A 576,716-nucleotide genomic window follows, 5' to 3' on the forward strand; every position below is an offset into this window, starting at 1 on the left:
CCACTTCTTCTTGTTCCCTCCACCTCTGACACATATATCCATGTTACCAAACCATGTCAAAACACCCACTTCTGCTCTCTCAACCACACTTTTTATTACCACACATCTCTCTTACCCTATTATTACTTACTCGATCAAACCACCTCACACCACATATTGTCCTCAAACATCTCATTTCCAGCACATCCACCCTCCTCCACACAACTCTATCTATAGCCCATGTCTCGCAACCATATAACATTGTTGGAACCACTATTCCTTCAAACATGCCCATTTTTGCTTTCCGAGATAATGTTCTCGACCGACTTCCACACATTCTTCAATGCTCCCAGAACTTTTGCTCCCCTCCCTTCATTTTTACTTTGTATTGGGATTGTAAATCATAAATTAAGAAAATGTTTTGTAAAAAGTGTCAACCAAAAATACAAGTTTTAAAATTCAACTTAGGAAGATGCTATATGAAAGACCAAAAAACTGATAACAAAACTAAATTTACACAACTACATTTCAAGGGTTAACAAACCCAATCAATGATATAAGCAAAAATTCCAATACCCTGCCACTGCAATTACATCAACAACTTCCATATAAAGGGATATCATGGTTACTATCTTGCTTGTGTGCCATAAAATTTTAGGATATTTGAAGGTATCTCTGATGTTCTAAATACATTTTTCCATATACTTCTGGTGAACACACTACCATGAACAGAGATCACAACTAGTGATAAACTGCCAACTCACCACTGAAAACTAAAGATGCTGAATAAAACAAAATATCTCCATTCACATCAATTTGCACTAGTGGGACCTTGTTACTTTGATTTTCTTTTTGTTAAACTGCTCACTAAAGATTCTCAATGCACTTCTAAGTCCATTTGCTGATGAACTAGATTCTTAACACTTTTGGTGCTATGAAGGTCAATCTACCATACTGTTACATAGTAGGATGTTTTTGTCAATTTACAAAATTAATTTCCTACCACAAATTGAATTTTATGCACACTGAAGCAAATGGCAATCCAAAAGATACATCATTGGAACTGCTTGAAAGCCTTGGTAACCTGCTTAAGACTATGACGGGTGGTTACATGCTTCTTCTAAGAATTTGCCACATCTGTGGTACCCACTGCTACCAACAGCATCCATGCCATTCAAACTTAGGATTAGCACCTTTTTATATATTTATAAAAGAATGGTTTTGCTGTTTATTGAGCATTAAGGCTGAGATTTGAAAAATATCAATTGTGCACCAAAATGGTTAAGGTGTCTAAGCGGCAACTCCATTATTTATTTCCTCTTCATAATGTTCAGCAATTATATAGATCTGCAAAACCTTAAGATCTCTGAATGTCTTTCAGTGAGACTGCTGTATACTGCTCACACAATGAGGGCTTTGTACATGCTTGAGCCAAAATGTTGTCATCTAATATGGTAGAAACAACACAAACATTGCTATCAAAACCTACATAAAGTCACTAAATATCTTCCTTTTTGAAAAGCCAGAACAAAAACCTTCAATTTCAGATTTTGTGGCTTGAGAGCAGCAGTTCCTAATTTAAGTGTGAACAACTATATTCTTATATGAGCAGGTCAATTTGAGGCAGTAGCCTTCCTGATGTAGTAGGGTGCATTTAACCACTAAATTACCAACTACCTGACTGTTTTCTTAGTTTATTAATATGACTAGGTAATACTGCTTTAACTGGCTCTGAACTACATGAATTCAGCAGCTTATCAATGAGAGAGGCAGGCACCTTGTTTTGGTAGTCTGACCTGCTTGAATGATGAAGAACTGTAATTTGAACAAGTCTGCAGATCAACCAGAATGGAAAGAAAAAAGTATTGACAAATATTTTACCTTCATTTGTTAGGACCCAGTTGTATGGTTTTCATACACAGATTTCATATCTAGCATACCAATGACAAACCTGAATGCATCTTCTTTAGACAAGGGATATAGATCCTATACAAAATTATCAAGCATATATACACCAAATTGACCTCATGTCTCTCTCTCCTATTTCACTAATAATCTTACTTCTTCATCCCACCACTCGCTACCCTTTCTAATCTGCCCAACTCCCACGCTTCTCATGCGACAAACATCTTTTGCGCAAGCCATTGCTGCTTCCCTAAATACATCCCATTCCAACCCCACTACCCTTATGTCCTTTGTTCTCACCTTTTTCCATTCTGTACTCAGTCTCTCCTGGTACTTCCTCACAGAAGTCTCCTTCCTAAGCTCACTTACTCTCACCACTCTCTTTACCCCAACATTCTCTATTCTTTTCTGAAAACCTCTAGAAATCTTCACCTTTGCTTCCACAAGATAATGATCAGACATCCCTCCAGGTGCACCTCTCAGCTCATTAACATTCAAAAGTCTCTCGTGCGTGCCTATCAATTAACACGTAATCCAATAATGCTCTCTGGCCATCTCTCCTACTTACATACGAGTACTATTGTATATCTCCTTTTAAACCAGATTTTCCCAATCACCAGTCCTTTTCTAGCACATAAATCTACAAGCTCTTCACCATTTCCATTTACAACACTGAACACCCCATGTACACCAATTATTCCCTCAACTGCCACATTACTCACCTTTGCATTCAAATCACCCATCACTATAACCCAGTCTCGTGCATCAAAACTAATAACACACTCACTCAGCTGCACCCAAAACACTTGCCTCTCATGATCTTTCTTTTCATGCCCAGGTGCATATGCACCAATAAAAACCCATCTCTCTCCATCCACTTTCAGTTTTACCCATATCAATCTAGAATTTACTTTCTTACACTCTATCACGTACTCCCACCGCTCCTGTTTCAGCAGTAATGCTACTCCTTCCCTTGCTCCTGTCCTCTCACTAACCCCTGACTTTCCTCTCAAGACATTCCCAAACCACTCTTCCCCTTTACCCTTCAGCTTTGTTTCACTCAGAACCAAAACATGCAGGTTCCTTTCCTCAAACATACTACCTATCTCTCCTTTTTTCTCTCCTGCCCTTGTTCTTGTCCTCTCACTAACCCCTGACTTTCCTATCAAGACATTCCCAAACCACTCTTCCCCTTTACCCTTGAGCTTTGTTTCACTCAGAACCAAAACATGCAAGTACCTTTCCTCAAACATACTACCTATCTCTCGTTTTTTCTCATCTTGGTTACATCCACACACATTTAGACACCCCAATCTGAGCCTTCGAGGAGGATGAGCACTCCCCGCGTGACTCCTTCTTGTATCCCCTTTTAGAAAGTTGAAATACAGGGAGGGGAGTGTTTCCAGCGCCCCGCTCCCGTCCCCTTTAGTCACCTTCTACAACACGTGAGGAATGCGTGGGAAGTATTCTTTCTCCCCTATCCCCAGGGAAATAATGCAAATGACTGGGAGATGTATAAAAGAAAGAAGCAGGAGGTCAAGAGAAAGGTAAAAGAAGTGAAAAAGAGGGCAAAAGAGAGTTGGGGTGAGAGAGTATCATTAAATTTTAGGGAGAATAAAAAGATGTCTTGGAAGGAGGTAAATAGAGTGTGTAAGACAAGGGAACAAATGGGAACATCAGTGAAGGCTAATGGGGAGATGATAACAAGTGGTGGTGACGTGAGCAGATGGAGTGAGTATTTTGAAGGTTTGTTGAATATGGCAGATATAGGGTGTTTTGGTCGAGGCGGTGTGCAAAGTGAGGGGGTTAGGGAGAATGATTTGGTAAACTAGAGATGAGGTAGTAAAAGCTTTGCAGAAGATAAAAGCTGACAAGGCAGCAGGTTTGGATGGTATTGCAGTGGAATTTATCAAAAAAGGGGGTGACTATTGTTGACTGGTTGGTAAGGTTATATAATGTATGTATGACTCATGGTGAGGTGCCTGAGGATTGGCGGAATGCTTGCATAGTGCCATTGTACAAAGGCAAAGGGGATAAAAGTGAGTGCTCAAATTACAGAGATATAAATTTGTTGAGTATTCCTGGGAAATTATGAGAGGGTATTGACTGAGAAGGGTGAAGGGATGTACAAAGCATCAGATTGGGGAAGAGCAGTGTGGTTTCAGAAGTGGTTGAGGATGTGTGGATCAGGTGTTTGCTTTGAAGAATGTATGTGAGAAATAAATAGAAAAGCAAATGGATTTGTATGTAGCACTTATGGATCTGGAGAAGGCATATGATAGAACTGATAGAGATGCTCTGTGGAAGGTATTAAGAATATATAGTGTGGGAGGCAAGTTGTTAGAAGCAGTGAAAAGTTTTTATCGAGGATGTAAGGCATGTGTGCGAGTAGGAAGAGAGGAAAGTGATTGGTTCTCAGTGAATGTTGGTTTGCGGCAGGGGTGCGTTATGTCTCCATGGTTGTTTAATTTGTTTATGGAGGGGGTTGTTAGGGAGATGAGTGCAAGAGTTTTGGAAAGAGGGGCAAGTATGCAGTCTGTTGTGGATGAGAGAGCTTGGGAAGTGAGTCAGTTGTTGTTCACTGATGATACAGCACAAGTGGCTGATTGGGGTGAGAAACTGCAGAAGCTGGTGACTGAGTTTGGTGTGTGAAAGAAGAAAGCTGAGAGTAAATGTGAATAAGAGCAAGGTTATTAAGTACAGTAGGGTTGAGGGTCAAGTCAATTGGGAGGTAAGTTTAAATGGAGAAAAACTGGAAAAAGCGAGGTGTTTTAGATATCTGGGAGTGGATTTGGCATCGGATGGAGCCATGGAAGCGGAAGTGAATCATAGGGTGGGGAGGGGGCGAAAGTTCTGGGAGTGTTGAAAAATGTGTGGGTCGAGAACGTTATCTTGGATAGCAAAAATGGGCATGTTTGAAGGAATAGTGGTTTCAACAATGTTATATGGTTGCGAGGTGTGGGCTATAGATATAGTTGTGCGGAGGAGGAGGCTGGATGTGCTGGAAATGCAATGTCTGAGGACAATATGTGGTGTGAGGTGGTTTGATCGCGTAAGTAATGAAAGGGTAAGAGAGATGTGTGGTAATACAAAGAGTGTGGTTGAGAGAGTAGAAGAGGGTGTTTTGAAATGGTTTGGTCACATGGAGAGAATGAGTGAGGAAAGATTGAATGAGAGGATATATGTGTCAGAGGTGGAGGGAACGAGGAGAAGTGGGAGACCAAATTGGGGGTGGAAAGATAGAGTGAAAAAGATTTTGAATGATCGGGGTCTGAACATGCAGGAGGGTGAAAGGCATGCAAGGAATAGAGTGAATTGGAACGATGTGGTATACCAGGGTCAACGTGCTGTCAATGGATTGAACCAGGGCATGTGAAGCATCTGGGGTAAACCATGGATAGTTTTGTGGGGCCTGGATGTGAAAAGGGAGCTGCGGTTTTGGTGCATTATACATGACAGCTAGAGACTGAGTGAGTGAATGTGGCCTTTGTTGTCTTCTCCTAGCGCTACCTCATGCACATGTGGGGGTAGGAGGTTATCATGTCATGTGTGGCGGGGTGGCGACAGGAATGAACACGGGCTGACAGCATGAATTATGTACATGTGTATATATGTATATGTCTGTGTGTATATATATGTATATGTTGAGATGTATAGGTATGTATATGTGTGTGTGTGTGTGGACATGTATGTATATATATGCGGATGTGGTTGGGTTGGGCCATTCTTTCGTCTGTTTCCTTGCACTACCTCACTAACGCGGGAGAGAGCGACAAAGTATAAATGAATATACACCAAAATATATATTATGATGTAAAAATGAGCATTCTCATTTTAACTATTGATTTGCTTTACACACAAAATGAATTGGATCAGTAGTTCTGAAATACTGCTATGACATATTGATAAACCTGAATGCATCTTCTTTAGACAAGGGATATAGATCTTATACAAAATTATCAAGCACATATACAGCAAAATATATATTACGATGTAAAAATAAGCATTCTCAATCATTTAACCACTGATTTGCTTTACACACAAAATGAATTGGACCACTAGTTCTGAAATACTGCTATGACATCTTTTACTGTAAAACAAACCATGGAAAGTTCTGGGGGGCCTGGATGTGGAAAGGGAGCTGTGGTTTCATTACATTATTACATGACAGCTAGAGACTGAGTGTGAACAAATGTGGCCTTTGTTGTCTTTTCCTAGCGCTACCTCGCACACATGAGGGGGGAGGGAGTTTATATTTCATGTGTGGCGGGGTGGCGATGGGAATGAATAAAGGCAGCCAGTATGAATTATGTACATGTGAATAAGTCTGTGTGTATATATATGTATACATTGAAATGTATAGGTATGTTTATTTGCGTGTGTGGACGTGTATGTATATACATGTATATGTGGGTTGGTTGGGCCATTCTTTTGTCTGTTTCCTTGAGCTCCCTCGCCAACGTGGGAGACAGCGACGAAACAAACATAAATGCGTGTGGATGTAACCAAGATGAGAAAAAAGGAGAGATAGTTAGTATGTTTGAGGAAAGGAACCTGGATGTTTTGGCTCTGAGTGAAATGAAGCTCAAGGGTAAAGGGGAAGAGTGGTTTGGGAATGTCTTGGGAGTAAAGTCAGGGGTTAGTGAGAGGACAAGAGCAAGGGAAGGAGTAGCACTACTCCTGAAACAGGAGTGGTGGGAGTATGTGGTAGAGTGTAAGAAAGTAAACTCTAGATTGATATGGGTAAAACTGAAAGTGGATGGAGAGAGATGGGTGATTATTGGTGCATATGCACCTGGGCATGAAAAGAAATATCATGAGAGGCAAGTGTTTTGGGAGCAGCTGAGTGAGTGTGTTAGTAGTTTTGATGCACGAGACTGGGTTATAGTGATGGGTGATTTGAATGCAAAGGTGAGTAATGTGGCAGTTGAGGGAATAATTGGTGTACATAGGGTGTTCAGTGTTGTAAATGGAAATGGTGAAGAGCTTGTAGATTTATGTGCTGAAAAAGGACTGGAGATTGGGAATACCTGGTTTAAAAAGAGAGATATACATAAGTATACGTATGTAAGTAGGAGAGATGGCTAGAGAGCATTATTGGGGTATGTGTTAATTGATAGGCGCCCAAAAGAGAGACTTTTCAATGTTAATGTGCTGAGAGGTGCAACTGGAGGGATGTCTGATCATTATCTTGTGGAGGAGAAGGTGAAGATTTGTAGAGGTTTTCAGAAAAGAAGAGAGAATGTTGGGGTGAAAAAAGTGGTGAGAGTAAGTGAGCTTGGGAAGGAGACTTGTGTGAGGAAGTACCAGGAGAGATGGAGTACAGAACGGAAAAAGGTGAGAACAAAGGACGTACGGGGAGAAGGATGGAATGGGATGTATTTAGGGAAGCAGTGATGGCTTGCACAAAAGATGCTTGTAGCATGAGAAGCGTGAGAGGTGGGCAGATTAGAAAGGGTAGTGAGTGGTGGGATGAAGAAGTAAGATTATTAGTGAAAGAGAAGAGAGAGGCATTTGGATGATTTTTGCAGGGAAATAATGCAAATGAGTGGGAGATGTATAAAAGAAAGAGCAGGAGGTCAAGAGAAAGGTGCAAGAGGTGAAAAAGAGGGAAAATGAGAGTTGGGGTAAGAGACTATCATTAAATTTTAGGGAGAATAAAAAGATGTTTTGGAAGGAGGTAAATAAAGTGCGTAAGACAAGGGAACAAATGGGAACTTCAGTGAAGGGGGCTAATGGGGAGGTGATAACAAGTAGTGGTGATGTGAGAAGGAGATGGAATGAGTATTTTGAAGGTTTGTTGAATGTTTGACGACAGAGTGGCAGATATAGGGTGTTTTGGTTGAGATGGTGTGTAAAAGCTTTGCGGAAGATGAAAGCCAGCAAGGCAGCAGGTATGGATGGTATTGCAGTGGAATTTATTAAAAAAGGGGGTGACTGTATTGTTGACTGGTTGGTAAGGTTATTTAATGTATGTATGATTCATGGTGAGGTGCCTGAGGATTGGCAGAATGCTTGCATAGTGCCATTGTACAAAGGCAATGGGGATAAAAGTGAGTGCCCAAATTACAGAGGTATAAGTTTGTTGAGTATTCCTGGTAAATTATATGGGAGGGTATTGATTGAGAGGGTGAAGGCATGTACAGAACATCAGGTTGGGGAAGAGCAGTTTGGTTTCACAAGTGGTAGAGGATGTGTGGATCAGGTGTTTGCTTTGAAGAATGTATGTGAGAAATACTTAGAAAAACAAGTGGATTTATATGTAGAATTTATGGATCTGGAGAAGGCATATGATAGAGTTGATAGAGATGCTCTGTTGAAGGTATTAAGAATATATGGTGTGGGAGGCAAGTTGTTAGAAGCAGTGAAAAGTTTTTATCGAGGATGTAAAGCATGTGTACGTGAGGAAGAGAGGAAAGTATTGGTTCTCAGTGAATGTAGGTTTGCAGCAGGGGTGTGTGATGTCTCTATGGTTGTTGAATTTGTTTAAGGATGGGGTTGTTAGGGAGGTGAATGCAAGAGTTTTGGAAAGAGGGGCAAGTATGCAGTCTGTTGTGGATGAGAGAGCTTGGGAAGTGAGTCAGTTGTTGTTCAGTGATGATACAGAGCTGGTGGCTGATTCACGTGAGAAACTGCAGAAGCTGGTGACTGAGTTTGGTAAAGTGTGTGAAAGAAGACAGTTGAGTAAATGTGAATAAGAGTAAGGTTATTAGGTACAGTAGGGTTGAGGGTCAAGTCAATTGAGAGGTAAGTTTGAATGGAGAAAAACTGGAGGAAGTGGAGTGTTTTAGATATCTGGGAGTGGATTTGGCAGCGGATGGAACCATGGAAGCAGAAGTGAATCACAGGGTGGGGGAGGGTGCGAAAATTCTGGAAGCATTGAAGAATGTGTGGAAGTCGAGAACAATATCTCAGAGAGCAAAAATGGGTATGTTTGAAGGAATAGTGGTTCCAACAATGTTGTATGGTTGCAAAGCATGGGCTATGGATAGAGTTGTGCGGAAGAGGGTGAATGTGTTGGAAATGAGATGTTTGAGGACAATATGTAGTGTGACGTGATTTGATCAAGTAAATAATAATAGGGTAAGAGAGATGTGTGGTAATAAAAAGAGCGTGGTTGAGAGAGCAGAAGAGGGTGTTTTGAAATGGTTTGGTCAAATGGAGAGAATGAGTGAGGAAAGATTGACCAAGATATATGTGTCAGAGGTGGAGGGAACGAGGAGAAGTGGGAGACCAAATTGGAGGTGGAAAGATGGAGTGAAAAAGATTTTGAGTGATCGGGGCCTGAACATGCAGGAGGGTGAAAGGCGTGCAAGGAATAGAGTGAATTGGAACGATGTGGTATACCGGGGCCGACGTGCTGTCAATGGATTGAACCAGAGCATGTGAAGCATCTGGGGGAAACCATGGAAAGTTCTGTGGGGCCTGGATGTGGAAAGGGAGCTGTGGTTTTGGTGCATTATTACATGACAGCTAGAGACTGAGTGTGAATGAATGGGGCCTTACGTTGTCTTTTCCTAGTGCTACCTCGCATACATGAGGGGGGAGGGGGTTGTTATTACATGTGTGGTGAGGTGGCGATGGGAATGAATAAAGGCAGAGAGTATAAATTATGTACATGTGTATATATGTATATGTCTGTGTGTGTATATACATGTATACGTTGAGATGTATAGGTGTGTATATTTGTGTGTGTGGAAATGTATGCATATACATGTGTATGTGGGTGGGTTAGGCCATTCTTTCATCTTGTTTCTTTGCGGTACCTCGCTAACGCGGGAGACAGCGAGAAAGCAAAATAAAACAAATATATAAAATATATATATATATATATATATATATATATATATATATATATATATATATATATATACATATGTGTGTGTGTATATATGTATATGTCTGTGTGTGTATATATATATATATATATATATACGTTGTGTATCCCTGGGGATAGGGGAGAAAGAATACTTCCCACGTATTCCCTGCGTGTCGTAGAAGGCGACTAAAAGGGAAGGGAGCGGGAGGCTGGAAATCCTCCTATTTTTTTTTTTTTTTCCAAAAGAAGAAACAGAGAAAGAGGCCAGGTGAGGATATTCCCTCAAAGGCCCAGTCCTCATCCTCTGTTCTTTACGCTACCTCGCTAATGCGGGAAATGGCAATTAGTATTAAAAAAAAAAAAAATATATATATATATATATATATATGTACATATATAAGCAAGTGTTCAAAAGAAATTTTGACATCTAAACAGGACACCCAGTTCCTTACATACAGAATTATGTTTTTCCATAATGCGAGGTTTCCAAGATATGGTGGATGTTATAGTATCAAGAATGTTATTGATTCAAGAGACTGAATTAGAGATCTGTCAGAGAAAAGAAGAAAGTTTTGACGAATTTCCAACAGAGAAATGGGCAGACACTAAATCTTGTAGGCATTAAAACAGATTTCCTCTACTCCACTGAAGTATTCTGTCCAAGTATGAGTTTATTCAGGAAGTTGTAGAGAAGAGATGCAGATCAAGTAGAAGAAGGAGCAGATTTTAAAGGTGTGGAAGAATGCAGTGTTGAATTGTCAATATATGAGGACATTTGGTTATTTGAAGAAGAAAGGAAATTGTTGATAAAACAGAGAAAAAGTGTAGGAGAGGCTGATCCATCAACAACCACAGAGACAGAGAGGTAGCTAGAGGTGAGGAAGCAAGGAGAGGGAGGGAAGTTTAGAGAAGAGACTCCTGCTCCACACCTTGTCAAAAGCTTTGGATATATGAAAGTCAGCTCGTCAGGAATCTTCAAAATCTTTCACAGTTGATAATGAGACATTAGTATGAAAGGAAGGGATATCGCCTTAGGGCAGCCATACTCAAGATCAAGATTCAAGATGTCTGAAGATATGTGAGCTGAGAAGGGATTCAAAGACTTTGGAAATAGAAGTCAAAACAACAGGACAATAGTAGATGAGTTAGAATGGTCACCCTTCTTTGGGATAGAATGTGTCAGTGTATGCTTCTAATAAGAAGGAAAAGTTCTAGTTCTTATTTCTATACATAAATGGAACATAAGCAAGCACTATTAGGTGTAAGTTTGGAGGCACATTCTTTCAGTACACAGGGAAAGATTCCTTTAGGTCCATAAACCTTGCTTATATGTGCAGACAGAGAAGCACTTTCTGGACAGTTTGAAAGGAGATTAAAGGGAAGTGCATAGGATTAGTTAGAGGAGCATTAGGTGGGTGAAGGAATGTTGAGTCATCCAAGGTAGGGTTAGATGAGAAACGAGAACCAAAGAGAGTTGCTTTGTCAATGGGAGAAACAGCTGTAGTACCATCAGAAAGGAAAAGTAAAGGAACACTTTGTTTCATGGATAACATACTTTCATTGATTATGGGCAGTGATAATTGCTGAATAGGAGTTGGAGGAGGGAGAGTTTTTCTAAGCCTGATCCACTGCCTGAATGGTTTGAGAAAGGAATAGTTGAACCATGGATTTGAAAAAGCAGTAGTCCCGGAAGAGAGGGTATATGCTTCCACTCCCACAACAATAACTTCTGCTATGCATCTGGCAGAGACAGAAGCAACTCCAGATGAGATACAGTAATCTATCCGAGGCAAGTCGGAAAAAAATTTTCCTAAGTTTTTCCAGTCAGCTTTATTGAGGTGTCAATATTCAATATTTACATTTGGAAGGGGCAGCAGGAGGAGGACGTTCTATTAAAACAGATGCATTTACAAGTGGTTAGATGAACCAACTGGAGGCAAGATTGTGTAGCTACGGTGCAAAGAATGAGATGAGAAACAGTTCCAGAATAATAGGGAAGTGGTCACAGTAGTCAGGAATATGGGTTGGGTGGGTGATAATATGCTCTAGATAATCAAAATTGGAAAATGTCAGGGCCCCCCATCATATGTATGGGAGGAGTTCAGCCATTACTTATGGTGAATGTTGATATCTCCATGGTGGAGAATCTCAGCTTGCAGTGAAAGGATGTGTCATGGGCTCTTAGCAGAAGTTTATTTAATCTAAGATAATTATAAAATCTATAGGATCAGGAGAGCAGAAGGTGAAACAAAAGAGAACAGTGGTAGTTGAGAGACAGACCTTGGGCCAGATAACACCACCTTTGAACAGGAATCATGAGTGGAGATTATGGTTGAATATGAGAAAAGGGCTAGTGAAAACATGATTAGGTAACCAGGTCTCAGAGAGAAGTAAGATTGATATTAGGAGACGTATTTGGACGATTTTTGCAGGGAAAAAATGAAATTGAGAGGGAGATGTGTAAAAGAAAGAGACAGGAGGTCAAGAGAAAGGTGCAAGAGGTGAAAAAGAGGGCAAATGAGAGTTGGGGTGAGAGAGTATCATTAAATTTTAGGGAGAATAAAAAGATGTTCTGGAAGGAGGTAAATAAAGTGCGTAAGACAAGGGAGCAAATGGGAACTTCAGTGAAGGGCGCTAATGGGGAGGTGATAACAAGTAGTGGTGATGTGAGAAGGAGATGGAGTGAGTATTTTGAAGGTTTGTTGAATGTGTTTGATGATAGAGTGGCAGATATAGGGTGTCTTGGTCGAGGTGGTGTGCAAAGTGAGAGGGTTAGGGAAAATGATTTGGTAAACAGAGAAGAGGTAGTAAAAGCTTTGCGGAAGATGAAAGCCGGCAAGGCAGCAGGTTTGGATGGTATTGCAGTGGAAGCTATTAAAGAAGGGGGTGAATGTATTGTTGACTGGTTGGTGAGGTTATTTAATGTATGTATGACTCATGGTGAGGTGCCTGAGGATTGGCGGAATGTGTGCATAACGCCATTGTACAAAGGCAAAGGGGATGAGAGTGAGTGCTCAAATTACAGAGGTATAAGTTTGTTGAGTATTCCTGGGAAATTATATGGGAGGGTATTGATTGAGAGGGTGAAGGCATGTACAGAGCATCAGATTGGGGAAGAGCAGTGTGGTTTCAGAAGTGGTAGAGGATGTGTGGATCAGGTGTTTGCTTTGAAGAATGTATGTGAGAAATACTTAGAAAAGCAAATGGATTTGTATGTAGCATTTATGGATCTGGAGAAGGCATATGATAGAGTTGATAGAGATGCTCTGTGGAAGGTATTAAGAATATATGGTGTGGGAGGCAAGTTGTTAGAAGTAGTGAAAAGTTTTTATCGAGGATGTAAGGCATATGTACGTGTAGGAAGAGAGGAAAGTGATTGGTTCTCAGTGAATGTAGGTTTGCGGCAGGGGTGTGTGATGTCTCCATGGTTGTTTAATTTGTTTATGGATGGGGTTGTTAGGGAGGTGAATGCAAGAGTTTTGGAAAGAGGGGCAAGTATGAAGTCTGTTGGGGATGAGAGAGCTTGGGAAGCGAGTCAGTTGTTGTTCGCTGATGATTCAGCGCTGGTGGCTGATTCATGTGAGAAACTGCAGAAGCTGGTGACTAAGTTTGGTAAAGTGTGTGAAAGAAGAAAGTTAAGAGTAAATGTGAATAAGAGCAAGGTTATTAGGTACAGTAGGGTTGAGGGTCAAGTCAATTGGGAGGTAAGTTTGAATGGAGAAAAACTGGAGGAAGTAAAGTATTTTAGATATCTGGGAGTGGATCTGGCAGCGGATGGAACCATGGAAGCGAAAGTGAATCATAGGGTGGGGGAGGGGTCGAAAATCCTGGGAGCCTTGAAGAATGTGTGGAAGTCGAGAACATTATCTCGAAAAGCAAAAATGGGTATGTTTGAAGGAATAGTGGTTCCAACAATGTTGTATGGTTGCGAGGTGTGGGCTATGGATAGAATTGTGCGCAAGAGGGTGGATGTGCTGGAAATGAGATGTTTGAGGACAATGTGTGGTGTGAGGTGGTTTGATCGAGTAAGTAATGTAAGGGTAAGAGAGATGTGTGGAAATAAAAAGAACGTGGTTGAGAGAGCAGAAGAGGGTGTTTTGAAATGGTTTGGGCACATGGAGAGAATGAGTGAGGAAAGATTAACCAAGAGGATATATGTGTTGGAGGTGGAGGGAACGAGGAGAAGTGGGAGACCAAATTGGAGGTGGAAAGATGGAGTGAAAAAGATTTTGAGTGATCGGGGCCTGAACATGCAGGAGGGTGAAAGACGGGCAAGGAATAAGAGTGAATTGGATCGATGTGGTATACCGGGGTTGACGTGCTGTCAGTGGATTGAATCAGGGCATGTGAAGCGTCTGAGGTAAACCATGGAAAGTTGTGTGGGGCCTGGATGTGGAAAGGGAGCTGTGGTTTCGGGCATTGTTGCATGACAGCTAGAGACTGAGTGTGAACGAATGGGGCCTTTGTTGTCTTTTCCTAGCGCTACCTCGCACACAAGAGGGGGGAGGGGGATGGTATTCCATGTGTGGTGAGGTGGCGATGGGAATGAATAAAGGCAGACAGTGTGAATTGTGTGCATGGGTATATATGTATGTGTCTGTGTGTGTATATATATATGTGTACATTGAGATGTATAGGTATGTATATTTGCGTGTGTGGACGTGTATGTATATACATGTGTATGGGGGTGGGTTGGGCCATTTCTTTCGTCTGTTTCCTTGCGCTACCTCGCAAATGCGGGAGACAGCGACAAAGCAAAATAAAATATAAAAAAAATACTAAACAGATTGGGTTCAACTTATGGGATATTACTAGAAAGACCATGAATATTTGTAAGTGAAGAGAAAAAGAGGAAGGTCTCTCAGAGAGGGAAAGGTCTGAAACCTCCCTCTCATTAGCAGTAAAGTTGAGTGGGAATTCGGAGATTCTTAGCACCCCATGATGCCAGGTACTCTGCTATAATTACTTTTAAAAAAAACTGTGCAGACAAGAGATGGAAAGAGAACTTAGGAGAAAAAAAATAAGGGAGAGTTTAGTTGAATGATGCTTTGTAAGGGTGATTCAGTTTTGATGAAAATAGAAAGCAAGACCAACAATCCTAACAAGGAGGGCGTAAGATGGTTTTGGGCACCATTTTAACATTCCTGAGTTTCGATGGTAGTACCACCCAGATTCAACTCAAATACTCAGGAGTGTTGCCCACCTCAGTGAACTTATTTTGTTTATTATATTTTCATAAGGAGATCCACTGGCTAACACTGGTGATGTGAACAGTAACTAAATTTTACTTTAAAAAAGTGCTGCTTTGACTTAACAAAAGGGAGTAAAGTTTTAGTGTAACCAAAGGCAACACTGCCAGTCAGCTTCAAATTCTCCTCATAATTGAGGCTATTTTATGCTAGTAAGCATCATTACTTTGAGGGGTCAATTTGAGACCATTAGCATTGCCTGAACCATGGGAATATTAAAGATAGAGGTCTTTAAGATGGCAGAGAAACTAGATAGCAAAGCTACGACAAAATTGTCAACACTAGAAATGCCAAGTACTTTTCTTAACTTTTTGTTACAAATTGGACTACAATTTCGTATAGACACCAATAAAGGAATATATCAAGAGCAGTCAGTTATAGCAAGAGCAGCATGGAAAAGATCAAAGAGGAACCACAAAGGAATAAAAGCTTGGAAATGTTATGGGAAACTGTAAAAGAAGCAAGACCAAAAGTTACCATAACTAGAGGAGTAGTTAAAGAATTGAAAGTATTGAAAGAACTTAGGGATCTGAGGAAATACAACATTGGTTATGAAAAAAATTCAGGTCAGAGTGAGGAATTCAGGAGGTATATAATCAAAGAAGATAAACTTATTATGTAGCAACTAAGGTTTGAAATTTTTTGTGAGATGTCCAAAAGGCTGTCCAGGTAGTGGAAATTACTAATACAAATGCAGAATCTATAGTCAGTTGTGGGCACAGACATGCACAAGAAATAATCTTACAACCTCTTCAATCAGAGGAAAGGACTAAAACACATACATACAATCTTGACAATAATGGACAGGGCAATGCAGGAGGAGGGATTCTGGCAGCTGATCAACAGACACAGCATGAAGATTGATGTACAAAAACAGCCCCCAGGATTAGACACACATAAAAATAAAAATTTAAGCTCTAGAAAGAATAACAATGCAATTCTAGATATAGAACAATCAAGAAAGTCTATATCCTAGTTGATAAGAGGTTTTGAAGAGTACACAGCATACAGGAGCAGTGCTTGTTAACTAAAAAAGAGAGACTGTAGAGAAAGTCAGAGACATAAAGAGTTTGACAAAGCAACACAGGGTTCTAACTGAAATTTGTATGGCACCAAAAGCTGAAAGATTAGTAAAGCTGCTGAAGGTTGACTGATGTAAATCACTGATTATCTTTGGCTTGAAAGATCATTCATCAGATAAGAAAGAAAGAAGAAATGCTTACTTCAGAAAGAAGAATTGCTAATCACAATCAAGAAATTAAGGGGTGATCAGTTATGGTTACATTAGCCTCCTACTCACCTTGCCAGGAAGTACTTAAAAAAGCTACAAAACTTAAAAACAAGTTGGAATTCAGCGGCAATACTCATCAAATGTGAATAAAAGCTGAATGAGACAAGAGGATGAAGCAGCCCTGCCAGCTATGCAGAAAGGGCAGGAGTGTTAGACAGTAATGTCAGACTGAAAGTAATGTATAAGTGTTGGGAAAGACTGATGCACCATCATTGCTAGAACATATCTTCATGTATACCAGCATGGATATTGATAATATTACATGATATACCAAATAGAGAAAGTCATCATGTAATACTCAAGTTTGACGAAGTGGTAAATGAAGACATTCAAACAGATGAGGGACAAGACATGAAGATATAATTAACCTTAATTTCTACACTAACACAAATTGGGAAATGGAGTTCAGTAGCCACGTACCAGGCATCTTTGAGGTGTTTCTGTGAATTTTACAAAGGAGTACTAATATGGGTTCCTCTTACCTTAAATATAGAGGGATGATAAGAAAGAGGAAAGAATGTTTAACATATCAAAAAACAAAGTATAAGACAGCAAGGAACAGTAATACCATATTGCAAAAGAAGCAATAAAGAAATTATGAAAAGAACATTGTGGACAAGTCACTTAAAAATCTGAAACTTTTTGCAAATTCATCAGGAGCGAGTTACAGAGTGTCCAATGAAGCTAGGGGATTCAGATAAGACCATTGTTGAAGATGATTTAAGGATATTTAAGTTGCTGAATGCCAAGTTCAAAGGTTTTCACAGTGTTAAACACTGTAGCCCCAACATCAGAGATGCAATGGGGAGGTAGTTTTTGAGAATACTGAGATATCTAGAAAAAATATAAAGATAATAAAAAAGTCTTTATCCAACTAGACTCAAGGATCTAATGAAATTTCACCATTTGTACATATGTGTGTAGGTATGCTATATAAACCTCTTGAAACACTGTTGAAGATATGATTGATGAAAGGCAGAATGCCAAGGGAATGGAAAAAGGCAATCATCATACTCCCTGGGATCTGGGGATACCTACTCACTGGGATCTAGGGCTATCTACTCCCTGAAATCTGGAGATACCTAAAAGAAGGGAGACTGGGAACAAACACTAACTACAAACTTATATGATTGAGGAGTGTGGTCTATAAAGTTCTGGAAAAGATAATTCGAAAGCACATGAATGACTGAGAAATTACCTATGTGAAAGATCGCATGGTTGTAGGGAAACTTTTCCGCTAGGGAATGTGCTCTGTCTTGAACAAAATGGGAGGCTAGGAGAATTGTTGGTATTTGGCCTGCCAGAAAGTATTTGACACTGTACTTCGTGGAAGGATGATTAAGAAGCTGAATCACTTGGCAGGAATAAGGGGAGAAACTCCTTCCATAGAGAGATTATCTTTGTGGAGAACAAAGGATGCATGTCAAAGGAGCCTTCTCGAAATGGCTTGGGGTTACTTGTGGTGTCACATGGTTCTCTTCTAGGACCAATTACTCATGATCTATGTAAATTATTTGCCTGATGGTATGGATTCCTGCCTGAATATCTCTGCAGATGATGCAAAGGTTATGGGGGAAATGAAAAGAGAGGGGAAGTAGCATCAACCTGCATGGGAAATAGAAAGTTAGTCTGGTCCATGGTTGATGAATTTCAGCTCAAACAAATATAAATTAATAAAGAATTGGATCGAATGAAAGAGTCTTCATATCAATATTATCTAACACAAAATAAGCTTTAGGATTCTGGTGTGAAGACTTGGGAGTTCACATCGTCCTTAACCAACAACAGAGTCCTAAATTAGAATGGTCAAAGAGACCATCTGCGGGCAAATATTAGAATAGCATTCGATATTTCAATAATCAGCAAGCTGTTCATATCCTACATAAGGCCAAAACTAGAATGTGCTTGTCAAGTTTGGTCACTTCACATAGATAAGGACAGAGAGCTAGTCTGAAGGTCCAAAGCTTAGTTACAAGAAAAGGTTAGAGATTTAAATGACCAAGGACTTGGTTAATATAAACAGCACACATGTTAGCAGAGAAGGTTCAAGAAATGGGGTTCCAGTATGTCAAGTTTCCTCCCCATACAGTATAGATAGGTAATTACACAAGCATGATCATTAAAATAATAAATCAAATAATTGTTTTTGCTCCACTTCATACTTTCTATGACTATCAAGGCAACTTAGTGTATAATGGAAAGGGTTTAAAGATAGATATAGGCAAATACTGTATTTCTTGTTCTAATAATATCCTGATTTTGTGCAACAAAGTGCAATTTACTAATTATTTTTTTTATAAAATACTCAACCATTTAATGAAGTCACTGAAAGTCAGTTAAGGGCAACAGTCTAGAGATGCAATCTCACACATCTAGGTTGCTTTGGGGCCAAAGGATTGCCAAATTTTAGGATTTTCCTTTTTCTAATCTGGTTCTTTCAAGAAATTTCTGGAATTCTAAATAATGGGACACTTTCAAATGCTTATGAACGGAATTTGCAAGAGAAAGGGCCCAATTAATGTACAACTTTATCTTGATTTTCAAAAACTTCATTCTCAAACATAAGGGACCCAATCTATAATGCAGTACACTGGCTGCATTATAACATTACCATTTTAAACAGACTCTACACATGTAGGTATCGTGTAAAAATGTTCATATTTCCAAATTTAACATCCTCACAATTCCATACAATTATCTACTAGCATTACCACATTTCTTAATGTAAACCTAAATGGTTTTATCAATGTCCTCACAACTTATTACATTTTCCCACCTTTTGTATCAATGTCTTAATCTTGCTAAATGCTGTAACTGGACTCTTGTCTGCTCATGGTTCCATTTCGAGTGAAAAGTCACCTTTAGGAAGGATATATCATTGTGAATACAGTTTTGTCAAAGAACTTTTTACTACAAGGGAGTTTACATTTCCCTTTTTCTAGAAGCAGCATATCCTTGATCCCGAGGATCCTTTAGAAAGGTCCTGGATAACAGGAGTCTTTTGTAGAAATTGTTCCTGGGATTATCATACGCAAGATCCAGCCTAAACATTTCCACATGTGATATCCTTCATAACTGTACATTTCATCAAATCACATTTATACTCTTAGTTTTCTTAAATGTCATTTGATTTGCTTCTAATTTCCTTTCAATTGCCTACTCTAACATCTTTTCAGTATCTCCTTTCTAAATTTCCTTTCAACAAAGGTCTTTAATTATCCTATACATTTAAGTAAATCAAGATCTATCTCATTCATCCTACATTCAGTTTTTGCCACAGTATTAGCCGATTTGTTTCCAAACAATCTAACATATGTTGGAGGTTCGTCACAGACAACACATTACGGACAGGCCTTAATTGAAATATAGAAGTTAAGGAAAGAAAATAAAAGACAAGGGAAAGTATTTATGAATTTTGGAAGATGTGAAAACCAGTTTTCAAATGTGCCTGGTCATAGCGATAAGGAAAGACATGAGAGAATGGAGGGTTCCAAAGCTTCAAGGTGTAAGAAAAAAAGTTATCTAAACAGCCCACTCCTGAGATGCAAAAGGGCATAGTCATCATGTGTATAACCACTTGCTGAGTATTTTGTGGTTTAGCTAGTGGTGGTGGCATATAAGCAGCCCCTTATCAGGAGCCAAAACCAAAGTAATACCTATAGAGGGAAAGTGACCAAATTTTTAAGGTAGCCTGAGAGAGTTAATAGGTCAGACTGTGTTCAATTTAACTCTGTTTTGTATGTTGCAGAGCTAGAACCTCCTTAGATGTGATATCAGTACTCCATACAAGGATGGATCAATATTTTGTATAAACAGAGCAACTGTTTGGAAGAAAAGGGATTTTGAGACTGAAACAAGACTGTCCATTTCTTAGAGGCGCACTCCAGAATTAAACAATTTCCTTAATGTGGGGTTCCCACAATAGTGTGGATGTTACAGCAATACCAATTATGTTCATTGAGTTAAGGAGTGAAATTACAGAACCAAGAAGGATGGAGAGAAAGGTTTTGAGGAATTTTTGGGAAAGATGGGCAGAAACTGGGTTTTGGAGATATTGCACTTGACTAGATTTAGTTTACCTCACAAATTCAAAAAATTGTGTCAAGATGGGATACAGATCAAGTGAGAGAAAAAGCAAAATTGAAGAATGTGGAGGAATGCAGTATCAAGTCAGTGTATGAGTCAATTTGGTTATCTAGAGAAGGAAATTGTTGATAAAAAGAAAGAGAACGTGTAGGAGACAAGAGAGAACCTTAAGAGACACTGCTGTTGATGGAGGGCAGAAGCTGATCCCTATACAAACAAAGACATAGGTTGGCCAGAGAGGAAGCTTAGATATGAGGGAGGGAAGCCAAAAGAGGGTAGCGCAGAGATGAGATGCTGATGCCACAGCATGTTAAACAACCAGATTTCATCTATCCCATTGAGATATCCTGTCCGAGTTCACTGAAGAAGTTGAGTTGATACAAGATGCAGATCAAGTGAAAGAAAAAAAAGCAGAATTGAAAGATGTGGAAAATTGCAATGATGAATCATCAACATAAAAGTGCATTTGGTTACTAGCAGAAGAGAGGAAATCATTGATAAAAAGAAGAAAAAGTGTAGGATACAGTACAGAACCTTGAGGGACAACCGCAGATGGAAAAAGAGGGAGAGGTTGATCCATTTACAACCACAGAGATAGACTAGCCACTGAGGAAACTAGATATGAGGGAGCAAATTGAAAGGGTGAAGCCAAAAGAGGGGAGCTTAGAGATGAGACCCCTATGCCATACAGTCAAAAGCTCTGGATATATCAACAGCAACTGTATGGGATTCCCCAAAATCTTTCAAGGGAAGACGTCCAAACATCAATAAGATAGGAAAGAATATCACCAGGGATCTCATCTTATGGAAGCCATACTGGTGATCGCAGAGAAGACCGAGATTTAAAACGTCTGAGGATGAGTTGTCAAGAGATTCAAGGACTTTGGAAATGGTTGATGTCAAAGCAGCAGGACAACAGTAAGAGGGGTTAGAATGGTTACCCTTCTTTGGAATGAGATGTATCAATGAATGCTTCCAAGAATGAAAAGTCTTGGATTTTAAACAGAAACAGAACAAATGAGCATGCACAGGTGCAAATTCAGAGACTATTTCAGTACATGGGGATAGATGTCACCAGGACCATATGCCCCATGTGCGTGCGTGCGTGCATGCGTGTGAGAGAGAGAGATAGAGAGAATTTTCTGAAGTTCAAAAGATTATAAACAGGAATATAGGAATTAGTAAAAGAAGCATCAGATGGTGAAGGAATGTTAAAATCATCGAAGATAGAAGAAAAATGAATAACAAAGAATTGCCTTGTCTATGGGGGACAGATATAGTACCATCAGAATGGAGAAGTGAGGGTAAGGTAGCACAACTGAAGTTGTTAGTGATGCCCTTAGCTAAAGACCAGAAAGAACTATTTGTGGATGAAAAGGAGAAGTGATTGCATTTCCTTTAAATAAAGGAATACTTTACCTTGGATAATGTGCTTGCAATGATTGCAGGAAGTGATAAATGCTGAAGAGAAATCTGAGGAAGGAGAGTTTTTCCAAGCCCAACATGACTAATCCCATGCCCGAATGGCATCAGAACCAAGAATTGTTAGAGGAGTTAGTCTTGTAGGAAGAGGGGGTAAATCCTTCCATTCCTGCAACAAGCCCAACATGCCTGAATGGCATCAGAACCAAAGGCTGGAAGAAAAGGTAGTCTTGGAGGAAAAGGGGATACATCCTTCCATTCCTGCAACAATAATTCTGTGTTTGGCAAGAGTAGAAGCCTCACACCATACGAGACTAATTTACTCAATGAAAGCTAGAAAAGAATTTTCTTAAGTTATTCTCCTCAGATTTGTTGATGTGCCAATATCTATGTCTAGAGGGGGCTGCTGTAGAGGCTGTGCCATTAAAATAGATACATTTATGAGAAAGTAGTCTGATGATCCAACTGAGGATATGATTGTGCAGCTATAGTGCGAAGGATTAGAAATGAAAAACACATCCAGAAATATGGGTGGGGTGGGTGATAATTTGCTCTACAATGCAAAGTGAGGGCTTCAATTTCTCTACCATCCATCAGGGGGAATTCAACCATTCCCTATGGATTGGACTACAGAATTTAGGCTTATAAGCCAAGCACTGGAGCTTGCTATGGCTGTTCAGCACTCTAATCATTCCCTGTGGTGAATGGGTGGGGTGGGTGATAATTTGCTCTACAATGCAGTGTGAGGGCTTCAATTTCTCTACCATCCATCAGGAGGAATTCAACCATTCCCTATGGATTGGACTACAGAATTTAGGCTTATAAGCCAAGCACTGGAGCTTGCTATGGCTGTTCAGCACTCTAATTATTCCCTGTGGTGAATGGGTGGGGTGGGTGATAATTTGCTCTACAATGCAGTGTGAGGGCTTCAATTTCTCTACCATCCATCAGGAGGAATTCAACTATTCCCTATGAATTGGACTACAGAATTTAGGCTTATAAGCCAAGCACTGGAGCTTGCTACGGCTGTTCAGCACTCTAATTATTCCCTGTGGTGAATAGGTGGGGTGGGTGATAATTTGCTCTACAATGCAGTGTGAGGGCTTCAATTTCTCTACCATCCATCAGGAGGAATTCAGCCATTCCCTATGGATTGGACTACAGAATTTAGGCTGATAAGCCAAGCACTGGAGCTTGCTACAGCTGTTCAGAGCTCTAATTATTCCCTGTGGTGAATGTTGAAGTCCCTTAAGTACAGGATCTCAGCTTGCAGTTGAGAGACTGTCATGGCCTTATAACAGTACCAATATACTTTCAGAATCTTTTAACTTAATTAAGCATGATTTCTCAAGAGTACATCTAATATTATCAACATATTTTCACAGTTCACATATTTTGAAATTTTTAGGACCTCAGTAATAGCAACTAGTTCCATTTTCTTATCCCTAGACCCAGTTCTTGATATCAGAAAGTCCATTCCACTCCTCTTATTTTCATAGACATCATCATCATAATACACATCATCTCCACCCTTTTGAACTGCAAGGATCTTTTCAAGTGCAAGAGTTAGCCCTTGAACACAGTTGAAAATCATTTCACATTCAAACATGCCCATTTTTGCCCTCCCAGATAATGAACTCTCTTTTCATCCATTCTTCACTGCTACCAGAACCTTCAGTTTCCTCATCCACCCTATGACTCACTTCTGCACCCATGGTGTCATTTGCTGCCATGTCTAATACCAGGTACATACCTGAACATTTCCCTTGCTCCAATCAAACTTACACCCAAACAAACCTGTCTTTCTACACTACTCAGTCTAATAGCCTTGCTTTACTTCTCATTTAATTCTCATCTCTTTTGAATCTGTCACCAGTGCTTTGTAATCAGCAAACAACAGCTGACTCACTTTTCAGGTCCCCTGATCCCCTACAAATTGCATACTCACCCCTCTCTCTAAGGCTCTTGGGTTTACCTCCCTAACCTTCCCATCCAAAAACAAGCTAAACTTTCATGGTGACAACACAAACTTCTGCTGCAAACCAACCTTCACATGTAATCACTCACTCTCTCTCTTCTTACTCATACACACTCAATACACCCTTGATAAAAATTTCTCAACTGCTAGCAGCTTACCTTTCACACCATATATTCTTAAGACCTTACACAAGGAATCTCTAACAACCCTATCATGTTTCTTCATATTCATGAATACCACACAGGAATCCTTCTGTTTCTGAAACTATTTCTCATATTCTTTAAAATACTGTCAATTGCAAAAGAAGTAATAGAGGTGTTGTATTTACTAAAGAACAATGAAATCCCTTATTACCTGACATGAAAATGTATACGAGCCCCTCATCACCCCTCTAAGCGATTCCAAATGAAGCCACCTTGACAATAGAAAATGTTACATGTATGTTTTTTAAAGACACTGCAGATTATCATGAAGAATATACAAGTCCCTTCACATTTATTGATAAGACTTTATCTATCACATTAACATATCCAGTTTCAACTCTCAAAAAAAGGAGGAGAGTGCAGGAGGGCTCCCACATCACTGTTACTTACATCAAACCTTGATAAATGGACACATGAATGCTATGCGAACACCATAATGTTTGCATTCGTAGGTTATTCAAAAAGTTGAGCACTGTAATGTATGTTTAATACATGAAGTACCTGTTTATCAATCTCAATTCTATGACAATAATGCGGTGTCCATTGATACTAACTGAAATTCACGTTATGAAAATCTTGTGAAATAGTTGTTTCAGTATGATAACAAATGAGAAACTTCGGGAAAAACGTGTATATGGCATTTTAGGTACTACCAAAACAAACTATGCAATCACCTATTTGTACTGTACTTGGAAGGAGTTTTTAAGCAAATCATATATGAATATCACATTTGTAAAGCATCTAAATTTGTATCGAGAGAAGTTGATAGATATTAATATTCACATTGTGTTAAAACAGGTTTGGAGGGAAAGGTAAGAAATATACTACTGCTACACTTATTGGATTTTTCATTATTTGAATATCATTTTCCACATTAGTGAAGTAGTGACAGGAACGGATGAAAGGCTGCATTAGCTCGCATTCAACTCCTTATCCACAACCCGGGTCCACAGACTTTTCCATGGTTTACAGCATGACCTTGATCAGTCCACTCCTCACAGCAGGTTGACCCCAGTATACCACATCATTCTAATTCACTCTATCCAGTGCACAAGTTTCCCCTCCTGCATGTTCAGGTCCTAATCACTCAATATCTTTTTCACTTCATTCCTCCACCTCCAATCTGGTCTCCCCATTCTCCTTATTCCCTCCACTTCTGACATGTATCCTTTGTCAACATTTCCTCACTCATTCTCTCAAAATGTCGAAACCATTTCAACACACCCTCTTAACTACTCTTTTTTTATTACCACACCTCTCCTTTGCTTTTTCATTACCTACTTGATCAAAGCACCTTACAACACATATTGTCTTCACATTTCATTTTCAACACATCCACCCTCATCAGCACAGCCTTATCTATACTCTATGCCTAGCATCCAAATAATATTGTTGAGACTACTATATCTTCAAACATACCCATTTTTGCTCTCCCAATTAACATTCTTTCTTTCTGCACTTTCTCCAGTGCTCCCAGAACCTTTGCACTGTCACCCACCCTTTGACTCACTCACACCTACATTCAGTGCCATGTCCACTCCAAGGTACTAAAAGTTTTCTCCATTCAAACTCACTCCTTAAGTAAGTACTAAGTAAGTAAGGAAGAAGTATTAATCCACTATTCATCGACTAATTTCATGAGTTCAGTAAAATTAAACATCCTTGAAACAGATATCTTCTCAAAGCATTTCATGGGAAAAGTAAATGGCAACAATGGTTGGGGTTTTCATCTGTACAGGGTCTGGTCATTTGGGGCTTTTATCCACACAGGGAAAAATTGAATGATGCTGCTGTTTTAGGTTTTCCAGTTAAACGAGTCATGGATAAACATGAGTTCACTGTATACATTATTTTAAATGTCTACACACAAAACTGTGGTAGGTGAGGAGGGTAAGGGACCTCTATAAATCATCTTAATTTTTTTTTCTGCTTATATCATCTAAGGCTAGAAATATTGAAATCCTCTGATTGTACCACTCTGGTAGTTTTATTCCATGGTTTTGGTCACTCAGTATCATTCCATTTGCAAGAGGTTTTTACTTTCACTGGCCATGTCAATCATAAGTATCTAACAGAAATTGCATATAAATGCCCAGTATAAATAAAAAAGAAAATGCATGTATAACAGAAACTGCATATGTATGTTTATATCAATAACTTTATAAATGTCCAGTATAAATCAATATGAATTGTATATACATGTTATACTAATGAAGGGAGAAAATTGAGAGTAAATGTGAATAAGAGCAAGGTTATTAGATATGAGTTTGATTTGAGAAAATTGGAGAAGGTGAAGTGTTTCAGATATCTGAGAGTGGGCTTAGCAGCAAATGAAACCATGGTAATGGAAGTTTGTCATAGGGTGGGGAGGGGGCAAAGGTTCTAGGAGCAATGAAGAATGTGTGGAAAGAACGTTATCTCATAAAGCAAAAAATGGATATGTTTGAAGGTTTCAGGAAAGAAACATGGATGTTCTGGCTCTGAGTGAAACAAAGCTCAAGGGTGAGAGTGGTTTGGAAAAGTATTGGGAGTAGTCAGGGGTTGGTGACAGGACAAGAGCTAGGGAAGGAGCAGCAGTACTCCTGAAGCAAGAGTTGTGAAAGTGTGTTACAAAGTGTAAGAAAGTAAATTCTAAATTAGGTAAAACTAAAAGTGGATGGAGAGAGATGGGTGATTATTGGTGCTCATGCACCTGGTCATGAGAAGAAAGATCATGAGAGGAGAGAGTTTTGGAAGCTGCTAAGCGAGTGCGTCAGTAGCTTTGGCGCAAGGGACTGGGTATTAAAGAAGGGAGATTTAAATGTTAAGGTGAGTAATGGGGCAGTTGAGGGTATAATTGCTATATATGGATTATTCAGTGTTGTGAATGGGAATGGTGAAGAGCTTGTGGATTTGTATGCTGAAAAAAGACTTGATTGGGAATACCTGGTTTAAAAAAGATATACATAAGTATATGAAAGTGAGTGGGAGATATGTTCAAAGGGCACTGTAATCTATTAGATTATGTATTAAATGATAGTCATGTAAAAGCGAGACTTTTGGATGTAATGTACTGAGAGGGGTAGTACCAGGAGAGATTGAGTGTAAAATGGCAAAAGCTGAGAGCAAATGATGTGAGGGGAGTGAGTGAGGAATGGAATGTATTTTGGGAAGCAGTGATGGCATGTGCAAAAGATGCATGTGGCATGAGAAATATGGGAGGTGGATATATTAGAAAGGGTAGTGAGTGGTGGGATGAAGCAGTAAAGTTTTTCGCAAAAAAGAAAAGAGGTGTTTGGATGATACTTACAAGGAAGGAGTGCAGGTGACTGGGAGATGTATAAAGGAAAGTGGCAGGAGGTCAAGAGAAAGGTGCAAGGGTTGAAAAAGAGGGCAAATGAGAGTTGGGGTGAGAGTATCATTAAACTTTATGAGAATAAAATGATGTTCTGGAAAGAGGTACATAATGTGTGTAATACAAGAGAGCAAATGGGAACATTGGTGAAGGGGCAAGGAGGATGTGATAATAATGAGTATCTTGAAGGTTTGCTGAATGTGATTGATGATAGAGTGGAGATTTAGGGTGTTTTGGTCGGGACGATCAGAGAGAAGATCTGATAGAATGGTTTGGTTAAGAAAGAGGTGGTGGTCAAAGCTTAGTGGAAGATGAAATCCAGCAAGGCAGTGGGTCTGGATGGTGTTGCAGTTGAATTTATTAAGAAAGGGGGTGACTGTGTCGATTGGCTGTTAAGTATATTTAATGTATGTATGGATCATGGTGAGGTGCCTGAGGATTGGTAAAATGCATGTGTAGTGCCATTGTACAAAGGCAAAGGAGATAAAGGTGAGTGTTCAAACTAAAGAGGCATAAGTTTGTTGAGTATTCCTAGGAAATTGAATGGGAAGGTATTGATTAAGAGGGTGAAGGCATGGGGAAGAGTAGTGTGGTTTCAGAAGTGGTAGAGGATGAGTGGATTAGGTGTTTGTTTTGAAAAATGTGTGTGAGAAATACTTAGCAAAACAGATGGATTTGTCTGTAGCATTTATGGATCTGAAGAAGGCATATGAGAGGGTTGCTAGGGATGCTTTGAGAAAGGTCTTAAGAGCATACAGTGTGGAGGGTAAACTGCAAGTAGCAGTGAAAATTTTTTACCGAGGATAAAAGGCATGTGCACAAGTAGGAGGAGAGGAGAGATATTGGTTACCAGTGAAGGTCAGTGTGCAGCAGGGGTGTGCGATGTCCCCATGACTGTTAAATCTGTTAATGGATGGGATGACTAGGGAGGTAAATGCAAGAGTCTTGGAGTGAGGGGTGAGTATGCAGTCTTTTGGGGATGAAAGGGACTGGGAAGTGAGTCAGTTGTTGTTCGCTGATGATACAGCACTTGTGGCTGATTCGAGTGAGAAACTGCAGAAGTTGCTGACTGAGTTTGAAAAAGTGTGTGAAAGGAGAAAGTTGAGAGTAAATGCAAATATGAGCAAGGTTATTAGGTTCAGTAGGTTTGGAGGACAAGTTAACTGAGATGTAAATTTGAATGGAGAAAAATTGGAGGAACTGGAGTGTTTTATATATCTGGGAGTGGACTTAGCAGAGGATGGAACCATGGAAGCGGAATTGAGTCACAGGGTAGGGGAGGGGAAAAAAGGTTCTGGGAGCAATGAAGAATGTGTGGAAGGAGACACCATTATTGTGAAGAGCAAAAATGGGCATGTTTGAAGGCATAGTAGCTACAACATTGTTATATGGTTGCATGGGTTATAGATAGGATGGAACTGAGGAGGGTGGATGTGTTGGAAATGAAGTGTTCGAGAACAATATGTGGTGTAAGGTGGTTTGATTGAGTAAGTAATGAAAGGGTTAGGGATGTGTGGAAATAAAAAAGTGTGGCTGAGACAGCAGAAGAGGGCATATTGAAATTGTTTGGACATATGGAAAGAATGAGTGAGGAAAGATTGACAAAGAGGGTATATGTGTCAGAGGTGGAGGGAAGAAGGAGAAGCAGGAAACCAAATTGGAGATGGAAGCATGGAGTGAAAAAGATTTTGAGTGAGTCATACAGGAGGGTGACAAGCATGCAAAGAACAGAGTGAATTGGAATGATGTGGTATATCAGGGTTGACGTGCTGTCAATGGATTGAACCAGGGCATGTGAAGCGTCTGGAGTAAACCATGGAAAGGTCTGTGGGGCTTGGATCTGGGTAGGGAGCTGTGGTTTTGGTGCATTACACATGACAGCTAAAGACTGATTGTGAATGAATGTTGCCTTTTTTAGTTCAGTTTTCCTGGCGCTACCTTGGTGAAGTGGGGGGTAGCACCAGGAATAGATGAAAGCAAGGAAGTATGAACATGTATGTGCATATATATGTCTGTGTGCGTGTATGTATATGTTATGTGTATGGATGTATATGGGCGTAATGGGTGTTTATGTATACATATGTGTATATGAGTGGATGGGTCCATCTCTGTTTCCTGGTGTTACTTCACTGACGCAGGAAACAGTGATTATGTATAATCAATATACATATATATTTATCATCTATTCATTATACTTTGTCGCTGTCTCCCACGTCAGCAAGTTAGCGTAAGGAAACAGACGAAAGAATGACCTAACCCACCCACATACACATGCATATACATACACATCCACACATGCACTTATACATACCTATACATTTCAATGTATAAATATATATACATACACAGACTATACATATATACACATGTACATACTTCATAACTGCTGCCTCTATTCATCTTTCCTCACTCATTCTCTCCATGTGACCAAACCATTTCAAAACACCCTCTTCTGCTCTCTCAACCACGCTCCTTTAATCACCACACCTCTCTCTTACCCTTTCATTGCTTACTCGATCAAACCACCTCACATCACATATTGTCATCAAATATCTCATTTCCAACACATCCACCCTCCTCCGCACAACTCTATCTATAGCCCACGCCTCGCAACCATATAACATTGTTGGAACCACTATTCCTCAAACATACCCATTTTTGCTTTCCGAGATAATGTTTTTGCCTTCCACACATTTTTTAACGCTCATAGAACTTTCGCCCCCTCCCCCATCCCGTGACTCACCCCCACTTCCATGGTTCCATCCACTGCCAAATCCACTCCCAGATATCTAACACACTTCACCTCCTCCAGTTTTTCTCCATTCAAACTTACCTCCCAATTGACATGTCCCTCAGCCCTACTGTACCTAATATTCAACCTTGCTCTTATTCACATATACTCTCAGCTTTCTTCTTTCACACACTTTACCAGACTCACTCACCAGTTTCTGCAGTTTACCACCCGAATCAGCCACCAGCGCTGTATCATCAGCAAACAACTGACTCACTTCCCCAGCCCTCTCATCCACAACAGACTGCATACTTGCCCCTCTTTCCAAAGCTCTTGCATTCACCTCCCTAACAACCCCATCCATAAACAAATTAAACAACCATCGAGACATCGCACACCCCTGCCGCAAACCAACGTTCGCTAAGAACCAATCACTTTCCTCTCTTCCTCGATGAAATATTTTCACTGCTTCTAGCAACTTGCCTCCCACACCATATATTCTTAATACCTTCCACAGAGCATCTCTATCAACTCTAATCATATAACCTCTCCAGATCCATAAATGCTACATACAAATCCATTTGTTTTTTCTAAATATTTCTCACAAACATTCTTCAAAGCAAACACCTGATCCACACATCCTCTACCACTTCTGAAACCACACTGCTCTTCCCCAATCTGATGCTCTGTATATGCCTTCACCCTCTCAATCAATAACCTCCCATGTAATTTCCCAGGAATACCTCTATAATTTGAATACTCACCTTTATCTCCTTTGCCTTTGTGCAATGGTACTATGCATGCATTCCGCCACTCCACAGGCACCTCACCATGAGCCATTTTTTTTTTATTATACTTTGTCGCTGTCTCCCGCGTTTGCGAGGTAGCGCAAGGAAACAGACGAAAGAAATGGCCCAACCCACCCCCATACACATGTATATACATACGTCCACACACGCAAATATACACACCTACACAGCTTTCCATGGTTTACCCCAAACGCTTCACATGCCTTGATTCAATCCATTGACAGCACGTCAACCCCGGTATACCACATCGCTCCAATTCACTCTATTCCTTGCCCTCCTTTCACCCTCCTGCATGTTCAGGCCCCGATCACACAAAATGTTTTTCACTCCATCTTTCCACCTCCAATTTGGTCTCCCTCTTCTCCTCGTTCCCTCCACCTCCGACACATATATCCTCTTGGTCAATCTTTCCTCACTCATTCTCTCCATGTGCCCAAACCACTTCAAAACACCCTCTTCTGCTCTCTCAACCACGCTCTTTTTATTTCCACACATCTCTCTTACCCTTACGTTACTCACTCGATCAAACCACCTCACACCACACATTGTCCTCAAACATCTCATTTCCAGCACATCCATCCTCCTGCGCACTACTCTATCCATAGCCCACGCCTCGCAACCATACAACATTGTTGGAACCACTATTCCTTCAAACATACCCATTTTTGCTTTCCGAGATAATGTTCTCGACTTCCACACATTCTTCAAGGCCCCCAGAATTTTCGCCCCCTCCCCCACCCTATGATCCACTTCCGCTTCCATGGTTCCATCCGCTGCCAGATCCACTCCCAGATATCTAAAACACTTCACTTCCTCCAGTTTTTCTCAATTCAAACTCACCTCCCAATTGACTTGACCCTCAACCCTACTGTACCTAATAACCTTGCTCTTATTCACATTTACTCTTCACTTTCTTCTTCCACACACTTTACCAAACTCAGTCACCAGCTTCTGCAGTTTCCCACATGAATCAGCCACCAGCGCTGTATCATCAGCGAACAACAACTGACTCACTTCCCAAACTCTCTCATCCCCAACAGACTTCATACTTGCCCCTCTTTCCAAAACTCTTGCATTTACCTCCCTAACAACCCCATCCATAAACAAATTAAACAACCATGGAGACATCACACACCCCTGCCGCAAACCTACATTCACTGAGAACCAATCACTTTCCTCTCTTCCTACACGTACACATGCCTTACATCCTCGATAAAAACTTTTCACTGCTTCTAACAACTTTCCTCCCACACCATATATTCTTAATACCTTCCACAGAGCATCTCTATCAACTCTATCATATGCCTTCTCCAGATCCATAAATGCTACATACAAATCCATTTGCTTTTCTAAGTATTTCTCACATACATTCTTCAAAGCAAACACCTGATCCACACATCCTCTACCACTTCTGAAACCACACTGCTCTTCCCCAATCTGATGCTCTGTACATGCCTTCACCCTCTCAATCAATACCCTCCCATATACTTTACCAGGAATACTCAACGAACTTATACCTCTGTAATTTGAGCACTCACTCTTATCCCCTTTGCCTCTGTACAATGGCACTATGCACGCACTCCGCCAATCCTCAGGCACCTCACCATGAGTCATACATACATTAAATAACCTTACCAACCAGTCAACAATACAGTCACCCCCTTTTTTAATAAATTCCACTGCAATACCATCCAAACCTGCTGCCTTGCCGGCTTTCATCTTCCGCAAAGCTTTCACTACCTCTTCTCTGTTTACCAAATCATTTTCCCTAACCCTCTCACTTTGCACACCACCTCGACCAAAACATCCTATATCTGCCACTCTATCATCAAACACATTCAACAAACCTTCGAAATACTCACTCCATCTCCTTCTCACATCACCACTACTTGTTATCACCTCCCCATTAGCGCCCTTCACTGAAGTTCCCATTTGCTCCCTTGTCTTACGCACTTTATTTACCTCCTTCCAGAACATCTTTTTATCTCCCTAAAATTTAATGATACTCTCTCACCCCAACTCTCATTTGCCCTTTTTTTCACCTCTTGCACCTTTCTCTTGACCTCCTGTCTCTTTCTTTTATACATCTCCCACTCAATTGCATTTTTTCCCTGCAAAAATCGTCCAAATGCCTCTCTCTTCTCTTTCACTAATACTCTTACTTCTTCATCCCACCACTCAACTACCCTTTCTAATCAACCCACCTCCCACTCTTCTCATGCCACAAGCATCTTTTGCGCAATCCATCACTGATTCCCTAAATACATCCCATTCCTCCCCCACTCCCCTTACTTCCATTGTTCTCACCTTTTTCCATTCTGTACCATGAGCCATACATACATTAAACATCCTTACTAACCAGTCAACAACACAGTCACCCCCTTTTTAAATAAATTCCACTAAAACATCATCGAAACCTGCTGCCTTGCTGGCTTACATCTTCCACAAAGCTTTCACTACCTCTATTCTGTTTACCAAATCATTCTCCCTAACCCTCTCACTTCGCACACCACCTTGACCAAAAACATCATATATCTGCCACTCTATCATCTAACACATTCAACAAACCTTCAAAATACTCACTCCATCCCCTTCTCACATCACCGCTACTTGTTATTACTTTCCCATTAGCCCCCTTCACTGATGTTCCCATTTGTTCTCTTGTCTTATGCACTTTATCTACCTCCTTCCAAAATATCTTTTTATTCTCTCTAAAATTTAATGATAATCTCTCACCCAACTCTCATGTGCCCTCTTTTTCACCTCTTTCACCTTTCTCTTGACCTCCTGCCTCTTTCTTATATACATCTCCCACTCATTTGCACTATTTCCCTGCAAATTTCGTCTAAATGCCTCTCTCTTCTCTTTCACTAATAATCTTACTTCTTCATCACACCACTCACTACCCTTTCTAATCTGCCCACCTCCCAAGCTTCTCATGCCACAAGCATCTTTTGCACAAGCCATCACTGCTTCCCTAAATACATCCCATTCCTTCCCTACTCCCCTTACGTCCTTTGCTCTCAACTTTTTCCTTTCTACACTCAGTCTCTCCTGATACATCCTCACACAAGTCTCCTTCCCAAGCTCACTTACTCTCGCCACTCTCTTCACCCCAACATTCTCTCTTCTTTTCTGAAAACCTCTACAAATCTTCACCTTTGCCTCCACAAGATAATGATCAGACATCCCTCCAGTTGCACCTCTCAACACATTAACATCCAAAAGTCTCTCTTTCACGCGCCTATCAATTAAAATGTAATCCAACAACGCTCTCTTGGCCATCTCTCCTACTTACATACGAAAACTTATGTATATCTCTCTTTTTAAACCAGGTATTCCCATAAATCTACAAGCTCTTCACCATTTCCATTTATAACACTGAACATCCTATGTACACCAATTATTCCCTCAACTGCCACATTACCCACCTTTGCATTCAAACCACCCATCACTATAACCCTGTCTCGTGCATCAAAACTACTAACACACTCACTCAGCTGCTTTCAAAACACTTGCCTCTAATGATCTTTCTTCTCATGCCCAGGTGCATAGGCACCAATAATCACCCATCTCTCTCCATCCAATTTCAGTTTTTTCCATATCAACCTAGAGTTTACTTTCTTACACTCTGTCACATACTCCCACCATTCCTGTTTCAGGAGTAGTGCTACTCCTTCCCTTGCTCTTGTCCTCTCACTAACCCCTGACTTTACTCCCAAAACATTCCTAAACCACTCTTCCCCTTTACCCTTGAGCTTTGTTTCACTCAGAGCCAAAACATCCAGGTTCCTTTCCTCAAACATACTACCTATCTCTCCTTTTTCTCATCTTGGTTACATCCACACACATTTAGACACCCCAGTCTGAGCCTTCGAGGAGGATGAGCACTCCCCGCGTGACTTCTTCTATTTCCCCTTTTAGAAAGTTAAAAAACAAGGGGAGGGTTTCTAGCCTCCCACTCCTGTCCCCTTTAGTCGCCTTCTACGACACTTAGGGAATGCGTGGGAAGTATTCTTTCTCCGCTATCCCCAGAAATATACATATATACATGTGTATATATGTACATGTCTGTGTATGTATGTATATGTATGTATATGTTGAAATATATGGGTATGTATATGTGTGTGTGTGGATGTGTATGTACATACATGTGTATGTGGGTGGGTTGGGCCATTCTTTCATCTGTTTCCATGGGCAGGAGACAGCGACAAAATATAATAAATAAACATATACATATATATCTATATATATATATTATTCATTTATTTATTCTTTATTTATTTTGCTTTGTCGGTCTCCTGTGTTTGCAAGGTAGCGCAAGGAAACAGACGAAAGAAATGGCCCAACCCACCCCCATACACATGTATATACATACACGTCCACACACGCAAATATACATACCTATACATCTCAATGTACACATATATATATACACACACAGACATATACATATATACACATGTACATAATTCATACTGTCTGCCTTTATTTTTCCCATCGCCACCTCGCCACACATGGAATAACATCCCTCTCCCCCCTCATATGTGTGAGGTAGCACTAGGAAAAGACAACAAAGGCCCCATTCGTTCACACTCAGTCTCTAGCTGTCATGTAATAATGCCCGAAACCACAGCTCCCTTTCCACATCCAGGCTCCACAGAACTTTCCATGGTTTACCCCAGACGCTTCACATGCCCTGGTTCAATCCATTGACAGCACATCGACCCCGGTATACCATATCGATCCAATTCACTCTATTTCTTGCCCGCCTTTCACCCTCCTGCATGTTCAGGCCTCGATCACTCAAAATCTTTTTCACTCCATCTTTCCACCTCCAATTTGGTCTCCCACTTCTCCTGTTCCCTCCACCCCGAAACATAATCCTCTTGGTAAATTTTCCTCATCATTTCTCCATGTGCCCAAACCACTTCAAAACCCCTCTTCTGCTCTCTCAACCACGCTCTTTTTTTTTCCCACATCTCTCTTCCCTTACGTTACTCACTCGATAAAACCCACCTCAACCAAAACATTGCCCCCAAAAACATCTTTTTTCCAGCAATCCTCCCCCCTGCCATACCATCCATACCCACCCTCGAAAACCATAAACATTTTTGGAACCACTTTTTCCTTCAAACATACCTTTTTTGCTTTCCGAGATAATGTTCTCGACTTCCCCATTTCTTCAAGCCCCCAAATTTTCCCCCCCTCCCCCACCCTATACCCACTCCGCTTCAGGGTTCCATCCCTGCCAACCACCCCAATATCAAAACACTTCCTTCCCCCAGTTTTTTTCTCAATTCAAACCCCCTCCCAATTGACTTCCCCCTAACCCTATGTAAAAAACCCTTTGCCTTACACATTTACTCTCACTTTCTTCTTCCACACACTTTCCAAACCAGTCACCATTTCTGCATTTTCCCACTGAACAGCCACCCCGCTGTATCTCAGCGACAACAATACTCACTTCCAAACTCTCTCATCCCCAACAGACTTCAACTGCCCCCTTTCCAAAAACTTTTGCTTTTTACCTCCCTAACAACCCCCCCCATAACAAATTAAAAAACCATGGAGACACAAACACCCTGCCGAAAACCTACTTCACTAACCAACACTTTCCTCTCTTCCTCACACCATCCCTTTAATCCCGAAAAAAAATTTTTATGCTTCAACAACTTTCCTCCCAACCAATATTCTTAATACTTCCCAAGATCTCTATCAACTCTATCATATGCCTTCCCAGATCCATAAATGTAATACAAATCCATTTGCTTTTCTAAGTATTTCAAAACATCATTCTTCAAAAAAAACACCTGATCCCCCCTCCCTCCCACTTCTGAAACAACCCTGCTCTTCCCCCAAATTGATCTCTTACAGCCTTCACCCCCAATAAATACCCTCCCTATACTTTCCAAAAATACCAACAAAATTATACCTCGTATTTGAACTCCCCTTATCCCCTTTGCCCTGTCCCCAATGGCCTATCACGACCCCCAACTCGGGCACCTCACCATGAGCTACATACTTAAATCCCTTACCACCGTCAACAAACAGTACCCCCTTTTTTAATAAATTCCACTAAATACCACCCCAAACCTGCCCCTTGCCGCTTTCATCTTCCGCAAAGTTTTTCATACCTCTTCTCTGTTTACCAAATCATTTTCCCTAACCCTCTCACTTTGCACACCACCTCGACCAAAACATCCTATATCTGCCACTCTATCATCAAACACATTCAACAAACCTTCGAAATACTCACTCCATCTCCTTCTCACATCACCACTACTTGTTATCACCTCCCCATTAGCGCCCTTCACTGAAGTTCCCATTTGCTCCCTTGTCTTACGCACTTTATTTACCTCCTTCCAGAACATCTTTTTATCTCCCTAAAATTTAATGATACTCTCTCACCCCAACTCTCATTTGCCCTTTTTTTCACCTCTTGCACCTTTCTCTTGACCTCCTGTCTCTTTCTTTTATACATCTCCCACTCAATTGCATTTTTTCCCTGCAAAAATCGTCCAAATGCCTCTCTCTTCTCTTTCACTAATACTCTTACTTCTTCATCCCACCACTCAACTACCCTTTCTAATCAACCCACCTCCCACTCTTCTCATGCCACAAGCATCTTTTGCGCAATCCATCACTGATTCCCTAAATACATCCCATTCCTCCCCCACTCCCCTTACTTCCATTGTTCTCACCTTTTTCCATTCTGTACCATGAGCCATACATACATTAAACATCCTTACTAACCAGTCAACAACACAGTCACCCCCTTTTTAAATAAATTCCACTAAAACATCATCGAAACCTGCTGCCTTGCTGGCTTACATCTTCCACAAAGCTTTCACTACCTCTATTCTGTTTACCAAATCATTCTCCCTAACCCTCTCACTTCGCACACCACCTTGACCAAAACATCATATATCTGCCACTCTATCATCTAACACATTCAACAAACCTTCAAAATACTCACTCCATCCCCTTCTCACATCACCGCTACTTGTTATTACTTTCCCATTAGCCCCCTTCACTGATGTTCCCATTTGTTCTCTTGTCTTATGCACTTTATCTACCTCCTTCCAAAATATCTTTTTATTCTCTCTAAAATTTAATGATAATCTCTCACCCAACTCTCATGTGCCCTCTTTTTCACCTCTTTCACCTTTCTCTTGACCTCCTGCCTCTTTCTTATATACATCTCCCACTCATTTGCACTATTTCCCTGCAAATTTCGTCTAAATGCCTCTCTCTTCTCTTTCACTAATAATCTTACTTCTTCATCACACCACTCACTACCCTTTCTAATCTGCCCACCTCCCAAGCTTCTCATGCCACAAGCATCCAAAATTTTGCACAAGCCATCACTGCTTCCCTAAATACATCCCATTCCTTCCCTACTCCCCTTACGTCCTTTGCTCTCAACTTTTTCCTTTCTACACTCAGTCTCTCCTGATACATCCTCACACAAGTCTCCTTCCCAAGCTCACTTACTCTCGCCACTCTCTTCACCCCAACATTCTCTCTTCTTTTCTGAAAACCTCTACAAATCTTCACCTTTGCCTCCACAAGATAATGATCAGACATCCCTCCAGTTGCACCTCTCAACACATTAACATCCAAAAGTCTCTCTTTCACGCGCCTATCAATTAAAATGTAATCCAACAACGCTCTCTTGGCCATCTCTCCTACTTACATACGAAAACTTATGTATATCTCTCTTTTTAAACCAGGTATTCCCATAAATCTACAAGCTCTTCACCATTTCCATTTATAACACTGAACATCCTATGTACACCAATTATTCCCTCAACTGCCACATTACCCACCTTTGCATTCAAACCACCCATCACTATAACCCTGTCTCGTGCATCAAAACTACTAACACACTCACTCAGCTGCTTTCAAAACACTTGCCTCTAATGATCTTTCTTCTCATGCCCAGGTGCATAGGCACCAATAATCACCCATCTCTCTCCATCCAATTTCAGTTTTTTCCATATCAACCTAGAGTTTACTTTCTTACACTCTGTCACATACTCCCACCATTCCTGTTTCAGGAGTAGTGCTACTCCTTCCCTTGCTCTTGTCCTCTCACTAACCCCTGACTTTACTCCCAAAACATTCCTAAACCACTCTTCCCCTTTACCCTTGAGCTTTGTTTCACTCAGAGCCAAAACATCCAGGTTCCTTTCCTCAAACATACTACCTATCTCTCCTTTTTCTCATCTTGGTTACATCCACACACATTTAGACACCCCAGTCTGAGCCTTCGAGGAGGATGAGCACTCCCCGCGTGACTTCTTCTATTTCCCCTTTTAGAAAGTTAAAAAACAAGGGGAGGGTTTCTAGCCTCCCACTCCTGTCCCCTTTAGTCGCCTTCTACGACACTTAGGGAATGCGTGGGAAGTATTCTTTCTCCGCTATCCCCAGAAATATACATATATACATGTGTATATATGTACATGTCTGTGTATGTATGTATATGTATGTATATGTTGAAATATATGGGTATGTATATGTGTGTGTGTGGATGTGTATGTACATACATGTGTATGTGGGTGGGTTGGGCCATTCTTTCATCTGTTTCCATGGGCAGGAGACAGCGACAAAATATAATAAATAAACATATACATATATATCTATATATATATATTATTCATTTATTTATTCTTTATTTATTTTGCTTTGTCGGTCTCCTGTGTTTGCAAGGTAGCGCAAGGAAACAGACGAAAGAAATGGCCCAACCCACCCCCATACACATGTATATACATACACGTCCACACACGCAAATATACATACCTATACATCTTAATGTACACATATATATATACACACACAGACATATACATATATACACATGTACATAATTCATACTGTCTGCCTTTATTTTTCCCATCGCCACCTCGCCACACATGGAATAACATCCCTCTCCCCCCTCATATGTGTGAGGTAGCACTAGGAAAAGACAACAAAGGCCCCATTCGTTCACACTCAGTCTCTAGCTGTCATGTAATAATGCCCGAAACCACAGCTCCCTTTCCACATCCAGGCTCCACAGAACTTTCCATGGTTTACCCCAGACGCTTCACATGCCCTGGTTCAATCCATTGACAGCACATCGACCCCGGTATACCATATCGATCCAATTCACTCTATTTCTTGCCCGCCTTTCACCCTCCTGCATGTTCAGGCCTCGATCACTCAAAATCTTTTTCACTCCATCTTTCCACCTCCAATTTGGTCTCCCACTTCTCCTCGTTCCCTCCAGCTCCGACACATATATCCTCTTGGTCAATCTTTCCTCACTCATTCTCTCCATGTGCCCAAACCATTTCAAAACACCCTCTTCTGCTCTCTCAACCACGCTCTTTTTATTTCCACACATCTCTCTTACCCTTACTCAATCAAACCACCTCACACCACACATTGTCCTCAAACATCTCATTTCCAGCACATCCACCCTCCTGCGCACAACTCTATCCATAGCCCATGCCTCGCAACCATACAACATTGTTGGAACCACTATTCCTTCAAAAATACCCATTTTTTGCTTTTGGAGGTAATGTTCTCAACTTCCAAACATTCTTCAATGCTCCCAGGATTTTTGCCCCCTCCCCCACCCTATGATTCACTTACACTTCCATGGTTTCATCCGCTACCAGATCCACTCCCAGTTATCTAAAACACTTTACTTCCTCCAGTTTTTCTCCATTCAAACCTACCTCCCAATTGACTTGACCCTCAACCCTACTGTACCTAATAACCTTGCTCTTATTCACATTTACTCTTAACTTTCTATATATCATACTTACTATATCATACTTCCCCTTCCATTTTGAACTTCCAAGAGAAAGAACAGAGAAGGGGCCAAGTGAGGATATTTTCTCTATGGCTCAGTCCTTTGATCTTAACGCTATATCGCTAAAGCGGGAAATAGCGAATATGTATGAAAAATGGTTGTTTAATTTGTTTATGGATGGGTTTGTTAGGGAGGTGAATGCAAGAGTTTTGGGGAGAGGTGCAAGTATGTAGTCTGTTGTGGATGAGAGTGCTTAGGAAGAGATGAGTTGTTGTTCACTGATGGCTGATTCGGGTGAGAAACTGCAGAAGCTGGTGACTGAGTTTGGTAAAGTGTGTGAAAGAAGAAAGCTGAGAGTAAATAAGAATATGTGAATAAGAACAAGGTTATTAGGTTCAGTACTGTTGATGGACAAGTCAACTGGGAGGTAAGTTTGAATGTAGAAAAACTGGAGGAAGTGAAGTGCTTTATATATTTGGGAGTAGATGGAATCATGGAAGTGGAAGCAAGTCACAGGGTGGGGGAGGGGGCAAAGGTTCTGGGAGCGTTGAAGAATGTATGGAAGGTGAGAACATTATCTTGGAAAGCAAAAATGGGTATGTTTGAAGGAATATTGATTCCAAAAATGTTATATGGTTGTGAGGTGTGGGTTATAGATAGGGTTGTGTGGAGGAGGGTGGATGTGTTGGAAATGAGATGTTTGAGGACAATATGTGGTGTGCGGTGGTTTGATGGAGTAAGTAATGAAAGGGTAAGAGAGATGTGTGGTAATAAAGAGAGTGTGGTTGAGAGAGCATAAGAAGGTGTATTGAAATGGTTTGGTCACATGGAGAGAATGAGTGAGGAAAGAGGAAAGAGTGTCTCAGAGGTGAAGGGAACAAGAAGTGGGAGAAGTGGGAGACCAAACTGGAGTTGGAAGGATGGAGTGAAAAAGATTTTGAGCGATTGGGGCCTGTCCATGCAGGAGGGTGAAAGGCGTGCAAGGAATAAAGTGAATTGGGACAATGTGGTATGCTGGGGTTGATGGGCTGTCAATGGATTGAACCAGGGCATGTGAAGTGTCTGGGGTAAACCATGGAAAGTTTTGTGGAGCGTAGATATGGAAAGGGAGCTGTGGTTTTGGTGCATTACCCATGATAGTTAGAAACAGTGTGTGAACGAATGTGACCTTTGCTGTTTTTTCCTAGCGCTACCTCACGCATGTGCGGGGAGGGGGGGGGGCATTATCATGTAGGGTGGTGACGGGAATTGCTGAGTGCAGCAAGTATGAATATGTAAATGTGGATATATGTATTTGTTTCTGTATGCATACATTGAAATGTATAGGTATGTATATGTGCGTGTGTGGGCATGTATGTATATGCATGTGTATGTAGGTGGGTTGGGCCATTCTTTCATTTGTTTCCTTGTGCTACCTCTCTAATGTGAGAGACAGCGAGAAAGTAAAATAAAAAAATACAAAACATATTTATCATACTTTGTTGTGTCTCCCGCATTAGCAAAGTAGCACAAGGAAACAGATGAAAGAATGGCCCAACCCAACCACATACACATGTATGTACATAATGCCCACACTAGCAGATATACATACCTATACATTTTAACGTATATATGCATATACATACACAGACATATACATTTATACACGTGCATTTTCATACTTCCTGCCTTCATCCATTCCTGTCACCATCCCACCACACATGAAATGGCATCCCCACCCCTGCGCACGTGTGGGGCAGCACTGCGAAAAGACAACAAAGGCCACATTTGTTCATACTCTAGATGTCATGTGTAATGCACCGAAACCACAGCACCCTTTCCATATCTAGGCCCCACAAAACTTTTCAATGGTTTACCCCAGATGCTTCACATGCCCTATTTCAATCCACTGACAGCACATCAACCCTGGTATACCACATCATTGCAATTCACTCTATTCCTTGCACACCTTTCACTCTCCTGTATGTTTAGGTCCTGATTGCTCAAAATCTTTTCCACTCCATTCTTCCATCTCCAATTTGGTCTCCCAATTCTCCTCGTTCCCTCCACCTCTGACACAAATATCCTCTGTCAATATTTCCTCACTCATTCTCTCCATGTGACCAAATCATTCTAAACCCCTTTTGATCTCTCAACCACACTCTTCCTATTACCACACATCTCTCTTACCCTTTCATTACTTACTCAATCAAACCACCTCACATCACATATTGTCCTCAAACATCTCATTTCCAACACATCCACCCTCCTCCGCACAACTCTATCTATAGCCCATGCCTCGCAACCATATAACATTGTTGGAACCACTATTTCTTCAAATATACCTATTTTTGCTCTCCGAGATAATGTTCTGGCCTTCCACACATTCTTCAATGCTCTCAGAACCTTTGCACCCTCCCCCACCCTGTGACTAACTTCCACTTCAATGGTTCCATCCACTGCTAAATCCACTCCTTGATATCCAAAACACTTCACTTCCTCCAGTTTTTCTCAACTCAAACACACCTTCTAAATGATTTGTCCCACAACCCTACTGTACCTAATAACCTTGCTCTTATTCACATTTACTATGAGCTTTCTTCTTTCACACACTTTACCAAACTCAGTCACCAGCTTCTGCAGTTTCTCACCTGAATCAGGCATCAGTGCTGTATCATCAATGAACAACTGACTCACTTCCCAAGCCCTCTCATCAACAGTAGACTGCATACTTGCCCCTCACTCCAAAACTCTTGCATTCATCTCCCTAACAACTCCATCAATAAACAAATTAAACAACAATGGAGGCATCACGGATCCCTGCTGCAAACGAACATTCACTAGGAACCAATCACTTTCCTCTCTTTCTTGTTGCATGAGAAGTGTGGGAGGTGGGCAGAATAGAAAGGCTAGTGAGTGGTGGGATGAAGTAAGATTGTTAGTGGAAGAGAAGTGAGAGCCATTTGGACAATTTTTGTAGGGAAATAGTGCAAATGACTGGGAGATGTATAAAAGAAAGAGGCAGAAGGTCAAGAGAAAGGTGCAAGAGGTGAAAAAGAGGGGAAATGAGAGTTGGGGTGAGAGAGTATCATTAAAAATAGGGAGAATAAAAAGATGTTTTGGAAGGAGGTGAATAGGGTGCATAAGACTAGAGAACAAATGGGAACATTAGTAAAGGGGAGGTAATAACAAGTAGTGGTAATGTGAGAAGGAGGTGGAGTGAGTATTTTGAAGGTTTGTTGAGTGTGTTAGATGATAGAGTGGCAGATATAGGGTGTTTGGGTCGAGGTGGTGTGCGAAGTGAGAGGGTTAGGGAGAATGATTTGGTTAACAGAGAAGAGATAGTGAAAGCTTTGCGGAAGATGAAAGCCGACAAGGCGGCGGGTTTGGATGGTATTACAGTAGAATTCATCAAAAAAGGGGGTGACTGTGTTGTTGACTGGTTGGTACGGGTATCTATTGTATGTCTGGTTCATGGTGAAGTGCATGAGGATTGGCGGAATGCATGCATAGTGCCACTGTACAAAGGCAAAGGGGATAAAGGTGAGTGTTCAAATTACAGAGGTATAAGTTTGTTGAGTATTTCTGGGAAATTATATGGGAGGGTATTGATTGAGTGGGTGAAGGCATGTACACAGCATCAGATTGGGGAAGAGCAGTGTGGTTTCAGAAGTGGTAGAGGATGTGTGGATCAGGTGCTTGCTTTGAAGAATATATGCGAGAAATACTTAGAAAAACAAATGGATTTGTATGTAGCATCTATGGATCTGGGGAAGACAAATGAGAGAGATGATAGAGATGCTCTGTGGAAGGTATTAAGAATATATGGTGTGGGAGGTAAGTTGCTAGAAGCAGTGAAAAGATTTTATCGAGAAGGTAAGGCATGTGTACGAATAGGAAGAGAGGAAAATGACTGGTTCTCGGTGAATGTTGGTCTGTGGTAGGTGTGCGTGATGTCTCCATGGTTGTTTAATTTGTTTATGGATGGGGTTGTTAGGGAGGTGAATGCAAGATTTTTGGAGAGAGGGGCAAATATGCAGTTTGTTATGAATGAGAGAGCTTGGGAAGTGAGTCAGTTGTTGTTCACTGATGATACAGTGCTGGTGGATGATTCGTGTGAGAAACTGTCGAAGCTGGTGGCTGAGTTTGGTCAAGTGTGTGAAAGACGAAAGCTGAGAGTAAATGTGAATAAGAGCAAGGTTATTAGGTACAGTAGGGTTGAGGGACAAGTTAATTGGGAGGTAAGTTTGAATGGAGAAAAACTGGAGGAAGTGAGGCATTTTAGATATCTGGGAGTGGATTTGGCAGCAGATGGAACCATGGAAGCAGAAGTGAGTCACAGGGTGGGGGAGGGGGAGAAAGCTCTGGGAGTGTTGAAAAATGTATGAAAGGCGAGAGCATTATCTTAGAAAGTAAAAATGAGTATGTTTGAAGGAATAGTGATTCCAACAATGTTATATGGTTGCGAGGCGTGGGCTATAGCTAGGATTGCGCGGAGGATACATACACAGACATATACATATATACACATGTGCATTTTCATACTTCCTGCCTTCATCCATTCCCGTCGCTGTCCCACCACACATGAAATGGCACCCCCCTCCCCCTGCGCATGTGCAGGGCAGTGCTGCAAAAAGACAACAAAGGCCACATTTCTTCATACTCTAGCTGTCATGTGTAATGCACCGAAACCACAGCACCCTTTCCATATCTAGGCCCCACAAAACTTTTCCATGGTTACCCCAGATGCTTCACATGCCCTGTTTCAGTCCACTGACAGCACGTCAATCCTGGTATACATCATTTTAATTCACTCTATCCCTTGCACGCATTTCACCCTCCTGTATATTTAGGTCCTGATCGCACAAAATCTTTTTCACTCCATCCTTCTACCTCCAATTTGGTCTCCCATTTCTCCTCGTTCCCTCCACCTCTGAAAAATATATCCTCTTTGTCAATCATTCCTCACTCATTCTCTCCATGTGACCAAATCATTCTAATACCCCTTCTGATCTCTCAACCACATTCTTCTTATTACCACACATCTCTCTTACCCTTTCATTACTTACTCGATCAAACCACCTCACATCACATATTGTCCTCAAACACCTCATTTCCAACACATCCACCCTCCTCCCCTCAACTCCATCTATAGCCCATGCCTCGCAACCATATAACATTGTTGGAACCACTATTTCTTCAAATATACCTATTTTTGCTCTCCGAAATAATGTTCTTGCCTTCCAAACATTCTTCAATGCTCTCAGAACCTTCGCCCCTCCCCCACCCTGTGACTTACTTCCACTTCAATGGTTCCATCCACTGCTAAATCCACTCCTTGATATCCAAAACACTTCACTGCCTCCAGTTTTTCTCCACACAAACTCACCTAATTGATTTGTCCCACAACCCTACTGTACCTAATAACCTTGCTCTTATTCACATTTACTCTGAGCTTTCTTCTTTCACACACTTTACCAAACTCAGTCACCAGCTTCTGCAGTTTCTCACCCAAATCAGGCATCAGTGCTGTATCATCAATGAACAACAACTGACTCTTTTTCTAAGCCCTCTCATCAATAGCAGACTGCATACCTGCCCCTCACTCCAAAACTCTTGCATTCATCTCCCTAACAACTCCATCAATAAACAAATTAAACAACAATGGAGACATCACAGATCCCTGCCGCAAACGAACATTCACTAGGAACCAATCACTTTCCTCTCTTCCTTGTTGCATGAGAAGTGTGGGAGGTGGGCAGAATAGAAAGGCTAGTGAGTGGTGAGATGAAGTAAGATTGTTAGTGGAAGAGAAGAGAGAGGCATTTGGATGATTTTGTAGGGAAATAGTGCAAATGACTGGGAGATGTATAAAAGAAAGAGGCAGAAGGTCAAGAGAAAGGTGCAAGAGGTGAAAAAGAGGGTATATGAGAATTGGGGTGAGAGAGTATCATTAAAAATAGGGAGAATAAAAATATGTTTTGGAAGGAGGTGATTAGGGTACGTAAGACAAGAGAGCAAATGGGAACATCGGTAAAGGGGAGGTAATGACAAGTAGTGGTAATGTGAGAAGGAGGTGGAGTGAGTATTTAGAAGGTTTGTTGAATGTGTTAGATGATAGGGTGGCAGATATAGGGTTTCTGGGTCGAGGTGGTGTGCGAAGTGAGAGGGTTAGGGAGAATGATTTGGTAAACAGAGAAGAGGTAGTGAAAGCTTTGTGGAAGATGAAAGCCGGCAAGGCGGTGGGTTTGGATGGTATTGCAGTGGAATTTATTAAAAAAAAGGGGGTGACTGTATTATTGACTGGTTGGTAAGGTTATTTAATGTATGTATGGCTCATGGTGAAGTGCCTGAGGATTGGCGGAATGCATGCATAGTGCCACTGTACAAAGGCAAAGGGGATAAAGGCAAGTGTTCAAATTACAGAGGTATAAATTTGTTGAGTATTCCTGGGAAATTACATGGGAGGGTATTGATTGAGTGGGTGAAGGCATGTATAGAGCATCAGATTAAGGAAGAGCAGTGTGGTTTCAGAAGTGGAGGAGGATGTGTGGATCAGGTGTTTGCTTTGAAGAATGTATGAGAAATACTTAGAAAAACAAATGGATTTGTATGTAGCATCTATGGATCTGGAGAAGGCAAATGAGAGAGATTATAGAGATGCTCTGTGGAAGGTATTAAGAATATGTGGTGTGGGAGGTAAGTTGCTAGAAGCAGTGAAAAGATTTTATCGAAGATGTAAGGCATGTGTACGAGTAGGAAGAGAGGAAAGTGATTGGTTCTCAGTGAATGTCGGTCTGTGGTAGGGGTGCGTGATGTCTCCTTGGTGGTTTAATTTGTTTATGGATGGGGTTGTTAGGGAGGTGAATGCAAGAGTTTTGGAGAGAAGGGCAAATATGCAGTTTGTTATGGATGAGAGGACTTGGGAAGTGAGTCAGTTGTTGTTCGCTGATGATACAGCGCTGGTGGATGATTCGGGTGAGAAACTATAGAAGCTGGTGACTGAGTTTGGTAAAATGTGTGAAAAAAGAGAGCTGAGAGTAAATGTGAATAAGAGCAAGGTTATTAGGTACAGTAGGGTTGAGGGTCAAGTCAATTGGGAGGTAAGTTTGAATGGAGAAAAACTGGAGGAAGTGAAGCATTTTAGATATCTGGGAGTGGATTTGGCAGCGGATAGAACCACAGAAGTGGAAGTGAGTCACAGGGTGGGGGAGGGGAGGAAAGCTCTGGGAGTGTTGAAAAATGTATGGATGGCGAGAACATTATCTCAGAAAGTAAAAATGAGTATGTTTGAAGGAACAGTGATTCCAACAATGTTATATGGTTGCAAGGCGTGGGGTTGTGCGGAGGACGGTGGATGAGTTGGAAATGAGATGTTTAAGGATAATATGTGGTGCGAGGTGGTTTGATCGAGTAAGTAATGAAAGGATAAGAGAGATGTGTGGTAATAAAAAGTGTGGTTGAGATAGCAGAAGAGAGTGTTTTGAAATGGTTGGCCACATGGAGAGAATGAGAGGAAAGATTGATAAAGAGGATATATGTGTCAGAGGTGGAGGAAACAAGAAGTGGGAGCCCAAACTGGAGGTGGAAGGATTGAGTGAAAAAGATTTTGAGCGATCGGTGGCTGAACATGCAGAAGGGTGAAAGGCATGCAAGGAATAGAGTGAATTGGAATGATGTGGTATACTGGGGTCGACGTGCTGTCAATGGATTGAACCCGGGCATGTGAAGCATCTAGTGTAAACCATGGAAAGTTTTGTGGGGGCCTGGATGTGGAAAGGGGGCTGTGGTTTCGGTGCATTATACATGACATGTAGAGACTGAGTGTGAACGAATGCGGCCTTTATTGTCTTTTCCTAGTGCTACCTCACGCACGTGTGGGGGAAGGAGGTTGTCATTTCATGTGTGGCGGGATGGTGACGGGAATGAATTATGGCAGTAAGTATGAATTATTTACGTGTATATATGTATATGTCTGTGTATGTGTATAAATGTATACATTGAAATGTATTGGTAAGTGCATGTGTGGACGTGTATACTTATACATGTGTGTGGGTTGGGCCACCTTTCATCTGTTTCCTTGCGTTATCTCGCTATCGCGGGAGACAGCAACAAAGTACAATAAATATATAAATATATAAATTTATTGCAGAAAATATATGTGTAAAATGCTAATGTCTACCAAAATAATTATCTTCTTTGTAAGCTGAGCACGTTTTGTATACATATGATTTGAGGCGGGGCTGTGTGATTTCTCCAAGGCTTTTTAACATATATACTGAGTGATAAACACGAAAGCAAAACTAAGGAAAAGGAGTGCAGAGATGGAGTGTGGTTGTGATGCACAGAGGCTTGTAACAAGCCTGTTTGTGGATGATACTGTGTTGTTTGCCGAGAGTACAGAGTAATTGCAAATCGACATAAAAGCCTTTTACGATGTGTGTAAGTGTGGGCAACTGAATGTAAATGCAAGTGAAAACAAAATAATTGAATTTGAAAGGAAACAGTGAAAATACAGAATTTGCAAAGCCCTATAGATTGATAGATGAAAGTGTATCAAACTGTATTATGGATATGGGTAGCGTAAGATTCGAAGAGGTGACTGAATTTAAGCACTTGGGGCTATCTTGAGGGAGTTTGTTTATACAGGAGACATTTGGGAGAGAGCTGTAATAGGTAAAAGAGATTCTGGGTTCATCAATTGAATAATCTAAATGAAGAAAGGATTAAGAAAAAGCATAGCCCTCCAGACCCAGACCTATACAGCAAAAACATGGATATAGAATGTAACAAAGATTAAGAATCCAAGCTGTGGTAACAAGCCATTTGTGGGAAGCATGTGGTATGACTAGATAGGGTGAAGAAAGAAATGGGGGTATGGCAGGGAATGCATACAGAATAAACTGTGAGAAATGTGAAACTCTTGAGGTAGTTTAGGCATGTGGAAAGAATGCAAGACGGGGAGTTTTACAAGGAAAGTGTATGATATTACGATGTGAGAGGAAGATCACCTCTTTACATATGAAAAAAAAAGGTTGGAAGAGTACTGGAAGGAGAGAAGAGGTGCAAGAATGCCTGGAATGGTGTATGCAAGGGATGTATGTTGGGACAGTGGTAAGTGGAGACTCTTTTGCCATGGTCACCTCTTGACAGGAGTTCCTGGAAGGAAAGGGCATCAGCGATATTGATAGAACAGATGGACATACACAGTCCCTGTTCATCAATACAATATAAACATGTATTTACTTTTTTATCATACTTAATCGCCGTTTCCTGCATTAACAAGGAAACAGAGGAATGGCCCAATCCACCCACATACACATGTATATACATAAATGCCCAAACATGTACATATACATACATATACATTTCAACGTATATATACATATACATACACAGACATATATAAACATGTACATATCCATACTTGCAGCTCTCATCTATTCCCGTCGCCAACCCGCCACACACAAAATAGCATCCCCCTCCAGTGAGGCAGCGCCAGGAACAGACATAAAAAGGCCACATTCATTCACACTCAGAATCCAAGCTGTGGTAACAAGCTATTTGTGGGGAGCATGTGGTAGCACTAGATTGGGTGAAGAAACAAATGGGGTTATGGCAGGGAATGCATAGGAAATAAACTGTGAGTGGTACATCAGGTGAAATGTGAAACTCTGAGGTGGTTTAGGCTTGTGAAAAGAATGCAAGATGGGGAGTTTTACAAGGAAAGTGCACGATATTACAATGTGAGAGGAAGACCACCTCTTAACACTGGAAAAAAAGGTTGGAAGAGTGCTGGAGGTAGAGAAGAGGTGCAATATTTCCTGGAATGGTGTATATGAGGGATGTATGTAAGCACAGGGATAAGTGGAGACTCTTTTGCCATGGTCACCTCTTGACGGGAGTTCCTGGAAGGAAAAGGCATCAGCGATATTGATAGATAGAACAGATGGACATACACAGTCCCTGTTCATCAAGACAATATAAACATGTATTTACTTTTTTATCATACTTACCTGCCGTTTCCTGCATCAACAAGGAAACAGAGGAATGGCCCAATCAAACGACATACAGATGTATATACAAAAATGCCAAAACATGGACATATATATACATATACAATTCAATTTATACATATTTATTTATTCATTTTGCTTTGTCGCTGTCTCCCGCATTTGTGAGGTAGCGCAAGGAAACAGACGAAAGAAATGGCCCAACCCACCCCCATACACATGTATATACACACACGTCCACACACGCAAATATACATACCTATACATCTCAATGTACACATATATATACACACACAGACACATACATATATACCCATGCACACAGTTCACACTGTCTGCCTTTATTCATTCCCATCGCCACCTCGCCACACATGGAATACCACCCCCCTCCCCCCTCATGTACATATTCATACTTGCAGCTTTCATATATTCCCGTCGCCAACCCGCCACACACGAAATAACATCCCCCCTCCAGTGAGGCAGCGCCAGGAACAGACAAAAAAAAAGGCCACATTCATATACACTCAGTCTCTAGCTGTCATGTGTACAGGACCAAAATCACAGCTCCCTTTCCACATCCGGGTCCCACAGACCTTTCCATGGTTTATCCCAGATGCTTCACATGCCCTGGTTCAATCCACTGACAGCATGTCAACCCTGGTATACCATATCATTCCAATTCACTTTATTCCTTGCATGCCTCTCACCCTACTGTATGTTCAAACATACACTGTACAAAACATCTTAAAAACTTGATTAATATACAATATATTGATTTAGTTCATTATACTTTGTCACTGTCTCCCGTGTTAGTGAGGTAGAGCAAGGAAACAGATGAAAGAATGGCTTAACCCACCCACATACACATGTATATACATACACGTCCACACACAGCACATATACATACTTATACATCTCAATGTATACATATATATACACAAAGACATATACATATATACACATGTACATAATTCATACTTTCTGCCCTTATTCATTCCCGTCGCCACCCCGCCACACATGATATGACAACACCCCTCCCCCTGCATGTGCGCGGGGTAACGCAAGGAAAAGACAACAAAGTCCACATTCGTTCACACTCAGTCTCTAGCTGTCATGTAATAATGCACCAAAACCACAGCTCCCTTTCCATATCCAGGCCCCACAGAACTTTCCATGGTTTACCCCAGACGCTTTATATGCCCTGGTTCAATTCGTTGACAGCACGTCGACCCTGGTATACCACATCGTTCCAATTCACTCTATTCCTTGCACGCCTTTCACCCTCCTGCATGTTCAGGCCCCGATCACTCAAAATCTTTTTCACTCCATCTTTCCACCTTCAATTTGGTCTCCTGCTTCTCCTTGTTCCCTCCACCTCTGACACATATATCCTCTTGATCAATCTTTCCTCACTCATTCTCTCCATGTGACCAAACCATTTCAAAACACCCTCTTCTGCTCTCTCAACCACACTTTTTATTACCACACATCTCTCTTATCCTTTCATTACTTAATCAAACCACCTCATACCACATATTGTCCTCAAACATCTCATTTCCAACACATCCACCCTCCTCCGCACAACTCTATCTATAGCCCGAACCTCGCAACCATGTGACATTGTTGGAACTACTATTCCTTCAAACATACCCATTTTTGCTTTCCAAGATAGCGTTCTCAACTTCCACACATTTTTAACGCTCCAAGAACTTTCGCCCCCTCTCCCACCCTATGATTCACTTCTGCTTCCATGGTTCCATCCGCCGCCAAATCCACTCCCAGATATCTAAAACACTTCAATTCCTCCAGTTTTTCTCCATTCAAACTTACCTCCCAATCGACATGTCCCTCAACCCTACTGTACCTAATAACCTTGCTCTTATTCACATTTACTCTCAGCTTTGTTCTTTCACATTCTTTACCAAACTCAGTCACCAGCTTCTACAGTTTCTCACCTGAATCAGCAACCAGTGCTGTATCACCAGCGAGCAACAACTGACTCATTTCCCAAACTCTCTCATCCACAACAGACTGCATACTTGCCCCTCTTTCCAAATCTCTTGCATTCACCTCCCTAGCAACCCCATCCATAAACAAATTAAACAACCATGGAGACATCACGCACCCCTCCCGCAAACCAACATTCACTGAGAACCAATACTTTCCTCTCTTCCTACACGTACACATGCCTTACATCTTCGATAAAATCTTTTCACTGCTTCTAACAACTTACCTCCCACACCATATATTCTTAATAACTTCCACAAAGCATCTCTATCAACTCTGTCATATGACTTCTCCAGATCCATAAAAGCTACATACAAATCCATTTGCTTTTCTAAGTATTTCTCACATGCATTTTTCAAAGCAAACACCTGATCCTCTACCACTTCTGAAATCACACTGCTCTTCCCCAATCTGATGCTCTGTACATGCCTTCACCCTCTCAATCAATACCCTCCCATATAATTTCCCAGGAATACTCAACAAACTTATACCTCTGTAATATGAGCACTCACTCTTATCCCCTTTGCCTTTGTACAATGGCACTATGCAAGCATTCCGACAGTCCTCAGGCACCTCACCATGAGTCATACATACATTAAAAACCTTACCAACCAATCAACAATACACGCTATAATATGCAATGACTATTATATATCGAGTTTTATGCATTTCATGAGCTCTCATCACCAGCTAGAGATCGAAAAGAAATGTCTTTTCAAATGTTCTCTCCCAACACATACTAGATTCTTTCATGAAACTTTAAAATTTGTGTATGTGTACATCGCATTTATGTTATCTAGGCTTTACTTTTTTATTACTGACAGAACTAGTCAATGTAGCAGGAAATAGCTGAAGTAACATCAAGCTAAATAAATATTGCATTAATACAAGAAGGGATGACCTGGCATAGACAGTGTATAAGAGGTACTCAATTGTATGTTTAAATATGTTTTGCAGGAATTGCAATTCATGCCCTTATCTTTGAACTGGCCATGCTAATAAATTTGTGATTAACCACTTTCTTGAATAACTCTTTAATGAAGTAATGACAAACATCTCGGCTTCCAAAAATATTGCTAAATGAAAAGAAAATGGATAGTTATTGCCTTAAAAAATCCCCCCCAATTTCCGTTCATGAGTTTTTTGTATGATGGTTTAAATGGTGTGTGTGTGTGTGTGTGTGTGTGTGTGTGTGTGTGTGTGTGTGTGTGTGTGTGTCTGTGTGTGTGTTTTGGCTGGGAGGCTGGCCAAGACTCAATGTGCAGTATCCACTTTCCTCCAGCAAGGTAAATATACGCTGCTGACATTAAGAGAAGTGACTTTACAGTGCTTCAATGGTATTTTTCATATCTTTATTCACTCCTAAACTGAATTTATAATTCTCAATACTCTTAAAGTGGAAAAGAGTAAGGCAAAGACAAGTACATGAAAAAAATAGTGAAGCAAACATAAATAGTAATACTGGTACTCTCCCTCTCCCTGAAATCCAGTGTTTATTGTATATATTACATATCAATCATTTACAAAGAAATACAAAGTTAAAAACATAATTGAGGACTGAATATAATATCACAATTTACAACAGTCAGTAATCATTTATGTGTGGCTAAGTGATAGCAGTGCCTGCCGGGTTCACCTAAGGTGTGGTGGCCAGTGGGGTATCCCCCAATTCGTTAGTGTAAATATCCTAACTCAGGCAAGCAATTAAAGTATCTATTTTATCCTAGGAAAAAAATAAAGTTGAACATAATTTGTTAAATATAGTATTTTCACACGCTCATCATGGTTTTAACAATGAAAATTACTTGCCTAAAATGCCAGTTGTGAAGTCTTTCAACTGCCAAGTGATTCTTCACATCTTCCTTTATTCTGATACTTATTCATCCTAAAAGACACCTTCCTGAATCCAGCAACTCTAAATTTTACATAAAGATTCAGCTAGTCCATTACAGAAAGTTACATTCTTATAAAAATAGGTGGTGCTTACAATGAATCATAGCTACAAGGTGGTTGGTTTTCTTACAGTTCATGCTTATCAAAGTAAGGGTCATGTTTTCCACCTTACACAATTATTTGAAAACATTACTTCAAGTCTGTCTTCTATCACATATGTTGCTGTTTGTCAATGAAGACTCTTCCCTATCAGTCAATGAATGATTTTTCTCCTGCCATTAATTAATTATGAATAAAATTCTCGTCCTGGCAGTTACATTTTATTTCTATTCAGTTGCCTTTCTTACCTTAGTGAGGTAGCATGAGGAACAAATGAGCAGTAACCTCATTTGCATTTATTCATTCTTTAACTATTATGCATAATGTCCTGAAACCAAAGCCTATCATACACAACACAGCCCCTCAAACTACTCCATGGTTTACCTTGATGTAAATTCAATATTACTATTATTTCCCTTTTTAAAAAAATCTTCCACTGAAACAGTCTGCAATAATTTAAGTTTTACCAACAGAGTAATAATTCAAACCGAAAAGTATTTATTCTACTTGTGGAATTTGCAAAGGAGATGAAAATTATACCCTACAACTTACCTCCCAATTTCTGGATATATTCAAGTTAACAAGCACCAGGCACTTTGAATAAACAATTTTGCTTTAGCATGTCACAAGTTCCCTTAACTACAATGATGTTAAGTAATGATTTACCAGAATTCTTGAACTAGTATGCTTTGGGTTTCACTCTAATGCACATCCACATGGGGAGAGGGTACTAATCATGTACGAGTAATATGTACAATTTTCATTATGCTAGACTTTTCTGATTAGCATCATGTCCATCCAATAATCCCAAAGGAGTATTAAACAAAAATTTCTAATATAATGCAGTTGCTGGTATTCATTAAAAAAATCAACCTTGGTTTGCAGTTATTATCCTTTGGCAGTTGTTTACTATGTAAAAGTGTGAACATTAAGCACCAAAAATCTGAGCTACTTCAGGAAAAACTTCTCTACATCTAATTACATAATTACAAGGGTTGTATTAATTTTTTTTATAAAAGAATATCATACCCATATAAACTCTTACTATGTTACTTATCAAATTTTATTAAAAAACTTCAGGCTCCATGATAAAACAATACATCATATATTCAAATTTTACTTTTAGGATAGGGACTATAAACTTAAAACCTATTTCTGTAAATCAACTCTGAAATTAGCTTTACACATATATAAACAGTACCGATTGGGTTTGTAAGTAATGCTTCTTGTAAACTTTGTTACTATGTGTTTCGGTAAGACATAGGTTTGATCCCAACCTTTTGAGCAAAGTTAGAGACTAGGGTACCTAAGCCAGATTCATTGCGTCCATTGGAGACATTGAATCCTATTGTAGTGACGTAGATATTGTAGAAGAGAGACCGCACCTGAAAGAGGTAAAAAAAAAAAAAAAAAAATGTTATTAGTTTCCTTCTTTGTCACAGCAAGATCTCTGTTTGAATAGGTATATCTCAAGCTTGAAAATACATTTATGAAATACAAACTATTATTTAACAAGTCAGTGTAATACATGATGCTTAAAAAAAAAGGTTTCACTCATTGGTCAGAAAAAATACTACATAATTCAACAGATGTACTGAGAAGGATAATTCATGATTTATTTCTAGGACTGTCTATAAACATCAACCAGAATTGAAAATAGAGACTTTTGAAGAATGAAAAAATGTTTCTCTTCATGGCTGCATTCTCCAAGCTAATGAGGCACCTCCATGAGATATCTGCCTCTCACCTTATGCAAACCACCTAAACACAGGCTGCCACCATGTCTTATGTCTGACCTTCCCTCCAATCAGCAGCTACCATTTGGCAATGGCATCATCATCCTACTAGCTGCAAAGCACCACAGACCAACATCTTATTCAAAGGACAAAGACATCTCCCCTAAAGGTAACTACATCCAGTCAAGAGAAAAGATTTTCTTCAGAAAGGGGAAGGTTAGGCATAATGCAATAACAAAATATTGCATGTGGGACATTGGTCTGCAGAGAAACAAGCTTTTCATTCTTCAAAACACACCTTACTCTTTAGGGTCAGCTGTTTCCTAAACTAATGCAAGCAAAACATTGCCGAAGTTGAGGATAATCTCCACTCACTATTCTGGTTCAAAGGTGGTGCTTGTGCTTATTCCAATATTGACACACCTGTACCTGCCTCAATGACTGCAAGTCCCCACACTCTGATGCTATGTGGCTCAAGATCTGTCTCTCTACTACCACACTTTTCCTCTGTTTCACCTATTGCTCTCAAAAGTCTACAAATTTTATATCCTTCTTCAACTATCTAAACTACTGCCATGAGACTGGGACATCCTCTCAACCACGTGATGAGATCCTTTACCTCGAGGATTTCAACATTCACCATAGGGAATGGCTGAATTCCTCCCACATGGATGGTGGGGGGATTGAAGCTCTCATGTTCTCCATTCTCAGTGATTTAGAGCAAATCTTCCACCCTACCCATATTCCTGACTGCTGTGATCACTCTCCCAATATTCTGGATTTGTTTTTCACCTCTAGTCCATCCCACAGTAAATACACAAATCTCCCCTCCAATTGGTTCATCTGATCACACTCTCATAAATGTATCTATTCTAATGGCACTTCCTTCAAAGTGTAAAATACTAGCAACTCAACAAAGCTGACTGGAATAACAACTTATGTAACCCCTTTCCTGACTTTCCTAGGGTAAATTACTGTCCCTTATGTGGTGATGCTACCCTCTCCACCAAACACAGAAGAGGTTATTTTTGAGGGAATGGAAGCATTTATCCCCTCTTCCTCCAAGACAATCTCTTCATCTAATCCATGGTTCAACCATTCCTCTTCTGAGGCCACTTAGGTAAGGGATTGGGCATATTGGGTTTGGAAAACTCTCCTATTAAGCACTCATCACAGCCTGTAATCACTGCATGAACATTATCAGTGAGGCAGAGCATTCCATTGTTCAAAGGAAGTGTGATAATCTCTCCTTCTCATCCAGTGACATGTCTTTTTGGTCTTTACCAAGGGCATCTGTAACCACTTCTGTCACTCCACCTTTCCTTCACATTTCTGTTCCAACAAAGCAACTCTGGTTCCCATTTCCCCTCTATCTCCACCTCAGACGGTTCTAACATTCCTTCATTTCCTGATGCTCCTCTTACTAATCCTATGCCTCTTCCCATAACCTCTTTTTGGACTATCCATAAAGCACTTCTTTCTCCAGACACAAGCAAGGCTTACGGTCCTGGTGGTATCCCACCGCCATGTCCTGAGAGAGTGTGCCTCTGAACTTATACCTGTGCTTGCTCATCTATTCCATTTCTAATTAAAAACCAACTTTTCCTTCTCCTAGGAAGCATGCATTGATACATCCCATCCCTAAGAAGGGAGCCTGTTCTGACTCCTCTAACTATTGTCCTATTGCTTTGACATCTACCATTTCCAAAGTCTTTAAATCCCTCCTCAACTCGCATATCCTCAGACACCTCGAAATTCACAGTCTTAGCTCTGATCACTAGTATGGCTTCCATAAGGAGAGATCCACTAGTGATATTCTATCCTATCTTACTAAAGTTTGATCATCATCCCTGAAAGATTATGGGGAGTCATGTGCAGTTGCTCTTGACATATCTAAAGCTTCTGACAGGGTGTAGCACTGGGGTCTCATCTCTAAGCTCCCCCTTTTGGATCCTCCCCCTCACTTTGTTCTTTGATATTTAGATTCCTCTCCAGCCGATCTATTTCTGTGGTGGTTGATGGATCAGCCTCCCCCTTTTTCCCCATCAACATTGGTGTCCCTCAAGGTTCTGTCCAGTCCCCTACACTTTTCTCCTTTTTTTTCAATGATTTCCTCTCTTCCACAAATAATCCAATGCACTTACACACTGATGACTCAACACTGCATTCATCAACACCCTTCAATTCTGCTCCCTCTTCTTTCACTCAATCTGCATCTCATCTTGACACAGCTTCCTCAATAAACTCAGACTTGGACAGGATATCACAGTGGGGTAGACAAAATCTTGTAAAGTTTAATGTCTCTGAGACCCAATCTTTACCCATCTCTGTCGAAAACTCCTCATGAACTCTTGTCTCTCCTTTGACGGTTCTCTAATTCCATCTCTTGACTCTATGAACATACTTCGTATTTCTGTAATGTCCACTCTTTCTTGGAAATCCCTCATTATGGGAATAGCTAAGTCTGCCCCTAAGAAACTGGGTGTTTATATGTGGAGACTACTTATCTTCTGAACAGTAGCTCCATTTATTTTGAGGATTGATTCGTCCTTGTATGGAGTACTGCTCTTACATTTGTAGTGGTTCTAGCTCTGCATCCTCACTTGACAGAGTTTAGTCAAAAGCAGGCCAACTTATAAACTGTCCCAGGCTAACTTCCAAACATGACCCCCCCTTGCTCTTCGCCACAATGTTGTTCACTTTCCCTCCTCTATAGGTATTACTTTGGTTTTGCTCCTAAAAGCTGGCTGCTTGTGTGCCCACATCACAAGCTAGATCACCCAATACCTGGCAAATTGCCGTCACATGATTATTGTGTTGCCATCGGCAACTCAAGGGTGGGCCGTTTTGATACCTGCTTCTATCCTTAAATGTCAAAGTTTTGGAACTCTCTATCTTTTCATGTCTTTCCCAATAACTATAACCTGGCACATTTCAAAAGACAGGTTTTTCACTTCTTCCAAAATTTGCAAGTATTCTCCCTTGTCTTCTTTTTCTGTTTCATAATTCTCTATATTTCAATTAAGGCTGAGAGAGAGAGAGAGAGAGAGAGAGAGAGAGAGAGAGAGAGAGAGAGAGAGAGAGAGAGAGAGAGAGAGAGAGAGAGAGAGAGAGAGAGAGAGAGAGAGAGAGAGAGAGAGAGAGAGAGAGAGAGAGAGAGAGAGAGAGAGAGAGAGAGAGAGAGAGAGAGAGAGAGAGAGAGAGAGAGAGAGAGAGGAGAGAGAGAGAGAGAGAGAGAGAGAGAGAGAGAGAGAGAGAGAGAGAGAGAGAGAGAGAGAGAGAGAGAGAGAGAGAGAGAGAGAGAGAGAGAGAGAGAGAGAGAGAGAGAGAGAGAGAGAGAGAGAGAGAGAGAGAGAGAGAGAGAGAGAGAGAGAGAGAGAGAGAGAGAGAGAGAGAGAGAGAGAGAGAGAGAGAGAGAGAGAGAGAGAGAGAGAGAGAGAGAGAGAGAGAGAGAGAGAGAGAGAGAGAGAGAGAGAGAGAGAGAGAGAGAGAGAGAGAGAGAGAGAGAGAGAGAGAGAGAGAGAGAGAGAGAGAGAGAGAGAGAGAGAGAGAGAGAGAGAGAGAGAGAGAGAGAGAGAGAGAGAGAGAGAGAGAGAGAGAGAGAGAGAGAGAGAGAGAGAGAGAGAGAGAGAGAGAGAGAGAGAGAGAATTTTTTTTATTCTCTTCATGGTACCTATCTGTCATCTTGAAAGATGTACTCTCGGAACAGCTTCCTCATGAAAGGATGGCAAGAGAGAACCATACTGACATGACTAACAAAGAGGCTTGAGCCATCAAAACCAGTCATACAAAAAAGGTACTGTAGTCCCAGTATGGATGCAAGGCATGGGCAGTGAGTCTGTGCAGAGGAGTGCAGAAGTATTAAAACTGAAGTGTCTGAGGACAATATGCAGTATTAGGAGGTTTGAGTAAGTAATATAAGGGTAAAAGAGATTTGGTAATGAAAGGTGTGTGGTTGAGAGAGCTGAAGAGAGTATGTTGAAATGGTTTGGATAAATAGAGAGACCGAGTAAGAAAAGTTTGATAAAGTAGATATATAAATCAGAAGCAGTGGAAACAAGAAGGGCAAAACCAAATTAAAGATGGAGGGATGAGGTTAAAAAGATTTTGAGTGATTGGGACCTGAACATACAAGAAGGTGAAAGGCATTTATGGGATAAAGTGAAATGGAATTGTATGTTATAAAGGACTGACATGCTGCCAATGGTCAGCACCAAGGAATGTCCCCAAAGCACTGAAGCGGTCAGGGGAAACCACGGAAAAGTCTTAAGGTCATTGTTTTGGATAAGGGACTGTGGTTTTGGAGCACTGCATATGACAGCTAGAAAATGGATGTGCGTGAATGTGGCCTTTCCTTATCTGTTCCTGGCACCACCTCATTAATGCAGGAAACAGTGAACAAGTATGAAATAAATAAAACTATACATATTTTTCATACTTGATCACAGTTTCCTGCATGAGTGAGGTAACACCAAGAACAGACAAAGGCTAAATCTGCTCACATCCATTCTCTAGTTATCATGTGTAATGCACCAGGTCCCACAGACACTTCTGTGGTTTACCCCGGATGCTTCACATGCCTTGGTTCAGTCCCCAGTATATAATATCATTCCGATTCACCATCAAGTGCATGCCTTTCACCCTCCTCCATGTTCAGGCCATGATCACTTAAAAGCTTTTCCACTCCATCCTTCCATATCTAATTTGGTTCCTCCAATTCTGACACATATACTCTTTGTCAACCTTTCCTCACTCATTTTCTACATATGTCCAAACCATTTCAGCTCACCCTCTTATGCTCTCTCTCAACCAGACTTTTCATTGACACACATTTCTCTTACCCTTTTGTTACTTGCCTAATCAAACCACCTCACACCACATATTATCCTCAAATATCTAATTTACACCACATCCATCCTCTTTTAAACTGTGTTGTCTATAGCCCATGCATCATATTCATATAATACTGTTGAGACTACTATTTGTTCAAACAAACCCATTTTTGCCCACCCAGATAAAGTTTTCTCTTTCCACAAAGTCTTTAATGCTCCCAGAACCTTTGCCCCTCCCCGACTCTATGACTTGCATCCACTCCCATGGTTGCATTCGCTGCCATGTCCACTCCCAGATATCTAAAACACTTTACTTCTGCCCAATTTTTCTCCCTTCAGATTCACAACCCAATTAACCTGTACCTTAACCCTGCTGAGCCTAATAACATTGCTTTTATTCACAATTGCTTTCAACTTTCTCCTTTCCCACACTCTTCCAAACTCAGTTACCAACTTCTGCAGTTTCTCACTTGAATCTACCACCAGTGCTGTATAATCCTAATATAACAACTGACTTGCTTCCCAACAGACTGCATACTCACCCCTCTCTCGAAGGGAAAGACAAAGGAAGACGAACAAAGACCACATCTGCTCCCATTCTCTAGCTGTCATGTGTACATGTGTAATGCACAGAAGCCATAACCAAGCCCCACAGAAACTTTACGTATGCCCTGGTTCAGTCCACTGACAGCACATTGACCCCTGTTTACCTCATAGTTCCAATTTATTCTGTTCCATGCACATCTTTCACCCTACAGCATATTTAGGTTTCGATCACTCAAAATAATTTTTTACTCCATACTTCCATCTCACATGTATATATATGTATATGTGTGTGTGTGTGTATATGTGCATATGTATGTGTATGTATATATATATGTATATATATAAATTATCCCTGGGATAATATATGTATATATATGTATATGTGTGTGTGTGTGTGTATATGTGCGTATGTATGTGTATGTATATATATATGTATATATATATATATATTATCCCTGGGGATAGGGGTGAAAGAATACTTCCCACGCATTCCTCGTGTGTCGTAGAAGGCGACTAGAGGGGACGGGAGCGGGGGGCCAGAAATCCTCCCCTCCTTGTATTTTCTTAACTTTCTAAAATGGGAAACAGAAGACAGAGTCATGCTGGGAGTGCTCATCCTCCTCAAAGGCTCAGACTGGGGTGTCTAAATGTGTGTGGATGTAACCAAGATGTGAAAAAAGGAGAGATAGGTAGTATGTTTGAGGAAAGGATCCTGGATGTTTTGGCTCTGAGTGAAACGAAGCTCAAGGGTAAAGGGGAAGAGTGGTTTGGGAATGTCTTGGGAGTAAAGTCAGGGGTTAGTGAGAGGACAAGAGCAAGGGAAGGAGTAACACTACTCCTGAAACAGGAGTTGTGGGAGTATGTGATAGAATGTAAGAAAGTAAATTCTCGATTAATATGGGTAAAACTGAAAGTTGATGGAGAGAGATGGGTGATTATTGATGCATATGCACCTGGGCATGAGAAGAAAGATCATGAGAGGCAAGTGTTTTGGGAGCAGCTGAATGAGTGTGTTAGTGGTTTTGATGCACGACCGGGTTATAGTGATGGGTGATTTGAATGCAAAGGTGAGAAATGTGGCAGTTGAGGGAATAATTGGTATACATGGGGTGTTTAGTGTTGTAAATGGAAATGGTGAAGACCTTGTAGATTTATGTGCTGAAAAAGGACTGGTGATTGGGAATACCTGGTTTAAAAAGCGAGATATACATAAGTATACGTATGTAAGTAGGAGAGATGGCCAGAGAGCGTTATTGGATTACGTGTTAACTGACAGCCGCGCGAAAGAGAGACTTTTGGATGTTAATGTGCTGAGAGGTGCAACTGGAGGGATGTCTGATCATTATCTTGTGGAGGCTAAAGTGAAGAATTGTATGGGTTTTCAGAAAAGAAGAGTGAATGTTGGGGTGAAGAGGGTGGTGAGAGTAAGTGAGCTTGGGAAGGAGACTTGTGTGAGGAAGTACCAGGAGAGACTGAGTACAGAATGGAAAAAGGTGAGAACAATGGAAGTAAGGGGAGTGGGGGAGGAATGGGATGTATTTAGGGAATCAGTGATGGATTGTGCAAAAGATGCTTGTGGCATGAGAAGAGTGGGAGGTGGGTAGTGAGTGGTGGGATGAAGAAGTAAGATTATTAGTGAAAGAGAAGAGAGAGGCATCTGTACGATTTTTGCAGGGAAAAAATGCAATTGAGTGGGAGATGTATAAAAGAAAGAGACAGGAGGTCAAGAGAAAGGTGCAAGAGGTGAAAAAGAGGGCAAATGAGAGTTGGGGTGAGAGAGTATCATTAAATTTTAGGGAGGATAAAAAGATGTTCTGGAAGGAGGTAAATAAAGTGCATAAGACAAGGGAGCAAATGGGAACTTCAGTGAAGGGCGCAAATGGGGAGGTGATAACAAGTAGTGGTGATGTGAGAAGGAGATGGAGTGAGTGTCTTGAAGGTTTGTTGAATGTGTTTGATGATAGAGTGGCAGATATAGGGTGTTTTGGTCGAGGTGGTGTGCAAACTGAGAGGGTTAGGGAAAATTATTTGGTAAACAGAGAAGAGGTAGTAAAAGCTTTGCGGAAGATGAAAGCCGGCAAGGCAGCAGGTTTGGATGGTATTGCAGTGGAATTTATTAAAAAAGGGGTGACTGTATTATTGACTGGTTGGTAAGGTTATTTAATGTATGTATGACTCATGGTGAGGTGCCTGAGGATTGGCGGAATGCGTGCATAGTGCCATTGTACAAAGGCAAAGGGGATAAGAGTGAGTGCTCAAATTACAGAGGTATAAGTTTGTTGAGTATTCCTGGTAAATTATATGGGAGGGTATTGATTGAGAGGGTGAAGGCATGTACAGAGTATCAGATTGGGGAAGAGCAGTGTGGTTTCAGAAGTGGTAGAGGATGTGTGGATCAGGTGTTTGCTTTGAAGAATGTATTTGAGAAATACTTAGAAAAGCAAATGGATTTGTATGTAGCATTTATGGATCTGGAGAAGGCATATGATAGAGTTGATAGAGATGCTCTATGGAAGGTTTTAAGAATATATGGTGTGGGAGGTAAGTTGTTAGAAGCAGTGAAAAGTTTTTATCGAGGATGTAAGGCATGTGTACGTGTAGGAAGAGAGGAAAGTGATTGGTTCTCAGTGAATGTAGGTTTGCGGCAGGGGTGTGTGATGTCTCCATGGTTGTTTAATTTGTTTATGGATGGGGTTGTTAGGGAGGTGAATGCAAGAGTTTGGAAAGAGGGGCAAGTATGAAGTCTGTTGGGGATGAGAGAGCTTGGGAAGTGAGTCAGTTGTTGTTTGCTGATGATACAGCGCTGGTGGCTGATTCATGTGAGAAACTGCAGAAGCTGGTGACTGAGTTTGGTAAAGTGTGTGAAAGAAGAAAGTTAAGAGTAAATGTGAATAAGAGCAAGGTTATTAGGTACAGTAGGGTTGAGGGTCAAGTCAATTGGGAGGTAAGTTTGAATGGAGAAAAACTGGAGGAAGTAAAGTGTTTTAGACATCTGGGAGTGGATCTGGCAGCGGATGGAACCATGGAAGCGGAAATGGATCATAGGGTGGGGGAGGGGGCGAAAATTCTGGGAGCCTTGAAGAATGTGTGGAAATCGAGAACATTATCTCGGAAAGCAAAAATGGGTATGTTTGAAGGAATAGTGGTTCCAACAATGTTGTATGGTTGCAAGGCGTGGGCTATGGATAGAGTTGTGCGCAGGAGGATGGATGTGCTGGAAATGAGATGTTTGAGGACAATGTGCGGTGTGAGGTGGTTTGATCAAGTAAGTAACGTAAGGGTGAGAGAGATGTGTGGAAATAAAAAGAGCGTGGTTGAGAGAGCAGAAGAGGGTGTTTTGAAATGGTTTGGGCACATGGAGAGAATGAGTGAGGAAAGATTGACCAAGAGGTGGAGGGAACGAGGAGAAGTGGGAGACCAAATTGGAGGTGGAAAGATGGAGTGAAAAAGATTTTGTGTGATCGGGGCCTGAACATGCAGGAGGGTGAAAGGAAGGCAAGGAATAGAGTGAATTGGATCGATGTGGTATACCGGCGTTGACGTGCTGTCAGTGGATTGAATCAGGGCATGTGAAGAGTCTGGGGTAAACCATGGAAAGCTGTGTAGGTATGTATATTTGCGTGTGTGGACGTATGTATATACATGTGTATGGGGGTGGGTTGGGCCATTTCTTTCGTCTGTTTCCTTGCGCTACCTCGCAAACGCGGGAAAAAAAAAAAAAGAAAAAAAAAAATCCATCTCCAGTTTGGTCTTCCTGTTCTCCTTATTCCTTTACATCTGACACATACAGCCTCTATGTCAACCTTTCCTCACTCATTCTTTACATTTGTCCGAACTATTTCAGCACACCCTCTTCAACTCTCAATCACACTTTTTTTTTTATTAACAAACCTTTCTCTTACCTTTCCAATACGTAATCAATTGATTAACCTCACACGACACACTTTTCTCAAACATTTCATTTCCAGCAAATCCACCTTCTTCCACAAAGCTTTAACTATAGCCCATAACTCACGTCCACATAATGTTGTTGGGACTACTATATACCTTCATATATACCCATTTTTGCCCTACCAGATAATGATTTCTTTTTTAACAAATTCTTCAGTACTCTTATAATCTTTGTCCCCTCACCTAACCTCCAGATCACTTTTGCTTCCAAGGTTCCAACTGCTGCCATGTCCATTCTCAAGTACCTAAAACACTATTTCCTTCAAATTTTCTCCATTCAAACTCACACCCCAATTAACCTGTCCTTTAACACTGCTAAACCTAATAACTTTGCTTTTATCTAAATCTACTCTAAAGAACAACTTTCACACACTCTTCAAACTCAGTCACCAACTTCTGAAGCTTTACACTACAATCTGCCAACAGAGCTATATCATAACCAATCACCAAATGACTCTTCCCAGGCACTCTCATCCCTTACAGACAACATATATTCCCCCCCCTCCAGGACTCTCGCATTAACCTCCTTCATCATCCCATCCATAAACAAATCAAATAACAATGGTGACATCACAAAGATCTGTGTTGCAGGCCAACCTTCACTTGAACCATTCACTCTCTTCCCTTCCTACTCGTGTGCATGCCTTACTCTCTCAATAAAAATTCCTCACTCCTTCTACCAGCTTTCCCCCTAGACTACAAATTCTTAAGACTTTCCACAAGGTAGCTCCATCAACCCTATCATAAACTTTCTCCAGATCTGTAAATGCCACATACAAGGCCATCTGCTTCTTCTTTCACATATTCTTTAAAGCAAACACCTGATCCACATATTCTGTACCACTTCCAAAACCACACTGCTCCTTCCCAGTATGATGCCTTCACCCTCTCAATTACTACCATCTCATACAATGTATCAGGTACAATGAACAAACTTGTACATCTGTAGTAGAACACACACCTTTATCCCCTTTGTCATTATACAATGGCACTATAAATGCAATCCACCAATCCTAAGGCAATTCACCATGATTTATATGTACACTGAAAATCCTAACGAATCAATCAACAACAAAATCATTCACTTTCCTAATAAATTCAACAGCAATACCATCCAACCAGCTGCCTTGCCACATTTCATCTCAAGAAGCTTTCACCACTTCATTTCTCTTTACCAAACCAATTTCCATGACTCTCACTTCACATACCACCCTAACGCAAACACTCTACATCTACTATCACCAAACATATTCAACAGTCCTTAAAATACTCACTCCATCTCCTCACTTCATCATTACTTCTTACCACTTCTCCATTTGCCAAACCAGTGTTTGTATCTGTTCTCTTGTTTTTCCCACATTATTAACTTCCTTCCGAATGATCTTACTCTTTCAAAAATTTACCAATACTTGCTCACCCCAACTCTAATTTCCTCTCTTTTTCCACCATTTACCTTCCTCTTGACCTTCTCCTGCTTTCCCTTGTGCATCTCCAAGTCATTTGCACTCCTTCCCTTTTAGCATAACCCAAATGCCTCTCTTTTCTGTTTCACTAGAAACTCTACTTTTTCATCCTACCACTCACTACTCTTTCTAATCTGCCCACTTCCCACTTTTCACAAGCCATGTGGATCTTCTGCACATGCCAGCACTACTTCCCTCAAAACCTCCCATTCTTCATCCACTCCTCTTGTTTCATTTACTGTTACCTTTTTGTCATTCTACAATTGATCTCTCCTGGTATTTCTTCACACATATCTCTTTATCAAGCCCACTTACTCTCACGATTCTCTTCTCACCAATATTGTATCCTCTTTTCCAAAAACCCCTACAGATCTTCAATCTCACCTCCACAAGATGGTGATCATACATCCCACCAGCTGCCTCCCTTAGCACATTTACATCCAAAAGTCTTTCTTTTACACACCCATCAATTAACATATATTCCGATAATGCTTGCTGACCATATTTCCAAATCACATATGCATACTTGTGCAAGTCTCTCTTTTTCAACCAAGTATTCACAATCACCAGTCCTTTTTCTGCACACAACTCAACAAGCTTCTCACCAATTCTATTCATAATACTGTATACCCCATGCCCCCCAATTATACCCCTCAGCTGCCATATTACTCACGTTTGAATTCAATCACCCATCACTTATACCCAGTTTCTTGCATCAAAACTGCTGACACATGCACACAGCTGCTCCTAAAACATTTACTCATGATCTTTTCTCTTATGTCCAGGTGCATAAGCACTAATAACCCATCATCATCCATCTTGTACCACCCACTTTGATTTTTACCCACATAAGTCTAGAATTCACTTCCTTACACTGTTTCACACACGCCCACAACTCCTACTTTAGTAGCAGTACTATTCCATCCTTAGCTACTGGTCTCTCACCAAACCCTGACTATACCCCTATAATATTCCCAAATCTTTCTTCCCCTTTATCTTTGAGCTTTGCTTACTCAGAGCTAGAATATCCAGGTTTCTAAAATGCACAACCCATCTTTCCTCTCTTTTCATCTTGGTCCACACATTTAAACATCCCAGTCACAGCCTTCAAGAAGAATGAGCATTCACTGCTTTGCCTCATCTTCTGTTGTCTTGAACAAACTGAATACAAGTAAGAAAGGGTTTCCAGGTCCCTGGATGTGTCTTGTATACTCACCTTTTATGACATGCATGCCTTTCACCCTCCTGTATCTTCAGGCCCTGATCGCTCAAAATCTTTTTCACTCCATCCTTCCACCTCCAATTTGGTCTCCCACTTCTCCTTGTTCCCTCCACCTCTGACACATATATCCTCTTCGTCAATCTTTTCTCACTCATTCTCTCCATGTGACCAAACCATTTCAATACATCCTCTTCTGCTCTCTCAATCACACTCTTTTTATTACCACACCTCTTTCTTACCCTTTCATTACTTACTCGATCAAACCACCTCACACCACATATTGTCCTCAAACATTTCATTTCCAACACATTCACCCTCCTCCGCACAACCCTATCTATAGCCCATGCCTCACAACCATATAACATTGCTGGAGCCACTATTCCTTCAAACATACCTATTTTTGCTCTCCGAGACAATGTTCTCACCTTCCATACATTTTTCAACCTTTGCCTCTTCCCCACCCTGTGACTCACTTCTGCTTTCGTGGTTCCATCCACTGGCAAATCCACTCCCAGATATCTAAAACACTTCACTTCCTCCAGTTTTTCTCCAGTCAAAGTTACATCCCAATTAACTTGTCCCTTAACCCTACTGAACCTAATAACCTTGCTCTTATTCACATTTACTCTCAACTTTCTTCTTTCACACACTTTACCAAACCCAGTCACCAACTTTTACAGTTTCTCATTGAAATCAGCTACCAGCATTATATCATCAGCAAACAAGAAGTGACTCACTTCCTCTCATCCACAACAGACTGCATACCTGCATATTTTTTTCAGGAAAATGTTTGAGAACAGACAATACGTGGGGTGAGTTTTCTTGATTGAATGAGTAAAGAGAGAGATGTGAGGTCATTAAAAAGAATTGTTGATAAAGCAGAAGAGGGTGTGCTGAAATGGTTTGGACATATAAAGTGAATGAGTGAGGAGAGGTTGGCAAATAGGATATCTGTGTCAGAAGTCAGGGAACAAGAAGAATGAGGAGACTAAACTGGTGATGGATGGATGGAGGGAATAAAAGAGATTTTGAACGATTACACTTCTTTCATGTTTTGTGACTGTTATATTTGTTGGGGATAGGGTGATCTGTAAACAAATGTTACTTCAGAGTGAGGCAGGGGTAAGTTTTTCATTTTTATTTGGGGCTTTGGTTAGTTACAGAATGGAATGGGTAGGTGGAAGGAATCATGGGCTGTTGCCACGTTGCCATTCAGTGCCATGCATTTTAAAGTGGGTCTGTAATGGCAGGATATTTGTTTCATTGTGAAGGCACTGAGTGTTTGTGGTTGCTAAGCAGCCAGTGATTGTTCTTAGTGCACTATTTTGTGTGCTTTGCAGCTCCGTTAAATGTGCTTCTGAGGGAGTGGAAGACCATGAAGGTGAGCCTATGCTTAATGTGATACAGGTGAATTATTTGGATACAATGTTGATTAATTCTTTTTCTTGTTCAAGTCCGGTGCCACTTAGTGTTCTGATGGCATTTAGTTTGTTGCTTTTGTGATTATCATATTGATAAGGAGAGAGAACATCATGTGTCATGCCTAGAATCGTAGGTGTTTTGTTCAGTGGAAGAGACTGTCAATTCAAGGAGACTGGAGGGTGTCTGCTGAATTTGTTTCTGTATGGGGTTAAAACAGAAACTGAAGACTTCTGTGGAAGGGCACAAGTCACTATTCTAACTGTGTAATGTAGTGCTGCATGTGTGATGTTGCTACTGTGGTGGTAAAGTGCTGTGGTGTGAGTGTAAGGTCATCTACTTGAGAAGGGTATTAATAGTCTATGAGTGAAAAGTCATCTTTAAGAATTACCATTGTCACTTGAAAATATGGTACAACCTTAAAGAACCTCTCTCTTCAAAGGAGACCATCCTGGCACCTGCTACTGAATATAAACAAACTGCATGCCATGTTCTCACACATTTAGCATTTTTTATGGTATATAGGCCTGTCATTCTGCAACAAATTATGGGAGATAGGGGAGAAAGAATACTTCCCACATATTCCTCACGTGTCGTAGAAGGTGACTAAAGGGGATAGGAGCGGGGGCTGGAAACCCTCCCCTCCTTGTATTCTATCTTTCTAAAAGGGGAAACAGAAGAAGGAGTCACGCGGGGAGTGCTCATCCTCCTCGAAGGCTCAGACTTGGGTGTCTAAATGTGTGTGGATGTAACCAAGATGAGAAAAAAGGCGAGACAGACAGTATGTTTGAGGAAAGGAACCTGGATGTTTTGGCTCTGAGTGAAACAAAGCTCAAGGGTAAAGGGGATGAGTGGTTTGAGAATGTCTTGAGATGAAAGTCAGGGGTTAGTGAGAGGACAAGAGCAAGGGAAGGAGTAGCACTACTCCTGAAACAGGAGTGGTGGGAGTATGTGATAGAGTGTACGAAAGTAAACTCTACATTGATATGGGAAAAACTGAAAGTGGATAGAGAGAGATGGGCAATTATTGGTGCATATGCACCTGAGCCTGAGAAGAAAGATCATGAGAGGCAAGTGTTTTGGGAGCAGCTGAGTGTGTGTGTTAGTAGTTTTGATGCAAGAGATCGGGTTATAGTGATGGGTGATTTGAATGCAAAGGTGAGTAATGTGGCAGTTGAGGGAATAATTGGTGTACATGGGGTGTTCAGTGTTGTAAATGGAAATGGTGAAGAGCTTGTAGATTTATGTACTGAAAAAGGACTGGTGATTGAGAATACCTGGTTTAAAAAGAGAGATATACATAAGTATATGTGTGTAAGTAGGAGAGATGGCCAGAGAGCGTTACTGGATTACGTGTTTATTGATAGGCACGCGAAAGAGAGAATTTTGGATGTTAATGTGCTGAGAGGTGCAACTGGAGGGATGTCTGATCATTATCTTGTGGAGGCAAAGGTGAAGATTTGTAGAGGTTTTCAGAAAAGAAGAGGAAATGTTGGGGTGAAGAGAGTGGTGAGAGTGAGCAAGCTTGGGAAGGAGACTTGTGTGAGGAAATACCAGGAGAGACTGAGTACAGAATGAAAAAGGTGAGAATAAAGGACGTAAGGGGAGTGGGGGGAAAAATGGGATGTATTTAGGGAAGCAGTGATGGCTTGAGCAAAAGGTGATTGTGGCATGAGAAGCGTGATAGGTGGGCAGATTAGAAAGGGTAGTGAGTGGTGGGATGAAGAAGTAAGGTTATTAGTGAAGGAGAAGAGAGAGGCATTTGGAGGATTTTTGCAGGAAAATAATGCAAATGACTGGGAGATGTATAAAAGAAAGAGGCAAGAGGTCAAGTGAGAGGTGCAAGAGGTGAAAAAGAGGGCAAATGAGAGTTGGGGTGAGAGAGTATCATTACGTTTTAGGGAGAATAAAAAGATGTTTTGGAAGGAGGTAAATAAAGTGCGCAAGACAAGGGAACAAATGGGAACTTCAGTGAAGGGGGTTAATGGGGAGGTGATAACAAGTAGTGGTGATGTGAGGAGATGGAGTGAGTATTTTGAAGGCTTGTTGAATGTGTTTGATGAGAGAGTGGCAGATATAGGGTGTTTTGGTCGAGGTGGTGTGCAAAGTGAGAGGGTTAGGGAAAATGATTTGGTAAACAGAGAAGAGGTAGTAAAAGCTTTGCAGAAGATGAAAGCTGGCAAGGCAGCAGGTTTGGATGGTATTGCAGTGGAATTTATTAAAAAAGGGGGTGACTGTATTGTTGACTGGTTGGTAAGGTTATTTAATGCATGTATGACTCATGGCGAGGTGCCTGAGGATTGGCGGAATGCGTGCATAGTGCCATTGTACAAAGGCAAAGGGGATAAAAGCGAGTGCTCAAATTACAGAGGTATAAGTTTGTTGAGTATTCCTGGGAAATTATAAGGGAGGGTATTGATTGAGAGGGTGAAGGCATGTACAGAACATCAGATTGGGGAGGAGCAGTGTGGTTTCAGTAGTGGTAGAGGATGTGTGGATCAGGTGTTTGCTTTGAAGAATGTATGTGAGAAATACTTAGAAAAGCAAATGGATTTGTATGTAGCATTTATGGATCTGGAGAAGGCATATGATAGAGTTGATACAGATGCTCTGTGGAAAGTATTAAGAATACATGGTGTGGGAGGCAAGTTGTTAGAAGCAGTGAAAAGTTCTTATCGAGGATATAAGGCATGTGTACGTGTAGGAAGAGAGGATAGTGACTGGTTCTCAGTGAATGTAGGTTTGCGGTAGGGGTGTGTGATGTCTCCATAGTTGTTTAATTTGTTTATGGATGGGGCTGTTAGGGAGGTGAATGCAAGAGTTTTGGAAAGAGGGGCAAGTATGCTATCTGTTGTGGATGAGAGAGTTTGGGAAGTGAGTCAGTTGTTGTTCACTGATGATGCAGCGCTGGTGGCTGATTCATGTGAGAAACTGCAGAAGCTGGTGACTGAGTTTGCTAAAGTGTGTGATAGAAGAAAGCTGAGAGTAAATGTGAATAAGAGCAAGATCATTAGGAAGAGCAGGGTTCAGGGAAAAGTCAATTGGGAGGTAAGTTTGAATGGAGAAAAAGTGGAGGAAGTGAAGTGTTTTAGATATCTGGGAGTGGATTTGGCAGCAGATGGATCCATGGAAGCGGAAGTGAATCATAGGGTAGGGGAGGGAGCGAAAGTCCTGGGAGCATTGAAAAATGTGTGGAAGTCAAGAACATTATCTCGGAAAGCAAAAATGGGTATGTTTGAAGGAATAGTGGTTCCAACAATGTTATATGGTTGTGAGGCGTGGGCTATAGATAGAGTTGTGCGCAGGAGGGTGGATGTGCTGGAAATGAGATGTTTGAGGACAATATGTGGTGCGAGGTGGTTTGATAGAGTAAGTAATAATAGGGTAAGAGCGATGTGTGGTAATAAAAAGAGTGTGGTTGAGGGAGCAGAAGAGGGTGTTTTGAAATGGTCTGGTCACATGGAGAGAATGAGTGAGGAAAGATTGACCAAGAGGATATATGTGTCAGAGGTGGAGGGAATGAGGAGAAGTGGGAGACCAAATTGGAGGTGGAAAGATGGAGTGAAAAAGGTTTTGAGTGATTAGGGCCTGAATATGCAGGAGGGTGAAAGGCGTTCAAGGAATAAAGTGAACTGGAACAATGTGGTACACTGGGGTCGACGTGCTGTCAATGGATTGAACCAGGGCATGTGAAGTGTCTGGGGTAAAACATGGAAAGTTCTGTGGGGCCTGGATGTGGAAAGGGAGCTATGGTTTCAGTGCATTACACATGACAGCTAGAGACTGAGTGTGAACGAATGTGGCCTTTGTTGTCTTTTCCTTGCGCTACCTCGCGCAATGCGCGGGGAGGGGGTTGTTATTTCATATGTTGTGGGGTGGCGATGGGAATGAATAAAGGCAGACAGCATGAATTATGTACATGTGCATATATGTATATGTCTGTTTGTGTATATATATGTTTATGTTGAGACGTATAGGTATGTATATTTTCGTGTATGGACGTGTATGTATATACATGTGTATGTTGGTGGGTTGGGCCATTCTTCTCTCTGTTTCCTTGCGTCACCTCGCTAACATGAGAGACAGTGACAGTAAAAAAAAAAAAAAAAAAAAAAAAAAAAAAAAAAAAAAAAAAAAATATGAAAGCTATCAGTGTAGCTAGTGTTAAAAGGTCGAGACACCTCTACATTGTTGAAAATGACAGAATCATAAGTGTGGGGAGAACTGCCTGTACCTCATTCATACCTAATTCTGACCAGGAGGTGACTTAAGTAAAATGAGGTGAAACTGGAACCATTTCCTTCTGATTCAGAGTAGTCTTTGCTAGTTTCTGAACTCCTCTATCCATAAAGCAATATGGTAAGGTTTCCTCACACTTTTTAATATTTCATTTATCAATATTCCCTTGAAAAATTTGTTACGTACATGAATTAAGCTTCCTCCAGTCCACACTTCCCCAAATAAATTAGTCTCTTAGAATGGGGAGGTTCACTGTACTGTGCTACAAAGTGTTCACTGCATATACATGCATACCATTGTATTACAATGCAAGAAAAAGTTTTTAGAAATACCATTCACAGAAACAAACCACAATATGTCTGGTTAATCAATCAGCACAATTCACAAAAGTATAAGCAGAGGCAACGAGATAATACCTTGGCAAGTCTTTCGGCTCTGTTAAAGACTATAATGCTCTGCTCAGACTCCAAGCTCCCCTCTTCCTTTATGGTTGTAGCAGAATCCGCCAAGTCTGATGGTCTGTAACAGTGATAATCCACAAACTAGTTATAAAGACCAGAAAAGAATTAATACAAACAAAATGGTTTACCTGCAAAAGAAGAGTAATCATTGGGGCTTTATTACCAAAAACACCTCAAACCAAAAGATTACACACAAAATCTCATGCGTAAAAGCAATACACAAATCCATGTTCAGTGAACTGGTCTTTTGTGCTATTCTCATAAAAACTTAAAAAATATCCAATCTGCAGTTTTTAAGGCTCCAATTATGGACATAAGTCCACATCAGGGTCAGGCCTTAATTGAAATATAGAGAAAACTATGAAAGGAAAAAGAAAAGACAAGGGAAAGTATTTATGAATTTTTGAGAAAGCAAAAAACCTGTCTTTTGAAATGTGCCAGGTCATAACTGGGAAAGACATGAGAGGATAAGAGAGTTCCAGAGCTTCGACGAGTAAGAAAAGAAGCAGGTATCAAAATGGACCACCCTTGAGTTGCTGATGGCCACAAAATAATCATGTGATGCAGCAGCGTGCTGAGTACTGCATGGTCTAGCTAGTGATGTGGGCACACAAACAGCCAACTCTCAGCAGCAGAAACCAAAGTAATACTTATAGAAAAGGAAAAGTGAACTAACATTGCAGCATAAGGCAAAGGGGTCAACTTTGGAAATTAGCCTCGGACAGTTTATGAGGAAGATTGCTTTTGACTCAACCCTGTCAAGTAAGGATGTAGAGCTAGAACCACCCCTAATGTGAGAGCACTACTCCATGCAAGAATGAATCAATCCCTTGTATAAAGGGAGCAACTGTTCAAAAGAAAAGTAGAACATCTAAACAGGACACCCAGATTCTTATGAGGCAGACTTAGCTGTTCCTGTAATGTGGGGTTTTCAAGAAAGGGTGGGTGTTACAGTAATGCCAAGTATGTTCATCGAGTCAAGAGAAAGGAATTACAGAAATGTCAAAGGAGAGACGAGCTGTGAGCAGTTTTCGATAGAGTGATGGGTAGAGACTGAGTCTAAAAAGGCATTAATTATAAGATTTTGTATACCCCACCGAGATATCCTGTTCAAGTCTGAGCTTAATGAGAAGGCTGTGTCAAGATGAGATGCAGATTAAGTGAAAAAAGTGGGAGCAGATTTGAAGGATGTGGATGAATGCAGTGTTGCGTTGTCAGCGTATGAGTGCACTGAATTATTTACCAATAGTTAGAAGGGTCGGAACAGTCACCCTTCTTAAGGATGGAATGCATCAAAGCAAGCTTCCAAGGAGAAGGAAAAGTTTTGGTTCTTAAACAGAAATGGAAGAGACGAGCAAGCTCACGTGCAAGTTCAGAGGCACAGTCTTTCAGTACACAGGGATGGATGCCATCAGGACCATAAACCATGCCTGTGTCCAAAAAAAGAAGTGCTTTTTAGACAGTCCAAAAAGAGATTACAGGAAGGGGCACAGAATTAGCAAGAGGAGCATCAGAAGGTGAAGTCAGTCATCCAACGTAGAGTTTGAGGAGTAACAGGAACCAAAGAGAGATGCTTTGTCTATGGGAGAGAGAGGTATAGTACCATCAGAATGGAAAAGTGAAGGGAAGGTAGGGCAACAAAAGTTGTTAGAGATGCCCTTACCTAATGACCAGAAGGACCTATCACTGGATGACAAATAAACACTGCTTTACAATGATCCTCCCTGTCCTTATCACGGGCAAAAGGAAAAATGCCTGCAGTAACTTCGAGACAATAATTTTACTCGCAAGAATATATTTTGGATAAACTAACAACAACTAGGTGGGTAATTCTGTACCTACAGTTCATTAGTGCAGATCTACATCTTAACCCTTCAACAGTGGGTAAATGCCTAAGATCACCAGTGGAAAAAATAAAATATATAAAAATGCAGGATATGTGCAAAAATGTGAGCTAACATACCTTACTTAGTTGTGGTGTGGTGCTGAATTATACACATAACTCCCTTGGAGGGGTGCTTATTTAAATCTTTGTCTTCCATTATAAAATGAAAGAAATATATGTAAAAGTAAAAAATATGCACATTCAAGTGAGTTACCATAAATGGTGATAGTACATGCTCCAGTCCATGTGTAGGTCCCCTGAAAGGTCTGCATCTTTCAAATTTTGTTTCATAAAAAGAAAGCAATACATGTAAAAGTAAAGAATAGTATAAAAAAGTGAGCTAACAAAAATTATACTGTCATGGTGTGGTACTGATGTAAACATGTAGACCAACACAGAAAAGTGGAAGAGAATGTCAATGAAATTTTGTTTCTCATTGTAAAATGAAAATATGGAAAACTAAGGTCATGCTACAATCAGCTGCAAGGAAATGATGGACTCCTTTCAAGTGAAAATTTTACAAGGAGATTGAGCTCCTTTTCATCCAGTGATAATGAGATAACCTTGGCAAATGTGACTTTTCAGTGTCATGTACAACCACATGCTGAATAAGTCTGGCAATGCTTAGGGTGCATTACATATGGCAGCTACAGAATGGATGTGAGATGATGTTACCTTTATTCATATGTTCCAGGCACTATCTTGTTATCAGAGAGAGAGAGAGAGAGAGAGAGAGAGAGAGAGAGAGAGAGAGAGAGAGAGAGAGAGAGAGATACTTGTCAGAGATGGAAGGCACAAGATGAACCAGGGAATCAAACAGGAGATGGAAGGATGGAGTGATATTTTTTGAGTGATCAGGGCCTAAACATGCAGAAAGGTGAAGGGTGAGCAACGAACTGAGTAAACTGGAACGACGTGGTATTCTGGGGTCTACGTGAAATGCCTGGAGCAAACCATGGAAAGGTCTGTGGGGCCTGGATAAAAAGCTGTGGTTTTGGTGCATTACACATGACACTTCATGTATGGATGTGAACGGATGTGGCCTTTCTTCATCTGTTTCCTGGTGCTACCTTGCTGATGCAGGGGGTGGCAATCCTCTTTCCTGTGGGGCAGAGTGGTGCCAGGAATGGATAAAGGGGAGCAAATATCTAGAGCCTAGGTAATAGATACTGTTGCTAAGATATGTAGATGCTAGAGATTCTAAAGAACTCAGTGAGCTAGAAAAAGATGAGAGACAAAAAGTAATGACACCTTTGAAACTGATACTCCAGATGCCACACAATAGATGAAAACAGATTTAGGAGATCACTTGGCAGCAGTAGTCCACAAAATATTTCTAGATGACAACAGTGGAGAGGATTTGCAAAATATTTCTAGCCTTTTCCTTCCTTTTTTCTGGCAAATATAATTTCTTCTATGTGGAATCACTCATTCTACAAAATAAAAAAATACTCAACAGACAACATGGGCTTACATCAGTAAACAAAAGAGCATGGGACTGAGATAATTTCCAGGAAAGCTCCTTCAAATATGTATCACTGGTTGTATATCCTCTTGAAAAAAAGATTTCAAGACAAAATAATCTGTGCTAGTGCAAGCACTTAAGAACCCAAATATGTAAGTGGGAAAAGAAATCAAAATCATTATGCACTTGGCAGTGCTGACGGGAATCTTTCCTCATATACAGGCAAACTTTGGCCCTTCTACATGAAGGTCAAGAAAGATCATGGAATGTTACATATTCTTTATATTTTTACTCTGGGACAAGTGCTCTTCCAACTTTCAGTCAAAATATGTAATACTAAGCCCTCTGACTTCCTGTAATCCCCCACACAGGGGTATCTTTATAGCTACAGCAGGTCACACTGACTGGCTTAATGAACAAGGTATATTACTGATTAGAGACTTCAAATACTGGTTGGTAGTAGTACTTAGGCAGCCAACAACCAGGAGAGGTGTATTACCAGTACTACCATCCTAGGTATCAGGAGGGTTAGTGTTGGCTGCAGAGTGAGCCAGCACTTCAGTGGTTGTCAAGATGCACACCTATAACCTACATAGCTGTCTTTTCTTTCTGCCTCATTCACATGTGGACTACTGGCATTCTGTCCACAAACGCAATCTATCCTTGTCACACATAAATTTGACAACACTTAAGTCACAGCACTCATTCTTTGTAACTCTATATTTTCATGCGGTTAGCATTATGTACCAGCCTTGTCTTTGCAAAATGGTAGGAGCAATAGACGGAAATGGTAGGTAGGAACACTTAGGTTGGAGCAATAGGTAGAAACATTTGGTAAAAGTACCAGGTAAGAAAATTTGGTAGTAACAGTAGTGGGTAGGATATTAGGCAAGAGCATCAGGTAGAAGTACTCAGTAGAACCATCAGGTAAAAGCCTCTGCACACACTGTGCTGGACTTGCCCTTTGCCATTGGTCTACAAGGGCATGGAACTAAAGGCTAAGAGGTGACACTAAAGTTCAGAAGTAATGGAGACTCTACTGCCATGGCCACTCCATTGAGGGTGTTCTAGAAGGGAAAAGGCATCAGAGACATAGGTAGATAGTCAATTACTTGGAAATAGAATGAGAGACCTTAAACACTCATACAGCCAGGGAGATATGAAGATAAAAATTTCCTGAATGCAAGGAGAACATCCTGTATCAACACATCATCATCACTTCTTGACCTTATCTTTACACAACACATCATGGAAACACAACTCACCAAATATGAAGCACCTATACTGTAGTACGAAGAACTAGAATTAGAGGAAGCACAGGACCCCTAAGAGGAAACAGATTTGAGACAAGTAGGTGGAGGTGGTCAAGTTCTTTTATTGTGTAGAATGGGAGAGGGAATTGTACAACAAAAGTGCATACCAGAGATACTATGAGGCTCTGTAAAATCTAAAACTAACTCAGGACAAGAGTGCCGTGGGACACTAGCAAAGTAACACTAGAAGCAGGTGAAGTAATTACCTCATTTGCTCACATTCATTCTCTAGCTGTTGTGTGTAAAGCACATGTAGCACTAATTTTGCAAACATCTGATTTATGCACTGGAAGAAGACAGCTAATTTGTTCCTTCAATGATACTGAAGATTTCCTTCCTATCTATGTTATACATGAGAGTATTTGATTAGTTCCAATTTCTTTACTAAGTAAAATAAGAGAAAATGTTTGTAATACTTGTCTTTCTTTACTTCATCCTGACAGTCTTTGTTTCTACTTTATAGTTAGTGTGTACTTCTAAAGTTTTATGCTTAGATATACCAGAAAAGAAGAGTGAATGTTGGGGTGAAGAGGGTGGTGAGAGTAAGTGAGCTTGAGAAGGAGACCTGTGTGAGGAAGTACCAGGAGAGACTGAGTACAGAATGGAAAAAGGTGAGAACAATGGAAGTAAGGGGAGTGGGGGAGGAATGGGATGTATTTAGGGAATCAGTGATGGATTGCGCAAAAGATGCTTGTGGCATGAGAAGAGTGGGAGGTGGGTTGATTAGAAAGGGTAGTGAGTGGTGGGATGAAGAAGTAAGAGTATTTGTGAAAGAGAAGAGAGAGGCATTTGGACGATTTTTGCAGGGAAAAAATGCAATTGAGTGGGAGATGTATAAAAGAAAGAGACAGGAGGTCAAGAGAAAGGTGCAAGAGGTGAAAAAAAGGGCAAATGAGAGTTGGGGTGAGAGAGTATCATTAAATTTTAGGGAGAATAAAAAGATGTTCTGGAAGGAGGTAAATAAAGTGCGTAAGACAAGGGAGCAAATGGGAACTTCAGTGAAGGGCGCAAATGGGGAGGTGATAACAAGTAGTGGTGATGTGAGAAGGAGATGGAGTGAGTATTTTGAAGGTTTGTTGAATGTGTTTGATGATAGAGTGGCAGATATAGGGTGTTTTGGTCGAGGTGGTGTGCAAAGTGAGAGGGTTAGGGAAAATGATTTGGTAAACAGAGAAGAGGTAGTGAAAGCTTTGCGGAAGATGAAAGCCGGCAAGGCAGCAGGTTTGGATGGTATTGCAGTGGAATTTATTAAAAAAGGGGGTGACTGTATTGTTGACTGGTTGGTAAGGTTATTTAATGTATGTATGACTCATGGTGAGGTGCCTGAGGATTGGCGGAATGCGTGCATAGTGCCATTGTACAAAGGCAAAGGGGATAAGAGTGAGTGCTCAAATTACAGAGGTATAAGTTTGTTGAGTATTCCTGGTAAATTATATGGGAGGGTATTGATTGAGAGGGTGAAGGCATGTACAGAGCATCAGATTGGGGAAGAGCAGTGTGGTTTCAGAAGTGGTAGAGGATGTGTGGATCAGGTGTTTGCTTTGAAGAATGTATGTGAGAAATACTTAGAAAAGCAAATGGATTTGTATGTAGCATTTATGGATCTGGAGAAGGCATATGATAGAGTTGATAAGAGATGCTCTGTGGAAGGTATTAAGAATATATGGTGTGGGAGGAAAGTTGTTAGAAGCAGTGAAAAGTTTTTATCGAGGATGTAAGGCATGTGTGCGTGTAGGAAGAGAGGAAAGTGATTGGTTCTCAGTGAATGTAGGTTTGCGGCAGGGGTGTGTGATGTCTCCATGGTTGTTTAATTTGTTTATGGATGGGGTTGTTAGGGAGGTAAATGCAAGAGTTTTGGAAAGAGGGGCAAGTATGAAGGCTGTTGGGGATGAGAGAGCTTGGGAAGTGAGTCAGTTGTTGTTCGCTGATGATACAGCGCTGGTGGCTGATTCATGTGAGAAACTGCAGAAGCTGGTGACTGAGTTTGGAAAAGTGTGTGGAAGAAGAAAGTTAAGAGTAAATGTGAATAAGAGCAAGGTTATTAGGTACAGTAGGGTTGAGGGTCAAGTCAATTGGGAGGTGAGTTTGAATGGAGAAAAACTGGAGGAAGTGAAGTGTTTTAGATATCTGGGAGTGGATCTGGCAGCGGATGGAACCATGGAAGCGGAAGTGGATCATAGGGTGGGGGAGGGGGCGAAAATCCTGGGGGCCTTGAAGAATGTGTGGAAGTCGAGAACATTATCTCGGAAAGCAAAAATAGGTATGTTTGAAGGAATAGTGGTTCCAACAATGTTGTATGGTTGCGAGGCGTGGGCTATGGATAGAGTTGTGCGCAGGAGGATGGATGTGCTGGAAATGAGATGTCTGAGGACAATGTGTGGTGTGAGGTGGTTTGATCGAGTGAGTAACGTAAGGGTAAGAGAGATGTGTGGAAATAAAAAGAGCGTGGTTGAGAGAGCAGAAGAGGGTGTTTTGAAGTGGTTTGGGCACATGGAGAGGATGAGTGAGGAAAGATTGACCAAGAGGATATATGTGTCGGAGGTGGAGGGAACAAGGAGAAGAGGGAGACCAAATTGGAGGTGGAAAGATGGAGTGAAAAAGATTTTGTGTGATCGGGGCCTGAACATGCAGGAGGGTGAAAGGAGGGCAAGGAATAGAGTGAATTGGAGCGATGTGGTATACCGGGGTTGACGTGCTGTCAGTGGATTGAAGCAGGGCATGTGAAGCGTCTGGGGTAAACCATGGAAAGCTGTGTAGGTATGTATATTTGCGTGTGTGGACGTATGTATATACATGTGTATGGGGGGGGTTGGGCCATTTCTTTCGTCTGTTTCCTTGCGCTACCTCGCAAACGCGGGAGACAGCGACAAAGTATAAAAAAAAAAAAAAAAAAAAAAAAAAAAAAAAAAAAGTTTTAGTGACCTCAATGTCCATGATTACTTCTATTATATAATTCATAAAAATCAAATCAACTGTATTATTTTGTTGTTTTCTTCATAAGCTGTGTTTTACTGAATGTCCGAAGTAAGTTCATTAATTTATTTAGCTGCTCTCATCTGAATTCATATTCATATCCATAATATGATCCATCCTTTTCCCATTCAGTAAAATAAAATGTCACATGACCAACAGAGAGAGAGATAGATAGATAGATAGATAGATAGAGAGATAGATAGATAGATAGATAGATAGATAGATAGATAGAGAGAGAGAGAGAGAGAGAGAGAGAGAGAGAGAGGGGGGGGGGGGGCAGCATATGAATGAACAGTCTGAACAAAGCTGTACCACATGTAAGGAATGCTTTCAAAACTATTTTTCTCTGGTAAAAGCTTTCTAGATGAAATTCATTTACAGGAATGTTTATATTAGCTACGAACAGATAACAAAAAAAATCATTACAAATAATAAATACTTCTTGAACACTAGAAAGTATTATTGTTCCATTCATAAAAACATAAAATAATAGCTTTAGTTCATATCTTTAAGGATTTTAGCCAAGGTCACAGTGAACATATTAAAAATTCAAGACAAAAATGCATACTTACACTGAAGCACGGGAACTGCGAGAATTTGCAGATCCTGGGTTACCTCCCGATCCTGTTGATCCACGAAGGCTTCCTGTTCCTGAGATAATTTGCCAGCTGCCTACAGAACTGACAGACTCTTGTCTTGTTCGTGGTACTGGCCGCCCACGAGGAACAGGGACAGCCATGGGGCTGGTAGAAGCATGGGGAGGATCCTGACTACCATTGCTCCATGATCCATGTTCTGATCCTGGAACACTTTCGCCACTAGAATCACTATGACCATTCCTTGATCTACGAGAACAGACATGTGTTTTGCTTGCATCCTGAAGGGAACCATTTGAATTACCATTTTTAAGAGATCCACTGGATGTTCGTGAAATATTTCCCACTACAGGACCTTGTCGCACTGATAATTTTCCTTCACTTGTAGCCCCTGTTGTATCAGAGTCCCTAAAAGAAGATCTGCCAAAAGATCCCCTATTTGTAGCTGACGAAGCAGACGATGCTCTACTAAGATTTGGAGACATGTCATCGAAGTCGAGTTCCCCAGTAAAACTACCATAGGGCCACGTCAAATGTGCACTATAACTTTCTGAATTTTCTCCCGTCTTTCCAGCTTTAAAGTACACAGGAGGAGCATGATGAGATGACCGATTTGAAGAACATGAGGAGTTGAGGGAATTGGATGATCCTGCCGAACTCAAACCATCAGCATCAAGCAAAACACAACATTCCAATTTCTCTGAACTTGTGCTGTCGTTTGACATGTGCCGTCTGAAAGGATAAAAGGCTTGATGAATCATCTGTGTAAAAAAAGTTCTTCTTGAATATGAAAGATTCAATATGCAAATTTATAAAAGAAAATTAGATACAAAACTGGAGGCATGACATTTGATCTAACTTTGACCCAAGAAAATTTGTATTGTACAAATCATTCACCTAATACCCTTTCATTAAACAGTTTAACAAATGCAAATACCCTTTCATTAAACAGTTTAACAAATGCAAAGTGTATGCCTTTATACACTTGATCCATCCCTTGTAAGAAGGGAAAGATTCAACGATAATGGTGGGAATTCTCCCTTCAAGGTCCTGGTACTGCAAAACCTTCACACAATCTATTTTTGGATACTGGTTTTTCTGGAGATAAATGTTATATAGCTTATTATTAAGTGTAAAAATAAGTATAAGTAAAAGGTAACAAGGAAAACTTAAAAAGCAAGATTTATGAATTCATTCTTCTCAAACAGTTTCAACAAAATCTTCTTCAGCAGAATAATGATACATCCTGACAAATACAAAAGCTTGTAAACAAAACTGGTATATCAAGGAATTGAACACTGGGAAGAGTCACTACCTAACTGGCGCTCCCCTGCTATACACTGGACAGTTACACAGCACCATTTCTGCTGCTGCTTTAGCCCAGGTGAAGTTACCTGTTTTGGTGTTAATATTACTTTTGATGGAAATACGGGCTGCTTTCTATGCTTTCCTTGTCTTGTGTACTCCCTAGTGTATACCCTTTGTGTTCCTCTTTGTCCACATGTACTACTAAAACACTTGTGTTACAGTGGTGAGTGACACTGGCTCTGCATTCCTGAAGCTTCACCTGTAAGCCTCATCCAGCCTTGCCATAATAATTCCTCTTGCACCCACTATATGGAATCTCTAATTGCTGTTTTCATTGCTTTGTCTTTCTTTGTCCCCATGATGTTTCCTATCTCAATGAGTGTCACATCCACAGGATTTTACAAATGACATCCATGAACATAACGGTCACATCAGAAACAAAGATAGGAGACATCATGAGGACTAAAAACAAAGTAGAGTGTACAGGATTTTCTGCAGTGGGTGCAAGAGGAACTAATATAGGTAAACACAGAATGAGCCTGCACATAAAGGCTGCAGGGACAAGGAGCTGATGCATAACACCACCTGATCTCCAATGCTTTAGTGGTACATGTGAATGAGGAGAGATACTTGCCAAGATGGTGTACCATGGAGTACACAAGAAGACAAGGAAAGCATTAGTAACAACCCTTATTGACATCAAAAGGAACAATAACACCGAAGAGGGTAGCTTCACCTGGTTTAATGCAGCAGCAGCAATGGAAGTGGAGTTGTGATAATTTGAAAAATTCAAACATGCATTTGCAGGTACCTCTATCATATCTTTTTTTCTTAAAAGTTTGACATCACTTTCAAAACTCGCAGTTGTGTAGTGGCTCCACAACATATGAGTCTCTAGTTCTGTGCACTCAGTGAGTGTAAATGGCCTTGAACAATCTAAGTTATAAAACAGATATCACTGGATGCTTGAGTGAACACAGACCATGCAATGCTCTAGAGGATGATCTAATAGACTTCCTCCCCACCAATACCTGAGGAACAAGGCTCTTTTCTTCTCCCACCAGTACCTGGGGAACAAGGCTCCTCTCCACCCCTACCAGTATCAAAGGACCAGTACTCCTTCCTTCTCTTGGCAGTATCTAAGGAAAAAGGTTCCTTGCCTCCCCCATCAGTCTCTGAGGAACGGGGCTCTTCACCTCCCTCAACATTAATTGAGGAACAAGGCTCCTTGCTTTCCCCCACCAGCGCCTGAAGAAAAATCTCCTCACTTCCTCTGCCCGTACCAGCAAAACAAGGCTCCTCACCTTCAAGTAACTGAGGAATACAGCTTCTTGTCTCTCCCACCAGTATCTAAAGAGCAGTTATCCTGGCTTTCCCTGTCTGTATCTGAGGAACCAGGCCCCTTGCCTCCCCATCCAGTCTCTGAGGAAGAGTGTCTTTCATCTCTTCCACCAGGGATCCTTGCCTTCCCACCAGTACCAGAAGAACAAGGCTTCTTGCTTCCCCCCACCATTAGCTGAGGAACAAGGCTCTTTGCATTCCTCACCAGTACCTAAAGAAAAGGCTCCCCTTCTCCTCAACCAGAACCTGAGGAATGTGGCTCCTTGTCTCCCCCTTTGTGGCTTGGATATGACAATGAGTGATAAGAACCTGGATATCACTCAAAAAATATGTTCAATTCTCTGCTGAAACACATGATCATACACCATAGGAGTAGGTGGAGGACTAAACTACCTGTGATTCTGTATCAAAAGATTCATGCACACCAGTCATGTTAGGCAAGTTGACCTATCAATCATGTTTTCCTTTACTGTGTTCATCAAATGTATGCCAATACGTTATGTATGATGTTTAGCATTTATTAAAGCAGTTTTGGAACAGATTATGTATTCTGTGGCCTCCAGAACCCAACGTAATACTTCAATTTAAATGATGTTAAAATTCATGACTATTTAATTCACAAAGGCTTCAGGTACCTACTCCTTGAATCATGTTGACTCCTCTGGGTGCAAAGATAGTCTAGTTTATGGCAGGTGAGTAACAGTAATGGACCAAACAGAAAGCAACCCTTCTTTTAAGTCTAGTTCCTTGATCCACGTGTTGTGTAAATAAGCTTTTGTATCCAGTAGGATGCATTATTATTCTCCTAAGGGAGACTATGTCAAAACTAGTTGAGAATATATTCCTGACTTGTTTTCAGTTTTCCATGCTACCTTTTACCCATTCACCATGACAGATAACACATATAATGGGTATCATTTTGTAACCTTAATCAAACAATTTCATATTTCATACTCCAAGCTAAAGATTACCACAATGTTTTCAGTTAAGTAATCACATATATCTAACTTATCACAAGAGTCTGTAATTACACCATTGTATTGATACCACATGTGTAGATTTTCATTAACTTAAATACAACAAGCATTTTTTGAGTACCCATAAAACAGGCTGAAAAGCATGATGCCCTCAATACATCATTTTGTGAAAACCCACCTTATACCTTTTTCTTTTTTCAAGAATTCTTAACAAAGCCTTTCATGTTCCTCTTTTTTTCAATGAAAGTGTTTCATCTTTTTCAAATTTTCTTCTCACTTCTAATCAATGCAGTTTTCAGTGCGTTATCTCCTTTACATGAAAAATTTGTTCAGGTAAATTCTTTGGCCAACATCGTACATCACACATTTCCAAATATCCAACACAATTCACGAGCATAATGCATAGATTTTTCATCTTCAATCATTCTTATCCTACTCTAAACCCAAGTGCAATGATCCATATAAAATTTCCTTCACATCATTCTTACTGTATCTCGATATCAATTCCAAATTTTCTTTCTCACCAATGGACAAAGCCCTATTAGCTTCAGGGAGAGAACATGTCTGGTAAGGGGTTAAAGCATCATCTTACCCTGAAAAGGGGTGTATTCATGTGACGATTCACCTTCTCTATCTCAAAACATACAAGGTTAGCAGATGTTTGTTCAAAGGGACTGAAAGACCATGATTAACCTGCTCAAACATAAAAAGTCATGGTTCAAAGGTAAGCTGGCACCAAATCACCAGCTCTCACTCAGTAAGTTCCCAAGTGCACTTTTGTGTAATGATCACATCATCAGGGGAGATACAAGAATGAGACAGAAGAAGAGGAATCAGTTGCAAGCAAGAGACGTAGCTAAGACACAATTGATAAACAAATGTTATTGGATGGTGGTATTTGGGTTGGTGGTGTTCAGGTCTGGCATCATGCCTGCCATAAAATTTTATTATGTGGACAGGAAAGAGAACTGTTTACAAATTCTATCTAGAACAAAGCTATCCAGTTTGTATAATCCTTCACTAGTATCAAAGTTACAATTACTTTTGTATTCAAAACAGGAGATTCAATGATATTTCTCATGGTAAATGAGTTGCAATCAATAACTGAATTAGCATTACTCCGGTTAATACAATGAACATAATTTTTAACATGATTAAACAAAGCATTTGATTCTTGTCTCATTTTCATAATACATTTAATGTTGCTTAAGTCTAAACATAAAGATCATTACCTGTCTGCCCAACATAATACATATTACAGCTTTTATAAGGGATTCTGTAAACATAGCCCGCAAAATTTTCTGACAAGTTTTTCACTGATATTCCTTATAGTATTGTTATTATTGCTCTACATCATCTTCAGTGGCTTATTCCTTGTATGGAAATTTTTTTTTTTTTTGCAACTTAGGACATGGTGGACTATGCTGATACTTGCAGGCAGTTTTCCAGACATGATATGTCTATAATGTTTTCTAAATACACACAGGAGCTAGCTAAATAGAGAGCAACTGAGATGGTGGGCTGTACACAACTGTCTTAGAGAATGTAAGAAAAAAATAGTGGCAGATATATATTATTTGGTTCATTTTCCTCTATGTTTGATGGATTTTTCTGTTTTTACTTTAATAACATGCATAGTGTATGAAAAAATTTCAAGTTCATTAAACAAAATTCTTTTATACAAGGCTCCATTAAGGGAGGTATATCTGTTTCTTAATTTCTAAAAGATGGAACAGAAGGAAGAGCCAAGCAGGGAGTGCTTATCCTCCTTGAAGGTTCAGGCTGGGGTGTCAATGTGCATGGTCATAACTAAAATGAGAAGAGAGGAAAGATAGGTAGTATGTTTGAGAAGAGGAACTTGAATGTTCTGGCTCTGAGTGAAACACAGCCCAAAAAGGGGAAGAATAGTCTGAGAATCTTAGGGGTTCAGTTAGGGATTCATGTGAGAACAAAAGCTAAGGAAGGGGTAGAACTACTGCTGAAGCTGCAGTTATGGGAATGTATGAAAAGGCTTAAGGAGGTGAGCCCCAGACTGATGTAGGTAAAAATGAAAGTGGATTGTGGGAAATGGGCAATTATTAGTGCTCATGAACCTGGCCATGAGAAAAAAGATGATGAGGCAAGTGTTCTGGGGGTAGCTGCATGAGTATGCCAGAAGTTTTTATGCAAGAGACTGAGTTTTAGTGACAGGTGATTTTAATGCAATGGGAATACTGTGGCAGTTGAGGGTATAACGTATGACATGGGGCATTCAGTAACGTAAACTGAAATTGTGAACAGCTTGTGAGTTATGTGCCACAAAAGGACTGGTGACTAAGAAAACCTAGTTTAAAAAGGGGGCCATACATAAACATAAGTGTGCGAATAGGAAAAGAGATGGTAAGACGTCATTACTGAACTACATACTAAATAACAGGCATGCATAGTGACCCTTGGATGTGAATGTATTGAAAAGGGCAGCATGTAGGATGTCTGATTGTCACCCAATGGAAGCAAGGTAGAAGATGTGCATATATTTTTGGAAAAGATGAAATGATACATGTGAGAAGAGAAGAGGTTGGTCAAGGAGAGCAAGCTCAGGGAAGACGTGTGAAAAAATACCAGAAAAGACTGGATGCAAAATTCTAAAAAGCAAGAATAAACAAAGCAAAAGGAGTGGGTTAGGAATGGTGCACATTTAGGGAAGCAATGCTGGGATATGCAAGGGAAGTGCATGGCATGTGGAAGGTGGGAGATGGGAAAGTGAGAATGGGTAGTGAGCGATAGGATTACAAAGTAAAGTTGCTAGTGAAAGGAGAAGAGAGAGCTGCATGAGCAGTACTTATAGGAATGGAGTGTAAATGATTGGGAGATGTACAAGAGAACATGGCAAGAGGGCATATGAGAAGTGAGGAAATATCACTAAACTACAAGATGTTGTTTTGGAAAGAGGTTAATTGTGAGAAAAACTATCCATCTACATCTCTGATGCCCATTACCTTTAGGAACTCTCTCAATGGGGTACCCATGGAAAAAGTTACCATAACTAGTGAACTCCAGTGCTATTTCTTAGCCTTTTAGTGCCTCACCCTTACCAGGTCACTGGCAGGGAGCAACTGTAGTGCAGTGTTTCCTGAGGCTCCTAGCTACAATGAGAAAAACAGAGACCACATGGGAACCTCGATGAAAGGTGTTAAATGGGGAAGCAACAGGCAGTGACAAGGTGAGAAGATGAAGAAAGTATTTTGAAGGATTGCTGCATGCAATAACATGGGGGCAGATGTATAAGGGTGTTTAGGTAAGAGAGGTGTGATAAGTGTACATAATTCATGGAAAGAGGCTTGGTGATAGCATTGCAAAAGATAAAATTAGCAGGGTAATGGTAAGCAATGCTTACTGTGATGCATTCATAGGTCACACATTCAAATAAAGGTCATGGCAGTCGCTCCAATGTCAATCCAGCTGCTCATACTCCCTTATGGGGTTGGTTGATAAAATGGATATCTGCTCAGGCTACGGTATATATATATATATTTTATTTATTCATTATTTTGCTTTGTCACTGTCTCCCGCGTTAGCGAGGTAGCACAAACAAACAGACGAAAGAATGGCCTAACCCACCCACATACACATGTACAGACATACACGTCCACACACGGAAATATACATACCTATACATCTCAATGTATACATATATATACACAGACATATACATATATACCCATGTACATAATTCATACTGTCTGCCTTTATTCATTCCCATCACCACCCCACCACACACAGAATAACAACACCCTTCCCCTCATGTGTGCGAGGCAGCGCTAGGAAAAGACAACAAAGGCCACTTTCGTTCACACTCAGTCTCTAGCTGTCATGTAATAATGCACCGAAACCACAGCTCCCTTTCCACATCCAGGCCCCACAGAACTTTCCATGGTTTGCCCCAGATGCATCACATGCCCTGGTTCAATCCATTGACAACAAGTCGACCCCGGTATACCACATCGCTCCAATTCACTCTATTCCTTGCACCCCTTTCACCCTCCTGCAGGTTCAGGCCACGATCACTCAAAATCTTTTTCACTCCATCTTTCCACCTCCAATTTGGTCTCCCACTTCTCCTCATTCGCTCCACCTCTGACACATATATCCTCTTGGTCAACCTTTCCTCACTCATTCTATCCATGTGATCAAACCATTTCAAAACACCCTCTTCTGCTCTCTAAACCACACTCTTTTTATCATCACACATCTCTCTTACCCTATTATCACTTACTCAATCAAACCACCTCACACCACATATTGTCCTCAAACATCTCATTTCCAGCACATCCACCCTACTGCGCACAACTCTATCCATAGCCCACGCCTCAAAACCATAAAACATTGTTGGAACCACTATTCCTTCAAACATACCCATTTTTGCTTTCCGAGATAATGTTCTCGACTTCCAACCATTCTTCAGCGCTCCCAGAATTTTCGCCCCCTCCCCCACCCTATGATTCACTTCCGCTTCCATGGTTCCATCCGCTGCCAAATCCACTCCCAGACATCTAAAACACTTCACTTCCTCCACTTTTTCTCCATTCAAACTTACCTCCCAATTGACTTGACCCTTAACCCTACTGTACCTAATAATCTTACTCTTATTCACATTTACCCTCAACTTTCTTCTTTCACACACTTTACCAAACTCAGTCACAAGCTTCTGCAGTTTCTCACATGAATCAGCCACCAGCGCTGTATCATCAGCGAACAACAACTCACTCACTTCCCAAGCTCTATCATCCACAACAAACTGCATACTTGCCCCTCTTTCCAAAACTCTTGCATTCACCTCCCTAACAACCCCATCCATAAACAAATTAAAAAACCATGTTGACATCACACACCCCTGTCGCAAACCTACATTCACTGAGAACCAATCACTTTTCTCTCTTCCTACACGTACACATGCCTTACATCCTCGATGAAACTTTTCACTGCTTCTAACAACTTGCCTCCCACACCAAATACTATTAATACCTTCCACAGAGCATATCTATCAACTCTATCATATGCCTTCTCCAGATCCATAAATGCTAGATACAAATCCATTTGCTTTTCTAAGTATTTCTCACATACATTCTTCAAAGCAAACACCTGATCCACACATCCTCTACCACTTCTGAAACCACACTGCTCTTCCCCAATCTGATGCTCTGTACATGCCTTCACCCACTCAATCAATACCCTCCCATATAATTTCCCAGGAATACTCAACATACTTATACCTCTGTAATTTGAGCACTCACTCTTATCCCCTTTGCCTTTGTACAACGGCACTATGCAAAAATTCCGCCAATCCTCAGGCACCTCACCATGAATCATACATACATTAAATAACCTTACCAACCAGTCAACAATATAGTCACTCCCCTTTTTAATAAATTCCACTGCAATACCATCCAAACCCGCTGCCTTGCCGGCTTTCATCTTCTGCAATGCTTTTACTACCTCTTCTCTGTTTACCAAATCATTTTTCCTAACCCTCTCACTTTGCACACCCCAACCAAAACACGCTGTCTGCCACTCTATCATCAAAGACATTCAACAAACCTTTAAAATACTCACACCATCTCCTTCTCACATCACCACTACTTGTTATCACCTCCCCAATAGCCCCTTTCACTGAAGTTCCTATTTGTTCCCTTGTCTTACGCACTTCATTTACCTCCTTCCAAACCACCTTTTTATTCTCCCTAAAACTTAATGATACTCTCTCACCCCATCTCTCATTTGGCCTCTTTTTCACCTTTCTCTTGACCTCCTGCCTCTTTCATTTAAACATCTCCCACTCATTTGCATTATTCCCCTGCAAAAATCGTCCAAATGCCTCTCTCTTCTCTTTCACTAATAATCTTACTTCTTCATCCCACCACTCACTACCCTTTCTAATCTATCCACCTCCCACACTTCTCATGCCACAAGCATCTTTTGCGCAAGCCATCACTGCTTCCCTAAATACATCCCATTCCTTCCCCACTCCCCTTACCTCCTTTGTTCTCACCTTTTTCCATTCTGTGCTCAGTCTCTCCCGGTACTTCCTCACACAAGTCTCTTTCCCTAGCTCACTTACTCTCACCATTTTCTTCAGCCCAACATTCTCTCTTCTTTTCAGAAAACCTCTACAAATCTTCACCTTCGCCTTCACTTGATAATGATCAGACATCACTCCAGTTGCACCTCTCAGCACATTAACATTCAAAAGTCTCCCTTTCGCACGCCTATCAATTAACACATACGCCAATAACCCTCTCTGGTCATCTCTCCTACTTACATATGTATATCTCTCTTTTTAAACCAGGTATTCCCAATCACCAGTCCTTTTTCAGCACATAAATCTACAAGCTCTTCACCATTCCCATTTACAACACTGAACACCCCATGTATAACAATTATTCCCTCAACTGCCACATTACTCACCATTGCATTCAAATCACCCATCACTATAACCCGGTCTCGTGCATCAAAACCACTAACACACTCATTCAGTTGCTCCCAAAACACTTCCCTCTCATGATCTTTCTTCTCATGCCCAGGTGCACATGCACCAATAATCACCCATCTCTCTCCATCCACTTTCAGTTTTACCCATATCAATCTAGAGTTTACTTTCTTACACTCTATCACATACTCTCACCACTCCTGTTTCAGGAGTGGTGCTACTCCTTCCCTTGCTCTTGTCCTCTCACTAACCCCTGACTTTAATCCCAAGACATTCCCAAACCACTCTTCCCCTTTACCCTTGAGCTTCATTTCACTCAAGAGCCAAAACATCCAGGTTCCTTTCCTCAAACATACTACCTATCTCTCCTTTTTTCTCATCTTGGTTACATCCACACACATTTAGACACCTCAATCTGAGCCTTTGAGCAGGATGAACACTCCCCGCGTGACTCCTTCTTCTGTTTCCCCTTTTAGAAAGTTAAAATACGAGGCGGAAGGGTTTCTAGCCCCCCCGCTCCCGTCCCCTTTAGTCGCCTTCTACGACACGTGAGGAATGCGTGGGAAGTATTCTTTCTCCCCTATCCCCATGTATATATATTTTATTTTTTTTTTATTATACTTTGTCGCTGTCTCCTGCATTTGAGAGGTAGCGCAAGGAAACAGACGAAAGAAATGGCCCAACCCCCCCCCATACACATGTATATACATACGTCCACACACGCAAATATACATACCTACACAGCTTTCCATGGTTTACCCCAGACGCTTCACATGCCTTGATTCAATCCATTGACAGCACGTCAACCCCGGTATACCACATCGCTCCAATTCACTCTATTCCTTGCCCTCCTTTCACCCTCCTGCATGTTCAGGCCCCGATCACACAAAATCTTTTTCACTCCATCTTTCCACCTCCAATTTGGTCTCCCTCTTCTCCTCGTTCCCTCCAACTCCGACACATATATCCTCTTGGTCAATATTTCCTCACTCATTCTCTCCATGTGCCCAAACCACTTCAAAACACCCTCTTCTGCTCTCTCAACCACGCTCTTTTTATTTCCACACATCTCTCTTACCCTTACGTTACTCACTCGATCAAACCACCTCACACCACACATTGTCCTCAAACATCTCATTTCCAGCACATCCATCCTCCTGCGCACAACTCTATCCATAGCCCACGCCTCGCAACCATACAACATTGTTGGAACCACTATTCCTTCAAACATACCCATTTTTGCTTTCCGAGATAATGTTCTCGACTTCCACACATTCTTCAAGGCCCCCAGAATTTTCGCCCCCTCCCCCACCCTATGATCCACTTCCGCTTCCATGGTTCCATCCGCTGCCAGATCCACTCCCAGATATCTAAAACACTTCACTTCCTCCAGTTTTTCTCCATTCAAACTCACCTCCCAATTGACTTGACCCTCAACCCTACTGTACCTAATAACCTTGCTCTTATTCACATTTACTCTTAACTTTCTTCTTCCACACACTTTACCAAACTCAGTCACCAGCTTCTGCAGTCTCTCACATGAATCAGCCACCAGCGCTGTATCATCAGCGAACAACAACTGACTCACTTCCCAAGCTCTCTCATCCCCAATAGACTTCATACTTGCCCCTCTTTCCAAAACTCTTGCATTTACCTCCCTAACAACCCCATCTATAAACAAATTAAACAACCATGGAGACATCACACACCCCTGCCGCAAACCTACATTCACTGAGAACCAATCACTTTCCTCTCTTCCTACACGTACACATGCCTTACATCCTCGATAAAAACTTTTCACTGCTTCTAACAACTTTCCTCCCACACCATATACTCTTAATACCTTCCACAGAGCATCTCTATCAACTCTATCATATGCCTTCTCCAGATCCATAAATGCTACATACAAATCCATTTGCTTTTCTAAGTATTTCTCACATACATTCTTCAAAGCAAACACTTGATCCACACATCCTCTACCACTTCTGAAACCACACTGCTCTTCCCCAATCTGATGCTCTGTACATGACTTCACCCTCTCAATCAATACCCTCCCATATAATTTACCAGGAATACTCAACAAACTTATACCTCTGTAATTTGAGCACTCACTCTTATCCCCTTTGCCTTTGTACCATGGCACTATGCACGCATTCCGCCAATCCTCAGGCACCTCACCATGAGTCATACATACATTAAATAACCTTACCAACCAGTCAACAATACAGTCACCCCCTTTTTTAATAAATTCCACTGCAATACCATCCAAACCTGCTGCCTTGCCGGCTTTCATCTTCCGCAAAGCTTTCACTACCTCTTCTCTGTTTACCAAATCATTTTCCCTAACCCTCTCACTTTGCACACCACCTCGACCAAAACACCCTATATCTGCCACTCTATCATCAAACACATTCAACAAACCTTCAAAATACTCACTCCATCTCCTTCTCACATCACCACTACTTGTTTTCACCTCCCCATTTGCGCCCTTCACTGAAGTTCCCATTTGCTCCCTTGTCTTACGCACTTTATTTACCTCCTTCCAGAACATCTTTTTATTCTCCCTAAAATTTAATGATACTCTCTCACCCCAACTCTCATTTGCCCTTTTCTTCACCTCTTGCACCTTTCTCTTGACCTCCTGTCTCTTTCTTTTATACATCTCCCACTCAATTGCATTTTTTCCCTGCAAAAATCGTCCAAATGCCTCTCTCTTCTCTTTCACTAATACTCTTACTTCTTCATCCCACCACTCACTACCCTTTCTAATCAACCCTTTCTATATATATATATATATATATATATATATATATATATATATATATATATATATATATATGTATTTATCTATTTATTTATTTTGCTTTGTCGTTGTCTCCCGCATTTGCAAGGTAGCACAAGGAAACAGAAGAAAAGGCCCAACCCACCCCCATACACATGTATATACACACACGTCCACACACGCAAATATACATACCTATACATCTCAATGTACACATATATATATATACACACACAGACACATACATATATACCCATGCACACAATTCACACTGTCTGCCTTTATTCATTCCCATCGCCACCTTCGCCACACATGGAATACCATCCCCCTCCCCCCTCATGTGTGCGAGGTAGCGCTAGGAAAAGATAACAAAGGCCACATTCGTTCAAACTCAGTCTCCAGCTGTCATGGAATAATACCCGAAACCACAGCTCCCTTTCCACATCCAGGCCCCACAGAACTTTCCATGGTTTACCCCAGACGCTTCACATGCCCTGATTCAATCTACTGACAGCACATCAACCCCGGTATACCACATCGATCCAATTCACTCAATTCCTTGCCCGCCTTTCACCCTCCTGCATGTTCAGGCCCCGATCACTCAAAATCTTTTTCACTCCATCTTTCCACCTCCAATTTGGTCTCCCACTTCTCCTCGTTCCCTCCACCTCCGACACATATATCCTCTTGGTCAATCTTTCCTCACTCATTCTCTCCATGTGCCCAAACCATTTCAAAACACCCTCTTCTGCTCTCTCAACCATGCTCTTTTTATTTCCACACATCTCTCTTACCCTTACATTACTTACTCGATCAAACCACCTCACACCACACATTGTCCTCAAACATCTCATTTCCAGCACATCCACCCTCCTGTGCACAACTCTATCCATAGCCCACGCCTCGCAACCATACAACATTGTTGGAACCACTATTCCTACAAACATACCCATTTTTGCTTTCCGAGATAATGTTCTCGACTTTCAAACATTCTTCAAGGCTCCCAGGATTTTCGCCCCCTCCCCCACCCTATGATTCATTTCCACTTCCATGGTTCCATCCACTGCCAAATCCACTCCCAGATATCTAAAACACTTTACTTCCTCCAGTTTTTCTCCATTCAAACTTACCTCCCAATTGACTTCACCCTCAACCCTACTGTACCTAATAACCTTGCTCTTATTCACATTTACTCTTAACTTTCTTCTTTCACACACTTTACCAAACTCAGTCACCAGCTTCTGCAGTTTCTTACATGAATCAGACACCAGCGCTGTATCATCAGCGAACAACAACTGACTCACTTCCCAAGCTCTCTCATCCACAACAGACTTCATACTTGCCCCTCTTTACAAAACTTTTGCATTCACCTCCCTAACAACCCCATCCATAAACAAATTAAACAACCATGGAGACATCACACACCCCTGCCGCAAACCTACATTCACTGAGAACCAATCACTTTCCTCTCTTCCTACACGTACACATGCCTTACATCCTCGATAAAAACTTTTCACTGCTTCTAACAACTTGCCTCCCACACCATATATTCTTAAAACCTTCCACAGAGCATCTCTATCAACTCTATCATATGCCTTCTCCAGATCCATAAATGCTACATACAAATCCATTTGTTTTTCTAAGTATTTCTCACATACATTCTTCAAAGCAAACACCTGATCCACACATCCTCTACCACTTCTGAAACCACACTGCTCTTCCCCAATCTGATGCTCTGTACACGCCTTCACCCTCTCAATCAATACCCTCCAATATAATTTACCAGGAATACTCAACAAACTTATACATCTTTAATTTGAGCACTCACTCTTATCCTCTTTGCCTTTGTACAATGGCACTATGCAAGAATTCCGCCAATCCTAAGGCACCTCACCATGAGTCATACATACATTAAATAACCTTACCAACCAGTCAACAATACAGTCACCCCATTTTTTAATAAATTCCACTGCAATACCATCCAAACCTGCTGCTTTGCCGGCTTTCATCTTCCGTAAAGCTTTTACTACCTCTTCTCTATCTACCAAATCATTTTCCCTAACCCTCTCGCTTTGCACACCACCTCGACCAAAACACCCTATATCTGCAACTCTATCATCAAACACATTCAACAAACCTTCAAAATACTCACTCCATCTCCTTCTCACATCACCACTACTTGTTATCACCTCCCAATTAGCCCCCTTCACTGAAGTTCCAATTTGCTCCCTTGTCTTATGCACTTTATTTACCTCCTTCCAAAACATATTTTTATTCTCCCTGAAATTTATTGATACTCTCTCACCCCAACTCTCATTTGTCCTCTTTTTCACCTCTTGCACCTTTCTCTTGACCTCCTGCCTCTTTCTTTTATACCTCTCCCACTCATTTGCATTTTTTCCCTGCAAAAATCGTTCAAATGCCTCTCTCTTCTCTTTCACTAATAATCTTACTTCTTCATTCCACAACTCACTACCTTTTCTAATCAATCCTAAATACATCCCATTCCTCCCCCACTCCCCTTACCTCCTTTGTTCTCACCTTTTTGCATTCTGTACTCAGTCTCTCCTGGTATTTCCTCACACAAGTCTCCTTCCCAAGCTCACTTACTCTCACCACTCTCTTCACCCCAACATTCTCTCTTCTTTTCTGAAAACCCCCACAAATCTTCACCTTCGCCTCCACAAGACAATGATCAGAAATCCCTCCAGTTGCACTTCTCAGCACATTAACATCCAAAAGTCTCTCTTTCGTGCGTCTATCATTTAACACGCAATCCAATAACGCTCTCTGGCCATCTCTCCTACTTACATACATATACTTATGTATATCTCGCTTTTTAAACCAGGTATTCCCAATTACCAGTCCTTTTTCAGCACATAAATCTACAAGCTCTTCACCATTTCCACTTACAACACTGAACACTCCATGTATACCAATTATTCCCTCAACTGCCACATTAGTCACCTTTGCATTCAAATCACCCATCATTATAACTCGGTCTTGTGCATGAAAACCACTAACACACTAATTCATATATATATATATAAATATATATATATATATATATATATATATATATATATATATATATATATATATATATATATATATCTCCCTGGGGATAGGGGAGAAAGAATACTTCCCACGTATTCCCTGCGTGTCGTAGAAGGCGACTAAAAGGGAAGGGAGCGGGGGGCTGGAAATCCTCCCCTCTCGTTTTTCTTTTTTTTTTTTTTCCAAAAGAAGGAAGAGAGAAGGGGGTCACGTGAGGATATTCCCTCAAAGGCCCAGTCCTCTGTTCTTAACGCTACCTCGCTATCGCGGGAAATGGCGAATAGTATGAAAAAAAAAAAAATATATATATATATATATATATATATATATATATATATATATATATATATATATATACACGGGGTGTTCAGTGTTGTGAATGGAAATGGTGAAGAGCTTGTAGATTTATGTGCTGAAAAAGGACTGGTGATTGGGAATACCTGGTTTAAAAAGAGAGATATACATAAGTATACGTATGTAAGTAGGAACGATGGTCAGAGAGCGTTATTGGATTACGTGTTAATTGATAGGCGCACGAAAGAGAGACTTTTGGATGTTAATGTGCTGAGAGGTGCAACTGGAGGGATGTCTGATCATTATCTTGTGGAGGCGAAGGTGAAGATTTGTAGAGGTTTTCAGAAAAGAAGAGAGAATGTTGGGGTGAAGAGAGTGGCGAGAGTAAGTGAGCTTGGGAAGGAGACTTGTATGAGGATGTACCAGGAGAGACTGAGTACAGATTGGAAAAAAGTGAGAACAAAGGAGGTAAGGGGAGTGGGGAGGAATGGGATGCATTTAGGGAAGCAGTGATGGCTTGCGCAAAAGATGCTTGTGGCATGAGAAGCGTGGGAGGAAGGCAGATTAGAAAGGGTAGTGAGCGGTGGGATGAATAAGTAAGATTGTTAGTGAAAGAGAAGAGAGAGGCATTTGGACGATTTTTGCAGGGAAATAATGCAAACGAGTGGGAGATGTATAAAAGAAAGAGGCAGGAGGTCAAGAGAAAGGTGCAAGAGGTGAAAAAGAGAGCAAATGAGAGTTGGGGTGAGAGAGTATCATTAAGTTTTAGGGAGAATAAAAAGATGTTCTGGAAGGAGGTAAATAAAGTGCGTAAGACAAGGGAACAAATGGGAACTTCAGTGAAAGGGGCTAATGGGGAGGTGATAAAAAGTAGTGGTGATGTGATAAGGAGATGGAGTGAGTATTTTGAAGGTTTGTTGAATGTGTTTGATGATAGAGTGGCAGATATAGCGTGTTTTGGTTGAGGTGGTGTGCAAAGTGAGAGGGTTAGGGAAGATGATTTGGTAAACAGAGAAGAGGTAGTAAAAGCTTTGCGGAAGATGAAAGCCGGCAAGGCAGCGGGTTTGGATGGTATTGCAGTGGAATTTATAGAAAGAGGGGGTGACTGTGTTGTTGACTGGTTGGTAAGGTTATTTAATGTATGTATGATTCATGGTGAGGTGCCTGAGGATTGGCAGAATGCTTGCATAGTGCCATTGTACAAAGGCAAAGGGGATGAGAGTGAGTGCTCAAATTACAGAGGTATAAGTATGTTGAGTATTCCTGGGAAATTATATGGGAGGGTATTGATTGAGAGGGTGAAGGCATGTACAGAGCATCAGATTGGGGAAGAGCAGTGTGGTTTCAGAAGTGGTAGAGGATGTGTGGATCAGGTGTTCGCTTTGAGGAATGTATGCGAGAAATACTTAGAAAAGCAAATGGATTTGTATGTAGCATTTATGGATCTGGAGAAGGCATATGATAGAGTTGATAGAGATGCTCTGTGGAAGGTTTTAAATATATATGGTGTGGGAGGCAAGTTGTTAGAAGCAGTGAAAAGTTTCTATCAAGGATGTAAGGCATGTGTATGTGTGGGAAGAGAGGAAAGTGATTGGTTCTCAGTGAATGTAGGTTTGTGGCAGGGGTGTGCGATGTCTCCATGGTTGTTTAATTTGTTTATGGATGGGGTTGTTAGGGAGGTGAATGCAAGAGTTTTGGAAAGAGGGGCAAGTATGCAGTCTGTTGTGGATGAGAGAGCTTGGGAAGTGAGTCAGTTGTTGTTCGCTGATGATACAGCGCTGGTGGCTGATTCATGAGAAACTGCAGAAGCTGGTGACTGAGTTTGGCAAAGTGTGTGAAAGAAGAAAGTTGAGAGTAAATGTGAATAAGAGCAAAGTTATTAGGTACAGTAGGGTTGAGGGTGAAGTCAATTGGGAGGTAAGTTTGAATGGAGAAAAAGTGGAGGAAGTGAAGTGTTTTAGATATCTGGGAGTGGATTTGGCAGCAGATGGAACCTGGAAGCGGAAGTCAATCATAGGGTGGGGGAGGGGGCGAAAATTCTGGGAGCGCTGAAGAATGGTTGGAAGTCGAGAACATTATCTTGGTAAGCAAAAATGGGTATGTTTGAAGGAATAGTGGTTCCAACAATGTTGTATGGTTGCGAGGCGTGGGCTATGGATAGAATTGTGCACGGGAGGGTGGATGTGCTGGAAATGAGATGTTTGAGGACAATATGTGGTGTGAGGTGGTTTGATTGAGTAAGTAATAATAGGGTAAGAGAGATGTGTGGTAATAAAAAGAGTGTGGTTGAGAGAGAAGAGGGTGTTTTGAAATGGTTTGGTCACATGGAGAGAATGAGAGAGGAAAGATTGACCAAGAGGATATATGTGTCAGAGGTGGCGGGAACGAGGAGAAGTGGGAGACCAAATTGGAGGTGGAAAGGTGGAGTGAAAAAGATTTTCAGTGATCAGAATCATTTTCACTATCTTTCCACCTCCAATTTGGTCTCCCACTTCTCGTTCTCTCCACCTCTGAAACACATATCCACTTTGTCAATCTTTCCTGACTCATTCTCTCCATGAGACCAAACCATTTCAAAACATCCTCTTTTGCTCTCTAAACCACACTCTTTTTATTACCACACATCTTTCTTACCCTTTCATTACTTACTCGATCAAACCACCTCACACCACATACTGTCCACAAACATATCATTTCCAGGACATCCACCCTCCTCCGCACAACTCTATCTATAGCCTACCCCTCGCAACCATATAACAATGCTGGAACCAATATTCCTTCAAACATATCCATTTTTGCTTTCCAAGATAACGCTCTTGACTTCCACACATTTTTCAATGCTCCCACAACTTTCCCCCCCTCCCCCACCCTATGATTTACTTCCACTTTCATGGTTCCATCCACTGCCAAATCCACTCCCAGATATCTAAAACACTCCACTTCCTCCAGTTTTTCTCCATTCAAACTTACCTCCCAGTTGACTTGCCCCTTAACCCTACTGAACCCAATAACTTACTCTTATTCACATTTACTCTCAGCTTTCTTTCACACACTTTACCAGAGTCAGTCACCAGCTTCTGCAGTTTCTCACATGAATCAGCCACCAGCGATGTATCATCAGCGAACAACAACTGACTCACTTCCCAAGCTCTCTCATCCACAACAGACTGCATACTTGCCCCTCTTTCCAAAACTCTTGCATTCACCTCCCTAACATATCCCATCCATAAACAAATTAAACAACCATGGAGACCTCACGCACCCCTGCCGCAAACCAACATTCACTGAGAACCAATCACTTTCCTCTCTTCTTACTTGTACACATGCCTTACATCCTCGATAAAAACTTTTCACTGCTTCTAACAACTTGCCTCCCACACCATATATTCTTAATACCTTCCACAGAGCATCTCTATCAACTCTATCATATGCCTTCTCCAGATCTATAAATGCTACATACAAATCCATTTGCTTTTCTAAGTATTTCTCACATACATTTTTCAAAGCAAACACCTGGTCGACATATCTTCTACCACTTCTGAAACCACACTGCTCTTCTCCAATCTGATGTTCTGTACATGCCTTCACCCTCTCAATCAATACCCTCCCATATAATTTACCAGGAATACTCAACAAACTTGTACCTCTATAATTTGAGCACTCACTTTTATCCCCTTTGCCTTGTACTATGGCACTATGCAAGCATTCTGCCAATCCTCAGGCACCTCATCATGAGTCATACATACATTAAATAACCTTACCAAACAGTCAACAATACAGTCACCCCCTTTTTTAATAAATTCCACTGCAATACCATCCAAACCTGCTGCTTTGCCGGCTTTCATCTTCCACAGAGCTTTTACTTCCTCTTCTCTGTTTACCAAATCATTCTCCCTACCCCTCTCACTTTGCACACCATCTCGACCAAAACATCCTATATCTGCCACTCTATCATCAAACATACTCAACAAACCTTCAAAATACTCACTCCATCTCCTCACATCACCACTACTTGTTATCACCTCCTCATTAGCCCCTTCACTGATGTTCCCATTTGCTCCCTTGTCTTACCCACTTTATTTACCTCCTTCCAAAACATCTTTTTATTCTCCCTAAAATTTAATGATATTCTCTCACCCCAACTCTCATTTGTCCTCTTTTTCACCTCTTGCACCCTTCTCTTGACCTCCTGCCTCTCTTTTATACATCTGCCAGTCATTTGCATTATTTCCCTGCAAAAATCGTCCAAATGCTTCTCTCTTCTCTTTCACTAATAACCTCACTTCTTCATCCCACCACTCACTACCCTTTCTAATCTGCCCACCTCCTACGCTTCTTATGCCACAAGGGTCTTTTGCGCAAGCCATCAATGCCTCCCTAAACACATCCTATTCCTCCCCCACTCCCCTTACCTCCTCTTTTCTCACGTTTTTCCATTTTGTATTCAGTCTCTCCTGGTATTCCCTTACACAAGTCTCCTTCCCAAGCTCACTTACTCTCACCACTCTTTTCACCCCAACATTCTCTCTTGTTTTTTGATAACCTCTACAAATCTTCACCTTCGCCTCCACAAGATAATGATCAGACATCCCTCCAGTTGCACCTCTCAGCACATTAATATCCAAAAGTCTCACTTTCGCATACCTATCAATTAACACGTAATCCAATAATGCTCTTTGGCTATCTCGCTTACTTACATACGTATACTTATGTATATCTCTCTTTTTAAACTTGGTATTCCCAATCATCAGTCCTTTTTCAGCACATAAATCTACAAGCTCTTCACCATTTCCATTTACGACACTGAACATCCCATGTTCCCATGTACACCAATTATTACCTCAACTGCCACATTACTCACCTCTAAATTCAAATCACCCATCACTATAACCTGGTCTCATGCCTCAAAGCTACTAACACACTCAATCAGCTCCTCCCAAAACACTTGCCTCTCATGATCTTTCTTCTCATGCCCAGGTGCATATGCACCAATAATCACCCATCTCTCTCCATCCACTTTCAGTTTTACCCATATCAATCTAGAGTTTACTTTCTTACACTCTATCACATACTTCCACCACTCCTGTTTCAGGAGTAGTGCTACTCCTTCCCTTGCTCTTGTCCTCTCACTAACCCCTGACTTTACTCCCAAGACATTCCCAAACCACTCTTCCCCTTTACCCTTGAGCTTCGTTTCACTCAGAGCCCGCTCCCATCCCCTTTTGTCACCTTCTATGACACGTTAGGAATGTGTGGGAAGTATTCTCTCCCCTATTTGCCTTATCCCGCATTAGCGAGGTAGTGCTAAGAACAGAGGAGTGAGCCTTAGAGGGTATATACTCACTTGGCCCACCTCTCTGTTCCTTCTTTTGTAAAATCATAAACGGGAGGGGAGGATTTCCAGACCCCTGCTTCCTCCCCTTTTAGTTGCCTTCTATGACACGCAGGGAATATGTGGCAAGTATTCTTTCTCCCCTATATATTTGCATGGGCAAATACATGTTCTGATCAAACTCTACATATACAAACTCAATCTCTTTCTCTCTCTCAATATATCCTTAGTTATCATATTCTCGTTATTCCCAGGGGATAAGGGAGAAAGAATATTTCCCACATATTCCCTGCGTGTTGTAGAGGGCAACTAAAAGGGGAGGCAGCAGGGGGTTGAAAATCCTCCCCTCCCGTTTCAATTTTTCAAAAGAAGGAACAGAGAAGGGGGCCAAATGAGGATATTCCTTCTAAGGTTCAGTCCTCTGTTCTTAGTGTTACCGTGCTAGTGTTGGAAATGGTGAATAGGTATGAAAAAAAAATATTCTCATATACTTGATCACTGTTTCCCACATTTAGCAAGTAGCAAGGTAGCACCAGGAAGGAGACAAAGCCATCCACTCATATATGCACATTCAAAGATACAGGCACATACTGTTGAAACAGAGAAAGATTGTTGTTTGTCTTTTCTAGATTGTAAGATCCACAGGGTTGGCAGAAACTTTATTTATATTATTTTTTTTATTATACTTTGTCGCTGTCTCCCGTGTTTGCGAGGTAGCGCAAGGAAACAGACGAAAGAAATGGCCCAACCCCCCCCCATACACATGTATATACATACGTCCACACACGCAAATATACAATACCTACACAGCTTTCCATGGTTTACCCCAGACGCTTCACATGCCCTGCTTCAATCCACTGACAGCACGTCAACCCCGGTATACCACATCGCTCCAATTCACTCTATTCCTTGCCCTCCTTTCACCCTCCTGCATGTTCAGGCCCCGATCACACAAAATCTTTTTCACTCCATCTTTCCACCTCCAATTTGGTCTCCCTCTTCTCCTTGTTCCCTCCACCTCCGACACATATATCCTCTTGGTCAATCTTTCCTCACTCATCCTCTCCATGTGCCCAAACCACTTCAAAACACCCTCTTCTGCTCTCTCAACCACGCTCTTTTTATTTCCACACATCTCTCTTACCCTTACGTTACTCACTCGATCAAACCACCTCACACCACACATTGTCCTCAAACATCTCATTTCCAGCACATCTATCCTCCTGCGCACAACTCTATCCATAGCCCACGCCTCGCAACCATACAACATTGTTGGAACCACTATTCCTTCAAACATACCCATTTTTGCTTTCGAGATAATGTTCTCGACTTCCACACATTCTTCAAGGCCCCCAGGATTTTCGCCCCCTCCCCCACCCTATGATCCACTTCCGCTTCCATGGTTCCATCCGCTGCCAGATCCACTCCCAGATATCTAAAACACTTCACTTCCTCCAGTTTTTCTCCATTCAAACTCACCTCCCAATTGACTTGACCCTCAACCCTACTGTACCTAATAACCTTGCTCTTATTCACATTTACTCTTAACTTTCTTCTTCCACACACTTTTCCAAACTCAGTCACCAGCTTCTGCAGTTTCTCACATGAATCAGCCACCAGCGCTGTATCATCAGCGAACAACAACTGACTCACTTCCCAAGCTCTCTCATCCCCAACAGACTTCATACTTGCCCCTCTTTCCAAAACCCTTGCATTTACCTCCCTAACAACCCCATCTATAAACAAATTAAACAACCATGGAGACATCACACACCCCTGCCGCAAACCTACATTCACTGAGAACCAATCACTTTCCTCTCTTCCTACACGTACACATGCCTTACATCCTCGATAAAAACTTTTCACTGCTTCTAACAACTTTATATACAGTGTTTTTAGGAAATCTACAAATAACTTTTCCTATGTTCATTAATTATCATTCTGCTCACCATATCAGGACTAAGCAGTCAGTTTTTCATCAATGTTCCTAAGAGCCTTATGCTTATGCGACCCCGAATTTCTGGATGAAGAGTTTGACACTATTTATAGTATTGGCCATAACTTATAGCATCCAAGGTGGTTTATTGATAAATCACTTGGGGTGCTACTAAGACATTCTAAAGGAATGAATCTACAACACACAGATCTACAAAAACCTACTGGTGTTGCCTTATGGTGACCAACTTTCAAACATCAGCTCATTACTCCAAAAAATTTCATATACATGTAGTTTTTAAAAACAATTGTACTATAAAAGGTATCTTGATCAAGAATTCTCCTAATGAGGGGGTCAGCTGTATTTACCAAATTCCTTGTAAAAATTGTAACAAGATTTATATAGGTGAGGCAGAGAAGGGTTTGGATGTTAGAATAAGACAAAATCAATATAGGATATGTATTGGTGAGCAATCTAATGCCCTAGTTGTACATCTTGGTGAAAGTAATCACCCAGTTGACTGGGAGAATACCATAGTAATTGTTATATGTAAAGAGAGAGATGAATGAAATATGACAGAATCTAGTATCATTAAGCCAAGGCATGAATAAATTAAATCCATCTATTGTAGAAAATGTTGTTAAAAACTTTCTCAACTTAATTTAAGCAGTATGTCAATCGTGTGTCCCCCTCACATTTTTATGTGAAGTCAGGTCAAGATGCAAGAAAAGAGAGTATCACGGTGACACCTGAAACAACCTTGTTTCTCGCTAATCACTAGGGACTTCTTCCTTCTTCTGTGTATTTGTCTAGCTTGATTTGTCATTGGTCCTCTCATTCCGTAACTGTCCTCTGATGATGTGTTAATACACAAAGTGCTCAGGATATTCTGTCTCCTTTTCCATCCCACAGGAGACAGCATTGCCACCCCCAGCATCAGCGAGGTAGTGCCAGGAAACAAACAAAGAAAGGCCACAATCGCTCAAACTCATTCTCTAGCTGTCATGTGTAATGCACCGAATCCACATCAAGGCACAACAGACCTTTCCATGGTTCACCCCAAATGTTTCAGATGCCCCAGTTCAGTCCATTGACAGCACATCAACTCCAGTATACCATGTTGTTCCAATTCACTTTATTCCATGCACAACTTTCACTGTCCTACATGTTCAGGCCCCGATCACTCAAAACCTTTTTCACTCATCCTTCCACCTCCAATATGGTCTCCCACCTCTTGCTTCCTCCACCTCTGACACATATATCCTTTTTGTCAACCTTTCTGCTCCCTCAACCACACTCATTTTATTACCACACAGTACCTTCACTACTTAATCAAACCACCTCACACCACATGTTGTCTTCAAACATTTCTCTTCATACACATCCACCCTCCTCCGCACAACCCTATCTATAGACCATGTCTCGCATACATGTAATATTCTTGGACCTACTATTCCTTCAAACATAATCATTCTTGCTTTCCAAGACAAAGTTCTCTCTTTCCACAAATTCTCCATATTTTTCTTTCATACTTGATTACTATTTCCTGCATTACAAAGGAAACACCAGGAACAAACATAGAAAGGCCACATCTTATCTGATCCAATCACTAGTTGTCATGTGTAATGTACTGAAACCACAGCTCCCTATCCAAAAACAAACACAGACCTTTCACTGGTTTACTCTGGATACTTCACAAGCCTTGGTCCAGTCCATTGACAGAAAACTGACCCCTGTATGCCACAATGTTCCAATTCTCTCTATCCCATGCACATGTTTCACCATCCTGCATGTTCAGGCTCCACTCACTAAGTCTTTTTTTCACTCTACCCTTCCCATCTCCAATTTGATCACCCCATTCTCCTTGTTCCTTCTACTGACACATGTTTTCTCTCAGTCAACCTTTCTACACTCATTCTCTCTGCAGAGAAAACCCTTGATTAAACAGACCCAGATATAAAGGATTTTGGATTTAACTGACAAATAATGATACAGCATATTAAGTGATAATAAAAAAATAAAAAATCTCAAATGCTGCGACATGCACATTTCATATCGCACTTGTTTTTGGTAGTGTGGGGTAGAATCCCTTTGTTTTGGTCCGAGTCTGTCTAAAGCTATTGCACAGTCAGGCTGTATACAGCATTATTGTATTTCAGAATTGAGATTTGCAATCCTTACAATTCAAAATGGCATTAAGTGATTGTAAGAGGTGCAATGAAAGCAGGTAGTCCATCCTCACTATTTCTTAAATAAGTATCCTTTCACAGGAGAGAGGTGGCATCACCTCTATTTCAATCTGACTCCTCCCTCCAACTGCCCTGGCGAGCGTTCCCATGTTGCTGGGTGCCCACCACCCAGCTATCACACCACACACTAAACACTACAGTAATAGAAGAGTTAAAAGAATGCATGTACACTTAAATGTGGCACAGAAATAGGTTACATTCAATTTAACAGACTCGACATTAATGGACACCCCTTAACCCTATTAGTCCATTAATTCAAGGGTTTACTGCATGTTCAAACCACTTCAGAACACCTTCAGCTCTCAACCACACTTTATCACCACACCTTTCTCTTACCCTTTCATTACTTACTTGATCAAACCACCTCATAGCACATACTGTCCACAAAGATTTCATTTCCAACAGTCCCATCATTCCTTTGCATAATCTTATCTATAGCCCATGCCTTGCATCCATATAACAATTCAGGGCTACTAAACCATCATATATACCCATTTTTGACTCCCAGATAATGAAAACTCTTTACTTAAATTCTTCAGTACTCCCAAAACCTTTGCCCCCTCACCCCACCCTAAGGCTCACTTCTGCTTCCACAATTCTTCTTGCTGCCATGTACACCCCCAGGTACCTAAAACACTTCACTTCCTCCATTTTCTCCATTCAACCTTACACCCCAACTAACCTGCCCCTCAACTGTGCAACCTAATAATCTTACTTTTATTTAAAATAACTCTCAAATTCATCCTTTCACACATCCTTCCAAACTCAAACCCTATCTTTTGCAGTTTCACACTCGAATTTGCCACCAGTGCTATATCAACTGCAAATACAAACCGACTCACTTCCCAAGCCCTTTCATCCCATACAGTCAGCATATGCGCCCTCTCTCCAAGACTCCTGCATTTACCACCCTCATGACCCAATTCATACAAATTAAACAACCATAGACATCACACATCCCTGCCGCAGACCGGACCATTTATTAGTACACCTCTTATCCTACTAATATGCATACCGTACATTCAGTGAAAATCCTTACCAACCAATCAACAACACCACCCCCTTTCTTGAAGAAAAATTCAACTGCAATACCATCTACTCCAGTAATTTTGCCACATTTCATCTACATAAGGCCTTCACCACCTCTTCTCTCCTCTTCTCTTTTATCTATCCCCTCTCCATGACTGTCACTTCGCATAACACCCCAACCAAAACACCCTAAGTCATTCAAAATACTCACTACATCTCACTTCATCACTACCTGCTACCACTTCCTCTTTTGCCCCATTCATTGATGTTCCTACTTGTTCTCTTGTTTTTTTGCACCTTACTTACCTCTTTCCAAATCATCTTATTATCCCTAAAACTGACTCACTCACTCACCCCAACTCTCAATGCCCTACTTTTCAACCCCTGCATCTTTTTCTTATCATTCTGCTGCTTTCTCTTATACTTCCCCCAATTATTTAAATTCCTTCTCTGTACATACCACCTAAATTCTTCTCTTTTCTCTTTCACTGGCACTATTACTTTTTCATCCTAACCACTCACTATCTTTGTTAATTTGGCCACCTCCCACCTTTTGCATGTCACATGCATCTCTCGCACATGCCAGCACACTTACCTAACTACCTTCCATTCCTCAAACACTTCCCTTGTTTCATTTAATCCCATCTTCTGACATTCTACACTCAATCTCTCCTAGTATTTCTTCAAGCAAATCTCTTTTCCAAGCTCACTTACTCTCACCAGTGCCTTCTCACTGACACTTTATTCCTCTTTTCAGAAAACATCTTCAAATTTTCACCCTTGCCTCCAAAGATACAGTGATCAGACATTCCACCAGCTGCCCCTTTCAGCACATTAACATCCAAATATCTTTCTTTTATGTGCCTATCAATTAATATGTACTCTAATAATGCCTACTTACCATCTTTCCTATGCACCTACATATACTAGTGTATGTCCCGCTTTTTAAACTAGGTATTCCCAATTGTCAGTCCATTTTCAGCAGACAACCACACAAGCTGTTTGCCATTTCCATCCACAACAATGAATACTCCATACCAACCAATCATACCATTAACTACCACATTACTCACCTTTGCATTCAAATTGGCCATCAGAAGGAACCAGTCTTTTTCACCAAAACTGCTAAAACTCTCACTCAGGTGCTCCCAAAACACATGAAACTCTTAAATCTTTCTTCTCATTGCTAGGAGCATAAGCATTAATAATCACATATCTTTTGCAATCCACTCTCATTTATACCCAAATCAGTTGAGAATTTACTTCTTTACATTTTCACAAAATCCCAAAAATCCTGCTTCAGGAGGAGTACTACTCCTCCCTTAGCCTTTGTCCTCTCACCAACCCCTGGCTTTACTCCAAAGACATTTCTAGACCATTATTTCCCTTTACCCTTCAGCTTTGTTTCACTAAGAAACTAAACATCCAGGATTCTTTCTTCAAACATACTACCTATCTCTCCTTTCTTCTCATCTTGGTAACAGTTACACATGCATACACACACACATAAGTAAAGAAAGGGTAAGAGAGATGTGTGGTAATAAAAAGAGTGTGGCTGAGAGAGCAGATGAGGGTGCGTTGAAATGGTTTCAACTTATGTAACGAATGAGTGAGGAAAGTAGACAAAGACAACATATGTGTCAGACATGGAGGGAACAAGGAGAATCAGGAAAGTAAAGGGGAGAGGAAGGAGTGAAAAAGATACTGAGTGATCAGAGACTGAACAAGTAGGAGGGTGAGAGGTATGAATGGAATAAATTGGAACAATGTGGTATTCTGAGGTCAACTTGCTGTCAGTGGATGGAACCAGGGCATGTGAAATGTCTGTGGGGCCTGAATGTGGATAGGAGGCTGTGGTTTCAGTGCATTATGCATGACAGCTAGAGACTGACCATGAACGAAAGTGGCCTTTTTACGTCTGTTCTCCTGGTCCTACCTCACTGATATGGGGTGGTGATGCTGTTTCCTGTTGGGCAGGGTGGCGCTAAGAATGGATGAAGGCACACAACGAGTATGAGTAACGTGTATATATATTATTATTATATTGTTATACTTAGTCGCTGTCTCCTGCGTTGGCGAGGTAGTGCAAGGAAACAGACGAAAGAATGGCCTTACCCACCCACATACAAATGTATATACATACACGCCCACATACACATATATACATACCTATACATTTCAATGTACACATACACATACATATATACATATGTACATATTCATACTTGCTGCTCTCATCCATTCCCGTCGCCACCCATGAAATGGCACGCCTCCTCCCCCCACGCACACGCAAGGAGCGCTAGGAAAAGACAACAAAGGCCACATTTGTTCAACACTCAGTCTCTAGCACCCAAAGCACAGCTCCCTTTCCACATCTAGGCCCCACAAAACTTTCCATGGTTTACCCCAGATGCTTCACATGCCCTGGTTCAATCCATTGACAGCACGTCAACCCCGGTATACCACATTGTTCCAATTCATTCTATTCCTTGCACGCCTTTCACCCTCCTGCATGTTCAGACCCCGATTGCTTAAAATCTTTTTCACTCCATCCTTCCACCTCCAATTTGATCTCCCACTTTTCCTCTTGCCCTTCACCTCAGACACATATATCCTCTTCATCAATCTTTCCTCATTCATTCTCTCCAGGTAACCAAACCATTTCAAAACTTCCTCACTCATTCTCTCCATGTGACCAAACCATGTCAAAACACCCTCTTCTGATCTCTCAACCACACTCTTTTTATTACCACACATCTCTCTCACCCTTTCATTACTTACTTGATCAAACCATCTCCCACCACACATTTTCCTCAAACTTCTCATTTCCAACACATCCACCCTCCTCCTCACAACCCTATCTATAGCCTATGCCTCACATCCATATAACATTATTGGAACCACTATTCCTTCAAATATACCCATTTTTGCTCTCCAAGATAACGTTCTCGCCTTCCATACATTCTTCAACGCTCCTAGAACCTTCATCCCCTCCCCCACCCTCTTACTCACTTCCGCTTCCATCTGTTGCTAAATACACTCCCAGATCTCTAAAACACTTCACTTCCTCCAGTTTTTCTCCTTTCAAACTTACCTCCCAGTTGACTTGTCCCTCAACCCTACTGAATCTAATATCCTTGCTCTTATTCACATTTACTCTCCGCCTTCTTCTTTCACACACTTTACCAAAGTCAGTCACCAGGTTCTGCAGTTTCTCACCTGAATCAGCCACCAGCACTGTATCATTAGAGACCAACAACTGACTCACTTCCCAAGCTCTCTCATCCACAACGAACTGCATACTTGCCCCTCTCTCCAAAACTCTTGCATTCACCTCCCTAACAACCCCATCCATAAACAAATTATACAACCATGGAGATATCATGCACCCCTGCCACAAACCGACATTCACTAGGAAATCACTTTCCTCTCTTCCTACTCATACACATGCCTTACATGTTTTTTTTTTATTATCATTTTGCTTTGTCGCTGTCTCCCGCGCCTGCGAGGTAGCGCAAGGAAACAGACGAAAGAAATGGCCCAACTCAACCCCACACACATGCACACACACACACGTCCACACACGCAAACATACACACCCACACATCCCAACGTACACACATATATACACACATGCACACAATTCACACTGTCTGCCCCTACTCACCCCCATCACCACCCTGCCACACACGGAATAACATCCCCCTCCCCCCTCACGTGCGTGAGGCAGCGCCAGGAAAAGACAACAAAGCCCCTACTCGCTCACACCCAGTCTCCAGCTGTCATGCAATAATGCCCGAAACCACAGCTCCCCTTCCACATCCAGGCCCCTTACATGTTTACATATATATATATATATATATATATATATATATATATATATATATATATATATATATATATATATATATCCCTGGAGATATGGGAGAAAGAATACTTCCCACATATTCCCCGCGTTTCATAAAAGGTGACTAAAGGGGACGGGAGCAGGGGGCTAAAAGCCCTCCCATACTTATATTTCAACTTTCAAAAAGGGGAAACAGGAGGAGGAGTCATGCAGGGAGTGCTCATCCTCCTCGAAGGCTCAGATTGGGGTGTCTACATGTGTGTGGATGTAACCAAGATGAGAAAAAGGAGAGATAGGTAGCATGTTTGAGGAAAGGAACCTGGATGTTTTGGCTCTGAGTGAAATGAAGCTCAAGGGTAAAGGGGAAGATTGGTTTGGAAGTATCTTGGGAGTAAAGTCAAGGGTTGGTGAGAAGACAAGATCGAAGGAGTAGCAATACTCCTGAAGCAGGAGTTGTGGGAGTATGTGATAGAGTGTAAGAAAGTAAACTCCAGGTTGATATGGGTAAAACTGAAAGTGGATGGAGAGAGATGGGTGATTATTGGTGCCTATGCACCTGGTCATGAGAAGAAAGATCATGAGAGGCAAGAGTTTTGGGAGCAGCTGAGTGAGTGTGTTAGTAGTTTTGATGCACGAGACCGAGTTATAGTGATGGGTGGTTTGAATGCATGAGTATACTCATGTAAGTAGGAGATATGGCCAGAGAGTGTTATGCGATTAAGTATTAATTGAAAGGCATGTGAAAGAGAGACTTTAGGATGTTAATGTGCTGAGATGGGCAGCTAGAGGGATGTATGATCATTATGTTGTGGAGGCAATGGTGAAGATTTGTAAAGGTTTTCAGAAAAGAAGAAAGTTGGGGTGAAGAGAGTGGTGAGAGTAAGTGAGCTTGGAAAGGAGACTTGTGTGAGGAAGTATCGCAAGAGATTGAATGAAGAATGGCAAAAGGTGAGAGCAAATGATGTAAGGGGAGTGGGGAGGAATGGGCTGTATAGAGGGAAGCAGTGATGGCTTCTGCAAAAAATGCATATGGCATGAGAAAGGTAGGAGGTGGGCAGATTAGAAAGATAGTGAGTGGTGGGATGAAGAAGTAAGATTGTTAGTGAAAGAGAAGAGAGAGACGATTTTTGCAGGGAATTAGTACAAATGACCTGGAAATGTATAAGAGAAAGTGGCAGGAGGTCAAGAGAAAGATGCAAGAGTTGAAAAAGAGGATAAATGATAGTTGGGGTGAGAGAGTATCATCAAATTTTAGGGAGAATAAAAAGATGTTCTGGAAGGAGGTAAATAAAGTGATAAAGACAACAGAAGAAATGGGTACATCGGTGAAGGGGGCTAATGGGGAGGTAATAACAAGTAGTGGTGAAGTGAGATGGAGATGGAGTATTTTGAAGGCTTGTTAAATGTGTTTAATGATAAGAGTGGCAGATATAGGGCATTTTGGAAGAGGTGGTGTGCGAGGTGAGAGGGTCAGGGAAAATAGTTTGGTGAACAGAGAAGAGGTAGTGAAAGCTCTGCTGAAGTTGAAAGCCGGGAAGGCGGCAGGTTTGGATGGTATTGCAGTGTAATTTATAGAAAAAGGGGGTGACTGTGTTGTTGATTGGTTGGTAAAGATATTCAATGTATGTATGGCTCATGGTGAGGTGCCTGAGGATTGGCGGAAAGTATGCATAGTGCCACTGCACAAACGCAAGGGAGATAAAGGGGAACGTTCAAATTACAGAGGTATAAGTTTGTCGAGTATTCTTGGGAAATTATATGGGAGGTTATTGAATGACAGGGTAAAGGCATGTACAGAGCATCAGAATGTGTAAGAGCAGTGTGGTTTTAGAAGTGGTAGAGGATGTGTGGATCAGGTGTTTGCTTTGAAGAATGTATATGAGAAATACTGAGAAAAACAAATGGATTTATATGCAGCATTTATGGATCTGGAGAAGGCATATGATAGGGTTGATAGAGATGCTTTGTGGAAGGTATCAAAATTATATGGTGTGGGAGGCAAGCTGCTAGAAGCAGTGAAAAGTTTTTATCAAGGATGTAAGGCATGTGTACGGGTAGGAAGAGAGGAAAGTCATTGGTTCCCAATGAATGTCCGTTTGCGGCAGGGGTGCGTGATGTCTCCATGGTTGTTTAATTTGTTTATGGATGTGGTGGTTAGGGAGGTGAATGCAAGAGTTTTGGAGAGAGGGGCACATATGCAGTCTGTTGTGGATGAGAGGGCTTACAAAGTGAGTCAGTTGTTATTTGCTGACGATACAGCATTGGTGGCTGATTCAGGAGAGAAACCGCAGAAGTTGGTGACTGAGTTTGGTAAAGTGTGTGAAAGAAGAAAGCTGAGAGTAAATGTGAATAAGAGCAAGGTTATCAGGTTCAGTAGGGTTGAGGGACAAGTTAACTGGGAGGTAAGTTTGAATGGAGAAAAACTGGAACTGAAGTGTTTCAGATACATGCGAGTGAATTTAACAGCAGATGGAACCATGGAAGCGGAAGTGAGTCACAGGGTGGGAGAGGGGGCGAAGGTTCTGGGAGTGTTGAAAAATGTGTGGAAGGTGAGAATGTTATTCTAGAGAGCAAAAATGGGTATGTTTGAAGGAATAGTGGTTCTAACAATGTTAAATGGTGGCAAGGCATAGGCTATAGATAGGGTTGTGCGGAAGAGGGTGGATGTGTTGAAAATGAGATGTTTGAGGACAATATGTGGTGTGAGAGGGTTTGATCGAGTAAGTAATGAAAGGGTAAGAGAGATGTGTGGTAATAAAATTGTGTGGTTGAGAGAGCAGAAGAGGGTGTATTGAAATGATTTGGTCACATGGAGAGAATGGGTGAGGAAAGATTGAGAAAGAGGATATAGGTGTCAGAGGTAGAGGGAAGGAGGAGAAGCAGGAGACCAAATTGGAGGTGGGTCTGAACATACAGGAGGGTGAAAGGCGGGCAAGAAATAGAGTGAATTGCAACGATGTGGTACACCGGGGTCGATGTGCTGTTAATGGATTGAACCAGGGCATGTGAAGTGCCTGCGGGGCCTGGATGTGGAAAAGGAGGTGTGGTTTCGGTACATTACAGATGACGGCTAGGAACTGAGTGTGAAAGAATGTGGCCTAAAATTTATGTCTTTTCCTAGCACTACCTGCACACGTGCATGTGGGGGTGGGGGGATGCTATTTCTTGTGTGGCAGGGTGGAGACAGGAATGAATGAAGGCAGCACGTATCAATATGGACTTGTGCATATATGTATCTGTGTATCATATGTATGTATGCATTGAAATGATATTTATTTATCTATTCTGCTTTGTCGCTGTCTCCTGCTTTAGTGAGGGAGCGCAAGAAAACAGACGAAAGAAAGGCCCAACCCACCCACATACACAAGTATATACATTCATGTCCGTACATGCAAATATACACACCTATACATCTCAACGTATACATATATATACACATACAGACATATACATATATAAACATGTACATAATTCATAGTCTGCCTTTATTTATTCCCATCGCCACCCCACCAAACATGAAATAACAACCCCCTTCCCCCTCATGTGCGCGAGGTAGCGCTAGGAAAAGACAACAAAGGCCACATTCATTCACACTCAGTCTCTAGCTGTCATGTAATAACGCTCCGAAACCACAGCTCCCTTTCCACATCCAAGCCCCACAGAACTTTCCATGGTTTACCCCAGACGCTTCACATGCCTGGTTCAATCCACTGACATCACGTTGACCCCGGTATACCACATCGTTCATATTCACTCTATTCCTTGCATGCCTTTCACCCTCCTGCATGTTCAGGCCCCGATCACTCAAAATCTTTTTCACTCCATCTTTCCACCTCAAATTTGGTCTCCCTCTTCTCCTCGTTCCCTCCACCTCTGACACATATATCCTCTTGGTCAATCTTTCCTCACTCATTCTCTCCATGTGACCAAACCCTTTCAAAAAACCCTCTTCTGCTCTCTCAACCACTCTTTTTTTATTACCACACATCTCTCTTACCCTATTATTACTTACTTGATCAAACCACCTCACACCACATATTGTCCTTAAACATCTCATTTCCAGCACATCCATCCTCCTCTACATAACTCTAGCTATAGCCCACGCCTCGCAACCATATAACATTGTTGGAACCACTATTCCTTCAAACATAGCCATTTTTGCTTTCCGAGGTAATGTTCTCGACTTCCATTGGCGGAATGCGTGCATAGTGCCATTGTACAAAGGCAAAGGGGATAAGAGTGAGTGCTCAAATTACAGAGGTATAAGTTTGTTGAGTATTCCTGGTAAATTATATGGGAGGGTATTGATTGAAAGGGTGAAGGCATGTACAGAGCATCAGATTGGGGAAGAGCAGTGTGGTTTCAGAAGTGGTAGAGGATGTGTGGATCAGGTGTTTGCTTTGAAGAATGTATGTGAGAAATACTTAGAAAAGCAAATGGATTTGTATGTAGCATTTATGGATCTGGAGAAGGCATATGATAGAGTTGATAGAGATGCTCTGTGGAAGGTATTAAGAATATATGGTGTGGGAGGCAAGTTGTTAGAAGCAGTGAAAAGTTTTTATCGAGGATGTAAGGCATGTGTACGTGTAGGAAGAGAGGAAAGTGATTGGTTCTCAGTGAATGTAGGTTTGCAGCAGGGGTGTGTGATGTCTCCATGGTTGTTTAATTTGTTTATGGATGGGGTAGTTAGGGAGGTGAATGCATGAGTTTTGGAAAGAGGGGCAAAAATGAAGTCTGTTGTGGATGAGAGAGCTTGGGAAGCGAGTCAGTTGTTGTTCGCTGATGATACAGCGCTGGTGGCTGATTCATGTGAGAAACTGCAGAAGCTGGTGACTGAGTTTGGTAAAGTGTGTGAAAGAAGAAAGTTAAGAGTAAATGTGAATAAGAGCAAGGTTATTAGGTACAGTAGGGTTGAGGGTCAAGTCAATTGGGAGGTAAGTTTGAATGGAGAAAAACTGGAGGAAGTAAAGTGTTTTAGATATCTGGGAGTGGATCTGGCAGCGGATGGAACCATGGAAGCGGAAGTGAATCATAGGGTGGGGGAGGGGGCGAAAATCCTGGGAGCCTTGAAGAATGTGTGGAAGTCGAGAACATTATCTCGGAAAGCAAAAATGGGTATGTTTGAAGGAATAGTGGTTCCAACAATGTTGTATGGTTGCGAGGCGTGGGCTATGGATAGAGTTGTGCGCAGGAGGGTGGATGTGCTGGAAATGAGATGTTTGAGGACAATGTGTGGTGTGAGGTGGTTTGATCGAGAAAGTAACGTAAGGGTAAGAGAGATGTGTGGAAATGAGAAGAGCGTGGTTGAGAGAGCAGAAGAGGGTGTTTTGAAATGGTTTGGGCACATGGAGAGAATGAGTGAGGAAAGATTGACCAAGAGGATACATGTGTCGGAGGTGGAGGGAACGAGGAGAAGAGGGAGACCAAATTGGAGGTGGAAAGATGGAGTGAAAAAGATTTTGAGTGATCGGGGCCTGAACATGCAGGAGGGTGAAAGGAGGGCAAGGAATAGAGTGAATTGGATCGATGTGGTATACCGGGGTTGACGTGCTGTCAGTGGATTGAAGCAAGGCATGTGAAGCGTCTGGGGTAAACCATGGAAAGCTGTGTAGGTATGTATATTTGCGTGTGTGGACGTATGTATATACATGTGTATGGGGGGGGGTTGGGCCATTTCTTTCGTCTGTTTCCTTGCGCTACCTCGCAAACGCGGGAGACAGCGACAAAGTATAATAAAATATAAAAAATATATATATATATATATATATATATATATATATATATATATATATATATATATATATATATATATTTATATATATATATACACATATGTCTATATCCCTGGGGATAGAGGAGAAAGAATACTTGCCACAAATTCCCTGCATGTCGTAGAAGGTGGCTAAAAGGGGAGGGAGCAGAGTGCTGGAAATTGTCCCCTCTCGTTTTTAATTTCTCATAAGAAGAAACAGAAAATTGGGCTAACTGAGGATATTTCCTCTAAAGGCCTGTCTACACGAGCAGGCCTGATCGGCAGGCTTGCCCGCTAACGGGCATATTTGACGGGCAAACGGTCAAATTGCCTGAAAGCCTGCCGAGCGAAATCACTGAGCTGGTGCCCGACAGCTGGAGTTTCTACCCTGCCAGACGCAAGATAATGTCGTGAACCCACAGCGGGCCTTCATGCCACATCCCACGGCATGGTAGCACAGTGAACATTTAACGATGGCAGCCCAGGATAACTCTAGGGAGCCACCAACAATTTTTTGGTCTAAAGCACTTACTAGTATTTTGACTGACCTTTATCGTAAGAATTCATGTTTATGGAATGTGAAGCTGAAATGCTATAAGAACAGAGACAAACGCATAACAGCAGTGAAGGCTATTGCTGCGGTGATGAGAGAGCATGGTACTTACGTTACGACGGATGACATAAAAAAGAAAATAGACACGCTGCGTAACCAATTTCGGCGTGAATGCAAGAAAGTAAAGCATTCACAGAAGTCAGGAGCTGGGAGTGAGGATATCTATGTACCTAAATTGTGGTGCTTCTACGACCTGATTTTCCTCCATGACAGTGATAATCCAAGACCTTCATTGTCAAACTTGGACACAAGCTGTAATGCTGTTTCTCATAACTGTGTCTTTCTTCACTATGTATGGCTCCACCTTTGATAAGATGTAAAAAGTGCTTACACTCATCCTCAGGTAATCTCTGAAGTTGTGTTCCTCACTACTTTGTAGTTCATGAAGTATTGTTGCAGTGCTTCCAAACATACTTCTTTTCTTTAACCAATCTTTACACCAAATCCTTTTCTTCTTTTTCTTCTAGAGACACAAAGCTATTATCATAGAGCACAAAATCTTTTTCTTGACAATGCTAGGCACCATGGTTCTCGTACCGCACTCCACCCGCTACTGGCAACATCGTCGGGCAGGCCCGGCTGTTCATCACTTCGGTCGTGTGGACAACATTCACGGGCAGGTCTGCCAGAATTTGCCCGTTAACGGGCAAACCCGCCGATCAGGCCCGCTCGTGTAGACAGGCCTTAAGGCTCAGTCCTCTGTTCTTAACGCTACCTTGTTAATGCAGGAAATGGAGAATATGTATGAAAAAAAATTACATCATCTGTGTTCATGTAACTGGCCATGAGAAGAAAGATCATGAGGCAAGTGTTTTGGGAGCAGAGAAATGAAAGTGTCAGTAGTTTTAATGAAGGGTGATTTGTATGCAAAGGTGACTAATATGGTAGTTGTGGGTATAATTGGCAGGCATGGTGTCTTCAGTATCATAAGTGGAAATAGTGAACAGCTTGTGAAGTTGTCTGTTGATAAAGGACTGGTGACTGGGAATACCTGGCTGAAAGAAGGGCATACACAAGCATATATACATGAGTGAGGAGAGTGATAAGAGTAAGAGAATGTGTAATGAAATACCACAAAATATTGAGTGTACAATAGCAAGAGGTGAAAGTAAATGAAGCAAGCAAATTGGGAGAGTAATGGAAGGTATTTCAGGAAGCAGTGCTGGCATGTGCAAGAGATACATGTGACATGTGCAATGTGAGAGATGGGCAAATTAGAAAGGGTAGTGAATAGCAGGATGAGGAAATAAAATTGTCAGTGAAAAAAAAAGAGAGGCATTTGGGCAGTACTTGCTGGGAAGGAGTGCAAATGATTGGGGGATGTATAAAAGAAAGCAGCAGGTCAAGAGGAAGGTTCAGGCATTGAAAAAAGAATATGAGAGTTGGGGTGAGTGACTGTCAGTAAACTTTAGGGAGAATAAGATGTTTTGGGAGATTAATAAGAGGAAGTGATTAAACATTGTGATACAGTGTTAATATCTTTAAGACTACTGAATGTGTTTGATGTAGACGTAAGGTGTTTGGGTTGGAGTGATATGCAGACTGAGAGAGTTATGGAGATTGTTTTGGTGAAGAAAGAAAAGTTGGTGAAAGTTTGATGCAAGATAAAAAGTACACAGGCAGCTGGAGTGGATGGCATTGCAGTTGAATATTATAAGAAAGGTGGTGAAAGTGTTGATGACTGTTTGGTAAGGATTTTCAATGTATGGATAGTGGTAAGGTGGCTGAGGATTGGTGGAAAGCATGTATTTTGCCACTGTATACTGGCATGGGGATTAAGGTGAGTATTCAAACAAAGGTACAAGTTTGTTGAGTGCATCTGATGAGATGTATGGAAGAGTATTGATTGGAAGGGTAAAGGCATGAACAAAGAATCAGATTCAGGAGGAGCACAGTGGTTTCAAAAGTGGTTGAGGATGTGTGGATCAGGCATTTACTTTGAAGAATGTGTATGAGAAATACTTTGAGAAACAGACAGCCTTGTAAGAGGCATTTCTGGTTCTGGAGAAACCATATGTTAGGGTGGATAGAGATGTCTTGTGGATGATCTTAAAAATATACTGTATGGGAGGAAAGGTGGCATCACACAATCTTGGTACAGACCCGTATTCATTTCAAACTAGTCATTCATACCACCACACATGCATTATTTCCATTACAGATGTTCTTAAGAGCATAAAAAAAATATTCATGAAAAGCATATACAGTGTGAGACAACACGCCAAGAGTCAAATATAAGAGAAAAACTGATGTTTGTCAACTTTTGAAAAGCCATACCTTTTGAAACTAGTCTTATCTTTCGTGCAAAATCTATCTGTAAATCAGTTCAGCACACATGAGAAATAAATAATATTCTTTATTTATTATACTTTGTCGCTGTCTCCTGCTTTAGCAAGGTAGCACAAGGAAACAGACAAAAGAATGGTCCAACCCACCCACATACCCGTGTATATACTTACACGTCCAAACACGCACATATATATATACCTATACATTTCAACGTATACATATATATACATACACAGACATATACATATATACACATGTACATAATTCATATTTGCTTCCTTTACTCATTCCCATCGCCATCCTGCCACACATGAAATGACACCCCCCCCTCACGTGCACAAGGCAGCACTAGGAAAAGACAAAGGCCACATTCGTTCACACTCAGTCTCCAGCTGTCATGTACAGTGCACAAAAGCCATGGCTCCCTTTCCACATCCAGGCTCCACAAAACTTTCCATAGTTTACTGCAGACGCTTCACATGCCCTGGTTCAATCCATTGACAGCACTTCGACCCTATTATACCACATTGTTCCAATTCACTCTATTCCTTGCTCACCTTTCACCCTCCTCCGTGTTCAGCCCTGATCGCTTAAAATCTTTTTCAATCCATCCTTCCACCTCCAATGTGGTCTCCCAATTCTCGTTCCCTCCCCATCTGACACATATATCCTCTGACACATATATCCTCTTTGTCAATCTTTCCTCACTCATTCTCTCCATGTGAACAAACCATTTCAATACACTCTCTTCTGCTCTCTGAACCACACTCTTTTTATTACCACACATCTCTCTTACCCTTTCATTACGTACTCAATCAAACCACCTCACACCACATATTGTTCTCAAACATCTCATTTCCAACACATCCACCCTTCGCACAACCTTATCTATAGGCCACGCCTCACAACCATATAACATTGCTGGACCCACTTTTCCTTCAAACATACCCATTTTTGCTTTCCAAGATAATGTTCTCGACTTCCATACACTCTTCAACCTTCGCCCCCTTCCCCAACCTGTGACTCACTTTCACTTCCATGGTTCCATCCACTGCCAAATCCACTCCCAGATACCTAAACCACTTCACTTCCTCCAGTTTTTCTCCATTCGAACTTACCTCCCACTTGACTTGTTCCTCAACCCTACTGAACCTAATAACCTTCCTCTTATTCACATTTACTCTCAGCTTTCTTCTTTCACACACTTTACCAAACTCAGTCACCAGCTTCTGCAGTTTCACACCTGAATCAGCCACCAGTGCTGTATCATCAGCGAACCACAACTGACTCACTTCCCAAGCTCTTTCATCCACAACAGACTGCATACTTGCCCCTCTTTCCAAAACTCTTGCATTCATCTCCCTAACAACACCATCCATAAACAACTTAAACAACCATATAGACATCACACACCCCTCCCGCAAACTGACATTCACTGGGAATCAATCACTTTCCTCTCCTTCTACCCGTACACATGCCTTACATCTTCGATGAAAACTTTTCACTGCTTCTAGCAACATGCCTCCCACACCATATACTCTTAATACCTTCCACAGAGCATCTCTATCAACTCTATCAAAGGCCTTCTCTAGATCCATATACAGATCCATCTGTTCTAAGTATTTCTCACATACATTCTTCAAAGCAAACACCTGATCCACACATCCTCCACCACTTCTGATACCACACTGCTCTTCCCCAATCTGAAGCTCTGTACATGTCTTCACCCTCTCAATCAATACCCTCCCATACAATTTTCCAGGAATACTCAACAAACTCATACCTCTGTAAATTGAGCACTCATCTTTATCCTCTTTCCCTTTGTACAATGGCAATATGCATGCATTCCGCCAATCCCCAGGCACTTCACCATGAACCATACATACATTGAATATCCTCACCAACCAGTCAACAACACAGTCACCCCCTTTTTTAGTAAATTCCACTGTAATACCACCCAAACCCGCTACCTTGCCGGCTTTTATCTTCTGCAAAGCTTTCACTACCTCTTCTCTGTTTACCAACCCATTCTCCCAAACCCTCTCACTTCACACACCACCTTGACCAAAACACCCTTATGACTACCACTCTATCATCAAACACATTCAACAAACCTTCAAAATACTTACTCCATCTTCTTCTCACTTCACCACTACTTGTTATTACCTTCCAATTAGGCTCCCTTCACCGATGTTTCCGTTTGTTCTCTTGTCTTACGCACTTTATTTACCTCCTAAAACATCTTTTTCTTCTCCCTAAAATTTAACGATACTCTCACCCCAACTCTCATTTGCCTTCTTTTTCACCTCTTGCACCTTTCCCTTGACCTCCAGCCCCTTTCTTTTATACATCTTGCAGTCATTTGCACTATTTCCTTGCAAAAATAGAGAGAGTGTGTTAGCAGCTCTGATGCATGAGACCAGGTTATAGTGATGGGTGATTTGAATGTAAAGGTGAATAATGTGGCAGTTGAGGGTATAACTGGTGTACATGGGGTATTCAGTGTTGTAAATGGAAATGGTGAAGAGCTTGTAGATTTGTGTGCTGAAAAAGGACTGGTGATTGGGAATACCTGGTTTCAAAAAAGAGATATACATAAGTATATGTATGTAAGTAGGAGAGATGGCCAGAGAGCATTATTGGATTACATGTTGATTGATAGGCGCATGAAAGAGAAGCTTTTGGATGTTAATGTGCTGAGAGGGGCAACTGGAAGGATGTCTGATCATTATCTTGTGGAGGCGAAGGTAAAGAATTGTAGAGGTTTTCAGAAAAGAAGAGAGAATGTTGGGGTGAAGAGAGAGGTGAGAGTCAGTGAGCTTGGGAAGGAGACTTGTGTGAGGAAGTACCAGGAGAGATTGTGTGCAGAAGGGAAAAAGTGAGAGCAAATGACGTAAGGGGAGTGGGGGTGGAATGGGATGTATTTAGGGAAGCAGTGATGGTTTGCACAAAAGATGCCTGTGGCATGAGCAAGGTGGTAGGTGGAAAAATTAGAAAGGTTAGCAAGTGGTGGGATGAAGAAGTAAGATTGTTAGTGAAAGAGAAGAGAGAGGCATTTGGATGATTTTTGCAGGGTAACAGCGCAAATGAATGGTAGATGTATAAAAGAAAGAGGCAGGAGGGCAAGAGGAAGGTGGAAGAAGTGAAAAAGAGAGTAAATGAGAGTTGGGGTGAGAGAGTATCATTAAATTTTAGAAGGAATAAAAAGATGTTTTAGAAGGAGGTAAATAAAGTGCGTAAGACAAGAGAACAAATGGTAACACCGGTGAAGGGGGCTAATGGGGAGGTAATAACAAATAGTGGTGAAGTGAGAAGGAGATGGATGAGTATTCTGAAGGTTTGTTGAATGTGTTTGATGATAGAGTGGTAGTTATAGGGTGTTTTGGTCAAGGTGGTGTGTGAAGTGAGAGGGTCAAGGAGAATGGGTTGGTAAACAGAGAAGAGGTAGTGAAAGCTTTGTGGAAGATGAAAGCTGGCAAGGCAGTGGGTGGAATTTACTGAAAAAAAAGGGGGGGTGACTGTGTTGTTGATACATTGGTGAGGATATTATTCAATGTATGTATGGTTCATGTTGAAGTGCCTGAGGATTGGTGGAATGCATGCATAGTGCCACTATGTAAAGGCAGAGGAGATAAAGGTGAGTGTTCAAACTGCAGAGGTATAAGTTTGTTGAGTATTCCTGGGAAATCATATGGGGGGGTATTGATTGAGAGGGTGAAGGCTTGTACAGAGCATCAGATTGGGGAAGAGCAGTGTGGTTTCAGAAGTGGTAGAGGATGTGTGGATCAGGTGTTTGCTTTGATGAATGTAAGAAATACTTAGAAAAGCAAATGGATTTGTATGTAGCATTTACGGATCTGGAGAAGGCATATGATAAGAGTTGATAGAGATGTTCTGTGGAAGGTATTAAGAATATATGGTGTGGGAGGCAAGTTGTTAGAGGCAATAAAAAGTTTTTATAGAGGATGTAAGGCATGTGTACGAGTAGGAAGAGAGGAAAATGATTGGTTCCCAGTGAATGTCGACTTGCAGCAGGGGTGCGTGATGTCTCTAAGGTTCTTTAATTTGTTTATGGATAGAGTTGTTAAGGAGATGAATGCAAAAGTTTTGGAAAGAGGGGCAAGTATGCAGTCTGTTGTCGATGAGAGGGCAGGGGATACGAGTAAGTTGTTGTTTGCTGATGATACAGTGATGGTGGCTGTTTCAGGTGAGAAACTGCAGAAGCTGGTGACTGAGTTTGGCAAAGTATGTGAAAGAAGAAAGCTAAGAGTAAATGTGAATAAGAGGAAGGTGATTAGGTTCAGTAGGGTTGAGGGACAAGTTAATTAGGAGGTAAGTTTGAATGGAGGATAACTGAGGAAGTGAAGTGTTTTACATATCTGGGAGTGGACTTAGCAGCGGATGGAGCCATGGAAGTAGGTAACAGTGTGGGGGAGGGGGTGAAGGCTCTGGGAACATTGAAGAATGTGTGGAAGGCGAGAACATTATCTCGGAGCAAAATTAAGTGTTTGAGGGAATTGTGGTTCCAACAAGGAATGGGCTATAGATAGGGTTGTGCGGAGGAGGGTGGATGTGTTGGAAATGAGATGTTTGAGGACAATATGTGGTGTGAGGTGGTTTGATCAAGTAAGTAATGAAAGGGTAAGAGAAATGTGTGGCAATAAAAAGAGTATGGTTGAGAGAGCAGATGAGGGTGTACTGAAATGGTTTAGTCAAATGGAGAGAATGAGTGAGGAAAGATTGACAAAGAGGATATATGTGTCAGAAGTGGAGGGGACAGGAAGAAGTGGGAGACCAAATTGGAGATGAAAGGATGGAGTGAAAAAGATTTTGAGTGATCGGGGCCTGAATGTACAGGAGGTTGAAAGGCAACCAAGGAACAGAGTGAATTGCAACAATGTGGTATATCGGGGCTGACATGCTGTCAATGGATTGAACCAGGGCATGTGAAGTGTCTGCGGTAAACCAGGGAAAGTTTTGTGGGGCCTGGATGTGGAAAGGGGGCTAGAGACTGAGTGTGAACGAATGTGGCCTTTGTTGTCTTTTCCTAGTGCTACCTCGTGCATGCATTGGGGGAGAAAGGTGCCATTTCATGTGTAGCAGGGTGGCAATGGGAATGGATGAAGTAAGCAAGTATGAATATGTACAAGTGTATATCTGTATATGTGTGTATGTATAACTATGTATACACTGAAATGTATAGGTATGTATGTGTGTGTGTGTGTGTGTGGGCATGTATGTATACACATGTGTATGTGGGTGGGTTGGGCCATTCTTTCATCTATTTCCTTGTGCTACCTCGCTAACGCGGGACACAGCGACAAAGTATAAATAAAACAATAAAAAATAACTCTTAATACTAAGTTCAAAAGTCATGGTATTTTTACAAGAAAACATGCAATAAGCATTTTCCTGTCTTTCATTGGTAGCAGCAATAGTTCCACTTGGCAATCGATAATAATATCATACAGTAATACATTGAATACTTTATTATGTTACAGTATTCAATAAACTTAAAATGTCACGTTAACCAATTCCTTTTCAATGGTTCCAAAGACTTGGTCACAAGCCATGTATGAATGGCTTACCATAAAACAGATGTGTTCTGTGTCTTGCAATCACTTGTTTCAAAGCTTATGAGGGAAACTAAGATCTAAGTTTATGTCTTCCATTTGCCTACTATAGTCATCACAAAACACTTAGCTTTCCACAATCACCTTTTCCATATTCATTTGTTATCCATATCCATACACCATTCCAATTAAGTGACCCAGGGATGATATTTTCCAGCAGTGATGAAATTCCACATTTGTTTAAACCACTCAATCATACCACCAATTACTCATAAATATGCACTACTGTGCTTCCAATGCAAAAGCTTAATAGTGGCATTTAAAAAAATTCCCAAGCAAACCACATTCGAAACTAATTAATGCACTTTCCTATTCACTTTGATGCAGGTCTTTTATCAATACATAAATGCTGCATATAGCTTTTCCTCTAGAACTTTCCTACTCCATGTCTTAGCGTAAGAATCTGATTTACACACCCTTATCCCTTTCTAAACCCACCTCTTCTAACCAAGAAATTCAAAAATATCATGACTCAATAACTACCTTGATATACACTTTTACAACTATGCTAAACAGACCTACACCTCTAAATATAATTCATACAATCATAATTACTTCCCATTCTTTTATAAGGTAAAATAATCACTGCCTTCATCCATTCATCGGACATATGACCACTTTTCCACACACACTTTCACAATTCCCCAATAAAATTTTGTTTTACTTCCACTTCATCTCACTCTCATCTCCATCTATCCTTAGGTTTTTATTTATCTATTGCTGTTCTTTGTAATGGTTTACCTATCCCATAAGTCTTCTCAAGTATCCCTCCATCCTCCTGATCCTACTATACCAAAAGACACCTCTCTCATCATCATTTCCAGTTCTTTCTTTAGCACTCTATCTCTTTTACAGAATTCATTCTTCTTTACCAATCCTTCTTCCACACTTACCTCCTTACACACACAAGCACCTCTCCTACCTTTATTACATCCAGGCACAGTTTGTTATTCTCTTAAATTCTCAATTCATTTTTCTCCTGATATCATTGACTTTCTTTTTATTCATATATGCCATCCTTTTAACTTTTCCAAACATGTCTTTATGTTAAAAAATTGGCAACTTACCCTCGTTCACATTCACTTTCAGCATTCTGTCTAACTACTGCAGAAATGGCTAACTGTGTATTCAACTCTAACTATGCAAACAAGTGTGTATGCTACATACTATCATCCAAAGCACAATAACTTTGGCATTTGTTTCTAATTTCCACCACATTTAACTTTGTATAAACTATCATTTTCTCCTCACAACTCAGTTTCATTCCACCAGTCTCTTTCCACACCCTATACATACAGGGCTTCAAACTTCCATGGCAGCCTTCAGTAATGCATCGTTAAACTACCTCTACATCACCGTAACCTCATCCTGTATGACATATGATCTCACCTTTTCCTTAAACTTTCCTTGGGAGTTATTTACCACTTTCATTCCTCAGCTTTTCTCCACATCTATTCATTTACATTCCTAGTTCTATAACATCTAGAACAAAAGGCTTACCTTGAAATGACTACAATGTGACCTGGTAAACCCTCTCCTACACTGCACATAATGATGACTGTTTTATAAGACTGCTTTGCACCAGGTATTCTGTACTTTTTAATTTCTTCAGTTTTCCCATAATGTAGTATAATCTTAATGCTCTGTTTTTTCAGAGTCAAACTTGGTTCAGGATCTCTTACACCTGAGGTTTTTAACAATTCTGGCATCCACTGCAAATAATATACAGCTGTGGTTTCTTTTTGCATCTCTCATACAAGAATAAGAAACAGTTGAGTGAGTGGTTTCCAAATGAACAGTTTTTCATTGTAAAGGTGCCAAAAACAATAAAGCTTACAATCACAGGATGTTCGTCAGAAAGCTGCAGATCCATCTAATCTATCCTCTTTTCCTATGACACCAAGATATCATTTGTCAAAGGCTTTTACAAAGTGTTACCTTTATCATACCAGAACTCAGTATGTTCTAGAGAACCTCTACATTTCTATTGTAGTGATGAAACAGCCATGACCTTTTCAAACTAATCAGTTGCTCTGAGTTGTATAAACTAATCCATTCTATATGATCTGTCAATCTCCCTTTTAGGAGTCTAAAGACCTTCCATAAGTGACATCAGAGATATTGTTCGGCATATTTACATCCTCCTACCGCAGGTAATTTCAGACTAGAAGACAGGATCATAGCATATTCCAATATCTCTCACCTGAGCTTATCTAATACCCATTGCAATAAAGCAGAACAGATAGACATCCTGTTAACAGCAATTAGAGTCCCAAAAAATGGCAATAAACTCTGCTGAATGCACCACAAAAAGCTACACTTTAGGCTGAACTGAAGTATTCTTCATCCTTAGTGATCTTCCTTTCACTTAACTCTGGCCTATGCAGAATTTTTAGAATATCACTCATCTCCTTACTATCACTTGTCTGTGTACCCCTTGCTGTCAGGGGGCCAGCTGCATATGCAAGTTCTAAAAAACTTTGAGTTTACAGTAAAATCTCTACTTTAACAGGTTTGCTTTCCTGCGCTATGTAACTGTGGTTTCTCAAGAAGGCTACACTCTCATTCCAGTCAAAACATTTCATTTTCTCACTCATGTATATCAGGTGCATTTCAGCAATGCAGTGGTCAATCTTTGCAAACCTTCTTGTGTTCTACTACATGGCAGCGATTCAACTGTGACAGAGTTCATTATCTATTTCTTACTGCTTAATACACCTATTTCTAAATCAAATTACTAAATTCACTCAGTGACATGTGATATGGCAGTAAAGTATTCATATTTGTCTTTACTTCATTTATATTTTGATACAAGCAGAGTGTCTGTGAGAGTGATGCTAATTATGAAGGCTGAATCATGACAAAAGACCTAATTCTTATTCCTTTTTAGTGGGTTCTGTTATCTGCAAAATGAAGCATAATTTCTATGCATAATTTTTTGCAATCTAAATAGTTAATTTTTCTCCACCAGTTCATTTATCATAATTTCACGGATGCTCTCAACTATAACATTCCTCTTAGATCTTAGGCATGACACATCAAAATTTCGAAGAATGATTACATCTGGGATGGTTTCCAAGATCATCAAGGTAACATTCTACATTACTTAACTACTCTGTAAATTCCTATGATTTCGCATCAGGCAACTTACCAAGTTACTGCAATAATTACGGTCTTCATTCTTGATGACTAAAGATGCCACAAGATTATTAAAAGATATTAATATTCTGATTGTTAAAAGAAAGTAATTAGTAATCTTTAAACAAGGTCTGTAAGGTGTGTACACTCACTAAAAGATCCGAATTCTGACCATTTAGGCTTTTTCGGGCCAATGAAACAATTCCTCAAACCCGTTTTTGCAAAAAAGTACTGGAATCTTATCTAACGAGCTAAGGGATCATCACTTCTATTTCATGATTATCCCTGGGGATAAGGGAGAAACAATTCTACCCATGTATTCCCTTGGTGTCATAATAGGAGACTAAGAAAAGTGGGGAGATGGAAACCCTCCCATTCTTGTGTGTGATAGTAAGACTCCTGAAAACAGTTGCAAAAATAAACAAGCATACATCAAACAATATCATCAGTCATGATTAGGTGATTTTGTTATTAGCGAGACAGTAATAAATATCAGACGGGTGAAGAACCACAAAATACACGTGCCAGGAAACATGAAATATTGTAACATACATACTGTACAGTGAATTCTATCAATAAGAACAAAATAACAAACTTTGATTCCTGGTGCAGTCTTCTCTTCATGGAAATGTATGTTCTTGAAGGCATTCTCTTCCAGGATAATCTGGTCTCTTCCACATTAAAAATCTGATAGGGAGAATAACCACCTCTCTTTAATGGTCTGAAGGGTTCTTGGGATTTTTTTTTTTTCTTTTAGCAGGAACAACATCAGCAGAAGTAACCACACCAATCACATTGATTGACTGTAATTGATGCATTTCACAAAATTTGTAAACCAACCAGGACCTGTCTGAAATGTCTTCAATGCTCCTTGTGCTGCCATGTCATCATATATACACTTGGCCTTTGCTTGTATCACAAGCATGCTAGCAGCAGCTTTTTCACTGAGTTTAATGTTCAATCCAAGTGCTCAACATTAGTTCCATTTTTGTCATAATCACATTTCAGGAGTACAAGGTCCTAGATGCACTGATTAATAGGGTGGATCGTATTCACACTTTTTTTTATATTCATGTAGAGGTAATATGGAAAATTAGTGGATCCATGAGAAAAAATCTGCAAAAAAAAATGGGTTCTTTGCACAAACATCTTTAGCCCCCTGAGTGGCTCAACAATTGAACAATAAGGTATTAAAAATGTGCATCTATAGAAAAAACTAAAGCTGAAAAATATGTTTATTTCTACGTGGGGAAGAGTCAATTTTATAGAAATACACTTAAAGTACTTCTGAAATCTGGAAGCAACTGGACAACTCTTTCAGCAACCAGCAAAGGGATAGCTCATCTCTTAGTCACATTTGAGTGCTCTTAGAGGAATGGTGTCATATGTTTATTTTCATCTGTAAAATGGCAAGCCACAGTACTAGGCAAGCAACTAAGTGCCGTGTATTTGGTGAGCCAGAACAACTGAAACAAACTACCTTACCAACATATGAAGATTTGATGAAAGCATGCCAGTTGGAGCAAAATAAAACATTACTCTCTAAAGAAACCAGCATTTTCTGGTATCTGTGATATATTCACTATCTTTGTTATGGAAATCTAGCAGTCAGCATCAATTCCCATTGTATTAAAAAATATATCAATGATAAGATCAATAATTATTACACAAAATATATTTGACTTTTATATCACTATAAAGATAGAAAAAATACTGCCTCCTATCAAGTGGAGCTCAATGAATTTCAGAACCATGCAAAAGTGCTCTTTGATATCACTGCTTGTAAATACCCAGATTTGAATTCTTGTAACTGTCCAACTACAAAGAAAGTTCCTAGCAATGAACATGAATTCTTGATTGACCAAAGGTCAGACGGAAAGATGATAACTGGAGATGCATACAGTCAAGAAAGCTTGAGGATTAGGAAAAGGTCTCAAAGCAAAAATAAGGATAAACATAAACAAGATACTGAATTTGGCCATTAATCTTCATCTCCAGTAGTTCTTCCTAAAGCTTTAGGATCAGAGACAAACTCATATGAACCATCAGACTATGAAACAGTTACCTTCTAGTGCCAAAAGAGAATTCAATAAAAAGAAATTGACTTTTAATCTCTCAGCTGTAGCACATATTTGTGACAGAACAGGTGCATTAAACAGGGCAACTGCAATTATTTCCAATTCACTACTGCAGGATGTAGGGATGAAAGCAATACCAATTTAGTTATTGACAGAAATGAAATTCGGTGAAAGGCAAAAAAGATAAAAGCATGCAATGTAAAAAGCGCAGTGAGATGGACACAACTAATCTTTTTGCCATTTACTCTGGTGGCAACAAGAATAAAATTATTGTCAGAGAACAAAAAGGCAGGAAATTTTCAAAAACCACTGCAAATGAAGGGCATATTTGTTATCTACAAGAGCCAGGATCAAAACCTATTACCCTCTTTACCCCAAATTCCTGTAATGGCTGTGATATGCAAAAGAAATGCATGGTTTTCTCATTTCATCAGATGTTAAACTAACATATTTGAAAGCAATGGGTGCAATGGCACTTCTGTAAATACAGACCCTAAAAATGGAGTAATAACACTTCTAGAACAAAATATTGGCAAGCCATTGCAATGGTTTATTTGCCAGCTTCATATCAACAAATTGCCTCTAAGGCAACTGATCACAACCATGGATAGTAAAGCAAGTGGATCAATTGGATTTACAGAAGCTGGCAAACAGTTACCAGACTGTGAGAAAATTCCAGTTATTTGGTTCAGTAGGGTTGAGGGACAAGTTAATTGGGATGTAAGTTTGAATGGAGAAAAATTGGAGGAAGTGAAGTGTTTTAGATATCTAGGAGTGGACTTAGCAATAAATGGAACAATGAAAGTGGAAATGAGTCACAGGGTGGGGGAGGGGGTGAAGAATGTGTGGAAGGAAAGCACGTTATCTTGGAGAGCGAAAATGGTTATGTTTGAAGGAATAGTAACTCCAACACTATTGTATGGTTGTGAGAAATGGGGAATACATATCATTGTACAAAGGCTGGGGGATGTGTTGGAAATGAAATGTTTGAGGACAATATGTGGTGTGAGGTGGTTTGACCAAGTAAGTAATGAAAAGGTAAGAGATGTGTAGAAATAAAAAGTGTGATTGAGAGAGCAGAAGAGGCTGTGTTGAAATGGTTTGGATATATGGAGAGAATGAGTGAGGAAAGATTGACAGAGGATATACGTGTCTGAGGTGGAGGGAACAAGGAGAAGCGGAAGACCAAACTGGAGGTGGAAGAATGGAGTGAAAAATTTTTTTTGACTGATTGGGGCCTGAACATGAAGGAGTGATAGGTGTGCAAGTTATATAGAGTGAATTGGAATGATGTATACTGGGGTCAATATGCTGTCAATGGACTGAACCAGGGCATGTGAAACATCTGGAGTAAACCATGGAAAGGTATGTGGGGCCTAGATGTGGACAGGGAGCCTTGGTTTCAGTGCATTACATATAACAGCTAGAGACTGAGTGAGAATGGATGTGGCCTTCTTTGTCCATTTTCCTAGTGCTACCTCGCTGAAGCAGGGGATAGTGATGCTGTTTCCTGTGGGAATGGATGAAGGAAAGCAAGTATGAATATGTACATGTGTATGTATGTAAATGTCTGTGCATGTATATGTATGTATATATGTATATGTTGATATTTATATGTATGTATATGTGCATGTATGGGTGCGAGTATTTTGACGGTTTGTTGAATGTGTTAGATGACAGAGTGGCAGATATAGGGTGTTTCAGACGAGGTGGTGTGCAAAGTGAGAGAATTAGGGAGAATGATTTGGTAAACAGAGAAGAGGTAGTAAAAGCTTTGCGGAAGATGAAAGCCGGCAAGGCAGCAGGTTTGGATGGTATTGCAGTGGAATTTGTTAAAAAAAGGGGGTGACTGTGTTGTAGACTGGTTGGTAAGGATATTCAATGTATGTACGACTCATGGTGAGGTGCCTGAGGATTGGCGGAATGCTTGCATAGTGCCACTGTACAAAGGCAAAGGGGATAAAGGTGAGTGCTCAAATTACAGAGGTATAAGTTTGTTGAGTATTCCTGGTAAATTATATGGGAGGGTAATGAATGAGAGGGTAAAGGCATGTACAGAGCATAAGATTGGAGAAAAGCAGTGTGGTTTCAGAGGTGGTAGAGGATGTGTGGATCAGGTGTTTGCTCTGAAGAATGTATGTGAGAAATACTTAGAAAAGCATATGGATTTGTATGTAGCATTTATGGATCTGGAGAAGGCATATGATAGAGTTGATAGAGATGCTCTGTGGAAGGTATTAAGAATATATGGTGTGGGAGGCAAATTGTTAGAAGCAGTGAAAAGTTTTTATCGAGGATGTAAGGCAAGTGTGCGAGTGGGAAGAGAGGAAAGTGATTAGTTCTCAGTGAATGTCAGTTTGCGGCAGGGGTGCATGATGTCTCCATGGTCGTTTAATTCTTTTATGTATGGGGTTGTTAGGGAGGTGAATGAAAGAGTTTTGGAGAGAAGGGCAAGTATGCAGTCTGTTGTGGATGAGAGAGCTTGGGAAGTGAGTCACTTGTTGTTCGCTGATGATACAGCGCTGGTGGCTGATTTGGGTGAGAACTGCAGAAGTTGGTCACTGAGTTTGGTACAGTGTGTGAAAGAAGAAAGCTGAGAGTAAATGTGAATAAGAGCAAGGATAGAAATGTATAGGTATGTATGTGTGCATGTGTGGACCTGTATGTATGTACATGTGTATGTGGGTGGGTTGGGCCATTCTTTTGTGTTTCCTTGCACTACCTTGCTGACGCAGGAGACAGCAACAAAGTATATTTTGTATTATTTTTATTTTGCTTTGTCGCTGTCTCCCACATTTGCGAGGTAGCGCAAGGAAACAGACAAAAGAAATGGCCCAACCCACCCCCATACACATGTATATACATACATGTCCACACACGCAAATATACATACCCATACATCTCAATGTACACATATATATACACACACAGATATATACATATATACACATGCACACAATTCACACTGTCTGCCTTTATTCATTCCCATCGCCACCTCGCCACACATGGAATAACATCCCCCTCCCCCCTCATGTGTGCGAGGTAGCGCTAGGAAAAGACAACAAAGGCCCCATTCGTTCACACTCAGTCTCTAGCTGTAATGCAATAATGTCCTAAACCACAGCTCCCTTTCCACATCCAGGCCCTACAGACCTTTCCATGGTTTACCCCAGACACTTCACATGCCCAGATTCAATCCATTGACAGCACGTCGACCCCGGTATGCCACATCGATCCAATTCTCTCTATTCCTTGCCCGCCTTTCACCCTCCCGCATGTTCAGGCCCCAATCACTCAAAATCTTTTTCACTCCATCTTTCCACCTCCAATTTGGTCTCCCACTTCTCCTCGTTCCCTCCACCTCCGACACATATATCCTCTTGGTCAATCTTTCCTCACTCATTCTCTCCATGTGCCCAAACCATTTCAAAACACCCTCTTCTGCTCTCTCAACCACGCTCTTTTTATTTCCACACATCTCTCTTACCCTTACATTACTTACTCGATCAAACCACCTCACACCACACATTGTCCTCAAACATCTCATTTCCAGCACATCCATCCTCCTGCGCACAACTCTATCCATAGCCCATGCCTCGCAACCATACAACATTGTTGGAACCACTATTCCTTCAAACATACCCATTTTTGCTTTCCGAGATAATGTTCTTTGACTTCCACACATTCTTCAAGGCTCCCAGGATTTTCGCCCCCTCCCCCACCCTATGATCTACTTCCGCTTCCATGGTTCCATCCGCTGCCAGATCCACTCCCAGATATCTGAAACACTTTACTTCCTCCAGTTTTTCTCCATTCAAACTTACCTCCCAATTGACTTGACCCTCAACCCTACTGTACCTAATAACCTTGTTCTTATTCACATTTACTCTTAACTTTCTTCTTTCACACACTTTACCAAACTCAGTCACCATAATAAATAAATATATTAATGAAATGTAATGAATTTCTCAGCTATCGAATCGCCGGATACTGAAGTAGACTCTGATGAAACGAGAACCAATCAAAAATACTTATTTGATATCTATGGAGCTATCTCAAAAGGTACAGTGGATGATAACAGCGAATCAAGTTCTATGTCTCTATGTTACAACATCTGAGCCTTCAAATACTTTGCAAATACAAGCTGAATTTATGATGAAAGTTTATGCATCTACGTGGTTCAAGATAAGGTGCACACCCTCCATCAAATATGGTGCTCAACATTTGCATGAAACCATTCCCTGTACTTGTCCCTTTGCTAGCAGTATCAAGCAAACTGTGAACCCTTTTATTCAAAGAAATGCATTCTTTGGGCACCCTGAGAACATCCTCAATAGCATAATTCATGATGAGAGAAACTTTGTTCTGAGATGGGATGGAGAAGAGTACTGTGGGCAAGAAAAGAGAAGCAGTGTTAGACTTTTTTAAAGTTCCTGATACTGATTTCAATGCAAAGGAATATTTTGAGATGACTGACTGGCACAATATTGATGTCACAGAGATCCTTTTGACAATGGACATCAAATATGAACCAATCTCGATCATCAAGAGTAGCAATCATACTGGAAATGAATATCTCAATATGCCATGCTATACACTAGCAATAGAATGCCATAAAAAATCAATTAGGTAAGCATCAACTAAAGTGTGTGGCCAATACACTAAATGGGTACATACAAACAAACCTTCAAAATAGAAAAGCTCTGCCAAAATCTGACTCAAAAAAAAGAACTCATGACTTAAAAAAAGCAAAGCTCCTTATACGTGTAGGAGGTTGGGAAGGACTTAGGATGGAACTCGGAATGCAGCTACATCCATGCTGTAAGTTCTGGGTTATTTCTGAAATACTGTACTTCTTTTTTCTGAAGTACAATACTTCAAAATTTGTGAAAAGCTGCATACAACAGACTATTTGTTAAATCTTAAAGGAAGACCACACAGTAAACTTTAAATTTCATTTTATATTAACAGTGAAATGACATATACAATAAAATGGTATTCATTTACAAATCTGATATTTCTGTAATGAAGGATGAGATGTCATTTTCACCTAATGCTATTCATATACTTCAATTAAATTCAAGACATCATTATCATAGCACCTATGGCTAAAGATACTGGTGCACATTTTTGCAATATTTTTTCTCATGGATCTACAACTTTTCCACACTCCTCCCATGTGAATATAAAAAATGTGTAATAATGATCCATCCCACACAAGTGATTACTGTTCCACTCTTAGATCTTCTCTGGACTACCATATATCATCTGTAAAATAAATTCACTACAGCCAAAAGCAAACTTACTATCAGCTTTTCATTCACCCAACTTTGAACACATCTTAACCTCAGTGGTGATGGCCTTATACTTATTAGCATTAAGAGAACTTAAAAGAGGCTTTTGTGGCATGATGCAAGAGGCAAAATATGTGCAATATACAGTATACTACAGCACAAAATACTGTAGCAATAGACTGTATCCATGCTAAGTGTATGTACACTTCTTGCACAGTGGTGGCAGAGCCACACTATCGTGCTGCCAGTCCAACGATAATCGAATTATTCCAAATTAAAGCTCATAAAAATCAAAAATGGACCATGCACATAGTTCTAAATATGGTGGAAACCAAATATGTGTAGATCTGAGGTAGTTCTATTTCAGTTTCTAAAAGATGGAACAGAAGGCTCCAACTGAGGAGTGCTTATTCTTTTAAAAAGCTCAGACTTATGTCTGAATGCAAACGAGAAGATACAAAAGGAGAGATAGGTAGTACGCTGGAGGCAAGGTACCTGGATGTTCTGGTTCTGACTGAAACAAAGCTCAAGGATATAGAGGTAAAGGCTGGGAGTGGTGGGAGGGCAAGTGCTAAGGAAGCAAACTTCAGATCGATGTGGGTAAAACTGAAAGTGGATTACGAAAGCTGGGTAATTATCATGGGGAAAGAAATACTGGAAGAGGAGAGAGAAATTTAGTATTGAGGAGCCATTTTGGGAAAGTTTGGTCATACAGTAGGAGAGGTAAGAGAGAAAGCAGCACAGGGTAGAAGAGTCAGTGGGTCCCTCAACAGAAAAATGATGGGTGGAGGTGAAGAATGGAAGAGAAGAAAGGATTAACAGACAACATAGTCCTCCCGAGCCTGACCTATGCAGCCAAAATGTAACCATGAAACAGGTCACAGAGATCTAGAAATCTATGTTATGGAAATGAGCTGTTAAAGAAAATTATGTGGTATGACTAGATGGAATGAATAAAGTAATGAGGAAGTGTATGAGTCCTTTGGTATGGCAGGAAATGCAAAGAGAATGAATTGTAAAGCAATAGAATGGGCAAAACATTGTACTTTGAGGTGGTTTGCAAATAAAGAAAGAATATAAAACAGGAAGTTTACAAGGAGAGTGCATGATAGTATGACTAAAGGGATACAGAAAAAAGTATGTAGGCATTACTGGATTACATACTACATGAACAGCTGCTGATAGGGGCAGCTTGTGGGATGTCTGATCATTACTTGGTTGAGGAAAGGTTGAAGATTTATACAAGTTTTTAAAAAAGAGGAAAGATACAAGTAAGAAGATGGTGGTGAAGTTAAGTGAGCTTAAAGAGAAGACGAGTAAAGATATATCTGGGTAGATGCATTGCAGAATGGTAAAAGGTGAGAGTAAATGAAGCTAAGGGAGTGGGTGAAGAATGGGAGGTATTTAGGGAAGTAGTGCTGACAAGGGTATGAGAAATTAATGCATAAAGCTGGTGGGTACGTGCAAAAGGGTAGTGAATCGTGGAATGGTGAAGTAATGTTACAAGTGAAAAAGAAGAGAGAGATATATGGGTAAGGAGCATGAATAACTGAGAGATCTACAATACCAAGTTGCAGGTCAAGAGGAGGGTACAGGGTTTGAAAAAAACATATGAGAGTTGGAGTGAGCCAGTATAAGCAAACGTCAGATACAATAAGTTGTTTTGGAAGGAGTTTAATATAAGTAAAAACAAAAAGGAACCAAAAGGAACACAAGTGAAGCAGGCAAATAGGTAAGTGTTAACTGGTAATGATGAAGCGTAGAGGAGACTCATTGAGTATTCTGCTGGATTTCCAAATGTGTTTGACAACAGGGTGGTTGAGCTAGAGAGGTATGCCAAGTGAGAGTCAAAGAAAGTGATTTGGTGAGGGAGGAAAAGGTGGTAAGAGTTGTATGTAACATGAGATGTGGCAAGGCAACTGGAATGGAGGTTACAAGGAAAAGGTGGAGACTAAATTAAGAGATAGAAGTATGTATTACAAATAATATTATACTTGACTGCCATTTCCCACATTACCAAGGTAGCACTAGGAAACACACACAGAAAGACCCATCCATTCATTTACACTTACACATTTCCTTTTTCTATGTTGAAGGCTCTAGTCATGGGCAAAAGTCCATATCAAGTGGTTTGGGAATGTCTAGGGAGTAAAGGCAGGGGTTAGTGAGAGGACAAGAGCAAGGGAAAGAGTAGCACTACTCCTGAAACAGGAGTGGTGGGAGTATGTCATAGAGTGGAAGAAAGTAAAATCTAGATTGGTATGGGTAAAACTGAAAGTGGATGGAGAGAGATGGGTGATTATTGGTGCATATGCACCTGGGCATGAGAAAAAGGATCATGAGAGGCAAGTGTTTTGGGAGCAGCTGAGTGAGTGTGTTAGTAGTTTTGATGCATGAGACCGGGTTATAGTGATGGGTGATTTGAATGCAAAGGTGAGTAGTGTGGCAGTCGAGGGAATAATTGGTGTACATGGGGTGTTCAGTGTTGTAAATGGAAATGGTGAAGAGCTTGTAGATTTATGTGCTGAAAAAGGACTGGTGATTGGGAATACCTGGTTTAAAAAGAGAGATATACATAAGTATATGTATATTAATGTGCTGAGAGGTGCAACTGGAGAGATGTCTGATCATTATCTTGTGGAGGCGAAGGTGAAGATTTGTAGAGGTTTTCAGAAAAGAAGAGAGAATGTTGGGGTGAAGAGAGTGGTGAGAGTAAGTGTGCTTGGGAAGGAGACTTGTAAGAGGAAGTACCAAGAGGGACTGAGTACAGAATGGAAATAGTTGAGAACAAAGGACGTAAGGGGAGTGGGGGAGGAATGGGATGTATTTAGGGAAGCAACGATGGCTTGTGCAAAAGATGCTTGTGGCATGAGAAGCATGGGAGGTGGGCAGATTAGAAAGGGTAGTGAGTGGTAGGATGAAGAAGCAAGATTATTAGTGAAAGAGGAGAGGCATTTGAATGATTTTGCAGGGAAATAATGCAAATGACTGGGAAATGTATAAAAGAAAGAGGCAGGTCAACAGAAAGGTGCAAGAGGCAAAAAAGAGGGCAAATGAGAGTTGGGGTGAGAGAGTATCATTAAATTTTAGGGAGAATAAAAAGATGTTCTGGAAGGAGGTAAATTAAGTGCGTAAGACAAGGGAACAAATGGGAACATCAGTGAAGGGGGATAATGGGGAGGTAGTAGTGGCGATGTGAGAAAGAGATGGAGTGAGTACTTTGAAGGTTTGTTGAATGTGTTTGATAAGAGTGGCAGATATAGGGTGTTTTGGTCGAGGTGATGTGCAAAGTGAGAGGGTTAGGGAGAAAGATTTGGTAAACAGAGAAGAGGTAGTAAAAGCTTAGCAGAAGATGAAAGCCGGCAAGGCAGCGGGTTTGGATGGTATTGCAGTGGAATTTATCAAAAAGGGGGTGACTGTATTGTTGACTGGTTGGCGAGGTTATTTAATGTATGTATGACTCATGGTGAGGTGCCTGAGGATTGGTGGAATGCTTGCATAGTGCCATTGTACAAAGGCAAAGGGGATAAAGGTGAATGCTCAAATTACAGAGGTAAAAGTTTGTTGAGTATTCCTGGGAAAATATATGGGAGGGTATTGATTGAGAGAGTGAAGGCATGTACAGAGCATCAGATTGGGGAAGATCAGTGTGGTTTCATAAGTGGTATAGGATGTGTGGATCAGGTGTTTGCTATGAAAAATGTATGCGAGAAATACTTAGAAAAGCAAACGGAGTTGTATGTAGCATTTATGGATCTGGAGAAGACATATGATAGAGATGCCCTGTGGAAGGTATTAAGAATATATGGTGTGGAAGTCAAGTTGTTAGAAGCAGTGAAAAGTTTTTATTGAGGATGTAAGGCATGTGTACGTGTAGGAAGAGAGGAAAGTGACTGGTTCTCAGTAAAAGTTGGTTTGTGGCACGGGTGTGTGATGTCTCCATGGTTGTTTAATTTGTTTATGGATGGGGTTGTTAGGGAGGTGAATGCAAGAGTTTTGGAAGGAGGGGCAAGTACGCAGTCTGTTGTGGATGAGAGAGCTTGGGAAGTGAGTCAGTTGTTCGCTGATGATACAGTGCTGGTGGCTGATTCGGGTGAGAAACTGCAGAAGCTGGTGACTGACTTTGGTAAACTGTGTGAAAGAAGAAAGCTGAGAGTAAATGTGAATAAGAGCAAGGTTATTAGGTACAGTAGGGTTGAGGGACAAGTCAACTGGGAGGTAAGTTTGAATGGAGAAAAAGTGGAGGAAGTGAAGTGTTTTAGATATCTGGGAGTGGATTTGGCAGCGGATGGAACCATGGAAGCGGAAGTGAATCATAGGGTGGGGGAGGGGGCGAAAGTTCTGGGAGCTTTGAAGAATGTGTGGAAGTCAAGAACGTTATCTTGGAAAGCAAAAATGGGTATGTAGGAATAGTGGTTCCAAAAATGTTATATGGTTACGAGGCGTGGGCTATAGATAGATTTGTGTGGAAAGGGGTGGATGTGCTGGAAATGAGATGGTTGAGGATAATATGTAGTGTGAGGTGGTTTGATCGAGTAAGTAATGAAAGGGTAAGAGAGATGTGTGGTAATAAAAAGAGTGTTGTTGAGAGAGCAGAAGAGGGTGAATTGAAATGGTTTGGTCACATGGAGAGAATGAGTAAGGAAAGATTGACAAAGAGGATATATGTGTCAGAGGTGGAGGGAATGAGGAGAAGTGGGAGACCAAACTGGAGGTGGAAGGATGGAGTGAAAAAGATTTTGACTGATTGGGGCCTGAACATGCAGGAGGGTGAAAGGTGTGCAAGGAATAGAGTGAATTGGAACGATGTGGTACACCAGGGTCGACGGATTGAACCAGGGTATGTGAAGTGTCTAAGGTAAACCATGGAAAGTTTTGTGGGGCCTGGATGTGGAAAGGGAACTGTGGTTTGGGTGCATTGTTACATGACAGCTAGAAACTGAGTGTGAACGAATGTGGCCTTTGTTGTCTTTTCCAAGCGCTACCTCGTGCACATGCGTTGGGAGGGGGTTGTCATTTCATGTGTGGCTGGGTGGTGACGGGAATGAAGAAGGGCAGACAGTATGAATTATGTACATGTGTATATAAGTATATGTTTGTGTGTGTATATATATGTATACGTTGAGATACATATGTGTGTGGGTGGGTTGGGCCATTCTTTCATCTGTTTCCTTGTGCTACCTTGCTAATGCGGGAGACAGCGACAAAGTATAATAAATAAAATAAAATAAGTAAAATAACATATTCAAACTTGCTTGCCTTCATCCATCCATTCTCAAAGGCACTCAGCCCCACAGGAAACAGCATATCCACCCCCTGATTCAGTTAGGTACTGCCAGGGAACATACGATAAAAAGCCACATCTGCCCACATCCACACATGAGATGTCATGTGTAATGCACCGAAATCACACCTTCTTATCCTCATCCAGGCCCCACAGACCTTTCAAGGTTTACCCTGGACATTTCATGTGCCCTGGTTCAATCCACTGATAGCAAGCTGACCCTAGTATATGACACCGATGGGTATATTAGTATGGAGTTTAAAAGATTTTGGGTTCTAAAGGGCCTGAACATGCAGATGAGTGATAAGTGTGCACAGGACAGAGTGAACTGGAGCAACATGCTATCAGAGGACTGAAGCAAGGCATATGAAGCAGCCAGGGGACACCACAAAAAGGTCTGTGGGGCCTGATTGAGGATAGGGGGCTGTGGTTTCGGTGCATTACATAACAGCTAGAAAATCATTTGAGTATATAAGGATTTTTTTTCATCTGTTTCTGACACTACCTTGCTACATGGGAAATGGTGGACAAGTATGAAATAAGAAAAAGAAAGTACAAATATAGAATCATAACATTAGAAACAAAGGCAGCTGGTGATGATGACTGCATATATGTCATTCAAGTTTAACCAAAGTATTTCTTCATTTCCTGCCCCAGGATCCCATTTCTGGAATTCCTGCAGAACACAGGAAGCTGGACATATCCAGTGGGTGAGACAACAGGTCAAAATGTGTGGTGATGTGAGTTTTAGTATGAGGTGAGTAGACTGTTAGGAAGCACATGTTCTATGTCTTTAGAGTGGAAGTTACATGTTGATTATTTGTTTGTAGAGTTGTAAATTGAGAAGTGGTATTACCAAACTCTGCATGTTTGCAGTTGGAGCTCAAGTGAAAAGCCCCCTTGGTAAGGCTGTTGATGATGACAAAAAGGAAAATCCCGTAAGCTGCTGGAATCCCTTAAGTGAAAGGGGTTTGGGAGTAAATTAACAACAATGATGATAATAAAGGCGAGTGGTGTCCAAAATGCATATGAGAGTAACTCGTATATGTCAGGGAAGGGCATATGTCCAATAGGGTTACCCATTTTTTTCCAGGCTTGTCTAGTCTTTAAAGTGTATGTGTTTCGGCAATATCACGCTTGTTAGGGTAGGAAAAAATCTGTGTGAACAAAATGCTTATGTGTGAAACTGGAGTAGGGATGATCTGTGAGTAAAGACTTCTCCAATGTTAAACAATATTTTTATTGTATCTAAAGGTTGGTAGTTGGATGTGTATGGTTGGGAAGATAAGGGAACAAGGCTGTTGCAAAGATGTGAATGCCAAGCTTTTTTTTAATAGGGTTTGAAGTGAAAGTATCTTTGTCTTACTGCATGGGTTCCAAAAGTTTGTGGTTACTAAGCAGCAAGTGATTTTTCAAAAGGCTTTGCTTTACATGATTTGCTGTTGTTGTGCTTGCTTTTGACAGGGTGGATGACCACAAAGGTGAGGCATAGTTTATGGTTGATCAGATGAAGCTTGCACAGGAAAAAAGTTTTTCCTTGTTCAAAACTAGTGCCAGTATTCTGAGATCATTCAGTTTAAGGCCACTGTGAATGTTTCTGGTGTATAAATCAAATGTCCTGAGTGTTGTATGTGACAACTAGTATGGTCACACTTCTGTTAAATGGGAATTGTGAACCACTCAGGGTTGTAAGAGGGGTGCACTGGATTCATGTTAGTCCAGATTTTTGCGGGGCTGCAGATATTCTGTTTTGATGAGCAAATGTTCTTGTGTGATGTAATGATGCATGTTTGTGCGTGAGTAGTGCCAGGGTGTGATGTGACCGTGAGTTCATCTGCATATGAAAGGACTTTCAAGGAGTGACCTACAGAAGGAGATGGGAGGTCACATAAGAAGAAACTGAAGAAGGTGGGAGAAAGAAATATTTGAAAAAATTCATTGTAGAGTTAGTATGCTTTGGAGATGAAAGCTTTGTTTGTAACTGACTTCCCAGTCAACTATAAAACTGGTTAATCACTTTGTATCATTTTTGGGGAGGGAAGCATTAAGCATCTTTTGTGAAAAGATGTATCAGAGAACACTGTCAAATGGTTTGTTATGCTACTAATATTTCATGAGGATAATTTTCTATTTGTTAAAATTCATATTTAATTCTGTAAAAGTCAGCTTTGTTCAGACTTTTGCAAAACAAAGCCCTATAAAAAAAATTAGCTTTTAAATGCAGAAAAAAGAAATTTACAACTAGGCATCAAGCTAACACCTACCTTTCACGTAAGTTGTTATGTTCAGAGACTTACTTTCTTCCCACACTGAAGTCATCCGAGGTGATAAACTTGAGAAAGTAGAAGCAAAAGAAGAAGATTTCTTCACCTTTACTTAAACGGTCTTGAAGATCATGGCCAAATGCCATCCAGTCGTAGGCAATAGTGAGATAGAGAATCTGGTATGGATCAAAGATGAAAATTACAGCCCTGAAATTCTGGTTATGATTTTAAATGCATAAAGAATAAATCAAGAGATACCATAAATTATGGACTATAAGATGACCTGATGTACTGGACAACCTTGCCCTTTTCAGCTTAAAATTCTGATTTAGACATTTAACTGCTTTATAAATCAATCCCCTAATACAGAGGTGCTGTTACAAAAGCTATATCAAGAATTAAGTAAACATTTGGTGTTTAATATTGCTTTCAAAGAAACTTACAGCATTTATTCATTATTTCAGCTACAATACGTCATCTATAATCATACTTGATCACCGCTTCCCATGTCAGCAAGGTAGCAATAGGAAACAGACGAAGAAAGAATGGCCCACACACTCATGAAGACATATATATATATATAAGCACCAATACATGCACACATACATACATATACATATCAACATAAACACATATACATATGCATACAAAGAAATACACATGTATACACATAAACATACTCATTCTTGCTTCCCTTAATCCATTTCCAGCACTACCCTGCCCCACAGGAAACAGCATCGCTACCCCCTGCTTCAGCGTAGCAGCACCAGGAAAATAGACAAAAAAGGCCACATTCCCTCTCACTTAATCTCTAGCTGTCATGTGTAATGCACCCAAACCACAGCTCCATTTCCACGTCCAGGACCCACAAAACTTTCCATGGTTTACCCCAGACGTTTCACATGCCCTGGTTCAATCCTTTGACAGCACGTCGGCCCTGGTATACGACATCGTTCCAATTCACTCTATTCTTTGCACGGCTTTCTCCCTCCTGTAAGTTCAGTCCCCGATCACTCAATATCTTTTTCACTCCATCATTCCACCTCTAATTTAGTCTCCCACATCTCATTCCCTCCACCTCTGACACATATATCCTCTTCGTCAATCTTTCCTCACTCATTCTCTCCAAGTAAGGAAACCAATTCGATACACCCTCTTCTGCTCTCTCAGCGACAAAAGTATAAAAAAAAAAAAAAAAAAAAAAAAAAAATATATATATATATATATATATATATATATATATATATATATATATATATACATATATTTTATATATTTTTTTTTTTTGCTTTGTCGCTGTCTCCCGCGTTTGCGAGGTAGCGCAAGGAAACAGATGAAAGAAATGGCCCAACCCACCCCCATACACATGTATATACATACGTCCACACATGCAAATATACATACCTACACAGCTTTCCATGGTTTACCCCAGACGCTTCACATGCCTTGATTCAATCCACTGACACCACGTCAACCCTGGTATACCACATCGCTCCAATTCACTCTATTCCTTGCCCTCCTTTCACCCTCCTGCATGTTCAGGCCCCGATCACACAAAATCTTTTTCACTCCATCTTTCCACCTCCAATTTGGTCTCCCTCTTCTCCTCGTTCCCTCCACCTCCGACACATATATCCTCCTGGTCAATCTTTCCTCACTCATTCTCTCCATGTGCCCAAACCATTTCAAAACCCCCTCTTCTGCTCTGTCAACCACGCTCTTTTTATATCCACACATCTCTCTTACCCTTACGTTATTTACTCGATCAAACCTCCTCACACCACACATTGTCCTCAAACATCTCATTTCCAGCACATCCTTCCTCCTGCGCACAACTCTATCCATAGCCCACGCCTCGCAACCATACAACATTGTTGGAACCACTATTCCTTCAAACATACCCATTTTTGCTTTCCGAGATAATGTTCTCAACTTCCATACATTCTTCAAGGCTCCCAGGATTTTCGCCCACTCCCCCACCCTATGATCCACTTCCGCTTCCATGGTTCCATCTGCTGCCAGATCCACTCCCAAATATCTAAAACACTTTACTTCCTCCAGTTTTTCTCCATTCAAACTTACCTCCCAATTGACTTGACCCTCAACCCTATATATATATATATATATATATATATATCTTTTTTATTATACTTTGTCGCTGTCTCCCGCGTTTGCGAGGTAGCGCAAGGAAACAGACGAAAGAAATGGCCCAACCCCCCCATACACATGTATATACATACGTCCACACGCGCAAATATACATACCTACACAGCTTTCCATGGTTTACCCCAGACGCTTCACATGCCTTGATTCACTCCACTGACAGCACGTCAACCCCGGTATACCACATCGCTCCAATTCACTCTATTCCTTGCCTTCCTTTCACCCTCCTGCATGTTCAGGCCCCGATCACACAAAATCTTTTTCACTCCATCTTTCCACCTCCAATTTGGTCTCCCTCTTCTCCTCGTTTCCTCCACCTCCGACACATATATCCTCTTGGTCAATCTTTCCTCACTCATTCTCTCCATGTGCCCAAACCACTTCAAAACACCCTCTTCTGCTCTCTCAACCACGCTCTTTTTATTTCCACACATCTCTCTTACCCTTACGTTACTCACTCGATCAAACCACCTCACACCACACATTGTCCTCAAACATCTCATTTCCAGCACATCCATCCTCTTGCGCACAACTCTATCCATAGCCCACGCCTCGCAACCATACAACATTGTTGGAACCACTATTCCTTCAAACATACCCATTTTTGCTTTCCGAGATAATGTTCTCGACTTCCACACATTCTTCAAGGCCCCCAGAATTTTCGCCCCCTCCCCCACCCTATGATCCACTTCCACTTCCATGGTTCCATCCGCTGCCAGATCCACTCCCAGATATCTAAAACACTTCACTTCCTCCAGTTTTTCTCCATTCAAACTCACCTCCCAATTGACTTGACCCTCAACCCTACATATATATATATATATATATATATATATATGTATTTTTTTTTCTATTTTGCTTTGTCGCTGTCTTGTGCGTTGGCGAAGTAGCGCAAGGAAACATGAAAGAAATGGCCCAACACACCCACATACACATGTATATAGATACACGTCCACACACGCAAATATACATACCTACACATCTCAACATATACATACATATACACAGACACACATTCATACTGTCTGCCTTTATTCATTCCCATCGCCACCCCGCCACACATGGAATAACATCCCTCCCGCTCATGTGCGCAAGGTAGCGCTAGGAAAAGACAACAAAGGCCACATTCATTCACATTCATTCTCTAGCTGTCATGTAATAATGCACCGAAACCACAGCTCCCTTTCCACATCCAGGGCCCACACATCTTTCCATGGTTTACCCCAGACGCTTCACATGCCCTGGTTCAATCCACTGACAGCATGTCGACCCCAGTATACCACATGGTTCCAATTCACTCTATTCCTTGCACGCCTTTCACCCTCCTGCATGTTCAGGCCACAATCAATCAAAATCTTTTTCACTCCATCTTTCCACCTCCAATTTGGTCTCCCACTTCTCGTCATTCCCTCCACCTTTGACACATAATCCTCTTGGTCAATCTTTCCTCACTCATTCTCTCCATGTGACCAAACCATTTCAAAACACTCTCTTCTGCTCTCTCAACCACACTCTTTTTATTACCACACATCTCTCTTACCCTATTATTATTTACTCGATCAAACCACCTCACACCACATATTGTCCTCAAACATCTCATTTCCAGCACATCCACCCTCCTGCGCACAACTATATCCATAGCCCAGGTCTTGCAACCATATAACATTGTTGGAACCACTATTCCTTCAAACATACCCATTTTTGCTTTCCGAGATAATGTTCTCGACTTACATTCATTCTTCAACGCTCCCAGAACTTTTACCCCCTCCCCCACCCTATGATTCACTTCCATTTCCATGGTTCCATCTGCTGCCAAACCCACACCCAGATATCTAAAACACTTTACTTCCTCCAGTTTTTCTCCATTCAAACTTACCTCCCAATTGACTTGTCTCTCAAACCTACTGTACCTAAAAATTTGCTCTACTTCACATTTACTCTCAGCTTTCTTCTTTCACACACTTTACCAAACTAAGTCACCAGCTTCTGCAGTTTCTCACACGAATCAGCCAACAGAGCTGTATCATCAGAGAACAACAACTGACACTTCCCAAGCTCTCTCATCCACAACAAACTCCATACTTGCCCCTCTTTCCAAAACTCTTGCATTCACCTCCCTAACATAACCCCATCCATAAACAAATTAAACAACCATGGAGACATCACACACCTCTGACGTAAACCAACATTCACTCAGAACCAATCACTTTCCTCTCTTCCTTCATGTACACATGCCTTACATCCTTGATAAAAACTTTTCAATGCTTCTAACAACTTGCCTCCCACACCATATATTCTTAATACCTTTCACAGAGCATCTCTATCAACTCTATCATATGCCTTCTCCAGATCCATAAATGCTACATATAAATCCATTTGCTTTTCAAAGTATTTCTTACATACATTCTTCAAAGCAAACACCACTTCCACACTTCTGAAACCACACTGCTCTTCCCCAATCTGATGCTCTATACATGCATTCACCCTCTCAATCAGTATCCTACCATATAATTTCCTAGGAATACTCAACAAACTTATACCTCTGTAATTTGAGCACTCACTCTTATCCCCTTTGCCTTTGTACAATGGCACTATGCAAGCATTCCGCCAATCCTCAGGCACCTCACCATGAGTCATACATACATTAAATAACCTTACCAACCAGTCAATGATACAGTCACCCCCTTTTTCAAATAAATTCCACTGCAATACCATCAATCCTGCTGCCTTTGCTGGTTTTCATCTTCCGCAAAGCTTTTACTATCTCTTCTCTGTTTACCAAATCATTCTCCCTAACCCTCTCACTTTGCATACCACCTTGACCAAAACATCCTATTTCTGCCACTCTTTGCATACCACCTTGACCAAAACACCCTATTTCTGCCACTCTATCATCAGACACATTCAACAAACCTTCAAAATACTCACTCCATCTCCTTCTCACATCAACACTACTTGTTATCACCTCCCCATTAGCCCCCTTCACTGATGTTCCCATTTGTTCCCTTGCCTTACACACTTTCTTTACCTCCTTCCAAAACATCTTTCCATTCTCCCTAAAATCTAATGATACTCTCTCACCCCAACTCTCATTTGTCCTCTTTTTCACGTCTTGCACCTTTCTCTTGACCTCCTGCCTCTTTCTTTTATACATCTCCCACTCATTTGCATTATTTCCCTGCAAAAATCGTCCAAATGCCTCTCTCTTCTCTTTCACTAATAATCTTACTTCTTCATCCCACCACTCACTACTCTTTCTAATCTGCCCACCTCCCACGTTTCTCATGCCACAAGCATCTTTTGTGCAAGCCATCACTGCTTCCCTAAATACATCCCATTCCTCCCCCAACTCCCCTTACCTCCTTTGTTCTCACCTTTTTTCATTCTGTACTCAGTCTCTTCTGGTACTTACTCACACAAGTCTCCTTCCCAAGCTCAATTACTCTCACCACTCTTCACCCTAACATTCTCTCTTCTTTTCTGAAAACCTCTACAAATCTTCACCTTAGCCTCCACAAGATAATGATCAGACATCCCTCCAGTTGCAACTCTCAGCACATTAACATCCAAAAGTCTCTCTTTCTCGCGCCTATCAATTAACACGTAATCTAATAACGCTCTCTGGACATCTCTCCTACTTACATACGTATACTTATGTATATCTCTCTTTTTAAACCAGGTATTCCCAATCACCAGTCCTTTTTTTAGCACATAAATCTACAAGCTCTTCACCATTTCCATTTACAACACTGAACACCCCATGTACACCAATTATTCCCTCAACTGCCACATTACTCACCTTTGCATTCAAATCACCCATCACTATAACCTGGTCTCGTGCATCAAAACTACTAACACACTCACTCAACTGCTCCCAAAACTCTTACCTCTCATGATCTTTCTTCTCATGCCCAGGCGCATATGCACCAATAATCACCCATCTCTCTACATCCACTTTCAGTTTTACCCATATCAATCTAGAGTTTACTTTCTTACACTCTATGACATACTCCCACCACTCCTGTTTCGGGGGTAGTGCTACTCCTTCCCTTGCTCTTTTCCTCTCACTAACCCTTAACTTTACTCCCAAAACATTCCCAAACCACTCTTCCCTTTATCCATTTTTTTATACTTATTATACTTGGTCACTGTCTCCCACATTAATGAGGTAAGGCAAGGAAGCAGACAAAAGAATGGCCAAACCCACCTACATACACATATATATACATAAACGGCCACACACGCACATATATACACCCATACATTTCAACGTATACATACATATACATTCACAGACATATACATATATACACATGTAGATATCCATACATGCTGCCTTCATCCATTCCTGTCGCCACCCTGCCACACATGAAATGTCACCCTCCTCAAACATTTCATTTCCAACACATCCACCCTTCTCCACACAATCTTATCTATAGCCCATGCTTCGCACCCTTATAAATTGTTGGAACCACTATTCCTTCAAACATACCCATTTTTGGTCTTCAACATAATGTTCTCGCTTTCCACACATTCTTGAACGCTCCCAGAACCTTCACCCCCTTCCCCACCCTGTGACTGTCTTCCACTTCCAGAGTTCCATCCGCTGCTAAGTCCATCCCAAATATCTAAAACATTTCACTTCCTCCAGTTTTTTCCATTCAAACTTACCTCCCAATTAACTTGTCCCTCAACCCTACTGAACCTAATAACCTTGCACTTTTTCACATTTACTCTGAACTTCCTTCTTTCACATACTTTACCAAACTCAGTCACCAGCTTCTGTAGTTTTTCACCCGAATCAGCCACTAGTGCTGTATCATCAGCAAACAACAACCGACTCACTTCCCCACCCTCTCATCCACAATATATATAAATTAATTTTTCTTATTATACATAATCACTGTTTCCCGTATCAGCGAGATAGTGCCAGGAAACATACGAAGAATAGCCCATCCACTCATATACTAATATATGTACATAAATGCCCATATACATACATATACATTTCAACATATGCATACATATACACAGACACATACATTTATACACAAGTGCATATTCATACCTGCTTGCCTTCATCCATTTCTGTTGCTACCCCTACCAACAGGAAATAGCATCGCTACCCCCCACTTTAGCGAGGTACCGCCAGAAAAACAGACAAAAAAAACCACATTCTTTCACACTCAATCTCCAGCTGTCATGTGTAATGCACCAAAATCACAGCTCCCTATAAACATCCAGGCTCCACAAAACTTTCCATGGTTTACCCCGATGCTTCAAATGCCCTGGTTCAGTCCAATGACAGCACGTCATCCCCAGCATACCATATCTTTCCAATTCACTCGATTCCTTGCATGCCTCTCACCCTCCTGTATGTTCAGGCCCTGATTGCTCAAAATCTTTTTCACTCCATCCTTCCACCTCCAATTTGGTATCCTGCTTCTCCTTGTTCCCTCCACCTCTGACACATATATCCTCTTTGTCAAGCTTTCTTCACTCATTCTCTCCATGTGTCCAAACCATTTCAACACACCCTCTTTTGCTCTCTCAACCATGCTCTTTTTATTTCCACAAACTCTTCAGCTCTCTCAAACATGCTCTTTTTATTTCCACAAGTCCAAACCATTTCAACACACCCTCTTCTGCTCTCTCAACCATGCTCTCTTTATTTCCACACAGCTCTCTTACCCTTTAATTGCTTACTCAATCAAACCACCTCACACCATATAGTATCCTCACACATTTCACTTCCAATACATCCATCCTCCTCCATACAACGCTATCTATAGCCCACGCCTTTCCACCACATAACATGTTGGAACTACTATTCCTTCAAACATTCCAATTTCTGTCTGAGATAATGTTTTCTCCTTCCACACATTCTTCTTTGCTCCCAAAACCTTAGTCCCCTCCCCCACCCTATGACTCACTTCCACTTCCATGGTTCCATCCGCTGCTAAGTCCACTACCAGATATCTAAAACATTTTACTTCCTCCAATTTTTCTCCATTCAAACTTACATCTCAATCAACTTATCCCTCAACCCTACTGAGCCTAATAACCTTGCTCTTATTCACATTTACTCTCAACTTTTGCCTTTCACACTTTTCCAAACTCAGTCACCAACCTCTGCAGTTTCTCTCTCTCGAAGCAACCATTAAAGCTGTATCATCGGGGAAACAAAAAAGACTCACTTCCCAAGCCCTCTCATCCACAACAGACTTCATACTCACACTTCTCTCAAAGACTCTTGCATTTACCTCCCTAACCACCTCACCCATAAACAAATTAAACAATCATGGGGACATCATGCACCCCTACCGCAGACCGACATTCATTGGAAACCAATCACTCTCCTCTCTTAATACTCATATGCATGACTTACATCCTTGGTAAAAACTTTTCACTGCTTCTAGAAACTTACCTCCTACACCATATAATCTTAAGACCTTCCAAAAAGCATCTCTATCAACCCTATCAAATGCCTTTTTCAGATCCATAAATGCTACAAACAAATCCATCTGTTTTTCTAAGTATTTCCCACATACATTCTTCAAAGCAAACACCTGATCCACACATCCTCTACCACTTCTGAAACCACAATGCTCTTCCTCAATCTGATGCTCTGTACATGTCTTTACCCTCTCAATCAATAACCTCCCATATAATTTCAATAACCTCCCATATAATTTCAATAACCTCCCATATAATTTCCCAGGAATCCTTAACAGACTTATGCCTCTGTTATTTGAACACTCACCTTTATCCCCTTTGCCTTTGTACAACGGCACTATGCATGCATTCCGCCAATCTTCAGGCACTTCACCATGGTCCATACATACAATGAATATCCTTACCAACCAATCTACAATGCAGTCACCCCCTTTTTATAAATTCCACTGCAATACCATTGAAACCTGCAGCCTTGCCAGATTTCATCTGCAAAGCTTTCACTACCTCTTCTTTGTTAACCAAACCATTATCCTTTAGGATGGTAAATAATACTTACATATCTCCTGCCTCTCATACAAAGCATCTAAGAGGAGTGTGGGTGGGGGAAGAAAATACCCCTTACCTGCATTATTCACTTCTAAAAGAAGGAACAAGAAAAACCATGCAAAGTTTTTTCTTGAAATCAAAGTTGTCTGTTCCTGATACTCATCACTATGGTGGGAAAGATGAAAAGCTATAAAAAGGTGTTTGCACACAGTTTTTCTATCATAATGGGTGCAAGGCGAAATGGGTCAATCTATCTCTGCTGCTACCAAGAGAAAGACCTCAGACAACAGACGCACTGCACCCTCCTATTTCTGTTAAATCAGAGTTTCTAATTATTTCACTAACATTTGGAGTCCTACTTATGTTTGTGTTGAACACCATCCACCGAGTACTTCACCAAATATTTTACTTCTTTCAGCCACCCTATTGTCGAGTAAAGTTTTCATGAATTTCTTTTACATCTCTTAACAATCTACATCCAAAATTCCACTCTAAATGAAAAGTTTGTGCTGAATCCAACACCAAAATATCTACTGCATGCCTCATGATCCTTGAATCTCCAAAATTCTGATGTCAAATGGCTTAAGATTTATCTGTCAATCAACATGATTTTTTTCCCTTCAACTATTACTTTCCTAACTCTACCTAACTATTTGACACCTGTTCCAGTTGGAACTCCCTCAAAGGGGTGGCCACAGAAACAGTCACCATGACTAAAGAACTCCAGTCCTGCTTCTTAGCCCTTAGTGCCTCACCCTTAACAGGCCACTGACAAAGGGCAAGTCCAGCACAGTGTTTGCAGAGGCTCCTACCCAATGTTCCTATTGACTGCTTCTAATGCTTCTACCTATCACTTTTACCTAATGTTTCTACCTAATAATCCTGCTTAAATGTTCCTACCTACTACTTCAATCTACTGCTCCTACCATTTTGCTGAAAGACAGGGCTAGCTCAAAGTGCCCACCACAGGAAAATCTAAGCCAAGGTACTTCACCCATGATGCTTAACATACACAATAATTTGAAATCCTCCCACTGGGAGGAATCTTTAATGACATGAGGCAAGTAATCAAGCACCCTACCTATATTCCAATAATGTGTTGAGGGAAGGGAAGAAAAAGAAAGCAAGAGGGGAAGATGTGGAATACAAGTGTGGTGGAAAAGGAAAATAGTGAGGTAAGAGTGAAGAAGGAAAGAAATTATATGAAAAGAGGGATACAGCTAAGGGGGTGGAAGATGAATAAAGTGTGAAGGTAAAGTTGGATGGAGGAGGATAAGGGGTGTGGGAAGTGTGGTGGGAAGGGGAGAAAAGTGTCAAGAGTGAAGAAAGTGGAAATGAAAGATATGTGGAGAGAGAGAGAGAGAGAGAGAGAGAGAGAGAGAGAGAGAGAGAGAGAGAGAGAGAGAGACAGAGAGAGAGAGAGAGAGAGAGACACAGAGAGAGAGAGAGAGAGAGAGAGAGAGAGAGAGAGAGAGAGAGAGAGAGAGAGAGAGAGAGAGAGAGAGAGAGAGAGAGAGAGACAGAGAGAGAGAGAGAGAGAGAGAGAGAGAGAGAGAGAGACAGAGAGAGAGAGAGAGAGACACAGAGAGAGAGAGAGAGAGACACAGAGAGAGAGAGAGAGAGAGAGAGAGAGAGAGAGAGAGAGAGAGAGAGAGAGAGAGAGAGAGAGAGAGAGAGAGAGAGAAATGTAGGAAAAATGTCTTTAATACATCCCAAAAAATATGATCAACCAAAACTCTGATTCCTTACACATCAACTTGTGAACTGCTGTGCCATATATTTGAATATCTTGACACTCATACTTTGAATTCTAAGGATTTTGCAATACTAACTGTTGTGATTAAGTCAATACTAACTGTTGTGATTAAGTGGTTTACGAATTCATCATGGCAGGGGTCAGGCAATGGCTGTTACACAGCATATGATAAGCCTTATGTAATGGCATCTGAGAGGAATTACTTGTACCCAATAGCAGCATTCCCACTGTTACTCCTAGAAGTTAGAGTGAGTGTAGCAGTCTTCTTCTACAACTGCACAGTCAACAGTAAAATAGACCAACTTGTATCATTTCTTAAGCCTTCTCTCACTGAAAGTTTCAGCAACTCCAAAGTATGAAAGCTGCTACATAAGCTATGCACAAGGGAAAAATCTGCCAATTAACCATTGGAATAAAAGGAGAAAACAAAAAATAATTATCGTATGAGTATGTGCAGTATCTATCACAGGTAAATAGGAACAAAACTAATGATAATGGAGTTGAATCTGAAAAAACTGCTAACAGTAAACCATTCAATATTTTCTTAATGTTTGAGATATCTAATTCTGCAATCAACTGCTTAAGCTAATCCTACATTTATGCTCATCACTCATAAAAAACTAAGGGAAGATATTTCAAACTGTGACAAAAACGAAAGATATGCAATGCAAGAAACTCATAATTCAAACAGAACAATTTGAACTCACCTGAGTATGGTCAAGGGATGAGTGAATTAGCCCATCCGCCCAAAGTGAGAGTCTGAGAAGGGAGACGAACAGTGGAGTACGGTCCCAACCAGATATACAATGAACGAGTATACCATGGGACCCTTCATGTGCATATGTTATCAAGAGTTTCAGGTAATTCTGGCTCAGCCTCAGCAGATCCCATTTCTGTTGCATGAAATATGCTAATAAATATTACAACGTTTCAATTAGCTAGTCAAAATACAACACACTTCTCTTTAATAAACAAAAGTTTGACTCAAGCAGAGCCTTCACTTAAATTCTAGTACTTTTAAAGCCATCTACATTTCCCGTTATATCTGGTCTCCATGTAATATATGACACGTGTCTCAATAAAATACTTCTATCTACACACTGTACCCAAATCTGAATACGCAAGAAGTGTACATCTTCACTTCTTCCACCGTCATTGCCATTCCACAATCAGCATTCAATGGTGCTGTTCATACCACCTTTATCATACCACCTTTTTTTTTTTTTTTTTTTTTTTTTTTTTTTTAATACTTTGTCGCTGTCTCCCGCGTTTGCGAGGTAGCGCAAGGAAACAGACGAAAGAAATGGCCCAACCCCCCCCATACACATGTACATACACACGTCCACACACGCAAATATACATACCTACACAGCTTTCCATGGTTTACCCCGGACGCTTCACATGCCTTGATTCAATCCACTGACAGCACGTCAACCCCTGTATACCACATCGCTCCAATTCACTCTATTCCTTGCCCTCCTTTCACCCTCCTGCATGTTCAGGCCCCGATCACACAAAATCCTTTTCACTCCATCTTTCCACCTCCAATTTGGTCTCCCTCTTCTCCTCGTTCCCTCCACCTCCGACACATATATCCTCTTGGTCAATCTTTCCTCACTCATTCTCTCCATGTGCCCAAACCATTTCAAAACACCCTCTTCTGCTCTCTCAACCACGCTCTTTTTATTTCCACACATCTCTCTTACCCTTACGTTACTTACTCGATCAAACCACCTCACACCACACATTGTCCTCAAACATCTCATTTCCAGCACATCCATCCTCCTGCGCACAACTCTATCCATAGCCCACCTTTTATTGCAGTAATACTATTACAACAATTCACCCTTGCTTTATATACTGTTTCTCTAACCACCATTTCTGACGCTCCTCATCACAAAGGAAGACCTGTTTTCTGTTCTGCACCACTCCATGTCCCTGACAATCTGACTGCCTTTAAAAACTCCAAAACTAATACTACCGTTCAAACAAACATGTTAAATCCTTCAACTGATCCCATCAACTGACTGATGACCCTTAATGTGCTGCTCCCACTGTCACGTGATTCAACTTTTCCCATGTCTGCTTACGTATCCAGGAGACTTATCATAATATTAGTAGCCTATGAAGATCTCTCTCTGCCAGGATGGCAAGAGATTTTCCTCAATACCCCCAACAAACACCTTTATAGGTGCATACCCACAATAGTGATTACATGTTGATCCTGCAGAAAATAAAAGATTGTTGGATGACCTAAATGATGAGGAGGAATGCTTGAATTTTGTAACACTTGGTGAGGAGAGTGCAAAAGAATATCATGAAAAAATGTAAAAGAATAAAGAACAAAATAATTTTAGTGGGATTATTTAAGGAAAAAATTAGGCTGGAACATTAAACACTAAAGGGTAAGAAGCAACACTGGAGTTCACCAGTTATGGAGACTTGTTGTGGCCACCCCTTTGACACAGTTTACGGATGGAATGGGCATCAGAGTTATAGAAAGATGCTTATGGAGGAGTTAGACTAATATGGAAAGCCATCCCTACCACACCTCAACCACCAGGTAAAAGCAGCCATGCCCCAGACAGAGTGGCAGCCAAGGGAAGTGCATAAGGACACTTTCTGAAACCAGTGCCTTGTATGCATGTGCTGCCAGTATTAAACTGTATTCTTACCCTTAGGTTCCATGGAATAAGAAATAAGCAATGTTAGTCTAGATGATTTAGTATGGTTGGTACTTCTGATAATTTTTTGTATTTGACAAGTTTCTGAAATATAAAGAAATAATTCTTTAATGAAATAGGGCAAATAAGTGTAATACACTACTTTGGTGATACCTGTACATTACACATCTTAAGAAGCATTTTAGCCAGTCAAAGGGATGAGTTACTCTTAACCATATATCACATGGTTATGAAGGAAAATAGAAAAAAAATGACTAAAGTCTTTGGAAGATCTAATAGTTCTGAACAGGCAGACAAGAATGTACTTATAATGAGAACACTGTTTGCCTTGTGTGGCAATTTATTGTTTTTGATAGAATGGCCAATGTGAGGGGGTTTTGAAGAGAAAGCAGGTCAGCAATCTCTAGCGTGGGGTGAGGTGAGGTGGGGAGTGGCAGAGGGCTGGGGAACTGGAAGGTTAGTTGTTGTTTGCAGATGGCAGAGTGCTGGTGGCATATTTAAGTGCGCAACTGCACTAGATGGTGTCCAAGTTTGAGAAAGTTAAGACTGAATAATGGTAAAAGCAAAGTTCTTAGGTTTAGTTGCAGAAAATGACAGGCAAGCAAGAGTGTGAGTGTGAATGGAGAGAACCTGGAGGAAGTGGAATGTTTTAGATACCTTGGAATGGATATGGCTGCAAATGGAACTATCAAAGCTGATGCAAGTCACAGGGTGGGTGAAAGAGTTAAGGTTCTGGATGCATTGAGTAAAGTGTGGAGGGAGAAGTCACTATCTGTGATGGCAAAAATGGGCAAGTTTGATGCCTGTCTCATTCCATAACAAAACCTAGGACTTTGCTTTTATCATTATTTACTCTTAATTTTCTTTGACATACATTTTCAAACTCAGACACCATCTAGTGAAGATGTGCACTTGAATCTGCCACCAGCACCCTGTCAACTGCAAACAACAACTGACTCGCATACCAGTCCCCTAACCCTCACCCACTCCCCACCTCACCTCATCCCACCCTAAAGATCGCTGACCTGCTCTCCTTTCAAAACCCTCACATTCGCCATCCTATCCAAAACAGAATAAACAGCCACACAAAGAAAACAATGTCCTCATTATAAGTACATCCTTGTCTACCTATTCCGAACTATCAGATTTTCTAGATTGTCATATATAGTATCCCTTGGGATAGGGGATTAAGAATACTTCCCACGTATTCCCTGCGTGTCGTAGAAAGCGACTAAAAGGGGAGGGAGCGGGGGGCTGGAAATCCTCCCCTCTCATTTTTTTTTTTTTTTTTTTTTTTAATTTTCCAAAAGAAGGAACAGAGGGGGCCAGGTGAGGATATTCCAAAAAAGGCGCCAGTCCTATGTTCTTAACACGGGAAATGGTGAATAGTTTAAAAGAAAAGAAAAAGATTCATATTTTCCTTCAAAACCACATGATATTTGGTTAAGAGTAACTCATTCCTTTGTCTAAAATACTTCTTAAAATGAGTAATGTACAGGTATCACCAAAGTAGTGAATTACACTTATTTGCCCTATTTCATTAAAAAAACATTTCTTGATATTTCAAAAACTTGTCAAAAACAAAAATGGCCCTAAACAAGAGACTATAGAGGAGTGTGGATGTGTTGGAAATGTAATGTTTGAGGACAATGTGAGGCATGAGGAGGATTGATGAGTACAAAATAAGAGAGTATGAATGAGGTATGGTCATAAGAATTTGGCTGAGAAAGATGAAAGGGTGTGCTACATTAGTTTGGACATATGGATGGGATGAGTGAAGGGAGGTTGAAAAAGAAGGTATATGTATCAGAAATGAAGGGGTCACAGAGAAGGAGACCAAATTGGGAATGGAAGGATAGGGCAAAAATGGATTTGAACCCTTGGGGCCTGAACATGCAGGAGGATATAACACATGCACGAGAAAAACAAAACTTAAGAAAAAACTGAAGTGATGTAGTAAACATATGGCAATGTTCTCTCAATGGACTGAGCAGGGCATATGAAGCAGTCTGGAATTACCACAAACATCTGTAGTTCCTCATTGTCAGTAGGTGACAGTAGTATTGGTCATTATACATGGCAGTTAGAGTAAATATGAATGAATGAGACCATTTCTTTGTATGTTCCATATATCACCTTTTTAATGTGGGAAACAGCGAACACACTTTACCAAACTCAGTCACCAACTTCTGCAGTTTCTCATCTGAATCAGCTATCAGCACTATATCATAAGTGAACAACAACTGACTCGCTTCCCAAGCCCTCTCTTCCACAACAGACTGCATACTTGCACCTCTCTCCAAAACTCTTGCATTCACCTCCCTAACAACCCCATCCATAAACAAATCAAACAACCATGGAGACATCACACACCCCTGCCGCAAACCAACATTCACTGGGAACCAATCACTTTCCTCTCTCCCTACTTGAACACATGCCTTACATCCTTGGTAAAAACTTTTCACTGCTTCTAGCAACTTACCTCCTACGCCATATACTCTTAAAACATTCCACAAAGCATCTCTGTCAACCCTATCATACGCCTTCTCCTGATCCATAAATGCCACATACAAAGCCATCTGTTTTTCTAAGTATTTCTCACATATATTCTTCAAAGCAAACACCTATCCACACATCCTCTACCACTTCTGAAACCACACTGCTCTTCCCCAATCTGATGCTCTGTACATGCCTTGACCCTCTCAATCAATACTCTACCATATAATTTCCCAGGAATACTCAACAAACTTATGCCTCTTTAATTTGAACACACACCTTTATCCCCTTTTGCCTTTGCACAATGGCACTATGCATGCATTCTGCCAATTCTCAGGCACTTCACCATGATCCATACATACAATGAATATCTTTACCAACCAATCGACAACACAGTCACCCCCTTTTCAGTAAATTCCACTGCAATACCATCCAAACCCGCCACCTTGCCGGCATTCATCTTCCGAATAGCTTCCACTACCTCTTCCCTGTTTTACCAAATCATTCTCCCTGACCCTCTCACTTGGCATACCACCCCGACCAAAATGCCCTATATTTGCCACTCTATCATCAAACACATTCAACAAACCTTCAAAATACTCACTCCACCTCCTTCTCACTTCATCACTACTTTTTATTCTCTCCCCATTTGCCCCCTTCACCGATGTTCCCATTTGTTCTCAAGTCTTACACACTTAATTTACCTCCTTCCAAAACATCATAATATTCTCCCTAAAATTTACTGATACTCTCACACCCCAACCCTCACTTGCCCTCTTTTCCACCTCTTGCAACTTTCTTTTGAACTCCCACCACTTTCTTTCATACATTTCTAAGTTATTTGCACTACTTCCTTGCAAAAATCATCAAAACAACTCTCTCTCTTCTCTTTCACTAACAACTTTACTTCATCATCCCACCACTCACTACCCTTTCTAATCTGCCCACCTCCCACCATTATCATGCCACATGGATCTTTTGTGCAAGCTATCACTGCTTCCCTAAATACATCCCATTCCTCCCCCACTCCCCTCATGTCATTTGCTCTCGCCTTTTGCCATACGTATATTCCATATACTTATTTTATCATATTTAATTGCCGTCTTCCACGTTAGCGAGGTAGTGCAAGGAAACAGACCCACATACATATGTATATACATAAATGCTCACACAGGCACATATACATTTCAACGTATACATACATATACATACAGTGACATACATATATACACATGTACATATACTTACTGCCTTCAACCATTCCCGTCGTCACCCCACCACATATGAGGTAGTGCAAGGAAACAGACCCACATACATATATATATATACATAAATGCCCACACACGCACATATACACTTCAACGTATACATACATATACATATATACACATGTACATATTCATACTTACTGCCTTCATCCATTCCCGTCGTCACCCCACCACATCGTTCCAATTCACTCTACTCCTTGCACTCCTTTCACCATCCTGTATGTTCAGGCCCTGATCCCTCAAAATTTTTTTCCCTCCATCCTTCTACCTTCAATCTGGTCTCCCACTTCTCCTTCCCTCCACCTCTGACACATATATCCTCTTTATCAATCTTTCCTTACTCATTCTCTCCATGTGTCCAAACCATTTCAACACACCCTCTCCTGCTCTCTCAACCACACTCTTTTTATTACCACATATCTCTCTTACCCTTTCATTGTTTACTTGATCAAACCACCTCACACCACATATTGTCCTAAACATCTCATTTCCAACGCTTCCACCCTCCTCCGCACAACCTTATCTATAGTCCATACCTCACAACCATATTACATTGTTGGAACCAGTATTCCTTCAAACATATTTCAATTTTGCTCTGAGATAATGTTCTCACCTTCCACACATTCTTCAATACTCTCAGCGGTTCCATCCGCTGCTAAGTCCACTCCCAGATATCTGAAACACTTAACTTCCTCCATTTTTTCTCCATTCAAACTTACCTCCCAATTAACTTGTCCCTCAACCCTACTGAACACATTGTTCTTATTCACATTTACTCTCAGGTTTCTTCTTTCACACACTTTGCCAAACTCAGTCACCCACCTCTGCAGTTTCTCATCCAAATCAGCCACCAGCGGTGTATCATCAGCAAACAACAACTGACTTAACTTCCCAAGCCCTCTCATCCAAAACAGACTGCATATATGTGCCTCTCTCCAAAACTCTTGCATTTTCCTCCCTAACCATCACATCCATAAACAAATTAAACAATCATGGAGACATCACACACCACTGTCACACACCAAGATCCACTGGGAACCAATCACTTTCCTCTCTTCCTACTTGTACAAATGCCTTATATCCTTGGTAAAAACTTTTCACTGCTTCTAGCAACTTACCTCCTACACCATATACTATTAAAACCTCCCACAAAGCATCTATATCAACCCTATCATATGCCTTCTCCACATACATAAATGCTGCATACAAATACATCTAGTTTTTTCAAGTATTTCTGACATACATTCTTCAAAGCAAACACCTGGTCCACACATCCTCTACCACTTCTGAAACCACACTGCTCTTCCCCAACCTGATGCTCTGAACATAACTCTACCCTCACATTTAATTTCCCAGGATTACTCAACAAACTTATACCTCTGTAATTTGAAAACTCACCTTTATCCCCTTTGCCTTTGCACAATGGCACTATGCATGCATTTCGCTAATCTCAGGCACTTCACCATGATCCATACATCGGTGACACGAAGGGTATTTGAGTACATAGTATTTGAATTAGATTATTAGTGAAAGAGAAGAGAGAGGCATTTGGACGATTTTTGCAGGGAAATAATACAAATGGCTGGGAGATGTATAAAAGAAAGAGGCAGGAGGTCAAGAGAAAGGTGCAAGAGGTGAAAAAGAGGGCAAATGAGAGTTGGGGTGAGAGGGTATCATTAAATTTTTGGGAAACAAAAAGATGGTTTGGAAGGAGGTACATAAAGTGCGTACGACAAGAGAACAAATGGAACTTCAGTAAAGGGGGCTAATGGGGAGCTGATAACAAGTAGTGGTGATGTGAGAAGGAGATGGAGTGAGTATTTTGAAGGTTTGTTGAATGTGTTTGATGATACAGTGGCAGATATAGGGTGCTTTGGTTGAGGTGGTGTGCAAAGTGAGAGGGTTAGGGAGATAATTTGATAAAGAGAGAAAAGGTAGTAAAAGCTTTGTGGAAGATGAAAGCTGGCAAGGTAGCGGGTTTCGATGGTACTGCAGTGGAATTTATTAAAAAAGGGGGGTGACTATATTGTTGACTGCTTGGTAAGGTTATTCAATGTATGTATGGCTCATGGTGAGGTGCCCGAGGATTGGCAGAATGCTTGCATAGTGCCATTATACAAAGGCAAAGGGGATATAAAAGTGAGTGCTCAAATTACAGAGGCATAAGTTTCATGAGTATTCCAGGGAAATTATACGGGAGGAAATTGATTAAGAGGGTAAAGGCATGTACAGAGCATCAGATTGGGGAAGAGCAGTGTGGTTTCAGAAGTGATAGAGGATGTGTGGATCAGGTGTCTGCTTTGAAGAATGTATGTGAGAAATAGTTAGAAAAGCAAATGGATTTGTATGTAGCATTTATGGATCTTGAGAAGTCATATGATAGAGTTGATAGAGATGTTCCGTGGAAGGTATGGTGTGGGGTGCAAGTTGTTAGAAGCAGTGAAAAGTTTTCATCAAGGATGTAAAGCATGTGTACGTGTAGGAAGAGAAGAGAGTGATTGGTTCTCAGTGAATGTTGGTTTACGGCAGGGGTGTGTGATGTCTCATCGGTTGTTTAATTTGTTTATGGATGGGGATGTGAGAAACTGCAGAAGCTGGTGACTGAGTTTATTAAAGTGTGTGAAAGAAGAAAGTTGAGAGTAAATGTGAATAAGAGCAAGGTTATTAGGTTCAGTAGGGTTGAGGGTCAAGTCAATTGGGAGGTTAGTTTGAATGGAGAAAAACTGGAGGAAGTGAAGTGTTTTAGATATCTGGGAGTGGATTTGGCAGCGAATGGAACCATGGGAGCAGAAGTGAATCATAGGGTGGGGGAGGGGGCGAAAATTCTGGGAGCCTTGAAGAATGTGTGGAAGTGGTGAACACAGAGCAAAAATGGGTATATTTGAAGGAATAGTGGTTCCAACAATGTTGTATGGCTGCGAGGCGTGGGCTATGGATAGAGTTGTGCGCAGGAGTGTAGATGTGCTGGAGATGAGATATTTGAGGACAATATGTGGTGTGAGGTGATTTGATCGAGTAAGTAATAATAGGGTAAGAGAGATGTGTGGTAATAAAAAGAGTGTGGTTGAGAGAGCAGAAGAGGCTGTTTTGAAGTGGTTTGGTCACATGGAGAGAATGAGTGAGGAAAGTTTGACCAAGAGGATATATGTGTCAGAGGTGGAGGAAATGAGAAGTGGGAGACCGAATTGGAGGTGGAAAGATGGAGTGAAAAAGATTTTGAGTGATCGGGGCCTGAACATGCAGAAGGTGAATGGCGTGCAAGGAATAGTGTGAATTGGAACAATGTGGTATACCGGGGTCGACGTGCTGTCATTGGATTGAACCAGGGCATGTGAAGCGTCTGGGGTAAACCATGGAAAGTTCTGTGGGGCCTGGATGTGGAAAGGAGGATGGATGTGCTGGAAATGAGATGTTTGAGGACAATGTGTGGTGTGAGGTGGTTTGATCGAGTGAGTAATGTAAGGGTAAGAGAGATGTGTGGAAATAAAAAGAGCGTGGTTGAGAGAGCAGAAGAGGGTGTTTTGAAGTGGTTTGGGCACATGGAGAGAATGAGTGAGGAAAGATTGACCAAGAGGATATATGTGTCGGAGGTGGAGGGAACGAGGAGAAGAGGGAGACCAAATTGGAGGTGGAAAGATGGAGTGAAAAAGATTTTGTTTGATTGGGGCCTGAACATGCAGGAGGGTGAAAGGAGGGCAAGGAATAGAGTGAATTGGAGCGATGTGGTATACCGGGGTTGACGTGCTGTCAGTGGATTGAATCAAGGCATGTGAAGCGTCTGGGGTAAACCATGGAAAGCTGTGTAGGTATGTATATTTACGTGTGTGGACGTATGTATATACATGTGTATGGGGGGGGGTGGGCCATTTCTTTCGTCTGTTTCCTTGCGCTACCTCGCAAACGCGGGAGACAGCGACAAAGTATAATAAAAAAAATATAAAATATATATGTATATGTTGAAATGTATAGGTATGTATATTTGCGTGTGTGGACGTGTGTGTATATACATGTGTATGTGGGTGGGTTGGGCCATTCTTTTGTCTGTTTCCTTGCGCTACCTCGCTAATGTGGGAGACAGCAACAAAGCAAATAAATGAACAAATATATATATATATATATATATATATATTCTGAGTACAGAATGGAAAAAGGTGAGAACAAGGGACGTAAGGGGAATGGGGGAAGAATGGAATGTATTTAGGGAAGCAGTGATGGCTTGCCCAAAAGATGCTTGTAGCATGAGAACCGTGGGAGGTGGGCAGATTAGAAAGGGTAATGAGTGGTGGGATGAAGAAGTGAGATTATTAATGAAAGAGAAGAGAGAGGCATTTGGATGATTTCTGCAGGGAAATAATGCAAATGACTTGGAGATGTATAAAAGAAAGAGGCAGGTCAAGAGATAGGTGCAAGAGCTGAAAAAGAGGGCAAATGAGAGATGGGGTGAGAGAGTATCATTAAATTCTAGTAAAGAATAAGATCTTTTGGAATGAGGTAAATAAAGTGCGTAAGACAAGGGAACAAATGGGAACTTCAGTGAAGGGGGCTAATGGGGACATGAAAACAAGTAGGGATGATGTGAGAAAGAGATGGAATGAATATTTTGAATTTGTTCAATGTGTTTGATGATAGAGTGGCAGATGTAGGGTGTTTTGGTCGAGGTGGTGTGCAAAGTGAGAGGGTTAGGGAAAATGATGTGGAAACTGAGATGAGGTAGTAAAAGCTTTGCAGAAGATGAAAACTGGCAAGCAGCGGGTTTTGATGGTATTGCAGTGGAATTAAAAAAAAGGGGGGGGGGGTGGTGGTGACTGTATTGTTGACTGATTGGCAAGGTTATTTATTGTATGTATGACTCATGGTGAGGTGCCTAAGGATTGGCGGAATGCTTCCATAGTGCCATTGTACAAAGGCAAAGGGGATAAAAGTAGTGAGTGCTCAAATTACAGAGGTATAAGTTTGTTGAGTATTCCTGGGAAATTATATGGGAGGGTATTGATTGAGAGGGTGAAGGCATGTGCAGAGCAAAAGATTGGGGAAGAGGAGTGTGGTTTCAGAAGTGGTAGAGGATGTGTGGATCAGGTGTTTGCTTTGAAGAATGTATGTGAGATATACTTAGAAAAGCAAATGGATTTGTATGTAGCATTTATGGATCTAGAGAATGCATATGATAGAGATGCTCTGTGGAAGGTATTAAGAATATATGGTGTGGGAGCCAAGTTGTTAGAAGCAGTGAAAAGTTTTTATTGAGGATGTAAGGCACGTGTACATGTAGGAAGAGAGGAAAGTGATTGGTTCTCAGTGAATGTAGGTTTGCGGCAGGGGTGTGTGATGTCTCCATGGTTGTTTAATTTGTTTATGGATGGGGTTGTTAGGGAGGTGAATGCAAGAGTTTTGGAAAGAGGGGCAAGTATGCAGTCTGTTGTGGATGAGAGAGCTTGGGAAGTGAGTCAGTTGTTGTTCACTGATGATACATCGCTGGTGGCTGATTCATGTAAGAACTGCACAGGCTGGTGACTGAGTTTGGTAAAGTGTGTGAAAGAAGAAAGCTGAGAGTAAATGTGAATAAGAGCAAGATTATTTGGCACAGTAGGGTTGAGGGTCAAGTCAACTGGGAGGTAAGTTTGAATGGAGAAAAACTGGAGGAAGTGAAGTGTTTTAGATATCTGGGAGTGGATTTTGCAGCGGATGGAACCATGGAAACGGAAGTGGGTCATCGGGTGGGGGAGGGGGCGAAAATTCTGGGAGCATTGAAGAATGTGTGGAAGTCTAGAACATTATCTCGGAAAGCAAAAATGGGTATGTTTGAAGGAATAGTGGTTCCAACACTGTTATATGGTTGCGAGGCGTGGGCTATGTATAGAGTTGTGTGGAGGAGAGTGAATGTGCTGGTAATGAGATGTTTGAGGACAATATGTGGTGTGAGGTGGTTTGATCAAGGAAGTAATAATAGGGCAAGAGAGGTGTGTGGTAATAAAAAGAGTGTGGTTGAGAGAGCAGAAGAGGGTGTTTTGAAATGGTTTGGTCACATGGAGAGAATGAGTGAGGAAAGATTGACCAAGAGGATACATATGTCAAAGGTGGAGGGAACAAGGAGAAGTGGGAGACCAAATTGGAGGTGGAAAGATGGAGTGAAAAAGATTTTGAAAGATCAGGGCCTGAACATGCAGGAGGGTGAAAGGCATGCAAGGAATAGAGTGAATTTGAATGATGTGGTATACCAGGATCAACATGCTGTCAATGGATTGAACCAGGGCATGTGAAGCATCTGGGGTAAACCACGGAAAGTTGTGTGGGGCCTGGATGTGGAAAGGGAGCTGTGGTTTCGGTGCATTATTACATGACAGCTAGAGACTCAGTGTGAACGAATGTGGCCTTTGTTGTCTTTTCCTAGTGCTACCTCGCACACATGAGGGGGTTGTTATTTCATGGGTGGCGATGAGAATGAATAAAGGAAGACAGTATGAATTATGTATATGTGGATATATGTATATGTCTGTGTGTATATATATGTATACGTTGAGATGTATAGGTATGTATATCTGCGTGTGGGGACGTGTATGTATATACATATGTTTGTGGGTGGGTTGGGCCATTTTTTCGTCTGTTTCCTTGTGCTACCTCGCTAACGTGGGAGACAGCGACAAAGCAAAATAATAAAATATATATATATTTTTTTTCTTTTTGCTTTGTCGCTGTCTCCCGCGTTTGCGAGGTAGCGCAAGGAAACAGACGAAAAAAATGGCCCAACCCACCCCCATACACATGTATATACATACGTCCACACACGCAAATATACATACCTACACAGCTTTCCATGGTTTACCCCAGACGCTTCACATGCCCTGATTCAACCCACTGACATCACGTCAACCCCGGTATACCACATCGATCCAATTCACTCTATTCCTTGCCCTCCTTTCACCCTCCTGCATGTTCAGGCCTCGATCACACAAAATCTTTTTCACTCCATCTTTCCACCTCCAATTTGGTCTCCCACTTCTCCTCGTTCCCTCCACCTCCGACACATATATCCTCTTGGTCAATCTTTCCTCACTCATTCTCTCCATGTGCCCAAACCATTTCAAAACACCCTCTTCTGCTCTCTCAACCACGCTCTTTTTATTTCCACACATCTCTCTTACCCTTACGTTACTTACTCGATCAAACCACCTCACATTGTCCTCAAACATCTCATTTCCAGCACATCCATCCTCCTGCGCACAACTCTATCCATAGCCCACGCCTCGCAACCATACAACATTGTTGGAACCACTATTCCTTCAAAACATACCCATTTTTGCTTTCCCAGATAATGTTCTCGACTTCCACACATTCTTCAAGGCTCCCAGAATTTTCGCCCCCTCCCCCACCCTATGATCCACTTCCGCTTCCATGGTTCCATCCGCTGCCAGATCCACTCCCAGATATCTAAAACACTTTACTTCCTCCAGTTTTTCTCCATTCAAACTTACCTCCCAATTGACTTGACCCTCAACCCTACTGTACCTAATAACCTTGCTCTTATTCACATTTAGTCTAAGCTTTCTTCTTTCACTCACTTTACCAAACTCAGTCACCAGCTTCTGCAGTTTCTCACCCGAATCAGCCACCAGCGCTGTATCATCAGCGAACAACAACTGACTCACTTCCCAAGCTCTCTCATCCACAACAGACTTCATACTTGCCCCTCTTTCCAAAACTCTTGCATTCACCTCCCTAACAACCCCATCCATAAACAAATTAAACAACCATGGAGACATCACACACCCCTGCCGCAAACCTACATTCACTGAGAACCAATCACTTTCCTTTCTTCCTACCCGTACATATGCATTACATCCTCGATAAAAACTTTTCACTGCTTCTAACAACTTGCCTCCCGCACCAAATATTCTTAATACCTTCCACAAAGCATCTCTATCAACTCTATCATATGCCTTCTCCAGATCCATAAATGCTACATACAAATCCATTTCCTTTTCTAAGTATTTCCCACATACATTCTTCAAAGCAAACACCTGATCCACACATCCTCTACCACTTCTGAAACCACACTGCTCTTCCCCAATCTGATGTTCTGTACATGCCTTCACCCTCTCAGTCAATACCCTCCCATATAATTTACCAGGAATACTCAACAAACTTATACCTCTGTCATTTGAGCACTCACTTTTATCCCCTTTGCCTTTGTACAATGGCACTATGCAAGCATTCTGCCAATCCTTAGGCACCTCACCATGAGTCAGACATATATCAAATATCCTTACCAACCAGTCAACAATACAGTCAACCCTTTTTTAATAAAGTCCGCTGCAATACCATTCAAACCCGCTGCCTTGCTGGCTCTCATCTTCCGCAAAGCTTTTACTACCTCTTCTCTGTTTACCAAATCATTTTCCCTTACCCTCTCACTTTGCACACCACCTCGACCAAAACACCTTATATCTGCCACTCTATCATCAAACACATTCAACAAACCTTCAAAATACTCACTCCATCTCCTCACATCACCACTACTTGTTATCACCTCCCCATTAGCCCCCTTCACTGAAGTTCCAATTTGTTCCCTCATCTTGTGCACTTTATTTACCTCCTTCCAAAACATCTTTTTATCCTCCCTAAAATTTATTGATACTCCCTCACCCCAACTCTCATTTGCCCTCTTTTTCACCTTTGCAACTTTCTCTTGACCTCATGCCTCTTTCTTTTATACCTCTCCCACTCATTTGCATTATTTCTCTGCAAAAAATTGTTCACCAAATGCCTCTCTCTTCTCTTTCACTAATAATCTCACTTCTCATCCGACCACTCACTACCCTTTCTAATCTGCCCAACTCACATGCTTCTCATGCCACAAGCATCTTTAGAGCAAGCCATCCCTGTTTCCCTAAAGACATCCCATTCCTCCCCCACTCCCCTTACCTCCTTTGTTCTAACCTTTTTCCATTCTGTACTCAGTCTCTCCTGGTACTTCTTCACACAAGTCTCCTTCCCAAGCTCACTTACTCTCACCACTCTTTTCACCCCAACATTCTCTTTTCTTTTCTGAAAACCTCTACAAATCTTCACCTTCGCCTCCACAAGATAATGATCAGACATCCCTCCAGTTGCATCTCTCAGCACATTAACATCCAAAAGTCTCTCTTTTGCGTGCCTATCAACACGTAATCCAATAACGCTCTCTGGCCATCTCTCCCACTTACAAACGTATACTTAAGTATATCTCTCTTTTTAAACCAGGTATTCCCAATCACCAGTCCTTTTTCAGCACATAAATCTACAAGCTCTTTACCATTTCCATTTACAACACTGAACACCCCATGTACACCAATTATTCCCTCAACTGCCACATTACTCACCTTTGCATTCAAATCACCCATCACTATAACCCAGTCTCGTGCATCAAAACTACTAACACACTCACTCAGCTGCTCCCAAAACACTTGCCTCTCATCATCTTTCTTCTCATGCCCAGGTGCATATGCACCAAAAATCACCCATCTCTCTCCGTCCACTTTCAGTTTTACCCATATCAATCTAGAATTTACTTTCTTACACTCTATCACATACTCCCACCACTCCTGTTTCAGGAGTACTGCTACTCCTTCCCTTGCCTTTGTCCTCTCATCAACCCCTGACTTTACTCCTAAGACATTCCCACACCACTCTTCCCCTTTACCCTTGAGCTTCATTTCACTCGGAGCCAAAACATCCAGGTTCCTTTCCTCAAACATACTACCTATCTCTCCTTTTTTCTCATCTTGGTTACATCCACACACATTTAGGCACCCCAATCTGAGCCTTCGAGGAGGATGAGCACTCCCCGCGTGACTCCTTCTGTTTCCCCTTTTAGAAAGTCAAAATAAAAGGAGGGGAGGTTTCTAGCCCCCCCGCTCCCGTCGCCTTTAGTCGCCTTCTACATGTGAGGAATGCATGAGAAGTATTCTTTCTCCTATATCCCCAGGGATAAAACATCTTTTTATTCTCTCTAAAATCTAGTGATACTCTCACCCTAACTCTCAATTGCCCTCATTTTCACCTCTTGCACCTTTCTCTTGACCTCCTGCGGCTTTCTTTCATACATCTCCCAGTCATTTGCAGTACTTCATTGCAAAAACTGTCTAAACATCTCTCTTCTCTTATACTAACAATCTCACTTCTTCACCCCACCATTCACTAACCTTTCTTATCTGGCCCCCCTTCCACCTTTCTCATTCCATATGCATCTTTTGCACAAGCTGTCACCGTTTCCCTAAATACATTCCATTCTTCCCCCACTCCCATTACAGCATTTGCTAATTATTGTCCACCTATGATGTTTCAGCTGCCAGTTTATGAATTAATAATAAGAGTAGGGATTCATCCACTACAAAGTGAAGAAATGGGGAAAACTGGGAACTCAAATATTTAGTATGTTGTACATAACTCAAATCTGTTAAAAAGAAAGATTGTGTGTATAATGTACACCATGCTACAAAAATATTTATGATCAGTATCCTATCAGTAAAGACTTCATCACTTTCACTTTTGATGATCACGCCAGCATTGATACTGTTTGAGTTTCTGGGTGAGGACTGGGAAAGGAGAATAAAATCTGCCTGAGAGTATCCTAAATCCCTGAAGGGATACAGGTCATACTAGTCAACTTACACAAAACTTGAAGACAGCACTGCAAGTCATTAACAAACTATGAGGCTCAACAGAACATTGTTTAATAATTTCTAGGTATTTGGAAAATCAGTCTAATTACTCTGTATAACCAGGAGTCACTTATAAAAGATCCTCAATGAAACATTCAAACAAATGCTAATGTTTGTCCAAAAAAAGAGAAAAATGAAAAAAGGTTAATACATTCATATTGCATAACATCATGCAGGTGGAAAAAAAAGGAACATTTTTGTAACATTCATATTAGAGCAAAAACATCACAACAATTATATTCACAATCACATCTGCATCTACAGCAAACACATCCTTACAAAAAACTGTCACCTACTGCAATCACCAAATCCAACAACTGCAAAGCCTTCAAAATAACATCTTGAATAATACTTTACCAGTTGTACATAAAGTTAACTAATCTCTTTTTAAACAATCCATATACAAGAGAAGACCTCCCCAAATCATTATTTATCACATTCAAGTACTTGCAACCTATGAGAGTTCCTCTTCTTACCCGATAATTATTCCAATCTGAGGCTACTTTCGCTGACATGGTTCTCTCAGGAATGACCAACTGGGCATCAACAAAGGGCTGACTCCAATTGAAGTAAAGACCTTCGCCAGTATAACCCAAATCACGGAATTCCTTGAAGAATTCGCATCCAGGGTATGGCAATGATAAGATGTTGAAGTCACTGTATCTGTTCTCTTTATCCACTTTTTCTGAGGATGTTACACTGTAATGCAAAAAAGTAAATGAATCCATTTCAACAGAAAAATACATCTCAATAACATAGTTTCAATCCAATATCACATGTACATACACAGACATATACATATATACACATGTACATATTCATACGTGCTGCCTTCATCCATTCCTGTTGCTGCCCTGCCACACAGGATATAGCATCACCCCCCCACCTCCAGCAAGGTAGTGCCAGGGAAAGACAAAGAGGCCACATTCATTCACACTCAGCCTCTAGCTGTTATGCGTAATGCACCGAAAAAACCGCTCCCCTTCCACATCCAGGCCCCAAAGACCTTTCCATGGTTTACCCCAGACTCTTCACAAGCCCTGGTTCAATCCATAATAGACAGCACGTCCACCTGAGTAAACCACACTGTTCCAATTCACTCTATTCCTTGCATGCCTTTCATCCTCCTGCTTGTTCATGCCCCGAACGCTTAAAATTTTTTTCACTCCGTCCTTACACCTCCAATTTGGTCTCCCGCTTCTCCTTCTTCCCTCCAACTCTGAGATATACATCTTCTTTGTCAATCTTTCCTTACTCATTCTCTCATTTCAACATACCCTCTTCAGCTCTCTTAACCACACTCTTTTTATTACCACACATCTCTCTTACCTTTTCATTACTTAATCAAACCACCTCATACTGCATACTGTCCTCAAACATTTCATTTCCAATACATTCACCCTCCTCTACACAACCCTATCTACAACCCATGCCTTACAACCATATAACATAGTTGGAACCACTATTCCTTCAAACATACCCATTTTTGCTCTCTGAGATAATGTTCTCGCCTTCCACGTTCTTCAACACTCCTAGAACCTTCGTCCCCTCCCCCACCCTCTGACTCAATTCTGCTTCCATGGTTCCATCCGCTACCAAATCCACTCCCAGATATCTAAAACACTTCACTTCCTCCAGTTTTTCTCCATTCAAACTTACCTCTCAATTAACTTGTCCCTCAACCCTACTGAACCTAATTACCTTGCTCTTGTTCACATTTACTCTCAGCTTTCTTCTTTCACAAACTTTACCAAGCTCAGTCACCAAATTCTGCAGTTTCTCACCCGAATCAGCCACCAGTGCTGTATCATCAGTGAACAACAACTGACTCACCGCAAAAGCCCTCTCATTCACAACAGACTGCATACTTGCCCCTCTCTCCAAAACTCTTGCATTCACCTCCCTAACAACCCCACCAATAAACAAATGAAACAACCACAGAGATATCACACACCTCTGCCGCAAACTGACATTTACATAGAACCAACCACTTTCCTCTCTTCCTACTCGTATACATGAATTACATCCTTGATAAAAACATTTCACTGCTTTTAGCAACTTACCTCCCACACCATATACTCTTAATACCTTCCACAAAGCATCTCTATCAACTACATCATATGCCTTCTCCAGATCCATAAATTCTACATACAAATCCACCTGTTTTTCTAAGTATTTCTCACATAAATTCTTCAAGGCAAACACCTTATCCACACATCCTCTACCACTTCTGAAACCACACTGCTCTTCCCGAATCTGATGGTCTGTACCTGCCTTCACCCTCTCAATCAATACCATCCCATATGATTTCCCAGGAATACTCGACAAACTTATACCTCTGTAATTTGAACACTCATCTTTATCCCCTTTGCCTTTGTACAATGGTGATATGCATGCATTCCGCCAATCCTCAAGCACTTCACTATGAACCATACATACACTGAATATCCTCACCAACCAGTCAACAACACAGTCACTCCCTTTTTTAATAAATTCCACCGCAATACCATCCAAAGCTGCCACCTTGCCGGCTTTCATTTTCCACAAAGCTTTCACTACCTCTTCTCTGTTTACCAAACCATTTTCCCTGACCCTCTCACTTCACACCCACCTCGACCAAAATACCCTATATCTGTCACTCTATCGTCAAACACATTCAACAAAACTTCAAAATACTCACTCAATCTCCTTCACACATCATCACCACTTGATATTACCTAGAAGCAGTGATAAGTTTTTATCGAGGATGTAAGGCTTGTGTATGAGTAGGAACGTTGGTTTGCGGCAGGGGAGTGTGATGTCTCCATGGCTGTTTAATTTGTTTATGGATGGGGTTGTTAGGGAGGTGAATGCAAGAGCTTTGGAGAGAGGGGCAAGTAAGCAGTCTGTTGTGGAAGTGAGCCAGTTGTTGTTCGCTGATGATATGGCACTGGTGGCTGATTCGGGTGAGAAACTGCAGAAGCTGGTGACTGAGTTCGGTAAAGTGTGTGAAAGAAGAAAGCTGAGAGTAAATGTGAATAAGAGCAAGGTTATTAGGTACAGTAGGGTTGGGGGACAAGTCAATTGGGAGGTAAGTTTGAATGGAGAAAAACAGGAGGATGTGAAGTGTTTCAGATATCTGGGAGTGGATTTGGCAGTGGATGGAACCATGGAAACGGAAGTGAGTCACAGGATGGGGGAGGGGGTGAAGGTTCTGAAAGCACTGAAGAATGTGTGGAAGGCGAGAACATTATCTCAGAAAGCAAAAATGAGTATGTTTGAAGGAATAGTGGTTCCAACAATGTTATATAGTTCGAGGTGTGGGCTATAGATAGGGTTGTTCGAAGGAGGGTGGATGTGCTGGAAATGAGATGTTTGAGGATAATATGTGGTGTGAGGTGGTTTGACTGAGTAATTAACGAAAGGGTAAGAGAGATGTGTGGTAATAAAAGGACTTTGGTTGAGAGAGCAGAAGAGGGTGTATTGAAATGGTTTGGTCACATGGAGAGAATGAGTGAGGAAAGATTGACAAATAGGATATATGTGTCATAGGTGGAGGGAACAAGGAGAAGTGGGAGACCAAACTGGAGGTGGAAGGATGGAGTGAAAATGATTTTGAGCAATCGGGGCCTGAACATGCAGGAGGGTGAAAGGCGTGCAAGGAAAGGAGTGAACTGGAACGATGTGGTATACCGGGGTTGACGTCCTGTCAATGGAATGAACCAGGGCATGTGGAGCGTCTGGGGTAAACCAGTGAAAATTTGTGGGGCCTGGATGTGGAAAGCAAGCTGCGGTTTTGGTGCATTTACATGACAGCTAGAGACTGAGCATGAACGAATATGGCCTTTGTTGTCTTTTCCTAGTGCTACCTTGCAAACACGCGTGCAGGGGGAGGGGGGTGTCATTTCATGTGTGGCAGGGTGGTGACAGGAATGAATAAAGGCAGCAAGTATGAATTATGTACATGTGTATATATGTATGTCTGTGTATGTATATATATATGTATACGTTGAAATGTACAGGTATATGTGTGTGTGTGGATGTGTATGTATATACATGTGTATGTGGGTGGGTTGGGCCATTCTTTTGTCTGTTTCCTTGCGCTACCTTGCTAATGCGGGAGACAGCAACAAAGTATAATATTAATAATATATACATTTCACTGTATACATACATATATATACACAGACATATACTCATACTTGCTGCCTTCATCCATTCCCGTCGCCACCACACCATACATGAAAGAGCATCCACCCCCTTGCGAGGTAGCGCCAGGAACAGACAAAAAAGGCCACAGTTGTTCACACTCAGTCTCTAGGTATCATCTGTAATGCACCGAAACCACAGTTTCCTTTCCAAATCCAGGCTCCAAAGACCTTTCCATGCTTTACTCTACACGCTTCACATGCCCTAGTTCAATCCATTGACAGCACGTCCACTCCATTATACCACATCGTTCCAATTCACTCTATTCCTTGCATGCCTTTCACCCTCCTCCATGTTCAGGCCTCGATCGCTCAAAATCTTTTTCACTCCATCCTTCCACCTCCACTTTGGTCTCCTAACTCTCCTCATTCCCTCTAACTCTGACACACATATCTTCTTTGTCAATCTTTCCTTAATCATTCTCTACATGTGACCAAACCACTTCAACACACCCTCTTCTGCTCTCTCAACCACACTCTTTTAATTACCACACATCTCTCTTACCCTTTCATTACTTACATGATCAAATCACCTCACACCACAAACTGTCCTCAAACATTTCATTTCCAACACATCCACCATCTTCTGCACAACCCTATCTACATCCCATGCCTGGCAACCATATAACATTGTTGGAACCACTATTCCTTCAAACATGCCCATTTTTGCTCTATGAGAAAAACGTTCTTGCCTTCCACACATTCTTCAACGCTCCCAGAACCTTCGCCCCTTCCCTCCACTGTATGTATGGATCATGGTGTGGTGCCTGAGGATTGGCAGACTGCATGTATTGTGCTATAGCATAAAGGCAAGGGGGATGAAGGTGAGTGTTCTAACTATAGAGGTAAAGTTTGTTGAGTATATCTGGGAAGTTGTACAGGAGGGTATCAATTGGGAGGATGAAGGAATGCGCAGAGCATTAGATTGAGGAGGAGTAGTGTGGTTTCAGAAGTGTGTAAAGGAAGTGTGGATCAGGTGTTTCCTTTAAAAAATATGAGAAAAACACTTAGAAAAACTGATGGATTTGTATGGGGCTTTTATGGACCACGTGAAAGTATAAGATAGGGTTGACAGAGATGTTTTGTGGAAGATCTTAAGAATATACAGTGTGAGAAGAAAGCTCCTACAAGCAATAAGAAGTTTTCATTAAGCATGTAAGGCTTGTGTATGAGTAGGAAGAGAGGAGAGTAAAACTTTCCAAGTGAAGGATGGTCTGAGCCAGGAATGTGTGATGTCACCACGAATCTTCACTTTGTTTATGAGTGGGGTGATAAGGGAGGAAAATGTGAGTCTTGGAGGGAGGGGCAAAAATGCAGTCAGCAGGGGAAGAGAGGGCCAGGGAAGAGAGTTGTATGCTAATGATTCAGCAATGGAGGTGGATTTTAATGAGAAACTGCAGAAGTTGGTGACTGAGTTTGGAAGAGGAGGTGAAAGGAGAAGGTTTAGAGTGAATGTGAATAAAAGCAGGGTCTTTATGTTTAGCAGGGTTGAGAGACAGTTGGGGAGGGGCTAAGGTTCTGGGAGTGCTGAGGAATGTGTGGAAAAAGAGAATGTTATCTGGAGGGCAAAAATGGGTATATCTGAAGAAAGAGAGGTAGCAACATATTAAAAGGATGCATGACATGGGATATAGAAAAGGCTGTATGGAGGAGGATGGATGTGTTAGAAATGAAATACCGAGGGCAGTATGTGGTGTGTAAGGTGGTTTGATCGAGTAAGTAATGAGAGTGCAAGAGAAGTGTGTGGTAATACAAAGAGTGAGGCTGAGAGAGCAGAGGAGGATGTGCTAAAATGGTTTGGACATATGGAGAGAAAGTGAAACAAATGTTGACAAAGGGGATATATGTGTCAGAAGTAGAGGGAACAAGGAGGCCGAATTGGAGCTGGATGGATGGAGTGAAAAAGATTTTGAGCAATCAGGAGGGTGAAAGGCATGTACGGGATAGAGTCAATTGCAATAATGTGGTGCACTGGGGTTGACATGCTGTTACTGGACTCAACCAGAACATGTGAAGCATCCAGGGTAAAACACAGAGGTCTGTGGGGCCAGGTCAAGGATAAGGAGGTGTGGTATTGGTGTATTACACATGACAGCTAGAGAATAGATGTGAGCAGAATTGGCCTTTCTTCATCTGTTCCTGGTATGACCTCGCTAACGTGTGAAACAGCAATCGAGTGAAAAAAAAAAAAAAACTTTGAGGTAACATTAATTCTCCATCACAAGAGAAAATACAAGACAGCTTAAGACTATAAACTTTTCCATGATACTAAATCACTAAATGCCAATATTCAGTATCATGCAAATAAATAATACATAATATCCCAAAGTGATACTTACTACATTCCAAATTTAACTTTCTTTTTCTCCACCATCAGATCCACTATCACACCTACATTGCATGCCTTTAGCAACCTGATGTCCTGAGATCTCACACGGTCAAACAATTGCCAATCACTGTTGGTCTGTGTCACCTGAAAAGTCATTCACTTAATCATATACAAAGATGATAAATCAAAAATACATTATACACATACTATCTACCTATCTATATCTCTGAAGTAGGATGAATTTTTTCTCCCCTATCCCCAGGGAGAATATATCTATCTATCTATATCTCTGACACCTGTTCCCATCTTGAACACTCTCAAGAAGGTGGCCACAGCAAAAGTCACCATAACTGGTGAACTCAAGTGCTGCTTTTTAGCCTTTAGCACCTCACCTTTAACAGGCCACTGGGAAACTCTAGCACAGTGTTTTCAGAGGCTCATACCTAATCATCCTAGTGACTACTACCTAATGTGTCTACCTAATGTTCTAACCTATTCCTTTTACCTTATGCTCCAGTCTAATGTTAATACCTACATTTTGCTAAAAGGCGGGGTAAGTACCCAGAGCTCACCACAGGAAAAATTTAGTTACGAAGAATGAGTCATGAGTTAAGTGATGAGTTAAGTGTTGTCAAGTGTTGTTTGTGACAAGGAGAGACTGTATGTTTGTGGACAGAATGGCAACAGTGCACCAGTGGGTGAGGCAGAAAGAAAAGACAGCTACCTGGGTCAAAAAAGTACAACTTGACATCTCTTAGGTGCTGGCTCACTATACAGCCATAACTAACCCTCCCAATACCCTAGTGGAAGGTAACAGTAATACACCTCCCTGGATGAAGGCTGCCTACCAACTACTTCCTACAAATACACACACTACACACTAAATTAGTTACACAACCTCAGCACCCCTTTTATGGTTCCAGCAGCTTCAAGGTTATGCTCCATGTGGAAGGAAACTAAGGAGATCTCTGCAATGGGAAGGACTTTGGGGAGACTATACTGTTTTTCATTCCTTGATGATAATACAGTCCCATCAAAGGTAACCCCTTGCTTGAGGTGTTACAACTTGTAGAATCCCAGGAACACCCTCTTGATGATGTAGTCTATTTTCTACCCAACTGATTTTCCTGCTTTAAGAAGAAAGCATCAGGTACTTATGGTAGCTTCCAATGAAAAAATCCTCATTTGGCTTCTGCTTCTACTTTCAGGAAGACTAAAAAAAAGACAACTTCCTGCCCAACAATTCCAGCCCTCTTAGTTACGTTTTAGAACAGGTAGGAGGTGTGTGGGTAAAATTCCTTCTTCCTTATCCCCATTTATAGGTATCTTTGATCTCTTGAAAAACTATCCATTCTATGGAATGCCATAAAGCAAAAAAAGTTTCCTCAGTCTACCATTTTATAATGAAACATGCACCCCCACTAAAAGAAAAAAAAAATAATCCCTAAAGACTTAATAAATACGGGCTCTGAATGTTTACAAAAACTTTCTCTTCAAGGTAAAGTCTCTCTGAGCATGAGACAAATTTCTAGGAAACATACAGGTCTAGCATCCCTAATCTGAAAAATCTGAAAGCTGGTTGAGTGGCAATATAACAGTGCAAGTGGAAAATTCCAGACCTGACCTCACTTACCCATGGTGGGCTATGATGGCTCTATTGAAGCCTGTTTGTTACAAACCATTATCACCGCCAGACCTTCATGCATTACTCGCTGTGTTTTTATTATTCTCGGCTCTGTGGTACAAAGATATTGTTGAAAATGTCAAAAAAAACAAAAAAACACCAATATTCACATGTATATACATAAACGAACATATACACACCTATACACACACAGACATATACATACCTATGCATATACAGACATATACATACATACACATGTACATATTCACACCTGCTGCCTTCATCCATTCCCGTCACCACCTTGCCACACATGAAATAGCACCCCCTACCCTCGCGCGCATGTGAGGAAGTGCTAGGAAAAGAGAACAAGGGCCACATTTGTTCACACTCAGTCTCTAGCTGTCTTGTAAGGTACCGAATCCACAGCTCCCTTTCCACATCCAGGCCTCACAAAACTTTCCATAGTTTACCCCAGACACTTTACATGCCCTGGTTAAAAACAATGACAGCACATCCACCATGGTATATCAAATCATTGCAATTCACTCTATTCCTTGCATGCTTTTCACCCTCCTGTATGTTCAGGCCACGATTGCTTAAAATCTTTTTCACTCCATCCTCCCACCTTGAATTTGGTCTCCCACTTCTCATTGCTCAACCTCTGAAACATATATACTTTTTGTCAATCATTCTGCACACATTCTCTCCATGTGACCAGCCCATTTAAACAAACCCTCTTCTGCTCTCTCAACCACATTTTTTTTCTTGCCAAACATCTCTCTTACCCTTTCATTATTCATTCGTTCAAAACACCTCACAACACATATTGTCCTTAAAAATACATATTTGTATGTATATATTCTTATTATCTTGCGTTGTCACTGTCTCCCGCATTTGCGAGGTAGCGCAAGGAAACAGAAGAAAGAAATGGCCCAACCCACCCCCATACACATGTATACACACACACGTCCACACACGCAAACAAACACACCCATACATCTCAATGTACACATATATATACACACACAGACACATATATATATACCCATGCACACAATTCACACTGCCTGCCTTCATTCATTCCCATCGCCACCTCGCCACACATGGAATACCATCCCCCTCCCCCCTCATGTGTGCGAGGTAGCGCTAGAAAAAGATAACAAAGGCCCCATTCGTTCACACTCAGTCTCCAGCTGTCATGCAATAATGCCCGAAACCACAGCGCCCTTTCCACATCCAGGCCCCACACAAATTTCCATGGTTTACCCCAGACGCTTCACATGCCCTGATTCAATCCACTGACAGCACGTCAACCCTGGTATACCACATCGATCCAATTCACTCTGTTCCTTGCCCTCCTTTCACCCTCCTGCATGTTCAGGCCCCGATCACTCAAAATCTTTTTCACTCCATCTTTCCACCTCCAATTAGGTCTCCCACTTCTCCTCGTTCCCTCCACCTCTGACACATATATCCTCTTGGTCAATCTTTCCTCACTCATTCTCTCCATGTGCCCACACCATTTCAAAACACCCTCTTCTGCTCTCTCAACCACGCTCTTTTTATTTCCACACATCTCTCTTACCCTTACATTACTTACTCGATCAAACCACCTCACACCACGCATTGTCCTCAAACATCTCATTTCCAGCACATCCACCCTCCTGCGCACAACTCTATCCATAGCCCACGCCTCGCAACCATACAACATTGTTGGAACCACTATTCCTTCAAACATACCCATTTTTGCTTTCCGAGATAATGTTCTCGACTTCCACACATTCTTCAATGCTCCCAGGATTTTGCCCCCTCCCCAACCCTATGATCCACTTCCGCTTCCATGGTTCCATCCGCTGCCAGATCCACTCCCAGATATCTAAAACACTTTACTTCATCCAGTTTTTCTCCATTCAAACTTACCTCCCAATTGACTTGACCCTCAACTCTACTGTACCTAATAACCTTGCTCTTATTTACATTACTCTTAACTTTCTTCTTTCACACACTTTACCAAACTCAGTCACCAGCTTCTGCAGTTTCTCACATGAATCAGCCACCAGCGCTGTATCATCAGCGAACAACAACTGACTCACTTCCCAAGCTCTGTCATCCACAACAGACTTCATACTTGCCCCTCTTTCCAAAACTCTTGAATTCACCTCCCTAAAAACTCCATCCATAAACAAATTAGACAACCATGGAGATATCACACACCCCTGCCGCAAACCTACATTCACTGAGAACCAATCACTTTCATCTCTTCCTACACGTACACATGCCTTATACCTTATAACTTATACCTCTGTAATTTGAGCACTCACTCTTATCCCCTTTGCCTTTGTACAATGGCACTATGAACGCATTTTGCCAATCCTCAGGCACCTCAACATGAGTCATACATACATTAAATAACCTTACCAACCAGTCAACAATACAGTCACCCCATTTTTAAATAGATTCCACTGCAATACCATCCAAACCTCCTGCCTTGCCGGCTTTCATCTTCCGCAAAGCTTTTACTACCTCTTCTCTGTTTACCAAATCATTTTCCCTAACCCTCTCACTTTGCACACCACCTCGACCATGACACCCTATATTTGCCACTCTGTCATCAAACACATTCAACAAACCTTCAAAATACTCACTCCATCTCCTTCTCACATCACCACTACTTGTTATCACCTCCCCATTAGCGCCCTTCACTGAAGTTCCCATTTGCTCCCTTGTCTTACGCACTTTATTTACCTCCTTCCTGAACATCTTTTTATTCTCCCTAAAATTTAATGATACTCTCTCACCCCAACTCTCATTTGCCCTCTTTTTCACCTCTTGCACCTTTCTCTTGACCTCCTGTCTCTTTCTTTTATACATCTCCCACTCAATTGCATTTTTTCCCTGCAAAAATCGTCCAAATGCCTCTCTCTTCTCTTTCACTAATAATCTACTTCTTCATCCCACCACTCACTACCCTTTCTAATCAACCCACCTCCCACTCATCTCATGCCACAAGCATCTTTTGCGCAATCCATCACTGATTCCCTATATACATCCCATTCCTGCCCCACTCCCCTTACTTCCATTGTTCTCACCTTTTTCCATTCTGTACTCAGTCTCTCCTGGTACTTCCTCACACAAGTCTCCTTCCCAAGCTCACTTACTCTCACCACCCTCTTCACCCCAACATTCTCTCTTCTTTTCTGAAAACCTCTACAAATCTTCACCTTAGCCTCCACAAGATAATGATCAGACATCCCTCCAGTTGCACCTCTCAGCACATTTACATCCAAAAGTCTCTCTTTCGTACGCCTGTCAATTAAGACGTAATCCAATAATGCTCTCTGGCCATCTCTCCTATATACATACGTATACTTATGTATATCTCGCTTTTTAAACCAGGCATTCCCAATCACCAGTCCTTTTTCAGCACATAAATCTACAAGCTCTTCACCATTTTCATTTACAACACTGAACACCCCATGTATACCAATTATTCCCTCAAGTGCCACATTACTCACCTTTGCATTCAAATCACCCATCACTATAACCTGGTCGCGTGCATCATGTATATATATACATTATGTATTTTTATTTATTTATTTAGTTTTGTAGCTGTCTCCCACATTAGCGAGGTAGCGCAAGGAAACAGACAAAAAAATGGCCCAACCCACCCACATACACATGTATATACATATACGTCCACACATGCAAATATACATACCTATACATCTCAATGTACACATACATATACACACACACACATATACATATATACATGTGTATATAATTCATACTGTCTGCCTTTATCTATTCCCATCGCCACCTCGCCACACATGAAATAACAACCCCCTCCCCCCTCATGTGTGCGAGGTAGCGCTAGGAAAAGACAACAAAGGCCCCATTCGTTCACACTCACTCTCTAGCTGTCATGTAATAATTCATCGAAACCACAGCTCCCTTTCCACATCCAGGCCCCACACAACTTTCCATGGTTTACCCCAGACGCTTCACATGCCCTGGTTCAATCCATTGACAGCACGTCGACCCCGGTATACCACATCGTTCCAATTCACTCTATTCCTTGCATGCCTTTCACCCTCCTGCATGTTCAGGTCCCAATCACTAAAAATCTTTTTCACTCCATCCTTCCACCTCCATTTTGGTCTCCCACTTCTCCTCGTTCCCTCCACCTCCGACACATATATCCTCTTGGTCAATCTTTCCTCATTCATTCTCTCCATGTGACCAAACCATGTCAAAACACCCTCTTCTGCTCTCTCAACCACGCTCTTTTTATTTCCACACATCTCTCTTACCCTTACATTACATACTCGATCCAACCACCTCACACCACATATTGCCCTCAAACATCTCATTCCCAGCACATCCATCCTCCTGCGCACAACTCTATCCATAGCCCATGCCTCGCAACCATACAACATTGTTGGCACCACTATTCCTTCAAACATACCCATTTTTGCTTTCTGAGATAATGTTCTCGACTTCCACACATTCTTCAAGGCTCCCAGAATTGTCGCCCCCTCCCCCACCCTATGATTCACTTCCGCTTTCATGGTTCCATCCGCTGCCAGATCCACTCCCAGATATCTAAAATACTCTACTTCCTCCAGTTTTTCTCCATTCAAACTTACCTCCCAATTTACTTGACCCTCAACCCTACTGTACCTAATAACCTTGCTCTTATTCACATTTACTCTTAACTTTCTTTTTTCACACACTTTACCAAACTCAGTCACCAGATTCTGCAGTTTCTCACATGAATCAGCCACCAGTGCTGTATCATCAGCGAACAACAGCTGACTCACTTCCCATACTCTCTCATCCACAACAGACTGCATACTTGCACCTCTTTCCAAAACTCTTGCATTCACCTCCCTAACAACCCCATCCATAAACAAATTAAACAACCATGGAGACATTACACACCCCTGCCGCAAACCTACATTCACTGAGAACCAATCACTTTCCTCTCTTCCTACACGCACACATGCCTTACATCCTCGATAAAAACTTTTCACTGCTTCTAACAACTTGCCTCCCACACCATATATTCTAAATACCTTCCACAGAGCATCTCTATCAACTCTATCATATGCCTTCTCCAGATCCATAAATGCTACATACAAATCCATTTGCTTTTCTAAGTTTTTCTCACATACATTCTTCAAAGCAAACACCTGATCCACACATCCTCTACCACTTCTGAAACCACACTGCTCTTCCCCCAATCTGATGCTCTGTACATGCCTTCACCCTCTCAATCAATACCCTCCCATATAATTTACCAGGAATATTCAACAAACGTATACCTCTGTAATTTGAGCACTCAATCTTATCCCCTTTGCCTTTGTACAATGGCACTATGCACGCACTCCGCCAATCCTCAGGCACCTCACCATGAATCTTACATACATTAAATAACCTTACCAACCAGTCACAATACAGTCACCCCCATTTTTCATAAATTCCACTGCAATACCATCCAAACCTGCTGCCTTGCCGGCTTTCATCTTCCGCAAAGCTTTTACTGCCTCTTCTCTGTTTACCATATCATTTTCCCTAACCCTCTCACTTTGCACACCACCTCGACAAAAACACCCTATATCTGCCACTCTATCATCAAACACATTCAACAAACCTTCAAGATACTCACTCCATCTCCTTCTCACATCACCACTACTTGTTATCACCTCCCCCTTCACTGAACTTCCCATTTGCTCCCTTGTCTTACGCACTTTATTTACCTCTTTCCAAAACATCTTTTTATTCTCCCTGTAATTTAATGATACTCTCTCACCTCAACTCTCATTTCCCCTCTTTCTCACCTCTTGCACTTTTCTCTTGACCTGCCTCTTTCTTTTATACATCTCCCACTCATTTGCATTTTTTCCCTGCAAAAATCGTCCAAATGCCTCTCTTCTCTTTCATTAATAATCTTACTTCTTCATCCCACCATTCACTACCCTTTCTAATCAACACACCTCCCACGCTTCTCATGCCACAAGCATCTTTTGCGCAAGCCATCACTGCTTCCCTAAATACATCCCATTCCTCCCCCACTCCCCTTACCTCCTTTGTTCTCACTTTTTTCCATTCTGTACTCAGTCTCTCCTGGTACTTCCTCACACAAGTCTCCTTCCCAAGCTCACTTACTCTCACCACTCTCTTCACCCCAACATTCTCTCTTCTTTTCTGAAAACCACTACAGATCTTCACCTTCGCCTCCACAAGATAATGATCAGACATCCCTCCAGTTGCACCTCTCAGCACATTAACATCCAAAAGTATCTCTCGCGCGCCTATCAGTTAACACGTAATCCAATAACGCTCTCTGGCCCTCTCTCCTACTTACATACGTATACTTATGTATATATCGCTTTTAAAACCAGGTATTCCATATCAGAAGTCTCCATATATATATATATATATATATATATATATATATATATATATATATATATATATATATTTTTTTTTTCTTTTCTTTCAAACCATTCGCCATTTCTTGCATTAGCGAGGTAGCGTTAAGAACAGAGGACTGGGCCTTGAGGGAATACCCTCACCTGGCCCAATTCTCTGTTCCTTCTTTTGGAAAATTAAAAAAAAAACGAGAGGGGAGGATTTCCAGCCCCCCGCTCCCTCCCCTTTTAGTCGCCTTCTACGACACGCAGGGAATACGTGGGAAGTATTCTTTCTCCCCTATCCCCAGGGATACTATATATATATATATATATATATATATATATATATATATATATATATACATATATATATATTTTTTTGCTTTGTCGCTGTCTCCCGCGTTTGCGAGGTAGCGCAAGGAAACAGACGAAAGAAATGGCCCAACCCACCCCCATACACATGTATATACATACGTCCACACACGCAAATATACATACCTACACAGCTTTCCATAGTTTACCCCGGACTTAGAGGGAATGTCCTCACCTGGCCCCCTTCTCTGTTCCTTCTTTTGGGGGGGAAAAAAAAAAAAAAAAAAAAAAAAAAAAGAGGGGAGGATTTTCAGCCACCCGCTCCCTCCCCTTTTAGTCGCCTTCTACGACACGCAGGGAATACGTGAGAAGTATTCTTTCTCCCCTATCCCCAGGGAAAATATATATATATATATATATATATATATATATATATATATATATATATATATATATATATATATTTTTTTTTTTATACTTTGTCGCTGTCTCCCGCGTTTGCGAGGTAGCACAAGGAAACAGACGAAAGAAATGGCCCAACCCCCCCCCATACACATGTATATACATACGTCCACACACGCAAATATACATACCTACACAGCTTTCCATGGTTTAACCCAGACGCTTCACATGCCTTGATTCAATCCACTGACAGCACGTCAACCCCGGTATACCACATCGCTCCAATTCACTCTATTCCTTGCCCTCCTTTCACCCTCCTGCATGTTCAGGCCCCGATCACACAAAATCTTTTTCACTCCATCTTTCCACCTCCAATTTGGTCTCCCTCTTCTCCTTGCTCCCTCCACCTCCGACACATATATCCTCTTGGTCAATCTTTCCTCACTCATCCTCTCCATGTGCCCAAACCACTTCAAAACACCCTCTTCTGCTCTCTCAACCACGCTCTTTTTATTTCCACACATCTCTCTTACCCTTACGTTACTCACTCGATCAAACCACCTCACACCACACATTGTCCTCAAACATCTCATTTCCAGCACATCCATCCTCCTGCGCACAACTCTATCCATAGCCCACGCCTCGCAACCATACAACATTGTTGGAACCACTATTCCTTCAAACATACCCATTTTTGCTTTCCGAGATAATGTTCTCGACTTCCACACATTCTTCAAGGCCCCCAGAATTTTCGCCCCCTCCCCCACCCTATGATCCACTTCCTCTTCCATGGTTCCATCCGCTGCCAGATCCACTCCCAGATATCTAAAACACTTCACTTCCTCCAGTTTTTCTCCATTCAAACTCACCTCCCAATTGACTTGGTAAGGTTATTTAATGTATGTATGACTCATGGTGGTTCCAACAATGTTGTATGGTTGCGAGGCGTGGGCTATGGATAGAGTTGTGCGCAGGAGGATGGATGTGCTGGAAATGAGATGTTTGAGGACAATGTATGGTGTGAGGTGGTTTGATCGAGTGAGTAACGTAAGGGTAAGAGAGATGTGTGGAAATAAAAAGAGCGTGGTTGAGAGAGCAGAAGAGGGTGTTTTGAAGTGGTTTGGGCACATGGAGAGAATGAGTGAGGAAAGATTGACCAAGAGGATATATGTGTCGGAGGTGGAGGGAACGAGGAGAAGAGGGAGACCAAATTGGAGGTGGAAAGATGGAGTGAAAAAGATTTTGTGTGATCGGGGCCTGAACATGCAGGAGGGTGAAAGGAGGGCAAGGAATAGAGTGAATTGGAGCGATGTGGTATACCGGGGTTGACGTGCTGTCAGTGGATTGAATCAAGGTATGTGAAGCGTCTGGGGTAAACCATGGAAAGCTGTGTAGGTGTGTATATTTGCGTGTGTGGACGTATGTATATACATGTGTATGGGGGGTGGTTGGGCCATTTCTTTCGTCTGTTTCCTTGCGCTACCTCGCAAACGCGGGAGACAGCGACAAAGTATAATAAAAATAAAAAATAATGACTCATGGTGAGGTGCCTGAGGATTGGCGGAATGCGTGCATAGTGCCATTGTACAAAGGCAAAGGGGAAAAGAGTGAGTGCTCAAATTACAGAGGTATAAGTTTGTTGAGTATTCCTGGTAAATTATATGGGAGGGTATTGATTGAGAGGGTGAAAGCATGTACAGAGCATCAGATTGGGGAAGAGCAGTGTGTTTTCAGAAGTGGTAGAGGATGTGTGGATCAGGTGTTTGCTTTGAAGAATGTATGTGAGAAATACTTAGAAAAGCAAATGGATTTGTATGTAGCATTTATGGATCTGGAGAAGGCATATGATAAGAGTTGATAGAGATGCTCTGTGGAAGGTATTAAGAATATATGGTGTGGGAGGCAAGTTGTTAGAAGCAGTGAAAAGTTTTTATCGAGGATGTAAGGCAAGTGTACGTGTAGGAAGTGAGGAAAGTGATTGGTTCTCAGTGAATGTAGGTTTGCGGCAGGGGTGTGTGATGTCTCCATGGTTGTTTAATTTGTTTATGGATGGGGTTGTTAGGGAGGTGAATGCAAGAGTTTTGGAAAAAGGGGCAAGTATGAAGTCTGTTGGGGATGAGAGAGCTTGGGAAGTGAGTCAGTTGTTGTTCGCTGATGATACAGCGCTGGTGGCTGATTCATGTGAGAAACTGCAGAAGCTGGTGACTGAGTTTGGTAAAGTGTGTGAAAGAAGAAAGTTAAGAGTAAATGTGAATAAGAGCAAGGTTATTAGGTACAGTAGGGTTGAGGGTCAAGTCAATTGGGAGGTAAGTTTGAATGGAGAAAAACTGGAGGAAGTAAAGTGTTTTAGATATCTGGGAGTGGATCTGGCAGCGGATGGAACCATGGAAGCGGAAGTGGATCATAGGGTGGGGGAGGGGGCGAAAATCCTGGGAGCCTTGAAGAATGTGTGGAAGTCGAGAACATTATCTCGGAAAGCAAAAATGGGTATGTTTGAAGGAATAGTGGTTCCAACAATGTTGTATGGTTGCGAGGCATGGGCTATGGATAGAGTTGTGCACAGAGGATGGATGTGCTGGAAATGAGATGTCTGAGGACAATGTGTGGTGTGAGGTGGTTTGATCGACTAAGTAACGTAAGGGTAAGAGAGATGTGTGGAAATAAAAAGAGCATGGTTGAGAGAGCAGAAGAGGGTGTTTTGAAATGGTTTGGGCACATGGAGAGAATGAGTGAGGAAAGATTGACCAAGAGGATATATGTGTCGGAGGTGGAGGGAACGAGGAGAAGTGGGAGACCAAATTGGAGGTGAAAGATGGAGTGAAAAAGATTTTGTGTGATCAGGGCCTGAACATGCAGGAGGGTGAAAGGAGGGCAAGGAATAGAGTGAATTGGATCGATGTGGTATACCGGGGTTGACGTGCTGTCAGTGGATTGAATCAGGGCATGTGAAGCGTCTGGGGTAAACCATGGAAAGCTGTGTAGGTATGTATATTTGCGTGTGGATGTGTATGTATATACATGTGTATGGGGGTGGGTTGGGCCATTTGTTTCGTCTGTTTCCTTGCGCTACCTCGCAAACGCGGGAGACAACGGCAAAAAAAAAATATATATATATATATTTATTATTATTATTATACTTTGTTTGTTTATATATATATATATATATATATATATATATATATATATATATATATATATATATATATATATATATTTTTCTTTCTTTCTTTTAAACTATTCGCCATTTCCCGCGTTAGCGAGGTAGCGTTAGGAACAGAGGACTTTTTTTGGCCTTTTTTGGAATATCCTCACCTGGCCCCCTCTGTTCCTTCTTTTGGAAAATTAAAAAAAAAAAACGAGAGGGGAGGATTTCCAGCACCCCGCTCCCTCCCCTTTTAGTTGCCTTCTACGACACGCAGGGAATACGTGGGAAGTATTCTTACTCCCCTATCCCCATATATATATATATATATATATATACATATATATATATATCTTTCTTTTCTTTCAAACTTTTCGCCATTTCCCGCATTAGCAAGGTAGCATTAAGAACAGAGGACTGGGCCTCTGAGGGAACATCCTCACCTGGCGATAGGGGAAAAAGAATACTTCCCACGCATTCCTCATGTGTCATAGAAGGCGACTAAAGGGGATGGGAGCGGCGGCGGCGGCGGCGGTGGTGGTGGTGGTGGTTCCGAAACCCTCCCCTCCTCGTATCTTAACTTTCTAAATGGGGAAACAGAAGGAGTCACGCGTGGAATGCACATCCTCCTCGAAGGCTCAGATTGGGGTGTCTAAATGTGTGAGGATGTAACCAAGATGAAAAAGAAGGAGAGATAGGTAGTATGTTTCAGGAAAGGAACCTGCATGTTTTGGCTCTAAGTAAAACGAAGCTCAAGGGTAAAGGGGAAGAGTGGTTTGGGAATGTCTTGGGAGTAAAGTCAGGGGTTAGTGAGAGGACAAGAGCAAGGGAAGGAGTAGCACTAATCCTGAAACAGGAGTGGTGGGAGTATATGACAGAGTGTAAGAAAGTAAATTCTAGATTGATATGCGTAAAACTGAAAGTTGATGGAGAGAGATGGGTGATTATTGGTGCATATGCACCTGAGCATGAGAAGAAAGATCATGAGAGGCAGGTGTTTTGGGAGCAGCTGAATGAGTGTGTTAGTGGTTTTGATGCACAAAACCGGGTAATAGTGATGGGTGATTTGAATGCAAAGGTGAGTAATGGGGCAATTGAGGGAATAATTGGTATACATGGGGTGTTCAGTGATGTAAATGGAAATGGTGAAGAGCTTGTAGATTTATGTGCTGAAAAAGGACTGTTGATTGGGAATAAATGGTTTGAAAAGATATACACATAAGTATACATATGTAAGTGGGAGAGATGGCCAGATTATGTGTTAATCGATAGGCGCGCGAAAGAGAGACTTTTGGATGTTAATGTGCTGAGAGGTGCAACTGGAGGGATGACTGATCATTATCTTGTGGATGCAAAAGTGAAGATATGTAGAGGTTTTCAGAAAAGACGAGGGAATGTTGGGGTGAAGAGAGTGGTGAGAGTAAGTGAGTTTAGGAAGCAGACTTGTGTGAGGAGGTACCAGGAGAGACTGAATACAGAATGGAAAATTGTGACAACAAATGAGGTAAGGGGAGTGGGGGAGGAATGGGAAGCAGTGATGGCTTGCGCAAAAGATGCTTGTGGCATGAGAAGTGTGGGAGGTGGGCAGATTGGAAAGGGTAGCAAGTGGCGGGATGAAGAAGTAAGATCATTAGTGAAAGAGAAGAGAGAGGCATTTGGATGATTTTTGCAGGGAAAAACACAAATGAGTGGGAGATGTATAAAAGAAAGAGGCAGTAGGTCAAGAGAAAAGGGCAAGAGGTGAAAAAGAGGGCAAATGAGAGTTGGGGTGAGAGGGTATCATCAAATTTTAGGGAGAATAAAAAGATGTTTTGGAAGGAGGTAAATAAAGTGCGTAAGACAAGGGAGCAAATGGGAACTTCAGTGAAGGGGGCTAATGGGTAGGTGATAACAGGTAGTGGTGACGTGAGGAGGTGGTGGAATGAGTATTTTGATGTTCTGTTGAATGTGTTTGATGATAGAGTGGCAGATATAGGGTGTTTTGGTCGATGTGGTGTGCAAAGTGAGAGGGTTAGGGAAAATGATTTGGTAAACAGAGAAGAGGTAGTAAAAGCTTTGTGGAAGATGAAAGCCAGCAAGGCAGCGGGTTTGGATGGTATTGCAGTGGAATTCATTAAAAAAGGGGATGGTTGTATTGTTGACTGGTTGGTAAGGTTATCTAATGTATGTATGACTCATGGTGAGGTGCCTGAGGATTGGCGGAATGCCTGCATAGTGCCATTGTACAAAGGCAAAGGGGACAAAGGTGAGTGCTCAAATTACAGAGGTATAAGTTTGTTGAGTATTACTGGGAAATTATATGTAGGGTATTGATTGAGAGGGTGAAGGCATGTACAGAGAATCAGATTGGGGAAGAGCAGTGTGGTTTCAGAAGTGGTAGAGGATGTGTGGATCAGGTGTTTGCTTTGAAGAATTTATGTGAGAAATACTTAGAAACGCAAAGGAATTTGTATGTAGCATTTATGGATCTGGAGAAGGCATATGACAGAGCTGATAGAGATGCTCTGTGGAAGGTCTTAAGAATATATGGTGTGGGAGGCAAGTTGTTAGATGCAGTGAAAAGTTTTTATCGAGGATGTAAGGCATGTGTACGTGTAGGAAGAGAGGAAAGTGATTGGTTCTCAGTGAATGTAGGTTTGCGGCAGGGGTGTGTGATGTCTCCATGGTTGTTTAATTTGTTTATGGATGGGGTTGTTAGGGAGGTGAATGCACGAGTTTTGGAAAGAAGGGCAAGTATGCAGTCTGTTGTGGATCGGAGAGCGTGGGAATTGAGTCAGTTGTTCTTCGCTGTTGATACAGCGCTGGTGGCTGATTCATGTGAGAAACTGCAGAAGCTGGTGACTGAGTTCGGTAAAGTGTGTGAAAGAAGAAAGCTCAGAGTAAATGTGAATAAGAGCAAGGTTATTAGGTACAGTAGGGTTGAGGGTCAAGTCAATTGGGAGGTAAGTTTGAATGGAGAAAAACTGGAGGAAGTGAAGTGTTTTGAATATCTGGGAGGGCATTTGGCAGCGGATGGAACCATGGAAGCGGAAGTGAATGATAGGGTGGGGGAGGGGGCGAAAATTCTGGGAGCGTTGAAGAATGTGTGGAAGTCGAGAACATTATCTCGGAAAGCAAAAATGGGTATGTTTGAAGGAATAGTGGTTCCAACAATGTTGTATGGTTATGAGGCGTGGGCTACGGATAGAGTTGTGCGCAGGAGGGTGAATGTGCTGGAAATGAGATGTTTGAGGACAATATGTGGTGTGAGGTGGTTTGATCGAGTAAGTAATAATAGGGTAAGAGAGAGGTGTGGTAATAAAAAGAGTGTGGCTGAGAGAGCAGAAGAGGGTGTTTTCAAATGGTTTGGCCACATGGAGAGAATGAGTGAGGAAAGATTGACAAAGAGGACGTATGTGTCAGAGGTGGAGGGAACGAGGAGAAGTGGGAGACCAAATTGGAGGTGGAAAGATGGAGTGTAAAAGATTTTCGAGTGATCGGGGCCTGAACATGCAGGAGGGTGAAATGCGTGCAAGGAATAGAGTGAATTGGAACGATGTGGTATATCGGGGCCAACGTGCTGTCAATGGATTGAACCAGGGCATGTGAAGCGTCTGGGGTAAACCATGGAAAGTTCTGTGGGGCCTGGATGTGGAAAGGGAGCTGTGGTTTCGGTGCATTAGTACATGACACCTAGAGATTGAGTGTGAGTGAATGGGGCCTTTGTTGTCTTTCCCAGCACTAACTTGCACACATGAGGGGGGAGGGGGTTGTTATTACATGTGTGGCGCGGTGGCAATGGGAATGAATAAAGGGAGACAGTATGAAATATGTACACGTGTATATATGTATAAGTCTGTGTGTGTATATATATGTATACGTTGAGATGTATAAGTATGTATATTTGCGTGTGTGGACGTGTATGTATATACATGTGTATGTGGGTGGGTTGGGCCATTCTTTCTTCTGTTTCCTTGTGCCACCTCGCTAATGCAGGAGATGGCGAGAAAGGAAAATAATATAATAATAATAAAATATATATATATATATATACATACGTCCACACACGCAAATATTCATACCTACACAGCTTTCCATGGTTTTCCCCAGACGCTTCACATGCCTTGATTCAATCCACTGACAGCACGTCAACCCCGGTATACCACATCGTATGGGGGGGGGTTGGGCCATTTCTTTCGTCTGTTTCCTTGCGCTACCTCGCAAACGCGGGAGACAGCGACAAAGTATAAAAAAAAAAAAAAAAAATATAATATATATATATATATATATATATATATATATATATATATATATATATATATATATATATATATATTATATATATATATATATATATATATATATATATGGGATGAAGAAGTAAGAGTATTAGTGAAAGAGAAGAGAGAGGCATTTGGATGATTTTTGCAGGGAAAAAATGCAATTGAGTGGGAGATGTATAAAAGAAAGAGACAGGAGGTCAAGAGAAAGGTGCAAGAGGTGAAAAAAAGGGCAAATGAGAGTTAGGGTGAGAGAGTATCATTAAATTTTAGAGAGAATAAAAAGATGTTCTGGAAGGAGGTAAATAAAGTGCGTAAGACAAGGGAGCAAATGGGAACTTCAGTGAAGGGCGCAAATGGGGAGGTGATAACAAGTAGTGGTGATGTGAGAAGGAGATGGAGTGAGTATTTTGAAGGTTTGCTGAATGTGTTTGATGATAGAGTGGCAGATATAGGGTGTTTTGGTCGAGGTGGTGTGCAAAGTGAGAGGGTTAGGGAAAATGATTTGGTAAACAGAGAAGAGGTAGTGAAAGCTTTGCGGAAGATGAAAGCCGGCAAGGCAGCAGGTTTGGATGGTATTGCAGTGGAATTTATTAAAAAAGGGGGTGACTGTATTGTGGACTGCTTGGTAAGGTTATTTAATGTATGTATGACTCATGGTGAGGTGCCTGAGGATTGGCGGAATGCGTGCATAGTGCCATTGTACAAAGGCAAAGGGGATAAGAGTGAGTGCTCAAATTACAGAGGTATAAGTTTGTTGAGTATTCCTAGGAAATTATATGGGAGGGTATTAATTGAGAGGGTGAAGGCATGTACAGAGCATCAGATTGGGGAAGAGCAGTGTGGTTTCAGAAGTGGTAGAGGATGTGTGGATCAGGTGTTTGCTTTGAAGAATGTATGTGAGAAATACTTAGAAAAGCAAATGGATTTGTATGTAGCATTTATGGATCTGGAAAAGGCATATGATAGAGTTGATAGAGAAGCTCTGTGGAAGGTATTAAGAATATATGGTGTGGGAGGAAAGTTGTTAGAAGCAGTGAAAAGTTTTTATCGAGGATGTAAGGCATGTGTACGTGTAGAAAGAGAGGAAAGTGATTGGTTCTCAGTGAATGTAGGTTTGCGGCAGGGGTGTGTGATGTCTCCATGGTTGTTTAATTTGTTTATGGATGGGGTTGTTAGGGAGGTGAATGCAAGAGTTTTGGAAAGAGGGGCAAGTATGAAGTATGTTGTGGATGAGAGAGCTTGGGAAGTGAGTCAGTTGTTGTTTGCTGATGATACAGCGCTGGTGGCTGATTCATGTGAGAAACTGCAGAAGCTGGTGACTGAGTTTGGTAAAGTGTGTGGAAGAAGAAAGTTAAGAGTAAATGTGAATAAGAGCAAGGTTATTAGGTACAGTAGGGTTGAGGGTCAAGTCAATTGGGAGGTAAGTTTGAATGGAGAAAAATTGGAGGAAGTAAAGTGTTTTAGATATCTGGGAGTGGATCTGGCAGCGGATGGAACCATGGAAGCGGAAGTGGATCATAGGGTGGGGGAGGGGGTGAAAATCCTGGGAGCCTTGAAGAATGTGTCGAAGTCGAGAACATTATCTCGGCAAAAATGGGTATGTTTGAAGGAATAGTGGTTCCAACAATTTTGTATGGTTGCGAGGCGTGGGCTATGGATAGAGTTGTGTGCAGGAGGGTGGATGTGCTGGAAATGAGATGTCTGAGGACAATGTGTGGTGCGAGATGGTTTGATCGAGTAAGTAACGTAAGGGTAAGAGAGATGTGTGGAAATAAAAAAAGCGTGATTGAGAGAGCAGAAGAGGGTGTTTTCAAATGGTTTGGGCACATGGAGATAATGAGTGAGGAAAGACTGACCAAGAGGATATGTGTGTCGGAGGTGGAGGGAACGAGGAGAAGAGGGAGACCAAATTGGAGGTGGAAAGATGGAGTGAAAAAGATTTTGTGTGATCGGGGCCTGAACATGCAGGAGGGTGAAAGGAGGGCAAGGAATAGAGTGAATTGGATCGATGTGGTATACTGGGGTTGACGTGCTGTCAGTGGATTGAATCAGGGCATGTGAAGCGTCTGGGGTAAACCATGGAAAGCTGTGTAGGTATGTATATTTGCGTGTGTGGACGTGTATGTATATATATGGGTATGGGGGTGGGTTGGGCCATTTCTTTAGTCTGTTTCCTTGCGTTACGTCGCAAACGCGGGAGACAGCGGAAAAAAAAATATATATATATATCTATATAAACTTAGATATATATATATATATATATATATATATATATATATATATATATATATATATATATTTATATTTTTTATTTATCTATTATACTTTGTCGCTGTCTCCCGCGTTTGCGAGGTAGCGCAAGGAAACAGACGAAAGAAATGGCCCAACCCCCCCATACACATGTATATACATACGTCCACACACGCAAATATACATACCTACACAGCTTTCCATGGCTTACCCCAGACGCTTCACATGCCTTGATTCAATCCACTGACAGCACGTCAACCCCAGTATACCACATCGATCCAATTCACTCTATTCCTTGCCCTCCTTTCACCCTCCTGCATGTTCAGGCCCCGATCACACAAAATCTTTTTCACTCCATCTTTCCACCTCCAATTTGGTCTCCCTCTTCTCCTCGTTCCCTCCACCTCCGACACACATATCCTCTTGGTCAGTCTTTCCTCACTCATTATCTCCATATATATATATATATATATATCTTTTTCTTTCAAACTACTCGCCATTTCCCGCGTTAGCGAGGTAGCGTTAAGAACAGAGGACTGGGCCTTTTTTTGGAATATCCTCACCTGGCCCCCTCTGTTTCTTTTTTTGGAAAATTTAAAAAAAAAAAAAAAAAAACGATAGGGAAGGATTTCCAGCCCCCCGCTCCCTCCCCCCCTAGTCGCCCTCTACGACACGCAGGGAACACGTGGGAAGCACTCTTAATCCCCCATCCTTAATACCCCATATATATATATATATATATATATATATATATATATATATATATATATATATATATATATATATATGCATAGTGCCATTGTACAAAGGCAAAGGGGATAAGAGTGAGTGCTCAAATTACAGAGGTATAAGTTTGTTGAGTATTCCTGGTAAATTATATGGGAGGGTATTGATTGAGAGGGTGAAGGCATGTACAGAGCATCAGATTGGGGAAGAGCAGTGTGGTTTCAGAAGTGGTAGAGGATGTGTGGATCAGGTGTTTGCTTTGAAGAATGTATGTGAGAAATACTTAGAAAAGCAAATGGATTTGTATGTAGCATTTATGGATCTGGAGAAGGCATATGATAGAGTTGATAGAGATGCTCTGTGGAAGGTATTAAGAATATATGGTGTGGGAGGAAAGTTGTTAGAAGCAGTGAAAAGTTTTTATCGAGGATGTAAGGCATGTGTACGTGTAGGAAGAGAGGAAAGTGATTGGTTCTCAGTGAATGTAGGTTTGCGGCAGGGGTGTGTGATGTCTCCATGGTTGTTTAATTTATTTATGGATGGGGTTGTTAGGGAGGTAAATGCAAGAGTTTTGGAAAGAGGGGCAAGTATGAAGTCTGTTGGGGATGAGAGAGCTTGGGAAGTGAGTCAGTTGTTGTTCGCTGATGATACAGCGTTGGTGGCCGATTCATGTGAGAAACTGCAGAAGCTGGTGACTGAGTTTGGAAAAGTGTGTGGAAGAAGAAAGTTAAGAGTAAATGTGAATAAGAGCAAGGTTATTAGGTACAGTAGGGTTGGGGGTCAAGTCAATTGGGAGGTGAGTTTGAATGGAGAAAAACTGGAGGAAGTGTAGTGTTTTAGATATCTGGGAGTGGATCTGGCAGCGGATGGAACCATGGAAGCGGAAGTGGATCATAGGGTGGGGGAGGGGGCGAAAATCCTGGGGGCCTTGAAGAATGTGTGGAAGTCGAGAACATTATCTCGGAAAGCAAAAATGGGTATGTTTGAAGGAATAGTGGTTCCAACAATGTTGTATGGTTGCGAGGCGTGGGCTATGGATAGAGTTGTGCGCAGGAGGATGGATGTGCTGGAAATGAGATGTTTGAGGACAATGTGTGGTGTGAGGTGGTTTGATCGAGTGAGTAACGTAAGGGTAAGAGAGATGTGTGGAAATAAAAAGGGCGTGGTTGAGAGAGCAGAAGAGGGTGTTTTGAAGTGGTTTGGGCACATGGAGAGGATGAGTGAGGAAAGATTGACCAAGAGGATATATGTGTCGGAGGTGGAGGGAACAAGGAGAAGAGGGAGACCAAATTGGAGGTGGAAAGATGGAGTGAAAAAGATTTTGTGTGATCGGGGCCTGAACATGCAGGAGGGTGAAAGGAGGGCAAGGAATAGAGTGAATTGGAGCGATGTGGTATACCGGGGTTGACGTGCTGTCAGTGGATTGAAGCAAGGCATGTGAAGCGTCTGGGGTAAACCATGGAAAGCTGTGTAGGTATGTATATTTGCGTGTGTGGACGTATGTATAGACATGTGTATGGGGGGGGTTGGGCCATTTCTTTCGTCTGTTTCCTTGCGCTACCTCGGAAACGCGGGAGACAGCAACAAAGTATAATAGATATAAATATAATATATACATATATATATATATATATATATATATATATATATATATATATATATATATATATATATATATATTATTATTATTTTTTATTATTATACTTTGTCGCTGTCTCCCGCTTTTGCGAGGTAGCGCAAGGAAACAGACGAAAGAAATGGCCCAACCCCCCCCCATACACATGTATATACATACGTCCACACACGCAAATATACATACCTACACAGTTTTCCATGGTTTACCCCAGACGCTTCACATGCCCTGCTTCAATCCACTGACAGCACGTCAACCCCGGTATACCACATTGCTCCAATTCACTCTATTCCTTGCCCTCCTTACACCCTCCTGCATGTCCAGGCCCCGATCACACAAAATCTTTTTCACTCCATCTTTCCACCTCCAATTTGGTCTCCCTCTTCTCCTTGTTCCCTCCACCTCCGACACATATATCCTCTTGGTCAATCTTTCCTCACTCATCCTCTCCATGTGCCCAAACCACTTCAAAACACCCTCTTCTGCTCTCTCAACCACGCTCTTTCTATTTCCACACATCTCTCTTACCCTTACGTCACTCACTCGATCAAACCACCTCACACCATTGTCCTCAAACATCTCATTTCCAGCACATCCATCCTCCTGCGCACAACTCTATCCATAGCCCACGCCTCGCAACCATACAACATTGTTGGAACCACTATTCCTTCAAACATACCCATTTTTGCTTTCCGAGATAATGTTCTCGACTTCCACACATTCTTGAAGGCCCCAAGGATTTTCGCCCCCTCCCCCACCCTATGATCCACTTCCGCTTCCATGGTTCCATCCGCTGCCAGATCCACTCCCAGATATCTAAAACACTTCACTTCCTCCAGTTTTTCTCCATTCAAACTCACCTCCCAATTGACTTGACCCTCAACCCTACTGTACCTAATAACCTTGCTCTTATTCACATTTACTCTTAACTTTCTTCTTCCACACACTTTTCCAAACTCAGTCACCAGCTTCTGCAGTTTCTCACATGAATCAGCCACCAGCGCTGTATCATCTTTCAAACTTTTCGCCATTTCCCGCATTAGCAAGGTAGCGTTAAGAACAGAGGACTGGGCCTCTGAGGGAATATCCTCACCTGGCGATAGGTAAAAAAGAATACTTCCCACGCATTCCTCATGTGTCATAGAAGGCAACTAAAGGGGACGGGAGCAGGGGGCTCGAAACCCTCCCCTCCTCGTATCTTAACTTTGTGAATGGGGAAACAGAAGGAGTCACGCGGGGAGTGCATATCCTCCTCGAAGGCTCAGATTGGGGTGTCTAAATGTGTGAGGATGTAACCAAGATGAAAAAGAAGGAGAGATAGGTAGTATGTTTCAGGAAAGGAACCTGCATGTTTTGGCTCTGAGTAAAACGAAGCTCAAGGGTAAAGGGGAAGAGTGGTTTGGGAATGTCTTGGGAGTAAAGTCAGGGGTTAGTGAGAGGACAAGAGCAAGGGAAGGAGGAGCACTAATCCTGAAACAGGAGTGGTGGGAGTATATGATAGAGTGTAAGAAAGTAAATTCTAGATTGATATGCGTAAAACTGAAAGTTGATGGAAAGAGATGGGTGATTATGGGTGCATATGCACCTGAGCATGAGAAGAAAGATCATGAGAGGCAAGTGTTTTGGGAGCAGCTGAATGAGTGTGTTAGTGGTTTTGATGCACAAAACCGGGTAATAGTGATGGGTGATTTGAATGCAAAGGTGAGTAATGGGGCAGTTGAGGGAATAATTGGTATACATGGGGTGTTCAGTGATGTAAATGGAAATGGTGAAGAGCTTGTAGATTTATGTGCTGAAAAAGGACTGTTGATTGGGAATACGTGGTTTGAAAAGATATACACATAAGTATACATATGTAAGTAGGAGAGATGGCCAGAGAGCGTTATTGGATTATGTGTTAATTGATAGGAGCGCGAAAGAGAGACTTTTGGATGTTAATGTGCTGAGAGGTGCAACTGGAGGGATGACTGATAAGAAGAGGGAATGTTGGGGTGAAGAGAGTGGTGAGAGTAAGTGAGCTTGGGAAGCAGACTTGTGTGAGGAAGTACCAGGAGAGACTGAATACAGAATGGAAAATTGTGAGAACAAATGAGGTAAGGGGAGTAGGGGAGGAATAGGATGTATTTAGGGAAGCAGTGATGGCTTGTGCAAAAGATGCTTGTGGCATGAGAACTGTGGGAGTTGGGCAGATTGGAAAGGGTAGCGAGTGGTGGGATGAAGAAGTAAGATCATTAGTGAAAGAGAAGAGAGAGGCATTTGGACGCTTTTGCTGGGAAAAATACAAATGAGTGGGAGATGTATAAAAGAAAGAGGCAGGAGGTCAAGAGAAAGGGGCAAGAGGTGAAAAAGAGGGCAAATGAGAGTTGGGGTGAGAGGGTATCATTAAATTTTAGGGAGAATAAAAAGATGTTTTGGAAGGAGGTAAATAAAGTGCGTAAGACAAGGGAGCAAATGGGAACTTCAGTGAAGGGGGCTAATGGGGAGGTGATAACAGGTAGTGGTGATGTGAGAAGGAGGTGGAGTGAGCATTTTGATGTTTTGTTGAATGTGTTTGATGATAGAGTGGCAGATATAGGGTGTTTTGGTCGAGGTGGTGTGCAAAGTGACAGGGTTAGGGAAAATGATATGGTAAACAGAGAAGAGGTAGTAAAAGCTTTGCGGAAGATGAAAGCCAGCAAGGCAGCAGGTTTGGATTGTATTGCAGTGGAATTTATTAAAAAAGGGGGTGACTGTATTGTTGAATGCTTGATAAGGTTATTTAGTGTATGTATGATTCATGGTCAGGTGCCTGAGGATTGGCGGAATGCTTGCATAGTGCCATTGCACAAAGGCAAAGGGGATAAGAGTGAGTGCTCAAATTAGAGGTATAAGTTTGTTGAGTATTCCTAGGAAATTATATGGGAGGGTATTGATTGAGAGGGTGAAAGCATGTACAGAGCATCAGATGGGAAGAGCAGTGTGGTTTCAGAAGTAGTAGAGGATGTGTGGATCAGGGGTTTGCTTTGAAGAATGTATGTGAAAAATACTTAGAAAAGCAAATGGGTTTGTATGTAGCATTTATGGATCTGGAGAAGGCATATGATAGAGCTGATAGAGATGCTCTGTGGAAGGTATTAAGAATATATGGTGTGGGAGGCAAGTTGTTAAAAGCAGTGAAAAGTTTTTATCGAGGATGTAAGGCATGTGTATGTGTAGGAAGAGAGGAAAGTGATTGGTTCTCAGTGAATGTAGGTTTGCGACAGGGGTGTGTGATGTCTCCATGGTTGTTTAATGTGTTTATGGATGGGGTTGTTAGGGAGGTGAATGCAAGAGTTTTGGAAAGAGGGGCAAGTATGCAGTCTGTTGTGGATGAGAGAGCTTGGGAAGTGAGTCAGTTGTTGTTCGCTGATGGTACAGCGCTGGTGGCTGATTCATGTGAGAAACTGCAGAAGCTGGTGACTGAGTTTGGTAAGGTGTGTGAAAGAAGAAAGTTAAGAGTAAATGTAAATACGAGCAAGGTTATTAGGTACAGTAGGGTTGAGGGTCAAGTCAACTGGGAGGTAAGTTTGAATGAAGAAAAACTGGGAGAAGTGAAGTGTTTTAGATATCTGGGAGTGGATTTGGCAGCGGATGGAACCATGGAAGTGGAAGTGGATCATAGGGTGGGGGATGGGGCAAAAATTCTGGGAGCCTTGAAGAATGTGTGAAAATCGAGAACATTATCTCGGAAAGCAAAAATGGGTATGTTTGAAGGAATGGTGGTTCCAACAATGTTGTATGGTTGCGAGGCGTGGGCCATGGATAGAGTTGTGCACAGGAGGGTGGATGTGCTGGAAATGAGATGTTTGAGGACAATATGTGGTGTGAGGTGGTTTGATCAAGTAAGTAATGTAAGGGTAAGAGAGATGTGTGGCAATAAAAAGAGTGTGGTTGAGAGAGCAGAAGAAGGATTTCTGAAATGGTTTGGTCACATGGAGAGAATGAGTGAGGAAAGATTGACCAAGAGGATATATGTGTCAGAGGTGGAGGGAACAAGGAAAAGTGGGAGACCTAATTGGAGGTGGAAAGATGGAGTGAAAAAGATTTTGAGTGATCGGGGCCTGAACATGCAGGAGGGTGGAAGGTATGCAAGGAATAGAGTGAATTGCAATAATGTGGTATACCGGGGTTGACATGCGGTCAATGCATTGAACCAGGGCATGTGAAGCGTCTGGGGTAAATCATGGAAAGTTCTGTGGGGTCAGGATGTGGAAAGGGAGCTGTGGTTTCGGTGCATTATTACATGACAGCTAGAGACTGAGTGTGAACGAATGGGGCCAATGTTGTCATTTCCTAGCGCTACCTCACACACATGAGGGGGGAGGGGGTTGTTATTCCATGTGTGGCGAGGTGGCGATGGGAATGAATAAAGGCAGACAGTATGAATTATGTACATGTGTATATATGCATATGTCTGTCTGTGTATATATATGTATACATTGAGATGTATAGGTATGTATATTTGCGTGTCTGGGCGTGTATGTATATAGATGTGTATGTGGGTGGGTTGGGCCATTCTTTTGTCTGTTTCCTTGCACTACCTCGCTAACGCGGGAGACAGCAACAAAGCAAAATATATAAATAAAATAAATATACATACATTTATTCTTTATTTATTTTGCTTTGTCGCTGTCTCCTGCGTTAGCGAGGTAGCACAAGGAAACAGACGAAAGAATGGCCCAACCCACCTACATACACATTTATATACACACGCAAATATACATACCTATATATCTCAAAGTATACATATATATACACTGACAGACATATACATATATACACATGTACATAATTCATACTGTCTGCCTTTATTCATTCCCCTCGCCACCTCACCATACATGAAATAACTACCCCTCCCCCCTCAAGTGCACAACGTAGCGCTAGGAAAAGACAACGAAGGTCACATTCATTCACACTCAGTCTCTAGCTGTCATGTAATAATGCCCCGAAACCCCAGCTCCCTTTCCACATTCAGGCCCCACAGAACTTTCCACTGTTTACCCCAGACACTTCAAATGCCCTGGTTCAGTCCACTGACAGCATGTCGACCCCGGTATACCATATCATTCCAATTCACTTTATTCCTTGCACGCCTTTCACCCTCCTGTATGTTGTCCCTGGTCACTCAAAATCTTTTTCACTCCATCTTTCCACCTCCAATTCCCACTTCTCCTCGTTCCCTCCACCTCTGACACATATATCCTCTTGGTCAATCTTTCCTGACTCATTCTCTCCATGTGACCAAACCATTTCAAAACACCCTCTTCAGCTCTCTCAACTACACTCTTTCTGTCACATCTCGCTTGCCCTATCATTACTTACACGATCAAACCACCTCACACCAGATATTGTCCTCAAACATCTCATTTCCAGCACATCCACCCTACTTCGCACAACTCTATCCATAGCCCCTGCCTCGCAACCATGTAACATTGCTGGAACCACTATTCCTCCAAACATACCCATTTTTGCTTTCTGAGATAATGTTCTTGATATCCATGCATTCTTCAACGCTCCCAGAACTTTCACCTCCTCCCCCATCCTGTGATTCACTTCTGCTTCCATGGTTCCATCCGCTGCCAAATCCACTCCCAGATATCTAAAACACTTTACTTCTCCCAGTTTTTCTCCATTCAAACTTACCTCCCAATTGACTTGTCCCTCAACCCTACTGTACCTATTAACCTTGCTCTTATTCACATTTACTCTTAAGTTTCTTCTTTCATACACTTTACCAAACTCAGTCAATTGCTTCTGCAGTTTCTCACATGAATCAGCCATCAGCGCTGTATCATCAGCGAACAACAACTGACTCACTTCCCAGCTCTCTCATCCACAATAGACTGCATACTTGCCTCTCTTTCCAAAACTCTTGCATTCACCTCCATAACAACCCCATCCATAAACAAATTAAACAACCATGGAGACATCACACACCCCTGTTGCAAACCTACATTCACTGAGAACCAATCACTTTCCTCTTCCTATAAGTACACATGCCTTACATCCTCGATAAAAACTTTTCACTGCTTCTAACAACTTGCCTCCTACACCATATATTTTTAATACCTTCCACAGAGCATCTCTATCAACTCTATCATATGCCTTCTCCAGATCCATAAATGCTACATGCAAATCCATTTATTTTTCTAAGTATTTCTCATACATTCTTCAAAGCAAACACCTGATCCACACATCCTCTACACTTCTGAAACCACACTGCTCTTCCCCAATCTGATGCTCTGTACATGCCTTCACCCTCTCAATCACTACCCTCCCATATAATTTACCAGGAATACTCAACAAACTTATATCTCTGTAATTTGAGCACTCACTTTTATTGCCTTTGCCTTTGTACAGTGGCACTATGCAAGCATTCCTCCAATCCTCAGGCACCTCACCATGAGTCATACATACATTAAATAACCTCCACAATCAGTCAACAATACAGTCACCTCCTTTCTTAATAAATTCTACTTCGATTCCATCCAAACCCGCTGCCATGCTGGCTTTCATCTTCCGCAAAGCTTTTACTACCTCTTCTCTGTTTACCGAATCATTCTCCCTAACCCCCTCACTTTGCACACCACCTCACTCCATCTCCTTCTCACATCAACACCACTTGCTATCACCTCCCCATTAGCCCCCTTCACTGATGTTCCCCCTTGTTCCCTTGTCTTACGCACTTTACCTCCTTTCAAAACATTTTTTTATTCTCCCTAAAATTTAATGATACTCTCTCACCCCAACTCTATTTTGCCTTCTTTTTCACCTCTTGCACCTTTCTCTTAAACTCCTGCCTCTTTCTTTTATACATCTCCCACTCATTTCCATTATTTCCCTGCAAAAATCATCCAAATGCCTCTATCTTCTCTTTCACTAATAATCTTACTTCTTCATCCCATCACTCACTACCTTTCTAATCTGCCCACCTCCCACGCTTCTCATGCCACAATCTTCTTTTGCGCAAGCCATCACTGTTTCCCTAAATACATCCCATTCCTTCCCCACTCCCCTTACCTCCTTTGTTCTCACCTTTTTCCATTCTGTACTCAGTCTTTCCTGGTACTTCCTCACACAAGCCTCCTTCCCAAGCTCACTTACTCTCACCACTCTCTTCACCCCAACATTCTCTCTTCTTTTCTGAAAACCTCTATAAATCTTTACCTTCGCCTCCACAAGATAATGATCAGACATCCCTCCAGTTGCACCTCTCAGCACATTAGCATCCAAAAGTCTCTCACGCACCTATCAATTAAAACGTAATTCAATAACGCTCTCTGGCCATCTCTCCTACTTACATATGTATACTATCGTACATCTCTCATTTCAAACCAGGTATTCCCAATCACCAGTCCTTTTCCAGCACATTAATGTACAAGCTCTTCACTATTTCCATTTACAACACTGAACACCCCATGTACACCAATTATTACCTCAACTGCCGCATTACTCACGTTTGCATTGAAATCACCCATCACTATAACCCAGTCTTGTGCATCAAAACTACTAACACACTCACTCAGCTGCTCCCAAAGCCCTTGCCTCTCATGATCTTTCTTCTCATGCTCAGGTGCATATGCACCAATAATCACTCATCTCTCTTCATCAACTTTCAGTTTTACCCATATCAATCTAGAGTTTACTTTCTTACACTCTATCACATACTTCCACCACTCCTGTTTCATGAGTAGTGCTACTCCTTCCCTTGCTCTTGTCCTCTCACTAACCCCTGACTTTACTCCCAAGACATTCCCAAACCACTCTTCCCCTTTACCCTTGGGCTTCGTTTCACTCAGAGCCAAAACATCCAGGTTCCTTTCCTCAAACATACTACCTATCTCTCCTTTTTTCTCATCTTGGTTACATCCACACACATTTAGAAACCCCAATCTGAGCCTTCAAGGAGGATGAGCACTCCCTGCGTGCCTCCTTTTTCTGTTTCCCCTTTTAGAAAGTTGAAATACAAGGGGGGGAGGGTTTCCAGCCCCCATCCCCGTCCCCTTTAGTCGCCTTCTACGACATGAGGAATGCTTGGGAAGTTTCTTTCTCCCCTATCACCAGGGATATATATATAATATATATGAAGCGGAAGCGAATCATAGGGTGGGGGAGGGGGCGAAAATTCTGGGAGCCTTGAAGAATGTTTGGAAGTCAAGAACATTATCTCGGAGAGCAAAAATGGGTATGTTTGAAGGAATAGTGGTTCCAACAATGTTGTATGGTTGCGAGGTGTGGGATATTGATAGAGTTGTGAGCAGGAGGGTGGATGTGCTGAAAATGAGATGTTTGAGGGCAATATGTGGTGTGAGGTGGTTGGATCGAGTAAGTAATGTAAGGGTGAGAGAGATGTGTGGAAATAAAATGAGTGTGGTTGAGAGAGCAGAAGAGGGTGTTATGAAATGGTTTGGTCACATGGAGAGAATGAGTGAGGAAAGATTGACCAAGAGGATATATGTGTCAGAGGTGGAGGGAACGAGGAGAAGTGGGAGACCAAATTGGAGGTGGAGGGATGGAGTGAAAAAGATTTTGTGTGGTCGGGGCCTGAACATGCAGGAGGGTGAAAGGCGTGCAAGGAATAGAGTGATTTGGAACGATGTGGTATACCGGGGTCGACGTGCTGTCAATGGATTGAACCAGGGCATATGAAGCGTCTGGGGTAAACCATGGAAAGTTGTGTGGGGCCTGGATGTAGTAAGGGAGCTGTGGTTTCGGTGCATTATTACATGACAGCTAGAGACTGAGTGTGAACGAATGTGGCCTTTGGTGTCTTTTCCTAGCGCTACCTCGCACACATGAGGGGGTTGTTATTCCCTGTGTGGCGAGGTGGCGATGGGAACAAATAAAGGCAGACAGTATGAATTATGTACATGTGTATATATGCATATGTCAGTGTGTGTATATATATGTGTACATTGAGATGTATAGGTATGTATATTTGTGTGTGTGGACGTGTATGTATATACATGTGTATGTGGGCGGGTTGGGCCATTCTTTCCTCTGTTTCCTTGCGCTACCTCGCTAACGCGGGAGACAGCGACAAAGCAAAATAAAAAAATAAGTAATTTTTTTTTTTTTTGCTTTGTCGCTGTCTCCTGCGTTTGCGAGGTAGCGCAAGGAAACAGACGAAAGAAATGGCCCAACCCACCCCCATACACATGCATTGATTCAATCGACTGACAGCACGTCAACCCCGGTATACAACATCGCTCCAATTCACTCTATTCTTTGCCCTCCTTTCACCCTCCTGCATGTTGAGGCCCCGATCACACAAAATCTTTTTCACTCAATCTTTCCACCTCCAATTTGGTCTCCCTCTTCTCCTCGTTCCCTCCACCTCCGACACATATATCCTCTTGGTCAATCTTTCCTCACTCATTCTCTCCATGTGACCAAACCATTTCAAAACACCCTCTTCTGCTCTCTCAACCACGCTCTTTTTATTTCCATACATCTCTCTTACCCTTACGTTACTTACTCGATCAAACCACCTCACACCACACATTGTCCTCAAACATCTCATTTCCAGCACATCCATCCTCCTGCGCACACCTCTATCCATAGTCCACGCCTCGCAACCATACAACATTGTTGGAACCACTATTCCTTCAAACATACCCATTTTTGCTTTCCAAGATAATGTTCTCGACTTCCACACATTCTTCAAGGCTCCCAGAATTTTCGCCCCCTCCCCCACCCTATGATCCACTTCCACTTCCATGGTTCCATCCGCTGCCAGATCCACTCCCAGATATCTAAAACACTTCACTTCCTCCAGTTTTTCTCCATTCAAACTCACCTCACAATTGAATTGACCCTCAACCCTACTGTACCTAATAACCTTGCTCTTATTCACATTTACTCTTAACTTTCTTCTTTCACACACTTTACCAAACTCAGTCACCAGCTTCTGCAGTTTCTCACATGAATCAGCCACCAGCGCTGTATCATCAGCGAACAACAACTGACTCACTTCCCAAGCTCTCTCATCCCCAACAGACTTCATACTTGCCCCTCTTTCCAAAACTCTTGCATTCACCTCCCTAATAACCCCATCCATAAACAAATTAAACAACCATGGAGACATCACACACCCCTGCTGCAAACCTACATTCACTGAGAACCAATCACTTTCCTCTATTCCTACACGTACACATGCCTTACATCCTCGATAAAAACTAAGTAATATATATATACTTTATTTATATTTACATGGAATAACAACCCCCCCTCATGTTCATTCACACTCAGTCTCTAGCTGTCATGTAATAATGCACCGAAACCACAGCTCCCTCTCCACACCCAGGCCCTACACAACTTTCCATGGTTTACCCCAGACGCTTCACATGCCCTGGTTCAATCCACTGACAGCACGTCGACCCCGGTATACCACATCGTTCCAATTCACTCTGTTCCTTGCATGCCTTTCATCCTCCTGCATGTTCAGGCCCCGATCACTCAAAATCTTTTTCATTCCATCTTTCCACCTCCAATTTGGTCTCCCACTTCTCGTTCCCTCCACCTCTGACACATATAACCTCTTGGTCAATCTTTCCTCACTCATTCTCTCCATGTGACCAAACCATTTCAAAACACCCTCTTCTGCTCTCTCACTCTTCTTATTTCCACACATCTCTTTCACCCTATTATTACTTATTCGATCAAACCAACTCACACCACATACTGTCCTCAAACATCTCATTTCCAGCACATCCACACTCCTGTGCACAACTCTATCCATAGCCCACGCCTCAAAACCATACAACATTGTTGGAACCACTATTCCTTCAAACATACCCATTTTTGCTTTCCGAGATAATGTTCTCGACTTCCACACATTCTTCAACGCTCCCACAACTTTCACCCCCTCCAACACCCTATGATTCACTTCCGCTTCCATGGTTCCGTCCGCTGCCAAATCCACTCCTAGATATCTAAAACACTTTACTTCCTCCAGTTTTGCTCCATTCAAACTTACCTCCCAATTGACTTGACCCTTAACCCTACTGTACCTAATAACCTTGCTCTTATTCACATTTACTCTCAACTTTCTTCTTTCACAAACTTTACCAAACTCAGTCACCAGCTTCTGCAGTTTCTCGCATGAATCAGCCACCAGCTCTGTATCATTAGCGAACAACAACTGACTCACTTCCCAAGCTCTCTCATCCACAACAGACTGCATACTTGCCCCTCTTTCCAAAACTCTTGCATTCACCTCCCTAACAACCCCATCCATAAACAAATTAAACAACCATGGAGACATCACATACCCCTGCCGCAAACCTACATTCACTGAAAACCAATCACTTTCCTCTCTTCCTACACGTACACATGCATTACATCCTCAACAAAAACTTTTCACTGTTTCTACTAACTTGCCTCCCACACCATATATTCTTAATACCTTCCACAGAGCATCACTATCAACTCTATCATATGCCTTCTCCAGATCCATAAAAGCTACATACAAATCCTATTCCTTTTCTAAGTATTTCTCACATACATTCTTCAAAGCAAACACCTGATCCACACATCCTCTACCACTTCTGAAACCACACTGCTCTTCCCCAATCTGATGCTCTGTACATGCCTTCACCCTCTCAATCAATACCCTCCCATATAATTTCCTAGGAATACTCAACAAACTTATACCTCTGTAATTTGAGCACTCACTTTTATCCCCTTTGCCTTTGTACAATGGCACTATGCAAGCATTCCGCCAATCCTCAGGTACTCACCATGAGTCATACATACATTAAATAACCTCACCAACCAGTCAACAATACAGTTACCTCCTTTTTTAATAAATTCCACTGCAATACCATCTAAACCCCGTCTTCCACGTTAGCGAGGTAGCGCAAGGAAACAGATGAAAGAATGGCCCAACCCACTCACATACACATGTATATACATACACATCCACACACATACATACCTATACATCTCAACGTATACATAAATATACACACACAGACATATACATATATACACATGTACATAATTCATACTGTCTGGCCTTATTCATTCCCATCGCCACCCCGCCACACATGAAATAACAACCCCCTTCCCCCGCATGTATGAGAGGTAGCACTAGGAAAAGATGACAAAGGCCACATTTGTTCACACTCAGTCTCTAGCTGTCGTGTAATAATGCACCGAAACCACAGCTCCCTTTCCAAAGCCAGGCCCCACAGAACTTTACAGTTTATCCCACATGCTCACATGCCCTGGTTCAATCCACTGACAGCATGTCGACCCCGGTATACCACATCGTTCCAATTCACTCTGTTCCTTGCATGCCTTTCATCCTCCTGCATGTTCAGGCCCCGATCACTCAAAATCTTTTTCATTCCATCTTTCCACCTCCAATTTGGTCTCCCACTTCTCGTTCCCTCCACCTCTGACACATATAACCTCTTGGTCAATCTTTCCTCACTCATTCTCTCCATGTGACCAAACATTTCAAAACACCCTCTTCTGCTCTCTCACTCTTCTTATTTCCACACATCTCTTTCACCCTATTATTACTTATTCGATCAAACCAACTCACACCACATACTGTCCTCAAACATCTCATTTCCAGCACATCCACACTCCTGTGCACAACTCTATCCATAGCCCACGCCTCAAAAACCCCTACAACATTGTTGGAAACCCCTATTCCCTTTTAAAAAATTTCCCAATTTTTTTCTTTTCCAAAATAAAGTTCTCGATTTCCCCACTTTTTTCAAAGCTCCCACAACTTTCACCCCCTCCAAAACCCCATGATTTTTACTTCCGCTTCCATGGTTCCGTCCGCTGCCAAATCCACTCCTAGATATCTAAAACACTTTACTTCCTCCAGTTTTGCTCCATTCAAACTTACCTCCCAATTGACTTGACCCTTAACCCTACTGTACCTAATAACCTTGCTCTTATTCACATTTACTCTCAACTTTCTTCTTTCACAAACTTTACCAAACTCAGTCACCAGCTTCTGCAGTTTCTCGCATGAATCAGCCACCAGCTCTGTATCATTAGCGAACAACAACTGACTCACTTCCCAAGCTCTCTCATCCACAACAGACTGCATACTTGCCCCTCTTTCCAAAACTCTTGCATTCACCTCCCTAACAACCCCATCCATAAACAAATTAAACAACCATGGAGACATCACATACCCCTGCCGCAAACCTACATTCACTGAAAACCAATCACTTTCCTCTCTTCCTACACGTACACATGCATTACATCCTCAACAAAAACTTTTCACTGTTTCTACTAACTTGCCTCCCACACCATATATTCTTAATACCTTCCACAGAGCATCACTATCAACTCTATCATATGCCTTCTCCAGATCCATAAAAGCTACATACAAATCCTATTCCTTTTCTAAGTATTTCTCACATACATTCTTCAAAGCAAACACCTGATCCACACATCCTCTACCACTTCTGAAACCACACTGCTCTTCCCCAATCTGATGCTCTGTACATGCCTTCACCCTCTCAATCAATACCCTCCCATATAATTTCCTAGGAATACTCAACAAACTTATACCTCTGTAATTTGAGCACTCACTTTTATCCCCTTTGCCTTTGTACAATGGCACTATGCAAGCATTCCGCCAATCCTCAGGTACTCACCATGAGTCATACATACATTAAATAACCTCACCAACCAGTCAACAATACAGTTACCTCCTTTTTTAATAAATTCCACTGCAATACCATCTAAACCCCGTCTTCCACGTTAGCGAGGTAGCGCAAGGAAACAGATGAAAGAATGGCCCAACCCACTCACATACACATGTATATACATACACATCCACACACATACATACCTATACATCTCAACGTATACATAAATATACACACACAGACATATACATATATACACATGTACATAATTCATACTGTCTGGCCTTATTCATTCCCATCGCCACCCCGCCACACATGAAATAACAACCCCCTTCCCCCGCATGTATGAGAGGTAGCACTAGGAAAAGATGACAAAGGCCACATTTGTTCACACTCAGTCTCTAGCTGTCGTGTAATAATGCACCGAAACCACAGCTCCCTTTCCAAAGCCAGGCCCCACAGAACTTTACAGTTTATCCCACATGCTCCACATGCCCTGGTTCAATCCACTGACAGCATGTCGACCCCGGTATACCACATCGTTCCAATTCACTCTATTTCTTGCACGCCTTTCACCCTCCTGCATGTTCAGGCCCCGATCACTCAAAATCTTTTTCACTCCATCTTTCCACCTCCAATTTGGTCTCCCACTTCTCCTCGTTCCCTCCACCTCTGACACATATATCCTCGGTCAATCTTTCCTCACTCATTCTCACTATGTGAAAACCATTTCAAAACACCCTCTCCTGCTCTCTCATCCACACTCTTTTTATTACTACACATCTCTCTTAGCCTTTCATTATTTACTCGATCAAACCACCTCACACCACATATTGTCCTTAAACATCTCATTTCCAACACATCCACTCTCCTCCACACAACCCTATCTATAGCCCATGCCTTACAACCATATAACATTGTTGGAACCACTTTTCCCTCAAACATACCCATTTTTGTTCTCCAAGATAATGTTCTCGCCTTTCACACATTCTTCAACGCTCCCAGAACCTTAGCCCCCATCCCCACCCTGTGACTCACTTCCGCTTCCATGGTTACATCCGCTACCAAATCCACTTCCAGATATCTAAAACACTTAACTTCCTCCAGTTTTTCTACATTTAAACTTACCTCCCAATTTCCTTGTCATTCAACCCTACTGAACCAAATAACCTTGCTCTTATTCACATCTGAATGAGCCACCAGTGCTGTATCATCAGCAAACAACTACTGACTCATTTCCCAAGCCCTCTTATCCACAACCGAATGTATAATTGCCCCTCCCTCCAAAACTCTTGCATTCACCTCTCTAACAACCCCATCCATAAACAAATTAAACAACCATGGAGACATCACGCACCCCTGCCGCAAACTGACATTCACTGGGAACCAATCACTTTCCTCTCTTCCTACTTCTATAAATGCCTTGCATCCTTGATGAAAACTTTTCACTGCTTCAAGCAACCTACCTCCCGTACCATATGCTCTTAATGCCTTTCATAGAGCATCTCTGTGAACTCTGTCATATGCCTTCTCCAGATCCATAAAAGTTACATACGAATCGATATGTTTTTCTAAGTATTTCTCACATGCATTCTTCAAAGTAAGTGCCTGATCCACACATCCTCTACCACTGAAACCACACTGCTCTTCCCCAATCTGATGCTCTGTACATGCCTTCACCCTCTCAATCAATACCCTCCCATATAATTTCCCAAGAATACTTAATATAATGAAAATTTTGCTGAATTTTTCCTTATCCATATACTTGAAGGCTATGCTGATATTTGTCAGAAGACTGTGCCTCCTTAAATGTTCTCGTAATATGAAACTCTGGTAAGAGGTTAGGGACGATGTGAACTCTTAGATCCATTTCCCACACTAAATTTTGAAGCTTATTTCCTACTAGATAATAATCATATAAAGGCTTTCTTTCTCCCTGTCAAATACTCATTATTTCACATCTGCTTGGGTTGAATTTCACTGACAATGTATCACACAAACTTTGGAGTCTGTTTAGGTCCACTCATAAACTATTGTAATTCCTTACTTTTTTCTGACTTTCGCATTATCTGCAAACATCCAGGTAGTAGTACATACCTTCAAGCAAATCATTTACATGGACCAAGAAGAGCAATGGTCCTAGAGCAAAACCCTATGGTACTTTGGTAGTCACCTCAAACTTTTTGAAGAATGTTCCTATGATGTGTAATCTGTTCCCTTCCCTTAAGATGATAATCTATACATTAAAGGAGTTTCCTCTTTATTCCTATCTGGTGATCCAGCTCCTGCATCAGTCTCTGTAGCGGTACAGTGTCAAATGCTTTCTGACAGTCCAGATAGAAACAATCCATACATCTCTGAAGTGAGTTACACATTCCTTCCTTTTCCCTCAAATGGTGTTTTTCCACTTAGGTGATTTCTCCTCAGTAGAAATTTGTCTTCTTATCTTTTCTAAAAACCTTTGTGACCATAATTGTCAGTGCCCCTTTCCAGTCTCCTTTCTGATAGATAAGTTCAATGTTTACCATTTTTCATTCCTAAGGCACTTTTCTCTCTCTTTAATGATATCTTTATCAGCATTCAAAGAGGTTGTATCTAGCATATCATCACATGTTCAGCACACATGGAGAAATTTCCTCTCAAGATCTTTAAGTATTCTTTTAATACTTTTCTAGGTATCAGTGTTTTCAAAAACCCCATTCTACTGGGGCTACAGTGTCTTCCACTATGAAAACACCTTTGAAATTGCTATTCTTCCTCTCGTATCCTTACATCATCCTTAACTCTACCCACTGAATCCCTTAACCTGATTAGCTGCTCTGTAATTGACAATAGACTCCTAATAAATTTACAAAATATTTTAGATTATTCTCCAAGCTCCTTTCTTATCCTGATATACTCGTACCTTTTTTTCATCTTGAAGGCTCCAGTTATGGACAAAAGTCCACATCAAGGCCAGGCCTCAATTTGAAATATACAGAGAATTATGAAAGGGAAAAAGGAAAGACAAAGTAAGAAAAAATTTTGGAGGAAGTGAAAAACCTCTTTTAAATCATGCCAGGTCTTACTTATAGGAAAGGTAGAGAGTTTCAAAGATTCAAGGTGTAGAGAAAAAAGCAGTCATCAAAATGGCCCACCCATGAGTTAATGATGGCTAATCATGTGATGCAGCAGCTAGCCGAGTATTGCGTGGTCTTGATAGTGGTGGGGGCACAAGAGCAGCCAGCTCTCAGTGGCAAAAACCATAGTAAAACCTACAGAAGAGGGAAAGTGAACCAACATTGTGACATAGGGGACAGTTTATAAGTCGGATTTCTTTCACCTCAACTCTATCAAACAAAGATGAAGAAGCAAAACCACTCCAGATGTGAGCGCAGTACTCCATACAAAGAAAAATCAATCCTTTGTATATACAAAGAAAGTGTTCAGAAGTAAGGAAGTTTCAACATTTAAATAGTTTTTTAGAGGCAGACTTAGCTATTCCCATAATGTGAGGTATCCAAGAAACAGTGGATATTACAGTAATACCAATTATGTTCATTGAGTCAAGAGGTGGAATTATAGAACCTTCAAAGGAAAGACAAGAGTTGTGATGAGTTTTCGACAGAGAGATGGATAGAAACTGGGTCTTGGAAGCAGTAGACTTAACTAGATTTTGTCTACCCCACTGAGATATCCTGTCCAAGTTTATTGAGAAAGCTGTGTCAACAAGAGATGCAAATTAAGTGAGAGAAGGATGTTGGGTCGTCAGAGTACGAGTGCATTTGATTATTTCCGGAGAGGAAATCATTGATAAAGAGGAGAAAAAGTGTAGGTGAGAGAACTGAACCTTGACATGTGGACACTGCTGCTGATGGGAGGCTGATCCATCAACAATCACAGAGATGTATCACCCAAAGACGAAGCTAAATACTAAAGAGCAAAGTGAGGAAGTGAAGTCAAAAGAGGGGAGTTTCGAGATGAGACCCCAATGCCATACCCTGTCCAAGTCTTGGATATGTCAAGGGCAACTGCACAAATGCTGGAGTGTCATCCATCTCACCATACAGTGTCTCCACTGTGAAAACACTTTTGAACATGTTATTCAGTTTATCACATACCCTTACATTACCCTTAACAACTCTACCCTCTGAATCCCTTAGCCTGATTTGCTGCTCTATAACTGACAACCAACTCCAGATGAATTTACTGAAATTTTTGAATTTTCTCCACTCTTGTCCACTGTATTCTTTTCAAAGTTTATTTGTTCCTCCTTTCTTATCCAGATACACCTTGTTCTTATATACCTTGCAAATGCTGGAGTACTATCTATATCTTCAATAATGCACATTTCAAAGCTCCTTTACTTTCTGACACCTTTCATCAAATCACTCTTTCCTCTTTCTTACCATTCCTTCTGTATTTGAGGCCAGTTATACCCATGTTCCTACTCCTTTCCCTTCACTATAAATTACACAGGGCCTCTCATCACAAAGCCCTGGCTCCTGGATGAGGAACTCCATTTCCCATTTCATGTTGCCAAATAAATTATTCAGGTATGTGTAGTTTCCATGATTGTATCTCCTCTTTAGGTCATGTCTTACCATTGCTACTTTAACATCTTCATTTGCCACATGGTTAATCTTGAGCACCAGATGATCCCTTCTTCCTGTTGGTGTATCAAAGATAATATTCTCAATCCTAGGCTACCCAGACTAGTATGTGTGATGATATGCAAACAACACATTGATATAGGAAAATTTTACTGCAAACACACTACAAATTTACGTCTCCAAGACTCCCTGTTGCTTTGAAAATCCAAATTCACATTCATCTCTTTATAATTGAAATCTGCCATTATCAGTAATTTACCATCTCTGCAAAGAGATTGTCTTTCTATTTCATGTACCATCCTGATGCTCCCTCACTGTTATCATTGTATATTTGCTCAGTACTAGCTTGCTCAGTACTATCAAAATTTTCTGGATTATATAACACCACTATGCACTCTTCCCATTACTTATTGTCTAAATGGGGCATCCTCAACTATTTCTTGAAAATTAAGGCTATAATTCTTAAGAGGGCCAATCTTACCTTTCCTCTGCTTTCTCTTTCCCTCCTCATTATCATGTACTCCTCTGGGCAGAAAAGATTAGATCTTATCTCTCAAGTAAGCTTCCCAAAAATCCTAAAACACTCAAAGCACTCTTCCTTATACATTCCTTGAATTCCAGCTCTCTCCCATTCACTTCAAATCCATCAACATTTGTATACATTACTTTCATTCTAATGTTACCATCTCCTAACACTCCTGCCCTCTCTGTGGTGCTGTTGGAGCTGTTCTGTCCTGTTGCTTTGCTTGACCTCTCCAGTTTTTTGTCTTCTGTCTGTATTTTGTTTTTCTCCCTCACTTCCTCTGATCTATAACATTTGAAGAAACCCAATTGAACACACACACACACACACATTCTGTACCTATAGCCTAACAGACTCAAAGTCAAATGTAACCATAACTAGTTGTCATTTCACATTCTGATTATAATAATTTCTTAATACTTCACACTCTACATCTGTTGAAAAGCTGCCAAAGATGCACCTCCCTCCCCACCATTGGCAACAGATTGTGTGCATTTCATTCCAGCTGCCAAAGATGCACCTCCCTCCCCACCACTGGCAACAGATTGTGTGCATTTCATTCCTTTCTTGTAGTTTATCAGACTACAGGACATCTTTTAGAGATCTATCACATTTATTTGCTTTTTGATGATTTCAGTCATTTTTCCCTGCTTAAATACATCATCATAACCAGAGACTATATTTCTCATATCACTATACTCCTGTCTCATCTCATCTTTCACGGTCTTTAATTTGATTGCTAAGCTTCTGTACTTCCACTTCTAATAGTGTTAACTTATGATCTTGTTTCTTCATTATTTCAAGCAACTTCTCTGAAGTTCTAACCTCTGATATTTCATGTTTGGTATCCTCCTCATCTAAGGATCTTGGAGAGGGGGTATGTATGCAGCCTATAGCAGGTATGGAGACCTGAGATAGGAGTCATTTCTTATCTTTTGATGATACAGCACTTTAACATACTATAGCAAGAAACTGCATTAGTTTAGGTACGAGTTTAGGAGTGTGTGAAATGAAAAATTCGAGAGTAATCGTGAACAAAAGTAAGGTTATTAGGTTTAACGGGGGAAAGGGACAGGTTAGCTGGAGTGTGAATTTGAATGGAAAAAATTTGGAGGTAGCAAACTGATTTACATACCAAGTAGTGGACACAGAAGCAAAAGGAACCATGGAAACATAAGTAAGTCATAAGGTGCGTGACAGGATGAAGGTTCTGGGAGCACTAAGAAATGGGTGGAGAGAATTGTTTTTAACCTGGGAAGGCAAAAATAGGTATGGTTTAAGGTAAAGTAGTCCCAAAAATATTACAAAGATCCGAGGCAGGGACAAAAGATAAGGATGTGTAGAGGAGGGTGGATATGTTGAAAATTAAAAATTTGAGAACAATATGTGATGTGGTGGTGGTTTGATCAAGTAATTAATAAAATGGTAAGAGATAGAGGCAAGGTTATACGAAGAGCGTGGCTGAGAGCTGAAAATGGCAAACTGATATGGTTTTGATATATAAAGTGAGTGAGGAGAGGGTGACAGAGAGGATCTGTGTCAGAAGTTGTGGGGAAAAGAAATTAGAAAGACTAAACTGGCAACAGAAGGTTGAAGTGAAAAAGATTCTGAGTGCTCCAGGACTCAAACATGCAGGAGGGTGAATGGTGTGGATGGAACAGAGTGAAATGAAGCCATTAGGCATACAAAGGATAACATGCCATCAATGGATTGAACTATGGCATAAAAAGCAGCAGAAGGACATCACAGAAAGTTCAATGGGTTTTATAGAGGACAGGGACCTATGGTTTTGGTGCATTATACACAACAGATAAAGAATGGATGAGTAAATAAGGCCTTCCTTTATCTGTTTCTGAAACTACCTTGACAAAGGAAATTGCAAAAAAGTGAAAAAAATACTGAGTTTGGCAAAACTCTCAGAATTCTATTTGAATATGAAGATATCTAATTATCAAACTCACAAGAACTGATAAAAACAGACAAATCCAAATATATCATTAAGGGGCTGCTACACACTTTACTCTCTCCCATCATCTGTGTGTACACAAGGGGCCTGCTGGAATATACTTCCTCTATAATCTCGAATCTAACTGTGGAATCATCTGGGGACTCTACACTACATCACCGATAGTCTTCCCCTAACATCATCCCTTTTAGTCATACCATACACCTCCCTCCACATCATCCCTTTTAATCGTATCATACACTCTCCTTGTAAACCCCCCTTCTTGCATTCTTTTCACATGCCTAAATCCCCTCAAAGTATGATGTTTCACCTGCTATCTCATTCCATAATTCATTTCCTGCCATACCAGATCTCTCATAAACTTTCTTATTTCTTTCTTCATTCCATTTAGTAATTTCCCAGCCTGGATTCTTGACCTCTGACTCATTCCATGTCCATGTTTCAGATGCATAAGATCATGCTGTGCCTTAATCCTTTCTACACTTCAATGACTCTTTTATTCTGTTATGCTTTCTCCCTTATCTCTCTTTCCATATCATCAAATTTACTCCAGACAGCTCCCAAATACTTGAATTCTGTCTCCTCTTTCAATCATTTTCCCCTACATCTATAACACAGTTTAGTACACTTTCTTGTCTCACTGTAGGGCTTTGCAAAACCAATACTTTTACTCTGTTTCCTTTCAAATACCATTACTTCACTTTTACTCATATTTACCTTCAATCAACTATGCTTACATGCATCATAAGACACAACTTTCTGCAACTTGTCTTTCTCAGCAAATAACACGTATCATCTGCAAACAGGATTGTCACTAGCCACCATATCTCAAAACCACATTCAATCTCTGCACCCCCTTTCCCTAGTTTTGTTTTTCTCTCTCTTAACAGTTTATCTACATACATGTTATAAAGCCATGGGGAAATCACAGATGCTTTTATACCATCCAACAGTTATGCCCCACCCCATAAATTCTTAACACATTCCATAAACTATTCCACACAACTCGGTCATACACTTTCTCTGGATCCAGAAGAGCTGCACACAACTTTTTGCTTTTCGCTAAATACTTTTCTATGGTCATTCTCATAAAAAAATCTGATCTAAGCATCCCCTACCTTTCCTAAAACCACCTTGCTCCTTACTCATCCTGCATTCAGTCACTTCCATCACTATCAATAAATACTCTTGCAAACACTTTTACTGGTATACTCAACTTACTTCTAATATGGGACTCTGGCGACAAGTTTGGGATGATTTCAACTCCCAAATCCTTCTCAGATACAGAACAAAATCTATAGGTTGTACCTCTCTCATCCAGCATTCTGTGGTCGGAGAAACTCCCATGGTCCAGCATATTTTGAATCCGACGTCATTAGTTTGCGGATCTGCTACCATGGCAGTACAGAGGTGCCAAAATCTTTAACATTCCTGTTAAATTCTTATAGCTCCAGAACAAGCGTATAATGCTGACGAATCTGCCATGTATTGGCGTCGTATGCCATGAAAAACCCTTGCCCAAAATTGTGAAGAGTCTCCAACCAGGGGTAAGGATTCCAAAGATAGGGTAACAATTCTTGGTTGCAGCAATGCTGCAGAAACACATAAAACCCAAAGGCATTTAAATGTGCCAATTTCTGTTTTCTGACATTTTCTATGGTCTGGCAATGGCATAGTCCCAAGGCTGCTGGATTAAAAAGGTACAACCTGTACTGTCATATAACCTCTTGAATTGGTTTATGCTGTCTGCATTAATTATCACCTCATTAACTATGTATGTGTGTGTGTGTGTGCACGTGTGTAATTACCTATCTGTAATTACTTACATGTACTGTAGACAGTATGGAGTTTTACACTCTTGTGAACCCATCTCTCAACCATTCTCTAATAAACAATTTCTTAAACATATATGCTGTCTGCATTCACTATTTACCGGTTATTCTAATCAATCCATCCACTATTCACACTATGAAAGTACTTGTTAACATCTCTTTTTAATAAAGTTCTTGCTTAATTTCATATCATCTCTTCTGGTTTCTCTATACCTGCTTCTTTTGAGGAACTGTTTACTGTCTGTATCATTGATATATTTGAAAACTTAAGAGTTGAGATAAAGTCACCCCTCACTCTTCTCTCTTTTAGGGTACACAAATCTAAAGCCTTTAGCCTTTCCCTGCAATTCAGCTCTCTGAACTCTGTTACCATCTTTGCTGTCTTCCCTTGACCCTTATCTACTAGCTCTTCACTTTTCACTTTCCTCATGACCTTTGTATCATTTTAGATAATCAACCCATTGAAGGAGTTTCCCCCTTAATAAGCCTTCCATGCAGGAAAGTGTCTAATGCTTTCTGGCAGTCCACCTAGCAGTCCATCAAGCCATTCTTTTGTCTATGACAAACTTCATCCCCTCATAGAAATCCATGAGGTTTGTTACACCTTCCCCTAAAACAGTGCTGTTTCTCATTTTTTATTTCTCTGCATACAGTCATCCAGTTGCCTCCTAATAATCTTTTCCAAAATTTTAGACAATACTAATATATGTGCATTTCCTATATCATGTAAAAATATACATAGGTTGTTGACATAAAAGTGATTGTGCAATGCAGTTTAATAAGGCATCTGAAATACTGAATCTCTCTATCTATCTAAATCTCTGATGTCTGTTCCATCCTGAAACTCCCTCATGGGGGTGGCAATGAAAATAGAGACTACATAACTAGTGAACTTGTGTTGCTTCCTAGCATTTACTGCCTCACCCTTACCAGGCTACTGTCAGAGGGCAACTCTAGCACAGCATTTGCAGAGGCTCCTACCCAGTCTTCCTTCTGACTAATTCTGCCTAATGCTCCTGCCTAAAGTTCCTACCTAAGGTTTCTACCTATTGCTCCTGCTTCATGTTCCCACCAAGTACTTCTATCTATTGCTCCTACCACTATGCCAAAAGGCAGAACTAAAGCATAGTGCTCACCGAACAAAAATCTAGTTACAAAGAATGAGCTGTGCAAGTTACGTGTTGTCAAGTGTTATGTGTGACTAAGAGAGATTGTATGTCTGCGGACAGAATGCCAGTAATCCACAGATGGGTGAGTGCAACTTGACCACCACTGAAGTGCTGGCTCACTATGCAGCCATCACTAACTCTCCCAATATCCAGATGGGTAGTATTGGTAATATACCTTCCTGGTTGTTGAAAGCCTAGCAACAACTAAATATTTAGATTTAATACAAAAAATCATAGAGATACTACACTGAAAGTTGTGCATGACTTCCTCATAATTATTTTCCAAATATCTTATGTTAAAGTTCATTTAAACATGTACGTACCACTTTGAGCCAAACAAAATTTATTACTTTTACAGCCTTTAACAAGTAGCGGTGATGTGAGAAGGAGATGGAATGAGTATTTTGAAGGTTTGTTGAATGTGTCTGATGACAGAGTGGCAGATATAGGGTGTTTTGGTCGAGGTGGTGTGCAAAGTGAGAGGGTTAGGGAAAATGATTTGGTAAACAGAGAAGAGGTAGTAAAAGCTTTGCGGAAGATGAAAGCCGGCAAGGCAGCAGGTTTGGATGGTATTGCAGTGGAATTTATTAAAAAAGGGGGTGACTGTATTGTTGACTGGTTGGTAAGGTTATTTAATGTATGTATGACTCATGGTGAGGTGCCTGAGGATTGGCGGAATGCGTGCATAGTGCCATTGTACAAAGGCAAAGGGGATAAGAGTGAGTGCTCAAATTACAGAGGTATAAGTTTGTTGAGTATTCCTGGTAAATTATATGGGAGGGTATTGATTGAGAGGGTGAAGGCATGTACAGAGCATCAGATTGGGGAAGAGCAGTGCGGTTTCAGAAGTGGTAGAGGATGTGTGGATCAGGTGTTTGCTTTGAAGAATGTATGTGAGAAATACTTAGAAAAGCAAATGGATTTGTATGTAGCATTTATGGATCTGGAGAAGGCATATGATAGAGTTGATAGAGATGCTCTGTGGAAGGTATTAAGAATATATGGTGTGGGAGGCAAGTTGTTAGAAGCAGTGAAAAGTTTTTATCGAGGATGTAAGGCATGTGTACGTGTAGGAAGAGAGGAAAGTGATTGGTTCTCAGTGAATGTAGGTTTGCGGCAGGGGTGTGTGATGTCTCCATGGTTGTTTAATTTGTTTATGGATGGGGTTGTTAGGGAGGTAAATGCAAGAGTCCTGGAAAGAGGGGCAAGTATGAAGTCTGTTGGGGATGAGAGAGCTTGGGAAGTGAGTCAGTTGTTGTTCGCTGATGATACAGCGCTGGTGGCTGATTCATGTGAGAAACTGCAGAAGCTGGTGACTGAGTTTGGTAAAGTGTGTGGAAGAAGAAAGTTAAGAGTAAATGTGAATAAGAGCAAGGTTATTAGGTACAGTAGGGTTGAGGGTCAAGTCAATTGGGAGGTGAGTTTGAATGGAGAAAAACTGGAGGAAGTGAAGTGTTTTAGATATCTGGGAGTGGATCTGTCAGCGGAAGTGGATCATGGGGGGGGGGGGGGGGGGGGGGGGGGGGGGGGGGGGGGGGGGGGGGGGGGAATTTTGGGAGCCTTGAAAAATGTGTGGAAGTCGAGAACATTATCTCGGAAAGCAAAAATGGGTATGTTTGAAGGAATAGTGGTTCCAACAATGTTGTATGGTTGCGAGGCGTGGGCTATGGATAGAGATGTGCGCAGGAGGATGGATGTGCTGGAAATGAGATGTTTGAGGACAATGTGTGGTGTGAGGTGGTTTGATCGAGTAAGTAACGTAAGGGTAAGAGAGATGTGTGGAAATAAAAAGAGCGTGGTTGAGAGAGCAGAAGAGGGTGTTTTGAAATGGTTTGGGCACATGGAGAGAATGAGTGAGGAAAGATTGACCAAGAGGATATATGTGTCGGAGGTGGAGGGAACGAGGAGAAGAGGGAGACCAAATTGGAGGTGGAAAGATGGAGTGAAAAAGATTTTGTGTGATCGGGGCCTGTACATGCAGGAGGGTGAAAGGAGGGCAAGGAATAGAGTGAATTGGAGCGATGTGGTATACAGGGGTTGACGTGCTGTCAGTGGATTGAATCAAGGCATGTGAAGCGTCTGGGGTAAACCATGGAAAGCTGTGTAGGTATGTATATTTGCGTGTGTGGACGTATGTACATGTGTATGGGGGGGGGTTGGGCCATTTCTTTCGTCTGTTTCCTTGCGCTACCTCGCAAACGCGGGAGACAGCGACAAAGTATAAAAAAAAAAAAAAAAAAAAAAAAAAAAAAAAAAAAAAACATCCTTTAATTTTCTACTTTATAAAAAAGGCATAAGAAGCAGTTAGAAAAAACCCTGGGATGGTGAACTATGGCTCTGGTGCATAATACTTGAAAGCTTTAAAAAAAATTACGAAGCCTGCTTGCCACACTTGTTTTAATGCCATACAAATGAGCTACGTTCTTTTGCCAAATACTAAATCAAAACCTTTCTTCACCTTACTCTAAGTGCAAATGCCCTTAGCTTAATGTTTGGGAAGCTTTTACACTGCCTTAATCTATATTCACGAAAGGGTGAGACGAAAAAAGATACATTAAACAAGAAAGAGAAACAAGTTAATACCTCATCGTCATCATCATCGTCTTCAGCTTTATTAGAGACAGCAGCAGCAAAGAGATATTCAATTCCAGATCGACCATACATTTCAGGCCCTCCTGATAACGTGGCAGACCTGAAAAAAAAAATACTTTCAAATCTTGCTAACTATTGTATAAAAGAACAAAACTGACATGAAGCAAAGTAACTGTCAGCACATATAAACAAAATTTAACGAAGAAAATATATTTATGAATTTCTGCAATTGGATCTGCTAATATAAAAAATTTATCAATACACCTACTAACACTATCTGCTAGAAAGCAGACTGGCGCAGGTACTTTCTACATAAATGATCTCCACATGCTAATGTACTTTCTTCTTTGCTCTAATTATCTACGTACTTTAATCTGTCATTCTATGTACTTCAATCTGTCATTCAAAATAGCCTTCTATAATAGTATTCCCATTCACCTCACTCAAAATCAAACGTTAGTGTCCTCCACATGTTCATGAGACTTTATCATATGCTCCATCAATCAATCCCAATGGTTTCAAGAGTGGCAGAGGATATGTCAACTGGGTGTTTGCTTTACAGAACTGGCTAAAGAAATACTTCGAGAAAAAGGACATGTATGTGGCATTTATGGATCCGGAAAAGCAGATGACAGGGTTGACTTGAATTCTTCATGGAGAGTATTATAAATATATATGTGGGGGTGTGGCTACAACAGGCAGTGAAGAGTTTTCATCAAGAAAGTAAGGCACGTGTGCGAGTTAGAAAAGAGGAGGGTGAATGGTTCTAGATGAAGGTAGGCCTGTGATGTCATGCTTGTTTAATTTGTTTATGGATTGAGTGGTAAGGGAGATGAATACAAGGGTCTTGGAGAGAGCAGAAGGTACACAGCTTGTTGGAGGAAGAGAGTTATTTGCTGATGACACAGCATTAGTGGTAGATTCAAGTGAGAAACTGCAGAAGCTCGTGGCTGAGTCTGGGAGAGTGTGTGAAAGGAGAGAGATGAGAACAAATATAAATAAAAGCATGGTCATCAGGTTTAACACAGGAGAGACGGGATAGGACTCGAGTTCGAACAGAGAAAACTTGGAGGAAGTGGAGCGTTACAGATTACACAGAGTGGTCATGACAATGAATAGAACCATGGGAGGTGAAGATAGTAACATGATGGATGAGGAGATTAAGGTCCTGAGAGCATTGAGGAATGTGTGAATAGAAAGGTCACTCTCTGGGGGGGTGATGATGAACATCTTTGAAGGGATAGTAGTACCAATAACAATGTATTGATTAGAGATATAAGCTACAGGTAAAAAGGTATGGAAGAGGTGAATGTGTTGGGAATTAAATGTTTGGGGGTCAATATGTGAAGTATGGTTGATACAGTATAAAATGGTAGGGTAAGAAAGGTGTGGTAACAAGAAGAGCATTTTGAGAGCTAATCAGGATGTACTGAAATTATTTGAACATATGAAGATGATGAGTGAAGAGAGGTTCACAAAGAGGAGGATGGGTCAAGCAGAAGGAGACCATACTAAAGACAAAAGGATAGAGCTGAAAAGGTTTTGAGTGGTTGGAGGCCAAACATGTAGTAGGGTATACATTCAACAATCCTCCAAAATACTCATTTCATCAGTACCTGTCATCACTTCCCCTTTTGCCCCATTCACCTATGTTATTCACTGATGTTCCCATTTGTTTTCTTGTTTTTCACATATTATTTACCTCCTTCCAAAATATATTTTCCCTTAAGTTTACATATACTTGCTCACCCTAAATCTCATTTGCCCACTTTTTCAAGCCCTACACCTTCCTCTTGACCACCTGTTGCTCTCTTAGACATTCCCCAATCATTTGCACTCCTTCCTCTTAAGTCCTGTCTAACCTCCTCTCTTTTCTCATTCACTAGCAACTACTTCATGCCACCACTCACTACCCTTTTTAAACAGCCTAACTCCCACCTTTCACATGCCACATGCATCTCTTGCACATGCCAGCAGTGCTTCCTTAAATTCCTCCCATTTCCTCACCCACTTCCCTTGCTTTATTTACTCTAATCTATTGCCATTCTACACTCATCTCTCCTGTTATTTCTTCACAAAAGCCTCTTTTCCAATCTTACCACTCTCTTCTCATCAAACAATGTTTCCTTCTTTCCAACAACTCTACAAATCTTCAAACCTTGCCCCCATAAGATAGCGAGCAGAAATCCCATTAGCTGCCCCAGACATCCCACTGCCTGCCCCTCTTAGCACATTTACATCCAAAAGTCTCTTCTACATGCCTATCAATCAATATGTAACCTAATAATGCCTGCTTACCATCTCTCCTACTCACATACCTATACTTATGTATATCTCTTTTAAACCAAGTATTCCCTATCACCAGTCTTTTTTCAGTGCACAACTCTGCTGGATATTTACCAATTCCATTCAAAACCCTGAATACTCCATATCCCCTAATTATACCCTCAACTGTCACATTACTCACCTTCACAAATAAATCATCCATCACCAATACCCAGTCTCTTATGCCAATACTGCTGACACACCCAGCTGCTTCCAAGAAACTTGTCTCCCATGATCTTTCTTCTCATGGTCAGGTTCATGAGCACTAATAATCACTCATCTCTTGCCATCCACTTTCATTTTTACCTTCAACAATCAAGAATTTACTTCCTTACACTCTACCACACACTCTTACAACTCCTGTTTCAGAAGCAGTGCTACTCCTTCCTTAGCTCTTGTCCTCTCACCAACCCATGATTTTACCCCTAAGACATTTCCAAAGCAAAGCTAGAACATCCAGGTTCTTGCCTCAAACATCCTAATCACTCCTCTCTTCTCATTGTGGTTACATCCAAACACATTTAGTCACCCCAGCCTTAGCCTTCATGGAGGATGAGGACTCCCTTCTTGCTTTCCATATTTTTAGAAACCAAAATACAAAATGGGGGGAGGTTCCAACCCGCTTTCATTGCCTTCTATGACATGCAGGGAATACAGAAGTAGAATTTTTTCTCCCATACCCCAGCAAAGGAACAAGGACAATGGAGAGACCAAATTGAGGACAATGGAGAGACCAAATTGAAGATGGAAAGATGAAACGAAAAAGATTTTGAGCAATCGGGAAAGATGAAATGAAAAAGATTTTGAGCAATCGGAACCAGAACTTGCAGGGGTTCAAAGGTGTGCACGGGATGGGGTGAATTGGAACAATGTGGTACATGAAGGTCAACATGCTGTCAATGGACTGAACCAAGGCACGTGAAGTGTCCAGGGTAAACCATGGAAAGTTCTGTGGGACCTGGTTGTGGATAAGAAGCTGTGGTTTCAGCACATTACACATCACCTAGACAACGGTTGTGACCAGATGTAATCTTTCTTTTTCATCTCCAGCCATTACCTTGCTAACACAGGACATCACAATCAAGGTTATTTCAATCTTGTCATTTATCATAAGTGACTGCCATTTAATGTGTTAGTGTTATAGCGCAAGAAAACAGACAGAAAGACCCATCCACTCAAATACACACATACAGGCACATACAAGGGCACACACACACACACAAATTATCATTATCATTACCATACTTAACACACAAAATTATCATTATCATACTTAATCACTGCTTCCTGCATCAGTGAGGAAGTGCAAGAAAACAGACGAAGAATGAACCAACCACTCATATACACATATACATAAAAGCCCAAACACTCACACACATCAACATATACATACATACAGACACATACATATATACACTTGTAAATATTCAAACTTTCTGCCTTCATCCATTCCCACTGCTACCCCACCACAGGAAATAGCATTCCCCCTTCAGCAAGGTAGCACCAGGAAAAGAAAAAAAGGCCATATTTGTACACACCCAGTCTCTAACTGTCATGTCTAATGTACCAAAACCACAGCTCCCTATCCACATCCAGACTCCACAGACCTTTCCATGGTTTACCCCAGATGCTTCACACGCCCTGGTTCAATCCACTGACAGCAAGTTGACCCCGGTATACCACATCGTTCCAATTCACTCTATTCCTTGCACACCATTTACCCTCCTGTATGTTCAGGCCCCAATCGCTCAAAATCATTTTCACTCCATTCTTCCACCTCCAATTTGGTCTCCCGTTTCTCCTTGTTCCCTCCACCTCTGACACATATATCCTCTTTGTCAATCTTTCCTCACTCACACTCTACATATGTGTAAACCATTTCAACACACCCTCTTTTGCTCTCTTAACCACACTCTTTTAATTTCCACACATCTCTCTTACTCTTTCATTACTTACTCGATCAAACCACCTCACATCACATATTGTCCTCAAACATTTCATTTCCAACACATCCACCATCCTCCATACAACCCTATCTACAGCACATGCCTTGCAACCATATTGTATTGTTGGAACTACTATTCCCTCAAACATACCCATTTTTCCTCTCTGAGATAATGTTCTTTCCACCCACATATTCTTCACTGCTCCCAGAACCTTTGCCCCCTCCCCCATCCTGTGACTCACTTCTGCTTCCATGGTTCCATTCACCGTTAAGTCCACTCCCAGATATCTAAAACACTTCACTTCCTCTAATTTCTCTCCATTCAAACTTACATCTCAATTAGCTTGTCCCTGCTTAATCTAATAACCTTGCTCTTATTCACATTTACTCTCAACTTTCTCCTTTCATGCAATTTGCCAAACTCAAGTAACCAACTTCTGCAGTTTCTCACTCGAATCAGCCACTAGAGCTGTATCATTAGCAAACAACATCTGACTCACTTCCCAAGCCCTCTCATCTACAACAGACTGCATACTCACCTCTCTTTCCAAAACTCTTGCATTTACCTCCCTAACCACCCTATCCACGAACAAATCAAACAGCCATGGGGACATTACACACCCCTGCCACAGATCAACATTCACTGGGAACCAATCTCTCTCCTCTCTTCCTGCCCGTACAAATACCTTACATCCTTGGTAAAAACTTTTCACTGCTTCTAGCAACTTACCTCACACACCATATACTCTTAAGCCTTCCACAAAGCATCTCCCAGAAGGAACGGGCATCAGAGATAAAGACAAAAACACATAGATAGACAGAGAGATAAAAGGGGTGGAAAGGCCTAGGAAATGAGCCAGTTGTCGTTTGCTGATGAAACAACACTAATGGCAGATTCAAGTAAGAAACTGCAGAAGTTGATGTCCAAGTTTTGTAGCATATGAGAAAGGAGGAAGTTGAGAGTAAAGGTGAACAAAAGCTAGGTTATTGGATTAAGTAGTGCATATGGACATATTAGTTGGAGTGTGAGCTTGAATGGAGAAAATCTGGAGGAAGTGGAGTGTTTTAGATACCTGGCTGTAGACAAGGCAGCATATGGAATCATGGAAGGAGAAAAGTCACAGGATGTGTGAGGGAATAGAGGTTCTGGGAGCATGGAGAAATGTGTAGAGAGGTCATTATCTACAAGGGAAAAGTGGGTATGTTTGAAGGTATGGCTGTCCCAACTATGGTGTATGGATGCAAGACATGGGCTATAGAAGGCAAGGTGCAAAGGAGTGTGAATGTATTGGAAACAAAATGCTCAAGGACAAAATGGGGTGTGAGGTGAATTGATCAAGTAATAAAAGGGTACAAGAGAGGTATAGTAATAACAAGAGCATAGATAAGAAAGCTGAAGAGGGTGTGCTGGTTTGGACATATGGAACGAATAAACAAGGTGAGGTTGATAAAAAGGCTATATGCTAAAGTGTAAGAAACAAGAAGTGGGAGACCATACTGGAGTGAAAAAGACTGAGCGCTTAGGGCCTGAACATACAACAAGGTGAAAGGTATGCAAAGGATACAGTGAACTGGAAGGATGCAGTATACAGGGGCCAACATGCTGTCAATGGACTGAACCAAGGTATATCAAGCACCTGGGGAAAACCACAGAAAGGTCTGTGGGAACTAATTGTGAATGGGGGCTGTGGTTTTGGTGGATTACATATCACAGAGAATTGGTGTAAGCAAAGGAAACCTTTCTTCATCTGTTCCTGGCACTACCTCACTAACATGGGAATCAGCTTCCACAGTTCCATTTGCTGCCATGTACATCCCCAGGTACTTACAACTTTCTCCATTATTTCTCCATTTAAACACATCCCAAATAACCTCTCTCTTTGCACTGCTAAACCTACCTTGCTTTTATTCATATTCATTCAACTTTCTCCTTTCACACTCATTCCCAGACTCTGAAAGCAATTTTTGCAGTTTCTCAATTGAATCTGCCACTTGATCAGCCTTAACAGCAAACAACCAAATCACCCCTCCCCCATTTCTTTTACATTCTGCATTTCAAGTTATATGCATTTCTCATTGCTCTTCAAGGCTTTTCTTACGTTAACTTCCTCAATATCATGATACAATTCAGAATGTTTTATGCAAACTAACTTCATCTCTAGAATTCCTCTCTATTTTTCTTTCAATGTGAAAATACTTTTTGTTATGTCTATTTGTATGGCTTTATCATTTATTCAAACTGTATCAAATATTTTGCACTTTCCACTGCTGATGCTTTAAGGTATTAAAGTTTCTGAAAGAGGTTTCTTATCACCTGAATGTTACAATTCAACATTTGATATGACTGCCATTTCAGAATCTTGGTTAGGTATGAGCAATAAAGGTTTCCTCACTGAATACTCAATTCCAGGGTACACACTAGTTAAAAGGGATAGGGGAGACAAAGTAGGCAGTGGGATCTCACTCTGTTAAAGCTCATTTAAATCCCATGGTAAAAACTATTGTAGCCTTTGAGAATGGAGACTACACATTTGTAGAAATCAAAAATATATTACATAAGAAAATTACAGGACAAATTCATAGGCCTCCCATACATACACCAGAGGTAGACAAAAGATTTTATGACCAATTAGAAATTTGTAGTGAATTAGATTCCATCACAGTAGAGATTTTAACATACTGAACTCTAAATAGAGAGTCCCTTTCAGTAGCTCCAGGCATGGATCCTCCTTAAAGTTTCTTGACAGTGCCGAAATCCAATGTCGAAAATCCTACATGTGATAAGAATCTATTAGATTTAGTTTTAACTATGAACAATCATGTTAATAATTTTGAGGTTGGAGAAAAATCTGGTAAAAAGTTGCTTTAAACACTGCATGTAATGCTGGTTGACATGAAAGTTGCAAAAAGAAAAAAATCCAGTTTTAAATGAGTATATTTTACCAATGTTCACATTACTCTTAAAAGGCAAACCTAGAATAACATGGTCAATGAAAATGACATGAAAGCAGCTTGGATAAGCTTCAGACAAACTGTCAAAGTAGCAGAGGGAACACATGTGCCGATGTGTAGTAGAAAGTCTATTTCTAAAACAAAACCACAGTGATGGACCAGTGAAATAAGAAAATGCCTGTGTTTTAAAAAAGTAGCTCAGAAGAAACTCGAGACAATCCTACAATCAACATGAGAAACTTATGTAAATTTGCATAAAGTAACATTTACATAAAAAAACATCAATATGAAGTGAATACTGCTGAAAATAGAACAAGAAACACTATGGAGTTTTAGAGTTTAAAGAAAGAGAGTCAGGGGTCCATTTACTATGGAAACTGTGACTTGGTTCAGGACAACAAAGCTATGAAAAAATCATTCAATGACTTTTTTGTATCTGTATTCATGATCACAGACACAACCTATATCTTGAACCTAGTTTCACTGATAAGAAAAGGGACATTCTTCAAGATATATGGGAGGGTATTGATTGAGAGGGTGAAGGCATGTACAGAGCATCAGATTGGGGAAGAGCAGTGTGGTTTCAGAAGTGGTAGAGGATGTGTGGATCAGGTGTTTACTTTGAAGAATGTATGTGAGAAATACTTAGAAAAGCAAATGGATTTGTATGTAGCATTTATGGATCTGGAGAAGGCATATGATAGAGTTGATAGAGATGCTCTGAGGAAGGTATTAAGAATATATGGTGTGGGAGGCAAGTTGTTAGAAGCAGTGAAAAGTTTTTATCGAGGATGTAAGGCATGTGTACGTGTAGGAAGAGAAGAAAGTGATTGGTTCTCAGTGAATGTAGGTTTGCGGCAGGGGTGTGTGATGTCTCCATGGTTGTTTAGTTTGTTTATGGATGGGGTTCTTAGGGAGGTGAATGCAAGAGTTTTGGAAAGAGGGGCAAGTATGAAGTCTGTTGTGGATGAGAGAGCTTGGGAAGTGAGTCAGTTGTTGTTCGCTGATGATACAGCGCTGGTGGCTGATTCATGTGAGAAACTGCAGAAGCTGGTGACTGAGTTTGGTAAAGTGTGCGAAAGAAGAAAGTTAAGAGTAAATGTGAATAAGAGCAAGGTTATTAGGTACTGTAGGGTTGAGGGTCAAGTCAATTGGGAGGTAAGTTTGAATGGAGAAAAACTGTTGGAAGTAAAGTGTTTTAGATATCTGGGAGTGGATCTGGCAGCGGATGGAACTATGGAAGCGGAAGTGGATCATAGGGTGGGGGAGGGGGCGAAAATCCTGGGAGCCTTGAAGAATGTGTGGAAGTTGAGAACATTATCTTGGAAAGTAAAAATGGGCATGTTTGAAGGAATAGTGGTTCCAACAATGTTGTATGGTTGCGAGGCGTGGGCTATGGATAGAGTTGTGCACAGGAGGGTGGATGTGCTGGAAATGAGATGTTTGAGGACAATGTGTGGTGTGAGGTGGTTTGATCGAGTAAGTAACGTAAGGGTAAGAGAGATGTGTGGAAATAAAAAGAGCGTGGTTGAGAGAGCAGAAGAGGGTGTTTTGAAATGGTTTGGGCACATGGAGAGAATGAGTGAGGAAAGATTGACCACGAGGATATATGTGTCGGAGGTGGAGGGAACGAGGAGAAGTGGGAGACCAAATTGGAGGTGGAAAGATGGAGTGAAAAAGATTTTGTGTGATCGGGGCCTGAACATGCAGGAGGGTGAAAGGAGGGCAAGGAATAGAGTGAATTGGATCAATGTGGTATACCGGGGTTGACGTGCTGTCAGTGGATTGAATCAGGGCATGTGAAGCGTCTGGGGTAAACCATGGAAAGCTGTGTAGGTATGTATATTTGCGTGTGTGGACGTGTATGTATATACATGTGTATGGGGGTGGGTTGGGCCATTTCTTTCATCTGTTTCCTTGTGCTACCTCGCAAACGCGGGAGACAGCGGGGAAAAAAAAAAAAAATTGACATAAAAGCTAAAGACTTACTTTCAGATATAAACAACGAAATAATTAAAACAGGAGGCCCCGATAAGTTTTATTTGAGATCAAAGAAATGGGAGAAAAATGAGATTAAGCCCCCTTACAATCCTTTTCAATAAGTCACATGCTATGGGAAAAGTTCCAGATGAATAGAAGTCTGCCAATACAACACAAATATTTAGAAAAAGTATTAATTCACCGCCTATGACTTATATCCTATTAGCATAATGTTTGTAATTGGAAAACCTATGGAAACCAATCATTCGAGATAGAATTTTTAACCATTTAGAGGACCAGCATGGTCTTTGACAAAATCACTCATGTTTGACAAAACTGCTTGATTTCTACCTCAGGCTTCCCTGCATGATTAAGGTGACTAAAGGGCACGGGGGTGAGAGGCTGGTAATCTCCCCCTTTGCATTCAATTTCTAAAATGGGGAAAAGAAGGTACCATGTAGGGAGTCCTCATCCTGCTCAAAGGCTCAGGCTGGGGTGTCTAAATGTGTTTGAATGTAACCATGATGAGAGGAGAGATAGGTAGTATGTTTGGGGAAAGAAACCAGGAGGTTCTGGCTCTCAGTGAAACAAAGTTCAAGGATAAAGGGGAAAGATGGTTTGGAAATGTCTTAGGAGTAAAGGCAGGGGTTGCTGAGAGGACAAGAGCAAAGGAAAGAGTACCACTCCTGAAACAGGAGTAGTGAGAGAGTGTGATGGAGTGTAAGGAAGTAAATTCTCGATTGATGTGGGTAAAGCTGGAAGTGGATCACGAGAGATGGGTAATTGTCAGTGCTTAGGCACCTGGCCATGACAAGAAAGATCATGAGAAGCAAGTGTTTTGATAGCAGTTGAGCGAGTGTGTCAGCAGTTTGGATGTAAGAGATTGGGTATAAGTGATAGGCGATTTATATGTGAAGGTATGTAATAAGGCAGTTGAGGGTGTAATAGGGGGTGCATGGGGGTATTCAGTGTTACAAATGGAAACGTTAAACAGAGTGTGGAGTTGTGTGCTGTAAAAGAAATGATGAGTGGGAATAACTGGTTTAAAAAGAGGGATGTAAACGGGTATACATATGTGAGCAGGAGAGATTATTATTGGATTACAAATCAACTGACAGACGTGCAAAAGATAGACTTTTGAATGCAAATGTCCAGAGAGGGGCAGCTGGTGAGATGCTTGATCAACATCTTGAGGAGGCGAGGGTGGATATTTGTAGAGGTTTTTGAAAAAGAGGATACAATGTCAGGGAGATGAGAATGTTGAGAGTAAGTGAGCTTAGATGAGAGACTTGAGTGAAAAAAAATACTTGGAGTTATTGAGTGTAGAATGGCAAAAGGTGTGAGTAAATGAAGCAAGGAGAGTGGGTGGCAAATGGGAGGTATTTAGGGAGGCAGTGATGGCATGTGCAAGAGATGCACGTGGAATGCAAAAGGTGGGAAGTGGGTAGTTTAGAAAGGGTAGCAAGAGGTGGGATGAAAAGGTAAAGGTGCTACTAAAAGACAAAAGAGAAGAATTTGGGCAGTACTTACTGGGAAGGGGTACAAATGATTGGATGATGTATATGAGGAAGTGGAAGGAGGTCAAGAGGAAGGTGTAAGGGTCGAAAAAGAGGGCCAATGAAAATAAGGGCGAGCAAGTATCAGTAAACTTTAGGGAGAATAAAATGTTTTGGAGGGAGGTATATAATGTGCTAAAGACAGGAAAACAAATGGGATCAATGGTGAAGAGGGCAAAAAGGGAAGTGATAACAGGTAGTAACGAATCAAGGACAAGATGGAGCGAGTATTCTGAAGGACTGTTAAATTCATCTTAATAAACTGGCAGATGTAGGGTGTTTGGGTCAGGGTGTAATGGAAACAGAGTCATGGAGAGTGGTTTAGTGAAGAGAGAAGAGATTTTGAAAGACTTGCATCAGGCAAAATGTAGTAAGGCAGCTGGAGTGGATGGTATCGCTATTCAATCTATCATGAAGGGGGTTAAGGGTGTTATTGATTGGTTAGAAAGTATTTTCAACTTATGAATGGATCATGGTGAAAAGCAGGAGGATTGGCAGAATTCATGTATATGGCAAAAGTATAGAGGCAAGGCGGATAGTGGAGAGTGTTCAAACTACAGAGGTACAAGTTTGTTGAGCATACATGTTAAGTCATATGGAAGGGTAATAATTGAGAGGGTGAAGGCATCAAACTGGTAAGGAGCAGTGTGGTTTCAGAAGTGGTAGAGGATGTGTGGATCAGGTGTTTGTTTTGAAGAATGTGTGTGAGAAATACTTAGAAAAACAAATGGATCTGTAAGTGACATTTGTGGATCTGGATAAGACATATGACAGGGTTGCTAGGGATGCTTTGTGGAAGGTCTTAAAAGTATATGATGTGGAAGGAAAGCTGCTAGAAGCAGTGCAAAGTTTTTATCAAGGGTGTAAGGTGTGTGTGCAAGAGTGAATAGTTCCAAATGAAAGTTGGTCTGCAGCAGAGGTATGTGATGTCACCATGGTTGTTCAATTTGTTTATGGATGGGGTGGGTAGGGTGGTAAATGCAAGAGATTTAGAGAGAGGGGCAAAAATGCAGTCTGTTGGGGATGAGGGCCTGGGAAGTGAGTCAGTTGTTTTTTGCTGATAATACATCACTCATGGCTGTTTCAAGTGAGAAGCTGCAGATGTTGGTGACTGAGTATGGAAAAAAGTGTGAAAGGAGAAAGTTGAGAGTAAATGTGAATAAGAGCAAGGTTATTAGGTTCAGTAGGAATGAGGGACAGGTTAATTGGGATGAAAGTTTGAATGGAGAAAAATTGGAGGAAGTGAAGAGTTTTAGATATCTGGGAGTGGACTTACAAATGGAACCATGGAAGTAGAAGTGAGTCACAGGGTGGGGGAGGGGGAAGAAGGTTCTGGGAGTGATGAAGAACGTGCGGAAGGAGAGAACATTATCTCAGAGAGCAAAAATGGGTACGTTTGAAGGAACAGGAGTTCCAACAATATTATACGGTTGTGAGGCATGGGCATTAGATAGGGTTGTATGTAGGAGGATGGATGTGTTGGAAATGAAATGTATGGGGTGGTCAGTGAGGTAAATGCTTAAATCTTGGACTGAGGGGCAAGTAAGCAGCCTGAAGGGGATGAGACGGCCTGGGAAGTGAGTCAGCTGTTGTTTGCTGAATATACAACAGTGGCAGGAGATTCAAGTGAGAAACTGCAGAAGTTGGTGACTAAGCTCGGAAGTGTGAGTGAAAGAAGAAAATTTAGAGTGAATGTGAATAAAAGGAATGTTATGAGGTTCAACAGGGTTGAGGGACAGGTTAGTTCAGGTGCGAGTTTGAATGGAGAAAACTCGGAAGAAGTATAGTGTCTGAGATATCTGGGAGTGGACATGTCAGTGAATGGAACCATGAAAGATTCTGAGGTGAGGGCTCTGGGAGTGCTAAAGAATGTGTGAAAAAAGAGATCATTATCTGGGAGGGCTAAAATAGGTATATTGGAAGGAATAGTAGTCCCAGTAATATCATATGGATGTGAGGCATGGGCTATATATAAGACTGAGTTGAGAAGAGTGAATGAGTTGGATATTAAATGTTTGAGAACAATAAGTAGTGTGTGGTGGTTTGACGAGTAAGTAAAGATAGAGCAAGAGAGATGTCTGGTAATAAAAAGTGTGTGTTGAAATAGTTTGGACATATGGAGAGAATAGGTGAGGAAAGGTTGATAAAGAGAATAAATGTGTCAGAAGCAGAGGGAACAGGGAGAATGGGGAGACCAAACTGGAGATGGAAAGATGGAGTAAAAAAGATTTTGAGAGATCAGGGCCTGAACATGCAGGAGGGTGAAAGTCATGCACAGTATAGAGTGAATTCGAACAATGTGGTATACTGGGGTCGACAAGCTGTCAGTGGACTGAACTAGGGCATGTGAAGCTTCCGAGGTAAACCGTGGAAGGTCATGTGGGGCCTGGTTGTGGGTGGGAGCTGTGATTTCGGTGCATTTACACATGACAGCTAGAGCATGGATGGGAGTGGGTGTGGCCTTTCTTCATCTAACGGCACTACCTCGCTAAAGAGGGAAGCAGAGATCAAAGATGAAAAAATCAACAAGTATGGTGAAAGTATAGCAGCTGATGTTATCTATCTAGATTTTCAAAAAACTTTTGATAATGTCCCACATCAAAGGTTACTAGCAAAAAGTAAATCACATGGCTTTGGTGTTTTTCCTCAAGGCTCCAGTCATGGACTTAAGTCCATATTCCAAGGCCTTTATTAAAACATAGAAAGAATACTGAAAGACAAAAAAGAAAAGACAACGGAAAGTATCTATTTTGGAGGAAGTGAAAATCCTGTCTTTTAAAATGTGCCAGGTCATAGTTACTGGGAATGACGTGGAAGGTAGAGAGTTCCACAGATTCGACATGTAGGGAAAGAAACAGTTATCAAAACGGCCCATCCTTGAGTTACTGGCAGCCACACAGTAATTATGTGATGCAGCAGCTTGCCAATATTGTGGTCTAGCTAGTTGTGGGGGGGAACAAGCAGCCAGCTTTCAGGAACAAAAACCAAAGTAACACCTATAAAAGAGGGAAACTGAACCAACATTGCAGTGTACAACAAGAGGATCAAGTTTGGAGATTAACCTAGAACAGTTTATAAGTCAGACCATTTTTGACAACTCTGTCAAGTTAGGATACAAAGCTAGAAATACCCCAGATGCAAGATTGGATTGGAGTATAGAATTCAGGCTTATAAACCAAGCACTCGAGCATCTAAGGCTATTCAGCACTCTAAATACAGTTCAGAATATTCTATCTTAGAAATTCATTTTAACTCAAACAAATGAGCAATTCCAGTTTTGATAGACCAAGAAGGGAAGAAAGAAAAGTATGAGAAAATAGTCTACAAGTGTTCGTCTGAGAGCTCAAGCTTGACCTTTGCAGCATGGTTAAACCTACAAGGGAAAGGAAAATCCCCACTGCCACAGCTCAGGCCATCACTGCTCCACACAAACCCCACCACAGTGTTAAGGTCCACATAGATATGGGGCCCAGATGTAAGAGCAATTCTCCATACAAAGAGGAATCAATACTCTGTATAGATGGAGCAACTGTTTAGAAGAAAAAAGTTTTGATATGTAAACAGGACACCCAGTTTCTTGAAGGCAGACTTAGCTATACCCATAATGTGGGGTTTCGTAGAAAGAGTGCATGTTACAGTAATACTAAGTATGTTCACTGAGTTGAGGTGGAATTACAGAACCATCAAAGGAAGATGAGAGTTGTGAGTAGTTTTCAATAAAGAGATGGCTAAGAAACTGGGCCTTGAAGGCATTAAACTGATGGCTAAGAAACTGGGCCTTGAAGGCATTAAACTGAACTAGATTTCGTTCACCCCACTGAGATATCCTGTCCAGGAGGAGGAGGAGGAGGAGGAGGAGGAGGAGGAGGAGGACGACGACAAGGGAGGAGGGGGGGCCTGATCCATCAACAACCACAGAGATGGCTCGGTCAGAGAGGAAGCTAGATATGAAGGTGCAAAGCATGGGAGGGAAGACAAAAGAGGAAAGGTTAGAGATGAGACCCCAATGCCATATCCTGTCAAAAGCTTTGGATTTGTTGAGAGCAACTACATGTGAGTTTTCAAAATCTTTCTGGGATGATGACCAGACATCAGTGAGACAGGAAAGGAAATCACCACTGGATCTCACCTTACAAAAGCCATACAGGCAATCAGGGAGAAGACCAAGTTTTGAGGTGTCTATGGATCCATATGGAAGATGAGGAAGGATTCAAAGACTTTGGAAATGATAGATGTCAAAACAATAAGACAATAGTTAAAGGGGGTCAGAAAGGTCACCCTTCTTAGGGATGGGATGCATCAATGCATGCTTCCAAGAATAAAAGTTTTGGTTTTAAAACAGAATCAGAAGATAAGCAAGCATAGGTGCAAGGCACACTCTTACAGTACATGGGGATGGATGCCATCAGGACTTTATCATTACTTGTTTCCAAAGAAAGAAGTGGTTTTTGGACAGTCCAAAAAGAGATTATGGGAAGGGGCATGGGATTAGTGAAAGAGGCATCAGGTGAAGGAATGTTAGTGTCATCCCAGGTGGAGTTAAGAGGAGAAATGGGAACTAAAGGGAGTTGCTCTGCCTACGGGAGAGACAGCTCTATAGTACCGTCAGAAGAGAAAAGTTAAGGAAAGGTAGAGTGATGGAAGTTGTAAGAGATGCCTTTAGCTAAAGAACAAAAAGACCTATCAGTGGATCACAAGGATAGAAAATTGGTTGACTGGCCTGTAAGCAATGAGTTGTGATTAATGGTCAAGTCTCAGAATGGTTAGGAATAACAAGTGGAGTGCCACATTGATACAAAGCTGGGATATAAACCTGCAAATGAGTGAACATCTACAGCTTCAAAATGACAAACTGGGATCATAACTGGCAATTTTTAATATCAATATATGCACAGTTTTACTTAGTAGTAAAAACAAAAAGGCAAGCCACAGTATGAATTCTGTTGGCCTGCAAAAGGTAAATGAAGAAAAACTTTTGACTTGGGTGTAGTAGTCTCTGGTGACCTAAAACCAAATAAGCAGTGCAAAGAAGCAGTGAAAGAGCAAACAAAATTCTTGGATTCATAGGGAGGGCCTTCAAATAAAAGTCAAGGAAAACCATTCTTATTCTTTATAATTCAATGGTTTATCCACATCTTGGATACTGTGTTCAGTTTTGGTCACCCTACATTAAAAAAAAAGAAAAAAGAAAAGAAGAATGGAGGATAGTACACTTCGAGCTACCAAAATGATTTCCCAACTGAGAAACAAATCCTATGAGATCTGATTAAATGCCATGAATCTATCTAGCTTAGAAAAGAGAACATTAACGAGGTGATCTAATACAAGTAATCAAAATGATCTATCAAGTTAAGACGTGATTCATTTGACCTTACTTGTAGTAATGGATACAAACTCATGGGCAAAAGATTTAACTCGAATGAGGCAAACTACTATTTCTTTGACTGGACTACTAACATATGGAACCATATGCCAATTAGAGTGGTTGAAAGCAGCATTATAGATACTTTTAGGAACAGACGATACATACTTTGCTTAAAGTCCACGACTTCCATAAATTGTGCCCCGTAGTCAAAATGACAATTTACAGACTAAACAGTCTCAAAATGACCCAATGGTCAGTTGTTATTTAAATTTCTTCATATTCATATATTTATTTATTTTGCTTTGTCGCTGTCTCCTGCATTTACGAGGTAGCGCAAGGAAACAGACGAAAAAAATGGCCCAACCCACCCCCATACACATGTATATACATACATGTCCACACATGCAAATATACATACCTATACATCTCAATGTACACATATATATACACACACAGACACATACATATATACCATTGCACACAATTCACACTGTCTGCCTTTATTCATTCCCATCGCCACCTCGCCACACATGGAATACCATCCCCTCCCCCCTCATGTGTGCGAGGTAGCGCTAGAAAAAGAACAAAGGCCCCATTCGTTCACACTCAGTCTCTAGCTGTCATGCAATAATGCCCGAAACCACAGCTCCCTTTCCACATCCAGGCTCCACACAACTTTCCATGGTTTACCCCAGACGCTTCACATGCCCTGATTCAATCCACTGACAGCACGTCAACCCCGGTATACCACATCAATCCAATTCACTCTATTCCTTGCCCGCCTTTCACCCTCCTGCATGTTCAGGCCCCAATCACTCAAAATCTTTTTCACTCCATCTTTCCACCTCCAATTTGGTCTCCCACTTCTCGTTCCCTCCACCTCAGACACATATATCCTCTTGGTCAATCTTTCCTCACTCATTCTCTCCGTGTGCCCAAACCATTTCAAAACACCCTCTTCTGCTCTCTCAACCACGCTCTTTTTATTTCCACATATCTCTCTTACCCTTACATTACTTACTCGATCAAACCAACTCACACCACATATTGTCCTCAAACATCTCATTTCCAGCACATCCACCCTCCTGCGCACAACTCTATCCATAGCCCATGCCTCGCAACCATACAACATTGTTGGAACCACTTTTCCTTCAAACATACCCATTTTAGCTTTCCGAGATAATGTTCTCGACTTCCAAACATTCTTCAAGGCTCCCACGATTTTCGCCCCCTCCCCCACCCTATGATTCACTTCCGCTCCCATGGTTCCATCCGCTGCCAGATCCACTCCCAGATATCTAAAACACTTTACTTCCTCCACTTTTTCTCCATTCTAACTTACCTCCCAATTGACTTGACCCTCAACCCTACTGTACCTAATAACCTTGCTCTTATTCACATTTACTCTTAACTTTCTTCTTTCACACACTTTACCAAACTCAGTCACCAGATTCTGCAGTTTCTCACATGAATCAGCCACCAGCGCTGTACCATCAGCAAACAACAACTGACTCACTTCCCAAGCTCTCTCATGAACAACACACTTCATACTTGCCCCTCTTTCCAAAACTCTTGCATTCACCTCCCTAACAACCCCATCCATAAACAAATTAAACAACCATGGAGACATCACACACCCCTGCCGCAAACCTACATTCACTGAGAACCAATCACTTTCCTCTCTTCCTACACGTACACATGCCTTACATCCTCGATAAAAACTTTTCACTGCTTCTAACAACTTGCCTCCCACACTATATATTCTTAATACCTTCCACAGAGCATCTCTATCAACCCTATCATATGCCTTCTCCAGATCCATAAATGCTACATACAAATCCATTTGCTTTTCTAAGTATTTCTCACATACATTCTTCAAAGCAAACACCTGATCCACACATCCTCTACCACTTCTGAAACCACACTGCTCTTCCCCAATCTGATGCTCTGTACATGCCTTCACCCTCTCAATCAATACCCTCCCATATAATTTACCAGGAATACTCAACAAACTTATACCTCTGTAATTTGAGCACTCACTCTTATCCCCTTTGCCTTTGTACAATGGCACTATGCACGCATTCCGCCAATCCTCGGGCACCTCATCACGAGTCATACATACATTAAATAACCTTACCAACCAGTCAACAATACAGTCACCCCCTTTTTAAATAGATTCCACTGCAATACCATCCAAACCTGCTGCCTTGCCGGCTTTCATCTTCCGCAAAGCTTTTACTACCTCTTCTCTGTTTACCAAATCATTTTCCCTAACCCTCTCTCTTTGCACACCACCTCGACCAAAACACCCTATATCTGCCACTCTATCATCAAACACATTCAACAAACCTTCAAAATACTCACTCCATCTCCTTCTCACATCACCACTACTTGTTATCACCTCCCCATTAGCGCCCTTCACTGAAGTTCCCATTTGCTCCCTTGTCTTAAGCACTTTATTTACCTCCTTCCAGAACATCTTTTTATTCTCCCTAAAATTTAATGATACTCTCTCACCCCAACTCTCATTTGCCCTCTTCTTCACCTCTTGCACCTTTCTCTTGACCTCCTGTCTCTTTCTTTTATACATCTCCCACTAAATTGCATTTTTTCCCTGCAAAAATCGTCCAAATGCCTCTCTCTTCTCTTTCACTAATAATCTTACTTCTTCATCCCACCACTCACTACCCTTTCTAATCAACCCACCTCCCATGCTTCTCATGCCACAAGCATTCCCTAAATACATCCCATTCCTGCCCCACTCCCCTTACTTCCATTGTTCTCACCTTTTTCCATTCTGTACTCAGTCTCTCCTGGTACTTCCTCACACAAGTCTCCTTCCCAAGCTCACTTACTCTCACCACCCTCTTCACCCCAACATTCACTCTTTCTTTTCTGAAAACCCATACAAATCTTCACCTTAGCCTCCACAAGATAATGATTAGACATCCCTCTGTATTTCTCTCCCCAAACTGCTAAAAACAAACAGCTAGGCTCCATTCCCCAAATCTGAGTCCAAAAGAGTTCAATTTTTAAAAGGTTCAAGTCACATTTCCGTGCAAAGGTTGTCAGGGTAACTTTTGTATCATTTACAGAATTTGAACCCCTCTGCAACATTTCCAGCATTTGAAGTACAAAAATAATTCATGAAACAAAAAGGTATTTCAGGTCCTTTAAATCTCTTCATAATTTCCATTAAACATAACCAGGAGGACTGAATTTTCAAGGGACTAACCCATACCCTACCGAGTGTAAACATGCAAGGATAACTCCCTAATAATCAACCAAGCAATACTTACCAAAACCATCACTTTAGAACAAGAGAACTGAAGAATGTAATGGTTTTTCAACTAATGGTAGAGGGTGAACTGGAGAGTGTGCTGGGAGCTGAATACCTCCAATTCCCACTCCTGGATCTTCAAACAACCTCCTGGCATTCTTCCATAATAAAAAATGACCTAATCCACTTTGGCTCATACAACATCCACTGCAGTCCTACAATTAACTTCAATGATGAGACACATGCACAATGAGATCTACTTATTCCTCCAGACCAAATCTAAACAAATTTGGGAAAATCCTTGCTATTGTGTTAACTTATCTTTTTCATTCATGCACTGTACAAAGGCAATAAATATATCTCCAAAGCACAATCCATGAAATCCTCCCCCACATCAATAAGGTAAACACACTGCGTGTGTTTGTGTATATGAATGGGGGGGTTCTATTAAGTATAGATGCACAGAGCATCATATTAAGGAGAAGCAATGTGGCTTCTGGAGAAGCAGAAAGCATGCAGACCACTTGTATGCTTTGAGAAATATACAGAACTGGAGAAAATTTATGACAAGGCTGACATACCTTGTAAAAGGTGTTACAAATGCATGGTGTGGGAGGCATGCTACTCGATGCAATAATGAGTAAGACGTGTGATCCCATAAAAAAGGTAGGAGGACGAGTAGTTCTAAGGTGGGCTGCATTAAGGGTATGACTTAAATCTGTTCATGGATAGGGCAGAGGAGAAGTAAATACAAGAGTCTTGGAGAAAGGGACAAGTCTAGAGTATGCTGGGATTGGGATGACTCAGAGATGAGTCAGATGCTACTTGCAGACAAAACGGCTTTGGTAGCAGACTCAGTAGAGATACTGCAGAAGCTGGTGTCCAAGTCAGTGAGTCTACAAAAGGAAATTGAGAGAATGCAAACCAAGTTCAGCAGGGCAAAACAGATTGGTCTGAGTGCAAGTTTAAAAGTGGAAAACCTAGAGGGAGTGGAGTAATTTAGATACATAACAATGGACAAAGCAGCAGATGGAAGTGTGGTCGAGAGGAAAAGATAATGGGTAAACTGAGAACTGTGTGTGTGGAGGAAGAGATCATTGTCTGTGAGGAACAAAATAATGGGTATGTATGAAAGCACAGTCGTCCCAACAGTATTTTAAAGCTGCACAAATCTTTGGCCTTATATATAAAACAACATAAGAGGATGAACACGGGGGAAATGAAATTCATGAGCACAATGAGTGATGAGAGGAGAGTTGTTCTTCAAGAATAGCAATGCAAGAGATGTGTGGCAGTTAGCAATGCATGACAGAGTTGACTTAGGTAGGTGTGAAGAAATAGTTTGGACAATGGAAAGCATAAGCAAAGAGAAAATGACTATGAGGATATAGTTGTCATTAGTGGAGGAAGCAAGGAGGAGGGTGATGAAATAGTTAGAGAGCCTTGGTAAGTTTTTTCTGGGCATGGCTGTGGCCAGGGGTTCTGGATTTGGGGCAACATACACTGTGAAAAGATAGTGGATGCAAGCAAATGAGGGTGCTTTTCATCTGTACCTGGATCTACCATGTTAACACAAGAAATAGTGACATATGAAAATAAAAGCATGAAAAGCTTTGAAAAGATTTTTTGATATTCAACAGAAAAAGAGTAAAATTACTGAATAAAAAGTCAAATGTATTCCAAAAGCATATAGAACAGTAGCATAATAAATAATTATATTGTACAGATAGAACTCTGTAATTTCTTCTTTTCCTAAAGAGCAGAAAAATCATTAATGGGTTCAAAAGCCCTGTCTAACAGCATACAACATGCATTGGTCTCTTCTCTTGAATCAGCTGCTAGCTCAGCTGAACAAGGGAAAGAGTATATGCTGATCGGTGTTCAGCCAATCTGTGCCTTGGACCACCACTCTGGGCACTCTCCTGACTGCTATATTCATCCCAGCAAAGTGGATTTATTTCTCTTATTTTTGCTTTCTTCAATGTGCACAAGAGATGCACAATATCTGGCAAATAGCATGCAGGTTGTTAATGCATTAAAGCACTAGAGGAAAGAATAAAGCACTAAAGGAAAGAAACAGTTTGGATGTGAAAATTCTGGTTAAGAGATGAGATGAAGCAAGTACATATTCACTTGCTAGAATGATTTCAGCAGCATAAAGAGTTTATTTCTTGTATATCTGCCAACTTTTTGTGCAAAAGTTCTATAATACAATAGTTTGGAAAATGGCATGCAAGTGTAGGTGTTGGTAATGTGGGCAAGTATATTAGGAAAACCAACAATTCAGATGTGAAAACTGCAAATTATAAGACATACAGATGGTCATTAAAAAGTATGCACTAATCTCTTCTTTATTCCTTTCTGTGCACTCAGCCGATGAAAAAACAATTCGTTACAATGTTGAGTCAATCAATGAATCAGGGTGCCAGTCTTGAGTATTCTCCTCATGCTCAAGTCTACCACAGCATGGTGGCTTTATTTTTCATTATGTTTCCTACATGTGTGTCTGGAAAAAAGCCTTCAGGTGATAGTGATGGAATGTTGTCAACCAATCAAGGAGGAGCATCAATTCAGATATGAAAATACACATAAAGCACAATGAGGCTGGTGTAAATGAAGGTAACTTGTTCCAAGGAGGTTATCTCATCCCATCTGATCATCCTCCACAGTCTTTCAAAGTTGCTCTGACTAACTGCATTGGTGAGCACTGCATCACAGCTTCTTGAGTTTCTTGTTTTTTCAAAATGTTTTCTCAAAATTTAGTGTAATTATCAACAAACACTTACCATGACTATGCAATCATCATTTGTGCTATCAACAGTACCCCAATGAAGTCCTTATTTTCAGGTATGCCCACTTACCATCAGGGGTAGAGTCAAAAGACAAGACAACATCAATAATTTTGTGGTAGGCTGATGTGGTTTGTGAGCCTCATATCCCCTCATATTGCAGGGTCCTTTAGGAAGCCAGGCATTATGGCTTCCAAAGGTACAGAGATAATTACTAAAACTCTGGAGTTTACTTTGCACTCAGCTGCACATGAACACAAGTACAGCTATTATGGTGCACCGGGAAGTCCTACAGTGCTTACGGAAATTAACCAGCAAAGACTCCCAGCGAGTCACTTCAGCTACTTTGACTGGCATGGTGCATGGTATCAGGAGAGTGCAAGTGCTCTTAGGGGGTTAGGGCTTTCCTTCCAGGACCTTAAGGTGTGCTATGTGAAGGACCTAACCTTTACAGGATGAGGTCGAAGAGCACAGGTTCAGATCAGTCAGCCTGCCTGTAACATCTGGTGTCACCACAGGCTGGCATGGGTGGTGCCCCCCTTGTGTGTTTGTGGAGGGTGGGATTTGTTTGTATCCCCAAAGCTACCATGGCTGGTACTAGCTCCCAGGGGCAGTTTGATGAGGTGGGAAAAGTACACATCTCCGAAGCCTAAGCCAACTACTCCAGTCTGTCAGGATATACTGGATGGTGCGAGTTGATGGGATCATGCTGAGGTGTGAGGGAGTAAGGTAAGGTATCGAACCACCATTCTGAACTGTCAATGTTCTCTCCTTACTTCTGGCTTTTCTATCTGAGGTCTGATCTGTTACTTTCCTCTTGATGACCTACATATTTCTGATTAACAACTTGCTTCACTATCTACATGTAGTTAATAACCTTTCCCCTTCTCAGTAGTTAGTTCCCTATCATTCTATATTAACAATTGGTAATAGCTTAAAAAAGAAAAGAGCAAACATGCTGCTGATATGCATCTCCATTTGAGCCATTTTACATTGACCTACTTTAGAATTTTCAAATCCCTTTGAGCCATGTTACAATAGCCTACTTTAGAATTGTCATCACTTATGACATGGAATGCATTACTATCACTATTATAGGTATGTCTGTACTTTTTTTTTTATGCTGGAGGCTTCAGTCATGGACAAAAGTCTATTTCAAGGTCAGGCCCTTAACTGAAATACAGAGAAGTTACAGAAAGAGAAAAGGAAGTGACAAGGGAAAGTATCTAAAAACACTAAAGTGAAAAACCTACCTTCAAAAATAAGCCAGATCACAGCTGTAGGGAAAGCCATGATAAGGTTGATCTTTCCTAAGCTTTGAGGTGTAAGAAAAGAAATGGGTATCAAAATGGTCCACCCTTGACTTGCCAATGGACACAGCATGATCATGCAACACAGCAGCCTGCCAAGTATTGACTGGTCTACCTAGTGGTCGGCGCACACAAGCAGCCAGCTATCAGGAGCAAAAACCAAAGTAACACCTACAGAAGAGGGAAAGTGAACCTACAATGTGGCATAGGGGATGCTTGCCAAGTAATGTTGCACAGCTAGAACCACCCCCAGATGTGAGAGCAGTTCTCCATACAAGGACAGATCAATTGTATAAATTGAGTTAACATTCAAAAGAAATTTGGACATCTAAACTGGACTCGTAGTTTCTTAGAGGTAGACTTAGCCATTTCTATAATGTGGGTTACCTAAAATAAAGTGGATGTTACAGTAATACCAAGCATGTTCACACAGTCAAAATGTGGAATTACAGAATTGTCAAGAGAAAGTTGTGAGGAATTTCCTTTAAGAGGTAGAAACTGGGTCTTTGAAGCATTAAACTTGACTAGATTTCATAAACCTCACAGATATCCTGTCCAAGTCTGAGTTTATTGAGGAAATTGTATCGAGATGAAATGCAGATTGACCGGGAGAACAAGAAGTGATGGACATGGAGGAATGCAAAGTTGAGTCATCAAAGCATTAATGCATTTGGTTATTTGTGAAAGAAAATAATTGATAAAGCTGACTGAAATAACTTACAAAAACTCTTTTCTGACTTTCCTTGGGTAAATCACTGTGTCTAATGTGGTGATGCCTCCGTTTTTGCCAAATGCATAGCAGAGGTCACTGTTGCAAGACTGGAAGTATTTATCCCCTATTCCTCCAATACAACCTCTTCTTCCAACCCACTGGTCAACCACTCCTGTTCTGAGGCCATTCAGGCAAGAAATCAGGCATATCGGGCTTAGAAAACTCTCCCTCCTTGGACTCACATTCAGCATTTAACACTGCCTGTAATCATTGCAAATAAATTATTCATGGGGAAAGCATTCTCTTATTCAAAGGAAGTGCAATAACCTCTCCTTATCATCCTGTGATAGGTCTTTCTGGTCTTTAGCAAAGGGCATTGTTAACAACTTCTATTGTTCTACCTTTCCTTCACCTTTCTGTTCTGATGGTACCATAGCTGTCTCTCCCATAGACAAAGAAACTCTCTTTGTTCCTGTTTCTACTCTAACTCCACCTTGGATGACTAATATTCCTTCACCCTCTGATGGTCCTCTTAATAATCCTATGCCCCTGCCTGTAATCTCCATTTGGAGAAAATCACTTCTCTCTGTGGACACAAGCAAAGCTTATGGTCCTGATGGCATCCATCCCCATAAAGTAAAATAGAATGCCTCTGAACCTGCACCTGTGCTCATTCGATCTGTTCCGTTTCTGTTCGAAAACTAGAACTTTTCCTTCTTCTTGGAAGCATGCATTAGTACATCCCATCCCTAAGAAGGGTGCCCATTTTAACCAACCTTGAACTTTTGAACTTTTCCAAAGTCTATGAATTCCTCCTCAGCTTCCATATCCTTAGCCATCTTGAATCTCTCAGCATTCTCTCTAATCATCAAAATGATTTCCATAAGGTGAGATCCACTGATGATATTCTTTCCAATTTCACTACTGTCTGGTCATCATCCCTGCGAGATTTTGGGGAATCCTCTGTAGTTGCCCTTGACATATCCAAAGCTTTTGACACAGTTTGACACTGGGGTCTCATCTCTAAGTTCCCCTCTTTTGGCTTCCCTCCCTCATATCTAGCTTCCCCTCTAGTTGATCTATCTCTTCATCAAGTGGCCTCCCTGAAGGTTCTGTCCTGTCCCCTACACTTTTTCTCAATGATTTCTTTTCTTCCACAAATAAACAAATGCTCTCATACGCTGATGATTTAACACTGCATTCTTCAACATCATTCAATTCTGCTCCTCAAACTTTCACCTGATCCGCATCTCATAACTTCCTCAATAATCTCATACTTGGATAAGATATCTCAGTGGAGTGGATGAAATATAAACTTTAATGTCCCCAAAACCCAGTTTCTACACATCTTTCCATGGAAACTTTCTCAACTTTCCTCTTTCCTTGACAATTCTATAATTCCATCTCTTGACTCAGTGAATATATTTGGTATTACTGTAACATCCACTCTTTCTTGGACACTCCACATTACACAAATAGCTAAGTCTGCCTCTAAGAAACTGGGAGTCCTATTCAGATGTGAACATTTCTCTTGTGAACACTTGCTTCGTTTATACAATGGACTGATCTGTCCTTGAATGGAGTACTGCTCTCACATCTGGGGTGGTTCTTGCTCTCCATCCGTACCTGACAGAGTCAAAAACAGTCTGACTTATAAACTCTCCAAGGGTAACTTGAAAGCTTGACCTGCATGCTCTACGCTGCCATACTGGTTCACCATCCCTCTTCCATAGGCATTAGTTTGATTTTTGTTCACAGGAGTTGGCTGCTTGTTTGCCCCTACCACCAGGCAGTCCAGTTTGTACTTCGCCAGCTGCTGCACCACATGATTATTGTGGAGCCATTAGCAAGTCAAGGGTGGGCCATTTGACAATTTTCTTTCCCTACATCTGGAAGCTTTGTAAGTCTCTAAAAATCTAATGTCTTTCCAAATAACTATGACCTGGCACATTTCAAATCATAGGTTTTTCGCTTTTCCAAAATTCATTAATGCTTTTCCCTGCCTGTTCTTTTTCCCTTTCATAATCCATTCTATATGGCCCAACATTGATGTGGACATCTGTTCTTGATTGATTGATTTTGAGAGAGAGAGAGAGAGAGAGAGAGAGAGAGAGAGAGAGAGAGAGAGAGAGAGAGAGAGAGAGAGAGAGAGAGAGAGAGAGAGAGAGAGACAGAGAGACTGAGAGAGAGAGAGAGAGAGAGAGAGAGAGAGAGAGAGAGAGAGAGAGAGGAGAGAGAGAGAGGAGGGGCACCACTGTTGACAGAAAGGGTTACAGGCTAATCTATCAATAACCAAGAAGGTAGTTTGGCCAGGGAGGAAGCTGGATATAAAATAAGGGGGGGAATCAGATGTGGGGAGCTTCGAGATGAAACCCTGATGCCACACTGTCAACAGCTTTGGATATGTCAAGGGCAACCATGTAACATTCCTCAAAATATTTCAGAGATGATGACTAGACTTTGGTAATATAAGAAGAATATCACCAGTGAATCTTGCATTATGGAAGCCATACTGGTGCTCTGAGGATATGGGCGTTGACGAGGGATTCAAAAACTTTGGAAACAGTAGATGTCTAAGTAACAGGATGATAGTCAAAGAGTTTTGAACAGTCACCCCTTTTGGGGATGGGATGTACCAACGCATTCTTCCAAGAACAATGAAAAAATCTGGTTTTTAAACAGAAACAGAACAGACAAGCAAGCACAATTGGAAGTTCAGAGGCACACTTTTCATAAAAGATGGATGCCATCAAAACCATAAGCCTTGCTTTGGCAGTTCAAAAAGTTATTATGGAAGGAGCATAGCATTAGGAAAACAAATTAATGAAAAAAAAGGAAAAAAATGTAGGAAGGTGGACAGAACCTTGTGGGACATCAGTGCTGATGGAGAAAATGGGGAAGCCAGATCCATCAACAATCACAGAGATATATCGGCTGGATAGGAAGCTAGATATGAAGGAGCAAAGTGAGGGAAAGAAGTCAAAAGAGGGGACTTTCCACAACAATAACCAATGCTATGCATCTGGCAGGGACAGAAGCATCACTACATAAGATACAGCAATTTACCCATGGAAAAAGAATTTTTTTTCCTAAAGTTATTCCAATCAGCTTTGTTAAGGTGCCAATATTTACATTTAGAAGGGTTGCTGGAGGGGAAGTCGCTGTTAAAACATACATACTTATGAAAGTGGGGTCAGATGAAACAATGGGGAGGAGATTATGTATTTAAAGCCAAAGGATAAGAGATGAAAAACAGAACAAGAATATTAGAAGTGGTCACATTGGTCAGGAATGCGTGTAGGGTGGGTGACAATTTGCTCTGGATCACAAAGAATGGAGAATGTGAGGCTTCAATCCCCTCACCATATGTATGACAGGAATTCAACCATTCCCTGAGGGGAACACTGAAATCCCCCAAGTAGATGATCTCAGCTTGTGGGTAAGGAAGCCATAGTCTCTTGGCAGGAGTTTAGATTGTTAAAGAAAGATTTAAAATTTGCAAAATTAGGATAGCAGTGGGCAAAACAAATGAAAAGTGCAGTAGTTGGGAGACAGATCTTGAGCCAGAGAACATCAAAGTTTGAGGACTCAAGGTCCTTAAGGCATGCAACACTTATGTTAATTTCGGAATAAGCAATCAATACCTCTGAATTGGAAATGCGAGTGGAGACTATAGCTGGATATAGTTATGTAGTATATGGTTATATATATGACAATATTATAAGAATATAACATAGGTGAAGAAGTTCTGCTATTTCCTCTACTGTGACAATATCCTTCCTCTTCTGACTCATCATGTAAGAGAAGCTGGAAGAGGGGAAAGAAGAAAAATCAGGAAATAGTTGCAACTTCTCAGGAATATAAAAATTACATATCTATAGATATGTGGTTTCGGTGCATTATTACATGACAGCTAGAGACTGAGTGTGAATGAATGGGGCCTTTGTTGTCTTTTCCTAGCGCTATGTTGCACACATGAGGGGGGGAGAGGGTTGTTATTCCATGTGTGGCGAGGTGGCGATGGGAATAAATAAGGCAGGACAGTATGAATTATGTACATGTGTATATATGTATATGTCTGTGTGTGTATATATATGTGTACACTGAGATGCATAGGTATGTATATTTGCGTGTGTGGATGTGTATGTATATACATGTGTATATGGGTGGGTTGGGCCATTCTTTCGTCTGTTTCCTTGCGCTACCTCGCTAACGCGGGAGACAGCGACAAAGCAAAATAAATAATAAAAATAGATTACAACTTATCTAAATTATCAAGAGGTGTATGCTGTACACTCTTAGCATACATCATGATGTTATTGTGCATACATCTTACCTGAATTATTGTGAAAATACACAGAAAATGTGTACAGTTTAAGAATGCAGACGAATAAGTTAATTGCATATGCATTCTTTTTTTCTTGTAGGAGCCTCCAGTTAAGGGCAAACCTCCACATCAAGGCTGTCTTCCGAATAAGCCAGGTTATAGCTATTGGGAAAGACAAGCCAGGGGAGAGAGTTTCGAAACTTCAAGGTGTATGGAAAGAAATAGTTATCAAAAAAGCCCATCTTAGACTTGAACACAGCAACAGCATAATCATGTGATGCTGCAACTTGCCAAGTATTGCATGGTCTAGCTAGTGATGGAGGCATGCAAGCATCCAGCTCTCTGGGGCTTATACCAAAGCAACACCTAGAGAAGAGGGAAAGTGAACTAACATTGCAGCATAGGACAAGTGGATCAAGTTTTGAAGTTTGCCTCTGTCAAGTCAGGATAAAGCTGGACCCATCTCACAAGTGAGAGCAGTAACTCTTAACAAGGATGGATTAATCCTTTGCACAAACAGAGAAACAGTTTGAAAGAAATTTTGATATCTAAACAGAACTCCCAGTTTCTTTGAGGCAGTGCAGCCATTTCCATAATGTAAGGTTTCCAAGATAAAGTGGATGTTACATCAATATCAATTAAGTTCATAGAGTCAAGATATGGAAGTACAAAACCATCAAAGGAGACAGGAAATTTGTGAGGAATTTTTGATATTGAGAGGAGCAGAACTGGTCCTTTTAGGCATTAAACTTAACCAGGATATGTCTACCCCACTGAGATATCCAGTCCAAGTCTGAGCTTACTGAAGTTTTGTCAAGATGAGATGTAGATTGAGCAAGAGAAGCCACAGTAGAATTGATGGATGTGGAGGAATGCAGTGATGAGTCATCGGCATGTGTGAATGCATTAGGTTATTTGTGGAAAAAAGAAATTCATGGATATAAAGGAAAAAAATGGAGGAGACTGGACAGAATCTTGAGGAACACTGCTGTTGAAAAAGAAAGACAGAGCCATCAACATCCAAGAAGACACAGCAGCCAGAGAGGAGGCTACAGGGAGCAAAGTGTGGGAGAGAAGCTAAAAGAAGGGATCTTCGAGATGAGACCCTAATGCCAAACCCTGTCAAAAGCTTTGGATATGTCAAGGGCAACCACATAGGATCCCCCAAAATCTTTCATGGATAATGACCAAGCATTAGTTAAACAGGAAAGAATATCACTAGTGGACCTTGCCTAATGGAAGCCATACTGAGGTCAGAGAGAAGACGGACTCATGATGTCTTGAGATATGGGAGTTAAGGAGGGATTCAGACTTTGAAAATGATAAATGTCAAAGCAACAAGACAAAAGTTACAGGGATTAGAAGTCATCTGTCTTCGGGATGGAATGTACCAACAAATGCTTCCAAGAATGAAAAATTCAGGTTCTTAAATAGAGATGGAACAGACTGAGCAAGCACAGGTGCAAGTTCAAAGGCACACTTTTTCAGTACATGGGGATTGATGCCATTATGACCATAAGCCTTACTTGTCAGGAGAGAGGCACTATTCAAACAAGTTTAATAAGATATTACTGGAAGGGGCATAAGATTAGTGAGAGAAGCATTTGGGAATGAAGGAATGTTAGTCATCCAAGGTAGTCAGAAGAGAAATGGAAACCAAAAAGGGTTATTGTGTTTACAGGAAAGACAGCTACAGTATAGTCAGGATTTAGAAAAGTAAAGGAAAGGTAGAGAAACATTAACGTTAGCAACAGCTTTAGCTAAAGACCAGAAAGACCTATCAGTGGATGATGAGCAGAGGTTATCACACTTCTCTTGAATAAAGGAATGCTTTCCCTCATGGATAATTACTTGTAATGATTACAGGCACTGATAAATACAGAAAGGAAGTCAAAGGAAGGAGAGTTTGGCCAAGCTTAACATGCCTGATCAGGAATGGTTGTCTTGGAGGAAGAAGGCATAAATTCTTCCATTCCCAGAACAACGACCACTGCTATGCTTTTGGCGGAGAAATAAGCATCAACACATAAGAGACAGTAATTCACCAAAGGAAAGTCAGAAAAGAAATTTTGCAGGACAATTCAGTCAACTTAGTTGAGATGCCAATATCTATGTTTAGAAGGACTTTATGGAGAGGAAGGTGCTGTTAAAATAGATACATTTATGTGAATGTGGTCAGTTGAACTAATTGGGGGAGAGATTGTGTAGTTACAGCTTGATGGGTTAGAGGTGCAAGAACAGGTCCAGAATATCAGGGGAGTAGTCAGCAGTCAGAAATATGGGTGGGGTGGGAAATAATTTGTTCTAGATAACCAAGAATGGTAACATGAGGGCTTCAATCCCCCCCCATCATGGGAGGAATTCAACCATTCCCTATGGTGAACAAGGAAATCACCTAAATAGAGGATCTCAGGTTGCAGGCAAGTGGATGCCACAGTCTAATGACAGAAGTTTAGATAGTCATGGGAAGCTATAAAATTTGTTGAATTGGGAGAGCAGTAGGTGAAACAAAAGAAAAATGTGGTAGTTGGGAGACAGACCTTAAAAATAACATCAAAGTTTAGGTACTCGAGGTCTTTGAGGTATACAACACACATTTTGACGTTGAAAAAAGCAAAGAAGTCACCTTTGAACCAACACTGCTTTGTCTAGTATGCATTCTAGATGCCATGTGAGATGTAATGACTAACACATGAAGAAAATAATGTTTTGGATGCTAGAGAGAAACTACAATTTTGCAAGAGTAAAAATGTTCAATTGCATTCAGTATACAATTTTGTATGAAAAAGGGTTAATCTATTCAAGGATGGGGTAAATATAAGGGTCTTAGAATGAGGGGCAGGTATGCAGTACACTAGAGGAGGGGGTATTTGGGAGGGAAACAGTTTCAGTTTACAAATGACATCATTCTGGTGGCAAACTACAGAGAAACTCCAGATGCTAGATATGAAGGTAATGCAGTGCAGCAGGTGGGTGAGAAAGACAGTAAGAGTCTAAGCTTTAATAAGGAGGACATGGAGGAGGTGTAGTGTTTCATACACTTGGAAGCGAAATAACCATCAGCTGAAACCATGACAGCTGAGTGGAATCCTAGGGTGGAAAATCCTGTCTTAAAATACATGCAGAAGGAGATGCCTGTCTGTAAGAGTAAAGATAGGTATGTTTAAAGGAAGTGGCATCCCAAAAGCATTGCATGAATGCAGGTCTTCGGCCATGAATCAAAATAAAAAGGAAGAATGTGGATATGTTGGAAATTAAATTGCTAAGGATGACTTTGGGAGGGATGGACTGATGTGTGGAATTACCATGCCAAAGATACAGTTGGCAGTAAGAACAGTTTGATTTAAAAGGCTGACCAGGGTGAACTGAAATTGTTCAGGCATATAGAAAGGGAGAGTGAAGAAAGTCTTAGACAAAATATGCATAGGAAGTAGAGGAAGTATGAAGGAGTAGAGTGAAGGGGAGATGGAAGGACAGAGGGATCAAGGCTCTAAGGTGCTGGGACCTGAATATTAAGGAGGGACAAATGCATGCATTGGACAGAATGAATTGAGTCAATATGGTACATAGGGGCAAAATGCTGTTAGTAAGCTGAAAAGTGCTAATGGAGTGGAAAAGATAAACCATGGGGTTGTCTTGAGCTTTGCTCTGAGAGAGAGAGAGAGAGAGAGAGAGAGAGAGAGAGAGAGAGAAGAGAGAGAAAGAGAGAGAGAGAGAGAGAGAGAGAGAGAGAGAGAGAGAGAGAGAGAGAGAGAGAGAAGAGAGAGAGAGAAGAGAGAGAGAGAAGAGAGAGAGAGAGAAGAGAGAGAGAGAAGAGAGAGAGAGAAGAGAGAGAGAGAAGAGAGAGAGAGAGAGAGAGAGAGAGAGAGAGAGAGAGAGAGAGAGAGAGAGAGAGAGAGAGAGAGAGAGAGAGAGAGAGAGAGAGAGAGAGAGAGAATTTACAATTAAACAGATCATCTAATGGAACTCAATGAAAAAAATCTGTGCAAATAAGTCATTATAACAATCAGTGATACATTAGTGGCAATATACAAAGACCAAGTGGGGGAAGTAAATGAAAGTAGAGAGACAAAGAGTAAGGATTCATAATAGACAAAAAACTATATTCTAAAAACATTTTGAAAAGAAAGTACTGTTGTATCATATAATGAGTGGTTCTACCTATCTATCTATCAATATCTCTGATACCAGTTTTCTTTAAGAACTCTCTCAAAACGGTGGACATGACAAAAGTCTCCATAACTGGTGAATTCCAGTGCCATTTCTTAGCCTTTGGCTTGATACATAAATATTCCCTATGACAGAAAGTTGATGAACATGTTCAGTAATCATACAAGAAACAAACTGACTACAACTTTATGGTATGGTCAATGAAACCAGGGAAAATTCAGAACAATTCACAGTAAAATAAAGAATATAGAACATGTACTAGCATAAATGGCTAAATGAACTCCAAAAACACAGCCCTGACCAAGGAAAATATAAACAGGTTCTACCTCTCTAATCCATCACTCTGTGGTCCAGAAACTCCCATGGTCTGGCACATTCTGAATCTGCCACTAGGGCGAGCTATCAGCAGCACTAAGGTGCCAAAATTTGTTTACACTGCCGCAGAGCTAATTAACAGTCCTGTTAATTTCTTATAACCCCAGAACAAGAGTATAATGCTAACAAATCTACCCTGTATTGGTGTTGTATGCAACAAAAAAACCCTTACCCAAGATATTGGCGCATTATATAGGGGTAAGGATTCCAAAGATAGGGTAACAATTCTTGGGTGCAGTAATACTGCAGGAACACAAAACCTGAAGGCCTTTAAAAGGGTCAATTTCTGTTTTTCAGCATTTTCTATGGTTTGGCAATGGCCAGGTCCCAAGGTTGCCAGATTAAAGAGGTTCAACGTGTATTATTATCTATGCATGGGAGCAAATGGAAAAGAAAAAAGAGCTTAGAACTTAACTGATGAAATCAACAAGTACAGCAAATGGAGGAAAAAAAGGTTCAAGCTTAAAAACTAACTGATGAAATCAACAAGTAGAGTATAACTTGTAAATTGAATTAAAAGCCATACAAAAATACTTGAGAGCCCTGCAACAAAAACGTAAGAACATTTCAGTAAGCTATCCAGTGAGATGCAAAATTTATCTAGAGTCAATATCTAAACCTTGAAATGAAAACTCATAACTGGTTCAAGTACCTTATCACCCTATAACTTAAAATCACAGTGGGAGAGGTGGCAAAGGACAACAATAGAGGGCATCAATGAACATACATAGTGAGCACTAATTGCTAACCTTGCCTAAGACAAACTTTTGTCACAGGCACTCATAGGTAGGTACTTTCTCAACCTGTGTAGAATAAGCACAGAAACATTTAAACCTTAAATTGCATCTGACGTCAAGTTTTGATCTCTTATGGAGTTATAGCTAACATCAATTGATGCTTCAACATTTGTAGCCTGTTTCACACTTACAAAGCAGTCATCCATCCCATTATGAAAAAAAAAAAAATTCCTTAAGAGAATTTATCACCAAATCTTATTAAAGGAAACACAAAAAAGTAGGATCATTTCTTCTCTGTTATGTGGGAGGGTGTTAAGTGGAATGGGAGGGCCTATACTGGTGGTATGGATGCTCCTTATCTATGTAAATACATGATTATTTTTTTTCAGAAGTTACTGCAATTTACATGCATATAATCACACTATGTTATTTACAATTTCATTTCATGGCATGCTTTCAATAAAATATATACCTATTTTACATATTAAGCTGCTGGGGAAAACCATGGGGGTTGGAGGAAACTACATAAAGGTCTCTGGGCCTGGTTGTAGATAGAGTACTATGCACAACACATGATAGCTAGAGGATGAGAGTGAATGAGGCCCTCTTTGTCTGGTCCTGATGCTACCTTACTAACATGGGAAACAACTGACAAACATGAATGAAAGAACATATTTCTTTCATTTCTTCTTTTTCTATACATATTTGCTATTTCTCATATTAGCAAAGTAGCACCAGAAACAAAGAAATGGTCTCATTCACTCACATCTCTTATAAGTCATGCATAATGCACAAAAACTAGAGTTCTCTATCTAAAAGCCATGTCCCACATAACTATACATGGTTCCCTCCAACTGTTTCATATCCCCTGGCTTAGCTCGGAGACAGCACATTATCCTCTGTATAACAAATTGCTCAATCTTGTTCTATTTCTTGCATGCTTTACACCCTCCCACATATTCAGGCCATGAACACTATACTTTTACTTTATCTTTACACCTCCTCTTAGGTTTACCCCTCTTCCTTATTCCCTTCATTTCTAACATGTATACCCTCTTAGACATCAACTCCTTACTCAACCTCTCCATATCTCCAAGCCATTTCAGCACACCCTCTTCAGCTCTCTCCTACATACTTCTCAACTCTCTCTTACCCGATCATTTCTTCTGCAATCAACCCTCTTCACACCACATATTGTCCACAAACATTTAATTTCCAAAACATCCACTCTCTTCTCTACACTCTTTTCAAAGGCCTACATCTTGCACCTATAGACACATTGAAAGGCCTACTATACCAACAAACATACCATCTTTGCCTTTCAAGACCTCTCTTTCCATACATTTCTGTATCTGCCCAGGACCTCTGCCTCCTCACCTACTCTATGGCTCCCTTCAACACTAAGTTTTCTTCATTCAAGTTGACAATAAAAAAAAAACTGGCTCACTTAACTGCTAAACTTAACCTTGCTTTTATTCACATATATTCTCAACTTTCTCCTTTCACACACTTCTCAGCATCTCACTCAAATCTGCCATCAATGCAATGTCATCAGCAAACAACAACTGAAAACTCCCTGACCTTCCTATCCCAAATAGTCTGCATACCTGCTCCTCTCTCCAAAAGCCTTGCATTCAACTCCCTTACTATCCCATCCATATACAAACAGCCATGGTGACATCACACACTCTTGCTGAAGACCCACCTTCACCTAGAAACACTTGCCCTCCTCTCTTCCTTCGTGCAAACACACATTGTTCTTACTAAAAACATTTCCTAGATTCATAAATACCACATAAAAGTCCTGTTTCTCCAAGTATTTCTCATACACAGTCTTAAAAGCATACATTCCTGATGCCACACTGTCCCTCTCCAATCTGATGCTCTGTGCATGCCACCACCCTCTCTATCGCCACTTTCCCATACAACTTTCCAGATACACTTAACAAGGAAATAACCCTCACTAAAATGAACACTGTCCCCTTTGCATATATACAAAGGTATTATACAGGCATTCTGCAAACACTTCAAGAGCCATACATACAATGAAAATACTAACTTTTTGACACATAAGTCCTTTTGTTTCTCCAAGTATTTCTCACACACACTATTAAAAGCATACACCTGACCCACACATCATCTATCAATTCTGAAAACACGTTGTTCCTCCCCAAAGTGACACTTTATGCATGCCACCACTCTCTCAATCGCGACTTTCCCAAACAAATTTCCAGATATACTCAAAAAACAAACATATCTGTTAATTAAACATTCACTTTTGTTCCCCTTGCTTTTATGCAATGGTACTATACAGGTAATCTGCCAATCCATAAGCACTTCACCATGAACCATAAATACAATGGAAATCCTAAGTAACCAATCAACAATACAATTACCTTTCTCAATAAATTCAATGGTAATCCCATACACTCCAGCCAATTTCTGAACTTCATCATACACAAGGCTTTCACCACCTCTTCTCTCTTAAGCAAACCACTTGCCATGACTTTCTCACTTCACATACCTCCATATTCAAAACACCCCACATTAGTCACCCTATCAATGAACACATTAAAAAAAATCCTTCAAAATACTCACTCCATCTTTTCTTCACCTCATTTCTGCCTATTACCAATTCCCTACCTGCCCCTCTCACCTTCTTTTCAATTTGTTCTTTTGTTATTTCTCACAATATAAATCTCCTACGATATCTTTTATTCTCCCTGCAGTTTGCCGAAACTCACTCATCCAACTCTTAATTGTCTTCTTTTTCAGCCCCTACACCCTCCTCATGACTTCCTGTCTTTTCCTCTTGTACATATCCTAATTACATGGACTCCTTTCTGTTAAATAATACTCATACACCTCTCTCCTCTCTTTCACTAGGAACTTAAGTTCCTCATCCCACCAATCACTATCCTTTCTCAACAGTCATCTCATCTTCCACAGCCTAAACATATCCCACTCACAAGTAAGCACTGTTCTTCTAAATACCTCCCCTTCCTTACTCACCCCTAGCTTCATTAACTCTGACCTTCTGCCATTCTATACTTGATCCCACTTGGTTTCTTTTCATGCAAGCCTCGTTCTCAGGTTCACTCCATTCACCACCCTCTTCCTACCTACATCATTTACTCTTTTCCAAGAGCTCTTACAAACCTTCACCCTCACCTCCAACAAGTAATGATCAAACATCCCACCAGCTGTCCCTCTTAGCACATTCACATCCAAGAGCCTCTTTTTGGCACATATATCAATTAGTACATTTAGCCTGCTTTCCATCACCCCTGTTAATCCACGTATAGTTATGTCACTGTTTCAAAACAAGTCATTCTCAATCAGCAGTCCTTTTCAACACAATCCCAAAAGCTGTTTACCATTCCTTTTCATAATACTGAATACTCCATCCCCCCATCATACCTTAAATTTCCACATTACCCACTTTCACATTCAAGTAATCCATCCCTAATCAACCCCTTGCATCAAAGCTGCTGACATTCACTCAGCTCCTCCCCAAACATATACATATTTTTGCGTGTTTACATATCTATACAAACAATCATATCTATATTAGGAAATAAACAGAATTATTTCAACCGCAAATAACACTCATGCCCTATAAACTGTTTCATTTATTCTAAAATTGATTACAATAGCAAGTGCCAAACTTTGGTTCCCTACTCACATGACATTTATGCACTCTGACATTCTAAGCATGATACTTTTTCCAGTTATGGTGGCATACTGTTATTGACAGCGAACATCAGCTGGGATTTTAAAGAGTCTGGAAACTTTAAATCATGTGACTACAAGAGATGTGACAAGACGAGGGGAGCAGTTTATGAGTTAAATATCCAACTGACTTACTATACCATATTGTGCCAACCAAGGTCTCTAGAATCCCTACAGCCACCACTATGGGTGCACGGCCAGTGAATGCAGATGGTGAGTTTATAATCACCCACACAAAATGCAAAGACTGTTGGACAACTCTAAGTTATTATGAGAAAAAGTCATGATTTATATCATTTGTTAGAGCCACAAACTAGAATAACATATGAAAGGTAAACAAATGAGCACCTCAATGATTTTAGTAGGATTATGTATGAAGGAGAGAGGGCTGCACCACAAGAGGCAAACAACCCTGCACCTTTAGAAGAGACTGAACAGCTGATCCTAATTTTCTCTAAATGATCCTGATATGATGCAGAACTTTGGTTATATAGTAAAGACTGAGAATCTTTCCAATGGAAAAAACCTAATATCCTTTCTACACATGCCTACCACTCCTGTCCTTACACTTATTTGTATTGTAGTGTGAAGTGTGGTACTCTTGAAAATAATCAAGTTATTCACCAACTCTGTGCCTTGTAAGAATAGTTTGTGAAACTTAGCTCACATTAAAAAGAAACTCAAATCATTCATTATCCTCCCTACACTTACCCACATCCACACATGGCATCCTCATACTTCTCCACTCCCGATTTAGCAATGGACAAGGCCAAATAGTAACACAAATAATTATACAACTGTATTTTTGGTTACTTTTGAACACTATTGTATCATTTTATAAAGGAATCTTCTTTCGCATACTGTGATAGACTTTCCAAGCCATGCCCACCAGGTAAGGGTTAAAAGAAACCTAAAAAATGGCTAAAAACAATTCCTGATGAACCCAGGATTGACAGTTATGCACTGTGCATGGCAACAGAGAAAAACAGCATTGTTAATCAAGCAAGACATGCAGTGAGCACTACACACTAGCCCTGCCTAATGGTAAAATCTCATCGTAGGTACTCGTTGGTAGGTAGGTACTCCTGTCTGTCTCCCTCTCTCTCTTCCTCACTCTCTGCCAACAAGAGACAACAACACATTAGATTTCCTATTTTTAGAAGATATGGAACTCTTCATCGACATCTAAGTAATCAAACAAGTCAGATAATAATATCACAGAAGTTACTAAAACCTACTCTTTGGACATAAAAGTAAAGAATATATCTAGAAAAAGAAAGCTGTAGGCCTAACTGGCCTAAATTTTCAATATCTCAAAAACTGAGAGGAGAACAATTTGACAGAAGAAACAAAGTGGAATAATATCTTTAAAGAAAATGATATTAGTGCCACCACATCCCTTCATCAAAAGATAAAAGCAGCAGCTCAAGCCTAAATACCAATTAAAGGCAAGTTGGAGAAAAATGAAGAGAAGATACCAAATGATAAAAATCTGGATGAACAGAAAAGGAACAGCAGTAAGAGAGGACAGAAAGGTTTCACGAAAAAATCTGGAATGCTGGTATGGATAAAATGAAATTACATAAAACAACACAGAACAAATGATAGAGGAAGCAATCAAAACATGAAAAAAAAAAATCAAAATCATTATTATACAGCACTGGTGGCTGATTCATGTGAGAAACTGCAGAAGCTGGTGACGTGAGTTTGGTAAAGTGTGTGAAAGAAGAAAGTTAAGAGTAAATGTGAATAAGAGCAAGGTTATTAGGTACAGTAGGGTTGAGGGTCAAGTCAATTGGGAGGTAAGTTTGAATGGAGAAAAACTGGAGGAAGTGAAGTGTTTTAGATATCTGGGAGTGGATCTGGCAGCGGATGGAAACATGGAAGCGGAAGTGGATCATAGGGTGGGGGAGGGGGCGAAAATTCTGGGAGCCTTGAAGAATGTGTGGAAGTCGAGAACATTATCTCGGAAAGCAAAAATGGGTATGTTTGAAGGAATAGTGGTTCCAACAATGTTGCATGGTTGCAAGGTGTGGACTATGGATAGAGTTGTGCGCAGGAGGATGGACGTGCTGGAAATGAGATGTTTGAGGACAATGTGTGGTGTGAGGTGGTTTGATCGAGTAAGTAACGTAAGGGTAAGAGAGATGTGTGGAAATAAAAAGAGCGTGGTTGAGAGAGCAGAAGAGGGTGTTTTGAAATGGTTTGGTCACATGGAGAGAATGAGTGAGGAAAGATTGAGCAAGAGGATATATGTGTCGGAGGTGGAGGGAACAAGGAGAAGAGGGAGACCAAATTGGAGGTGGAAAGATGGAGTGAAAAAGATTTTGTGTGATCGGGGCCTGAACATGCAGGAGGGTGAAAGGAGGGCAAGGAATAGAGTGAATTGGAGCGATGTGGTATACCGGGGTTGACGTGCTGTCAGTGGATTGAATCAAGGCATGTGAAGCGTCTGGGGTAAACCATGGAAAGCTGTGTAGGTATGTATATTTGCGTGTGTGGACGTATGTATATACATGTGTATGGGGGTGGGTTGGGCCATTTCTTTCGTCTGTTTCCTTGCGCTACCTCGCAAACGCGGGAGAAAAAAAAAAAAAAAAAAAAAAAAAAAAAAAAAAAAAAAGGAAGGGAAAGTATAAAAATCATCCAAAAATATTATGTACTGGTAGGATGCTAATAGGTCAGTATTAACAATTAATACAAAAACCAAAGAAAACTTTGATGAGTACTTTAACCCTTTCGCTGGGTATCAGGATTTCACTGCCATCAAAATCTAAAATACTAATTTGGTCTCACTCTTCCAACATGAAATGACTGTTAAGTTCCCAAATCTAGCAATGAAATTCATCCAAAACAATTCAGATGGTGAAAATTACGACTTTTGAGAAACTTGTTGAAGGTGAATACAGCTACGTATTGGGGTTTTAAGACAGGTATAAAAACAGAAGAAGGAGTCACGCGGGGAGTGCTCATCCTCCTCGAAGGCTCAGATTGTGGTGCCTAAATGTGTGTGGATGTAACCAAGATGTGAAAAAAGGAGAGATAGGTAGTATGTTTGAGGAAAGGAACCTGGATGTTTTGGCTCAGAGTGAAACGAAGCTCAAGGGTAAAGGGGAAGAGTGGTTTGGGAATGTCTTGGGAGTAAAGTCAGGGGTTAGTGAGAGGACAAGAGCAAGGGAAGGAGTAGCAGTACTCCTGAAACAGGAGTTGTGGAAGTATGTGATAGAATGTAAGAAAGTAAATTCTCGATTAATATGGGTAAAACTGAAAATTGATGGAGAGAGATGGGTGATTATTGGTGCATATGCACCTGGGCATGAGAAGAAAGATCATGAGAGGCAAGTGTTTTGGGAGCAGCTGAATGAGTGTGTTAGTGGTTTTGATGCATGAGACCGGGTTATAGTGTTGGGTGATTTGAATGCAAAGGTGAGTAATGTGGCAGTTGAGGGAATAATTGGTATACATGGGGTGTTCAGTGTTGTAAATGGAAATGGTGAAGAGCTTGTAGATTTATGTGCTGAAAAAGGACTGTTGATTGGGAATACCTGGTTTAAAAAGCGAGATATACATAAGTATACTTATGTAAGTAGGAGAGATGGCCAGAGAGCGTTATTGGATTACGTGTTAATTGACAGGCGCGCGAAAGAGAGACTTTTGGATGTTAATGTGCTGAGAGGTGCAACTGGAGGGATGTCTGATCATTATCTTGTGGAGGATAAGGTGAAGATTTGTATGGGTTTTCAGAAAAGAAGAGTGAATGTTGGGGTGAAGAGGGTGGTGAGAGTAAGTGAGCTTGGGAAGGAGACTTGTGTGAGGAAGTACCAGGAGAGACTGAGTACAGAATGGAAAAAGGTGAGAACAATGGAAGTAAGGGGAGTGGGGGAGGAATGGGACGTATTTAGGGAATCAGTGATGGATTGCGCAAAAGATGCTTGTGGCATGAGAAGAGTGGGAGGTGGGTTGATTAGAAAGGGTAGTGAGTGGTGGGATGAAGAAGTAAGAGTATTAGTGAAAGAGAAGAGAGAGGCATTTGGACGATTTTTGCAGGGAAAAAATGAAATTGAGTGGGAGACGTATAAAAGAAAGAGACAGGAGGTCAAGAGAAAGGTGCAAGAGGTGAAAAAAAGGGCAAATGAGAGTTGGGGTGAGAGAGTATCATTAAATTTTAGGGAGAATAAAAAGATGTTCTGGAAGGAGGTAAATAAAGTGCGTAAGACAAGGGAGCAAATGGGAACCTCAGTGAAGGGCGCAAATGGGGAGGTGATAACCAGTAGTGGTGATGTGAGAAGGAGATGGAGTGAGTATTTTGAAGGTTTGTTGAATGTGTTTGATGAGAGAGTGGCAGATATAGGGTGTTTTGGTCGAGGTGGTGTGCAAAGTGCGAGGGTTAGGGAAAATGAGTTGGTAAACAGAGAAGAGGTTAGTAAAAGCTTTGCGGAAGATGAAAGCCGGCAAGGCAGCAGGTTTGGATGGTATTGCAGTGGAATTTTTTAAAAAAGGGGTGACTGTATTGTTGACTGGATGGTAAGGTTATTTAATGTATGTATGACTCATGGTGAGGTGCCTGAGGATTGGCGGAATGCGTGCATAGTGCCATTGTACAAAGGCAAGGGGGATAAGAGTGAGTGCTCAAATTACAGAGGTATAAGTTTGTTGAGTATTCCTGGCAAATTATATGGGAGGGTATTGATTGAGAGGGTGAAGGCATGTACAGAGCATCAGATTGGGGAAGAGCAGTGTGGTTTCAGAAGTGGTAGAGGATGTGTGGATCAGGTGTTTTCTTTGAAGAATGTATGTGAGAAATACTTAGAAAAGCAAATGGATTTGTATGTAGCATTTATGGATCTGGAGAAGGCATATGATAGAGTTGATAGAGATGCTCTGTGGAAGGTATTAAGAATATATGGTGTGGGAGGCAAGTTGTTAGAAGCAGTGAAAAGTTTTTATCGAGGATGTAAGGCATGTGTACGTGTAGGAAGAGAGGAAAGTGATTGGTTCTCAGTGAATGTAGGTTTGTGGCAGGGGTGTGTGATGTCTCCATGGTTGTTTAATTTGTTTATGGATGGGGTTGTTAGGGAGGTGAATGCAAGAGTTTTGGAAAGAGGGGCAAGTATGAAGTCTGTTGGGGATGAGAGAGCTTGGGAAGCAAGTCAGTTGTTGTTCGCTGATGATACAGCGCTGGTGGCTGATTCATGTGAGAAACTGCAGAAGCTGGTGACTGAGTTTGGTAAAGTGTGTGAAAGAAGAAAGTTAAGAGTAAATGTGAATAAGAGCAAGGTTATTAGGTACAGTAGGGTTGAGGGTCAATTCAATTGGGAGGTGAGTTTGAATGGAGAAAAACTGGAGGAAGTGAAGTGTTTTAGATATCTGGGAGTGGATCTGGCAGCGGATGGAACCATGGAAGCGGAAGTGGATCATAGGGTGGGGTAGGGGGCGAAAATTCTGGGAGCCTTGAAGAATGTGTGGAAGTCGAGAACATTATCTCTGAAAGCAAAAATGGGTATGTTTGAAGGAATAGTGGTTCCAACAATGTTGTATGGTTGCGAGGCGTGGACTATGGATAGAGTTGTGCACAGGAGGATGGATGTGCTGGAAATGAGATGTTTGAGGACAATGTGTGGTGTGAGGTGGTTTGATCGAGTAAGTAACGTAAGGGTAAGAGAGATGTGTGGAAATAAAAAGAGCGTGGTTGAGAAGGCAGAAGAGGGTGTTTTGAAATGGTTTGGTCACATGGAGAGAATGAGTGAGGAGAGATTGACCAAGAGGATATATGTGTCGGAGGTGGAGGGAACGAGGAGAAGAGGGAGACCAAATTGGAGGTGGAAAGATGGAGTGAAAAAGATTTTGTGTGATCGGGGCCTGAACATGCAGGAAGGTGAAAGGAGGGCAAAGAATAGAGTGAATTGGAGCGACGTGGTATACCGGGGTTGACGTGCTGTCAGTGGATTGAATCAAGGCATGTGTATGGGGGTGGGTTGGGCCATTTCTTTCGTCTGTTTCCTTGCGCTACCTCGCAAATGCGGGAGAAAAAAAAAAAAAAAAAATCAAATAAAATATATTCAACTATTTCATTCAAAAGCACGACAACTAGATCAGAAACAACATATCCCATCAAACTGCAACTTATTCATTCTGTATTTCAAGTGAAATTCCCCCATTCATGTGTTGGTGTTACATGGTAGTAAGTCCAATAAATCAGTATCGTAAGCATGAAAAGCTCACCTGGTTTAGAAAAAAAAAAAAAAAAAAGAAAAGGGCATTCATAAATATATGTGGGTGAGTGGGGTTGGGGGTACACAGGCATTACTGGATAATGGATTTAGTAATGCGAGTGCAAAGGACAAGCGGTTGGATGTAAATGTGCTGACAGGACCAGATGGTGTGATGTGTGATCACTTCTCGTTGCAAGTGAGGGTGAAAGCTTGTAGTGACTTTAGGAAAGGTGGAAATGAAATGGATATGAAGAGGGTAGTGTAAGACTGAACTTGGAAAATTCCTATATAAAGAGACACCAAGAAAGATTGTTGAAGCAATGGCACGAATTAAACGTACAAAAAAACTAGTAGAGTAAGCAAGGAATGAAGGTACTAACAGATTTGGGCCCTCATTTGCTAAGTCCCACAAAGGCCATTGTTCTGTGGTATGACGAATGCCCCCACCAATTTATCTCTTCATAACATCCATACTGTAGGCACAACCTTAGTGCTCAACGTTTATATATTTTCCCAAAAATATATCACCCCACCAACCAGCAATTTCTATCCTACCAAGGAAATGTTTCTATTATTGGCAACTATCAAATGGAGGTTAGTCGTTGTGCATCTGGCAACTTCCTTGGCATATCTTCAAACATAAGACAGGACCAACATTTCCAGTTCAACATAACAGTATACAATATAGTACATTTTCCCCAAAATATATCACCAAAACTACCAGCTATTTATATACTGCCAAAGATACTGAATTATAAGCAACAGGGTATGAGGGGTTTATCATCGCACATTTAGCATTTTCCTTGGATGTCTACAAGGATGCATGGTAGTGAGATACAGGAATAAAGAAGGCAATGCGTGGTGGACAGAAGAGAATAGAAATGTTGTGGAAGAGAAGAAACAGGCATATGGTAAATTGCTCAACAGGTATGTACCAGTAGAAGTTCAGCAGAGGAGGAGGGAGAAAAAAGAATACAAAATATGCAAGCGAAATGTCAAGAAGCTGATAGAGGGAAGGAAAAGAAAAAGTAGGTGAAGGTTTTGGAAGAAAGTTAAGTGAAAAGTTTTTGGATAACAAGAGACTATATCAAAAGGAGGTGAAAAGGGAAAGAGATTGATGTAAGAGTGGAACTGTTGATATGAGAAGTAAGGAAGGAGAATTGCTGAATCAAAGGAAGGAAGTGGAAAGAACATGAAAAAAGTATTTTGAAGAAATGACGAATGTGGGAAAAGGAAAGGCAGCATTTCTTATATGTATGGGTATGTAGGAGAGAAAGAAGAGGATACAAGTGCAGGGGCCTATAGCAAACAGGGAGGTAGGAAGGGCAATAATGAGGTTGAAGGTAAGAAAGGCACCTGGGGTAGATGGGATTACAGCTGAAATGTGGAAGTATGGAGGAGAATGTGATAGAATGGATGCATCTTATACATAATTTAGCATGGAAACAGAAGGTTGTGCCTAAGAATTCGGTGAAGGATATTATTGTTCCTTTATTCAAGGGAAAAGGTGCGAGACGTATGTAACAATTATAGCGGAATAAGTTTGTTAAGTTGTGTCTGTGTTGTTGATTGGTTGGTAAGGATATTTAATGTATACATCGATCATGGTGAAGTGCCTGAGGATTGGCGGAATGCATGCATAGTGCCATTGTACAAAGGCAAAGGGGATAAAAGTGAGTGTTCAAACTACAGAGGGATATGTTTGTTGAGTATTCCTGGGAAATTGTATGGGAGCGTATTGACTGAGAGGGTGAAGGCATGTATAGAACATAAGATTGAGGGAGATAAGTGTGGTTTCAGTTTTGGTAGAGGATGTGAGGATCAGGTGTTTGCTTTGAAGAATAAGTGCAAGAACCACTAAGAAAAACAGATGGATTTTTCAGTCACATTTAAGGATGTGGAGGAGGCATAGGATAGGGTTGATGGGAATGCTTTGCGGAAGGTCTTAAGAGTATTTGGTATGGGAATGAGCTGCTAGAAGTGAAAAGTTTTCACCAAGGATGTAAGGCATGTGTATGAGTATGAATAGAGGAGAGCGATTGGTTTCCAGTGAAGGTCGGTCTGCAGCAGGGGTGTGTGATGTCCCCATGGTTGTTTAATTTGTTTATGGATGGGGTGGTAAAGAAGATAAGTGAAGTGTTTTAGATATATCTGGAAGTGGACTTAGCAGTGACTGGAACCATGAAAGCAGAGGCAAGTCACAGGCTGGGGGAGTAGGCAAAGATTCTGGGAGTGATAAAGATTGTGTAGAAGGAGAGAACATTATCTCGGAGAGTGAAAATGGGTACGTTTGAAAGAACAGTAGTTCCAACAATATTATATGGTTGTGAGGCATGAGCTATAGATAGGGCTGTAAAGAGGAGCGTGGATGTGTTGGGAATGAAATGTTTGAGGACAGTATGTGGTGTGAGGTGGTTTGATTAAGTAATGAAAGGGTAAGAGTTGTGTGGAAGTAAAAAGTGTGTGGTTGAGGGAGCAGCAGAGGATGTGTTGAAATGGTTTGGACATCTGGAAAGAATGAGTGAGGAAAGAGTAACAATGAGGATACATGTATCAGAGGGGAAGGGAACAAGGAGAAGCTGGAGATCAAATTGGAGGTGGGAAGATGGAATTAAAAAGATTTTGAGCGATCGGCGGCTGAACATACAGGAAGGTGAGAGGTGTGCAAGGAATGGAATGAATTGGAATGATGTGGTATATAGGGTCAACGTGCTATCAATGGATTGAACCTGGTCGTGTAAAACGTCTGGGATAAACCGTGAAAACATCTGTGGGGCCTGGATGTGAAGAGGGAGATATGGTTTCGGTGCATTACACATGACAGTTAGAGACTGTGTGTGAACGAATGTGGCCTTTTTTTGTCTGTTTTCCTGGCGCTACCTTACTGAAGCAGAGGGTAGTGATGCTGTTTCCTGTGGGGCAGGGTGGTGCCAGGAATGGATGAAGGCTAGCAAGTATGAATATGCACACGTGTAGTATATGTCTGTGTATGTGTATGTATATGTATGTTTGAGTGTCTGTGTTGATACGTATATGTACATATATGAGCACGTATGACAAAACAGAAGAAGGAGTCAAGCCGGTAATGATTGTCCTCCTCAAAGGCTCAGATTAGGGTGTCTGAATGTGTGTAGATGTAACCAAGATGAGAAGAAAGGAGAGATAGGTAGCATGTTTGAGGAAAGAAACCTAGGTGTTTTGGCTCTGAGTGAAACGAAGCTCAGGGGTAAAGAGGAAGAATAATATGGAAAAGTCTTGAGAGTAAAATCAGGGGTTGGTGAGAGGACAAGAGCTAAGGAAGGAGAAGCACTACTCCTGAAGCAGTTGTGGGAAAGTGTGACAGAATGTAAGAAAGCAAATTCTGGATTGATGTGGGTAAAACTGAAAGTGGATGGAGAGAGATGGCTGATTATTGGTGCTTATGTACCTGGACATGAGAAGAAAGATCATGAAAGGAAAGTGTTTTGGGACCAGCTGAGTGAGTGTGTTAGCAGCTTTGGTGCACGAGACCAGGTATTGGTGATGGGTGATTTAAATGCAAAGGTGAGAAATGTGGCAGTTGAGGGTATAATTGGTGTACATGGGGTATTCAATGCGGTGAATGGAACAGGTGAAGAGCTTGTGGATCTGTGTGCTGAAAAAAAAAACTGATGACTGGGAATATCTGATTTAAAAAGAGAGATGTACATAAGCATTCATATGTGAGAAGGAGAGATGGTCAAAGGGCATAACTGGATTATGTGTTAATTGATAAGTGAGTAAAAGAGAGACTTTTGGATGCTAATGTACTGAGAGGGGCAGCTGGAGAGATGTCTGATCATTATTTCATGAAGCGAAGGTGAAGATTTGTTGAGGTTTTCAAAAAAGGAGAGAGAATGTTGGGGAGAAGAGTGCTGAGAATATGTGTTTGGAAAGGAAACTTGTGTGGGGAAGTGCCAGGAGAGATTAAGTGTAGAATGGCAAAAGGTGAGAGCAAATGACGTGAAGGGAGTGGGTGAGGAATGGGATGTATTAAGGGAAGCAGTGATGGCATGCGCAAAAGATGTAAGTGGCATGAGAAAGGTGGAAGGGAGGAGATTTGAAAGGGTACTAGTGGTGGGATAAAGAAGTTGTCAGTGAAAGTGAAAAGAGAGGTGTTTAGCCAATACTTACAAGGAAGGAGTGCAAATGACTGGAAGACATATAAAAGAAAGCGACGAGGTGAAGAGGAAGGTGCAAGGGTTGAAAAAGAGGGCAAAAGAGAGCTGGGGTGAGATAATATCATTAAACTTTAAGGAGAATAAAAAGATGCTTTGGAAGGACATAAATAACATGCATAAGACAAGAGAACAAATGGGAACACCAGTGAAGGGGGCAATGGGGAAGGTAATGACAGGTAGCAAGGAAGTGAGGAGTGGGTATTTTGAAGGTTTGTTGAATGTGTTTGATGATAGAAAGGCAGATGTAGGGTGTCTTGGTCAGGGTGGTGTACAAAGTGAAAGGGTCAGGGAGAATGGTTTGGTTAAGAAAGATGTAGTGAAAGCTTTGCAGAAGATGAAATCTGGCAAGGCAGCAGGTTTGGTTGGTGTTGCAGTAGAAATTATCAAGAAAGGGGGTGACTATTGTTGTTTGGTTGGTAAGGATATTCAATGTATGTGTGGATCATGGTGAAGACCCTGAGGATTGGCAGAGAGCATGCATAGACAAAGGGGATAAAGGTGAGTGTTCAAACTACAGAGGCATAAGATTGTTGAGTATTCCTGGGAAATTATAAGGGAGGGTAAGGATTGAGAGGATGAAGGCATGTAGAAAGCATCAGAATGAGGAAGAGCAGTATGATTTCAGAAGTGGTAGTGGATGTGTGGATCAGGTGTTTGCTTTGAAGAAAGTGTGTGAGAAATACTTAAAAAAACTGATGGATTTATATGTAGCATTTATGGATCTGGAGAAAGCATATGAAGGGGATGATAGAGATGCTTTGTGGAAGGTCTTAAGAGTATATGGTGTGGGAGGTAAGCTGTTACAAGCAGTGAAAAGTTTTCATAAAAGATGTAAGGCATGTGTATGAGAGGAAGAGAAGAGAGTGATTGGGTCCCAATGAAGGTCGGTCTACGGCATGGGTGCATGATGTCCCCATGGCTGTTTAATTTGCTTAAGGATGGGGTTGTTAGGGAGGTAAATGCAAGAGTTTTGGAGAGACACTTCACAAGCCCTGGTTCAATCCATTGACAGCATGTCGACCCTGGTATACCACATCGTTCCAATTCACTTTATTCCTTGCATGCCTTTCACCCTCCTGCATGTTCAGGCCCCGATCACTCAAAATCTTTTTCACTCAATCTTTCCACCTCCAATTGGATCTTCCACTTCTCCTCGTTCCCTCCACCTCTGACACATATATCCTCTTTCTCAATCTTTCCTCACTCATTCTCTCCATGTGACCAAACCATTTCAAAACACCCTCTTCTGCTCTCTCAACCACAATCTTTTTATTACCACACATCTCTCTTACCCTTTCATTACTTGATCAAACCACCTTACACCACATAGTGTCCTCAAACATCTCATTTCCAGCACATCCACCCTCCTCTGCACAACTCTATCTATAGCCCATGCCTCGCAACCATATAACATAGTTGGTACCACTATTCCTTCAAACATTCCCATTTTTGCTTTCCAAGATAACGTTCTTGACTTCCCCACATTTTTCAACGCTCCCAGAACTTTCGCCCCCTTCCTCACCCTATGATTCACTTCCTCCTCCATGGTTCCATCCGCTGCCAAATCCACTCCCAGATATCTAAAACACTTCACTTCCTCCAGTTTTTCTCCATTCAAACTTACCTCCTAATTGACTTGTCCCTCAACCCTACTGTACCTAATAATCTTGCTCTAATTCACATTTACTCTCAGCTTTCTTCTTTCACACACTTTACCAAACTCAGTCACCAGCTTCTGCAGTTTCTCACACGAATCAGCCACCAGCACTGTATCATCATCAACAACAACTGACTCACTTTCCAAGCTCTCTCATCCACAACAGACTGCATACTTGCCCCTCTTTCCAAAACTCTTGCATTCACCTCCATAACAACCCCATCCATAAACAAATTAAACAACCATGGAGACATCACACACCCCTACCACAAACCAACATTCACTGAGAACAAATCACTTTCCTCTCTTCCTATACGTCCACATGCCTTACATCCTCGATAAAAACTTTTCACTGCTTCTAACAACTTGCCTCCTACACCATATATTCTTAATACCTTCCACAGAGCATCTCTATCAACTCTATCATATGCCTTCTTCAGATCCATAAATGCTACATACAAATCCATTTGCTTTTCCAAGTATTTCTCACATACATTCTTCAAAGCAATCACCTGATCCACACATCCTCTACCACTTCTGAAACCACACTGCTCTTCCCCAATCTGATGCTCTGTACATGCCTTCACCCTCTCTATCAATACCCCCCCACACAATTTCCCAGGAATACTCAACAAACTTAAACCTCTGTAATTTGAGCACTCACTTTTATCCCCTTTGCCTTTGTACAATGGCACTATGCAAGCATTCCGCCAATCCTCAGGCACCTCAACATGAGTCATACATACATTAATTAACCTTACCAACCAGTCGACAATACAGTCATGCCCCTTTTTTAATAAATTCCACTGCAATACCATCCAAACCCGCTGCCTTGCCAGCTTTCATCTTCTGAAAAGCTTTTACTACCTCTTCTCTGTTTACTAAATCATTCTCCCTAACCCTCTCACTTTGCACACCACCTCAACCAAAACACCCTATATCTGCCACTCTATCATCAAACACATTCAACAAACCTTCAAAATACTCACTCCATCTCCTTCTCACATCACCATTACTTATCACCTCCCTATTAGCCCCCTTCACTGATGTTCCCATTTGATCCCTTGTCTTACGCATTTTAATTACCTCCTTCCAAAACATCTTTTTAGTCTCCCTAAAATCTAATGATACTTTCTCACCCCAACTCTCATTTGCCCTCTTTTTTACCTCTTGCACCTTTCTCTTGACCTCCTGCCTCTTTATTTTATACATCTCCCACTCGTTTGCATTATTTCCCTGCAATAATCATCCAAATGCCTCTCTCTTCGCTTTCACTAATAATCTTACTTTTTCATCCCACCGCTCACTACCCTTTCTATGCCCACCTCCCACACTTCTCATGCCACAAGCATCCCTTGAGCAAGCAATCACTGCTTCCCTAAATATATCCCATTCCTCCCCTACTCCCCTTATGTCCTTTGTTCTCACCTTTTTCCATTCTGTACCCAGTCTCTCCTGGTACTTCTTCACACAAGTCTCCTTCCCATGCTCACTTACTCTCACCACTCTCTTTACCCCAACATTCTCTCTTCTTTTCTGAAAACCTCTACAAATCTTCACCTTCACAAGATAATGATCAGACATTCCTCTAGTTGCATCTCTCAGCACACTGACATCCAAAAGTCTCTCTTTCACCACCTATCAATTAACATGTAATCCAATAACGCTCTCTGGCCATCTCTCCTACTTACATACGTATACTTATGTATATCTCTCTTTTTACACCAGGTATTCCCAATCACCAGTCCTTTTTCAGCACATAAATCTACAAGCTCTTTACCATTTCCATTTCCAACACTGAACACTCCATGTACACCAATTATTCCCTCAACTGCCACATTACTCACCTTTGCATTCAAATCACCCATCACTATAACCCGGTCTCGTGCATCAAAACTACTAACACACTCACTTAGCTGCTCCCAAAACGCTTGCCTCTCATGATCTTTCTTCTCATGCCCAGGTGCATATGCACCAATATTCACCCATCTCTCTCCATCCATTTCAGTTTTACCCATATCAATCTAGAGTTTACTTTCTTACACTCAATAACATACTCCCACCACTCCTGTTTCAGGAGTAGTGCTACTCCTTCCCTTGCTCTTGTCCTCTCACTAACCCCTGACTTTACTCCCAAGGGATTCCCAAACCACTCTTCCCCTTTACCCTTGAGCTTCGTTTCACTCAGAGCCAAAACATCCAGGTTCCTTTCCTCAAACATACTACCTATCTTTCCTTTTTTCTCATCTTTTGGTGACATCTTAACACATTTAGACACCTCAATCTGAGCCTTCGAGGAGGATGAGCACTCCCCGCGTGACTCCTTCTTCTGCTTCCCCTTTTAGAAAGTTAATTACAAGGAGGGGAGGGTTTCTAGCCCCCTGGTCCTGTCCCCTTTAGTCGCCTTCTATGACACATGATGAATGCGTGGGAAGTATTCTTCCTCCCATATACATACATACGTATGTATACATATGTATATATGTGTATGTCTCTGCATGTGAATGCATGTATATGTGTATATGTTATACATATGGGCGTTCATGTATATATGTGTTTGTATATGAGTGGATGGGCCATCCTTCATCTGTTTCCTGGTGGTACCTTACTGATGCGGGAAACAGCGATCAAGCATAATAACAAAATAATAATAAGAAGTCTGTTCAGTATACCAGGAAAAATGTATGCAAGAACATTTATAGACTGAGTGATGGAAGTGACTGAGTGGAGAATAAGTGAAGAGCAAGGGGGTTTTAAGAAATGCAGGGGATGTGTGGATCACATTTTTGTAGTAATGATGACTGGAAAAGTATCTAGCAAAAGGTAAGAAGTTGTATGCAGCTTTTATGGATATGGAGAAAGTCATGTGGAATGATTTGTGGGATGTGTTAAGGATACACTGCACAAGGGGAAAACTGCTGGATGGTGTAAAAGGCTCCTATAAAGGAGCAAATGCATGTGTAAGAGTGGTTGGAGTGTTGAGCAAAAGTTTTGGGATACATGTAGGATGATACTGTGTTGTTTGAAGAGTGAAGAGGATTTGCAGAAAGTTGTGTGTTTTATGATGTGTGTGTACGCAGGGGAGACTGAAGGCAAATGCAAGTAAAAGTAAAGTAATGGTGTTTGAAAGGAAACAGAGTGAAAGTATAGATTTTGTAAAACCACATGGAGTGAAAGAAGAAAGTGCAGTATATGCTGTGGATATGCACAGAAAAGACTGTAAAGTGAGGGAATTTAAGTATCTGAGAGCTGTCTTGTCCAAGTTTAATAAATATGGAAGGAGAGATACGGGGGAGGGCAGTTCGAGGTAGAGGAGTCATTGGGTTCCTTAACAGAATAATGAAGAGCAGAGGTGTAAATATGGAAGTGCAGAGAGGCTTAAGAGACAGCATAGTCCTCCCAACCTTGACCTATGCAGCTGAAACACAGACATGGAATGAGGCACAGAGGTCAATAATCCAGGCTGTAGAAATGAACTATTTAAGAGAGCAAGTGGTGTGACTATAGTGAATGAAGAAATGAATGAAAGGGTGTATAAGGGATGTGGTATGGCAAGGAATGCAAATGGAATAAATCGAGTAGAAGAGTGGGTGAAATGTGATATTTCGAGGCGGTTTGGGCATGTGGAAAGAATGCAAGACTGGGAGTTTACAAAGAGAGTGTATGATAGTACAATTACAGGGGTTAGTGTGAGTGGAAGACCACCTGGGACATCTGCAAATAGGGTAAAGGAACACTGGAGGAAGAGAAACACAGGAAGAATGCATGGAATAGTGTAAGCAAGGAAGGCATGTAAGGACAGGGATAAGTGGAGACTTTTCCCATGGCCACCTCTTGACGAGAGTTCTTGGAGGGAACAGGCATCAGAGATAAAGAGAGAGAGATAGACAGGACCACCCTTTTTTAAGGGTACAGCATATGATATCATTATAGTCTCACAAAAACATATCCTAGCAGCCAGCAATTTTTTCTTGCCAAGGAAATGGATGAATTACTGGTAACTGTGTATGAGGGGGTTAGTCATTGTGCACTTGGTAAATCCATCACTATGACTACAAACAGCACCATCTTTTCACAGTAAAGATTTATGGAAGCATTAAGTACCTGGGCAGGTTGTGTGTGTGCAAAGGAGGGATATGAAAGTCTGAGAAAACTGAGTAATTAGCGAGAAGATTGTTGCAGCCATTCTTGCTAGGGGTGAAAATGACAAATTGTTGGATATTTTTCAGTTTCATTATATAAGATAAAAGCTTTCTAGTACAAAAATGCTATCTAGCTCTCTGGCTAAGGTTACTTCATGAATCCCCATTCAATGTATTCACAACAGGTGGGATGTATTTATTTTTTTCTGCGAACTGCAGCAGGAGTGTATGTATTTAATTCTTGAAAATGCCACCTCTGCCTGAAATAATCAGCCGTTAATGCTTGTAATGGCATCTAACTCATGGTTTCCAAACAATACAACCTAAACTTTTCCATCAACTGGACAGTATATGTGGAGATGTCATGAAAGCATTTAAGGCATCTGCAACCTCACATCACATATTATTCATAGCAATGTCACCCTTACAGAATAACATATAATACTAATAGAAACCCTTAGTAATCATGTTGGTGACAGAAACCACTTAAAAAATACCTCTCTATAAATTTCATATGCTACAGTAACTGGCAATCTCAAGTAAATGTTGATCCAAAATGTGCGGCCAAAATGTCCTTCATGTATCATATAGCTCACATAAAAGTCAATTTCAGCTTTTCAGTGGCCCAGGAATGCTGAAGTGAGAGGTAAAGATGCTTACCAGTCAAGCAATAAAACTAAGAAACAAGAATAAACCATTTGCAACTGTAAACAAATCATATCAGCTAAAATGCTTGTATTTTGAGTATTATGGGCCCATGTCCATGATTTTCCATGGGGTTACCATTAGTTACTCAGCAGAACTCACTGCCTAATGCAGTTAGAAATGAAATACATACCTGTCATACAAATATGAATGAAAAAGTGACTATATCTTACCTGTCTTATGGAGAAAATGCAACAAAATCTTCAACAGCATTGGTATACGTGGTTGGAAAACAAAATGTTACATCGTCTCCTGGTGGTCCCACTACTGCCAGGGAATCAACCAAATCTCAAAATATTCAGTAGAGACACTTCTGGGATGCCAATTTCATTACAATGTGACTTATGCAAGAACAAAAATACAGGTACTGTACAGAAGCTAAAAATGGCTGTATTTTGCTGGATCTAGCTCTCTGCAGAGTGGTGTCACTTTTGTTTCTCACAAAGAGCTAGTGCTTCCCTCCAAAAGGAATATAGCTTCCTCCCTGACTACAGGCCTGTTGTTTTCCTGAAGTACAATTCTCCAATAATAACTCAAATAAGCAATATTTTAATAACATTATGGTATAATCATTGGTAAGCTTTCGAAGAGACACATACGCTATGTTTTAAGAACACTACTGTAACCACTTCACTCACATTCCTAACTCATGCATCTGTCACCAGAAACACTAGTCAGTGAAGCAGTGTGCACCATCTTCTTTTCCCAAAGAGGAGAAACTGCTTCTTCCAGGATACAGGCCTGTTATTTTCCCGAAGTGCAGCTCTCCATTAATAACTCATTAGCAATGTTTCAATAATACTCTCCATTAATAACTAATTAGCAATGTTTCAATAATAAGATAAAATCATCGGACAGGTTTAAAAAATGAATATTGTCTATGTTTTGTCAACATTACCATAACCTCTTAGCAACACAATATTCATCCATTACAGTATATGTAAACGCGCATCCCCTATCCCTGAGAATAGAGGAGAAAGAATACTTCCCACACATTATCCGTGTGTCGCAGAAGGCAACTAAAGGGGATGGGAGTGGGGGGCTAGAAAACCCTCCTCTCCTTGTATTTGAACTTTCTAAAAGGTGAAACAGAAGGAGTCATGCGGGGAGTGCTCATCCTCCTCGAAGGCTCAGTCTAAATGTGTGTGGATGTAACCAAGATGAGAAAAAAGGAAAGATAGGTAGTATGTTTGAGGAAAGGAACCTGGATGTTTTGGCTCTGAGTCAAACGAAGCTCAAGGGTGAAGGGGAAGAGTGGTTTGGGAATGTCTTGGGAGTAAAGTCAGGGGTTGGTGAGAGGAAAGGAGCAAATGAAGGAGTAGCACTACTGAAACAGGAGTTGTGGGAGTACATGATAGAGTGTAAGAAACGAAACTCTAGATTGATATGAGTAAAACTGAAAGTGGATGGAGAGAGATGGGTTATTATCAAAGCCTATGCACCTGGAGATGAGAAGAAAGATCATGAGAGGCAAGTGTTTCGGGAGCAGCTGAGTGAGTGTGTTAGTAGTTTTGATGCATGAGACCAGGTTATAGTGATGGGTGGTTTGAATGCAAAGGTGAGTAATGTGGCAGTAGAGGTAATAATTGTTGTACATGGGGCGCTCAGTGTTATAAATGGAAATGGTGAAGAGCTTGTAGATTTGTTTGCTGAAAAAGGACTGGTGATTGGGAATACCTGGTTTAAAAAGAGATATACATATGTATACGTATGTAAGAAGGAGAGATGGCCAGAGAGCGTTATTGGATTACGTATTAATAGGCGTGTGAAAGAGAGACTTTTTGATATCAATGTTCTCAGAGGTGCAACTGGAGGGATGTCTGTTCATTATCTTGTGGAGGCGAAGGTGAAGATTTGTAGAGGTTTTCAGAAAAAATGAAAGAATGTTGGGGTGAAGAGAGTGGTGAAAGTAAGTGAGCTTGGGAAGGAGACTTGTGTGAGGAAGTACCAGGAGAGACTGAGTGCAGAATGGAAAAAGGACGTAATGGGAGTGGGGGAGGAATGGGATGTATTTAGGGAAGCAGTGATGGCTTGCGCATGGGATGCTTGTGGCATGAGAAGTGTGGGAGGTGGGCAGATTAGAAAGGGTGGCGAGTGGTGGGATGAAGAAGTAAGATTATTAGTGAAAGCGAAGAGAGAGTCAGTTGAACGATTTTTGCTGGGGAATAGTGCAAATGACTGGGAAATGTATAAAAGAAAGAGGTAAGAGGTCAAGAGAAAGGTGCCAAGAGGTGAAAAAGAGGGCAAATGAGAGTTGGGGTGAGAGAGTATCATTAACTTTCAGGGAGACTAAAAAGATGTTTTGAAGGGAGGTAAATAAAGTGCGTAAGACAAGAGAACAGATTGGAACTTCGGTGGAGGGGGATAATGGGGAGGTAATAACAAGTAGTGGTGATGCGAGATGGAGTGACTATTTTGAAGGTTTGTTGAATGTGTTAGATGATAGAGTGGCAGATATAGGGTATTTAGGTCGAGGTGGTGTGCAAAGTGAGAGGGTCAGGGAGAATAATTTGGTAAACAGAGGAGGTAGTGAAAGCTTTGCGGAAAATCAAAGCCGGCAAGGCGGCGGGTATGGATGGTATTGCAGTGGAATTTATTAAAAAAGGGGGTGACTGTGTTATTGACTGGTTGGTGAGGATATTCAACGTATGTATGGCTCATGGTGAAGTGCCTGAGAATTGGCAGAATGCATGCATAGTGCCACTGTACAAAGACAAAGGGGATAAAGGTGAATGCTCAAATTACGGAGGTATAAGTTTGTTGAGTATTCCTAAGAAATCATATGGGAGGGTATTGATTGAGAGGGTGAAGGCATGTACAGAGCATCAGATTGGGGAGGAGCAGTGTGGTTTCAGAAGTGGTAGAGGATGTGTGGATGTGTGGATCACGAGTTTGCTCTTAAGAATGTATGTGAGAAATACTTAGAAAAACAAATGGATTTGTATATAGCATTTATGGATCTAGAGAAGGCATATGATAGATATGATAGAATTGATAGAGATGCTCTGTGGAAGGTATTAAAGAGTATATGGTGCGGGAAGTAAATTGCTAGAAGCAGTGAAAAGATTTTGAGCAATCGAGGCCTGAACATGCAGGAGGGTGAAAGGCATGCAAGGAATAGAGAGAATTGGAACGATATGGCATATCTTGGTCGATGTGCTGTCAGTGGATTGAACTAGGGCATGTAAAGCGTCTGGGGTAAACCATGGAAAGTTTTGTGGGGCCTGGATGTGGAAAAGGGGCTGTGGTTTCAGTGCATTATACATGACAGATAGAGACTGAGTGTGAATGAATGTGGCCTTTGTTGTATTTTCCTAGCACTACCTTGCGTGTGTGCAGGGGGGAGGGGGTTGTCATTTCATGTGCAGTGGGGTGGCAACAGGAATGAATAAAGGCAGAATGTATGAATTATGTACATGTGTATATATGTATATGTGTGTATGTATATATATATGTATATGATGAAATGTATAGGTATGTTTTTGTGCGTGTGAGCACGTGTATGTATATACATGTGTATGTGGGTGGGATGGGCCATTCTTTCATCTGTTTCCTTGCGCTACCTCGCTAATGCGAGGGACAGTGTCTAAGTATAATAAATAAATATAAAAATATCATCCAAATAAGTCAATGGATTACAATTAGTTAGAACTTGGGTATGCTTATCAATACTGTTCATAAATTCTAACTGGAAGGCACTAGCCTCACATCATACCCCATTTTATACACAAATCCTTCATCTATGGTACCTTGATGTTGGCACCAATGTCACCTATTCACACCTCAGTAGTCCTCTGTAAAGCATGTGAAAAAAAATCTAACACTGAATACACAAGTTTTCCATGTTTACTTTTAAGAACCAGTGAAAAGAAAATTAACAAATACCTTTCTTACTGTATTTGATATCAATTGCATTTTCTCTTATTCCATGGAACAGCAGTGAGGTATCCTTTCTTCTTCTCCTCTTTACAGTTGTATCAACTAAAAGCTTTTTCCAATTTCTTGTAGTCTTCCTGGCCATGCATTTCAGCCTCTTGGAAGTGTTATTCATAAAAGACTCGACTTCATAATTTTTGCCTAAAATGTTTTTCTAAAAAATTTGACATTTACAAAGGAATATACAATATGCCTAAATATACTCCTGGAATACCTCATATGCCTGGTAGCAAAGAAACATAAATCTAAGGATGTGTGATAGAAATCATATTAACTATCTCAACAGGCTGAGTTGTATTTTGCATTTAGAAAATTATGTTCCAGTTAATCATAATAACCAGGAGACTCTTTAGAATACAATAGCATTGCAATCTACAGCTAGATATGTACTAAAAAAAGTTTGCACAGTATCTTAGTGCCCCATTTTGTGGCATCAATTTCCAGGTAAATAAAGAGTGGGAGAAAAAAATTCTGTAAATAATGGAAATATCTACCAATCTATACCTCTGACACCTGTTCCCTTTGGGAACTTCCTCATGGGGTGGCCACAGCTCCTGTCTAATGTTCCTACCTACTACTTCTATCTTTTGCTTCTATCATTTTGTAAAAGGCAGGGCTCACGCATAGTGCCCACCGCAGGAATATCCAGTTACAAAGAATGAGCTGTGTGAGTTAAGTGTTGTTAAGTGTTATGTATGACAAGGAGAGATTGTATGTTTGTGTACTTAACGCCAGTAATCCACATGTGGGTAAGGCAGAAAGAAAGGACGCTTTTTGGGTCAGAGGAGTGCGAAATGACAACCACTGAAGTGCTGGCTCACTGCACAGCCATCACTAACCCTCCCAATAACCAGGCGGGTAGAACTGGTAATATACCTCCCTGGTCGTTTGTTGGCAGCCAACCAACTACTACCTATTGCGTGTCATTTATAAACATGGAGAAAGTATACGATAGGGTTGAAAGAGATGCTCTGTGGAAAGTTCTAAGAATAATGATGTGGGAGAAAAGCTGCTTCAAGCAGTGAGAAGTTATTATCAAGGGTGTAAGGCATGTGTACAAGTAGGAAGAGGGAAGAGTAACTGGTTTCCAGTGAAAGTTGGTCTGTGGAAGACGAAATCCTGAAAGGCGGTGGGTTTGGATGGCATTACATTTGAGTTCATTTAGAGGGGGTGACTGTGTAGCTGATTAGTTGGGAAGGATATTCAATGACTGTATGGGGTATGGTAATGTGACAGGATTGGTGGAATGCATGCATAGTGCCAATGTACAAAGTTAATTGAGATGTAAGTTTGAATGGAGAAAAACTGGAGGAAGGGAAGCGTTTTGGATATCTGGGAGTGGACTTAAGAGTAAATGGAACCATCGAAGCAGAAGCGAGTCACAGGGTGGGGGCAAAGGTTTTGGGAGCAATGAAGAATGTGGAAGGAGGGTGGGGGCAAAGGTTTTGGGAGCAATGAGGAATGTGGAAGGAGAGAAGGTTATTCCAGAAAGCAAAAATGGGTAAGTTTGAAGGAATAGTTGTTCTAATAATATTATATGGTTGTGAGGCATGGGCTACAGACAGGGTTGTATGGAAGAGGGTGGATGTGTTATAAATGAAATGTTTGAGGACAATAAGTGGTGTGAGGTGGTTTGATTGAGTAAGCAATGAAAGGGTAAAAGAGATGTGTGGAAATAAAAAAAGTGAGGTTCAGAGCGCAGAAGAGGGTGTTGAAATTATTTGGACATATGGAGAGAATGAGTGAGGAAAGACTGACAGAGGATATATGCTTCAGAGAAGCGGGAGATCAAGTTGGAGGTGGAAGGATGAAGTGAAAAAGATTTTGAGTGATCAGGGCCTGAACATACAGGAGGGTGAGAGGCATGCAAGGAGTAAAGTGAACTGGAATGATGTGGTATACTGGGGTTGACATGCTGTCCATGGACTGAACCAGGGGTTGTGAAACATCATAAGTAAATGAAAAGTCTGTGGGGCCTGGATGTGAATAGGGAGCTGTGGTTTCAGTGCATTACACATGAAAGATAGAGACTGAGTTTGAATGAATGTGGCCTCTTTTGTCTGTATTCCTGGCACTACTTCTCTGAAGCAGGGGATAGTAATGCTGTTTTTCTGCAGGGCAGGGTAGCGACAGGAATGGATGAAGGCAAGCAAGCATGAATATGTACATATGTAATGTCTGCATATGTGTATGTGTGTATATGTATGTATGCATATGTGCATATGTGGGCATTTATGTATATATACATGTGTGTGTACATGAGTGGATGGGCCATTCTTCATCTGTTTCCTGGTGCTACCTCACTGATGGAGGAAATAGCAATTGTGTATAATATCTAATATAATAATATCTCTGGGGATAGGGTAGAAAGAATACTTCCCAAGCATTCCTCACGTGTTGTAGAAGGCGACTAAAGGGGACGGGAGCCAGGAGCTAGAAACCCTCCCCTCCTTGTATCTTAACTTTCTAAAATGGGAAACAGAAGAAGGGGTCACATGGGGAGTGCTCATCCTCCTCAAGGCTCAGATTGGGGTGTCTAAATGTTTAGGATGTAACCAAGATGAGAAAAAAGGAGAGATAGGTAGTATGTTTGAGGAAAGGAACCTGGATGTTTTGGCTCTACCTTGATGTTTTGACTCTGAGTCAAACGAAGCTCAAGGGTAAAGGGGAAGAGTGGTTTGGGAATGTCTTGGGAGTAAAGTCAGGGGTTAGTGAGAGGACAAGAGCAAGGGAAGAAGTAGCACTACTCCTGAAACAGGAGTGGTGGGAGTATGTGATAGAGTGTAAGAAAGTAAACCCCAGATTGATATGGGTAAAACTGAAAGTTGATGGAGAGAGATGGGTGATTATTGGTGCATATGCACCTGGGCACGAGAAGAAAGATCATGAGAGGCAAGTGTTTTGGAAGCAGCTGAGTGTGTTAGCAGTTTTGATGCACGAGACTCAGTTATAGTGAAGGGTGATTTCAATGCAAAGGTGAGTAATGTGGCAGTTGAGGGAATAATTGGTGTACATGGGGTGTTCAGTGTTGTAAATGGAAATGGTGAAGAGCTTGTAGATTTATGTGCTGAAAAAGGACTGGTGATTGGAAATACCTGGTTTAAAAAGAGAGATATACATAAGTATATGTATGTAAGTAGGAGAGATGGCCAGAGTGTTATTGGATTACGTGTTGATTGATAGGTGCGCAAAAGAGAGGCTTTTGGATGATAATGTGCTGAGAGGTGCAACTGGAGGGATATCTGATCATTATCTTGTGGAGGCAAAGGTGAAGATTTGTATGGGTTTTCAGAAAGGAAGAGAGAATGTTGGGGTGAAGAGAGTGGTGAGAGTAAGTGAGCTTGGGAAGGAGACTTGTATGAAGAAGTACCAGGAGAGACTGAGTACAGAATGGAAAAAGGTGAGAGCAAAGGACGTAAGGAGAGTGGGGGAGGAATGGGATGTATTTAGGGAAGCAGTGATGGCTTGCGCACAAGATGCTTGTGGCATGAGAAGTGTCGGAGGTGGGCAGATCAGAAAGGGTAGTGAGTGGTGGGATGAAGAAGTAAGATTATTACTGAAAGAGAAGAGAGGGGCATTTGGATGACTTTTGCAGGGAAATAATGCAAATGACTAGGAAATGTATAAAAGAAAGAGGCAGGAGGTCAAGAGAAAGGTGCAAGAGGTGAAAAAGAGGGCAAATGAGAGCTGGGGTGAAAGGGTATCATTAAATTTTAGGGAGAATAAAAAGATGTTTTGGAAGGAGGTAAATAAAGTGCGTAAGACAAGGGAACAAATGGGAACTTCAGTGAAGGGGGCTAATGGGGGGGTGATAACAAGTAGTGGTGATGTGAGAAGGAGATGGAGTGAGTATTTTGAAGGTTTGTTGAATGTGTTTGATGATAATAGTGGCAGATATAGGGTGTTTTGGTCGAGTTGGTGTGCAAAGTGAGAGGTTTAGGGAGAATGATATGGTAAACAGAGAAGAGGTAGTAAAAGCTTTGCAGAAGATGAAAGCCGGCAAGGCAGCAGGTTTGGATGGTATTGCAGTGGAGTTTATTAAAGAAGGGGTGACTGTATTGTTGACTGGTTGGTGAGGTTATTTAATGTATGTATGACTCATGGTGAGGTGCCTGAGGATTGGCGGAATGCTTGCATAGTGCCACTGTACAAAGGCAAAGGGGATAAGAGTGAGTGCTCAGATTACAGAGGTATAAGTTTGTCGAGTATTCCTGGGAAATTATATAGGAGGGTATTGATTGAGAGGGTGAAGGCATGTACAGAGCATCAGATTGGGGAAGAGCAGTGTGGTTTCAGAAGTGGTAGAGGTTGTGTGGATCAGGTGTTTGCTTTGAAGAATGTATGTGAGAAATACTTAGAAAAGCAAATGGATTTTAAATAGCATTTATGGATCTGGAGAAGGCATATGATTGAGTTGAGAGAGATACTCTGTGGAAGGTATTAAGAATATATGGTGTGGGAGGCAAGTTGCTTGAAGCGGTGAAAAGTTTTTATCGAGGATGTAAGGCATGTGTACGTGTAGGAAGAGAGGAAAGTGATTGGTTCTCAGCGAATGTTGGTTTGCGGCACGGGTGTGTGATGTCTCCGTGGTTGTTTAATTTGTTTATGAATGGGGTTGTTAAGGAGGTGCATGCAAGTCTTGGAAAGAGGGGGAAGTATGCAGTCTGTTGTGGATGAGAGTGCGTGGGAAGTGAGTCAGTTGTTATTCGCTGATGATACAGCGCTGGAGGCTGATTCGTGCCAGAAACTGCAGAAGCTGGTGACTGAGTTTGGTAAAGTGTGTGAAAGAAGAAAGCTGAGAGTAAATGTGAATAAGAGCAAGGTTACTAGGTACAGTAGGGTTGAGGAACAAGTCAATTGGGAGGTAAGTTTGAATGAAGAAAAACTGGAGGAAGTGAAGTGTTTTATATATCTGGGAGTGGATTTGGTAGCGGATGGAACCATGGAAGTGGAAGTGAATCATAGGGTGGGGGAGGGGACGAAAGTTCTGGGAGCATTGAAGAATGTGTGGAAGTCGAGAACATTATCTCAGAAAGCAAAAATGGGTTATGTTGGAAGGAATAGTGGTTCCAACAATGTTATATGGTTGCGAAGCATGGGTTATAGATAGAGTTGTGTAGAGGAGGGTTGATGTGCTGGAAATAGATGTTTGAGGACAATATGTGGTGTGAGTTGGTTTGATCGAGTAAGTGATAATAGGGTAAGAGAGATGTGTGGTAATAAAAAGAGTGTGGTTGAGAGAGCAGAAGAGGGTGTATTGAAATGGTTTGGTCACATGGATTGAATGAGTGAGGAAAGATTGACCAAGAGGATACATGTATCAGAGGTGGAGGGAATGAGATGTGGGCGACGAAATTGGAGGTGGAAAGATGGAGTGAAAAAGATTTTGAGTGATCGGGGCCTGAACATGCAGGAGGGTGAAAGGCGTGCAAGGAACAGAGTGAATTGGAACGATGTGGTATACTGGGGTCAACGTGTTGTCAATGGATTGAACCAAGGAATATGAAGCGTCTGGGGTAAACCACAGAAAGTTCTGTGGGGCCTGGATGTGGAAAGGGAGCTGTGGTTTCAATGCATTACTACATGACAGCTAGAGACTGAGTGTGAACGAATGGGGCCTTTGTTGTCTTTTCCCAGCGCTACCTCGTGCACATGCGGGGGGAAGGGGTTGTTATTTCATGTGTGATGGGGTGGTGATGGGAATGAATAAAGGCAGACAGTATGAATTATGTACATGTGTATATATGTACATGTCTGTGTGTATATATATATGTGCATACTTTGAGATGTATAGGTATGTATATTTGTATGTGTGGATGTGTATGTATATACATGCGTATGTGGGTGGGTTGGGCCATTCTTTCGTCTGTTTCCTTGCGCTACCTCGCTAACGCGGGAGACAGCGACAAAGTAAAATAAATAAATAAACATAAATTACAGAGGTATAAATTTGTTGAGTATTCCTGGTAAATCATATGGGAGGGTATTGATTGAGAGGGTGAAGGCATGTACAGAGCATCAGATTGGGAAGAGCAGTGTGGTTTCAGAAGTGGTAGAGGATGTGTGGATCAGGTCTTTGCTTTGAAGAATGTATGTGAGAAATACTTAGAAAAGCAAATGGATTTGTATGTAGCATTTATGGATCTGGAGAAGGCATATGATAGAGTTGATAGAGATGCTCTGTGGAAGGTATTAAGAATATATGGTGTGGGAGGCAAGTTGTTAGAAGCAGTGAAAAGTTTTTATCGAGGATGTAAGGCATGTGTACGTGTAGGAAGAGAGGAAAAAGATTGGTTCTCAGTGAATGTAGGTTTGTGGTAGGGGTGTGTGATGTCTCCATGGTTGTTTAATTTGTTTATGGATGGGGTTGTTAGGGAGGTGAATGCAAGAGTTTTGGAAAGAGGGGCAAGTATGAAGTCTGTTGTGGATGAGAGAGCTTGGGAAGTGAGTCAGTTGTTGTTCGCTGATGATACAGCGCTGGTGGCTGATTCATGCGAGAAACTGCAGAAGCTGGTGACTGAGTTTGGTAAAGTGTATGAAAGAAGAAAGCTAAGAGTAAATAAGAATAAGAGCAAGGTTATTAGGTACAGTAGGGATGAGGGTCAAGTCAATTGGGAGGTAAGTTTGAATGGAGAAAAACTGGAGGAAGTAAAGTGTTTTAGATATCTGGGAGTGGATCTGGCAGCAGATGGAACCATGGAAGCGGAAGTGGATCATAGGGTGGGGGAGGGGGCAAAAATCCTGGGAGCCTTGAAGAATGTGTGGAAGTCGAGAACATTATCTCGGAAAGCAAAAATGGGTATGTTTGAAGGAATAGTGGTTCCAACAATGTTGTATGGTTGCGAGGCATGGGCTATGAATAGAGTTGTGCGCAGGAGGATGGATGTGCTGGAAATGAGATGTATGAGGACAATGTGTGGTGTGAGGTGGTTTGATCGAGTAAGTAACGTAAGGGTAAGAGAGATGTGTGGAAATAAAAAGAGTGTGGTTGAGAGAGCAGAAGAGGGTGTTTTGAAATGGTTTGGGCACATGGAGAGAATGAGTGAGGAAAGATTGACCAAGAGGATATACGTGTCGGAGGTGGAGGGAACGAGGAGAAGTGGGAGACCAAACTGGAGGTGGAAAGATGGAGTGAAAAAGATTTTTTGTGATCGGGGCCTGAACATGCAGGAGGGTGAAAGGAGGGCAAGGAATAGAGTAAATTGGATCGATGTGGTATACCAGGGTTGACGTGCTGTCAGTGGATTGAATCAGGGCATGTGAAGCGTCTGGGGTAAACCATGGAAAGCTGTGTAGGTATGTATATTTGCGTGTGTGGACGTATGTATATACATGTGTATGGGGGTGGGTTGAGCCATTTCTTTCGTCTGTTTCCTTGCGCTACCTCGCAAACGTGGGAGACAGCGACAAAGCAAAAAAAAAAAGAAAAAAAAAAAATAATATTCATATACACAAACAATTTATGTGTATATATACACACATATATACAAACACAAAAGTAAAATATATATATTAAGAGAAATTGTTGAGATCTATAATAAATATTAATTTGCTTTAAAAATTTCATTAACCTGTCAATGTGACAGTTGTCACCGAGACCATTCTGTCGGAACTGGTTTTGGATACGGAGTTGGGGTTTTTGGTGCATTACACATGTAAACTAGAGAAAGAATGTGAGTGGATGCTGCTCATCTTTGTTTATTCCTGGCCCTACCTCACTAACATAGGAAACAGCAGTCAAATATGAGAAAAATATCACTCACCTTAACTAAGTGAACTGTAAACATTCTATTGCACCACCCATATTTCAATTATTTCTCTAGATTATACCATACTCTGCAATATGCAAAACACTTTTCTGGATCGTGTGTTTCATATGTCACCCAGTGTGTAATACACTAAATGGCAGGTCTAGAAAGATTATAACACTGGTATTCGCGCTAAATTTCAGGTGCCACCATATGATAAAGGATCTCACAATTACTGTTTAATAAACCTGAAACATTTACATTATTTTGAATAATTTTTTAACAAAGGAGTTGTTACTGGATTCTTGATGGAACACAAGCCATGAAATGCTCTACATGCTACAAAGGATGATCTAGTAAATTGCCTTCCCTACCAGTACCTGAGAAACAAAGCTCCTCACCTCCCCATCAGTAAATGAGGACCAATGCTCCTTACTTTCTCAGCCAGTTTCTGAGGAACAAGGCTCCTTGTCTCCCCTACCAGTACCCAAGGTACAGGGCTCCTTGCTTCCCCTACCAGTATTAAAGGAACAAGGCTTCTCACTTCCCCTGCTAGCACCTGAGGAACAAAGCTCCTCACCTCCCACCATTATCTCGGAAAAGTGCTCCTTGCTTCAGCTGATAGTATCCGAGGAACAAGACTTCACATCCCCCATCAGTACATGACAAACATGGCTCCTCTACTCACCCACCAGTATCTGAGGAACAATGCTCCTTGCTTCCCCTGGCAGTATTTGAATAACTGGACTCTTTGCCTCAGCCAACAGTATGTGAGGAACCTGTCAAAAGTATGTATGGAACAAGGCTCCTCACCTCTCCCAACAGTATCTAAGGAACAAGGTTCCTCGATTCCTCCACATTACCTGAGGAACAAGGATCCTAGCCTCCCCTTCAGTAGCTAAAGAACAAGGCTCCTCATCTTCCCCACCAGTATCTAAGGAACAAGGATTCTTGCCTACCTCCTCCCTGATTCTACTCTAATTAATGCCATAATAGCAAGTGACTGCTTGAACAGGCACACTTTATTCTTTATTAACTTAATGTTACCATCATTTTCATCTCATATCATACTATGAATACAAAATCTCCAAAATTTACATGGAGACAAGTTATCAAAAAGGAAATGAAATCTACCCTTCTAAAGTTTTATATAAATTTCCATTTTACACACTGAGAGGGATGGGGATATACAACACAAACATAATCATAAAATACAGTCAACTTTCGGTATAACAGACTATTTGGGGGAAGGGATGTCTGTTAGTGAAGAAAGTCTGTTAAATCAAGTGCAACCTTTTTCTGGGCCACATTTAAGTTTACAGCTTTCTTTAAATTCCTCTATCACTGTAGGATTTAGTGTGTGGTACGACAGATGAGCCACGGGCATTCAGTAGCACGGGAATGCTCGCTGGCCCGCTGGGCAGTTAAAGGCAGGAGTCTGACTGAGATAGAGGTGATGCCAACCTTCTCCTGGGATAGGATACTTCTTTATAATAAAGTGAGGATGGACTACCTGCTTTCATTACACTCTTAGATGGCACAGGGAGTAGGATTCGAACCTACGCATAAAAATTCTAAGTTATCGCAAGGCTGCCCTCCTTCTTCGGGAGATGGGAAGCACCCAAGAAAATCACCTTGGATGGGGGGAACCAATCTAGATGGCAAAGAGATGGAAGCTTTCTACAAAAAAGGGGAATCATGGCCTGCATCTCATCAGCCCACTTCCCCCACTCCAATGGACGTGCCAAAGCAGCAGTAAAGGCAGCCAAACAGGTGTTGAGGGGCAACATGGGTGTTGGAGGTTGCCTGCACAACAGCAAAACAACTCAAGCTAAGCTCCAATATCTCAACACTCCCCTAAGAGGGGGGGGATAAGTCACCCGCACAGCTGGCAGCGGGAAGACAGTTGCAAAATGGTGTCCTTGCAACATTATCTGATAAACCTGTCTGTAGGCAGGACGTTGCTTTAAAGTTTTGGGACAGGTTGGGGATGGTAGTGGAGGCGAAGCTGCATAGACAATACTCATTGAAGCTGGACGGCAGTGGCTGCATGTCTTTGCGAAACCGACATCACCTATGCCTCTGGGTTTCACTGATCCCCACGACATCTGTGGGTCAAGGGGAGTACCCATCAGCAGCAGCTTCGCCCCCAGTTGTGGCAACGCCCAGCTTCAGGTGGCGGTGCCCTCCCTGTGTGAGACACCACCCAACACAATTGCAAGATTATGTCTGTGGTGGCTTCTGTGAAGAGTGAACACACTAATTTTTTCATGGAATTTTTCTTCTGCTTTCATGCAAAGGAAATGTATTGTGCGTATATTTGCCTTATGTCTTGCTGAATTCTAGTTTCATTCTTTTTCTTGTTTTCGTGTTTTTAGTTTTGTTTTTGCTGTTACCAAGAGCTTATGAGGGATTCTAGGGTTTAGTAAGTGGTACAACAGTTGGGCAGCGGGCACCTGGCAGTGTGGGAACTCTCGCCAGCCTGCCGGGCAGTTGGAGGCAGTAGTCAGAATGAGACAGAGGTAATGACACCCCTCTCCCGTGAAAGGATACTCCTATATAATAAGGCGAGGATAGAATACCTGCTTTCATTGCACCTTACAATTACTCGATGCCAACTTGAATTGTGAGGTCTGCAATATTAGCTATCAAATAAAGTCACAATTCTGAAATAACACAAAATACTCTGTATGTAACCTGACCACACAATAGCTTGAGGTAGACTCGGACTGAAACAAAAAGAGTCTACCCCCACGCTATCAAAAACAAGCGCGATATGAAATGCAAATGTTGCAGCCTTTGAGATTTTCTCTGAATTTCTTAAATCATTATCAATTAATGTACTACATTATCGGTCCGTTAAATCCAAAATCCATTATATAAGGGTCATTAAATTGAGGGTTTACTATATGAAACATTATATGCAACCCAATCCATCCTTATAAAAAAAGAAAGGAAAAAAAAACCATTCAGGAAGCAAGTCCCTTTTAGGATGCAGTCTAATTCACAGTATGTTTACACAAGTCCAGAACCTACAACACTTGAAACTTTTCCTCAATTTACACAATAAAGCCACGAGGAAATCTCTGCTTGGTTAGCCACAAGGTGCTAAATACACTATACCCAGTACTAGAATAAAGAATGTGTAAAGTTTTTGCAACACTAACCTGCATATATAATTTCCTTTGTACAAAATGGCTGGGACGGGAAACCTAGCACGACAACGAGCAAACTTTGCCTTAAGAATGAACTCCCTTAGTCTTGAACCATCGCTTTGAGCCTCAGATGTGCCATCAACCACACTCTTGTTGCCATCAACTGTGGAAATACTATAACAATTACAAACTACCTTATTTCATTTCAACTTCAAAGCTTTGAAAATAATGAGGATAGAGCAAACATAGTCTTTTAGCTCAATCACTCACATCACAATGTCAGTCAGGATGAAACTGAACACTTCTACATGAATGTAAATGGTTAATCTCAATCTGCATGCTAAAGTGATTTGTCAAATAAGACTAAATCTCCACTCACACCACCACCACCACACACAAATCACTTCACTGCTCACAATGAAAAATCATTCCTTTGGCATCCTCAGTGAATACCTCTAGGTCTAAACAAAGTCCTCAGTGCATCTGTCCATTTCCCCTGTGGTTTAATTCTCCTTTTACTTTCAACTACGCTATCACATATATTCTAGACCAACCTCTCATGAACACAGTATTTCCTTCATGTATTTCTCCTAAAGTTTTCTTTACATCACATGACCTCTCCACTTTATAACCTTCTGCATCCCCCTAATTCCAACTACATCACATGACCTCTCCACTTTATAACCTTCTGCATCCCCCTAATTCCAACTATGATGTTTAAGTCCCCCATCTCCACTAATCAATTGTGACTACTGGCCAAGATAACATATTATTTCACATACATCCTTCCAAGGTGAAAAAAATCATCCCAACATTCAAACTTCATGTATACTACGCAAATTCTTTCAATACACATAAGGTTTCAGTACACCTTCAATTTTCCTGTACGTGAATACTCAACTTCAACTTTCTCACTATCATACCAACTGACCACTCCAGAATACTAAAATGTACTTACACTTACTTTTCGGTCCAAAGTGATATTGGACAATGAGAGCTTGCAAAAATAATGATAAAAGAAAAAAATTTTTTGCAACAGATGTGCTTGTAACACTGGTTACTCTTAAACCAGTTTACCTCAATCGTTTTATTTTCAACCATGCTATCAATGAAGGTGCTTATGCATAGAGTTAATAAGGTGCAACCGTAACCACATAGAGTTTTATGTTTGAAGCAAGAGGGTCACTACTCTGTTGAGTGATCCATTAATTATGGAAAATGGTGACATAAGACAATAAAGACATGGCAAAGAGTACATTACTGACAGTGGAAAACATTTTCTAACAAAATAAAATAGATGAAGATGTAATACCAGTACTTAATGGAATATAAGTGTAGTGACCTCTCCTCTTCGTCCACTAATAGGTCTTTCAGATCATTAGCCAAAGGCATCACACACAACTTCTGTCACTCCATCTCTCTTCCTCTTTTACATTCTTATCATATATTTGCTGTCTTTCCCATAAACAGAGCAATTTTCTTTAGCACTTGTAGCTCCTCTAACACTACCTTGGATGCCTAATATTCCTTCATCCAGTGATGCTCCTCTTATTAGTCCTATACCCATACCCATAATCTCCTTTAAAACTGTCCAAAAAGCACTTCTCTCTCTGAATATAAGAAAGGCTTATTGTCAAGATGTCATCCATTCCCCTGTACTCAAAGAGTAAGCCTCTGAACTTGCACCTGTGCTTACTTAACTTACATTTCTGTTTAAAAAGCAAAACTTTTCTTTCATCTCGGAAGCATGCATTGATAGATCCCATGTCTAAGGAGGGTGACCATTTTAACCCCTCTACCTATCGTCCTTCATATTAACATCAACCATTTCCAAAGTCTGAATCCCTCCTTGACTTTCATATCCTTAGACAAATCTTAGAGACTTCTCTGATTATCATTATGGCTTCTGTAAGGTGAGATCCACCAGTGATATTCTTTCCTATCTTGCTAGTATCTGGTCATCATCCCTGAAAGATGCTGGAGAATCCTATGCAGATGCCCTTAATATATCCAAAGGTTTGGAGAGGATGTGACACAGGTGTCTCATCTCTAAGTTCCCCTCTTTTGGCTTCCCTCCATCATGTTTAGCTTCCTCTGTGGCTGATCTGCCTCCATGGATGCAGATGGATCAGCCACTCCCCCTTTCTCCAGCAACAGTTCTGTCCTTTCTCCTATATATCAACAATTCAATTTCTTTTTTAACCAACTGCACTCATATGCTTCCAACTCAAAACTGCATTCCTCCAAACCATTCAATTCTCCTGCTCCTCTCATTCGACCTCCATCTTCTCTCAGCACAATTCCCTCAATAAACTCAAACTTGGACAGGATAGATGAAAGTGGGGTAGATGAAATCTGGTTTAGTTGAATGCCCCCAAGACCCAGCTTCTGCCCAGCTCTCCATCAAAAATTCTTCAACTTTCCTCTCTATCAATGGTTCTGTAATTTCACCTTTTCATGAACATACTTGATATTACAGTAACATCCACTCTATCCTGGAAACCCTACATTATGGAAACAGCCAAGTCTGCCACTAAGAAACTGTCAGTCTTGTTTAGATGTCAATATTTCTTTTCCTCTAAACAGTTTTATCATTTATACAAAGGAATGATCTGTCCTTATATGGAGTACTACTCTCACATCTGGGACAATAAAACAGGAAAAAAGTATGGCTGAGAGAACAGAAGAGGGTGAGTTCAAATGGTTTGGACATATAGAGAGAATGAGTGAGGAAAGACTGACAAAGAAGACACATGTTTCTGAGGTGGAGGGAACAAGAAGAAGCTCCTTTCAATTAGTCACTTATGGGGGAAATTCCAGTCGTATTCATGATTTACCTAACAAGGGGAAATTCCAGAAGTGTTCAAGAAAAAGTGAAATAAGTAAAGTACAGTTGCAATATAGCCTATGTAGGAGGGAGTAATATTTACCTCATATTTTCAAAGCTGATATCAGATGGCAAGACACATGGAAATTAGGCAGAATTTTTACAACTAAGGAAAGGCTAATAACTGTCAAAGAAAATATAGCGATGATGTTTCAGAAGTGACTACAAAAGTAAAGCATTGAGTCAGCACTTGTAATGTGAATGCCCAGTGCAAAGCAAAGCTTAGTGTGGAAAACTATATAATAAGTACATGAAGATGAAAACTCATGAACCATTAAAGAAGGTTGTATATGGGCAATTTTTGGTCACAAAAAGTCGATTTTAGACATTGAAACCATAAAAATAGTACATGTAGATGATAATTCAAGAACCATTAGAGTAGAAAGTTGTATATGGGCAATTTTTGGTCAGAAAAAGTTGATTTTATAACATTAAAACTGTGAACTGCATTGTAAACAATTAAATCAGCTCAGTGATAGCAATCTCTAGGGCTAGGTGAATGTTTACGTTGCCTTGTTTCAATCTGCAGATGATGCAAAAACAAAACTGGAATGGTGTACCATGGGACACTTGTACTGCCAGCAGTGGAACAATGTTCAGGACTTATAATATTTGTTGGAAATATTGTATGGAAAATTAAGGCATACATCCAAAAGACATTGTGTAAAACTAGTTATGAGTCAGGTTCCTGTTTGAATATTTTTTGTGAACATCACTACAAATTCTCCACATCCATTAATGCCACGTAAAAATCCAACTGTTTTTCTAAGCATTTCTCACATACATTCTTTAAAGCAAACACCTGACCCACACATTCTCTAACACTTCTGAAACCAAACTGCTCTTCCCCAATCTGATACTCTATACATGCCTAACCCCCTCATTAAATACCCTCCAATACAATTTTCCAGGTATACTAAAAAAAACTTATTGCCTCTTTAGTTTGAACACTCACCTATATCCCCTTTGCCTTTATATAATGGCACTATACAACCATTCCATCAATCCTCAGGCACTTTACCATGATCCATACACTGAATATCCTTACCAACCAATCAACAACACAGTCACTCCCTTTCTTAATAAATTCAACTGCAATATGATAGGGTTGAGAGATATGGTTTGTGAAAGGTCTTAAATATATATGGCGTGGGAGGTAAGCTGCTAGAAGCAGTGAAAAGTGTTTACCAAGGGTGTAAGGCATGTGAATGAGTAGGAAGAGGATTATGATTGATTCTCAGAGAAGGGTGGTTTGCAGCAGGGGTGTGTGATGTCCTCATGGTTGTTTCATTTGTTTATGGATGGGGTGGTTAGGGAGGTGAATGCAAGAGCTTTGGAGAGAGGAACGAGTTTCCAGTCTATTGGGGATGAGATGTAAGGGCCTGGAAAGTGAGTCAGACATTGTTCACCAATGATACAGCACTGGTGGCTAATTCTAGTGAGAAACTGAAGTTGGTGACTGAGTTAGGAAAAGTGAATGAAGGAGAAAGTTAAGAATAAATGTGAATAAAAGAAAGGTTATTGGGTTCAGTAGGTTTCAGGGACAAATTAGTTGAGATGCGAGTCTGAATGAAGAAAAACTGGAAAAAGTGAAGTGTTTTCGATATCTGGGAGTGGACTCTGCAGCAAATGGAACCATGGAAGTGGAAGCAAGTCATAGGGTGGGGGAGGGGGCAAAGGTTCTAGGAGCAATGAAGAATGTGTGGAAGGAGAGAACGTTAGCCAACAATGTTATATGATTGCAATGCATAGGCTATAGATATGGTTGTATGGACCAGAGCAGATGTGTTGAAAATGAAACGTTTGAGGACAATATGTGGTGTGAGGTGGTTTGATCGAGTAAGTAATGAAAGGGTAAGAATGATGTGTGGAAATAAAAAGTATGGTTGAGAGAACAGAAGAGGGTGAGTTCAAATGGTTTGGACATATAGAGAGAATGAGTGAGGAAAGACTGACAAAGAAGATACACGTTTCTGAGGTGGAGGGAACAAGAAGAAACAGGAGACCAAAGTGGAGGTGGAAGGGTGGGATGAAAAAGATTTTGAGTGATCAGGGCCTGAACATACAGGAGGGTGAGAGGTATGCAAGGAATACAGTGAAATGGAACAATGTGGTATAGCGGGGTCAACATGCTGTCAATGGACTGAACCAGGGCATGTGAAGTGTCTGGGGTAAACCATGAAAAGGTCTGTGGGGCCCGGATGTGGATAGGGAGCTATGGTTTCAGTTCATTACACACGACAGCTAGACTCTGAGTGTGAACGAATGAGGCCTTTTTTGTCTGCTTTTCCAGCACTGCCTCTGAAGCTGGGGGTAGCAATGCTGTTTCCTATGGGGCAGGGTATCAACAGGAATGGATGAAGGCAAGCAAGTGTGAATATGTACATGTGTATACATGTATGTCTGTATGTATATGTGAATATGTTGATATGTAAATGTATGTGTAGTATATATGCATACATGGGCATTTATATATATATGTGTATATGAGTGGATATCTGGGAGTGGATTTGACAGCAGATGGAACCACGGAAGCAGAAGTAAATCATAGGGTGGGGGAGGAGGTGAAAGTTCTGGGAGCATTGAAAAATGTAGGGGAGTCGAAAATGTTATCTTGGTTGCAAGGCATGGGCTATAGATAGAGTTGTGCAGAGTAGGGTGGATGTGCTGGAAATGAGATGTCTGAGGACAATATGTGGTGTGAGGTGGTTTGATCAAGTAAGTAATGAAAGGGTAAGTGGTAATAAAAAGAGTGTGGTTGAAAGAGCAGAAGAGGGTGTTTTGAAATAGTTTGGTCACATAGAGAGAATGAGTGAGGAAAGATTGACTAAGAGGATATATGTGTCAGAGGTGGAGGGAGCGAGGAGAAGTGGGAGACAAAACTGGAGGTGGAAAGATGGAGTGAAAAAGATTTTAAGTGATTAGGGCCTGAACATGCAGAAGGGTGAAAGGCGTGCAAGGAATAGAGTGAATTGGAATGATGTGGTATTCCGGAGTTGGTGTGCTGTCAATGGATTGAACCAGGGAATGTGAAGCGTCTGGGGTAAACCATGGAAAGTTTTGCGAGGCCTGAATGTGGAAAGGGAGCTGTGGTTTCAGTGCATTATACATGACAGCTAGAGACTGAGTGTGAACGAATGTGGCCTTTGTTGCCTTTTCCTAGCGCTACCTCGCGCACATGTGGGGGAGGGGGTTGTCATTTCATGTGTGGTGGGGTGGCGATGGGAATGAATAAGGGCAGACAGTATGAATTGTGTACATGTGTATATATGTATATGTCTGTGTGTGTATATATATGTATACATTGAGATGTATAGGCACGTATATGTGCGTGTGTGGACGTGTATGTATATACATGTGTATGTGGGTGGGTTGGGCCATTCTTTTGTCTGTTTCCCTGCGCTACCTCACCAACACGGAGACAGCGACAAAGTATAATAATAAAAAAACAAAGATGAGTGGATGGGCCATTCTTCCTCTGTTTCCTGGTGCTACCTCACTGATGCAGGAAACAGCAATTAAGTCTAATAAATAAATAACATGTATCTAAATTTCTAAAAGAGGATACAGAGGGAGTCATGAGGGAAGTGCTCATCCTCCTCAAAGGCTCAGATTGGGAAAAAAGGAGAGATAGGTAATATGTTTGAGGAAAGGGACCTATATGCTTTGGCTCTGAGTGAAATGAAGCTCAGGGGTAAATAGGAAGAGTGGCTTGGGAATGTCCTGGGAGTAAAGTCAGTGGTTAGTGAGAGGATACGAGCAAAGGAAGGAGTAGCACTCCTGAATATGTGATAGAGTGTAGGAAAGTAAACTCTAGATTGATATGAGTAAAACTAAGTAGATTCTAGATTGATATGGGTAAAACTGAAAGTGGATGGAGAGAGATGGGTGATTATTGGTGCCTATGCGCTTCATCATGAGAAGAAAGATCATGAGAGGCAAGTGGTTTGGAAGCAGCTGAGCGAGTGTGTTAGCAGCATTGATGCATGATACCAGGTTAGAGTGATGGGTGATTTGAATGCAAAGGTGAGTAATGTGGCAGTTGAGGGTATAATTGGTCTACATGGGGTGTTCAGTGTTGTAAATGGAAATGGTGAAGAGCTTGTGGATTTGTGTGCTGAAAAAAAAAAAAGGACTGGTGACTGGGAATACCTGGTTTCAAAAGAGAAATGTACATAAGTATATGTATGTGAGTAGAAGAAATGGCCAGAGGGCATTATTGGATTACGTGTTAATTGATAAGTGTGTAAAAGAGAGGCTTTTGGATGTTAATGTGTTGAGAGGGGCAGCTGGAGGTATGTCTGATCACTATCTTGTGGAGGTTAAGGTGAAGATATGTAGAGGTTTTCAGAAAAGAAGAGACAATGTTGGGGAGATGAGAGTGGTGAGAGTAAGTGAGCTTGGAAAGGAGACTTCTGTTAGGAAATATCAGGAGAGATTGATTGCAGAAAGGCAAAAGGTGAGAGCAAATGATATAAGGGGAGTTGGGGAGGAATGGGAAGTATTTAGGGAAGCAGTGATGGGTTGCGCAAAAGATGCAAGTGGCATGAGAAAGGTGGGAGGTGGGCAGATTAAAAAGGGTAGTGAGTGGTAGGGTGAAGAAGTAAGATTGTTAGTGAAAGGGAAGAGAGAGACGTTTGGACAATTTGTGCAGGAGGTAGTGCAAATGAGTGGGAAAGGTATAAAAGAAAGAGGCAGGAGGTCAAGAGAAAGGTGCAAGAGGTGAACAAGAGGGCAAATGAGAGTTGGGATGAGAGTATCATTAAATTTTTGGGAGAATAAAAAGATATTTTGAAAGGAGGTAAATAAAAAGTGTATGACAAGAGAAGAAATGGGAACATCGGTGAAGGAGGCAAATGGGGAGGTAAGAAAAAGTAGTGATGAAATGAGGAGATGAAGTGAATATTTTGAAGGTTTGTTGAATGTGTTTGATGACAGAATTGCAGATATAGGGTGTTTTGGTCAGGGTGGTGTGCAAAGTGAGAGGGTTAGGGAGAATGGTTTGGTGAACACAAAAGAGGTAGCAAAGGCTTTGGGGAAGATGAAAGCCAGCAAAGGCAGTGGGTTTGGATGGTATTTCAGTGGAATTTATCAAAAAAGGGGGTGACTGTGTTGTTGATTAGCTGGTAAGGATATTCAATGTATGTATGTATGGATCAAGTCAAAGTGCCTGAGGATTGGCAGAATGCATGCATAGTGCCACTATACAAAGGCAAAGGGGATAAAGGTGAGAGTTCAAATTATAGGGGCATAAGTCTGTTGAGTATTCCTGGAAAACTATTTGGCAGGGTTTTGACTGAGGGTAAAGGCATGGACGGAGCATCAGATTGGGGAAGAGCAATGTGATTTCAGAAGTGGCAGAGAATGTGTGGATCATGTGTTTGCTGTGAAGTATGTATGTGGGAAATACTTAGAAAAACAGATGGATTTGTATATAGTATTTATGGATCTGGAGAAGATAAATGATGAGGTGGATAGAGATGTTTTAAGGAAGGTTTTACAAGTATATGATGTGGGAGGTAAGTTGCTAGAAGCAGTGAAAAGTTTTTACCAAGGATGTAAGGCATGTGCACGAGTAGGAAGAGAGGAAAGTGATTGGTTCTCGGTGAATGTCGGCTTGCGGCAAGAGTGCATGATGTCTCCATGGTTGTTTAATCTGTTTATTGATAGGGTGGTTAGGGAGGTGAATGCAAGAGTTTTGGAGAGAGGGGAAAGTATGCAGTCTGTTGCGGATGAGAGGAATTGGGATGCGAGTCAATTGTCGTTCGCCGATGATACAGCGCTGGTAGCCGATTCTGGTGAGAAACTGCAGAACTTGGTGACAGAGTTTGGTAAAGTGTGTGAAATAGGAAAGTTGCGAGTAAATGTGAATAAGAGGAAGGTTATTAGGTTCAGTAGGGTTGGGAGGTAAGTTTGAATGGAGAAAAAATAGAGGATGTGAAGTGTTTTAGATATCTGTAAGTGGATTGAGCAGCGGAAGTAAGTCACAGGGTGGAGGAGTGAGCGAAGGTTCTGGGAGCGCTGAAGAAAGTGTGGAAAGTGAGAACGTTATCTCAGAGAGCAAAAATAGGTATGTTGGATAGGAAAAGTGTTCCAACAATGTTATATAAGGTGTGAGGCATGGGATATAGATAGGGTAGTGCAAAGGAGGGTGGTTGTGTTGGAAATAAAATGTGTAAGAACAATACGTGGTGTGAGGAGGTATGATCGATTAAGTAATGAAAGGGTAAAAGAGATATTTGTTATTCTTTTACCATACTTTGTCAGTCTCGCGCGTTAGCATAGTAGCACAAGGAAACAGACAAAAGAATGACCCAGCCCAGTCACACACTCGTATATACATACACATCTACACACGCACATATACATACCTATACATTTCAACTTAAACATGTATATACATACACAGACATATACATATATACACATGTACATAATTCATACTGTCTGCCTTTAGTCATTCCCATTGCCACCCCGTCATACATGAAATGACCCCCCCCCCCCCCCCCTCCCCCAACATGCGCATGAGGTAGCACTAGGAAAGGACAACAAAGGCCACATTTGTTCACACTCAGTCTCTAGCTGTCATTTATAATGCACCGAAACCACAGCTCCCTTTCCACATCCAGGCCCCACACAACTTTACATGGTTTACCCCAGATGCTTCACATGCCCTGGTTCAATTCAATGACAGCACATTGACCCCAGCATATCACATCGTTCCAATTCACTCTATTCCTTGCACGCCTTTCACCCTCCTGCATCTCCAGGACCCAATCGCTCAAAATCTTTTTCACTCCATCTTTCCACCTCCAATTTCGTCTCCCACTTCTCCTCGTTCCCTCCACCTCTGACACATATATCCTCTTTGTCAATCTTTCCTCACTCATTCTCTCCAAGTGACCAAACCGTTTCAATACACTCTCTGCTGCTCTCTCAACCACACTCTTTTCATTACCACACAATCTCTCTTACTCTTTCATTACTTACTCGATCAAACCATCTCACACCACATACTGTCCTCAAACATCTCATTTCCAACACATCCACCCTCTACCGCAAAACCCTATCCACAGCCCACGCCTCGCAACAATATAACACTGTTGGAACACCTATTCCCTGAAACATATCCATTTTTGCTTTCCCAGATAATGTTCTCGACTTCCACATTTTCTTCAACGCTCCCAGAACCTTAGCCCCCTTCCCCACCCTGTGACTCACTTCCGCTTTCATGGTTCCATCCACTGCCAAATCCACTACCAGATATCTAACACACTTCACTTCATCCAGTTTTTCTCCATTCAAACTTACCTCCCAATTATCCCTCAACCCTACTGTGCCTAATAACCTTGCTCTTATTCACATTTACTCTCAGCTTTTTTCTTTCACACTTTTTACCAAACTCAGTCACTAGCTTCTGCAGTTTCTCACCCGAATCAGCCATCAGCGCTGTATCATCAGTGAAGAACAACTGACTCACTTCCCAAGCCCTCTCATCCACAACAGACTGCATACTTGCCCCTCTCTCCAAAACTCTTGCGTCCACCTCCCTAACAACCCCATCCATAAACAAATTAAACAGCCATAGAGACATCACAACCCCCTGCCACAAATCGACATTCACTGGGAACCAATCACTTTCCTCTCTTCCTACACTTACACATGCATGACATCCTATGTAAAAACTTTTCACTGCTTCTAGCAACTTGCCTCCCACACCATATACTCTTAATACCTTCCACAGAGCATCTCTATCAACTCTATCATATGCCTTCTCCAGATCCATAAATGCTAAATACAAATCCATTCGCTTTTCTAAGTATTTCTCACATACATTCTTCAAAGCAAACACCTGATCCACACATACTCTATCACTTCTGAAACCACACTGCTCTTCCCCAGTCTGATGCTCTGTACATGCCTTGACCCTCTTAATCAATACACTCCCATATAATTTCCCAGGAATACTCAACAAACTTATACCTCCGTAATTTGAACACTCACCTTTATCCCCTTTACCTTTGTACAATGGCACTATGCATGCATTCCATCAATCCTCAGGCACTTCACCATGAGCCATACATACATTGAATATCCTCATCAACCAGTCAACACCACAAGTCACCCGCTTTTTTAATAAATTCTGCTGCAATACCATCCAAACCTGCCGCCTTGCCAGCTTTCATCTTCCACAAAGCTTTCACCACCTCTTCTCTTTTTACCAAACCATTCTCCCTGACCCTTTCACTTCGCACACCACCTCGACCAAAACACCCTATATCTGCCACTCTATCATCTAACACATTCAACAAACCCTCAAAATATTCACTCCATCTACTCACATCACCACTACTTGTTATTACCTCCCCATTAGCCCCCTTCATCAATGTTCCCATTTGTTCTCTTGTCTTACCCACTTTATCTACCTCCTTCTAAAACATCTTTTTATTCTCTCTAAAATTTAATGATACTCTCTCACCCCAAGGAATTATGGTAATAAAAAGAGTGTGGTTGAGCGAGCAGAAGAGTGTGTTGAAGTGGTTTGGACACATGGAGAGAATGAGTGAGGAAAGATTGACAAAGAGGACATATGTCAGAGGTGGAGGGAAGAAGGAGAAGCAGACCAAACTGGAGGTGCAAGGATGGAGTGAAAAAGATTTTGAGTGATCATGGCCTGAACATACAGGACAGTGAAAGGTGGGCAAGGAATAGTGAATTGGAATGATGAGGTATACCGGGGTTGACGTGCTGTCAAAGGATTGAACCAGGGCATGTGAAGCATCTGGGGTAAACCATGGAAAGTTCTGTGGGGCCTGGAAGTGGAAAGGGAGCTATGGTTTTGGTGCATTACACATGACAGCTAGGGATAGGAGACTTGAGTGAGGAAGTACCAGGAGAGATTAAGTGCAGAACGGAAAAAGGTGAGAGCAAATACCGTAAGGGGAGTGGAGGAGGAACGGGATGTATTTAAGGAAGCAGTGATAACTTGCGCAAAAGAGGCTTGTGGCACGAGAAAGGTGGGAGGTGGGCATATTAGAAAGGGGAGCGAGTGGTGGGATGAAGAAATAAGATTGTTAATGAAAGAGAAGAGAGGCGTTTGGACGATTTTTGCATGGAAGTAGTATAAATGACTGGGAGATGTATAAAATAAAGCAGCAGGAGGTCAAGAGAAGGGTGCAAGAGGTGAAAAAGTGGCCTAATGAGAGTTGGGGTGAGAGAGTATCATTAAATCTCAGGGAAGATAAAAAGATGTTTTGGAAGGAGGTAAATAAAGTGCATAAGACAAGAGAACAAATGGAAACATAGGTGAAGGGGGCTTATGGGGAGATAATAACAAGTAGTGGTGAAAAAGTGAGGAGATGGAGTGGGTATTTTGAAGGATTGTTGAATGTGTTTGATGATAAGAGTGGCAGATATAGGGTGTTTTGGTCGAAGTGGTGTGCAAAATGAGAGGGTCAGGTTGAATGGTTTGGTGAACAGAGAAGAGGTAGTGAAAGCACTGCAGAAGATGAAAGCTGGGAAGGCGGCGGGTTTGGATGGTATTGGAATGGAATTTATTAAAAAAGGGGTGACTGTGTTATTGGCTGATTGGTAAGGATATTCAATGTATGTATGGTTCATGGTGAAGTGCCTGAGGATTGGCAGAATACATGCATAGTGCCATTGTACAAAGGCAAAAGGGATAAAGGTGAGTGTTCAAATTACAGAGGTATAAGTTTGTTGAGCATTCCTGGGAAATTATATGGGAGGGTATTGAATGAGAGGGGAAAGGCATGTACAGAGCATCAGATTGGGGAAGAGCAGTGTGGTTTCAGAAGTGGTAGAGGATGTGTGGATCAGGTGTTTGTTTTGAAGAATGTTTGTGAGAAATACTTAGAAGAACAGATGGATTTGTAGGTATCATTTATGGATCTGGAGAAGGCATATGATAGAGTTGATAGAGATGCTCTGTGGAAGGTAATAAGAGTATATGGTGTGGGAGGTAAATTGCTAGAAGCAGTGAAAAGTTTTATCAAGGATGTAAGACGTGTACGAGTGGGAAGAGAGGAAAGTGATTGGTTGTCAGTGAATGTTGGTTTGCAGCAGGTAAGTATGATGTCTCCATGGTTGTAATTTTGTTTATGGATGGGGTTGTTAGGGAGGTGAATGCAAGAGTTTTGGAGAGAGAGGGGCAAGTATGTAGTCTGTTGTGGATGAGAGGGCTTGGGAAGCAAGTCAGTTGTTGTTTACTGATGATACAGCGCTGGAGGATGATTCGAGTGAGAAACTGCACAAGCTGATGACTGAGTTTGGTAAAGTGTGTGAAAGAAGAAAGTTGAGAGTAAATATGAATAAGAGGAATGTTATTAGGTTCAGTCAGGTTGAGGGTCAAGTCAACTGGGAGGTAAGTTTGAATGGAGAAAAAGTGGAAGTGAAGTGTTTTAGATATCTGGGAGTGGATTTAGCAGCGGATGGACCCATGGAAGCGGAAGAGAGTCACAGGGTGAGGGAAGGGGGCAAAGGTTCTGGGAGCATTAAAAAATGTGCGGAAGGCGAGAACGTTATCTCGGAGCAAAAATGGGTATGTTTGAAGGAATAGTGGTTCCAACAATATCATATAGTTGCAAGGCATGGGCTATAGATAAGGTTGTGCAAAGGAGGGTGGATGTGTTGGAAATGAAATGTCCTAGACAATATGCTGTGTGAGGTGGTTTTATCAAGGAAGTAATGAAAGGGTAAGAAAGAAGTGTGGTAATAAAAAGAGTGTGGTTGAGAGAGCAGAAGAGGGTGTATAGAAATGGTTTGGTCACATGGAGAAAATGAGTGAGGAAAGATTGACAAAGAGGATATATGTGGCAGAGGTAGAGGGAACGAGTTGAAGTGGAAGACCAAATTGGAGGTGAAAGGATGGAGTGATAAAGATTTTGAGCGATCAGGGCCCAAACATACAGGAGGGGGAAAGGCGTGCACGGAATAGAGTGAATTGGAATGATGTGGTATACCAGGGTGGACATGAAGTCAATGGATTGAACCAGGCGATGTGAAGCATTTGGGGTACACCATGGGAAGTTTTGTGGGGCCTGGATGTGGAAAGGGAGCTCTGGTTTTGGTGCATTAAACATGACAGCTAGAGACTGAGTGTAAACGAATGTGGGCTTTGTTGTCTTTTCCTAGCGCTCCCATGCACTTGCGCGGGGGGAGGAGGTGTCATTTCATATGTGGTGGGGTGGCGACGGGAATGGATGAAGGCAGCAAGTATGAATATGTACATGTGTATATATGTATATGTGTGTATGTATATGTATGTATTTGTTGAAATGTATAGATATGTATATGTGCGTGCTTATGTATAAACATGTGTATGTGGGTGGGTTGGGCCATTCCTGCACCTGCTTCCTTGTGCTACCTTGCTAACGAGGGAGACATCGACTAAGTATAAAAAGAAAAAATGAATAAAATAACATATATATATATATATATATATATATATATATATATATATATATATATATATATATATATATATATATATTATCTCTGGGGATAGGGGAGAAAGAATACTTCCCACGTATTCCCTGCGTGTCGTAAAAGGCGACTAAAAGGGGAGGGAGCGGGGGGCTGGAAATCCTCCCCTCTCAATTTTTTTTAATTTTCCAAAAGAAGGAACAGAGAAGGGGGCCAGGTGAGGATATTCCCTCAGTGGCCCAGTTCTCTGTTCTTAACGCTACCTCGCTATTGGATTACGTGTTAATTGACAGGCGTGCGAAAGAGAGACTTTTGGATGTCAATGTGCTGAGAGGTGCAACTGGAGGGATGTCTGATCATTATCTTGTGGAGGCTAAGGTGAAGATTAGTATGGGTTTTCAGAAAAGAAGAGTGAATGTTGGGGTGAAGAAGGTGGTGAGAGTAAGTGAGCTTGGGAAGGAGACCTGTGTGAAGAAGTATCAGGAGAGACTGTGTACAGAATGGAAAAAGGTGAGAACAATGGAAGTAAGGGGAGTGGGGGAGGAATGGGATGTATTTAGGGAATCAGTGATGGATTGCGCAAAAGATGCTTGTGGCATGAGAAGAGTGGGAGGTGGGCTGTTTAGAAAGGGTAGTGAGTGGTGGGATGAAGAAGTAAGAGTATTAGTGAAAGAGAAGAGAGAGGCATTTGGACGATTTTTGCAGGGAAAAAATGCAATTGAGTGGGAGAAGTATAAAAGAAAGAGACAGGAGGTCAAGAGAAAGGTGCAAGAGGTGAAAAAAAGGGCAAATGAGAGTTGGGGTGAGAGACTATCAGTAAATTTTAGGGAGAATAAAAAGATGTTCTGGAAGGAGGTAAATAGGGTGCGTAAGACAAGGGAGCAAATGGGAACTTCAGTGAAGGGCGTAAATGGGGAGGTGATAACAAGTAGTGGTGATGTGAGAAGGAGATGGAATGAGTATTTTGAAGGTTTGTTGAATGTGTCTGATGACAGAGTGGCAGATATAGGGTGTTTGGGTCGAGGTGGTGTGCAAAGTGAGAGGGTTAGGGAAAATGATTTGGTAAACAGAGAAGAGGTAGTAAAAGCTTTGCGGAAGATGAAAGCCGGCAAGGCGGCAGGTTTGGATGGTATTGCAGTGGAATTTATTAAAAAAGGGGGTGACTGTATTGTTGACTGGTTGGTAAGGTTATTTAATGTATGTATGACTCATGGTGAGGTGCCTGAGGATTGGCGGAATGCGTGCATAGTGCCATTGTACAAAGGCAAAGGGGATAAGAGTGAGTGCTCAAATTACAGAGGTATAAGTTTGTTGAGTATTCCTGGTAAATTATATGGGAGGGTATTGATTGAGAAGGTGAAGGCATGTACAGAGCATCAGATTGGGGAAGAGCTGTGTGGTTTCAGAAGTGGTAGAGGATGTGTGGATCAGGTGTTTGCTTTGAAGAATGTATGTGAGAAATACTTAGAAAAGCAAATGGATTTGTATGTAGCATTTATGGATCTGGAGAAGGCATATGATAGAGTTGATAGAGATGCTCTGTGGAAGGTATTAAGAATATATGGTGTGGGAGGCAAGTTGTTAGAAGCAGTGAAAAGTTTTTATCGAGGATGTAAGGCATGTGTACGTGTAGGAAGAGAGGAAAGTGATTGGTTCTCAGTGAATGTAGGTTTGCGGCAGGGGTGTGTGATGTCTCCATGGTTGTTTAATTTGTTTATGGATGGGGTTGTTAGGGAGGTAAATGCAAGAGTCTTGGAAAGAGGGGCAAGTATGAAGTCTGTTGGGGATGAGAGAGCTTGGGAAGTGAGTCAGTTGTTGTTCGCTGATGATACAGCGCTGGTGGCTGATTCATGCGAGAAACTGCAGAAGCTGGTGACGGAGTTTGGTAAAGTGTGTGGAAGAAGAAAGTTAAGAGTAAATGTGAATAAGAGCAAGGTTATTAGGTACAGTAGGGTTGAGGGTCAAGTCAATTGGGAGGTGAGTTTGAATGGAGAAAAACTGGAGGAAGTGAAGTGTTTTAGATATCTGGGAGTGGATCTGTCAGCGGATGGAACCATGGAAGCGGAAGTGGATCATAGGGTGGGGGAGGGGGCGAAAATTTTGGGAGCCTTGAAAAATGTGTGGAAGTCGAGAACATTATCCCGGAAAGCAAAAATGGGTATATTTGAAGGAATAGTGGTTCCAACGATGTTGTATGGTTGAGAGGCGTGGGCTATGGATAGAGTTGTGCGCAGGAGGATGGATGTGCTGGAAATGAGATGTTTGAGGACAATGTGTGGTGTGAGGTGGTTTGATCGAGTAAGTAACGTAAGGGTAAGAGAGATGTGTGGAAATAAAAAGAGCGTGGTTGAGAGAGCAGAAGAGGGTGTTTTGAAATGGTTTGGGCACATGGAGAGAATGAGTGAGGAAAGATTGACCAAGAGGATATATGTGTCGGAGGTGGAGGGAACGAGGAGAAGAGGGAGACCAAATTGGAGGTGGAAAGATGGAGTGAAAAGGATTTTGTGTGATCGGGGCCTGAACATGCAGGAGGGTGAAAGGAGGGCAAGGAATAGAGTGAATTGGAGCGATGTGGTATACAGGGGTTGACGGGCTGTCAGTGGATTGAATCAGGGCATGTGAAGCGTCCGGGGTAAACCAAGGAAAGCTGTGTAGGTATGTATATTTGCGTGTGTGGACGTGTGTATGTACATGTGTGTGGGGGGGGTTGGGCCATTTCTTTCGTCTGTTTCCTTGCGCTACCTCGCAAACGCAGGAGACAGCGACAAAGTATAAAAAAAAAAAAAAAAAAAATATATAAGTATATATATATATTCATTTATTTATTTATTTATTTATTTATTTTCCTTTGTCGCTGTCTCAGGCGTTAGTGAGGTAGCACAAGGAAACAGACGAAAGAAATGGCCCAACCTCCCCCCATACACATGTATATACATACGTCCACACACGCAAATATACATACCTACACAGCTTTCCATGGTTTACCCCAGACGCTTCACATGCCTTGATTTAATCCACTGACAGCACGTCAACCCCGGTATACCACATCGCTCCAATTCACTCTATTTCTTGCCCTCCTTTCACCCTCCTGCATGTTCAGGCCCCGATCACACAAAATCTTTTTCACTCCATCTTTCCACCTCCAATTTGGTCTCCCTCTTCTCCTTGTTCCCTCCACCTCCGAGACATATATCCTCTTGGTCAGTCTTTCCTCACTCATTCTCTCCATGTGCCCAAACCACTTCAAAACACCCTCTTCTGCTCTCTCAACCACGCTCTTTTTATTTCCACACATCTCTCTTACCCTTATGTTACTCACTCAATCAAACCACCTCACACCACACATTGTCCTCAAACATCTCATTTCCAGCACATCCATCCTCCTGCGCACAACTCTATCCATAGCCCACGCCTCGCAACCATACAACATTGTTGGAACCACTATTCCTTCAAACATACCCATTTTTGCTTTCCGAGATAATGTTCTCGACTTCCACACATTTTTCAAGGCCCCCAGAATTTTCGCCCCCTCCCCCACCCTATGATCCACTTCCGCTTCCATGGTTCCATCCGCTGCCAGATCCACTCCCAGATATCTAAAACACTTCACTTCCTCCAGTTTTTCTCCATTCAAACTCACCTCCCAATTGACTTGACCCTCAACCATACTGTACCTAATGACCTTGCTCTTATTCACATTTACTCTTAACTTTCTTCTTCCACACACTTTACCAAACTCAGTCACCAGCTTCTGCAGTTTCTCACATGAATCAGCCACCAGCGCTGTATCATCAGCGAACAACAACTGACTCACTTCCCAAGCTCTCTCATCCACAACAGACTTCATACTTGCCCCTCTTTCCAAAACTCTTGCATTCACCTCCCTAACAACCCCATCCATAAACAAATTAAAAAACCATGGAGACATCACACACCCCTGCCGCAAACCTACATTCACTGAGAACCAATCACTTTCCTCTCTTCCTACCTGTACACATGCCTTACATCCTCGATAAAAACTTTTCACTGCTTCTAACAACTTTCCTCCCACACCATATATTCTTAATACCTTCCACAGAGCATCTCTATCAGCTCTATCATATGCCTTCTCCAGATCTATAAATGCTACATACAAATCCATTTGCTTTTCTAAGTATTTCTCACATACATTCTTCAAAGCAAACACCTGATCCACACATCCTCTACCACTTCTGAAACCACACTGCTCTTCCCCAATCTGATGCTCTGTACATGACTTCACCCTCTCAATCAATACCCTCCCACATAATTTACCAGGAATACTCAAAAAACTTATACCTCTGTAATTTCAGCACTCACTCTTATCCCCTTTGCCTTTGTACAATGGCATTATGCACGCATTCCGCCAATCCTCAGGCACCTCACCATGAGTCATACATACATTAAATAACCTTACCAACCAGTCAACAATACAGTCACCCCCTTTTTTAATAAATTCCAAAGCAATACCATCCAAACCTGCTGCCTTGCCGGCTTTCATCTTCCGCAAAGCTTTCACTACCTCTTCTCTGTTTACCAAATCATTTTCCCTAACCCTCTCACTTTGCACACCACCTCGACCAAAACACCCTATATCTGCCACTCTATCATCAAACACATTCAACAAACCTTCAAAATACTCACTCCATCTCCTTCTCACATCACCACTACTTGTTATCACCTCCCCATTTGCGCCCTTCACTGAAGTTCCCATTTGCTCCCTTGTCTTACGCACTTTATTTACCTCCTTCCAGAACATCTTTTTATTCTCCCTAAAATTTAATGATACTCTCTCACCCCAACTCTCATTTGCCCTTTTTTTCACCTCTTGCACCTTTCTCTTGACCTCCTGTCTCTTTCTTTTATACATCTCCCACTCACTTGCATTTTTTCCCTGCAAAAATCGTCCAAATGCCTCTCTCTTCTCTTTCACTAATACTCTTACTTCTTCATCCCACCACTCACTACCCTTTCTAATCAACCCACCTCCTACTCTTCTCATGCCACAAGCATCTTTTGCGCAATCCATCACTGATTCCCTAAATACATCCCATTCCTCCCCCACTCCCCTTACTTCCATTGTTCTCACCTTTTTCCATTCTGTACTCAGTCTCTCCTGGTACTTCCTCACACAGGTCTCCTTCCCAAGCTCACTTACTCTCACCACCCTCTTCACCCCAACATTCACTCTTCTTTTCTGAAAACCCATACAAATCTTCACCTTAGCCTCCACAAGATAATGATCAGACATCCCTCCAGTTGCACCTCTCAGCACATTAACATCCAAAAGTCTCTCTTTCGCACGCCTGTCAATTAACACGTAATCCAATAACGCTCTCTGGCCATCTCTCCTACTTACATAAGTATACTTATGTATATCTCGCTTTTTAAACCAGGTATTCCCAATCATATATATATATATATATATATATATATATATTTTTTTTTATACTTTGTCGCTGTCTCCCGCATTTGCGAGGTAGCGCAAGGAAACAGACGAAAGAAATGGCCCAACCCCCCCCATACACATGTATATACATACGTCCACACACGCAAATATACATACCTACACAGCTTTCCATGGTTTACCCCAGACGCTTCACATGCCTTGATTCAATCCACTGACAGCACGTCAACCCCGGTATACCACATCGCTCCAATTCACCCTATTCCTTGCCCTTCTTTCACCCTCCTGCATGTTTTTCACTCCATCTTTCCACCTCCAATTTGGTCTCCCTCTTCTCCTTGCTCCCTCCACCTCCGACACATATATCCTCTTGGTCAATCTTTCCTCACTCATCCTCTCCATGTGCCCAAACCACTTCAAAACACCCTCTTCTGCTCTCTCAACCACGCTCTTTTTATTTCCACACATCTCTCTTACCCTTACGTTACTCACTCGATCAAACCACCTCACACCACACATTGTCCTCAAACATCTCATTTCCAGCATATCCATCCTCCTGCGCACAACTCTATCCATAGCCCACGCCTCGCAACCATACAACATTGTTGGAACCACTATTCCTTCAAACATACCCATTTTTGCTTTCCGAGATAATGTTCTCGACTTCCACACATTCTTCAAGGCTCCCAGAATTTTCGCCCCCTCCCCCACCCTATGATCCACTTCCGCTTCCATGGTTCCATCCGCTGCCAGATCCACTCCCAGATATCTAAAACACTTCACTTCCTCCAGTTTTCCTCCATTCAGACTCACCTCCCAATTGACTTGACCCTCAACCCTACTGTACCTAATAACCTTGCTCTTATTCACATTTACTCTTAACTTTCTTCTTCCACACACTTTACCAAACTCAGTCACCAGCTTCTGCAGTTTCACACATGAATTAGCCACCAGCGCTGTATCATCAGCGAACAACAACTGACTCACTTCCCAAGCTCTCTCATCCCCAACAGACTTCATACTTGCCCCTCTTTCCAAAACTCTTGCATTTACCTCCCTAACAACCCCATCCATAAACAAATTAAACAACCATGGAGACATCACACACCCCTGCCGCAAACCTACATTCACTGAGAACCAATCACTTTCCTCTCTTCCTACACGTACACATGCCTTACATCCTCGATAAAAACTTTTCACTGCTTCTAACAACTTGCCTCCCACACCATATATTCTTAATACCTTCCACAGAGCATCTCTATCAACTCTATCATATGCCTTCTCCAGATCCATAAATGCTACATACAAATCCCTTTGCTTTTCTAAGTATTTCTCACATACATTCTTCAAAGCAAACACCTGATCCACACATCCTCTACCACTTCTGAAACCGCACTGCTCTTCCCCAATCTGATGCTCTGTACATGCCTTCACCCTCTCAATCAATACCCTCCCATATAATTTACCAGGAATACTCAACAAACTTATACCTCTGTAATTTGAGCACTCACTCTTATCCCCTTTGCCTTTGTACAATGGCACTATGCACGCATTCCGCCAATCCTCAGGCACCTCACCATGAGTCATACATACATTAAATAACCTTACCAACCAGTCAACAATACAGTCACCCCCTTTCTTAATAAATTCCACTGCAATACCATCCAAACCTGCTGCCTTGCCGGCTTTCATCTTCCGCAAAGCTTTTACTACCTCTTCTCTGTTTACCAAATCATTTTCCCTAACCCTCTCACTTTGCACACCACCTCGACCAAAACACCCTATATCTGCCACTCTGTCATCAGACACATTCAACAAACCTTCAAAATACTCATTCCATCTCCTTCTCACATCACCGCTACTTGTTATCACCTCCCCATTTACGCCCTTCACTGAAGTTCCCATTTGCTCCCTTGTCTTACGCACCCTATTTACCTCCTTCCAGAACATCTTTTTATTCTCCCTAAAATTTACTGATAGTCTCTCACCCCAACTCTCATTTGCCCTTTTTTTCACCTCTTGCACCTTTCTCTTGACCTCCTGTCTCTTTCTTTTATACTTCTCCCACTCAATTGCATTTTTTCCCTGCAAAAATCGTCCAAATGCCTCTCTCTTCTCTTTCACTAATACTCTTACTTCTTCATCCCACCACACACTACCCTTTCTAAACAGCCCACCTCCCACTCTTCTCATGCCACAAGCATCTTTTGCGCAATCCATCACTGATTCCCTAAATACATCCCATTCCTCCCCGACTCCCCTTACTTCCATTGTTCTCACCTTTTTCCATTCTGTACACAGTCTCTCCTGGTACTTCCCCACACAGGTCTCCTTCCCAAGCTCACTTACTCTCACCACCTTCTTCACCCCAACATTCACTCCTCTTTTCTGAAAACCCATACTAATCTTCACCTTAGCCTCCACAAGATAATGATCAGACATCCCTCCAGTTGCACCTCTCAGCACATTAACATCCAAAAGTCTCTCTTTCGCACGCCTGTCAATTAACACGTAATCCAATAACGCTCTCTGGCCATCTCTCCTACTTACATAAGTATACTTATGTATATCTCGCTTTTTAAACCAGGTATTCCCAATCATCAGTCCTTTTTCAGCACATAAATCTACAAGCTCTTCACCATTTCCATTTACAACACTGAACACCCCATGCATACCAATTATTCCCTCAACTGCCACATTACTCACCTTTGCATTCAAATCACCCATCACTATAACCCGGTCTCGTGCATCAAAACCGCTAACACACTCATTTAGCTGCTCCCAAAACACTTGCCTCTCATGATCTTTCTTCTCATGCCCAGGTGCATATGCACCAATAATCACCCACCTCTCTCCATCAACTTTCAATTTTACCCATATTAATCGAGAATTTACTTTCTTACATTCTATCACATACTCCCACAACTCCTGTTTCAGGAGTATTGCTACTCCTTCCCTTGCTCTTGTCCTCTCACTAACCCCTGACTTCACTCCCCAGACATTTCCAAACCACTCTTCCCCTTTACCCTTGAGCTTCGTTTCACTCAGAGCCAAAACATCCAGGTTCCTTTCCTCAAACATACTACCTATCTCTCCTTTTTTCACATCTTGGTTACATCCACACACATTTAGGCACCCCACTCTGAGCCTTCGAGGAGGATGATCACTCCCCGCGTGACTCCTTCTTCTGTTTCCCATTTTAGAAAGTTAATACAAGGAGGGGAGGATTTCCGGCCCCCCCGCTCCCGTCCCCTCTAGTCGCTTTCTACGACACGCGAGGAATACGTGGGAAGTATTCTTTCACCCCTATCCCCAGGGATAATATACATATATATATACATATACACACACACACACACACACACACATATGCACATACACACACACACACACACATACATATATATACATATGAAAAATGTAAGAACAATTTAGAAACAAACTTTTAGCTTGAAATGAATGAAAAAAAAAATGAATGAATGTCACATAATGGTTCAACCTCTGGCTATGGAAAAGGAAATGTACAATTTATTCACACAAACGTCAATAGCAGTTCTCATCAATTTCACCACTGTGTCAGTAAGCTTCAATGTCTAAGCTACATTTTTCTCCAACTTCACTATTTTCTTGTCAAAAACACCATGCATGAAAACTATCACTCCATTAACACAACTATAAACATTTACTTCCCCTTTAAAAGTTCTGGGGAAGTCTGTCTCGATACACTGTCTCGATACATATATATATATATATATATATATTTTTTTTTTTTATACTTTGTCGCTGTCTCCCGCGTTTGCGAGGTAGCGCAAGGAAACAGACGAAAGAAATGGCCCAACCCCCCCCCCATACACATGTACATACGTCCACACACGCAAATATACATACCTACACAGCTTTCCATGGTTTACCCCAGACGCTTCACATGCCTTGATTCAATCCACTGACAGCACGTCAACCCCTGTATACCACATCGCTCCAATTCACTCTATTCCTTGCCCTCCTTTCACCCTCCTGCATGTTCAGGCCCTGATCACACAAAATCTTTTTCACTCCATCTTTCCACCTCCAATTTGGTCTCCCTCTTCTCCTCGTTCCCTCCACCTCCGACACATATATCCTCTTGGTCAATCTTTCCTCACTCATTCTCTCCATGTGCCCAAACCATTTCAAAACACCCTCTTCTGCTCTCTCAACCACGCTCTTTTTATTTCCACACATCTCTCTTACCCTTACGTTACTACTCGATCAAACCACCTCACACCACACATTGTCCTCAAACATCTCATTTCCAGCACATCCATCCTCCTGCGCACATCTCTATCCATAGCCCACGCCTCGCAACCATACAACATTGTTGGAACCACTATTCCTTCAAACATACCCATTTTTGCTTTCCGAGATAATGTTCTCGACTTCCACACATTTTTCAAGGCTCCCAAAATTTTCGCCCCCTCCCCCACCCTATGATCCACTTCCGCTTCCATGGTTCCATCCGCTGACAGATCCACTCCCAGATATCTAAAACACTTCACTTCCTCCAGTTTTTCTCCATTCAAACTCACCTCCCAATTGACTTGACCCTCACCCCTACTGTACCTAATAACCTTGCTCTTATTCACATTTACTCTTAACTTTCTTCTTCCACACACTTTACCAAACTCAGTCACCAGCTTCTGCAGTTTCTCACATGAATCAGCCACCAGCGCTGTATCATCAGCGAACAACAACTGACTCACTTCCCAAGCTCTCTCATCCCCAACAGACTTCATACTTGCCCCTCTTTCCAGGACTCTTGCATTTACCTCCCTAACAACCCCATCCATAAACAAATTAAACAACCATGGAGACATCACACACCCCTGCCGCAAACCTACATTCACTGAGAACCAATCACTTTCCTCTCTTCCTACACGTACACATGCCTTACATCCTCGATAAAAACTTTTCACTGCTTCTAACAACTTGCCTCCCACACCATATATTCTTAATACCTTCCACAGAGCATCTCTATCAACTCTATCATATGCCTTCTCCAGATCCATAAATGCTACATACAAATCCATTTGCTTTTCTAAGTATTTCTCACATACATTCTTCAAAGCAAACACCTGATCCACACATCCTCTACCACTTCTGAAACCGCACTGCTCTTCCCCAATCTGATGCTCTGTACATGCCTTCACCCTCTCAATCAATACCCTCCCATATAATTTACCAGGAATACTCAACAAACTTATACCTCTGTAATTTGAGCACTCACTCTTATCCCCTTTGCCTTTGTACAATGGCACTATGCACGCATTCCGCCAATCCTCAGGCACCTCACCATGAGTCATACATACATTAAATAACCTTACCAACCAGTCAACAATACAGTCACCCCCCTTTTTTAATAAATTCCACTGCAATACCATCCAAACCTGCTGCCTTGCCGGCTTTCATCTTCCGCAAAGCTTTTACTACCTCTTCTCTGTTTACCAAATCATTTTCCCTAACCCTCTCACTTTGCACACCACCTCGACCAAAACACCCTATATCTGCCACTCTGTCATCAGACACATTCAACAAACCTTCAAAATACTCATTCCATCTCCTTCTCACATCACCGCTACTTGTTATCACCTCCCCATTTACGCCCTTCACTGAAGTTCCCATTTGCTCCCTTGTCTTACGCACCCTATTTACCTCCTTCCAGAACATCTTTTTATTCTCCCTAAAATTTACTGATAGTCTCTCACCCCAACTCTCATTTGCCCTTTTTTTCACCTCTTGCACCTTTCTCTTGACCTCCTGTCTCTTTCTTTTCATACTTCTCCCACTCAATTGCATTTTTTCCCTGCAAAAATCGTCCAAATGCCTCTCTCTTCTCTTTCACTAATACTCTTACTTCTTCATCCCACCACTCACTACCCTTTCTAAACACCCACCTCCCACTCTTCTCATGCCACAAGCATCTTTTGCGCAATCCATCACTGATTCCCTAAATACATCCCATTCCTCCCCCACTCCCCTTACTTCCATTGTTCTCACCTTTTTCCATTCTGTACACAGTCTCTCCTGGTACTTCCCCACACAGGTCTCCTTCCCAAGCTCACTTTACTCTCACCACCTTCTTCACCCCAACATTCACTCCTCTTTTCTGAAAACCCATACTAATCTTCACTTAGCCTCACAAGATAATGATCAGACATCCCTCCAGTTGCACCTCTCAGCACATTAACATCCAAAAGTCTCTCTTTCGCACGCCTGTCAATTAACACGTAATCCAATAACGCTCTCTGGCCATCTCTCCTACTTACTTATTTTTATTTTATTTTTTATTTTGCTTTGTTGCTGTCTTTCCCCCGTTTGCGAGGTAGCATATATATATATATATATATATATATATATATTAAAATTATATCATTAGATTTAAGATAAATGAATTTTATATGATAGAGTGTAAGAAAAGTAAACTTAAGATTGATATGGGTTTAAAATGAAAGTGGATGAAAAGAAATGGTTGTGATTATTGGTGCATATTTCACCTGGGCATGAGAAGGAGGATCATGAGAGGCAAGTGTTTTGGGAGCGCCCGAGGGGAGTGTGTTGTAGTTTTGATGCACGAGACTGGGTTATAGTGATGGGTGATTTAATTTCAAAGTGAGTAATATGGCAAATTTAGGAAAAAAGTGGGGTTGTAACATGGGGTGTTCAGTGTTGTAAGTGGAAAATTTGGTTTAAAGGCTTGAAAATTATTTTGCTGAAAAAGACTGTGATAGGAAATACCTGGTTTTTTTAAAAAAGAAAATATACATAAAATATACGTATGTAAGTAGAAGAGATGGCCAGAGAGTGTTATTGGATTAAATGTTTAATTGATAGGCCCATGGGAAAAAAAAAGGACTTTTGGTTTTTAATGTGTGAGAGGTGCAAAATGGAGGGATGTATTGATCATTATCTTTTGAAGACGAAGGTGAAGATTTGTAGAGATTTTTAGAAAAGAAGAAGATAAAGTTGGGGTGAAAAGAGTGGTGAGAGTAATTGAGCTTGGGAAGGAGACTTGTGTGAGGAAGGACAGATGGAAAAAGGTGTTGAGAACAAAGGACATAAGGGGAGTGGGGGAAAGGAATGGGATGTATTTAGGGAAGCATTGATGGCTTGCGCAAAAGATGCTTGTGGCATGAGAAGCATGGGAGATGGGCAGATTAGAAAGGGTAGTGAGTGGTGGGATGAAGAAGTAAGATTATTAGTGAAAGAGAAGAGAGAGGCATTTTGATGATTTTTGCAGGGAAAATAATGCAAAATGAGTGGGTTCTCCTCGTTCCCATCCACCTCCGACACACATATCCTCTTGGTCAATCTTTCCTCACTCATTCTCTCTCATGTGCCCAGACATTTCCAAACAGCCCTTCTCTGCTCGTATCAACCACGCTCTTTTTATTTCCACACATCGCTCTTACTCCTTACATTACTAACTCGATCAAACCACCTCACACACATATTGTCCTCAAACATTTCTTTTTCCAGCACACCCGCATTCTTCAAAGCAAAGACCCAAACACCTCGATTCCACACATCCTCTACCACTTCTGAAACCACACTGAAAAGTGCTCTTCCCCAAATCTGAAGCTCCTTGTACAGGCCTTCACCCTCTCAATCAATACCCTCCCCATATATATACTAGGAATACTCAACAAACTTAATACCTCTGTATTTGAGCACTCACCTTATCCCCTTTGCCTTTGTACAATGCACTATGCAAGCATCCCGCCAAACCACAGGCACCTCACCATGAATCTACATACATTAATAACCTTGACCAACCATTCAACAATACATCACCCACTTTTTTAATAAATTCCACTGCAATACCAATACCAATCCTGCTGCCTTGCCGGCTTTCATTCTTCCGCAAATTTTAAACCTCTTCGCTGTTTACTTAAATCATTTTCCCTAACCCTCATCACTTTGCACACCACCTCGACCAAAACAACCAACATCTGGCCATTTTTTCTCTATCATCTAACACATTCAACAAACCTCAAAATACTCACTCTCCCATCTCCTTCGCACATCACCACTACTTATCACCTCCCATTAGCCCCCTTCACTGAAGTTCCAATTTGCCCTTGTCCTTACCACTTCATTTACCTCCTTCCAGAACATCTTTTTTATCCTCCCTAAAATTTTATGATACTCTTTCACACCCAACTCTCATTTGCCCTCTTGTTCACTTCTTGCACCTTTCCTCTGACCTCCTGTCCTTGTCTTCTAACATCACCCAAACATCTGCATTTTTTCCCTGCAAAAATCGTCCAAATGCCTCGCTTCTCTTTCCAAACCCTAATAATCGTACCTATCTTCATCCCACCACTGTAATCGCTAACCCTTTATATCACCCACCTCCCATGCCACAAGCATCTTATTGTGCAGGCATACTGCTTCCCTAAATACATCCATTACCTCCACTGCCTTACCTCCTTTGTTCTCACCTTTTTCCATTTCATTAATCAGTCTCTCCTGGTACTTCCTCACACAAGTCTCATTCCCAAGCTTGTCACTTACTCTCACCCACCTTCTTCGCCCCACATTTTCTCTTCTTTCTGGAAAACACCCTTCTCAGCACATTAAGAGTCATCAAAAGTCTCTCTTTCGCGCGCCTGTCAATTAAAACGTAATCCAATAACGTCTCTGGCCATCTTCCTACTTACATACGTATACTTATGTATATCTCGCTTTTTAACACCAGGTATTCCAATCACCAGTCCTTTTTTCAGCAAAACATAAATCTACCAAGCTCTTTCACCATTTCCATTTTACAACATGAATCACCCTATGTATACCATTTTTTCCTCAACTGACCACTTTACTCACCTTTGCATTCAAATCGCCCATCACTATTACCCGGTCTGGTGCATCAAAAACACTAATACACTCAATAAGCTGCTCCCAAAACACTTGCCTCTCATGATCATTTCTTCTATGCCTGGTGCCATATGCACAATAATCACCCATCTCTTCTCCATCAACTTTCAAGTTTTACCCATATTATTTAAATTTTACTTTCTTACATTCTCTCACATACTTCCCATGCACTCTTGTTTCAGGAGTAGTGCTACTCCTTTCCTTGCTCTTGTCCTCTCACTAACCCCTGACTTTACTCCCAAGTCATTCCCAAACCACTCTTCTCCTTTACCCATTGAGCTTAGTTTCACTCGGAGCCAAAACATGCAGGTTCCATTCTTCAAACATACTACCTATCTCTCCTTTTTTCACATCTTAGTTACATCCACAACCATTTAGGACACCCTAACCTCGAGCCTACCAGGAGGATGAGTATCCCCGCGTGACTCCTTCTTCTGTTTCCCATTTTTAGAAAGTTGGATTGAAATACAGGAGGGGCAGGATTTCTGGCCCCCCGCTCCCGTCCCCTCTAGTCGCCTTTCTACGGTCACGCGAGGAATACGTGGGAAGTTTTCTTTCAACCCCCTATCCCCAGGGCATAATATACATTATATATATGACCATTTCAACTCACACAACACTACAACACATTGCAACATACCACACACACACACACAACATACATTATATAGCATATGAAAAATGTAAAGAACAATTTAGAAACAAACGTTTAGCTTGAAATGTTATGAAATAAAAAAATGATTGAATGTACATTATGGTTCATACCTCTGGCTATGGAAAAAGGAAATGTACAATTTATTCACACAACGTCAATAGCAGTTCTCATCAATTTCACCACTTTGTGTCAGTAAGCTTCTTGCTAAGCTCCATTTTTCTCCTTACTCCAGTATTTTCTTTGTCAAAAACACCATGCTTGTATAATAACTTTCACTCCATTATCACATTACCTATTTACATTTACTTCCCCTTTAAAAAGTTCTGGGGGACGCTCTGTCTCGATCATACCACTGTTCGATACATATATATAGATTATTTATATATTTTTTTTTTATACTTTGTCGCTGTCTCCCGCGTTTGCGAGGTGGTTTAAGCGCAAGGTGGAAAAGACGAATGGAAATGGCCCAACCCCCCCCCCATACACATGTTACATACGTCCACACACGCAAATATTCATAACTACCAGCTTTCCATGGTTTTTTACCCCTGTACGCTTTATCACGGCCTTGATTCATTCCACTGACAGCACGTCAACCCTGATACCACTAGCGCTCCAATTCCTCCTATTCTTGCCTCCTTTCACCCGCCTGCATGTTCATGGTCCCTGATCACTCAAAAATCTTTTTCACTCCATCTTTCCATCTCCATAATTTGGTACTCCCTCGTCTCCTCGTTCCCTCCTCCTCCGTCACATATATCCTCTTGGTCAATCTTTCCTCATCATTCTCTCCTATGTGCCATAAACCATTTCAAAAACTCACCCTCTTCTGCTCTCTCAACCTCGCTCTTTTTATTTCCAACACATCGCTCTTACCCTTTCGTTGACTCACTCGCTCAATCCACCTAATCACCATCACATTGTCCTCAAACAATCTCTTGTCCAGCACATCCTAATCCTCCTGCGCACATCTCTATCCATAGCCCCAGCCTCGCAACCATACATCATTGTTGGAACCACTATTCGTATAAACTTTACCAATTTATGCTTTACGAGATAATGTTCTCGACTTCCACACATTTTTCAAGCTCCCAAAATTTTCGCCCCCTTCCCCCCACCCTCTATGATCCAACTTCCGCCTTCCATGGTTCCATCCGTGACGATCCAACCCAGATATCAATACACTTCACTTCCTACCAGGTTTTTCTCATTCATTCTCACCTCCAATTGTCTTGACCCTCACCCCTACTGGTACCTATTAACCTTGGCTCTTATTTCACTGTTACTCTTATCTTTCTTCTTCCAACACACTTCTACCAAATCAGTCACCAAGTTCTGCAGTTTCTCACATGAATCAGCCACCAGCGCTTTATCTTCAGCGAACAACAAACTGATCTCATTCCCAAGTCTCTCATCCCCAACAAGACTTAGACTTGCCCCTTTTCCAGGACTCTCTCTATGCATTTACCTCCCTAAACCCCATCAAATTATTATCTAAATTAACAACAATTGGAGACATCACATCACCCCTGCCCAAAACCTACATTCACTGAGAACCATTCACTTTCCTCTTCTTCCTTACTAGTACACATGCCTTACATCTCTCGATAAATTACTTTCACTGCTTCTAGCAACTTGCCTCCCACACCATATATTCTTAATACCTTCCACAGAGCATCTCTATCAGAACTCTATCATATGCACATTCTTCCAGATCCATAAATGCTACATTACAATTCCGATTTGGCTTTTCTAAGTATTTCCTCACATACAATTCTTTCTGTAGACAAAACACCTGATCACACTTCCTCTACCTCCTTCTGAATACCGCATGATCTCTTCCCCATTCTGTTGCATCTGTACATGCCTTCACCCTCTCAATCATTACCCCCCTCCCATATATTTTACAGGAATATCTCAAACATAGTATACCTCTGTAATTTGTGCACTCACTCTTATCCCCTTGCCTTTGTACAATGGCACTTGCACGCAATTCCGACATTCATCTGGCACCTCACCATGAGTCATACTTACATTAAATAACCTTTCCAACCAGTCTAACAATACAAGTCACCCCGCCTTTTATATACAATTCCACTGCCAATACCCATCCAAACCTGATGCTTGCCGGATTTCCATCTTCCGCAATGCTTTTACTATCTATTCTCTGTTTACCAAATCATTTTCTTTTCTAAACCCTCTCACTTTGCACACCACCTCGACCCCAAAAACACCGATATCTGCCACTCTGTTCATCAGACCATTCAACAAACCTTCACTAATACTCATTCAATCTCCTTCGCACATCACGCTACTTGTTATCACCTCCCATTTACGCCATTCACTGAATTTCCTTCTTGCTCACTTGTCTTACGCACTATTTACCACCTTCCTGAAACATCTTTGTATTCGCCTACAATTTTACTGATAGTCTCTACCCAAACTCTCATTTGCCCTTTTTTTCACCTTCTTGCACTTTCTCTTGACTCCTGTCTCTTTCTTTCCTACTTTCTCCCATCAATTGCATTTTTTCCCTGCATAAATCGTCCAAATGCCTCTCTCTTCTCTTTCACTAATACTCTTACTTTTCATCCCCACACTCACTACCCTTTCTAAAAACAGCCCACCTCCCACTGCTTCTCGCAGGCCACAAGCATCTTTTGACGCAATCCTTCACTGATTCCCTAAAGTACTAGTCCATTCCTCCCCCACTCCCCTTACTTCAATTTGTTCTCACCTTTTTCCATTCTGTACACAGTCTCTCCTGGTACTTCCCACACAGGTCTCCTTCCAAGCTAAATCACTTCACCACCTTCTTTCCCCAAACATTCTCTCCTCTTTTCTGAAAAACCCGATACTATTTCCACCTTAGCTCCACAAGATAATGATCAGTCATCCTCTCCAGTTGCACCTCTCAGCACATTAACATCCAAAAGTCTCTCGTTCGCACGCTGTCAATTATCACGTAATCCATTAATCGCTCTTGGCCATCTCTGTCCTACTTACTTATTTTTATTTTATTTTTTATTTTGCTTTGTTGCTGTCTCCCGCTGTTTGCGATGGGTAGCTTATATATATATATATATATATATATATATTAGATATATATATAGATATAAGATAATGAATATATTTGATTAGGGACGTGTAAGAAAGTAAACTTAGATTGTTGGGTAAAACTGAAAGTGGATGAAGAGAATTGGGTGATTCTGTGATTATGGGTGCATATGCTCCTGGGCATGAGAAGAGGATCATGAGAGGCAAGTGTTTTGGGTGCAGCCTGAGCGAGTGTGTTAGTAGTTTTGATGCACGAGACTGGGTTATAGTGATGGGTGATTTGATTGCAAAGTGTGGAGTATTATGGCCGGTTGAGGAAATAGTTGGTGTACATGGGGTGTTCAGTGTTGTAAGTGGAAATGGTGAGAGCTTGAAGATTTATGTGCTGAAATAGGGTCTGGTGTTAGGAATTACCTGGTTTTAAAAAGAGGATATACATAAGTATTCGTATGTAAGTAGCAGAGATGGCCAGAGAGTGTTATTGGATTACGTGTTAATTGATTAGGCCCATGAAAGAGAGACTGTTGGATGTTAATGTGCTGATGAGGTGCAATGGAGGGATGTCTATGTCATTTTTTGTGAAGAGAAGGTTGATAAGATTGGTTGAGATTTTCAGAAAAGAAGGTGATAATGTTGGGGTGAAAAGAGGTGGTGAGAGTAATTGAGCTTGGGATGGAGATTGTGTGGAGGAAGTACAGAATGGAAAAAAAGGTGAGAACAATGGAACATAAGGGGGAGTGGGGGTGGAATGGGATGTATTTGGGGAAGCTTTGATGGCTTGCAGCAAAAGATTGCTTGTGGCATGAGAAATATGCTGGGGACTGGGCTAGGATTAGAAAGGGTAGTGAGTGGTGGGATGATAGAAGTAAGATTGATTAGTGAAAGAGAGAGAGAGGCATTTGGATGATTTTTGCAGGGAAAATAATGCATAATTGCGTGGGTGATCCTCGGTCCCTCCCCCTCCGACACAAGATCCTCTTGGTCAATCTTTCCTCACTCATATTTCTCTCCATGTGCCCAGACCATTTTCAAACACCCCTGCTTCTCTCTCTCTTAATCACGCTCTTTTTTATTTTCCACTTAATCTCTTCTGTACCCTTATCATTAACGTACTCGATCATTTCCACCTCACACCAACTTTTTGTACTCAATTCTTTTCTGTTCCAGCACTTCCGCAGTCTTCAAAGCAAACAACCTTGAGTACACACACTCTACCCTTCTGATACCTACACTTGCTCTTCCCCAATCTGTTGCTCTGTACATGCCTTCACCCGTCTACAATCAAACCTCCCAGATTATTTTACTAGGAATTATCTCTCAACAGTCTTATACCTCTGTATTGGGAGCACTCTCTCTTATCCCTCTTTGCCTTTGTACAATGACCTATGCATGCATTTCGCAATCCTCAGGCACATTCACCATGATTCATTACATACATTAAATAAACCTTTTCCACATACCATTCAACTATATATTTCAGTCACCCCCACTTTTTTAATATAGTCCACTGCAATAATTCCAAACGGCGGCCCTTGCCGGCTTTCTATCTGCCGCAAATCTTGTTAATTCCTGCTTCTCTGTTTACTATAATATTTTCCCTAACCCTCTCACTTTTTGCACACCACCTCGACCAAATTCATCCGACGCTGCCACTCTTTCATCATAAACTCATGCAACAAACCTTCTAATATACTCACTCCCATTTCACTTCTCATCATCTCACTACATTTACACCTTCCCCATTAGCCCCCTTCACTGATGTTCCCAATTTGCTCCATTGTTCTGACGCACTTCATTTACCTCCTTCCAGAACATCTTTTTTATTCCTCCCGAAAATATTTAAAATACTCTTTCCCCAAACTCTCATTTTGCCTCTTTTTCACTTCTATGCACCCTTTCTCTGGTCTCCTGTCTCTTTCTTCTAAACATCTCCATTTCATCTGCATTTTTTCCCTGCTAATATCGTCCAAATGCCTCTCTTCTCTTTCTACTAATTATTCTTACGTCTTCAACACACTCGCTTACCCTTTCTAATCAACCCACCTCCCATGCCACAAGCATTTTTGTGCAAGGCATCACTGCTTCCTAAAATACATCCCATTCCTCCCCCACTCCCGCATTACTCCTTTGTTCTAACATTTTTCCATTCTTTACTCTGTCTCTCCTGGTACTTACTCACACTAAGTTCTTCCCTTTCCCCCAAGCTCAGTACTCTCACCACCCTATTCGCCCCACTTTTTCTCTTCTTTTCGAAAAACCCTCTCAGCACATTAACATCCAAAAGTCTCTCTTTCGCGCGCCTGTCTATTAAACACGTTTATCAATAACGACTCTCTGGCCATCTCTCCTACTTTCAACCCTACGTATACTTATGTATATCTCGCTTTGTACTCCAGGTGTTTCCCAATCACCAGTCCTTTTTCAGCACATAAATCTAACAAGTCTTCTCCATTTTCCATTTACAACACTTGAACACCCCATGTATACCAATTTTTTCCCTCAACTGCCACATTACTCACCTTTGCATTTCCAAAGCGCCCATCACTATAAACCCGGTCTTGTGAATCAAAACCACTAATACACTCATTCAGTGCTCCCAAACACTTGCCTCTCATGTCTTTCTCTCATGCCTAGGTGCATTATGCACAATATCACCCTTCTCTCTCCATCAACTTTCTGTTTTTCCCATATTAATTTAGAATTTTACTTTCGTTACATTCTCTCAATACTCCCAACACTCTTGTTTCAGGGTTGTGCTTTACTCCTCCCTTGCTCTTGTCCTCTCACTAACCCCTGAACTTTACTCCACAAGGGACAATTCCCAAACCACTCTTCTCCTTTAACCCTGAGCTTCGTTTCACTCGGTAGCCATAAACATGCAGGTTCCATTCTTCAAAAACATACTACCTATCTCTCTTTTTCAATCTTAGTTAACATCCACACACATTTAGACACCCCAACCTGAGGCCTCCGGAGGTTGAGTACTCCCTAGGCGTGGATCCTTCTTCTGTTTCCCATTTTAGAAAGTTGAAATACTAGGAGGGGGGGATTTCTGGCCCCGCTCCCGTACCCTCTAGTTGCCTTCTACGACGTGAGAATGTGTGGGAAGTATTCTTTCTCCCCTATCCCCAGGGGATTAATATATTATATATATATATATATATTATATATATATATATAATATATATTTCTTTCTTTTTCTTTCAAACTATTCGCCATTTCCCGCATTAGCGAGGGGTAGCGTTAAGAACAGAGGACTGGCCTTTGAGGGAATACCCTCCACCTGCGCGCAATTCTCTGTTCCCTCTTGTTGGAAAATTAAAAAAAAAAAGTATGAGGGGAGGATTTCCAGCCCCCCGCTCCCTCCCCTTTTTAGTCGCCTTCTACGACATGCAGGGAGTACGTGGGAAGTATTCTTTCTCCCCTATCCCGGGGGATAATTTAGATATATAAAAATAATTTATATATATATATATAATATATATATTATATATATCCCTGGGGATATGGGGAGAAAGAATACTTCCCATGTATCCCTGCATGTTGTAGAAGGCGACTAAAAGGGGAGGGAGCGGGTGGCTGGAAAATCTTCCCCTCTCGTTTTTTTTTTTAATTTTCCAAAAGAAGGAAACAGAAAGGGGGCCAGTGCAGATTTTCCCTCCAAAGGGCCCAGTCCTCTTTCCTAACGCTCCTTGCTAATGCAGGAAATGGGCGAATAAATAAAGAAAAAGTAAAAATATATATATATATATATAATATATATATAAAATATAATATTATATAAATATAAATTTTTTCATTCTATCCGCCATTTTTCCCGCGATAGCGAGGTAGCTTAAAACAGATGGACTGGCCTTTTGAGGAAATATCCTCACCTGCCCTCTTCTCTGTTCCTTCTGTTGGAAAATTAAAAAAAAGAAAAAAAAAAAAAACCGAGAGGGGAGGATTCCAAGCCCCCGCTCCCTTCCCTTTTAGTCGCCCTTCCATACGACACGCAGGGAATAGTGGAAGTATTCTTTCTACCCTATCCTCAGGGAAAATATTATATATATATATATATATATATTATATATATTATATATATATATATATACTAATATATATATTTTTTTTTTTTTTTTCATACTATTCGCTATTTCCCGCGATAGCGAGTGTTAGCGTTAAGAACAGAGGATGGGCCTCCTTTGAGGTGAATATCCTCACCTGGACCTATTCCTGTTCCTTCTTTTGGAAAAAAAAAAAAAAAAAAATAAAAAATTTACTTATATATATATATATATATATATATATATATATATAATATATTGGTTCTCAGTGAATGTAGGTTTGCGGCAGGGTTGTGTTATTGTATCTTGTTTTTTGTTTTGTATGTTGTTTTTCCTTTTGGGATTTGTGTGTGCATCCTTGTTTTTGTGTGGTTTTGTGTGATGCTTTTTTATTTGTTTTTTTGTGTCCATTTATGTTTTTGTATTTTGTTGATGTTGCATGATGTTGTCTGTGTGTGTCTGCTTTATTGGTGTGGTGTGGTGTTGTTTTATTTTTTTTTTTTTTGTTTGATTTGATGTGTTGGTTGTGTTTTGATGTGTCTTGTCTTTCTTACTGATGTGGTTTTTGTGTGATGTCTCCAGGGTTGTTTAATTTGTTTATGGATGGGGTCTGTAGGGAGGTAATAATGCAAGAGTTTTGGAAAGAGGGGCAAGTAATGAAGTCTGTTGGGGATGAGAGAGCTTGGGAAGGAAGTGAGTTCAGTTGTTGTTCGCTGATGATACAGCGCTGTCGTGATATTTCATGTGAGAAAACTGCAGAAGCTGGTGACTCTGAGTTTGTGAAAAGAGTGTTGGAAGAAGGAAAGTTAAGAGGTAAATGTGAATAAGAGCCAGGTTTATTAGGTACAGTAGGGTTGAGGGTTCAAGTCATTGGGAGGTTGAGTTTGATATGAAGAAAAACTGGAGGAAGTGTAAAGTAGTGTTTTAGATATCTGGGAGTGGATTTAGCAGCGATGGACACCAGAAGCGGAAGAGAGTCACAGGTGAGGAAGAGGGGAAAGGTTCTGGAGCATAAAAAATGTGCGGAAGCGAGAACGTTATCTCGAGCAAAAATGTATGTTTGCAGGAATAGTGGTTCCAACATTATCAAATATTTGCAAGGCATTGGCTATAGAATAAGTTGTGCAAAGGAGGGTGGATGTGCTTGAAATGAAATGTCCTAGACAAATGCTGTGTGAGGTGGTTTTTATCAAGGAAGTAATGAAAGGGGGTAAGAAAGAAGTGTGGTAATAAAAAAAGAGTGTTTGAGAGAGCAGAAGAGGGGTAATGAAATGGTTTGGTCACATGAGAAAATGATAGGAAAGAATGCCAAAGATGGATATATGTGCAGAGGCTAGAGGGAACGAGTTTTTGAGAGTGAAGACCAATTGGAGTGAAAGGATGGAGTGAGACAGATTTTTGGCGCGATCAGGGCCCAAACATACAGGAGGGGGAAAGCGCGTGCACGGAAATAGAGTGAATTCTAGGAATGATGTGGTATACCCAGGGTTGACTGAATCTATGGATTGAACCAGGCATGTGAAGCATTTGGGGTACACCATGGAGAATTTGTGGGGCCTGGATGGTGAAAGGGAGCTCCTGGTTTTGGTGCATTAAACCATGAAGCTAGAAAAAACTGAGTGTAAACGAATTGGGCTTTGTTTCTTATCCTAGCGCTCCCATGCACTCGCGCGGGGGGAAGGAGGTGTCATTTCATATGTGTGGGTTGGCGACGGGAAATGGATGAAAGCAGCAAGTATGAATATGTAACATGTGTAAAATGTATAGTGTGTATGTATTATGTATTATTTGTTGAAATGTATAGATTATGTCTATGTGCGTGCTTATGTATATAACAGTGTATGCGTGATGGGTTGGGCCCATTCCTAGCACCTGCTTCCTTGTGCTACCATTGTAACGAGGGAGACATCGACTAAGTATAAAAAGAAAAAATGAAAAAAATAACTATATAATATCTATATAAATATTATAATATATATATATATAAATATTTATATAATCTATATATATATATATAATATATATATATATCTCTGGGGATAGGAGAAAGAATACTTCCACTATTCCCTGCGTGTCGTAAAAGGCACTAAAAGGGGAGGAGCGGGGGGCTGGAAATCTCCCCTCATCAATTTCCCTCTTTTAATTTTCCAAAAGAAGGATCAGAGAAGGGGGCCAGGTGAGGATATTCCCTCAGTGGCCCAGTTCTCTGTTCTTAACGCTAACCGCCTATTGGATTACGTGTTAATTGACAGGCGTGCGAAAGAGAGACTTTTGGATGTCAATGTGCTGAGAGGTGCAACTGGAGGGATGTCTGATCATTATCTTGTGGAGGCTAAGGTGAAGATTATATGGGTTTTCAGAAAAGAAGAGTGAATGTTGGGGTGAAGAAGGTGGTGAGAGTAAGTGAGCTTGGGAAGGAGACCTGTGTGAAGAAGTATCAGGAGAGACTGTGTACAGAATGGAAAAAGGTGAGAACAATGAAGTAAGGGAGTGGGGGAGGAATGGGATGTATTTAGGGAATCAGTGATGGATTGCGCAAAAGATGCTTGTGGCATGAGAAGAGTGGGAGGTGGGCTGTTTAGAAAGGGTAGTGAGTGGTGGATGAAGAAGTAAGAGTATTAGTGAAAGAGAAGAGAGAGGCATTTGGACGATTTTTGCAGGAAAAAATGCAATTGAGTGGAGAAGTATAAAAGAAAGAGACAGAGGTCAAGAGAAAGGTGCAAGAGGTGAAAAAAAGGGCAAATGAGAGTTGGGGTGAGAGACTATCAGTAAATTTTAGGGAGAATAAAAAGATGTTCTGGAAGGAGGTAAATAGGGTGCGTAAGACAAGGGAGCAAATGGAACTTCAGTGAAGGGCGTAAATGGGGAGGTGATAACAAGTAGTGGTGATGTGAGAAGGAGATGGAATGAGTATTTTGAAGGTTTGTTGAATGTGTCTGATGACAGAGTGGCAGATATAGGGTTTTTTGGTCGAGGTGGTGTGCAAAGTGAGAGGGTTAGGGAAAATGATTTGGTAAACAGAGAAGGGGTAGTAAAAGCTTTGCGGAAGATGAAAGCCGGCAAGGCGGCAGGTTTGGATGGTATTGCAGTGGAATTTATTAAAAAAGGGGTGACTGTATTGTTGACTGGTTGGTAAGGTTATTTAATGTATGTATGACTCATGGTGAGGTGCCTGAGGATTGGCGGAATGCGTGCATAGTGCCATTGTACAAAGGCAAAGGGGATAAGAGTGAGTGCTCAAATTACAGAGGTATAAGTTTGTTGAGTATTCCTGGTAAATTATATGGGAGGGTATTGATTGAGAAGGTGAAGGCATGTACAGAGCATCAGATTGGGGAAGAGCTGTGTGGTTTCAGAAGTGGTAGAGGATGTGTGGATCAGGTGTTTGCTTTGAAGAATGTATGTGAGAAATACTTAGAAAAGCAAATGGATTTGTATGTAGCATTTATGGATCTGGAGAAGGCATATGATAGAGTTGATAGAGATGCTCTGTGGAAGGTATTAAGAATATATGGTGTGGGAGGCAAGTTGTTAGAAGCAGTGAAAAGTTTTTATCGAGGATGTAAGGCATGTGTACAGGTAGGAAGAGAGGAAAGTGATTGGTTCTCAGTGAATGTAGGTTTGCGGCAGGGGTGTGTGATGTCTCCATGGTTGTTTAATTTGTTTATGGATGGGGTTGTTAGGGAGGTAAATGCAAGAGTCTTGGAAAGAGGGGCAAGTATGAAGTCTGTTGGGGATGAGAGAGCTTGGGAAGTGAGTCAGTTGTTGTTCGCTGATGATACAGCGCTGGTGGCGGATTCATGTGAGAAACTGCAGAAGCTGGTGACGGAGTTTGGTAAAGTGTGTGGAAGAAGAAAGTTAAGAGTAAATGTGAATAAGAGCAAGGTTATTAGGTACAGTAGGGTTGAGGGTCAAGTCAATTGGGAGGTGAGTTTGAATGGAGAAAAACTGGAGGAAGTGAAGTGTTTTAGATATCTGGGAGTGGATCTGTCAGCGGATGGAACCATGGAAGCGGAAGTGGATCATAGGGTGGGGGAGGGGGCGAAAATTTTGGGAGCCTTGAAAAATGTGTGGAAGTCGAGAACATTATCCCGGAAAGCAAAAATGGGTATATTTGAAGGAATAGTGGTTCCAACAATGTTGTATGGTTGAGAGGCGTGGGCTATGGATAGAGTTGTGCGCAGGAGGATGGATGTGCTGGAAATGAGATGTTTGAGGACAATGTGTGGTGTGAGGTGGTTTGATCGAGTAAGTAACGTAAGGGTAAGAGAGATGTGTGGAAATAAAAAGAGCGTGGTTGAGAGAGCAGAAGAGGGTGTTTTGAAATGGTTTGGGCACATGGAGAGAATGAGTGAGGAAAGATTGACCAAGAGGATATATGTGTCGGAGGTGGAGGGAACGAGGAGAAGGGGGAGACCAAATTGGGGGTGGAAAGATGGAGTGAAAAGGATTTTGTGTGATCGGGGCCTGAACATGCAGGAGGTGAAAGGAGGGCAAGGAATAGAGTGAATTGGAGCGATGTGGTATACAGGGTTGACGGCTGTCAGTGGATTGAATCAGGGCATGTGAAGCGTCCGGGTAAACCAAGGAAAGCTGTGTAGGTATGTATATTTGCGTGTGTGGACGTGTGTATGTACATGTGTGTGGGGGGGTTGGGCCATTTCTTTCGTCTGTTTCCTTGCGCTACCTCGCAAACGCAGGAGACAGCGACAAAGTATAAAAAAAAAAAAAAAAAAAAAAATATATAAGTATATAATATATATTCATTTATTTATTTATTTATTTATTTATTTTTCCTTTGTCGCTGTCTCAGGCGTTTAGTGAGGTAGCACAAGGAAACAGACGAAAGAAATGGCCCAACCTCCCCCCATACACATGTATATACATACGTCCACACACGCAAATATACATACCTACACAGCTTTCCATGGTTTACCCCAGACGCTTCACATGCCTTGATTAATCCACTGACAGCACGTCAACCCCGGTATACCACATCGCTCCAATTCACTCTATTTCTTGCCCTCCTTTCACCCTCCTGCATGTTCAGGCCCCGATCACACAAAATCTTTTCACTCCATCTTTCCACCTCCAATTTGGTCTCCCTCTTCTCCTGTTCCCTCCACCTCCGACACATATATCCTCTTGGTCAGTCTTCCTCACTCATTCTCTCCATGTGCCCAAACCACTTCAAAACACCCTCTTCTGCTCTCTCAACCACGCTCTTTTATTTCCACACATCTCTCTTACCCTTATGTTACTCACTCAATCAAACCACCTCACACCACACATTGTCCTCAAACATCTCATTTCCAGCACATCCATCCTCCTGCGCACAACTCTATCCATAGCCCACGCCTCGCAACCATACAACATTGTTGGAACCACTATTCCTTCAAACATACCCATTTTTGCTTTCCGAGATAATGTTCTCGACTTCCACACATTTTTCAAGGCCCCCAGAATTTTCGCCCCCTCCCCCACCCTATGATCCACTTCCGCTTCCATGGTTCCATCCGCTGCCAGATCCACTCCCAGATATCTAAAACACTTCACTTCCTCCAGTTTTTCTCCATTCAAACTCACCTCCCAATTGACTTGACCCTCAACCATACTGTACCTAATACCTTGCTCTTATTCACATTTACTCTTAACTTTCTTCTTCCACACACTTTACCAAACTCAGTCACCAGCTTCTGCAGTTTCTCACATGAATCAGCCACCAGCGCTGTATCATCAGCGAACAACAACTGACTCACTTCCAAGCTCTCTCATCCACAACAGACTTCATACTTGCCCCTCTTTCCAAAACTCTTGCATTCACCTCCCTAACAACCCCATCCATAAACAAATTAAAAAACCATGGAGACATCACACACCCCTGCCGCAAACCTACATTCACTGAGAACCAATCACTTTCCTCTCTTCCTACCTGTACACATGCCTTACATCCTCGATAAAAACTTTTCACTGCTTCTAACAACTTTCCTCCCACACCATATATTCTTAATACCTTCCACAGAGCATCTCTATCAGCTCTATCATATGCCTTCTCCAGATCTATAAATGCTACATACAAATCCATTTGCTTTTCTAAGTATTTCTCACATACATTCTTCAAAGCAAACACCTGATCCACACATCCTCTACCACTTCTGAAACCACACTGCTCTTCCCCAATCTGATGCTCTGTACATGACTTCACCCTCTCAATCAATACCCTCCCACATAATTTACCAGGAATACTCAAAAAACTTATACCTCTGTAATTTCAGCACTCACTCTTATCCCCTTTGCCTTTGTACAATGGCATTATGCACGCATTCCGCCAATCCTCAGGCACCTCACCATGAGTCATACGTACATTAAATAACCTTACCAACCAGTCAACAATACAGTCACCCCCTTTTTTAATAAATTCCAAAGCAATACCATCCAAACCTGCTGCCTTGCCGGCTTTCATCTTCCGCAAAGCTTTCACTACCTCTTCTCTGTTTACCAAATCATTTTCCCTAACCCTCTCACTTTGCACACCACCTCGACCAAAACACCCTATATCTGCCACTCTATCATCAAACACATTCAACAAACCTTCAAAATACTCACTCCATCTCCTTCTCACATCACCACTACTTGTTATCACCTCCCCATTTGCGCCCTTCACTGAAGTTCCCATTTGCTCCCTTGTCTTACGCACTTTATTTACCTCCTTCCAGAACATCTTTTTATTCTCCCTAAAATTTAATGATACTCTCTCACCCCAACTCTCATTTGCCCTTTTTTTCACCTCTTGCACCTTTCTCTTGACCTCCTGTCTCTTTCTTTTATACATCTCCCACTCACTTGCATTTTTTCCCTGCAAAAATCGTCCAAATGCCTCTCTCTTCTCTTTCACTAATACTCTTACTTCTTCATCCCACCACTCACTACCCTTTCTAATCAACCCACCTCCTACTCTTCTCATGCCACAAGCATCTTTTGCGCAATCCATCACTGATTCCCTAAATACATCCCATTCCTCCCCCACTCCCCTTACTTCCATTGTTCTCACCTTTTTCCATTCTGTACTCAGTCTCTCCTGGTACTTCCTCACACAGGTCTCCTTCCCAAGCTCACTTACTCTCACCACCCTCTTCACCCCAACATTCACTCTTCTTTTCTGAAAACCCATACAAATCTTCACCTTAGCCTCCACAAGATAATGATCAGACATCCCTCCAGTTGCACCTCTCAGCACATTAACATCCAAAAGTCTCTCTTTCGCACGCCTGTCAATTAACACGTAATCCAATAACGCTCTCTGGCCATCTCTCCTACTTACATAAGTATACTTATGTATATCTCGCTTTTTAAACCAGGTATTCCCAATCATATATATATATATATATATATTTTTTTTTATACTTTGCCGCTGTCTCCCGCATTTGCGAGGTAGCGCAAGGAAACAGACGAAAGAAATGGCCCAACCCCCCCCATACACATGTATATACATACGTCCACACACGCAAATATACATACCTACACAGCTTTCCATGGTTTACCCCAGACGCTTCACATGCCTTGATTCAATCCACTGACAGCACGTCAACCCCGGTATACCACATCGCTCCAATTCACCCTATTCCTTGCCCTTCTTTCACCCTCCTGCATGTTTTTCACTCCATCTTTCCACCTCCAATTTGGTCTCCCTCTTCTCCTTGCTCCCTCCACCTCCGACACATATATCCTCTTGGTCAATCTTTCCTCACTCATCCTCTCCATGTGCCCAAACCACTTCAAAACACCCTCTTCTGCTCTCTCAACCACGCTCTTTTTATTTCCACACATCTCTCTTACCCTTACGTTACTCACTCGATCAAACCACCTCACACCACACATTGTCCTCAAACATCTCATTTCCAGCATATCCATCCTCCTGCGCACAACTCTATCCATAGCCCACGCCTCGCAACCATACAACATTGTTGGAACCACTATTCCTTCAAACATACCCATTTTTGCTTTCCGAGATAATGTTCTCGACTTCCACACATTCTTCAAGGCTCCCAGAATTTTCGCCCCCTCCCCCACCCTATGATCCACTTCCGCTTCCATGGTTCCATCCGCTGCCAGATCCACTCCCAGATATCTAAAACACTTCACTTCCTCCAGTTTTTCTCCATTCAGACTCACCTCCCAATTGACTTGACCCTCAACCCTACTGTACCTAATAACCTTGCTCTTATTCACATTTACTCTTAACTTTCTTCTTCCACACACTTTACCAAACTCAGTCACCAGCTTCTGCAGTTTCACACATGAATTAGCCACCAGCGCTGTATCATCAGCGAACAACAACTGACTCACTTCCCAAGCTCTCTCATCCCCAACAGACTTCATACTTGCCCCTCTTTCCAAAACTCTTGCATTTACCTCCCTAACAACCCCATCCATAAACAAATTAAACAACCATGGAGACATCACACACCCCTGCCGCAAACCTACATTCACTGAGAACCAATCACTTTCCTCTCTTCCTACACGTACACATGCCTTACATCCTCGATAAAAACTTTATATATATATATATATATATATATATATATATATATATATATATATATATATATATTTATATTTTTTTTTTTTTTTTTTTTTTATACTTTGTCGCTGTCTCCCGCGTTTGCGAGGTAGCGCAAGGAAACAGACGAAAGAAATGGCCCAACCCCCCCCCCATACACATGTACATACGTCCACACACGCAAATATACATACCTACACAGCTTTCCATGGTTTACCCCAGACGCTTCACATGCCTTGATTCAATCCACTGACAGCACGTCAACCCCTGTATACCACATCGCTCCAATTCACTCTATTCCTTGCCCTCCTTTCACCCTCCTGCATGTTCAGGCCCCGATCACACAAAATCTTTTTCACTCCATCTTTCCACCTCCAATTTGGTCTCCCTCTTCTCCTCGTTCCCTCCACCTCCGACACATATATCCTCTTGGTCAATCTTTCCTCACTCATTCTCTCCATGTGCCCAAACCATTTCAAAACACCCTCTTCTGCTCTCTCAACCACGCTCTTTTTATTTCCACACATCTCTCTTACCCTTACGTTACTCACTCGCTCAAACCACCTCACACCACACATTGTCCTCAAACATCTCATTTCCAGCACATCCATCCTCCTGCGCACATCTCTATCCATAGCCCACGCCTCGCAACCATACAACATTGTTGGAACCACTATTCCTTCAAACATACCCATTTTTGCTTTCCGAGATAATGTTCTCGACTTCCACACATTTTTCAAGGCTCCCAAAATTTTCGCCCCCTCCCCCACCCTATGATCCACTTCCGCTTCCATGGTTCCATCCGCTGACAGATCCACTCCCAGATATCTAAAACACTTCACTTCCTCCAGTTTTTCTCCATTCAAACTCACCTCCCAATTGACTTGACCCTCACCCCTACTGTACCTAATAACCTTGCTCTTATTCACATTTACTCTTAACTTTCTTCTTCCACACACTTTACCAAACTCAGTCACCAGCTTCTGCAGTTTCTCACATGAATCAGCCACCAGCGCTGTATCATCAGCGAACAACAACTGACTCACTTCCCAAGCTCTCTCATCCCCAACAGACTTCATACTTGCCCCTCTTTCCAGGACTCTTGCATTTACCTCCCTAACAACCCCATCCATAAACAAATTAAACAACCATGGAGACATCACACACCCCTGCCGCAAACCTACATTCACTGAGAACCAATCACTTTCCTCTCTTCCGACACGTACACATGCCTTACATCCTCGATAAAAACTTTTCACTGCTTCTAACAACTTGCCTCCCACACCATATATTCTTAATACCTTCCACAGAGCATCTCTATCAACTCTATCATATGCCTTCTCCAGATCCATAAATGCTACATACAAATCCATTTGCTTTTCTAAGTATTTCTCACATACATTCTTCAAAGCAAACACCTGATCCACACATCCTCTACCACTTCTGAAACCGCACTGCTCTTCCCCAATCTGATGCTCTGTACATGCCTTCACCCTCTCAATCAATACCCTCCCATATAATTTACCAGGAATACTCAACAAACTTATACCTCTGTAATTTGAGCACTCACTCTTATCCCCTTTGCCTTTGTACAATGGCACTATGCACGCATTCCGCCAATCCTCAGGCACCTCACCATGAGTCATACATACATTAAATAACCTTACCAAACAGTCAACAATACAGTCACCCCCCTTTTTAATAAATTCCACTGCAATACCATCCAAACCTGCTGCCTTGCCGGCTTTCATCTTCCGCAAAGCTTTTACTACCTCTTCTCTGTTTACCAAATCATTTTCCCTAACCCTCTCACTTTGCACACCACCTCGACCAAAACACCCTATATCTGCCACTCTGTCATCAGACACATTCAACAAACCTTCAAAATACTCATTCCATCTCCTTCTCACATCACCGCTACTTGTTATCACCTCCCCATTTACGCCCTTCACTGAAGTTCCCATTTGCTCCCTTGTCTTACGCACCCTATTTACCTCCTTCCAGAACATCTTTTTATTCTCCCTAAAATTTACTGATAGTCTCTCACCCCAACTCTCATTTGCCCTTTTTTTCACCTCTTGCACCTTTCTCTTGACCTCCTGTCTCTTTCTTTATACTTCTCCCACTCAATTGCATTTTTTACCTGCAAAAATCGTCCAAATGCCTCTCTCTTCTCTTTCACTAATACTCTTACTTCTTCATCCCACCACTCACTACCCTTTCTAAACAGCCCACCTCCCACTCTTCTCATGCCACAAGCATCTTTTGCGCAATCCATCACTGATTCCCTAAATACATCCCATTCCTCCCCCACTCCCCTTACTTCCATTGTTCTCACCTTTTTCCATTCTGTACACAGTCTCTCCTGGTACTTCCCCACACAGGTCTCCTTCCCAAGCTCACTCACTCTCACCACCTTCTTCACCCCAACATTCACTCCTCTTTTCTGAAAACCCATACTAATCTTCACCTTAGCCTCCACAAGATAATGATCAGACATCCCTCCAGTTGCACCTCTCAGCACATTAACATCCAAAAGTCTCTCTTTCGCACGCCTGTCAATTAACACGTAATCCAATAACGCTCTCTGGCCATCTCTCCTACTTACTTATTTTTATTTTATTTTTTATTTTGCTTTGTTGCTGTCTCCCGCGTTTGCGAGGTAGCATATATATATATATATATATATATATATATATATATATATATATATATATATATATATCATAGATTTAAGATAAATGAATATATATGATAGAGTGTAAGAAAGTAAACTTAAGATTGATATGGGTAAAACTGAAAGTGGATGAAGAGAAATGGGTGATTATTGGTGCATATGCACCTGGGCATGAGAAGGAGGATCATGAGAGGCAAGTGTTTTGGGAGCAGCTGAGCGAGTGTGTTAGTAGTTTTGATGCACGAGACTGGGTTATAGTGATGGGTGATTTGAATGCAAAGGTGAGTAATATGGCAGTTGAGGAAATAGTTGGTGTACATGGGGTGTTCAGTGTTGTAAGTGGAAATGGTGAAGAGCTTGAAGATTTATGTGCTGAAAAAGGACTGGTGATAGGAAATACCTGGTTTAAAAAGAGAGATATACATAAGTATACGTATGTAAGTAGAAGAGATGGCCAGAGAGTGTTATTGGATTACGTGTTAATTGATAGGCCCATGAAAGAGAGACTTTTGGATGTTAATGTGCTGAGAGGTGCAACTGGAGGGATGTATGATCATTATCTTGTGAAGACGAAGGTGAAGATTTGTAGAGATTTTCAGAAAAGAAGAGATAATGTTGGGGTGAAAAGAGTGGTGAGAGTAATTGAGCTTGGGAAGGAGACTTGTGTGAGGAAGTACAGAATGGAAAAAGGTGAGAACAAAGGACATAAGGGGAGTGGGGGAGGAATGGGATGTATTTAGGGAAGCATTGATGGCTTGCGCAAAAGATGCTTGTGGCATGAGAAGCATGGGAGATGGGCAGATTAGAAAGGGTAGTGAGTGGTGGGATGAAGAAGTAAGATTATTAGTGAAAGAGAAGAGAGAGGCATTTGGATGATTTTTGCAGGGAAATAATGCAAAATGAGTGGGTTCTCCTCGTTCCCTCCACCTCCGACACACATATCCTCTTGGTCAATCTTTCCTCACTCATTCTCTCCATGTGCCCAGACCATTTCAAAACACCCTCTTCTGCTCTCTCAACCACGCTCTTTTTATTTCCACACATCTCTCTTACCCTTACATTACTTACTCGATCAAACCACCTCACACCACATATTGTCCTCAAACATTTCTTTTCCAGCACATCCGCATTCTTCAAAGCAAACACCTGATCCACACATCCTCTACCACTTCTGAAACCACACTGCTCTTCCCCAATCTGATGCTCTGTACATGCCTTCACCCTCTCAATCAATACCCTCCCATATTATTTACTAGGAATACTCAACAAACTTATACCTCTGTAATTTGAGCACTCACTCTTATCCCCTTTGCCTTTGTACAATGGCACTATGCAAGCATTCCGCCAATCCTCAGGCACCTCACCATGAATCATACATACATTAAATAACCTTACCAACCATTCAACAATACAGTCACCCCCTTTTTTAATAAATTCCACTGCAATACCATCCAAACCTGCTGCCTTGCCGGCTTTCATCTTCCGCAAATCTTTTAATACCTCTTCTCTGTTTACTAAATCATTTTCCCTAACCCTCTCACTTTGCACACCACCTCGACCAAAACATCCTACATCTGCCACTCTATCATCAAACACATTCAACAAACCTTCAAAATACTCACTCCATCTCCTTCTCACATCACCACTACTTATCACCTCCCCATTAGCCCCCTTCACTGAAGTTCCAATTTGCTCCCTTGTCTTACGCACTTCATTTACCTCCTTCCAGAACATCTTTTTATCCTCCCTAAAATTTAATGATACTCTTTCACCCCAACTCTCATTTGCCCTCTTTTTCACTTCTTGCACCTTTCTCTTGACCTCCTGTCTCTTTCTTCTATACATCTCCCATTCATCTGCATTTTTTCCCTGCAAAAATCGTCCAAATGCCTCTCTTCTCTTTCACTAATAATCTTACTTCTTCATCCCACCACTCGCTACCCTTTCTAATCAACCCACCTCCCATGCCACAAGCGTCTTTTGCGCAAGGCATCACTGCTTCCCTAAATACATCCCATTCCTCCCCCACTCCCCTTACCTCCTTTGTTCTCACCTTTTTCCATTCATTACTCAGTCTCTCCTGGTACTTCCTCACACAAGTCTCCTTCCCAAGCTCACTTACTCTCACCACCCTCTTCGCCCCAACATTTTCTCTTCTTTTCTGAAAACCCTCTCAGCACATTAACATCCAAAAGTCTCTCTTTCGCGCGCCTGTCAATTAACACGTAATCCAATAACGCTCTCTGGCCATCTCTCCTACTTACATACGTATACTTATGTATATCTCGCTTTTTACACCAGGTATTCCCAATCACCAGTCCTTTTTCAGCACATAAATCTACAAGCTCTTCACCATTTCCATTTACAACACTGAACACCCCATGTATACCAATTATTCCCTCAACTGCCACATTACTCACCTTTGCATTCAAATCGCCCATCACTATAACCCGGTCTTGTGCATCAAAACCACTAATACACTCATTCAGCTGCTCCCAAAACACTTGCCTCTCATGATCTTTCTTCTCATGCCTAGGTGCATATGCACCAATAATCACCCATCTCTCTCCATCAACTTTCAGTTTTACCCATATTAATTTAGAATTTACTTTCTTACATTCTCTCACATACTCCCAACACTCTTATTTCAGGAGTAGTGCTACTCCTTCCCTTGCTCTTGTCCTCTCACTAACCCCTGACTTTACTCCCAAGACATTCCCAAACCACTCTTCTCCTTTACCCTTGAGCTTCGTTTCACTCGGAGCCAAAACATGCAGGTTCCATTCTTCAAACATACTACCTATCTCTCCTTTTTTCACATCTTAGTTACATCCACACACATTTAGACACCCCAACCTGAGCCTACCAGGAGGATGAGCACTCCCCGCGTGACTCCTTCTTCTGTTTCCCATTTTAGAAAGTTGAAATACAAGGAGGGGAGGATTTCTGGCCCCCCGCTCCCGTCCCCTCTAGTTGCCTTCTACGACACGTGAGGAATGTGTGGGAAGTATTCTTTCTCCCCTATCCCCAGGGATAATATATATATATATATATATATATATATATATATATATATATATATATATATATATATATATATATTTCTTTCTTTTTCTTTCAAACTATTCGCCATTTCCCGCATTAGCGAGGTAGCGTTAAGAACAGAGGACTGGGCCTTTGAGGGAATACCCTCACCTGGCGCAATTCTCTGTTCCCTCTTTTGGAAAATTAAAAAAAAAAACGAGAGGGGAGGATTTCCAGCCCCCCGCTCCCTCCCCTTTTAGTCGCCTTCTACGACATGCAGGGAGTACGTGGGAAGTATTCTTTCTCCCCTATCCCCAGGGATAATATATATATATATATATATATATATATATATATATATATATATATATATATCCCTGGGGATAGGGGAGAAAGAATACTTCCCATGTATTCCCTGCATGTTGTAGAAGGCGACTAAAAGGGGAGGGAGCGGGTGGCTGGAAATCTTCCCCTCTCGTTTTTTTTTTTAATTTTCCAAAAGAAGGAACAGAGAAGGGGGCCAGGTGAGGATATTCCCTCAAAGGCCCAGTCCTCTGTTCCTAACGCTACCTTGCTAATGCAGGAAATGGCGAATAGTTTGAAAGAAAAAGAAATATATATATATAAATATATATATATATATATATATATATATATATTTTTTTCATTCTATCCGCCATTTCCCGCGACAGCGAGGTAGCGTTAAGAACAGAGGACTGGGCCTTTGAGGAAATATCCTCACCTGGCCCTCTTCTCTGTTCCTTCTTTTGGAAAATTAAAAAAAAGAAAAAAAAAAACCGAGAGGGGAGGATTTCCAGCCCCCCGCTCCCTTCCCTTTTAGTCGCCTTCTACGACACGCAGGGAATACGTGGGAAGTATTCTTTCTCCCCTATCCTCAGGGAAAATATATATATATATATATATATATATATATATATATATATATATATATATATATATATATATTTTTTTTTTTTTTTCATACTATTCGCTATTTCCCGCGATAGCGAGGTAGCGTTAAGAACAGAGGACTGGGCCTTTGAGGGAATATCCTCACCTGGACCTCTTCCCTGTTCCTTCTTTTGGAAAAAAAAAAAAAAAAAAAAAAAAAAATATACATATATATATATATATATATATATATATATATATATATATTGGTTCTCAGTGAATGTAGGTTTGCGGCAGGGGTGTGTGATGTCTCCATGGTTGTTTAATTTGTTTATGGATGGGGTTGTTAGGGAGGTAAATGCAAGAGTTTTGGAAAGAGGGGCAAGTATGAAGTCTGTTGGGGATGAGAGAGCTTGGGAAGTGAGTCAGTTGTTGTTCGCTGATGATACAGCGCTGGTGGCTGATTCATGTGAGAAACTGCAGAAGCTGGTGACTGAGTTTGGAAAAGTGTGTGGAAGAAGAAAGTTAAGAGTAAATGTGAATAAGAGCAAGGTTATTAGGTACAGTAGGGTTGAGGGTCAAGTCAATTGGGAGGTGAGTTTGAATGGAGAAAAACTGGAGGAAGTGAAGTGTTTTAGATATCTGGGAGTGGATCTGTCAGCGGATGGAACCATGGAAGCGGAAGTGGATCATAGGGTGGGGGAGGGGGCGAAAATCCTGGGGCCTTGAAGAATGTGTGGAAGTCGAGAACATTATCTCGGAAAGCAAAAATGGGTATGTTTGAAGGAATAGTGGTTCCAACAATGTTGTATGGTTGCGAGGCGTGGGCTATGGATAGAGTTGTGCGCAGGAGGATGGATGTGCTGGAAATGAGATGTTTGAGGACAATGTGTGGTGTGAGGTGGTTTGATCGAGTGAGTAACGTAAGGGTAAGAGAGATGTGTGGAAATAAAAAGAGCGTGGTTGAGAGAGCAGAAGAGGGTGTTTTGAAGTGGTTTGGGCACATGGAGAGGATGAGTGAGGAAAGATTGACCAAGAGGATATATGTGTCGGAGGTGGAGGGAACAAGGAGAAGAGGGAGACCAAATTGGAGGTGGAAAGATGGAGTGAAAAAGATTTTGTGTGATCGGGGCCTGAACATGCAGGAGGGTGAAAGGAGGGCAAGGAATAGAGTGAATTGGAGCGATGTGGTATACCGGGGTTGACGTGCTGTCAGTGGATTGAAGCAGGGCATGTGAAGCGTCTGGGGTAAACCATGGAAAGCTGTGTAGGTATGTATATTTGCGTGTGTGGACGTATGTATATACATGTGTATGGGGTGGGGGGGCCATTTCTTTCGTACAGAATGGAAAAAGGTGAGAACAATGGAAGTAAGGGGAGTGGGGGAGGAATGGGATGTATTTAGGGAATCAGTGATGGATTGCGCAAAAGATGCTTGTGGCATGAGAAGAGTGGGAGGTGGGTTGATTAGAAAGGGTAGTGAGTGGTGGGATGAAGAAGTAAGAGTATTAGTGAAAGAGAAGAGAGAGGCATTTGGACGATTTTTGCAGGGAAAAAATGCAATTGAGTGGGAGATGTATAAAAGAAAGAGACAGGAGGTCAAGAGAAAGGTGCAAGAGGTGAAAAAAAGGGCAAATGAGAGTTGGGGTGAGAGAGTATCATTAAATTTAAGGGAGAATAAAAAGATGTTCTGGAAGGAGGTAAATAAAGTGCGTAAGACAAGGGAGCAAATGGGAACTTCGGTGAAGGGCGCAAGTGGGGAGGTGAAAACAAGTAGTGGTGATGTGAGAAGGAGATGGAGTGAGTATTTTGAAGGTTTGTTGAATGTGTTTGATGATAGAGTGGCAGATATAGGGTGTTTGATGATAGAGTGGCAGATATAGGGTGTTTTGGTCGAGGTGGTGTGCAAAGTAAGAGGGTTAGGGAAAATGATTTGGTAAACAGAGAAGAGGTAGTGAAAGCTTTGCGGAAGATGAAAGCCGGCAAGGCAGCAGGTTTGGATGGTATTGCAGTGGAATTTATTAAAAAAGGGGGTGACTGTATTGTTGACTGGTTGGTAAGGTTATTTAATGTATGTATGACTCATGGTGAGGTGCCTGAGGATTGGCGGAATGCGTGCATAGTGCCATTGTACAAAGGCAAAGGGGATAAGAGTGAGTGCTCAAATTACAGAGGTATAAGTTTGTTGAGTATTCCTGGTAAATTATATGGGAGGGTATTGATTGAGAGGGTGAAGGCATGTACAGAGCATCAGATTGGGGAAGAGCAGTGTGGTTTCAGAAGTGGTAGAGGATGTGTGGATCAGGTGTTTGCTTTGAAGAATGTATGTGAGAAATACTTAGAAAAGCAAATGGATTTGTATGTAGCATTTATGGATCTGGAGAAGGCATATGATAGAGTTGATAGAGATGCTCCTCATTCCTACTTAACTTAATAATATTGCTCTTATTCACATTTACTCTCAAATTTCTCCTTTCCAAAACTTTTTCAATCTCATTCACAACTTCTGCAGTTCCTCACTTGAATTAGCCACCAGTGCTGTATTACTGGCAAACAATAGTTGACTCACTTCCCAAGCCCTTTCATCCCCAACAGACTGCATACTTCCCCCTCTCTCCAAAACTCTTGCATTTACCCACCGAACGCCACATCCAGAAACAAATCAAACAACCACAGTGATATCACACACCCCAGCTACAGACCGACCTTCACTGGGACCAATCACTCTCCTCTCTTCCTACTTGTACACAAACCTTACAACCTTGATATAAACTTATTACTGCTTCTAGCAGCTCATCTCCCACACCATATATTCTTGAGCCCTTCCACAAAGCATCTCTATCAACCTTGTCATATGCCTTCTCCACATGCATAAACGCGACATACAAATAAATCTGTTTTTGTATTTCTCACAAACATTCTTATAAGGAAACACCTGATCCACACATTCTCTACTACTTCTGAAACCACACTGCTCCTCCCCAGCCTGAATCTCTGTACACACCTTCATCTTCTCAATCAATACCTTCACATACAATTTTCCAGGTATACTCATCAAACTTATACCTCTGTAGTTTGAGCACTCACCTTTATCCCCTATGCCTTTGTACAATGGCTCTATACATGCATTCTGCCAATCCTCAGGCACTTCAAGATCCATTCATGCATCAAAAATCCTTACCAACCAATCAACAACAAAGTGACCCCCTTTCTTGATAAATTCAACTGCAATACCCTCCATCTTGCCAGATTTCATCTTCTGCAAGGCTTTCACCATCTCTTATCTCTTCACAAAACCAATTTCCCTGACTCTCACTTGACACACAATTCCAATCAAAACACCCTACATTGCCACTCTATCATCGAAGACCTTTAACAATCCTTTAAATACTCATTCCATCACTGCCTGCTTTCACTTCCCCCCTAATCCCCTTCACTGATTTTCCTATTTATTCTCTTGTCTTTCATGCATTATCTATCTCCTTCTAAAACATCTTTTTATTCTCCCTAAGGGTCAATGATACTCTCTCATCCTAACTCTCATTTGCCCTCCTTTTCAGCCCTTGCAACTTCCTCTCGACCTACTGCTGCATTCTCTAATACATCTCCAAGTCACATGCACTCCTTCCTTGTAAGTACCATCCAAATGCCTCTCCTTTCTCTTTCACAAACAATTTTCCTTATTCATCCTACCACTCACTTCCCTTTCTAATTTGTCCACCTTCCACCTCTCGCATATCACTTGCATCTCTTGCACATGCCATCACTGCCTCCCTAAATACATACCATTCCTCACCCACTACCCTCACTTTATTTGCTCTCACCTTTTCCCATTCTACACTCAATTTTCCCCAGCATTTCTTCACACAAGTCTCCTTTTCCAGCTCACTAACTCTGATCACTCTCTTCTCCCCTACATTCTCTCCTCTTTTTTTCAAAAGCTCTACAAATCTTCACCTTCACAACATATTGATTAGATATATTTTTGTGTGTGGTATAAAAATATAAATTGTGCGTCTTATTCCAAATAGTTCTTTAGATACTGTGAAACAATAAATTAAGTTTCAGGGCCAAAGGAGTTTTTTCGTCATGAGAAAGGTTAAATCTTTTATAGGTGGCATAAATACTGCCATCACCAAAGGTGCAATTTCCTTTGGTTTACAAGCCAAATTTAGTTAAAAACTTTATCTTTCTGTAAGTGGTATAAAATCAGACACAAGTAATTTGTCTTACCCAATGTTTTTAGCTTCTGGGAAACAAATGTTTGAATGTTATGGCCAAGGTAATTTTTCATCCAGTTATGAGCATGGTTAAGTTCCTGGATAAACCATTCTTTTTAGTGGCATGACTCTGGCAAAATCCAATCTAGAATTATAGGTCTTATAACATTCATTCTCTTAATTCCAAGTAAAAAAGTACAACATTTTGTTTTCAAGTTGTGATAAAGGTCTAGGGGAAGATCAAATCATGACTCCTGACAGATGACAGCCCCATGGATAGTCAACTATGATGTGTGATCCTCAAGTGTCTGCTACAGTGTGCAAATTACACAAGAAACATATAACACTGTGCACTACACACACAAACTGAAGGCTCTAGCTGAAAAGTGGAAGGCACTAAAATTTGAAAGATGCATAAGGCAGTATGTCATCTGATTTAAATCACTAATTTTGGCAAGAAAGATGAAACATCAGATATGGAAGATAGAAAAAAAAATAGTTATTAAAAGGTTACTGGAGCTACAGATATGCCAGATGCAATTTTGGTCATGAAATATAGTGGTTACATTGAAGTAAAGGGGTGACCAGTTATGGTTACATTCGACTTGGAGTCACCTAGGCAGGAGGTACCTAGGAAAGCTAAGAAACTTAAAAACAAGGAGAACAACAGTGGGGTATTCATTATATGTGATAAAGAAAGAAAAGCATAGAATGTGGCAGAGTCATAAGAAAACCTGGAGATGCCAAATGAAGCAAGTGGACAGAGCAGCCCCATCAGCACATCACAAACATGAGAGTTAGAAGATAATGTCAGACAAATCAGACAAAATAATGTATATAAACGTTGATGTATCAATAGTTAGGGGTATAGAGCTCAAATTAAAGGAGTGTTCAAGGGAAAATGCACCTGATACTGACAGAATCATAGTAACAAAGCTTACTGAAGAGATAAGATCTCACCCATTTGCCGACAGAGGTACACAATTGTAATGAGAAAAAGACAAGACAAAAAAGGAAGAGGATTAGACCTCTTAAAAACTGATCTAAAGTTTCAATAAATTGTGGAAGATGTTCCACCGAGACATTACACTGTCTGGAAATGTCCTGGACCCAAAGTCCAGGTTACTGCAATAGCAAAAGCTAAAAAAGGGAATGTACTGTTGTTGAGAGCAAAGTAATGAGAATGTGAGGTTTAAGGATGCATGCCCCAAACTGATGTGGGCAATAATGAAAGTGAATTATGAGGGTTAAAGAAGAGAGAAGTGTTCTGGGAGATGAGTGAGCATGTCAGCAGTTTTGATGCTGGGGATCGAGTATTAGTGATGGGTGTTCAAATGAGAGAGCACGAGATACTTGGTTTGAAAATAATGGTGAATAGCTTATGCAGCTAAGTGCTGAATAAGGACTGGGGATAGAGAATAAACTGTTTGATAAGACAGATATACATTAGGAAACATGGATGAGTAAGAAACATGGAATGCAATCATTACTTGACTAATGCACTAACTGAAAGGCTCTTGAATGATAATGTGTTGAGATGGGCAGCTAGTGCGGTCTGATCATCATCTAATGGAGGTAAGGATGAAGGCTTAGGAAAAGATGAAATGATATGGGTGGGAAGAGGGTTGTGAGAGTAAGTCAGCTTAGAAAAGATGCTTGTGAGAAGAGATACCATTAGAGATTTGGTGAAGAATGGCAAAAGGTGAGAACAGATGAAGCTAGAGCAGTGGGTGAGGAAGGGTGTGTGCTTATATTTGCAAGAAAAGCATGTGGAGCGTGGTAGGTGGGAGATACACTGGCGGCAAAGGTAGAAAGAGACAGGATGAGAAAGTTAACTTGCAAAATATCTGCAGGGAACAAATGCAAGAAACTGGGATATGTACAGGAGAAAGTAGCAACAGGAGGTTAAGCAGAAGGTTCCAAGGCTGAAAAAGGGGACAAATGAGAGTTGGGGTTAGCAAGTATCAGCTAACTTTAGGGTGATTTAAATAAATGTTTTGGCAGGAGATTAATATAGAAAAACATGAGAACAAATGGAAACATCAGTGAAGGGGGCAAATGTGGAAGTGATAACAGGCAGAAAGCTGTGAAGAGATGAAGGGAGCAACTTGAAGGGTTCTCTAATGTGTTTGATGACACAGTCAAAGATACGAGATGTTTGGATGTGAGGCTACGTGAAGTGAGAGTCATGGGAAGTGGTTTGAAGAGAGAAAAGATACTGAAAGCCTTTCATATGATGAAGTGTGGCAAAGCAGCCTGAGTGAATGGAACTGCAGTTGAAAATCTCAAGAAAGGGAGTGATTGTGTTGTTGATTTATTAGTTTGGATTTTCAAAGCATGTAAGGATCATGGCAAGCTGCCTAAGGATTGGCAGAATGCCAGAAAACTGTTATTGTATAAAGGCAAGGGAGATAAAAGTTAAAAATGTTCAAATTAAATAATTACAAGTTTGTTGAGCATAACTGAAAAGTTGTATAGGAAAGTGGTACAATGCTGAGTGCTGGATTAGGAAAGAAAACTAAAAAACAATATGGAGAAAACAAACCAAAAAGCATATTTGTCATTTAGTAAATGATTTCAAAATACAGGTGGGTTCCTAACATTCCCATTTGTAGAAATACATATCAAAATATTCTGCAGATTTTGCATACCAAATCTCATATGTAAATATTCATTACAGGTACAGAACTACTTATCAAGCACTCATGAGCCAACTACACAGTCTTCAACTTTCATCCATCATATAACCTTAATGGAGTATACCATCAACTTCAGTTATGAGGTTTGCATTTTTTGTATCTACTATCCAACACAGATCATTCCCACCATTGAAAAAAGTACTTTGCAAAAACAAAAACAAAAAAAATATCTTTAAGAGCCTTGAAATGTAAATAAGACCACTTTACTTTCTTATGTTTCCAGAATAATTAGTTATACAAATGGATCTTTTCTCAGACCCCTTTTAAATCCTACCGGGTAAAGAACCTTTCCTCAGTGAAGGCGACTCCAGTGGATGCCCATTAATGGAAACCGAGGTTCTTGGAACTCCAGAAACCACTGATGAGAATGAAGGAGCACTACCTCCTGGAATAATGGAAGGGGAACCTAAATTCAACGGCGAGGGAGAGCTGAGCATAAGAGGACAAATGAGCTCAGTTGGGTCTAACCCCTCTGGTCCCTTCTCACACTCTGGGATGATTAGCTTGTTTGGATAGCTGTTGCATAGCTCCCCTCCAGCATTAGGCACAACCTGGAAAAACAAACTACATTGTAATTTCAATATGGACTTTTTTTCCAACCACATTCAAGCTTATGGCAAGTTTAGAGCTACATATGAAATAAACTATACAAACAAAAGGATTAGCACTGAAGGAAATTATGCAATTTTTTTTTTTTTTTTGCTTTCTTTAAGTATCTTAAATATACCTTATGAAGGTTTGTGGTTCTTCTACCCCTACTGGGCCTCCAACCATATTACTGTGCTGCTGTCTGGTCAGTCAAGGTGTTGAGGCAACAGCATATCTATCACATCATGGGTGGTTCGGCATGATCTTTTAATATCTATTCAAGCCTTTTTTAAAAAACTTTCTCCACTAAACAGTCTGGAGTGTTTCCAATGGCTGTAGGAAATGTACTAATTTTGTTACACTATTTACACTATAGTTTCATTGTACTTGCTGCACCTTTTGATTTAACTGTAGTAATACTCTCGTGCACTTTCCATGCCTGTCATGACAAATGGAAACAATTTTCAAGTGCAGATTGGAAAGCAAGTCCTCCTAAATTTTCAAAAGTGCAAAGCACAATAAATCTTGTCAACCTGTGCTCCACAGAGTACAGCCTCCATGCTTTCAATCCTTGCCAAACACAGATTTTTAAGTCAATCTGAGCTATAAAAGATGTTTGTACAGCTTTTGAGAGAAAGCAGCAGGATGTGAAGAGAAAGGTGCAAGGGTTGAAATAGAGGGCAAATAAGAGTTGGGGTGAGAGAGTATCATTAAATTTTAGAAAAAATAAAAAGATGTTTTGGCAGGAAGTAGTTAACGTGCATAAAACAAGAGAACAAGTGGGAACATCCGTGAAGGGGGCAAGTGGAGAGATAATAACAGATAGTGATGAAGTGAAAAGATGGAGTGAGTATTTTGAAGGTCTGTTGAATGTGTTTGATGATAAGAGTGGTAGATTTAAGGTGTTTTGGTCCAAGTGGTGCATGAAGTTAGAGGGTCAGGGAGAATGGTTTGGTAAAGAGAGAAGAGATAGTGAAAGCTTTCCAGAAGATGAAATCTGGCAAGGTCTCAGATTTGGATGGTATTGCAGTGGAATTTAAAAAAGGGGTGACTGTGTTGTTGATTGGTTGGTAAGGATATTCATTATATGTATGGACCACAGTGAAGTCCCTGAGGATTGGCGGAATGCAAGCATACTGCCACTATACAAAAGCAAAGGGGATTAAGGTGAATGTTGAAACTACAGAGGAGCAAGACTGTTGAGTATTCCTGGGAAATTAAATGGGAGGGTATACACTGAGAGGGTGAAGGCATGTACAGAGCATCAGAATGAGGAAGCAGTGTGGTTTCAGAAGTGGTAGAGGATGTATGGATCAGGAGTTTGCTTCGAAAAATGCTATGTGAGAAATACTTAGAAAAACAGATGGATGTGTATGTAGCACTTATGGATCTGGAGAAGACATATGATAGGGTTGATAGAGATGCTTTGTGGAAGGTTTTGCGAGTATGTGTCTGGGAGGTAAGTTGCTGGAAGCAGTGAGAAGTTTTTACCAAGGATGTAAGGCATGTGTACAAGTCGGAAGAGAGAAGAATAATTGGTTCCCAGTGAATGTCGGTTTGCGGCATGGGTGAGTGATGTCCCCATGGTTGTATAATTTGTTTATGGATGGGGTGGTTAGGGAGGTACAGGTACACCAATGAAATACCGGCAACTGATGGTTCAACACCTTTAGTCCAGACAAAGTTACATGAGGGAACTTGAAATTACCACAGCCACCAGACTAGTTTACTGGGCAGTCACAGATCGCATTGTGTGTAGGGCACGCTTATTTACATTCTTTACACTACACTCGTTGGTGGTGATACCGCAATTGTGTGAGAATCTTAGCTTATGCCAAATTCAACCCCTAGCTATGGCTTCTATGACATATGAGAGTGTTAGTTGTGGTGTCAAACATAAACACCAATCCATATTGATCCAAGATAAAGTAGAGCTGTTGAAAAAATGGACCGTGGTGTTTCAGCGCGTATGCTGTGTGACATCTACAGTACTGGTTCATCAACTGTTTATGATTCCAAGAAGCAAATGACTATTAGAAAAAATATGAAAGACGGTAAGAGTACTGAGCACGATTGAGTGATGATGGAATGGTTTCGATGGCATCAGAGCGATGGAGTGGATAGATAATGGATTAAGCTATGCTGTTCCATAAAGAACTTAAATTACAACATGAGCGTGACTATAGTGAAGAATGGCTTCGAAGATTCAAGAAGCGTCATGGAATTTCCATGAATAAAGTGTGCAGAGAAAAGCAGTCTGCAAACCACAAAGGAGCCGCTGAGTAAGTGGACGAATTTGCAAAACTCGTAGCTGATGTGCACCTCAGTCCTGAGCAGGTGTATAATGCACACAAAACTGCATTATTCTCGCAATGCACACCTAGGAAAACACTAACGACAGAAGACGAAGAAGATCCCACAGGATTCAAACAGGGGCATATCTAGGGGAAATAACACCTATGGCAAGCACTGAAATTGTGCCCCTGCCCAAACATAAGACACCAATAATTTTAATTTCTATTACCTCTGCCAAGGAGATTATGTTTTTACCAGTGTTTGTTTGTTTGTCTGTGAGCAACTTTCAACAAGTTATGAAAAAAATTTATGAAACATTCAGGGAAAATCATAAATAACACAAGGACCAATTGATCAGATTTTGGGAGTGATCCGAATCATTGTCTGGACCCAGGATGCCATTACGGAAATATCAATTTTTGTGAATAACTATTGAACTAATAATGATATCAATGTAATTCCAATTCCAAATGCCAAAGATATATTTTCATGGTCAAGAAATCTAAATCTTTGCGGTCCAAATCATTGTCTGAATCCAGGATGTCATTATACCACTGGCACCGCTCTTCAAGTGGCGCCCAGGGCACCTGCCTTACCTGCCATACCCTAGATATGCAACTGGATTCAAATAATCTAAGGAGAAACTTACCATTTCAGGGTGCTCAAACATTCAATATTTGTTTAATCTAAATTTCTAGCAGCCCACGGTATACTTTAGACACATGGGAGATGTATAATTAGTGGGTTTGAGGCGTGTTCATGAATTATTATGACATGACCACGGTTGGTCTGGCAAGATGGTTGATCTGACAAGGCTTTAGAACCAAGAATGCCATAAAATCGTTGGTGTACCTGTAAAGACTACATACATACTTGCCCCTTTCTCAAACTCTTGCATTTACCTCCCTAACAATAACATCCATAAACGAAGAGTGAAAACTTTCCACGGTTTACTGCAGATGCTTCACATGCCCTGATTCAATCCACTGACAGTGCATGAACCCTGGTATACCACATCGTTCCAATCCACTATATTCCTTGCACACCTTGTACCCCATTCACCCTCCTGTATGTTCAGGCCCCGATCCCTCAAAATCGTTTTCACTCCATCTTTCCACCTCCAATTTGGTCTCCCACTTCTCCTCATTCCCTCCACCTCTGACACATATATCCTCTTTCTCAATCTTTTCTCACTCATTCTCTCCATGTGACCAAACCATTTCAAAACGCCCTCATCTGCTCTCTCAACCACACTCTTTTTATTACCACACATCTCTCTTACCCTTTCATTACTTACTTGATTAAACCACCTCACACCACATACTGTCCTCAAACATTTCATTTCCAACATATCCACCCTCCTCCACACAATCCTGTCTATAGCCCAAGCCTCACAACCATATAATATTTTTGAACCACTATTCCTTCAAACCTACCTATTTCTGCTCTCCCAGATAATGTTCTCGCCTTCCACATATTCTTCAACGCTCCCAGAACCTTTGCCCCCTCCCCCACTCTGTGACTCACTTCCGCTTCCATGGTTCCATCCGCTGCCTAATCCACTCCCAGATATCTAAAACACTTCACTTTCTCTCCATTCAAACTTATCTCCCAATCTACTTGTTCCTCAACCCTACTGAACCCAATAACCTTGCTATTATTCACATCTACTCTCAGCTTTCTTCTTTCACACACTTTTCCAAACTCAATCATCAACTTCTGCAGTTTCTCACTCAAATCAGCCACCGTCGCTGTATCATCAGCGAACAACTACTGACTTACTTCCCAAGTCCTCTCATCCACAACAGACTGCATACTTGCCCCTATCTCCAAAACTCTTGCAATCACCTCCCTAACAACCCCATCCATAAACAAATCAAAACGTCCATAGAGACATCATGCACCCCTGCCACTTACCGACATTCACTGGGAACCAATCACTTTCCTCTCTTCCTACTCGTATACATGTCTTACATCCTTGATAAAAACTTTTCACTGCTTCTAGCAGCTTACCTCCCACACCATATATTCTTAATACCTTCCACAGAGCATCTCTATCAACTCTATCATACGCCTTCTCCAGATCCATAAATGCTACATACAAGTCCATCTGTTTTTCTAGGTATTTCTAACATACATCCTTCAAAGCAAACACCTGATCCACACATCCTCTACCACTTCTGAAACCACACTGCTCTTCCCCAATCAGATACTCTGTACATTCCTTTACCCTCTCAATCAATACCCTCCCATATAATTTACCAGGAATACTCAACAAACTTATACCTCTGTAGTTTGAACACTCACCTTAATCCCCTTTGCCTTTGTACAATGGCACTATGCATGTATTCTGCCAATCCTCAGGCACTTCACCATGAACCATACATACAATGAATACCCTTACCAACCACTCAACAGCATAGTTGCCCTCTTTTTAATAAATTCCACTGCAATACCATCCAAACCCGCTGCATTGCCAGTTTTCATCTTCCGCAAAACTTTTACTACCTCTTCTCTGTTTACCAAATCATTCTCCCTGACCCTCTCACTTTGCACATCACCTCGACCAAAACACCCTATATCTGTCACTCTATCAACAAACACGTTCAACAATCCTTCAAAATGCTCACTCCCATCTCCTCACTTCACCACTACTTGCCATTAACTCCCCATCAGCCACCAGCGCTGTATCATCAGCGAACAACAATTGACTCACTTCCCAAGCTTTCTCATCTACAACAGACTGCATACTTGCCCCTCCTTCCAAAACTCTTGAATTCACCTCCCTAACAACCCCATCCATAAACATTTTAAACAACCATGGAGACATCACGTACCCCTGCCGCAAACCAACATTCACTGAGAACCAATCACTTTCCTCTCAGACTTATACCTCTGTAATTTGAGCACTCACTTTTATCCCCTTTGCCTTTGTACAATGGCACTATGCAAGCATTCCGCCAATCCTCAGGCACCTTACCATGAGTCATACATACATTAAACAACCTTACCAACCAGTCAACAATACAGTCAACCCCTTTTTTAATAACTTCTACTGCAATACCATCCAAACCCTCTGCCTTGCCTGCTTTCATCTTCCGCAAAGCTTTTACTACTTCTTCTCTGATGAGAAGCTGGTGACTGAGTTTGACTGAGTGTGTGAAAGAAGAAAACAGAGTAAATGTGAATAAGAGCAAGGTTATTAGGTACAGTAGGGTTGAGGGACAAGTTAATTGGGAGGTAAGTTGGAATGGAGAAAAATTGGAGGAAATGAAGTGTTTTAGATACCTGGGAGTGGATTTGGCAGTGGATGGAACCATGGAAGCAGATGCGAATCATAGGGTAGGGGAGGGGGCAAAAGTTATGGGAGCGTTAAAAAATGTGTAGAAGACGAGAACGTTATCTTGGAAAGCAAAAATGGGTATGTTTGAAGGAATAGGGGTTCCTACAATGTTATATGGTTGCGAGGCGTGGGCTAAAGATAGAATGGTGCGGAGGAGGGTGTATGTGCTGGAAATGAGATGTTTGAGGACAATATGTGGTGAGATGGTTTGATTGAGTAAGGAATGAAAAGATAAGAGAGACGTGTGGTGGTAAAAAGAGTGTGGTTGAGAGAGCAGAAGAAGGTGTTTTGAAATGGTTTGGTCACATGGAGAGAATGCGTGAGGAAAGATTGACAAAGAGGATATATGTGTCAGAGTTGGAGGGAACAAAGAGAAGTGGGAGACCAAATTGGAGGTAGAAAGCTGGAGTGAAAAAGATTTTGAGTGATCATGGCCTTAACACGCAGGAGGGTGAAAGGCGTGCAAGGAATAGAGTGAATTGGAACAATGTGGTATACCAGGGTCGACGTGCTGTCAACGGATTGAACCAGGGAATGTGAAGCGTCTGGGGTAAACCATGGAAAGTTTTGTGGGGCCTGGATGTGGAAAGGGAGCTGTGGTTTCAGTGCATTATACATGACAGCTAGAGAATGAAAGTGAACGAATGTGGCCTTTGTTGTCTTTTCCTAGCACTACCTTGCACACATGCAGGGGGGAGTGGGCTGCCATTTCATGTGTGCGGGGTGGCAATGGGAATGAATAAGGGCAAACACTATGAATTATGTACATGTGTATACATGTATATGTCTGTGTGTGTATATATATATGTATACATTGTGATGTATAGGTATGTATATGTGCGTGTGTGGATGTGTATGTATATACATGAGTGTGTGGGTGGGTTGGGCCATTCTTTCGTCTGTTTCCTTGCGCTACCTCGCTAATGGGGGAGACAGTGACAAAGTATAATCAATAAAATATTTATTTTATTTTATTTTGCTTTGTCACTGTCTCCCGCGTTAGCGAGGTAGCGCAAGGAAACAGACAAAAGAAATGGCCCAACCCACCCACATACACATGTATATACGTACACGTCTACACACGCAAATATAAATACCTATACATCTTATTTTTTTTTTTTTTTACTTTGTCGCTGTCTCCCGCGTTTGCGAGGTAGCGCAAGGAAACAGACGAAAGAAATGGCCCAACCCCCCCCCATACACATGTATATACATACGTCCACACACGCAAATATACATACCTACCCAGCTTTCCATGGTTTACCCCAGACGCTTCACATGCCCTGCTTCAATCCACTGACAGCACGTCAACCCCGGTATACCACATCGCTCCAATTCACTCTATTCCTTGCCCTCCTTTCACCCTCCTGCATGTTCAGGCCCCGATCACACAAAATCTTTTTCACTCCATCTTTCCAACTCCACTTTGGTCTCCCTCTTCTCCTTGTTCCCTCCACCTCCGACACATATATCCTCTTGGTCAATCTTTCCTCACTCATTCTCTCCATGTGACCAAACCACTTCAAAACACCCTCTTCTGCTCTCTCAACCACGCTCTTTTTATTATCTCTCTTACCCTTACATTTCTTACTTGATCAAACCACCTCACACCACATATTGTCCTCAAACATCTCATTTCCAGCACATCCACCCTCCTGCGCACAACTCTATCCATAGCCCACGCCTCGCAACCATACAACATTGTTGGAACCACTATTCCTTCAAACATACCCATTTCTGCTTTCCAACATAACGTTCTCGACATCCACACATTCTTCAAGGCTCCCAGAATTTTTGCCCCCTCCCCCACCCTATGATTCACTTCCGCTTCCTTGGTTCCATTCGCTGCCAAATCCACTCCCAGATATCTAAAACACTTCACTTCCTTCAGTCTTTCTCCATTCAAACTTACCTCCCAATTGACTTGACCCTCAACCCTATTGTACCTATTAACCTTGCTCTTATTCACATTTACACTCAACTTTCTTCTTTCACACACTTTACCAAACTCGGTCACCAGCTTCTGCAATTTCTCGTATGAATCAGCCACCAGCGCTGTATCATCAGCGAACAACAACTGACTCACTTCCCAAGCTCTCTCATCCACAACAGACTGCATAGTTACCCCTCTTTCCAAAACTCTTGCATTTACCTCCCTAACAACCCCATCCATAAACAAATTAAACAACCATGGAGACATCACACACACATGCCGCAAACCTACATTCATTGAGAACCAATCACTTTCCTCTCTTCCTACACGAACACATGCCTTACATCCTCAATAAAAACTTTTCACCGCTTCTAACAACTTACCTCCCACACCATATATTCTTAATACCTTCCACAGAGCATCTCTATCAACTCTATCATGTGCCTTCTCCAGATCCATAAATGCTACATACAAACCCATTTGCTTTTCTAAGTATTTCTCACATACATTCATCAAAGCAAACACCTGAGCCACACATCCTCTACCACTTCTGAAACCACACTGCTCTTCCCCAATCTGATGTTCTGTACATGCCTTCACCCTCTCAATCAATACCCTCCAATAAAATTTCCCAGGAATACTCAACAACCTTATACCTCTGTAATTTGAACAATCACCTTTGTCCCCTTTGCCTTTGTACAATGGCACTATGCAAGCATTCCGCCAATCCTCAGGCACCTCACCATGAATCATACATACATTAAATAACCTTACCAACCAGTCAACAATACAGTCACCCCCTTTTTTAATAAATTCCACTGCAATACCATCCAAACCCGCTGCCTTGCCGGCTTTAATCTTCCGCAAAGCTGTTACTACCTCTTCTCTGCTTACCAATCATTTTCCCTAACCCTCTCACTTTGCACACCACCTCGACCAAAACACCCTATATCTGCCACTCTATCATCAAACACATTCAACAAACCTTACTCACTCTACCTCCTCCTCACATCACCACTACTTGTTATCACCTCCCCATTAGCCCCTTCACTGAAGTTCCCATTTGTTCCCTTGTCTTACGCACTTTATTTACCTCCTTCCAAAACATCTTTTTATTCTCCCTAAAATTTAATGATACTCTCTCACCCCAACTCTCATTTGCTCTCTTTTTCACCTCTTGCACCTTTCTCTTGATCTCCTGCCTCTTTCTTTTATACATCTCCCACTCATTTGCATTTTTTCCCTGCAAAAATCGTCCAACTGCCTCTCTCTTCTCTTTCACTTCAATAATCTTACTTCATCCCACCACTCACTACCCTTTCTAATCTGTCCACTTCCCACGCTTCTCATGCCACATGCATCTTTTGCGCAAGCCATCACTGCTTCCCTAAATGCATCCCATTTCTCCCCCACTCCCCTTACCTCCTTTGTTCTCACCTTTTTCCATTCTGTACTCAGTCTCTCCTGGTACTTCCTCACACAAGTCTCCTTCCTAAGCTCACTTACTCTCACCACTCTCTTCACCCAAACATTCTCTCTTCTTTTCTGAAAACCTCTACAAATCTTCACCTTCGCCTCCACAAGATAATGATCAGACATCCCTCCAGTTGCACCTCTCAGCACATTAACACCCAAAGTCTCTCTTTTGCGCGCCTGTCAATTAACATGTAATCCAATAACGCTCTCTGGCCATATCTCCTACTTACATACGTATACTTATGTATATCTCTTTTTAACCCAGGTATTCCCAATCACCAGTCCTTTTTCAGCACATAAATCTACAAGCTCTTCACCATTTCCATTTACAACACTGAGCACCCCATGTATACCAATTATTCCCTCAACTACCACATCACTCACCTTCGCATTCAAATCACCCATCACTATAACCCGGTCTCGTGCATCAAAACCACTAACACACTCATTCAGCTGCTCCCAAAACACTTGCCTCTCATGATCATTCTTCTCATGCCCAGGTGCATATGCACCAAGAATCACCCATCTCTCTCCATCAACTTTCAGTTTTACCCATCAAGCTAGAGTTTACTTTCTTACACTCTATCACATACACCCACCACTCCTGTTTCAGGAGTAGTGCTACTCCTTCCCTTGCTCTTGTCCTCTCACTAACCCCTGACTTCACTCCCAAGACATTCCCAAATCACTCTTCCCCTTTACCCTTGAGCTTCGTTTCACTCAGAGCCAAAACATGCAGGTTCCTTTCCTCAAACATACTACCTATCTCTCCACTTTTCACATCTTGGTTACATCCACACACATTTAGACACCCCAATCTGAGCCTTCGAGGAGGATGAGCACTCCCCGCGTGACTCCTTCTTCTGTTTCCCCTTTTAGAAAGTTAAAATACAAGGAGGGGAGGGTTTCTAACCCCCCTACTCCCGTCCCCTTTAGTCGCCTTCTACGACACGTGAGGAATGCGTGGGAGGTATTCTTTCTCCCCTATCCTCAGGGATAATAAAATATAAATATACATATAGATTACTAATAATCAGCTGGCCTTGATTAGACGATTCAATTTTCTGTGCCATTTCAGCTAACATAAAAAAAAAAAAAAAAATTAAGAGTCAGTAATTTTAAATGGAAAGTATCCTGGATACCATACTTACCATACATTTGTAATCTAGTTTCCACAGTTCCAGACATTTACTTAATATGTGGTCAGTCTGAAAAAGAAAAAAATATCCTTTAACGGAGCCCAAAAAAGTAAATCTTACCAGTACATTACAAGTGAAATGAAATACAGTGTATTATTCACAGCTGGAAAAAATATATATTTACATTACATCAAATCTATTATTCCAATAAATTCAAGTACTACAGCCCCTTATCATATCTGTTATCTAGATAATTTGTTGACCCCACCTCACGAACACATCACTGACATTGGAGGTTTTAGGTTCTTATCCTCTTTTGTATATCATTTGTCAGGATTGGAGATAGAACTTTACCTTCACATATGTATATGCAAAAAGTTAAACAGTATCCATCCTGATAATCAAGTTACTTTATGCCACATCTTACAAATGCACATACCCACATACCCACTGCAGCTTATCTAATCATGTACTATATGTTGTTTCACAAACTGAAATTCTTTAATACTTGGTCCACATATTTCCACTATCTAAGATTTACACAACAAAAAATTTCAAGCCCATGATGTTTAAAAATTTCCCTGGAGCTAATGGCAGTCATTCCAGTAAAATAATAACTTCTGGTAGTAAGCTGGGAACCAGACTTCCAAACATTTGTCTATACTTTACCCCCCAATAAAGAAAAAATAATATCTGTAAATCTTATTTTTGATTGTTAGGAAAGACTGGTAAACATTCCTACTGTATTTGGATTTCTTTTAACTCAGGGATCTGGACATGCAGCAACCACTCAAACAGTAACTTTCAAGCACAAATATCACAAAATGCTCAGTCTCACTCTTCATAAACAGTCCACCACATTAACATCCTTCAGCTCATCTGCACTGCACTTTCTTGTCATCCATAAGATATTCATAGCAAGGAATATGCAGTAACAAGTCAGTAACTCCTAACCCCTCCCATACTCCCAGCACAAAACCAAACAAACAATCACAAAATGCTCATTCTCACTCTTTACAATCAACCCTTACAATTCCACAAAACCCTAGTAAACAAATCAAACATTCTGCAACAATACCTAAGGCACAGAAATAAAAATACTCAACTAACATACAACACCATCCACATAACCCTCTTGCACGGTAACAGACTCACATCCAAATCCATTCAGCTACCTTCTTACAACCATACAACTGTACGTGAAAACAGGCAACAAGGAAATGGAGGACTCACAACATCTGTCTACCAAACCACATGGGCAGTACTCACAGGGAAAGTGTGAGATAATGGGAGATGTAAAAGAGATAGCAGTAGGAGGCCAAAAGAAACGTGTAAGGGCTGAAAAGAGAGCAAATGAGAGTTGGGCTGAGCAAAAGTCAACAAGCTTCAGGGAGAATAAAATGTTTTCGAAGGATGTTAATAGTTTGAGAAAAATTAAAGAACACATGAAAAATTGGGGAAAGGGAAAATAAGGAAGTGGTAACATTGGTGAAGGGGACAATAGTGAAGTGGTAACAGGCAATGATGAGGTGAAATGAAGGAGTAAGAACTCTAAAGGATGAGTTTGAAGGTGGCATATGTTGGGTGTTTGGGTCATAGTATACAAAGTTATAATCAAGGGAAGTGGTTTGGTAGAGAGAAAAGGTGGTGAAAGACTTGTGCAATATATGTGGCAAGGTGTCTGGAGTGGATGGAATTGCATTTGAGTTTCTTTAGAAAGGGGGTGAATGCGTAGTTTGTTTCTCATGAGGGATTTCCAATGTATGAGGCATAGGAAGGTGCTTGAGGATTGGCAGAATAGTGCCACAGTGTAAAAGCAAGGAGGACAAAGGAAAGTGTTCAAATTACAGAGGTCCAGGTTTGTTGAGCATGCCTGGAACAATATTGAAGGAAAGGGTAGTAATATATACACAGAGCTTCACACTAGGGAGGAACAATGTGGTTTCAGGAGTTGTAAGGGATGTGCTGATCTAGTGTTTGCTCTGAAGAATGCATCTGAGAAATATCCAGGGAAACAGAGATTTGTATGTGGCACTTATGGATCTGGAGAAAGCACACAACAGACCTGGTAGAAATGTTCTGTGGAAGGTGTTATAAATAATGGTGTGGGAGGAAAACATTAGAAGCAGTGGCTAGTTTTTACCAAGAGGAAAGCATGTGTGCAAGTTGGTAGAGGGGGAGGGAGAGTGATTACATGTGAGGGTGGGTCTGCAGGAAAGTGTTCAAATTACAGAGGTCCAGGTTTGTTGAGCATGCCTGGAACAATATTGAAGGAAAGGGTGGTAATATATACACAGAGCTTCACACTGGGGAGGAACAATGTGGTTTCAGGAGTTGTAAGGGATGTGCTGATCTAGTGTTTGCTCTGAAGAATGCATCTGAGAAATATCCAGGGAAACAGAGATTTGTATGTGGCACTTATGGATCTGGAGAAAGCACACAACAGACCTGGTAGAAATGTTCTGTGGAAGGTGTTATAAATAATGGTGTGGGAGGAAAACATTAGAAGCAGTGGCTAGTTTTTACCAAGAGGAAAGCATGTGTGCAAGTTGGTAGAGGGGGAGGGAGATTGATTACATGTGAGGGTGGGTCTGCAGGAAAGTGTTCAAATTACAGAGGACCAGGTTTGCTGAGCATGCCTGGAAGAATATTGAAGGAAAGGGTGGTAATATATACACAGAGCTTCACACTAGGGAGGAACAATGTGGTTTCAGGAGTTGTAAGGGATGTGCTGATCTGAAGAATGCATCTGAGAAATATCCAGGGAAACAGAGATTTGTATTTGGCACTTATGGATCTGGAGAAAGCACACAACAGACCTGGTAGAAATGTTCTGTGGAAGGTGTTATAAATAATGGTGTGGGAGGAAAACATTAGAAGCAGTGGCTAGTTTTTACCAAGAGGAAAGCATGTGTGCAAGTTGGTAGAGGGGGAGGGAGAGTGATTGCATGTGAGGGTGGGTCTGCAGCAAGGGTATGTGATGTCAACAAGGAATTCTGATTTGTTACAGGTGTGGTAGTGAGTGAGGTAAACACAAGTTTTACAGAAAAAGCATGTAAGGGATGAGGAGGCTTGGGAAGAGAGTCCACTCTCTTCCAATGACATGGTAATGATGGCAAATTAGAACGTAAAACTTTCTGAGTTTGACAGAGCGTGCAAAAGGAGAAAGTCTAGAGCAAATGTGAATAAAAGCAAGGTTTAGCAGAACAAAGGGAGAGGAAGCTAGGGTGTGAGATTGAATGGAGGAAGTGAAGCATTTTAAGTACCCAAGAGTGGACATGGCAGTGAATGGGACCATGAAAACAGACAAACTTCATTGTGCGAGAGAGGGGGTGAAATTTTGAGAGCACCGAGAAATATGTGGAAAGAGGTCATTATATGGAAGAGCAAAAATGGGCATGTTTGATGGTATAGTGGTCCCAACAATGTTGCATGGATGTGAGTCATGAAACAGAGATGAGAATATAGAGGAGGGTGGACGTGTTGGATATGTAATGTTTATGGATAATGCATGTTGTGAGGATTTACCAAGGAAGTAAGGTTAAGGGAACAGAGAGGTGTGGTCATAAGAACATGATGGAGAGCTGTAAAGAGGGTTCTAAAATGGTCTGGACATAGGAGAGATTGCTGACAATAAGGATATGTCATAAGTTGAGGGGGCAACAAGAAGGCCAAATTGGAAAGGAAAGGATGGAGGGGAACATTTTTAGTGCAAAGGTCCTGAACATGCAGGAGGTGAAAGGAATGCACAAGATTAAGAGAATTAGTGCAGTGTATACATAGGTACATGTGCTGTCTTTGGACTAAATCAGGGAATATGAACCAGGTGGCAGAAATCACAAAAATGTCTATTAGGCCAACTTGCAGACAGTGGTTCTTGTACATTACATTTTGCAGCTAGTGAGTGGAAGTGAGTGAACAGGTCCTTTTCTTTGTTCATAGTGTTACCTCAATGTGCAAAAGAGAGAACCAGTATGAAAAAATCCACGGCATACACAACACTCATTCCCATATTATCATACTTAACTGCTGGCTCCCGCATTAACTTGGTAGCGCAAGAAAACAGATGAAGAATGGCCCAGCCCACCCACATACACATGCATATACATAGACACCCACACACGCACATATACATACGTACACATTCCAACGTCACCCCCTTTTTTAATAAATTCCACTGTAACACCATCCAAACCCGCCGCCTTCCTGGCTTTCATCTTCCGCAAAGCTTTCACTATCTATTCTCTGTTTACCAATCCATTCTCCCTGACCCTCTCACTTCGCACACCACCTTGACCAATACACCCTTCAGAGTTCTCACTCCTTCATTTCACCTCATCACTGCTTGTTACCACTTCACTATTGTCCCCTTCACCAATGTTACCACTTCCTTATTTTCCCTTTCCCCAATTTTTCATGTGTTCTTTTATTTTTCTCAAACTATTAACATCCTTCAAAAACATTTTATTCTCTGCCACTCTAGTATCAAACACATTCAACAAACCTTCAAAATACTCACTCCATCTCCTTCTCACTTCACCACTACTTGTTATTACCTCCCCATTAGCCCCCTTCACCGATGTTCCCATTTGTCCTCCTGTCTTACGCACTTAATTTACCTCCTTTCAAAGCATCTTTTTATTCTCCCTAAAATTTCATGACACTCTCTCACCCCAACTCTTATTTGCCCTCTTTTTCACTTCTTGCACCTTTTTCTTGAGCTCCTGCCTCTTTCTTTCATAAATCTCCCAGTCATTTGCACTTCTTTCCTGTAAGATTCATCCAAATGCCTCTCTCTTCTCTTTCACTAATAATCTTACTTCTTCATCCCACCACTCACTACCCTTTCTAATCTGCCCACCTACCACCTTTCTGCCAAAAGCATATTTTGCACAAGCCATCACTGCTTCCCTAAATACATCCCATTCCTCCCCCACTCCCCTTACGTCATTTGCCCACACCTTTTTCCATTCTGCACTCAACCTCTCCTGTTACTTCCTCAAACAAGTCTCCTTCCCAAGCTCACTTACTCTCATCACTCTCTTCACCCCAGCATTCTCTCTTCTTTTCTGAAAACCTCTACAAATCTTCACCTTTGCCTCTACAAGATAATGATCAGACATCCCTCCAGTTGCACCTCTCAGCACATCAACATCCTAAACTCTCTCTTTCATGCGCCTATCAATTAACATGTAATCCAATAACGCTCTCTGGCCATCTCTCCTACCTACATATGTATACTTATGTATACATCTTTTTAAACGAGGTATTTCCAATCACCAGTCCTTTTTCAGCACACAAATCCACAAGCTCTTCACCATTTCCATTTACAACACTGAACACCCCATGTACACCATTTGTACAATCAACTGCCATATTACTCACCTTGCATTCAAATCACCGAACACTATAACCCGGTCTCGTGCATCAAAGTTGCTAACACACTCACTCTGCTGCTCCCGAAACACTTTCCTCTCATGATCTTTCTTCTCATGACCAGGAGCATAGGCACCTATTTTATTCATCTATTTATTTTGCTTTGTCGCTGTCTCCCACGTTTGCGAGGTAGCGCAAGGAAACAGACGAAAGAAATGGCCCAACCCACCCCCATACACATGTATATACATACATGTCCACACACGCAAATATACATACCCATACATCTCAATGTACACATATAAATACACACACAGACACCTACATATATACACATGCACACAATTCAAACAGTCTGCCTTTATTCATTCCCATCGCCACCTCGCCACACATGGAATAACTTCCCCCTCATGTGTGCGAGGTAGCGCCAGGAAAAGACAACAAAGGCCCCATTCGTTCACACTCAGTCTCTAGCTGTCATGCAATAATGCCCGAAACCTAAGCTCCCTTTCCACATCCAGGCCCCACACAACTTTCCATGGTTTACCCCAGACGCTTCACATGCCCTGATACAATCCATTGACAGCACTTCGACCCCGGTATACCACATCGTTCCAATTCACTCTATTCCTTGCATGCCTTTCACCCTCCTGCATGTTCAGGCCCCGGTCACTCAAAATCTTTTTCACTCTATCTTTCCACCTCCAATTTGGTCTCCCACTTCTCGTTCCCTCCACCTCCGACACATATATCCTCTTGGTCAATCTTTCCTCACTCATTCTCTCCATGTACCCAAACCATTTCAGAACACCCTCTTCGGCTCTCTCAACCACGCTCTTTTTATTTCCACACATCTCTCTTACCCTTACATTACTTACTCGATCAAACCACCTCACACCACATATTGTCCTCAAACATCTCATTTCCAGCACATCCACCCTCCTGCGCAAATCTCTATCCATAGCCCACGCCTTGCAACCATACAACATTGTTGGAACCACTATTCCTTCAAACATACCCATTTTTGCTTTCCGAGATAATGTTCTCGACTTCCACACATTCTTCAAAGCTCCCAGGATTTTCGCCCCCTCCCCCACCCTATGATTCACTTCCGCTTCCATGGTTCCATCCGCTGCCAGATCCACTCCAAGATATCTAAAACACTTCACTTCCTCCAGTTTTTCTCCATTCAAACTTACCTCCAAATTGACTTGACCCTCAACCCTACTGTACCTAATAACCTTGCTCTTATTCACATTTACTCTTAACTTTCTTCTTTCACACACTTTACCAAACTCAGTCACCAGCTTCTGCAGTTTCTCACATGAATCAGCCACCAGCGCTGTATCATCAGCGAACAACAACTGACTCACTTCCCAAGCTCTCTCATCCCCAACAGACATCATACTTGCCCCTCTTTCCAAAACTCTTGCATTCACCTCCCTAAAAACCCCATCTATAAACAAATTAAACAACCATGGAGACATCACACACCCCTGCCGCAAACCTACATTCACTGAGAACCAATCACTTTCCTCTCTTCCTACACGTACACATGACTTACATCATCGATAAAAACTTTTCACTGCTTCTAACAACTTGCCTCCCACACCATATATTCTTAGTACCTTCCACAGAGCATCTCTATCAACTCTATCATATGCCTTCTCCAGATCCATAAATGCTACATACAAATCCATTTGCTTTTCTATTTCTCACATACATTCTTCAAAGCAAACACCTGATCCACACATCCTCTACCACTTCTGAAACCACACTGCTCTTCCCCAATCTGATGCTCTGTACATGCCTTCACCCTCTCAATCAATACCCTCCCATATAATTTACCAAGAATTCTCAACAAACTTATACTTCTGTAATCTGAGCACTCACTCTTATCCCCTTTGCCTTTGTATAATGGCACTATGCACGCATTCCGCCAATCCTTAGGCACCTCACCATGAATCATACATACATTAAATAACCTCACCAACCAGTCAACAATACAGTCACCCCCTACAGGCACCTATAATTACCTATATTTCTCCATCCACTTTCAGTTTTACCCACATTGATCTAGAGTTTATCTTACACTCAATCACATACTCCCACAACTCCTGTTTCAGGAGGAATGCTACTCATTCCTTTGCTCTTGTCATTTCACCAACCCTTGACTTTACTCCCAAGACTTTCCCAAAACACCCTTCACCCTTGAGCTTCATTTCACACAGAGCCAAAACATTCACGCTCCTTTCCACAAACATACTACCTATCTCTCCTTTTTTCTCATCTTGGTTACATCCACACACATTTAGACACCTCAATCTGAGCCTTCGAGGAGGATGAGCATTCCCCACATGACCCCTCCTTCTGTTTCCCCTTTTAGAAAGGTGACTGGTTGGTGAGGATATTCATTGTATGTATGGTTCATGGTGAAGTGCCTGAGGATTAGCAGAATGTATGCATAGTGCCACGGTACAAAGGCAAAAAGGATAAAGGCAAGTTCAAATTACAGAGGTATAAGTTTGTTGAGTATTCCTGGAATATTATGTGGGAGGGTACTAATTGAGAGGGTAAAGGCATATATAGAGCATCAGACTGGGGAAGAGCAGTGTGGTTTCAGAAGTGGTAGAGGAAGTGTGGATCAGGTGTTTCCTTTGAAGAATCAACGAGAAATACTTAGAAAAACAAAACGATACGTATGTAGCATTCATGGAAGGCATATGAGAGAGTTGATAGAGATGCTCTGTGGAAGGTATTAAGAATATATGGTGTGGGAGATAAGTTGCTAGAAGCAGTGAAAAGTTTTTATCAAGGATGTAAGGTATGTGTACGAGTAGGAAGAGAGGAAAGCGATTGGTTCCCAGTGAATGTCAGTTTGCGGCTGGGATGCATGATGTCTCTGGGGTTGTTTAATATGTTTATGGATGGGGTGGTTAAGGAGGTGAATGCAAGAGTTTTGGAGAAAGGGGCAAGTATGCAGTCTGTTGTGGATGAAAGGGCTTGAGAAGTGAGTTAGTTGCTGTTCGCTGATGATACAGCGCTGGTGGCTGATTCGGGTGAGAAACTACAGAGGCTTGTGACTGAGTTTGGTAAATTGTGTGAAAGAAGAAAGCTGAGAGTAAATGTGAATAAGAGCAAGGTTATTAGGTTCAGTAGGGTTTAGGGACAAGCAAATTGGGAGGCAAGTTTCAATGGAGAAAAACTGGAGGAAGTGAAATGTTTTAGATATCTGAGAGTGGATTTGGCAGCGGATGGAACCATGGAAGCGGAAGTGAGTAACAGGATGGGGGAGGAAGCGAAGTTGCTGGGAGCACTGAAGACTGTGTAAAAGGCAGGAAGGTTATCTCAGAGAGGAAAAATGGGTATGTTTGAAAGAATAGTGGTTACAACAATGTTAAATAGTTGTGAGGCATGGGCTATGATAGGGTTATGTGGAGGAAGGTGGATGTGTTGGAAATGAGATGTTTGAGGATGTGGTGTGAGGTGGTGTGATCAAGTAAGTAATGAAAGGGTGAGAGAGATGTGTGGTAATAAAAAGAGTGAGGTTGAGAGAGTAGAAGAGGGTGTATTGAAATAGTTTGGTCAGATAGAGAACGAGTGTGGAAAGATTGACAAAGAGAATATATGTGTCAGAGGTGGAGGGAACGAGGAGAAGTGGGAGACCAAACTGGAGGTGGAAGGATGGAGTGATAAAGATTTTGAGTGATCGTGGCCTGAGGATACAGGGGGGTGAAAGGCACGCAAAGAATAGAGTGAATTGGAACGAGTTGGTATACCAAGGTCGACGTGCTGTCAATGGATTGAACCAGGGCATGTGAAGTGTCTAAGGTAAACCATGGAAAGTTTTGTGGGGCCTGGATGTGGAAAGGGAGCTGTGGTTTTAGTGCATTACACATAACAGCTAGAGATGAGTGTGAAAAAAATGTGGCCATTTGTCCTTTCCTAGTGCTACCTCACAGGGGAAGGGGGGATGCTATTTTATGTGTGGGAGGGTGGCAACAGGAATAAATAAAGGTAGCTGTCTCCCGTGTTAGCGAAGTAACAAGAGAAAACAAATGAAAGAATGGCCCAACCCACTCACATACACATGTATATACATAAACGCCCACACATGCACATATACAGACCTATACATTTCAACGTATACATACATATACATAAACAGACAGATACATATATACACATGTACATATTCACACTTACTTTCTAAAAGGGGATATATATATATGTTGTAAAAGGTGACTAAAGGGGATGGGAGTGGGGGGGGACTGGAAACTCTCCCCTCCTTGTATTTTAACTTTCTAAACGGGGAAACAGAAGAAGGAGTCACGCGGAGAGTGCTCATCCTCCTCGAAGGCTCAGATTGGGGTGTCTAAATATATGTGGATGCAACAAAGATGAGAAAAAAGGAGAGATAGGTAATATGTTTGAGAAAAGGAACCTGGATAAAACGTTTTGGCTCTGAGTAAAATGAAGCTAAAGAGTAAAGGGGAAGAGTGGTTTGGGAATGTCTTGGGAGTAAAGTCAGGGGTTTGTGAGAGGACAAGAGCAAAGGAAGGAGTAGCACTACTTCTGAAACGGGAGTGGTGGGAGTTTGTGATAGAGAGTAAGAAAGCAAACTCTAGATTGATATGGGTAAAACTGAAAGTGGATGGAGAGAGATGGGTGATTATTGGTGCATATGCACCTGGGCATGAGAAGAAAGATCATGAGAGGCAAGTGTTTTGGGAGCAGCTGAGTGTGTGTGTTAGTAGTTTTGATGCATGAGACCGGGTTATAGTGATGGGTGAATTGAATGCAAAGGTGAGTAATGTGGCATTTGAGTGAATAATTGGTGTACATGGGATGTTCAGTGTTGTAAATGGAAATGGTGAAGAGCATGTAGATTTATGTGCTGAAAAAGGACTGGTGATTGGGAATATCTGGTTTAAAGATATACATAAGTATACGTATGCAAGTAGAAGAGATGGCCAGAGAGCGTTATTGGATTACATGTTAATTGATAGACGCGCGAGAGAGACTTTTGGATGTTAATGTGCTGAGAGGTGCAACTGGAGGCATGTCTGATCATTATCTTGTGGAGGCGAAGGTGAAGATTTGTAGAGGTTTTCAGAAAAGAAGCGAGAACGTTGGGGTGAAAGGAGTGGCAAGAGTAAGTGAGCTTGGGAAGGAGACTTGTGTGAGGAAGTACCAGGAGAGACAGTACAGAATAGAGAAAGGTGAGAACAAAGGACATAAGGGGAGTGGGGGAGGAATGGGATGTATTTAGGGAAGCAGTGATGGCTTGCGCAAAAGATGCTTGTGGCATGAGAAGCGTGGGGGTGGGCAGATTAGAAAGGGTAGTGAGTGGTGGGATGAGGAAGTAAGATTATTAGTGAAAGAGAAGAGAGAGGCATTTGGACGATTTTTGCAGGGAAAGAATACAAATGAGTGGGAGATGTATAAAAGAAAGAGGCAGGAGGTCAAGAGATAGGTGCAAGAGGTGAAAAAGAGGGCAAATGAGAGTTGGGGTGAGAGAGTATCATTAAATTTTAGGGAGAATAAAAAGATGTTTTGGAAGGAGGTAAATAAAGTGCGTAAGACAAGGGAACAAATGGGAACTTCAGTGATTAGGGCTAATGGGGAGGTGATAAAAAGTAGTGGTGATGTGAGAATGAGATGGAGTGAGTATTTTGAACGTTTGTTGAATGTGGTTGATGATAGAGTGGCAGATATAGGGTGGTTTGGTTGAGGTGGTGTGCAAAGTATGAGAGTTAGGGAGAATGATTTGGTAAACAGAGAAGAGGTAGTAAAAGCTTTGCGGAAGATGAAAGCCGGCAAGGCAGCGGGTTTGGATGGTATTGCAGTGGAATTTATGGAATTTATCAAAAAAGGGGGTGACTGTATTGTTGACTGGTTGGTAAGGTTATTTAATGTATGTAAGACTCATGGTGAGGTGCCTAAGGATTGGCGGAATGCTTGGATAGCGCCATTGTACAAAGGCAAAGAGGATAAAAATGAGTGCTCAAATTACAGAGGTATAAGTTTGTTGAGTATTCCTGGGAAATTATATGGGAGGGTATTGACTGAGAGGGTGAAGGCATGTAAAGAGCATCAGGTTGGGGAAGAGCAGTGTGGTTTCAGAAGCGGTAGAGGATGTGTGGATCAGGCGTTTGCTTTGAAGAATGTATGTGAGAAATACTTAGAAAAGCAAATGGATTTGTATGTAGCATTTATGGATCTGGAGAAGGCATATGATAAGAGTTGACAGAGATGCTCTGTGGAAGGCATTAAGAATATGTGGTGTGGGAGGCAAGTTCTTAGAAGCAGTGAAAAGTTTTTATCGAGAATGTAAGGCATGTGTACGTGTAGGAAGAGAGGACAGTGATTGGTCCTCAGTGAATGTAGGTTTGCGGCAGGGGTGTGTGATGTCTCCATGGTTGTTTATTTTGTTTATGGATGGGGTTGTTAGGGAGGTGAATGCAAAAGTTTTGGAAAGAGGGGCAAGTATGCAGTCTGTTGTGGATGAGAGAGCTTGGGAAGTGAGTCAGTTGTTGTTCACTGCTGATACAGCGCTGGTGGCTGATTCGTGTGAGAAACTGCAGAAGCTGGTGACTGAGTTTGGTAAAGTGTGAAAGAAGAAAGCTGAGAGTAAATGTGAAAAAGAGCAAGGTTATTAGGTACATTTGGGTTGAGGGACAAGTCAATTGGGAGGTAAGTTTGAATGAAGAAAAACTGGAGGAAGTGAAGTGTTTTAATATCTGGGAGTGGATTTGGCAGTGGATGGAACCATGGAAGCGGAAGTGAATCATAGGGTGAGGGAGGGGGCGAAAGTTCTGGGAGCCTTGAAGAATGTGTGGAAGTCGAGAATATTATCTCGGAGAGCAAAAATGGGTATGTTTGAAGAAATAGTGGTTCCAACAATGCTATATGGTTGCGAGGCGTGGGCTATAGATGGAGTTGTGTGGAGGAGGGTGGATGTGCTGGAAATGAGATGTTTGAGGACAATCTGTGGTGTGAGGTGGTTTGATCGAGTAAGAAATAATAGGGTAAGAGAGATGTGTGGTGGTAATAAGAGTGTGGTTGAGAGAGCAGAAGAGGGTGTTTTCAAATGGTTTGGTAACATGGAGAGAATGAGTGAGGAAAGATTGACCAAGAGGATACATGTGTCAGAGGTGGAAGGAACAAGGAGAAGTGGGAGACCAAATTGGAGGTAGAAAGATGGAGTGAAAAAGATTTTGAGTGATCGGGGCCTGAACATGGCGTGCAAGGAATAGAGTGAATTGGAACGATATGGTATACTGGGGTCGACGTGCTGTCAATGGATTGAACCAGGGCATGTGAAGCATCTGGGGTAAACCATGGAAAGTTCAGTGGGGCCTGGATGTTGAAAGCCAATCACAATGAAGGGCTTAACTTTTCTTGACAGTGGATCAAGGAATATCCTATGAATGTTTACTTCTTGGTTCCCTTTCTCCTATGCATTTATAGCATTTTCCTTTACTATCAAAATTTTTGCAAATATAATGCACATGAAAAATTCTAAACAATAATCTTAAATTCATTTAGTCTTATGGGAGTTCTCAGAAGCTCTTTTCTGCCATCATACTTAAATACAATTAAAGCATCAAACTAAAAGACAAAGCAGTGAACCTAACAACTCCTAAAGGAGTTCTACCTTCCTAGCCATGTGATGCAAATAACACTCAACAATAACCCAAACATATACAATAGTTTTAAGTCAAAGCAGAAAACTGATGAATCCAGTACTAAATATTGCCATACTACCATGTGACCGACCTATGTTAGCAACAACAAATCTTTCAGCAAAATAATAACCAAATATTCTAAACTAGTGAAAAGTATTGCACTTGAATCAATATTTCAGAGTCAATTCAAGATCTATAATCACCTACACCCCAGCTTACTTCCTAATGGAAAGGGAGATCATTCACTAAAACGTCTCTTAAATGTCTATAATCTTTCAGCAAAAAATTCCAAGTATTAGAACTTTAGCTTGATTATCATACACAATCATTAACAATCAGTATATCAACTTGACAAAATATCATTGCTGAATGTACAAAACTTGCTCCTGACGTGACAACGGATGAAACTACAAGCCTAGAACGAGTCTGAACTTTATTTTTCCTGGTGAAGTGGCACCGCCCACCCTTGCCAACATGCCACATGTTGGAGTCCACTCACCCTGACACAACTTTCTCTTGCCCTGTATGTGTTCTTCCCGAAGTAAGTAAGGAGTTCTTCAATATCCTTCGGCCGTATCTGTGTCGTTTTCTCCATGACTGGAATGTTCGGTTGGTCGAAAGGCTAATGACGTCGCTTTCTCGCGGTCATCGTCGTCAGTTGTCCCGACGCAATACCAGTTACACCACCGACCAGCTGCTCACCGTAAACAGACGTGTGGCGAGCCTACATCTTCCTCCATTTACAAGCATCCTTTCCACACCTTAACCATTATCCCCATTCTGCACAAAATACACACCCCTAAATATAGATTAAATTCCAATAACCTAATTTCAATGAATTATCGATACGGCAAGACAGATAAGAACTTTTATCAAAATTGTTAAGATGTTCCATTTACTGGTAACCCCTGGCGGTCACGGGACGTACTCGCTGGCGGGAAAATGTGACACGACTCCTATTTCGACTTGTTTTTCCCATTACACAGCACTAACATGTGTCTTCAAAATGGTCGTATTGATCATTATTGCCTCGTGAATTACTTGTGATGCTTCTTCATCACTGATCACACTTCATTGATTCATGAAGCAAACGGTGCCTCCTGGATGCTCTTCGTGTGTAAACAACACGACTAGTGTTACCAATCCATTTGTTTAAGATACCGCTAGATTCAACAGGTTTGTTACAGCTCTCTTATTTCGTTGTGGAGCCATTCCATGTGGTATTCGTGATGATCAGTGCTATTTCAGTAATAGGAATATAGCCCTGCACATTTCCATGGTTTATCACTGGTATTTGATAGCTTTTCCATGACCATTGTGCGGAATCCCGAGTATTTTTCCTCTTTCCCGTAGGTGAATTAACAAGATCTGCAGTAAATAGTGTTTTGTGATATATATATATATATATATATATATATATATATATATATATATATATATATATATATATATATATATACTGCAATTCAATTACTTTTTTATGGTGATGAAAAGTGGCCGTGAGGTTCATTGTTTATTTCGATTTAGGCCTATCGACTGCCAAGGACATTCAGGCCGTCAACGTCATTCAAGCCACCGCTCGAAAAGGCTTTAACACCTCCTTTAAGTGTTGAAAATAAATCCTTGAGCCTACCCACTGTCGCTTCATTTATGGCCTTTTCCAATGTAATAGTTGGTTATTTGGACTTTGCTCGTTATCTGCATGGATTATTAAGGACGACAACGTCAATTGATAACCACTAATCGAACATCATCAACATTATTTCAGGCATTTAATCAAGATAATTCAAATAGCATATACGCTTTTTGCATGTATAGCCCTTGATGTATATATGCACATTTTAGTATTGATATTGAGATATGAAATCAAAACGTAAAGTAAAAAGAAACTTGCTCATGCTGCTAAACGATGAAAGAAATATATTTAAGATGTTTCATATTTTCTTGTCATTGCTCTTTCATTTCTTGTGAGTTGGTAGAAAAATTGATTAATAGATGTAACACATCTCTTCGAGAATGTAGAAATGAGGGAGGGTAAGGAAACACGGATGGTTGATTGATCGTTGTACTGGCCTTTGGCATATCACCAGCTAATCAATATGGCTGTTATCGTTACATTATAACCACCACATAAAAAATCTTGAACATCAAATTTTAAAGACAATCGTAAAACCATACTCTCTCTCTCTCTCTCTCTCTCTCTCTCTCTCTCTCTCTCTCTCTCTCTCTCTCTCTCTATGCACTATGTTCGTATATATATATATATATATATATATATATATATATATATATATATATATATATATATATATATATATTTTTTTTTTTTTTATACTTTGTCGCTGTCTCCCGCGTTTGCGAGGTAGCGCAAGGAAACAGACGAAAGAAATGGCCCAACCCCCCCACACACATGTATATACATACGTCCACACACGCAAATATACATACCTACACAGCTTTCCGTGGCTTACCCCAGACGCTTCACATGCCTTGATTCAATCCACTGACAGCACGTCAACCCCGGTATACCACATCGCTCCAATTTACTCTATTCCTTGCCCTCCTTTCACCCTCCAGCATGTTCAGGCCCCGATCACACAAAATCTTTTTCACTCCATCTTTCCACCTCCAATTTGGTCTCCCTCTTCTCCTTGTTCTCTCCACCTCCGACACATATATCCTCTTGGTCAATCTTTCCTCACTCATCCTCTCCATGTGCCCAAACCACTTCAAAACACCCTCTTCTGCTCTCTCAACCACGCTCTTTTTATTTCCACACATCTCTCTTACCCTTACGTTACTCACTCGATCAAACCACCTCACACCACACATTGTCCTCAAACATCTCATTTCCAGCACATCCATCCTCCTGCGCACAACTCTATCCATAGTTCACGCCTCGCAACCATACAACATTGTTGGAACCACTATTCCTTCAAACATACCCATTTTTGCTTTCCGAGATAATGTTCTCGACTTCCACACATTCTTCAAGGCCCCCAGAATTTTCGCCCCCTCCCCCACCCTATAATCCACTTCCGCTTCCATGGTTCCATCCGCTGCCAGATCCACTCCCAGATATCTAAAACACTTCACTTCCTCCAGTTTTTCTCCATTCAAACTCACCTCCCAATTGACTTGACCCTCAACCCTACTGTACCTAATAACCTTGCTCTTATTCACATTTACTCTTAACTTTCTTCTTCCACACACTTTACCAAACTCAGTCACAAGCTTCTGCAGTTTCTCACATGAATCAGCCACCAGCGCTGTATCATCAGCGAACAACAACTGACTCACTTCCCAAGCTCTCTCATCCCCAACAGACTTCATACTTGCCCCTCTTTCCAAAACTCTTGCATTTACCTCCCTAACAACCCCATCCATAAACAAATTAAACAACCATGGAGACATCACACACCCCTGCCGCAAACCTACATTCACTGAGAACCAATCACTTTCCTCTCTTCCTACACGTATACATGCCTTACATCCTCGATAAAAACTTTTCACTGCTTCTAACAACTTTCCTCCCACACCATATATTCTTAATACCTTCCACAGAGCATCTCTATCAACTCTATCATATGCCTTCTCCAGATCCATAAATGCTACATACAAATCCATTTGCTTTTCTAAGTATTTCTCACATACATTCTTCAAAGCAAACACCTGATCCACACATCCTCTACCACTTCTGAAACCACACTGCTCTTCCCCAATCTGATGCTCTGTACATGCCTTCACCCTCTCAATCAATACCCTCCCATATAATTTACCAGGAATACTCAACAAACTTATACCTCTGTAATTTGAGCACTCACTCTTATCCCCTTTGCCTTTGTACAATGGCACTATGCACGCATTCCGCCAATCCTCAGGCACCTCACCATGAGTCATACATACATTAAATAACCTTACCAACCAGTCAACAATACAGTCACCCCCTTTTTTAATAAATTCCACTGCAATACCATCCAAATCTGCTGCTTTGCCGGCTTTCATCTTCCTCCAAACTTTCACTATCTCTTCTCTGTTTACCAAATCATTTTCCCTAACCCTCTCACTTTGCACACCACCTCGACCAAAACACCCTATATCTGCCACTCTATCATCAAACACATTCAACAAACCTTCAAAATACTCACTCCATCTCCTTCTCACATCACCACTACTTGTTATCACCTCCCCATTTGCGCCCTTCACTGAAGTTCCCATTTGCTCCCTTGTCTTACGCACTTTATTTACCTCCTTCCAGAACATCTTTTTATTCTCCCTAAAATTTAATGATACTCTCTCACCCCAACTCTCATTTGCCCTTTTTTTCACCTTTTGCACCTTTCTCTTGACCTCCTGTCTCTTTCTTTTATACATCTCCCACTCAATTGCATTTTTTCCCTGCAAAAATCGTCCAAATGCCTCTCTCTTCTCTTTCACTAATACTCTTACTTCTTCATCCCACCACTCACTACCCTTTCTAATCAACCCACCTCCCACTCTTCTCATGCCACAAGCATCTTTTGCGCAATCCATCACTGATTCCCTAAATACATCCCATTCCTCCCCCACTCCCCTTACTTCCATTGTTCTCACCTTTTTCCATTCTGTACTCAGTCTCTCCTGGTACTTCCTCACACAGGTCTCCTTCTCAAGCTCACTTACTCTCACCACCCTCTTCACCCCAACATTCACTCTTCTTTTCTGAAAACCCATACAAATCTTCACCTTAGCCTCCACAAGATAATGATCAGACATCCCTCCAGTTGCACCTCTCAGCACATTAACATCCAAACGTCTCTCTTTCGCACGCCTGTCAATTAACACGTAATCCAATAACGCTCTCTGGCCATCTCTCCTACTTACATAAGTATACTTATGTATATCTCGCTTTTTAAACCAGGTATTCCCAATCATCAGTCCTTTTTCAGCACATAAATCTACAAGCTCTTCACCATTTCCATTTACAACACTGAACACCCCATGTATACCAATTATTCCCTCAACTGCCACATTACTCACCTTTGCATTCAAATCACCCATCGCTGTCTCCCGCGTTTGCGAGGTAGCGCAAGGAAACAGACGAAAGAAATGGCCCAACCCACCCCCATACACATGTATATACATACGTCCACACACGCAAATATACATACCTACACAGCTTTCCATGGTTTACCCCAGACGCTTCACATGCCTTGATTCAATCCACTGACAGCACGTCAACCCCGGTATACCACATCGCTCCAATTCACTCTATTCCTTGCCCTCCTTTCACCCTCCTGCATGTTCAGGACCCGATCACACAAAATCTTTTTCACTCCATCTTTACACCTCCAATTTGGTCTCCCTCTTCTCGTTCCCTCCACCTCCGACACATATATCCTCTTGGTCAATCTTTCCTCACTCATTCTCTCCATGTGCCCAAACCACTTCAAAACACCCTCTTCTGCTCTCTCAACCACGCTCTTTTTATTTCCACACATCTCTCTTACCCTTACGTTACTCACTCGATCAAACCACCTCACACCACACATTGTCCTCAAACATCTCATTTCCAGCACATCCATCCTCCTGCGCACAACTCTATCCATAGTCCACGCCTCGCAACCATACAACATTGTTGGAACCACTATTCCTTCAAACATACCCATTTTTGCTTTCCGAGATAATGTTCTCGACTCCACACATTTTTCAAGGCTCCCAGAATTTTCGCCCCCTCCCCCACCCTATGATCCACTTCCGCTTCCATGGTTCCATCCGCTGCCAGATCCACTCCCAGATATCTAAAACACTTCACTTCCTCCAGTTTTTCTCCATTCAAACTCACCTCCCAATTGACTTGACCCTCAACCCTACTGTACCTAATAACCTTGCTCTTATTCACATTTACTCCTAACTTTCTTCTTCCACACACTTTACCAAACTCAGTCACCAGCTTCTGCAGTTTCTCACATGAATCAGCCACCAGCGCTGTATCATCAGCGAACAACAACTGACTCACTTCCCAAGCTCTCTCATCCCCAACAGACTTCATACTTGCCCTTCTTTCCAAAACACTTGCATTTACCTCCCTAACAACCCCATCCATAAACAAATTAAACAACCATGGAGACATCACACACCCCTGCCACAAACCTACATTCACTGAGAACCAATCACTTTCCTCTCTTCCTACACGTACACATGCCTTACATCCTCGATAAAAACTTTTCACTGCTTCTAACAACTTTCCTCCCACACCATATATTCTTAATACCTTCCACAGATCATCTCTATCAACTCTATCATATGCCTTCTCCAGATCCATAAATGCTACATACAAATCCATTTGCTTTTCTAAGTATTTCTCACATACATTCTTCAAAGCAAACACCTGATCCACACATCCTCTACCACTTATGAAACCACACTGCTCTTCCCCAATCTGATGCTCTGTACATGCCTTCACCCTCTCAATCAATACCCTCCCATATAATTTACCAGGAATACTCAACAAACTTATACCTCTGTAATTTGAGCACTCACTCTTATCCCCTTTGCCTTTGTACAATGGCACTATGCACGCATTCCGCCAATCCTCAGGCACCTCACCATGAGTCATACATACATTAAATAACCTTACCAACCAGTCAACAATACAGTCACCCCCTTTTTTAATAAATTCCACTGCAATACCATCCAAATCTGCTGCCTTGCCGGTTTTCATCTTCCGCAAAGCTTTCACTACCTCTTCTCTGTTTACCAAATCATTTTCCCTAACCCTCTCACTTTGCACACCACCTCGACCAAAACACCCTATATCTGCCACTCTATCATCAAACACATTCAACAAACGTTCAAAATACTCACTCCATCATATATATATATATATATATATATATATATATATATATATATATATATTTTTTTTTTTTTTTTTTTGCTTTGTCGCTGTCTCCCGCGTTTGCGAGGTAGCGCAAGGAAACAGACGAAAGAAATGGCCCAACCCACCCCCATACACATGTATATACATACGTCCACACACGCAAATATACATACCTACACAGCTTTCCATGGTTTACCCCAGACGCTTCACATGCCTTGATTCAATCCACTGACAGCACGTCAACCCCGGTATACCACATCGCTCCAATTCACTCTATTCCTTGCCCTCCTTTCACCCTCCTGCATGTTCAGGACCCGATCACACAAAATCTTTTTCACTCTATCTTTCCACCTCCAATTTGGTCTCCCTCTTCTCCTCGTTCCCTCCACCTCCGACACATTTATCCTCTTGGTCAATCTTTCCTCACTCATTCTCTCCATGTGCCCAAACCATTTCAAAACACCCTCTTCTGCTCTCTCAACCACGCTCTTTTTATTTCCACACATCTCTCTTACCCTTACGTTACTTACTCGATCAAACCACCTCACACCACACATTGTCCTCAAACATCTCATTTCCAGCACATCCATCCTCCTGCGCACAACTCTATCCATAGCCCACGCCTCGCTACCATACAACATTGTTGGAACCACTATTCCTTCAGACATACCCATTTTTGCTTTCCGAGATAATGTTCTCGACTTCCACACATTCTTCAAGGCTCCCAGAATTTTCGCCCCCTCCTCCACCCTATGATCCACTTCCGCTTCCATGGTTCCATCCGCTGCCAGATCCACTCCCAGATATCTAAAACACTTCACTTCCTCCAGTTTTTCTCCATTCAAACTCACCTCCCAATTGACTTGACCCTCAACCCTACTGTACCTAATAACCTTGCTCTTATTCACATTTACTCTTAACTTTCTTCTTTCACACACTTTACCAAACTCCGTCACCAGCTTCTGCTGTTTCTCACATGAATCAGCCACCAGCGCTGTATCATCAGGGAACAACAACTGACTCACTTCCCAAGCTCTCTCATCCCCAACAGACTTCATACTTGCCCCTCTTTCCAAAACTCTTGCATTCACCTCCCTAACAACCCCATCCATAAACAAATTAAACAACCATGGAGACATCACACACCCCTGCCGCAAACCTACATTCACTGAGAACCAATCACTTTCCTCTCTTCCTACACGTACACATGCCTTACATCCTCGATCAAAACTTTTCACTGCTTCTAACAACTTGCCTCCCACACCATATATTCTTAATACCTTCCACAGATCATCTCTATCAACTCTATCATATGCCTTCTCCAGATCCATAAATGGTACATACAAATCCATTTGCTTTTCTAAGTATTTCTCACATACATTCTTCAAAGCAAACACCTGATCCACACGTCCTCTACCACTTCTGAAACCACACTGCTCTTCCCCAATCTGATGCTCTGTACATGCCTTCACCCTCTCAATCAATACCCTCCCATATAATTTACCAGGAATACTCAACAAACTTATACCTCTGTAATTTGAGCACTCACTCTTATCCCCTTTGCCTTTGTACAATGGCACTATGCACGCATTCCGCCAATCCTCAGGCACCTCACCATGAGTCATACATACATTAAATAACCTTACCAACCAGTCAACAATACAGTCACCCCCTTTTTTAATAAATTCCACTGCATATACATACAGTCACCCCCTTGTTTAATAAATTCCACTGCAATACCATCCAAACCTGCTGCCTTGCCGGCTTTCATATTCCGCAAAGCTTTTACTACCTCTTCTCTGTTTACCAAATCATTTTCCCTAACCCTCTCACTTTGCACACCTCCTCGACCAAAACACCCTATATCTGCCACTCTATCATCAAACACGTTCAACAAACCTCCAAAATACTCACTCCATCTCCTTCTCACATCTCCACTACTTGTTATCACCTCCCCACTTGCCCCCTTCACTGAAATCCCATTTGCTCCCTTGTCTTACGCACTTTATTTACCTCCTTCCAGAACATCTTTTTATTCTCCCTAAAATTTAATGATACTCTCTCACCCCAACTCTCATTTGCCCTCTTTTTCACCTCTTGCACCTTTCTCTTGACCTCCTGTCTCTTTCTTTTATACATCTCCCACTCATTTGCATTTTTTCCCTGCAAAAATCGTCCAAATGCTCTCTCTTCTCTTTCACTAATAATCTTACTTCTTCATCCCACCACTCACTACCCTTTCTAATCAACCCACCTCCCACGCTTCTCATGCCACAAGCATCTTTTGCGCAAGCCATCACTGCTTCCCTAAATACATCACATTCCTCCCCCACTCCCCTTACCTCCTTCGTTCTCACCTTTTTCCATTCTGTACTCAGTCTCTCCTGGTACTTCCTCACACAAGTCTCCTTCCCAAGCTCACTTACTCTCACCACCCTCTTCACGCCAACATTTTCTCTTCTTTTCAGAAAACCCATCAAATCTTCACCCTCGCCTCCACAAGATAATGATCAGACATCCCTCCAGTTGCACCTCTCAGCACATTAACATCCAAAAGTCTCTCTTTCGCGTGCCTGTCAATTAACACGTAATCCAATAACGCTCTCTGGCCATCTCTCCTACTTACATACGTATACTTATGTATATCTCTCTTTTTAAACCAGGTATTCCCAATCACCAGTCCTTTTTCATCACGTAAATCTACAAGCTTTTCACCATTTCCATTTACAACACTGAACACCCCATGTATACCAATTATTCCCTCAACTGCCACATTACTTACCTTTGCATTCAAATCACCCATCACTATAATCCGGTCTTGTGCATCAAAACCACAAACACACTCATTCAGCTGCTCCCAAAACACTTGCCTCTCATGATCTTTTTTCTCATGCCCAGGTGCATATGCACCAATATATATATATATATATATATATATATATATATATATATATATATATATATATATATATATATATATATATATATACTTAATCGCCGTCTCCCGCGTTAGTGAGGTAGCGCAAGGAAACGGACGAAAGAATGGCCCAACCTACCAACATACACATGTATATGCATAAATGGCCACAGACACTCATATACATACCTATACATTTCAACATATTCATAGATATACATAAACAGACATATACATATATATGCATATTCATACTTGCTGCAATCATCCATTTCGTCGCCACCCCGCCACACATGAAATAGCATCCCCTCACCTCGAGGTAGTGCTAGGAAAAGACAAAAAAGGCCACATTCGTTCACACTCAGTCTGTAACTGTCATGTGTAATGCACCGAAACCATAGCTCCCTTTCCACATTCAGGCCCCACAAAACTTTCTATAGTTTACCCCAGACGCTTCACATGCCCTGGTTCAATCCATTGACAGCACGTCGACTCCGGTATACCACATCGTTCCTTCCACACATTCTTCAACGCTCCCAGAACTTTCACCCCCTCCCCCACTCTGTGACTCGCTTCCGCTTCCATGGTTCCATCCGCTGCCAAATCCACTCCCAGATATCTAAAACACTTCACTTCCTCCAGTTTTTCTCCATTCAAACTTACCCCCCAATTGACTTGTCCCTCAACCCTACTGAACCTATTAACCTTGATCTTATTCACATTTACTCTCAGCTTTCTTCTTTCACACACTTTACCAAACTCAGTCACCAACTTCTGCAGTTTCTCACCCGAATCAGCCACCAGTGATGCATAATCAGCGAACAAGAAATGACACTTTCCAAGCCCTCTCATTCACATCAGACTGCATACTTGCCCCTCTCTCCCCAACCCTTGCATTCACCTCTCTAACAACTTCATCCATAAACAAATTAAACAGACCATGAAGACATCACGCACCTCTGCCGCAAACCGACATTCACTGAAACCACTTTCCTCTCTTCCTACTCGTACACATGCCTTACATCCTCGATAAAAACTTTTCCCTGCTTCTAGAAACTTATCTCCCACACCATATACTCTTAATACCTTCCACAGAGCATCTCATATCAACTCTATCATATGCCTTCTCCAGATCCATAAATGTTACATACAAATCCATCTGTTTTTCTAAGTATTTCTCACATACATTCTTCAAAGCAAACACCTGATCCACACATCCTCTACCACTTCTGAAACCAAACTGCTCTTTCCCAATCTGATGTTCTGTACTTGCCTTGACCCTCTCAGTTAATACCCTCCCATAAAATTTCCCAGGAATACTCAACAAACTTATACCTCTGTAATTTGAACACTCACCTTTATCCCCTTTGCCTTTGTACCATGGCACTATTCATGCATTCCGCCAATCCTCAGGCACCTCACAATGAACCATACATTCACTGAATATCCTCACCAATCAGTCAACAACACAGTCACCCCCTTTTTGTAATAAATTCCACAGCAATACCATCCAGACCCGCCGCCTTGCCGACTTTCATCTTTCGCAAAGCTTTCACTAACTTCTCTGTTTACCAAATCATTCTCCCTGACCCCCCCTCACTTCGCACACCACCTCGACCAAAACACCCTATATCTGCCACTCTGTCATCAAACACATTCAACAAACCTTCAAAATATTCACTCCACCTCCCTCTCACTTCACCATATTTGTTATTACCTCCCCATTTATCCCTTTCACCGATGTACCCATTTGTTCTCTTGTCTTACGTACTTTATTTACCTCCTTCCAAAACATCTTTTTATGCTCCCTACGATTTAATGATACTCTCTCATCCCCAAGTCTCATTTGCCCTCTTTTTCACCTCTTGCACCTTTTCTTGACCTCTTGCCTCTTTCTTTTATACATCTGCTCCCTACGATTTAATGATACTCTCTCATCCCCAAGTCTCATTTGCCCTCTTTTTCACCTCTTGCACCTTCTCTTGACCTCTTGCCTCTTTCTTTTATACATCTCCCAGTCATTTGCATTATTTCCCTGCAAAAATCGTCCAGATGCCTCTGTCTTCTCTTTCACTAATGATCTTACTTCTTCATCCCACCACTCACTACCCATTCTAATCTGTCCACCTCCCACCTTCCTCATGCCACAGGCATCTTTGCGCAAGCCACCATTGCTTCTCTCAATACATCCCATTCCCCCCCACCTGCCACTCCCCCAACGTCATTTGCTCTCACCTTTTTCCATTCTGCACTCAATCTCTCCTGGTACTTCCTCAAACAAGTCTCCTTTCCAAGCTCACTTACTCTCACCACTCTCTTCACCCCAACATTCTCTTCTTTTTTCAAAACTTCTACATATCTTCACCTTCGCCCCCACAAGATAATGATCAAACATTCCTCCAGTTGCCCCTCCCAGCACATTAACATATAAAAGTCTCTCTTTTGCGCGCCTATCAATTAACACGTAATCCAATAACGCTCTCTGGCCATCTCTCCTACTTACATATGTATGCTTATGTATATCTCTTTTTTTTTTAAAGCAGGTAATTCCAATCAACAGTCCTTTTTCAGCACACAAATCTACTAGCTCTTCACCATTTCAGTTTACAACACTGAACACCCCATGTATACCAATTATACCCTCAACTGCCACATTACTCACCTTTGCATTCAAATCACTCATCACTATAAGCCGGTCTCGTGATCAACGCTGCTAACACACTCACTCAGCTGCTCCCAAAACACTTGCCTCTCATGATTCTTCTTCTCATGCCCAGGTACATAGGCACCAATAATCACCCATCTCTCTCCATCCGCTTTCAGTTTTACCCATATCAATTTAGAGTTTACTTTCTTACACTCTATCATATATTCCCACCAACTCCTGACTTTACTCCCAAGACATTTCCAAACCACTCTTCCCCTATACCCTTGAGCTTCGTTTCACTCAGAGCCAAAACATCCGGGGTCCTTTCCTCAAACATACTGCCTATCTCTCCTTTTTTTTTTCTCTCATCTTGGTTACATCCATACACATTTAGACACCCCTGTCTGAGCCTTCGAGGGAGATGAGCACTCCCCGCCTGACTTCTTTTTTTCCCCTTTTAGAAAGTTAAATACCTGGTTTAAAAAGCGAGATATACATAAGTATACTTATGTAAGTAGGAGAGATGGCCAGAGAGCGTTATTGGATTACGTGTTAATTGACAGGCGTGCGAAAGAGAGACTTTTGGATGTCAATGTGCTGAGAGGTGCAACTGGAGGGATGTCTGATCATTATCTTGTGGAGGCTAAGGTGAAGATTAGTATGGGTTTTCAGAAAAGAAGAGTGAATGTTGGGGTGAAGAAGGTGGTGAGAGTAAGTGAGCTTGGGAAGGAGACCTGTGTGAAGAAGTATCAGGAGAGACTGTGTACAGAATGGAAAAAGGTGAGAACAATGGAAGTAAGGGGAGTGGGGGAGGAATGGGATGTATTTAGGGAATCAGTGATGGATTGCGCAAAAGATGCTTGTGGCATGAGAAGAGTGGGAGGTGGGCTGTTTAGAAAGGGTAGTGAGTGGTGGGATGAAGAAGTAAGAGTATTAGTGAAAGAGAAAAGAGAGGCATTTGGACGATTTTTGCAGGGAAAAAATGCAATTGAGTGGGAAAAGTATAAAAGAAAGAGACAGGAGGTCAAGAGAAAGGTGCAAGAGGTGAAAAAAAGGGCAAATGAGAGTTGGGGTGAGAGACTATCAGTAAATTTTAGGGAGAATAAAAAGATGTTCTGGAAGGAGGTAAATAGGGTGCGTAAGACAAGGGAGCAAATGGGAACTTCAGTGAAGGGCGTAAATGGGGAGGTGATAACAAGTAGTGGTGATGTGAGAAGGAGATGGAATGAGTATTTTGAAGGTTTGTTGAATGTGTCTGATGACAGAGTGGCAGATATAGGGTGTTTGGGTCGAGGTGGTGTGCAAAGTGAGAGGGTTAGGGAAAATGATTTGGTAAACAGAGAAGAGGTAGTAAAAGCTTTGCGGAAGATGAAAGCCGGCAAGGCAGCAGGTTTGGATGGTATTGCAGTGGAATTTATTAAAAAAGGGGGTGACTGTATTGTTGACTGGTTGGTAAGGTTATTTAATGTATGTATGACTCATGGTGAGGTGCCTGAGGATTGGCGGAATGCGTGCATAGTGCCATTGTACAAAGGCAAAGGGGATAAGAGTGAGTGCTCAAATTACAGAGGTATAAGTTTGTTGAGTATTCCTGGTAAATTATATGGGAGGGTATTGATTGAGAGGGTGAAGGCATGTACAGAGCATCAGATTGGGGAAGAGCAGTGTGGTTTCAGAAGTGGTAGAGGATGTGTGGATCAGGTGTTTGCTTTGAAGAATGTATGTGAGAAATACTTAGAAAAGCAAATGGATTTGTATGTAGCATTTATGGATCTGGAGAAGGCATATGATAGAGTTGATAGAGATGCTCTGTGGAAGGTATTAAGAATATATGGTGTGGGAGGCAAGTTGTTAGAAGCAGTGAAAAGTTTTTATCGAGGATGTAAGGCATGTGTACGTGTAGGAAGAGAGGAAAGTGATTGGTTCTCAGTGAATGTAGGTTTGCGGCAGGGGTGTGTGATGTCTCCATGGTTGTTTAATTTGTTTATGGATGGGGTTGTTAGGGAGGTAAATGCAAGAGTCTTGGAAAGAGGGGCAAGTATGAAGTCTGTTGGGGATGAGAGAGCTTGGGAAGTGAGTCAGTTGTTGTTCGCTGATGATACAGCGCTGGTGGCGGATTCATGTGAGAAACTGCAGAAGCTGGTGACGGAGTTTGGTAAAGTGTGTGGAAGAAGAAAGTTAAGAGTAAATGTGAATAAGAGCAAGGTTATTAGGTACAGTAGGGTTTAGGGTCAAGTCAATTGGGAGGTGAGTTTGAATGGAGAAAAACTGGAGGAAGTGAAGTGTTTTAGATATCTGGGAGTGGATCTGTCAGCGGATGGAACCATGGAAGCGGAAGTGGATCATAGGGTGGGGGACGGCCCGAAAATTTTGGGAGCCTTGAAAAATGTGTGGAAGTCGAGAACATTATCCCGGAAAGCAAAAATGGGTATGTTTGAAGGAATAGTAGTTCCAACAATGTTGTATGGTTGCGAGGCGTGGGCTATGGATAGAGTTGTGCGCAGGAGGATGGATGTGCTGGAAATGAGATGTTTGAGGACAATGTGTGGTGTGAGGTGGTTTGATCGAGTAAGTAACGTAAGGGTAAGAGAGATGTGTGGAAATAAAAAGAGCGTGGTTGAGAGAGCAGAAGAGGGTGTTTTGAAATGGTTTGGGCACATGGAGAGAATGAGTGAGGAAAGATTGACCAAGAGGATATATGTGTCGGAGGTGGAGGGAACGAGGAGAAGAGGGAGACCAAATTGGAGGTGGAAAGATGGAGTGAAAAGGATTTTGTGTGATCGGGGCCTGAACATGCAGGAGGGTGAAAGGAGGGCAAGGAATAGAGTGAATTGGAGCGATGTGGTATACAGGGGTTGACGTGCTGTCAGTGGATTGAATCAAGGCATGTGAAGCGTCCGGGGTAAACCATGGAAAGCTGTGTAGGTATGTATATTTGCGTGTGTGAACGTGTGTATGTACATGTGTATGGGGAGGGTTGGGCCATTTCTTTCGTCTGTTTCCTTGCGCTACCTCGCAAACGCGGGAGACAGCGACAAAGTATAAAAAAAAAAAAAGAAAGTTAAAATACAAGGAACGGAGTGTTTCTAGCTCGCGAGTCGTAGAAGGCGACTAAAGGGGACGGGAGCTTTGCGGAAGATGAAAGCCGGCAAGGCGGCGAGTTTGGATGGTATTGCAGTGGAATCTATTAAAAAAGGGGGTAACTCTGTTGTTGGCTGGTTGGTAAGGATATTTGATGTATATATGGCTCCTGGTGAAGTGCCTGAGGATTTGTGGAATGCATGCATAGTGCCATTGTACAAAGGCAAAGGGGATAAAGGTGAGTGTTCAGATTACAGAGGTATAAGTTTGTTGAGTATTCCTGGGATATTATGTGGGAGGGTATTGATTGAGATGGTGAAGGTATGTACAGAGCACCAGATTGGGGAAGAGCAGTGTGGTTTCAGAAGTGGTAGAGGATGTGTGAATCAGGTGTTTGCTTTGAAGAATGTATGTGAGAAATACTTAGAAAAACAGGTGGATTTGTATGTAGCATTTATGGATCTGGAGAAGACGTATGATAGAGTTGATAGAGATGCTCTGTGGAAGGTATTAAGAATATATGGTGTGGGAGGCAAGTTGTTAGAAGCAGTGAAAAGTTTTTATCGAGGATGTAAGGCATGTGTACGTGAAGGAAGAGAGGAAAGTGATTGGTTCTCAGTGAATGTAGGTTTGCGGCAGGGGTGCGTCATGTCTCCATGGTTGTTTAATTTGTTTATGTATGGGGTTGTTAGGGAGGTAAATGCAAGAGTTTTGGAGAGAGGGGTAAGTGTACAGTCTGTTGTGAATGAGAGGGCTTGTGAAGTGAGTCAGCTGTTGTTCGCTGATGATACAGCCCTGGTGGCTGATTCGGGTGAGAAACTGCAGAAGCTGGTGACTGAGTTTGGTAAAGTGTGTAAAAGAAGAATGCTGAGAGTAAATGTGAATAAGAGTAAGGTTATTAGGGTTGAGGGACAAGTCAACTGGGAGGTAAGTTTGAATGGAGAAAAACTGGAGGAAGTAAAGTGTTTTAGATATCTGGGAGTGGATCTGGCAGCGGATGCAACCATGTAAGCGGAAGTGAGTCACAGGGTGGGGGAGAAGGCGAAAGTTCTGGGAGCATTGAAAAATGAGTGGAAGGCGAGAACATTATCTCGGAAAGCAAAAATGGGTAAGTTTGAAGGAATAGTGGTTCCAACAATGTTATATGGTTGCAAAACGAGGGCTATAGAAATGGTTGTGCGGAGGAGGGTGGATGTGTTGGAAATGAGTTGTTTGAGGACACTATGCGGTGTGAGGTGGTTTGATCGAGTAAGTAATTAGAGGGTAAGGGAGATGTGTGGTAATGAAAAGTGTGGTTGAGAGAGCAGAAGAGGGTGTTTTGAAATGGTTTGGTCTCATGGACTGAATGAGTGAGGAAAGATTGACAAAGAGGATACATGTGTCAGAGTTGGAGGGAACGAGAAGTGGAGACCAAATTGGAGGTAGAAGGATGGAGTGAAAAAGATTTTGAGCGATCGGGGCCTGAACATTCAGGAGGACGAAAAGCGTGCAAGGAATAGAGTGAATTGGAACGATGTGGTATACCGGGGTCGACGTGCTATCAATGGATTAAACTAGGGCATGTGAAGCGTGTGGGGTAAACCATGGAAAATTCTGTGGGGCCTGGATGTGGAAAGGGAGCTGTGGTTTCGGTGCATTATACATGACAGCTAGAGACTGAGTGTGAAAGAATATGGCCTTTCTTTTCTTTTCCTAGAACTACCTCGCGCGCGTGCGGTGGAGAGGGGTTTGTCATTTTATGTGTGGCGGGGTGGCGACGGGAATGAATAAAGGCAGCAAGTATGAATTATGTACGTGTGTATATATGTATATGTCTGTGTATGTATATTAATGTATACGTTGAAATGTATAGGTATGTATATGTGCATGTGTGGACCTGTATTTATATACGTGTGTATGTGGGTGGGTTGGGCCATTCTTTCGTCTATTTCCTCGTGCTACCTCGCTAACGCTTAATGCGCCGATAAAGTATGATAAACAAGATAACAAACGCCCATAAACGTTTACATATATACACATGTACATATTCATACTTGCTTGTCTCCAATCCATTACTGGCGCCACCCCACCTAACAGGAAACAGTAAGTAACATGTGTACATGTGTACGTGTAGGAAGAGAGGAAAGTGATTGGTTCTCAGTGAATGTGGGTTTTCGGCAGGGGTGTGTGATGTCTCCATGGTTGTTTAATTTGTTTATGGATGGGGTTGTTAGTTAGGTGAATGCAAGAGTTTTGGAAAGAGGGGCAAGTATGCAGTCTGTTGTGGATGAGAGAGCTTGGGAAGTGAGGGAAATGAGAGTTGGGGTGAGAGAGTATCATTAAATTTTAGGGAGAATAAAGAGATGTTCTGGAAGGAGGTAAATAAAGTGCGTAAGACAAGGGAGCAAATGGGAACTTCAGTGAAGGGGGCTAATGGGGAGGTGATAACAAGTAGTTGTGATGTGAGAAGGAGATGGAGGGAGTATTTTGAAGGTTTGTTGAATGTGTTTGATGATAGAGTGGCAGATATAGGGTGTTTTGGTCGAGGTGGTGTGCAAAGTGAGAGGGCTAGGGAAAATGATTTGGTAAACAGAGAAGAGGTAGTAAAAGCTTTGCGGAAGACGAAAGCCAGCAAGCCAGCAGGTTTGGATGGTATTGCAGTGGAATTTATTAAGAAAGGGGGTGACTGTATTGTTGACTGGTTGGTGAGGTTATTTAATGTATGTATGATTCATGGTGAGGTGCCTGAGGTTTGGCGGAATGCTTGTATAGTGCCATTGTACAAAGGCAAAGGGGATAAGAGTGAGTGCTCAAATTACAGAGGTATAAGTTTGTTGAGTATTCCTGGTAAATTATATGGGAGGGTATTGATTGAGAGGGTGAAGGCATGTACAGAGCATCAGATTGGGGAAGAGCAGTGTGGTTTCAGAAGTGGTGGAGGATGTGTGGATCAGATGTTTGCTTTGAAGAATGTATGTGAGAAATACTTAGAAAAGCAAATGGATTTGTATGTAGCATTTATGGATCTGGAGAAGGCATATGATAGAGTTGATAGAGATGCTCTGTGGAAGGTACTAAGAATATATGGTGTGGGAGGCTAGTTGTTAGAAGCAGTGAAAAGTTTTTGTCGATGATGTAAGGCATGTGTACGTGTAGGAAGAGAGGAAAGTGATTGGTTCTCAGTGAATGTGGGTTTTCGGCAGGGGTGTGTGATGTCTCCATGGTTGTTTAATTTGTTTATGGATAGGGTTGTTAGTTAGGTGAATGCAAGAGTTTTGGAAAGAGGGGCAAGTATGCAGTCTGTTGTGGATGAGAGAGCTTGGGAAGTGAGTCAGTTGTTGTTCGCTGATGATACAGCGCTGGTGGCTGATTCATGTGAGAAACTGCAGAAGCTGCTGACTGAGTTTGGTAAAGTATGTGAAAGAAGAAAGTTAAGAGGAAATGTAAATAAGAGCAAGATTATTAAGTACAGTAGGGTTGAGGGTCAAGTCAATTGGTGGGAAAGTTTGAATGGAGAAAAACTGGAGGAAGTAAAGTGTTTTAGATATCTAGGAGTGGATCTGGCAGCGGATGGAACCATGGAAGCGCAAGTAAATTATGGGGTGGGGGAGGGGGCGGAAATCCTGGGAGCCTTGAAGAATGTGTGGAAGTCGAGAACATTACCTCCGAAAGCAAAAATGGCTACATTTGAAGGAATAGTGGTTCCAACAATGTTGTATGGTTGCGAGGCGTGGGCTATGGTTAGAATTGTGCGCAGGAGGGTGGATGTGCTGGAAATGAGATGTTTGAGGACATTATGAGGTGTGAGGTGGTTTGATCGAGTAAGAATGTAAGGGTAAGAGAGATGTGTGGAAATAAAAAGAGCGTGGTTGAGAGAGCAGAAGAGGGTTGTATGAAATGGTTTGGGCACATGGAGAGAATGAGTGAGGAAAGATTGACCAAGAGGATATATGTGTCGGAGGTGGAGGGAACGAGGAGAAGTGGGAGACCAAATTGGAGGTGGAAAGATGAAGTGAAAAAGATTTTGAGTGATCGGGGCCTGAACATGCAGGAGGGTGAAGGCGGGCAAGGAATAGAGTGAATTGGATCGATGTGGTATACCGGGGTCGACGTGCTGTCAATGGATTGAATCAGGGCATGTGAAACGTCTGGGGTAAACCATGGAATGTTGTGTGGGGCTTGGATGTGGAAAGGGAGCTGTGGTTTCGGGCATTATTGCATGACATCTGAAGACTGAGTGTGAGCGAATGGGGCCTTTGTTGTCTTTTCCTGGTGCTACCTCGCGCACATGAGGGGGATGTTATTCCGTGTGTGGCGGGCTGGCGAGGGGGTTTAGTAGGGGCAGTGTGAATTGTGTGCATGTGTGTATATGTCTGTGTCTGTGTGTGTATATATATATGTGTGTACGTTGGGGTGTGTGGGTGTGTATGTTTGCGTGTGTGGACGTGTGTGTGTGTGTGCATGTGTGTGGGGGTGGGTTGGGCCATTTCTTTCGTCTGTTTTCTTGCGCTACCTCGCCGGCGCGGGAGACAGCGACAAAGCAAAATAAAATAATAAATAAATGAATATATATATATATATATATATATATATATATATATATATATATATATATATATATATATATATATATTGGAAAGGATCACAATTTTGCGCGTGATCAAGATATTCCTATGAGTCCACGGGGAAAATGAAACACGATAAGTTCCCAAGTGCACTTTCGTGTAATAATCACATCATCAAGAAAGACACAAGATAGCAATATAAGTCAGTTGATTTACATCGAAAAGATGAAGTTAGGACGCCATTTGGTAAACATGTGATTGTCCAAGACAGACAACGAGCATTCATAAACCTATCATTTTACAAATTTTATCAACAATAAAGTTATCTAATTTGTATAGACCATCACTAATATCAAGATTATAATTCTTTGTGTATTTAATAATAGAAGATTCAATGGTATTTCTCGTGGTAATAGAGTTAAGAGTTAATAACAGAGATGGCATTATTCCAGTCAAAACAATGATCATAGTTTTTAACGTAATTAAACAAGGCATTTGATTCTTGTACCGTTCTTATACTATATTTATGTTGCTAAAGTCTAAGAGAAAGATCCTTACCAGTCTGCCCAATATGAAATTTATCTCAATTTCCACGTGGCACTTTATAGATGCATCCAAGAGAATTTTCTGGTGAATTCCTGATTAAGATATTCTTTATGGTATTATTGTTGCTTAAAGCAACATTTACATTAAAGGATTTAAGCAACATGGGAAGTGAAGTGAAATTATTATCAAAAGGGAGAACTAAAAGATTCTTGGTGTCATGGGAGGTTTGGGCTCAACTCTATAAAATGATTTCATTGCTAACTTAAGGGATTTATCAATGAAAGATCTAGGGTACTTTAACTTAGATCCAATAGAATATATCTTCTCAAACTCATCATCAATAAACTCTGGACTGCAAATACATAGTGCCCTGAGGAACATAGATTGAAATGATGATAAATTAACTCTGTCATGTCGAGATGAGTAATAATGGATATGTGAGCATACACTGGTAGGTTTTCTGTATATGCTAAACTTAAACTTGTTTCCTCGCCTCTGGATCATGCAATCTAAAAATGGTAACATGCCATTATTTTCATTTTCTACAGTAAATTTGATGGAAGGGGTGAAATATTTGTAAATTTTCATTTGTTGGCCAAACACAGAGAACATCATCTACATACCTAAACCAAATTGCATTAGAAGGTAAGATATCCTTTAGTAATTTTGTTTAAAAAAAATTGCATATAAAGATTACTTAGTACAGGTGAAAGAGGGTTACCCATTGCCATACCAAATTTTTGAGCATAATAATCTCCATTGAATTGAATACAGTCTTTTATACACGATTTCATCAGTTCGATTTTCATCCAAAACATCAAAAAATATTCTAAAAGGTCATCAACTGGAACTTTAGTGAAAAGTGAGGAAACATCAAAGCTAACTAGTGTGAAATCAAAATTAACATTGATATTGTTTAGCTTGTTGACTAAATCTACATTGTTTATGATATTAGAATTTGATACCTTACTCACTAAAGGGCTTATAAAGAAACTAACCATTTTGACAATCTATATATGATGGAGCCTACTGAACTCACTATAGGTCTTGCTGGAAAACTCTGTCTATGTGTTTTGATAAGTCCATACATATATGGCAATGAAAGGGACAAAGATGACAAACTTTTGATAAGAGAACTATTACCTTTCAACAACAACTTCATTTTTTTTTATTGAAATGGGAATTAACTGCTTCTAAGGGATTTTTGCTAAGTTTAAAATACGTTTTGTCATAATTTAAAAGATCATTCATTTTAGATAAATACTTTTGTCTAAAATCACAAGAGTTGTGGTTTTAGACAAAAAGGAATCTTACATCCTGATAGTCACTAGGGACCTCCTGCCTTGGGACTCCAAGTTCGTAACGCCTTGCATTTCGATCTTCCACCACTAAGGTGAGACCAAGATACAAACCATCAGAAGGCTTTTTAAGTCTTGAATTCTGGTTCATAAAGTTCGCCAGGATTATAGTCTTCGTCCTGACACCTAGATGCTCTGTTTCTTCAAATTTCGATGAAGTTCTAATCATTCTCCTAGTATGCTTTTTTTTTTCTTTACCAAAAATTAGATAACCTCGTGACATCTGTATAGTTGTTAAATGTCAAAAGCTTACCATCCCGGCGCCTTGTTCCCAGCACTACTACTATGTCATTACCATTATATCTTGCATAACAAAGAAAAGAAAATTTTATGTTGAAGGCTCCAGTTACGGATAAAAGTTCACATCAAGGCCGGGCCTTACTTAATGAGAGAATTATAAAATGGGAAAAGGAAAACACAAGGGAAAGTATTAACGAATTTTTGAGAAAGTGAAAGACCTGTCTTTTCAGATATGCCAGGTCATGTTTATTGGGAAACACATGAGAAGGTAGAGAGTTCCAAAGCTTCGACGTGTAGGGAAAGAAGCAGGTCTCAGAACGGCTCACCCTTGAGTTGCCGATGACCTCAATAATCATGTGACGCAGCAGCTTGCCGAGTATTGTGTGGTCTAGCTGGTGTTGAGGGCACACAAGCAGCCAGCTCTCGGGAGCAAAAACCAGAGTAATACCTATAGAAGAGGGAAATTGAACCAACATTGTGGCGTATGGCAAGGGGGGAGAAGCTTGGAAAATAGCCTGGGACAGTTTATAAGGCGGATCGCTTTTGACTCAACTCTGTTCAGAAGTTTCGACATCTAAACAGGACATCCATTTACGTAGAGGGAGAATATTCCTGTAATGTGAGGTTTCTAAGGAAGCGTGGATGTTACAGTAAAACATAGTGCGTTCATTGAGTTAAGAGGTGGAATTACAGAACCATGAAAGGAGAGAGGAGAATTGCGAGGAGTTTTCGATAGAGAGATGTGTAGAAATTGGGTCTTGGAGACATTAAACTTAACAAGATTTTGTCTGGCCCACTGAGACATCCTGTCCAAGTCTGAGTTTATTGAGGAAGCTGTGTCATGACGAGATGCAGATCGAGTGAGAGAAGAGAGGGCAGAATTGTTTAAGCATCAGATTATGAGTGAATTTGATTTTTTTTGTGAAGAGAGGAAATCGTTGAAAATAAAAAGGAGAAAAGGTGTAGGGGACAGGACAGAACCTTGAGGGACACCATTGTTGATGGAGAAAAGGGGGAAAGCTGATCCATCAACAACCAGAGGAGAGGAAGCTGGTGATCAGAGAGAACACGGTGATTTTCGAGGTGTTTAAGGATATGGGAATTGAGGAGAGATTCAAAGACTGGAAATGGCAGATGTAAAAGCAATAGGACGATGGTTAGGGGGTTCAGAACGGTCACACTTCTTAGGGATGGGATGTATCAACGCATGCTTCCAAGGAGAAGGGAAAGTTTTGATTTTAAACTGAAGCGGAACAGACGAGCAAGCACAGGTGCAAGTTCAGGGGGCACACTCTTTCCGTACACGGGGATGGATGCCATCAGGATCATAAGCCTTAGTGTTGTACAGAGAAAGAAGCGATTTTCGGACAGTCCGAAAAGAGATTACGGGGAGGAGGCATAGGGTTAGTAAGAGGAGCATCAGGGGGTGAAGGAAAGTGAGAGTCATCCAAGGTGGAGTTAGAGGAGAAATGGGAACCAAAGAGAATTGCTTTGTCTACTGGAGAGACAGTTATATTCCTGTCAGAGTGGAAAATTGAAGGGAAGGTAGAGTGACAGAAGTTGTTAGAGATGCCTTTAGCTAAAGACCAGAAAGACCTATCAGTGGATGACGAGAAGAGGTAATCGCACTTCCTTTGACTACTGGAACGCTTCGCCTCACGGATAACGTGCTTACAGCAATTACGGGTAGTGATAAAAGTTGAATAGGAGCCATGTTGACATGACTATTAACATTCCAGGAGACCACGGAGTCAGGCTCCAGCACTGCTGCAGGAGGGATGAGGTGAGGCTGGGGTTCCGTTGTGTTGCTGTAGGAGGGATGAGGTAAGGCTGGGGTTCCGTTGTGTTGCTTTAGGAGGGATGAGGTGAAGCTGGGGTTCCGTTGTGTTGCTGTAGAAGGGATGAGGTGAAGCTGGGCTTCCGTTGTGTTGCTGTAGAAGGGATGAGGTGAAGCTGGGGTTCCGTTGTGTTGCTGTAGGAAGGATGAGGTAAGGCTGGGGTTCCGTTGTGTTGCTGTAAGAAGGATGAGGTAAGGCTGGGGTTCCGTTGTGTTGCTGTAAGAAGGATGAGGTAAGGCTGGGGTTCCGTTGTGTTGCTGTAGGAAGGATGAGGTGAGGCTGGGGTTTCGTTGTGTTGCTGTAGGAAGGATGAGGTGAGGCTGGGGTTCCGTTGTGTTGCTGTAGGAAGGATGAGGTAAGGCTGGGGTTCCGTTGTGTTGCTGTAGGAAGGATGAGGTAAGGCTGGGGTTCCGTTGTGTTGCTGTAAGAGGGATGAGGTAAGGCTGGGGTTCCGTTGTGTTGCTGTAAGAAGGATGAGGTGAGGCTGGGGTTCCGTTGTGTTGCTGTAGGAAGGATGAGGTAAGGCTGGGGTTCCGTTGTGTTGCTGTAGGAAGGATGAGGTAAGGCTGGGGTTCCGTTGTGTTGCTGTAAGAGGGATGAGGTAAGGCTGGGGTTCCGTTGTGTTGCTGTAAGAAGGATGAAGTAAGGCTGGGGTTCCGTTGTGTTGCTGTAGTCCGTTGTGTTGCTGTAGGAGGGATGAGGTGAAGCTGGGGTTCCGTTGTGTTGCTGTAGAAGGGATGAGGTGAAGCTGGGGTTCCGTTGTGTTGCTGTAGGAAGGATGAGGTAAGGCTGGGGTTCCGTTGTGTTGCTGTAAGAAGGATGAGGTAAGGCTGGGGTTCCGTTGTGTTGCTGTAGGAAGGATGAGGTAAGGCTGGGGTTCCGTTGTGTTGCTGTAAGAGGGATGAGGTGAAGCTAGGGTTCCGTTGTGTTGCTGTAGGAAGGATGAGGTAAGGCTGGGGTTCCGTTGTGTTGCTGTAAGAAGGATGAGGTAAGGCTGGGGTTCCGTTGTGTTGCTGTAGTCCGTTGTGTTGCTATAGGAGGGACGAGGTGAGGCTGGGGTTTCGTTGTGTTGCTGTAGGAGGGATGAGGCAAGGCTGGGGTTCCTTTGTGTTGCTGTAGGAGGGATGAGGTCAGGCTGGGGTTCCGTTGTGTTGCTGTAAGAGGGATGAGGTAAGGCTGGGGTTCCGTTGTGTTGCTGTATGAGGGACGAGGTGAGGCCGGGGTTCTGTTGTGTTGGTGTTCGAGGGATGAGGTGAGGCTGGGGTTCCGTTGTGTTGCTGTAGGAGGGATGAGGTGAGACTGGGGTTCCGTTGTGTTGCTGTAGGAGGGATGAGGTAAGGCTGGGGTTCCGTTGTGTTGCTGTAGGAGGGATGAGGTGAAGCTTGGGTTCCGTTGTGTTGCTGTAGGAGGGATGAGGTAAGGCTGGGTTTCCGTTGTGTTGCTGTATGAGGGATGAGGTGAGGCTGGGGTTTCGTTGTGTTGCTGTATGAGGGATTATTTGAGGCTGGGGTTCCATTGTGTTGGTGTAGGAGGGATGAGGTGAGGCTGGGGTTCCGTTGTGTTGCTGTAGGAAGGATGAGGTGAGGCCGGGGTTCCGTTGTGTTGCTGTAGGAGGGATGAGGTGAGGCTGGGGGTCCGTTGTTTTGCTGTAGGAGGATTGAGGTATAGGCTGGGATCCCGTTGTGTTGCTGTAGGAGGGATGAGGTGATGCTGGGGTTCCGTTGTGTTGCTGTAGGAGGGATGAGGTGAGGCTGGGGTTCCGTTGTGTTGCTGTAGGAGGGATGAGGTGAGGCTGGGGTTCCGTTGTGTTGCTGTACGAAGGAAGAGGTGAGGCCGGGGTTCCGTTGTGTTGCTGTAGGAGGGATGATTTGAGGCTGGGGTTCCGTTGTGTTGCTGTAGGAAGGATGAGGTGAGGCCTGGGTTCCGTTGTGTTGCTGTAAGAGGGATGAGGTAAGGCTGGGGATCCGTTGTGTTGCTGTAGGAAGGATGAGATGAGGCTGGAGTTCCGTTGTGTTGCTTTAGGAGGGATGAGGTAAGGCTGGGGTTCCGTTGTGTTGCTGTAGGAGGGGTGAGGTGAGGCTGGGGTTCTATTGTGTTGCTGTAGGAGGGATGAGGTAAGGCTGGGGTTCCGTTGTGTTGCTGTAAGAGGGATGAGGTAAGGCTGGGGTTCCGTTGTGTTGCTGTATGAGGGATGATTTGAGGCTGGGGTTCCGTTGTGTTGCTGTAGGAGGGATGAGGTGAGGCCGGGGTTCCGTTGTGTTGCTGTAGGAGGGATGAGGTGAGGCCGGGGTTCCGTTGTGTTGCTGTAGCAGGGATGAGGTGAGGCCTGTGATCCCGTTGTGTTGCTGTAGGAGGGATGAGGTGAGATGTTACCCCCACAGCTTGGAGTGCGTCTTGCAATACCCCTTCGAAAACATCTCCAGAATTATTTTTATCCTCAGTCTTTCATCGATACCATACAGTATATCAGTCGACAAAATTTAATGACCATAGAATTCGCCCCGCCTCTCTTCCCAGTATATTTTCTCGTTTACTTAAGCTAGGTTACAAACGTAATCTAATCTAATGTGAATGCTGTAACTGCGATCCGTATCCGTACTTAGAATGATTTCTAAAGTGTTCGAACGTACGGTGTATATAAATAGTTAATAGAATGTCCTGTAAAACATAATCTGTAATATGAGTTTCGTTCAATCCAATTTGCCATCGTCATACCCAAGCAATACATGTGTCGTACATCTTTCAGATTATGTCGTGTTGGATGAAATAAATGCAATTATAAGTATATGATTATGTTACATCTCTGAAACGGATGTTGATACAATTAATCGTATCGTATTGTCGTAAATTAAAATGTATCGATCGTTATGAAAATTCTGTACTTTAGTTTTTCATAACTAGGTGGCAGGACACAGGTCGTAGATCTTAATGATGTAGTTTGATACTTAAAAGTGTAATGTGTGGAATTTAGGTTCCATAATCGGGCCAATTGCGTTTCTGATATATGTGCGCGGACTATGTACTATGTATTATGAGTATGGAGATGGAGTCTTAATTAATGGTTAGCAGGGAATAAGTTGTCACTTTGTTTACGTAAAACTGAGTCCATTTTCTTTTCTGCAAAGCATCGATTGAATAATAATGATTCCAGCTGAGTATCGTGTTATGGGAACGATATTAGAATCAAAGACGCATTTAAACTATTTAGACGTAAAGGGAGATCAGTTATCGTTCTGAACCCCTTATATAAATTCGAAGTAAAAAAAAAAATCTCTAGAAATATTTGCAATTTCGACATGAAAACAAGAAACTTCATGTATCGGCTGAGATTCTTTGTCATCTGGACGTTGCTTCTTCATCAGGGTATACTGGACTCTGATATTGGCTAGGAAGCAGGTTAGGCCAAATCCGAACATAGACTATATGCTTGACGGTCCTTCCAGAAGGCACTTTGGTTTTGTGTCGCTCATATTCTCCCAGTAGAATACAGAGTAGAACACTTAAAATGTGGACATTTTCGAATATCGTAAATGATAATGCCAAGGATTATATGAGAAATAACGAAATGTCGCTGTCCGAATTTTGGACAAAACATGTTTTGGACAATCACATGTTTACCAAATGGCGTCCTAGCTTCGTCTCCTCGATGTATATCAACTGACTTATATTTCTTTCTTGTGTCTCCCCTGATGATGTGATTATTACACAAAGTGTACTTGGGAACTTATCGTGTTTCATTTTCCCCGTGGACTCATAGCAATATCTTGATCACGCGCAAAATTGTGATCCTTTCCAAAATATATATATATATATATATATATATCCTCTCCATGTGCCCAAACCACTTCAAAACACCCTCTTCTGCTCTCTCAACCACGCTCTTTTTATTTCCACACATCTCTCTTACCTTTACGTTACTCACTCGATCAAACCACCTCACACCACACATTGTCCTCAAACATCTCATTTCCAGCACATCCATCCTCCTGCGCACCACTCTATCCATAGCCCACGCCTTGCAACCATACAACATTGTTGGAACCACTATTCCTTCAAACATACCCATTTTTGCTTTCCGAGATAATGTTCTCGACTTCCACACATTCTTCAAGGCCCCCAGAATTTTCGCCCCCTCCCCCACCCTGTGATCCACTTCCGCTTCCATGGTTCCATCCGCTGCCAGATCCACTCCCAGATATCTAAAACACTTCACTTCCTCCAGTTTTTCTCCATTCAAACTCACCTCCCAATTGACTTGACCCTCAACCCTACTGTACCTAATAACCTTGCTCTTATTCACATTTACTCTTCACTTTCTTCTTCCACACACTTTACCAAACTCAGTCACCAGCTTCTGCAGTTTCTCACATGAATCAGCCACCAGCGCTGTGTCATCAGCGAACAACAACTGACTCACTTCCCAAGCTCTCTCATCCCCAACAGACTTCATACTTGCCCCTCTTTCCAAAACTCTTGCATTCACCTCCCTAACAACCCCATCCATAAACAAATTAAACAACCATGGAGACATCACACACCCCTGCCGCAAACCTACATTCACTGAGAACCAATCACTTTCCTCTCTTCCTACACGTACACATGCCTTACATCCTCGATAAAAACTTTTCACTGCTTCTAACAACTTGCCTCCCACACCATATATTCTTAATACCTTCCACAGAGCATCTCTATCAACTCTATCATCTGCCTTCTCCAGATCCATAAATGCTACATACAAATCCATTTGCTTTTCTAAGTATTTCTCACATACATTCTTCAAAGCAAACACCTGATCCACACATCCTCTATCACTTCTGAAACCACACTGCTCTTCCCCAATCTGATGCTCTGTACATGCCTTCACCCTCTCAATCAACACCCTCCCATATAATTTACCAGGAATACTCAACAAACTTATACCTCTGTAATTTGAGCACTCACTCTTATCCCCTTTGCCTTTGTACAATGGCACTATGCACGCATTCCGCCAATCCTCAGGCACCTCACCATGAGTCATACATACATTGCAATTGAGTGGGAGATGTATAAAAGAAAGAGACAAGAGGTCAAGAGAAAGGTGCAAGAGGTGAAAAAAAGGGCAAATGAGAGTTGGGGTGAGAGAGTATCATTAAATTTTAGGGAGAATGAAAAGATGTTCTGGAAGGAGGTAAATAAAGTGCGTAAGACAAGGGAGCAAATGGGAACTTCAGTGAAGGGCGCAAATGGGGAGGTGATAACAAGTAGTGGTGATGTGAGAAGGAGATGGAGTGAGTATTTTGAAGGTTTGTTGAATGTGTTTGATGATAGAGTGGCAGATATAGGGTGTTTTGGTCGAGGTGGTGTGCAAAGTGAGAGGGTTAGGGAAAATGATTTGGTAAACAGAGAAGAGGTAGTAAAAGCTTTGCGGAAGATGAAAGCCGGCAAGGCAGCAGGTTTCGATGGTATTGCAGTGGAAGTTATTAAAAAAGGGGGTGACTGTATTGTTGACTGGTTGGTAAGGTTATTTAATGTATGTATATATATATATATATATATATATATATATATATATATATATATATATATATATATATATATATATATATATATATATATTCTCTCTACTATTTGCCATTTTCCGCATTAGCGAGGTAGCGCTAAGAACAGAGGACTGAGCCTTTAAGGGAATATTCTCACTTGGCCTCCTTCTCTGCTCCCCTTTCGGAAAATGAATAAAAGAAAAAAGAGGGAAGGATTTCCATCAGGGGAGGGAGCGGGGAGGCTGGAAATCCTAGTTACAGCAAGTTCCTGATTAACATTAGAGCAAGTTTCTGAATAGCAGTTACAGGAAGTTTCCGAATAGCAGTTACAGCAAGTTTCTGATTGGCAGTTACAGCAAGTTTCTGATTAGGAGTTACAGTAAGTTCCTGATTCGCAGTTACTGCGAGTTCCTGATAAGCAGTTACAGCAAGTTTCTGATTAGTAGTTACAGCAAGTTTTTGATTAGCAGTTACAGCAAGTTCCTGATTAGCAATTTATATATATAAGTTCCTGACTAGCAATATATATATATATATATATATATATATATATATATATATATATATATATATATATATATATATATATATATATATATATATATATATGCCTCTCTCTTCTCTTTCACTAATACTCTTACTTCTTCATCCCACCACTCACTACCCTTTCTAAACAGCCCACCTCCCACTCTTCTCATGCCACAAGCATCTTTTGCGCAATCCATCACTGATTCCCTAAATACATCCCATTCCTCCCCCACTCCCCTTACTTCCATTGTTCTCACCTTTTTCCATTCTGTACACAGTCTCTCCTGGTACTTCCCCACACAGGTCTCCTTCCCAAGCTCACTTACTCTCACCACCTTCTTCACCCCAACATTCACTCCTCTTTTCTGAAAACCCATACTAATCTTCACCTTAGCCTCCACAAGATAATGATCAGACATCCCTCCAGTTGCACCTCTCAGCACATTAACATCCAAAAGTCTCTCTTTCGCACGCCTGTCAATTAACACGTAATCCAATAACGCTCTCTGGCCATCTCTCCTACTTACATAAGTATACTTATGTATATCTCGCTTTTTAAACCAGGTATTCCCAATCATCAGTCCTTTTTCAGCACATAAATCTACAAGCTCTTCACCATTTCCATTTACAACACTGAACACCCCATGCATACCAATTATTCCCTCAACTGCCACATTACTCACCTTTGCATTCAAATCACCCATCACTATAACCCGGTCTCGTGCATCAAAACCGCTAACACACTCATTTAGCTGCTCCCAAAACACTTGCCTCTCATGATCTTTCTTCTCATGCCCAGGTGCATATGCACCAATAATCACCCACCTCTCTCCATCAACTTTCAATTTTACCCATATTAATCGAGAATTTACTTTCTTACATTCTATCACATACTCCCACAACTCCTGTTTCAGGAGTATTGCTACTCCTTCCCTTGCTCTTGTCCTCTCACTAACCCCTGACTTCACTCCCCAGACATTTCCAAACCACTCTTCCCCTTTACCCTTGAGCTTCGTTTCACTCAGAGCCAAAACATCCAGGTTCCTTTCCTCAAACATACTACCTATCTCTCCTTTTTTCACATCTTGGTTACATCCACACACATTTAGGCACCCCACTCTGAGCCTTCGAGGAGGATGATCACTCCCCGCGTGACTCCTTCTTCTGTTTCCCATTTTAGAAAGTTAATACAAGGAGGGGAGGATTTCCGGCCCCCCGCTCCCGTCCCCTCTAGTCGCTTTCTACGACACGCGAGGAATACGTGGGAAGTATTCTTTCACCCCTATCCCCAGGGATAATATACATATATATATACATATACACACACACACACACACACACAATGCACATACACACACACACACACACATACATATATATACATATGAAAAATGTAAGAAACAATTTAGAAAAACTTTTAGCTTGAAATGAATGAAAAAAAATGAATGTCACATAATGGTTCAACCTCTGGCTATGGAAAGGAAATGTACAATTTATTCACACAAACGTCAATATCAGTTCTCATCAATTTCACCCCAGACGCTTCACATGCCCCGATTCAATCCACTGACAGCACGTCAACCCCGGTATACCACATCACTCCAATTCACTCTATTCCTTGCCCTCCTTTCACCCTCCTGCATGTTCAGGCCCCGATCACACAAAATCTTTTTCACTCCATCTTTCCACCTCCAATTTGGTCTCCCTCTTCTCCTCGTTCCCTCCACCTACGACACATATATCCTCTTGGTCAATCTTTCCTCACTCATTCTCTCCATGTGCCCAAACCATTTCAAAACACCCTCTTCTGCTCTCTCAACCACGCTCTTTTTATTTCCACACATCTCTCTTACCCTTACGTTACTTACTCGATCAAACCACCTCACACCACACATTGTCCTCAAACATCTCATTTCCAGCACATCCATCCTCCTGCGCACAACTCTATCCATAGCCCACGCCTCGCAACCATACAACATTGTTGGAACCACTATTCCTTCAAACATACCCATTTTTGCTTTCCGAGATAATGTTCTCGACTTCCACACATTCTTCAAGGCTCCCAGAATTTTCGCCCCCTCCCCCACCCTATGATCCACTTCCGCTTCCATGGTTCCATCCGCTGCCAGATCCACTCCCAGATATCTAAATCACTTCACTTCCTCCAGTTTTTCTCCATTCAAACTCACCTCCCAATTGACTTGACCCTCAACCCTACTGTACCTAATAACCTTGCTCTTATTCACATTTACTCTTAACTTTCTTCTTCCACACACTTTACCAAACTCAGTCACCAGCTTCTGCAGTTTCTCACATGAATCAGCCACCAGCGCTGTATCATCAGCGAACAACAACTGACTCACTTCCCAAGCTCTCTCATCCCCAACAGACTTCATACTTGCCCCTCTTTCCAAAACTCTTGCATTTACCTCCCTAACAACCCCATCCATAAACAAATTCAACAACCATGGAGACATCACACACCCCTGCCGCAAACCTACATTCACTGAGAACCAATCACTTTTCTCTCTTCCTACACGTACACATGCCTTACATCCTCGATAAAAACTTTTCACTGCTTCTAACAACTTGCCTCCCACACCATATATATATATATATATATATATATATTTTTTTTTTTTGTCGCTGTCTCCCGCGTTTGCGAGGTAGCGCAAGGAAACAGACGAAAGAAATGGCCCAACCCCCCCCCCCACACACATGCACATACACACGTCCACACACGCAAATACACACACCTATACAGCTTTCCATGGTTTACCCCAGACGCTTCACATGCCTTGATTCAATCCACTGACAGCACGTCAACCCCGGTATACCACATCGCTCCAATTCACTCTATTCCTTGCCCTCCTTTCACCCTCCTGCATGTTCAGGCCCCGATCACACAAAATCTTTTTCACTCCATCTTTCCACCTCCAATTTGGTCTCCCTCTTCTCCTTGCTCCCTCCACCTCCGACACATATATCCTCTTGGTCAATCTTTCCTCACTCATCCTCTCCATGTGCCCAAACCACTTCAAAACACCCTCTTCTGCTCTCTCAACCACGCTCTTTTTATTTCCACACATCTCTCTTACCCTTACGTTACTCACTCGATCAAACCACCTCACACCACACATTGTCCTCAAACATCTCATTTCCAGCACATCCATCCTCCTGCGCACAACTCTATCCATAGCCCACGCCTCGCAACCATACAACATTGTTGGAACCACTATTCCTTCAAACATACCCATTTTTGCTTTCCGAGATAATGTTCTCGACTTCCACACATTCTTCATGGCCCCCAGAATTTTCGCCCCCTCCCCCACCCTATGATCCACTTCCGCTTCCATGGTTCCATCCGCTGCCAGATCCACTCCCAGATATCTAAAACACTTCACTTCCTCCAGTTTCTCTCCATTCAAACTCACCTCCCAACTGACTTGACCCCCAACCCTACTGTACCTAATAACCTTGCTCTTATTCACATTTACTCTTAACTTTCCTCTTCCACACACTTCACCAAACTCAGTCACCAGCTTCTGCAGTTTCTCACATGAACCAGCCACCAGCGCTGCATCATCAGCAAACAACAACTGACTCACTTCCCAAACTCTCTCATCCCCAACAGACCTCACACTTGCCCCTCTTTCCAAAACTCTTGCATTCACCTCCCGAACAACCCCATCCATAAACAAATTAAACAACCATGGAGACATCACACACCCCTGCCGCAAACCTACATATATATATATATATATATATATATATATATATATATATATATATATATATATATATATATATATATATCTTTCTTTTATACTATTCGCCATTTCGCACGTCAGCGAGGTAGCATTAAGAACAGAGGACTGGGCCTCTGAGGGAATATCCTCACCTGGCCCCCTTCTCTGTTCCTTACTTTGGAAAATTAAAAAAAAAAAAAAAAAAAAGAGGGGAGGATTTCCAGCCCCCCGCTCCCTAAAAGGGGAGGGAGCGGGGGGCTGGAAATCCTCCCCCCCCCCCTTTGTTTTTTTTTAATTTTCCAAAAGAAGGAACAGAGAAGGGGGCCAGGTGAGGATATTCCCTCAGAGGCCCAGTCCTCTTTTCTTAACGCTACCTTGCTAATGCGGGAAATGGCGAATAGTTTGAAAGATATATATATATATATATATATATATATATATATATATATATATATATATATATATATATATATATATATATATATATTTCTAAAATGGGAAACAGAAGAAGGAGTCACGCGGGGAGTGCTCATCCTCCTCGAAGGCTCAGACTGGGGTGTCTAAATGTGTGTGGATGTAACCAAGATGTGAAAAAAAAGAGAGATAGGTAGTATGTTTGAGGAAAGGAACCTGGATGTTTTGGCTCTGAGTGAAACGAAGCTCAAGGGTAAAGGAGAAGAGTGGTTTGGGAATGTCTTGGGAGTAAAGTCAGGGGTTAGTGAGAGGACAAGAGCAAGGGAAGGAGTAGCAGTACTCCTGAAACAGGAGTTGTGGGAGTATGTGATAGAATGTAAGAAAGTAAATTCTCGATTAGTATGGGTAAAACTGAAAGTTGATGGAGAGAGAGATAGGTGATTATTGGTGCATATGCACCTGGGCATGAGAAGAAAGATCATGAGAGGCAAGTGTTTTAGGAGCAGCTGAATGAGTGTGTTAGTGGTTTTGATGCACGAGACCGGGCTATAGTGATGGGTGATTTGAATGCAAAGGTGAGTAATGTGGCAGTTGAGGGAATAATTGGTATACATGGGGTGTTCAGTGTTGTAAATGGAAATGGTGAAGAGCTTGTAGATTTATGTGCTGAAAAAGGACTGGTGATTGGGAATACCTGGTTTAAAAAGCGAGATATACATAAGTATACGTATGTAAGTAGGAGAGATGGCCAGAGAGCGTTATTGGATTACGTGTTAATTGACAGGCGCGCGAAAGAGAGACTTTTGGATGTTAATGTGCTTAGAGGTGCAACTGGAGGGATGTCTGCTCATTATCTTGTGGAGGCTAAGATGAAGATTTGTATGGGTTTTCAGAAAAGAAGAGTGAATGTTGGGGTGAAGAGGGTGGTGAGAGTAAGTGAGCTTGAGAAGGAGACCTGTGTGAGGAAGTACCAGGAGAGACTGAGTACAGAATGGAAAAAGGTGAGAACAATGGAAGTAAGGGGAGTGGGGGAGGAATGGAATGGATTTAGGGAATCAGTGATGGATTGCGCAAAAGATGCTTGTGGCATGAGAAGAGTGGGAGGTGGGTTGATTAGAAAGGGTAGTGAGTGGTGGGATGAAGAAGTAAGATTATTAGTGAAAGAGAAGAGAGAGGCATTTGGACGATTTTTGCAGGGAAAAAATGCAATTGAGTGGGATATGTATAAAAGAAAGAGATAGGAGGTCAAGAGAAAGGTGCAAGAGGTGAAAAAGAGGGCAAATGTGAGTTGGGGTGAGAGAGTATCATCAAATTTTAGGGAGAATAAAAAGATGTTCTGGAAAGAGGTAAATAAAGTGCGTAAGACAAGGGAGCAAATGGGAACTTCAGTGAAGGGCGCAAATGGGGAGGTGATAACAAGTAGTGGTGATGTGAAAAGGAGATGGAGTGAGTATTTTGAAGGTTTGTTGAATGTGTTTGATGATAGAGTGGCTGATATAGGGTGTTTTGGTCGAGGTGGTGTTCAAAGTGAGAGGGTTAGGGAAAATGATTTGGTAAACAGAGAAGAGGTAGTAAAAGCTTTGCGGAAGATGAAAGCCGGCAAGGCAGCAGGTTTGGATGGTATTGCAGTGGAATTTATTAAAAAACGGGGTGACTGTATTGTTGACTGGTTGGTAAGGTTATTTAATGTATGTATGACTCATGGTGAGGTGCCTGAGGATTGGCGGAATGCGTGCATAGTGCCATTGTACAAAGGGAAAGGGGATAAGAGTGAGTGCTCAAATTAGAGAGGTATAAGTTTGTTGAGTATTCCTGGTAAATTATATGGGAGGGTATTGATTGAGAGGGTGAAGGTATGTACAGAGCATCAGATTGGGGAAGAGCAGTGTGGTTTCAGAAGTGGTAGAGGATGTGTGGATCAGGTGTTTGCTTTGAAGAATGTATGTGAGAAATACTTAGAAAAGCAAATGGATTTGTATGTAGCATTTATGGATCTGGAGAAGGCATATGATAGAGTTGATAGAGATGCTCTGTGGAAGGTATTAAGAATATATGGTGCGGGAGGCAAGTTGTTAGAAGCAGTGAAAAGTTTTTATCGAGGATGTAAGGCATGTGTACGTGTAGGAAGAGAGAAAAGTGATTGGTTCTCAGTGAATGTAGGTTTGCGGCAGGGGTGTGTGATGTCTCCATGGTTGTTTAATTTGTTTATGGATGGGGTTGTTGGGGAGGTGAATGCAAGAGTTTTGGAAAGAGGGGCAAGTATGAAGTCTGTTGGAGATGAGAGAGCTTGGGAAGTGAGTCAGTTGTTGTTCGCTGATGATACAGCGCTGGTGGCTGATTCATGTGAGAAACTGCAGAAGCTGGTGACTGAGTTTGGTAAAGTGTGTGAAAGAAGAAAGTTAAGAGTAAATGTGAATAAGAGCAAGGTTATTAGGTACAGTGGGGTTGAGGGTCAAGTCATTGGGATGTAAGTTTGAATGGAGAAAAACTAGAGGAAGTAAAGTGTTTTAGATATCTGGAAGTGGGTCTGGCAGCGGATGGAACCATGGAAGCGGAAGTGAATCATAGGGTGGGGGAGGGGGCGAAAATCCTGGGAGCCTTGAAGAATGTGTGGAAGTCGAGAACATTATCTCGGAAAGCAAAAATGGGTATGTTTGAAGGAATAGTGGTTCCAACAATGTTGTATGGTTGCGAGGCGTGGGCTATGGATAGAGTTGTGCGCAGGAGGATGGATGTGCTGGAAATGAGATATTTGAGGACAATGTGTGGTGTGAGGTGGTTTGATCGAGTAAGTAACGTAAGGGTAAGAGAGATGTGAGGAAATAAAAAGAGCGTGGTTGAGAGAGCAGAAGAGGGTGTTTTGAAATGGTTTGGGCACATGGAGAGAATGAGTGAGGAAAGATTGACCAAGAGGATATATGTGTCGGAGGTGGAGGGAACGAGGAGAAGTGGGAGACCAAATTGGAGGTGGAAAGATGTAGTGAAAAAGATTTTGTGTGATCGGGGCCTAAACATGCCGGAGGGGGAAAGGAGGGGAAGGAATAGCGTGAATTGGATCGATGTGGTATACCGGAGTTGACGTGCTAGCACGTCAGTGGGTTGAATCAGGACATGTGAAGCGTCTGGGGTAAAATATGGAAAGCTGTGTAGGTATGTATATTTGCGTGTGTGGACGTATGTATATGCATGTGTATGGGGGTGGGTTGAGCCATTTCTTTCGTCTGTTTCCTTGCGCTACCTCGCAAACGCGGGAGACAGCGACAAAGCAAAAAAAAAAAGAAAAAAAAAAAAAAAATATATATATATATATATATATATATATATATATATATATATATATATATATATATATATATATATATATATATATATATATATATATATACAGATATAACATATATACACATGTGCATCATTCATACTTGCTGCCTTTATTCATTCTCGTCGCCACCCCGCCACACATGAAATGACAACCCCCTCCCCCGCACGCGCGAGGTAGTGCTAAGAAAAGACAACAAAGGCCACATTCGTTCACACTCAGTCTCTAGCTATCATGTATAATGCACCGAAACCACAGCTCCCTCTCCACATCCAGGCTCCACAGAACTTTCCATGGTTTACCCCAGACGCTTCACATGCCCTGGTTCAATCCACTGACAGCACGTCGACCCCGGTTTACCACATCGTTCCAATTCACACTTTTCCTTGCACGCCTTTCATCCTCCTGCATGTTCAGGCCCCGATCACTCAAAATCTTTTTCACTCCATCTTTCCACCTTCAATTTGATCTCCTACTTCTCGTTCCCTCCACCTCTGATACATATATCCTCTTGGTCAATCTTTCCTCACTCATTCTCTCCATGTGACTAAACCATTTCAATATACCCTCTTCTGCTCTCTCAACCACACTCTTTTTATTACCACAGATCTCTTTTACCCTTTCATTACTTACTCGATCAAACCACCTCACACCACATATTGTCCTCAGATATCTCATTTCCAACACGTCCACCCTCCTCCGCACAACCCTATCTATAGCCCACGCCTCGCAACCATATAACACTGTTGAAACCACTACTCCTTCAAACATACCCATTTTTGCTCTCCGAGATGATCATCTCGCTTTCCACACATTTTTCAAAGCTCCCTGAACTTTCATCCCCTCCCCTACCCTATGTGTGACTCACTTCCGCTTCCATGGTTCCAACCGCTGCCAAATTCACTCCCAGATATCTAAAACACTTCATTTCCCGCCGTTTTTATCCATTTAAACTTACCTCCCAGTTGACTTGTCCCTCAACCCTACTGTACCTAATAACCTTGCTCTTATTCACATTTACTCTCAGCTTTCTCCTTTCACACACTTTACCAAACTCACTCACCAGCTTCTGTAGTTTCTCACCCGAATCAGCCACCAGCGCTGTATCATCAGCGAACAACACCTGACTCGCTTCCCAAGCCCTCTCATCTACAACAGACTTCATACTTGCCCCTCTCTCCAAACCTCTTGCATTCACGTCCCTAACAACTCCATCCATGAAAGAATGAAATAACCATGGAGACTTCACGCACCCCTGACGCAAACCGACATTCACTGGGAACCAATCACTTTCCTCTCTTCCTACTCGCACTCATGCCTTACATCCTCGATAAAAAAAAAATTTTCACTGTTTCCAGCAACTTGCCTCCCACACCATATACTCTTAATACCTTCCACTGAGCATCTCTAACAACTCCTTTATATGCCTTCTCCAGATTCGTAAATGCTAAATACAAATCCATTTCTTTTTCTTAGTATTTCTTACATACATTCTTCAAAGCAAACATCTGATCCACACATCCTCTACCACTTCTGAAACCACACTGTTCTTTCCCAATCTGATGCTCTGTACATGCCTTCACCCTCTCCAATTCCCTCCCATATAATTTCCCAGGAATACTCAACAAACTTATACCTCTGTAATTTGAACACTCACCTTTGTCCCCCTTTGCCTTTGTACAATGGCACTATGCATGCATTCCACCAATCCTCAGACACCTCACCATGAACCATATATACATCAAATATCCTCAAATATTCCGCTGCAATACCATCCAAACCCGCCGCCTTGCCGGCTTTCATCTTCCGCAAAGCTTTCACTACCTCTTCTCTGTTCTCACATCGCACACCACCTCGACCTAAACACCCTATGTCTGCCACTCTGTCCTCTAACACATACAACAAACCTTCAAAATACTTACTGCATCTCCTTCTCACATCACCACTACTTGTTATTACATCCCTATTTGCCCCCTTCTCCGATGTTCCCATTTGTTCTCTCGTCTTACGCACTTTATTTACCTTCTTCCAAAACATCTTATTCTCCCTAAAATTTAATGATACTCTCTCACCCCAACTCTCATTTGCCCTCTTTTTCACCTCTTGCACATTTCTCCTCTTTCTTTTATACATCTCCCACTCATTTGCACTATTTCCCTACAAAAATCGTCCAAATGCCTCTTTATTCTCTTTCACTAATGATCTTACTTCTTCATCCCACCACCTACTACCCTTTCTAATCTGCCCACCTCCCACGCTTCTCATGCCACAAGCATCTTTTGCACAAGCCATCACTGATTCCCTAAATACATCCCATTCCTCCCCCACTCCCCTTACGTCCTTTGCTCTCACCCTTTTCCATTCTGCACTCAGTCTCTCCTGCTTCCTCACACAAGTCTCCTTCCCAAGCTCACTAACTCTCACCACTCTTTTCACCCGAACATTCTCTCTTCTTTTCCGAAAACCTCTACAAATCTTCACCTTCGCCTCCACAAGCTAATGATTAGACATCCCTCCAGTTGCACCTCTCAGCACATTAACATCCAAAATCTCTCTTTCACGCGCCTATCAATTAATACGTAATCCAATAACGCTCTCTTGTCATCTCTCCTACTTACATACGAATACTTATGTATATCTCTCTTTCTAAACCATGTGTTCCCAATCAACAGTTCTTCTTCAGCACACAAATCTACAAGCTCTTCACCATTTCCAGTTACAACACTAAACACCCCATGTACACCAATTATTCCCTTAACTACCACATTACTCACCTTTGCATTGAAATGACCCATCACTATAACCCGGTCTCGTGCATCAAAACTGCTAACACACTCACTCAGCTGTTCCCAAAACACTTGCCTCTCATGATCTTTCTTCTCATGACCAGGTGCATAGGCCCCAATAATCACCCATCTCTCTCCATCCACTTTCAGTTTTACCCATATCAACCTAGAGTTTATTTTCTTACACTCTATCACATACTCCCACAACTCCTGTTTCAGGAGTAGTGCTACTCTTTCCTTTGCACTTGTCCTCTCACCAACCCCTGACTTTACTCCCAAAACATTTCCAAACCACTCTTCCCCTTTACCCTTGAGCTTCGTTTCACTCAGAGCCAAAACATCCAGGTTCCTTTCCTCAAACATACTACCTATCTCTATTTTTTTCTCATCTTGGTTACATCCACACACATTTAGACACCCCAGTCTGAGCCTTCGAGGAAGATGACCACTCCCCGCGGGACTCCTGTTTCCCCTTTTGGAAAGTTAGAATACAAGGATGGGAGGGTTTCTAGCCCCTCGCTCCTTTCCCCTGTAGTCGCCCCGTACGACACGCGGGGAATGCATGGAAAGTATTCTTTCTCCCCTATACATATATATATATATATATATATATATATATATATATATATATATATATATATATATATATATATATATATATATATATATATATATATATATATATATACATATATTTTCCCTGGGGATAGGGGATTAAGAATACTTCCCACGTATTCCCTGCGTGTCGTAGAAGGCGACTAAAAGGGGAGGGAGCGGGGGGCTGGAAATCCTCCCCTCTCTTTTTTTTTTTTTCCAAAAGAAGGAACAGAGGGGGCCAGGTGAGGATATTCCAAAAAAGGCCCAGTCCTCTGTTCTTAACGCTACCTCGCTAACGCGGGAAATGGCGAATAGTTTAAAAGAAAAGAAGATATATATATATATATATATATATATATATATATATATATATATATATATATATATATATATATATATATATATATATATTATTGTTATCATTCATTATTATACTCTGTCCCTATCTCCCGCGTTAGCGAGGAAGCGCAAGGAAACAGACGAAAGAAAGGCCCAACCCACCCACATACACATGTATATACATACACGTCCACACACAGCACATATACGTACCTATACTTTTCGACGTATACATATATATACATACACAGAAAAATACATATATACACATGTATATAATTCATATTGTCTGCTCTTATCCATTCCCGTCGCCACCCCGCCACACATGAAATGACAACCCCCTCCCCCAAATGTGCGCGAGGTAGCGCAAGGAAAAGATATCAAAGTCCACATTCGTTCACACTCAGTCTCTAGTTATCATATATAATGCACCGAAACCACATCTCCCTTTCCACATCCACGCCCCACAAAACTTTCCATGGTTTACCCCTAGACGCTTCACATGCCCTGGTTCAATCCATTGATAGAATGTCGACCCCGGTATACCACATCGTTCCAGTTCACTCTATTCCTTGCACGCCTTTCACCCTCCTGCATGTTCAGGCCCCGATCACTCAAAATCTTTTTCATTCCATCTTTTCACCTCCAATTTGGTCTCCCACTTCTCCTTGTCTCCTCCACCTCTGACACATATATCCTCTTTGTCAATCTTTCCCCGCTTCTTCTCTCCATGTGACCAAACCATTTCAAAACATCCTCTTCTGCTCTCTCAGCCACACTCTTTTTATTACCACGCATCTCTTACCCTTTCATTTCTTACTCGATCAAACCACCTCACACCACATATTGTCCTCAAACATCTCATTTCCAGCACATCCACCCTCTTCCGCACATCTCTATCTATAGCCCACGCCTCACAACCATATAACATTGTTGGAACCACTATTCCTTCAAACATACCCATTTTTGCTTTCCAACATAACGTTCTTGACTTCCACACATCTTTCAACGCTCCCAGAACTTTTGCCCCCTCCCCCACACTATGATTCATTCCGCTTCCATGGTTCCATCCGCTGCCAAATCCACTCCCACATATCTAAAACACTTTTTTCTCCATTCAAACTTACCTCCCAGTTGACTTGTCCCTCAACCCTACTGTACCTAATAACCTTGCTCTTATTCGCATTTACTCTCAGCTTTCTTTTTTCACACACTTTACCAAACTCAGTTACCAGCTTCTGCAGTTTCTCTCTCGAATCAGCCATCAGCGCTGTATCATCAGCGAACAACAACTGACTCATTCCCAAGCTCTCTCATCCACAACAAACTGCATACTTGCTCCTCTTTCCAAAACTCTTGCATTCACCTCCCTAACAACCCCATCCATAAACAAATTAAACAACCATGGAGACATCACGCACCCCTGCCGCAAACCAACATTCACTGAGAACCAATCACTTTCCTCTCTTCCTACATGTTCACATGCCTTACATCCTCGATAAAAACTTTTCATTGCTTCTAACAACTTACCTCCCATACCATATATTTCTAATAGCTTCCACAGAGCATCTCTATCAACTCTATTATATGCCTTTTCCAGATCTATAAATGCTACATACAAATCCATTTGCTTTTCTAAGTATTTCTTACCTACATTTTTCAAAGCAAACACCTGATCCACCCATCCTCCACCACTTCTGAAAGCACACTGCTCTTCCCCAATCTGATGCTCTGCACATGCCTTCACCCTCTCAGTCAATACCCTCCCACATAATTTCCCATGAATACTCAACAAATTTATACCTCTGTAATTTGAGCACTCACACTTATCCCCTTTGCATTTGTTCGCTGGCACTATGCAAGCATTCCTCCAATCCTCACTGGAAGGTGGTAAATAAAGTGCGCAAGACAAGGGAACAAATGGGAACATCAGTGAAGGGCGCTAATGAGGAGGTGATAACAAGTAGTGGTGATGTGAAAAGGAGATGGAGTGAGTATTTTGAAGGTTTGTTGAATGTGTTTGATGATAGGGTGGCAGATATAGGGTGTTTAGGTCGAAGTGGTGTGCAAAGTGAGAGGGTTAGGGAGAATGATTTGGTAAACAGAGAGGTAGTAAAAGCTTTACCGAAGATGAAAGCCGGCAAGGCAGCAGGTTTGGATGGTATTGCAGTGGAATTTATTAAAAAAAAAAAGGGGGTGACTTTATTGTTGACTGGTTGGTAAGGTTATTTTATGTATGTATGACTCATGGTGAGGTGCCTGAGGTCTGGTAGAATGCTTGCATGGTGCCACTGTACAAAGTCACAGGGGATGAGAGTGAGTGCTTAAATTACTGAGATATAAGTTCGTTGACTATTCCTGGGAAATTATATGGGAGGGCATTGATTGAGAGGGTGAAGGCATGAACAGAGCATCAGATTGGGGAAGAGCAGTGTGGTTTCAGAAGTGGTAGAGGATATGTGGATCAGGTGTTTGCTTTGGAGAATGTATGTGAGAAATCCTGAGAAAAGGAAATGGATTTGTATGTAGCATTTATGGATCTGGAGAAGGCATATGATAGAGGTGATAGAGATGCTCTGTGGAAGGTATTAAGAATATATGGTGTGGGAGGCAAGTTGTTAGAAGCAGCGAAAAGTTTTTATCGAGGATGTAAGGCATGTGTACTAGTAGGAAGAGAGGAAAGTGATTGGTTCTCAGTGAATGTTGGTTTGCAGCAGGGGTGCGTGATGTCTCCATGGTTTTTTAATTTGTTTATGGATGGGGTTATTAGGGAGGTGAATGCAAGAGTTTTGGAAAGAGGGGCAAGTATGCAGTCTGTTGTGGATGAGAGAGCTTGGGAAGTCAGTTGATGATACAGCGCTGGTGGCTGATTCGTGTGAGAAACTGCAGAAGCTGGTGACTGAGTTTGGAAAAGTGTGTGTAAGAAGAAAGCTGAGAGTGAATGTGAATAAGAGCAAGGTTACTAGGTGCAGTAGGGTTGAGGGACAAGTCAACTGGGAGGTAAGTTTGAATGGAGAAAAACTGGAGGAAGTGAAGTGTTTTAGATGTCTGGGAGTGGATTTGGCAGCGGATGGAACCATGGAAGCGGAAGTGAATCATAGGGTGGGGGAGGGGGGGAAAATTCAGGGAGCCTTGAAGAATGTGTGGAAGTCGAGAACTTTATGTTCGAAAGCAAAAATGTGTATGTCTGAAGGAATAGTGGTTCCAACAATGTTATACAGTTGCGAGGCGTGGGCTATAGATAGAGTTGTGCGGCCGAGGATGGATGTGCTGGAAATGAGATGTTTGAGGACAATATGTGGTGTGAGGTGGTTTGATCGAGTAAGTAATGAAAGGGTAAGAGAGATGTGTGGTAATAAAAAGAGTGTGGTTGAGAGAGCAGAAGAGGATGTTTGGAAATGGTTTGGTTACATGGAGAGAATGAGTGAGGAAAGATTGACAAAGAGGATTGAACCAGTGCATGTGAAGCGTCTGGGGAATATATATATATATATATATATATATATATATATATATATATATATATATATATATATATATATATATATATATATCCCTGGGGATAGGGGTGAAAGAATACTTCCCACGTATTCCTCGCGTGTCGTAGAAAGCGACTAGAGGGGACGGGAGCGGGGGGCGAGAAATCCTCCCCTCCTTGTATTAACTTTCTAAAATGGGAAACAGAAGAAGGAGTCACGCGGGGAGTGCTCATCCTCCTCGAAGGCTCAGAGTGGGGTGCCTAAATGTGTGTGGATGTAACCAAGATGTGAAAAAAGGAGAGATAGGTAGTATGTTTGAGGAAAGGAACCTGGATGTTTTGGCTCTGAGTGAAACGAAGCTCAAGGGTAAAGGGGAAGAGTGGTTTGGGAATGTCTGGGGAGTAAAGTCAGGGGTTAGTGAGAGGACAAGAGCAAGGGAAGGAGTAGCAATACTCCTGAAACAGGAGTTGTGGGAGTATGTGATAGAGTGTAAGAAAGTAAATTCTCGATTAATATGGGTAAAAAGTTGATGGAGAGAGGTGGGTGATTATTGGTGCATATGCACCTGGGTATGAGAAGAAAGATCATGAGAGGCAAGTGTTTTGGGAGCAGCTGAATGAGTGTGTTAGTGGTTTTGATGCACGAGACCGGGTTATAGTGATGGGTGATTTGAATGCAAAGGTGAGTAATGTGGCAATTGAGGGAATAATTGGTATACATGGGGTGTTCAGTGTTGTAAATGGAAATGGTGAAGAGCTTGTAGATTTATGTGCTGAAAAAGGACTGATGATTGGGAATACCTGGTTTAAAAAGCGAGATATACGTAAGTATACTTATGTAAGTAGGAGAGATGGCCAGAGAGCGTTATTGGATTACGTGTTAATTGACAGGCGTGCGAAAGAGAGACTTTTGGATGTTAATGTGCTGAGAGGTGCAACTGGAGGGATGTCTGATCATTATCTTGTGGAGGCTAAGGTGAAGATTTGTATGGGTTTTCAGAAAAGAAGAGTGAATGTTGAGGTGAAGAGGGTGGTGAGAGTAAGTGAGCTTGGGAAGGAGACCTGTGTGAGGAAGTACCAGGAGAGACTGAGTACAGAATGGAAAAAGGTGAGAACAATGGAAGTAAGGGGAGTTGGGGAGGAATGGGATGTATTTAGGGAATCAGTGATGGATTGCGCAAAAGATGCTTGTGGCATGAGAAGAGTGGGAGGTGGGTTGATTAGAAAGGGTAGTGAGTGGTGGGATGAAGAAGTAAGAGTATTAGTGAAAGAGAAGAGAGAGGCATTTGGACGATTTTTGCAGGGAAAAAATGCAATTGAGTGGGAGATGTATAAAAGAAAGAGACAGGAGGTCAAGAGAAAGGTGCAAGAGGTGAAAAAAAGGGCAAATGAGAGTTGGGGTGAGAGAGTATCATTAAATTTTAGGGAGAATAAAAAGATGTTCTGGAAGGAGGTAAATAAAGTGCGTAAGACAAGGGAGCAAATGGGAACTTCAGTGAAGGGCGCAAATGGGGAGGTGATAACAAGTAGTGGTGATGTGAGAAGGAGATGGAGTGAGTATTTTGAAGGTTTGTTGAATGTGTTTGATGATAGAGTGGCAGATATAGGGTGTTTTGGTCGAGGTGGTGTGCAAAGTGAGAGGGTTAGGGAAAATGACTTGGTAAACAGAGAAGAGGTAGTGAAAGCTTTGCGGAAGATGAAAGCCGGCAAGGCAGCAGGTTTGGATGGTATTGCAGTGGAATTTATTAAAAAAGGGGTGACTGTATTGTTGACTGGTTGGTAAGGTTATTTAATGTATGTATGACTCATGGTGAGGTGCCTGAGGATTGGCGGAATGCGTGCATAGTGCCATTGTACAAAGGCAAAGGGGATAAGAGTGAGTGCTCAAATTACAGAGGTATAAGTTTGTTGAGTATTCCTGGTAAATTATATGGGAGGGTATTGATTGAGAGGTTGAAGGCATGTACAGAGCATCAGATTGGGGAAGAGCAGTGTGGTTTCAGAAGTGGTAGAGGATGTGTGGATCAGGTGTTTGCTTTGAAGACTGTATGTGAGAAATACTTAGAAAAGCAAATGGATTTGTATGTAGCATTTATGGATCTGGAGAAGGCATATGATAGAGTTGATAGAGATGCTCTGTGGAAGGTATTAAGAATATATGGTGTGGGAGGAAAGTTGTTAGAAGCAGTGAAAAGTTTTTATCGAGGATGTAAGGCATGTGTACGTGTAGGAAGAGAGGAAAGTGATTGGTTCTCAGTGAATGTAGGTTTGCGGCAGGGGTGTGTGATGTCTCCATGGTTGTTTAATTTGTTTATGGATGGGATTGTTAGGGGGGTAAATGCAAGAGTTTTGGAAAGAGGGGCAAGTATGATGTCTGTTGGGGATGAGAGAGCTTGGGAAGTGAGTCAGTTGTTGTTCGCTGATGATACAGCGCTGGTGGCTGATTCATGTGAGAAACTGCAGAAGCTGGTGACTGAGTTTGGTAAAGTGTGTGGTAGAAGAAAGTTAAGAGTAAATGTGAATAAGAGCAAGGTTATTAGGTACAGTAGGGTTGAGGGTCAAGTCAATTGGGAGGTGAGTTTGAATGGAGAAAAACTGGAGGAAGTGAAGTGTTTTAGATATCTGGGAGTGGATCTGGCAGCGGATGGAACCATGGAAGCGGAAGTGGATCATAGGGTGGGGGAGGGGGCGAAAATTCTGGGGGCCTTGAAGAACGTGTGGAAGTCGAGAACATTATCTCGGAAAGCAAAAATGGGTATGTTTGAAGGAATAGTGGTTCCAACAATGTTGTATGGTTGCGAGGCGTGGGCTATGGATAGAGTTGTGCGCAGGAGGATGGATGTGCTGGAAATGAGATGTTTGAGGACAATGTGTGGTGTGAGGTGGTTTGATCGAGTGAGTAACGTAAGGGTAAGAGTGATGTGTGGAAATAAAAAGAGCGTGGTTGAGAGAGCAGAAGAGGGTGTTTTGAAGTGGTTTGGGCACATGGAGAGAATGAGTGAGGAAAGATTGACCAAGAGGATATATGTGTCGGAGGTGGAGGGAACGAGGAGAAGAGGGAGACCAAATTGGAGGTGGAAAGATGGAGTGAGAAAGATTTTGTGTGATCGGGGCCTGAACATGCAGGAGGGTGAAAGGAGGGCAAGGAATAGAGTGAATTGGAGCGATGTGGTATACCGGGGTTGACGTGCTGTCAGTGGATTGAATCAAGGCATGTGAAGCGTCTGGGGTAAACCATGGAAAGCTGTGTAGGTATGTATATTTGCGTGTGTGGACGTATGTATATACATGTGTATGGGGGGGGGTTGGGCCATTTCTTTCGTCTGTTTCCTTGCGCTACCTCGCAAACGCGGGAGACAGCGACAAAGTATAATAAATATATATATATATATATATATATATATATATATATATATATATATATATATATATATATATATATATATATATATATATATATATGGATGGATTGCGCAAAAGATGCTTGTGGCATGAGAAAAGTGGGAGGTGGGTTGATTAGAAAGGGTAGTGAGTGGTGGGATGAAGAAGTAAGAGTATTAGTGAAAGAGAAGAGAGAGGCATTTGGACGATTTTTGCAGGGAAAAAATGAAATTGAGTGGGAGATGTATAAAAGAAAGAGACAGGAGGTCAAGAGAAAGGTGCAAGAGGTGAAAAAAAGGGCAAATGAGAGTTGGGGTGAGAGAGTATCATTAAATTTTAGGGAGAATAATAAGATGTTCTGGAAGGAGGTAAATAAAGTGCGTAAGACAAGGGAGCAAATGGGAACTTCAGTGAAGGGCGCAAATGGGGAGGTGATAACAAGTAGTACTACGGTGATGTGAGAAGGAGATGGAGTGAGTATTTTGAAGGTTTGTTGAATGTGTTTGATGATAGAGTGGCAGATATAGGGTGTTTTGGTCGAGGTGGTGTGCAAAGTGAGAGGGTTAGGGAAAATGATTTGGTAAACAGAGAAGAGGTAGTAAAAGCTTTGCGGAAGATGAAAGCCGGCAAGGCAGCAGGTTTGGATGGTATTGCAGTGGAACTTATTAAAAAACGGGGTGACTGTATTGTTGACTGGTTGGTAAGGTTATTTAATGTATGTATGACTCATGGTGAGGTGCCTGAGGATTGGCGGAATGCGTGCATAGTGCCATTGTACAAAGGCAAAGGGGATAAGAGTGAGTGCTCAAATTACAGAGGTATAAGTTTGTTGAGTATTCCTGGTAAATTATATGGGAGGGTATTGATTGAGAGGGTGAAGGCATGTACAGAGCATCAGATTGGGGAAGAGCAGTGTGGTTTCAGAAGTGGTAGAGGATGTGTGGATCAGGTGTTTGCTTTGAAGAATGTATGTGAGAAATACTTAGAAAAGCAAATGGATTTGTATGTAGCATTTATGGATCTGGAGAAGGCATATGATAGAGTTGATAGAGATGCTCTGTGGAAGGTATTAAGAATATATGGTGTGGGAGGAAAGTTGTTAGAAGCAGTGAAAAGTTTTTATCGAGGATGTAAGGCATGTGTACGTGTAGGAAGAGAGGAAAGTGATTGGTTCTCAGTGAATGTAGGTTTGCGGCAGGGGTGTGTGATGTCTCCATGGTTGTTGAATTTGTTTATGGATGGGGTTGTTAGGGAGGTAAATGCAAGAGTTTTGGAAAGAGGGGCAAGTATGAAGTCTGTTGGGGATGAGAGAGCTTGGGAAGTGAGTCAGTTGTTGTTCGCTGATGATACAGCGCTGGTGGCTGATTCATGTGAGAAACTGCAGAAGCTGGTGACTGAGTTTGGTAAAGTGTGTGGAAGAAGAAAGTTAAGAGTAAATGTGAATAAGAGCAAGGTTATTAGGTACAGTAGGGTTGAGGGTCAAGTCAATTAGGAGGTGAGTTTGAATGGAGAAAAACTGGAGGAAGTGAAGTGTTTTAGATATCTGGGAGTGGATCTGGCAGCGGATGGAACCATGGGAGCGGAAGTGGATCATAGGGTGGGGGAGGGGGCGAAAATTCTGGGGGCCTTGAAGAATGTGTGGAAGTCGAGAACATTATCTCGGAAAGCAAAAATGGGTATGTTTGAAGGAATAGTGGTTCCAACAATGTTGTATGGTTGCGAGGCGTGGGCTATGGATAGAGTTGTGCGCAGGAGGATGGATGTGCTGGAAATGAGATGTTTGAGGACAATGTGTGGTGTGAGGTGGTTTGATTGAGTGAGTAACGTAAGGGTAAGAGAGATGTGTGGAAATAAAAAGAGCGTGGTTGAGAGAGCAGAAGAGGGTGTTTTGAAGTGGTTTGGGCACATGGAGAGGATGAGTGAGGAAAGATTGACCAAGAGGATATATGTGTCGGAGGTGGAGGGAGCAAGGAGAAGAGGGAGACCAAATTGGAGGTGGAAAGATGGAGTGAAAAAGATTTTGTGTGATCGGGGCCTGAACATGCAGGAGGGTGAAAGGAGGGCAAGGAATAGAGTGAATTGGATCGATGTGGTATACCGGGGTTAACGTGCTGTCAGTGGATTGAATCAGGGCGTGTGAAGCGTCTGGGGTAAACCATGGAAAGTTGTGTGGGGCCTGGATGTGGAAAGGGAGCTGTGGTTTCGGGCATTATTGCATGACAGCTGGAGACTGAGTGTGAACGAATGGGGCCTTTGTTATCTTTTCCTAGCGCTACCTCGCACACATGAGGGGGGGAGGGGGATGGTATTCCATGTGTGGCGAGGTGGCGATGGGAATGAATAAAGGCAGGCAGTGTGAATTGTGTGCATGGGTATATATGTATGTGTCTGTGTGTGTATATATATATATATATATATATATATATATATATATATATATATATATATATATATATATATATATATATGTGTGTGTGTGTGTGTACATTGAGAAAGCAAAATAAATAAATAAATATATATATATATATCTATATATATATATATATATATATATATATATATATATATATATATATATATATATATATATATATAGAGAGAGAGAGAGAGAGAGAGAGAGAGAGAGAGAGAGAGAGAGAGAGAGAGAGAGAGATACATACATACATACATACATACATACATACATATGACGTTAATGAAATGGCTTTGTTTAGGGCAATCAGTTGCCCGTGCCGTCCCTGCAAACATAGAAAAACCTAGAGAGTTATATGTGAGGCTGTGAAAATTACAACCATACAAAAAATAGGACTTCACTGGTCTAAAGGATCTAATTTTCTGGAGGATCACTAATTCTTTGGTTAAGATCATTCTTGCATGCTACAAACATTTCTCACCAAGCCTGTGATTTCGTTCCATGAGCCCCATGAAAGGATGACCAAAATGAGACCGATAATGTGTAAACTTTATCAATACAGTATAGTGGATTGTGGCGTTGCGACCATGTAGTGAGACTGATGCGATCTTATGTAAACCCCACAGAAGGATGATGATAACACTCTTATTCGTGGCGTCTTTCATGTTCGTCATCCACTCTCACTCCAGGTTATCCCACTCCATGTACTCTTAACGGATCACATCTCATAGTTTCTTGCTGGGGAGGATGATGTTCATTTTCTATGTCCTGACCATCCTATTCGCCTCCTCCATGGTTTCCTGGATGTTGGCCTACTACTGAACGGTCATACCTCCTTCCATCCTACCGTCCACACCGTGCCTGCTCTGCGTAGTGACCACCTTGCCGTTACCACCCATCTCATACTCTCCTTCTCTGTCCCTACATCAGCTCATCGGTCCCCTCGCCTTCGTCTCGCACCAGATGCTATTCCTTCCTTTATTCAACACCTTTCTACCTGGGCGGCTTCCTGTGCTGTCCCTCGGCCCCCTAACTCTTCCAACGCTGATATTGTTGATGCCGTGCATGACTCTGTCAGTCGCGGTGGCGCTCCACGCCCGCACCCTCACCTCAGAAGCACTGCCAACTACTAGTATCGTATCCCTGCCATGAGATATCTCCGGCAGGTAACCCATGATTTCCACTTTGTCATACGGAAGTCTCGATCTCCTGAGGACTGGGGAGACTTCTACAATTGGTGCGACTTTGCAACCCCGGAGCGTCGCCGGAATCGTGAGGGGGACTGGCTCTGCTTCACGGAGTCTCCCTCGTTCCAGTCGTCACCCTCCTATGTCTGGCATCGGATTAATGCTCTACGTGGTACCCGGCGGAGGCCTCCCTCACACCCAGGCCCCGCCTCCCTTGCCTGCTCTTTAATGGAGGACTGGGCAAGGGCTTGCTCCTCTGAGGCACTTCCAGATCGCCTGCAGAAGGCAGTGCAGGTTCGCCTCGATGCGTCTGAACCTGTCGTTTGTGCTGTTCTTACCTCCCCTGCCCTCGCTGATCATCCCATTACACACTTCGAGCTTGTCAGTGCTCGTCGCTCTGGAAAGGCACCCCTCCTAGGGATGATCAGATAACTTACTCCGTCCTTAACGCTTGTACTAATATTCCTAACAGCGCCTTACTCGCTCTCTACAATATGTCATATGAACTTGGGGCTCTCCCGTTTAACTAGAAAAAGGCCATTATTATCCCCATCCCTTAACCGAGAGATCCTGGGAAATATTAACCCATTAGCCTTACCTGTGTTTGCAAGATGATGGAGAGAATATTACTTCGTCGCCTTCATCACACCATATGCGGCTTCCATAATTCCCTCAGTGGTTTCATACAACATCGCAGTACAGCACACGCCATTGCTTCCCTTTACTGCAGTCAGGCTGCCCGCGTCTCCGTCTTCCTTGATATTAATGGAGCCTTTGATGCGGATCAGCCTGCCCTCATTTTAGCTGAACTGGTGCAGTCAGGGGTTACAGAGCGACTTCTTCGATGGATCATCTCTTACCTCACTGGACGTCAGGCCTGGGTTCGCGTTGAAGGCTCTGAATCTCATGTTCAAGAAATTAACCTCGGCACCCCTCCAGGTGGAGTCCTGAGCCCCAGCGTGTTTAACGCTCCCATGCACTCCACTGCATCTCTTCCGGGGCCAACAGTTGTCCACTTAGGATATGCCGACCTAGCACGCACGCATCCCTTGATCTAGTCTTTCAACTGCGAAAACAAAAGCCCTGTAGCACGTTCATGTAGAACCCCCCCCCCCCCCACTCTTATCAGGAATGCCCTTGGACTGGGTTAATGAGGCAAAATACTTGGGTGTGTATGTAACTCGCACACGTTGTCAGATCCCTGAAGTCCGCTATCTACGAGACACGCTTTCGGTGTTTCTTTCCCCTGTCCACCCTGTGTAGAGAGGTTCCCTCGGTGCCACCATCCATACACTGTTGTTCAACCGTCTCGCCGTTATCCAGAAGAAGGCTGCTCGTATCATCCTCGGGCTCCCTCAATGAACACGATCTACTTCCCCATATACCAAACTTCCTCGTTCAGGATCGTGTCCAGGAGATTCACTTGAAAACTATCATTTCCGTTCTTCGGGATCCGCGAGGCAACTACTTCCAGGTCAACTTGACTCCTGCTCTCCGAGGCTGACCTCCTTCTAGAATACAGTGGCCAGGGTCACTCATCTGAGCCCTTCAAGAACACGACCTACTGTGTGATACTGTTGTCATCCCTACTACTGGTCCGTCTTCCTCTCCAGGGCTGGACTTTCGACCTGAAGTGATTGCCCTCGGTGGAACGCTCCCGAAATCTCACATGAATCCTGTTGTTCTCCGCACATACCACCTCTCCAGGATAGCACAGTGGGCTCCAGGTAAGGTCGTCCTCTACAATGATGGCTCTTTTGACCCTCTTACGGGCAGGGTCGGAGCTGGTGTCTACTTCTCCCGTCCTGATGCCCGCGCTGATAGACGTCCTTGCTGCTTTTCTTGCTGAGGAAAATGGCGGTGGTCTCTTTCCCCTGCTTGTCTGCCGCGACCCAATGGGATTGCAGATGGATCAGGAGAGACTAAGGACCTCATCCTCCACATACGAGGGTTAAAGTGAAAACTTTAGGGAAGGATTTCCAGCCCTCCGCTCCCACCATATATATATATATATATATATATATATATATATATATATATATATATATATATATATATATATATATATATATATACAGATATATTATTGAAACAGAAGAGAGAGGCATTTGGACGATTTTTGCAGGGAAAAAATGAAATTGAGTGGGAGATGTATAAATGAAATTGAGTGGGAGATGTATAAATGAAAGAGATAGGAGGTCAAGAGAAAGGTGCAAGAGGTGAAAAAGAGGGCAAATGAGAGTTGGGGTGAGAGAGTATCATTAAATTTTAGAGAGAATAAAAAGATGTTCTGGAAAGAGGTAAATAAAGTGCGTAAGACAAGGGAGCAAATGGGAACTTCAGTGAAGGGCGCAAATGGGGAGGTGATAAGTAGTGGTGATGTGAGAAGGAGATGGAGTGAGTATTTTGAAGGTTTGTTGAATGTGTTTGATGATAGAGTGGCAGATATAGGGTGTTTTGGTCGAGGTGGTGTGCAAAGTGAAAGGGTTAGGGAAAATGATCTGGTAAACAGAGAAGAGGTTGTAAAAGCTTTGCGGATGATGAAAGCCGGCAAGGCAGCAGGTTTGGATGGTATTGCAGTGGAATTTATTAAAAAACGGGGTGACTGTATTGTTGACTGGTTGGTAAGGTTATTTAATGTATGTATGACTCATGGTGAGGTGCCTGAGGATTGGCGGAATGCGTGCATAGTGCCATTGTACAAAGGCAAAGGGGATAAGAGTGAGTGCTCAAATTACAGAGGTATAAGTTTGTTGAGTATTCCTGGTAAATTATATGGGAGGGTATTGATTGAGAGGGTGAAGGCATGTACAGAGCATCAGATTGGGCAAGAGCAGTGTGGTTTCAGAAGTGGTAGAGGATGTGTGGATCAGGTGTTTGCTTTGAAGAATGTATGTGAGAAATAGTTAGAAAAGCAAATGGATTTGTATGTAGCATTTATGGATCTGGAGAAGGCATATGATAGAGTTGATAGAGATGCTCTGTGGAAGGTATTAAGAATATATGGTGTGGGAGGCAAGTTGTTAGAAGCAGTGAAAAGTTTTTATCGAGGATGTAAGGCATGTGTACGTGTAGGAAGAGAGGAAAGTGATTGGTTCTCAGTGAATGTAGGTTTGCGGCAGGGGTGTGTGATGTATCCATGGTTGTTTAATTTGTTTATGGATGGGGTTGTTAGGGAGGTGAATGCAAGAGTTTTGGAAAGAGGGGCAAGTATGAAGTCTGTTGTGGATGAGAGAGCTTGGGAAGTGAGTCAGCTGTTGTTCGCTGATGATACAGCGCTGGTGGCTGATTCATGTGAGAAACTGCAGAAGCTGGTGACGGAGTTTGGTAAAGTGTGTGAAAGAAGAAAGTTAAGAGTAAATGTGAATAAGAGCAAGGTTATCAGGTACAGTAGGGTTGAGGGTCAAGTCAATTGGGAGGTAAGTTTGAATGGAGAAAAACTGGAGGAAGTAAAGTGTTTTAGATATCTGGGAGTGGATCTGGCAGCGGATGGAACCATGGAAGCGGAAGTGAATCATAGGGTGGGGGAGGGGGCGAAAATCCTGGGAGCCTTGAAGAATGTGTGGAAGTCGAGAACATTATCTCGGAAAGCAAAAATGGGTATGTTTGAAGGAATAGTGGTTCCAACAATGTTGTATGGTTGCCAGGCGTGGGCCATGGATAGAGTTGTGCGCAGGAGGGTGGATGTGCTGGAAATGAGATGTTTGAGGACAATGTGTGGTGTGAGGTGGTTTGATCGAGTAAGTAATGGAAGGGAAAGAGAGATGTGTGGAAATAAAAAGAGCGTGGTTGAGAGAGCAGAAGAGGGTGTTTTGAAATGATTTGGGCACATGGAGAGAATGAGTGAGGAAAGATTGACCAAGAGTCTATATGTGTCGGAGGTGGAGGGAACGAGGAGAAGTGGGAGACCAAATTGGAGGTGGAAAGATGGAGTGAAAAAGATTTTGAGTGATCGGGGCCTGAACATGCAGGAGGGTGAAAGGCGGGCAAGGAATAGAGTGAATTGGATCGATGTGGTATACCGGGGTTGACGTGCTGTCAGTGGATTGAATCAGGGCATGTGAACGTCTGGGGTAAACCGTGGAAAGTTGTGTGGGGCCTGGATGTGGAAAGGGAGCTGTGGTTTCGGGAATTATTGCGTGACAGCTGGAGACTGAGTGTGAACGAATGGGGCCTTTGTTGTCTTTTCCTAGTGCTACCTCGCACACATGAGGGGGAGGGGGATGGTATTCCATGTGTGGCGAGGTGGCGATGGGAATGAATAAAGGCAGGCAGTGTGAATTGTGTGCATGGGTATATATATATGAGTCTGTGTGTGTATATATATGTGTACATTGAGATGTATAGGTATGTATATTTGCGTGTGTGGGCGTGTGTGTGTGTACATGGTGTATGGGGGTGGGTTGTGCCATTTCTTTCGTCTATTTCCTTGCGCTACCTCGCAAACGCGGGAGACAGCGACAAAGCAAAATGAATAAATAAATAAAATGAATACATATATATATATATATATATATATATATATATATATATATATATATATATATATATATATATATATATATATATATATATTATATATATATATATATATATATATATATATATATATATATATATATATATATATATATATATATATATATATATATATATATTTTTTTTTTTTTTTTTTTTTATACTTTGTCGCTGTCTCCCGCGTTTGCGAGGTAGCGCAAGGAAACAGACGAAAGAAATGGCCCAACCCCCCCCCCCCCATACACATGTACATACACACGTCCACACACGCAAATATACATACCTACACAGCTTTCCATGGTTTACCCCAGACGCTTCACATGCCTTGCTTCAATCCACTGACAGCACGTCAACCCCTGTATACCACATGACTCCAATTCACTCTATTTCTTGCCCTCCTTTCACCCTCCTGCATGTTCAGGCCCCGATCACACAAAATCTTTTTCACTCCATCTTTCCACCTCCAATTTGGTCTCCCTCTTCTCCTCGTTCCCTCCACCTCCGACACATATATCCTCTTGGTCAATCTCTCCTCACTCATTCTCTCCATGTGCCCAAACCATTTCAAAACACCCTCTTCTGCTCTCTCAACCACGCTCTTTTTATTTCCACACATCTCTCTCACCCTTACGTTACTTACTCGATCAAACCACCTCACACCACACATTGTCCTCAAACATCTCATTTCCAGCACATCCATCCTCCTGCGCACATCTCTATCCATAGCCCACGCCTCGCAACCATACAACATTGTTGGAACCACTATTCCCTCAAACATACCCATTTTTGCTTTCCGAGATAATGTTCTCGACTTCCACACATTTTTCAAGGCTCCCAAAATTTTCGCCCCCTCCCCCACCCTATGATCCACTTCCGCTTCCATGGTTCCATCCGCTGACAGATCCACTCCCAGATATCTAAAACACTTCACTTCCTCCAGTTTTTCTCCATTCAGACTCACCTCCCAATTGACTTGACCCTCACCCCTACTGTACCTAATAACCTTGCTCTTATTCACATTTACTCTCAACTTTCTTCTTCCACACACTTTACCAAACTCAGTCACCAGCTTCTGCAGTTTCTCACATGAATCAGCCACCAGCGCTGTATCATCAGCGAACAACAACTGACTCACTTCCCAAGCTCTCTCATCCCCAACAGACTTCATACTTGCCCCTCTTTCCAGGACTCTTGCATTTACCTCCCTTACAACCCCATCCATAAACAAATTAAACAACCATGGAGACATCACACACCCCTGCCGCAAACCTACATTCACTGAGAACCAATCACTTTCCTCTCTTCCTACACGTACACATGCCTTACATCCTCGATAAAAACTTTTCACTGCTTCTAACAACTTGCCTCCCACACCATATATTCTTAATACCTTCCACAGAGCATCTCTATCAACTCTATCATATGCCTTCTCCAGATCCATAAATGCTACATACTTGCTGCCCTCATCCATTCCATCGCCACCCCGCCAAACATATATATATATATATATATATATATATATATATATATATATATATATATATATATATATATTGGAAAGGATCACAATTTTCCGCGTGATCAAGATATTCCCATGAGTCCACGAGACTTTTAGTGTTTCATTTTCCCCGTGGACTCAAAGGAATATATATATATATATATATATATATATATATATATATATATATATATATATATATATATATATATATATATATATATATATATATATATATATACGTATACGTATGTAAGTAGGAGAGATGGCCAGAGAGCGTTATTGGATTACGTGTTAATTGACAGGCGCGCGAAAGAGAGACTTTTGGATGTTAATGTGCTGAGAGGTGCAACTGGAGGGATGTCTGATCATTATCTTGTGGAGGCTAAGGTGAAGATTTGTATGGGTTTTCAGAAAAGAAGAGTGAATGTTGGGGTGAAGAGGGTGGTGAGAGTAAGTGAGCTTGGGAAGGAGACTTGTGTGAGGAAGTACCAGGAGAGACTGAGTACAGAATGGAAAAAGGTGAGAACAATGGAAGTAAGGGGAGTTGGGGAGGAATGGGATGTATTTAGGAAATCAGTGGTGGATTGCGCAAAAGTTTCTTGTGGCATGAGAAGAGTGGGAGGTTGGTTGATTAGAAAGAGTAGTGAGTGGTGGGATGAAGAAGTAAGATTATTAGTGAAAGAGAAGAGAGAGGCATTTGGACGATTTTTGCAGGGAAAAAATGCAATTGAGTGGGAGATGTATAAAAGAAAGAGACAGGAGGTCAAGAGAAAGGTGCAAGAGGTGAAAAAGAGGGCAAATGAGAGTTGGGGTGAGAGAGTATCATTAAATTTTAGGGAGAATAAAAAGATGTTCTGGAAGGAGTAAATAAAGTGCGTAAGACAAGGGAGCAAATGGGAACTTCAGTGAAGGGCGCAAATGGGGAGGTGATAACAAGTAGTGGTGATGTGAGAAAGAGATGTAGTGAGTATTTTGAAGGTTTGTTGAATGTGTTTGATGATAGAGTGGCAGATATAGGGTGTTTTGGTCGAGGTGGTGTGCAAAGTGAGAGGGTTAGGGAAAATGATTTGGTAAACAGAGAAGAGGTAGTAAAAGCTTTGCGGAAGATGAAAGCCGGCAAGGCAGCAGGTTTGGATATATATATATATATATATATATATATATATATATATATATATATATATATATATATATATATATATATTTTTTTTTTTTTTTTTTTTTTGCTTTGTCGCTATCTCCCGCGTTTGCGAGGTAGCACAAGGAAACAGACGAAAGAAATGGCCCAACCCACCCCCATACTCATGTATATACATACGTCCACACACGCAAATATACATACCTACACAGCTTTCCATGGTCTACCCCAGACGCTTCACATGCCCCGATTCAATCCACTGACAGCACGTCAACCCCGGTATACCACATCGCTCCAATTCACTCTATTCCTTGCCCTCCTTTCACCCTCCTGCATGTTCAGGCCCCGATCACACAAAATCTTTTTCACTCCATCTTTCCACCTCCAATTTGGTCTCCCTCTTCTCCTCGTTCCCTCCACCTCCGACACATATATCCTCTTGGTCAATCTTTCCTCACTCATTCTCTCCATGTGCCCAAACCATTTCAAAACACCCTCTTCTACTCTCTCAACCACGCTCTTTTTATTTCCACACATCTCAATACCCTTACGTTACTTACTCGATCAAACCACCTCACACCACACATTGTCCTCAAACATCTCATTTCCAGCACATCCATCCTCCTGCGCACAACTCTATCCATAGCCCACGCCTCGCAACCATACAACATTGTTGGAACCACTATTCCTTCAAACATACCCATTTTTGCTTTCCGAGATAATGTTCTCGACTTCCACACATTCTTCAAGGCTCCCAGAATTTTCGCCCCCTCCCCCACCCTATGATCCACTTCCGCTTCCATGGTTCCATCCGCTGCCAGATCCACTCCCAGATATCTAAAACACTTCACTTCCTCCAATTTTTCTCCATTCAAACTCACCTCCCAATTGACTTGACCCTCAACCCTACTGTACCTAATAACCTTGCTCTTATTCACATTTACTCTTAACTTTCTTCTTTCACACACTTTACCAAACTCCGTCACCAGCTTCTGCAGTTTCTCACATGAATCAGCCACCAGCGCTGTATCATCAGCGAACAACAACTGACTCACTTCCCAAGCTCTCTCATCCCCAACAGACTTCATACTTGCCCCTCTTTCCAAAACTCTTGCATTCACCTCCCTAACAACCCCATCCATAAACAAATTAAACAACCATGGAGACATTACACACCCCTGCCGCAAACCTACATTCACTGAGAACCAATCACTTTCCTCTCTTCCTACACGTACACATGCCTTACATCCTCGATAAAAACTTTTCACTGCTTCTAACAACTTTCCTCCCACACCATATATTCTTAATACCTTCCACAGAGCATCTCTATCAACTCTATCATATGCCTTCTCCAGATCCATAAATGCTACATACAAATCCATTTGCTTTTCTAAGTATTTCTCACATACATTCTTCAAAGCAAACACCTGATCCACACATCCTCTACCACTTCTGAAACCACACTGCTCTTCCCCAATCTGATGCTCTGTACATGCCTTCACCCTCTCAATCAATACCCTCCCATATAATTTACCAGGAATACTCAACAAACTTATACCTCTGTTTTTTGGGCACTCACTCTTATCCCCTTTGCCTTTGTACAATGGCACTATGCACGCATTCCGCCAATCCTCAGGCACCTCACCGTGAGTCATACATACATTAAATAACCTTACCAACCAGTCAACAATACAGTCACCCCGTTTTTTAATAAATTCCACTGCAATACCATCCAAACCTGCTGCCTTGCCGGCTTTCATCTTCCGCAAAGCTTTTACTACCTCTTCTCTGTTTACCAAATCATTTTCCCTAACCCTCTCACTTTGCACACCACCTCGACCAAAACACCCTATATCTGCCACTCTATCATCAAACACATTCAACAAACCTTCAAAATACTCACTCCATCTCTTTCTCACATCACCACTACTTGTTATCACCTCCCCATTTGCGCCCTTCATTGAAGTTCCCATTTTCTCCCTTGTCTTACGCACTTTATTTACCTCCTTCCAGAACATCTTTTTATTCTCCCTAAAATTTAATGATACTCTCTCACCCCAACTCTCATTTGCCCTTTTTTTCACCTCTTGCACCTTTCTCTTGACCTCCTGTCTCTTTCTTTCATACGTCTCCCACTCAACTGCATTTTTTCCCTGCAAAAATCGTCCAAATGCCTCTCTCTTCTCTTTCACTAATACTCTTACTTCTTCATCCCACCACTCACTACCCTTTCTAATCAACCCACCTCCCACTCTTCTCATGCCACAAGCATCTTTTGCGCAATCCATCACTGATTCCCTAAATACATCCCATTCCTCCCCCACTCCCCTTACTTCCATTGTTCTCACCTTTTTCCATTCTGTACTCAGTCTCTCCTAGTACTTCCTCACACAAGTCTCCTTCCCAAGCTCACTTACTCTCACCACCCTCTTCACCCCAACATTCACTCTTTTTTTCTGAAAACCCATACAAATCTTCACCTTAGCCTCCACAAGATAATGATCAGACATCCCTCCAGTTGCACCTCTCAGCACATTAACATCCAAAAGTCTCTCTTTCGCGCGCCTGTCAATTAACACGTAATCCAATAACGCTCTCTGGCCATCTCTCCTACTTACATAAGTATACTTATGTATATCTCGCTTTTTAAACCAGGTATTCCCAATCATCAGTCCTTTTTCAGCACATAAATCTACAAGCTCTTCACCATTTCCATTTACAACACTGAACACCCCATGTATACCAATTATTCCCTCAACTGCCACATTACTCACCTTTGCATTCAAATCACCCATCACTATAACCCGGTCTCGTGCATCAAAACCACTAACACACTCATTCAGCTGCTCCCAAAACACTTGCCTCTCATGATCTTTCTTCTCATGCCCAGGTGCATATGCACCAATAATCACCAATCTCTCTCCATCAACTTTCAGTTTTACCCATATTAATCGAGAATTTACTTTCTTACATTCTATCACGTACTCCCACAACTCCTGTTTCAGGAGTACTGCTACTCCTTCCCTTGCTCTTGTCCTCTCACTAACCCCTGACTTTACTCCCAAGACATTCCCAAACCACTCTTCCCCTTCACCCTTGAGCTTCGTTTCACTCAGAGCCAAAACATCCAGGTTCCTTTCCTCAAACATACTACCTATCTCTCCTTTTTTCACATCTTGGTTACATCCACACACATTTAGGCACCCCAATCTGAGCCTTCGAGGAGTATGAGCACTCCCCGCGTGTATATATATATATATATATATATATATATATATATATATATATATATATATATATATATATATATATATATATATATTGGAAGTCGAGAACATTATCTCGGAAAGCAAAAATGGGTATGTTTGAAGGAATAGTTGTTCCAACAATGTTGTATGGTTGCGAGGCGTGGGCTATGGATAGAGTGCGCAGGAGGGTGGATGTGCTGGAAATGAGATGTTTGAGGACAATGTGTGGTGTGAGGTGGTTTGATCGATTAAGTAATGTAAGGGTAAGAGAGATGTTTGGAAATAAAAAGAGCGTGGTTGAGAGAGCAGAAGAGGGTGTTTTGAAATGGTTTGGGCACATGGAGAGAATGAGTGAGGAAAGATTTACCAAGAGGATATATGTGTCGGAGGTGGAGGGAACGAGAAGTGGGAGACTAAATTGGAGGTGGAAAGATGGAGTGAAAAAGATTTTGAGTGATCGGGGCCTGAACATGCAGGAGGGTGAAAGGCGGGCAAGGAATAGAGTGAATTGGATCGATGTGGTATACCGGGGTTGACGTGCTGTCAGTGGATTGAATCAGGGCATGTGAAGCGTCTGGGGTAAACCATGGAAAGTTGTGTGGGGCCTGGATGTGGAAAGGGAGCTGTGGTTTCTGGCATTATTGCATGACAGGTAGAGACTGAGTGTTAACGAATGGGGTCTTTGTTGTCTTTTCCTAGCGCTACCTCGCACACATGAGGGGGGAGGGGGATGGTATTCCATGTCTGGCGAGGTGGCGATGGGAATGAATAAAGGCAGACAGTGTGAATTGTGTGCATGGGTATATATGTATGTGTCTGTGTGTATATATATATATATATATGTGTACATTGAGATGTATAAGTATGTATATTTGCGTGTGTGGACGTGTATGTATATACATGTGTATGGGGGTGGGTTGTGCCATTTCTTTCGTCTGTTTCCTTGCGCTACCTCGCAAACGCGGGAGACAGCGACAAAGCAAAATATATAAATATATATATATATATATATATATATATATATATATATATATATATATATATATATATATATATATATATATATATAATAATAATAATAATAATAATAATAATAATAATAATAACCTTCCTCTTATTCACATTTACTCTCAGCTTTCTTCTTTGACACACTTTACCAAACTCCGTCACCAGCTTCTGCAGTTTCTCACACGAATCAGCGACTAGCGCTGTATCATCAGCGAACAACGACTGACTTATTTCCCAAGCTCTCTCACCCACAACAGACTCCATACTTGCCCCTCTCTCGGAAACTCTTGCATTCACCTCCCTAACAACCCCATCCATAAACAAATTAAACAACCATGGAGACACCCCTGCCGCAAACCGACATTCACTGAGAACCAATCACTTTCCTCTCTTCCTACTCGTACACATGCATTACATCCTCGATAAAAACTTTTCACTGCCTCTAACAACTTGCCTCCCACACCATATACTCGTAATACCTTCCACAGAGCATCTCTATCAACTATATCATATACCTTCTCCAGATCCATAAATGCTACATACAAATCCATTTGTTTTTCTAAGTATTTCTCACATTCATTCTTCAAAGCAAACACCTGATCCACACATCCTTTACCACTTCTGAAACCACACTGCTCTTCCCCAATCTGATGCTCTGTACATGCCGTCACCCTCTCAATCAATACCCTCCCATATAATTTCCCAGGAATACTCAACAAACTTATACCTCTGTAATTTGAACACTCACCTTTATGCCCTTTGCCTTTCTACAGTGGCACTATGCATGCATTCCGCCAAACCTCAGGCACTTCACCATGAGTCATACATACATTGAATGTCCTCACCAACCAGTCAACAACACTGCAATACCATCCAAACCCGTCGCCATGCCGGCTTTCATCTTCCGCAAAGCTTTCACTACGTCTTCTCTGTTTACCAAATCATTCTCCCTAACCCTCTCGCTTGACTTCTTCTGTTCCCCTTTTAGAAAGTGAAAGTAAAAGGAGGGGAGTGTTTCCAGCCCTCGCTTCCGTCCCCTTTATTCGCCTTCTACGACACGCGGGGAATGCGTGAGAAGTATTCTTTCTTCCCTATCCCCAGGGATAGGGTTGAGGGACATGTCAATTGGGAGGTAAGTTTGAATGGAGAAATACTGGAGGAAGTGAGGTGTTTTAGATATCTGGGAGTGGATTTGGCAGCGGATGGAACCATGGAAGCGGAAGTGGATCATAGGGTGGGGGAGGGGGCAAAGGTTCTGGGAGTGTTGAAGAATGTGTGGAAGTCGAGAACATTATCTCGGAAAGCAAAAATGGGTATGTTTGAAGGGATAGTGGTCCCAACAATGTTATATGGTTGCGAGGCGTGGGCTATAGATAGGGTTGTGTAGAGGAGTGTGGATGTGTTGGAAATGAGATGTTTGAGGACAATATGTGGTGTGAGGTGGTTTGATCGAGTAAGTAATAATAGGGTAAGAGAGATGTGTGGTAATAAAACGAGTGTAGTTGAGAGAGCAGAAGAGGCTGTATTGAAATAGTTTGGTCACATGGGGAGAATGAGTGAGGAAAGATTGACCAAGAGGATATATGTTTCAGAGGTGGAGGGAACGAGGAGAAGTGGGAGACCAAATTGGAGGTGGAAGGATGGAGTGAAAGAGATTTTGAGCGATCGGGGCCTGAACATGCAGGAGGGTGAAAGGCATGCAAGGAATAGAGTGAATTGGAACGATGTGGTATACCGGGATCGACGTGCTGCCAATAGATTGAAGCAGGGCATGTGAAGCGTCTGGGGCAAACCATGGAAAGTTTTGTGGGGGCTGGATGTGGAAAGGGAGCTGTGGTTTCGGTGCATTATTACATGACATTTAGAGACAGTGTTGTCTTTTCCTTCCGCTAGGTTGCGCTACCCCCTTCTCTGTTCCTTCTTTTGGAAATTAAAAAAAAATAAAACGAGAGGGGAGGATTTCCAGCCCACCCCCCCGCTCCCTCCCCTTTTAGTCGCCTTCTACGACACGCAGGGAATACGTGGGAAGTATTCTTAATCCCCTATCCCCAGGGATAATATATATATATATATATATATATATATATATATATATATATATATATATATATATATATATATATATATATATATATATATATATATATTACTTTGTCACTGTCCCGCGCCTGAGAGGTAGCGCAAGGAAACAGACGAAAGAAATGGCCCAACCCAACCCCACACACATGCACACACACACACGTCCACACACGCAAACATACACACCCACACATCCAAACGTACACACATATATACACACACAGACACACCCATATACACACATGCACACAAAGCACACTGTCTGCCCCTACTCACCCCCATCGCCACCCCGCCACACACGGAATAACATCCCCCCTCCCCCCTCTTGTGCGCGAGGCAGCGCCAGGAAAAGACAACAAAAGCCCCATTCGCTCACACTCAGTCTCCAGCTGTCATGCAATAATGCCCGAAACCACAGCTTCCTTTCCACATCCAGGCCCCACACAACTTTCCATGGTTTACCCCAGACGCTTCACATGCCCTGATTCAATCTATTGACAGCACGTGGATCCCGGTATACCACATCGATCCAATTCACTCTATTCCTTGCACGCCTTTCACCTCGCTGAAGCATGGGGGTAGCAATGCTATTTCCTGCGTGATGGGGTAGCAACAGGAATTAATGATGGCAAGCACGAATATATACATGTGTATATATGTATATGTTGATATGTATATGTATGTATATGTGCGTGTATGGGCGTATATATATATATATATATATATATATATATATATATATATATATATATATATATATATATATATATATATATATATATATATATATATATATATATATTTATATATATATATATATATATATATATATATATATATATATATATATATATATATATATATATATATATATATATATATATATATATATCCCATTCCTCCCCCACTCCCCTTACTTCCATTGTTCTCACCTTTTTCCATTCTGTACTCAGTCTCTCCTGGTACTTCGTCACACAAGTCCCCTTCCCAACCTCACTTACTCTCACCACCCTCTTCACCTCAACATTCACTCTTCTTTTCTGAAAACCCATACAAATCTTCACCTTAGCCTCCACAAGATAATGATCAGACATCCCTCCAGTTGCACCTCTCAGCACATTAACATCCAAAAGTCTCTCTTTCGCGCGCCTGTCAATTAACACGTAATCCAATAACGCTCTCTGGCCATCTATCCTACTTACATACGTATACTTATGTATATCTCGCTTTTTAAACCAGGTATTCCCAATCACCAGTCCTTTTTCAGCACATAAATCTACAAGCTCTTCACCATTTCCATTTACAACACTGAACACCCCATGTATACCAATTATTCCCTCAACTGCCACATTACTTACCTTTGCATTCAAATCACCCATCACTATAACCCGGTCTCGTGCATCAAAACCACTAACACACTCATTCAGCTGCTCCCAAAACACTTGCCTCTCATGATCTTTCTTCTCATGCCCAGGTGCATATGCACCAATAATCACCCATGTATTTAGGGAATCAGTGATGATTGCGCAAAAGATGCTTGTGGCATGAGAAGAGTGGGAGGTGGGTTGATTAGAAAGGGTAGTGAGAGTGGGATGAAGAAGTAAGATTATTAGTGAAAGAGAAGAGAGAGGCATTTGGACGATTTTTGCAGGGAAAAAATGCAATTGAGTGGGAGATGTATATAAGAAAGAGACAGGAGGTCAAGAGAAAGGTGCAAGGGGTGAAAAAGAGGGCAAATGAGAGTTGGGGTGAGAGAGTATCATTAAATTTTAGGGAGAATAATAAGATGTTCTGGAAGGAGGTAAATAAAGTGCGTAAGACAAGGGAGCAAATGGGAACTTCAGTGAAGGGCGCAAATGGGGAGGTGTTAACAAGTAGTGGTGATGTGAGAAGGAGATGGAGTGAGTATTTTGAAGGTTTGTTGAATGTGTTTGATGATAGAGTGGCAGATATAGGGTGTTTTGGTCGAGGTGGTGTGCAAAGTGAGAGGGTTAGGGAAAATGATTTGGTAAACAGAGAAGAGGTAGTAAAAGCTTTGCGGAAGATGAAAGCCGACAAGGCAGCAGGTTTGGATGGTATTGCAGTGGAATTTATTAAAAAAGGGGGTGATTGTATTATTGACTGGTTGGTAAGGTTATTTAATGTATGTATGACTCATGGTGAGGTGCCTGAGGATTGGCGGAATGCGTGCATAGTGCCATTGTACAAAGGCAAAGGGGATAAGAGTGAGTGCTCAAATTACAGAGGTATAAGTTTGCTGAGTATTCCTGGTAAATTATATGGGAGGGTATTGATTGAGAGGGTGAAGGCATGTACAGAGCATCAGATTGGGGAAGAGCAGTGTGGTTTCAGAAGTGGTAGAAAATGTGTGGATCAGGTGTTTGCTTTGAAGAATGTATGTGAGAAATACTTAGAAAAGCAAATGGATTTGTATGTAGCATTTATGGATCTGGAGAAGGCATATGATAGAGTTGATAGAGATGCTCTGTGGAGGGTATTAAGAATATATAGTGTGGGAGGCAAGTTGTTAGAAGCAGTGAAAAGTTTTTATCGAGGATGTAAGGCATGTGTACGTGTAGGAAGAGAGGAAAGTGATTGGTTCTCAGTGAATGTAGGTTTGCGGCAGGGGTGTGTGATGTCTCCATGGTTGTTTAATTTGTTTATGGATGGGGTTGTTAGGGAGGTGAATGCAAGAGTTTTGGAAAGAGGGGCAAGTATGAAGTCTGTTGTGGATGAGAGAGCTTGGGAAATGAGTCAGTTGTTGTTCGCTGATGATACAGCGCTGGTGGCTGATTCATGTGAGAAACTGCAGAATCTGGTGACTGAGTTTGGTAAAGTGTGTGAAAGAAGAAAGTTAAAAGTAAATGTGAATAAGAGCAAGGTTATTAGGTACAGTAGGGTTGAGGGTCAAGTCAATTGGGAGGTAAGTTTGAATGGAGAAAAACTGGAGGAAGTAAAGTGTTTTAGATATCTGGGAGTGGATCTGGCAGCGGATGGAACCATGGAAGCGAAAGTGAATCATAGGGTGGGGGAGGGGGCGAAAATCCTGGGAGCCTTGAAGAATGTGTGGAAGTCGAGAACATTATCTCGGAAAGCAAAAATGGGTATGTTTGAAGGAATAGTGGTTCCAACAATGTTGTATGGTTGCAAGGCGTGGGCTATGGATAGAGTTGTGCGCAGGAGGGTGGATGTGCTGGAAATGAGATGTTTGAGGACAATGTGTGGTGTGAGGTGGTTTGATCGAGTAAGTAATGTAAGGGTGAGATAGATGTGTGGAAATAAAAAAAAAAAAAAAGAGCGTGGTTGAGAGAGCAGAAGAGGGTGTTTTGAAATGGTTTGGGCACATGGAGAGAATGAGTGAGGAAAGATTGACCAAGAGGATATATGTGTCGGAGGTGGAGGGAACGAGGAGAAGAGGGAGACCAAATTGGAGATGGAAAGATGGAGTGAAAAAGATTTTGTGTGATCGGGGCCTGAACATGCAGGAGGGTGAAAGGAGGGCAAGGAATAGAGTGAATTGGAGCGATGTGGTATACCGGGGTTGACGTGCTGTCAGTGGATTGAATCAAGGCATGTGAAGCGTCTGGGGTAAACCATGGAAAGCTGTGTAGGTATGTATATTTGCGTGTGTGGACGTATGTATATACATGTGTATGGGGGTGGGTTGGGCCATTTCTTTCGTCTGTTTCCTTCCGCTACCTCGCAAACGCGGGAGACAGCGACAAAGCAAAAAAAAAAAAAAGAAAAAAAAAAAAAAAAAAAAAATATATATATATATATATATATATATATATATATATATATATATATATATATATATATATATATATATATATATAAGTCTCAGTCTGCTCAAGGAATTGTACAGTTAAGTTGTAAACACAGTGGTTCTGTTATTTCATTATTATGACTCTATATATTAAATAATTTTGCAATCCTTGCAATTCAAAATGGCATCAAGTAATTGTAAGAGGTGCAATGAAAACACTCACTAAACCTTACACCCCCTCACGAGATTTTGTTAACTGAATGTGAGAAACACAACACTAAAAACAAGAAAGTAAATGAAATTGAAATGACAAGGCATAAGGCAAATATACACATAAATCAGTGCTCAGCAACAATGCACTTCCTTTAAATGCGAGCAGAAGAAAAATGACAAATTAGTGTGCTCACTTTACAGGAGCCACCACAAACATAATCTTGGGGCGGCGTGTGACACGGTGAGGGCGGCGCGCCAGAGGCACTACCCTCAACCCACGAGTATCGTGGGATTGACGAAACCCGGGGGCGTAGGTGAAGTCTCTTTCGCAAAGTCAGGCAGCCACTGCCGTCCAGTTTCATCAAGTATTGTCTATGCGGCTTCACCACTGCCATGCCCGACCTGTCCCACACCTTCGAAGCAACGCCCTGTCCACAGACGGCTGGGGCAGTGTAACGGCGTCACTTACTGGGATGTCCTGCACGCGAGCCTGGCTCTTTGCTATGACCCGCCCCTTGTTTCGCAGAGCAGTTCGCCATCGCCGGTTTATCATATTATATATTGCCGGGACACCATCTGGCAACTGTGTTCCTGCTGCCACTGTGCGGATGACTTATCTTCCTCTCTTTAGAGGGGTAGGTGTTGAGACATTGTAGCATAGCTTGTCACTTTGCTGTTGTCCAAGCTACCTCTAACACCCATGTTGCCCCTCAAGACCCGTTTGTCTGCCTTTACCGCTGCTTCGGCGCGTCCATTGGACTGGGGGAAGTGGGCTGAGATGTGGGCCATGATTCCTAACTTTTTGTGGAAAGCTTCCATATCCCTGGCTGTCTAAATTGTTAACCCCGTTCGAGGCGATTTTCTTTGGTGCGCCCCATCTGAAAAAGGTGTGCAGCCTTGAAATTACTTGGGATTTTCCCGGGAACGTTCGAGTCCTACTCACTGTACCCTGCAAGTGCAGTGAAAGCAGCTTCTCCGTCCTCACTTAACTGTAAAGAAGTATTCTTTATCACGGGACGGTTGGCATCTCTCTCTCTCTCTCTCTCTCTCTCTCTCTCTCTCTCTCTCTCTCTCTCTCTCTCTCTCTCTCTCTCTCTCTCTCTCTCTCTCTGTATTTCATATACTATTCCCATTGACATTAAAGTGCATAAACAAAAAAAAAAAAAAAATACGGAAAACGCTGTAGGGTGACAATCTGTACTAAAGTAATCCACTAAACCAACGAATGTGGGGAGTTTATCATGGTTGATTGAATGAGTAAACATACTGAAACATTACATTGAGGATGGCACGTAAAAGATATACATATGTGTGTCATTATTCGAAGTGCTATTTCTTTTCCGCAGATATGGTTTTGAGACGCTGGAAGAAACAACTCTTCATCACATATCCTTTGAGAAAACGTTTCCTGTAAATTTGTACACTGTAATAAACAAAAGAGAAACTTGAATAGGTCAAAATCAAATTTCCATTTCTTTTTACCTTTATATTTTTTTCTGGAGGAGGCTGAGGTGGTCGCCTATCAACTTTCAGTGTGAGTAAGTACTTTAAGGACGTCGTAATGTCAAGCTACATCCACTAACTGAAAAAATTTTCAACACCTTCAGGTGTTAAGGATGATTTTAAGACCATAGGGTCTTTGGATGAGACCACATACTCTCACTGTGCATGAGGTTAATCACGTTTCACTGTAGAAGGACAACCCCAAGCGCTCAAATGTCTCAGATAATATGGTTGTCTTGTTATGAAACAAGAAATGGAAATCATTACATATGAACAAGTGAAAAGATGTACTGTGAATGAATAATGAAATGCTGTTGTGAAGATTATTGATATTACTTTACACAGGTATTAGTAAGAGATAGATTATTATTTTTCACATTCAGTTAAAAGTATAACATTGATATTGATAACATGCGAAATATTTACACATACACACACACACATACACACGCACACAAGATGAGCGCTAAATACAGCGTAAAGCTCAACAATTTGTAACACTGTTGTTGATATTTAAGAATGGAGTGTGAAACCTTAAGTGAAGGTAAGGCACTGTTTTTATTGTTATTGGTGCTTGTCAATAGCTCATTCTTATTGTGTAGTGCATTATTTAATCTCAAAGTAACTTTGGTTCAATAACTGCGAAGCATACAAGATTTGCTTTTGAAGGAGCTGTGTAATCTTCCCATGAAATGATTGATTTCAATAATGAGATATTGTCGTAAGTGTTGAAAGTAATTATTAATTATAATTTCTTAGGTTAGACTTAAGACTTCATCAGGTTTATATAACTTTTACAAGGGATGAATACTCCATTGATATGCAACTGTTCCAAATTCATTTTAGTATATTAATGTGGTGTCTTAATTTGAAGTGTATTAATATTTTAATATGATTTTTGCCATAAGAGCGACTGATTTATAATGCACTCCTACCCATTGTGTGGAAGGTCATGTCAAAGAGAATACAGAATGCATAGAAGGTTTAGGGATTGGGGCCTCAATGATTTAGTTCCATCTTACGTTATATAGTGAGAATAATATGATCATGGTTTGGGCAACACAATTAATTATTCGGCAAATTACGTAGTAGAGGAAAGTTTAAAGTTTATTCCAACTAAACAACGATGATTGAACTAAGTATCAAAGTATACGACAAAAGAAATATTTACAGTATGCAGAGTTATAATACTTCTCAAGTATCCAAGTAGAACATTATAATAGATGATATGTTTGCATATATCTTGTGATGATTGGTGAGAATCATCTCTGAACTCACAATTTTTTGATAGTTAAGTACATATTGTTGCAGGGTTTAGGAATGTCTCTGTTGGCAAAGCCTATATTTGGTCCATTCATTATGAACAGGACAGGCAAATTCACTTGAATTTCATCTTTAGTCCAACTTAAGTCAGACAATAAGATCCTGTTGGTGGAACCATATACATGGTTCTTCTTGCATGATATCATAGTGATATATGGATTTCCTTGTGTTTATACCTCAGAAAAAAAGTCTTTCCATTCTTCCTTCTGAGACCCCTTGTGGCTTTCCTATCTTTGCTGGCTTTATAATTCTACTACTCAACTAGATAAACATAAGCTGTAAAATTTCATAATTTGCAAAAGCCTTGCTTTGCAAAAGTAGCTTTCTGTGTCTAAGAAATTAGGAATCTTGTTCCTCTTCTGGGCAGTCATTTTAGTGACCTGTATGCATAGGATTTATTCATTCTTGTATGGAGTGCCACTCTTTTGTAGTTATTGCTCCGATTTCATCTCTCAAGAGCTGCCTGCTTATGTAACTCAGCCATTAGCTAGATATTGTAGTTCTAAGCATCGCACTTCATCACATGATTATACCTGTTGGCAGCTCAAGGATGGTCCATTGTGAAGTTTAATCAAGATGGCTTCACTTTGTCATGTAAGCTCTTACAGAGGAAGCCCAGTAACAGCTATATATATATATATATTATATATATATATATATATATATATATATATATTTTTTTTTTTTTCCGCTGTCTCCCGCATTTGCGAGGTAGCGCAAGGAAACAGACGAAAGAAATGGCCCAACCCACCCCCATACACATGTATATACATACGTCCACACACACAAATATACATACCTACACAGCTTTCCATGGTTTACCCCAGACGCTTCACATGCCCTGATTCAATCCACTGACAGCACGTCAACCCCGGTATACCACATCGCTCCAATTCACTCTATTCCTTGCCCTCCTTTCACCCTCCTGCATGTTCAGGCCCCGATCACACAAAATCTTTTTCACTCCATCTTTCCACCTCCAATTTGGTCTCCCTCTTCTCCTCGTTCACTCCACCTCCGACACATATATCCTCTTGGTCAATCTTTCCTCACTCATTATCTCCATGTGCCCAAACCATTTCAAAACACCCTCTTCTGCTCTCTCAACCACGCTCTTTTTATTTCCACACATCTCTCTTACCCTTACGTTACTTACTCGATCAAACCACCTCACACCACACATTGTCCTCAAACATCTCATTTCCAGCACATCCATCCTCCTGCACACCACTCTATCCATAGCCCACGCCTCGCAACCATACAACATTGTTGGAACCACTATTCCTTCAAACATACCCATTTTATTATATGTATGGTGGTTCCAGCAATGTTGTATGGTTGCGAGGCGTGGGCTATGGATAGAGGTGCACAGGAGGGTGGATGTGCTGGAAGTGAGATGTTTAAGGACAATATGTGGTGTGAGGTGGTTTGATCGAGTAAGTAATGTAAGGGTAAGAGAGATGTGTGGAAATAAAAAGAGTGTGGTTGAGAGAGCAGAAGAGGGTGTTTTGAAATGGTTTGGTCACATGGAGAGAATGAGTGAGGAAAGATTGACCAAGAGGATATATGTGTCGGAGGTGGAGGGAATGAGGAGAAGTGGGAGACCAAATTGGAGGTGGAAAGATGGAGTGAAAAAGATTTTGAGTGATCAGGCCCTGAACATGCAGGAGGGTGAAAGGCGTGCAAGGAATAGAGTGAATTGGAACGATGTGGTATACCGGGGTCGACGCGCTGTCATTGGATTGAACCAGGGTATGTGAAGCGTCTGGGATAAACCATTGAAAGTTGTGCAGTGAAGAAAGAGAAGCAGGAGACCAAATTTGAGGTGGAAGGATGGAGTGAAAAAAAGTATGAGTGATTGGGGCCTGAACATACAGGAGGGTGACAGGCATGCAAGGAATAGAGTAAATTGGAACAACGTGGTATACCAGGGTTGACGTTGCTGTCAATGGATTAAACCAGGGCATGTGAAGCATTTGGGGTAAACCATGGAAAGGTCTGTGGGGCCTGGATGTGGAAAGGGAGCTGCGGTTTTCGTGCATTATGCAAGACAGCTAGAGACCGAGTGTGAACGAATGGGGCCTTTGTTGTCTTTTCCTAGCGCTACCTCACACACATGAGGGGAGAGGGGGTTGTTATTCCATGTGTGGTAAACAGAGAAGAGGCAGTAAAAGCTTTGCGGAAGATGAAAGCCAGCAAGGCAGCAGGTTTGGATGGTATTGCAGTGGAATTTATTAAAAAACGGGGTGACTGTATTGTTGACTGGTTGGTAAGGTTATTTAATGTATGTATGATTCATGGTGAGGTGCCTGAGGATTGGCGGAATGCGTGCATAGTGCCATTGTACAAAGGCAAAGGGGATAAGAGTGAGTGCTCAAATTACAGAGGTATAAGTTTGTTGAGTATTCCTGGTAAATTATATGGGAGGGTATTGATTGAGAGGGTGAAGGCATGTACAGAGCATCAGATTGGTGAAGAGCAGTGTGGTTTCAGAAGTGGTAGAGGATGTGTGGATCAGGTGTTTGCTTTGTAGAATGTATGTGAGAAATACTTAGAAAAGCAAATGGATTTGTATGTAGCATTTATAGATCTGGATAAGGCATATAATAGAGTTGATAGAGATGCTCTGTGGAAGGTACTAAGAATATATGGTGTGGGAGGCAAGTTGTTAGAAGCAGTGAAAAGTTTTTATCGAGGATGTAAGGCATGTGTACGTGTAGGAAGAGAGGAAAGTGATTGGTTCTCAGTGAATGTAGGTTTGCGGCAGGGGTGTGTGATCTCTCCATGGTTGTTTAATTTGTTTATGGATGGGGTTGTTAGGGAGGTGAATGCAAGAGTTTTGGAAAGAGGGGTAAGTATGCAGTCTGTTGTGGATGAGAGAGCTTGGGAAGTGAGTCAGTTATTGTTCACTAATGATACAGCGCTGGTGGCTGATTCATGTGAGAAACTGCAGAAGCTGGTGACTGAGTTTGGTAAAGTGTGTGAAAGAAGAAAGTTAAGAGTAAATGTGAATAAGAGCAAGGTTATCAGGTACAGTAGGGTTGAGGGTCAAGTCAATTGGGAGGTAATTTTGAATGGAGCAAAACTGGAGGAAGTAAAGTGTTTTAGATATCCGGGAGTGGATTTGGCAGCAGATGGACCCATGCCTTACATCCTCGATAAAAACTTTTCACTGCTTCTAACAACTTGCCTCCCACACCATATATTCTTAATACCTTCCACAGAGCATCTCTATCAACTCTATCATATGCCTTCTCCAGATCCATAAATGCTACATACAAATCCAATTGCTTTTCTAAGTATTTCTCACATACATTCTTCAAAGCAAACACCTGATCCACACATCCTCTACCACTTCTGAAACCACACTGCTCATCCCCAATCTGATGCTTTGTACATGCCTTCACCCTCTCAATCAATACCCTCCCATATAATTTACCATTTTTTATTATTATACTTTGTCGCTGTCTCCCGCGTTTGCGAGGTAGCGCAAGGAAACAGACGAAAGAAATGGCCCAACCCCCCCATACACATGTATATACATACGTCCACACACGTAAATATACATACCTACACAGCTTTCCATGGTTTACCCCAGACGCTTCACATGCCTTGATTCAATCCACTGACAGCACGTCAACCCCGGTATACCACATCGCTCCAATTCACTCTATTCCTTGCCCTCCTTTCACCCTCCTGCATGTTCAGGCCCCGATCAAACAAAATCTTTTTCACTCCATCTTTCCACCTCCAATTTGGTCTCCCTCTTCTCCTCGTTCCCTCCACCTCCGACACATATATCCTCTTGGTCAATCTTTCCTCACTCATTCTCTCCATGTGCCCAAACCACTTCAAAACACCCTCTTCTGCTCTCTCAACCACGCTCTTTTTATTTCCACACATCTCTCTTACCCTTACGTTACTCACTCGATCAAACCACGTCACACCACACATTGTCCTCAAACATCTCATTTCCAGCACATCGATCCTCCTGCGCACAACTCTATCCATAGCCCACGCCTTGCAACCATACAACGTTGTTGGAACCACTATTCCTTCAAACATACCCATTTTTGCTTTCCGAGATAATGTTCTCGACTTCCACACATTCTTCAAGGCCCCCAGAATTTTCGCCCCCTCCCCCACCCTATGATCCACTTCCGCTTCCATGGTTCCATCCGCTGCCAGATCCACTCCCAGATATCTAAAACACTTCACTTCCTCCAGTTTTTCTCCATTCAAACTCACCTCCCAATTGACTTGACCCTCAACCCTACTGTACCTAATAACCTTGCTCTTATTCACATTTACTCTTAACTTTCTTCTTCCACACACTTTACCAAACTCAGTCACCAGCTTCTGCAGTTTCTCACATGAATCAGCCACCAGCGCTGTATCATCAGCGAACAACAACTGACTCACTTCCCAAGCTCTCTCATCCCCAACAGACTTCATACTTGCCCCTCTTTCCAAAACTCTTGCATTTACCTCCCTAACAACTCCATCCATAAACAAATTAAACAACCATGGAGAGATCACACACCCCTGCCGCAAACCTACATTCACTGAGAACCAATCACTTTCCTCTCTTCCTACACGTACACATGCTTTACATCCTCGATAAAAACTTTTCACTGCTTCTAACAACTTTCCTCCCACACCATATATTCTTAATACCTTCCACAGAGCATCTCTATCAACTCTATCATATGCCTTCTCCAGATCCATAAATGCTACATACAAATCCATTTGCTTTTCTAAGTATTTCTCACATACATTCTTCAAAGCAAACACCTGATCCACACATCCTCTACCACTTCTGAAACCACACTGCTCTTCCCCAATCTGATGCTCTGTACATGCCTTCACCCTCTCAATCAATACCCTCCCATATAATTTACCAGGAATACTCAACAAACTTATACCTCTGTAATTTGAGCACTCACTCTTATCCCCTTTGCCTTTGTACAATGGCACTATGCACGCATTCCGCCAATCCTCAGGCACCTCACCATGAGTCATACATCATTAAATAACCTTACCAACCAGTCAACAATACAGTCACCCCCTTTTTTTATAAATTCCACTGCAATACCATCCAAACCTGCTGCCTTGCCGGCTTTCATCTTCCGCAAAGCTTTCACTACCTCTTCTCTGTTTACCAAATCATTTTCCCTAACCCTCTCACTTTGCACACCACCTCGACCAAAACACCCTATATCTGCCACTCTATCATCAAACACATTCAACAAACCTTCAAAATACTCACTCCATCTCCTTCTCACATCACCACTACTTGTTATCGCCTCCCCATTTGCGCCCTTCACTGAAGTTCCCATTTGCTCCCTTGTCTTACGCACTTTATTTACCTCCTTCCAGAACATCTTTTTATTCTCCCTAAAATTTAATGATACTCTCTCACCCCAACTCTCATTTGCCCTTTTTTTCACCTCCTGCACCTTTCTCTTGACCTCCTGTCTCTTTCTTTTATACATCTCCCACTCAATTGCATTTCTTCCCTGCAAAAATCGTCCAAATGCCTCTCTCTTCTCTTTCACTAATACTCTTACTTCTTCATCCCACCACTCACTACCCTTTCTAATCAACCCACTTCCCACTCTTCTCATGCCACAAGCATCTTTTGCGCAATCCATCACTGCTTCCCTAAATACATCCCATTCCTCCCCCACTCCCCTTACTTCCATTGTTCTCACCTTTTTCCATTCTGTACTCAGTCTCTCCTGGTACTTCCTCACACAGGTCTCCTTCCCAAGCTCACTTACTCTCACCACCCTCTTCACCCCAACATTCACTCTTCTTTTCTGAAAACCCATACAAATCTTCACCTTAGCCTCCACAAGATAATGATCAGACATCCCTCTAGTTGCACCTCTCAGCACATTAACATCCAAAAGTCTCTCTTTTGCACGCCTGTCAATTAACACGTAATCCAATAACGCTCTCTGGCCATCTCTCCTACTTACATAAGTATACTTATGTATATCTCGCTTTTTAAACCAGGTATTCCCAATCATCAGGCCTTTTTCAGCACATAAATCTACAAGCTCTTCACCATTTCCATTTACAACACTGAACACCCCATGTATACCAATTATTCCCTCAACTGCCACATTACTCACCTTTGCATTCAAATCACCCATCACTATAACCCGGTCTCGTGCATCAAAACCACTAACACACTCATTCAGCTGCTCCCAAAACACTTGCCTCTCATGATCTTTCTTCTCATGCCCAGGTGCATATGCACCAATAATCACCCACCTCTCTCCATCAATTTTCAGTTTTACCCATATTAATCGAGAATTTACTTTCTTACACTCTATGACATACTCCCACAACTCCTGTTTCAGGAGTATTGCTACTCCTTCCCTTGCTCTTGTCCTCTCACTAACCCCTGACTTTACTCCCTAGACATTCCCAAACCACTCTTCCCCTTTACCCTTGAGCTTCGTTTCACTCAGAGCCAAAACATCCAGGTTCCTTTCCTCAAACATACTACCTATCTCTCCTTTTTTCACATCTTGGTTACATCCACACACATTTAGGCACCCCACTCTGAGCCTTCGAGGAGGATGAGCACTCCCCGCGTGACTCCTTCTTCTGTTTCCCATTTTAGAAAGTTAATACAAGGAGGGGAGGATTTCTGGCCCCCCGCTCCCGTCCCCTCTAGTTGCTTTCTACGACACGCGAGGAATATGTGGGAAGTATTCTTTCACCCCTATCCCCAGGGATAATATACATATATATATATACATATACACATACACACACATACACATACATACGCACATATACACACACACACACATACATATATATACATATGAAAATGTAAGAAACAATTTAGAAAACTGAAACTTCTAGCTTGAAATGAATGAAAAAAATGAATGTCACATAATGGTTCAACCTCTGGCTATGGAAAAAAGGAAATGTATAATTTATTTACACAAACGTCAATAGCAGTTCTCATCAATTTAACCACTGTATCAATAAGCTTCAATGTCTAAGCTACATTTTTCTACAATTTCACTATTTTCTTGTCAAAACACCATGTATGAAAACTATCACTCCAGTAACACAACTATAAACACTTACTTCCCCTTTAAAAAAAGTTCTGGGGAAGTCTGTCTCGATACACTGCGGGAAACTCTACCACCTGGCGGGGTTTGTGTTGCAATGGTTCCCGATTCACAAACGTAGTAGCATCATTTCAAAACTTGTTGTTTGTTCACTAGACTTCCTTGAATATCTGTTTCTGAACTCATTGTTTGGATCCGCCTCTTCCTCGGCGTCCTCGCCATCGTCGTAGATCTCCTGAGGCCTCGCGAGACTCAACAAACTTACACCTCTGTAATTTGAGCACTCACTCTTATCCCCTTTGCCTTTGTACAATGGCACTATGCATGCATTCCGCCAATCCTCAGGCACCTCACCATGAGTCATACATACATTATATAACCTTACCAACCACTCAATAATACAGTCACCCCCTTTTTTAATAAATTCCACTGCAATACCATCCAAACCTGCTGCCTTGCTGGCTTTCATCTTCCGCAAAGCTTTTACTACCTCTTCTCTGTTTACCAAATCATTTTCCCTCACCCTCTTACTTTGCACACCACCTCGACCAAAACACCCTTTATCTGCCACTCTATCATCAAACACATTCAGCAAACCTTCAAAATACTCACTCCATCTCCTTCTCACATCACCACTACTTGTTATATATATATATATATATATATATATATATATATATATATATATATATATTTTTTTTTTTTTCTTTTTGCCGCTGTCTCCCGCGTTTGCGAGGTAGCGCAAGGAAACAGACGAAAGAAATGGCCCAACCCACCCCCATACACATGTATATACATACGTCCACACACGCAAATATACATACTTACACAGCTTTCCATGGTTTACCCCAGACGCTTCACATGCCCTGATTCAATCCACTGACAGCACGTTAACCCCGGTATACCACATCGCTCCAATTCACTCTATTCCTTGCCCTCCTTTCACCCTCCTGCATGTTCAGGCCCCGATCACACAAAATCTTTTTCACTCCATCTTTCCACCTCCAATTTGGTCTCCCTCTTCTCCTCGTTCCCTCCACCTCCGACACATATATCCTCTTGGTCAATCTTTCCTCACTCATTCTCTCCATGTGCCCAAACCACTTCAAAACACCCTCTTCTGCTCTCTCAACCACGCTCTTTTTATTTCCACACATCTCTCTTACCCTTACGTTACTTACTCGATCAAACCACCTCACACCACACATTGTCCTCAAACATCTCATTTCCAGCACATCCATCCTCCTGCGCACAACTCTATCCATAGCCCACGCCTCGCAACCATACAACATTGTTGGAACCACTATTCCTTCAAACATACCCATTTTTGCTTTCCGAGATAATGTTCTCGACTTCCACACATTCTTCAAGGCTCCCAGAATTTTCGCCCCCTCCCCCACCCTATGATCCACTTCCGCGTCCATGGTTCCATCCGCTGCCAGATCCACTCCTAGATATCTAAAACACTTCGCTTCCTCCAGTTTTTCTCCATTCAAACTCACCTCCCAATTGGCTTGACCCTCAACCCTACTGTACCTAATAACCTTGCTCTTATTCACATATATATATATATGTATATATATATATATATATATATATATATATATATATATATATATATATATATATATATATATATATATATATATTATCCCTGGGGAAAGGGGAGAGAGAATACTTCCCACATATTCCCTGCTCCCTGCGTGTCGTAGGAGGTGAAAAAAGGGGAGGGAGCGAGGGGCTGGAAACCTTCCCTCCCATTTTTTGATTTTCAAAAAGAGGAACAGAGAAGGGGCTAAGTGAGAATATTCCCTCAAAAGCTCAGTCCCGTGATCTTATCGTTGCCTTGCTAACATGGGAAATGGTGAATAGTATGAAAAAAAAGGAATGTAATGTGGCAGTTGAGGGAATAATTGGTGTACATGGGGTGTTCAGTATTGTAAATGGAAATGGTGAAGAGCTTGTAGATTTGTGTGCTGAAAAAGGACTGGTGATTTGTGTGCTGAAAAAGGACTGGTTTAAAAATTAAGATAAACATAAGTATATTTATGTAAGTAGGATAGATGGCCAGAGAGCATTATTGGATTACGTGTTAATTGATAGGCACATGAAAGAGAGACTTTTGGATGTTAATGTGCTGAGAGGTGCAACTGGAGGCATGTCTGATCATTATCTTATGGAGGCGAAGGTGAAGATTTGTAGAGGGTTTTCAGAAAAGAAGAGAGAATGTTGGGGTGAAGAGAGTGGTGAGAGTAAGTGAGCTTGGGAAGGAGACTTGTGCTAGGAAGTACCAGGAGAGACTGAGTACAGAATGGAAAAAGATGAGAACAAAGGGGGTAAGGGGAGTGGGGGAGGAATGGGATGTATTTAGGGAAGCAGTGATGGCTTGCGCATAAGATGCTTGTGGCATGAGAAGCGTGGGAGGTGGACAGATTAGAAAGGGTAGTGAGTGGTGGGATGAAGAAGTAAGATTATTAGTGAGAGAGAAGAGAGAGGCATTTGGACAGTTTTTGCAGGGAAATAATGCAAATGAATGGGAGATGTATAAAAGAAAGAGGCAGGAAGTCAAGAGAAAGGTGCAAGAGGTGAAAAAGAGGGCAAATGAGAGTTGGGGTGGGAGGGTATCATTAAGTTTTATGGAGAATAAAAAGATGTTGTGGAAGGAGGTAAATAAAGTGCATGAGACAAGGGAACAAATGGGAACATCAGTGAAGGGGGCTAATGGGGAGGTGTTAACAAGTAGTGGTGATGTGAGAAGGAGATGGAGTGAGTATTTTGAAGGTTTGTTGAATGTGTTTGATGGTAGAGTGGCAGATATGGGGTGTTTTGGTCGAGGTGGTGTGCAAAGTGAGAGGATTAGGGAGAATGATTTGGTAAACAGAGAAGAGGTAGTAAAAGCTTTGCGGAAGATGAAAGCCGGCAAGGCAGCGGGTTTGGATGGTATTGCAGTGGAATTTATTAAAAAAGGGGGTGACTGTATTGTTGACTGGTTGGTAAGGTTATTTAATGTATGTATGATTCATGGTGAGGTGCCTGAGGATTGGCAGAATGCTTGCATAGTGCCATTCTACAAAGGCAAAGGGGATAAAAGTAAGTGCTCAAATTACAGAGGTATAAGATAAGTTTGTTGAGTATTCCTGGGAAAGTATATGGGAGGGTATTGATTGAGAGGGTGAAAGCATGTACAGAGCATCAGATTGGGGAAGAGCATTGTGGTTTCAGAAGTGGTAGAGGATGTGTGAATTAGGTGTTTGCTTTGAAGAATGTGTGTGAGAAATACTTACAAAAGCAAATGGATTTGTATGTAGCATTTATGGATCTGGAGAAGGCATATGATAGAGATGCTCTGTGGAAGGTATTAAGAATATATGGTGTGGGAGGCAAGTTGTTAGAAGCAGTGAAAAGTTTTTATCGAGGATGTAAGGTATGTGTACGTGTAGGAAGAGAGGAAAGTGATTGGTTCTCAGTGGATGTTGGTTTGCGGGAGGAGTGCATGATGTCCCCATGGTTGTTTAATTTGTTTATGGATGGGGCTGTTAGGGAGGTGAATGCAAGAGTTTTGGAAAGAGGGGTAAGTATGCAGTCTGTTGTGGATGAGAGAGCTTGGGAAGTGAGTCAGTTATTGTTCACTAATGATACAGTGCTAGTGGCTGATTCGTGTTAGAAACTGCAGAAGCTGGTGACTGAGTTTGGTAAAGTGTGTGAAAGAAGAAAGTTAAGAGTAAATGTGAATAAGAGCAAGGTTATCAGGTACAGTAGGGTATGAGGGTCAAGTCAATTGGGAGGTAATTATTTGAATGGAGCAAAACTGGAGGAAGTAAAGTGTTTTAGATACCCGGGAGTGGATTTGGCAGCAGATGGACCCATGCCTTACATCCTCGATTAAAAGTCTTTTCACTGCTTCTAACAACTTGCCTCCCACACCATAAATTCTTAATACCTTCCACAAGAGCATCTCTAATCAACTCTATCATATGCCTTCTCCAGATCCATAAATGCTACATACAAATCCAATTGCTTTTCTAAGTATTCTCACATACATTCTTCAAAGCAAACACCTGATCCACACATCCTCTACCACTTCTGAAACCACACATGCTCATCCCCAATCTGATGCTTTGTACATGCCTCCACCCTCTCAATCAATACCCTCCCATATATTTACCAGGAATACTCAACAAACATTTTTTTTTTTTTTATTATTATACACTTTGTCGCTGTCTCCCCGCGTTTGCGAGTACGCGCAAGGAAACAGACGAAAGAAATGGCCCAACCCCCCCATACACATGTATATACATACGTCCACACACGTAGATATACATACCTACACAGCTTTCCATGGTTTACCCCAAGACGCTCACAATGCCTTGATTCAATCCACTGACAGCACGTCAACCCCGGTAACCACATCGCTCCCAATTCACTCTATTCCTTGCCTCCTTTCACCCTCCTGCATGTTCAGGCCCCGATCAAACAAAATCTTTTCACTCCATCTTTCCACCTCCAATTTGGTCTCCCTCTTCTCCTCGTTTCCCTCCACCTCCGACACATATATCCTCTTGGTCAATCTTTCCTCACTCATTCTCTCCATGTGCCCAAACCACTTCAAAACACCCTCTTCTGCTCTCTCAACCCACGCTCCTCTTTTTATTTCCACACATCTCTCTTACCCTTCACGTTACTCAAAAACTCGATCCCCCAAACCACGTCACACCACACATTGTCCTCAAACATCTCATTTCCAGCACATCCATCCTCCTGCGCACAACTCTATCCATAGCCCACGCCTCGCAACCATACAACGTTGTTGGAACCACTATTCCTTCAAACATACCCATTTTTGCTTTCCGAGATAATGTTCTCGACTTCCACACATTCTTCAAGGCCCCCAGAATTTTCGCCCCCTCCCCCACCCTATGATCCACTTCCGCTTCCATGGTTCCATCCGCTGCCAGATCCACTCCCAGATATCTAAAACACTTCACTTCCTCCAGTTTTTCTCCATTCAAACTCACCTCCCAATTGACTTGACCCTCAACCCTACTGTACCTAATAACCTTGCTCTTATTCACATTTACTCTTAACTTTCTTCTTCCACACACTTTACCAAACTCAGTCACCAGCTTCTGCAGTTTCTCACATGAATCAGCCACCAGCGCTGTATCATCAGCGAACAACAACTGACTCACTTCCCAAGCTCTCTCATCCACAACAGACTTCATACTTGCCCCTCTTTCCAAAACTCTTGCATTTACCTCCCTAACAACTCCATCCATAAACAAATTAAACAACCATGGAGACATCACACACCCCTGCCGCAAACCTACATTCACTGAGAATCAATCACTTTCCTCTCTTCCTACACGTACACATGCCTTACATCCTCGATAAAAACTTTTCACTGCTTCTAACAACTTTCCTCCCACACCATATATTCTTAATACCTTCCACAGAGCATCTCTATCAACTCTATCATATGCCTTCTCCAGATCCATAAATGCTACATACAAATCCATTTGCTTTTCTAAGTATTTCTCACATACATTCTTCAAAGCAAACACCTGATCCACACATCCTCTACCACTTCTGAAACCACACTGCTCTTCCCCAATCTGATGCTCTGTACATGCCTTCACCCTCTCAATCAATACCCTCCCATATAATTTACCAGGAATACTCAACAAACTTATACCTCTGTAATTTGAGCACTCACTCTTATCCCCTTTGCCTTTGTACAATGGCACTATGCACGCATTCCGCCAATCCTCAGGCACCTCACCATGAGTCATACATACATTAAATAACCTTACCAACCAGTCAACAATACAGTCACCCCCTTTTTTTATAAATTCCACTGCAATACCATCCAAACCTGCTGCCTTGCCGGCTTTCATCTTCCGCAAAGCTTTCACTACCTCTTCTCTGTTTACCAAATCATTTTCCCTAACCCTCTCACTTTGCACACCACCTCGACCAAAAACACCCTATATCTGCCACTCTATCATCAAACACATTCAACAAACCTTCAAAATACTCACTCCATCTCCTTCTCACATCACCACTACTTGTTATCGCCTCCCCATTTGCGCCCTTCACTGAAGTTCCCATTTGCTCCCTTGTCTTACGCACTTTATTTACCTCCTTCCAGAACATCTTTTTATTCTCCCTAAAATTTAATGATACTCTCTCACCCCAACTCTCATTTGCCCTTTTTTTCACCTCCTGCACCTTTCTCTTGACCTCCTGTCTCTTTCTTTTATACATCTCCCACTCAATTGCATTTCTTCCCTGCAAAAATCGTCCAAATGCCTCTCTCTTCTCTTTCACTAATACTCTTACTTCTTCATCCCACCACTCACTACCCTTTCTAATCAACCCACCTCCCACTCTTCTCATGCCACAAGCATCTTTTGCGCAATCCATCACTGCTTCCCTAAATACATCCCATTCCTCCCCCACTCCCCTTACTTCCATTGTTCTCACCTTTTTCCATTCTGTACTCAGTCTCTCCTGGTACTTCCTCACACAGGTCTCCTTCCCAAGCTCACTTACTCTCACCACCCTCTTCACCCCAACATTCACTCTTCTTTTCTGAAAACCCATACAAATCTTCACCTTAGCCTCCACAAGATAATGATCAGACATCCCTCTAGTTGCACCTCTCAGCACATTAACATCCAAAAGTCTCTCTTTTGCACGCCTGTCAATTAACACGTAATCCAATAACGCTCTCTGGCCATCTCTCCTACTTACATAAGTATACTTATGTATATCTCGCTTTTTAAACCAGGTATTCCCAATCATCAGACCTTTTTCAGCACATAAATCTACAAGCTCTTCACCATTTCCATTTACAACACTGAACACCCCATGTATACCAATTATTCCCTCAACTGCCACATTACTCACCTTTGCATTCAAATCACCCATCACTATAACCCGGTCTCGTGCATCAAAACCACTAACACACTCATTCAGCTGCTCCCAAAACACTTGCCTCTCATGATCTTTCTTCTCATGCCCAGGTGCATATGCACCAATAATCACCCACCTCTCTCCATCAATTTTCAGTTTTACCCATATTAATCGAGAATTTACTTTCTTACACTCTATCACATACTCCCACAACTCCTGTTTCAGGAGTATTGCTACTCCTTCCCTTGCTCTTGTCCTCTCACTAACCCCTGACTTTACTCCCTAGACATTCCCAAACCACTCTTCCCCTTTACCCTTGAGCTTCGTTTCACTCAGAGCCAAAACATCCAGGTTCCTTTCCTCAAACATACTACCTATCTCTCCTTTTTTCACATCTTGGTTACATCCACACACATTTAGGCACCCCACTCTGAGCCTTCGAGGAGGATGAGCACTCCCCGCGTGACTCCTTCTTCTGTTTCCCATTTTAGAAAGTTAATACAAGGAGGGGAGGATTTTTGGCCCCCCGCTCCCGTCCCCTCTAGTTGCTTTCTACGACACGCGAGGAATATGTGGGAAGTATTCTTTCACCCCTATCCCCAGGGATAATATACATATATATATATACATATACACATACACACACATACACATACATACACATACATACGCACATATACACACACACACACATACATATATATACATATGAAAATGTAAGAAACAATTTAGAAAACTGAAACTTCTAGCTTGAAATGAATGAAAAAAATGAATGTCACATAATGGTTCAACCTCTGGCTATGGAAAAAAGGAAATGTATAATTTATTTACACAAACGTCAATAGCAGTTCTCATCAATTTAACCACTGTATCAATAAGCTTCAATGTCTAAGCTACATTTTTCTACAATTTCACTATTTTCTTGTCAAAACACCATGTATGAAAACTATCACTCCAGTAACACAACTATAAACACTTACTTCCCCTTTAAAAAAAAGTTCTGGGGAAGTCTGTCTCGATACACTGCGGGAAACTCTACCACCTGGCGGGGTTTGTGTTGCAATGGTTCCCGATTCACAAACGTAGTAGCATCATTTCAAAACTTGTTGCTTGTTCACTAGACTTCCTTGAATATCTGTTTCTGAACTCATTGTTTGGATCCGCCTCTTCCTCGGCGTCCTCGCCATCGTCGTAGATCTCCTGAGGCCTCGCGAGACTCAACAAACTTACACCTCTGTAATTTGAGCACTCACTCTTATCCCCTTTGCCTTTGTACAATGGCACTATGCATGCATTCCGCCAATCCTCAGGCACCTCACCATGAGTCATACATACATTATATAACCTTACCAACCACTCAATAATACAGTCACCCCCTTTTTTAATAAATTCCACTGCAATACCATCCAAACCTGCTGCCTTGCTGGCTTTCATCTTCCGCAAAGCTTTTACTACCTCTTCTCTGTTTACCAAATCATTTTCCCTCACCCTCTTACTTTGCACACCACCTCGACCAAAACACCCTTTATCTGCCACTCTATCATCAAACACATTCAGCAAACCTTCAAAATACTCACTCCATCTCCTTCTCACATCACCACTACTTGTTATATATATATATATTTTTTTTTCTTTTTGCCGCTGTCTCCCGCGTTTGCGAGGTAGCGCAAGGAAACAGACGAAAGAAATGGCCCAACCCACCCCCATACACATGTATATACATACGTCCACACACGCAAATATACATACTTACACAGCTTTCCATGGTTTACCCCAGACGCTTCACATGCCCTGATTCAATCCACTGACAGCACGTTAACCCCGGTATACCACATCGCTCCAATTCACTCTATTCCTTGCCCTCCTTTCACCCTCCTGCATGTTCAGGCCCCGATCACACAAAATCTTTTTCACTCCATCTTTCCACCTCCAATTTGGTCTCCCTCTTCTCCTCGTTCCCTCCACCTCCGACACATATATCCTCTTGGTCAATCTTTCCTCACTCATTCTCTCCATGTGCCCAAACCACTTCAAAACACCCTCTTCTGCTCTCTCAACCACGCTCTTTTTATTTCCACACATCTCTCTTACCCTTACGTTACTTACTCGATCAAACCACCTCACACCACACATTGTCCTCAAACATCTCATTTCCAGCACATCCATCCTCCTGCGCACAACTCTATCCATAGCCCACGCCTCGCAACCATACAACATTGTTGGAACCACTATTCCTTCAAACATACATGCTTTCCGAGATAATGTTCTTGACTTCCACACATTCTTCAAGGCTCCCAGAATTTTCGCCCCCTCCCCCACCCTATGATCCACTTCCGCGTCCATGGTTCCATCCGCTGCCAGATCCACTCCTAGATATCTAAAACACTTCGCTTCCTCCAGTTTTTCTCCATTCAAACTCACCTCCCAATTGGCTTGACCCTCAACCCTACTGTACCTAATAACCTTGCTCTTATTCACATATATATATATATGTATATATATATATATATATATATATATATATATATATATATATATATATATATATATATATATATATATATATATTATCCCTGGGGAAAGGGGAGAGAGAATACTTCCCACATATTCCCTGCTCCCTGCGTGTCGTAGGAGGTGAAAAAAGGGGAGGGAGCGAGGGGCTGGAAACCTTCCCTCCCATTTTTTGATTTTCAAAAAGAGGAACAGAGAAGGGGCTAAGTGAGAATATTCCCTCAAAAGCTCAGTCCCGTGATCTTATCGTTGCCTTGCTAACATGGGAAATGGTGAATAGTATGAAAAAAAAGGAATGTAATGTGGCAGTTGAGGGAATAATTGGTGTACATGGGGTGTTCAGTATTGTAAATGGAAATGGTGAAGAGCTTGTAGATTTGTGTGCTGAAAAAGGACTGGTGATTTGTGTGCTGAAAAAGGACTGGTTTAAAAATTAAGATAAACATAAGTATATTTATGTAAGTAGGATAGATGGCCAGAGAGCATTATTGGATTACGTGTTAATTGATAGGCACATGAAAGAGAGACTTTTGGATGTTAATGTGCTGAGAGGTGCAACTGGAGGCATGTCTGATCATTATCTTATGGAGGCGAAGGTGAAGATTTGTAGAGGGTTTTCAGAAAAGAAGAGAGAATGTTGGGGTGAAGAGAGTGGTGAGAGTAAGTGAGCTTGGGAAGGAGACTTGTGCTAGGAAGTACCAGGAGAGACTGAGTACAGAATGGAAAAAGATGAGAACAAAGGGGGTAAGGGGAGTGGGGGAGGAATGGGATGTATTTAGGGAAGCAGTGATGGCTTGCGCATAAGATGCTTGTGGCATGAGAAGCGTGGGAGGTGGACAGATTAGAAAGGGTAGTGAGTGGTGGGATGAAGAAGTAAGATTATTAGTGAGAGAGAAGAGAGAGGCATTTGGACAGTTTTTGCAGGGAAATAATGCAAATGAATGGGAGATGTATAAAAGAAAGAGGCAGGAAGTCAAGAGAAAGGTGCAAGAGGTGAAAAAGAGGGCAAATGAGAGTTGGGGTGGGAGGGTATCATTAAGTTTTATGGAGAATAAAAAGATGTTGTGGAAGGAGGTAAATAAAGTGCATGAGACAAGGGAACAAATGGGAACATCAGTGAAGGGGGCTAATGGGGAGGTGTTAACAAGTAGTGGTGATGTGAGAAGGAGATGGAGTGAGTATTTTGAAGGTTTGTTGAATGTGTTTGATGGTAGAGTGGCAGATATGGGGTGTTTTGGTCGAGGTGGTGTGCAAAGTGAGAGGATTAGGGAGAATGATTTGGTAAACAGAGAAGAGGTAGTAAAAGCTTTGCGGAAGATGAAAGCCGGCAAGGCAGCGGGTTTGGATGGTATTGCAGTGGAATTTATTAAAAAAGGGGGTGACTGTATTGTTGACTGGTTGGTAAGGTTATTTAATGTATGTATGATTCATGGTGAGGTGCCTGAGGATTGGCAGAATGCTTGCATAGTGCCATTCTACAAAGGCAAAGGGGATAAAAGTAAGTGCTCAAATTACAGAGGTATAAGATAAGTTTGTTGAGTATTCCTGGGAAAGTATATGGGAGGGTATTGATTGAGAGGGTGAAAGCATGTACAGAGCATCAGATTGGGGAAGAGCATTGTGGTTTCAGAAGTGGTAGAGGATGTGTGAATTAGGTGTTTGCTTTGAAGAATGTGTGTGAGAAATACTTACAAAAGCAAATGGATTTGTATGTAGCATTTATGGATCTGGAGAAGGCATATGATAGAGATGCTCTGTGGAAGGTATTAAGAATATATGGTGTGGGAGGCAAGTTGTTAGAAGCAGTGAAAAGTTTTTATCGAGGATGTAAGGTATGTGTACGTGTAGGAAGAGAGGAAAGTGATTGGTTCTCAGTGGATGTTGGTTTGCGGGAGGAGTGCATGATGTCCCCATGGTTGTTTAATTTGTTTATGGATGGGGCTGTTAGGGAGGTGAATGCAAGAGTTTTGGAAAGAGGGGTAAGTATGCAGTCTGTTGTGGATGAGAGAGCTTGGGAAGTGAGTCAGTTATTGTTCACTAATGATACAGTGCTAGTGGCTGATTCGTGTTAGAAACTGCAGAAGCTGGTGACTGAGTTTGGTAAAGTGTGTGAAAGAAGAAAGATGAGAGTAAATGTGAATAAGAGCAAGGTTATTTGGTACAGTAGGGTTGAGGGACAAGTCAATTGCTTCCTTAAATACATCCCATTCCTCCCCCACTCCTGTTACGTCCTTTGCTTTCACCTTTTTCCATTTTGCACTCAGTCCCTCCTGGTACTTCCCCACACAAGTCTCCTTCCCAAGCTCACTTACTTTCACCACTCTCTTCACCCCAGCATTCTCTCTTCTTTTCTGAAAACCTTTACAAATCTTCACCTTCGCCTCCAGAAGATAATGATCAGACATCCCTCCATTTGCACCTCTCAGGACTTTAACATCCAAAAGTCTCTCTTTCATGTGCCTATCAATTAACATGTAATCCAATAACGCTTTCTGGCCATCTCTCCTACTTACATACGCATACTTATGTATATCTCTCTTTTTAAACCAGGTATTCCCAGTCACTAGTCCTTTTTCAGCTAACAAATCTACAAGTTTTTCACCATTTCCATTTACAGCACTGAACACCCCATGTACACCAATTATTCCCTCAACTCCCAGATTACTCACCTTTGCATTCAAATCACCCATCACTATAACTCGGTCTTATGCATCAAAACTGCTAACACTCTCACTTAGCTGTTCCCAAAACACTTGTCTCTCATAATCTTTCTTCTCTTGCCCAGGTGCAAAGGCACTAATAATCAATCTCTCTCCATCCACTTTCAGTTTTACCCATATCAATCTAGAGTTTACTTTCGTACACTCTATCACATACTCCCACAACTCCTGTTTCAGTAGTGCTACTCCTTCCCTTCGCACGTGCGCGAGGTAGTTCTAGGAAAAGATAACAAAGGCCACATTCGTTCACACTCAGTCTCTAGCTGTCTTGCGTAATGCACCGAAACCGCAGCTCCCTTTCCACATCCAGGCCCCACAGACCTTTCCATGGTTTACCCCAAATGCTCCACATGCCCTGGTTTAATCCATTGACAGCACGTCAACCCTGGTATACCACGTTGTTCCAATTTACTCTATTCCTTGCATGCCTGTCACCCTCCTGTATGTTCAGGCCCCAGTCACTCATACTTTTTTTCACTCCATCCTTCCACCTCCAATTTGGTCTCCTGCTTAGTTTTCTTCGCTGCACCTCTGACACATGTAACCTCTTTTTCAATCTTTACCTCACTCATTCTCTCCATGTGGCCAAACCATTTTAAAACACTCTCTTTCTGCTCCCTCAACCAAACTCTTTATTACCACAAATCTCTCTTACCCTTTCATTACTTACTCGATCAAACCACCTCACACCACATATTGTCCTCAAACATCTCATTTCCAACACATCTACCCTCCTCTGCAGAATCCTATCTGTATCCCATGCCTCACAACCATATAACATTGTTGGAACCACTATTCCTTCAAACATACCCAATTTTGCTCTCCGAGATATTGTTCTCGCCTTCCACACATTCTTCAGCGCTCTCAGAACCTTTGCTCCCTCCCCCACCCTGTGACTCACTTCCACTTTCATGGTTCCATTCGCTGCTAAATCTGCTCCCAGATGTTTAAAACACTTCACTTCCTCCAGTTTTTCTCCATTCAAATTTACCTCCCAATTAACTTGTCCCTCAACCCTACTGAACCTAATAATCTTTCTCTTATTCACATTTACTCTCAACTTTCTTCTTTCACTCACTTTACTAAACCCAGTCATTAACTTCTGCAGTTTGTCACCCGAATCAGCCACCAGCGCTGTATCATCACCGAACAATTGACTCACTTCCCAAGCCTTCTCATCCATAACAGACTGCAAACTTGCCTCTCTCTCCAAAACTCTTGCATTCACCTCCCTAACCACCCCATCCGTGAAGAGATTAAACAACCATCACCCACCCCTGCTGCAAACCGAAATTCTCTGGGAACCAATCACTTTCCTCTCTTCCTACTTGTACACATGCCTTACATCCTTGGTAAACACTTTTCACTGCTTCTAGCAACCTACCTCCCACACCATATACTCTTAAAACCTTCCACAAAGCATCTCTATCCACCTTATCATATGGCTTCTCCAGATCCGTAAATGATACATACAAATCCATCTGCTTTTCTAAGTGTTTCTCACATACATTCTTCAAAGCAAACACTCTTATCCGCACATCTGCTACAACTTCTGAAACCACAGACATTATATGACTAGATTGTTTCAGAGATTATTCATGGGGATGCAGCGACTTCTGAAGATGCCAAATGTATCAAGGCAATAGATAAGACCACTGTTCACCGGATCTGTTCAGGTCAGGTGAGTTGATTGCAGATTGTCTTGTATACAATTAGGTATTTTGTACATACCAGCATATTTTAGGTGCTTTTGTTAATTGATGTCTGTGACTAACAGCAGCTTGCTCATCATGTTTTCACCATAACTGTAACCCTTTCGTGGACACATTTTCTGGGGGGGATTAGTGAACATCATAAGGAACAAACTTCTGGATATGGCAAAGTCCAGAAAGTGAAACTCAAGAGGTGCATGTGAATTTTATTATTATTTTGACCTGCTGTTTCCTGCTTTAACTTCTTTTTTTTTTTTTATCTAAGCTTTATCTACCACCAGATATTAGGGACTTATTTGGTGTCTGCAGAAGACACTGTCTTGCACAGTAAATATCCATTCTGATCCCACCAGACTAAGTTTGCATTCATAAGGGATGTTCATGAAAGTTCATTGCAGCACAAATTTAGTTTGTTAAGCTAAGAACACCTTGAACTGAGTTAGGGATGGAACTGAATATTCCATTAGTTTTCGTCTTTGGTCTGGGGTGCTGGATGTGAGAACACACTGTAGCCTGGTGTGTATCACCTTGGTGCATTTTTTCTGTATTTTGCTAACATGTGATGTTCTCTCAGTGTACATACACAGTTTTTCACTGATGTACATGAATTTGATGGTGAAGCGTTATCCTTTTATCCTTTACACCTACAAAGATAATAATATTAGTGGAAATTTCAAGACAAAATTGATGTATAGCTTGGTCACTACTCCCTAACATCAGTTTCAAGTAAGTACCTGCTTAGTTAACACAAACTCAATGAGTGTGTTCTCATGTATTTGTAATGTATTTTAAGGACAAAGAACTGTCTACTGTCTTTTTGTGTTAAATCTTTGAACATATGAGTGCTGTCAGTTTCATGTGGTGAGATCCAGAAAACTTTTCATCATTCCTGAAAGCTGAAAATCATTGAGCATCCTTTTTTTTTGGCCAGGAAGTGATTTGGGTGACTCTAAGTGACCCTGGAGTTATTTCTCTCTGATTAGATTAGTCATTTACTCCCTTAACACCTTCGGTATTGAAAGAATAAGATAGTTTTCCATTACACTTGTCAATATTTCCTTTATTAATGTTTCTTGGATGGAAGGGACTTTGGCTTCTGTTGGACTGTCCTTCCTTCCAATTCATCTGTTAGAGTGGGGTTTTACTGTTACCTGTGATTCATCAAAGCTTTTCTAAAGATTTTATGAGACCACTGTAATTTTTCCCTGTTCATGGACTTATGTTTGTATTACTCATTAATATATTAAACAAACTTCTGGATATGGCTTAGCATATTATACAGTAAAGCACAAAAGTTGAGTTTATTATTTCTTCTGAGATTATTTTTTATATTTTTTTATTATACTTTGTCGCTGTCTCCCGCGTTTGCGAGGTAGCGCAAGGAAACAGACGAAAGAAATGGCCCCCCCCCATACACATGTATATACATACGTCCACACACGCAAATATACATACCTACACAGCTTTCCATGGTTTACCCCAGACGCTTCACATGCCTTGATTCAATCCACTGACAGCACGTCAACCCCGGTATACCACATCGCTCCAATTCACTCTATTCCTTGCCCTCCTTTCACCCTCCTGCACGTTCAGGCCCCGATCACACAGAATCTTTTTCACTCCATCTTTCCACCTCCAATTTGGTCTCCCTCTTCTCCTTGTTCCCTCCACCTCCGACACATATATCCTCTTGGTCAATCTTTCCTCACTCATTCTCTCCATGTGCCCAAACCACTTCAAAACACCCTCTTCTGCTCTCTCAACCACGCTCTTTTTATTTCCACACATCTCTCTTACCCTTACGTTACTCACTCGATCAAACCACCTCACACCACACATTGTCCTCAAACATCTCATTTCCAGCACATCCATCCTCCTGCGCACAACTCTATCCATAGCCCACGCCTCGCAACCATACAACATTGTTGGAACCACTATTCCTTCAAACATACCCATTTTTGCTTTCCGAGATAATGTTCTCGACTTCCACACATTCTTCAAGGCCCCCAGAATTTTCGCCCCCTCCCCCACCCTATGATCCACTTCCGCTTCCATGGTTCCATCCGCTGCCAGATCCACTCCCAGATATCTAAAACACTTCACTTCCTCCAGTTTTTCTCCATTCAAACTTCTTCTGAGATACAGTTTCTAATTTCATGTAGTTAATCTTACTTTGAAATTCATTGTAAACTGCTGTAGAAAAAAGAAAAATTAAATTGTGAAGATTTGAAGTCCCATACATTAAACCTGATTTTACAAAACCAAAAGAGGAATGATGGTACTGTATTTTCTCTGTCTCAACACAGTTTCACCCACATATGTATGGTTTTGAACAGTGGAGATTTAGGTATTAGATGAATGATAACTGGCAACCTAACAGCCTCCTAATCAGATACTATTAAAATTGTTGTGAAGCCATAGAATACTCATAACCTAAGGTCATATTAGGTGAAATCCTAGCTTTCCATATAAATACATTCTTCGTCTTCATTTTAGGTATTTTCCATGCATGAAACTGGTAGACAGTCATTTTGGCATCACAAAGCTGACTGAGTAGTTTCCTAGATTTATGTCCACTCCAAGGGCTGTATATATATCTTCAAAATCGAATGTGAGATTTTCATTGGAGTTATTGCCTTAATTGAATTAGCAGACCTGGGATGTTAATAGAAAGAGATTAAATATAAAAGTATTTTTCTCTTATTTGTTTTCTTTATATTGGAAGTTCAGAACTAAAAGTTTTATTCATACTTTCATTCATGTCTGTTAGTAATGTATCATAATAAGAACTAGATTGTGTACACTAATTCTGCATAGCTTCTGACATGTTGACAGTTCAGGAAATGATAATTTCAATGATTATTGGAGAATTTTTCAATAAATTTCTGAAGGAGAAACTTTTGTGTTCCTTCATAAACTTTACTTCGTGTTTAAAATCGATAGCTTAAGTGCATATACATGCTAACTAGACGTATTAAGATTTCTTTCAGGAATATCATACTAACCATTGCTGCCTTAATTTTCAAACCTTATCAGGTTGTGCTGACACTCGCCACGGCTGTTAAAGAGCTTGTTGAGAACAGTCTAGATGCAGGTTCTACAAGTGTGGAAGTGCGTCTCCGAGAGCATGGTATCACTCTCTTGGAAGTTTCAGATAATGGGAAAGGAGTAGAAGACTGCAATTTTGAAGGCTTAAGTATGTGAAATTACTGATAAGTCAAGTATTACACATGAAAGATGTAAAGAACTAGCCTTTATTATCATCTTTGTTATGCTTAGAATATCTTCACCTGAGCCCTTTTTGTATTTGCAGATAAACATGTCATTAATTAGATTAAAGGACTCTGCTATTGAAAAATTCACCCAGTTCTGTCTTTATTGATATTTGGAATCTGGATCAAAAGAACAGAATACTAGTGACATGTAAGTCAATTCTTTAATCTTCTTCATCAGTAACAGAATTTACCTACATATTTAGTGATGTTTCCATATATATCCTTCTATATTTCTGGGCAGTTTACAGTTATTAATGTTATATCTCAACATCTGTCCATGTCATATAGATATACATATATTTTTTTTTATTTTGCTTTGTCGCTGTCTCCCACGCCTGCAAGGTAGCGCAAGGAAACAGACGAAAGAAATGGCCCAACCCACCCCCACACACATGCACACACACACACACGTCCACACACGCAAACATATACACCCACACATCCCAACGTACACACATATATACACACACAGACACAGACATATACACACATGCACACAATTCACACTGTCTGCCCCTACTCACCCCCATCGCCACCCTGCCACACACGGAATAACATCCCCCTCATGTGCACGAGGCAGCGCCAGGAAAAGACAACAAAGGCCCCATTCACTCACACTCAGTCTCCAGCTGTCGTACAATAATGCCCGAAACCACAGCTCCGTTTCCACATCCAGGCCCCACAGAACTTTCCATGGTTTACCCCAGACGCTTCACATGCCCTGATTCAATCCATTGACAGCACGTCGACCTCGGTATACCACATCAATCCAATTCTCTCTATTCCTTGCCTGCCTTTCGCCCTCCTGCATGTTCAGGCCCCGATCACTCAAAATCTTTTTCACTCCATCTTTCCACCTCCCATTGGTTTCCCACTTCTCCTCATTCCCTCCACCTCCGACACATATATCCTCTTGGTCAATCTTTCCTCACTCATTCTCTCCATGTGCCCAAACCATTTCAAAACACCCTCTTCTGCTCTCTCAACCACGCTCTTCTTATTTCCACACATCTCTCTTACCCTTACATTACTTACTCGATCAAACCACCTCACACCACATATTGTCCTCAAACATCTCATTTCCAGCACATCCACCCTCCTGCGCACAACTCTATCCATAGCCCACGCCTCGCAACCATACAACATTGTTGGAACCACTATTCCTTCAAACATACCCATTTTTGCTTTCGGAGATAATGTTCTCGACTTCCACACATTCTTCAAGGCTCTCAGGATTTTCGCCCCCTCCCCCACCCTATGATTTACTTCCATTTCCATGGTTCCATAATACATAATACATAATAACCCTTTATCCTTCAACAGCAGGAGTCATCTTATGACAGTTTGCATAAGCAGGCAGTGGGGATCATTTTTTGAACAACCTGCCATTATTGGGACATTTGTATGGCTCATAAGTGTCTCTTGGTCTCTGTGTGTTAGAGACTACCACTCTCTGAAACTTTCTAAAATTGTAGATATTTAGGAAATAGATGTAAAAGAAATGTATGTAAATATGTGTAAGTACTGTAGTAACCATACATAGTGATGAGTGTCATTTAGTGGATATGGGTCTTGGGTCAAGCCTCCTCTGAACCTCCTCCAACCTAATACCTGACTCCTTCTACCAGGGAAATTACACTTTATTTTGGGCTGCCTTCATTTGTTACCTAGGGCCTTTCTAAAGGCTCCTTCCTCCCAAGGCTGAGCTACTTCCAATAGCAAGGAAATGTAGATTCCTTTAGAATGATAAGTTCTTTGACCTGACTCTACTCCTAGTGATGCAGCTTTGCTGAAGGTGGCTTTTCACTTGTGGTGTAACCTTGTGCAGGCAGAACCTGGCAACACCTAAGAGCAATCTCATGGCCATATATGTTATGGTAACTTACTTGTTTCAGTGTATCTTCTCTTACGTGAGTTTTTTCACAAATAGTGATAGAGTCTTTGAATTCGCATCAGAGGCTCACCGTCTCACTCTTTCTCAACCCATTTTCTTTCTTTCTTTCTCTGTGAGGCATCCCTTGCTTGGGCTTCTATGCATTAACTTTAGCATTGTGCTAAGGCTGTATAAAGTTATTTTAATTCACTTTTTTGTATGTACCCTCTACTTTTACACACATTTCTCGCATTTTATAATGGGAAACAGAAAATTTGAAGATCTTATGTTTTTCTCCATACCATGATTCACAGACAAAACTTAGCAGCACACTTTAAAGGTTGAATTCAGTGTTGTTCTTTATGATTAAGTCATGAAAATCATCAGTATTAATGTTTCCTATCATAAAATTAAATACTTGTCAGAATTTATCCCTAGGGATAGGGGAGAAAGAATACTTCCCACGCATTCCTCACGTGTCGTAGAAGGCGACTAAAGGGGACTGGAGCGGGGGGCTGGAAACCTTCCCCTCCTTGTATTTTAACTTTCTAAAAGGGGAAACAGAAGAAGGAGTCACGCAGGGAGTGCTCATCCTTCTCGAAGGCTCAGATTGGGGTGTCTAAATGTTTGTGGATGTAACCAAGATGAGAAAAAAGGAGAGATAGGTAGTATGTTTGAGGAAAGGAACCTGGATGTTTTGGCTCTTAGTGAAACAAAGCTCAAGGGTAAAGGGGAAGAGTGGTTTGGGAATGTCTTGGGAGTAAAGTCAGGGGTTAGTGAGAGGAAAAGAGCAAGGGAAGGAGTCGCACTACTCCTGAAACAGGAGTGGTGGAAGTATGTGATAGAGTGTAAGAAAATAAACTCTAGATTGATATAGGTAAAACTGAAAGTGGATGGAGAGAGATGGGTGATTATTGGTGCATATGCACCTGGGCATGAGAAGAAAGATCATGAGAGGCAAGTGTTTTGGGAGCAGCTAATTGAGTGTGTTAGTAGTTTTGATGCACGAGACCGGGTTATAGTGATGGGTGATTTGAATGCAAAGGTGAGTTATGTGGCAGTTGAGGGAATGATTGGTGTACATGGGGTGTTCAATGTTGGAAATGGTGAAGAGCTTGTAGATTTATGTGCTAAAAAAAGGATTGGAGATTGGGAATACCTGGTTTAAAATGAGAGATATACATAAGTATAAGTATGTAAGTAGGAGAGATGGCCAGACAGCGTTATTGGATTACTTGTTAATTAATAGGTGCGGCAAAGAGAGACTTTTGCATGTAAATGTGCTGAGAGATGCAACTGGAGGGATGTCTGATCATTATCTTGTGGAGGTGAAGATGAAGATTTGTAGAGGTTTTCAGAAAAGAAGAGAGAATGTTGGGGGTGAAAAGAGTGGTAAGAGTAAGTGAGCTTGGGAAGGAGACTTGTGTGAGGAAGTACCAGGAGAGACTGAGTACAGAATGGAAAAAGGTGAGAACAAAGGACACAAGGGAAGTGGGAGAGGAATGGGATGTATTTAGGGAAGCAGTGATGGCTTGTGCAAAAGATGCTTGTGGCATGAGAAGTGTGGGAGGTGGGCAGATTAGAAAGGGTAGTGAGTGGTGGGATGAAGAAGTAAGATTATTAGTGAAAGAGAAGAGATAGGCATTTGCACGATTTTTGCAGGGAAATAATGCAAATGAGTGGGAGAAGTATAAAAGAAAGAGGCAGGAGGTCAAGAAAAAGGTGCAAGAGGTGAAAAAAGGGCAAATGAGAGCAGGGGTGAGAGGGTATCATTAAATTTTAGGGAGAATAAAAAGATGTTTTGGAAGGAGGTAAATAAAGTGCATAAGACAAGGGAACAAATGGGAACTTCAGTGAAGGGGGCTAATGGGGAGGTGATAACAAGTAGTGGTGATGTGAGAAGGAGATGGAGTGAGTATTTTCAAGGTTTGTTGAATATGTTTGATGATAATAGAGTGGCAGATATAGGGTGTTTTGGTTGAGTTGGTGTGCAAAGTGAGAGGATTAAGGAGAATGATTTGGTAAACAGAGAAGAGGTAGTAAAAGCTTTGTGGAAGATGAAAGCCGGCAAGGCAGCGGATTTGAATGGTATTGCAGTGGAATTTATTAAAAAAGGGGGTGACTGGATTGTTAACTGGTTGGTAAGGTTATTTAATGTATGTATGACTCATGGTGAGGTGCCTGAGGATTGGTGGAATGCTTGCATAGTGCCATTGTACAAAGGCAAAGGGGATAAAATGAGTGCTCAAATTACAGAGGTATAGGTTTGTTGAGTATTCCTGGTAAATTATATGGGAGGGTATTGATTGAGAGGGTGAAAGCATGTACAGAGCATCAGGTTGGGGAAGAGCAGTGTGGTTTCAGAAGTGGTAGAGGATGTGTGGATCAGGTGATTGCTTTAAAGAATGTATGTGAGAAATACTAAGAAAAGCAAATGGATTTGTATGTAGCATTTATGGATCTGGAGAAGGCATATTATAAGAGTTGATAGAGATGCTCCGTGGAAGGTATTAAGAATATATGGTGTGGGAGGCAAGTTGTTAGAAGCAGTGAAAAGTTTTTATCGAGGATGCAAGGCATGTGTACGTGTAGGAAGAGAGGAAAGTGATTGGTTCTCAGTGAATGTAGGTTTGTGGCAGGGGTGTGTGATGTCTCCATGGTTGTTTAATTTGTTTATGGATGGGGCTGTTAGGGAGGTGAATGCAAGAGTTTTGGAAAGAGGGGTAAGTATGCAGTCTGTTGTGGATGAGAGAGCTTGGGAAGTGAGTCAGTTATTGTTCACTAATGATACAGTGCTAGTGGCTGATTCGTGTTAGAAACTGCAGAAGCTGGTGACTGAGTTTGGTAAAGTGTGTGAAAGAAGAAAGATGAGAGTAAATGTGAATAAGAGCAAGGTTATTTGGTACAGTAGGGTTGAGGGACAAGTCAATTGCTTCCTTAAATACATCCCATTCCTCCCCCACTCCTGTTACGTCCTTTGCTTTCACCTTTTTCCATTTTGCACTCAGTCCCTCCTGGTACTTCCCCACACAAGTCTCCTTCCCAAGCTCACTTACTTTCACCACTCTCTTCACCCCAGCATTCTCTCTTCTTTTCTGAAAACCTTTACAAATCTTCACCTTCGCCTCCAGAAGATAATGATCAGACATCCCTCCATTTGCACCTCTCAGGACTTTAACATCCAAAAGTCTCTCTTTCATGTGCCTATCAATTAACATGTAATCCAATAACGCTTTCTGGCCATCTCTCCTACTTACATACGCATACTTATGTATATCTCTCTTTTTAAACCAGGTATTCCCAGTCACCAGTCCTTTTTCAGCTAACAAATCTACAAGTTTTTCACCATTTCCATTTACAGCACTGAACACCCCATGTACACCAATTATTCCCTCAACTCCCAGATTACTCACCTTTGCATTCAAATCACCCATCACTATAACTCGGTCTTATGCATCAAAACTGCTAACACTCTCACTTAGCTGTTCCCAAAACACTTGTCTCTCATAATCTTTCTTCTCTTGCCCAGGTGCAAAGGCACTAATAATCAATCTCTCTCCATCCACTTTCAGTTTTACCCATATCAATCTAGAGTTTACTTTCGTACACTCTATCACATACTCCCACAACTCCTGTTTCAGTAGTGCTACTCCTTCCCTTCGCACGTGCGCGAGGTAGTTCTAGGAAAAGATAACAAAGGCCACATTCGTTCACACTCAGTCTCTAGCTGTCTTGCGTAATGCACCGAAACCGCAGCTCCCTTTCCACATCCAGGCCCCACAGACCTTTCCATGGTTTACCCCAAATGCTCCACATGCCCTGGTTTAATCCATTGACAGCACGTCAACCCTGGTATACCACGTTGTTCCAATTTACTCTATTCCTTGCATGCCTGTCACCCTCCTGTATGTTCAGGCCCCAGTCACTCATACTTTTTTTCACTCCATCCTTCCACCTCCAATTTGGTCTCCTGCTTAGTTTTCTTCGCTGCACCTCTGACACATGTAACCTCTTTTTCAATCTTTACCTCACTCATTCTCTCCATGTGGCCAAACCATTTTAAAACACTCTCTTTCTGCTCCCTCAACCAAACTCTTTATTACCACAAATCTCTCTTACCCTTTCATTACTTACTCGATCAAACCACCTCACACCACATATTGTCCTCAAACATCTCATTTCCAACACATCTACCCTCCTCTGCAGAATCCTATCTGTATCCCATGCCTCACAACCATATAACATTGTTGGAACCACTATTCCTTCAAACATACCCAATTTTGCTCTCCGAGATATTGTTCTCGCCTTCCACACATTCTTCAGCGCTCTCAGAACCTTTGCTCCCTCCCCCACCCTGTGACTCACTTCCACTTTCATGGTTCCATTCGCTGCTAAATCTGCTCCCAGATGTTTAAAACACTTCACTTCCTCCAGTTTTTCTCCATTCAAATTTACCTCCCAATTAACTTGTCCCTCAACCCTACTGAACCTAATAATCTTTCTCTTATTCACATTTACTCTCAACTTTCTTCTTTCACTCACTTTACTAAACCCAGTCATTAACTTCTGCAGTTTGTCACCCGAATCAGCCACCAGCGCTGTATCATCACCGAACAACTGACTCACTTCCCAAGCCTTCTCATCCATAACAGACTGCAAACTTGCCTCTCTCTCCAAAACTCTTGCATTCACCTCCCTAACCACCCCATCCGTGAAGAGATTAAACAACCATCACCCACCCCTGCTGCAAACCGAAATTCTCTGGGAACCAATCACTTTCCTCTCTTCCTACTTGTACACATGCCTTACATCCTTGGTAAACACTTTTCACTGCTTCTAGCAACCTACCTCCCACACCATATACTCTTAAAACCTTCCACAAAGCATCTCTATCCACCTTATCATATGGCTTCTCCAGATCCGTAAATGATACATACAAATCCATCTGCTTTTCTAAGTGTTTCTCACATACATTCTTCAAAGCAAACACTCTTATCCGCACATCTGCTACAACTTCTGAAACCACAGACATTATATGACTAGATTGTTTCAGAGATTATTCATGGGGATGCAGCGACTTCTGAAGATGCCAAATGTATCAAGGCAATAGATAAGACCACTGTTCACCGGATCTGTTCAGGTCAGGTGAGTTGATTGCAGATTGTCTTGTATACAATTAGGTATTTTGTACATACCAGCATATTTTAGGTGCTTTTGTTAATTGATGTCTGTGACTAACAGCAGCTTGCTCATCATGTTTTCACCATAACTGTAACCCTTTCATGGACACATTTTCTGGGGGGGATTAGTGAACATCATAAGGAACAAACTTCTGGATATGGCAAAGTCCAGAAAGTGAAACTCAAGAGGTGCATGTGAATTTTATTATTATTTTGACCTGCTGTTTCCTGCTTTAACTTCTTTTTTTTTTTTTATCTAAGCTTTATCTACCACCAGATATTAGGGACTTATTTGGTGTCTGCAGAAGACACTGTCTTGCACAGTAAATATCCATTCTGATCCCACCAGACTAAGTTTGCATTCATAAGGGATGTTCATGAAAGTTCATTGCAGCACAAATTTAGTTTGTTAAGCTAAGAACACCTTGAACTGAGTTAGGGATGGAACTGAATATTCCATTAGTTTTCGTCTTTGGTCTGGGGTGCTGGATGTGAGAACACACTGTAGCCTGGTGTGTATCACCTTGGTGCATTTTTTCTGTATTTTGCTAACATTTGATGTTCTCTCAGTGTACATACACAGTTTTTCACTGATGTACATGAATTTGATGGTGAAGCGTTATCCTTTTATCCTTTACACCTACAAAGATAATAATATTAGTGGAAATTTCAAGACAAAATTGATGTACAGCTTGGTCACTACTCCCTAACATCAGTTTCAAGTAAGTACCTGCTTAGTTAACACAAACTCAATGAGTGTGTTCTCATGTATTTGTAATGTATTTTAAGGACAAAGAACTGTCTACTGTCTTTTTGTGTTAAATCTTTGAACATATGAGTGCTGTCAGTTTCATGTGGTGAGATCCAGAAAACTTTTCATCATTCCTGAAAGTTGAAAATCATTGAGCATCCTTTTTTTTTGGCCAGGAAGTGATTTGGGTGACTCTAAGTGACCCTGGAGTTATTTCTCTCTGATTAGATTAGTCATTTACTCCCTTAACACCTTCGGTATTGAAAGAATAAGATAGTTTTCCATTACACTTGTCAATATTTCCTTTATTAATGTTTCTTGGATGGAAGGGACTTTGGCTTCTGTTGGACTGTCCTTCCTTCCAATTCATCTGTTAGAGTGGGGTTTTACTGTTACCTGTGATTCATCAAAGCTTTTCTAAAGATTTTATGAGACCACTGTAATTTTTCCCTGTTCATGGACTTATGTTTGTATTACTCATTAATATATTAAACAAACTTCTGGATATGGCTTAGCATATTATACAGTAAAGCACAAAAGTTGAGTTTATTATTTCTTCTGAGATTATTTTTTATATTTTTTTATTATACTTTGTCGCTGTCTCCCGCGTTTGCGAGGTAGCGCAAGGAAACAGACGAAAGAAATGGCCCCCCCCCCCCATACACATGTATATACATACGTCCACACACGCAAATATACATACCTACACAGCTTTCCATGGTTTACCCCAGACGCTTCACATGCCTTGATTCAATCCACTGACAGCACGTCAACCCCGGTATACCACATCGCTCCAATTCACTCTATTCCTTGCCCTCCTTTCACCCTCCTGCACGTTCAGGCCCCGATCACACAGAATCTTTTTCACTCCATCTTTCCACCTCCAATTTGGTCTCCCTCTTCTCCTTGTTCCCTCCACCTCCGACACATATATCCTCTTGGTCAATCTTTCCTCACTCATTCTCTCCATGTGCCCAAACCACTTCAAAACACCCTCTTCTGCTCTCTCAACCACGCTCTTTTTATTTCCACACATCTCTCTTACCCTTACGTTACTCACTCGATCAAACCACCTCACACCACACATTGTCCTCAAACATCTCATTTCCAGCACATCCATCCTCCTGCGCACAACTCTATCCATAGCCCACGCCTCGCAACCATACAACATTGTTGGAACCACTATTCCTTCAAACATACCCATTTTTGCTTTCCGAGATAATGTTCTCGACTTCCACACATTCTTCAAGGCCCCCAGAATTTTCGCCCCCTCCCCCACCCTATGATCCACTTCCGCTTCCATGGTTCCATCCGCTGCCAGATCCACTCCCAGATATCTAAAACACTTCACTTCCTCCAGTTTTTCTCCATTCAAACTTCTTCTGAGATACAGTTTCTAATTTCATGTAGTTAATCTTACTTTGAAATTCATTGTAAACTGCTGTAGAAAAAAGAAAAATTAAATTGTGAAGATTTGAAGTCCCATACATTAAACCTGATTTTACAAAACCAAAAGAGGAATGATGGTACTGTATTTTCTCTGTCTCAACACAGTTTCACCCACATATGTATGGTTTTGAACAGTGGAGATTTAGGTATTAGATGAATGATAACTGGCAACCTAACAGCCTCCTAATCAGATACTATTAAAATTGTTGTGAAGCCATAGAATACTCATAACCTAAGGTCATATTAGGTGAAATCCTAGCTTTCCATATAAATACATTCTTCCTCTTCATTTTAGGTATTTTCCATGCATGAAACTGGTAGACAGTCATTTTGGCATCACAAAGCTGACTGAGTAGTTTCCTAGATTTATGTCCACTCCAAGGGCTGTATATATATCTTCAAAATCGAATGTGAGATTTTCATTGGAGTTATTGCCTTAATTGAATTAGCAGACCTGGGATGTTAATAGAAAGAGATTAAATATAAAAGTATTTTTCTCTTATTTGTTTTCTTTATATTGGAAGTTCAGAACTAAAAGTTTTATTCATACTTTCATTCATGTCTGTTAGTAATGTATCATAATAAGAACTAGATTGTGTACACTAATTCTGCATAGCTTCTGACATGTTGACAGTTCAGGAAATGATAATTTCAATGATTATTGGAGAATTTTTCAATAAATTTCTGAAGGAGAAACTTTTGTGTTCCTTCATAAACTTTACTTCGTGTTTAAAATCGATAGCTTAAGTGCATATACATGCTAACTAGACGTATTAAGATTTCTTTCAGGAATATCATACTAACCATTGCTGCCTTAATTTTCAAACCTTATCAGGTTGTGCTGACACTCGCCACGGCTGTTAAAGAGCTTGTTGAGAACAGTCTAGATGCAGGTTCTACAAGTGTGGAAGTGCGTCTCCGAGAGCATGGTATCACTCTCTTGGAAGTTTCAGATAATGGGAAAGGAGTAGAAGACTGCAATTTTGAAGGCTTAAGTATGTGAAATTACTGATAAGTCAAGTATTACACATGAAAGATGTAAAGAACTAGCCTTTATTATCATCTTTGTTATGCTTAGAATATCTTCACCTGAGCCCTTTTTGTATTTGCAGATAAACATGTCATTAATTAGATTAAAGGACTCTGCTATTGAAAAATTCACCCAGTTCTGTCTTTATTGATATTTGGAATCTGGATCAAAAGAACAGAATACTAGTGACATGTAAGTCAATTCTTTAATCTTCTTCATCAGTAACAGAATTTACCTACATATTTAGTGATGTTTCCATATATATCCTTCTATATTTCTGGGCAGTTTACAGTTATTAATGTTATATCTCAACATCTGTCCATGTCATATAGATATACATATATTTTTTTTTATTTTGCTTTGTCGCTGTCTCCCACGCCTGCAAGGTAGCGCAAGGAAACAGACGAAAGAAATGGCCCAACCCACCCCCACACACATGCACACACACACACACGTCCACACACACAAACATATACACCCACACATCCCAGCGTACACACATATATACACACACAGACACAGACATATACACACATGCACACAATTCACACTGTCTGCCCCTACTCACCCCCATCGCCACCCTGCCACACACGGAATAACATCCCCCTCATGTGCACGAGGCAGCGCCAGGAAAAGACAACAAAGGCCCCATTCACTCACACTCAGTCTCCAGCTGTCGTACAATAATGCCCGAAACCACAGCTCCGTTTCCACATCCAGGCCCCACAGAACTTTCCATGGTTTACCCCAGACGCTTCACATGCCCTGATTCAATCCATTGACAGCACGTCGACCTCGGTATACCACATCAATCCAATTCTCTCTATTCCTTGCCTGCCTTTCGCCCTCCTGCATGTTCAGGCCCCGATCACTCAAAATCTTTTTCACTCCATCTTTCCACCTCCAATTGGTTTCCCACTTCTCCTCATTCCCTCCACCTCCGACACATATATCCTCTTGGTCAATTTTTCCTCACTCATTCTCTCCATGTGCCCAAACCATTTCAAAACACCCTCTTCTGCTCTCTCAACCACGCTCTTCTTATTTCCACACATCTCTCTTACCCTTACATTACTTACTCGATCAAACCACCTCACACCACATATTGTCCTCAAACATCTCATTTCCAGCACATCCACCCTCCTGCGCACAACTCTATCCATAGCCCACGCCTCGCAACCATACAACATTGTTGGAACCACTATTCCTTCAAACATACCCATTTTTGCTTTCGGAGATAATGTTCTCGACTTCCACACATTCTTCAAGGCTCTCAGGATTTTCGCCCCCTCCCCCACCCTATGATTTACTTCCATTTCCATGGTTCCATAATACATAATACATAATAACCCTTTATCCTTCAACAGCAGGAGTCATCTTATGACAGTTTGCATAAGCAGGCAGTGGGGATCATTTTTTGAACAACCTGCCATTATTGGGACATTTGTATGGCTCATAAGTGTCTCTTGGTCTCTGTGTGTTAGAGACTACCACTCTCTGAAACTTTCTAAAATTGTAGATATTTAGGAAATAGATGTAAAAGAAATGTATGTAAATATGTGTAAGTACTGTAGTAACCATACATAGTGATGAGTGTCATTTAGTGGATATGGGTCTTGGGTCAAGCCTCCTCTGAACCTCCTCCAACCTAATACCTGACTCCTTCTACCAGGGAAATTACACTTTATTTTGGGCTGCCTTCATTTGTTACCTAGGGCCTTTCTAAAGGCTCCTTCCTCCCAAGGCTGAGCTACTTCCAATAGCAAGGAAATGTAGATTCCTTTAGAATGATAAGTTCTTTGACCAGACTCTACTCCTAGTGATGCAGCTTTGCTGAAGGTGGCTTTTCACTTGTGGTGTAACCTTGTGCAGGCAGAACCTGGCAACACCTAAGAGCAATCTCATGGCCATATATGTTATGGTAACTTACTTGTTTCAGTGTATCTTCTCTTACGTGAGTTTTTTCACAAATAGTGATAGAGTCTTTGAATTCGCATCAGAGGCTCACCGTCTCACTCTTTCTCAACCCATTTTCTTTCTTTCTTTCTCTGTGAGGCATCCCTTGCTTGGGCTTCTATGCATTAACTTTAGCATTGTGCTAAGGCTGTATAAAGTTATTTTAATTCACTTTTTTGTATGTACCCTCTACTTTTACACACATTTCTCGCATTTTATAATGGGAAACAGAAAATTTGAAGATCTTATGTTTTTGTCCATACTATGATTCACAGACAAAACTTAGCAGCACACTTTAAAGGTTGAATTCAGTGTTGTTCTTTATGATTAAGTCATGAAAATCATCAGTATTAATGTTTCCTATCATAAAATTAAATACTTGTCAGAATTTATCCCTAGGGATAGGGGAGAAAGAATACTTCCCACGCATTCCTCACGTGTCGTAGAAGGCGACTAAAGGGGACTGGAGCGGGGGGCTGGAAACCTTCCCCTCCTTGTATTTTAACTTTCTAAAAGGGGAAACAGAAGAAGGAGTCACGCAGGGAGTGCTCATCCTTCTCGAAGGCTCAGATTGGGGTGTCTAAATGTTTGTGGATGTAACCAAGATGAGAAAAAAGGAGAGATAGGTAGTATGTTTGAGGAAAGGAACCTGGATGTTTTGGCTCTTAGTGAAACAAAGCTCAAGGGTAAAGGGGAAGAGTGGTTTGGGAATGTCTTGGGAGTAAAGTCAGGGGTTAGTGAGAGGAAAAGAGCAAGGGAAGGAGTCGCACTACTCCTGAAACAGGAGTGGTGGAAGTATGTGATAGAGTGTAAGAAAATAAACTCTAGATTGATATAGGTAAAACTGAAAGTGGATGGAGAGAGATGGGTGATTATTGGTGCATATGCACCTGGGCATGAGAAGAAAGATCATGAGAGGCAAGTGTTTTGGGAGCAGCTAATTGAGTGTGTTAGTAGTTTTGATGCACGAGACCGGGTTATAGTGATGGGTGATTTGAATGCAAAGGTGAGTTATGTGGCAGTTGAGGGAATGATTGGTGTACATGGGGTGTTCAATGTTGGAAATGGTGAAGAGCTTGTAGATTTATGTGCTAAAAAAAGGATTGGAGATTGGGAATACCTGGTTTAAAATGAGAGATATACATAAGTATACGTATGTAAGTAGGAGAGATGGCCAGACAGCGTTATTGGATTACTTGTTAATTGATAGGTGCGGCAAAGAGAGACTTTTGCATGTAAATGTGCTGAGAGATGCAACTGGAGGGATGTCTGATCATTATCTTGTGGAGGTGAAGATGAAGATTTGTAGAGGTTTTCAGAAAAGAAGAGAGAATGTTGGGGGTGAAAAGAGTGGTAAGAGTAAGTGAGCTTGGGAAGGAGACTTGTGTGAGGAAGTACCAGGAGAGACTGAGTACAGAATGGAAAAAGGTGAGAACAAAGGACACAAGGGAAGTGGGAGAGGAATGGGATGTATTTAGGGAAGCAGTGATGGCTTGTGCAAAAGATGCTTGTGGCATGAGAAGTGTGGGAGGTGGGCAGATTAGAAAGGGTAGTGAGTGGTGGGATGAAGAAGTAAGATTATTAGTGAAAGAGAAGAGATAGGCATTTGCACGATTTTTGCAGGGAAATAATGCAAATGAGTGGGAGAAGTATAAAAGAAAGAGGCAGGAGGTCAAGAAAAAGGTGCAAGAGGTGAAAAAAGGGCAAATGAGAGCAGGGGTGAGAGGGTATCATTAAATTTTAGGGAGAATAAAAAGATGTTTTGGAAGGAGGTAAATAAAGTGCATAAGACAAGGGAACAAATGGGAACTTCAGTGAAGGGGGCTAATGGGGAGGTGATAACAAGTAGTGGTGATGTGAGAAGGAGATGGAGTGAGTATTTTCAAGGTTTGTTGAATATGTTTGATGATAATAGAGTGGCAGATATAGGGTGTTTTGGTTGAGTTGGTGTGCAAAGTGAGAGGATTAAGGAGAATGATTTGGTAAACAGAGAAGAGGTAGTAAAAGCTTTGTGGAAGATGAAAGCCGGCAAGGCAGCGGATTTGAATGGTATTGCAGTGGAATTTATTAAAAAAGGGGGTGACTGGATTGTTAACTGGTTGGTAAGGTTATTTAATGTATGTATGACTCATGGTGAGGTGCCTGAGGATTGGTGGAATGCTTGCATAGTGCCATTGTACAAAGGCAAAGGGGATAAAATGAGTGCTCAAATTACAGAGGTATAGGTTTGTTGAGTATTCCTGGTAAATTATATGGGAGGGTATTGATTGAGAGGGTGAAAGCATGTACAGAGCATCAGGTTGGGGAAGAGCAGTGTGGTTTCAGAAGTGGTAGAGGATGTGTGGATCAGGTGTTTGCTTTAAAGAATGTATGTGAGAAATACTAAGAAAAGCAAATGGATTTGTATGTAGCATTTATGGATCTGGAGAAGGCATATTATAAGAGTTGATAGAGATGCTCCGTGGAAGGTATTAAGAATATATGGTGTGGGAGGCAAGTTGTTAGAAGCAGTGAAAAGTTTTTATCGAGGATGCAAGGCATGTGTACGTGTAGGAAGAGAGGAAAGTGATTGGTTCTCAGTGAATGTAGGTTTGTGGCAGGGGTGTGTGATGTCTCCATGGTTGTTTAATTTGTTTATGGATGGGGTTGTTAGGTAGGTGAATGCAAGAGTTTTGGAAAGAGGGGCAAATATGCAGTCTGTTGTGGATGAGAGAGCTTGGGAAGTGAGTCAGTTGTTGTTCGCTGATGATACAGCGCTGGTGGCTGATTCATGTGAGAAACTGCAGAAGTTGGTGACTGAGTTTGATACAGTGTGTGAAAGAAGAAAGCTGAGAGTAAATGTGAATAAGAGCAAGGTTATTAGGTACAGTAGGGTTGAGGGACAAGTCAATTGGGAAGTAAGTTTGAATGGAGAAAAACTGGAGGAAGTGAAGTGTTTTAGGTATGTGGGAGTGGATTTGGTAGCGGATTGAACCGTGGAAGTGGAAGTGAATCATGGGGTGGGGGAGGGGGCGAAAATTTTGGGAGCATTGAAGTATGTGTGGAAGTCGAGAACATTATTTCTGAAAGCAAAAATGGGTATGTTTGAAGGAATAGTGGTTCCAACAATGTTGTATGGTTGCGGGGCATGGGCTATGGATAGAGTTGTGCAGAGGAGGGTGGATGTGCTGGAAATGAGATGTTTGAGGACAATATGTGGTGTGAGGTGGTTTGATCAAGTTAGTAATGAAAGGGTAAGAGAGATGTGTGGTAATAAAAAGAGTGTGGTTAAGAGAGCAGAAGAGGGTGTTTGGAAATGGTTTGGTCACATGGAGAGAATGAGTGAGGAAAGATTGACAAAGAGGATATATGTGTCAGAGGTGGAGGGAATGAGGAGAAGTGGGAAACCAAATTGGAGGTGGAAAGATGGAGTGAAAAAGATTTTGAGTGATCGGGGCCTGAACATGCAGGAGGGTGAAAGGCATGCAAAGAATAGAGTGAATTGGAACAACGTGGTATACCGGGGTCGACGTGCTGTCAATGGATTGAACTATGGTATGTGAAGCATCTGGGGTAAACCATGGAAAGTTGTGTGGGGCCTGGATGTGGAAAGGGAGCTGTGGTTTCAGTGCATTATTACATGACAGCTAGAGACTGAGTGTGAACGAATGTGGCCTTTGTTGTCTTTTCCTAGTGCTACCTCGCGCACGTGAGGGGGAGGGGGTTGTTATTTCATGTGTGGCGGGGTGGCGATGGGAATGAATAAAGGCAGACAGTATGAATTATGTACATGTGTATATATGTATATGTCTGTGTGTGTATATATATGTATACGTTGAGATGTATTTTTTTTTTTTTTTTTTTTTACTTTGTCGCTGTCTCCCGCGTTTGCGAGGTAGCGCAAGGAAACAGACGAAAGAAATGGCCCAACCCCCCCCCATACACATGTACATACACACGTCCACACACGCAAATATACATACCTACACAGCTTTCCATGGTTTACCCCAGACGCTTCACATGCCTTGATTCACTCCACTGACAGCACGTCAACCCCTGTATACCACATCGCTCCAATTCACTCTATTCCTTGCCCTCCTTTCACCCTCCTGCATGTTCAGGCCCCGATCACACAAAATCTTTTTCACTCCATCTTTCCACCTCCAATTTGGTCTCCCTCTTCTCCTCGTTCCCTCTACCTCCGACACATATATCCTCTTGGTCAATCTTTCCTCACTCATTCTCTCCATGTGACCAAACCATTTCAAAACACCCTCTTCTGCTCTCTCAACCACGCTCTTTTTTATTTCCACACATCTCTCTTACCCTTACGTTACTTACTCGATCAAACCACCTCACACCACACATTGTCCTCAAACATCTCATTTCCAGCACATCCATCCTCCTGCGCACAACTCTATCCATAGCCCACGCCTCGCAACCATACAACATTGTTGGAACCACTATTCCTTCAAACATACCCATTTTTGCTTTCCGAGATAATGTTCTCGACTTCCACACATTTTTCAAGGCTCCCAAAATTTTCGCCCCCTCCCCCACCCTATGATCCACTTCCGCTTCCATGGTTCCATCCGCTGACAGATCCACTCCCAGATATCTAAAACACTTCACTTCCTCCAGTTTTTCTCCATTCAAACTCACCTCCCAATTGACTTGACCCTCAACCCTACTGTACCTAATAACCTTGCTCTTATTCACATTTACTCTTAACTTTCTTCTTCCACACACTTTACCAAACTCAGTCACCAGCTTCTGCAGTTTCTCACATGAATCAGCCACCAGCGCTGTATCATCAGCGAACAACAACTGACTCACTTCCCAAGTTCTCTCATCCCCAACAGACTTCATACTTGCCCCTCTTTCCAGGACTCTTGCATTTACCTCCCTAACAACCCCATCCATAAACAAATTAAACAACCATGGAGACATCACACACCCCTGCCGCAAACCTACATTCACTGAGAACCAATCACTTTCCTCTCTTCCTACACGTACACATGCCTTACATCCTCGATAAAAACTTTTCACTGCTTCTAACAACTTGCCTCCCACACCATATATTCTTAATACCTTCCACAGAGCATCTCTATCAACTCTATCATATGCCTTCTCCAGATCCATAAATGCTACATACAAATCCATTTGCTTTTCTAAGTATTTCTCACATACATTCTTCAAAGCAAACACCTGATCCACACATCCTCTACCACTTCTGAAACCGCACTGCTCTTCCCCAATCTGATGCTCTGTACATGCCTTCACCCTCTCAATCAATACCCTCCCATATAATTTACCAGGAATACTCAACAAACTTATACCTCTGTAATTTGAGCACTCACTCTTATCCCCTTTGCCTTTGTACAATGGCACTATGCACGCATTCCGCCAATCCTCAGGCACCTCACCATGAGTCATACATACATTAAATAACCTTACCAACCAGTCAACAATACAGTCACCCCCTTTTTTAATAAATTCCACTGCAATACCATCCAAACCTGCTGCCTTGCCGGCTTTCATCTTCCGCAAAGCTTTTACTACCTCTTCTCTGTTTACCAAATCATTTTCCCTAACCCTCTCACTTTGCACACCACCTCGACCAAAACACCCTATATCTGCCACTCTGTCATCAGACACATTCAACAAACCTTCAAAATACTCATTCCATCTCCTTCTCACATCACCACTACTTGTTATCACCTCCCCATTTACGCCCTTCACTGAAGTTCCCATTTGCTCCCTTGTCTTACGCACCCTATTTACCTCCTTCCAGAACATCTTTTTATTCTCCCTAAAATTTACTGATAGTCTCTCACCCCAACTCTCATTTGCCCTTTTTTTCACCTCTTGCACCTTTCTCTTGACCTCCTGTCTCTTTCTTTTATACTTCTCCCACTCAATTGCATTTTTTCCCTGCAAAAATCGTCCAAATGCCTCTCTCTTCTCTTTCACTAATACTCTTACTTCTTCATCCCACCACTCACTACCCTTTCTAAACAGCCCACCTCCCACTCTTCTCATGCCACAAGCATCTTTTGCGCAATCCATCACTGATTCCCTAAATACATCCCATTCCTCCCCCACTCCCCTTACTTCCATTGTTCTCACCTTTTTCCATTCTGTACACAGTCTCTCCTGGTACTTCCCCACACAGGTCTCCTTCCCAAGCTCACTTACTCTCACCACCTTCTTCACCCCAACATTCACTCCTCTTTTCTGAAAACCCATACTTGAGATGTATAGGTATGTATATTTGCGTGTGTGAATGTGTATGTATGTACAAGTGTATGTGGGTGGGTTATGCCATTCTTTTGTCTGTTTCCGTGCGCAACCTCGCTAACCTGGGAGACAGTGACAAGGCAAAATAGATAATAAAATAAATACTTGTCAGAATAATGGATATAGACATACAAATGAGTTAACATACCTAATGATGTGTACTGTACTGTAGTTGTGGTTCTACAATATAGACCAGCAAAAGTATTTAAGTACAGTGCACAGAATTGTGTTGGTTGCATATCTAATCAGAACAAAAAAAGCTTGGGCAAACATTTAGATTCTAAGGTTTTGATTTTAGTCACCATTTTCCAAGATGGATATTTTGAGGAGCATATACCATATCTTAGGATCTATTGGTTGTGAAGAGATCATTGTTTTATGTCAAAATGTATTTCTATGGGGTCCAGAAACTCAGTCACAGCCTTGTTGATTAAATCAGTAGTTTAGCTAGTTTAAAAATGATGGATGAATACATTACAAAGCACCAACTTTAGTGAGTAATTGTAGCACATTAAAATGAATATAATACATGCAAACATTAATTGGATTTACTTGTATTTACAAGCCCAATATATAACAGACAACACATAGGCTTAAGATAGTAGCACCTAGTGACTTATGATATTGATTTCTTTTTTCAATTTCAATACTCTATTCCTTGATAGATGAATAGGATCCTAGTGCTGTCACTAGGTACCCCTGTACAATACTACCAAAAGCATCTGGAATGTATATTAAATAAAAATTTCTCATATTTCTTTGAAGACACTTTGTAAACAACAAATCACTTATTATTTCATGTGGAAAATCTACATTTTCTTTCACCCTTGCAAAACACAGCATAGTACCCCTGAACTCTTACAATTCCATCTCCTGGGTTTGGCAAGGGTGATGCCCACACAAAGCAGTCAGCTCATGATACCTGTTTGCAGTACTTAGATGGTAGTAAAAGTGCATCCACATTCTCTTATCAATGGTCTTTTGGTCTTTGCTTCTGATTTGAGTAAGTGTATTCCTTATTTCAAATAATGCCCATTGGATGTGTCCCTTAACTGAGCTTGATGTTGGTGGCAGGTCAACAAGAGTTTTACTAATTATCTTTAATGACACTTTATAGCTTTTAGAGAGTTCAGCTTCGCATTTGATGACCAAAGTCTGACTAGTACTTTACAGCATCAAAGAGATATTGCTAATCAAGGGTTCTTGTCTCTGAATTCAATAAGTTTACTGGTCCTGATTTCAGTGCTGCATCTTTAGCTCCAAATTTGCATAATAGTTCCACTGTTGCTTAAAATGTCATTATATTTTGATGTGTAAGCCTTCACCAAAACATTGCATATCGGAAAAACTCTCCTTCCTCTGGCTCCATTCAGCTTTTATATGCCCATAATCGCTGCAAGCACGTTATCTGTGAGGCAAAGCGTTCCTTTTTCCAAAGGAAGTGCAATAACCTCTCTTCATCATCCACTGCTAGGTCTTCCTGGTCTTTAGCTAAGGAAATCTCCAACAACTTCTGTTGCTCTAACTTTCCATTTCTTTTCCATTCTGATGGTATTATAGCTGTCTCTCCCATAGACAAAGCAACTCTGGTTCCCATTTCTCCTCTAACTCCACCTTGTATGATTCCTTCCCCCTCTGATGCTCCTCTTACTAATCCTATGGCCTTTCCTGTAATCTCAGTTTGGACTCTATGAAAAGCACTTTTTTCTCTGGACACACGCAAGGCTTATGGTCCCGATGGCATCCATCCCTGTGTATTGAAAGATTGTGCCTCTGAACTTGCATCTGTGCTTGCTCGTCTCCTTCATTTCTGTTTAAAAAGCAAAACTTTTCCTTCTCCATGGAAGATGCATCAGTACATCCCATCTCTAAGAAGGGTGACTGTATTGCTTTGACATCCACCATTTCCAAAGTCTTTGAATCCCTCCTCAGTTCCCGTATCCTTAAACACCTTGAAAATCACAGTCTTTTCTCTGATCACCAGTATGGCTTCCATAAAGCAAAATCTGCTGATGATATTCTTTCCAATCTTACTAATGTCTGGTCATCATCCCTGAAAGATTTTGGGGAGTCATGTGTAATTGCCTTTGACATATCTATGGCTTTTGACGGGATGTGGCATTGAGATTTCATCTCTAAGCTCCCCTTTTGTGGTGTGGCTTCCTTCCCCCACTTTTCTCCTTCATATCTAGCTTCCTCTCCAGCCAATCTGTATCTTTGGTTGTTGATGGACCAGCTTCCCCCCCTTTTCTCCATCAACAGTGGTGTCCCTCAAGGTTCTGTCCTGCCCCTACACTTTTTCGCCTTTTTTTTCAATGATATCCTCTCCACAAATAATCCATTGGACACATACGCTGACTACTCAACATTTCATTCATTCACATCCTTCAGTTCTGCTTCCTCTTTTCTCTTTCGAGTGGCGTCCCGACACAGTTTCCTCAGTAAAGTCAGACTTGTACAAGATATCTCTCTGGGGTAGACACAATCTTATGTTTAATGCCTCCAAGACCCAATTTCTACTCATCTGTCTGTTGAAAACTCCTCACAGCTCTTATCCCTGACAGTTTTGTAATTCCATCTCTTGGCTCAATGAACATTCTTGGTATTACTGTAACATCTACTCATTCTTGGAAACCCCTCATTACAGGAATAGCCATGTCTGCCTCTAAGAAACTGGATGTTCCTGTTTAGATATCCAGACTTCTCTTCTGAACAGTTGCTCCATTTATACAAGGGATTGATTTTACTTGTATGGAGTACTGCTCTCACATACGGGGTGGTTCTAGCTCTGCACCTTTACTTGATAGAGTTGAGTTGAAGCGATCTGCCTCATAAACTGTCCCAGGCTAACTTCCAAACTTGACCCCCTTGCCTTGCACTGCTGTATTGGCTCACTTTCCCTCTGTCAGTATTACTTTGGTTTTTGCTCCCCAAGAGTTGGCTGCTTGTGTACCCCACCACTAGCTAGACCATGCAATACTTGGCTAGCTGCTGTGTCACACGATTATTGTGTGGCCAACAGCAACTTAAGGTTGGGCTGTTTTGACAATTGCTTCTTTCCCTACATGTCGAAGCTTTGGAACTTTCTATCTTCTCGTGTCTTTCCCAATAACTTTGACCTGGCACATTTCAAAAGACAGGTTTTTCACTCTCAAAAATTTGTAAATACTTTCCCTTGTCTTTTCCTGTTTCATAATTCTCAGTATATTTCAATTTAGGGGCCTGGCATTGATATGGACTTTTGTCTGTAACTGGAGCCTTAAACATAAAAATAAACCTATAGAAGCATATATCATCAGTAAAACTACAGTAGAATAAGAGCCCAATGGACACCATGCTTTGATAACTCAGTTGACATGGGATACTAGCCACTGGTTATCCTCTGCAGTTGTATCAGTAAGCTATTTAGTTACAATTGACACATTGTCTTGGTGTAGCTGTGCTGGAATGTTGGCTTCATTCTCAACCATTGCATTTCCAGTGACTTGAACAATTAACTGAATAGATTGTAGGTGTTATAGCTTGGAGACATGTAGTTATAAGTTGGTTTTGTTTGAAGATGATGTCCGAAACTTGCCCATTATAACTGGGATTGTTACATTGACATGTTGACTTAACTTTTCTTATGTTCAAAGCTGTGGGATACAGAAAATTTTATGTAGCTTTTGAAGACCACACATAAGTCTTGCATGATACAAATTGCTCTTGCATTATGTCAGACATTTGCAATAGCTATGCCATATTTCTCTTGAAGTATCATATGTAGCTTTCACATTTTGACATGATATTGTTTAATACTGTTTTTTTTTCAGTTATGAAGGTCTGGCTCAAATATGCATTCATCCACAGTGAGTTTTGTCTGAAGCTTGATAGTTAATATGTTTGGCTGGTTTTGTAGTAAAACTGCAATTAGTTTACTGGCATCAAATCATGGGTCATAATGTCATTTACTGTTAATCCACTGTATCTGCAAATTTCCATGACTTTTTGTGTATGAATCATATGTTTCGGTGACATGCCTTTAGAAGCTGTCAGTGTGTGTGCTATTCCTGAGTAATTGAAGTGTGGTAGGTAGTTTCAGTTTTGAAATTTTTTCAGAACTTTTTCTTCTTCCCGGACCGTTCTTTACAAATTGTTTGTGTGCTTTTAGTCTGTGTCTATGTTCAATGACATTAAGTAGTCTAACTTTGACAGTTTCACCTGCTGGCCATTTTATAACAAAATTGTGAGGACATACATGCTTAGTGATTTGGTATGGATTATATTCTCCCATAACGGAGAAAGTTTGAGATTGGCATTGGATATTAAATTCAGTGTGTCATTTCAGTTCCTGTTGAGATTTCTCCTTGTGGATTTTCAGTTTGTTGATAGCAAGAACTCATTATGAACTAGTTTACATTCAGCCTCATATTCTTTCTTTCATGTTTGACTAACCTTTGAACATTTTTGAGATCTTTATATTGTCTGCTCAAGCTTCATGTAAGGCAAGAGTAATGAATTTTCCTTCTCTGTCCCTTACTACAAAGTGGCTATGGATGTATTTCCAATAGTGGAAGTAATGTTCAATATGAAATACATATTTATTCTCAAGATACTAGGAACCTTACATGAAGAGGTTGATTGTAACAGATTCTTAGAATGTGTTCATCTGTGACTGACTCGGTTGTACCTGAAGTTACCAGTTTCTTTCACAGTTGGTTGCTGAAATTTTTAAGAAGATTTACATGATGCAAGAGATAGCTTCAGAATTTGCACATGACAGATTTCTCAAACATTCCTCAATGAATTCCAAATTTATTTTTGTATGGGTTTGAAATTTTTCCCACAATTTGTCAAAGTTTCCCATATGTTTATATTGCTTCTTTGAATAGTGCTTTCCCTAGCTCTGTGATGTTTTATATGATCTTATTGAAATAATCACATTGATTATTGTCGTAGAATGCCTTCCACATCATTGTTGCGACCACTTTAGCAATGATAAACATACCCTTCGGTAAGAGTAAGACAGTCTGTTCCTTTCAGTGCATCCTAAGCAGTGTTCACACCAGTGATTTCTTAATCTGCAAGAGCAACATCTGCCCTGCTGCTGCTAATGTATCTTCTAGCATATTGAAGAACAACTTTTGTTAGAAGTTACTCCACATTTGATAAACATTATTAAATTCTTTTGGCAATGTCTTGACAATGTTAGCAGTGATGTGGTAAACTCCTTTATCATAAGATACTGGTGTAAGAGGGTGACAAACTTGAGAGCAAACATTTTCAGATTTCTTTAAAGCTGAATACAAACTGCAATGTTTTGTAACTGGGGAAATAACATATTATTTGTAGATACCTGGATTTTTCAAAGGACTTCAGTTGTGATTTTGAAAATAGCTATACTGCAAGTCCGTCAAGGCTGTAATTGAGTTTTTGGACCCTGTAAACATATATTTAGAAACCACATCATCTTCGTGGGGAAGAGCCTGAAATGTGATGATTGCACTTCAAATATCAGCCATCTTAGAAAATGGATGACTAAATTAAATCCCAGAGTTGAAATGTTTACTTTTTTTTAAAAAGAGAGACTGAAAACACAGTGCCAAAGTTGCCCTCTGCCATTGGCATGTTAAAAGCAAGGCATTAAAGGCTCAGAAGCAGTACTGAAGTTCAGCAGTTGTGGAGACTTTTGCTGTGGTCTTCCCTTGAGGGAGTTCCCAAAGGGAACAGCCATCCGAGATACAGGTAGATAGATAGTAATAAGAGATGTTTTGGTCGAGGTGGAGTGCGAAGTGGGAGGATCAGGGAAAATGGTTTGATAAACAGGGAGGAGACGGTGAAAGCTTTGTGGGGGATGAAAGCCGGCAGGGCAGTGGGTTTGGATGGTATTGCAGTGGAATTTGTTAAAAAGGGGGTGACTGTGTTGTTGACTGGTTGGTGGGGATATTCAGTGTATGTGTGGGTTGTGGTGGGGTACCTGAGGATTGGCGGAATCCATGCATAGTGCCGTTGTATGGAGGCAGGGGGGTATGGGGTGAGTGTTCAAGTTACAGAGGTGTAAGTTTGTTGAGTGTTCCTGGGGAATTCTATGGGAGGGTATTGATTGAGAGAGTAGAAGCATGTACAGAGCATCAGATTGGGGAGGAGCAGTGTGGTTTTAGAAGTGGTAGAGGATGTGTGAATCAGGTGTTTGCTTTGAAGAATGTGTGTGAAAAATGCTTGGAGAAACAGTTGGATTTGTATGTGGCATTTATGGATCTGGAGAAGGCATATGATAGAGTTGATAGAGATGCTTTGTGGAAGGTATTAAGGGTATATGGTGTGAGAGGTAAGTTGCTAGAAGCAGTGAAAAGTTTTTATCGAGGATGTAAGGCATGTGTACGTGTAGGAAGAGAGGAAAGTGACTGGTTCTCAGTGAATGTAGGTTTGCAGCAGGTGTGTGTGATGTCTCCATAGTTGTTTAATTTGTTTATGTATGGGGTTGTTATGGAGGTGAATGCAAGAGTTTTGGAGAGAGGGCAAGTATGCAGTATATTGTGACTGAGAGGGCTTGGGAAGTGAGTCAGTTGCTGTTTGCTGATGATACAGCACTGGTGGCTGATTCGGATGAGAAACTGCAGAAGTTGGTGACTGAGTTTGATAAAGTGTGTGAAATAAGAAAGCTGAGAGTAAATGTGAATAAGAGCAAGGCAGTTAGGTTCAGTAGGGTTGAGGGACAAGTTAATTGGGAGGTAAGTTTGAATGGAGAAAAACTGGAGGAAGTGAAGTGTTTAAGATATCTGGGAGTGGATTTCGCAGTGGATGGAACCATGGAAGTGGAAATGAGTCACAGGGTGGGGGAGGGTTGAAGGTTCTGGGAGCATTAAAGAATGTGTGGAAGGTGAGAACATTATCTCGGAGAGCAAAAATGGGTATGTTTTAAGGAATAGTGGTTCCAACAATGTTATATGGTTGCAAGGCATGGGCTATAGACAGGGATGTGTGGTGAGGTTGGATGTGTTGGAAATGAAATGTTTGAGGATGATATGTCGTGTGAGGTGGTTTGATCGAGTAAGTAATGAAAGGGTAAGAGATTTGTGATTGAGAGAGCAGAAGAGGATGTTTTGAAATGGTTTGGTCACATGGAGAGAATGAGTGACGGAAAGATTGACAAAGAGGATATATGTGTCAGAGGTGGAAGGAACAAGGAGAAGTGGGAGACCAAATTGGAGTTGGAAGAATGGAGTGAAAAGGATTTTGAGCGATTGGGGCCAGAACATACAGGAGGGTGAAAGGCATGCAGGGAATAGAGTGAATTGGAACGACGTGGTATACTGGGGTGGACGTGCTGTCAATGGATTGAACCAGGGCGTGTGAAGTGTCTGGGGTAAACCATGGAAAGTTTTGTGGGGTCTAGATGTAGAAAGGGAGCTGTGGTTTGGGTGCATTGCACATGAGAGCTAGAGACTGAATGTGAACAAATGTGGCCTTTTTTGTCTTTTCTTAGCACTACCTTGCATGCATGGAGGGGGAGGGGGTGCTGTTTTTTTTATGAGTGGCAGGGTGGTGACAGGAATGGATGAAAGCAGCAAGTATGAATATGTACATGTGTATATATGTTTGTGTCTGTGTATGTATACATTGAAATGTATAGGTATGTATATGTGCATTTGTGGGCGTTTATGTATATACATGTGTATGTGGGTGGGTTTGGCCATTCTGTCATCTGTTTCCTTGCACTACCTCGCTAACATGGGAGACAGTGACTAAGTACAATAGAAAAAGAAATAAAGATAGTATTATAATAAACATAAGCAAGTATTATAATAAACATAAGCAATAAGATTCTGGGTGCTTAAAAGCTTTTGTGGAGTTATTATGCACAACCTGTACTATATGCAGCCATGGTATGATGCTGAAGTTCATGCATAGGATGTGTTGCATTGGTGGTGGTGGTGGTGGTGGTGGGGATTATGATACATGTTCAACGATATCGCCCTTCCAGCACCCTTTACCTCTTTTTTGTTTTGCCTCTATACCTTCCCGCTATTCATGCTCCATTTCTACCTTCAAAGGGTCTCCTAACCCCATTGTTATTTCAGTTATTCTTTCTTAGACATGTCCACACTTTATTCGTCCTCTTGGAATGCCAAGTTTGACACTATGGGAGAGTTCAGCTGTCATTGCTGTACAGTTTCAAATTTGCTTTCCCATTAGTTGGGATGCCCTGTGTTGTGCAGAATGAATAGCAGAGATTATTTTGGTTGGGATGGAGTCCTGCATCCCATCCCCTCCCTCCCCAATCTTGGTTTGATTGCTTCTTCTCTGATACTTGTCACTCCAGAGACAATGCATACTTGGGTGTGAAACTCCTCCTTTATCCTGAAACCCAGTCAGATTTCTTGTCAGAATCATTGCAAAGCTGTTGTTCATAATGTTAGACATTCATAACGTTTGCTGATATGACTTCTAACAAATCTTTTTGTTCCTAATGAAAATCATTTCCAAAATTTCATATAATGCAGCCTTTCCTTCTCTCTTCTGACTTGATCAGAGTATCAGTAACTCTCTAGCTTATATAGCTGCTTTCTTGGTAAAATATTTTTTCCAACTCAACCTGGTTGTCTGCTTCTAGTCCTTTGATCCCCATCTCATCCCATTGAAGCTATGCTATCTCCTATATTCTCCATATGCAGAGTCTTTAAAGTACTTTCCCAGGTCCAGATGGGAGAAGGCTAATCATTCAGATGGCCTATACCCTCAAGCTCTTAATAAAAAGTGCCTTTGAGCTAACTGCAATCCTTGCATACCTATTTTGCCTCTGTCAAAACAAAAACAAAGTTTTCCTTGGTGCAATGTGTCCCAAAGAAAGGAGACTGCTTAAACCCCTCTAACTCTCATTCTGCATTCCTCTCACTTCTGCCATCTCCAAAGACTTTGAAACTCCTCTAAATTCTCACTAACTCAAACACTTAAGTGTCCCATTCCCTTTATTCTGATCACCAGTTAGTATTTCTCAGTGATAGGTCTATTGGATTTGTATATAGCATTTATGGATCTGGAGAAGGCATATGATAGAGTTGATAGAGATGCTCTGTGGAAGGTATTAATAGTATATGGTGTGGGAGGTAAGTTCCAAGAAGCAGTGAAAAGATATTATTAAGGATGTAAGGCATGTGTAAGAGTAGGAAGAGGGGAAAGTGATTGGTTCCCAGTGAATGTTGGTTTGCGGCAGGGTTGCATGATGTCTCCATGGTTGTTTGATTTATTTATGGATGGGGTTGTTAGGGAAGTGAATGCAAGAGTTTTGGAGAGAGGAGCAAGTATGAGAGAGCTTGGGAAGTGAGTTAGTTGTTGTTCGTGGATGATACAGCACTGGTGGCTGATTCAAGTGAGAAACTGCAGGAGTTGGTTACTGAGTTTGGTAAGGTGTGTGGAAAAAGAAAGCTGAGAGTAAATGTGAATAAGAGCAAGGTTATTAGGTTCAGTAGGGTTGAAGGACAAGTCAGTTGGGAGGTAATTTTGAATGGAGAAAAACTGGAGGAAGTGAAGTGTTTTCGATTCCTGGGAGTGGATTTAGCAGCAGATGGAACCATGGAAGCGAAACTGAGTCACAGGGTGGGGGAGGGGTGAAGGTTCTGGGAGCGTTGAAGAATGTGTGGAAAGCGAGAATGTTATCTCGGAGAGCAGAAATGGGTATGTTTGAAGGAATAGTGGTTCCAACAATGTTATATGGTTGTGAGGTATTGGGTATAGATAGGGTTGTGCAGAGGAGGGTGGATGTGTTGGAAATGAAATGTTTGAGGACAATATGTGGTGTGAGGTGGTTTGATCGAGTAAGTATTGAAAGGGTAAGAGATATGTGTGGTAATAAAAAGAGTGTTGTTGAGAGAGCAGAAGAGGGCGTATTGAAATGGTTTGGTCATATGAAGTGAATGAGTGAGGAAAGATTGACAAAGAGAATATATGTGTCAGACGTAGAGGGAACGAGGAGAAGTGGGAGACCAAATTGGAGGTGGAAGGATAGAGTGAAAAAGATTTTGAGCGATCGGGGCCTGAACATACGGGAGGGTGAAAGATGTGCAAGGAATTGAGTTAATTAGAACGATGTGGTATAGCAGGGTCGACGTGCTATCATTGGATTGAACCAGGGCATGTGAAGTGTCTGGGGTAAACCATGGAAAGTTTTGTGAGGCCTGGATGTAGAAAGGGAGCCATGGTTTCAGTGCATTACACATGAGAACTAGAGACTGAGTGTGAATGAATGTGGCCTTTATTATCTTTTCCTAGTGCTACCTCACATGCCCAGGGGGAGGGGGGGTGTCATCTCATGTGTGGCGGGGTGGCGACGGGAATGGATGAAGGCAGCAAGTATGAATACATACATGTGTATGTATATATATGTCTGTGTATGTATATGTGTATACATTGAGATGTATAGGTATGTATATGTGCATGTGTGGGTGTTTATGTATATACATGTGTATGTGGGTGGGTTGGGCCATTCTTTCATCTGTTTCCTTGCGCTACCTCGCTAACATGGGAGACAGCAGCTAAGTATAATGAAAAAAATAAGTTTTAGTGGTGACCTTTCTTATGTGACTCACTTCTCCTCCTCTCCCTGGGTTTTTGGTGAATATGTCATAAGCTTCATCATCAAAGCACATGACAAAGTGTGGGATAAGTGTTTGCTTTCTTAGCTCCCTTCCTTTGGTTTCTCTGCTTTTCTCTGTTCCATAATGTGTTGTTGCCTCAGTGACCATTCCGTGGCGGTTGTTGTTGGTGGAATGATTTCCCTTTTTCTATCCTGTCAAAAATGGAGTTTCTCTTGGTTCTATCTTATTGCCTACTCTCTTTGTTCTTTCAATGAATGGTCTACTTCTAGCCCTGTTCATTCAAATGCTGATGATTCCATTGCACATACTTCATCTCACTTACCCTTCTCTCCATCCTCTAATACTCATTCTCTTTCCCATGCTGACCATATTTCCTCTATCTCTAAAGACCTGTGCAGTATCGGACAGTGGAAAACAGTTAGCTAGTTAATTCTTTGGATGTGCATCATGCTTTCATGGGCATACCCTGTTGATGTGATTATGCTGTCCAAAAATGAAACTATTGTCATGAATAGATCCTGGATGTTGAGGCTCTTAGAACCTTTAAGATGAATTAGGCAAAGAAACAAGACAAGCCAGTGTGATATACAAAAATATGCAAAACAAAAAAGACAATAATCATTTTACTTCATAAAATGATTAAACACATTCTAAGCATAATATTGTAACCCTTAGATTATTGTTAACCAATCAGCTTGTTGAAAATATGTCTAAAATCTTATTAATTTTCTCATTTGAAACTTTTTGTTGCTTCTCAGACAGAAAACTTGGGGAAAAAGATGCATTTATGTGTTGCACATTGCTTCTCAGATAGAAAACATGGAGGAAAAAGTTGCATTTACAGGTTGCACCACAGTTTGATAGTTGAGTTTACAACTTGTTATGCTTTCCCATCTTAACATCTTTCTTCTGTTAGAAAATACAGGAAACAACAGGCAGTTTTTTGCACATATTGACAAACAGAAATTTTCAGAACAAAAGCATTTCCTTTTAAAGAATATGTGACCAAAACGAAAGTACATTTACTGGTGTTAGAACATAATTTTTAAAATCAAGTTTTCACATTTTACACTTTTTTTCCCTTCTGAAATATCTAGGAGATAATAGATATTTTTTACACAAGAAAGACATTGCATTTTTGGGAACATAAATTTTATTCCCTTTCCAATGAAAATTGAAATTGTTAATCAGAAACTGCAATATGAGAAGTAAAACAGTGTATGCTTTGTTCACCAGTTTAGCCAGCAGAACTATGAAACATATCGTCTTACCTTTTTCCACCTTCAGTAGATTTTCTGTTAATTTTGAATGCTAATGGGTAGTGATAGTGATAATTACCTATTTGTCCATTAGATTGAGAGAGTGTTTGTTATAGTGTAATGGTGGGTATAGGGATTGTGTATAATGCTGGTGTGGTACTTACCCATTTGCACTGAATGGGGAGAGAGTTTTAGACATGTGGGTCCCCATCGCTTGAACATCCACCATCGTACAACTTCTTAAATTCATGGATGCTGGTGGTGTAATGGTGGTGATGAAGGTGTGACGTAATGGTAATGGTGAAGCTGGTGGTAGAGGAGTTGATGGCAATGGTGGAGGTAGTGGTTTAATGGTAGTGGGAGAGGTGTTGGTGGCAGTGATGGTGGTGATGTATTAGTAGTGGTGGTGGTATAGAGATGATGGTTGTGTTGTGTGGTGATGATGTGGTAGTGATAATGGTAGTGGTGATGGTGGTTGTGATGGGGATGTTGGTGTAATTATGGTTATTGTGGTTTATAGTAACATGGGTATGATATGATGGTGGTGGTTGCACAATAGTGGTAGTGGTAGTGTAATGGTGGTCATGGCATGATGATAGTGGTGATGATGGGTAATGGTGGGGATGGTGGTTGGTAATGGTTGTGGTGGTGATGGTGACAGAGGGGTTGGATGGAGTTATCAACACCACTGGTCCCTCATTCCTCCACCTTTCCTCCTGCTTATCGTTGCAGTACATCCCAAATCCTTGTATTGTAGAATTGTGTATATTGATATATTGTACAAATTGATATTTTATTTCCGCACAGACACACGAGAAAAAATAAGATATTTAGAGTGATAATGTTAGTGGCAGGGGAGGCAACACAGAAGAAAAAATAAGATATTTAAAGCAGTGGGTCCCAGCCTTTTTCTTCTTGTGGCCCCTCTCTCAAAATACCGCAATGCACAACCCTCTCCCCCATATTAGCTTGTTCAGTTTCGCAGTCATTTGACAATCCCTTTTGTGAGAAGAGAAAATGTGAAACAACAAAAAAAATGAATCAAAAAGATTTTACTGCTTCTATGATACATCATACAGTATCATTAGGTACATTTATTTAAGCTTATTAAACCAAGCTTTTATTTTGACTCGCTGATACCCATCGTTTCATCATCTCTCCAACCTAGCTAGCGGTTTGGTTGGGATTGCACCTGAGAAGAGTCTTGCTATGCATGGCTGGGTATATGTGAGAGCCAGTCTCATGTCATCCTCCACATCCAGTTTGTTTCTGCTCTTCGTTTTGATTTGGACAAGTATTGAAAACCCAGACTCTCAAAGGTAGGTGGAGGTGAATGGCAGAAGAACATGAAAGGCCAACATGCTGACTTTGGGATATGACTGATGTATAGCACACCAGGACTGAGTTACTGATTTGTCCTGGAAAAGGTCTCATGCTGAAGAATCGTGACACATATCCAAGTACTCATCTAGAACTTCGTTGGGGATGCTGGATACATCTAATGAAGTAGAGAAAAGATTTCTCACCAGAGCCTCCTCTTATACTGTTAGTTCAGGAAAGTATCACTAGAGTTCCTTCTCTAAGGACTAAAGGTGCATGGTAACTTCCTTCTTCAGAGAATGGCCAAGACCGCTTTTAGATTCATCTTTCACCACACAGAGTTTTTCAAATGTGGCGATGAACACCCCTGCACGTCGCAGGCCTATTTGTAAAGTTAAAAAAATTTCAATTCTATACAAAATATTATGATAACGATATTATTTATTTTATGAGATACATAAAATTCTACATATGATGTACCATCTCGTCCTTCACCCTAGCCTTGGGCTTAGAGTGCCTAGGCTCTCAATTTCTCCCAAGACTGTGATGTGTTTATGAAAAAGTATCAATGTTCTCTCAAGGCTTTGTGACCCCCCCTAGCAACTCTTTGCAACCTCCAGGTTGGGAACCCCTGATTTAAATTGATGATGTTAGTGGCAAGCGAGGCAGAGTTATCACTGTAATGAAATACTGATGTGCAGTATTGATATAGTGTGGAGTTTCACGTTATGTATAGATGTTTGTAAGTAGGGGACTAGAGTTACTTCCTTTTATTCATATAGAATAAACTTTTATTTTGGAAGTATTATATGCCTGTTTTAAAGCTTGAAGTGTTCATTATAATGCTTAAGGTCTGTCTCTTAAGGGTCATCATTATAACTCTTAAGGTATGTCTATTATGGGTCGTACCCCTTACCCCCAATTTTTAAGCCTTGAAGGTATGTCTCTCAAGGTTCATTTTCTCTAACTCCCTTTTTGCCAGATTTGGCAGTTACAGGGTCTTCTAAGAATGTAATCTCCATGTTTACCAAGGGACTGTAGTACAAATAAGTGAGGTAGCATAACTAGTATGGCTGTGGTGTAGCGCTGAAGTTACAACTGAAACCTGTTGATAGAGGGTGTTGAGGGGTGCTGGAGGGAGGGAGGTACAGTAGGGGAACGAGCTTTGCAGTTCAAATTAACCACGCGACACAACACTTTTTATGGTTACTATTTTTACATATTTACATATATTTACTTTTTTTCATACTTGATCACCATTTCCCTCATCAGCAAAGTAACACTGGGAAACAGATGAAGAAAGACACATCCACTTACATACACATATTTTTTTTTTTTATTATACTTTGTTGCTGTCTCCTGCATTAGGAAGGTAGTGCAGGGAAACAGACAAAAGAATGGCCCAACCCACCCACATAAACGTCCACGCACGCAAATATACATACCTATACATCTCAACATATACATATATATGCACACAGACATACATATATACACATGTACATAATTCATACTGTCTGCCCTTATTCATTCCTGTCAACACCCCGCCACACATGAAATGACAATCCCTTCCCCCCGTAGGTGTGCAAGGTAGCATATATATATATATATATATATATATATATATATATATATTTTTTTTTTTTTTTTTTTTTTTTATACCTCGTCGCTGTCTCCCGCGTTTGCGAGGTAGCGCAAGGAAACAGACGAAAGAAATGGCCCAACCCCCCCCATACACATGTACATACATACGTCCACACACGCAAATATACATACCTACACAGCTTTCCATGGTTTACCCCGGACGCTTCACATGCCTTGATTCAATCCACTGACAGCACGTCAACCCCTGTATACCACATCGCTCCAATTCACTCTATTCCTTGCCCTCCTTTCACCCTCCTGCATGTTCAGGCCCCGATCACACAAAATCCTTTTCACTCCATCTTTCCACCTCCAATTTGGTCTCCCTCTTCTCCTCGTTCCCTCCACCTCCGACACATATATCCTCTTGGTCAATCTTTCCTCACTCATTCTCTCCATGTGCCCAAACCACTTCAAAACACCCTCTTCTGCTCTCTCAACCACGCTCTTTTTATTTCCACACATCTCTCTTACCCTATTATTACTTACTTGATCGAACCACCTCACACCACATATTGTCCTCAAACATCTCATTTCCAGCACATCCACCCTCCTGCGCACAACTCTATCCATAGCCCACGCCTCGCAACCATACAACATTGTTGGAACCACTATTCCTTCAAACATACCCATTTTTGCTTTCCGAGATAATGTTCTCGACTTCCAAACGTTCTTCAATGCTCCCAGGATTTTTCGCCCCCTCGCCCACCATATGATTCACTTCCGCTTCCATAGTTCCATCCGCTGCCAAATCCACTCCCAGATATCTAAAACACTTCACTTCCTCCAGTTTTTCTCCATTCAAACTTACCTCCCATGACTTGACCCTCAACCCTACTGTACCTAATAACCTTGCTCTTATTCACATTTACTCTCAACTTTCTTCTTTCACACACTTTACCAAACTCAGTCACCAGCTTCTGCAGTTTCTCACATGAATCAGCCACCAGTGCTGTATCATCAGCGAACAACAACTGACTCACTTTCCAAGCTCTCTCTTTCACAACAAACTGCATACTTGCCCCTCTTTCCAAAACACTTGTATTCACCTCCCTAACAACCCCATCCATAAACAAATTAAACAACCATGGAGACATCACACACCCCTGCTGCAAACCTACATTCACTGAGAACCAATCACTTTCCTCTCTTTCTACACGTACACATGCCTTACATCCTTGATAAAAACTTTTCATTGCTTCAAACAACTTGCCTTCCACACCATATATTCTTAATACCTTCCACAGAGTATCTCTATCAACTCTATCATATGCCTTCTCCAGATCTATAAATGCTACATACAAATCCATTTGCTTTTCTAAGTATTTCTCACATACATTCTTCAAAGCAAACACCTGATCCACACATGATCTACCACTTCTGAAACCACACTGCTCTTCCCCAATCTGATGCTCTGTACATGCCTTCACTCTCTCAATCAATACCCTCCCATATAATTTACCAGGAATACTCAACAAACTTATACCTCTGTAATTTGAGCACTCACTCTTATCCCCTTTGCCTTTGTACAATGGCACAATGCAAGCATTCCGCCAATCCTCAGGCACCTCACCATGAGTCATACATACATTAAATAACCTTACCAACCAGTCAACAATACAGTCACCCCCTTTTTTTAATAAATTCCACTGCAATTCCATCCAAACCCGCTGCCTTGCTGGCTTTCATCTTCTGCAAAGCTTTTACTACATCTTCTCTATTTACCAAATCATTTTCCCAAACCCTCTCATTTTGCACACCACCTCAACCAAAACACCCTATATCTGCCACTCTATCATCAAACACATTCAACATACCTTCAAAATACTCACTCCATCTCCTTCTCACATCACCACTACTTGTTATCACCTCCCCATTAGCCCCCTTCACTGAAGTTCCCATTTGTTCCCTTGTCTTACGCACCCTATTTACCTCCTTCCAAAACATCTTTTTATTCTCCCTAAGATTTAATGATACTCTCTCACCCCAACTCTCATTTGCCCTCTTTCTCACCTCTTGCACCTCTCTCTTGACCTCCTGCCTCTTTCTTTTACACATCTCCCACTCATTTGCATTATTTCCCTGCAAAAATCATGCAAATGCCTCTCTCTTCTCTTTCACGAATAGTCTTACTTCTTCATCCCACCAACTCACTACCCTTTCTAATCTGCCCACCTCCCACTCTTCTCATGCCACAAGCATCTTATGCACAAGCCATCACTGCTTCCCTAAATACATGCCATTCCTCCCCCACTCCCCTTACCTCCTTTGTTCTCACCTTTTTCCATTCTGTATTCAGTCTATCCTGGTACTTCCTCACACAAGTATATTTTTTTTATTTTTTTATTTTGCTTTGTCGCTGTCTCCCGCGTTTGCGAGGTAGCACAAGGAAACAGACGAAAGAAATGGCCCAACCCACCCCCATACACATGTATATACATACACGTCCACACAGGCAAATATACATACCTATACATCTCAATGTACATTTATATATACACACACAGACACATACATGTATACCCATGCACACAATTCACACTGTCTGCCTTTATTCTTTCCCATTGCCACCTCGCCACACATGGAATACCATCTCCCTCCCCCTCATGTGTGCGAGGTAGCGTTAGGAAAAGTATATATATATATATATATATATATATATATATATATATATATATATATTTTTTTTTTTTTATTATACTTGGTCGCTGTCTCCCGTGTTTGCGAGGTAGCGCAAGGAAACAGACGAAAGAAATGGCCCAACCCCCCCCCATACACATGTATATACATACGCCCACACACGCAAATATACATACCTACACAGCTTTCCATGGTTTACCCCAGACGCTTCACATGCCTTGATTCAATCCACTGACAGCACGTCAACCCCGGTATACCACATCGCTCCAATTCACTCTATTCCTTGCCCTCCTTTCACCCTCCTGCATGTTCAGGCCCCGATCACACAAAATCTTTTTCACTCCATCTTTCCACCTCCAATTTGGTCTCCCTCTTCTCCTTGTTCCCTCCACCTCCGACACATATATCCTCTTGGTCAATCTTTACTCACTCATCCTCTCCATATGCCCAAACCACTTCAAAACACCCTCTTCTGCTCTCTCAACCACGCTCTTTTTATTTCCACACATCTCTCTTACCCTTACGTTGCTCACTCGATCAAACCACCTCACACCACACATTGTCCTCAAACATCTCATTTCCAGCACATCCATCCTCCTGCGCACAACTCTATCCACAGCCCACGCCTCGCAACCATACAACATTGTTGGAACCACTATTCCTTCAAACATATCCATTTTTGCTTTCCGAGATAATGTTCTCGACTTCCACACATTCTTCAAGGCCCCCAGGATTTTCGCCCCCTCCCCCACCCTATGATCCACCTCCGCTTCCATGGTTCCATCCGCTGCCAGATCCACTCCCAGATATCTAAAACACTTCACTTCCTCCAGTTTTTCTCCATTCAAACTCACCTCCCAATTGACTTGACCCTCAACCCTACTGTACCTAATAACCTTGCTCTTATTCACATTTACTCTTAACTTTCTTCTTCCACACACTTTTCCAAACTCAGTCACCAGCTTCTGCAGTTTCTCACATGAATCAGCCACCAGCGCTGTATCATCAGCGAACAACAACTGACTCACTTCCCAAGCTCTCTCATCCCCAACAGACTTCATACTTGCCCCTCTTTCCAAAACTATATGAATATATATATATATATATATATATATATATATATATATATATATATATATATATAGGGTCGTACTTCGATATAGAGCTAAGTTTAAGGTTTAAAAGAATCCTCCCCAAATGTTGGAATATGAGAATCAGATGTTATTGGATCTCTTACATGAAGATGGACTCCTTGTGTCAGCCAAGGGACTGGGACTTGAAAGGATCTTGGAGAATTTAATCATTACGTACAATGATGCTGGTAATTTAGTTATTGTGATAGGAACAACATCAAATGAAGAAGAGTATGTATTATCCCAGTTAGAAGGTCGAGGAGTTTCTCCACTACCACGATGTGTTACCGCAGACTGTTCTGTCACAGAGAGGTCACAGATCTACCATCAGGGTGGGGTGTTGTTTGTTACATCTTGAATCATGGTAATGGATTTACTGATGGAACGTGTTCCAGTTGAACTTATTACAGAACTGGTGAGACCAGCTGACTGTTGTCGGCTCTCGACTCTTGTCCTCAACCTCCCAGAAGCACTTAACAAGGAGAAGAACCATCATAATGGAGAACCATCATAATGGAGTTGCACAGACTGTGATCCTTGCTGTGGTTACAAGAATGCTCTTCCGCCCACCAGTGATGCTACTACGTTTGTGAATCAAGAACCATTGCAACACAAACCTTACCAGGTGGTAGAGTGTCCCGCAGTGTATCGAGACAGACTTCCCCAGAACTTTTTTAAAGGGGAAGTAAATGTTTATAGTTGTGTTATTGGAGTGATAGTTTTCATACATTGTGCTTTTACAAGAAAATAGTGAAATTGGAAAAAAAATGTAGCTTAGACATTGAAGCTTATTGATACATTGGTTAAATTGATGAGAACTACTATTGACGTTTGTGTAAATAAATTATACATTTTCCCTTTCCATAGCCAGAGGTTGAACCATTATGTGACATTCATTTTCTCATTTCATTTCAAGCTAGAAGTTTCAGTTTTCTAAATTATTTCTTACTTTTTTCATATGTATATATATGTATATGTGTGTGTGTGTGTGTATATGTGCGTGTGTATGTGTATGTATATGTATATGTATATATATATATTTTTTTTTTTCATACTATTTGCCATTTCCCGCGTTAGCGAGGTAGCGTTAAGAACAGAGAACTGGGCCTTAGAGGGAATATCCTCACCTGACCCCCTTCTCTGTTCCTTCTTTTGGAAAATTAAAAAAAAAAACAAGAAAGGGGAGGATTTCCAGCCACCCGCTCCCTCCCCTTTTAGTCGCCTTCTACGACACGCAGGGAATACGTGGGAAGTATTCTTTCTCCCCTATCCCCAGGGATAATGTATATATATATATATATATATATATATATATATATATATATATTTTTTTTTTTTTTTTTTTTTTTCATACTATTCGCCATTTCCCGCGATAGCGAGGTAGCGTTAAGAACAGAGGATTGGGCCTTTTTTGGAATATCCTCACCTGGCCCCCTCTGTTCCTTCTTTTGGAAAAAAAAAAAAAAAAAAAAAAGGCGATTGGAGGGGACGGGAGCGGGGGGCCAGAAATCCTCCCCTCCTTGTATTTTTTTTTTAACTTTCTAAAATGGGAAACAGAAGAAGGAGTCACGCGGGGAGTGCTCATCCTCCTCGAAGGCTCAGACTGGGGTGTCTAAATGTGTGTGGATGTAACCAAGATGTGAGAAAAGGAGAGATAGGTAGTATGTTTGAGGAAAGGAACCTGGATGTTTTGGCTCTGAGTGAAACGAAGCTCAATGGTAAAGGGGAAGAGTGGTTTGGGAATGTCTTGGGAGTAAAGTCAGGGGTTAGTGAGAGGACAAGAGCAAGGGAAGGAGTAGCAGTACTCCTGAAACAGGAGTTGTGGGAGTATGTGATAGAATGTAAGAAAGTAAATTCTTGATCGATATGGGTAAAACTGAAAGTTGATGGAGAGAGATGGGTGATTATTGGTGATTATTATTATGCACCTGGGCATGAGAAGAAAGATCATGAGAGGCAAGTGTTTTGGGAGCAGCTGAATGAGTGTGTTAGTGGTTTTGATGCACGAGACCAGGTTATAGTGATGGGTGATTTGAATGCAAAGGTGAGTAATGTGGCAGTTGAGGGAATAATTGGTATACATGGGGTGTTGAGTGTTGTAAATGGAAATGGTGAAGAGCTTGTAGATTTATGTGCTGAAAAAGGACTGGTGATTGGGAATACCTTGTTTAAAAAGCGAGATATACATAAGTATACGTATGTAAGTAGGAGAGATGGCCAGAGAGCGTTATTGGATTACGTGTTAATTGACAGGCGCGCGAAAGAGAGACTTTTGGATGTTAATGTGCTGAGAGGTGCAACTGGAGGGATGTCTGATCATTATCTTGTGGAGGCTAAGGTGAAGATTTGTATGGGTTTTCAGAAAAGAAGAGTGAATGTTGGGGTGAAGAGGGTGGTGAGAGTAAGTGAGGTTGGGAAGGAGACTTGTGTGAGGAAATACCAGGAGAGACTGAGTACAGAATGGAAAAAGGTGAGAACAATGGAAGTAAGGGGAGTGGGGGAGGAATGGGATGTATTTAGCGAATCAGTGATGGATTGCGCAAAAGATGCTTGTGGCATGAGAAGAGTGGGAGGTGGGTTGATTAGAAAGGGTAGTGAGTGGTGGGATGAAGAAGTAAGAGTATTAGTGAAAGAGAAGAGAGGCATTTGGACGATTTTTGCAGGGAAAAAATGCAATTGAGAGGGAGATGTATAAAAGAAAGAGACAGGAGGTCAAGAGAAAGGTGCAAGAGGTGAAAAAGAGGGCAAATGAGAGTTGGGGTGAGAGAGTATCATTAAATTTTAGGGAGAATAAAAAGATGTTCTGAAAGGAGGTAAATAAAGTGCGTAAGACAAGGGAGCAAATGGGAACTTCAGTGAAGGGCGCAAATGGGGAGGTGGTAACAAGTAGTGGTGATGTGAGAAGGAGATGGAGTGAGTATTTTGAAGGTTTGTTGAATGTGTTTGATGATAGAGTGGCAGATATAGGGTGTTTTGGTCGAGGTGGTGTGCAAAGTGAGAGGGTTAGGGAAAATGATTTGGCAAACAGAGAAGAGGTAGTAAAAGCTTTGCGGAAGATGAAAGCCGGCAAGGCAGGAGGTTTGGATGGTATTGCAGTGGAATTTATTAAAAAAGGGGGTGACTGTATTATTGACTGGTTGGTAAGGTTATTTAATGTATGTATGACTCATGGTGAGGTGCCTGAGGATTGGCGGAATGCGTGCATAGTGCCATTGTACAAAGGCAAAGGGGATAAGAGTGAGTGCTCAAATTACAGAGGCATAAGTTTGTTGAGTATTCCTGGTAAATTATATGGGAGAGTATTGATTGAGAGGGTGAAGGCATGTACAGAGCATCAGATTGGGGAAGAGCAGTGTGGTTTCAGAAGTGGTAGAGGATGTGTGGATCAGGTGTTTGCTTTGAAGAATGTATGTGAGAAATAGTTAGAAAAGCAAATGGATTTGTATGTAGCATTTATGGATCTGAAGAAGGCATATGATAGAGTTGATAGAGATGCTCTGTGGAAGGTATTAAGAATATATGGTATGGAAGGCAAGTTGTTAGAAGCAGTGAAAAGTTTTTATCGAGTATGTAAGGCATGTGTACGTGTAGGGAGAGAGGAAAGTGATTGGTTCTCAGTAAATGTAGGTTTGCGGCAGGGGTGTGTGATGTCTCCATGGTTGTTTAATTTGTTTATGGTTGGGGTTGTTAGGGAGGTGAATGCAAGAGTTTTGGAAAGAGGGGCAAGTATGAAGTCTGTTGGGGATGAGAGAGCTTGGGGAGTGAGTCAGTTGTTGTTCGCTGATGATAGAGCGCTGGTGGCTGATTCATGTGAGAAACTGCAGAAGCTGGTGACTGAGTTTGGTAAAGTGTGTGAAAGAAGAAAGTTAAGAGTAAAGGTGAATAAGAGCAAGGTTATTAGGTACAGTAGGGTTGAGGGTCAAGTCAATTGGGAGGTGAGTTTGAATGGAGAAAAGCTGGAGGAAGTGAAGTGTTTTAGATATCTGGGAGTGGATCTGGCAGCGGATGGAACCATGGAAGCGGAAAGTGGATCATTGGTTGGGGTAGGGGGCGAAAATTCTGGGAGCCTTGAAGAATGTGTGGAAGTCGAGAACATTATCTCGGAAAGCAAAAATGGGTATGTTTGAAGGAATAGTGGTTCCAACAATGTTGTATGGTTGCGAGGCGTGGGCTATGGATAGAGTTGTGCGCAGGAGGATGGATGTGCTGGAAATGAGATGTTTGAGGACAATGTGTGGTGTGAGGTGGTTTGATCGAGTAAGTAACGTAAGGGTAAGAGAGATGTGTGGAAATAAAAAGAGCGTGGTTGAGAGAGCAGAAGAGGGTGTTTTGAAATGGTTTGGTCACATGGAGAGAATGAGTGAGGAAAGATTGACCAAGAGGATATATGTGTCGGAGGTGGAGGAACGAGGAGAAGTGGGAGACCAAATTGGAGGTGGAAAGATGGAGTGAAAAAGATTTTGTGTGATCGGGGCCTGAACATGCAGGAGGGTGAAAGGAGGGCAAAGAATAGAGTCAATTGGAGCGATGTGGTATACCGGGGTTGATGTGCTGTCAGTGGATTGAATCAAGGCATGTGTATGGGGGTGGGTTGGGCCATTTCTTTCGTCTATTTCCCTGCGCTACCTCGCAAACGCGGGAGACAGCGACAAAGCAAAAAAAAATATATATATATATATATATATATATATATATATATATATATATATATATATATACATTTATGCACATACATATACATGTATACATATATACACATACATATTGATACTTGCACACCTTCCATTCCTGATGCCACCTTACCCTACAGGAAACAGTACAAATGCATGAAGGAAAAGAAAGGAGATAACATGTACATTCACCTCTTTTCTCCCACACCCAGTCACCACCCTGTGTCAGCAAGGTAGCACCAGGAGACAGTTGAAGAATGGTCACATCCATAAATGAGTTGTCGTGTGTAATGATTAACTGGAGCTCCCTATTCACAGCCAGGCCCCAGGACCTCTCCATGCTTTACTCTGGATGTTGCACATTCCCTGACTCATTCCATAGATGGCATGTCGATCCTAGTATACCACATCATTCCAGTTCAATCTATTCCATGCATACCTTTCACCATCATGCATGTTCAGGCCCTGATTGCTGAAAATCTTTTTCACTCCATCCTTCCTTCTCCAGTTTGGTCAACTGGTTCTCCTAGTTTACATTTATTTATATATATATTTACTCTTCAGAATTGACTCCAGAGTAGGGTAGTCTCTGAATTAAGCAGACACGATAATACTTTACAGCCATGTGAATTTCAGAATAGTGGTGGGGAGGATTCAAAATAAGCCTGTGAATCTTAGCACTCGTATGATGACTCCTGGCACCTGCTTTGTAGCTCGTCATATGAAAACTCTCGTTATTTAAGGGTTAATACTTATAGTACAGTGGTACATGCAGAATCTTCCTTTTGGTGTTAGAGACCCACAGCATGTTAATGATAGCTGCTGGAGAATTCTGCATCTTGGTCTGGCTATTACGTAACTGAAGTGAATCTTGCTTGCAGTAGAAAACAGTTTTTAAGAAGATAATTTTCAAGTGCACCATACTGCATCTGTCCTGTCTTTGAAGACCAAACAGCCTCATTGGAAATATTTGTGTAAGAATTTTGTGTCTTGATTTTCTTATCACATGAAGTGTTTGCCATTTTGTTTTAGTGTTAGCATAAGAATCTACTTAGAATTTGTAGCAAAAGTTATCCTTATTTCTATAATTCTTATACAGCGGTATTATCTCCCATGATTAGCCCCTCGTGAAAAAAGTTATTGAATAATAGATCTGCATGCAGAACTATAAACAGCACATAAAAGGAGAACAAATGTAAACAGAAACATCATGTACCTGCCTTTATTTTGTAATATTGGATTAGTAGCAAGATACAGTAGAGCCTGATGCTGGCAAATCTTGAGATCTTTCCTCACCTAATGACAAGATGGATGTATATGGTAGTCTTGTTTTTTACTTCTTATCACATTTGGTCTTATTTTACACTGATTTTTCAAGGATGTAACCTTCATGGCGAATATATTTATTGTAAATTACTCTTTTACATATTTTTCACACTTTCTTCATGTATATACTTTATTAGCTTTATATAAGTCTCACGCAGCAATTTTATGTATATTTTCAGCACATTATTATCACTCAGGGAGTAATATTCTCTACAGCACTTACTAATACATAAAGAAACACCACACTTCCTATGCCATGTGCCTGCCAGTTTTTCTTTTCAATCTACTATGTGTACATGCATGTATGGCACTAGTTCTAGAAAGTGTCATTAAATGCCTTCCTTAGCTATTAGTCTGTCTGGGGCATGGTTCCCACAACCATGTTTTTGAGGGTGCTGGGTTGGTCTTTCATGCTGGTTTTTCTCCTCCTGAGATAATACCCCGTAAATCACTCTGTAAGCCACTTATTTTTTCACCTTTCTCATGCTGGTCTTCTTCACTTTCCTGTACAACTGATACATATCAAAAGTGTTCCTTTTCATCCAGTAAGTTACTCTACAGTCGACATATTTTCCACAGGGTCACAGTGCAACCACAACTTCACTTCAGTGGCCATGAACTTAAGTGGGCTGTAGGGTTACAGAGGTGAACAGAATTTTTTCTATATCTTCTGGTGACAAGAGAGATCTCTAAGTCAAATAATGGTACATTAAGTCAGCTCGATGTTTAAACAATGGCAGAAAAAGTTAGATCATCATGTGACTATAGTATCAGTCCTTGGTGGATTTTCAAATGATGACACAAGCCGTTTAGCCCTTTAACATTCATGAATTATCTTCACCATGTGATCGGTATAGTATAGTATCCATGAATAAGAACTTCACATCAAGAATTCCCACTATAATTTCAAGGCAGTGTTTCAGTTTAGGATGGAAGGGGAGCCAAATGCTTTCGCATAACATTCACTTTCTAAATTATCTGGATGATATCAATACAGAGCACTCCTTCAAGAGATGCAACACCAGTGTAAGCAGAGACCATGCCAGAAAGCTTAGCAAAAGGCTAGTAAGAAAAAATGCTGAGTGCTCTTATAATATTAGGGTGATGGATGAATGAAATAAATGAACCAGTGAGACAGAGAATGCTGTCAGTTTACAAAGGTTAAAAAGGCTACCAGATGGCACATATAGTTCCGTACATGGGACCCCATGAGCATGGAATTCTCTCCCCATATTGTACAAATAGGTAATCTACACCCAGTTCCCCTGCAGATACAGTGGCATAGGGAAGTGTGCAGTTTGTGTCAGTGTTGCCATATTTGCCAGTTTCTTCATATGTACCTATGGTATCTGAATAAATGTTGCTGATGAAGGTGCTAAAAAAGATATTTATATTTCTTGTTTATGAAGGAAATCAAAGGAGAATGACATTCACCCCATTTAGGTAGAAAAAATCATTATTAAGACACATGGAAACACTTCACTCTCATCTCTGATAGCACTGAAGCTTTATCACCTCTAGGGTAATACAGAGTAAATTTATTTTTATGCCATTTGTCTTTGACTCTGTAAGTATAAGAACATCTCTATGGCTTTGACTCTTTAAGTATAAGAACATCTCTATGCTTTAAGTATAAGAACATCTCTATGGCTTTGTAAGTATAAGAACATCTCTATGGCTTTAACTCTGTAAGTATAAGAACATCTCTATGGCCTTGACTCTGTAAGTATAAGAACATCTCTATGGCTTTGACCCTGTAAGTATAAGAACATCTCTATGGCTACAAAAACCTTTTGTAGGGAATGGGAAAAACTATGAATGCTAGAGATTTAAGGGTTAACCCATAAATTTTGGGATGATCTGGAAATTTCTTCACTGTGTGAAAAAATAATCCTTTATAAAATGATAACATTAAAAAGTAACAGAAAATATGCAGAAAGTTATGTTATTACCTTTATGTTGCCTTCACTATGTACTAAGTGAGCAGGCAGAAGGGCTTTGGATGACATGGCTTACAGCTCTCAATAAGAGTGGAGGAAGTTTAGATGATATTTCTTTATTTCTGTTGAGCTTGTTTTCATGTTTTCATATTTCATAAATAGGCACAGTTTGGTGGTAAATGATGAGAATATATTTAGAAATATTTCACCTTTCACACTATGAATATTTGTGAGGACATCAAGAATATGTTACATGTGGAAAGCATATTGGAGCTGTTTTTTCTTTGTAAGTGTTCTAGCTTTATGACTGTCATGTATTACATACATCCTCCATTATCCTATGATTGCATAAAGAGAAATTTAGGTACATTGTTATGTAGCTTCTTCAACAAGCATGAGGTCTGTGGAGATATTTCCTAAGCTGGCCTCCCACCTTCCTGCATAGCTATGTAGGAATTGCTCCCTGAGTCACTTGATTCTTCAAATTTCTTTTTGTTGTTTTTCTGTTACTTCTTCCCAAACTGTTATGTATGAGAAGTGTTCCCCCTCAGCATTTAGGTTATCCAATAATCTATGTATTTCATACAGGGCACTGTGTATGCACTACCTGCAGGTTGATGGCTGTGTAGTTAGAATGGTGGTAGTAGGGGTACTGAATAGAGCAGAATTTTTTCTATAGCTTCTCAGTGATAAAAAGAGACCTCTGCAGGCTACTAGTTGTATGATAAGTTTGCTAGATATTTAAGCAAAGGCAGGAAAATCTAAAAGTTCAAATGATGTTGGCATTCATTTTCTAGGAGAATAACAGTTGATGTTGGCTGTCATGACTTAGAGAGTATCAAATTATGTCACTTTCCAATGAAGGATTAACCACAAGCTTTTCTGTAACCGCTCTCTTGATCAAAAGATTATAGGTATTACTAGAAATGGATTAACCACAAGCTTTTCTGTATCCACTCTTTTAATCAAAAGATTATTGGCTTAAGTAGAGATTAAAAGATGCAACAATACAAAGTTATGCATCATATTAAGTATTTCAGCTACAGACAGTTGATTAGATGACATAGGGCCCTTGAATATGCAAAGCTTTCAGTGTAATTTTTTATATGCCTTTTTATACAGTCACACATATACAGTATTTGCCACTGTGGTGAAAATGTAATCTTTTTGTTTTGCTACTAAAGTACTCTTTTTACAATAATTATAGTAGTGAAGAGCCAGGGCAAGTGTAGATATTTGGATTAAACTTGGAAATAAGTTTGTGTGAAAAACATGCTGTTTGCCTCAGCAGTTACACACAAAGGGAAAGCCGAGGTAAAGAATTGCATACTGTTTGATGAGAGCCTCGAACCTTTGTCTTCCAATTTTAGGAGGGAGATGGCATGTATGCTGATAATGTCCTATACCCAGTAAGTATTCTTTGTAATTTTATACTACTGTTATGTGTTTAGTCAGACATTGTACCCATGCTGTGAGACTCACCACCCTAAATGAGGTAGGAATTTACTTTATGAAAATATAATTTTGGTTTCTGATTATTGTGATTTTCAAGAAGAATTATGTTAAAACAGATACAACTCATTTGATGAAATGACCATTGAAAGCCCAGAGCCTTTTCTCTGTGATTTCATTCATGACTGTATTTGTATACTTATCATACCACTAACACGTTTGATGAAATTTAATGTGACCTAAAGGCTCCCATTTCATGGGATCCACCTTCCAGTACTGACTAGAAATTTTAACACCTTAACCTCTGTAACCATGATTATTTGTACTTAACACAACAACTGTAACCATATTTTTGTGATGCCTTTTTGTGCCCTCATTTGAATTTTTTTTAATGCATTGGGGTATCTTGTCACAAGCAACTGTAATTAGCACTGGGATTAAATCCTGCTATATCATTTACCCATATAACAGAAAGGGAAGGTATGTTAGTGTCACTCTTAGGCATGTGCACTCACTGCTTTTTGCTGCAGCCATGCATGTTCAACCCATAAGATTAGTGATTATCTCAAACACTAATGATATTGATTTTAAGAATGTTGAATGTTGTTTTGATCATGACAGGAAAAATATTGTAATTGTGATATGGAGGAAAAAACAGTGGAATTTTCTAAACTGATGATGGCAGAGCTTAGGTCATTGTGCAGTGAATGACAGTGCTGTGTATGAGACTATGAATTGTATTTATTCATTATTATATATTAAGCTTAATCGCTATTTCCCGCATCAGTAAGGTAGTGCTACGAAACAGATGAAGAATAGCCCATCCATTCATATATATATATATATATATCCCTCAAAGGCCCAGTCCTCTGTTCTTAATGCTACCTCGCTAACTCGGGAAATGGCGAATAGTATGAAGTATGATGGAAAGCTGTGTAGGTATGTATATTTGCGTGTGTGGACGTATGTATATACATGTGTATGGGGGTGGGTTGGGCCATTTCTTTCGTCTGTTTCCTTGCGCTACCTCGCAAACGCGGGAGACAGCGACAAAGTATAATAAATAAATAAATAAATAATATATATATATATATATATATATATTTTTTTTTTTTTTTTCCGCAGTCTCCCGCGTTTGCTAGGTAGTGCAAGGAAACAGATGAAAGAAATGGCCCAACCCACCCTCATACACATGTATATACATACGTCCACACACACAAATATACATACCTACACAGCTTTCCATGGTTTACCCCAGACGCTTCACATGCCCTGATTCAATCCACTGACAGCACGTCAACCCCGGTATGCCACATCGATCCAGTTCACTCTATTCCTTGCCCTCCTTTCACCTTCCTGCATGTTCAGGCCCCGATCACACAAAATCTTTTTCACTCCATCTTTCCACCTCCAATTTGGTCTCCCACTTCTCCTCGTTCCCTCCACCTCCGACACATATATCCTCTTGGTCAATCTTTCCTCACTCATTCTCTCCATGTGCCCAAACCATTTCAAAACACCCTCTTCTGCTCTCTCAACCACGCTTTTTTTATTTCCACACATCTCTCTTACCCTTACGTTACTTACTCGATCAAACCACCTCACACCACACATTGTCCTCAAACATCTCATTTCCAGCACATCCATCCTCCTGCGCACAACTCTATCCATAGCCCACGCCTCGCAACCATACAACATTGTTGGTACCACTATTCCTTCAAACATACCCATTTTTGCTTTCCGAGATAATGTTCTCGACTTCCACACATTCTTCAAGGCCCCCAGAATTTTCACCCCCTCCCCCACCCTATGATCCACTTCCGCTTCCATGGTTCCATCCGCTGCCAGATCCACTCCCAGATATCTAAAACACTTTACTTCCTCCAGTTTTGCTCCATTCAAACTTGACTCCCAGTTGACTTGACCCTCAACCCTACTGTACCTAATAACCTTGCTCTTATTCACATTTACTCTTAACTTTCTTCTTTCACACACTTTACCAAACTCAGTCACCAGCTTCTGCAGTTTCTCACATGAATCAGCCACCAGCGCTGTATCATCAGCGAACAACAACTGACTCACTTCCCAAGCTCTCTCATCCCCAACAGACTTCATACTTGCCCCTCTTTCCAAAACTCTTGCATTTACCTCCTTAACAACCCCATCCATAAACAAATTAAACAACCATGGAGACATCACACACCCCTGCCGCAAACCTACATTCACTGAGAACCAATCACTTTCCTCTCTTCCTACACGTACACATGCCTTACATCCTCGATAAAAACTTTTCACTGCTTCTAACAACTTTCCTCCCACACCATATATTCTTAATACCTTCCACAGAGCATCTCTATCAACTCTATCATTTGCCTTCTCGAGATCCATAAATGCTACATACAAATCCATTTGCTTTTCTAAGTATTTCTCACATACATTCTTCAAAGCAAACACCTGATCCACACATCCTCTACCACTTCTGAAACCACACTGCTCTTCCCCAGTCTGATGCTCTGTACATGCCTTCACCCTCTCAATCAATACCCTCCCATATAATTTACTAGGAATACTCAACAAACTTATACCTCTGTAATTAGAGCACTCACTCTTACCCCCTTTGCCTTTGTACAATGGCACTATGCACGCATTCCGCCAATCCTCAGGCACCTAACCATGAGTCATACATATATTAAATAACCTTACCAACCAGTCAATAATACAGTCACCCCCTTTTTTAATAAATTCCACTGCAATACCATCCAAACCTGCTGCCTTGCCGGCTTTCATCTTCCGCAAAGCTTTTACTACCTCTTCTCTATTTACCAAATCATTTTCCCTAACCCTCTCACTTTGCACACCACCTCGACCAAAACACCCTATATCTGCCACTCTATCATCAAACACATTCAACAAACCTTCAAAATACTCACTCCATCTCCTTCTCACATCACCACTACTTGTTATCACCTCCCCATTTGCGCCCTTCACTGAAGTTCCCATTTGCTCCCTTGTCTTACGCACTTTATTTACCTCCTTCTAGAACATCTTTTTATTCTCCCTAAAATTTAATTATACTCTCTCACCCCAACTCTCATTTGCCCTCTTTTTCACCTCTTGCACCTTTCTCTTGACCTCCTGTCTCTTTCTTTTATACATCTCCCACTCAATTGCATTTTTTCCCTGCAAAAGTCATCCAGATGCCTCTCTCTTCTCTTTCACTAATAATCTTACTTCTTCATCCCACCACTCACTACCCTTTCTAATCAACCCACCTCCCACTCTTCTCATGCCACAAGCATCTTTTGCGCAATGCATCACTGATTCCCTAAATACATCCCATTCCTCCCCCACTCCCCTTACTTCTATTGTTCTCGCCTTTTTCGATTCTGTACTCAGTTTCTCCTGGTACTTCCTCACACAAGTCTCCTTCCCAAGCTCACTTACTCTCACCACCCTCTTCACCCCAACATTCACTCTTCTTTTCTGAAAACCCATACAAATCTTCACCTTAGCCTCCACAAGATAATGATCAGACATCCCTCCAGTTGCACCTCTCAGCACATTAACATCCAAAAGTCTCTCTTTCGCGTGCCTGTCAATTAACACGTAATCCAATAACGCTCTCTGGCCATCTCTCCTACTTACATACGTATACTTATGTATATATTCCTCGCGTGTCGTAGAAGGCGACTAGAGGGGACGGGAGCGGGGTGCCAGAAATCCTCCCCTCCTTGTATTTTTTAACTTTCTAAAATGGGAAACAGAAGAAGGAGTCACGCGGGGAGTGCTCATCCTCCTCGAAGGCTCAGACTGGGGTGTCTAAATGTGTGTGGATGTAACCAAGATGTGAAAAAAGGAGAGATAGGTAGTTTGTTTGAGGAAAGGAACCTGGATGTTTTGGCTCTGAGTGAAACGAAGCTCAAGGGTAAAGGGGAAGAGTGGTTTGGGAATGTCTTGGGAGTAGTGTCAGGGGTTAGTGAGAGGACAAGAGCAAGGGAAGGAGTAGCAGTACTCCAGAAACAGGAGTTGTGGGAGTATGTGATAGAATGTAAGAAAGTAAATTCTCGATTGATATGGGTAAAACTGAAAGTTGATGGAGAGAGATGGGTGATTATTGGTGCATATGCACCTGGGCATGAGAAGAAAGATCATGAGAGGCAAGTGTTTTGGGAGCAGCTGAATTGGTGTGTTAGTGGTTTTGATGCACGAGACCGGGTTATAGTGATGGGTGATTTGAATGCAAAGGTGAGTAATGTGGCAGTTGAGGGAATAATTGGTATACATGGGGTGTTGAGTGTTGTAAATGGAAATGGTGAAGAGCTTGTAGATTTATGTGCTGAAAAAGGACTGGTGATTGAGAATACCTGGTTTAAAAAGCGATATATATATATATATATATATATATATATATATATATATATATATATATATATATATTTTTATACCTCGTCGCTGTCTCCCGCGGTTGCGAGGTAGCGCAAGGAAACAGACGAAAGAAATGGCCCAACCCCCCCCATACACATGTACATACACACGTCCACACACGCAAATATACATACCTACACAGCTTTCCATGGTTTACCCCGGACGCTTCACATGCCTTGATTCAATCCACCGACAGCACGTCAACCCCTGTATACCACATCGCTCCAATTCACTCTATTCCTTGCCCTCCTTTCACCCTCCTGCATGTTCAGGCCCCGATCACACAAAATCCTTTTCACTCCATCTTTCCACCTCCAATTTGGTCCCCCTCTTCTCCTCGTTCCCTCCACCTCCGACACATATATCCTCTTGGTCAATCTTTCCTCACTCATTCTCTCCATGTGCCCAAACCATTTCAAAACACCCTCTTCTGCTCTCTCAACCACGCTCTTTTTATTTCCACACATCTCTCTTACCCTTACGTTACTTATTCGCTCAAACCACCTCACACCACACATTGTCCTCAAACATCTCATTTCCAGCACATCCATCCTCCTGCGCACAACTCTATCCATAGCCCACGCCTCGCAACCATACAACATTGTTGGAACCACTATTCCTTCAAACATACCCATTTTTGCTTTCTGAGATAATGTTCTCGACTTCCACACATTTTTCAAGGCTCCCGAAATTTTCGCCCCCTCCCCCACCCTATGATCCACTTCCGCTTCCATGGTTCCATCCGCTGACAGATCCACTCCCAGATATCTAAAACACTTCACTTCCTCCAGTTTTTCTCCATTCAAACTCACCTCCCAATTGACTTGACCCTCAACCCTACTGTACCTAATAACCTTGCTCTTATTCACATTTACTCTTAACTTTCTTCTTCCACACACTTTACCAAACTCCGTCACCAGCTTCTGCAGTTTCTCACATGAATCCGTCACCAGCGCTGTATCATCAGCGAACAACAACTGACTCACTTCCCAAGCTCTCTCATCCCCAACAGACTTCATACTTGCCCCTCTTTCCAAGACTCTTGCATTTACCTCCCTAACAACCCCATCCATAAACAAATTAAACAACCATGGAGACATCACACACCCCTGCCGCAAACCTACATTCACTGAGAACCAATCACTTTCCTCTCTTCCTACACGTACACATGCCTTACATCCTCGATAAAAACTTTTCACTGCTTCTAACAACTTGCCTCCCACACCATATATTCTTAATACCTTCCACAGAGCATCTCTATCAACTTTATCATATGCCTTCTCCAGATCCATAAATGCTACATGCAAATCCATTTGCTTTTCTAAGTATTTCTCACATACATTCTTCAAAGCAAACACCTGATCCACACATCCTCTACCACTTCTGAAACCACACTGCTCTTCCCCAATCTGATGCTCTGTACATGCCTTCACCCTCTCAATCAATACCCTCCCATATAATTTACCAGGAATACTCAACAAACTTATACCTCTGTAATTTGAGCACTCACTCTTATCCCCTTTGCCTTTGTACAATGGCACTATGCACGCATTCCGCCAATCCTCAGGCACCTCACCATGAGTCATACATACATTAAATAACCTTACCAACCAGTCAACAATACAGTCACCCCCTTTTTTAATAAATTCCACTGCAATACCATCCAAACCTGCTGCCTTGCCGGCTTTCATCTTCCGCAAAGCTTTTACTACCTCTTCTCTGTTTACCAAATCATTTTCCCTAACACCACCTAGACCCAAACACCCTATATCTGCCACTCTGTCATCAGACACATTTAACAAACCTTCAAAATACTCATTCCATCTCCTTCTCACATCACCACTACTTGTTACCACCTCCCCATTTACGCTCTTCACTGAAGTTCCCATTTGCTCCCTTGTCTTACGCACCCTATTTACCTCCTTCCAGAACATCTTTTTATTCTCCCTAAAATTTACTGATAGTCTCTCACCCCAACTCTCATTTGCCCTTTTTTTCACCTCTTGCACCTTTCTCTTGACCTCCTGTCTCTTTCTTTTATACTTCTCCCACTCAACTGCATTTTTTCCCTGCAAAAATCGTCCAAATGCCTCTCTCTTCTCTTTCACTAATACTCTTACTTCTTCATCCCACCACTCACTACCCTTTCTAAACAGCCGACCTCCCACTCTTCTCATGCCACAAGCATCTTTTGCGCAATCCATCACTGATTCCCTAAATACATCCCATTCCTCCCCCACTCCCCTTACTTCCATTGTTCTCACCTTTTTCCATTCTGTACACAGTCTCTCCTGATACTTCCTCACACAGGTCTCCTTCCCAAGCTCACTTACTCTCACCACCTTCTTCACCCCAACATTCACTCTTCTTTTCTGAAAACCCATACTAATCTTCACCTTAGCCTCCACAAGATAATGATCAGACATCCCTCCAGTTGCACCTCTCAGCACATTGACATCCAAAAGTCTCTCTTTCGCGTGCCTGTCAATTAACACGTAATCCAATAACGCTCTCTGGCCATCTCTCCTACTTACATAAGTATACTTATGTATATCTCGCTTTTTAAACCAGGTATTCCCAATCATCAGTCCTTTTTCAGCACATAAATCTACAAGCTCCTCACCATTTCCATTTACAACACTGAACACCCCATGCATACCAATTATTCCCTCAACTGCCACATTACTCACCTTTGCATTCAAATCACCCATCACTATAACCCGGTCTCGTGCATCAAAACCGCTAACACACTCATTTAGCTGCTCCCAAAACACTTGCCTCTCATGATCTTTCTTCTCATGCCCAGGTGCATATGCACCAATAATCACCCACATCTCTCCATCAACTTTCAATTTTACCCATATTAATCGAGAATTTACTTTCTTACATTCTATCACATACTCCCACCACTCCTGTTTCAGGAGTATTGCTACTCCTTCCCTTGCTCTTGTCCTCTCACTAACCCCTGACTTCACTCCCCAGACATTTCCAAACCACTCTTCCCCTTTACCCTTGAGCTTCGTTTCACTCAGAGCCAAAACATCCAGGTTCCTTTCCTCAAACATACTACCTATCTCTCCTTTTTTCACATCTTGGTTACATCCACACACATTTAGGCACCCCACTCTGAGCCTTCGAGGAGGATGAGCACTCCCCGCGTGACTCCTTCTTCTGTTTCCCATTTTAGAAAGTTAATACAAGGAGGGGAGGATTTCCGGCCCCCCACTCCCGTCCCCTCTAGTCGCTTTCTACGACACGCGAGGAATACGTGGGAAGTATTCTTTCACCCCTGTCCCCAGGGATGATATACATATATATATATATATATATATATATATATATATATATATATATATATATATATATATATATATATGACAGCTAGAGACTGAGTGTGAACAAATGGGGCCTTTGTTGTCTTTTCCTAGCGCTACCTTGCACACATGAGGAGGGAGGGGGATGGTATTTCATGTGTGGCGAGGTTGGCGAGGTGGCGATGGAAATGAATAAAGGCAGACAGTGTGAATTGTGTGCATGGGTATATATGTATGTGTCTGCGTGTGTATATATATATATATGTACATTGAGATGTATAGGTATGTATATTTGCGTGTGTGGACGTGTATGTATATACATGTGTATGGGGGTGGGTTGGGCCATTTCTTTCGTCTGTTTCCTTGCGCTACCTCGCAAACGCGGGAGACAGCAACAAAGCAAAAATAAAATATATATATATATTTGTGGGAGTATGTGATAGAGTGTAAGAAAGTAAATTCTCGATTAATATGGGTAAAACTGAAAGTTGATGGAGAGAGGTGGGTGATTATTGGTGCATATGCACCTGGGCATGAGAAGAAAGATCAAGAGAGGCAAGTGTTTTGGGAGCAGCTGAATGAGTGTGTTAGTGGTTTTGATGCACGAGACCGGGTTATAGTGATGGGTGATTTGAATGCAAAGGTGAGTAATGTGGCAGTTGAGGGAATAATTGGTATACATGGGGTGTTGAGTGTTGTAAATGGAAATGGTGAAGAGCTTGTAGATTTATGTGCTGAAAAAGGACTGTTGATTGGGAATACCTGGTTTAAAAAGCGAGATATACATAAGTATACTTATGTAAGTAGGAGAGATGGCCAGAGAGTGTTATTGGATTACGTGTTGATTGACAGGCGTGCGAAAGAGAGACTTTTGGATGTCAATGTGCTGAGAGGTGCAACTGGAGGGATGTCTGATCATTATCTTGTGGAGGCTAAGGTGAAGATTTGTATGGGTTTTCAGAAAAGAAGAGTGAATGTTGGGGTGAAGAGGGTGGTGAGAGTAAGTGAGCTTGAGAAGGAGACCTGTGTGAGGAAGTACCAGGAGAGACTGAGTACAGAATGGAAAAAGGTGAGAACAATGGAAGCAAGGGGAGTGGGGGAGGAATGGGATGTATTTAGGGAATCAGTGATGGATTGCGCAAAAGATGCTTGTGGCATGAGAAGAGTGGGAGGTGGGTTGATTAGAAAGGGTAGTGAGTGGTGGGATGAAGAAGTAAGAGTATTAGTGAAAGAGAAGAGAGAGGCATTTGGACGATTTTTGCAGGGAAAAAATGCAATTGAGTGGGAGATGTATAAAAGAAAGAGACAGGAGGTCAAGAGAAAGGTGCAAGAGGTAAAAAAAAGGGCAAATGAGAGTTGGGGTGAGAGAGTATCATTAAATTTTAGGGAGAATAAAAATATGTTCTAGAATGAGGTAAATAAAGTGCGTAAGACAAGGGAGCAAATGGGAACTTCAGTGAGGGGCGCAAATGGGGAGGTGATAACAAGTAGTGGTGATGTGAGAAGGAGATGGAGTGAGTATTTTGAAGGTTTGTTGAATGTGTTTGATGATAGAGTGGCAGATATAGGGTGTTTTGGTCGAGGTGGTGTGCAAAGTGAGAGGGTTAGGGAAAATGATTTGGTAAACAGAGAAGAGGTAGTGAAAGCTTTGCGGAAGATGAAAGCCGGCAAGGCAGCAGGTTTGGATGGTATTGCAGTGGAATTTATTAAAAAAGGGGGTGACTGTATTGTTGACTGGTTGGTAAGGTTATTTAATGTATGTATGACTCTTGGTGAGGTGCCTGAGGATTGGCGGAATGCGTGCATAGTGCCATTGTACAAAGGCAAAGGGGATAAGAGTGAATGCTCAAATTACAGAGGTATAAGTTTGTTGAGTATTCCTGGTAAATTATATGGGAGGGTATTGATTGAGAGGGTGAAGGCATGTACAGAGCATCAGATTGGGGAAGAGCAGTGTGGTTGCAGAAGTGGTAGAGGATGTGTGGATCAGGTGTTTGCTATGAAGAATGTATATGAGAAATACTTAGAAAAGCAAATGGATTTGTATGTAGCATTTATGGATCTGGAGAAGGCATATGATAGAGTTGATAGAGATGCTCTGTGGAAGGTATTAAGAATATATGGTGTGGGAGGAAAGTTGTTAGAAGCAGTGAAAAGTTTTTATCGAGGATGTAAGGCATGTGTACGTGTAGGAAGAGAGGAAAGTGATTGGTTCTCAGTGAATGTAGGTTTGCGGCAGGGGTGTGTGATGTCTCCATGGTTGTTTAATTTGTTTATGGATGGGGTTGTTAGGGAGGTAAATGCAAGAGTTTTGGAAAGAGGGGCAAGTATGAAGTCTGTTGGGGATGAGAGAGCTTGGGAAGTGAGTCAGTTGTTGTTCGCTGATGATACAGCGCTGGTGGCTGATTCATGTGAGAAACTGCAGAAGCTGGTGACTGAGTTTGGTAAAGTGTGTGGAAGAAGAAAGTTAAGAGTAAAGGTGAATAAGAGCAAGGTTATTAGGTACAGTAGGGTTGAGGGTCAAGTCAATTGGGAGGTGAGTTTGAATGGAGAAAAACTGGAGGAAGTGAAGTGTTTTAAATATCTGGGAGTGGATCTGTCAGCGGATGGAACCATGGAAGCGGAAGTGGATCATAGGGTGGGGGAGGGGGCGAAAATTCTGGGGGCCTTGAAGAATGTGTGGAAGTCGAGAACATTATCTCGGAAAGCAAAAATGGGTATGTTTGAAGGAATAGTGGTTCCAACAATGTTGTATGGTTGCGAGGCGTGGGCTATGGATAGAGTTGTGCGCAGGAGGATGGATGTGCTGGAAATGAGATGTTTGAGGACAATGTGTGGTGTGAGGTGGTTTGATCGAGTGAGTAACGTAAGGGTAAGAGAGATGTGTGGAAATAAAAAGAGCGTGGTTGAGAGAGCAGAAGAGGGTGTTTTGAAGTAGTTTGGGCACATGGAGAGGATGAGTGAGGAAAGATTGACCAAGAGGATATATGTGTCGGAGGTGGAGGGAGCAAGGAGAAGAGGGAGACCAAATTGGAGGTGGAAAGATGGAGTGAAAAAGATTTTGTGTGATCGGGGCCTGAACATGCAGGAGGGTGAAAGGAGGGCAAGGAATAGAGTGAATTGGAGTGATGTGGTATACCGGGGTTGACGTGCTGTCAGTGGATTGAATCAAGGCATGTGAAGCGTCTGGGGTAAACCATGGAAAGCTGTGTAGGTATGTATATTTGCGTGTGTGGACGTATGTATATACATGTGTATAGGGGGGGGTTGGGCCATTTCTTTCGTCTGTTTCCTTGCGCTATCTCGCAAACGCGGGAGACAGCGACAAAGTATAAAAAAAAAAATATATATATATATATATATATATATATATATATATAAGAGCCAGTCGCTCTTATCAGTAAGCTACGAGTACTGGAGAGGAATCGGCGTCGGGGCGGTGGTGAGGATGGGCTGCAACTCCAGCAAGGACATGGTCACACCCATCGACAACGGTAACCTCCAGAAGACCGATTTCGACGATGAAGGCCTGCACTGTGGCTGAGAGATTGACTTGAGGAGGCAGAAGTGATATTGTGACAGTGATTGTGTCAGCGTCGCGTCGCCTCGCCGCAGTGTATCGAGACAGACTTCCCCAGAACTTTTAAAGGGGAAGTAAATGTTATAGTTGTGTTAATGGAGTGATAGTTTTCATGCATGGTGTTTTTGACAAGAAAATAGTGAAGTTGGAGAAAAATGTAGCTTAGACATTGAAGCTTATTGATACAGTGGTGAAATTGATGAGAACTGCTATTGACGTTTGTGTGAATAAATTGTACATTTCCTTTTCCATAGCCAGAGGTTGAACCATTATGTGACATTCATTTTTTCATTCATTTCAAGCTAAAAGTTTGTTTTCTAAATTGTTTCTTACATTTTTCATATGTATATATATGTATGTGTGTGTGTGTGTGTGTATGTGCGTATGTGTGTGTATGTGTGTGTGTGTGTGTATATGTATATATATATGTATATTATCCCTGGGGATAGGGGTGAAAGAATACTTCCCACGTATTCCTCGCGTGTCGTAGAAAGCGACTAGAGGGGACGGGAGCGGGGGGCCGGAAATCCTCCCCTCCTTGTATTAACTTTCTAAAATGGGAAACAGAAGAAGGAGTCACGCGGGGAGTGATCATCCTCCTCGAAGGCTCAGAGTGGGGTGCCTAAATGTGTGTGGATGTAACCAAGAACGCTACCTCGCAAACGCGGGAGACAGCGACAAAGTATAAAAAAAAAAAAAAAAATATTTATTTATATTTATTTTGCTTTGTCGCTGTCTCCCGCATTTGTGAGGTAGTGCAAGGAAACAGAAGAAAGAAATGGCCCAACCCACCCCCATACACATGGATATACACACACGTCCACACACGCGAATATACATACCTATACATCTCAATGTACACACATATATACACACAGACACATACATATATACCCATGCACACAATTCACTCTGTCTGCCTTTATTCACTCCCACCGCCACCTCGCCACACATGGAATACCATCCCCCTCCCCCCTCATGTGTGCGGGGAAGCGCTAGGAAAAGACAACAAAGGCCTCATTCGTTCACACTCAGTCTCTAGCTGTCATGCAATAATGCCCAAAACCACAGCTCCCTTTCCACATCCAGGCCCCACACAGCTTTCCATGGTTTACCCCAGACGCTTCACATGCCCTGATTCAATCCACCGACAGCACGCCAACCCCAGTACACCACACCGATCCAATTCACTCTATTCCTTGCCCGCCTTTCACCCTCCTGCATGTTCAGTCCCCAATCACTCAAAATCTTTTTCACTCCATCTTTCCACCTCCAATTTGGTCTCCCACTTCTCCTCGTTCCCTCCCACCTCCGACACATATATCCTCTTGGTCAATCTTTCCTCACTCATTCTCTCCATGTGCCCAAACCATTTCAAAGCACCCTCTTCTGCTCTCTCAACCACGCTCTTTTTATTTCCACACATCTCTCCTACCCTTACATTACTTACTCGATCAAACCACCTCACACCACACATTGTCCTCAAACATCTCATTTCCAGCACATCCACCCTCCTGCGCACAACTCTATCCATAGCCCACGCCTTGCAACCATACAACATTGTTGGAACCACTATTCCTTCAAACATACCCATTTTTGCTTTCCGAGATAATGTTCTCGACTTCCACACATTCTTCAAGGCTCTCAGGATTTTCGCCCCCTCCCCCACCCTATGATTCACTTCCGCTTCCATGGTTCCATCCACTGCCAGATCCACTCCCAGATATCTGAAACACTTTACTTCCTCCAGTTTTTCTCCATTCAAACTTACCTCCCAATTTACTTGACCCTCAACCCTACTGTACCTAATAACCTTGCTCTTATTCTCATTTACTCTTAACTTTCTTCTTTCACACACTTTACCAAACTCAGTCACCAGCTTCTGCAGTTTCTCACATGAATCAGCCACCAGAGCTGTATCATCAGTGAACAACAACTGACTCACTTCCCAAGCTCTCTCATCCACAACAGACTTCATTCTTGCCCCTCTTTCCAAAACTCTTGCATTCACCTCCCTAACAACCCCATCCATAAACAAATTAAACAACCATGGAGACATCACACACCCTTGCCACAAACCTACATTCACTGAGAACCAATCACTTTCCTCTCTTCCTATACGTACACATGCCTTACATCCTTGATAAAAACTTTTCACTGCTTCTAACAACTTGCCACCCACACCATATATTCTTAATACCTTCTACAGAGCATCTCTATCAACTCTATCATATGCCTTCTCCAGATCCATAAATGCTACATACAAATCCATTTGCTTTTCTAAGTATTTCTCACATACATTCTTCAAAGCAAACACCTGATCCACACATCCTCTACCACTTCTGAAACCACCCTGCTCTTCTCCAATCTGATGATCTGTACATGCCTTCACCCTCTCAATCAATACCCTCCCATATAATTTACCAGGAATACTCAACAAACATATACCTCTGTAATTTGAGCACTCACTCTTATCCCCTTTGCCTTTGTACAATGGCACTATGCACGCATTCCGCCAATCCTCAGGCACCTCACCAAGAGTCATACATATATTGAATAACCTTACCAACCAGTCAACAATACAGTCACCCCCTTTTTTAATAAATTCCACTGCGATACCATCCAAACCTGCTGCCTTGCCGGCTTTCATCTTCCGCAAAGCTTTTACTACCTCTTCTCTGTTTACCAAATCATTTTCCCCAACCCTCTCACTTTGCACACCACCTCGACCAAAACACCCTATATCTGCCACTCTATCATCAAACACATTCAACAAACCTTCAAAATACTCACTCCATCTCCTTCTCACATCACCACTACTTGTTATCACCTCCCTATTTGCGCCCCTCACTGAAGTTCCCATTTGCTCCTTTATCTTACGCACTTTATTTACCTCCTTCCAGAACATCTTTTTATTCTCCCTAAAATTTAATGATACTCTCTCACCCCAACTCTCATTTGCCCTCTTTTTCACCTCTTGCACCTTTCTCTTGACCTCCTGTCTCTTTCTTTTATACATCTCCCACTCAATTGCATTTTTTCCCTGCAAAAATCGTCCAAATGCCTCTCTCTTCTCTTTCACTAATAATCTTACTTCTTCATCCCACCACTCACTACCCTTTCTAATCAACCCACCTCCCACGCTTCTCATGCCACAAGCATCTTTTGCGCAATCCATCACTGATTCCCTAAATACATCCCATTCCTCCCTTACTTCCATTGTTCCCACCTTTTATCATTCTGTACTCAGTCTTTCCTGGTACTTCCTCACACAAGTCTCCTTCCCAAGCTCACTTACTCTCACCACCCTCTTCACCCCAACATTCACTCTTCTTTTCTGCAAACCCATACAAATCTTCACCTTAGCCTCCACAAGATAATGATCAGATATCCCTCCAGTTGCACCTCTCAGCACATTTACATCCAAAAGGCTCTCTTTCGCGCGCCTGTCAATTAACACGTAATCCAATAATGCTCTCTGGCCATCTCTCCTACTTACATATGTATACTTATGTATATCTTGCTTTTTAAACCAGGTATTCCCAATCACCAGTCCTTTTTCAGCACATAAATCTACAAGCTCTTCGCCATTTCCATTTACAACACTGAACACCCCATGTTCACCAATTATTCCCTCAACTGCCACATTACTCACCTTTGCATTCAAATCACCCATCACTATAACCAGGTTGAGTGCATCAAAACCACTAACACACTCATTCAGCTGCTCCCAAAACACTTGCCTCTCATGATCTTTCTTCTCGTGCCCAGGTGCATATGCACCAATAATCACCCATCTATCTCCATCAACTTTCAGTTTTACCCATATTGATTGAAAATTTACTTTCTTACATTCTATCACATACTCCCACAACTCCTGTTTCAACCACACTCTTTTTATTTCCACACATCTCTCTCACCCTTACATTACTTACTCGATCAAACCACCTCACACCATATAATGTAAGTGTGAGAGAGATGTGTGGAAATAAAAAGAGTGTGGTTGAGAGAGCAGAAGAGGGTGTTTTGAAATGGTTTGGTCACATGGAGAGAATGAGTGACGAAAGATTGACCAAGAGGATATATGTGTCAGAGGTGGAGGGAACGAGGAGAAGTGGGAGACCAAATTGGTGGTAGAAAGATGGAGTGAAAAAGATTTTGAGTGATCGGGGCCTGAACAAGCAGGAGGGTGAAAGGCGTGCAAGGAATAGAGTGGATTGGAACGATGTGGTATACTGGGGCCGACTTGCTGTCAATGGATTGAACCAGGGCATGTGAAGCGTCTGGGGTAAACCATGGAAAGTGTGTGGGGCCTGGATGTGGAAAGGGAGCTGTGGTTTCGGTGCATTATTATGTGACAGCTAGAGACTGAGTGTGAACGAATGGAGCCTTTGTTGTCTTTTCCTAGCGCTACCTTGCACACATGAGGGGGGAGAGGGTTGTTATTCCATGTGTGACGAGGTGGCGATGGGAACAAATAAAGGCAGTATGAATTATGTACATGTGTATATATGTATATGTCTGTGTGTGTATATATATGTGTACATTGAAATGTATAGGTATATATATTTGCGTTTGTGGACGTGTATGTATGTACATGTGTATGTGGGCGGGTTGGGCCATTCTTTCGTCTGTTTCCTTGCGCTACCTCACTAACGCGTGAGACAGCGACAAATCAAAATAAATATATAAATATGAATATTTATTTTATTTCTTTTGCTTTGTCGCTGTCTCCCGCGTTTGCGAGGTAGCGCAAGGAAACAGATGGAAGAAATGGCCCAACCCACCCCCATACACATGTATATACATACACGTCCACACATGCAAATATACATACCTATACATCTCAATGTACATATATATATACACACGCAGACACATACATATATACCCATGCACACAATTCGCACTGTCTGCCTTTATTCATTCCCATCGCCACCTCGCCACACATGGAATACCATCCCCCTCCCCTCTCATGTGTGCGAGGTAGCGCTAGGAAAAGACAATAAATGCCCCTATTCGTTCACACTCAGTCTCTAGCTGTCATGTAATAATGCACCAAAACCACAGCTCCCTTTCCACATCCAGGCCCCACAGAACTTTCAGTGGTTTACCCCAGACGCTTCACATGCTCTGGTTCAATCCATTGACAGCACGTCAACCCCGGTATACCACATCGTTCCAATTCACTCTATTCCTTGCACGCCTTTCACCCTCCTGCATGTTCAGGCCCCGATCACTCAAAATCTTTTTCACTCCATCTTTCCACCTCCAATTTGGTCTCCCACTTCTCCTCGTTCCCTCCACCTGTGACGCATATATCCTCTTGGTCATTCTTTCCTCACTCATTCTCTGCATATGACCAAACCATTTCAAAACACCCTCTTCTGCTCTCTCAACCACACTCTTTTTATTACCACACATCTCTCTTACCCTATTATTACTTACTCGATCAAACCATCTCACACCACATATTGTCCTCAAACGTCTCATTTCCAGCACATCCACCTTCCTCCGCACAACTCTATCCATAGCCCATTCCTCACAACCATATAACATCGTTGGAACCACTATTCTTTCAAACATACCCATTTTTGCTTTCCGAGATAATGTTCTCGGCTTCCACACATTCTTCAACGCTCCCAGAACTTTCGTTCCCTCCCCCACCCTATGATTCTCTTCCGCTTCCATGGCTCCATCCACTGACAAATCCACTCCCAGATATCTAAAACACTTCACTTCCACCAGTTTTTCTCCATTCAAACTTACCTCCCAGTTGACTTGTCCCTCAACCCTACTGTACCTAATATCCTTGCTCTTATTCACATTTACTCTCAGCTTTCTTCTTTCACACACTTTACCATACTCAGTCACCAGCTTCTACAGTTTCTCACATGAATCAGCCACCAGAGCTGTATCATCAGTGAACAACAACTGACTCACTTCCCAAGCTCTCTCATCCACAACAGACTGCATACTTGCCCCTCTTTCCAAAACTCTTGCATTCACCTCCCTAACAACCCTATCCATGAACAAATTAAACAACCATGGAGACATCACACACCCTTACCGCAAACCTACATTCACTGAGAACCAGTCACTTTCCTCTCTTCCTACACCTACACATGCCTTACATCCTCGATAAAAACTTTTCACTGCTTCTAACAACTTGCCTCCCACACCATATATTTTTAATACCTTCTACAGAGTATGTCTATCAACTCTATCATATGCCTTCTCCAGATACATAACTGCTACATACAAATCCATTTGCTCATCTAAGTATTTCTCATATACATTCTTTAAAGCAAACATCTGATCCACGCATCCTCTATCACTTCTGAAACCACACTGCTCTTCCCCAATCTGATGCTCTGTACATGCCATCACCCTCTCAATCGATACCCTCCCATATAATTTCCCAGGAATACTCAACAAACTTCTACCTCTGTAATTTGAGCACTCCCTTTTATCCCCTTTGCCTTTGTAGAATGGCACTATGCAAGCATTCCTCCAATCCTCAGGCATCTCACCATGAGTCATACATACATTAAATAACCTTACCAACCAGTCAACAATACAGTCACCCCCTTTTTAATAAATTCCACTGCAATACCATCCAAACCTGCTGCCTTGCTGATTTTCATCTTCCGCAAAGCTTTTACTGCGTTTTCTCTGTTTACCAAATCATTTCTCCCTAACCCTCTCACTTTGCAGACTACCTCAACTGAAACACCCTATATCTGCCATTCTATCATCAAATACATTCAACAAACCTTCAAAATACTCAATCCATCTCCCTCTCACATCATCATTACTTGTTATTACCTACCCATTGGCCCCCTTCACTGATGTTCCCATTTGTTAACCTGTCTTACGCACTTTATTTATTCTGGGGATGGGGAGAAAGACTGCTTCCCACGTATTCCATGCATGTCATAGAAGGCGACTAAAGGGGGAAGGAGCGGGGACTTAAGATCCTCCCCTTTCGTTTTTTAATTTAACAAAAAAAGGAACAGAGAAGGGGGGCAAGTAAGGATATTCCCTCAAAGGCTCAGTCCTGTGTTTTTAACGCTACCATGCTGTCTTGGGAAATGATGAATAGTATGATATATATATATAGAAGGCGTAGAAGGCGACTAGAGGGGACAGGAGCGGGGGGCCAGAAATCCTCCCCTCCTTGTATTTTTTTAACTTTCTAAAATGGGAAACAGAAGAAGAAGTCACGCGGGGAGTGCTCATCCTCCTCGAAGGCTCAGACTGGGGTGTCTAAATGTGTGTGGATGTAACCAAGATGTGAAAAAAAAGAAGAGATAGGTAGTATGTTTGAGGAAAGGAACCTGTATGTTTTGGCTCTGAGTGAAACGAAGCTCAAGGGTAAAGGGGAAGAGTGGTTTGGGAATGTCTTGGGAGTAAAGACAGGGTTTGGTGAGAGGACAAGAGCAAGGGAAGGAGTAGCAGTACTCCTGAAACAGGAGTTGTGGGAGTATGTGATAGAATGTAAGAAAGTAAATTCTCGATTAATATGGGTAAAACTGAAAGTTGATGGAGAGAGATGGGTGATTATTGGTGCATATGCTCCTGGGCATGAGAAGAAAGATCATGAGAGGCAAGTGTTTTGGGAGCAGCTGAATGGGTGTGTTAGTGGTTTTGATGCACGAGACCGGGTTATAGTGATGGGTGATTTGAATGCAAAGGTGAGTAATGTGGCAGTTGAGGGAATAATTGGTATACATGGGGTGTTCAGTGTTGTAAATGGAAATGGTGAAGAGCTTGTAGATTTATGTGCTGAAAAAGGACTGGTGATTGGGAATACCTTGTTTAAAAAGCGAGATATACATAAGTATACTTATGTAAGTAGGAGAGATGGCCAGAGAGCGTTATTGGATTATGTGTTAATTGACAAGCACGCGAAAGAGAGACTTTTGGATGTTAATGTGCTGAGAGGTGCAACTGGAGGGATGTCTGATCATTATCTTGTGGAGGCTAAGGTGAAGATTTGTATGGGTTTTCAGAAAAGAAGAGTGAATGTTGAGGTGAAGAGGGTGGTGAGAGTAAGTGAGCTTGGGAAGGAGACTTGTGTGAGGAAGTACCAGGAGAAACTGAGTACAGAATGGAAAAAGTTGAGAACAATGGAAGTAAGGGGAGTGGGGGAGGAATGGGATGTATTTAGGGAATCATTGATGGATTGCGCAAAAGATGTTTGTGGCATGAGAAGAGTGGGAGGTGGGTTGATTAGAAAGGGTAGTGAGTGGTGGGATGAAGAAGTAAGATTATTAGTGAAAGAGAAGAGAGAGGCATTTGGACGATTTTTGCAGGGAAAAAATGCAATTGAGTGGGAGATGTATAAAAGAAAGAGACAGGAGGTCAAGAGAAAGGTGCAAGAGGTGAAAAAGAGGGCAAATGAGAGTTGGGGTGAGAGAGTATTATTAAATTTTAGGGAGAATAAAAAGATCTTCTGGAAGGAGGTAAATAAAGTGCGTAAGACAAGGGAGCAAATGGGAACTTCAGTGAGGGGCGCAAATGGGGAGGTGATAACAAGTAGTGGTGATGTGAGAAGGAGATGGAGTGAGTATTTTGAAGGTTTGTTAAATGTGTTTGATGATAGAGTGGCAGATATAGGGTGTTTTGGTCGAGGTGGTGTGCAAAGTGAGAGGGTTAGGGAAAATGATTTGGTAAACATATAAGAGGTAGTAAAAGCTTTGCGGAAGATGAAAGCCGGCAAGGCAGCAGGTTTGGATGGTATTGCAGTGGAATTTATTAAAAAAAGGGGGTGACTGTATTATTGACTGGTTGGTAAGGTTATTTAATGTATGTATGACTCATGGTGAGGTGCCTGAGGATTGGCAGAATGTGTGCATAGTGCCATTGTACAAAGACAAAGGGGATAAGAGTGAGTGCTCAAATTACAGAGGTATAAGTTTGTTGAGTATTCCTGGTAAATTATATGGGAGGGTATTGATTGAGAGGGTGAAGGCATGTACAGAGCATCAGATTGGGGAAGAGCAGTGTGGTTTCAGAAGTGGTAGAGGATGTGTGGATCAGGTGTTTGCTTTGAAGAATGTATGTGAGAAATACTTAGAAAAGCAAATGGATTTGTATGTAGCATTTATGGATCTGGAGAAGGCATATGATAGAGTTGATAGAGATGCTCTGTGGAAGGTATTAAGAATATATGGTGTGGGAGGCAAGTTGTTAGAAGCAGTGAAAAGTTTTTATCGAGTATGTAAGGCATGTGTACGTGTAGGAAGAGAGGAAAGTGATTGGTTCTCAGTGAATATAGGTTTGCGGCAGGGGTGTGTGATGTCTCCATGGTTGTTTAATTTGTTTATGGATTTGGTTGTTAGGGAGGTGAATGCAAGAGTTTTGGAAAGAGGGGCAAGTATGAAGTCTGATGGGGATGAGAGAGCTTGGGAAGTGAGTCAGTTGTTGTTCGCTGATGATACAGCGCTGGTGGCTGATTCATGTGAGAAACTGCAGAAGCTGGTGACTGAGTTTGGTAAAGTGTGTAAAAGAAGAAAGTTAAGAGTAAATGTGAATAAGAGCAAGGTTATTAGGTACAGTAGGGTTGAGGGTCAAGTCGATTGGGAGGTAAGTTTGAATGGAGAAAAACTGGAGGTAGTAAAGTGTTTTAGATATGTGGGAGTGGATCTGGCAGCGGATGGAACCATGGAAGCGGAAGTGGATCATAGGGTGGGGGAGGGGGCGAAAATCCTGGGAGCCTTGAAGAATGTGTGCAAGTCGAGAACATTATCTCGGAAAGCAAAAATGGGTATGTTTGAAGGAATAGTGGTTCCAACAATGTTGTATAGTTGCGAGGCGTGGGCTATGGATAGAGTTGTGCGCAAGAGGGTGGATGTGCTGGAAATGAGATGTTTGTGGACAATGTGTGGTGTGAGGTGATTTGATTGAGTAAGTAACGTAAGGATAAGAGAGATGTGTGGAAATAAAAAGAGCGTGGTTGAGAGAGCAGAAGAGGGTGTTTTGAAATGGTTTGGGCACATAGGTAGAATGAGTGAGGAAAGATTGACCAAGAGGATATATGTGTCGGAGGTGGAGGGAACGAGGAGAAGTGGGAGACCAAATTGGAGGTAGAAAGATGGAGTGAAAAAGATTTTGGGTGATCGGGGCCTGAACTTGCAAGAGGGTGAAAGGAGGGCAAGGAATAGAGTGAATTGGATCGATTTGGTATACCGGGGTTGACGTGCTGTCAGTGGATTGAATCAGGGCATGTGAAGCGTCTTGGGTAAACCATGGAAAGCTGTGTAGGTATGTATATTTGCGTGTGTGGACGTATGTATATACATGTGTATGGGGGTGGGTTGGGCCATTTCTTTTGTCTGTTTCCTTGCGCTACCTCGCAAACGCTGGAGACAGCAACAAAGCAAAAAAAAAAAAAAGAAATATATATATATATATATATATATATATATATATATATATATATATATATATATATATGGGTATGTTTGAAGGAATAGTGGTTCTAACAATGTTGTATGGTTGCGAGGCGTGGGCTATGGATAGAGATGTGCGCAGGAGGATGGATGTGCTGGAAATGAGATGTTTGAGGACAGTGTGTGGTGTGAGGTGGTTTGATCGAGTAAGTAACGTAAGGGTAAGAGAGATGTGTGGAAATAAAAAGAGCGTGGTTGAGAGAGCAGAAGAGGGTGTTTTGAAATGGTTTGGGCACATGGAGAGAATGAGTGAGGAAAGATTGACCAAGAGGATATATGTGTCGGAGGTGGAGGGAACGAGGAGAAGAGGGAGACCAAATTGGAGGTGGAAAGATGGAGTGAAAAAGATTTTGTGTGATCGGGGCCTGAACATGCAGGAGGGTGAAAGGAGGGCAAGGAATAGAGTGAATTGGAGCGATGTGGTATACAGGGGTTGACGTGCTGTCAGTGGATTGAATCAAGGCATGTGAAGCGTCTGGGGTAAACCATGGAAAGCTGTGTAGGTATGTATATTTGCGTGTGTGGACGTATGTACATGTGTATGGGGGGGGGGGGGGTTGGGCCATTTCTTTCGTCTGTTTCCTTGCGCTACCTCGCAAACGCGGGAGACAGCGACAAAGTAAAAAAAAAAAAAAAATATATATATATATATATATATATATATACATGCGTAAGACAAGGGAGCAAATGGGAACTTCAGTGAAGGGCATAAATGGGGAGGTGATAACAAGTAGCGGTGATGTGAGAAGGAGATGGAATGAGTATTTTGAAGGTTTGTTGAATGTGTCTGATGACAGAGTGGCAGATATAGGGTGTTTTGGTCGAGGTGGTGTGCAAAGTGAGAGGGTTAGGGAAAATGATTTGGTAAACAGAGAAGAGGTAGTAAAAGCTTTGCGGAAGATGAAAGCCGGCAAGGCAGCAGGTTTGGATGGTATTGCAGTGGAATTTATTAAAAAAGGGGGTGACTGTATTGTTGACTGGTTGGTAAGGTTATTTAATGTATGTATGACTCATGGTGAGGTGCCTGAGGATTGGCGGAATGCGTGCATAGTGCCATTGTACAAAGGCAAAGGGGATAAGAGTGAGTGCTCAAATTACAGAGGTATAAGTTTGTTGAGTATTCCTGGTAAATTATATGGGAGGGTATTGATTGAGAGGGTGAAGGCATGTACAGAGCATCAGATTGGGGAAGAGCAGTGCGGTTTCAGAAGTGGTAGAGGATGTGTGGATCAGGTGTTTGCTTTGAAGAATGTATGTGAGAAATACTTAGAAAAGCAAATGGATTTGTATGTAGCATTTATGGATCTGGAGAAGGCATATGATAGAGTTGATAGAGATGCTCTGTGGAAGGTATTAAGAATATATGGTGTGGGAGGCAAGTTGTTAGAAGCAGTGAAAAGTTTTTATCGAGGATGTAAGGCATGTGTACGTGTAGGAAGAGAGGAAAGTGATTGGTTCTCAGTGAATGTAGGTTTGCGGCAGGGGTGTGTGATGTCTCCATGGTTGTTTAATTTGTTTATGGATGGGGTTGTTAGGGAGGTAAATGCAAGAGTCCTGGAAAGAGGGGCAAGTATGAAGTCTGTTGGGGATGAGAGAGCTTGGGAAGTGAGTCAGTTGTTGTTCGCTGATGATACAGCGCTGGTGGCTGATTCATGTGAGAAACTGCAGAAGCTGGTGACTGAGTTTGGTAAAGTGTGTGGAAGAAGAAAGTTAAGAGTAAATGTGAATAAGAGCAAGGTTATTAGGTACAGTAGGGGTGAGGGTCAAGTCAATTGGGAGGTGAGTTTGAATGGAGAAAAACTGGAGGAAGTGAAGTGTTTTAGATATCTGGGAGTGGATCTGTCAGCGGATGGAACCATGGAAGCGGAAGTGGATCATAGGGTGGGGGAGGGGGCGAAAATTTTGGGAGCCTTGAAAAATGTGTGGAAGTCGAGAACATTATCTCGGAAAGCAAAAATGGGTATGTTTGAAGGAATAGTGGTACCAACAATGTTGTATGGTTGCGAGGCGTGGGCTATGGATAGAGATGTGCGCAGGAGGATGGATGTGCTGGAAATGAGATGTTTGAGGAAAATGTGTGGTGTGAGGTGGTTTGATCGAGTAAGTAACGTAAGGGTAAGAGAGATGTGTGGAAATAAAAAGAGCGTGGTTGAGAGAGCAGAAGAGGGTGTTTTGAAATGGTTTGGGCACATGGAGAGAATGAGTGAGGAAAGATTGACCAAGAGGATATATGTGTCGGAGGTGGAGGGAACGAGGAGAAGAGGGAGACCAAATTGGAGGTGGAAAGATGGAGTGAAAAAGATTTTGTGTGATCGGGGCCTGAACATGCAGGAGGGTGAAAGGAGGGCAAGGAATAGAGTGAATTGGAGCGATGTGGTATACAGGGGTTGACGTGCTGTCAGTGGATTGAATCAAGGCATGTGAAGCGTCTGGGGTAAACCATGGAAAGCTGTGTAGGTATGTATATTTGCGTGTGTGGACGTGTGTATGTACATGTGTATGGGGGGGGGGGGGGTTGGGCCATTTCTTTCGTCTGTTTCCTTGCGCTACCTCGCAAACGCGGGAGACAGCGACAAAGTATAAAAAAAAAAAAAAAAAAAAAAAAAAAAAAAAAAAATATATATATATATATATATATATATATATATATATATATAGGGAGCGGGAGGCTGGAAATCCTCCCATCTCGTTTTTTTTTAATTTTCCAAAAGAAGGAACAGAGGGGGGCCAGGTGAGGATATTCCACAAAGGCCCAGTCCTCTGTTCTTAATGCTACCTCGCTAATGCGGGAAGTGGCGAATAGTTTAAAAGAAAAAGATAAGATATATATATATATATATATATATATATATATATATATATATATATATATGAAGTCTGTTGGGGATGAGAGAGCTTGGGAAGTGAGTCAGTTGTTGTTCGCTGATGATACAGCGCTGGTGGCTGATTCATGTGAGAAACTGCAGAAGCTGGTGACTGAGTTTGGTAAAGTGTGTGAAAGAAGAAAGTTAAGAGTAAATGTGAATAAGAGCAAGGTTATTAGGTACAGTAGGGTTGAGGGTCAATTCAATTGGGAGGTGAGTTTGAATGGAGAAAAACTGGAGGAAGTGAAGTGTTTTAGATATCTGGGAGTGGATCTGGCAGCGGATGGAACCATGGAAGCGGAAGTGGATCATAGGGTGGGGGAGGGGGCGAAAATTCTGGGGGCCTTGAAGAATGTGTGGAAGTCAAGAACATTATCTCGGAAAGGAAAAATGGGTATGTTTGAAGGAATAGTGGTTCCAACAATGTTGTATGGTTGCGAGGCATGGACTATGGATAGAGTTGTGCGCAGGAGGATGGATGTGCTGGAAATGAGATGTTTGAGGACAATATGTGGTGTGAGGTGGTTTGATCGAGTAAGTAACGTAAGGGTAAGAGAGATGTGTGGAAATAAAAAGAGCGTGGTTGAGAGAGCAGAAGAGGGTGTTTTGAAATGGTTTGGTCACATGGAGAGAATGAGTGAGGAAAGATTGACCAAGAGGATATATGTGTCGGAGGTGGAGGGAACGAGGAGAAGAGGGAGACCAAATTGGAGGTGGAAAGATGGAGTGAAAAAGATTTTGTGTGATCGGAGCCTGAACATGCAGGAGGGTGAAAGGAGGGCAAGGAATAGAGTGAATTGGAGCGATGTGGTATACCGGGGTTGACGTGCTGTCAGTGGATTGAATCAAGGCATGTGGATGGGGGTGGGTTGGGCCATTTCGTTCGTCTGTTTCCTTGCGCTACCTCGCAAACACGGGAGACAGCAGCAAAAAAAAAAAAAATATATATATATATATATATATATATATTTATATTTATATTTATTTTGCTTTATAACTGTCTCCCGCGTTAGCGAGGTAGCGCAAGGAAACAGACGATAGAATGGCCCAACCCGCCCACATACACATGTATATACATACATGTCCACACACGCACAATATACATACATATACATCTCAATGTACACATACATATACACACACAGACTTATACATATATACACATGTACATAATTCATACTGTCTGCCTTTATTTGTTCCCATCGCCACCTCGCCACACATGGAATAACAACCCCCTCCCCCCTCATGTGTGCGAGGTAGCGCTAGGAAAAACACCAAAGGCCCCATTCGTTCACACTCAGTCTCTAGCTGTCATGTAATAATGCACCGAAACCACAGCTCCCTTTCCACATCCAGGCCCCACACACTTTACATGGTTTACCCCAGACGCTTCACATGCCCTGGTTCAATCCATTGACAGTACGTCGACCCCGGTATACCACATCGTTCCAATTCACTCTATTCCTTGCATGCCTCTCACCCTCCTGCATGTTCAGGCCCCGATCACTCAAAATCTTTTTCACTCCATCTTTCCACCTCTAATTTGGTCTATATATATATATATATATATATATATATATATATATATAAGTGCGAGACCAAATTGGAGGTGGAAAGATGGAGTGAAAAAGATTTTGAGTGATCGGGGCCTGAACATGCAGTAGGGTGAAAGGCGTGCAAGGAATAGAGTGGATTGGAATGATGTGGTATACCAGGGTCGACGTGCTGTCAATGGATTGAACCAGGGCACGTGAAGCGTCTGTGGTAAACCATGGAAAGTTTTTTGGGGCCTGGATATGGAAAGGGAGCTGTCGTTTTGGTGCATTATTACATGACAGCTAGAGACTGAGTGTGAACGGATGTGGCTTTTGTTATCTTTTCCTAGCACTGCTTCGCGCACATGCAGGGGGAGGGGTTGCCATTTCATGTGTGGTGGGATGGCGACAGGAATGAATAAGGGCAGACTGTATGAATTATGTACATGTGTATATATGTATATGTCTGTGTGTGTGTGTATATATATGTATACATTGAGATGTATAGGTATGTATATGTGCGTGTGTGGACGTGTATGTTTATACATGTGTATGTGGGTGGGTTGGGCCATTCTTTCATCTGTTTCCTTGTGCTACCTCGCTAATGCGGGAGACAGTGACAAAGTATGATAAATAAAATAAATAAGCATCTCCCAGTCATTTGCACTCCTTTGTGAGTATTGTCCAAATGCCTTTCTTTTCTCTTTCACCAACAACTTTATTTCTTCATCCCACCACTTTATCCTTTCTAATCAGCCCACCTCCTACCTTTCTCATGCCCCATGCATCTTTTGCACATGCTATCACTGTTTCCTTGAATACATCTCATTCCTCATCCATTTCCCTCACGTTATTTACTCTAACCTTTTGCCATTCTATACTCAATCTGTCCTGGTTCTTCCTTATACAAGTCTCCTTTCCAAGCTCACTTACTTTCACCACTCTCTTTTCCCCAACACTTCCTCTTCTGTTTTGAAAACCTTGTCAAATCCTTACCTTCGCCTCCACAAGATAGTTATCAGACATCCCTCCAGTTGCCCCTCTCAGCTCATTAACATCCAAAAGTCTCTTTTACACGCCTACCATTTAACATGTAATCTGATAATGCCCTTTGACCATCCCTCCTACTTACATAAGTATACTTATGTATATATCTCTCTTTTTAAACCAGGTGTTCCCAATCACCAGTCTTTTTTCAGCACACAAATCCACAAGTTCTTCACCAGTTTTATATTCACAACATTGAATACTCCATGTACACCAGTTGTACTCTCAACTGCCACATTACTCACAGTCACATTTAAATCACCCATCACTAGTGCCTAGTCTTGTGCCCCAATGCTGCTGACACACTCACTCAGCTGCTCCCAGAACACTTGCCTCTCATAATCTTTCTTCTCATGGCCAGGTGCATAAGCAACAATAATCACCCATCTACCTCCATTCACTTTCAGTTGTTTGCCCCACATCAATCTAGAATTTACTTTCTTACACTTTATCACACGTTCCCACAACTCATGCTTCAGGAGTAGTGCTGCTCCTTCCTTTGCTCTTGTCCTCTTACCCAAGACTTTTCCAAACCATTCTTACCTTTTACTCTTGAGCTTTGTTTCCTTCAGAGCCAGAACATCCAGATTTCTTTCCTTAAGCATACTACCTATCTCTCCTTTCTTCTTGGTCACATCCATACACATTCATACACCCCAGTTTGAGCCTTCAAGGAGGATGAGCACTCCCTTCTCGAGTCCTTCTTCTGTTTCCTCTTTTAGAAATTGGAATACAAAAAGGGGAGTGTTTCCAGCCCCCCACTCCACCCTCCTTTAGTTGCCTTCGACGACACATGGGGAATACCAGGGAATATGTGGGAAGTATTCTCTTCTCTTCTATCCCCAGGGACATTATGGGAGCCTGTCCATATATGTATTACATTGGAGATCCAAGTCTTGGACAAAAGTTCACATTAAGGCTGAGCTTTAACTGAAATAGAGAGGTTAATGAAAGGGAAAAAAAGAGACAAAGGACAGTATTTATGAACTTTGGAAGAAATGAAAAACCTGTCTTTAGAAATGTGCCAGGTAATAGTTATTTGGAAAGACATGAGACGTTAGAGAGTCTTGAAACTTCAAGGTGTAGGGAAAGAAACTGTTATCAAAATGGCCCACCCTCGAGTTGCCAATGGCCAAACAGTAATCTTGTGATGAAGCAGCTTGCCGAGTATTAAGTGGTCTAGCTAGTGATGGGGGCACACAAGTAGCCAGTTCTCAGGAGCAAAAACCAAACTGATACCTATAGAAGAGGGAAAGTGAACCAACAGAGTGGCTTAGGGTAAGTGGATCAAATTTTGAATAAATGATATACTTGATAATTATGTGAAACATTTTTTATGATACTGTTATTCATCGTGTATCATGTTACAATACAGTCTCCAAAATTGTAAATTGTTTCATTATTATGAAATGAAAATTAATATATTTGTCTCATAACTGTGTTGGTGTACAGGCTCCCAAGGAAATGTCAGATTCTATCAAGTCAGCTGCAATAAACCAGGCAGTGCACTGCTAGCTGGTGTGTGGAGTTTAAGTGTTTGTACAGCACCAAATCAAGTTAGGTTGATTGATATTTATTCTATCTACTTTTGATATTTCCCATCTCTTTTGATGCTTTGGGCTCACTTGTTTAAGATTTAAGGAAATACTGGTTCAGAAAAAGTTTGTGATAATTTTGACAAAAATAACAGCCATTATTAGTGAAAGAGAAGAGAGAGGCATTTGGACGATTTTTGCAGGGAAAAAATGAAATTGAGTGGGAGATGTATAAAAGAAAGAGACAGGAGGTCAAGAGAAAGGTGCAAGAGGTGAAAAAGAGGACAAATGAGAGTTGGGGTGAGAGAGTATCATTAGATTTTAGGGAGAATAGAAAGATGTTCTGGAAGGAGGTAAATAAAGTGCGTAAGACAAGGAAGCAAATGGGAACTTCAGTGAAGGGGGCGAATGGGGAGGTGATAACAAGTGGTGGTGATGTGAGAAGGAGATGGAGTGATTATTTTGAAGGTTTGTTGAATGTGTTTGATGATAGAGTGGCAGATATGGGGTGTTTTGGTCGAGGTGGTGTGCAAAGTGAGAGGGTTAGGGAAAATGATTTGGTAAACAGAGAAGAGGTAGTAAAAGCTTTGCGGAAGATAAAAGCCGGCAAGGCAGCAGGTTTGGATGGTATTGCAGTGGAATTTATTAAAAAAGGGGGTGACTGTATTGTTGAGTGGTTGGTAAGGTTATTTAATGTATGTATTATTCATGGTGAGGTGCCTGAGGATTGGCACAATGCGTGCATAGTGCCATTGTACAAAGGCAAAGGGGATAAGAGTGAGTGCTCAAATTACAGAGGTATAAGTTTGTTGAGTATTCCTGGTAAATTATATGGGAGGGTATTGATTGAGAGGGTGAAGGCATGTACAAAGCATCAGATTGGGGAAGAGCAGTGTGGTTTCAGAAGTGGTAAAGGATGTGTGGATCAGGCGTTTGCTTTGAAGAATGTATGCGAGAAATACTTAGAAAAGCATATGGATTTGTATGTAGCATTTATGGATCTGGAGAAGGCATATGATAGAGTTGATAGAGATGCTCTGTGGAAGGTACTAAGAATATATGGTGTGGGAGGAAAGTTGTTAGAAGCACTGAAAAGTTTTTATCGAGGATGTAAGGCATGTGTACGTGTAGGAAGAGAGGAAAGTGATTGGTTCTCAGTGAATGTAGGTTTGTGGCAGGGGTGTGTGATGTCTCCATGGTTGTTTAATTTGTTTATGGATGGGGTTGTTAGGGAGGTGAATGCAAGAGTTTTGGAAAGAGGGGCAAGTATGAAGTCTGTTGGGGATGAGAGAGCTTGGGAAGTGAGTCAGTTGTTGTTCGCTGATGATACAGCGCTGGTGGCTGATTCATGTGAGAAACTGCAGAAGCTGGTGACTGAGTTTGGTAAAGTGTGTGAAAGAAGAAAGTTAAGAGTAAATGTGAATAAGAGCAAGGTTATTAGGTACAGTAGGGTAGAGGGTCAAGTCAATTGGGAGGTAAGTTTGAATGGAGAAAAACTGGAGGAAGTAAAGTGTTTTAGGTATCTAGGAGTGGATCTGGCAGTGGGTGGAACCATGGAAGCGGAAGTGAATCATAGGGTGGGGGAGGGGGCGAAAATCCTGGGAGCCTTGAAGAATGTGTAGAAGTCAAGAACATTATCTCCAAAAGCAAAAATGGGTATGTTTGAAGGAATAGTGGTGCCAACAATGTTGTATGGTTGCGAGGCGTGGGCTATGGATAGAGTTGTGCGCAAGAGGGTGGATGTGCTGGAAATGAGATGTTTGAGGACAATATGTGGTGTGAGGTGGTTTGATTGAGTAAGTAATGTAAGGGTGAGAGAGATGTGTGGAAATAAAAAGAGCGTGGTTGAGAGAGCAGAAGAGGGTGTTTTGAAATGGTTTGGTCACATGGAGAGAATGAGTGAGGAAAGATTGACCAAGAGGATATATGTGTCGGAGGTGGAGGGAACGAGGAGAAGTGGGAGACCAAATTGGAGGTGGAAAGATGGAGTGAAAAAGATTTTGTGTGATCGGGGCCTGAACATGCAAGAGGGTGAAAGGCGGGCAAGGAATAGAGTGAATTGGATCGATGTGGTATACCGGGGTTGACGTGCTGTCAATGGTTTGAATCAGGGCATGTGAATCATCTGGGGTAAACCATGGAAAGTTTTGTGTTGCCTAGATTTGGAAAGGGAGCTGTGGTTTCGGGCATTATTGCATGACGGCTAGAGACAGTGTGAATGAATGGGGCCTTTGTTGTCCTTTCCTAGTGCTACCTCGCACACATGAGGGGGGAGGGGGATGTTATTCCATGTGTGGCGAGGTGGCGATGGGAATGAATAAAGGCAGACAGTGTGAATTGTGTGCATGTGTATATATGTATGTGTCTGTGTGTGTAAATATATATGTGTTCATTGAGATGTATAGGTATGTATATTTGCGTGTGTGGACGTGTATGTATATACATGTGTATGTGGGTGGGTTAGGCCATTTCTTTCGTCTGTTTCCTTGCGCTACCTCGCAAACGCAGGAGACAGCGACAAAGCAAAATAACAATAAAAAAAAAACAGCCATTATCAAACAAACATCTTTTTCAAGTGGTCTACCTGATGACAACTTTGATCATCGTGTAATGATTTTATAAGGTGACTATGTATTGGTCTTGACCTAGGATGGTGATGCATTGCTCTCATGTAGTACTGAATATCCTTTGATTAAAACATGTTAGTCTATTACAGTCATAGAAATATAAATTCATAAGGAAGGGAAGTGGAAAGAAATGAAAACAGGTAAAAAAAAGGAACAACTGTTGTAGGTGAGGGAAATAGCTTTTGATAGGCAATGTTGGGTTTGATAATATGTGACAGATCACCAAGTGATGTTACAGTTTGAATTTGGCTAAAGAACAACAGTCATAGGGAGGGAAAAATATGCTTGACACATGATTCTGTGGGTGACTCAAGTCAAGTGCTGTACTGCCTTATGCTTATTTAAGTCTCTGTCTTTATCATATACTGGTAATTGATTTTCGACATGAAAGTCAGGGTTCCAAATGTTTTTTACCACAGATACCTGTATTTTATTTTCCCAAATGTATTCCGTTAGAACCTTGGTTTTCGACCTTTTTTCACAGAATGCATCCAAATGTCACATTATGTAGCACTCTTTGACCCATATCATATTTTGTGGTAGCCTTATCCCATATTATCTTTTATAAACTTTATTTATAGATTGAGGACTGTAGGGCTCTTTTGATTTATACAGTTGGACTCTAGGACCATTATTTAATCTGTTTTCAGAATAGAAAAATGTTAGATTTCTACCATAATGTAAAAAAGAAAAAAATGCACTGTATTATGATGATTTATGAGTGAAAACTTAGGAGTTTACCTGTGGCACACCAGTTAAGAATCACTTTTTAGGTAATAGTGATATCTTCCTTTTACTGCTTATGTTTTATAAGAGGTAGGGTGTATGTAATAAAACTTCACATGTTCATGAATATCTAGAAGCCTATGGTAACTGGTTTTTAAGAAATGAATTTATATGAAGCAACAAATGATAAAGAGAAAGATGCAGCTTTGAAAAGAGTATTAGATAAATAGACCTCAAATAAATGGTTTTCTTCTTACGTGTAATCTTTTTCCTCTTTACTTACAGCTTTAAAACACCATACCTCAAAGCTTAGAGACTTCGGTGACCTAGTTGGAGTTAAGACATTTGGTTTTCGTGGTGAAGCTCTGAGTTCTTTGTGTGCCCTCAGTGATCTAACCATTGCCACACGTCATGCCAGTCAAGAGGTTGGCACTAAACTGGTGTATGATCATAATGGAAAACTAATCACTAAAACTCCAGTGTCAAGGCAGGTTAGTGCTATGTTGATTTTTTTTTTATTCATTCAGATTTTGATTTTAAAGTCACGAAATGAATAATCAAATGTTTGGTATTCTGATCTGTTGAACAGTACATAGCCTATGTGTTCTCTGACCACATTTGCCTTCCAATATTGCTGTCCCATAATTTTTTTCTCCACTGCAGTTTGTCTCACGAGTATGTGATACATTCATTGGGACTGTGCTGAGTAGGACACTGTTCAGCCTCATATTTATTGAGGAGGCACCTACCTATGTCCACCCTTTGCAAACTATTCAATGGTATCTACATCACTGTATTTGCTCCTCTATGGATCTGCCTTCAGCCAATCAACGACTGTGACCAGGCTAATATCACCCTTGCACCTCTTATTAATCACTCAAAGCTCATTATTTCTCAGGTCATGGTGAGCATTGACATACTGTCTGGTTTCTTTTGCCATACAGCCATTTTTTATGGCTTGGTATCTCAATCTTTATTTTATAATGACCTTTGATTTTTATTTCATAAACTTAAGTACTTATGTTCTGCTCCAGAGGTTCCTTCTGTCTTATAAGGCTCCCAAAAAACACACAAACATATTCTTGAGACACTGCTAAAAAATAAGGTATAAACCAACCTCACCTCAAAAAAGGAGATTCATGAAAAACCTACACAAAATCCATTTAGAAGCAACTTATTACCATTGATTGTTGCAGTGCAATTAAAATCATAAAGAACTCTCTTGCTACAGTCCCTGACAACAAATTGAACTTTCACATAAAACACTGACCAATTTGCAGTTCAGATACTTACAGACATCATCTATTGGTTACAAACAAAATCCATGTGAAAATCTGTTGCACAGCAAAATCGTACAGAACTTCTTACTGGCACCCACACTGCATGACATCAGTCCCTGATGCTATATCATGACACTACACACCAACCTCACACAACATATCCAAGATGGACTAAACCAACCTCATCCACTCTCTTGCACAGTACTATTAGCAATTGACATCAACAAAGAATTTGCCACCACCCTCCACAACAGTAAAAAAAGTGATTGGCCTTTTTCATGATGAAGCTGGCCACTGTGCTAGAGTCAGTGACCATAGCTTCACCTCTAAAGCATGTAAACTACATTCAAGCTCTCTTGCTACAAGGCCTTCCATGACCTTAGGGAAACCTCAGCATGAGGTTTCTATCCTGTGCAGACATCCTCAAATCACACCACAGTAGCAACATAAAACATGCAACACAAATGCTTCACAATTAGAACAATGGCTCACCAAGAGCAGAATATCTCAATATTCACAAGTCTTCAATCACCCTTTTAACCCCAAGCAGAACATGAATCCAGCTCACACCTTCCAATCACCTTGAATGACAGTCTCTCCCACTGAACAAAACACCACCCATTCTAGACATCACATACTGCACACAGCATTCACTCCCCACTTCCATATAGTGATGCCCTAATGTTTATTTTAAGGCCAGCCATCTTTTCACATTTCCTAGTAGTGCAAGCACCCATCTCTGAAAAGTTCCTTTGTTTAGAGTGATGCATTCCAACCCCAATTACTTTGTCATAATTATCTGTTTCCTCAGTGGCTTGATCACAAGTGACTAGAGGAAATGAATCTTTGTCCTGGAACTGTATTGTCAAGTCACCACTTTCTTTAATAGCTTGATGACACCCAAGATGACTCAATGGTAGATCAGTTGTTTCCAACTAGTATACAGGAGTGTATGTTGAATAGTTCATATGATTGCTTGAAAAGTACCATGGCAACATCTTTTAACCGCAGTGAAATGCAATATCCAGTTAGAGTTTTGAGTTGTTTGAAGAAAAACAACATTCATTTGGACCACATCCGTATATGATGACCATAACTTGAATGTTGGATTTCTTTTACTCTGATAAATATATGTTGAGTAATTATGTAAGTTTAGTTGAGCATCAGATTGTAAATGATCTCCTTGAGTTCCATTGGAATATTTCTTTGACAACTCTAAATTGATTAGTCTTCTCTTCATAATTGGTTATCTGATTCCGTGGTTGATAATCTAGGAAGTCTCTGTAGCATATGCATTGCAGTGCCTGATAAATTAGCTTGTATATCTGAATGCTCATATTGTAGTGATAACCATTTACCATTTATTGCAACTGACTTATCCTTGAAGAACAGCTACAGACTCACCTAAATTATCATGAAGACCAGCCTCTTTAAATCTTTTTCTCCAGTTATGTCAAGGAACATTATAGTGGTATGAAATTAGCTTGAATGAACAACAGTTCTCCCAGTAGGGAGAAAATCATTCCATTTGATCTGTTGGGCTTTTGCATAAATGGCCTGGTCACATACAAAATCATTATGGTAGTATTAAGATTAGATTTGTCTGCCAAACCCAGGCTTTGCTTGAGGTTAGTTTTGATGGTTGCCATATATGTTGATGAAACTTCCATAACTGTTAAGTAGTGATTAGTAGACTCAGGTAATGCTGCTTTTTAAAGAGATATATTGAAGCTTCTCCACACAGGAATCTGGAACTTGTTGCCATTTGACGGCTTTATAGTTTTGAAACTTTGTGCAGCATTTCAGCCTTTAAACATTTCTCTTAGAGATCAGTATATAAGAATGGAACTCAAACATTTTGTCATCCTTGTCATTTTTGTTTGTGGGCATGTTCTAATACTGATGGCTGTGGCACTAATGCTCATTGTTTCCTGTGTATGAGACAAAAGAACTTATATGACTGTTCTTAGTGAAATCCCTGGGACATCTTACATTCCCATAAGAATTCCATTTGAGTGAAACTGGTTTCAAAATTTAGTATTGTATCAGATGAAGCAGTATGACCAATTTTATTTAAGATATGCAGCATCTGAGAGGAGCCTGTCAGGTGTTGTACGATGAGACAGATAGCCTGATCGTAATGTTTTTGAAATTGTACCAAAGACTAACATTTTTGTTTACGATTAAACTGCAGCTTGTGCAATAGTCATATTATATTTCATACCTCCAATAGCTGGCGAGATGTATTTATTTATTTATTATACTATGTCACTGTCTCCCGCATTAGTGAGGTAATACAAGGAAACAGGTGAAAGAATGGCACAACCCACCCTCATACACATGTATATACATACATGCACATATACATACCTATACATTTCAAGGTATACTTACATATACATACACAGACATATACCTATATACTTTTTTTTTTTTTTTTTTTTGCTTTGTCGCTGTCTCCCGCGTTTGCGAGGTAGCGCAAGGAAACAGACGAAAGAAATGGCCCAACCCACCCCCATACACATGTATATACATATGTCCACACACGCAAAATATACATACCTACACAGCTTTCCATGGTTTACCCCAGACGCTTCACATGCCCCGATTCAATCCAGACAGCACGTCAACCCCGGTATACCACATCGCTCCAATTCACTCTATTCCTTGCCCTCCTTTCACCCTCCTGCATGTTCATGCCCCAATCACACAAAATCTTTTTCACTCCATCTTTCCACCTCCAATTTGGTCTCCCTCTTCTCCTCGTTCCCTCCACCTCTGACACATATATCCTCTTGGTCAATCTTTCCTCACTCATTCTCTCCATGTGCCCAAACCATTTCAAAACACCCTCTTCTGCTCTCTCAACCACGCTCTTTTTATTTCCACACATCTCTCTTACCCTTACGTTACTTACTCAGTCAAACCACCTCACACCACACAATTGGGAGGTGAGTTTGAATGGAGAAAAACTGGAGGAAGTGAAGTGTTTTAGATATCTGGGAGTGGATCTGGCAGCGGATGGAACCATGGAAGCGGAAGTGGATCATAGGGTGGGGGAGGGGGCGAAAATTCTGGGAGCCTTGAAGAATGTGTGGAAGTCGAGAACATTATCTCGGAAAGCAAAAATGAGTATGTTTGAAGGAATAGTGGTTCCAACAATGTTGTATGGTTGCAAGGCGTGGGCTATGGATAGAGTTGTGCGCAGGAGGATGGATGTGCTGGAAATGAGATACCTATATACACATGTACATATTCATACTTGCTGCCTTTATTCATTTCCGTCGCCACCCCGTCACACATGAAATGGCCCTCCCCTCCCCCATGCGCACACAAGGCAGTGCTAGGAAAAGACAACAAAGGCCACATTTGTTCATACTCAGTCTCTAGCTGTCACATGTAATGCACCAAAACCACAGCTCCCTTTCCACATCCAGGCCCCACAAAACTTTCCATGGTTTACCCCAGACACTTCACATTCCTTGGTTCAATCCATTCACAGCACATTGATCCCAGTATACCACATCGTTCCAGTTCACTCTATTCCTTGCACGCTTTTCACCCTCCTGTATGTTCAGGCCCCGATTGCTCAAAATCTTTTTCACTCCATCCTTCCACCTCCAATTTGGTCTTCCACTTCTCCTCATTCCCTCCACTTCTGGCACATGTACCCTCCTTGTCAATCTTTCCTCACTCATTCTTTCCATGTGACCAAACCATTTCAATACTTCCTCTTCTGCTTTCTCAACCACACTCTTTTTATTACCACACATCTCTTCTACCCTTTCATTACTTACTCGATCAAACCACCTCCCTCCACATATTGTACTCAGACATTGTGGCCCAACATTATCATAAGTAGTGTTCACATAATTTTTTTCGTCCTCCTTTCCTATTAAGGCGGCTGCCCATTGCACCTCTCTCCATGCAGTTATTGAATTGTACTGTTACCATTCAGTAGAACACCTTTTCACGTGTTGTTCATTCATTTTATTTTTCACTAGTGGAATTTCCTCACTATGTTTTCCAAAGCCTACAGTCTACAGCTTTGGAGTTAATAACTAATTTCTGAGCTGGGAAATCTTCATGCTATCCCTAGGACTGGAGGTAATCAAAGAATTAAGAAAAATACTTCAGTTCAGTCTGGAAGTAGGATGTGAAATAGAAAAAGATGGAAGAAAGAAATAACCTTTTCTAGTTGGTTGGGTGGTTGTTGGGCTTTAAATCTATCAATTGCCAGGGTCAGGAATTCTTTCAGTCCTACAGTAGTGTCATACACTTGGGGCCAGAGTCCTACACACACATATGGGATATTTGCTGATGTGTCCCTACTTGCATTCAATATTCTGTTGCAGCCATGAACCATACATAAATAACATACATCATCAGCAGTAATTGTGCACCCTCTGAAATATCACAGTGAACATTGTCCTACAAGTGCCATAACAGAAGGACTCTTATTGAGCATGCATATGGCAGCCATGAGAATGATGATTATGTTTCTTTCAGCTTCAGACATAAACACATGAAACTATAGAAAGCAATACGGAGCAGGTTTGATGGAAAGTAATTATATAGGAGAATATGATACTGATGATTACTTGTGGTACATTTTATTTGGGCCTCATGTTGAATGGTTAAATGAAAGAAACAGCTTCACAAACCTTCATGCTGCTAAGAAAACTTAAACGGATTACAACTGCTCATTTAAGTTTTTCTTTTTTGATGTTTATGTCTAAGTATTATTTTGAATTGATTTATAAAGTAAACTTTTTTAGGTTTCAAAAGACCTTAGGCTAGAGGCAATTAAAGAATAAGACCAAGGGTTGAGGCTGTCAGTATCAAGCTGTGTCCAGCAGCTAAAAACCGTTTTAACATTAGGCATTTTGGTTGAATTTAAAGCTGTAAGCACATTCTCTATGCATGTGGCCCTCATTACTTATTCAGCTGCTCATTTCAATTTAGCAAGCCAGCTGGGCTGAGATATGGGCTTACCAGCAGGCAGGCTCCTTGCACTTCTTTTCACATTTCCCCTCCACCACCAACAGTGCACTTAGTCAAGTCATTCACTCACATGCTTGTTTGATTGATTCTTTCCACAGTCAGTTGCAAAATTAGCTCTTATAAAGATTGATACAATATGATAGTTACAGTGAATGTTTCTCCATGTACAGTAAGAAACTGCTGTTACTACACCGACAAATTACACTATTACAATTATATTGTTATTACTTTTATTACATATATACAATTTGTGCATATATGCACATTTTCATCCCATAAAAAACACAGCTCAGTAAGGCTTTGTGAAGTACATTTGCTTTGGAGCATATCTGGGTGTATGGGTTACTAATGGCATGTAGGAATTTTTCCTGTTGATCATTACAGGTTACTTGTGACATCCAGATGGTATGCCAACCAGTTCATTTGAGGGCAGGAGAAGGCATCCCATACAAGTATTTTTGCTGTTCTGATACCAGTGGCCATACTTGTATACATGCAATCCTAAAGGGTTTGAAAGTAGAATGTTTTGGCTCATTTGCCTCTCATTAATTCTTAATTCTGTGTTGACTATGCCAGTGGGCTTTTTTTTTATAGGGCACAGATATGGCTTGAAGGATACATATGCTTGTTACCTCTCATCTTGGTGTGTGGTGCTCCTGGACGTGGCTTTTCCCTTATTATATGATGCTCGTCCCCATGAATTTATTGACCCTGGTTGAGGCCTGTTAATTACTTAATTTCCTTCAGGGGGTAGTGATTGCCTGGATGAATGATGAAGAGGAGGGCTAGATTTTTTTTTTTTTTAAATTAAGCTCTTTTGTGTCTAGGTTTGGCTGCCTTTTTTGTGAAAGAACTATCAACCATACACACTTTCAAGTCTCTTCTGTTAGAAAAAAGAAATCAGTATCTATTCAAAACCAATTCTCTGTCTTTCCATATTTTTCCACTTTCCATATTCTCTCATTCTGAACACACCTGCATTCTTGTGTGCTTTTCTTGTATACATAATTACTTTTATTGAAGTGCCCATTTGTTTTAACATTAATATCCCATAGCGTACTGAGGAAGTAGCTGGGTCATTTGTTTGATATGGAAACCAAGGTACAGAACTACTTAGACCTTCAGAGGGTACATTTGGTTCACTTACACAGGTTTGTTGAATATATACTTTATACATGGAGCAAGCCACATCAATTATTTGCTTAGACTGCAGGCTATCTGTTTGATATGAATATTAAGTTAGATCAGAATTAACATATGTATTTGGCTTTTCTCATTTATGTGTTCACCATTTATCATTCCTGTCTCTAGGTTGGGACAACTGTTTCATTAGAGGGACTTTTCTCAACATTACCTGTACGACACAAAGAATTTCATCGCAATATCAAAAAGGAGTTCAGTAAGATGGTCCAGGTCCTCTATTCTTACTGTCTGATATCTACAGGGGTTAGGTAAGTTATTCTTAGTCTCATAACATAAGGCTGTTGATTATGAATTATTTGTGATATTGGCATATGATATGAAATCTATGTAAGTTTGTTGTGATGAAATCACATAATGGTTAATGCCTCATTAGTTTTTGAGTAGGTTTATCATTGCATAATCTTCAAATATATTTTCATAATGTCACTGCCCATTAGGGAAAAACCCTCCGAAACTAGTATGTCTTATCGTTTTGTCTTAGACTATCAGTTTTTTTTCTACTGTTTGCCTGTTCCATTTTCATCCTTTTAAAAACTTACTACATTCTTGTTCTCCATTTATCAGTACCTGAAAAACTTCTTTCTTCATTATCTTAATATCATGTTTTTCAGTATTGCATTACAATTATTGTCATGTGAATGTCTTTTACCTTTTTGCATGTTCAGGCCTCAAGCACTCAAAAGCTTATTCACTCCAATCTTCCATCTCCAATACAGTCTTCCTCATCTCCTTTGCCCCCTCCACTTCTAACATATATATATATCCTCTTTGTCAGCCTCTCCTTACTCCCTCTCTCCATGTGTTAAGACATTATCAGCACACCCTCTTCACTTCTCTCAAGATACCTTTCTTATTACCGCACTTTTCTCTTACCCTATAATTTTCTAATTTGATCAACCCTCCCACATCTCAAACATTTCATATTCAACACATTTACTCTCATCCCTACATTCTCATCTATAGTCTCACATCCATATACCATGGGTAGGACACTGTACATTCAGAAATACACATTTTTGCCCTCCCAGTTATTGACCTTTCTTTACACACATTCCTTAATGCTCCCAAGACCTTCATCCTCTCACCCACCTTTTGACTGACAGCTCCTATGATTCCATTTACTACCATGTCCATTCCCAAGTATCTCAGACACTTTGTTTCTTCCAAGTATTCTCTACTTAAACTCACACTCCAACTAACATGTCTCTTTGCACTGCTAAACCTGTTAACTTTGCTTTTATTCACATTCACTGTCAACTTCTTCCTTTCATACACTCTCCCAAACTCAGACATTAACTTCAGCAGTTTCTCTCTCATATCTTCCTTGTCATCTGCAAACAAAAACTGACTCCCCTCCCAGGCCCCCCAATCCCAGCAGACTGCATAACTGCTCCTTTCTCCAGAACCCTTGCATTTACCTCTTTCACCCCATCCATAAATAGATTGAACAGCCAAGGTAACATCACAGACCCCTGACCCAGCTCCACCTTCACCTGGAACTGCTATCCCTCCTCACTACCAACATGCACAATCTTAGTCTCGTATTGAAAATGCCTTACTGCTTCTAATAGCTTCTTTATGCACCATGTACTCTATAACACCTTTCACAGAGCATCTTTATCAGTCCTATCTTATGCTTGTTTCTGATTCATAAATGTTACATACAAATTTATCTGTTTATCTAAATATTTCACACATTCTTCAAAGCAGACACCAGATCTGCACATCCTCTACCACTCCTAAAATGACATTGTTCCCCCCAATCTGATGTTCTGTGTATGCCACCACTGTCTTAATTACCACTCTTCCATACATCTTAATAGTTACACATAACAAATTTATATCTCTGTAATTCAAACACTTTCCTTTGTCCCTTTTGTTTTTATACAGTGGCATTACACATGCATTCCACCAATTCTTAGGCAGCTCACCATGATCCATACATATTAGGTACATACAAGTACCTGCAAAAGGAAGTTTGTACTTGTTAGATTAGGTTTATAGGGGGGTCTAAATTCTTCAGCCTAGACCACATCTAAATTTACAACATGGGTTTTTAAGTTGAAATGTTTTGGCCTGGAAAACAGCTTAGCGGATTTTTGTGTTGAAAAGTTTTGGCCTGGGAAACATCTTAGCATTTAAGAAGGGATCATATGGGAAAATGGGTCTCATTAAATGTGAATTTGTTTGATGGATACTTTTTAGGAACAGTGCTATTGAATTTGATGTATTTTACCGTAAGTAAATGGGAATGAAATCCATAGATAGGCAGAAATTCTCTTATATCTTTATGTGATGTACACCCAAGAGTTTTTAATTAGGCTTTCATTTTGATTTGGTACTCTTGTGTATTGTTTGACATTCAAAAAACATTTTTTTTTTCTTTTTGCCTACTAAGCATTGTTGACTCATAGGGTTGCTGTGTCCTTTGTTATCACTGTCATTTCATCTGTCATTAGGGGTCATATCGTGGTTTAGTGAACATGTTTTTGGCCTAACCTGTAAGGGTCAGGCCAAAAGCATCAAACTGTATGCATACATTTTACAGTTGTTTCTATACACCTGAAGAACTAAGTGACATGGCATTAGACTCATAACTTTTGTTTAAATTTTACCTGAGTTATGCCCCTTATAAAATGGTTTAACCTGGAACATAACCTCACTCATAACTTGAAGAATATTCGACATCTTTTTCAGATATTCTTCTTGTTTTCCAAACAATATTGTCATCCATTCTCATTTCACAATTAATGATTATCCTGTAGTGCAAGTAACACAAATGTTCCATGGAACACCCTTCAAGTTTGAAGTGTCATCAACTGCTTTAGATGGCATCCTCTTAGACAGTACAGATTTGCTGGCTGGAAGGCTTTGGTGTGACCAAATTACCATTCATGTACATCTGGCTTGACTCTGAGGTTAGATGTGGGTTTGTTATTTTTGAGTGAAGAGCCTTGATCCACTGTGTCCATAAACACTGCAGTACAGTATGTATGATGTTACTGGACTCACCATGATCATGTTTACACAGCAAGATAAGAGTCACCTTCAGTGAGGTCGTATCATCATCGATGTATGATCATAGAGTTTCGTTGAGGAACTTGTTACTTTAGAATAGTTCATCATTGCCTTGCTTCTAATTGTAGTGCAGCCTTGAAGCTGCATAGCTCCTTGAGGGTTTATGGGTTTGTAAGTCAAAACTACATTATGTATTTTATAGCAAACATGATTAATTTTGATTATTTTCAACAGGATTACATGTACAAACCAAACAGAAAAGGGCAAGAAGACTGTTTTAGTGTCAACTAGTGGGTACCCTACTCTTAAAGAAAATATCGCTGCAGTTTTTGGAGCCAGACAAGTAAGTATTTAGACACTGAAAACACTTAGGCGAAAAGACCTGTGCATATTGTAATAGGTTTTAAGATTTTGTTTCCAGTTGATATATTTGGCTAATTCCCTCTGACTTACTGATGTTATGTACTCCATCACAGGTACCTAGCATCCTTCTCAGAGTTACATCTCTCATATCATACCTAGGGAGGACTTCTACTTAAACAACCTTCCTTTAACTTCCTTTAAACTTCCTAATAAGCATCTTATGCTTATGGAGGATCTCAGACTTTCCCTGAGCCAATCTGTCGGATCTAGAGAGAATAACTACATTGACTTAATTGGTGTCACTATATCCTGAATGTTGTGTGTTAGGTCTTCCAGCTTGGCCTCTGGATAATTTATTCTATTACTGCATGTCCATTTAGTTGCCCAGCTCTGTAAACCTGTTTCTCTGCCTTTGATTGTAGCACATCCTCAGAGCTGCAACAGTCCCCTAAAAATGGGCCTAGAGTTATTTATTTAATCATGATTACCCCAAGACCAATTTCTGTTAAAGAGTCTTGACATTTTCTAGAACCTTTTTGTTAAGGATCCAGAAGCCCAAAGCTGCTGTACTTCCAGTTGCAGGGAAATCTGAACTACTTTGGAGTGAGAAGTACTTTGATAAGACTGCATTCCCAAAGATACAGCTTTTCCAAAAGTGACTTTTCACTCATAGTGTAAGCTTGAGTAGGCAGAGTCCAGTAACAATAGACTTAGGGTTATATATTTGTATATAACTGGAGTTCACCAGCTATGGAGAGTCTTTTGCGGGTGGCCACCCTCTTAAGGAAGTTTCTTGAGGGAATGCCAATGGCCACCCTCTTGAGGGAATGAGTGTCAGAGATATAGATATAGATAGTTAGAAGGGCAAAAATAGGTATCTTTAAAGGTATAGTAATCCCAACAATATTTTATGGATGGTAGGCAAGGGCTTTAGATAAGGCTGTGAGGAGGAGGGATGATGTGTTGGGAATGAAATGTTTGAAGACAATGTGTGGTGGGAAGTTGTTTGATTAAGTAATGAAAGGGTAAGATATAGTTGTAGTTATAAAGAGAATGTGCAGAGAGTGGAAGAGGGGGTGTGAAGTGGTGTGAACATATGGAGAGAATGATTGAAGAAAATTTGACAGAGAAGTTACACGTGTCAGAAGCGGATGGAGCAAGGAAAGCAAGACCTAATTGGAAATGAAAGGATGGAATGAAAAAAATTTCAGTGGTAGCATCCTGAACATACAGGACAATGAAAGCAGTGCACAAGATAGAGTGAATTGGAATGATGTGGTTTCTTGGGGTCAATGTGTTGTCAGTGTACTGAACCATAAAGCACCTGTGTTAAACCATGGAATTGTCTATGGGTGCCTGTTGTGGATAGGTAGCTGTGGTTTCTGTGCATAATACATGAGAGCTAGAGAATAGATGTGAGCAGTTGTGGCCTTCCCGCATTTATTCCTGGTACTTCCTGGCATGTGAAGAGTCTCGGGTAAACCATGGAAAAGTCTGTGGGGCCTGGATGTCGATAGGGGGCTTTGGTTTCTGTGCATTACACACGACAGTTAGAGACTGAGTGTGAATAAATGTGGCCTTTCTTGTCTGTTTTTCCTGGAGCTACCTTGCTGAAGGATGGGTGTAGCAATGCTATTTCCTATGAGGTGGGGTAGTGACAGGAATGGATGAATGCAAACAAGCATCAATATGTACATGTGTATATATGTATTTGTCTGTATATATGTATGTATATGTTGATAGGTATATGTACGTATATGTGTTGGACAGAGCATCAGATTGGGAAAGAGCAGTGTGGTTTCAGAAGTGGTAGAGGATGTGTGGATCAGGTGTTTGCTTTGAAAAATGTATGAGAGAAATACTTAGAAGAGCAAATAGATTTGTATGTAGCTTTATGGATTTGCAGAGGGCATATGATAAAGTTTGATAGAGATGCTCTGTGGAAGGTATTAAGAATATATGATGTGGGAGGCAAGTTGTTAGAAGCAGCGAAAAGCTTTTATCGAATATGTAAGGCATGTGTGCGAGTGGGAAGAGAGGAAAGTGATTGGTTCTTAGTGAATGTCGGTTTGTGGCAGGGGTGTGTGATGTCTCCAAGATTAATTTATTTATAGATGGGGTGGTGAATGAAAGAGTTTTGGAGACAGGGGCTAATATGCAGTCTGTTGTGGATGAGAGAGCTTGGGAAGTGAGTCAGTTGTTGTTTGCTGATGATACAGCGCTGGTGTCTGATTCGAGTGAGAAACTGCAGAAGCTGGTGACTGAGTTTAGTAAGGTGTGTGAAAGAAGAAAGTTGAGAGTAAATGTGGATAAGAGCAAGGTTATTAGGTTCAGTAGGGTTGAGGGACCAGTCAATTGGAAGTAAGTTTGAGTGGAGAAAAACTGGAGGAAGTAAAGTGTTTTAGATATCTGGGAGTGGATTTGGCAGCGGATGGAATCATGGAAGTGGAAGTGAGTCACAGGGTTGGGGAGGGGGTGAACGTTCTGGAAGCGTTGAAAAACGTGTGGAAGGCAAGAATATTATCTTGGAAAGCAAAAATGAGTATGTTTGAAGGAATAGTTATATGGTTGTGAGGCATGGGCCATAGATAGAGTTCTGCGGAAGAGGTGGATGTGCTGGAAATGAGATGTTTGAGGACAGTATGTGGTGTGAGGTGGTTTGATCGAGTAAGTAATGTAAGAGTAAGAGAGATGTGTGGTAATAAAAAGAGTGTGGTTGAGAGAGCAGAAGAGGGTGTTTTGAAATGGTTTGGTCACATAGAGAGAATGAGTGAGGAAAGATTGACCAAGAGGATATGTGTTTCAGAGGTGGAGGGAACGAGGAGAAGTAGGAGACCAAATTGGAGGTGGAACGATGGAGTGAAAAAGGTTTTGAGTGATCGGGGCCTGAACATGCAGGAGGGTGAAAGGCGTGCAAGGAACAGAGTGAATTGGATCGATGTGGTATACCGGGGTTGACGTGCTGTCAGTGGATTGAATCAGGGCATATGAAGCGTCTGGGGTAAACCATGGAAAGTTGTGTGGGGCCTAGATGTGGAAAGGGAGCTGTGGTTTTGGGCATTATTGCATGACAGCTAGAGACTGAGTGTGAACGAATGGGGCCTTTGTTGTCTTTTCATAGTGCTACCTCGCACACATGAGGGGGGAGGGGGATGGTATTCCATGTGTGGCGAGGTGGCGATGGGAATGAATAAAGGCAGACAGTGTGAATTGTGTACATGTGTATATATGTATGTGTCTGTGTGTGTATATATATGTATACGTTGAGATGTATAGGTATGTATATTTGCGTGTGTAGACGTATATGTATATACATGTGTATGGGGGTGGGTTGGGCCATTTCTTTCGTCTGTTTCCTTGCGCTACCTCGCAAACATGGGAGACAGCGACAAAGCAAAATGAATAAATAATAGTGAGTGGTGGGATGAAGAAGTACGATTATAAGTGAAAGAGAAGAGAGAGGCATTTGGATGATTTTTGCTGGGAAAAAATGCAATTGAGTGGGAGATGTATAAAAGAAAGAGACAGGAGGTCAAGAGAAAGGTGCAAGAGGTGAAAAAGAGGGCAAATGAGAGTTGGGGTGAGAGAGTATCATTAAATTTTAGGGAGAATAAAAAGATGTTCTGGAAGGAGGTAAATAAAGTGCGTAAGACAAGGGAGCAAATGGGAACTTCAGTGAAGGGCGCAAATGGGGAGGTGATAACAAGTAGTGGTGATGTGAGAAGGAGATGGAGTGAGTATTTTGAAGGTTTATTGAATGTGTTTGATGATAGAGTGGCAGATATAGGGTGTTTTGGTCGAGGTGGTGTGCAAAGTGAGAGGGTTAGGGAAAATGATTTGGTAAACAGAGAAGAGGTAGTAAAAGCTTTGTGGAAGATGAAAGCTGGCAAGGCAGCAGGTTTGGATGGTATTGCAGTGGAATTTATTAAAAAAGGGGGTGACTGTATTATTGACTGGTTGGTAAGGTTATTTAATGTATGTATGACTCATGGTGAGGTGCCTGAGGATTGGCGGAATGCGTGCATAGTGCCATTGTACAAAGGCAAAGGGGATAAGAGTGAGTGCTCAAATTACAGAGGTATAAGTTTGGTAAAGTGTGTGAAAGAAGAAAGCTAAGAGTAAATGGGAATAAGAGCAAGGTTTTTAGGTACAGTAGGGTTGAGGGTCAAGTCAGTTGGGAGGTGAGTTTGAATGGAGAAAAGCTGGAGGAAGTGAAATGTTTTAGATATCTGGGAGTGGATCTGGCAGCGGATGGAACCATGGAAGCGGAAGTGGATCATAGGGTGGGGGAGGGGGCGAAAATTCTGGGAGCCTTGAAGAATGTGTGGAAGTCGAGAACATTATCTCGGAAAGCAAAAATGGGTATGTTTGGAGGAATAGTGGTTCCAACAATGTTGTTTGGTTGCGAGGCGTGGGCTATGGATAGAGTTGTGCGCAGGAGGATGGATGTGCTGGAAATGAGATGTTTGAGGACAATGTGTGGTGTGAGGTGGTTTGATCAAGTAAGTAACGTAAGGGTAAGAAAGATGTGTGGAAATAAAAAGAGCGTGGTTGAGAGAGCAGAAGAGGGTGTTTTGAAATGGTTTGGGCACATGGAGAGGATGAGTGAGGAAAGATTGACCAAGAGGATATATGTGTCGGAGGTGGAGGGAACGAGGAGAAGAGGGAGACCAAATTGGAGGTGGAAAGATGGAGTGAAAAAGATTTTGTGTGATCGGGGCCTGAACATGCAGGAGGGTGAAAGGAGGGCAAGGAATAGAGTGAATTGGAGCGATGTGGTATACCGGGGTTGATGTGCTGTCAGTGGATTGAATCAGGGCATGTGAAGCATCTGGGGTAAACCATGGAAAGCTGTGTAGGTATGTATATTTGCGTGTGTGGACGTATGTATATACATGTGTATGGGGGTGGGTTGGGCCATTTCTTTCGTCTGTTTCCTTGCGCTACCTCGCAAACGCGGGAGACAGCGACAAAAAAAAAAAAAAAAAGTTTGTTGAGTATTCCTGGTAAATTATATGGGAGGGTATTGATTGAAAGGGTGAAGGCATGTACAGAGCATCAGATTGGGGAAGAGCAGTGTGGTTTCAGAAGTGGTAGAGGATGTGTGGATCAGGTGTTTGCTTTGAAGAATGTATGTGAGAAATACTTAGAAAAGCAAATGGATTTGTATGTAGCATTTATGGATCTGGAGAAGGCATATGATAGAGTTGATAGAGATGCTCTGTGGAAGGTATTAAGAATATATGGTGTGGGAGGAAAGTTGTTAGAAGCAGTGAAAAGTTTTTATCGAGTATGTAAGGCAGTTGTACATGTAGGAAGAGAGGAAAGTGATTGGTTCTCAGTGAATGTAGGTTTGCGGCAGGGGTGTGTGATGTCTCCATGGTTGTTTAATTTGTTTATGGATGGGGTTGTTAGGGAGGTGAATGCAAGAGTTTTGGAAAGAGGGGCAAGTATGAAGTCTGTTGGGGATGAGAGAGCTTGGGAAGTGAGTCAGTTGTTGTTTGCTGATGATACAGTGCTGGTGGCTGATTCATGTGAGAAACTGCAGAAGCTGGTGACTGAGTTTGGTAAAGTGTGTGAAAGAAGAAAGTTAAGAGTAAAAGTGAATAAGAGCAAGGTTATTAGGTACAGTAGGGTTGAGGATCAAGTCAATTGGGAGGTAAGTTTGAATGGAGAAAAACTGGAGGAAGTGAAGTGTTTTAGATATGTGGGAGTGGATCTGGCAGCGGATGGAACCATGGAAGCGGAAGTGGATCATAGGGTGGGGGAGGGGGCGAAAATTCTGGGAGCCTTGAAGAATGTGTGGAAGTCGAGAACATTATCTCGGAAAGCAGAAATGGGTATGTTTGAAGGAATAGTGGTGCCAACAATGTTGTATGGTTGCGAGGCGTGGGCTATGGATAGAGTTGTGCGCAGGAGGATGGATGTGCTGGAAATGAGATGTTTGAGGACAATGTGTGGTGTGAGGTGGTTTGATCGAGTAAGTAACGTAAGGGTAAGAGAGATGTGTGGAAATAAAAAGAGCGTGGTTGAGAGAGCAGAAGAGGGTGTTTTGAAATGGTTTGGTCACATGGAGAGAATGAGTGAGGAAAGATTGACCAAGAGGATATATGTGTCGGAGGTGGAGGGAACGAGGAGAAGTGGGAGACTAAATTGGAGGTGGAAAGATGGAGTGAAAAAGATTTTGTATGATCGGGGCCTGAACATGCAGGAGGGTGAAAGGAGGGCAAGAAATAGAGTGAATTGGATCGATGTGGTATACCGGGGTTGACGTGCTGTCAGTGGATTGAATCAGGGCATGTGAAGCGTCTGGGGTAAACCATGGAAAGCTGTGTAGGTATGTATATTTGCGTGTGTGGACATATGTATATACATGTGTATGGGGGTGGGTTGGGCCATTTCTTTCGTCTGTTTCCTTGCACTACCTCGCAAACGCGGGAGACAGCGACAAAGCAAAAAACAAAAAAAATATATGTATATATATATTTTTTCTTTTCTTTTTTTTTTAAACTATTTGCCATTTCCCGCGTTAGCGAGGTAGCATTAAGAACAGAGGACTGGGCCTTTTTTGGAAAATCCTCACCTGGGCCTCACTCTTCCTTCTTTTGGAAAATTAAAAAAAACGAGAGGGGAGGATTTCCAGCCCCCCGCTCCCTCCCCTTTTAGTCGCCTTCTACGACACGCAGGGAATACGTGGGAAGTATTCTTAATTCCCTATCCCCAGGGATAAAATACATATATAATCATTATATAATCCCACGGAACAGACATCAGAGACATAGGTAGATAGATATACAACCCTAGAAGCCCTTGTCCAGGGGTTCCAACAGCTTCAAGGTTGCAGGACAATCAGAAGCAGGGAGAGTGATGGATTTTTTTAGAGCGAGTTCTCCAGTGAGATTGGTTTTCAATGATAAAACCTTGCTGTACATGACTTCACTCACAGAGTAATAACAAACAGATAGAGTCCAATAACACCCTTATACATTTTTTTTCATACATATTTGCCATTTCCTAGTGATTGATATATCGTCAATATGTGGTATACAAGGGGCAATGTGCCATCAGGGGACTAAACAGGGCATATGAAACAGCTGGGCAAACCATAAAAGAGGCTGTAAACCTAGTTGTTGATGGGGGTGCTCTAGTTCCAGTGCATCATTCATGCCAGCTAGAGTGGATGTGAACAAATGAGGCCATTCTTCACCTGTTCCTGGCACTAACTTGCGAACCGCAAACAAGTAAAAAAAAAAAAAGAAAAAACAAACAATTCTATCCCTAGGAGCAGGGAAGAAAATACTGCCCACGTATTCCCCTCCAGTTTTACTTTTCAAAAAGAAGGAACACAGAAGGGGGTCAACTGAAGATTTTTCCCTCAAAGCCTCAGTCATCTGATTGTCCAAAACATATGTCTGTCTTGGACAATCACATTTTTACCAAATGGCATCCTAGCTACATCTCTTCGCTGTATATCAACTGACTGTTATATTTATATCTCTCTTGTGTCTCCCCTGATGATGTGATTATTACATGAAAGTGCACTTGGGAACTTATCGTGTTTCATTTTCCCCGTGGACTCATAGGAATATACCTGATCATGCGCAAAATTGTGATCCTTTCCAACATGTATATATGTGTGTATACGAGTGGACGGGTCTTTCTTCATCTGTTTCCTGGTGCTACCTTGCTGATGCGGCAAACGGTGATCAAGTCTAATAGATACCAAATATATAAGAGGATATATATGTCAGAAGTGGAGGGAACAAGGAGAACCAGGAAACCACATTGGAGACTAAAGGATGGAGTGAAAAAGATTTTGAGCATTCAGGGCCTGAACAAGCAGGAAGGGGAAAGGCATGCACAGAATAAAGTATACTGGAATGATGAGGTATACTGGGGTCAATGTGCCATCAATGAACTAAACCATGGCATGTGAAACGTCTGGCATAAACCACTGAAAGGTCTGTGTGGCCTAAATGGGGATAGGGAGCTGTGGTTTCGGTGCATCACACATGACAACTCGTATATGGATGTCAGCTAATGTCAACTTTCTTCACCTGTTTCTTGGCACTACCTCTCTAATGCAGGCGGTAGCGATGCCGTGTCTATGTGTATGTGTATATATGTGCATATATCTGTATGTGAGTGTCTTTCTTTGTCTGTTTCCTGGCACTACCTTGCCAAAGTGGGAAATGGCACTCAAGTATGAAAAAAATATACATATAAGATAGTGGACTCCATCGACTTCAAAATTTCACATCATTGGTTTGTTAAGCACTTAAAGATCAAAATCAGTTACTTTTCAAGTTCTAATATTTCAGTGATAATGCTGAGATGTCTGAAACAGAAAGCCTACATTTGCTTTTTCATTTTTGTTCAAAGGGAAAATTTTCAAATGACATTTTCAACAAAAAGAAAAATCTCTGATGAAACTAGGGTGGGCTATTTGGGTAAAACACCATAACATAGGAATTGCATGCCAAATGAACACCATGCTCATTTTGGAATAAAGTTGAGACAAAAGACAGTGGGTTTATATAGCACCTGAAGAGGATTAAGAGGTGGTTGTGATCCTGCCCATGCAAGAAGAGAAGGGCTTAGATATAATATATATATATATATATATCCTCTTTGTCAGCCTTTCCTCACTCATTCTTTCCATATGTCTAAACCATTTCAACCACACTTTTTTTTATAACCACACTTATGACACAGGAAATACATGGGATGTTTTCTTCCTCCCCCTATTATTATTTTGAGCGATTCGGGCCTGAACTTACAGGAGGGTGAAAGGCCTGCAATGAACAGAGCGAATTGGAACGATGTAGTTTACCGGAGTTGACGTGCTGTCAGTGGATTGAACCAGGGCATGTGAAGCGTCTGGGGTAAACCATGGAAAGTTTTGTGAGGCTTGGATGTGGAGGGGGAGCTGTGGTTTCGGTGCGTTGCACATGGCAGCTGGAGGCTGAGTGTGAACAGGTGTGGCCTTTGTTGTCTTTTCCTAGGGCTACCTTGCACGCACACAGGGGGAGTGGGGTGCCATTTCATGTGTGGCGGGGTGGCGGCGGGAATGGATGAAGGTAGCATGTATGAATGTGTACAGGTGTATGTATGTATGTGTCTGTGTGTGTGTATGTGTGTATACATTGAAATGTATAGGTATGTATATGTGCATATGTGGATGTTTATGTATATACATGTGTATGTGGGTGGGTTAGGCCATTCTTTCGTCTGTTTCCTTGTGCTAACGCGGGAGACAGCGACAAAGCATAATAGAAAGTAAATTAACATTATTATTATTATTAGTATTACGTATTCCCTGCGTGTCATAGAAGGCGACTAAAAGGGGAGGGAGCGGGAGGCTGGAAATCCTCCCCTCTCGATTTTTTTTAATTTTCCAAAAGAAGGAACAGAGAAGGGGGCCAGGTGAGGGTATTCCCTCAAAGGCCCAGTCCTCTGTTCTTAACGCTACCTCGCTAATACCGGAAATGGCGAATAGTTTGAAAGAAAAGAAAGATATATATATATATATATATATATATATATATATATATATATATATATATATATATATATATATATATATATATATATGAATAATAGAAATTATATATATATATATATATATATATATATATATATATATATATATATATATATATATATATATATATATATATATAAATAAAGTGCATAAGACAAGGGAGCAAATGGGAACTTCAGTGAAGGGCGCAAATGGGGAGGTGATAACAAGTAGTGGTGATGTGAGAGGGAGATGGAGTGAGTATTTTGAAGGTTTGTTGAATGTGTTTGATGATAGAGTGGCAGATATAGGGTGTTTTGGTCGAGGTGGTGTGCAAAGTGAGAGGGTTAGGGAAAATGATTTGGTAAACAGAGAAGAGGTAGTGAAAGCTTTGCGGAAGATGAAAGCCGGCAAGGCAGCAGGTTTGGATGGTATTGCAGTGGAATTTATTAAAAAAGGGGGTGACTGTATTGTTGACTGGTTGGTAAGGTTATTTAATGTATGTATGACTCATGGTGAGGTGCCTGAGGATTGGCGGAATGCGTGCATAGTGCCATTGTACAAAGGCAAAGGGGATAAGAGTGAGTGCTCAAATTACAGAGGTATAAGTTTGTTGAGTATTCCTGGTAAATTATATGGGAGGGTATTGATTGAGAGGGTGAAGGCATGTACAGAGCATCAGATTGGGGAAGAGCAGTGTGGTTTCAGAAGTGGTAGAGGATGTGTGGATCAGGTGTTTGCTTTGAAGAATGTATGTGAGAAATACTTAGAAAAGCAAATGGATTTGTATGTAGCATTTATGGATCTGGAGAAGGCATATGATAGAGTTGATAGAGATGCTCTGTGGAAGGTATTAAGAATATATGGTGTGGGAGGAAAGTTGTTAGAAGCAGTGAAAAGTTTTTATCGAGGATGTAAGGCATGTGTACGTGTAGGAAGAGAGGAAAGTGATTGGTTCTCAGTGAATGTAGGTTTGCGGCAGGGGTGTGTGATGTCTCCATGGTTGTTTAATTTGTTTATGGATGGGGTTGTTAGGGAGATAAATGCAAGAGTTTTGGAAAGAGGGGCAAGTATGAAGTCTGTTGGGGATGAGAGAGCTTGGGAAGTGAGTCAGTTGTTGTTCGCTGATGATACAGCGCTGGTGGCTGATTCATGTGAGAAACTGCAGAAGCTGGTGACTTAGTTTGGTAAAGTGTATGGAAGAAGAAAGTTAAGAGTAAATGTGAATAAGAGCAAGGTTATTAGGTACAGTAGGGTTGAGGGTCAAGTCAATTGGGAGGTGAGTTTGAATGGAGAAAAACTGGAGGAAGTGAAGTGTTTTAGATATCTGGGAGTGGATCTGGCAGCGGATGGAACCATGGAAGCGGAAGTGGATCATAGGGTGGGGGAGGGGGCGAAAATTCTGGGGGCCTTGAAGAATGTGTGGAAGTCGAGAACATTATCTCGGAAAGCAAAAATGGGTATGTTTGAAGGAATAGTGGTTCCAACAATGTTGTATACTTGTGAGGCGTGGGCTATGGATAGAGTTGTGCGCAGGAGGATGGATGTGCTGGAAATGAGATGTTTGAGGACAATGTGTGGTGTGAGGTGGTTTGATCGAGTGAGTAACGTAAGGGTAAGAGAGATGTGTGGAAATAAAAAGAGCGTGGTTGAGAGAGCAGAAGAGGGTGTTTTGAAGTGGTTTGGGCACATGGAGAGAATGAGTGAGGAAAGATTGACCAAGAGGATATATGTGTCGGAGGTGGAGGGAACGAGGAGAAGAGGGAGACCAAATTGGAGGTGGAAAGATGGAGTGAAAAAGATTTTGTGTGATCGGGGCCTGAACATGCAGGAGGGTGAAAGGAGGGCAAGGAATAGAGTGAATTGGAGCGATGTGGTATACCGGGTTTGACGTGTTGTCAGTGGATTGAATCAAGGCATGTGAAGCGTCTGGGGTAAACCATGGAAAGCTGTGTAGGTATGTATATTTGCGTGTGTGGACGTATGTATATACATGTGTATGGGGGGGGGTTGGGCCGTTTCTTTCGTCTGTTTCCTTGCGCTACCTCGCAAACGCGGGAGACAGCGACAAAGTATAATAAAAAATAATAATAATATATATATATATATATATATATATATATATATATATATATATATATATATATATATATATATATATTTTTTTTTTTTTTTTGCTTTGTCGCTGTCTCCCGCGTTTGCGAGGTAGCGCAAGGAAACAGACGAAAGAAATGGCCCAACCCACCCGCATACACATGTATATACATACGTCCACACACGCAAATATACATACCTACACAGCTTTACATGGTTTACCCCAGTCGCTTCACATGCCTTGATTCAATCCACTGACAGCACGTCAACCCCGGTATACCACATCACTCCAATTCGCTCTATTCCTTGCCCTCCTTTCACCCTCCTGCATGTTCAGGCCCCGATCACACAAAATCTTTTTCACTCTATCTTTCCACCTCCA

At 41.5% G+C, this 576,716-nt stretch overlaps 4 protein-coding genes across 7 annotated transcripts in view; 3 read left to right on the forward strand and 1 right to left on the reverse strand.

Annotated features, from left to right (window-relative positions):
- Positions 1 to 54,063: 54,063 nt before the first annotated feature.
- EDTP (Egg-derived tyrosine phosphatase) lies at positions 54,064 to 380,106 on the reverse strand. The gene is made up of 12 exons (XM_071663269.1): positions 379,487 to 380,106; positions 365,933 to 365,989; positions 355,421 to 355,697; positions 296,663 to 296,813; positions 227,333 to 227,441; positions 180,262 to 180,395; positions 174,212 to 174,434; positions 157,298 to 157,483; positions 145,703 to 145,845; positions 82,680 to 83,435; positions 74,427 to 74,529; positions 54,064 to 55,987 (listed from the first exon to the last, which is right to left on the reverse strand). The coding sequence occupies exons 1-12, from the start codon at positions 379,580 to 379,582 to the stop codon at positions 55,844 to 55,846; spliced, it is 2,379 nt and encodes a 792-aa protein (XP_071519370.1). The 5' UTR covers positions 379,583 to 380,106; the 3' UTR covers positions 54,064 to 55,843.
- A 51,235-nt stretch (positions 380,107 to 431,341) lies between these two features.
- LOC139749309 (uncharacterized) lies at positions 431,342 to 431,788 on the forward strand. The gene has a single exon (XM_071663034.1). The coding sequence runs from the start codon at positions 431,342 to 431,344 to the stop codon at positions 431,786 to 431,788; it is 447 nt and encodes a 148-aa protein (XP_071519135.1).
- A 17,900-nt stretch (positions 431,789 to 449,688) lies between these two features.
- On the forward strand, positions 449,689 to 479,842 carry LOC139749425 (putative postmeiotic segregation increased 2-like protein 3). 4 transcript variants are annotated; one of them, XM_071663272.1, is made up of 4 exons: positions 450,114 to 450,251; positions 471,866 to 471,957; positions 475,025 to 475,184; positions 475,302 to 479,842. In XM_071663272.1, the coding sequence occupies exons 1-4, from the start codon at positions 450,227 to 450,229 to the stop codon at positions 475,319 to 475,321; spliced, it is 297 nt and encodes a 98-aa protein (XP_071519373.1). In that variant the 5' UTR covers positions 450,114 to 450,226; the 3' UTR covers positions 475,322 to 479,842. The 4 variants fall into 4 exon arrangements, 2 of the variants coding, with proteins under 2 accessions (XP_071519373.1, XP_071519374.1); XM_071663273.1 differs by lacking the exon at positions 450,114 to 450,251 and adding an exon at positions 450,284 to 450,428; XR_011712967.1 differs by lacking the exon at positions 450,114 to 450,251 and adding an exon at positions 449,689 to 449,742 and having other exon boundaries at positions 475,025 to 479,842.
- Positions 479,843 to 482,185: 2,343 nt separating this feature from the next.
- LOC139749310 (mismatch repair endonuclease PMS2-like) overlaps positions 482,186 to 576,716 on the forward strand; it is a gene marked incomplete at its 5' end in the record, with an annotated part of 254,664 nt that continues 160,133 nt past the window's right edge. The window contains 5 exons of the mRNA XM_071663035.1: positions 482,186 to 482,281; positions 485,352 to 485,511; positions 554,135 to 554,340; positions 561,445 to 561,584; positions 564,589 to 564,697. Of these exons, the coding sequence (XP_071519136.1) occupies positions 482,186 to 482,281; positions 485,352 to 485,511; positions 554,135 to 554,340; positions 561,445 to 561,584; positions 564,589 to 564,697 (711 nt within the window). The remainder of the gene's footprint in view (positions 482,282 to 485,351; positions 485,512 to 554,134; positions 554,341 to 561,444; positions 561,585 to 564,588; positions 564,698 to 576,716) is intronic.

Source organism: Panulirus ornatus, chromosome 7 (assembly GCF_036320965.1).
Source record: "Panulirus ornatus isolate Po-2019 chromosome 7, ASM3632096v1, whole genome shotgun sequence".
Taxonomy (NCBI): domain Eukaryota; kingdom Metazoa; phylum Arthropoda; class Malacostraca; order Decapoda; family Palinuridae; genus Panulirus; species Panulirus ornatus.

What these genes read in the sequence shown, in the direction of transcription:
- EDTP (XM_071663269.1), bottom strand. Translation starts at nt 379,582, where the DNA reads ATGGAGAAAACGACACAGATACGGCCGAAGGATATTGAAGAACTCCTT. An exon ending in CAGATTGGAATAATTATCGG is followed by an intron (nt 157,484 to 174,211) that starts GTAAGAAGAGGA and finishes TTCATGCAACAG; the next exon opens with AAATGGGATCTGCTGAGGCT. An exon ending in CGCAGTTCCCGTGCTTCAGT is followed by an intron (nt 74,530 to 82,679) that starts GTAAGTATGCAT and finishes TCACTGTTACAG; the next exon opens with ACCATCAGACTTGGCGGATT.
- LOC139749309 (XM_071663034.1), top strand. Translation starts at nt 431,342, where the DNA reads ATGATGGAGAGAATATTACTTCGTCGCCTTCATCACACCATATGCGGC.
- LOC139749425 (XM_071663272.1), top strand. Translation starts at nt 450,227, where the DNA reads ATGGAGTGTGAAACCTTAAGTGAAG. An exon ending in GTGTGAAACCTTAAGTGAAG is followed by an intron (nt 450,252 to 471,865) that starts GTAAGGCACTGT and finishes AGATTGTTTCAG; the next exon opens with AGATTATTCATGGGGATGCA. An exon ending in ACCGGATCTGTTCAGGTCAG is followed by an intron (nt 471,958 to 475,024) that starts GTGAGTTGATTG and finishes AAACCTTATCAG; the next exon opens with GTTGTGCTGACACTCGCCAC.